The 576716-nt window shown below is 40.2% G+C and overlaps 5 protein-coding genes and 1 long non-coding RNA gene across 11 annotated transcripts; 2 read left to right on the top strand and 4 right to left on the bottom strand.

Annotated features, from left to right (window-relative positions):
* Positions 1-17359: 17359 nt before the first annotated feature.
* LOC117429906 (transmembrane protein 248) lies at positions 17360-33170 on the bottom strand. Of its 2 annotated transcripts, XM_034049853.3 has the most exons (7): positions 32701-33170; positions 28189-28365; positions 22220-22505; positions 20816-20966; positions 19937-20120; positions 19182-19325; positions 17360-18332 (listed from the first exon to the last, which is right to left on the bottom strand). In XM_034049853.3, exons 1-7 carry the CDS (start codon positions 32701-32703, stop codon positions 18312-18314), a joined length of 966 nt encoding a protein of 321 aa, XP_033905744.2. In that variant the 5' UTR covers positions 32704-33170; the 3' UTR covers positions 17360-18311. The 2 variants fall into 2 exon arrangements, with proteins under 2 accessions (XP_033905744.2, XP_033905743.2); XM_034049852.3 differs by having other exon boundaries at positions 17360-19325; positions 32701-33169.
* A 154-nt stretch (positions 33171-33324) lies between these two features.
* Positions 33325-44086, top strand: rad51d (RAD51 paralog D). Of its 3 annotated transcripts, none has more exons than XM_034048265.3 (11): positions 33325-33619; positions 34777-34869; positions 36315-36376; positions 37192-37310; positions 37997-38078; positions 39062-39196; positions 39609-39704; positions 41017-41107; positions 41677-41747; positions 42214-42378; positions 42500-44086. In XM_034048265.3, the coding sequence occupies exons 2-11, from the start codon at positions 34788-34790 to the stop codon at positions 42575-42577; spliced, it is 981 nt and encodes a 326-aa protein (XP_033904156.3). In that variant the 5' UTR covers positions 33325-33619; positions 34777-34787; the 3' UTR covers positions 42578-44086. The 3 variants fall into 3 exon arrangements, with proteins under 3 accessions (XP_033904156.3, XP_033904155.3, XP_058854334.1); XM_034048264.3 differs by lacking the exon at positions 33325-33619 and adding an exon at positions 34013-34139; XM_058998351.1 differs by lacking the exons at positions 33325-33619; positions 34777-34869 and adding an exon at positions 34013-34434.
* Positions 44087-76181: 32095 nt separating this feature from the next.
* lig3 (ligase III, DNA, ATP-dependent) lies at positions 76182-100221 on the bottom strand. Of its 2 annotated transcripts, none has more exons than XM_058998349.1 (21): positions 100074-100221; positions 98103-98580; positions 97452-97580; positions 96226-96420; positions 95769-95920; positions 94617-94783; positions 93927-94004; positions 93555-93723; positions 91165-91320; positions 88844-88975; positions 87786-87865; positions 87393-87480; positions 86659-86736; positions 85466-85589; positions 84828-84970; positions 84056-84130; positions 82698-82844; positions 81840-81978; positions 78889-78995; positions 77228-77314; positions 76182-76659 (listed from the first exon to the last, which is right to left on the bottom strand). In XM_058998349.1, exons 2-21 carry the CDS (start codon positions 98386-98388, stop codon positions 76423-76425), a joined length of 2769 nt encoding a protein of 922 aa, XP_058854332.1. In that variant the 5' UTR covers positions 98389-98580; positions 100074-100221; the 3' UTR covers positions 76182-76422. The 2 variants fall into 2 exon arrangements, with proteins under 2 accessions (XP_058854332.1, XP_034762928.2); XM_034907037.2 differs by having other exon boundaries at positions 76182-76656.
* Positions 100222-142131: 41910 nt separating this feature from the next.
* On the bottom strand, positions 142132-151447 carry LOC131700544 (uncharacterized). Its single transcript, XR_009308414.1, has 3 exons — positions 151382-151447; positions 150168-150335; positions 142132-142613 (listed from the first exon to the last, which is right to left on the bottom strand). It is a non-coding gene; the product is annotated as an uncharacterized LOC131700544 (long non-coding RNA).
* A 103962-nt stretch (positions 151448-255409) lies between these two features.
* LOC117429367 (transmembrane protein 132E-like) lies at positions 255410-515769 on the bottom strand. Of its 2 annotated transcripts, none has more exons than XM_034048768.3 (9): positions 514523-515769; positions 354587-355508; positions 317191-317331; positions 311474-311666; positions 298452-298595; positions 281279-281484; positions 277121-277397; positions 268085-268276; positions 255410-266170 (listed from the first exon to the last, which is right to left on the bottom strand). In XM_034048768.3, exons 1-9 carry the CDS (start codon positions 514764-514766, stop codon positions 265067-265069), a joined length of 3423 nt encoding a protein of 1140 aa, XP_033904659.1. In that variant the 5' UTR covers positions 514767-515769; the 3' UTR covers positions 255410-265066. The 2 variants fall into 2 exon arrangements, with proteins under 2 accessions (XP_033904659.1, XP_058854326.1); XM_058998343.1 differs by lacking the exon at positions 514523-515769 and adding an exon at positions 355925-356609.
* Positions 515770-519018: 3249 nt separating this feature from the next.
* Positions 519019-519515, top strand: LOC131700473 (large ribosomal subunit protein P1-like). The gene has a single exon (XM_058997799.1). The coding sequence runs from the start codon at positions 519138-519140 to the stop codon at positions 519453-519455; it is 318 nt and encodes a 105-aa protein (XP_058853782.1). The 5' UTR covers positions 519019-519137; the 3' UTR covers positions 519456-519515.
* The last annotated feature ends 57201 nt before the right edge of the window (positions 519516-576716 follow it).

The following is a 576716-nucleotide window of genomic DNA, read 5'->3' as shown; positions in this document are numbered from 1 at the left end:
CATAAATGCGCTAGAGCTGAAAGCGGTTCACCTCGCGCTGCAAAATGTCCTCCCTGTGCTCCAGGACAAACATGTCCTTGTCTGCACGGACAACATGTCAGAAGTTGCGTACGTGAACCACCAGGGAGGGCTTTGGTCCCTGGGGTTACACCGCATAGCCTCTTGGCTGTTGATCTGGGCACAGAGGCACTTCCTGTCCCTCAGTTCTGTCCATCTCCCTGGAGTGATGAACTGGGCAGCGGACCTCCTCTCGAGGGAGGGTCCTCACCCATCAGAATGGCTATCACCTCCACTAAGTGGGTCAGTGAGCTACAGGCACTGACAGTGCACAGTTCCTGTATGCGTATTTGGGACAATGGAAACATGGTATCATTGCGCATGAACCTTGCTTTCCTCCCTAAGGTGATTACAGCTTTTCACTTGAATCAGTCAGTGGAACTAGAGGCTTTCCATTCCCCTCCCTTTGCGGAGGAGATGGATAAGAGATTGAATTCCATCTGCCCGGTTTGGGCACTGAGAGGTTATGTGGATAGAAAGAGAGCGCTGCGTCAGTCTGACCAGCTCTTCGTCTGTCATGGTGAATGGACCCGAGGTCAAGCCCTCTCTAAGCAGCAACTGTCTCATTGGATTGTGGACACGGTTTCGACTGCGTACACTAATGCCGGCCTTCCCCCACCTGGGAGGGTGGCCACGCACTCTACCAGTGGTGTGGGGACGTCATGGGACCTCTTTAGAGGTGCCTCGTTGACTGATATTTGTACTGCGGCTAGCTGGGTTACATACATTCACCAGAATCTACCAACTTAATGTGGTAGATCCCTCTATGCCTTTTAGGCACAAGTGTTCTTGAGGTTGCATGCTCACACCACCAACACTAGGTGGTGGTAGCGAGACGTCCCTCATAGGTTACGGATGTACCATGGTTCCCTGAAAGAAGATGACCACCAACTTTGCAAGGTCACATCAGTCGCATTAACAGGTTCAATGGAAAAGAGACTGAAGTCTCCGTGCAGTGACGGTTTATTCCCTCAGTAGGCGGGACCAAGGACGTCACTCCACGAAGGAGCCTATCTGCAGCTTTGATATAAAATGCTCAGTAAATACCTGACATAATTGTGCATTTCATCAACATAATGTACATTTTGTCCACAAAATGTAAATTGTGTCCACATAATGTACATTTTGTCCAAATAATTATGCATTTTGTCTATTTTTATTTAAAGTGATTTTGCAGAGAAAAGAGAAAGCACAGCTGCTTTTTGTGGACAAAATGTAAACTGCAAATTCTATTATGTGTACAAAATGAATTAAGAAAAACATTATGTGCAGAAAATGTAAATCGGTAAAATCATTTTCTCCACATAAAGTAAAAGCATGTTTCCCTTTTGTGGACAAAATGCAATGTTTGTTTTTATACATTTTGTGCAGTTTCTTACCTTTTGTGCACAGAATGTACCAGTACGTGCATTTTGTCCACCAAAGGTCCTTTTGTGGATGAAATGATGCATGACACAAACGGCGCCTCATATTTCACAACCAAAATATCAAATGTTTCCACTGGTTTAAATATGTATTTTTAAATATGAGTTTTAAATATAATTTCAAGTGTTGTTCATGTGTTGCAAGGTTTAAAGTTTTAGGCTGTTGTAAACCGTTAATTTAGTTGAAAATAACATTGTTACATGCTGTGATAAATGATAATAAATACAGTCATCCACAATCTTCTTTTTGTTGTCCTGTAAAATTATGAAAACATCACTGTGACAGAGCGGCTGAGGGTGGTGACGTCAGACCAGAAGCAGGAACTGAAAATACTGACAGGTACACAGGTGCAAAGCACACTGTGGCACTATTTTTATTGAAACCAAAAATAAAATATTTTAACACAAAAACACTGCTCACAGAGCGAAAATAAATATTTAAACAAAACAAATCTCGGACACAAAACCAAAATAGACCTAAGGTCAGGCTGGGCAGTTGTCTTCAGTGAACCTTACTTTTCTTTTCATTTCATTTTTACTCGTTCTCCGACTCTCTCTCTCGCTCCAAAACACTCCACTTCGAACACAGAGAGCTGCAGGCTTTTATACATGTGACCATCTCCGGAATAACACTCAATTAATCAGTCCAGTCACATTCTGCACAGGTTTTCGTGTGGAAGCGGCATCCCTATCCACGCTGCCAAACAATAACAAAAGATTGTATTCTCAAATCATATAATCCAACAATAAACCATTACTTTTAAATCATAATACATTGTGTTTTTAAATCAAAATACAGAACAAATAACACCTGTTTTAAAATAAACAAACAATACATTCCCTTTTTAAATAATACATTTTATAGCAGGGCTTTGCCCTGCCCCCTTTTATAGTGTGCAGGGCTCTCCTGCTGCCCTGCCACACATCCCCCCCCCCCCCCCCCCCCTTGTGGGAGTCCGGCCCATCGACCAGAGGTCCAAACAGCAGCCTGGGTGTCTGGGAGCCCAGGCACCGGGCTGTGGCACAGGGGTGGTGGTCGGGAGTTTGGTGGAGGATGTCTCCTCCCCCTCTTCTTCGTAGCTGGCAGCTCCCCCTTCTGGGGCTCCGGCCACATTATTACCTGCAGCAAAAGTGCTGCTGGGGGAGGTGGTCTCCTGATCTCCCCCCCTTCTTCATAGCTGGCAGCTCCCCCTTCTGGGGCTCTGGCCACAGTACATCCTGCAGCAAAAGTGTTGCTGGTGGCAACAAATCCCCGGATGGTGTCGTGCCGCCATCCCCGGAGTGATATTAAGCAGGGTGACTATTTCTTAAAAACAAAAGTTTAGCCAGAGAAACTTGTGCTAGTAGCATTGGAGGATGAAATATCTTTCACCTTGTTCAAATTGTAGTGATTTCATTTCTTCTATTTAGGCTTTTTGAGAATTATCTACATATATAAAAATATTTCCTTTTTCTTTAAGGCATTGGTTCTCAAACTGGGGTGCACAGAATGTATTCCGGGGGGGAGGTGTGAGGTGGTTCAGGAATATTAACTTGAAACAAATCTTACTGCTGACGCTTCCTGGCATGTCCAAGTTTCTAGATGGTGCTGTGCATCTGACTGGTGACTTATTTAAGCTTGCTTATTATTGGACGAAGTTCACTGCCATCTGGTTATGTACCTGTAATTTTTCTTTTCATTGTTAACATCCTGTCAACTTTTTACACTTAAAACTTTAAAGTCTGTTTCAAAGCTCTTTTCAAAATGTCTGCTCCAGTGCAGTGATCGTGTAAGGATTATTATCCACAATTTCAAACAGGTAACACAGCAATAACGATCCATGATGTGTTATGGAACAGAAAAGTAATCCCTCTTCCTGCAATGATTTAGCGGACAGATCTCAAACACCAGTGCACTAGAGCGGACATTTTGAAAACAGCTTTGAAACAGACTTTAAAATTTCTGGCAAAGTGGGGCTTGCTTTGCCACTGGACCTTGTCACTGTCTTTCGGTGTAAAATAATTACTTAAAGAACCAGCAGACAGGGTGTAAACATGGCGGTGCCTGTATATTTATTTACACAACACAAAACATTAAACAAACAAAACAAAAGCCTAACTCCTCCAAGGAGTGCAAACTAAACTTAGTAAAAGTTCTAAACTACAACTGGACGGCTAAGCTGTTTACCAGTCCCAAAACAAAAGTATCACAATACCTTTTCTTCCTTCCTTTTTAGAAATTCGATCCCTCCAGGTCTACATTCAGGCCAATGCCTCCACCCAGCCAACAGAACATTTTCCATACACCTGTTTATATATTTGCCTTCATTATCCACAGGTGTTTCCCATTAACAAACCCTGTGTTTCTTAACTGTTGGCCAGCTAAGAATCCTGGGAATTACAGTCTCAGTGTCCCTTTTTAAACAACTAGGACTGCATTTTTCCTTTAAACTGTAAGGGATACAGTTTCCTCTGACTTTATTACAAATTATAAGTGTACAAAGTTGTCAGGACGTTAACAATGAAAAGAAAAATTACAGGTACGTTATTTAAACACTTGTAGCAACACGTGGGGACGTATAACTTTGTATTTTTCTGAACCCCACTACTATTTCGATACATGAAATTCGTTACTGGAAACACAACACAAGCATGCTAAAAAAACATGGTCAAATATGGTAAATGCTTATTTACTGTGACAAACTTTGAAAACCCTTTTATTAGCATTTCATTTACCATGTTTTAGTTCTGTACGCAGTCTAAATCCTTTCAGTATTAGCTGCCATACAGTGTGTGTATTCTTGCGCTTGAGGGTGGGAATGCCACATCTGTTTATCTCTAGTGACTCTTTTTTTGTTGCTGCTTGTAAATAAAAAGAGGAGAGCGAACCAAGGCTTTAAAATCAACATCATCACAGATCTTTTGGTGCTTCTTGTAGATTTTTCAAATCCCAAACTATAGATTAAAAATACTTTATACCTTCTGATTTTGCATTACATTTGGTTTATTATGAACACGAGAACATAAGAAAATATACAAAGTAGAGGAGGCCAGTTGGCCCATCAGTGCTCGTCTGGTTCCTAGTACTTTATCATGTCCTGTCTTAAGGAACTTAATTAACATGTAGAAAACATGGAGCGAGGTAACCAGTGGAGTACCACAGGGATCAGTATTAGGTCCTCTGCTCTTCCTAATCTACATTAATGACTTAGATTCTGGTATAGTAAGCAAACTTGTTAAATTTGCAGACAACACAAAAATAGGAGGAGTGACAAACACTGTTGCAGCAGCAAAGGTCATTCAAAATGATCTAGACAGCATTCAGAACTGGGCAGACATGGCCATGTGGCAGGATGACAGAGGTTTGAGGCTCAGAGACAGTGGAAGGGGCAAAATAATGATCTTTATTAAACAAAAAATAATCAAATAAATAGGCACAAGGGCCAACAAAAAGGTTCAAACAAAAATACAGAAATGTAGGCTGGGCATACGCCTTCACTACAGTTTCTTTTTTCAAAACTAACCAGCACAGCACACCAACAAACAAACTCACCCCAAAACTCTTCTCTTTAACAAAGGGTTTCAGCTGTCTTTTATAGTCTGTGGCTGGAGCCCAATTAACTAATAATTAACAATTAAACACTTAAGGCTCCAGCCACATTCTCACATGCATTTTTACAGGGAGGAATTTAACCCCCTCCCTGCCAATCCAAAACAAACCAAGAATTACAAATTTATAGGGGCGAGCTAGCACCCCATCACAGGCCCATATAATTTAATTTGTCTTTCAAGAAGTGTCATTTAATGATCATTTGATCTTATTATGTATCATAAAAGTAGCCCAATAGAACCATCACATGTATCGTGATCCATATCGTATAGCTACCTGCATATTGCAATACGTGTTGCCCAAAGCTATTTATGTTGTTTAATTGTGATATAGTGTTTTCAAATTATGAATGGGGATCACTTTTCAGAGAAAGACAGGTTTGCATAGCACAGTGCAGTGCAGTGAGTACGTGATTACGCTGTGACTTGCGTAAAGTGCCTAAACCACGTTGGTATCTTGAAGAAGGAGGAGTCTCCTGCGGTTTCTCAGGCTGCTGTTGCAAAGAAAGCTGGCGTGTCAACATTGCAGGTGCCTCGCCTTGTGATGCAATTTAATTATTTTTCACTTCATGTCGAAATAAAAAACAGTAATTCATTTTATTTAGGATTAAAAACAAAACATTGACTTATTTTAAAAGAGGTATTTAACATTTAATCATAAGGCGATGTGATTTTATATTGTTATTCATTAAGAAACAAAAAAGTGTGACAGTCGTCTCAACTGCCGCTCGTTTAATTGGGACAGCTGCTTATTCAGGATATTTTTTCTCTCGTGAAGCGTCCCAATAAAGCGGCACTGACTATTTCTTGTTGCAGGGGGACATGGTTACACTCTGGTGTACAGCTGCACTGGCAGAGAGATTTCACAGCTCTATCGAGGTCACAGGGTTACTTGAAACGTTCTTTAAAAAATCACCAGGATGTGACGACTGAAACAACAATGTATTATAGAAAATCTTCTTTATGCCACGAATGTTTACATTTTCTATAAAATATCAATAAGAAAACGGTATGTACCCTAATTTATTTAAAAGTATTGTATGGTAATCTATTACGTTTTACAGGCAAGCTGGCTGTAAAGAAGAGCATTCTTCTCTACAAACACTTTTCATGACATAACTAATATTTTGCTACATATAAAACCGATATTTCATTCCTAACATGTTAGAATAAAGTGAAATAAACATTAACACTTTTGTGAACTTTTCCTTATTTGTTTTATTCAGCAAAGCATACACACATCTTACAAACGACGCAGGAACTCAATCTGTGAGAGATTGTCATTAAAAGGAACAGATCAGCTGTTAACATTTACAAATCATGCTAGCAGACACATACAGCAGGAACGCCAGTGCTCTCTCGTGCTGCTCTGCCTGTTCTACACACACAATGCAGCAAAAACAGGCTTTTCCAAACAGTGAAGTATTACTTGCACAAAAAAGATTAAAGCTCAACAAAAAACAGTGAAGACAAAAAGATCAATATGATCTGAACTCCCTCCTGTATGCTGGAGCTTCGCTGTAGAACTACCAGAAAGTATTCAGTTACATACCGCTCAGTTTGTGGCTCCTGTAATTCTGTTTAGACGCAACTTCATGGACAGACACTTTAAGCCAGGGGTCACTTGGGTTGAGAGAAAAATATATACGCTGGCATTGAAAACGATTATGTGACCAGCCTGAAACAGAATGGGGTTGGGATCACCTAATTACTAAACACCTTGGTATCTCTGAATCTTATTTAAAAACATGCAAAAGATTTGAATGATCTGGCCATCTCACCAATAGCAGTGGTATCCTAAAATGCTATTGATTTTTAGGAATACAGAATGACTAGGGAAAAGCTTTTATTGCCCATTTTTTCATCCATTCAGGCACTCACTAAAAATCTTCGTATCTCTTAATAGATAGTCTTCTTTAAATCTATTAAAATATTTGAACAATTCCAATTATTATGTGATGTGGACATTCCACATCACAAAACCTGCACAGAACTCAACAGCACAATGGGCAGTCCTGATTGAGGTGTGCTCACTTGCAGGGCTGTGAAGCTCTTGGCCGGTCAGTGTGAGATATTACTTAAAAGCAAAAAAATAAAAATAAATCCTAAGCCGTTCAGGATTCTGTTGCTCCAGTATTAAGTCATCATTGGAACCTATTAACAGCAAACACACTTACCACTGTGTGTAGATCTCACGTTCAGAATATCAATGACAAAGCATTTTAAATGTTTGAACCACAACAGGGTCTATATAAACAGATTAAATACAGTCGTCAGTCGTTTATCCGAACCCTCCCATCACAGGTTCCTCTGACAGATAAAGGAGTTTTGTGGCACGCCTACTATATAATGCTGAATGAGAAAAAAAAAAACAACAACACTGTACCACCATTATATCAGAAATAAAAATCCAATTTCCAAACACTAAATTTACAATAACATGCATACAGTCTGTACTGCAACTGAAGTTACAGTACTGGAAAACAACATTAACAACACAGTATTATAATGGTATCTGAAGCAGTGAAAACCCATTAAAGAAAAACAGCAAGCTTACAGCTTGCAACACAAATCTACAATAATGGAAAAAAGACTATTATACAGTACTTGCACTACAAAGCGCTAGTGTGCTGTGAGATGAGCAGTGCTGTCGATCAGCACTTGCTTTTACTTCATCATATGCGATCTAGGCATTGATACAGTACTGTAACTTTGTTCAGGTTAGTGATGGCTTCTCAACTGGTGAAACATTTCAGTAGTTACTGACTAGCGCATTCCCACCACTACCTGTATGCTTGTAATCTAGCCTTTGGCTTAATACCTCTTTGCTAAACTTCATCCCAACCATTCACACATTGCAATGTAAAAATCTATTAAAATATTGGGGCCGAGGGGGGCGGGGGGGGGGAGGGGCAGATAATCTCATGTGCGCTAGGACACCTCAGGAGGGTTCAAATCCAAACCAGGTTAATATTAAAGTAGAAAATACATGTATCCAAAACACATCAAATAAAATTAACTTTTTGATCATTGGGGCTGAGATTCTCAGCCCTAGAAAAGGGGCACACTTTTCCACAAATCAAATACAATTCTAAAAAAGCATGGATTACAATTAACGGTTCTCAAAGTGACTGTTGATAGTAAAATAGTTCCATAAATCTTACCTGCTGTGCTCTTCCAATCTTTATATAACAATGTTATATTTTAAAACATCTGGTACTACACTTGGTTAAAGAATGCTTTTTGCAACTCATGCTTTGTTAGGGTCACACAAGAAAAGGTAACACTGACAAATTAAGCATAATTATGAAGGCACTGCAGCTCATATACTATGTGAAAGAAACAACCTTAACGTTGAAGCTAGATTTTTTTTTTATTTAATATTTTTATAATTAAAGTTGTATGATGTAAAAATAATTGCCATTCAATATTAACCCACTGCCATCTTGGCTAGCAGAGCATTATGGGAATACTGAGCGATCTAACCAAATTTGCCATCTGATACGAAAAGGTGGCCCTATGTCTGCTTTGTATTCATATATACAGGTAGGACAAAAAAATGGAAACACCTGGGTAAATGAGGGACACCAAGTATATTGAAAGCAAGGGCTTCCACACAGGTGTGGCTCATGCGTTAATTAAGTAAATAACATCCCAGCATGCTTAGGGTCATGTATAAAAATGCTGGACAGGCCTGGTTGCCTATAATTATGGCTAGCATGGCTGCAAGAGGAGACCTCAGTGACTTTGAAAGAGGGGTGATTGTTGGGGCGCGTTTGGTGGAGCTTCAGTGACCAAGACAACTCAACTTGCTGACGTTTCACGGGCAAGGTGTCTAAGGTGATGTTGGCATGGAACTCTGAGGGAAAGACAGCATCAGCAAAGGGCAACAATGGGTGGAAGCGCATACTCCAGGATCATGATATCCGCTCATTAATTCGAAGTGCAAGGCAAAACAGGCGAGCAACTGCAGATCAATTGACTACAAATTTCAACCTGGGGTGCAAGCAGCCAGTTTCATCAAAACCGGTCCACCGAGAACTCCATAGAGCGGGATACCATAGTGGCCCAACACCCTATTAAGTGACTTTACATTGGTGTTTCCATTTTTTTTGACCACTACCTGTATATGTAAAGGCCGGCCCTGGTCCTGGATTGCAGGCCTAAATCTAGGTCGGCCCTGGGCTGTCTTTTCTTTTTTGGAGTGTTCACATATATGGAAAGGCGGCCCTGGGCCACCTTAAATCGCAAGTGTGAATGGGGTCTAAGACATAGAAACGAAGACTTTTCTTTAACAAAGTAGTACCAGATATCAGGTTTTAAAATGAAAATACTTTTAGTTTAGTTTCCTTTAACAGCTTTCAAAAGGAGCACCTGCATGGAAAATAAAACAGACAACGGCCTGTTCAATTATCCGAACTTTAGTCGTGTATTACCAGTTTTCAGCTTGCATTCTTCATACGGGCCTATAGCATTACTTAAAGTGATATAGAAATCTATTCTTATGCATGTTTTCATTTCTTTCTTCCCTAACTGGGATGTATTCTGTACCTTCCAGTAAATGCTCAATAGGACCCTTGTCAGCAGCAGCGGGAACTTTTTTACAAGGCCAGAGCGCAGAGCGTGTTACAGCATTGTGCACACCACGACAGAGCAATGAAAACAATCTGAATTAGAGACTTCCCCTGCACAACTATTAAACACAAAAGTGCAGAATTTAGATATACTACATACAACTTAACACATCCAATGACATATAACATATTATACAGATCAAAGATATAATTTAGAAATACTAAAAGAAAAGTAATAAATTCAATGACAAACGATTCGACTAGAAGTCTTTTTCAAAGAGGTAATTTATAAATACAAAAAGACAAACACTTCAACTAGTAGGTATTAAAAAGACTTCTGGTGAAAACGCCTGCCGTGTTGACAGCAAATTGTACAAGCACTACATTCCACTGTAACAGGAATGGTCATGCATTTCAATATGTCACTGTGTTCTTATGTGCAAGTCAGACAGCTAAACACAGGCGTCTTCTAAAGGGTAGGAAAAAGTCTCCCAATATCTAAGATTTTAATGTAGTAGATGGACATTACAAGCTTAGATTTTTGGTTATCAATTATTCTCCAAGTTCTTTATTTGCACAGGGGGCTCATTGGTCCCTAACGCTACAGCATGGAATTATCAGAGTAGCATCCTGCAACACTGGTCAACATACAAATCTACCCATAATGGCTTTACAAACAAAACCTTGCTTTTTACTACAGCTGAAGCTGCTATCATTTCAAAATGGCGAATGAATGCGTTTTTGTACAGTAGTTAAGAATATAATAGCTGAACAAAACAATGGGTTCTGCGAAGGCAATCTCTGAAAGTAAACAAACAAAAACACAGTTTGAAATAAATTAATAAGGACCAACAGTGAGACTTCTATTAATGCAGGACATAACACTTGTGCTTAAAAAGAAATTTGCAACAAGGTGCAGAAACAGCATCCAGGAATATTGTGGCAGGGCACAGGTGGCTGTTTATCATAGAATTAAAACTTTGAAGGCTTTATAAAAGAATCTTACTTTAGGTGTTCCCAGAAATCCTCAATATGGAGTGGTGGGGAAGAGAAGCCCTATCAGTTTCAAAATGTCATGTGTTATTTTCCTAATTCAAGAGCCACATGACATGTAATCTCATTAGATTTTGTTTGTTATGTATTTAGTTTTCCTTCAATTGAAGATGGGGATATGCAGCAGTGTGGCGATGGATATGCGGCAGTGTGGAGATGGGTATGCGGCAGTGTGGAGATGGATAAGCGGCAGTGTGGAGATGGATAAGCGGCAGTGTGGAGATGGATATGCGGCAGTGTGGAGATGGATAAGCGGCAGTGTGGAGATGGGTATGCGGTACAGTGACGATGGGGATAAGCGGCAGTGTGGAGATGGATAAGCGGCAGTGTGGAGATGGGTATGCGGCAGTGTGGAGATGGATAAGCGGCAGTGTGGAGATGGATAAGCGGCAGTGTGGAGATGGATATGCGGCAGTGTGGAGATGGATAAGCGGCAGTGTGGAGATGGATAAGCGGCAGTGTGGAGATGGATATGCGGCAGTGTGGAGATGGATAAGCGGCAGTGTGGAGATGGATAAGCGGCAGTGTGGAGATGGGTATGCGGCAGTGTGGAGATGGATATGCGGCAGTGTGGAGATGGATAAGCGGCAGTGTGGAGATGGATATGCGGCAGTGTGGAGATGGATAAGCGGCAGTGTGGAGATGGATAAGCGGCAGTGTGGAGATGGATATGCGGCAGTGTGGAGATGGATAAGCGGCAGTGTGGAGATGGATATGCGGCAGTGTGGAGATGGATAAGCGGCAGTGTGGAGATGGATAAGCGGCAGTGTGGAGATGGGTATGCGGCAGTGTGGAGATGGATAAGCGGCAGTGTGGAGATGGATAAGCGGCAGTGTGGAGATGGATAAGCGGCAGTGTGGAGATGGATATGCGGCAGTGTGGAGATGGATAAGCGGCAGTGTGGAGATGGATAAGCGGCAGTGTGGAGATGGATATGCGGCAGTGTGGAGATGGATAAGCGGCAGTGTGGAGATGGATAAGCGGCAGTGTGGAGATGGATATGCGGCAGTGTGGAGATGGATAAGCGGCAGTGTGGAGATGGATATGCGGCAGTGTGGAGATGGATATGCGGCAGTGTGGAGATGGATATGCGGCAGTGTGGAGATGGATATGCGGCAGTGTGGAGATGGATATGCGGCAGTGTGGAGATGGATATGCGGCAGTGTGGAGATGGATAAGCGGCAGTGTGGAGATGGATATGCGGCAGTGTGGAGATGGATAAGCGGCAGTGTGGAGATGGATATGCGGCAGTGTGGAGATGGATATGCGGTAGTGTGGAGATGGATATGCGGCAGTGTGGAGATGGATATGCGGCAGTGTGGAGATGGATATGCGGCAGTGTGGAGATGGATAAGCGGCAGTGTGGAGATGGATAAGCGGCAGTGTGGAGATGGATATGCGGCAGTGTGGAGATGGATAAGCGGCAGTGTGGAGATGGATAAGCGGCAGTGTGGAGATGGATATGCGGCAGTGTGGAGATGGATATGCGGTAGTGTGGAGATGGATATGCGGCAGTGTGGAGATGGATATGCGGCAGTGTGGAGATGGATATGCGGCAGTGTGGAGATGGATAAGCGGCAGTGTGGAGATGGATATGCGGCAGTGTGGAGATGGATAAGCGGCAGTGTGGAGATGGATATGCGGCAGTGTGGAGATGGATATGCGGCAGTGTGGAGATGGATATGCGGCAGTGTGGCGATGGATAAGCGGCAGTGTGGAGATGGATATGCGGCAGTGTGGAGATGGATAAGCGGCAGTGTGGCGATGGATAAGCGGCAGTGTGGAGATGGATATGCGGCAGTGTGGAGATGGATATGCGGCAGTGTGGAGATGGATAAGCGGCAGTGTGGCGATGGATAAGCGGCAGTGTGGAGATGGATAAGCGGCAGTGTGGAGATGGATATGCGGCAGTGTGGAGATGGATATGCGGCAGTGTGGAGATGGATATGCGGCAGTGTGGAGATGGATAAGCGGCAGTGTGGCGATGGATATGCGGCAGTGTGGCGATGGATATGCGGCAGTGTGGAGATGGATATGCGGCAGTGTGGAGATGGATATGCGGCAGTGTGGAGATGGATATGCGGCAGTGTGGAGATGGATATGCGGCAGTGTGGAGATGGATATGCGGCAGTGTGGAGATGGATAAGCGGCAGTGTGGCGATGGATATGCGGCAGTGTGGCGATGGATATGCGGCAGTGTGGAGATGGATATGCGGCAGTGTGGAGATGGATAAGCGGCAGTGTGGAGATGGGTATGCGGCAGTGTGGAGATGGATATGCGGCAGTGTGGAGATGGATATGCGGCAGTGTGGAGATGGATATGCGGCAGTGTGGAGATGGATAAGCGGCAGTGTGGCGATGGATATGCGGCAGTGTGGCGATGGATATGCGGCAGTGTGGAGATGGATATGCGGCAGTGTGGAGATGGATATGCGGCAGTGTGGAGATGGATAAGCGGCAGTGTGGAGATGGGTATGCGGCAGTGTGGAGATGGATAAGCGGCAGTGTAGAGATGGATATGCGGCAGTGTGGAGATGGATATGCGGCAGTGTGGAGATGGATATGCGGCAGTGTGGAGATGGATATGCGGCAGTGTGGAGATGGATAAGCGGCAGTGTGGAGATGGGTATGCGGCAGTGTGGAGATGGATATGCGGCAGTGTGGAGATGGATGTGCGGCAGTGTGGAGAGGGATGTGCGGCAGAGTGGAGATGGATAAGCGGCAGTGTGGAGATGGGTATGCGGCAGTGTGGAGATGGATTTGCAGCAGTGTGGAGTAGTGGTTAGGGCTCTGGACTCTTGACCGGAGGGTTGTGGGTTCAATCCCCAGTGGGGGACACTGCTGTTGTACCCTTGAGCAAGGTACTTTACCTAGATTGCTCCAGTAAAAACCCAACTGTATAAATGGGTAATTGTATGTAAAAAAAAATAATGTGATATCTGTATAATGTGATATCTTGTAACAACTGTAAGTCGCCCTGGATAAGGGCGTCTGCTAATAAATAAATAATAATAATAATAATAGTTTGCAGTGATCCTGCACTGGTGTGCTTCACCTGGAGATTTTTCAGAAGATAATGATGGATGGAAGTCAAACCCTTTTTACATTTACACAGCGACACTGAAAAGACTCTTTCCCAGTTTGCAGTTGGTAGATTCTTCTTAAATACAGTCTTCTACTTCTAATTCAGTACAAAATGTGACTGCCAAGACTAGTATGACATTCATTGTTAATCATGCATTTCAAGGGGAGCTGAAGAACTGATAGCCAACCAGTCGTTCTGCATTTGTAGCAAATGGATAAAATGTCTTGCTTATTAAAATCTTTTCCTTTTTTTTTTTTTGAGATTCTGAGATACCAAGATATTAAAACAAACAAGGTGGTTGATTGTGTTAAATGGGAAATTAATGCCTCAAACCCCAAGCCGTTCATCGTAATTTTTGGGGTACCGCTTCACTTTAGAGAATTTTTTGCATATATTGAAAGATGGGTCCATTATCTATTTAGGGATACCAAGATACAATTTAAACAAGCTCACAATGTAACACATTGCCACGGGAAAGTTGGCAGAAAAAGATTCATTTATTGCCTTTAATATCTCTGATGCCTGTTATCCTGCAATTGTCATTCTTCACTTTTTAAAAATGGTCTTCTGAAGACAATGTGCTGTGAAACAGATTCGAATCAAACTGAACACCACCTGCTGAAACTGAATGAGGACCAGTTACCAGAAAACAAGGGCTTGTTTTCCTAAACTTTACAGTGGTCCTATCACAATACTACAAGCCTGATCAGCCCATTCGCTTCCAGTGTTACAGGTAATAGAATCCCACTTGACTCCCATATAGTTTCTCCAATGAACTGTAAGAAGTATGAGTGAACAGCTAAGGAGTTACTTTGTAACACAGGCAAACTTGCTTAACTTTAGACAAGGTAAATATGTAATTGTAGCTAACAAAATTGTAAACATTTTCTCCGCCATGCACATCCATTCATTATATAGGTCTTAAATGTGCAGTTTTGAAGAAAACATTTTCATTTTAAAACAGGATTTCTTGTACTATACTAGGTTAAAGAAATGTGTTTGGTAGCCATGCTTTTAGACCAATCAACTTCCCTAGTGACCGACATGCTTTCAGTCAATAACATGCTCTGACCCAGAAGACACTGCTGCGGTGCTATGACCCAAAGGGCAAACAGATAACTCGAGAATGACACAGAAACAGAGCTTCCTTTAGCCTTAAGTAGGACCAGATACCACATTAAAGAAAATACATGTATGCTTTAATATGTGTTTCTTTTAAAATTGCACGTTTGAAATTCGCTAATGGAATTGCAAAACAAGAAATAATGAAGTTATTTTGTTAGCTACAATTACATTAGGACTGAAAAGCAAAAAGATCAGTAGGTAAAATGATAACGGAACCTATTGTGAAAATTTTGTTAGAAATGTAAGACATGTTTTCCAAAGCCTTGTCATTTAAGATCTTTAAAAATAGATCACAGATAAACAGTGCCACACACACACAAACAAAGGAATATCAAAGCTTACCAGAACAGGAATATACACAGTGGGTTCTAATGACTATGGGGTTCTAACCAAGGCAATAGCTAACTAAAATGGAAACTTTGAGAGCTGAGAGAAGAAACCACCAATGGGGATGTGCAAAGCAATGATACTGCCCTTCGAGGTGTTATTGGTTACATTTGATCCTAATAGCATTTTTATCATCGATTAGCATGTATCACTAATAGTCTTTGGAGAGCAGCTTTTTAACTTTTATATTTAAGGTTAGTCTATTGGATTTTGCAGGGTTTTCATTTTTAGTATTACCAGCACCGATTTCAAACTAACGTAATGCATTTTGTAGTCTGGGGCACTTGTGTCTAAACCATTTGCAAACAGCAGGAATGCTTAACAAATGTAGGAAAACAAACAAAAAAAAAAGCAAAAATATATATATATAATATACAGTACTGTGCAAAAGTTTTAGGCAGGTGTGAAAAAATGCTGTAAAGTAAGAATGCTTTCAAAAATATAAATGTTAATAGTTTATATTTATCAATTAACAAAATGCAAAGTGAGTGAACAGAAGAAAAATCTACATCAAATCAATATTTGGTGTGACCACCCTTTGCCTTCAAAACAGCATCAATTTATCTAGGTACACTTGCACACAGTTTTTGAAGGAACTCGGCAGGTAGGTTGGCCCAAACATCTTGGAGAACTAACCACAGTTCTTCTGTGGATTTAGGCAGCCTCAATTGCTTCTCTCTCTTCATGTAATCCCAGACAGACTCGATGATGTTGAGATCAGGGCTCTGTGGGGGCCATACCATCACTTCCAGGACCCCTTGTTCTTCTTTACGCTGAAGATCGTTCTTAATGACTTTCGCTGTATGTTTGGGGTCGTTGTCATGCTGCAGAATAAATTTGGGGCCAATCAGATGCCTCCCTGATGGTATTGCATGATGGATAAGTATCTGCCTGTACTTCTCAGCATTGAGGAGACCATTAATTCTGACCAAATCCCCAACTCCATTTGCAGAAATGCAGCCCCAAACTTGCAAGGAACCTTCACCATGCTTCACTGTTGCCTGCAGACACTCATTCATGTACCGCTCTCCAGCCCTTCGGCGAACAAACTGCCTTCTGCTACAGTCAAATATTTCAAATTTTGACTCATCAGTCCAGAGCACCTGCTGCCATTTTTCTACACCCCAGTTCCTGTGTTTTCGTGCATAGTTGAGTCGCTTGGCCTTGTTTCCACGTCGGAGGTATGGCTTTTTGGCCGCAAGTCTTCCATGAAGGCCACTTCTGACCAGATTTCTCTGGACAGTAGATGGGTGTACTAGGGTCCCACTGTTTTCTGCCAATTCTGAGCTGATGGCACTGCTGGACATCTTCCAATTGCAAAGGGAAGTAAGCATGATGTGTCTCTCATCTCCTGCAGTAAGTTTCCTTGGCCGACCACTGCGTCTACGGTCCTCAACGTTGCCCGTTTCTTTGTGCTTCTTCAAGAGAGCTTGGACAGCACATCTGGAAACCCCTGTCTGCCTTGAAATTTCTGCCTGGGCGAGACCTTGCTGATGCAGTATAACTACCTTGTGTCTTGTTGCTGTGCTCAGTCTTGCCATGGTGTATGACTTTTGACAGTAAACTGTCTTCAGCAACCTCACCTTGTTAGCTGAGTTTGGCTGTTCCTCACCCAGTTTTATTCCTCCTACACAGCTGTTTCTGTTTCAGTTAATGATTGTGTTTCAACCTAGATATTGAATTGATGATCATTAGCACCTGTTTGGTATAATTGTTTAATCATACACCTGACTATATGCCTACAAAATCCCTGACATTGTGCAAGTGTACCTAGAAGAATTGATGCTGTTTTGAAGGCAAAGGGTGGTCACACTAAATAAGGATTTGATTTAGATTTTTCTTCTGTTCACTCACTTTGCATTTAGTTAATTGATAAATATAATCTATTAACATGTCTTATTATTGAAAGCATTCTTACTTTACAGCATTTTTTCACACCTGCCTAAAACTTTTGCACAGTACTGTATATATATAGAAAATACATGTATGCTTTAACATGTGTAGGCTATACTGTCTATAGGGACAATAAAAAAAAAAAAAAAAAAACAACCTACATCCATAATCCCTCCCTTTTGAAACCTTCGTTTTAATGGCTACACGGTAAAAGGAGACACAAAGCCTCGAACATCTTGGAAGGAAAACAAGAATTAATCACACTACAATACAGCAAATAAAAAACACTGGAAAACAGACATTTTGAAAATAATTTACACTATTCACTTAACAAATCTTACAAACCTCATTTAACTTCTTCATTTGTCTTAGAATTAGAATTAAAAGTAACCAATATCACTTGGAGAGAAAAGTACAATCTTTGTTTCACATCCTAAGCCACCAAGTACTGCTTGTGAAAATCAGATTTCAGGATTGATCACTATTAGGCTGATTGTTTTACTGCCAAAGACCAGACTGAAATTGCTGAACACCATTAAAGAATCGAGACAATGTACTGATTTACCTGGATTTAGACCACAAGCAGTTTATGAATGTTATATTCCCCATTCTTTTATAGGAGCCTGGAAAGGTGAGTCGCATCCTACTACAGCAGACTGGGAACCTGTGAAAGCATCTGATAAAACAAGCCAGGTCTTCTGAACTGAGCAGAATGCATAAAAACGTTTCAGGATAGTTGATGCTTCCTCTATAAGCAACACCGAAATAAAAATAAAAAAATAAACAGTTTAAAACTCTGAAATGCTGTAGATATTCTTGTACCTTATATTCATCAACTGTCCATTAAAAACTCGGGTTTAAAACTTGCAACCCACAGATTATGTGTAGCGTCAGGCTTCGTAATAGAGTAGAGGTACACCAGCTGATCCTTTTATACTGAATTAAAGACGAATATTTACACAGTAGATACAGGCACTTGAAATGTCTTTGGTTGGAATAACCCAACATTGTAGAGTAATGCATTCACAAAGCTTTGCACCCTTATTCTGGGTTCAGTAGGCAACTAGTATATCAGTTTGAGTCTTAAAGTTCTTTTTATTTCAAAACTTCAAAAAAAATGACTTCTTATGCTTCTGACAGAGCAACCTAAAGACAGAAAACAAACAATTAGGCTATAATCATGGCTGACCAATACTAGCCCTGCACCGTCCTGGGATTCAAAACTACCCTTTAAATAACGAGTTTTCTGTTCCCCTATAACTGCATGAACAACTTTTAGCAGTAAACTTATATGCTCAGGTATATGATTCATGCTGTGATTAGCGCTATCAGTTCAAAGCAGATTTACCAAGGGCCTGATTGGTTAAACTTCTGGCACCTGGTCAGATGACTGCATAGCATAAACAAGTGAAGTTCTGAAATCCAGGAATAAGTGCAGGGCCAGTGTGAGTTTCAAGTCCTGTTTTTAGTTATTTTACATTCACAGTAACAATATGAGCCTCAATGAAACCTTATCAGAGGTTCAAATTTAAAAAAAAAAAACACACCACTTGAAACTGAATTATGACTAAAATAATGAGATGACCTGACAGTTTAATATAAAAAGTGACATCAAAAACTATTCAGTTACCCTAAATATAATATTTATAGTTGTATACAGTTAGCTAGGTTCAATTGTGCATTTCTTTTTATTTTATACAGTAATTGGAGGATTAATCTTTGCATAACTAGATTAACGTTTGTCTAGATGGTTCACTTAGTAAAGGCACTGGAGTGGAGGGCAAGTCAAGCGATCCAGGTCTTGCTGAATTGAATCCTGGTTACCCAAGTTGCGGATCTTGACTGAGGGGGTCCACAGGGTGCTCTTTATTGGCCTTTGGGCTCTCGTGGATCACAGTGGAATATTGGCTGGCCGTCCTGTGTAACGGATTTGCTGAGGACACCTGTTCATCTTCAGTGCTTGGGTGGTACACTAGGATTGTGCGTTCTAATTACCTTCTCAGGACAGAAGTTTGCACTGCTCTGCCGCACCTTGCCTGGCCGCCCCTTGATGACTGCATAGCAGAACATTGTGATCACCATCACAAACAGGAAGTAACTGGTGTGCATCAGGTGCAGATTTATCAAGGAGCGGTCATCCTGAAATGGAATAGAGGTCAGTAATACACCCCATACAAACTGAGCAGCAGCAAATTACAAGAGACTGTACAGTGTTTTTGCTGGTCTGCAAGTGCTGCATGTGTTCTGCTGTTTTTCTCTTCATCATCCAATGTTTACATGCATTTTAAATTCCCATTAGTATTTGGATTCTTAGTATGAAGAATTATGTAGAATTTTAAATCCATCTGAACTGAATATTACATGATAGTTCATATTCTAAATACAAGCATGCCAGATTTGATAGGGGGTATATGCCAGTAGTATGTACACCAGAAGTTCAGTAGCACACTGGTTCTCCCAATAGACGCTACTACAGATAAGCTCACTGGACTTAATTCATTTAAATGGAATTTACACCCATGCCCGCTAGTTACCGGGTCTCAGTATTCTGCATGCTACCAAAGTTTGCATGTAAAACAGGGAATTCTAGAGGAATGGCATATTCAATATCATTTAAACACAATATGCGTGCATGTAAATGTACTGAGATTCTTTGCAGTGACAGTGTCTAGTATATGCAGATACAAGCATTGTTCTTAAGATGAAACATTCTTGCCATCTGAAATGTGTATGTAAATGTGGACACTCACATTTGGCACTATAACAGTTAGCTTGGGGTTCAGGGCGTGGTACACCTTCCCGATAGCCCCCTTGTAACACCAGAAGGGGTTATAGTCCTGCGTGTATTTGGTGTTGGCATCTCTAGCCGTGGTGAAGATCTTGTACCATGTTGTTGCGTTGGTATAGGTCTCTGGGATGCAGTGAGGAGGCTGGCTGCAAAAAAAACCACAAAAAAAAAAAAACACAGAATGAAGCAGGCTCAGTTTTTTGTTAACTGTTTGTAAAAGTCTATGGTAATGATGCACCAATACTGCGACATAAAAAAAGAGTGTGAATATGCCACAAGATATTTGAACACCCTGTCGTGTGTTACTGCTTTCTTCTTAATGTTTCAGCACTCCTGAATAGAATGTTCAATTTACTTTACCTTTGGGGCACAGTCTCTGAGCAAGGTGGAGGTTCTGCTATAAGTGATGTGTGCAAGTTAATACCTGTAGTTAATAGCACTACTTTTCCAGTATGAAGGCTGTTTCCCACCCCCCTTCTTTTTTTTCAGAAAATGAGCAATCAGCTGCCTAGCTGCACTTTGGAATATCCATCTCCAGTACAGCAGTACACAAGCGGAAGTACATAGAGGCATAATTACTGAGCTGTGCAGAGTGAACAGGGTCAGGCGTAATGGATTGAACCACCTGCAGCTCCTGAAACCCAGAGAGCAAGGTAGGGGAAATGCTGAATTGAGCATGGGGAGTAAATCAGGAGACAGGTATAAAACACTGCCATTGTACTGCATCAATAATTAAATGGATGGTGGTCCGAATGGCCACCTCTTGTTTGTAACTTTTGTGCTTATGTTCTTATGGTAGCACTTAAAAGGGGAAAAAACTACTAACTCTGTGAATACTCACACTGTGACTGGGAAGACACTGCTGGCTGCTGTGACGGTCATGCAGGTACTGAACACCACCTGCTCACAGTGTCCATGAAGAACACATTCATCCGAGTTCCAGGCAGAAGGGAGGGTGAAGCTGACGTTCATCTCTTCATGGGCTTCTCTACCTAAACAGGGAGACACACACAATAAAGCGACATTGCTATAACAACCACAACCTCACATTTATATAGCACCCCATATTCAGAACATTTTAATGTGACATTCCTCTAGGGCAGAAGAGTGGTGCCATAGGGAGTTGTGGGTAATCTGCTGACAGAGTGGAGACACACAGAAGCTGGAGTTGTAACATCACTCAGGTTTTATTTACACAATAAACCAGGTGACGCTGCCAGCAATTCCTTATATGACTGTACAAAGTGTACAAAAAGGCAAAACTGTAAAATAAAAAGAGCCGTTCTCGCTATACTGAGCGCTCCCGCTGACACAACATCTCTATGTTGCTGGATTTCAAAAGTCAACTAATCCCTACGCTAGGAATTAAAAACTCTGATCTTGGTTCCACACGCGGTGTTCGGAGGTTTGGTTTCTTTCACTGAAGACAGGTTTGTTGTCCAGGGTAGCGTGGACAGTCCTGGTCCTTGGCTCGTAGCTTGGCGGTGTGTCAGTGGCTCCCTTTCATTGCAGGATGCACTGTCAGGATACTCCCACCAGCTGGTCAAGGAACTGCAGCCGTCCGATCCTCAACTGCGATTCAGTGTAAACAAACTCAGCTGGCAGTGCGTCTCAGGTGGAGCATTTACAAAAACACGAAGGAAGAATAAACAAAATACACAACACACTATGTACACTCAGCCCTGCCAAAAGCAGCTTCTGTTTGTCTTTTAACAAAACAATCCATCATAAAAATGATTATTTGACCTTATTATCCAAGAGGATGTGTGGTCCAGTGGTTAAAGTAAAGGGCTTGTAACCAGGAGGTCCCCGGTTCAAATCCCACCTCAGCCACTGACTCATTGTGTGACCCTGAGCAAGTCACTTAACCTCCTTGTGCTCCGTCTTTCGGGTGAGATGTAGTTGTAAGTGACTCTGCAGCTGATGCATAGTTCACACACCCTAGTCTCTGCAAGTTGCCTTGGATAAAGGCATCTGCTAAATAAACAAATAATAATAATAATAATTATACAGGTAGCTCATCAGGACCATAACATGTATTGCTATACATCTCTGCATATCGTGACACGTATCGTGATAGCAGTGTATCGTTACACCCCTAATAGTCAGGGGTTCATAAAATAAATATTTGGGTCCGCACTGATATCAATATAATAATGACAGAACTACTGTTAAACATAAAACTACAGTACTAGACTAGTAGAGATCAGCAAACAGCAGACCAATAAAACCAAAACATTCCCACCTGTGAGTCCCACCTGGTGCCCCAGCAGGCTGGCGCGGAGGTGGGTGATGTTGCGGGAGTAGCCCCCGAAGGGCCGCAGCGGGTCCAGGGTGAGGGTGATGGGGACGGAGATGTTGATGGCTCCTGGGTCCTCAAGCAGTGACGGGGCCAGTGTGCCGAGTCGGGCCTGGCCGCTGGTCACGGTGCTCTCTGCTGTGGTTGACTCGTTCTGCCCGTGCTTCAGAGTCTCGTTCTCTGAGATGCAGAAGTCCACGCCATTAAACCGCAGCAGGAACATGTTCCAGTCCTGGAAGGAGACACGAGGGTTAGAGAAAATATTTGAGATGAACTCTCATATTATAAATGAAATGTGAAAAGCTGTGCTGGTCCACATTTCTTTAGTGACACCTTTTTAATAGGATCAACTAAGAGAGATATATTAGTGGTGGGACAAACACGTGATTTTCATGTTTGGATATTCGCTTAATTTAAATATACGTTTAGATACTCGTTCATTTTCAAAAAGTAATAAAAGTCATTATATTGCTCAGAACGCAGGCAGAGACGGCATAGCAGCAGAGGTAGGGGGGCGTGGCCCATGCGCATGCCTAAATTTTACAGCAAGACATATATACAATATGTAACACATTAAAATAGAAAAATATCCCAGGAGTAAAGACTGCTGTGTGGGACATACTTTACCCCAGTGAATTAACTACAAAACAAAGGATGCCAAACAGCAGTTCAAGTTAAATGTTGTTTTGTTTAATCCCGAAATAAATAGTACATAAAGTTGACAACACATTTTATTTTTTATTTTTTTTACTTGAGATGATATATAGGGGAGGGGAGCGCCTACTTTGACAGTGTTGGCATGTGGAGACAGAAAAAGAGCTGATCGATAGAGAAGTGTGAACGATTATTATTATTATTATTTGTTTATTTAGCAGACGCCTTTATCCAAGGCGACTTACAGAGACTAGGGTGTGTGAACTATGCATTAGAATCTATACAGACGCAGTGGTCCGCGGCCGACAGTGGTCCTTTTCTTTTGCTGTGTGCGCATTTTACAATATTTTAAGCTTTTCGAATTGTACAAGAGTTATGAGAAATCGGAACTAAATAAGTTTATTTGAAGCCTTCAAAAAGAACAAAACAGGGCTTTCTTCTGATGATCAGAGGAAGGATGAATCGGATCAAAATAATACAAGTAAAAGAACTGAACCGTCTGTTTCAGGGACTTACAGAAGTGAGGTTTTCAAGTCTGAAAAGATGTTGGCAGGACCAGCATTTAATGCAAGTACTACAATATCTGAGACTGAAGATGTACAAGATCTTGGCCTTGTGAGTGCAGATGTTCTTAAAACGGCATCCAACTCCATAAAATGAAGTGCTTTTCGATTTCAGCCAAAAAAGGGATGGGCAGCACCATTCCGCTGTATTTTTAAAAAAGCAACGGCGAGTCCCAGATGAATTCTTTGTGATAACAAGCAACAGTCCATAATTACATCTTTAAATAATACCCACCAGGAATATGCAGAATGCAGTAAGTCAGCTTTGAGAGCAATTGTAGACTTAATTGTGGTTTGCGGTCAACAAAACGTTTCAATCAGGAGTCACATCGACGAGCGCAGAGCCTTCTTAAAATACCGCGCGAAAGGAGATGAGGCACCTGCAGCAAGCACCGGGCAATGCGAAGTACTGCAGCCACAGAGTACAAAATGAAATTATTGATCTATGCAGAAAGCAAATTCATGATGGCATTCTACTTAAATGCAGAAATGCTAAAATGTTCTCGTTGCTGGCAGATGAGTGCTGACATTAGCTGTACAGAACAAGTGTCCCTTATTCTTCAGTATGTGGATCATTCATAATCAGGACAGTTCTCTGTGCAAGAGGACTTTGTGGCTTTTATTTCAACAAGCGATACAACAGGTGAGATGCTTACCACACTGCTTCTGAACCACCTGCAGCAGTCCAATTTGAACCCCTCCAACCTGGTTGGACAAGGCTACGATGGTGCTGGAAACATGAGTGGCAAAATACGTGGAGTGCAAGCCTGCATCGGAGAGCAATACCCCTCAGCAGCATATGTGCACTGAAGAAACCGCTCACTAAACCTTGCAATTACACACTCAACGAGAATCCCTTTGGTTCGCAATACACTTATTATCGTTCAAGAGATCGTGGCTTTTGTGACTGCATCTCCAAAACGACTGCAGTGTTTTTTGGATAAAAGTGACACTAAGCAACGTCTACATAAGACACCCGCTGGTCTACGCATGATGCGTGCCTCTCCACAGTCATCGTGAAATATGAAAATTTGTTTGCCACCATTGATCATTTAAAAACAGCCGCAGACCACAAGTGTAGTGGCACCGCTGTACCCACAGCCAGAGCAACGGAGTCATTTGAATTTCTGGTCTGTATTATTGTGTGCCAAGGGTTACTGCAGTATCTCACTCCACTCAATGCTCTTCAGAACCCGTCTTGCGAGCTTGTGAAAGCCAATCAACAAGCCAACAATTTAGTTTCACTGCTTCGGGACAAAAGTGTAGACAGCACCTATAACAACCTGTGGGAAAATGCCTGTGCACTGGCTGGAAAAACTGAAATAATTGTCTCAATGCCTCGTATAGCTGACTTCAAACCCCGAGATCGAAAGTCCCAACTTTAATGCCACAGGAATACAGGTGCTTTGACCTATTTCTTCCGTTTTTGGATCCTCTAACCACACAGTTGAATGTGTCAGAAAAAAGTGTTATGCTTAGTTAAATGGGATGAGTAAAGATTACATTTGTGATTGTAAAAGTCAAATGTAACTAGTATGATTTGTGAGGTAGTTTTTCCTCTGGTTTAAGTTTATATTTCAAATAGATTTATTTGTACTTTTTATTGTTGTAGTATGCCATTTGGTTTACCATTCAGTATTTTGTGCAATGTCGGGGTGATTCAGTTTTCTGTACCATGTGAAATATTTCTGGGGGTGCCCATGTACACAGACACAGTAGACCCCCGCAGATTAGGACCGATTTGAGCCTGAATTAGTTAAACGCAGATTAGCCGAATTTAGTTTACTGTTTGGGGAAACTCCTATTATTTGAAAACTCAAAAAAATGCAATAATACAAATAAAATATAATGTCCCAACAACTGTCAAAATATATACTGTACATACTAAGTGCTGTTTAGAGCTGGAGCTGTGGCAGGATGATTGGACTTCAAAAAGAAAATCTGGGTACACTGGGGGGGACACGGTAGACTTAACAGGCTCATCGTCAAAGATGGACTGTTTCCTTGTCCCATCCGCAAGCCAAGTCACTTACAATTTTGCAGTGACCCTTTTAATTAATGACAACAGCTCTGCCGACATTATACATTAACTGGTAATGGGTTGTCAGAGTCTACCTCCTCAGAGGGCAACTCAGGGCTGCCAGCCTCATTAGCGGCAGCAATGTACAGCATATCCTCGTGGTGCCAGTCTGTACTTAAAGCACTGTGTTGTTCCAAGAGGCGGAGCACTGCGCTCACGCAGCAGCTCAGCAAGCACTGTGTCCTGATGAGAAACAGCTGCCCACAGTTTCTCTATTTGTTCAGTCAGCCGATCTCTTAGAACTATGAGAGGCAGAGGAAGAGGAAGACCATAAGGACGGCTTCTTACATGAACTCTTGCTTCGGGCAGTTTTCCTATTCTGCCTTGGCACAGCCATTTGCAGAGGATGGAGATCGGGGAAGAGCCCTGCCCAAGTGAAATGGACATCTCTTCAGAGCTGAGAGACACATGCTTTTCTAGCGTGTGCTTAGAAAAACTTGCACAAAACTTGCAGAAGCTGAGGTCGGCGAGTGCCTGTCTTGCATGCTCTGGCCCTAGACAGGAAGGGCACCTGTCGTTCTTATCCTCCACTGGGGGACTAACCTTGCTTATGTCACAGGAAACCAGCATGATGCAAAGGCAATGCAATGAAAACCTGTTGCCTCAGTCTACCCAAGCACCGTTGCACAGTAATCTACTAGTACAGTACTGCCTCAGGCTGTTCAGTAACAACATCACTGTACAGAATGTAACAGGGTGGATGCAGTATACAGTACTAAAGCAGAAACAAAAACTGTGATTACTTAAGTTCAGTTTATTTATTTATTTATTCATTTATTTTTTTAGAAACAGCGTTGCATCTACAACCTCTGCACTCAGGCTGGCCCGCTTTTTCATAACCATGTTACCAGCTGCTGAAAATATCCTCTCTGCTGGAGTCAATGTTCCCGGTATACATAACATTTCCTTTGCAAGTTGGGAGTGTTGGAAAAGGCGAGGCATGTTGCTTCCACCATGAGCGAGTCTTCTGTGATAGACAGTTTGTGTTCTTGCAAAAGACAACCCTATTCAGATCGATAGTCCATGGAGGCTGGTTCTTTATCTGTGTCCCCAAACAAACTGCTGCAGTCATGTTTTGCTTTCTTGGGCCACAGGTATTTTTGAGGTCTGTGCTTCGGTATCGGAGACAGAAACCGATCCCGATTCTGTCTCGCTTCCCAAATCCAAAACAGCACCCTAGACCTGACATCTGACGGAGCCCTTTTTCCACTTGCCATTATTGAAGCAATCGCGCAATTCCTAGTAACAAGGCGAAGAGGCGCAAGACAAAACACATTGCGATGCAGATTTCCGTTTTCTTTCAATGATGTAATTTCTGGCGGACACTAACATTTCATTTTTGACCTTTAATTACACAGATCAAGCATTACTACTTTGCTAGTTTAGTAACTGTCGTGCAAATTCTGGCAAGGTGGTACAGTACATCAGTGCAATGCAAAACTCATTGTGATACACATTTCTCTCAAATGTAATTTCAGATGAACACAGACATTTTGTTTTGCGTTTGGATACATGTAATATTTTTCCCAGCACTACTAAATAATGTTTGAAATGCTTCATTTCAGGTTTTTGCGCTGCACATAGCACAGAGACGGCCCTTGTCAGAGTTGTGAATGGTCTGCTGATAAGCTCCGACTCAGGCTTTCCATCGATTTTAATTCTTCTAGATCTAAGTGCTGCCTTTGATAAGGTAGACCATTCCATCCTATTGAATCATCTTGAAAGCACAGTGGGACTTTGTCCTGGTTCAAATCTTATCTTTGATGGGTTTCAGTTCATCTCTATTGCGGAGGTAAAATCGGCATTGTTGGAAGTTGTCTGTGGTGTTCCATAGGGCTCCATTCTAAGTCCCTGGTTGTTTGCATTTTCAGGCTTTTAACACTGCTTATGTTGTATGACTTTTGTTGTGTTTAAAATATTCCCGATGATGTGGGGTTGCTGGAACTGTCTAGGTGGCAACAGGGTTAAAAAATGCTTCACATTTTCCATGTGTTGTTTCTGACCCAATACATTTTGCTATATAAACTCTACTGGGTCTCACTCTATGACTCTTGAGCCAAGACAAGTCCCCCACACCCCCACCAAAAATAAACTGTAATCATTCACAACCCCTAGCTTAGCTGTCCCGAAGGTGAGAAGTGAGAAGGTGATTTACCCCCCCTTTAAAATCGTAGTGTTTTAGACGCGCACTTCCTATAGCGTGTGTGGAATGTGCTGCTACGTCACATCAATCATGACGACGGAGAGAGCGTATCAATTTTCTAAGCTACGTGGCAATCCGGCCATTGCCTCCTCTGATACGCAAATACACTTGCATCAGTTGGGCGCAGTCTTCAGTTGAGGTTAATTTCCTGTTTAGATTAAATGTACTCACTTCTGCAGCCTAGCAATATTAGCAATTTCCCCACAACTCTTTTGAATTTCACAGACTTGCAAATATATGCAAAACATTCTCAATGCAAGAGAAGTTGCATAAAATCTTTGAATATTTGGCCATACATGCAATGGTTTACTATGTAAACTAAGCATCATTAAATTAGGGAAGCCCAAAATGCTTTTTTCCCCCCATTCTGTTTGTTCTGCTTTGTGTGGTTGATCTGTATCCATCTCCACTGTACCTCTGTCATCTCTGGAGACTTGATCTCCTTGATCTTGAAGAAGTAGCCGATGGTCAGGAATGCTATGGCCACAGCACTCACGCTGACCATGAAGATGACCAGCGGTGGACGGTTAGTGACGTAGATCTTGAGGTTCTCCAGCGGGTTGATGCTCAGCATGGTTCCAGTGAGATAGACCTGCGAGTCGAAAAGGAATCAATTAGGACCTTGAAGACATGGTGTCTGAAGAATAGGGCGCTGGGGGATTGGTAGTTTTTTGTTTGATGAAAGAAGAGGATGCCCCCCCGCTCCCCTTAACATGTGTATTTCCTTAAACTGCACATTTGAGACCTGTGTAGCAAATGGGAGTACAAAACAGACAAGATGTATGAAATGTGTGTTAGCTACAATTACTTTAAAGCTTTACTAATGGTAATAGCATTACAAGATTCACTTTTACTGAAAAGACACCTGACTCAGATTATACCGCTGCTGTACTTTCAGTTTCTATGTTATATGCCAACGGTTTCAATTACATGGCTAAGGGGATCACCTACATTTTCCTGATATTTCATTTATTAGCATTACAGGATCATGTTACTGGTATGCATTCTGTTTAATTCTCAGAAGTTTCTGCTTACATCATTATTTGCCATGCTCATTATTCAAGCAAAAAATGCTTCTGAAAAGGCTAATTATGAGGAAGCATTTTAGTGTTGAAATGGGCACCAGCCCATACAGTAGGTGAAGTACTGGCACTAATGAAAAACACTAGTATGAAAAACACTATCCCCTAACCATGGCTGCTGTGTTTGCAGCAAGAACGAGCGATTTGTAGGATGAGAAGAGAAAGGGTATTTCATACCCGCATTACATCTTCAATTTAAACGAAGACCAAATGAAGCACAGGTACAGGCTGGGCAGCCACATAACTCTGGAGCTGCTGTCTGATTTAAAAGATAACCTGCAGCCTGTCACCCATAGAAGCCATGCTATCCCTGCAGTGGTCAAACTATTATCCACTCTGCATTATCATGCCTCTGGGTCCTTTCAGGGGACTGTGGCAGCTGTGATGATGCCATTTTCAGTTGATGAAAAATGATTTAAAAATAAGGTGTTTCACTGTATACTGAAAATGCAATCTATTAACAGAAAAACAGTGCTGGTTTGAAAGCTATTTAAAATTCTCTAAAAACATTGATTTTAAATGCAATTTTAATTTTTTTTTACTATAAATATATATATTTTCATTTTCTATTAAACATGTGCTATACATTTATAAAAAAAATACTCCAATACAATACACAGTAACTACATGAACATAAAATCGGTCTGTCTGAAGAAGTAGGAAAAGGGGAAAATTAATCTAAATATTTATTTATTATGGTTTTCACAACATCAGGTTCAAGTTTAATCCTGTAAATCGGTAAGCTTCACAGCGTATACAACTATAAACAAAAAATGTTCGATGTTTTCGATACTTCGCTCCATTTCTGATGGCAAAATGAAATCTTAATTCACACAGAACGACCATCTTGCAGCAGAAACACACAAGTGACACAAATGTTTGCTGTTGATTCAAACACTTCCACCTGAATCAGTTTAACCAAAAATACCGGTATAGTACAAAGCAATTATATGCAGGCCACCAGTTAAGCATGCAGTCTACTGACAGGGCTGCATTTATGATAAAATCTCAAACAGGCTTCATAATTCATTCTATCTATCCATCTAACTAACTAACTAACTAACTAACTAACTAAATAAATAAAGGAGGATTCTGATTCAGAATCAGAGGCAGTGACACATTAAATGTATTGTTTAAATGTAAAGCATATTGTAAAATTGTTGAGATACTTGTGTTGGAATATTGTATAATGCAACAAAAATAATATATTAAAAGGGTTAATGCGTGGACAAAAGCTTCTCCTGATAATTTACCCTTTCTCAGTCAAAACAGCAAGTTTCTCAGTATCTAAAAAGCTTAGAGGGAACGCTGTTGCCCATATTTCAGAAAATTTCAACAAAACTTTCAGGGAGCTTTGTAGGGTCCTTGGGGTAACAGAATAACCTGTTTTTGTACCTCTCTCTTTTAGAAAACCCCAAAGCTACTGATTGGAGTGGAAAAGCCAGTAAAAGTATTTTTTTATAGTTTCTGAAGTATTTATTTATTTTTTAAAATAAAAAAAGTGTTGAAAATAAATGAGGAGTTAGTGTGGTTTCTGAAGTACTGTATAATGTCCCCCAGAGTGTTCTGAAAAAAGTACACTCATTCCAAAATGCTACTTTAAAAAATTTAATTTTGGGGGATTTTTTATAGAAAGCGAGTGAAATACAACCAAAAAGAACCTGGTCCTGAGGAACATCCTACTGAAAAACTAAAGGGTCCCAAAGGGTTAAGGTCTTCGCATTGACAGCGATTCGTTCACCATGGATACAGTACTGTTTCGTATAAAAAAAACAAAAAACAACACGACTTGTCATCACAAGAGTGTCTTGAGGGACACGGATTGGTTTATTAAATCATTCCAGAACCACCGTCATAACATTGAATTGTTTTGTATTCTGATTTCCACAAGTGCATCTCATTGCTACAAAATAGCAAAATGCGGACCTGTTTCTCTTGTTACAAAGTTGGAAATTGTTCGAGCTCTTGAAAAAAACCTGAATCAGACACAAGTCGCGTAACAATTTGTCGCTTCCCGTTCTGGTGAGTTGCTTCACCATTCTGTTAAATAATGTGCACGTCTTGTATAGTGCTGCTGTATTTTGGAACGTGTGTAGGGGTGTTGTGTTAATTTAGTTTGACATTTAGTTTATTAACCTAAGTAACTTCCATTATTTTTACCTCTGCCATTGTGATTGACCGAAATACACCTGCCAGCTAATTTCATAGTACACAGCGACATAAGCTTTCTGACCGTGTTGGTTTGCTTTAGTTTTATTAACGTTAGTTTGTATTTTACATTATTATTACAGTTTATTAACATACACATGCCTATTGTTTTACTTTTACTTATTCAGTTAATTTCATATGTTGATGCACGTGCGTCACAACAAGTAATACATATGTTTTTATTAATTGATTGATTCATATTGTATCTGGTGGCTCACTCCGTCTTAGAGAACACTTTGCATATAAGAACACTTTGCTTGCTTCCTGAGGGGTGTTCTCTTAGCTGCAGACTACTGTACCTTTGATAAGAGAAAAATATCTTTAAGTGTTATATTTAAATATAATACATGTTTTCAGGAGCTTGTTGAAATATAGCCTATTCATCTGATATCCCCCAGATGAAAACAAACAAAGAACAAAGTGGATCTTCAGCAAAAAGACATGATGTGTTGCTAATGCAGATGCTGCACACGTGGAAAGCAGTCTAATGAATCGAAATACCCAAGTGTGCCCCCCAAGTCACTATCAGAGCCTAGAAAGGTAATTTAACAGTGCAATAGGGAGTAGGATGCGTGCCAACAGGAACCTGCGTCTCAACCATAATGCAAAAGAGCAGGGCTAGTCTGCATCTGTGGTTATAGAGCTTTAACATCACATCATCTTATCTCATCTCGTCTCACTGTGACAGGCAACATAATCCTTAACGGCAGTGCATCACACAACACAGAGTAAAATCAGTTTGGGCCTCTTATAGTGGGTTAGTGTAAACCAGTGCTGGGAAATTCAGATAGAGTCTTCAACTACAAAGAGTGAATGCACATGTTAAAAATGCTAGTTTTAAATCGAGACTTAGCCAAAAGCACTCCAAAAGTATATAGCAGTGTATGACAAATGGGGAAGATTGGTGCAAAATCATAACAGTTGGTTATCGAGGTCCCAACGTAGTAACAGACAGCCGGACACGATCAGTGCATATATAAGGCTACCCACATTTTGAATGTGAATCCTAAAAAGTGCTTGGGATCACAGGACGATACTGTTTAACAATTGTATTCCCCATAGACGTAAAACTCACTGACATCCCCGCAGTCAGATTTGTAGGCTGCCTGAAGTGGCTGCTGGGAGAGGGTGATTTGCAAACTTGACTTTATGGCTTCTATACTAATGCCCAGAACATTTCTAGCTATCAAGGGCCAAAATGGGCAGACATGAATACTGCGCACCTGCAATTCATACTGTTGATATATTAACAAGCTGCTGTTGTTAATCAGAAACTTCCTTATTTGCTCATGAAATGGATTGCAAAAAAGTAAACTATTCAAACCACTGTAGGAATCATATTTTTAAAAATATCATTTAATTTGATGGTGTAAGTAACTTCAACTTTTTACACTGTTAACGTAACAGTGTTCCACAGTAGGTTAAATCGGTTCAGAGTTGTATTTTAATAAAGCTCTGAATTAACATGTATTTACTATCTAGTCCCCCGCATTCCTTTCCAGTCCAAGCACCGAGGCCTCAATACTTAACTACACGAACAAACACACACATAACGAAAATAGTTGTTTTCATTTTAATAAAACAACGAATCTCCACGTTCTCTAATTATTTATTATTATGTACGTATCTGGACTCACCATTTTCTTGCCTTGTGTGAGCGGCGGTGGTTCCTGGGTCGGTGTTATTATTAAATTCGCCTCGTCCGGAGCAGAAAGGCCGGCTTTTCGGGACAATCTGAGCTCACAGAGGTGGAACTAACTCCCGTATTCTCTCCCATTCTCTGCCCGTCCCGCCGGCCTCGGGTACCACTTCACTTTCCCCTATTCCTAGAAATGATCTTTTTTTTCCTCTCTGTCTACCTGTGTCTCCGTGCTTCTGTTTACTGCGCAATTCTTCACTCCGCACTGCACAGTCTCCCTTAATTCACAGAGCCCGCTGCGGCATCCAAGCACAAACATCCGGCTGCGTTTAGCGGCGTCACGCTATCGCTACGCTTAGTTCGTAACTGCCGCTCGTCACTCCACTTCTTGCTCTGCGATCTTGTTTACAGAATAGGCTTCCCGGACTAACTGGACTGTCTCATTTGTGAAAAGGCGCGTTTACGAGGTCATATGACATTACAAGGAAAAACGTTTTCACCTAGATGTATTAAAATGAAACTACACGTTTGTCGTGTGTTTCTTTCAAAACTGCACATGTGAGACCCAATAAACTATATAACAGCACAAGAACTAACACTTTTTTTTTCTTGTTCTAATATTTAATTAGAAAATATATTGCTGTCATATCTTCACAATGTCAAATCATGATGATTCATGGGTATAGTTCACCCTTCTGTGCACTTGTATTCCTGACAATTAAACCTTATTGACAGTCCAGTTTGTTTATATCCCTTCAAGGTAGTTTCTGCTCCTTCCAAACCTTCTGAAAATCTCCATCTACTCGGCATCTACATTGACACGATGAGCTGGACCGGCAGAGCTGAAGGTTGCTTTGTCAAATGATTTGAAAGCAATGAGGATTCTCCAGACAAGCTCAAAGCAAGCGCAAAGTCCGGTAAGAACCGATTTAGAGAACATGCACAATAACTCAGTATTGAAGCAAAACCCAGTGCTACTTAGATTGAATGCAAACACCATAAAACAGTGAGGGACATATAAAAAAGTCAATTAATGCATTTTAAAACTCCTTTATATTAGTATTTAAACAGTGGGCAATATACTGTATCGTTTAAATGATTTACTGAATAATCATTGATGCCGCCAAATATATTCGAGCAGATATTCTATATACAGTATATACAGCATATCATTCTATTATACCGTTGCTATCTTTGACCCTGTGACGCGAATAACCTTTTCATGAAACCCTGCCTCCTTGAGCCGGTTGGTTAAGATGATAGAGGGTGGAGTTTAGAGTTTGTATTTTTGACAAGCGGAAGAGGCGGGCCCTTGTTGGAAGTGTTGGTGCTGTATTACATTTCTGCTTTCCTGCCGACTGTGCTTTCAGAACCGTAGATTCCAAGCCTCGTATAGTGTTTCTGCTGTCAATCCGATCCGAATTCACCGAGACAAGGGCAAGTAGCTGTATTCGTGACACAAAAGCAGAACCGCACAATCTCAATAAGGTTATGTACACTTAACGCTGCAGTTTGCTAAACGGTAGTTTGTGCTTTTGCATCTGCGTCACTTTTTAACAATTGCAGATTATGAAGTGAGATTCTTATTTAGATAAATAGCTCCACGTTAGTTTGTATATTAAATGGTTTGCCAAGTTAATTTAAGACATTTCAGTACGGGAATGCATTGTATATTAGAATGAATGAACCGTAATGCTAAATCAGGACTCATTTGTTGCAAGTAAAACCCCTGGTAAGACTCCCTCAGAGCTACATGCTTAAATCACAGTTTTACCCGAGACCTCAACCCTTTATTTAAACTGCCCCAATTAAAATGATATTATCACAAGCACACCCCCGTTACCTCGCATTACATTCAGGACATTTCAATGACAATGTCATTAAGCGTTTCTGACAGTATTTGTTGTTGTGCTATATGAAGTTGAGAATCCTTTTTTAAGAGATGGCAGATTATGGTCTGAAGCCTTGTTTTTTTTTTGCATGTTCTGATTTTGATAATCACAAGAACAGACACCTGTCATATTTCTGGGCATTGCAGTTAAATCAATACCCTAATGCGATGTGATTCTTGCAGAATTGTTCGCCATGGTGATCCTAAGAGAAGGAGAGTGCCCTGGACTGACTGCTGAAGTGATTCAGGCTCTGAGGTCACAGAACGTTCGGACTGGTAACTGCAGCAGCATAACCTGTCGGCAGGGTCTGATTTACTGGAGAGCAGAGCAGTCTGATTAAAATTAGGGTCGATCCCAGGCTCCACTGTTAGTGGGAAGCGGGCTAGACACAAGATGTGGGACTATTTAAACACGACAGGCTAATTAGAACTCCTCTTATGCTGTATGTCTATCTTAGTTAGTCTAAACTGTAGAACTGAAAACAGAGGTATATTAAATGTTAATTTAATGTGCTCAATTATTTTACCCCTAGTTTTCTCTGCAATTTAAATGTTTAGTTACGCTCCCTCATCTCATAAACTCCTCAGTTCAGGAGACCTGAAGGTCAGTGGGTGTCCTCTGATCCCCAAAACAATCACCTGTTTACTCCCAGTAAAAAGATGTGAGCTACCAGCCTCTGGAGGACAACGGCCAGTCCTGCAGGTCTCCACTTGAGCCCACCAGGTGTCTGGCCAGTAGGGTCCACTATAGCGCCAGTGCTAGTGCTCCCTATGGAATCCCAGGAATAACCAGTGACTTCGCACAGTTAGGAACCTGCGCTCCCTTGACTGTGTGACTCAACTGCACACCACACAGCCGTGCTTTTACCAGGGGAGACGCTCAGGGACCCCTGCGCTCCCCTGACTGTGTGACTCACCCTGCGCACCACACAGCCGTGATTTTACCAGGGGAGACACTCGGGGACCCCTGCGCTCCCCTGACTTGTGTGACTCAACTGCACACCACACAGCTGTGATTTTACCAGGGGAGACACTCGGGGATCCCTGCACTCCCCTGACTGTGTGACTCACCTGCACACCACACAGCCATGCTTTTACCAGGGGAGACGCTCGGGGACCCCTGCGCTCTCCTGACTGTGTGACTCACCTGCACACCACACAGCCGTGCTTTTACCAGGGGAGACGCTCGGGGACCCCTGCGCTCCCCTGACTGTGTGACTCACCTGCACACCACACAGCCGTGATTTTACCAGGGGAGACGCTTGGGGACCCCTGCACTCCCCTGACTGTGTGACTCACCTGCACACCACACAGCCGTGATTTTACCTGGGGAGACACTCGTGGACTACTTTAATGCCGGTTTTAATGGCAATTTTAGTTTCATGGTTTATGGGTCTGATTTAATGAAGGGTGAGGGTCGATGGCTACAGAGTCACCTCAGTTCTGAAGACTCCTGCCTGCCATTGAGTGCTGGGGTTCTGAAGAGTGTGTACACTAGTTTTGTGTTCTGAAGAGTGTGCGCTGGTTTTGTGTTCTGAAGAGTGTGCGCTGGTTTTGTGTTCTGAAGAGTGTGCGCTGGTTTTGTGTTCTGAAGAGTGCGTGCACTGGTTTTGTGTTTTGAAGAGTGTGCGCTGGTTTTGTGATGAATGTTTTGATTGCGTGCTGGAGTTGTGAACAGTGTATGTGCTGGCTTTGGGATGAATTTTGTTTTTTTTGTCTAGTGGTAGACCTGGTCTCGTCAGACATCGAAGAACTCGCTCGGAAATGTGCGCTTTCATACAAGGTGTGTTTTGACAAAACATTGAAGACATTGAGAAAGGCTTGTAGTCTCAACCTGCCATAGAAATATATTCTACATGTGTATAATACTAATGGAATAGACTACCAACATGTACTAAATAAATAACTGTATAGTTACTATTGTACAAACACTAAGGCTGAAAGCGTATAATGCATATTTCTGATAACGTTTAGACAGAAAATGTGTACGTTTAACATTTGGATCACATTTAAATGTTTGAAGTCTAAACTAGTAGTTGTAGCTAACAAAATAATTGCATACATCTTACCTATTGGCATTCATTATATACAGTAATCTCAAATGTTTAAATTAAAAAAAGAATCACATTACAGTGAACACATGTATTTTAATTTTAAAACATGATATCTGGTACTAGGTTAAATATATCTCCCCATGCGTTCAGATAATGTTGCACTTGCTTGGTCATTTCACTGGCTTCAATGACTTCTTTCCTTATCCAACCAGCTGCTACCCCTCCCCAGTGATATGATTTCAGCCAGTAACCCAAAAGACACTGCTTAGGTGACCTAGGAAGTGCAACAGATATCTCAAGATTAAGGCATAGAAACTGAGAACGTTCTTTAACCTAAAGTCCAGATGTCATGTTTTAAAATGAAAATACATGTTTGTCATGTGTTTCTTTCAAAACTGCACTTTTTAGACCTATGTTGCTAGTGCAGAAGATCAGTTTATGGAATTATCTTGTTGGGTCCACTTCTATCAACAACCCTAATGTAAAGTGTTTTGATGGTAAAGGGCCATGCCCATGTCTTTGTGCCCATGCTGTGTGTTTGTAGACCCTGGTTGCAGTAAAACGTGTTCTCCTGGCTCAGTACACAGCCTTCCCAACCAATGGAGCAGATCTCTACGAAGAGCTTCTCAGCTCCACAGCCATACTGTCCACTGGGAACCCCAGGTTAGGCCTACATTTCAATTGCAAACGATCTGCAGAAATATCTTGCCACTGACATTTGCATTGAGCTGCTAAGCAAATTCGGTTTTACACATTTCAATACTGTACAGCAACCGCCTTCCAACTTACTCACGTAATGGAGTTGAAATGATCTGCATGTCGCTGTGATAATAACTAAAGTGTGTATTGCCTTCATTTTGCAGGTCTCAGAGTTTCCTATATGAAAAACACACACATTATGGTAAAGTGAATTCGATTTTTTAATGGTAAATTATTAAAGCTGTTAGAGAAGATTATTTTTGGAACGCTCCTTGAAGCCACTTCAAGTTAACTTCTTGAGGTCGCGTGAAGTAAGTCAACATTTTTATTTAGTGGCAGACATTTTTTTTTAATTTAAATAAACATTCAGGAAGAGTCATTGTCTAAAAAAACTAAACATTCTCCCAAAAAATACAGTTAAAAATCAAATATACTGTACATTAAACATAATTTGCCTCTTTCATATAAGAAAACGAGAGATCTGTGAAGTGATGGTAATACATATTAGATAGGATTTACTAGAATTGTTCTGTTAGCTATATGTACTTTAATAGGGATGCTACTGTATTTAATTAGCTGTAATCCCTTGCAGTAAGTATCTACACTACATGCTTTGAGATCTGAGACACCGTTGCTGTGTTTCTTCACAGTTTGGATAAGCTGTTAGACTCTGGTCTGTACACAGGCGAGGTGACAGAACTAATAGGAGCTCCAGGCAGTGGAAAGACCCAGGTAGGAATACAGAATAATACAGAAGAAATTGACCTGTTAAAGGAAATCTACATTTTGTTAAAGCGATCAATTGTAGCCCCCAAAATAACTCCCTAACTCTTACAGGTTGAGCACTTCCATTTGTTATGCAAGTCTCAAATGTCCAGTTTTGAAACCTGTACTTCTATTTTAAAACATGATATCTGGTAGTACTTTAGATTAAATAAATCTGTTAGCCAGCCATGCTTTCATATAGTGTTGCACTTGATTGGTCATTTCAACTGGAATTATCCCCAACCCGATCACTGGCTTCTTTCCTGTCTTAAACCAATCAGCTGCTTCCTCTATTGACTGACATGCTTTCAGCCAATAACACGACCCAGACACACTGCTGAGGTGACATGACCCAGGCAGTGCAAGCAGATAAGCATAGGAATGGAGAGCTTCCTTTAATATAAAGTAGTACCAGATATCATGTTTTAAAATGGAAATACATGTGAGCTGTGACATGTGTTTCTGTCAAAACTATACATTTGAGACCTATTTAGCTAATGGTCGTGCAAAACAGGTAAGATTTATGACATTATTTTGTTAGCTATACTTCAATATTTAAAGAATAAGCTGAGTGCTTATAGGAAAAACAATTCTGATCGTTAGGTTTCTTTAGACAATGAATGTATTTTTAAAAATACATATTTCTCCAGAAGAACTCCGACTCACAGAAGCTAGACACATTGGCTCGCATTTGAGTACCAATCACTGCTTTTCCAATGATTGATGTATTTTCAAAGTCGAGTTAGTCCCTGCATGCGACCTCTCAAAGTTGTAGCATTGAAGTATTTGCAAGAGCGTTCGATAAATATTCTTCACTAACAGCTTCAAATAAATGACCATTACAAGCATCAAATTCACTGTTACCATAATGTGTGCGTTTTTCATTATTAATATATATTATTATTTTTTTAGCAATTTTATTTTGTACTTTAACCTTTTCCCCTCTTCAGGTCTGCCTCGGTGTAGCTGTAAGTGTTGCCTGTGATCTGAAGAGGAATATTCTATATATCGACTCAACAGGGGGTTTGTCTGCCTCCCGCCTGCTCCAGATGGTACAGTCCAAGGCCTGCAAAATGGAAGAACATGTTAGTGTTAATGTACCTAAAACATCACTTAAAAATCATAATGTGATAAATCTTAGCTGTCATGTAGTTCCATTTAGATCTCAATGTGCAGTTTTGAAAGAAACACGTTATCTGGTAGTAGACTGGGTTTGTATCTGTTTGGTTGCCTTGTCTTCCAGGAAATCTGTTGCTGCTACACTTCCTGGGTCATTTCACCTCAGTATGGTCTTTCTGGGTTATCTTGCTGGCTGAAAAGCAGCCATTAGCGGAAGCAACTGGCTACTCATAGGAAAGTAGGTCCTGAAAGGCTGGTGTTAATGAAACTGAAAGCAAAGCCTGCAGACCATTAAAAATGAAAACACATGTTCGCTGAAGGTTTCTGAAGTGTCTGTGTGTGTTAGACCCCTAAACTGCAGTTCTGTCCTCTTTCCAGATGGAGGCGCTGCGCAGGATCCAGGTGAGACAAGTTTTCAGCGTCTTCTCCCTGATCGAAGCTCTGCAGGACCTCCGGAGCAGTGGCTTTCATCAGGTAGGGAAGAACAGGAGAGGCATGAGTAGACTGTTCATTCAGCCTTCCAGAGTAATCAAGAGAGACAGAATATATCTGGAGAACATGCCCCATGCCAGTGCGATGCCAAATCCAATTGGGTAGATGTATGTATGTATGTATGTACAGGAACTAACTTTTTAAATTTTTAAATGTTTAATTTTTTTTTTTTTTATTTAGTAGTCGGCAATTATTTTTTGTATTTTCTCCCAATTTAGAATATCCAATTATTTTTAGGCTCAGCTCACCGCTACCACCCCCATGCTGACTCGGGAGCGGCAAAGACGAACACACGCTGTCCTCCGAAGCGTGTGCCGTTAGCCGACTACTTATTTTCACACTGCAGACTTACCATGCAGCCACCCAAGAGCTACAGTGTCAGAGGACAATGCAGCTCAGGGCAGCTTACAGGCAAGCCCGCAGGTACCCGGCCAGACTACAGGGGTCACTGGTGGGCGGTGAGCTGAGGACACACTGTCTGACCTAAGCCCTCCCCTCCCAGGCGGCGCTCGGCCAATTGTGTGCCACCCCCTGGGTGCTCCCGTCCACGGTGGGTAATGGAATAGCCTGGGCTCTGACATCAGCATAAGACAATTACTTACCTCTCCACTACAGAGCTTCCTCTTTAGTTGAATGGTAAGACGTACGTCTTTGTGGTTCACATCCTGATCTTACCTCTCCAAGCCAAGCCATTACAGTGCTGCCCAAAGGGAAAGAATCCTGCCCCCTGTGGTTGAAACAGGTATTAATATCGGTGTTCTTTGCATTATAAGCTACAGCATGTATACTGGCTTGTGAGACACGTGATTCTCTCTAAAGTCGCTCTGGATCCTGGGGCACAGCGAGTGGTCACGGTGACGAGCCTGACGTTGAGCCTCCCTGAGGCTCGGTGGACTTGTGTTTACACTCGAGGACGAGCTTTGATTAAGAGGGGGGAGAATGGAATGGATCTTCTCCCAGCGACTGATGAGTTAATAATACTGACCTACTGTATATACTGATAAGCCATGGTAATGGATCTCCTCCCAGCGGCTGATGAGTTAATAATACTGACATCAGTATAAGACACGTGCTTACTCCTCGACTGCAGAGCTTGAATGGTAAGATGTTCATGTTTGAACCGTATGGTTTGCAGTTCGTGTCCAGCCCTTGCCTTTCCAATTCAATTGAATGGGCTGAGATGCCAGGCGTTTGTGCTAACGAAGAATAGTTTCATCACAATTCCATATCTGTAGCAGGTGTATTCATGTCAGCAATGGCAGTGTAATCGTAACAGGTGATGTATGTGTTGCAGGTGGCTGGTGGCAGTGGCTCTGTTAAGGTGGTCATTGTGGATTCGGTGGCGGCTGTTCTCTCCCCCATCATGGGAGGCAGGCAGACAGAAGGTGGGCCCTCCATTGACCTTCTCAAAGAGGTCTCCCCTTTCCAGTCTCTCCCAATGCTCCAGGCCTGGTCAGAAATCTATTGCTTAGCGTGGTGTCTTTCGTTAAAGTGCATATAGATTTACTGGAATGATTTTGTTAGTACCGTGTAGGTTATGCATTCTGTATCCACCTGGCACTGTTATGGTGAAATCTAAGTAAAAACACACTGATAAAATATAGCTTTCAGATGAGATGTCAACATTTTTCAATGCATTTCCCTAGTTTACTATGATTTGCCATTTTTTGTATATACTTTACCATACCTCTCATGTTTACTTTATATTAGCAGGATACTTTTGATGAAACTGTAAGTGGCTATTTCCTGTGAAAAAGGCAAAGAAAATGTAAACTTCCTCTAGACTTATGTAGTAAAGATCTCATGTTTTAAAAATCAATTCATTTCGCAATTTTGAGACCTGTTTAGTTAATAGAAGTGCAAAATAGGTAAGATTTATGACATTATTTTGTTGGCTGCACTTCACTATTCTGCACAATTTCTTGGCCTCAGATGCTGTGGTTTTGTTTTGTAGGTCTGTCTCTGATGATGCAGCTAGCTGGTGAGCTGAGAACAATGGCCAGGGATCTTGGAGTTGCTGTGCTGGTGAGCGATTATCAAGTATTCCCAGACATAAGAAAATACAGGAACATTTACCAGCATAAAGAGGCCATTTGGCCCAACTATGCTTGTCTGCTTCCTAGTAACTGGTTAATCTCAAGCCATGCTTTCAGTCTGTCTAGCACTTCCTGGATCATTTCACTGATTTTTTTACTGGCATCTTTCGTGTCAATAACCAATCTGCTGTCTTCCCATTTATCTGACATGCTTTTAGTCAGTAACATGACCCAGAAGACACTGCTGTGGGGACCCAGGAAGTGCAAACAGATAACCCAATAATAAGGCAAAGGAAGCTCTTAGTTTCTATAACCTTAAGTAGTACCAGATGTTTTAAAATGAAAATATGTTTGCTATACCAGAACTGCACATTGAGACCTGTGTAGCTGATGCAATTAACTTAAGTAGAGCATTGAAATTGACTATTTTCTGCACTTGCTGGGGTTTTGGCCAGGTGACAAATCACATGACGCGAGATGGAAATGGGGTGGTCAAAGCCGGTCTGGGGCGGTCCTGGAGTCACGTTCCTCGAACCCGAGTCCTGCTTCAGCGTGTTGAGAGGGAAGGGGCCAAACCCAGCGGCCTCCGCACTGCTACTCTGGTCAAATCATCTCGACAGGTACTAGTGAAAAAGACTTGTAGTCAAAACGTTTGTCATTGAATTGAAGTTTAGTTTTAAATTCAGCTCCACTGACTGTACACATGACCCCACTGTATATTCATGCTGCTGTCTGTTCCAGCCTTCACAGATTTCACAGGAGTTTGACTTGGGGGCCTGCAACCAACCTCAAGATTTACTTCCTGCACCCAGAGCGTAAGTGCAGCAGGGAAGCATTTCTGAGCGCACATAGCAAGGAGGAAAGACACCAACCTGCACGCCAGTCTAACCTAATCCCCCCTTCACCACCTGAGTCAGGGCTTCACATCCTTGAATACGTCTGGGTCAGTGGAGAAGACCCTGAAGAACACAGACTGGTGCAATTGGAGAAGCAAGTGTTGCCTTGGCCCTCCCAATACAGTAGATAACAGTGTTCTTTGACCTTTGACTTGTGAACTTCAGAGACTGTTGTGTCTGGTATCTTTTAGATTTGACAAGGTACCCAATCTGAGCAGAGTGGAATTCAGGTGTGAATTCACAGAAAATGCAAACTGTATATGTTGCATTAGTCAGAAACATCTAGGTGCAAGTAGCCTTATAAAAGTTTCCATAGTAAAAGCACAGCACAGTGTAATAAAGCACAGTGAAAGTCCAGACAGGTATGGTAAAGAATATTAAAAAACATGGCAAACCAGGGTAAACTATGGTAAATGCATAGAGTAGAAACATGGGAAAAGCATAGGAAAACTGCTGTGCAAATTTACTGTGGATAGTATCACTAAGATAGACAGAAACCTAAAACCTTTTGAGCGAATTTGATTAAACTGTTAGTGGGTATGTATATAGTCCACATGTTGTGAATGCACAGATCTTGCTACTTAATAAAACTGAGAGGCACACAGTGTTCTGCACAGGGAATCCCTGACACACATTCTGTATCTCAGAGCTGTATCTCAAGTCAGTTTCAGTCATGATAGACGAGATAACAGGACTGAAAGGCATTGATTGAGGGATGATAGGCGCTTGTAGAATTTTAGTTGAAACGCCATGGCCACAGAGACTTATTTACACAATCACAGTTGCATTACAGAATCCCACTGCTAGGGTATAGTTTCACATAAGTGATTTAGTTTAAATGCAGCACAGAAACCATGACCAGAGGACACAGTTGGAAATGAAGTGGCAATAGGAGGGAAGGACACTTCTTCACAGAGTAGTGAGGGTATGGAATGGGTTACCAAGTCATGTTGTTGATGCAGAATCACGTGGCTCCTTTAAGATCCAACTTGACAAAGTTTTGAGACCAATCGGCTACTTTGATGGGCAGAATGGCCTCCTCTTGTTTGTAATTTTTCTTGTTTTTATGCTCTTACAAGAAATCAACGATAAAAACAGTTAGAATGATCCTAAGAAAGTTTGCCGTACATGATCTGTGTCTCTCCACTCACTCAGTCCAATTAAGCAGTAGAGCTTTGCAACCCGATAGGCGGTGTCTTTACCTTGATGCAGAGCTGCTCAGATTCCTCTCCTCTCCTAGCATTGTTTAAAGTTATGAAGGAAAGCTGAAATGCGTCTGATCACCACTACAGTACAAAAAGTTTGCTTTGTGCATTAGAAGTTAGACATTTACTAAGATTGCGGTCTAAAATGTAATCCTGAAAAAAAAAATCAATTGAGGCATATCCTGGTGGGGATAGGTTGATTAAAAGAAAGAACTTTGTAATTCCAATAGCATTTAGCATAGACATTTATTTAGGGGCATCTCGATATTTAGTAAGCAAGTGTGAGGTGAAATGGGCCACGACTTCTACATGCACACAATCATTCTGTATGTGTGATTACTTCACTACAGCAACCCCTGCTCTGAACTGTTCCCTAGTCTGGGGAGCAGGGCTTTGATCACGAGCAACAGTCTGAATCGCTGCTACAGGCTCATGACCCAGAGAGGAAGAGCAGATTACGGGCAGGACCTGGGTGGGTCTGCCAGAAAGCTGTTCTTTCTGGGGTTATTGACATGTACTTCATGCCAGATCAGCAGCTGTCTTTACACTTCCCTTCAACCAGGGTTCGCTTATACTCAGAGACTGACTCATGGGCTTATATATGAATTTGTTATTTAGCTGACACCTTTATCCAAAGTGACTTGCAGAGACTAGGGGGTGAACTATGCATCAACAACTGCTGCTGCAGAGTCACGGTAGGAACTCGGTTTTACGTCTCATCTGAAGGACGGAGCACAAGGAGGTTAAGTGACTTGCTCAGGGTCACACACAGTGAGTCAGTGGGTGAGCTGGGATTTGAACTGGGAACCTGGTGTCAAGCCCTTTTCTTTAACCACTGGACCACTAAACCTATATAAAACTACAGTATCAACTGCAGAAGCCTATGTGCCAATTTATGGAAGTATACACTACCGGTCAAAAGTTTTAGAACACCTCCATTTTTCCAGTTTTTATTGAAATATATGCAGTTTAATGTCTCAGTGTACTCTGAAATTAAAGCATAGAACAAATAAACAATTGGAGATCATGGAATCGTTTTGTTTAACAAAATTTAATCTAAATTTTTGACTCATCAAAGTAGCCACCTTTTGCAGATATAACAGCTGAACACACTCGTGGCATTCTTTCAACAATGGAAATCAAATATTGTTTGGAAAGTTCTTCCCAACACTGTTGCAGAAGTTCCCACAAATGTGTTGCACTTGTAGGTTGCTTTGCTTTCACCCTTCTGTCCAGTTCATCCCAAACCAGCTCGATGGGGTTTAAGTCTGGAGACTGTGCTGGCCATTCCATGATTTGAAGCCTACCGTCTTGTTCTTTTCTTCTAAGGTAGTTCTGACATAGCCTGGAGGTATGTTTTGGGTCATTATCTTGCTGTAGGATGAACCCCTGACCAACTAGGCGTATACCAGAGGGTATTGCATGGCGCTGCAAAATGCTGTGGTAGCAGTTTTGGTTCAGGGTGCCACTCACTCTGTGCAAGTCGCCGACTCTGGATCCAGCAAAAGAGCCCCAGACCACCACGCTTCCTCCTCCATGTTTGACAGTTGGTGTCACACACCGAGGAACCATCCTTTCGCCTACTCGATGGCGTACAAAAACCCTGCGTGATGAACCGAAGATTTCAAATTTTGATTCATTGGTCCATAAGACCTTCTTCCAGTCTTCAGTAGTCCACTGGCGGTGCTTCATGGCCCAGGCAAGCCTCTTTTTCTTATTTTGCCATCTTAGCAATGGCTTTCTTACTGCCACTTGACCTGTCAAACCTGCAGCTCGAAGTCTTCTCTTCACAGTTGAAACTGAGACTTGCTTACTTCGACCAGTGTTAAGCTGTGCTTGAAGCTGTTGTCTGGTGAGCCGCCTATCACGCAAGCTGTTGACTCTCATAAACTTGTCTTCTGATTCTGTTGTGGCTTTGGGTCTGCCAGACCTCTTCCTGTCAGAGTTTCCTCCAGTTTCCAAGTGCCTTTTGATGGTGTAGGAAACTGTACTCACTGACACCTTGGCTTTCTTTGCAATTTTTCTAAAGGAAAGACCTACACTTTTAAGGGTTATAATGGTCTGTCTGTCTTCCTTTGTTAATTGCCTTTTTCTCGCCATTATGAGAGCAATATACTACTTCCTGCAGTACAATACTGTCCAAATAATGCTTAAGAGGGTGTAGTAACGCAGTCTGTTCCAACACTGCTTTTATAGAGACAGAGGGTTTGTAAGTAATCAACAAAAGTTGGGATACCTGTAGGAATTGTTAGCATCAACTTTCAAGGCTTAATTTACTTCCATTGCTGCAGAACAGCTGTAAGTTGTTAACCCATTACTTGTTCCCTGAAAAAGGCCTTTTTGTATAACTCTGAAATGTACATTATCTTTCAGTTTTTGGTAACCTAAACTTTTTTTTTAACCTCTGGCAGTTTACCACTTACCTTTGTACCATTTCAGGTTATTCACTGGACTTAAACTGCTTAAATTTCAATAAAAACTGGAAAAATGGGGGTGTTCTAAAACTTTTGACCAGTAGTGTATATTATTATTTATTTCTTAGCAGGTGCCCTTATCCAGGGCAACTTATAGTTGTTACAAGATATCACATTATTTTTACATACAATTACATTATTTTTTTACACATTATTTTTTTATATAATTACCCATTTATACAGTTGGGTTTTTACTGGAGCAATCTAGGTAAAGTACCTTGCTCAAGGGTACAGCAGCAGTGTCCCCCACCTGGGATTGAACCCACGACACTCTGGTCAAGAGTCCAGAGCCCTAACCACTACTCCACACTGCTGCCCGTGGAGTATGTGGGGTTTGTAATTGAAAGGTCATATTGTCACATGATATGGCTGGAATGAGGATGGCTGTTCAGTCCTGGCACTGGGAGTGTGATACTAACTCAATATTGGAGAATCAGAACCAGTCAAAAAGATTGCAAAGTCAAAGGGAGAAAACTAAAATCGCAAAGCAAAATAACAAGGGACTAATTTAAATGTTGTAAGAAATGTTTTCTAAATTAGTATTATTTATTTATTAATAAGTGCTAAAAAGGCATTTTTTTTCCCCACAGCAAACAGAAGTAGGCTGAGTAAATGAAAGGGGAACTGTTTGCTAGGAGTTAATTATTGTCAGGGTTTATTTTTCAGCAAATAACCAGAATTGCAAAACACAGGGCTGCTGGGAAATGGCCTTTCAGGGGGCTTTTATTAGGATTGTAAAAGAGCTGCAGAGAAACACGTATTCCAGTCTCTGACATGAGAGAGATGTACTGCTCCTGCTGCTGGTCTGTGTGAGACTGTCACCAGGTTGTTGTTATTATTATTATTATTATTATTATTATTATTATTATTATTATTATTATTATTATTATTATTATTATTATTATTATTATTATTATTATTATTATTAATAATAATAATAATAATACACGTTCCCATGTGTTTAATCTACAGGAGGTTACAGCCTTGTTATTTCCAGCTGTGGCTCTGCTCTTGTAATTATTATTATTATTATTATTATTATTTATTTCTTAGCTGACGCCCTTATCCAGGGCGACTTACAATTGTTACAAGATATCACATTATTTTTACATACAATTACCCATTTATATAGTTGGGTTTTTACTGGAGCAATCTAGGTAAAGTACCTTGCTCAAGGGTACAACAGCAGTGTCCCCACCGGGGATTGAACCCACGACCCTCTGGTCAAGAGGCCAGAGCCCTAACCACTACTCCACACTGCTGCCCTTGTAAGATAGTAAGACTGCTGTGCAACTGCACTTCATAAACCTTGCCTCAGAACAGCTGCACACACCAACCGGACCAGATTTCAAATGATTTATGAGGAGGAAGACAAGATGTTTCAACAAAATGTTACAATGAAAAAAATACAAATGTAATATGTGAGATACCAGAGAAACTACAGAAGTTAAATAAATTGTTTACAGCTAATCATAGCAAATGAAGTGCACCCTACTGTACACAGGTTATAGCTCCTTCCCTGTTTTTGTGATCAATGACTCTGCTAGTGTTCTCGTGGTTTAGAAGTCACCTAAGACCCTCAAAGGAATTACAGCCTTATTATGTACATGTATTATTAGCATTATTCGTAGTCCTATTAAGTATTGTTACTACCCTAGGAGATTCTCTGCAGAAACGACCTTGTGTTTGTTTAGAGTACAGGTGTCTAACACATGTGTCTGTGTTTTGTTCTGCATCACCAGCGTACTCCAGACTTCAGTGTTTTAGGGCAGGGGTTTGCAAAGAAAGTAAAAGCAAATAAGGATCTTGAATGTTTTAAACAGTATTATGTATTATCTATAAACCTCTAAAACATTTAATTTGTGTTTAGCCGCTCAAAGTTTAGTATGCTATACTATACTGTAGTTTCAAAATGATCATCCACCTGAAAAACGAAGGAAGAAAACACAAAAAAGTACAGAAAGTGCAAGACCACCGAAAATTATAGCGAGTCCCTTGGGATCATTTTTATGTTGGCTTTAATACAAAGTTGATCATTGTTAGTTATTATAGTTTTATCTTCAGGTTAATGTTTTTGATATTGCAAACATTTTAAGTGGCATGCCTAATTATGCTGAAACATGCGTGTCAAGTGTCAAGGTTTACCCGTGAGACTCACGGTTTTTCACAATTTTGAGAGTCTCACAGCCGTGCAATGGATTCTCATGTTTGTGCATGAGTTTGTTATTGTTTGCAAGGCTGCGAAACACTTTATACATGATACAGCGGTAAATCCAATACAACTGTCCAAGTGTATTATTATTATTTTTTTTAGGGGGTGGTTGGGGGGGGGGGGGGGGGGTCACCATAAAGAGGTGTACATTACATTACCATTCTATATTCCTGTAGCTGCTACGCAAACTCCCCTCTTACCCAAAGATAGAACTGCCTTGTTGACTCTGACAGTTTGTTTGCGCGATCCTTCTATGTTTCTGTACACAACACGTCATACTCGGAGAGAGTCAGACTGTTACTGTCTCGTTCACGCAGAAATTACCACAGAAATAAAAGAGAAATGGACATTAATGAGAATTTAATTATTAAAGTCGAAAAATACAATGTTCTTCATGCCAGTGTCAGTTGTTATAAAGACAATACAAAGAAAGACGCCATATGGTAAGAAATAACAGAACAACTGGAAATTGATGGTATGTCTGTCTCTCTTTATTTCACCTTAAGTTTAATTAAGGTGACGGGGAGCGCCACACACTGGTTTCGTATTTCTGTAAAATTACGCTTCTTTGTTTTAATAGTGTTGACCAATAATAATAAACACATTCACACACTAACTGAAGATGTTATTAAAATTGAAAAGCAGTTAAAAAAAAAAAAGTATATTAAACGAATTTTCTCAGTATTTAGAAATATGTGTAGATGTATTCTTTTTGAATGATTTACATGTTAAACCAGATCACATATAAACATTCACGTTAAATGTCATTTTTTTTTAGTGTGTGGTGTACCCAGACTATTTTTTTGTTTTATTTATTTTATTTCGTCTCCACAAAAGTAGCAAAAGCAGGAAGTATTTTCTTTTCACGACAACAGTTTCTTTTTGTTGTTATGTACTCGTGCTGTATTCGTGTCGTTTGCTTCACTCCCGGTGAGCATCGCCATTAAGCCTAGGTCAGTGGCATAGCTGTCAACCATATGTAAAAATGTTGATCCCTCACCAGCATCCCCCGGCCCTCAGCCCAAAAACCTAATCTAGTGGTCTAGGTTAAGGTTTTTCATCAATCCCAAGGTTTTTCAGAAGGGGTCTCACTGGTATGAACACTTAGGGGTTGACATTAAAGTGTGTGAAACTATTGTCTCCAGAGCAGTTAGCAGCTAGTTCCCTTGCTAAGTGAAGGGAGTTATTTAAGGGTGGGCATCTAGTAATTAGTTCAGTCTACAGGTAACCAGGGACAGTGGCAGATAGATAAGTTCCTGCTTCAAGTAATTAACTAACTACATTTAGTGACATTGTAAGGTGGTGTTTGAATTGGCAGTTAGTGTGTGAGTAGTACCAGGTGAGTGGCTAAATTGATTAGCAGTTGATTTTGCTATTTGATTGGTTTCCACACAGTTTAGTTGGTTCTTTTGCCAAGCAGGTGTAACATTTAATCAAGCAGCTTATCTCGGCGCCAGCACGAAGCACCAGCAAACAGAAGAGCCTCAACAAAAGAGCTGTGGGAGTCCAGCCAGGGGAGGCCTGCGCTGAGACGCTGTTCGACTAGATCCGAACCTAACGGGGCTCTAGAAGAAGCTATCTACTAGTCAGGTCTGTACCCTCCACCCCACTGCTCCTACTGTGCCTTTTGTCCTGCCTGTCCTGTTATGACTGTCTCTCACATCCCTGTTCTGTCCTCCCGTCCTCGTCCTCTGCCCTCCCTCCGCTGCTGCTCCTCCAACCCCTCTAACCGCATTTCTCTGCCTCTCCCCCCCTCCCGCACACTCTCTGGTGCACTCTGGAACTGTCACTCTTCTGCTAACAAAGCTGATTTCATATCTGCCTTTGCCTCCCACCTCTCGCTCGATTTCCTTGCTCTCACTGAAACCTGGCTGTCCCCTGATAACACTGTTACTCCTGCTGCCCTGTCCTCTCTCTACGTCCTGTCCCATACCCCGCGTCTCACTGGACGGGGAGGTGGGACGGGTCTTCTCCTCTCTCTCTCCTTACTCTTTTCTGTCCCCTCCTCACTCTCCTCACTCTCTGTCAATACCTTTGAATTTCATGCAGTCCAACTAACCTCTCCCTGTCAACTCCTGCTCATTGTTCTGTATCGCCCCCCTGGGCCTCTCACTCACTTTCTGGATGAACTCGACTATCTACTCTCCTCCCTCCCCTCTCTGTCTACCCCGACTGTCCTGTTGGGTGACTTCAACATCCATCTCTCCAACCCCAGCCACTCTGCTGGATTCCTCCCTCTCCTCCACTCCTCTCGTCAACTGGACCTCACCTTCTCCAGGGCCTGCTGCCCCTCCACCCTCTCTGTCACCCCCCTGGACCTCTCTGATCACTATTTCATCTCTTTTTCTCTGTCTCTCCCCCCTCTCCCTGCTCCTCCTACCCCCACTGTCACCTCTCGCCGTAACCTCCGATCTCTCTCCCCCTCTGTCCTTGCCACCACTGCTCTCTCTCACCTCCCTCCTATCAACTCCTTTTCACAACTCTCCGCAGACTCTGCTACCTCCACCCTCTTCTCCTCACTCACCTCCTCCCTTGACTCCCTCTGTCCCCTCACCTCCCGACCTGCTCGCCCCTCCCCTCCCCATCCCTGGCTCTCCTCGGCGCTCCGCTCGGCAAGAATCGCACTGCGATCTGCTGAAAAGAAATGGAAGAGAACCAAACTCCCTGCTGCTCTAGACCTTTACCGCACTCTCCTCTCCTCCTTCTCCTCTACTCTCTCCTCTGCTAAATGTGCTTATTTCCAATCTGTAATCCAAGCCTCCACTAACAACCCACGTAAACTATTCTCTACCTTCTCCTCCCTCCTAAACCCTCCCCCCTCCTCCTCCCTCCTATCTCCCCTGATGACTTTGCCTCCTTCTTCTCTTCTAAAATCTCAGATATCCGCAAACTCTTTAACACCTCTCCCTCCCCCGCACCCCCTCCTGCTCCAACCCCTACACCCACTACATCCCCTACTAACTCGCCCTCCTTCTCCACCTTCTTGCCCCTCTCAGACTCTGACCTCTCCTCCCTGCTCCAGGGTCACAAACCCACCACGTGTGCCTTGGACCCCCTCCCCACTCACCTCTTTCCAGCTGCTGCTCCTGCTCTACTCCCCTTCATCTCCTTCCTCCTCAACACCTCTCTACTTTCTGGTATCTTTCCCTCTGCCTTCAAAAAAGCCTCCATCACTCCCCTCCTCAAAAAACCTACCCTCGACCCCACCTCCCTCCAGAGCTACCGTCCTGTCTCCCTCCTACCCTTCCTCTCCAAAACCCTCGAGCGGACTGTACACCGCCAGCTCTCTGCTTTCCTGTCCAACCACTCTCTGCTTGACCCTCTCCAATCTGGCTTCCGCTCTGCTCACTCCACTGAAACCGCCCTCCTGTCTGTCACCAACTCACTAAAGTGTGCCCGAGCTGCCTCTCTCTCCTCTGTCCTAATTCTCCTCGACCTCTCTGCTGCCTTTGACACTGTTGATCACTCTATTCTACTATCATCTCTTGCTGACCTGGGGATCTCTGGCACTGCTCTGGCCTGGTTCTCCTCCTACCTCTCCAACCACACTTACCAGGTAACCTGGCGTGGAGCAACCTCCTATTCTCTCTCTACACCCGCTCCCTGGGCCCCCTCATCGCATCCTATGGTTTCTCATACCATTTCTATGCTGATGATGCTCTATGCTGATGATGCTCAGATTTTCCTCTCCTTCCCCACCTCTGACTCCACCATCTCCTCCCGTATCTCTACCTGTCTGTCTGCTATTTCCTCCTGGATGCACTCGCATCACCTCAAACTCAACCTCTCTAAATCTGACCTCCTTTTCTTTCCCTCCTCCTCCCCCTCCTCTGATCTCTCTATCTCTGTTCCTCTGGAATCTACCACACTCTCTCCCTCTTCCTCCACTAAGAACCTCGGAGTCACCCTGGACCCCTGCCTCTCTTATTCCCAGCACATCTCCACTCTGGCACGCACTTGCCGATTCTTCCTGAGCAACATCCGAAGAATCCGACCCTTCCTCACCAACTACGCTACCCAGCTCCTGGTCCAGGCCCTGGTACTCTCCCGCCTAGACTACTGCAACTCCCTCCTGGCTGGCCTCCCTGCGTCCGCCACCTGTCCGCTCCAGCTCATCCAGAACTCTGCTGCCCGCCTGGTGTTCTCTCTGCCTTGCTTCGCCCACGCTGCTCCACTACTCCGCTCACTCCACTGGCTCCCGATCACCGCTCGCATCCAGTTCAAGACTCTTGTACTAGCCTACAGATGCCTTGACCAGACTGCACCCAGCTACCTCCAGACCCTCATCTCTCCCTACACCCCCACTCGACCTCTCCGCTCCGCCTGCACTAGAAGACTGGCTCTACCTCCGCTACGCTCCCCTGCCTCCAGAGCCCGCTCCTTCTCCACCCTTGCTCCGCAGTGGTGGAATGACCTTCCTACAGATGTCAGGACTGCCCAGTCCCTGACCACATTCCGGCGCCTCCTTAAGACTCACCTCTTCAAACAGCACCTGTAGAACTCTTCATGTAAATGTGCTTTATTTTGCTCTTATCTGCCCTCTATTTTACTGCATTTAATCCTGTACTTCAGAATACTGTAATCTGCCAAGTGTTTAACCTGTAGTATTTTGTATTTAATCATATCCTGATGTAACTATCACTATTATCTGCTGTATTATTGAATTGTGGTTTGTCACACTTGTACTTTGCTTGAACAAAAGTTATTGTATTTCTTGCTCTTATTGTATTACTTGTATTGTAACACTTAATGTATTTGCTTACGATTGTAAGTCGCCCTGGATAAGGGCGTCTGCTAAGAAATAAATAATAATAATAATAATAAAATGGGAAGTAAATGGTAACGTGATAAACTACAGTGCACACTATTTTGAATTATTTATAATAACTTTGCCTAATACAAAGTGAACACGTATATTTCCAAAGAGATTCCCAAACACTGTCTTTTGATTCTGTGTAACCAGACTTGTAAATTAACAGTTTTAAGAATTAGGTCTACTGTCTGGTATCCTAAACCAGCAGTTTGTCAGTCCCAAATTGTTGTGACATAAATTAAATAAACGGGACAAAAACATTTTTAAATCAGATTATTCTGCCAACTATGGTGCCATTCAGTAGAACAAAAATTGTAAAGGGGCACTGTGACAGGGCTGGGAGCCCTGCACATGAAAAGGGGGCAGGGCAAAGCCCTGCTGTTTTTATATGTGTTGCATTTTATTGTTTGATTTAAAATGGATTGTTTATTATTTAAAGAAAATGTTTGTTTATTTTAGAACGGGGTACCCCCACCCCTATGTATTTATAGGACAGCAAAGCCATAACGTTTGTTATTGTTTAGAAGCGTGGATAGGGAAGCCCCATCCACACAAAAACCTTGTGCAGAAGTTAATTCATTGATTAATTGTTGCTAATCGGAAGATGGTCATCTGTATAAAACCCTGCAGTTTTCTGTGTTCCGGGTGGAGTGCTTAGGAGAGAGAATGAGAGCAAGCGGAGAATCCAAGAACTAAAACGAAAGAAAAAGAAAGAGAAATAAGGATAAGTGATGGCAACTGCCCAGCCTGACCTTAGGTCTGCTTTATTTTGTGTCCGAGATCTGTTTTATTTGCTCTGTGAGCAGTGTTTTCTGTTTGAACCTTTTATTTTTGTGTTGAAATAAACACAGCGCCGTCAGGCCTTTGCACCTCAGTACCTGCCTGCTTGTCTGTGTGTCTCTCTGGCTTGACGTCACCACACAGCCATCCGTGTCACAGGCACTTAAGATGAACCCACCAGTCAGAAGGGGTACAGTTTTAAATAAAGGTTGAAACTCACTGTTGCAGGGTAATCTCTAATAGGACCAGATTGAAACAAAGACACGACTGTAACCTCAAGGGTATTTCAATATTGCACAACATTGTCTGAAATCAATCAATCAATCTTTATTTAGTATAGCGCCCTTTGCAACAGGTTGTCACACAGCGCTTCACATGGGCAAAACAAGAAAATATGCATAGCAGTAATCATTAGAAACAGACCAACAAATTAGTAAATACAATAAAAAACATAAGCGACTGAATGTTGCTAACAGAAATTCAGTTCTGATGTATGTCTGAAATACAAACCACTACTGTATGTGCTTGGGAATCATAAGTACTTGATTTTAAAATAAATAATAATCAAATTGCTTCACCCAACAACATTTCTCTCTGCTACAGCTTTAGGAAAATCAACATTCACTACCACTGAGAAAACTTCTCTGAACATGACCATGACACCTGCTGAGATGGTGCTGGCTACTGAGAAAGAACCAGAAAACACTCAAACCACGGCATACTTCAGTCTAGAACCAACTGCTTCCTCAGTCAGCCCAGCCCAAGAAAAGACTCCAGACTGGGCAGAACAGACCTCTGTTAGCATCTCCTTGAAGCTTTCCATGGAAATGAAACATCTTCAGGAACCAACACTTAATCTCCCAGAGAAGTCTCAAACCACACCATCCCTCAGTCCTGAACCAGCTTCATCCACAATCAGCACAGCCCAGAAAAAGACATCAGACTGGGCAGAAGAGAGCATTAGCACCTCTGTGAAACTTTCATTGGAAATGGAAGATCTTCAACCAGTAGCTTCCACCCCCATCTCAGCTCCAGATTGGACCACCACCACATCTTTAAATCTCTCCTTCACTGAAACACTGAGTGTTCCAGAAGAAAACTCCCCACCGTCTTCAGTAGGGCTGAATGACATCATACCGACTCATGAACCCATGCTGGCTTCCAAATCAGACTTACAGTAAACCCTGCTTAGAAGTTCTCAGCAGCCAGCAATTCAGCAGGCCTTTCTGCAGCCAAGAAGCAGAAATACCAGCGTTCAACCCCAGCCGAAAAGTGTCGCCATGCCTTTCTACAGCATTGTGCAGCAGGGTCAGTACTGTGATGACAAGGTGGATGTGAAGGGTGGCACCATCCAGTGGCCGGAGGAGCGGAGTTCAGGGAGTGTGCTGAAGTATATCTGCCCTGTTGGTACCTATGCTTACCCTGTCAACTGGAGGGTATGTGTTCGAGGAAGATGGACCTTACTGAGGAACGCATACAGAGACAGAGACACTGTGGTCATCTGTAAACGTAGGTATATAGGCTAGGTCACGAATTTCAGTGTCTTTGCAAATGCTCTCATCTGAAAAGGAGACCACCAGGGTGCTTAGTTAAATTGCATGTAGCTAACCAAATAACTCCAGTAAATCTTCTGTAACATGTGTTGCCATCACTGTGGAGATCTTGCACTGGCCTATATGAAAGAGGTACACATTATGTTACACGTATATTTTAATGGTATTTTTTACATAGCAAACAATAAAACTGGTGAACATCATTCGCATTCTTGTCCCTACGCGTCCCGTTGAAGGAACGCGGCTGACACTCCTGAGTTGCTTCTGGGAGTCCTCATAGAAAAAATTCAGAATGCTTTGTTTTTTTAGACAATGACTTCTTGAGTGCATTTGTTTTTATATTTCTCCCAATAAAGAAAAAAAATCATTTTTTTTTCCTTTTTTTTTAAATTAGTTGTTGCCAATTAGTTTTTATTATTTTCTCCCCAATTTGAAATGCCCAATTATTTTTAGGCTCAGCTCACTGCTACCACCCCTGCACTGACTCGGGAGTGGCGAAGATGAACACACGCTGTCCTCCGAAGCGTGTGCCGTCAGCCGTCCGCTTCTTTACACTCTGCAGACTCACCGTGCAGCCGCCTCAGAGCTACAGCGTCGGAGGACAACGCAGCTCTGGGCAGTTTACAGGCAAGCCCGCAGGCGCACGGCCAGACTACCGGGGTCGCTGGTGCACGGTGAGCCGAGGACGCCCTGGCCGACCTAACCCTCCATTCCCCCGGACGACGCTCAGCCAATTGAGCGCCGCCCCCTGGGAGCTCCCGTCCATGGTCGGCTGTGGAATAGCCTGGACTCGAACCAGCAACGTCCAGGCTATAGAGCGCATCCTGCACTCCAGCGAGTGCTTTTACTGGATGCGCCACTCGGGAGCCCCAGAAAAAAAAAATCGAAGTCCATTTTCTTTAAAAGAGCTCACAGAAGCCAGACGCATTGACTCGCTTCTGCTTTTCCTATGACTGTCTTTTCAATGGTGACTTAGTTCTTTCATCCGACAGGAAGTCAGCATTGAAGTATCTGCAAGGAGCGACTTCTATAAATATTCTTCTCTAAAAAAATAAAATTAACCTTTTCCATAATGTGTGCATTGTTCATTTAGGAAGATCTGAAACCTGAAAAACATTAAGATTTTCTGGAATTATTTTGTTAGCACTGTATTTTAGGCTCTGATCTGAGTTTGTGCTTCCCAGCGGTGACGTGTGTCAGCCCCCGTGCTCCTGAGTTCGGCGCTCTTACCCCACATCACCATGTCTTCAGATGGAATGACACCATTGACTTCTCCTGTTACTCTGGCTTTGTGCTCCTGGGATCAGCACAAAGTACCTGTCAAGTCAATGGTCGCTGGAGTGGGAAACTGCCAGTCTGTGATCGCAAAGGTAGTCCAGTTATTATTATTATTATTATTATTATTATTATTATTATTATTATTATTATTATTATTATTATTATTAATAATAATTATTTATTTATTTATTTTTTGCATATAATTAATTAAAAATAAATAATTGCATTTTCATATATGTCACACTTGTTTCCACAGGTCTGGAGTATCACTGATTAAATTGTAATTAAGCGTTTCATTTCTAGTTCTTATTCTATGATTTATACATACTGTTGATATACCTTGTGGTAATTTGGTGAAAACGTTGATAATACAGTAGACTGCAGCTAAGAGAACACCACTCGAGAAGCAAGCAAAGTGTTCTTATAGCCGAAGTGTTCTCTAAGATGGAGTTAGCCACCAAACACAATATAAATCAATAAATTAATTAATTAATTAATATGTATAACATGTCATGACACATGTGCATCACCATCTAAAATGAACTGAATAAGTAAAAGAAAAGCAATAGGTAAGTGTATGTCAATATACTATAATAATAAAGTAACAGACAAACTAATGTTAATAAACTGTCAAACTAAATTAACACAGCACCCCTACACATGTAAAAAAAATGCAGCAGCAATATACAAGACATGCACAGTGTTTAACAAATTGGTGAATCAACTCACCAGAACTTGTGTCTGATTCAGGTTTTGTTTCAAAAATAAAACCCTGATGCACCAAAAAAAAGTCATTCAAAACTATTCCATTTATTCACACATCACAAAACAGCCCCATGCACATCCATGTCTCAAATGTGCATTTCTGAAACATATACATATTTTAACAATATATTTTCATTTTAAAACATGATATCTGGTACTACACTAGGTTAAAGAAATCTCTGTTTGCAAGCCCTGCTTTTCACTGTCTTGCACTTACTGGGTAATTTCAGGGGTGAAATATTCCGCAGCCCTTTCTTTTCTGTGACTAACCAATCAGCTGCTCTCCCTGTTGACTGACACTGCTCTGGTGACATGACCAAGGAAGTAAAGCAGTAACAGATAGTACAGCAGTCCCTCGCTAGACAGGCATGTCAGGAGACAGACAGGTTGTCCGAAATATTGAGGTGTCCGGTTTAAAATTAAAACAAAAAAAAAAATAGTGTGCAGTTTATTTTAAATGTATAAATCATTATGCAAGCATGTGAAGTGAAGTGCAATCCCTGTGCCTAAATACAATTATACATTTTAAACACTCGTGCTCATTACCCACATTATATCCTGTGTACCAACTACAATACACCAACATTAACACATGCAACATACAACATAAAACACAAAAATACACACAGGGGCGGGGCACATTGCCACAGGGACATACATTGTGTCTGACGTACCCAAATGTACGACATAACGGTGTCTGTATTAGCCAGGGTCTACTGTACAAGATATGATGTTTTACAATGAAAATACAGGTTTGCCATCACATGTGCGTCTTTAAAAACTGTACATTTGAGACCTATGTAGCTAATGGAAGTGCAAAACAGGTAAGATTTATGGAAATATTTTTGTATTAAATGAAATTCAACGCCCCTGATATGTGGAATCCATATACTCATACTGTATGTGGAAGCATTCAGAATACTTAGTGTAAATATACTGATCATCTTTGTCTTCTAACAGGCTGGTATACCTTTGACAATGTAGAGGACTTGACGAAAGAAATACAAATGGTCAGATCCAAGATCTTCAAGTCAGGTGAGTTCTGCTACTGGACAGCTCTTCTCTGGCCACTTCACTTATTATAAAGCGGCAGGTTACAGTCCAAAGTTCAAGACAGTTTAGCAGTAGCTGGGGGGTTCACTGGCTGACAACCATATTAAAATGTGTACTCTACAAATCAAACCAAAGTACATAAAAACAAACAAACCCACGTGAAACCAGTGAAGTCATGGCATTAAACACTGGATTTACTGGAATTATTGTGTTTACTCAAGGTCATTGCCTTCATGGTTTGGAAGAGTTGACACTGTTTGTTAGATGAACTTTGATTTACAAACACTAGCTTTCTAGACCTCAAAAATGCCTTCTTGTGGTGCAAGCGGAAAGGATTGTCTATTGCCTTATTCAAATTTTCTCTGTGTGTATCGAATGCTATGTAGGCTCATATGTGCATTTTTGCAAATATAAAGGTGATTTGTCCTACTCTGCATCTATGAGTGCCATCTTTAAACAATGTAATCTTTTAACATCGATCACACCTCACAGTGCTGAACAACATACAGAACACTGAGGCCCAGACTTATAAAAGGATTGCGCATGTTTTATGACCGTAAAACGGGCACTGAGGGTTCTAAATTCTTGGATGGGATTTATAAAAAACACGCAATGGCATAAACACGCAATTAATATGTGATTTGCGGGGGCAATGTCTCTGTGCACTTTAGCCCTTGATTCATATGTAATTCTGGGGTGTTTCTGAACGAAACCGCTAAAATTAGGAGGGGATTTTGCAAATGAGGTCTGTTAAATATTCTGTCTAATTTATTAAAGCTGCTGGTAATTGCGGGCCTCGTATTTGCTTGATTATTTTCAGAACTCTGAAAAGCAGGCGTTAATTTGCCACAGTCAGACAGTACGCTATATACAAGGCAAGGTGATGTGGGAGACTTGTCTGCAGCAAGAAGGAAACATTGTTTTCAAGAACAAAGAAACATTTAATAACAATTTGCAAAGAGCTCATTTTTTAACCCTTCTGATCAAGTCAGTTTGTAAATTACAGTTTATAATACCGGTACCGTATTGTTTTGCAAACTCCAATTTTCAATACATGTTTCATAGCTTACTGTACATGACAAAACAGAAAGTCTGTAAATAGAGAATATAGAATCCTTGTAAAAAAGGTTCTTGGAAGCACCTAAAAAGGTCTCCCCACAGTGGCAAAGCAAGGTTCTAACTTCTTAGAGTGTAGGCATTATTAAAATTGTTGCCCTTGTTTTGATGTAGTCTCCCTCCCTGTTTTTTTGTTGATTTCTCCCCCCTTTCTAGTTTAAATGCTTCTGAACCTCCTTGAGGATCCTTTCTCTGAGTAGATTGGTTCCCTTTTTATTCAAGGCAAAATAAAAAAAAAAATATGTGTGGTCCTGGTTACGCGGTAAAAAAAAAATAGGGTGGGTAGGTAATATATATATTTTTTAAATTTCCCAAATAAGCAGTGTGAGCTGGTAAAAGTGGCAGGTGATAGTTTAGTTTACACTGTCATCTTGCTTCATTCTCCCACCATCTCCCCTTTCTCTACCTCACAGCTGGCTCAGTCTCATTTTGAGGGTGCATCTTCATTAATAAACTTTCCGCCTGCCTTGTTTTATGCTATAGGATACAAATGAATCATAATCTGTTCAAATTTGGTTCACAGTTTTCAATAATATCAGAGTTAGGCGTATTATGTATTGATTGATACATACACACGTGTATACATATGCATGAGGTTTAATTACGATTAAATAATATATCCACATTTTATGTATTTGTATTTACTGTAAAGGTAGTGTATTTAAATCACATTGCCAGCACACACTTGCATAAGCCTCTTGGCACTGGGTATTCAGTGGCTCAGCACTGTCAGCAACAGTGCCTGTGTTAATTCTCACCCTGGGTGAGTTCTGTCCTAGGCTAATCCTCACCCTGTCAGACCACTTCTCACCCCAGTACTCTTCTGGGAGTGTGAACATTAGCTTGGGCCAATTCTCACCCCAGTACTCTGTACATAGCATAATCGTTTTCATTGTACGATAACTAATCTAAGCTAATTAGCAGTAGGGCATATATTTGTGAATGTACTGTAAAAGATACGGGAAAAAAGACTGATGTAGACAAAATAAGCAACGTTTATCGAACAATAATAGTGAGAACAATAATTCAACAAAAATGTTTCATACAGTATAAACCAATAAGAATTATTTAGTTAGCTACAGCCCCTTTGAAACAGTCTAACAGTCCCTCTGCATATTCCAGAGCAGAAAACCAACGAAAGGGAACTCAACCCCCTCAGTGGCACGACTCACCACATCCTGTTCCTGCTGGATTCCTCGGTCACTGTCGGCTGGTACAACTTTCAGCAGGGGCTGGAATTCATTGACAGCATTATTGACGTGGTGGGTGAGGGGGGAGTGGCGGCTGCATTCTGTCCCTTTACAACACCTTGCTTTCTTTTGTTTGGAAAAAAGAAATGACAATGATTCTGCTCTGAAGGATGCCTTTCTGCTATTTAGTATTAGGCCTCTCTCACTCTGAACGACAGATATCTGTAAAATATAATTTTAATATGTTTTTTTGGTCACTGATATGCATGTAGGATGATTTTTTTTCTTTCAAAAGTGTCTGTTTATGGTCTAAACAGATCAACATACTTCTAAACTGTTTAAAAGAAACACATGACTTGCTTTGCGGTATTCTGTGCTGTCCGTATTGCAGAAAAAAATGTAAACAGATTTCGGATTATTTTGATATTTTTGTATTCACACATCATAATTAAATCAACTAGGGAATTACTTTTTCAACGTGTGCCAGGAGAAAGATAATTTTCTTCTAAGCTGCAGTGTATTCAGTTCATGCTCCGTTCTTCAACAGTGCTGATACTGTGCTTGAAATGAGCGGTGTGTTGCAGCAGGTATTTATAACTAGTATCCATTATCTAGGGTGAATTAAGTTAAACACAGATGTTAGTATCTAAATTAATTATAGTATCTCAAAAGAAAATAGTATCTGCCTTTTACCAGTTAATGTAAATACATTTAATTAAAATACCAAGAACAACTTAATTCAATATATTCTTTTTATGTTTTTGTATATAGTTAATTTAATATTTTAAACAATATTCCCCATTGGCTTAATAGTGCTTGTAGCAGGGGAGATCTGGACTGACTGTCTGGCACATCCGTATTACTGCAGGTAGAGGGCAGCAGTCTCGTGGGATCCGCCTGTCGGCCATGGCGATGACACAGAGAGGTGGGGAAGGGTGTGTGTGTGCTTTCCCTCTCTCTGAGTGGCTGAGGGGCGGGCCTTGGGAGACTGCTCGGCCCATAAGATCTGGCTTGGTGATGCACTTGGGTGGCCGGGTTGGGGAAAGTACAGTGTCGCTGGTGGAAGAGGCCAGCGTGAAATAAGGAGCAGGCGAGCCCAACTGAGGGGACAGCCTTCTGTAAAAATGATTTAAAAAAATAAAAGAAATAATTACGTACCCGAGGGGACGTGTATAGATATACGGGGAACCCTGGCCAACCCCAGTGTAGAAGCACAGCGGAGTGTAGGACGGAGACCCGTGCTGACCGGCTTAGCGGCAGTGGGGGCACTGCATAAGCAGCACTTTTGTTTGTAGTTTTATTACTGTGTTTTATTTTCCCTTTTTCTTTCGCCTTCTGTTTTCATTATTATTTTTGAGCACTTGAAGGTGCACGGACTGGGATACCTGTGTTGGTAACCCCGTGGTCCTGGTTTACTGTCGGCAGTATCCAGACCACGGACAACAGCGCCCTCTACGGGCTAAAGTAAATAAAACAAGGAATAAGAAAAATAAATAAATCTGGGCAACTGTGCGGTGTTTCCAAATATAATCTTCTGTCTCCTGTGTCAGTGAATACCCTCACCCTTCCACAGTGCTTAATTAACATTCTGAAATAAAATCAGACAACTCAGTTCAAAAGTAAAATTACTTTTGTTAATTTCAATGTTACAAAATTAGGTAGGTTAAAACTATTAGCATAGGATTTTTAATTTTTTTGTAATTAGTTAAGTGTGTTCAGAACATTATTAACCATATATTTGATCAGAATTTGAAATATATTCAAAACATTCAGAAAGCATTAATATGTTCTATCATACTAAGAATTCCATTATACTCTCCAGCTGGACTCGGTCCACACTCCCCAGCCCTATAGCAAACACATCTGGGAATATAGACAGATGAGGGGGTCATGATCGGGGGTTTCAAACTAAACTTATTTAGGGAGGGACAAGCTCTATGCTTTTGAATTTAAAAAACTAAAATGTGAAAATAATTTCAAAATCTTATCTATCATGTACTTCCATTCACTATATAGTGTGCACTCAAATGTGCAGTTTTGAAAGAAAAACAATGTCATAACAAAATGTATTTTCAGTATTTGTATTTTCACAAAATGTATTTTCATAGTTATAAATGAATTGGCTGCACGTTATGAAGATTGCTGTTATTGGTCTTGTCTTGTTTCTTTGTGTATAGGTTTCTCACAGCACTATGGAACTAATATTTACAGAGCACTGGATGCTGTACTGAAGAGTGTTCAGAGAGCACAGGCTAACCGTGTAAAATGGACCATATTTCTGATTGGTGAGTTTCACATCACAGGGTTAAATACTTGGAAACTGTAAGAGCTGAAACACTGGGGTTATTATTACAGCTGATCTACACTAGACATTGCTCGTATGCCACTTCCACAGATTGCTGTATTTTAAGATTATTCCGATTTTTCTACCACTTATATTTATCATTCCACTAATACAGGACTCTGTTTGATGTTTTCAAGATAATAATAATAATAAGGGATTATTCACATTGCCTCAACAGAACAGGTAGAGCTCTCAGAATCTAACCTCCAAGTACATCTGATACACCCAGCCATTAACCTGTCCTCCTCCAACACTCTGCCCCCTAGTGGATGTAAGTAATATCACATCTCCTCTATGGTATTGCGGACGCTTTTCTTCCACCAGAGTGTTACAGGGGCACAGGCTACTGGTGACACTCGGACATCATTCTGAGAGGTCCGCTGAGGACTGTCTTCAAAGAACGTGATTACTGAAATAGAAAATGTTAATGAATGTTAACAAGAATACATTAGTTAAGATCTGATATTTCATAGCCATGCCTAGTTGCTCTTTAATGTGGTCTTTTATAGCAAAACAATCTAGCAGTGGGCCATCTACCTCCAAAATGATGCAAGAGATTGTGAAACACATCCCAGAGCCAGACATTTATCTTGGTAAGCATTACGTCATTCTGGTTTGGTAAAAGGTGATCTTCCGTATAAATTCTTTATTTTCAAATAGGGAATACCTTTTAAATAATTGTAGCTAACAAAATGATTCCATAAATCTTCCATTAGCTACAGAGGTCTCAAATATGCAGTTCTGAAAGAAACACATGTCATAGCAAAGATGTATTTTCATTTGATACTAGTTTAGTTAAAGAACGTGTGCAGTATCAGATATTTTCGACACTGAAAATACATTCACTTAGGACAGAGGATAGTAGACACTTCAGAGGATAGTAGACACTTCAGAGGATAGTAGACACTTCAAAGGGTAGGAGACACTTCAGAGGGTAGGAGACACTTCAGAGGGTAGGAGACACTTCAGAGGGTAGGAGACACTTCTTCACACAGTCATGTTGTTGAGACAGAATCATCTGGGTCCTTGAAGACGTGACAGAGCTTTGAGATCAATCAGCTACTAGGAACTGGAGGGCGAAATGGCCTCCTCGTTTGTAAACATTCTTGTGTTTCTTTGTAAATCAATGTATCAAGAACCCCTTTTCACACTTTTTTGAAGCATGAAGAAGGGCACATTTAAAACCTCCTTGTCATTTTGTATAGATGACGCAGCCTCCTCGAAATGCGGAGTTTGGATGAAAATCCGGCACCGCAGCGTGGGCAGGATATTCGGTGGACTGTAATCTCTCGAAGCGGACTGGCCCTGGCAGGTTTATGTCATCAATGAGGTGACACTGGGAATGTATTCATATTTGAGGTGTTTCAATGTTAGCCACTTGCATGTTTGCATATACATGCATAATTCGTGATATAAAGCGGTTCATGATATTAACCGAGTTTCACGTTTGCCTATGAAAGCACATTACGAGTGCGAGAAAGAAAGAAAACTAACAGTGAATTAAACTGGAACAGTAAAATTAACTGGAACAAAACAGTTTGTGTTATTATCTAAAAAAGGCATGAATTGTCGACTGATGAGAGCTATCAATTAGGCATTGCACTTGGTGTTTTCTTTTTGTGTGCATTTGTATAAGACTGATTATGTTAAGGAAGAAAAACTTGGTGACGTTGGTGTTTTGTAACTGAACTGTATCCTGTAAAGACCGCCCACACAGCATTGGGGTTGGGGTTATCCAACAAAAGGGAGTTTGATTGACAATAGCTATAGTGCTAACTCGTACTACTAAACAACAGACAAGATGGACAATCTAGCCTGTGTTACATGTGTCTGTGAAGTAAGAGACACTGGCAACTGATAAGAAACCCTGAACAAATTTGTTTAAAATCAAGAGTTTATTGGATTAAAGCCAATCTGAAACCTCAGCATGAGACTAGGAGTGTTTGATAAAAGTGTGGATCTGTGCAGTTATCGTGTTCATCATGTCGAGTGAGACAGATGGACGTAGCATAAGGGTCCCCATTAAAAGAGGACCCTAAAACCATCATAGCAGCCATACTTACTCACAATTCTTTGCTGGACTTTCTCCACACCCTGTTCATTCAGTGTGCTGGCTCCATCATTTCCAGGAGATGGATTCTCAGTGCGGCTCACTGCTTCAGTCCTGACCTGCCCGCCACTTCCATAACTGTGGGTCTAGGTAAGCAGTACTGTTTCTTTACATAAAGAGCACAGTGCACAGATATTATTACAGTTCAATTATGTAGTCAAAGATATTCCATTCAACTCTTCACTATTCTCTTATGTTATTTGTTTTCCAGTTCTGTGTTGCTTTTTTTTTTGCCTCATCACATTCTTAAAACTTAAATGACCTGCATAAAGATCAAAGTGTGTTTGGGATAACAGCTTTTAAAAAGGTGATTTTCACAGCCATTACAGGTGGTTAAAAATGACAGGCTAATTAGACATTAATTATACATCAGCCTAACACTGTCGGAAAGTGAATACATTTGTATAAATGTAAAATGTTAATCTATTTCCTTTGCAATGTTTTTTTTTAAAATCTCAATCTCGATGTGGTTGGCTTCAGCGAGAGTGCCTGTGAGAGCCCCGGTCTTTAGTTCTGCTCTTTTTTTGGACCTTAACAAAGAGAGAGTGTAGAAAGAAAAAAAAAAATCAGATTTTAAAGGTGGTGCAACAAGTAATAAAGTAAACCTACATTAATTGCAGACACCAGCATATATTGAAATGCAGTAAACAGTTTTGTTTGTGTTGACTGTGAGTGACACCCAGTAGGCATCAAGCCTGCCTGTCCCTCAGTTCAGCTGATGCGCTGAGACAGTCTGGAGGACTTGTGGTGAGAAGAAACTGTCAGAAACCTTTTATCTAGGTGAATCACTGTCAGTGCTGCCAGGCAGTTTTCCAGACAAATTTGACTTGTTTTGAAAGCAACTATTTGGCTGTTTGGCTGTTTTTTGTAGTTTTTTTTCTGTTTCTTTTGATTGTGATGTCAGCAGTGCAGGACTTCTATCACACAATGGGCCTCGTTCACTAAATGTTACGTTAACATATTGAATTAAATACCGCTTTGTAGTTTTCCATATACTTAACGAAAAACAAAAAATGTGACATTTCGAAATCTAACTAAGTCCTACTATTATTGCTTCCAGTAGACTTTTATGATATCATTTTGTAGTTTCTTTGATTACATGATTATGTTTTTTTTTTTTTCTTATGTCTCAATCTGACATGATGTGTCTCATTAAGTTTTAATTAAGTGCCCTAGTGGTGCTGCATTGATGGAAAAAAAATAACTTTGTTTGATGGAAACATAGCTTGTGTGCATCAGCCCTGGCAGCCCCTCCACTTGCTGTGTGTGCAGGATAGAGGCTAGCTTCTCCTGCACGCTTCCTCTAGCTCAGCTCCTTCCTTCATAGCTTGTGTGCATCAGCCCTGGCAGCCCCTCCACTTGCTGTGTGTGCAGGATAGAGGCTAGCTTCTCCTGCACATTTCCTCTAGCTCAGTTCCTTGCTTCATAGCTTGTGTGCATCAGTCCTGACAGCCCCTCCACTTGCTCTGTGTGCAGGATAGAGGCTATCTTCTCCTGCATGCTTCCTCTAGCTCAGCTCCTTCCTTCATAGCTTGTGTGCATCAGCCCTGGCAGCCCCTCCACTTGCTGTGTGTGCAGGATAGAGGCTAGCTTCTCCTGCACGCTTCCTCCAGCTCAGCTCCTTCCTTCATAGCTTGTGTGCATCAGCCCTGGCAGCCCCTCCACTTGCTCTGTTGCAGGATAGAGGCTAGCTTCTCCTGCATGCTTCCTCTAGCTCAGCTCCTTGCTTCATAGCTTGTGTGCATCAGCCCTGGCAGCCCCTCCACTTGCTGTGTGTGCAGGATAGAGGCTAGCTTCTCCTGCATGCTTCCTCTAGCTCAGTTCCTTGCTTCATAGCTTGTGTGCATCAGCCCTGGCAGCCCCTCCACTTGCTCTGTTGCAGGATAGAGGCTAGCTTCTCCTGCACGCTTCCTCTAGCTCAGCTCCTTGCTTCATAGCTTGTGGGTGTCATTTCCTTAAGGTGCTATTCTATGCTATTGAGTTCCATAGCACCAAATAATAATAAAAACCAAAAAAACACACCCCCAAACTCAACAAAAAATAAACCCTGAATAATTCAAGCCCTATGTATCACACACTCCCCTTTGTTCTGGAGCTCAACATCGAGTAAAATGACAAATCACACAAACCTTCATACTTGCATTCAGCAAATCTGGCTCAAGAAAATGGTGAAGTGCATATTTCTTACTTTTAAAGATAGTATCTGCCACCAGTTCTGGGTATGGTACATCTGCAGTCAAATCTGTGTATAATGGAGAAAGTTAAATTAAAATGACTGCAATCCTTGAATATACTTGGACAGTAATTCTACTCTATGCACTGTAATAGTTAGCTTTTTTACATTACTTTTTTATTTTTATTTTACAGCACCTCTGTAAACCAGGACACTGCTCTGACAATTTTCCAACCCCATTCTCGGACGTCCTTGCTACTTCAAAGCGGACCACTACCTAAAATCCTTTCCTTTGGTTGCATAGTAATAAAACCACAAAATGGCAGATTAAATGGCATTTAACTCTGCTTCAATTGAAATCACACAAGATCTTACAAACAGAGTGCTGTTAATGGCAATGTGATGGCAATGTGACAAAAACCAATTTGTGATGTGAGCACCATCTTTAAACAACTTCCGTCTTCAGAATGTTTTTTTTAGCAGTGTGAGGATGATGATGTTTAAAGCAATTACATGGGGCAAGTCTCGAAACCCACTGCTACTCACAGGTGTCAAGTTTAAGCTTTGTTAGTAAGTCAGAGGGTTATTGTCGGTCCATATTGTGAAAGTTCTCAACAATGACTCAATCTGTCGCATACTACCCATTTCAAGGCAAGAAACTCAAGGCGGTGTGCAGGATATCTGGTCTGAGCCCTATTTTAAAGATTTACTACTGGCCTAGCCTTCTGTTCTCCCTCTGCTATTTGGCTCATAAGAGGAGGCATCAACTAACAGAATGAAAGGCTTCTCAAAATCTGGATGAGCCAAAACTGCAGTTTGCATGAGAGCCTCTAAACTGAAGAAAGCCTGTTGGCACTCCACACTCCAATCTCCAGGACTCCGCTTCTTAAATCAGGTTCTTTTGGAACGACGCTGCAAACCTTGTTCAGAAGTCAACAGTGATCTAGCTTTTGTGGAGAACCCCTCAATAAAATGATTGTAATAATTAAACATTCCTAGCACAGACCTGATTTTCTTAGGCGAAGGTGTGCGGCCATCTTCCACCATTAAGTCCTTCTCAGTAAGATTAGCTATTGACTGCTACCTTGTCTGGGTCGGTGGCCATGCCCCCTTCACCAACCACATGCCCTAAAAGTTTTAGGTGCTGTCGCATAAAGTAGCATTTCTTTGGAGCCAACTTGAGGCCATGGTTCTGAAGACAGCTAAACACCATTTCCAACCTCCTGAAGAGCTATTTATTCACTGGGTGTGAATACCAGCAGATCATCAAGGTAACATAACAAGCTGGTGTAGTTCTGGTCACCAAAGATAGAGGCCATTATTCTCATGAAAGACCCTGGAGAATTACGCAGCCCCTGTGGCATTCGGTTATACAGTATAGCCTCGCTATAACGCCCTTCATTATAATGAACCTTCGGCTATAACGAATCTGGCCCCTGGATACCAAATAATAATAATAAAAAACATAATATAAACACAAACTGTCAACTTCCCGGTCTGTATGCACGGGATGCCACCTCCGCAATGAAGTCAAGTCTTTGTCTTAACAAAAAGCATGCACTGTGTGACACTACCTCCAAAACGAAAATCATTTTCAGTATGCCAAAGATAGCTTCAGGATTTGTTTGCAAATCTACATTGTTATGTAGATTTGCAAACAAATCTACAAAGTATGAACTGAGGGTATAACAACAAGAATAGAAAAGAAACAAAACAAATGTGTCAAATAAGAAGCTAGTGTCCTAGCACTACAACCATGGTTTTAAATTTTTAATTTTTTTTTAGCATGAAGTCTGATATCGCACAACCGTACATCAAGTCGCAAAGTCCTTGAACTTAGAGCTTGTCTTGCTCACCCTCCCTGAGCACGTAATCACGAAGGGCTGTTGATCCTGGGGACTGTCTTGGCAAGCGTCCACATGGTGCGAAACACTTAGCAATCCTTCTGTCTGCATGTTTGCCTTGGAGGGTGCAGTGTTGGTCACAGGCTGAGATGCCATCTGCTTTGTCACGGAATACACAGACTATGGACTTGTCGCTTCCACTGGGGCAGCACTGGGTCGGTAGGTCTCCGGCACAAGTAACAGGTGCCTGTTCCTCACATAGGTTTTGCCATCCACGTCAGCGTAGTAGCTGTTGGGTTGTGGTGCTCAGCTAGTTTGTCATAACCTCTTGCTGTTTGCATTCTGATCACTTCGCCTGGTTTCAATGAGTTTCCGTACATTGTGGTCGTAGTATTCTTCACTTGTGTCTCTTCTTTGCAAGAGCCTCTTTCACACGGGTTTCCACTTTTGGTTGCAGCAAGCTTTTGACCACAGGAATCATGGTTCTAGTGCGTCTGGAAAACATCCTCTGTGCTGGTGAGGGTAGACCTTCTCTAGGCAGATTGCACAGGTTAAGCAAAGCAGCATAGCTGTCTGATCTGTCACGTAAGCATTTTTCAAGATGTTTAGCAGAGAGCACTGCCCGCTTTGCCAAACCATTTGATTGCGGGTACAGAGAGTTACTTGTGACATGTTCAAAGTCCCACGTGTGCGCAAATTCCCTGAATTCTCAGCTCGTGAACTGCCTAATATTGTCTGTCATCAGCCGTTGCGGAATCCCATGCACAGCGAAATGCCTCTTAAGTTCCCCGATCACTGTTGTACTTTTCATGTCTGGTAAGTAGTCAATTTCAAACCATCCTTAGAACGAAGGGGGGTGGAAGGGGGGGGGGGGGGGGGGGGGAGGTGGAGGTGAGGGGAGAGGGGGTTAACTGTGATTAACTGACAGCTCTACTGGAGAGTTTTGCTTCATTTATTAGGATTATTGTACTGTTACATCTTTAGATGTGCTCAGAGATTTGGGGGGAGTGTTCTGATCAGCTGAGACACTGTGTTTTTCCCAGGCGAGTCTGCCTCCCCTGTACACAAGATGTTCAAAACCTGATCCCATCGCGGTAGGAGCCTGGCAAGACACATGTAGCTATCAAGGTATTCTTCTGCCTTCCCTTATAAAAGTGTCCCATACTAAAAGCATAGCAAAGGGTAATAAAGCATAAGTAAGTATTGTAAAGCCCAGATAGGTATGGTAAAGTATATTAAATATGACAAACCAAGCTAAACTATGATGAATGTATTGTATAACCATGAGAAAGCATGTGCAAACTCCTGTGAGCTCAGGAGCTGCTTTTCACTTCCAGTTGCTTGCCATAGACCTGTGAAGTTGGCCAGATCAGCAAGACAAAAGGAAATCTGATTCAAAGTGGCAGATCACTAGATGGCAGATCAAAGCACCTCAAGACAGACTTATAAGAGCCAGTATTTGAGAAATTGCATTGAGACAGACTGATTGTACTGTACAGAGTTTGCCTTAAAACTAGTCAATGTTTATGCTTTCTTTTTACAGAAAATAAAATGACGAACGCTGGATATTATGACAGTGGAAGAGATTTGAGTGGCTATGTAGCTGGGTGGGGCCTGTCCAGACAGAGTGATATACCTAGCTATGAATTATTATATGCAAATGTCAGCATCTATGTGAGTTTCACATTATTTCTTTTTCCCCTATGCTTAATATGGTTATGTAGTGATTTTAATTAAAAGTCATTTTTTTAAAATATGTTGCTATGCTAGGCACTATATTAAAGAAACACATTACCTTTGCTGTATATCATATTGTCCACATTGCAGTGATATATTTGTCATAATTAAGACCTTGATGTTGAAATTGCTGTCAGCAACCATACAGTGTGGGAAAGCAATTAGAAAAGCAAATGCTTGGGTATACAGTCAAAAGTGTAGATTACAAATCAAAGTATGATGAGGTTGTATAATGCACTGGTGGGACCACACTTAGGGCCTCATGCACTAAAATAGGCAATCTAGGTGACTCTGGGGGGGCGTTTGTGATGAAGAGAAAGGATCAATGGATTCAGGTAGATTTCTGAAATATGAACCTGCTTTAGATTCACTCTTCTGTTTTATATCATGTATAGTTGAAACTCGCTTGTTTTAAGTTACAGATGTGGCCTTGAGCAAGCAGTCTGTATTTTATTTTGTAATTGATAGCAAAGCACAATTATTTAGCCTAAGCACAGATATTTACAGAGGCAGCACGGTTTTGATAAAAAGCAACAATACTGGTTCAATGAACTGGGTGTACAGTGAAGAAATGGGATCATATTGGTGACTGTCTCTGAAACTTATACTGTGTGCCAAATGAGCGCAAGCACTTTGTTCTTAAAGGAACTGCAGCTAACAAAATAATTCCATTCATCTTACCTGTTAGTGACACAGCTCTCAGTGTGCAGTATTGAAACACACGTTTTAGCAGACATATATTTTCATTTGAAAACATGAAGTCCGGTACCACTTTAAAGCATGTTTCAATTTTCTCTGCCTTCACTTCCTGGGTCATTCTGGGTCAAGTTACTGGCTGAAAGCATGTCAGTCAGTGGGGGAAGCAGCTGGTTGGTTATTGACCGGAAAGAAGCTGTTGAATGGGTAGGGAGGTATATTATATAATGAATGGAACTGCACACCAGGTAAGATTTGTGGAATTATTTTTTTTTTAGCTACAATCATTTGAATGGAACTTTTAAAGAGATCATTCATACTTTATCAATTGGGAGTCCACATCACCCATCAAGTTTGTCCATCAAAACTCAACATTGAGACTACTTAGTCAAAACATTTGTCATTGAACTTCCTCTGTTTCATTTAGTATGTCTATTTAAAATATAACCTCATGGAATATTTCTTTCCCAGATTGGCATTGTCAGCTATGGGAAGGATCTGGTCTGCAGAAAAACCAATCAGCGACTAGGAACTGGAGGAGCAGTGATGGGCCAAATGGTCTCCTCTTGTTCGTAAATGTTCTTATGTTCTTGTGTTAGTTAGTAAGCACCAACACCATCTAGTGCTCAGCTAGCGTATTACCTACAAAACAAAAGCATCCAAGGTAGCAGATCAGTAGATGGCGTTGGCTATTCTATAAAGACAATTAGGCCGCTCTAGGCTGCATACCTGTGGCAGGCAACTAAAACTGAAGAGCAGCTCCAGGAACTCAGGTGAAAGTTAACATATATAATATTTAGTAATTGCAGCCACTCATAATGATTTCAAAAAAGGGCACAGTAAATACAATTTGAAGCTATTTAAACCCTGTGGCAATACCTATATAAATACTTTTTTTTTCTGTATAGTTAAAATGCACGTAAATGGAACTCATTGTATTTTCGCCATAAGTATGTTGCTTTGTTTTTTAAAAATATGATTTTTAAGCAGAATAATTTTTTTTTTTCGATAAATATGCAGCTGGTGACACAGAATAAGCCAAAACTCACACACCGCAATAGAATAAAACAGTATGCTCAAACATGTAAAGTTGTAAACCCTAGTAAAAGTACGGCCACGTGGTATGCAGGGTGAGTCACACAGTCAGGCAGTGCAGGGGTCCCTGAGGGTCTCCCCTAGTAAAGGTACGGCCGCGTGGTGTGCAGGGTGAGTCACACAATCAGGCAGTGCAGGGATCCCTGAGGGTCTCTCCTAGTAAAGGTACGGCCGTGTGGTGTGCAGGGTGAGTCACACAGTCAGGCAGCATGGGGGTCCCTGAGGGTCTCGTCTAGTAAAGGTACAACCGCGTGGTGTGCAGGGTGAGTCACACAGTCAGGCAGTGCAGGTTTCTGGTTGTGCACAATTGTTGTTCTTCACTGGGGATTCCACAGGGAGCACTGGCTGTGGCACTGGGTTAAGGAGGCAAAACCGGCAGGGATTGTTTCTCCTCATTGCTTCCACAGAAGACCCTATTGGCCTCTCAAGTGGAGACCTGCAGGGCAGGCCTTTGTTCTCCAGATGTGGTAGATTGCCGACATCCACTCTCAAGGTCCTGGGCGCAAAGAGGCGATTGGCTTGGGGAATTCGGAGGATTCATTTCTTTCAGGTTCCTATTTCAGTTTATTGGTCATTGACTGTAGCCCACTCTTACCAGCATTGAAAAGGCTTGCAAACAGCAATTTCAAAAATTAAAGTAGGCATTTTATTTTAAAAAGCTGTTAAGATGTAGTTCACAGAAGTTATTCCTGAAAAATACAATTCTTGTCCGGTACTGATGCTGCATAAATACTGTTTGAATACAGCTTAGTCTCCTCACCAAAGAGGGAGAGGATAGGAATCTATTCTGAGGGATAAAGGCATGCAGGGATAGGGCAAATTAAAAAGTTACATTTAAAAGACACTTTGTTTGCCATTCATTCATTTTCTGTGTCATCATATCTGGTGACTTTTTAAAACTAAAGAAGTTTAAAGCACCCCTGTGACCTCAAGTCCATCTAGCAGAATAGCCATTAACCTGTCCCTGGCAACACTCCCACTTAGTGCCCCTAGTGGATGTAACCTGTTACCTGTAACCTGCCCTTTATATCCACCAGGTGTTTTAAGGGGCAGGTTACAAGTTCTGAGAAGGTGGTTGTAGTCTAAACATTACACCGTGTAACAATTTTTTTTTTTTTTTTTGTTCCTGGGTAGTAAGTGTTATTTCCTAATTGCTTATGCCTCAAAAGTATAGAAAATGGCTATTATTCCCCACAAACTTTGCTTTTGTGACCAGGACAGTGATATTTTGAAATTTACCTATTTTCCAGAACATTCCAGATAGATTCAGTGCTGAGTAAACTTGGAGTAACAAAAATGTTGCGAGAATCTCTTACACATTAGTCATGGGTGAAATAAATGTATTTTTGTAGGATGGTACAGAGCGGAAAAGAGAGCCATGAAGTTCGCTATCCCAAGAATTTGGCGGGAACCCACTGACCACTCAAGCAACTGCTACTTCTGCATGGTGGACCCTTCTAAACGTCGGACTGGCAAGAATGCACCTGCTATCACGTATCCGGACCTTCCTTCATCCATCGCCCCGGTGCCACACTGCCATGAGCTCCCCGTACCCACTCCTCCGGAGAGAGAGCAGTCGTCTTTAGAAGAGAGCAGCAAGTCAGAGAGCGAGGAAGATGTTGTAGATCCAGATGACAATTTCAGAGGTGGAGCTGAGGAGAGAAACCCATACTACCCCAACCAAAAAGACCTCAACGACTTGATTAGAGATCTTGGTCTCACCAAGTCCAATGCTGAGCTTTTGACGTCTGGGCTCAAGCAGTGGAACTTGTTGGATGAAAGTGTGCAAGTCGCAGATCAGAGGAAGCGTCACCAACCTTTTTCCAGCTTCTTCACCCGTCAAGATGGGCTCTGCTTCTGCCATAATGTGACCAGTCTGTTCGAGGCAATCGGAATCGCCTGTAACCAGAATGAGTGGCACCTCTTCATTGACAGCTCATCCAGGAGCCTCAAATCCGTACTGCTCCATAATGGTAACAAGTACCCGTCTCTTCCCCTGGCTCACTCAGTGCACCTCAAAGAGGATTACAACAGCATCAAGACCTTGCTGGACGCCTTGAAGTATGATGAGTACGGCTGGGAGGTCATAGCAGACTTCAAAATGGTGGCATTCCTGATGGGTCTCCAAGGCGGTTTTACCAAGTTTCCCTGCTATCTTTGCCTTTGAGACAGCAGGGACACCAAGGCGCACTACCACAGGCGGGACCGACCACAGCGGACCGAGTTCTCTGTGGGGAGGAACAACGTCAAGTGGGAGCCACTGGTGGACCCCCGGAAGGTGCTGATGCCACCACTGCACATCAAATTGGGCCTTATGAAACAATTTGTCAGAGCTCTAGATAAGGAGTCGGCAGCCTTCAAGTACCTTCAAGACTTCTTCCCTAAGCTGTCTGAGGCAAAGGTCAAAGCCGGTGTCTTCGTTGGACCACAGATAAAGAAGATCCTGGAGTGCAATGAATTCCCCAAGAAGCTCACTAGTAAGGAGAAAGCGGCTTGGAACAGCTTTGTCGCAGTGGTTCGGGGCTTCCTGGGCAATCACAAGGCCGAAAACTATGTGGAGCTGGTTGAGACTGGTGAAGAACTACGGCACATTGGGCTGTAGGATGTCCCTCAAAGTCCATATCCTTGATGCTCATCTTGATAAATTCAAGGAGAACATGGGAGCGTACTCGGAGGAGCAAGGCGAGCGCTTCCACCAGGATATACTGGACTTTGAACGCCGCTACCAAGGACAGTATAACGAGAATGTGATGGGAGACTACATTTGGGGGCTGATTCGTGAAAGCGATTTACAGTATAATCGTAAATCTCGAAAAACTACTCACTTCTAAATCTTTTGTAGTCATTTTTGTATTACTTTATTATAAATACATGTTAATTTGGATTCATATGTTGTTTTTTTCTGACTTTATGTGAACGAAAAGACACAAATCTGCCCGTTTTCTCAGTGGAAATAGGTACATTTCAAAATATCACTGTCCTGGTCACAAAAGCAAAGTTTGTGGGGAATAATAGCCATTTTCTATACTTTTGAGACATAAGCAATTAGGAAATAACACTTACTACCCAGGAACAAAAATTGTGTTACATAGTGTTATCATTGCATTTATTTCATTTTAGCACTTCAAAATGTTCTTTTATTTTACGTAAGTCATAGATTTGGAAAAACCCTCTTTCTATAATAAATCTCTCCATGACAAAGTTCAAATAATAGATGAGCAATATTCCGGTTTCATTTCTTTGACAATAGTTCTTAAAGTTGTGATTCACTGCTCCAGGTCCCAGTTCTACACATATCCTGCACAGTATTGAGGGGGGGAAGCTGCAGCCTTAGCAAGGTGGCACGACCCTGCGCCGCCTGATACACTCCCAGATCCAGTGTGTGGTGACACGCTTCGCCTCCGACGCCTCGCCCAGCTCCCCCACACTGTGTGTTGCCATGGCTGCATCGTATTCAGGCACCAGGTCTCCATTGTAGGCAACAAAATAACGGCGTAGCTTTCCGAAATCCTGGACCGAGTCTGGAAGGTACAGCTTTACCCCAGTGAATATATCAAGCAGAGTCTGCTGAAATAGAAACAAGCAGATCAGTAATGTTTCCATCACTGGAACCAGAGAGCGATTTGAAATTATTTAATTAGTTTTATTAGTGGGGGCTCTGTCTCCACACTAATGGTGTTACTGTATTTGTGTCCAGTATAAAGCCTGCAAAAAAAAAATATAGGCTGAACATGAGGGCTGTAAATATATTATGAGGTTGTATAATGCACTGGTGAGACCGCACTTATGGAGTACTGTGTCCAATTCTGCTCACCACAGAACCAAAGAGACACTGTGGGCCTGGAGAGAGTCAATGAAGAGCAACCAGACTAACGCCAAAGGAACAAGCTACAAAGACAGTTTGAAGGAAATTAACTGATTTAGCCGAAAACAAAGAAGAATTAGGCTGGGGCTGGGGAGGTATCTTTTAAGACCAGACTTGCAGTTTTGAGATCACTCGGATACAAGGGACCGGATGAACACAGACAGGCCGCATGTCTTCCTCTTGTTCGGAAATGTTATTATGTTCTTATGAGATTAGATAGTAGTTGTACTGATTTCCTGGTGCAGATGAAAAGCACAAAGCAGCACTTACCTTCTCCTGAGTGGGTGCTATGGGCTGAGACGACTCGGCTTTCACTTTGCTTTGCCCATTGCTTTGCAAGGTTTCTGATTTTTTCAACTGAAAAATATCAAGAAAACCCTTATTCAACAATGATATAGATTATATATAAAATCATAAATCCAGATTACAGAATGTTTTAGTACATTGTTATTAAAAATTCTAAAGACATGGTATAAATAGTAGTTAATTCCATTATCCATAAGCGTAGGTATATCTAGCGTTGGATCCATTTTTGTTGTTAACATAAGCGGGACAACATGCTTACCGGGACTAGTTTTTAATGTGTCTTTGCTTACATTACAATCCAGTGGTGTGCTGCTGAAATTCAGGACGGAGCTGCATGTCGGTAGTTCAAACTATGCTGCCACTAATACATGTTCTATAATAACTTTAAAATGTCTGAAATAATTTCAGATTTCTATTGTTATTTTGATTTGGTCCCTGATTTGGCAGGAGACGTGGCTGTGTTTGTGGCTGGTTTGGCAGGAGACGTGGCTGGGTTTGTGGCTGGTTGGGCAGGAGACGTGGCTGGGTTTGTGGCTGGTTGGGCAGGAGACGTGGCTGGGTTTGTGGCGGGTTGGGCAGGAGACGTGGCTGGGTTTGTGGCGGGTTGGGCTGGAGACGTGGCTGGGTTTGTGGCGGGTTGGGCAGGAGACGTGGCTGGGTTTGTGGCGGGTTGGGCTGTAGACGTGGCTGGGTTTGTGGCGGGTTGGGCTGTAGACGTGGCTGTGTTTGTGGCGGGTTGGGCAGGAGACGTGGCTGGGTTTGTGGCGGGTTGGGCTGGAGACGTGGCTGGGTTTGTGGCGGGTTGGGCTGGAGACGTGGCTGTGTTTGTGGCGGGTTGGGCAGGAGACGTGGCTGTGTTTGTGGCGGGTTGGGCAGGAGACGTGGCTGGGTTTGTGGCGGGTTGGGCAGGAGACGTGGCTGTGTTTGTGGCAGGTTGGGCAGGAGACGTGGCTGTGTTTGTGGCGGGTTGGGCTGTAGACGTGGCTGTGTTTGTGGCGGGTTGGGCAGGAGACGTGGCTGTGTTTGTGGCGGGTTGGGCTGTAGACGTGGCTGTGTTTGTGGCGGGTTGGGCAGGAGACGTGGCTGTGTTTGTGGCGGGTTGGGCAGGAGACGTGGCTGTGTTTGTGGCGGGTTGGGCAGGAGACGTGGCTGGGTTTGTGGCGGGATGGGCAGGAGACGTGGCTGGGTTTGTGGCGGGATGGGCAGGAGACGTGGCTGGGTTTGTGGCGGGTTGGGCAGGAGACGTGGCTGGGTTTGCGGCGGGCTGGGCAGGAGACGTGGCTGTGTTTGCGGCGGGCTGGGCAGGAGACGTGGCTGTGTTTGCGGCGGGTTGGGCAGGAGACGTGGCTGTGTTTGTGGTAGATGGCAGGCCTTTGTGGCAGGCCTTTGTAGTAAATGTGGAGTAGTGGTTAGGGCTCTGGACTCTTGACCGGAGGGTCATGGGTTCAATCCCCGGTGGGGACACTGCTGCTGTACCCTTGAGCAAGGTACTTTACCTAGATTGCTCCAGTAAAAAAAACCCAACTGTATAAATGGGTAATTGTATGTAAAAATAATGTGATATCTTGTAAGTCGCCCTGGATAAGGGCGTCTGCTAAGAAATAGATTATTATTATTATTATTACCTTCTTTGTGTGCTTTTCCTCTGCAGGCTGTTTCCTCTTGACAGCTTTCCCAGCTGAAGGGTTCTCAATCTTAACAGGAGGGGGCACTCTCGGGGTGCTGTTGCTGCCTGGAGAATTACATAGTAAAATACAAGCCTGTTCATTTCAAACTGCTAACAGAATGTACTGTTCAAGTATAAAAGCAAATGAAATACATTTGGTGGTTTGCTATACCGTCCAGCGTTATTGCGGGCCGGGCAGTCGTTTATTTCGGACAAATAGCATTTGCCATTCCCATTGATTTCAATAACAAAGGCATTGTTTATACCGTGTTAAGTACACCGTATATTTCAGGCAAACTCAGCTGTTTGGATCTCGTTATGTACCAGACACACTTTATACTGTAGTAATCGCTCTTACTAATCCACCAATCAGCTGTTTTCACCTCATTACCATGCCATTCACATAGATTTCAATAAAAAGGCAGCACTTTACTGTGTCAAAAGCTTAACAGATCAATCAATCAGCTGTTTGCATCTCGTTACTGAGCGATTACCCCTGTACTGTACCATGGCTATTTAATCCATGTGCGCAGGTTCGGTTGCTAAAGTGACTGATGACATAAGCGTGCTTCTGCGATTTTAACACTGTGGCTGTGGAGCAGCATTGGATATAAAGCCAAATTGGGATCTTTGAGAAAACACTGACAAAGTTTGCTGTCCATACTTGCAAAAACAGACCAGATGCGTATCAGAGTTCTTCGCTGGAAACAATTTGCAGTAATGTAGTCTACCCGTTCTGTACATTTTGCAGTTACTTTTTATACATTCATAGGTTTTAATACATTTTTTTTATTACTGTAATCAGTGACAAAGATTTTTATCTGCATACACACTTGTTTGCTTTGATTACTGTACTGGTCATTGGGGGACATTTTGAATGTCAGATTATTGTGTGGGAGTTTATACCGTCTATTGTTAACACAAATACGCCCGTTCTAAGCAGTGGCGACTGTACATGTTATATTAACTGATGTATTCTCATTGTTGTTTATAATTACATTGTATATAATTGTCTGCTTCAGTCATCACATTTTGGTGACTTTATAAAAGCACCAATCAATAAATCTCTCAAACATGCCTCTGTAAAAATCTGCCCCCTACTGGATGTAAGAAATACATCAGAAAGAAGAAATGTGTTATTTCTTGCATCCACTGGGGGCAGAGTGTTGCAGGGGACTGGTTACACTGTGTAACAATTATTTTTTTTTTTTTTGGTTCCTGGGTAGTAAGTGTTATTTCCTAATTGCTTATGCCTCAAAAGTATAGAAAATGGCTCTTATTCCCCACAAACTTTGCTTTTGTGACTAGGACAGTGATATTTTGAAATTTACCTATTTTCCAGAACATTCCAGATAGATTCAGTGCTGAGTAAACTTGGAGTAACTTCTAGAACTTTCTAGAACTTTCCAGTAATATAAATAGTAGTATAAATACAGGGGCCTTAAGCCCACCAGTTCAGTTTAGTTCCAGCTGCCCAAGTGGATACATATCTGCATTTTTCTGAGATGGCATCAAGGTCATAGGAGACTTCAAAATGGTGGCATTCCTGATGGGTCTCCAAGGCGGTTTTACCAAGTTTCCCTGCTATCTTTGCCTTTGGGACAGCAGGGACACCAAGGCGCACTACCACAGGCGGGACTGACCACAGCAGACCGAGTTCTCTGTGGGGAGGAACAACGTCAAGTGGGAGCCACTGGTGGACCCCCGGAAGGTGCTGATGCCACCACTGCATATCAAATTGGGCCTTATGAAACAATTTGTCAGAGCTCTAGATAAGGAGTCGGCAGCCTTCAAGTACCTTCAAGACTTCTTCCCTAAGCTGTCTGAGGCAAAGATCAAAGCCGGTGTCTTCGTCGGACCACAGATAAAGAAGATCCTGGAGTGCAATGAATTCCCCAAGAAGCTCACTAGTAAGGAGAAAGCGGCTTGGAACAGCTTTGTCGCAGTGGTTCGGGGCTTCCTGGGCAATCACAAGGCCGAAAACTATGTGGAGCTGGTTGAGACTCTGGTGAAGAACTACGGCACAATGGGCTGTAGGATGTCCCTCAAAGTCCATATCCTTGATGCTCATCTTGATAAATTCAAGGAGAACATGGGAGCGTACTCGGAGGAGCAAGGCGAGCGCTTCCACCAGGATATACTGGACTTTGAACGCCGCTACCAAGGACAGTATAACGAGAACGTGATGGGAGACTACATTTGGGGGCTGATTCGTGAAAGTGATTTACAGTATAATCGTAAATCTCGAAAAACTACTCACTTCTAAATCTTTTGTAGTCATTTTTGTATTACTTTATTATAAATACATGTTAATTTGGATTCATATGTTGTTTTTTTCTGACTTTATGTGAACGAAAAGACACAAATTTGCCCGTTTTCTCATTGGAAATAGGTAAATTTCAAAATATCACTGTCCTGGTCACAAAAGCAAAGTTTGTGGGGAATAATAGCCATTTTCTATACTTTTGAGGCATAAGCAATTAGGAAATAACACTTACTACCCAGGAACAAAAATTGTGTTACATAGTGTTATTTGTTAGCAAAAGTATACCAGATGCACTTAACCCTTTGCGGTCCTATGTCAGACCTGGTCCGACATCGCAATTTTCCCTTTCCGGTCCAATGTCGGACCCTGTTCGACATCATCAAAAAGACGCAAAAAACATATAAATATAGCGAACGAGGGTTTTTGATATGCAGTGCCTTTTAAACCTGTTTTACTGTGAAAAAAAATACTTTTAAACAGCGCGACTAAAATAAACTGCGCGTGTGAAAATAAATTGGACCTGACGAGTGCTGAATAAATGGACCGCTAAGGGTTAAAAGTTGAAATGGAAAGAATAAAGCTGGACAGTCTTCGAAAAAAAATGAACTTTCTCAAGATTCTACATTGCGGTTGGTTTGACTTACTTGCAGCGGTGAGCTTGCTGGAGCTGGCAGTGGAGGTGGAGGGAGGGGTGCTGCCCACACTCTCCCTCCCTGAGGAGCTCTTCGAAGGGCCCGCGGTCACCTCGAAATCAGATGTCTCCTTCGATAAGCGGAACAACTCCTAGAGGTGAGAGTACAGTGAGAGTAAGCACAAGCAGCAGCCCCGACAGGAACCCACTGGAACTGCAAGCACTGATGGGACAGTCCACTAACTGCACCGTTCAACTTCAAAGTAGAGCAGCATTTACTACCAGGAACGCCATTCAGAAATTCAGAAATTGTGTAATTTGCTATTTTTATATTTAATTAAACAGATCGTAAGCTGTGCTCATGATTAAAATCACTGTCACTGCAGATAAGAAGACGCAGTTTAGCCACTGCTGTGCCATCCTGGAGGTGAGGCTTTCTGTTAGGGTTACAGTATTTCTGTGCATTATGTAAACTGATAGGGCACACTGGGTTAAGGATTTTGTTGTAATTTAGTCTGATAAACTTGAGGGTCTTTTGCTGGGATGAGCCTGAGACTGCTATTCTCCTAAAGCATCTGCAGGGACAGAAGTACTGGCCAATCACAAACACATTTATAAACTGCTCTTAAATTCAGTAACACACATTTTGACTAGAGACCTTTTTCACTGTCCTCATTAACAGACACTATGAAATCCAGGGTGGAGTCCATACTCCAAAACTAGATATATAGTGAATCCAAACCATTCCAACATTTGAAGACATTGAAAAAGACATTTGTCATCGAACTGAAGTTTCTTTTAGTATTTCTAAATTCAGCACTAATGAGTGTTAGCGGTCAGTTTCTTAGTGTTTTATTTACTGTCCTCTTACCCTGAGCTGCGGCAGGTTGGTTGCGCTCTGCCAGTCCTTGTCGTCACGGATACGGGTGCATCGTGGGAATCGTATGGAGATGCCGTCAGCGGTGTGAGCTTCTGCCTTGGAGAACTCTGCACCTGTGATCTCCCATACCGCAGCTTTCTGTGGGGGGGGGGTTTAGGGGGGGGGGGGGGTGGAGCAAGAGAGGTTTACTTGTTTAAAGGTCGCCTTTTTTTGCTGTGTTTTTTCCTCCCATAAATTAAACAACAGGTGTGCCAAATTCAAATAGAAGCAACACAATGAACACAATCTAGGGCTGCAATGAAAAAGCAAAAGAAACCAAAAGCAGCATTCAGATACTGAAAACACAAACACTTAATAGCACTGAATTAAGAAATACTAAAAAACTCTAATTCAAAGACAAGCGTTGACCAGATGTCTTTTTAAATGTCAAAGTGTTTGTCATTGAATTAAAAAAAAAAAAAAAGTTTGTATTTCTAAAGGAAAGCAACAATTGTAATGGATAGGATGTTGTTTGAAGTCAGTTGGACTCTTGCTTCTGTGAGCTGTAGGTTTTGAAAGTAAACTCACGACTGCCATAATTGAAAAGTGGTTTTGAGGGAAAAGGATGTCTTAAAACCATACATAACAAAATGCCACCACCTAACATAGTAAATGGTTTGTTTTTTAGAATTGTACATTTCTGACATTATTCAAGAAGCGATGCCTCTCTCATCATTTACAGTTTCATTGGTTGAACTAGTTTTAAAAACGGAAAGAAAGCAAACCATGACAAAACTAACCTGCATATTATATGTTTAAAATAACAATATATATATATTTCTTTATCACAGTAAACTAAACCAGACATTACCCTGGTAGTTGACCTTGTCTGTATGGTAGCTCTTACTTTTCACACAGTCAGCTATCAGAAGGTGAGGTCCTTTAATCAGGGTTTGGTTGCTGAAGTATGGCATACATGCTTTTGTTTTTTAGAAAATACAATCCTCCGATCCCATGACCAAGCCAGCTTCCTGTTCTACACCCAGGAACTTGAGAGTAGATGTCAGCCAGTTAGCTCTGGAGGACAAAGGCCTGCAAGTGCCTGAGCTCACTAGGCACCTGGCCGGTAGGGTCCGCTGTAGCGTGATGAGGAGAAACAGTCCCTGTTGGTTTTGCCTCCCTAATTCGCAGGTTCACCAAGGCCACGCGACGCTCCCTCCGCAATCCCCAGCGATGAACGCTGACTTCACACAGCCAGGGCGCAAACCTGCACTCCCCTGACTGTATGACACACTGCACAACACACAGGCATGCTTTTACAAGGGGGCACTCAGGGATCCCCCCCCCCCCACCGCCCCTTGAAGACTTACCTTGGGATCACGAGCTACGAAATCTGGATAGTAGTTTTTGTTGATTTTTAACCAGCCAGGGATTTTACTTGGTTCCTGTAATTTCAAAAGGACGCACTTTAATAAAAGAAGGCAAGTAAATCTCAAGTAGACATTTCATCCAATGAGATTGCATTTCTTGTATTGGTATATGCAGTATCAATATTTGGAATGGTGATATCCAATGTTGCATGCTGCTTAGAACATAATTAAACTGATTAAACTAATTGTAGGTCTCAAGAAGTCCATCTTTAGTGATCATTTGATCCAAGATCGTACAATGTTGCCCATCAATTTATCGTGAAACATACCATGGTCTATTCAATTGATCTAAATGGTGGTACACTTAAACATTGTCATTGTTTAAATCATTAAAAGAAGAAGGTGACTTTGTCTTTTCAGTGTATTTTTAGAGGTAAATTAATGGAATAAAACATGAATTACTCAAAACAAAGCATTCCCTCGTTTGCCCGCAATTATTGAGCACCAATCAATAGCAACCTGACTGTCATTTAATATAGAACCTGCTGTGATCAAAATAAAACCATGAATAGTTTGTAAGTGATTATTTGTCTACCTTTCTTTTATGCTTTTGTTACAAAAATCATTTTGTGTTCACTGCAGTGAATTGTGGGATTGCAGTCCTAGGCAAGATGCAATCTCTGATTAAACTCTTCTTAATCTCGGATTAAACTCTTCAAAAAGCTCCTAATGGGAATTGCTCACAAAACACAGCCCTGGTATTTGTGTGTACCTTGCTGATCTTCACCATGTCCAGCTCGCTCTGCAGTCGTGCGAGGGTGGCATCGTCGTGCCCGCCCGCACACTTGGTCACCGTGCACCACATTTGGGATGCAGGATCATAGCAACCCATCAAGAAAACGGACATCATCCCGCCTGAAACACAGAGGAACAAAAACACTTACAAAACGAAACAGAATCCAGAACCCGCATATTTCAATTCCAATTTAAAAACAATTTCCAGTTCCAGTCCCCTTTTAATAAATTCCAACACATCACTGATCAAAACTGAAATGAGCTGTATTCTGTTCAAATTAGCATCTTACAGGGGCAACAAATTACTTAAATTGAAGTCACTGTTATTCAATTAAATTAGAAAGCAGTTGAACAATCACAATCTTTATTACTAGTCTGAAGGAATTGGAATTGTGAATTGATTTTAAAAAGGAATTGAAAATATAATTGTATTTGTAACAAGAATTGACCCCAACCCTGCTAGGAACCCACCATGACCAACCCTCCTCCACCACGACCAGCCCTCCCCCACCACGACCAGCCCTCCCCCACCACGACCAGCCCTCCCCCACCACGACCAGCTCACCTCCAGAGCATGTGAAGCAGCCTCCCCAGCCCTGCCCAGTTTCTACTCACCCTTGGAGCCAGTCCCATAGAAGGCCCCCAATACCACCAGGTCAGCAGTATCTGCCATGGCTCCTTCATTCAGGTAGTCCTTCTTCACCTTCAGCCAGTGCCTCTTCCCAGGTTCATAGAGACCCTGCAACAAACCACATGATAAATACAGGAAAACAATAAAGCTGCTGTGCTTGGAGTAGATCCATCGTGCTGAGATGAACATGAGGGTTTCATGCTTGTTTTTACCCAGGGAAATCTGAACAGTAATTTAGTAGTTTCCCATGCTTTTCCCTGTGGTTATACTATGCATTTAGTTAGCATCTCTTGGCTTTACCATGATTACACTGCTATACTTTTACTATGGGAAACTTGTATAAGGCAATTGTGGTTGTAAAAAAACTTATTTGTACTATATTTCAGTAATAAAATCTCTGAATACTACTACTAATAATAATAATGTTCAAAAACTCATCAAATTACCCATTAAAGAAAGGAGAGAAACACTCGTCAGTGAAGTACAATGCGTGTTGTATGCGTGTTGTTTCAGATGCAATTTTTCCACTGGTTTCCTTTGCATGATATCTTTGATAGTCACTTCAGTGTTTGTTCAAACATATGATTATATTTCCCATGGTTATACTGTGCATTTACCATAGTTTACCTTTGTCATGGTTGTTAATATACTTTTCCATACCTTGTTACTCTTTACCATGCTTACCTACGCTTTACCATGCTTTCACTATGTTTTATTACACTTTGCTATTATTTTACTGTGGTAAGCTTTTATAAGGGCAAGTACAGCTGGTACACCAGAGTGTAACCATTAATCTGGTCCCCCTGCAACACTCTAGTAATACCTCAATAAAGGGGAACAGGCCATTGCTTACACTCTGGTGTACCAGATGTACTTGGAGATTAGACACGATTCTGATTCTGAGAGCTTGATTGGGGCCTCAGGGGTGCTTTAAACTTCTGAGTTAAAAAAGGCACTAGGTTGTGATGACTGAAAATATCCCTAAACAAGAATATGTAAGTTAAGATAACTAATATTCCAGACTCATAGAAAATTCTTTAAGCAGTACTCTTGACTTGTATTGTAGATGTATTAAAGCAGGGTTTCAAACTTTTTTAAAACTGTACCCCTTGTGTCTGAAGGTTTCAGCTTTTTCCCTTTACAATATTCAACCTGAATGGCAGAACTGGTCTTTCACCTTGACATCCTTCAGCACCAGCCCCTCCAAGCCTTCTCGGATCACTCGTGTGATCATGTCAGCAAGATCAGCAGCCCTCTGAAACAGAGTGACAACCATCAACACTATCACTTCATAATCACTCAATTACCTTCCCTGTGATCCCCTCTACTGATGAGATGTTTTGTTCTGGTATACCTGTCATGGATTCATTCATAAATTCATTCTGGGGGGTATAAAATAAACTCCATGTAGTTTAATTGGGAAGGAAGCATTACCTTCAGCCATAGTGTGTGTGCATGTATCTATCGGTCTGTGTCGGTGTGTCTGTCTGTCGGACAGTCGGTGTGTGTTTACTACTTACTATGGGAGAAAGTTTGTAGCAGTAAAACGTGATTATAGTAGTCAAGATAATCATGATATTAGCTGATTATCAGTAATTGAAATGATTAACTAAGTCCCAATTCAAACTAGTTTGATCTCAAGTCTGCTGCTGATTGAAAAGAACAAGACTGATGTGCACACATCAAACCCTCGGTGTACAAAACCAATGACACTGTGGGCAAAGTGCAACAGACATATAAACAGTCAACTGTATTGAGGGATCTTTTTTTGCTGTAAAATGCATTTTATTAACTTCTGCATAAAAAATATGAATAATACTGCTTCTCTTGTATAGATGAATGATTATTTTGTAACACAAACCAATGGCTCATTTTGTGATGTGTTTGTGTAGTTGGGTGTATTTCACTTACAGTAACATGCTTCATTTCAGAGAAGAGAATCCGGTTTGGGATCTCCACCATGTTTTCATGAAGAAACTTCTTTCGTTCACGCAGAGGCCTTGGGAAGAACAGTAGATGAAAATAGAGAATATCTTACCCATATAACAATAGTCTCTGTATCTAAGCGATCTTCTGGGTATTATACAAACTGACTGCTGTAGTTCAAACAGCAGATCACTAGATGGCACCGATCTACAGAACAGCACTTATCTAGATGTAGTTTCATATACCTATGGCAGGCCACAAGAGCTGAACAGCAGCTCCTGCACATTTTTTAAGTAACCAATAAGACACACTCAGAATGATGGCAAACATCATTAAAAAGGTAAGGGGGCAGTACAACATGGTTTATTTAAGCATTACCTGTCCATTAGACTCACTCCGTTGAAGAAGATGCAGTCGAACACAAAGAGGCAGACCTTAGCATCTTGAAAGGCTGCTTTCTGAAAGAAGACGACATTGGGCCGATTAAATAGATGGGTATTTAATCACATTTACATCTCATGTTGTTTGTTACTAGCTGGGGTTCGTACTCAATAAATGGGGGCCCTTTTGCGCTGATTTCGTTCATCCGTCTGTCTTGATTCAGCACCAACCTTCACCAAACTGTGATTGTACACGGGTAACGGAACGGCATTAGCTATAATCCTATACATTCTCAATGTTTACTGTGTGATTAGAAGGACCCTCTGAATGTGCCTGCACAAACTGCCTTGTGGTATAAAGGATGTGAACTATCGTACACTTGATTTTATTATTACATAGCATTGTGCAGATACTTTAAGCAATCCACTTAATATAGTTTAAGCCAGCAGGTATTCATTAAAGAAGTAAGAAACCTGGTAAACATGTTCATTGCGAAACACATAACGATGCTTTGCATTTACCAATCATTGATAACAAGTCTTCTTGCAGTTTCAATGAATATAAAGTGACCTAATAGCTTGTCAGAACCTAATATGAAAACCACTCATATCTGATTCATCCGTCTGATATGAAATCTATTTCTGTTTGATTTTCTAGTAACACTTCACTAAGACCCGACTCGTCTAAAGGAATGTCCAGCAATTCAGCAGTTCAATGACTCGTACTTAAATTCTTTGTCCAGTGAACTCCCATCTCAATTCATGTTCTTCTAAGCGCATTGCCCAGTGAGCTCCCATCTCAATTCATGTTCTTCTGAGTGCATTGCCCAGTGAGCTCTCATCTCAATTCATGTTCTTCTGAGTGCATTGCCCAGTGAACTCCCATCTCAATTCATGTTCTTCTGAGTGCATTGCCCAGTGAGCTCCCATCTCAATTCATGTTCTTCTGAGTGAATTGCCCAGTGAACTCCCATCTCAATTCATGTTCTTCTGAGCACATTGCCCAGTGAGCTCCCATCTCAATTCATGTTCCTCTGAGTGTGTGGAGGACCTCACCTTATGCACCCCCAGGCTCCCGAATGGCAGTGGTTTACTGGTGCTGGTGTCGATCAGCAGCACCTCCGCATCCAGGATTATGCTGTTCCCCCCGGGGAAGGCCTGGGGAATGAACTCCTTAAAGTGAACCACCTGGAAAACAAGCAGGACAGTGGTGAGGGGCTGGATGGGTCACCTAGCCATGGAGCGCATGCTGTTTCACTAGGATCCCTCAAAGTAATTGCAGCTAACAAAACAAAACAATTACTTCCCTGTTTTGCACTTGCATTAGCTACATAAAGCACACTTTATATTAAACATATTTTCATTTTAAAGCATGATATCCGGTAGTACACTTACTTAAAGAAATCTGTTTGCATGACTTGCTTTCAGTCAGTGTTGCACTTGCTTAGTCACCTGGTGGGTGAAACTGTACCCTTCAATGGCTTCTTTTCTGTCTTAAACCAAACAGCTGGTTCCTCGATCACCTGACAGCAATATCACCCAAAAGACACTGCCGAGGTGAAATGACCCAGGAAGGACAAGCGTAACTGAGACCGTCTAAGAAACTGAGAACTTTCTTTAATGCAGTACCAGGTATCATGTTTTAAAATAGAAACCTACATTTCAAAATTGCACATTTGAGGTTCTTCTATGAGCCAGTAAGTGCAAAAATTTTATATGCTCATTTCAAATCAGTGGGTCAGTGTTGTTGCAGGAGGGAGCATGATCTGGATACACTGCGATGTTTGAAAATAATTCTTGCCGATCATTCCCCAGTAAAAATTGAAAAAATATTTATCTAGTTGACGTACCTGTGATGTGTGAATACAAATATCAAAACAACCAGGGTTATGCTGAACACTATACTGCTGCCATACAGACAACACAGGATACAGCAAATACAAAGCACTGTGTTTCTAGTAAACACTGCAGGGCTGTAACCCTGATATCTACAGACATAAAACAATCAGTTCACACAGCTTAAACAACAGTCACAGCCTAACCTATTAGCTTCTTTGTACAACCTTTCTAATACGTGTTTAACCCTTTCAGTACTGAATCACGTTTGTCAAAATTAAGTTATACAATTCAAAAAGGAACCCTTTCATTGAGTATACATGAGAACTGGACAAAAAAAATGGTTTTGACATATATTTCTACACTACCTCAGAGTGGGACCTAGGAATCCTGCGAGAGGTTCCAACGTGATTTCCCATGGCACATGTTAACATACGGGGCTAACATAAGGACTGAAAGGGTTAAAGTGTATGCTAGTAGCGAACTAGCAATGTCAATATCGTAATTGTATTTAACTGTATTCAGCTGTTTGATCTGAAACAAAGTAATTGAAGCGTGTGGTTTAAAGATGGACGGAATATGCGAGTAACATTTAAATGCCACTTTAGAACATTAATAAAAATAGAATAATGTATGGATCAGAATATATCACCACACAATGATGTCTCAAGTTGGTTTTAGGCAGTAATGCATGAGAGAGCAAACAGCTGAACACAGTTAAATACAATTACAATATTATCGTGTGTTTTTTGATGTGCTGACGGCAGGCCTGAGTTCTAGCTTTGTTTTCTTCTGACCTAAACCTATGACATTTTAAATTAGAACTATTTTAAAATACTGCCAATCACCTCAGTTGCTTTGAAGCCAACATCTTGATCAAGACATTTCAATTTAAAAAACCATCATGAGCTGCAGTTATACTTCCAACTGACCCCGGCAACAATGGGGGTACCAGAAAATAAAAAAAGTGAAAATGTCTCTTAATACATTATTTTATTTTACCAACATTGTTTTACTGTATAACGCATTCATTTTAGTGATTCAGTAACACTGTATTGAGCTTATTTGTTAGTTTAAAAACAACATGTCTGTATTTTTTCGGTTTTAAACTTTCATTTTGGTTCTGCCGGAAAGTGAGTAGCCATCAAAAACCAAACCTGTGACCTGCACCCCTCGCTAGTACACAGCATCACTCCTATCATGTGACCTGCACCCCTCCCTAATACACAGCATCACTCCAACCATAAGTGACCTGCACCCCTCCCTAATACACAGCATCACTCCTATCATAAGTGACCTGCACCCCTCCCTAGTACACAGCATCACTCCTTTCATAAGTGACCTGCACCCCTCCCTAGTACACAGCATCACTCCTTTCATAAGCGACCTGCACCCCTCCCTAGTACACAGCATCACTCCTTTCATAAGCGACCTGCACCCCTCCCTAATACACAGCATCACTCCAATCATAAGCGACCTGCACCCCACAGCATCGCTGTAGTTAACAACAGGAATGCTCTGAGGAGGAGGCTGGTTCTCACTTTGTGTGGCAGCACAGGTTTCAGGCTGCGGCTGAAGTAGCTGAAGTGATCTCCGTTCTTGTGCACCTGCACGCGCTCTCCGTCGTACTTGATCTCGGAGTACATCCCGTTGGGACACTTCTTCATGGCATACTCGATCGACTTGCATGCCTCGGCCTGTCAGACAGCAAGAACAAGGCTTCTAAACAAAACTGAACAACAAAGAATTTAAAACTTTTAAAGCTCTTACTGTGTATTGAGACACCTCAAACCGCTGTAATTATATACGTGTGTGTATATACATTATATATATATAACACACGCAGTGCTCTACGTCTTGGATCAAGCACACTGAACACTATACTAAGTTGCGCTCCTTTAACGTGGTTGCGTGTTTTACTGAAACTGGATTCTATGGTTGTACCTTTTTGTTCTTTGTTCTTTTAGACAGAAAAAAACGTTCTGTTTGTGGCTTTTAGTGTTTTAAAAAATAAATAAATAAATTTGCATACCATAATATTAACCCTTTGTACTGGGTTACCAGGCGTCCTGGGAAAGGTGGTATTGTCCCAGTTTTCTGCCTTACTTTTGTGTCCCAGGCAGGAACAGTAAAATTGTTATTGTACAAAACTGTAGCAGTGTGCTCAGCAAGTTGACAGCACAGTAATGTATATATATTATTCAAAAATAAAATAAAACAAAATCTTATGGATTACTTGTTTAATAATATGATCTGCAATAAATACACCTGATGTTTATCTTTCAAATTATGATTGTGTTATTATATACAGTTATTTAAGTGCTTCAGAGTTGCTACGGCATCAATGAATTGAAGACAAAAAATGTCCCGGGTTTTCACTGTCTGGTAACCCTACTTTGTACTTCATTGAGGTCCCCACAATTTCGTTGAAAGTCTTGGAGACTTTTTCCCATTAAGTCACTTAACCTCCTTGTGCTCTGTCTTTTGGGTGAGACGTTGTTGTAAGTGACTCTAAGCTGGCTTGAATAAAGGCGTTTGCTAAATAAACACATAATAATAATAATAATAATAATAATAATAATAATAATAATAATAATAATAATAATAATAACTACACTATAATATTAAAATCATCTAAACTAAACCTAATCTAATCATGTTTCAGTCGCCCGTTTAACGCAGTGATTCTGAAGACACTTGGACCTCACGGGACTCTTCCTGCTTTGTCAGTTCATCGTGTCAGACCACAGCTGGCCGTGTGGCTTCGCAGACGATTTCTCTCCCTCTGGTTGGACAAAGAACACAGGTGTGTGTTTCACGGTTTATTTTAAAAGGCCTGGCAATTGACGAGACCCACCCCCCAGCCAATCAGGGATTCCCGTTCAGCCTCCCTGCTCAACCACCTGGCCGGCCCTGTCTCTCCACTGCAGTGCCCTGCAGGGGTCCGAGAAGCCAGTGAGCGAACCTGGCCCTGCAACATGGCCTAATACATTTTACAACTGAGTTCCACAGTTTAGGTGCTACAGTTCAAAAAGGTTTGTTCCTAGTAGCTGATAAAACTCTGTCAAGTCAGGCCTTAAAGGATGCCAATGATTCAGCATCAACATGTGTAAAGGAGTGTCCTCTGGTCCTGGTTTCTGTGCAGAGTTTAAACTGAGTAACTTGGTAAGCTAGGAATCGGTTCCTATTTTCAAAGCTTTTTCCTTTAATCCCTGGTTGTTCTTTGCTAGATTCTCTTCGAGACGTCCTTTTTGTATTGCGGGAACCAGAATTTAAGACAGTGCTCAAACCTCATCACAGCCTCCTTTGATTTGTACTCTGCACTTAACTATACACCCAGTGATTCAGTTTGCCTATTTGATTGCTTCCCCTCATAGTCTGGTTGCTGACAGCAATTACTCTATTACATCACCAAGTCCTTTCTCTTGGTGGGCCTGTTCTAGTTCTATGCCACCCATTTAGTATTTGTGTGTGGAACTCTTTAAATAACATTCAATTCCTTACCATGCTTCCACCCAGTTCTGTATGTGGCCTAAATCCTTTTTGATTTCCTGGGTGGCTAAAAATGTGTCGGCCACTCCCAAAAAACTTAGTGTAAATTTTACAGGCAAAATAAAGAACCACTAACTTGGCATCTGGTATGTGAGTAAAGAATAGCCCACTTACCCTAAACTATCTAGAACCATCACCCATCTTTTAGAACCACACCCTGGAAATGAAGTGGCGATACACTTAGGACAGAGAGAAGGAGCCACTTCTTCACAGAGTGGTGAGGGTATGGAATGTGCTACAGTCATGTTGTTGAGGCAGGATCAGTTGGATCCTTTAAGACTAACCTGACAAAGTTCTGAGATCAATCAGCTACTAAGAACCGGCTTAGATGGGCCAAATAGCCTCCATTCGTTCGTAAATGTTCTTATGTTTTTCTCACCAGCATGGGCTGCACAGGGGTCATGAGTGAGGCCTCCACACTCAGGATCTTCCTAGGCCCAGAGCTGCTCGCAGCTTCATGCTGGTTCCTCAGGACTCTGTCTATCACGTCTCCTAGGTTCCGCGAGGCCTTGAAGGCATCATATGCATTGGGGTCCACTGCATCCAGACTATGGGGGGGAGAGAACAGACACTGCTAGACCGGCTTAGACTCCTTCCTAACCCCTCAAACGCCGTGGTTATACACAGGCGAGGAACCAGTGCTGCCCTGCGTATGACTCCCCAGCGCCCCACGTGGACCTGCCTTTACCAGGTGAGCCACTCAGGGACTCCGTTCATATTGATATTTTGTAATAAGATCTAAGGTACTTACACATGTTTGGCTCCAGAGTTCATTTTCAAATCGTGCTTAATGAGTCGGATGATGCATTTCAGATCATTGGCTGTGCATCTGGAACAAGTCAAACAATATAGCAATGTCAGCGACAATGCATTTCAAAATGCCTAGCAACAAGAAAACTAATTAAATTGTATATTGCACAAACTTAACTTAATGAAAGATATAACAAATAATGATGTTTCAGTGATAAATATGTTAAAAAGGAATACATTGTGGTATTTTCTGAACTACTCAAAAACAAACACTGAAAACAAAAAAACCCACATATAAAAACTGAAGAAAATTTACAAACGAGAGGAGGCCATTCAGCCCATCTGAGCTTGTCTGATTCCTATTAGCTGATTAATCTCAAAACTGCGTCAAACTGGGTCTCAAAGCATCCAAGTGATTCTCTCAACAGCATGGCTAGCTAACCTAGTCCATTCTCTCACAACTCTCTGTGTAAAGAAGGATCTCTTTCCCGCTCTCATAAGTCTACCACTTAATTTCCTCTGGTCCTGGTTTCTGTGCTGTGCTTAAAGTAGTCGTTAGGGTTAACTTTGCCAACTCCTTTTAAGATTTTAAAGACGTCACTGCCCCCCCGAATTCATTTTTCTTCTTTGTTCTATGTGATACACCAAGTGGCGTTACAGGATGTCTCATTTCTGAGTTTGAAGGTCTCACTTCCTGGAGATGTCCTCCAGCTCTTTCTGCTGCTCGTCTTCCTTCGTGAGTTGAGACAGTCGCTCCAGGAACGTGTCCACCTCCTGGATAGTCAGCAAGCTCTTCGACGGCGGAGGAAAAGACGTGCTACCTTCAAAAAACATTCGAATCGTCTCTGAGACATCGCCCTGTCAGACCAAGGGGAGAAGAGAAATCTTAATGTGGTACTTATGTAAAGAGGAAGTTGTGTATTTCACCATCCCCTTTGTATCATGCAATCATTCCGATTGGGTCTCACTCAAACACTATGCTTTTTATTTTGTATTTGTGTTACGGTGCTTCCCCGAGGAGTTCAGGAGCTGCTCTTCGGTTCTAGCTGCCTGCTGTTGGCATATGTAATGTAGCCTCTATAATAGTACCAGTGCCATCTAGTGTACAGCAATGTATTGTGAGCAAAACAAAAGGAAACTTGATTCAAAGTGGCAGATCACTAGATGGAGCCAGCTATTTCCTTAAAGATGCTTTGGTTGATGTAATCTAGTCACCTGCATCTACACAGGCAGCTAGAACCCTGAACTCTGGTGAAAGCACTAGAAGACAGAAATAAAAAAGGTCAAATTAAGTTACTTCCTAAAACTTATAACTTTATAAAGCCATTGAGATGAATCTTTTATTCACAGTGGTAAACAAGAGGTATATATTTTTTTCACAAACCACACTGACACAAAATATATACTAAATAAATAATTTATTAGGGACTAAAATTACAATGCATCTCTTCCGCATAACTATTTATGAAGAAATGTATTGGTGGGGTTATGACATTGTATTGAATTGAATTAGAGAAAGAGACACACACAGTCAGACAGAGAGAGAGAGAGAGAGAGAGAGAGAGAGAGAGAGAGAGAGACACAGACATAGAAAAAGAGAGAGAGAGAGAGAGAGGCACACCCAGACAAAGAGATACTCACAGTCAGAGAGAGAGAGAGAGAGAGAGAGAGAGAGAGAGAGACACACGCACACACACAGAATGAGAGCTACACACACACACACACCGAATGAGAGAGATACACACACACACACCGAATGAGAGAGATACACACACACACCGAATGAGATACACACACACACACACACACACACAGACAGATGGAGAATGACACAAACACAGACCTGCTCAAGGTCCCGGACCATCTCTTCCTGGTTACAGTTGAAGATTCTGCTGAACAGCTTGACAATCTGCTTGTCGTTCAGGTTGTAAACACTCTTGATTACTCCAGGAAGCAGCAGCTTCACCGTCAGGAACAGGTCTCCATGGAAACCATCTGCCACAAGCACAAAGACAAAAGAGACAATGGTAACATAGTGGCGGCGGCCACAGTGGTACCATGGAAAATATCCCCAGTACCATGGTTATCATGCGATGCAGCTTGAAGTTTGGGTTATGTGATTTTGAACAGTAATCTTACAAGTTATTGTATGGTATATTAAGCGGGGTCTCAGCACCCACAACGGTTTTTGTTTCTTCAATTAAACAATTATAGATGTGGTGCAATTCCAGGTATGATGCAACTGATCCTGCGAGTCCACAAACACACACACACACACACACACACACACACACACTCACCTCCCGCCGAGCCCCTCCTCAGGAAGTCCTGGATGATCTGGGTCTTGACGTTGTAACTGGGCTTGTCAGCCACCATGGCGCACAGCTTACGGAACTCCCTGAACAGGCAGTCCTTATGGGTGGGGTCACAGTACTGTGCAGAGAGCTTACTGCCCTGTGTGGCAGGAGCCGGACTTGAGGGCCCAGGCTTCGTAGCTGTGAAGGCCAAAGGATTATGTTCTTGTTATATCATAATCATACAGGCATGTGTACCTACAAAACGGACTACTATGGTGGAGAAACCCCAATTTATTTCAGAAAAGAGTAAAAAGAAACATTTTATAAGCGGAGGTATACGTCCCTTCAATGCCTTCTTTAAATAGATGCAGAGACTGTGCAAGGAAGCATTTCTCTGAATTCAGCTGTTCAATGTAGAGCTCCACACAATGTACTGGTTATGTAAAACTGCGGCTGCTGCCAGTGATGAGTCTGTTACAACACCAAGAACATACCTGGAGGACACTCAATGAATATTCATAAATGTTCCTGGAGTATCCTCAGTGTATATCTGTACACACAGGCCCACCAAGAGAAAGACCTTGGTGTTGTAATAGAGTCATCTCTGTCAGGAACCACACAGCGTGGAGAAGCAATTAAAAAGGCATGCCCTGGTAAGACTGCACTTAGAGTACTGTGTTCAATTCAGATCATCTCAGTACCAAAGAGACATGGTGGTCCTGGACAGAGTCCAACGAAGAGCAACCAGCTAACCTCAGACTGAGCTATGAAGATATGTTGAAGGAACTGAATCAGTTTAGCATGGAACAAAGAAGACTTAGGAGGGACTTGTTTGAAGTCTAAAAAGCATTGACAAAGTTATCCCTAACCAATACTTTAGGCGCAGCACAGAAATGAAGACCATTAAGTGGAGATTCAGGACAGAGGGAAGTAGACACATCTTCACACAGAGAGTGGTGAGGGTATGGAATGGGCCACTTAGTCTTGTTGAAGTTGAATCACTGAGATCCTTTGAAACCCAACTTGATTTAACAAGGTGGAAGCTGGGCACGAACTGGAGACCTTGTACACCACTAGTGAGCCTCTTTACTACTGTGCAAAAGAGCCGGGCTCATCTGGTTATAGAGCTTTAACCTCATCTCATCTCACCGGCAGGGGACAGAATCCGTAAGGACAGTGTATCACACTGTGTACCTTCGTTCGTAATGTTTCTCATGCTGCAGACCTACCTGAGAATCCTGAGAACTTGCGGGGAGAGGGGCTGGTCAGTTGGGTGGAGGGGGAGGTCAACTGGCCACCAGGGCTCAGCTTGGCCTGGACCTTCTTCTTGGGGCTAGCAGCAGCCTTGGCAGCCAAGTCTGTCCACGGAAACGGAGGAAAACACATGTTAACATTATTTAAAGTGGTTGTAACTAACAAAACAATTCAAGAAGTCCTGTTAGCAATTTCATTTGTTATAGTTCTTAAATGTGCAGTTTTGGAACAAACACACGTTACATTAAACGTGTATTTTCATTTTAAAACACTTGGTTAAATAAATCTGTTTGCAAGCCATGTTTTCAGTTAGTGTCAACTGTATTGTCATTTCACCTTAAGTTGTCCCCACTAAGGGCCTTCTTTCCAGCTGCTCTCCCTAATGACTGGCTTGCTTTGCAGCCAGTAAGAAGCTTTGATCCCAAAACACTTCTGGAGTGAAATGTCTTAGGAAGTACAAGTGTAACACATTTCTTGGGGAAACAAGGCAAGCAAGAATTTTCTGTAGCCAAGTGCACTACCAGATGTCATGCTTTGAAATGAAAATACATGTTTGCTGTAACACACGTCTCTTTCAAAACAACTGAGACTTTTTTTCGTCTCAGCGATCTGAAAGTATGTCTCACCTGAGATGTGTTTGTTGATGAGCTCCTTCTCCTCATCCTGCAGTTCTTCCCAGCCCTCCAGGTCAGTAATGTCCTCGATTTTCTTGGTGGTAGCCCGAGCCTTCTCAAACTTTTCAAAGATGCACTTGACGTGGTACCACTCCTTCATATCACCCCCGGATTCAGTGAAGGGATTGGGGACCACCTTACCAATACGTACCAGCCCCTTCATAATCTTATCCTTGCACTTCTTACAGCCGGCTGTGCCTCGCTTGGCATATTCCACACAGAACCTCTGTTCAGCCATGGTGTCTGCACTGAAGACCCCGCAAGAGAGATGGAAACCCTGGGAGAATGGAGTTTGGGAAAACCCCAGGCTTAACCTGTGTTCGAAGGCCCGAGAGGGAAAAAGTGGGACTGGAAAGTTCTTGTTACCAAGCGAAGGAGGTCAGTGTGAAGTTTAAGCATGAAGCGTGTTCATCAGCATGGACTTTTTCACCTGCAAGATTCAAAAAGTGTTTAAAAATGCTACTTTCAACAATTCAGTCTTTTATGAGTAACTCACTTTAAATTGAATTATCTTGTTTGTTTATTTGACTGTCTCCTTACCTTTGATACGATTACCCGGGGGGGGGGGGGGGGGGTCTTAGCAGACGCCCTTATCCAGGGCGACTTACAATTGTTACAAGATATCACATTATACAGATATCACATTATTTTCACATACAATTCCCCATTTATACAGTTCGGTTTTTACTGGAGCAATCTAGGTAAAGTACCTTGCTCAAGGGTACAGCAGCAGTGTCCCCCACTGGGGATTGAACCCACAACCCTCCAGTCAAGAGCCCAGAGCCCAGAGCCCTAACCACTACTCCACACTGCTGCAATTGGATGTTTGGTAGCATAAAATTAATATGTATTAATAATTGTGCAATATAATGAATAATACATTGGTATATGTTGTAGAATACATTTTGTAACCTTCAATATATTGAAATACATTAATCAATATATTACATTATATTTCTCAATATATGTAAATATGTGTTTTTCTTTTCCGTAAGGGTAGAGCAGCTCCTGGACTCGTAGCCAATCACAATAAGTAGGATTGTTTTCGTTTAAAATCTACAAGAAGTTACATGGAACTAAAAATTGAACGAAGTGCTCGCACATATTGGGCGTCAGACGCTCACTAGTTCATGACGTGCCTGTCGCTGTCGACGTAGAAACGTGCACAGGAGTCGCTTGATTGCAAACACAGTTTCGATAAAGAACGAACACGGAGAGAACCCAAATACGAGCGTTAAAAAGCGTAGCCATTATAGCAGAGTCTTCATGGTTATTATCTTTAATAGTTATTATGGTTCTTTAATGGTGGCTTGCTGTGTACCTTGACATTCTGATGGCGCTCGAATTTAGCAGCAGAACGAGACAGAAACTGCACTGGAAACACAAACAATGCACAGACCCCAAACGACTTCGAGCTGGTACAGAGATATTTATTAACTAACACGGTGTTGAAAAAAGTATGTTACAAAAATATTATTCATGATAATAGTCGACCTAAAACTTATAATCCCAGATAAAACAGTTTCTCTATACCGTACATACTGTATCAACTGCCTTCGTTTCCTATCATTCTATGCATGTATTTATATTGCATTATTTTATAGACGCTGTTTTGTACGTAGACCTTATACAGACAGACAGACAAAGGTTGATGCAGCGTTAAAATCAGTTATATATTTACTAAGTCAAAAATAATACAATACAGTACCCTAATAGACTTACATTAAGGTATGCATTAAAACTCATTGTAAACAGAGACCTCTAAGATTTAATAAAACTCGGTACTGCTGAATGCCCACATGCAAGGATCAGACATACCTTGTTGCCCCCTATTCGTTCTCCACTGACTGTATGTAACACCACAGACAATACCTTTTCCTAAACATTTTCCTTTAATTGTATCAACTATATGGCATTACTCACCTCCTGGTCTCCGATTCTTAACAGTTTATTTCTATTACGATGGATTCCTTTAACGACCACTGTCTTTTCTTTAGTCACAACAATAATTTTTACTGTTTAATTTCCCCTTTAAATTCCAGCCACGCTGGTCCTTTTGTTTCCTGCAACGTACTGTATGGCGCATGCGCAAATGATGTTGTTACGCTTCTCTTAAAGGCGAGAGGTGACATTTATTCGTGTGCCGAAGGGAAATAAACAAGAGTCAATTCCTTAACAAATTCTGAGTGTTTTTAATTTTGACTCGTTGTACAAGATCCACGTTGTGTGTATGTATGGCAAGCCAAATGACCATTTAGCGATAAAAATGAATTTATAGATATCTCCAAATATTTAAGATCAAATAATTTCCAGATATCATTACATATACATTTGGAGATATCTATTGAAGATATCTCAACATCGTTTTAAGATATCTAAAATACATTTAGAGATATCTGAAAATTATTTCCCAGCTATCTTTAAATGGAGCTTTAAATGAGATATCTAAAATACATTTTCAGCTATCTTTAAGCCATTTTTTTCTTTACAGATATCTCAAATTCATTTAAATATATCTGCAAAGGATTTGTAGATATCTCTAAATATTTCAAAATGACCCTGCTCTCTGAATCCTGCCCCTGCTCTCTGAACTGCTCCCCTGGGACACTGCAAGCTCACTGACCCTGACCCTGCTCTCTGAACTGCTCCCCTGGGACACTGCAAGCTCCCTGAGACTGCCCCTGCTCTCTGAACTGCTCCCCTGGGACACTGCAAGCTCCCTGACCCTGACCCTGCTCTCTGAACTGCTCCCCTGGGACACTGCAAGCTCCCTGAGACTGCCCCTGCTCTCTGAACTGCTCCCCTGGGACACTGCAAGCTCCCTGACCCTGACCCTGCTCTCTGAACTGCTCCCCTGGGACACTGCAAGCTCCCTGACCCTGACCCTGCTCTCTGAACTGCTCCCCTGGGACACTGCAAGCTCCCTGAGACTGCCCCTGCTCTCTGAACTGCTCCCCTGGGACACTGCAAGCTCCCTGACCCTGACCCTGCTCTCTGAACTGCTCCCCTGGGACACTGCAAGCTCCCTGAGACTGCCCCTGCTCTCTGAACTGCTCCCCTGGGACACTGCAAGCTCCCTGACCCTGACCCTGCTCTCTGAACTGCTCCCCTGGGACACTGCAAGCTCCCTGAGACTGCCCCTGCTCTCTGAACTGCTCCCCTGGGACAACGCAAGCTCCCTGACCCTGCCCCTGCTCTCTGAACTGCTCCCCTGGGACACTGCAAGCTCTCTGAACAGCTCCCCCAGGACACTGCAAGCTCCCTGAGCCTGCCCCTGCTCTCTGAACAGCTCCCCCAGGACACTGCAAGCTCCCTGAGCCTGCCCCTGCTCTCTGAACTGCTCCCCTGGGACACTGCAAGCTCCCTGACCCTGCCCCTGCTCTCTGAACTGCTCCCCCAGGACACTGCAAGCTCCCTGAGACTGCCTCTGCTCTCTGAACTGCTCCCCAGGGACACTGCAAGCTCCCTGCGACTGCCCCTGCTCTCTGAACTGCTTCCCTGGGACACTGCAAGCTCCTTAATCCTGCCCCTGCTCTCTGAACTGCTCCCCTGGGACACTGCAAGCTCCCTGAGCCTGCCCCTGCTCTCTGAACTGCTTCCCTGGGACACTGCAAGGACAAGTTTCCATACTTTTAAAACACAGACACGCTCATTTAACTAAAAGTTCTACAAGCATTGTATACCAGCACATGACTCAATGTGCTACCTGTTTCTGTTTTAATTATTTTTATTAAAATGTTTTAATACAATAATAACAAAATAATAACAAATAATAACTATACACATAACAACAACATCATTGAATTAATATTTCTGAAATAATTTGACATATGATTTAAATAATTGACAGAATAAGAAAGTTTAAAAACAGAATATAAAACAGGAAGTCTTTGGTTTTTTAGGTGCTTAAAAAGCAGTTTGTCTACCATGATTAATCTGTAACAACCTTTCCAAGTGTAAAGTGTGAAGCATAAGACATTTCCACTGAGAAATGTGCTCCCTTTTCCCCTTTTTACAATATTTAAGAACTGGTTTCTTTAGCATTATTGATAAATAGTTTAATATAATGTTTAATTCGTTTTTAGTGAAAGGAAGGAATTGGGATACTTTTCCTATAAGGCAGTAAACAGAAATTATGTGTAATATGTTTTGTATGTTTGGGTAATAAAATCATGTATTTGATGCCACCTATTTGCATCAAATTCATGATTATGTATTAAAGCAAAAGAAAATACTGTTGTCACATTCAAAATTTATAATTTTCTCTACAGTTATTAATTATACAAGAAATGTTCCTAAATATTTAAATACTTACCTGAACAGTAAATGCTAAATTGTAAAATACCAGTATTTAGTTTTTTTATGTCAAACTTTTAAAGACATTCTATTTTCACCATCAGTGAATGATCAAATACAAGAAACACTAACGACACGTGAAATGTCCTCTTCTTGTACTGTACAGATCTTTAGCAGAAGTATTTCCAGCCTTTAACGCAGCTGGTATCTTTTAGCTGAATACATTTTAAAGTAATTGTGCTGCTCTATGCAGTATTCAATCATTTACCTGAAGCAAGCTAAACCGACTGCCAGTTTCCCAAATGCAGAGTAACAGGTAGTGCGTCAATAAGGCAAAAAATGTTTGCTGTATTTATTTTTAAGTGATAACAAATGTGTATATTTAGACTATTATTTCAGAAATGGGAATTGTCATGGCATAACGGTTAGTGGACTTCCAGAGGTCGATATTATCTGCTATGGATAGAAGGGGTGTCTCTTTGAACTAAAGGCCTGTACACACCAGATGCGATGTGACCACAACTCTGCACCACGACAAAAAATAAATAAAACATGCATTTCTGATACAAGCCATTCACACTACCTGCGATGCGATGGGCAACACTGAAGTCGCATGGCAGCTAGGGAACTGACCAATGAGGAGCAGCTTCCCTTGCATGCCTTCAGTAAACAATGGCAGAAGAAAAGAGAATTCTTACTGGATCAAAATACCTGGAGCTGTACTATAAAGGACACAAACTATAAAGACATGGCAATGAGGGGGAACATCTGGCAGTCCATTTCCAGGGAACTGGATATAGCTGGTGTGTATGATTCGTTTACCTTTATTGAAATAAGTATTCTGGGGGGCTCCCGAGTGGCGCATCCAGTAAAGGCACTTCGCGTAGAGTGCAAGATGCGCCCTATAGCCTGGATGTCGCTGGTTCAAGTCCAGACTATTCCATTGCCAACCGTGGACGGGAGCTCCCAGGGGGCGGTGCACAATTGGCCGAGCGTCGCCCGGGGTGGGGAGGGTTTAGGTCAGCCAGGGTGTCCTTGGCTCACTGCGCACCAGCGACCCCTGTAGTCTGGCCGGGTGCCTGTGGGCTTGCCTGTAAGCTTCCCGGAACTGTGTTGTCCGCCGACGCTGTAGCTCCAAGATGGCTGCATGGTGAGTCTGCAGTGTGAAAAGAAACGGTCGGCTGACGGCACACGCTTCGGAGGACAGCGTGTGTTTGTCTTTGCCACTCCCGAGTCAGTGCAGGGGTGGTAGTGGTGAGTCAAGCTTAAATAATAATTGGATATTCTAAATTGGGAGAAAATAATAATAAAAAAATAATTCTAAATAAAAACATGATTTGGTATAGTTTAATTATAACGCTATTAATTATAAACAAATCATGCAGCATGGTCCTAATAAAAAGTATTTGTGTAAACATTTCATAAAAAGTGCTATATGGGGCTCACTTTCAAAAGATACTGCCACGGACGTGAATGGAATACCTAATCAGGATCATTGACATGGATTTTGCCTAACGTATTTGTAATGTTGTCAGACTCCCCCCACACTGTATGTACAGTGTACACTCTCAGCATCACATGTCTTTATGCACATATTATAACACCTTCTTATAATGCTGTAAGTGTTCAGTGGCTACTTCTATTCATGTTGCAAACAGTGCCAGAGAACATGCATGATTAGAGGAATTCATCGAACAATTAACTATAAAAAACTGTGTATTGGGTTGGGGTGTTCTATCGTAATTTTAAAAGTGTTAGATACATGGTATACATGTATAATGTATAATAACTAACAACTATTTATTTATAGCCTACAGTCATACTTACTAAAATACATACAAAAGTAGATGTCAACATAAGAAAATAAATTCCAACAAATATAGATAGATGGCTTACCACCCGCCCCATCCAAAAAACCCACACGCCAGATAATCGTAAATCAGCATTGTATATGTGAAGTTATGTAAATAAATGTACGTTCTGCATGACAAAATGCACAATTTTAAACAAAGTTTACAAATGATACAAAAAATAGATATTCCCATTATTTTGTATTTAATTTCCATTTGGCTGCTGCTCGCAGGTGAGAGAGCCATCTCGCTGTACACTAGTATGCTTCCATTCATTTTTCTTGATCTCGTTAACATGCATTTTGATTAACGAGTTCCCCTTATTTAACCGTTGAGACAGGAAGTGATGTATGTGACCTGCGACAATTACCGGTAAGCATTTTAATGAGAAACGCGTTCATTAACGACCTCATCAACTCAATTTCAAACCATTAACGAAAAATCACTTGCTACTAAAACTCTCGTTACTATACCACGAGTTCGATACAATAACGCTGGTTTTTAAAAATCCTGCCCATCATGTTTTAAAATTAAAAACAATTTTTTTCTTTTCTTTTAAACTGCACATTTAAGAACTTTATATCGAATGGATGTGCATGGCGGAGAAAACTGGAACTATTTTGTTAGTTAAAATGACATACATCTAAACGTTTAAGAAAATAAAATGAACCTTACCTCTAGTCCTGAAGTATATCGCAATATAAAATGAACCTTACCCCTAGTCCTGAAGTATATCAGAATGTGTTTTTCATTAATAAAACTGTAGGCAGCTAGTTGGCCACACATCTTCAAGACAGGAGACAATCTAGCAAAAGCCCAAAGCCCAGACAAGCAAAACACCTTCCCACACACCTGAGAGACAAATATATAGACAGACGGTCATATAGAGACTGACAGCAGGGACTTAGTGAACACAATGAAAATTGCTAATCCAGGTTTGGTTCTTCTTGACTGGCTACAGAGAACCATAAATCATTAATCACGTTGCCCTAGACAGGTATGGTTCTCCATTCCCAGTTAAGCACCACTTTCACGGCCAGGAATTATTAATGAGCTGCCTTTGTTGGGAGACAGTCTTCGGAGAGCAGAGGAGGATCTGCCGGGATGTGCTGTAAGATTGTGAAGTTTGGAGGGCACTCATTTGAACACAACTGGCAGCGCAGTCAAGCAAGCCAACTGGGAGCTGCAATGAATTGTGCATTCACTAGGCAGTTCAAGGGGCTATATGCATTCCACCTTGTATTCAGCCATTCTAAAAGATACACAGCTTTAAAATCCATAATCTTACCTCTTTGTAGCTCTGTTATCGCTGACCATCTCCTTTTCAAAGATTAATTTTCAGGGGTACACAAAATACTGTAATAAATCACTTTTTAGAGGACTATTTGACTGGGGTTCTCCATTGGAGCATCTGTTAATTATACAACAGGATTCACCACTTTCTGACCAGCTGACAACATGCCATGATTGCGTGACGCGGAGGAGTCAATAGGAAAGTGTGAGGTATGATTGACACCTGTTTCATTTGCTGTGATTTTCCACAGCTTGAAGATCCCTGGTTGTATTTGGTCAGCTGCTGTCAGAAACAAGGAGTACATTGAAAATGATCACATTAAGTAGCAAAGCCCCTCAAAAATAAGTACGTATTACAGTATTTTGTGAGCCCCAGAAAAATAAATGTTGAAAAGGAGCAAGCCTACTTATTACAGTTCTCACAGGAAATGTGTGAATAGAAATTGGTTCAGATTCTTACTTGTTTTGTACTTTATTCCTCTCTGAAAACCTGCCTTTACAAGTGCTTTAAATATGTCCCTTTTAAAAAAATGTTTTGCCACATTTTAGCATTATTACCTGATGTCTTTTTGTAGCTGCATTGCCCACTTTAAACTCTGGAGGGCAGCATAGTGCTTTCTCCAGACATTACCAAACATTCCACATACATATTTGTTCCATTGAAAATGAAACACCATACAGAATACTGAGACATTGCTGTAGGGGTTTCCTTAGGAATCCAATGGACCACACCTGGAGTTCCACTCGTCTGTGTCATATGATCATGAAAGAGGAAGGTGGGGGAGGGGGGGGGGGGGGGGGGGGTGTAATTCCGGTCACCACAGTAACAAAGGGTTATTGTAGCCCTGGAGATAGTACAAGTAGTACAAACCCAGGGCTTGAAGGAATGAGCTATGAAGAACAAAGATGAATTAAGGGGTGACTTGACTGAAGTCTTTAAAATCTTAAAAAGACTTGACAAAGTTAACCCTAACCAATACTTTAAGCACAGTATACAGTAAACAGGATTGGTGGCGCACAGTCGATAGGATTTATAGCATTTTGGTTAAATATGACGGCGTCAAGAACAGACTGTACACATTATTTCCAGAAGTAGTGTTAATAAAATTCTCTTTTGGTATATAGTCTTGTGAGATATTAAACCTGGCTGAATAGACCCATATAATAACGTGGAGATGAAATCCATCATTTACACTACGGTACAGTTCACAAGTCAAGCTACAAATATAGCCTGTTACTATATGTAGCTAACCTCTCCAAAAACGCATTGAAATAATGGTACCTGTAATTTTTCTTTTCATTGTTAACATCCTAACAACTTTTTACACTCATAACTTTAAAGTGTGTTTTCAAAACTCGTGCACTGGGGGTTGAGATCAGGGGTGTGTCCTCTAAATCACTACAGGAAGAACGGGTCAATATTTGTGCAATATTTGTTCCAGTGGAATTTGTTATATTGTAACTTTTCTGTTAACTTGGGAAAGCACTGCAGTATCGAGACAGACAGACAGACAGACAGATGGAAAAGCAGATGGTAGATGAATAGACACCCTTGGAAAGTGAGAGAGAATGGTGTAATTAGGTGATTGATGAATTTTGAAAAAAACAGTGATTTTTAATTTCATTTTACCAGGAGAGATAAAAATCTGAGGTTAATTCAAACACAAGCATAACTAGAGTTGCCAGCAATTTTACAGCTTCCAGTACCAGTAACAGTACCAGTACCAAACACTTTAACAAATAGTGCAGAATGCCAGTAACAGTACCAGTACTAAACACTTTAGCAAATAGTGCAGAATGCCATTTTTACATAGTAACTATGACCCTATCTGCACTCTATAATGAGTTATAAGCCAGTTTTACATTTGACCTTTAGGAGAGGTCAAAAGTCACATGCAATAACATTTTTTATAGAGCATATATGGGTTCCTATATGTGTTCCATAGTAACCATGACCCTATCTGCACTCTATAATGAGTTATAAGCCAGTTTTACTTTTGACCTTTAGGAGAGGTCAAAGGGTTACGATTGTTAGTCGCCCTGGATAAGGGCGTCTGCTAAGAAATAAATAATAATAATAATAATAATAATAATAATAATAATGTATGTTGGTGTATGTTGATGATGTCATCCAATGTGGCCGCCATGTTTTTTATTGTGGCAACTTCCATTGAACACCCTTTAAAGACAACCACACTAGCCAAGTTTTTTACCAATTTTTGGTTCAATCAGACCAGCGGTTTGAGAGAAGATCTTGTTAGTTTTTGATTATGCTGTCATCAGTGTGATTATGATGTCATCCAACATAGCCACCATACCACACAATCCATCATCTCCAATGTTGTTTTTTTTCTGTGAAATTGTTATCCAAACACTTGAAATAAAAGGAGATTTTTTAAATTATACATTTTCTCTCCCCAGTTTAGAATGTCAAATTAAGTTCCCTCACTGCAGCAACTCCCCACACAGCTCAGGAGAACTGAAGGTCAGTGGGCATCCCTTGGTCACCAAACCAATCACCTCTTTACACCCAGGAGCTCCACAGCAGATATCAGTGAGCTACCAGCCTTGGGAGGCAAAGGCTTGACCTCACCAGGTGCCTGTCCCGTAGGGTCTTCTGTAGCGCGATGAGGAGAAACAGTTCCTAAAGATTGTGCCTCCCTAACTTACTATAGTGCCAGAGCCAGTGTAACACACCCTCTGGAATCCCCAGTATGACACCCTGCATAGCACACCACGCAGACCTGCCTTTACCAGGGGAGACCCTCAGGGACCCCTGCGCTCCCCTGACTATGTGACTCACCCTGCATAGCACACCAAGCAGACCTTCCTTTACCAGGGGAGACCCTCAGGGACCCCTGCGCTCCCCTGACTGTGTGACTCACCTGCACATCATGCGCCCATGCCTTTACCAGGGGAGACTCAGGGACCTATATAAGGTGAAATATAAGGTGCACCCTAAGTGATAACATAGCTTCAAGGTGAAATTAATCACTTAATCACTTTACTAGTTACTAAATAAAATAATTACTACAAATTACATGGAATTAATAGCATTTAATCTACTATAATGTATCTTTGTTTGTTACTGATATTAAGTAAATAAATTAACAAACATTAAAATGCTTTTAGCTAACAAAATAAATCCATAAATCTTTCCTGTCACGCTACCTAGATCTCAAATGAGATTATTATTTAGTTCCTCTTCAGTCCTCCTGAGCTGTTGTGGAGGAATCACATTTTCATGGGTCCCAGAGAGTCTCCCCTGGTAAAGGCACAGCTGCATGGTGTGCAGGGTGTGGCATACAGTCAGGGGAGTGCAGGGGTCCCCAAGAGTCTCCCCTGGTAAAGGCACAGGTGCTTGGTGTGCAGGGTGTGTCATACAGTCAGGGTAGTGCAGGTTCCTGGCTGTGGAAAGTTTCCGGTCTTTGCTGGAGATTCCACAGAGAGCATTGGCTCTGGTGCTAGGTTAGAGAGTATGGTCAGGGACTATTTCTCCTCATCACGCTACAGCGGACCCTACTGGCCAGGCACCTGGTGAGCTCAGGTGGACACCTGCACAGCTGGCCTTTGTCCTCCAGGAGCCAATAGCTCACATTGGGGATTGGAAACCCCACTGACTTTCAGTTCTCCTGAGCTGTTGTGGGGGAATTGCTGTGGTGAGGGAATGTAATTGGATATTCTTAATTGGAGATAAAAAGCATTTAGCTGTGTTAACAGTGCTTGTGAAATAAAACAGCCCTACTTCAAAGCAGCAGAAAAAAAGAATGCATTTAACCTAAAAAAAAAAAAAAAACATAAAAACTTGATTCAAATGACATCGTCTTCATAAACCCATTTGAATTCTTTCTCCTTCCTGTGCAATGTTACTGTACTTAATTCTCCCAAAGCTGATAAAGTGAAAATAGCAAACAATCAATATTAAGGAGATAAAGTCCATCTGGAGCTGAACAGCATCGAAAGCTAATGTAAATCTCTTCATGTTTAAACTGAAAGAGATTTTAGCCTAATTGAATTTGGTGCAGCAAAGCTTGAGTGCTGCCATTTGTAAGCACTAAAGATATCCTTGAAATGCAATTGTTTTTAAATGGGTGCTGGGATGTGACAGCAATACTCAATAGATTGCAAACTACTCTGACTGAAACAGCACCACAATTTGATCAGTTCTAAATGTACATATTTTAGTTTTAATTGGCTATTTTAAGAAAACGTAAGCATATCAGAGCCTGGGGCTGCTGTGCTTTTAAGGTTCGTGAAAGCTACTGTGCTTGCTCATAACCAGCACGTGTAGCTCACTGTGTCTGACCGTGCGTTCCTCAGGACTATCAGACAGCTCAATGTATCTTATTCAAAGTGTGTTTTAAAATGTATCGTTTTCTTAAAAGAGGGCATCCTGTGAAACAAAAAGCGAACACGTCAGCACGGAACCAAGTGCGAAAATTCTGAAATATGTCATGAGGAGTGTGACAGGCTGAGTGGTGGGGTGCAGTAGAAAGTGAATGTCCAGACTGAATTCTCCCAATAAAAATAGATTTTAATAATTAACAAACAGAAATATCAAAAAGTAAATCCGGTTGGAAAATAATAATAAGCCCCGCTACCTTTGGGGCAAAGCTCAACAGCGTCTACGCTCAAAACAAAAAGTAAACAAACAGGCACTCCGATACCACAGTCCTCCGTGCACGAAAATGTGCTCTTCTCTTCCAGGGTTTGTGGTGCGTGCGCTGTGCTGTGAAGTGCTGTGCGATGAGGGGCGTGCTCTGGGGTATGTGCTGGCTCACTGGCTACAGCCTCCCGTTCTCCTGCTCCTCTGTTAACTCAGTGCAAGGGAAGGTACTGACGTAGCTGCTTCCCCTTTGTACCCAGAAAACTCCTCCCTGCAATCAACGCGTCGCCATGGTTTCTCCAAAAGAGGGCTGCCCCGCAGCTGACTGCATTGGAATCGTCCTGAGTACTTGCAGCTATGCGCCCCTCCTAATATGGTTACCTTCCGGTTTCCACCTACCACCGAGGTGGCAGATCTAGGAGGCAGCATACCTTCCCCCTTACACAGCGCCCTTTCTAGATTTACAGCATTGACCCTTTCTCTCTCTATCACAGGAGGTATGATGATAATTATTTAAAATGTGCTTTTGGATTTGTAGGCCTGTGACAGAGATCGATTGATTCTTGGTGTTAGATCTCCCTCCCGACCTGTGAGGGCGCTGTGTAAAAGGAACAGTACCCTGGACTAAATGGCATGACAATTTATTTCTTGGGTTAGGTGGAAGTCAGCCATCTAGAAAAGGGGCAGAGCTACGGTACCCAAACCCAATGACCTGGACGGGAGACGCCGTGGCATCCGCAGATTGGAGGAGCGGATGCGTTCGTTAACCTAGGGGTCATGGGGGAGGGTATATAGGGGTCGTAGTGTAAGTGATCTGTTCCTTTTGTAAATGGTTGGATACGACCTAAAAGGAGACACTGTTGATACTGAAAACCATGAGTGTGTCTACCAGCAACACGGACCGGAGCTGTAGCGCAAGCCAGCATCAACTCGGACATCTCTTTCACCCCTGCATTCACGGAGAACTGTATTGCAACGCTAGCGCTTATTCACTGTCACTAAAAACTGTGTTTGTGTTTTGTGTTTAGAGTGGGTGTGCATATAAAACTGGACTTTTGGTTACGGGTCAAACCCGGGGATTATAATTACCGAGTGATACATGCCACTGTATCACTCCAACATTATTATGTACAGGTGTTTGCCATAAGGCTCTGGACATTGGTAATCATTCAATAAACACCCTTGCACCTGGAAATGTTTTGTATCCGCTCTGCACTGCACTCACCTGTATTCACTCACCACTCTGTCACAAGGCCCCATTGATAAACCACATTGCCTGATTTATTCAGAGATATTAGCAAATGAGTCCATGAAGCCATCAAAACTGCAGCTTGATTTGAATACCAGACATCTGCATTTAGTTGATAAACCAGTGATTTTCTTTTTACTTAAACAGCAAGAAAAATCTAAACAGAGTTGCTTACTTAAAGCTGCAACGGTGTCAGAATCAGCGTTAAAAGCGTCCTATCTTGTATCGTTGAGGATAACGAAAAACAAGAAACCTCACACGATTGGAGAACAACTTCTACTTCCAGCAGCTATTGACATGTGTGAAGTCATGATCGGTGCTGAAGCAGCTCAGAACCTGAAAACCAGCCCGCTGTCTGACAGCACTGTGCAAAGAAGCATTGGCTTCTGATATCAAAACGCAGCTCATTGACAGGATTAAAGCTAGTAAACACTATAATAAAAACATGCTGCAACTGGATAAATCGACCGATTCATGTTGCTGCAAAAAGCAATTTAGTAGCATTTGTACGGTTTGTCAGAGAGGGGGAGTTTAATGAAGAATTGCTTTTTTGCAGAGAAATTCCAAGTCATGCCACAGTGGAAGACATTTTTAAACTGCCAGCCAAATTTATAAACGCCAGTCATATAAATTGAAAGAACTGCATGGGCATCTGTACGGATGGAGCAGCCATGACTGGGAAATACAGAGGCATTGTAAAACACATTATTTATTTATTTAAAGCATTTATATAGTGCTTTTTATACAAAGTATCGCAAAGCACTGTACAGTACATACCAGGAAAACAAGAACTAACCACTGTAGGTTCTATAGACATTGTCATCTCAAATATATTGCAAATGTCATGGACTTTCTTATGTTATGATACTATATATTATGAGGAATCTACATTGAATGAACTTTAATCTAATTTGTCTAGCTTTGCCTAGAGATAACGATCAACCGAACACCTTGAATGCACCAGGCACTCAGGAAACAAAAGGCTAATCAAAACCGTCTCCATGATTTAATTAACCCGTCTAGTGAGAGAGGTGGTTTAGAATAGGAGTCTGAAAGAGAGAAAAATAGCTTAGAGATTTAAGACAAATTTCACATCATATTGATTTAATACCACTATGAGTACAAGATGCAAGCGTTTTTATTCTTAAATTGCAGTTAAAGTATAGAATAACCCAGGTAATAAATCCCTAAGAGAATTAAACTGTTTGCGATGTCTAACCAAAGTCACAACCCAACATGTTTGGTGTCTAAAGAAATGTAATTTCTTATAGTAAAAATAACGGAAATTCAGAATAAAATCTGAATTATTTAGCAAAAGTTATGCACGTTTTAAAAGTTTCCCCTTTCCAGATTATGATAATGAACTAATCAGACAGAGGAAGGGGGAGCAATCAATCAAGATTGCAAGCCCATTCGCTACAAAATAGCCAATCGGAGCATGCAGCGGGAAATTAAAATAATCTCTTTGTTTGAAAAGTATAAAACCCCTGCTTTAGCCCCAGCTCCTTGTCCCCAGCTCTACCCCTCTGCTCTGCTCTTGTCCCCAGCTCTGCCCCCCTACGCTTGCCCTCTAATCTGAGTCCCCAGCTCTACCCCCCTACGCTAGCCTCTGCGTTAGTCCCCAGCTCTACCCCACTATGCTTGCCCCAGACCTGCGTTAGCCCTCTATTTTCTGCCCCAGACCTGCGCTATCCCTGCTCGCTCAGACTCTAAGAAACTACAAGACTGCACCTGGAGCCCTCAGCTCTCAGTATTTATCCATCAAGGTTGGGGGCCCTGACACTCGGAGAAACACAAGGTAACAGAATGCTGAAAGTGACTGCTTTTCAGGCTAGGTAACAATTCTCTTAAATATCTATTCAGGTATTGTGTGACCCCTTGTTGTGTCAGTATGTACTAGTATTTCTTTGGTAAATTGTTGTTTTAAACCTTAGTTCTCATTGTAATGCTTTTAATGTGACATTAATTGAGTAACTGTTTTGTGTGATTTTCAAACTTATATTGTTGCATGCTTAATAAATACCATCTTTCTAAGAAGAGATTCCCAGTATTGAGTCATTCGCTCATGTTGAACAAACACGATTTATGAACTTTGAACAGTCTGGAATGTGGTCTATTTTTGGCTTGTTGTAACGTGTAAATCCACCATCGTTTTCAGAGAGCGATATTGAAAACGGGTTTGTACATTATAATAGGACACCGTTTATTGTAGAGGTCCCACCGAGATCTTGACTATCGAAGGTATCTCTTTATCCCCTACAGTTTTTGGAGGTCCTTTAATTTATTGCTCTTAAGAATATATTAACTGCCTACAATAGTACCCACACCACAATACATTTGTATAGCATGTCACACATACAACTGCCACAATCAGACCATTTAACATTAGAACGACCAAGGCGGTCATTTTGACAGTTTTTGGAATTTAAATTTAAATTGCTGTGCGTGTGTTTAAGACATTTGTGATATTGAGTTTTTAGTCAGTGATCTAGGAAAGCTGCTTCTAGTTATATCTGCCTATTTTTGTACTATAAAATACATTAAGTAATATGTTGATTAATTGATTAAAACAGTGCTTGCATACTTATTGATGACTAGGAATTGTGCAGTGGGGGTAATGGGTTTTGTGTAAAGTAGTATATTGGCCTACATACAATTTCTATATCAATCAATCAATCAATATGTATTTTATATAGCGCCTTTCCTAGTGGAACACCATCACAAAGCGCTTTACAAGATAGTGAGGAACAATACATAATACATTAAACAGTGAAAACATGTAATACATTAAATACAGTGAAATACAAGGCATAGTGCATTTAATACAAGGCTAGGATGTGAGTTCTAAACATTGTGGATGCGTGTGTCATACAGAATCATAACACAAAGATACAGTGAAAAATCTGAAATAGCAAGTTAGACAACAGTTAATAACTGATATCAGGCTTAAAGAGCATGGAAAGCAAGAGAGAACAGGTGGGTCTTAAGAGTTGATTTGAAGCGAGCGACGGTGGGAGCATCACGCACCAAAGCTGGGCGAGAGTTCCAGAGAGTCGGGCCATGAAGCTAAACAAGCGTTCTCCAAGTGTGGTGCACATTTGCTTGGGTATAACAAGCAAGCCAGAGTCAGAGGACCTCAGCTTGCGGGCAGGGACATAGTGGGTCAGCAGGTTGAAGAGATACTCTGGACCTGTGTGATGAAGGGCATTGTAGGCAAGCAGGAGAATTTTGAAATTAATCCTGAACTTAACAGGTAGCCAGTGCAGCTGGGCAAGATAGGGGGTAATGTGATCATGTTTTTACATCTGGTAAGGATACTAGCAGCAGCATTTTGAACCAGCTGCAATTGGTTTATGGCGCGTGACGGAAGACCACCGTAGAGAGAGTTGCAGTAGTCAAGTCGAGATGAGACAAATGCATGACAGAGTATCTCTGCATCTGGGAGGGAAAGGTAGGGACAGACCTTTATGATGTTACGGAGGTGGTAGAAGGAAGATTTGACGACCGAGGAGATTTGGGCATCAAGGGGGCTTCATATAATGGGGGGAGGCAGCAGCAGACAGTTTCCGAGGTTCAAGGCGGTAATATTGAGTTTCTTAAGTTGGGTTTTCGATCCTACTAGAAGCAGTTCAGATTTGTTAGTGTTGAACTGAAGAAAATTGGAAGACATCCAGGCCTCAATGTCTTGGATGCAGAGGGACATCCAGGGTCTAGTTTTAGGTAGAGCTGGGTGTCATCTGCATAGGAGTGAAACATGAGGCTATGTTGGCGGATGAGGTGACCCAGGGGAAGCATGTAGATGTTGAAGAGAAGAGGCCCAAGAACAGACCCTTGAGGGACACCACAAGTGACCGGGTTTGCGTCACAACTGCTTCCATCATAGAAGACAGACTGCATGCGTCCAGATAGGTAAGAGGACAGCCAGGAGGGACAGGTTCCAGAGATCCCAGCATACTTCTGAAGGTGGTCAAGAAGAATGCTATGATCTATGGTGTCAAAAGCAGCAGCTATGTCCAGGAGGATAAGGACAGAGGAAGCAGCAGCATGAGCATTAAGCAGGAGATCATTCACAATCTGGAGCAGAGCAGTTTCGGTACTGTGATGCGTCCGGAAGCCAGACTGCAGAGAATCAAGCAGATTGTTATCTGAGATGTTTTATCAGCTGGCTGGCTACAGCCCTTTCAAGAGTTTTGGAGAGAAAAGGAAGATTGGAGATGGGATGGAAGTTGATAAGACAGCCGGGTCAAGGGAGGGCAGTTACTCTGGCAATCTTGAGGGCAGCAGGAACCAAGCCTGAATCCAGGGACAGGTTGAGAGTGTGCATAATGGAGGGAGCAAGATTAGAAGCACAGAGACGGATGAGATTTGTAGCCCAGGGGTCCAAGGGGCACGTGACAGTAGTTGATTTCAACAATAGGCTGGAGACATCAGTAATGGAGAGAGGAGAGAAGGAAGAGAGAGCAGGAGGGGCAATCGGAGGAGAGTCAAGGTAGTCAACTACTATACTGGGTTTGTGGCAGGAGAGCATAGAATAAATGGTGTCCATTTTGTTCCGAAAGAAAGAGGAGAAATCATGGCAGGGAAGAGAAGAGGATGAATGGGAGATGGATTTATCGATGGCTGGATGCAGGATTTGATTAATGGTTTTGAAGAGAATATTTGGTCCCATGGATATGATTTCAGAGAAGTACTTCACCTTGGCAGAAGCGAGCGCACACCTGTAGCTACTAAGGTGATCTGTCCAAATCTCTCTGTGAACTGTTAGTCCAGACGACCTGCATTTGCGCTCAGACTTGCGGCAGGCAGACTTAAGCAGTTGAAGTTCGAGGGTGTACCATGGACAGCTGCAATGCTTCTTTACTGTTCTGATTGTAAGTGGGGCAACTGTGTCGATGATCTGAGTAAGGGTGGCGTTGTAGAGGGACATTGCATCATCGACCGAAGACGGGAGAGTACCAGTCAGAGGGGAAGAAGAGACACATTCCGAGGGTATTATATGGTTTAGCAGATTCTTGGGACAGAAGGAAATAACAGTATCAGTAGTAGCTGAAGGTGCAGAAAGATTAATATTGGGAGTGATTAGGAAATGGTCAGTGAGAGGTACCCGAGACTGAGAGATTGGAGATATCAAGACCCCTGGTGATGAGCAGATCCAGGGTGTGTCCATAGGTGTGAGCGGGGACGTTGACAGATTGAGAGACTCCAAGGACAGTCCAGGAGCGTGACAAAGCCGGTCACTAGAGGGGAAGAAGGCAGGTCGACATGAATGTTGAAATCACCTAGGAGTAGAATTTTGTCAGTTGAAGTGCAGATTAGGGAGAGGAATTGTGAGAACTCTGCAATAAAAGTAGAGTTATTCTTTGGTGGACGATAGAGAACAGCAAGGGTGAGGGACATGGGAGAGGGGAGCTTGATAGCGAGATGCTCAAATGAAGAGAAGGCTGGTATAGAGAGAGTTGAGGCAGCAAGCACAGAGTTAGCATGGCATGAGGCATGGCTTGTAAAAGAGCGAGTAACCATTAGGGGTGGATAGATGTAGTGAGTGCTTATCATTTACAGAGTGCCAGGTTTCTGCTAGACAGAGAAGATCAAGATTAGCATCAGTTATTAGTTCGTTGAGAAGCAAAGATTTGTTAGTCAGAGAACGTCAATTTAGGAAGGAGAATTACAGTTTGTAGCAGGCAGTACAGGGGGAGAGTGAGTTAGTAGCGGTATCTGAAGCAAGTATTTACCAGTGTTCATTCATTCAGTGTTCATACAGTGTGATAGAGTGCAGTGTGATAGAGCACAGTGAGTAATAGAGTACAGTGTGATAGAGTGCAGTGTGATATACCACAGTGAGTGAAAGAGTACAGTGTGATAGAGCACAGTGTGATATCGGTCAATCGGAAGTCGGCCATCCAGAAAGGGGGCAGAGTCACAATACCAGAAGTCATCACTTTAATGCAGTAGGCGATGTGTCAGTCATGGATTGGAGGATACGTGATTGCACTCGCTACCGAAGGGGGTGTGACTGAGGGTATATCAGGGGATGTGGCGAAGCAAGCTGTTCCTTTGTAATGGTTACGGAAAGACCTGTAAAGGACATACTGTGTGTTTTGTGTGTTGTCTATTTAACTATTATATTTGTCATTATAGAAGGCTAAATTCAGGGAGCCATAGCTAAACAGCCAGCAATTAAACCCGGACTACACTTCACCAATGCATTGTGCATGTTTAAACCTGTAAATCACCACTTTCACTAAGAGCACTCACTCTGGACCTGTGACCATGTTGTGTTTGTGTGAGTCTTGTTTAGTGTCTTATTATTTCTGTGTGTAGAGCTGTTATTATTATTTAAGATTTGCGAGCACGCAACCCAGCCAAATAAAGAGCTGTTTTACCGTGAACTGTCTTGTGTCTGCTATTCCTGAGCCCTGCATCACCACTACACCTGCGCACTGCAAACCACTTTGCCACAATGACATATTCAGCAACATTTTCGAGTTTTGTAAACCTTTAAAATTTATGTTGACACATTAATTAAAATGACCATGTAATTCCCATAGCCTATTTTGTTGCCTTTAATCCCAAAATATTAAACACGGAAGAAACGTTAACTGCAAACATGAAATGACAAAACTGCTTTTGTGTTTTTCTTTACACACACCATTTCTAGTAGTGTGTAGAAACCATTTTTTAAGTTTTAAACCACAGATACTGTCAAATTATTAGTAAATGATATAGCATCATATACAGTATGCTACTGGAGCCTATCAACCTAAAAATAATAATTAAAAAAAGTCTATTATTTGAAAGGCAGACTGTGGCAAAGTGCCCCGCCCCTGTGTGCATTTGTGTGTTCTGTGTATGTATGTTGCGTGCGTATGTTAATGTCGGTGTATAGATTGGTACACGGGATATAAACGGGTCTGTGTTTCACGTGTATTTAAAAAGTGTAGATTTGTATTTAGGCACGAGGAGAGCACAAATCACTTCACGTGCTGGTTAAATGTAATATGTGAGCACGGGGTTGCACAGAATTAATTCACGTGCTGGGATTCAAGTGAGTAATTAATTAGTAATTGAATCCCAGCACAACAGTATAAATAGATGCACGTTTCTTGCACTCAGGGTTGGGTGTTCGAGAGTGGAGAACGGGTGAGGAGAAGGAGGAGAAACGTAAAGTAAAATAATATCTAGAAGTGTTTGTACTCACCGTGTTTGTTTGTCTCTCCGTGCACCGTTTGTTTAATGTTAGTCCGTTTTGTTTGTCTTGTTATTTTGGCGTGTAGTGCCGTGTCCAGTGTTTTTGTCTGTTCCAACCTTTTATTTTCTGTTCTGTTTATTAAATGCTGAACGCGATCACGCGTTCAGCCTCACCAAAACCCCATCTCTCTGTCGTTTGTGTTCCTGTTTCTGGTCTGACGCCACCCACTCCGGCCGTCTTTGTGACACAGACACACAGTTGAAATCAATGCTTCTTCCCAAACATCTTACTGACAGCCTGACCTACTACTGCTGTGTGGTTAAGAGTCAAGATGCAGTGTATGTACTAAGTCAGGGGTCCCTAAACTATGTTGGCTCCTGACTGAGGACCCCACCCGACATTTTGATTTTGATCCCTTTTGTGAGAGAGGTTGTTTGTTTGTACTGGTAGAAGTGTTACTGCTTTCATTATGTTCAGGGTCATTTCTTTGTCTGGGTCATTTGGGAGAAAACATTTTGTATGTCATGCCGCCCTTCTGAAACCATCCCCCGGCCCCCCAGGGGTCCTCGGACCCCAGTTTGGGAACCCCTGTAATCAGTAAGCAGTAGGTTCAAGATTACAAGATGAGCAAAACAAAATCCCACCATATGCATGCAATGTCCCCTTTTCGTAGCTCTGAACGCGATCTTCTGTTGAAATGAATTTAGCTTTTTTGGATTTGCCAGCTGTCTGCATTTTTAATGTTAATCATACACTGCAAGCTAATAAATCAACACAATCTAAAACAACCATTTTAAAATTCCCGCCTCTGACTCGCATGTTTCTTCACTAATCATGAAGCCAGTATTTGTTTGACCCCGTTGCCGTCTACTTGATAAAAGTATGAAATAAACAGGGGAGGTGAAGTAATGTAAAATACTGTAAGGAAAATAAAATGCATATTTTTCACAGTAGGCAGTCAAATACACGATTTCTGTCAAACTCATGATAGCGTGAATTTTCTGGGGCCCTACATATAAGGCTAGTATGATTTGTGCTCAATCTATAGCTATTACCCCCTCCTCACACAGCCCTAGTAACTTCTGCCTGGTCCGAAATACTCCCTCCCTGACTCTTCTTCTCGCTGTCCTGCGCAGCTCTTCTGCTGGTTCTGTGACACCGCCTGGTTTCAAGAAGCGGTACTTTTAAAACATGCTGAGGCACCTAGTAAAGTTAGCACCCTTAAGTGAATATGGTTTGCATATCAAATACCACCCTCCCTGTATTTTGTGATGTAATTTGCATACATTTCCACACATTAACATTATTCATTATATTTAAATGACTTTTTCCATGCGCTTTTTTCCACATGCTAGGTTGCCTGCCACTGGTTAGTGAATACAGCAGGTGTACAAAGTACGCAGTAAAGGGACTTACTGTGTGCAAAACACGTTACTGCTGTTTAGTGAATGAGGCCCTAAGGATTTAGTCAAGTCCCTCCCCTAATTCTTGTTTGTTCCAGGTTAAATAGATTCAGTTCATTCAACATATCTTCAATGCTCATTCCTCTAGCTCTTGGATTGTTCTGGTAGGTCTTCGTTGGACTCTCGTTGGTTCTGTGGTGAGCAGAATTGGACACAGTACTCTTACATGCGGTCTCACCGGTGTATCAGATTACCTCATCATAACCTCAGCGTTAAAAATGTCTTTCCAGTCCCACTTAGGTTTACTAGACACCCTATAGTGTTTGCACTGAACACATTACATTATCTTTGCTGTTTAATGGCTTGAATGTCTTACCATTCAACTAAAGAGAAAGCTCTGTAGTGGAGAGGGAAGTACATCTCATGCTGATGTCATTATTATTTAGTTTGATTTATTGGGAGGATCAGATTCTGGAGAAATATGGTTGTCTGTTTGTACATACATATCCACACTTAAATTTGTGCACATATCTGGAGAACCACTTATCAAATTGTGTTTAAACATTGCAATTTCTTATTCTATACTTTTCTATATGATGCTAGCATTGTTTGAGCTGATGCAATGACCAGGTATACAGATATAAATGGCTCAAATTAATGCCACCTCAATCGAATCAATCCCTCAACGAACCTCCTAAGATTTCTTCATTCTGTCCCCCTATGCTGAAATAAGATAGGCCATGTGCAGATTGTTTGTTTGTTTTGATTAAAGTCTTCAATCACAATAAAAATAAAAAAATAAAATCAATATTATTTTCCTGATCTCAAGGAGCTAATGACACATATGAAAACATGACAGCATTTTCTATTTTAAGTATTAAAATGGAAATTTAATTTAAGTGTTAGTTTTCCCATTGATTTCCTCCATGTGAAATGTCACATTACTAGAGCTTTCATTTTCCATTGGTCTCTCTTTGTTTTTTTTTCTCCCAGTGTACCCTGGATCAATATTGACCATTGATAGTAGCAATTTACTAGGGCTTTCCGTGATCTGCAGTCATTTCAAATAAATGTGTTACTCCACAAGCTGGATTTCAGTCATTTTATTTCCAATTTAGCTCACCCACCAGCCCCAGAATCCCTAATGAGGTTATTGGCCTGAAAGTTCAGAAAACTTTGATAAATATTCCAGATAGTTCACTTCTTATAAGCTAGGTTTCCAAAGTACGCTAGTGTGGCAAAGTGGTTTGCAGTGCTCAGGAATAACAATCCAACGACAGTTCAATAGTGAAAAACTAAGCTTTATTATTTGCTTTTAAATAATAATACTGTCATACACAGCAATGTGTAAAACCAGTCGAACCACGGGATTCAGTCCTGAAATAATAATAACACACACTATACACAGACACGGTCACGAATCCCAACAGTGAGGGCTCCTTGTGGAAGTGGTGAATTATACAGCAACAGTGAAACAGTAGTGCAAAGTAGTCCGAGGTTGATGCTGGCTGGCTGATTAGGGGCAGCAGTGTGGAGTAGAGGTTAGGGCTCTGGACTCTTGACCGGAGGGTTGTGGGTTCAATCCCAGGTGGGGGACACTGCTGCTGTGCCCTTGAGCAAGGTAGTTTACCTAGATTGCTCCAGTAAAAACCCAACTGTATAAATGGGTAATTGTATGTAAAAATAATGTGTAAAAAAAAGAAAAAAAAGAAAAAAAAAGGAATGTAAAAATAATGTGATATCTTGTAACAATTGTAAGTCGCCCTGGATAAGGGCGTCTGCTAAGAAATAAATAATAATAATAATAATTAGTGACTGCTCCCGAATAATTTAGCCGTCTAACAATGACAAATACAATTATTAACAGAAAAACAACACAAAAAACACTCACAGTTTAAATCACAGTACGTCCTTTACAGGTCTTTTCCGTAACCGTAAATAAAGGATACCTACCGCATTAGGGTGATGACTTCTGGTATTGTGGCTCTGCCCCCTTCCTGGATGGCCAACTTCCAACTGACCCTGGAATGAACTGTCAAACCATCCAGTCCGGGGCACACTGTTCCTGTTATACCATGCCCTCGCAGGTCAGGAGGGATATTGCTGACTCAGATTCATTCGCTCTCTGTCACAGCTAGGTGTTCATTTGATTTTACTACTGTACTGTATACTGTATAGGCGTACTGTACAGATTTATATTTTATAATGAAAGTGTAGCCTACTCAAAACATATTAGTGTTATTTCAGTGCAATGATTTATACATTGATATCATCCTTCGAGCACCCTCTGCAGCAAACCACAACTCAACTCCTGCTATTTATTTGAACAATGTCGCACGACTCTCGCAATAGAGATCTTGCTAAGAAGACACAACAGATATTTAAATTAGTATCTTGCGGCTCTTTTCATTAACATATTTTCTCTTAGTACATACGACAAAATGTATACTTTGCTAAGTGTCGCAACGAAAATGCTAATCTTAGTACAGCTACCCCTATGTGTTCAAAGGGTTAATATCTGGAAACTGAACTTTAGTTTCCATATAAAGAAAACTTCAAAAAGACATTTAAATAAATGATGAAATCTCTGCAGGAGTTTGGAAATGGCTAATCAGCAATTTAGTTTTAATAGCATAATAAAACAGTCTATCTTTTCCATGAAATCCTAAAGACTTTTTTTCTGCAGATACAAATGACAGTTAATTCCAATGAAGGTCATTGCAAACTATGATTAATGTAATTAGAAAGGATGATGCAAGCAGTTCGAGCCTTTTGTTGCCATTATAATGTCAGACTGTTAGATTATATATATATATTGTAGCACAGCAGGGAGGGGGTTGAAATCCTCCCCGCAGTAAAATGTGGGTTTTGTTAATTGTTTGATTATTAATTATCCCCTGCACCTGTCTCCATTTTCTGTTCAGTTTCTCCTGAACAGCGGTGGCCACTTTCATTGCCCGCATTCTCCACCACATGTAACAAAGTAGGGGTGCCTTGCTACAATTCGGGACCTTCTTGATTGTAAAAGAAACATTTACTGGACCACAGAGGTTATTTAAACAGGACAGGGCCTGTATATTTATTCATAAACCCCAAACAAAACAAACAAAAGCCTAACTCCTCAAAGGAGTACTAACTAAACACACAGGAACACCCTGACTACAAGTGGGACAGCTAGGCCGTTTCCCCACCAAACAATAAACAAAAACCACACAGGTTTAATACAGCACACTTTTACCTCACGACTGCCAGGAAGCAGAGCACTCCTTTCTGCCTCCTTCTCCTCAGCAGCTCTGAGCAAACTGACTGCCTCTCTTAAATACCCTGCACCTGGTTCTAATTTAACAATGGCTACCAGGTGCAGGGGATAATTAATAATCAAACAATTAACAAAACCCACATTTTACTGCGGGGAAGATTTCAACCCCCTCCCCGCTGTGCTACAATATATATATATATATATATATATATATATATATATATATATATATATATATATATATATATATATACAGTTGAGGGTGTGAACTCCTTATATTTTTATTAGCAAGTTTTACCTGCCCTAAACTGTTACAATGATCACTTCCAAATATGGATTACAAAATAGAACTTAAGAGAAGTTTAGGAACTTTATAAAGTTGGACCATTTTTTTTTTACCTTAGTCATCTCAATGTTCAATTTTCTCAGCTGAGCAACTCCCCACAACAGCTCAGGAGATCAGAAAGTCAGTGAACGTCCTCCGATCTCTAAAGGGTGTGCCTTTACTAGTTGACCAAGCCATTGCTGCTGGTGGTGAATCACTGGGATCCTTTATGGATTTGACAGTTCTGTGAGAATTCAGCTACTAGGAAGAGCATTGATGTTCTTTTAAGTTACTGGAATATTACAGATTCATAACCATGCTGTTGTTTCTTGGTAATAATAAATTGTCACTCTTGACGTTTTCTAACAATCAAAAAGATGCCTAAAAACTGAGAAAACAGCCATTGTCCAAACACAAAAAATGAATAGATTCCTCATTTAACAGTGTGGCTATAATAACATGAATAGATTCCTCATTTAACAGTGTGGCTATAATAACATGAATAGATTCCTCATTTAACAGTGTGGCTATAATAACATGAATAGATTCCTCATTTAACAGTGTGGCTATAATACCATGAATAGATTCCTCATTTAACAGTGTGGCTATAATAACATGAATAGATTCCTCATTTAACAGTGTGGCTATAATAACATGAATAGATTCCTCATTTAACAGTGTGGCTATAATAACATGAATAGATTCCTCATTTAACATTGTGGCTATAATAACATGAATAGATTCCTCATTTAACAGTGTGGCTATAATAACATGAATAGATTCCTCATTTAACATTGTGGCTATCATAAAATGAATAGATTCATCATTTAACAGTGTGGCTATAATAACATGAATAGATTCCTCATTTAACATTGTGGCTATCATAAAATGTTTCTTTTGCATCAAACGATTAAAGCTCCATTGGGAATTGAAATGTAATTGAATTAAAGATCATTCCTAGAAGCAAGGCGTGATTTGCATAAAGACCAGAGGATGTTAAAGTTCAATTACCACTGCAATATTAGTATTTAACCTCCCTGTTTTATAATGTACATGTTATACAATTAGACAGATGTACTGAGGAGTCATCTTTAATGTTAAATTGTGATTTAATACAAAAGATATAGATGGCTTATCTTGTATAATCATGGTTCTTTTTAGTGCTACTTCAAGATTTCCCTGGTTCATTAACAACCTTGTGTTGTAACAACATCTTATTTGCTTTGCAATCAAATGTCTTATACTAACCAAAAGCGGTGGGCAAAATAAAAAAAATCTGCAAGCTTTTTCCAACATTTTCAAAGTTTTTCCACATTTACTTGGGAGAATTCTAGTAATGCGTTTCTTTTAAACAGAGTGTTCTGTAACAATATGATGTTTTTATGCTGATTATTATTTTTATTATGATCTGATCTTGTGATATAATTTATTTTATCACATGCAAATAAGTAAGCAAACTTGACATACCCAATGCAAGTCTTGCAAGCATGAAATGGGACCTTTTTTAAGCATGTTTTTTTGATGTGTTGTCATATTACTATGACTGAAAACAGAATGAACATTGACTATACAATTTGTAAGAGGAATTACTGGTAAACTGGCAAGTAAGAGCAATTACCAGCTCAATAGTATAATGAACCTTCAAAGTGTCTCTCTGTTTGGAAAGTTGTTTGCTGCATGTATACAGGTCATTAAAGTGCAACAGACATAAACAACAGGAGTAACCAATAACCTTCTTGAAGAGCAAAGTTGAAAGGTTTCCAACCACAAAAACTACTTCTACATAGGAACTTCTTCTGTTCAAGAATAAAGACTATCAACATAACCAAACCATGTTATATGGAGATTGCACCACAGACCTACCTTTAAAAGATTATTTAAACCAAGCCCAAAAAGAGCACAAAACTCTCAGCCTTTGATAAACCCAACATGCTGCTCCAGGACTGAAGATAAAACCACAAAGTAAATATAGAGAAGTAGTTAAAGTTACAGTGAAAGATAGAGAGAGATTGTGAAGGTGAGGCGATAGCCCTGTACTGTATTGAAGAGGGTACGGACGAACTTAAGAGAGGACATTGGATAAAGACTGTATTGAACATCGTGGAGAGGAGAGGACTTCATCACATACAATTTACATTCCTCAACCGAAAGTCAGTGAGCGTTGCCCGGGACTGTTGAGTATAATCTTCTCCACATGAAACAAAATAAGAATAAATGAAAAGTAACCTTTACCGAACCTTGATAACTGAAGTGTTAGCTCATGTTCAGTGGTGGTAGACGAGCTGGTACGCACTGGAACAGTGTTCTGGTACTATTTTCTAAGTCACATGACTCACATCTCCCGCACAACTGTCTGATTCAGTCAGTATTCCTCGATGTAATTGAAAGAACACTGGAAACCTCTTCTATTACAAACTACTTCTTTAAGAAGGCTAACAATGCTGACCGGGACCACAGTGGAACAGTGGAATCCTCTCAGCTATGCCAAATCTTGGCTCAAGTGAGACACCATCGTTCTGCCACTGACATTTGTACAATAATTACTTTAAAGATATTCTGTACAATAATTTGTACAATAATTATTTTAAAGAAAATCTATATTTTAGTGGCATTCCGGGACCCTCATATTTAGGACTACACCACTGCTCAGATTATTCACATGAAGAGTTTTCATGTAAACGTGCTGTTTGTAGATACATATATTTATATAAGTTTGATGTAAAAGTATAAATATTATAATAAAGTTATGTGTGACAGGACAGCATCACTGGCAATGGTTGTTGTTTACTAGGAAGGGAGACTCAGACACAGAAGGTACAGTGAAGCGCTAAAGCGCACATTTAATAATAGATAAATAAACAAAACACTAAACAGAAAAGAACAAAAAACATTAATAAACAAAACGGCATACAGGCCAAAATAACAGGCTATACAAAAACTCACATAATACAAGACAACACGGAACACGAAAACACACCACGTACCTCTAGCACCAACATTAACATTAATAACAACTAACCACGCTAACACCCGTGATCACCTTATTTATCCACCTGTGGCTGGAGCCTTAATTAATTATTTAATCACTTATTCAATTCCTGGCTTATTTAATCACTTATTCAATTTGTTTTTGCAGGGAGGATTTTAACACCCTTCCTTCCCACCAAATATTCCCCACCCAAACACACATACAGTCGTGCGCCGGTAGGGCTTTCTCTGCCCCACTGCCACATACCTCCCCCCTATGCACGCAGGCCACATGGTCGCCACAGGCCACCTCCCCCCTAAAACACAACCCCCCTTCCTTCATGTCTGTCTTTCCCCATGTGGATTCTCGTTGTGGGTTGGTGATCAGGGCTGTGGTGGAGGTCTCCTCACCTCCTTTTTCTGCCAGGGTGTCATCACCGCTGACAGCGGGGCGAGGTATTATCCTCTATATGTACCACTGGTATACAGTCACAGTGGATGTTACCTTGTAATCCACAGCCACTATAGCGCTTCAGTGCCGCCACAGCTCTTCACACTGGCTGTTAAGACGGGTCTGTCTAGTCTCTCAACTGCCTCGTGAGTTGCATCAGAGCTGCCATAAAATATGTGGGCTCTGTGCCGGTGTAGGCAATTCACACAGTCCAACATGCCGCTTCAATGCCGGCTTTGAGCCGTAATAACTCTATGTGAAAGCAGCTTAAGATTTATTGCTGACTTTAACATTTCTGTTCTTTGACATTGCTGTTATCCAATATATTGCTATTAATTGATCTATCCTTGTGTCAAGTGTTGGTGTTCATAATTAAATCCTCAATCTCTTTGAACTTAAATACTATTTGAAATTGGAAACTACTCAATTCTTCCTTTTTTATGTCACTTCAAAAGGGCAACATTGGTGACCAATAACCTGGCAAAATAAGCATTAAAACAGTGCTGATGCAGCAAATATGGCTATATTGCTTTGGAATTGAAAAACAATACTAGGTATAATGCTCATTAATAATCAATGTGCAGTCTTCTTTACTGCACATGTACCACACATTGGAATAATTTAAACTAGAACAGTGTTGTAAACATGTATGTACATTAGAGTGGTATGTGTGCTGTACTACAGTACTTTATATGCCAATAAACTGCTCCAATGTTAATGTGTTTATGAATTTTGTTTTGCATAGCTGTAGACAAGGAATACACATCAAAATATATTGGTTGGACAGTGCCATTTCCCTAATAGAAGTTTCGCCTTAAAAGTATTGCAAAGACTAGTGAAAGCATGGTAAAGCATAGTTACGCAACAAGAGGTATAGTATAGGGTGACCAGACGTCCCGGATTGGCTGGGACTGTCCTGGAATATAGACCCTTGTCCGGGATGCTATTTATTTTTATTTTTTTTATAAATTTAGTTGTTACCAATTATTTTTATTATTTTCTCCCCAATTTGGAAATGGCCAATTATTTTTAGGCTCAGCTCACTGCTACCACCCCTGCTGACTCGGGAGGACGAAGACGAACACGCTGTCCTCCGAAGCGTGTATCATCAGCCAACCATTTTTTTTCACACTGCAGACTCACCATGCAGCCACCCAAGAGCTACAGCGTCGGAGGACAACACAGCTCTCGGGCAGCTTACAGGCAAGCCTGCAGGTGCCCGGCCAGACTACAGGGGTCGCTGGTGCGTGGTGAGCCGAGGACACCTTGTCCGACCTAGCCCTCCCTCCCTCTGGGAGGCGCTCGGCCAATTGAGCGCTGCCCCCTGGAAGCTCCCGTCCTCGGTCGGCAAAGGAATAGCCTGGACTCGAACTCGCGACGTCCAGACTATAGGGCACATCCTGCACTCCACGTGGAACGCCTTTACTGGATGCGCCACTCGGGAGCCCCCCATATTCTACATAATAGCATTTATAATAGCATTTATATGGCTCAATTTTCTGCAGGGGCAGTTTAAATTCTACAACTGAACCATTACAATTTTAGAGAGATGCATTTTCTGCAGTTGAAGCAGCACACGAATTGCAGGAATTTTTGAGAAAACTAAATGAGCACAACAATGTTGTTTTTCTAATGAGGAAAGTCACAGATTTATTGGAAAATGTAATAGCCAGAGGTGAAATATTAAAAATCAGAATTTGAAAACCTTTTTTGATTGCTGTATCCTGTGCATTCAAAAATGGGTTCACCCGTATAATGAGTTTAAACCAGTGATGTGGATTAGTCTTAAGAAAGAAATTGAGTGGAATGACGTCTCCGATAGCCTGCAGTTCATTAGCACGTATCAGAGCAGTATGTTGGCAATTGATGAAAGTGAACTATTTGATGAAATCTCATACATCAAGAGATTTGTGGATAAAAAGGCAGAAGAATGGTGCAAGAGTAGAACTTCAGTGTCCGAGAAGTGGAAAGACATTTTGTACACTTCGAGCAGGAAAACGCGCCATGCAGAAATGTAAAGCAAGTTGTGGAGTTTGCATGGGCTCTTCCCGGCTCAAATGTGGCAATCGAGCACTTATTCTTCATTGTCAACGCACTGTGGACTAATGAGAAGAAGAGGTTCTCACTTCAAGCAGTTAAATCAATCATGACTGTGAAATTGGACTTTGATTGCTCATGTGCACAATTCCATGAGTTTTTATTACAACATGAAATATGGTCACCCTAGTATAGTATATTAAAGTATAACATGGCAAACTATGGGAAATGCATAGTATAACTATGAGAAAAGCAAGGGAAAACTGCCAAATTACTGTAGTGAACTTTTCTAAGAATTGACAAAGGGATAAGAGTGAACATAGAATTCCAAATAAGTAGATAAACCGACACCTTATTCCTGTTTCCTGGTGCTGGTTTAATTTAAAGCTTCTTTGCTCTATCTTGTACTTACTGCTGTGGTTGCTAGGAGATTAGGAGAAACAGGTAGAGTCTCAGATTATGGGATATCATGCTGTTTTAGAAGCACTGTAAGGTCTTGATAGAAAAATCACCATTTAAATATCACTTTAGTCGAAAACATTGACAACCATCTTGGATTTATAAAGCACCTTTCACAGTGAAGACGTCCGAAAGGCTTTAAAACATAACACCTTAAAAGAAATGTAATTAAAAAAAAAAAAAAAAAAAAACAGGACAGAAGGACCAGTTTGACAGATTGGTCAATTCAAAAGCCTTTAGTCTGGATTTTTTTTCTTTTTATTAAGATGTTATTAAATCCACATTTTTTGAATCCCTGCATATAAGTAGGCTTGTACCTTTTAAACTATTATTTATTAGAGGTTCACAAAATACCGTAATAAATCACTGACCTTAACGTATTTCTTTCTGAGCTGAGTTATTAATTGAAACATCATGAAACCTGTTTGTTCCTATATGAGGATAGTACAAGTTCTATATGATTTTTGACAGGCTCTGTAGATACTATAGTATTTTAATGGTACATGTGCTACTTTGATATTACAGGTACTGTAGAAGTTCTGTGGTACTAGTGCTGTTGTTCTGTGGTACTAGTCTGGCAGTATTTTACTGGTACTGATACTGCAGTAGTTCAGTTCTGTTAACTATGAACATCTATATGTAGGGCCCTTCGTTTTTGGTCTATACTGATTTTTACTGAAAATACAATTCATTACATTAGATATAGGTGTTTATGTTAATAATAAATTATACTACGTGTCTATGCGAAGCGGCATGCTTAAAGTAAGGCAATGTAGTGGAAGCTATACACACGCAATACACACACACCCATGCACGTGCGTATCTGTATGTGCTGTTAATTATTATGTCCACGACGTACACATTTCAACCTTTACAGACAGCGCAGATAGTTAACAGCTTTCAAAGCAATTACACTTGATGATAGTGAACTACATTTCATGCTAAAATGGGTAGAAAAAGAAAAACAGTATAAGCTGGAAATCGAATTTCATGTGTAGATGGGAATGCCTTCTCCAGACAACAGCAGCATCACTCCACCGCACCGACTTTCCAAATTTGAACCGTGCTGCTTCTCACATCCTCAGAGTCCTGCGCCTGGCTCAGCTGATGTGGAGAGAATATTTTCTACATTCGTCTATATCCAAGACTGCAGGAGAACGAGCCTCGGAAAAGACACTTTAAAAAACTGCTGCGAAAAAGCATCTGACAGGGCTTCATAACCCATATGGAAAAAATATGTATAATTCATATATGTGTACTATAGTATGTTCCATGTAAGTTTTTCTTGTATGAACCATATAAGCATCGTGGTACAATTATGGCCACTTTCTTATGAGACGACATTTAAAAAAAACACAAATATTTTATATAAGCAAACATAAAAAATCATATATGCACTGTAGTGCAAATATGGACAGTTTCTTATAATTTGTCTTATACAAGACAGTATTGTTCTCATATGTGCCTCATACTAGCAAACTCATATGAACCTGTGACGAGGTACCCCCACCCATGTGTATTATGGGTTCGTTTTTGTTTTATTATTTAAAATGTTGGTTAAGTGTGTTAAAAAACTGTTTTATTGTTATTATTGTTTGACAGCCTGACCCATCCAGATAAAATCATGAGAATGTGTGGTCAACAGGGAGTGCTTATTGATAAACTGTCTGTTGACCATGCATACGAGAAACCCTGTGCCAAATGTGGTCGAGGGATAAACTAGGTAATTAATAGCCAGTTAATATCTCGGCCACAATATAAAAACCTGCAGCTTTGGCTGAACTTCGTTAGTGTGTTCACGGGCGGAATGAGAGTCAGGAGTGAGGTTAAAAACGAAACCATAGAATAACAATTGCTATGTGTGCCAGTTTAGATGAGCACGATACTTGTGTTTGTTCTGTGTCTGTTTGTTAGTCTGTTTTGGCCATCGTGCCTTTTGTTTTCAGTGTTTTGTTTTTGCATAAGAATTTTTGTTTTTTTAATGAAGAGGACGGAGGAGGGTCCATGGTGCCTGCACTGTGCAAAGGTGGGGCACTACACTGGTGACTGCCCTTTCTAAAAAGAGGGGGGTCCAAATGTCCGGCACCCAAGAGGAAGCAGCCAGCTCCAGCGCCAAAAAAGGAGAGGCATGAGAGCTGACTGAGGGAACCTCAGTGGATACAGCCAGAGTACTACACTGCTGAGCTGGATGACGAGGAGTGGTGCACATATTGCATGAAGAAGAAAGCTGCCCAATGGCTGACACAGACATGGACCTGGAGTGGGAGGAGCCCGAGCGTCCAGCACCCAGAAGGGAGGAGTCTAAGCGTCCAGTGCCCAGAACGGGGGAGCCTGAGTGTCCAGTGCCCAGAAGGAGGGAGCCCGAGTCTCCAGCGCCACTGAGAGAAGCCCCACTGTCTTCAGTGCCACAGGTGCCATGGCCGGAAGGCCCCACACCCGTGCCAACTACACGGCAGGAGAGCCGCTGGGAAGCCTACCTCTGGGCACTCGAGATCTCAAGTGGGTGCCCTGCCTGCAGGGAGTGGGGGCACTTCCTGACCAACTGCCCCCTCCCAGGAATGGAGGATGAATCATTGCCAGAGGGCCATTGGGATGCCTCCGCCTTCTCGACGTCTCGATTTGGTGCCCTACCTGCGGGGAGTGTGGCACTGGTCAACTGCCCCCTCTAGGAGGAGGGGGAGGAGGAACAGTGGCCGGTGTGCCCTGCACTGTGGTCAGTATTGCTGTTGCCTCCACCACCAGAGCGAGGCCACTTGTTGCTCCTGCCATCACCACCACGCTTGCAACACCTAGGGCTGCCGCGCCTGCATCGCCTAAGGCTGCTGAACCTGCAACGTCTAGGGCTGCTCACCGTTTTTTTAAAATTTTTTGTAATAAACACGGATACATTCCTGAGAAATGTAAAGAAAAATAAAAACCGAAAGTGAAGGGTCTTATGTATATGCCAACCATTTTCCTTACTAATACTCTACACTCTTAAACACACAAACACATGTCAATACGCTAATACACACAATAATACACATATATACAGATTAATACACACCGCAATACACTAATACACACAGCAATGCTAAAGAATGTTATAATCTAGTTGATATATTTATTTATTTCAATGAAGATGTAAAGAAAAACGGTTCTTCCATTTCTTTTTTTTTTACCTCAGCCTTGTGCCTTTCCTGTTCTCTCCTCTTCTTGTGCCTCCCCCTTTTCTTTCGCTCCTCCTCTGGCACCTCCCCCTTTCCTTGCTCTTTTCCACTCACACTGCTCCTCACTCACGTCCATCCCCCTGCTCTAGTATCTAATGCCACAAAATACTATTTTTGAGAATTGGTTTAGTTCTGTAGAATACCATAATTACTACTATATAATAACACATTTGTTCTGATTAACAATAGTATTTTATAGATACGATAGAACATAGTACAAAATTGTATAATTACTGTATGATAATGACAATGTGCTGTATAATACTATGGTACTCTACAGAAGGTACTATAGTATTCTAGATATACTACATGGTACCACAATGCTATAGAATACTGTAGTACTCTAAATAAGGTACTAAATTATTCTATATGTTCTCTAGAACATACTGCTAAATACTATAGTAAGTATTACATTATACTACATTACTGCTATAGAACTGTATAGAATTCTATAGTATTCTGTAGAAGGTACTGTAGTATTCTGTAGAATTCTATAGAAAAATGCAGAATTGTTCAACAGCTGTGCTACTTAATGTGATCATTTTTATTTATTTTTTTGCTTCTGACATGTTATTGAATCTAAACAATGATGTTCAGTGTAGAATGTAATCCTACATTGTTATAGTGCATCAAATGAGTTTATTCCATGTTTACCTTCATTTCTAAACCTTACAGCCACAGCTCAGCTGGTCAGAAATGGCTCATAAACTGAAGCGCCTGTTGTTAATTAACAGGGTTCATGGTGTTCCAATGAAGAACCCCAGTCTATACTGATGTATTACCATATTTTGTGAGCCCCTGAAAAATAAACATTGAAAAGGAGCAAGCCTATGAGATCGTTAACCTTTGTTTCACATCTGGTTGCTTGTTATATTGTACATAGCAGATGCTGGAATGAGAGAGAGGCAGCACCAGTTCCATGCTGGAACGAGATAAGACGGAAGTCAGTTCAAAGAGGTTTGATCTTGGGCTGCTTCTGATGGAAACAAATGCTTTCAAAACGCTTTCAACTTGGTCCCAATTGCAAATGGAAAGAAAGCAGCTATTTCCACTGGGTCAGAGGTCTAACTTTATAACAATCTATCAAACTAGAACACAGACAGAAGACTGGATGACAGCTGAATGCAATCAAACATGCACAATGCATCAATGTCTTCTTTAGCGGTGTAATAATACATTATAAAGTAGATGCTCTCTTCTTTAATAAATTGCCCTGCCTATGTATTTGATAATACTTGACAGCAAGTATCTCAGTAACATGCACACACCGCCTGTGAATTCAAAATTAGAGCCATCAGCATTATGAAGAAATTTGACAATGCAAATGAACAGTATGTACGTAATAGTATAGAATATGAAATGACAATGCATAGTTTAATGAAAATGGATGAGTGTACCAGAGTATATTACAATGATCTACAGTATGTGGAATAACTTCTCGCGTTCTCTAGATGTCGAAATGTAAATGTGACATACAGACAGGCATTTCCATATACCCCCACAACCTGCTACTCTCAATAACTTATGCTAAACAATAGTAATACCAAGTTTCATCACCGTTAGATAAACGTTTTTCCCTATGTACAATGTATAGTGTGACATACTTATGCACGACTGCCGCCACTATATCCCAGTTACCAGGGATTTCATCACCTGCAGGGCATATCAAGTGTCAGTATGGATGTACTGCCACTGATGCTACGTTTTTGAGAATACATTTTAAATGAAGAGACTTGGAGAGAAGGGAGGGGGGCACCTGTTTGTTAAGACAATAGAAATGATTGCTTCCGTCTGTAAACACAGAAGAATGCAAGCTTGGGATGAGTCAGAGCATTCATTTCTGCTCAGGGTTCTTCTAATCATGTTATTGATGACTCCAGTGCCATATATGATGTTATATCATTTACTAATCATTTGACGGTATCTGTGGTTTTAAAACTTCATAAAAAATGATTTCTGTTTTTAGAAAAACACAGAGGCTTCAGTTTTGCCATTTCAGGTTTGCAGTTAAAGTTTCTCCCGTGTTTAATATTTTGGGATTAAAGGCAGCAAAATAGGCTATGGGAATTACACGGTCATTGTAATTAAAATTACAATGTTGCTGAATTTGTCATTCAAGGTTGTTTTTAAAAAATCTATTTTGTCTGCTTGTTAATTTTTTTGGCAGCCAACACAGACCATTTTAAATAACTCTTGTTTCCAGCAAAAGTTTGTTTCATTTTTAAAGATTGTTTCATTTTTAAAGATTGTTTCAATAGCGACTCGAGTTCCAAGGTTCCAATGTTCCAATGTACTCGTACATCCTCAGACAGTCTGGGATATACGAAGATTACGAGGCAGGTGTATATGCAACACTTTTGGCTATGTTAATATATTTATATAGTCACCATGTACTTGTGATATTAAAACAGGCTATGCCGAATGTATGAATGTATACAGAGTGGAGTTGAGGTGCAGTCATAAATAAAAGCAATCAAACGGCATCTAATGTTAGAAAAGCGACGTTTCGTCAAACACCTTTTGAAATGTAAATAGTGAACTATTAATTGAGCGAGTGCTTTGCTGACCTTTGATTAATATTACACAATAAATCAGAGGGAGATCAAGTTTTACAAACAAATATGTATTTGATTGGCAGAATAAAACATAAATGTTCCATTAACAATTACTTTCTCTGTTTTGACTGTCTCTCGGGACGCTGTGATTTGGGACGAGACCCTCGCCCTCCTCCTACGGAGCGCATTTATTTTGTCCTCAATGTTTCATTGAAGTTAATGTTCTCGCTGATTCAGCACCAAAAAGCCTTTCAATTCCCCACCACTTCTTCTGCTAATACATTTAGCTCCTGGTCTGTAAATTTTAGATTCTTCACTCTGTCCTCCTTGGTCTCTGGTAATTCTGGTCATTTACCACCTTTCAGTGAATGAACCCCTTTGTGTTATACTGAACCCCAGGACTCTGCTTTCCCTCCTTCGCATATACTACACTCCATCACAAGACTGCTTCATGTTCTCATCTTTTTACTTTTGTATTTTATTTCACATCTTTTTTTAATCTTTTCTTCTACGTCAATGTAATTTTAGGATATGGAATGGGCTTCCTAGTCATGTTGTTGAGGCAGAATCACTGGGACCCTTTCATTTATTAAAGTTCTGAGATAAATCAGCTACAAGGAACTGGACAAGCTTAGATGGGCTGGATGGCCTCCTCTCATTTGTAAATCTTCTAAGATTCTTCTGTTCTTAGGATTCTTGGAGCGACTGGACCCACTGAGAATGATTGCAGACATCATAAAATAGCAAATGTAAAAAAGCAATCAATTGACATTTGAATCTACTGAAATACTGCTTTCCAGTGCATGCCAAATCTATCTGAATATGTCTTTGATAGTCACCAGATAAGATCAAAATGCTTTAAAAAACAGCAGTGATCCTGGCAGTGATCTTGAACATGTCAACAGGCAGATTCTCAGCAGGAGCCGCTGGCATTAAGTCAAGCAGCAGCAGGGATGGATAACAAGACCTGCCAAGGAAAAAAAAAAAAAAACTTGCGTAGAAAAAAGTAAAACCCTTTTTTTCCTATTTTAATACCGTGAAGATGGCTGGAAAATGCTTGAAAACTGCAGTCTTAAAATAATTGTAGCTATCAAAAATAATTCCATAAATCCTTTTTTGCCCTTCCATCAGCTCCATAGGTCTGAAATGTGCAGTTTTGTAAAGAGGCATGTGTGCTTTCCTTTTCAAACAGACATCTGGTACTACACTGTTAAAGAGTAAGTAGCGGGTTCTGAACAATATAGTGTTACACGTCCCCACGTGTTGCTACAACTGTTTAAATAACGTACCTGTCATTTTCCTTTTCATTGTTAACATCCTGACAACTTTTTACACTTATAACTTTAAAGTCTGTTTCAAAGCTCTTTTTCAAAATGACTGCTATAGTGCACTGATAGTGTAAGGATTATTGCCCACATTGTCAAGCAGGTAACACGGCAATGACGGAACAGAAAAGCCAGAGCACTTGTTAAGTTTTTTTATCGCTCTTCCTGCAGTGATTTAGAGGATAGATCTCAAACCCCAGTGCACTATAGTGGCCATTTTGAAACAGACTTTAAAGTTATAAGTAGGGCTTCTGATTTTCGGTTGTAACCGATAAAACCCGATAAAACACCCCCGATACAAAAAAAAAAGGTGGATAGCCAATAAACACCGAAAAACACCGGAAAAACTGTGGAAATGGTTAATCAATTCACATTGACTTTACCCTTTTCCTATTAAAAAATAAAACATACTACAAAAAAAATAATAAATACATTTCCCAGTGCTGCTGGGCAATGTCCCGCCTTCCTGACTTGAATCTATCATTGATTCGTTCTCAATACTTTAAACCCGCACCAACTACTGAATGACAGCACATTCCTACATTTCTATTGGAGACTGCGCTTGCAAGATTTAAACGAGATTACAATCAGGATGGAGGCTTGTTAGCGAGATTTCAAGCTGTATTTACAGTTAAGATACGGAAGATTTAAAGCAGAATTGTAGTGAAATGTACAAAAATACCTACACACAAAAACCCCAGAAGAATGTGCCCATGACCATAGGGATTTCATTGTGGAAGACAGCAATGGAAAGAAGGTACAACTTAAGTGTGCAAGTGCTGTCGAGTTACTACTATACATATTTTGACAGAAAAAAAACTAAACAAAAACACGCTCATGCATTTTGGAAAGTAACCGAAAACACTAATTTCATACAGTATATCAAAAACGGAAGCCCTGAAAAAAAACTATTTACTTAAAACTTGAAAATAGCTAAAAATAAGCACAGAAAAATACAATTAATAAAACCCGAAAAACAGAAGCTCTAGTTATAAGTGTAAAAAGTTGTCAGGAAGTTAAATGAAAAGAAAAATGACAGGTACGTTATTTAAACAGTTGTAGCAACACGTGGGGACGTGGAACAATATATTTATCAGAACCCGCTACTTAACCTTTAAGAAAGTTCTCAGTTTGCTTACCATGCCTTCCAGAAAGTGTGTTATTGCTTTACTTCCTTAGTCATTTCACACTAGCAGTGTCTTCTGGGTCAAAGCATGCTACTGGCTGAAAGAATGTCAGTCAATAGGGGAAGCATGACTGGTTATTGACTGAAGAAAAGCCAATGAGGGGTGAGGACAATATCTAAAAGCATGGCTTGTAAACAGAGATTTCTTTATCCTAGTGTTGTACCAGACATCATGTTTTAAAATGAAAATACATGTTTGCTAAAACATGCGTTTATTTTAAAACTGCAAATTTGATACCTATATAATGAACCGATGTGCACGGAGGAGAAAATGTTTGCATTTATTTTCAAGTCTATAGATCTAAAATGTGTAGTTTTTTAAATTTTTAGCAAGCATGAATTTGCAAACAGAGATGTATTTAACTTGGATCCACACCAAGTTAAATACATCTCTGTTTGCAAGCCATGCTCTCATGTTTATCTGAAATTGTCCCCACCCTTTCACGGCCTGTCTTTAACCAACCAGTGGCTTCTCCTAATGACAGACATGCTTTGCAGCCAGTAAGAAGCTTGGCCCCAAAGACACTGCTAAAGAAAAATGACCTACAAAGTGCAAGTGCAATAGATTTCTTGTAAGGCAAGGCAAGCAAACTAAGAACTTTCTTTAACCTAGTGTACTGCCAGGTGTCGTGTTTCTTTCAAAACTGCACATTTGAGACCTATAGAAGATTTTTTTTGTTAGCACATTCACTTTTACAATTTAGCTTTGTGAGGAGAAACACTTCCTGCCACTTTTGCCTCCCTAACCAAATGCCAGAGCCAGTGCTCCCTCTAAAATCCCCTGTGAAGACTGCTGACTTCACACGTCCAGTAACCTGCACTCCCCCGACTGCAGGACTCAGCTGCACACCACGTGGCTTTACCAAGGGAGACAACACTCAGGGACCACAGGTGTTGGTGTGTTTTAGGTTCAAATGTAACATGGCTTAATGGAATGACTTAAAATGACATTTGATGCTACTGTACTTTTTGAAGCTAATTTTAAGTCATTTTAAATCAGAGCATTCAAGTTAGACTGTCATGCCCCCAAATTACAGTGTTAGACATTTTTCATTATAGTCCTCGTACTTCACAAATTAATCATAAATAACAGTTATGTCCAAAAATGTTATGTTTCTAAACAGTTTTAGAAGGTAAATGCAGTATTTCAACGGACCACAAGAGGATGCCAAACACTCATGCTGTAAAAATGTAGTTGAAAAGAAGAAATGATTAGCTGGTAAATACGTCCAATAGCAAATCACTCTACCTGCAGAATTAAAACTGCATTAGCCAGTGATTGGTTTTAACTAAAAGCTATTTATTTTTCTACATGCAGCTAAAAGCCTAGACTTCAGATGGACTGTGAGTTGAAAATATAACTGGAACAAACTCACATTTTCATTAAATTCACATTAGTTGTGACAGTGGACTTGAACATGTAGCTCTCAGAGAGGAATGTGTGTGTGTTACAGTGTACGACTGATGTCCCATATTTCTGAAATCCATTTTCTTCCTTCTTATTACCTGACTATGCAGGGGACAGAGTGGCGGCTGTCGTGCGTACGAACGTCACACATTTTTACATAGATGTGGAGAACCGCTTGTCCAATTCTCATGAAACTTGGTGTTAACATTATTTAGTGTAAGTTATTGAGAGAATCGGAGGTGTCTGTATGTCCGTTCATCCATCCGGCTGTATATCACATATACATTGTTTCATTAATCTGGAGAAATGCTTAGCAAATTGTGCAAATATTTGTATAAAGCCGGACAAATACCATTCGAAACATAGGTAAGAGGCAAGAAGAGTATATTACATGTTTTGTGAAGATTGGCGCAAAATGAAGGCAGATTGTGACAATACTTTTTAACGGAGAACAGAAACCAGGACCAGAAGACACACAGTTGGAAATTGAGTGGAGACAGACTCAGGGCAGAGGGAAGGAGCCACTTCACACAGAGGTCAGAGTATGGAATGTGTTACCTTGCCATGTTGTTGGTGCTGAATCATATGGATCCTTTCAGACCTGACCTGACTCATCTTTTAGATCAATCAGCTGCTATAAATCAGATCAGCACTGATGGGAAGAACGGCCTCCTCTTGTTCATACATTTTCTTCTGTTCTTTAAGACGGACAGACAGACGCGATCAGTGCATAACACACATTTGCATCAGTTAAATAGTAATTTGAAATATGAGCAATCAAATTATTTAGGAGATTTATGCTAAGAGGTGATTTTAAGTAATTGTTTGTAATGCTTGCTAATTTAATTACTCGATAATTAGCAACAAATCCGGTTAATAGATCCAAGTAAATTAAAAGCAATTTCCAGTTATTTCATACAGTAATTTGTATTTATTATACAGTACATAAAACAAGTAAGCTAACAACTGTTACTCTCTTCCTCCCTGGCGATCGGCTGCAGTCAGTCTATGAGCTCCTAGTCACAGTACTACTGTAACTGGGCGGAGGCTGGGTGTGAACCAGTGACCACACACACAGCAAGCTAGCAACTTCCCCTTTTAAATTCGCCTCTTTGTATTCAATAAAATAACTTTGGAGTATGAATTAATTGTATTTTACTTGCTGTTGGTACCCCCACCCCAAATCTAACCCCAGTATTTTCAGTTTAAGTAGGGCAGCTTGAGTGACCTCGGGGAAGTAGAGCACCAAACACTGTCAAGCTTTATTTTAACTGTGTATTGTTTGTCATTTTTGGTTTATACAGCATAGACTCTGTATTGTATAGAAACAACATTTCCTGAGTGATACCATTTGTAGTGGATCTCCTCCAAGCATGTTAATAATGCTTAGCATTAGACATGCCCTTACCTCTCAGCGAGAGCATTTACTTTAGTTGAAGGGTATGGCATTTGTCTTTGAACTGTGAGGTTTGTGGTTCATTGCCAAGCCAGGATATAATAATCCTGAAACAGGTATTAATATCTGTGTTGTTTGCATTATAAGCTACAGCATGTATACTGGCTTGTGAGACACGTGATTCTCTCTAAAGTCGCTTTGGATCCTGGGGCACGGTGGTGAGCCCGACGTTGAACCTCCCTGAGGCTCGGTGGACTTGTGTTTACACTCGAGGACGAGCTTTGATTAAGAGGGGGGAGAATGGAATGGATCTCCTCCCAGCGGCTGATGAGTTAATAATACTGACCTACTGTATATACTGATAAGTCATGGTAATGGATCTCCCAGCGGCTGATGAGTTAATAATACTGACCTACTGTATATACTGATCCATTGTAATGGATCTCCTCCCAGCAGCTGATGAGTTGATAATACTGACCTACTGTATATACTGATAATCCATTGTAATGGATCTCCCAGGGGCTGATGAGCTGATAATACTGACATCAGTATAATACACGTACTTAATCCTCGACTACAAAGATTTCTCTTCAGTTAAGTTATAAGACATTTGTCTGTAAGCGATGAGGTTTGCAGTATGCGTCTGGCCCTTGCCTCTCCATTCAATTCAATGGGCTGATATGCCAGTGAGGGTAGCTGGTAGGTCAGTGGTGGCACATTATACTGCCTGCAACTGCAGTACTGTGATTTGTGCTGTAAAATAGTAACTATATTTGCAACCACAACCCTCTCTCTCAGCAGAAAACCTAAAAGTGGGGGGCCCTCCTAGCCCAATAATGTAGTTCAGTCATCTCCCATTTTCCTCCATGTATGCTTTGGAGACTATTGCAGAAAGAACTTTATCAAGAGCCATCCTTGATCTATCACAGAAACTAATGAGCAACATAAACACAAGAGGGTCTTAACTGCAAGCTCCCTTCTTCATCTCCCCTGCTTAAATGAGACTTGACTCTGTTCCCCAGAGAAATTTGATTTGTTCTCTACTGCAGCCCCTTAAGTTGGAAGGCATCCATGCATTAAATTGGTTCTCTGTGCAGAAATCGTTTGATTGTGCAGCAAAGCCAGCCTTGAATGTGACAGCACAGCGCTTGGTTAACTTACACAATTGTACCTGGATACCACATCATCTTCACTATGGCCAGAGACACCCCAAACTTTTATTGGTAGTTGCTGCCTGTTTTGCTGCTAAGCTAAATAGAACAGTAAAGGCCTTATCAAAATTTACCATGGTAAATGCTTGTGTAAATGCCTTATGTAAGAAAAACACACACCACTAACATGTAAAGGTATTATAAGTAAGGTCTAGTTTATTGTAGTAATAGAATACAAACAGAGCAGCGAGCTCCGGTCTCACTAGGGTGTACACCTGAGCACTGAACACTGGGTTGGGACACACTTTATATAGGAGGCTGTGTGGTCCAGTGGTTAAAGAAACAGGCTTGTAACCAGGAGGTCCCCGGTTCAAATCCCGACTCACTCACTGACTCATTGTGTGACCCTGAGCAAGTCACTTAACCTCCTTGTGCTCTGTCTTTCGGGTGAGACGTAGTTGTAAGTGACTCTGCAGCTGATGCATAGTTCACACACCCTAGTCTCTGTAAGTCGCCTTGGATAAAGGCGTCTGCTAAATAAACACATAATATACATGAGAGTTTCATCCCTCAAGCACAAGACATGCAACATTTCAAATACAAACAATTTCCATATATGGTTGTTAATAAGTAGTTTAATTAATTTCCACATGCGTAGCTCTCAGAAATATGTTATTATTAATCAGATAATATGCAGATAATATACTGTGAGAATGGAAGACAGGGCAACATGACTCCAGTTGTTTTCATCGGTGTTATGGGTTACTGTGAGATTCTGTGGTATTCTGTGCTCATCTTATGCCCCTGACAGTAAGCTCAGAATAGACATTGTCAACACTGCACGTACCCCTGAAACACAAGAATAAAAAAGACAGAAATTGATGCAAAAACCCTACACTCTTATGGGTTTTTTATATAAGCCCTTTATTGTGCAGGACACGCTTTATAAAATAATCTTACCAAGCTTTCAATATGCTTTATTACACTTTGCTATGCTTTTACTAACTTGTATAAGGGTGGAAGCTGTTTGCAACCACATGACAGGACATTAAACTATTCAAGTTCCTTGGGTTGACATTGAAAACAGCGACAGTGTGGGGAGAAGTGCAGAGCAGTTTAGAAGCAGTAAAGAGAAATTAAATCTTTAATCAGAAAATAAAGTAAATTGGGAAATTACTGCAGCTTAAATTCTAACAGCTGCGTGTCTTTTTCTAATAACAAGCTGAAACTCAAGCCAGCTGATTACTTTCAGATTCAAACTCTGCGCCATTTTGAGACAAGGAGGCGGAGCAAACAAAACATGCACAGGCGCACACACAGAAGCAAGGCAGTCCAAACAGTGGCAGCATGGGATTAGTGCTTCATGTAAAAGTGCAGAGCAGTTTAGAAGCAGTTTGAAAGCAGGTTGACAGCTGCAGAAACTAAACTTAAACTTACAAAAAAAATACAAAATAAATAACATGGTCTTCAAGCCAGTAACATCTGCATGATGTGAGAAATCCGAGAAAACCCAGCAGAGCTAAACCAAGTGTGTGTAAAGTGCTGCATGATCCAGGACTTTTCAAAGAGTAAGTATGTTAGAAATGGAGCTGCACAAATTACAGAGCAACAGGAGTTTGAGGAGCTGGCACACCCGAAATTCTTGGAATTTTGCACCCCTAACAGACAAAAAAGCCACCAGGGAGAGAGAAGAGGGTCAAAACAGCTGGGTTCAGATAGGCAGAGACAGGGAAAAAAAGAACCGTAGTCCCACTTCAAAATTTAGAAGATCATAACCAACATCAAGAGAACGAAAGGAACAACATCCAGGACCCCATAAACGGTACTGGCCAGGCAGCAAAAAAAAAAAAAGGGAGGTCATATTGAGAAACACAGCAAGTTCAGTGCGCAGTCTGGACCCCCTTACAAAAACAGTGCTGCCTTCCGGGAGCCTTTGTAACACACATCACTGAGAACGTGGACAGGCTCCTAGAATGAACAGGAGACGACCCGGTAGTAGTCGTCCACATCGGTACAAACAACATTGGAAGAGACACACCAAAATCCCTGCAAAACAATTTCAGAGAGCTAGGAAGGAAATTAAATGACAAGACTGTGGTATTTTCTGGGATACTGCCGGCACCTTGCAAAGGACCATACGGACAGCTGGAAATAAATAATCTAAATGCATGACTGAATTCGTGGTGCACACAGGAAGGCTTCACCTTCCTTGAACATTGGACCACATTCTACAACAAGAACTATCTATATAGGCGGGACGGACTGCACTTAAATAAAAAGGGAACCAATCTACTCGGAGAAAGGATCCTTGAGGAGGTTCAGAAACATTTAAACTAGAAAGGAAGGGGGGAGAAATTACATCAAAACAAAGGCAAAAACTCAGGTAAGAGATAATCATTAAATGTGGAGTAGTGGTTAGGGCTCTGGACTCTTGACCGGAGGGTTGTGGGTTCAATCCCCAGTGGGGGACACTGCTGTTGTACCCTTGAGCAATGTACTTTACCTAGATTGCTCCAGTAAAAACCCAGCTGTATTAATGGGTAATTGTATGTAAAATAATGTGATATCTGTATAATGTGAAATAATGTATAATGTGATATCTTGTAACAATTGTAAGTCGCCCTGGATAAGGGCGTCTGCTAAGAAATAAATAATAATATATATAAATGCTAAAAGTCTCAAAAACAAATGTTAGAACTTGAAGCTACTGCACTAACAAGTAACTACAATGTAATAGGTGTTACAGAAACTTGGTTATTCGAGAGTGATGGAGACGAATATAATATTAGTGGGTATACACTGTATAGGAAACATAGGCAGGACAGAAGAGGCGGAAGGGTAGTACTATACATCAAAAATAGTCTTGAAGCCCAGGTGTTAAATCTGGAAGAAAAAACAACACAGAATCAATATGGGTCAGAATAATGGACAAAAATTCAAAGGACATAATAATAGGAGCATGCTATAGAGAAACATGCTACAGCTATAGAGAAACATGCTACATATGGGTGTACGTCTCACCCACCTGGCCCTTTAATTAGGGTCAGTAGCCTGGCCAGGTTCAAACTTAATTGCCCACAGTTCCTTGCAACCACCCTCTGTTTATCCTCTCTCCCCATTGGCTCATTCAAATATCCACTCCTCCAATCTCAGAGCTCCTTAGAAGCCAGCACCTGTACTAAAGCTGGTGACTCCCTTTCTCTGAGGAATCCATCAAACCTATAGCTTTACAAACCTAAACTACTTTTTATTATTATTATTATTATTATTATTGTATCCTGCACTTTTTGTGAACTCTTCTTTTTGTTTCATTGTTTCTTGTTTAGGTGTAGCTGTTTAATTAAGGTCTGTTTAGTGCTCGTTGTTTTATGTGTGACCGTCTCCATTTTTTTCTGAGCCTCTGATTTTTTTCATCTACTGTCCACCATTTTAACCTTCTACAATCACCATCATTACTGGGCTTTTTGCTGGACTTCCTTCTCTGTTGGTGAGATCAATCCTTTTCTGTTTGGATTTTTTCTAATTTGATACATTGTTGTTTCCTGTATGTTTATTTTTTGTTTCCTGTTCTTTTGTTACTTTGTTTGGTTTTCAATTCCATTGCTCTGCTGGACTTGTTAGGCCTAACTTTCATGCACCATCCATTGCCATCCAGACTGTTATTATTGTTACCATCTGTGATCATTTAATTTACCTTTTATCTTTCTCTGTGCATTGATTCTGTGTTTGTATAGTTTGTGTGTGTGTGGGTTTATTTGAGGCCCACCGGACACTCTACCCATTTCTCCTTTGTGTTACTTTTTGTCCTTCTCTTTCCAATTTACCAACTTACCTGTATCATCTTCATACTGCCCTGCTTTGTCCACCTTTCAAATTTATCTGTACCAGCTTTATTCTTGCCTGTTCCTTGCAATTTATTTTCCTTTCTTATTGTTTCCAATCTTTCTTATTTTTATTTCTTTATTGGTTCTGTCCCATCTGTATTTTGGTTTTTGTTTATATTCCACTGACAGAAACACAATGTTTGTTTCTTGGTGGTAAATCTCCCTCCTGACCTTTGAGGGTGCTAAGTAAAGGGAACAGAGTATCCTGGACCGGATGGCCTGACAATTCATTCCTCGGGTTAAAAGGAAGTCGGTCACCTAGAAAGGAGGCGGAACTCTGGACATTTGCAGAGCTTCTTTTAGATATATGACTTGGATCTCATTATTGAGGAGTTTGGTGATAAAACAAGTGATCAGGAGATGATTTATCGGTATGCACTACTATCAAGAGGTATGTGAAAAAAACAGCGAACGAGGGGTGGGGCGGTGCTGGAGATGCAGTACTGAGTGTCCTGTTGATATGCAGTGCCCTTTAAACCTGTTTTACTGTGAAAAAAAATACTTTTAAACAGCGCATCTAAAATAAACTGCGCGTGTGAAAATAAATTGGACCTGACGCGCCTGAGACGCGCTGAATAAATGGACCGCTAAGGGTTAAAAGGCATGTCCTATGCAGACAGACTAAAATAATTGAATCTATTCACTCTTAAACAAAGAAGACTACGCGGCGATCTGATTCAAGCATTCAAAATTCTAAAAGGTATTGACAATGTCGACCCAAGGGACTTTTCAACCTGAAAAAAGAAACAAGGACCAGGGGTCACAAATAGAGATTAGATAAAGGGGCATTCAGAACAGAAAATAGGAGGCACTTTTTTACACAGAGAATTGTGGAAGTCTGGAACCAACTGCCCAATAATGTTGTTGAAGCTGACACCCTGGGATCCTTCAAGAAGCTGCTTGATGAGATTCTAAGAGCAATAATAGGGCAGCAGTGTGGAGTAGTGGTTAGGGCTCTGGACTCCTGACCGGAGGGTTGTGGGTTCAGTCCCCAGTGGGGGACACTGCTGTTGTACCCTTGAGCAAGGTACTTTACCTAGATTGCTCCAGTAAAAACCCAACTGTATAAATGGGTAATTGTATGTAAAAATAATGTGATATCTGTATAATGTGATATCTTGTAACAATTGTAAGTCGCCCTGGATAAGGGCGTCTGCTAAGAAATAAATAATAATAATAATAATAATAATAATAATAAATAATAATAATAATAAGCTACTAACAACCAAACGAGCAAAATGGGCCGAATGGTCTCCTCTCGATTGTAAACTTTTTTATGTTCTTATATCATCATCAAAGGGAAAACACTGTTGCACAGTGATTAAATATAGATTTGTGATTGGATATTAAAATACAGTAGCTGCTGGATCCGAAACTTTTGTCTACATCTTCAGAGCAAGACCAACGAGAGTGTTCCTGGAGATTCAACATTAATATAATGCTATTACTGTATTTCTCGGTATCCCTAAATAAACTACCAAGCTGCAGACACCAGTAAAATTCAAGAAATGAGAGAAAAGACAATGGCTGATGATTATATGAGTTTCATAAAAAGCAGGGTAAGTGCTCCTTTTTACAACACAGAAGACATTAAACGCTACTATCATTGCCCAGGTTCACAGAGCTTAGAAGGGGCTGATGTATTATTCATTGGGAGATGGTATTTGTGTAGTGGTGTTATACAAGCTATTACGAGGGTTTAATTGCTGTCTTATTGCAGGTTCCCTATCACTAATAGAGTAATGTTCCCCATTAAACCGAGGGGGATGCTTCAAATCCCAACTGTTTATCAGACCCAGTGAGCTTAAGAAAAGACTTATTGACTGAATCAATGTCTAATTGACTGAATGGGTGAATGTTTACTGCATTATTCCATAGGTGTGCCTTCTGTGCATTTTGAGAAACCAGACATTGTTCACTTACCAGTTTGAAGTTTTCTGGACACTGTGAGACAAACTACTGCTACTACACACTGGATACACTAAACTACTGCTACTACACACTGGATACACTAAACTACTACAGACTGGATACACTAAACTACTACAGACTGGATACACTAAACTACTACACACTGGATACACTAAACTACTGCTACTACACACTGGATACACTAAACTACTACACACTGGATACACTAAACTACTGCTACTACACACTGGATACACTAAACTACTGCACACTGGATACACTAAACTACTGCTACTACACACTGGATACACTAAACTACTACAGACTGGATACACTAAACTACTACACACTGGATACACTAAACTACTACAGACTGGATACACTAAACTACTACACACTGGATACACTAAACTACTACACACTGGATACACTAAACTACTACACACTGGATACACTAAACTACTACAGACTGGATACACTAAACTACTGCTACTACACACTGGATACCCTAAACTACTACAGACTGGATACCCTAAACTACTACACACTGGATACACTAAACTACTACAGACTGGATACACTAAATTACTGCTACTACAGACTGGATACACTAAACTACTGCTACTACACACTGGATACACTAAACTACTACACACTGGATACACTAAACTACTACACACTGGATACACTAAACTACTACAGACTGGATACACTAAACTACTACACACTGGATACACTAAACTACTGCTACTACAGACTGGATACACTAAACTACTGCTACTACACACTGGATACACTAAACTACTACACACTGGATACACTAAACTACTACAGACTGGATACACTAAACTACTGCTACTACACACTGGATACACTAAACTACTACACACTGGATACACTAAACTACTACAGACTGGATACACTAAACTACTACAGACTGGATACACTAAACTACTACACACTGGATACACTAAACTACTGCTACTACACACTGGATACACTAAACTACTACACACTGGATACACTAAACTACTACATACTGGATACCCTAAACTACTACACACTGGATACACTAAACTACTACAGACTGGATACACTAAACTACTGCTACTACACACTGGATACACTAAACTACTGCTACTACACACTGGCTACACTAAACTACTACACACTGGATACACTAATCTACTACTACTACACACTGGATACATAGAACTCCTAACAAAATCACTGGACTTTTCAATACTATTTAACAAGGGCCCAGTTACCAGTGAAAATGTGTTAGTGCTTATGGCAAGGCAAAACCAGGCAACCAACACCAGGCAACCAACCAAAGCCGTGTGTACACCGGGATCAGCAGAACTAGGATCACCTTATATGTTAACTGGGATCCTAGTGTATAGCTGTGGCAAAGTGGTTTGCAGTGTGCAAGTGTAAAGGTGATGCAGTGCTTAGTAATAAACAAACACAACACAGTTCACAGTGAAAAACAGCTCTTTATATGTACTGGGTTGCTTGTTTGGCAACCTTAAATAATACCTGGCTCTACACAACGATGTATATATGTCACGGGTAGGGTGACAGCGATAACCAGTATACTAAAAGAACTTGAATATAAGTAGCCAACTACGCCACCTTGGGTTTCAGAAGGGCAAGGACCTTTGTGGCTGAGAAATCTTTTATTTATCCCTACACAGCCCCACTCCAACCATAAAGAAAACAAAGTCCTGAAACAAATGGCTGTATTCCCACCTCAGCCACTGACTCATTGCGTGACCCTGAGCAAATCACTTAACCTCCTTGTGCTCCGTCTTTCAGGTGAGACGCAGTTGTAAGTGACTCTGCAGCTGATGCATAGTTCACACACCCTAGTCTCTGTAAGTCGCCTTGGATAAAGGCGTCTGCTAAATAAACAAATAATAAAATAATAATAATAATATCCAAAATAATCTAAAAGTTTACAAAGCTCCCTTTCATATTCCACACTGTCACTCTTAATTCCTTCTTCCAAATACCATTTCCTCAGAGAACCGTCCTTCCATACCTCCAAGGCTCTCCCTAGTGCTTCCTCTTCCTGGTTCTCAAACCACCCCCTTTATACAACCCCTTCCCCTTGCTCACCCAATCACCAATCGTGCAGTATGCTTAAGGCGCGACCTACTCAACAATGCTAGTGAAAGTGCAGTGGGGTAACACAGATAGTGCAGTCAGAAAAAAAAGAATTTCAGTACAGCAGATTCAACAAAACAATCCACAGTGCATACAGTGAACAAACAAAAATGACAAACGCGGTTCGTCACCTGTGACATTCCCCCCCCCCCACTGTATCATTTGTCGTCCCTGACAAAAAAATATAGCTATCCGCTAATCCCTATAACGTGCTGGGACTACCCCTCTAGTGGCTCTCTGGGACCTCCTCAACTGGTCCGCTGGCTGAATCTCGGGTTCGGGCTCCATTTCCAACTCCGGCCCTAGCTTTCCTTCTGACTCTCCCTCTAATAGGGGCATTCCCTCAAAATTGTCTTCTGGTTCTATTTTCTAGGTACCTCGGGCACTTGTTGGGGCACAGGTGCAGGCAACTGTACAGGCATAAAGAAGGGTCTCATACCTAGTAATCCTCTTGGTTCTAAGTGTACAGGTTGGGGTTGTGGAATCTCTTCGGGGGCTGTTGGCAGGGTCGTGGTCCAGGGGCATGCCCTAAGACTGTTCCTATGAATGGTCTTCTCTGGGCCGTCCTGGTGTTCAGGCCGTATCTGGTACACGGGACTTCCGGGACCTAAAGGCTCAACAATCACAAAAGGGTTAGGGCCCCAACGGGGTGTCAACTTACTCCTCGCCTGCTGAAAGTTCCTCACTAGGACCCGCTCCCCAGGCAGCAAAGGTGCACTTTGGGTCCACTTTGGGTTACGGATGTACCACGGTTCCCTGAAAGAAGATGACCACCAACTTTGCAAGGTCACATCACTCGCATTCACAGGTTCAATGCAAAAGAGACTGAAGTCTCCGTGCAGTGACTATTTATTACCTCAGGTATGTCTCTCCACGGAGGGGCCTATCGGCAGCTTTGATATAAAATGCTCAGTAAATACCTGACAAGCAGGCATATCCCAAAAGTATTGTTTTGGTGGTCATCTTCTCTTTCGTTTTCCCTACTTATGAAAAAATGTAAAACATTTTGAAATCCAACATGAAATAGTGTACTGTTATTATGGCTTCCAGTGGACTTTTGCGATATCGTTCTGTAGTTTCTTTGATTACATGATGTTAAATAAAACATCTACATTATGTTAATTTATTTTTAATGTCTCAATCCCCCCAAAAATGTAGGTGATGCAAAACTTTTGGCCATAGCTGTACCTGGATCTCCTCGAGCAGACCGGACTGTTTGACCAAACAAGCAGAACATGTTCCAGTCAGGAAGGTGGGATGGTTTTGCCAAATCAGATTGTCCAGTTCTGTTTGGTCTGTTTGGGCTCTCGAAATTACGCCTTTAGTATCGCATCTCCCAGCAGAGAAATCACATGACCTTAACACTGACCTACTGTCAGAGCGCTCACTCTGCGTCCTGCGTTTTGATTGACAGTCCGCCAATACTACCTTGTGTAAACGTTGCCTTACGGCTGAGGCTCACTTTTCACCCTTTGATACAGAGTCAGACACAGAACGCTGCTTTAAGCACATTCGTGCACTTTTAGTAACACAAAAACAAAACAAATAAACAAAACTCCTAAACGGAGCGTGAATTAAACTATTGTTTTCTTCAACTAACTACGGCTGGACGGCTAAGCCGTTTACCAGCCCAAAAACACTTTTAACACTTACGTTCACACACAGGTCTCTTCTGCAGCTGGCTTGTACTCCTTCAACCTGGCTGCATTTGGCTGTCTCTCCCTCAGCCCTGACTACAGGGTTTCACTGACCTTTACACAGGATTTAATCAGCCTCAAGTGCTTCTGATTTCCTGCAGTCCTGTGGCATTCTGGGAAATGCAGTTCCTGTAACCCCTCCTGGACTACAATTTTCCTCCTCCTCCCCCTACTCTGCCACACATCCTCCCCCTCAGCCATTCCAAGGCCACTGCCCCCACCTTTCTCTCAAACTACAATCGCCCCCTTTAAAACACAACCACCCTTCTTTACTTTTCCTTCTGTGGGGGTGGATTAATGGGTGAGTTGTCTCACATTGTGCCCTGACTGCCCTGACTGTATGACTCACCCTGCACACTGCATGATCATGCCTTTACCAGCTTCGGTTTCACGCTTGCAAGTTAAAATGTTTAATGTGTGCCACGTGTTTAAACATTAGAAAGACTGAGTGAGGAATATAATTCTTCTGAAGTGTACTGTAGGTGCATGCAGGCCTGAATTTATCTTTGGATTTGAACTCCCTGTAGTTTATGTCTAAAGGTGTCTGTTTTGTGAATACTGTGCTTGTGAATGCTGACAACTTCATTAGAATAACATTAACTGCAAAGGATGTTCTGTCAGAAGGCTTGTGAAGATAAATATAAAGTGTCATGCCCTTACCAGGGGACCTGGGACTTTAACATGATCCTTCATTAGATTCAGAACCAAGAACCTTGAAATCATTTAATCAAAATCAAATTTTACTGCAGGGGAATAATGCAGTAATGACTAGAGGGTATGCTAATAGTCAGCAAAAATACGCCCAGCTATGAATAACTGCTATTATCAGCAGAATATGGGAGTCCAGCCCAATACCACAGTGTTTTTATAAATGTAACTTCATGAATTAAAAAGATCAATCACTTTGTTAGAAGCGCTTGCCTGTTTTTTATCAGCGTTCCACTGGCACACATACAGTATATATAAAAAAAAAACCCTGCAGAGATTTAACCCTTTACGGACCAGGATCGCCGTAACACGATAAAAAAAGCACTTTGTTTTGATGACTTACAGTCATATTGTAACCCTAGGGCTGGGTTAAAGAAAACTCTCATGCCTTCCAGGAAGTCGGTCACTGCTTTACTTCCTTGGTCCTTTCATGTTACTGGCTGAAAGCATGCCAGTCAATAGGGGAAGCAGCTGACTGGTTATTGACAGGAAAGAACCCAGTGAAGGAACACCATCCAGGTGACCAGGAAGTGCAAGACAGTCTGAAAGCCTGGCGTGCAAACAGAGATTACTTTAACCTAGTGTGGTGCCAGATACATGTTTTAAAATGAAAACACATGATTGCTATACTGCATACACTGCACTCTTGAGACCTATATAATGAATGGGTGTGCAGTGTGCAGAACATTTATGGAACTATTGTGTTAGCTACAATTAATTTAATTAAAGACCACTTGGGGACCTTGTGTATTATAAAACCCTTGATTTCATCTCCAATTTAAACCACAGTTCACACTGACATCTCTTCTGTCTGTCACACGATTGCAGCTAGACCATTGGAGTCAGTTTGAACTGCAATGCATGAAGTGATGCAGTACCAGGAAGCAGCAGCCGCTTCTCATCACTTAGGCTAATATATCAGCTAACATAATAATACAAACTGGGGAGAAAAACAGGCAGGGTCTTTAACAGAAGAAAAGAGGGATCAGTACATATATTGCGAGTGCTAACAAGAGGTAAGAACATGGATTTTAAACTTTGAATTTGATTGCAAGGTAAAAATAAATCTCACACTATCTGGAAGTGTTAATTAGTGCAGAACATGTAATTGACTACCCTCTTAGACACAGTTGTATTCATAGTTTTTGATCTTGTAAAGATTTTGCACAGAATCCTCTATCCAATTTGATTGTCTATATGGTAATAATTCTAGCCGTCAATTATGTAAAATGAGAACCCTCTTTCGAGGACACATATTATAATAAACTGGAACATCCTCTTAAGAGTGCATCCCATGTAAGGTGAAACAGCTAATACAATATTGTGGGGAATATATAAGGGGGCGGAGTCAGAATTAAGATGGCTGCCTGCTATAAAGACGTGTGTCACTGAATAAAGGCCTATGTTACAGCTTTATTCGATTACCATCTTCATTGGTGAGTTTCAACATCATTGGTGACGAGGAGGAACAGCATATGCGACTGCTGAGAAGTATAATAAAGAAATGGCAGTGTTTAATAGCTAGCTTGAACAATGGACTGAATATGAGGAGAGACTGGTTAGATATCTGGTAGCTCCGGCCAAACCGGAAAGTCAAACTTTCGCAAGAGTTAAGTGCATTGCAAACCCCTCAGTAATAGCAGAGCGGGTCAAGTTTACAGCTGTTTACATCATCCTGGGGAATCAGTGTCAACTTTCTGTAGTGCAGCTGAGACGTTTGTCTGAACATTGTGAATTTGGGAATTCCTCGGATGACATTTTTAGAGATTGTCTAGTATGCGGTTTCAACAGCACTCAAATTCAAAAGAGGCTACTACCTGAGTTTCCGATGGATTTCCACAAGGCTAGGGAGATCGCACAGGCCGTGGAAACAGCAGCAAGTGGAGCCCTTGTGTGACGGGCTCGGATATTGTCCTACCGTTAGTAGGGGTTCCTCAATGACCTTGTTATCTCAGAAGGATGAGTGATGAAAGAATCTTGGTCCCTACCCCATCACTATTAGCCCCTCTTTACCCTATCAGTCGCTTCACTGTAGACCTATGGGTATGTCTGTTCTGTGCATACTTCTAATCACGTCAATACAACTTCAACTTATTTGGGCAAGGCAGGGCTCAGGATTTAGTTACTAACAGTGATAGTAAATAGCAAATATGAATTAGGAAACCCCTCCCTCCCAAATCTTACAGAACAGGTGAGACCCCAGCTCCAAGATACAAATAATTACAGACTTATAACACTTCTATTCATGAACTGTAAGAACAATTCTATAATTGATAGTTTAGAGTTTTATCTAGATTTATTGAACATTATCCTTATAACTACCTATGTCCTGCAAATTATATTCCATAAAACTTAGTATTACTACTATAACCACTGCTAGTTCAGCATCTTGGTGAGCTTTAGCACAATTTACTCACTGTGTTTTACCACAGGCAAACATTATGTCACATCTAAACAAAGTAAAGGAAAGGAAATACTGTTCCTTTTTAAAAATGGTTTAGAATTTGTTCCAGATACCAGATCTAGATGCGTCCGAAGCCATCAAGGTTCTGAAAGTTTAATTACTGTCTCAAACACACATTTTTAATGAATCATTGCCAAATAATCATTGTAGAATTCATAACATGCTACTAAAGAATATTATTTTACATATTGTGATGACGTGACCCCAAGGACTAGTAAACCACAGGTAGGAGACTCGAGTTGCCGTTCAACAACACTCTTGGTGTTCTTTATTTATTTATTTTAATTCACTCTTACCAAACAAACAAACAAAACAAAAGCCTAACTCCGACAAGGAGTGCTAACTTAACCTTTATAAGGAGGCCCTGTCTAACCACGGGACAGCTATCTGTTACCCGTAACAAAAAAAACAAATATTAAACTTAATTTCTTTAACAACGTTTTTTATGATCTTTTGTTTTTTTTTCTCCAGATCCACACACATGTGCCCTTCTTCCATCCACCTCCTCCCCAATGCACGTTACCCTGTACAACAGGTCATTCTTGACAATAAAACAATCACTATCCCCTTTGGTTTTTCCCTCTATTGATACCCCATTTACCTCAACTACATTTTTCCAGGCATTGACCAGAGCTGGGTCATTTGCCTGTTCCCTTCCGAACTGCGAGTCTGGCACCCTCCACTCTTCTAATACAGCCTGTTCTGGTTCTCCCATGGTAATGTGTGTACTACCTGTTTCATCTATTATCTCCTGATAGCTACACTGAGTACTCACCCCTTTTCCAACCCTTTTTGAACTCTCCCCTATGAGTACACTTTCCTGAATTGTAGCCAGAGCTCTCCATTCACTCTTGGAAGCCCTTTTCTCCTTCCGAGTTTTTCTGACTTTAACATTATCTACAAACAAGTCAGAGTCTGTAAATGGAAACAATTGCTCCAGACACTCTGTTGGCTCAATTTCACCAACTTTCCTTTGGTCAGCAGGGGGTGCCAATTTCCCCTGTACTTGAAGCAAGTTATGAAAACCTGGGTAATCTCTGCCCAATATCACCTCGTGTGGGAGCTTTGGTAAGACCCCCACTCGGACACTACTTTCAACCCCATTAAAGCTCAGATTCACCTGACAGGTAGGATAGAAATTAGTATCGCCGTGGATACAAGTGATACCAGTCCTGAGACCCTGATCCAATTGGCTGCACTTCACAAATTTTTGTGCAATAAGGGTAATAGCACTGCCTGAATCTGCAAGAGCCTGGGCTGGTTTCCCATTTACACTCACAGGGAGCATGAACTGATGACCTCCTATAGCAGCACCCACAACACTGGTTACCCCACAATACTTATAATCCAACACATTGCATTCCATAGGTGTCTGTTCATTTGGGCACTGTACTGCAATATGGCCATACTCATTGCAACGATAACACTTATAATTCTGGTACTGGTTCACATTTTGACCACTATTCAAACCTTGCATCACCCCTCTTTCACCCAGTCCCTTCACGGTTCTCAACCGCTCTTCAGCAACCCCTCCCCTCAGTTCGATCTTACCAGAGTTCTGGCCGGGGCGCTGTTTCAGAGGAGGTGTCCGCCAATTGCTCCTGGGGGACGTTGTTGATGGGGTTCGTGCCAGTTCCTCTGAGGCGATCTGTCGCTCCACCAAGGCCACAAAGTCATCAAGGGAGGATGGGTCACCTTGTCCTACCCACTTCTTGAGGGACCCGGGTAAGGCTCTTAAAAACCGGTCCATTACAAGGATTTCCACAACCCTGCTAGCTGAGTTAACATCCGGCTGTAACCAGCGCTTGGCCAAATGTACCAAATCAAACATTTGCGAGCGGGAGGCTCGCTCCTGGTTATAGGTCCACGCATGGAACCGCTGTGCTCTGACGGCGGCTGTCACTCCTGCCCTCGCCAAAATCTCTGCCTTGAGTTGGTCGTAATCCTCACCAGCGGGGGTGCCCAAGTCAAAGTACGCTTTCTGAGCATCACCAATCAGAAATGGTGCCAGACTTCCAGCCCATTGGTTTTTTGGCCAACCTTCTCTGGCAGCGATCCTTTCAAATGCCAGAAGGTACGCTTCCACATCATCTTGCTGGGTCTTATGGGGTTGCTCAAGGGTCGGCCACCCTCAGCTGCAGGTAGTTGTTGTGTCATGTCTTGATGCTCCTCCTGTGCTCTTACCAGCTGGGCCAACAACTGTTGCTGCTGCTGCTGTAATGCCAGGGTAGCCGCTTGCTGCACCGCCATCTGTTCCTGGTGTCTTTTTTCTTGCGCAGCTACTTGGGCAGCAATTTGTCGGTTGGTGTCCTGCTGCGCAGCGGTAACTTGCAGAAGTGCTTTTACCACGTCTTCCATAATTATTATTATTTTTTTTTTTTTAACTAGTCCTCCACACCTGTTGTGTTGTGATGACGTGACCCCAAGGACTAGTAAACCACAGGTAGGAGACTCGAGTTGCCGTTCAACAATACTCTTGGTGTTCTTTATTTATTTATTCTAATTCACTCTTACCAAACAATCAAACAAAACAAACCCACACATTTTACTGCGGGGATGACTCCAATCCCATCCCCACTGTGTTACAATATGCATATTTTATTATTTGGATTAGTAGGAATCTTATTGACATGCAATAGGTTACTAATGTCAAATACATCTTTATTAATCTATTATTAATCTATTATTGGGCATATTACTTATAATACTGTTAAGAAAATCATTACAAGGTTAATTTCTACTTTTACTTTTAATCCCTTATAGTAATCACATCATTTTCAGTTTAACTATTTTGTTAGTTAAACATAAGCCAATTACTTAAGACAATATTAAGTTATCCTTTTTTATTATGAACTTTACTAATCTTTATATTCTTGGCCTTGCCATTATTTCAATTGTTACTCTTCACTCCTAATTACAGATAGTGTAGACACTGTAGAGTTATAAACGAGTGGATTTTAGTCTCCAAGTGTGTTTATTTAGAATCTGCAACTAAGTATTAAAATCATTCCATAGGGGATATGATTTTACACTGTGGCCAAAAATGTAACGATGATAAACTATAGTAGGTTTAACCTTACATTATTACCAATTTACCAAGTTAATTGTTTGTTTGTTTGTTAGACATGTGGGTATTACAGGTTACACTCATCAAACAAAACTGCATTTTTTTTATACTGCATTACCCTGTCGCATTGGTGTAAATAGATTATAACTAGGCTTGCTACTATTCGATTTTAATTTTTTTGCCAAATCGACACATTTTTTTCAATCTTTATTTTTCAATTCAAGCAGTGTGTGTGAAACCAACCTTTATGCTTTAAAAAAACAGACTTTTTATGCCATTGAGAAACGTCTCATTTAGTGAAACCCCTTTATCATATGCAACAAAACCATGGTTACCAACATTCTAATTGAAATAACGTTTGGTCACAGCTGAGCTGTACCTTGTAAAGATAAAGATCTTAAACAAATAAAAAAAATGTCTCAAATAAACTGTAGAAAATGCTGCATATAAAAATGTATTACACAGACCTTTATAGCATAAATTTACAAGTAAAAATAATATGCACAGAACAAAACATTAGATAGTTGAACAGAACTAACTTGCACTTATTAATCAGAGTCTGAGCTCCGCCCATCTCCTGCTTTAGGACAGCTGGACTCACTGGAAGGCAAGGCAGATGGGCCCGCTTCATCCTGCCGTGGAGCAGTCAAAGGAATATCCCCTAGAAAGTGTCCTGAGGGCATCAGATGATTCTTAACGGTTAGGTTTAGGGTTAGGTATTGGGTTAGTGTTAGGTTTTAGGGCTGGGATTGCTTAAGGTTAGGGTTGGGGTTGGGTTAGGGCCAGGGTGGGTTGATTTTGTAGGTGGGAATAAATGGCAAATGCCCTAGAATCATCTGATGCTCTCAGGACACTTTCTAGGGGATATTCCTTTACGCTGCTACCGCAGAGACTTCAGCCGTCGGTCAGGGTATTGTGCATAATACTCATTAAGTGTTTTCCTTTTGCCCCCCATTTTCAAATCAAAGTCGTAACTGTCACCGTATACCTATAGCAACAGCTTACTACACCATAACACGCTGATTTCAAAGTAGGCGCTTTGAATGACAGGTGCTATAGCTGGCAAGTGTATAGTCGGTGCAGGTCTTGATGATTGACAGTCATTTAAACAAATGAGAGCATTCTAGCACTGTTTCAGTTAATGAGCTCTGTCAGAACAGGATGGAATGACTGTACCCTACTAAGGGACCACTGTGATGACTGACAGCGACCCCTAGCCATTTGGGACTGGACATACAGCAAGCACAGTATAAATACTACATAAACTAGAGATGATTTCTAAATGATTATTTTTGGGAAAATAAAAAATAGCGAGTGGTTTTACCGATGTCTATCCTATGTAAATTTATTTCAGTCTCACTTTTTCAGTGGAATGCTCCCCCAGGACCAGGGGTCTTTTGGTTGTATTTGACTCTCTTCCTATAAAAATTCACAAATAATCTATTTCTTACAGTAGCATCTTTGAAATGGAGTCCTTTTCTTCACTCTGGGGAACATTATAAAGTACTTCAGAAGCCATACAAACTTTTTTCTTTTTTTTTCAACACAATATTTCTTTTTTTAAGTTATTTTTTATTATGTATTCTGCTTAGAGATACATGTATAAAATGTGTTATTCTATGACCTGATGGACCTTACAATACTTCCTGAAAGTTTTATTGAAAAATATTGATGTTTGGACCAATTACAAGACATTGTTTCACCTGAGTGATTGCAATGACATAATACATGTTTATTCTCAGGGTCTTTATAAGCAATAATGGACACTTCTCAAAATAAATATCTATGAATAAAATAATAGTCATTCATTCCATTATTATCAGTAATAAGGAAAAAAATGTATCTGACACATTTAGTTAATAAAATAGTATATGCTTATAGCCACTTGTTTGTTAATATTTATAAATCTTGTAAAAACATATTTATATTAAAACACATGAAACAGAATAAAGGTTCTAATATAATAAGTCAAATACATCAGATTGACAGTGTTCCCATTTTTCATTAGCTCTAAACAAGTTCCTGTGATGTTTTGTTTCTGCTTTTGTCTCTGCTGGGCTGCTGTAAACTGTCTCCAACTTTTAGACACTAAATGCCCCTCTTAGTGACGTAACACAAAAAAAATAACTATCAGGAAGTGAATGCCAGTCCCTCCCCTATCCATAGATATGTGTTTCAAGCCTGTACTGCAAAGTATGGTGGCCCATACATCAAAATGACGTGCTTTTTTTACCCAATTCAGTATGATCGTGTTAACACAATCCCAGTCCTTAAAGGGTTAAAATTGAAAAGTAGCAAGCCTAATTATAACCTATGAAGGCTTGATTCATACTGGGAGCACAAGTGTATCCAACACATTTTTGCTCTATTACAGTGAATCCAGATTAAGAATCAATTCAGGCTTAGTCAAGTTGGCCATTCTCACCATTGAACTTCTAAAAAGTACATATTTTGTGTTCTAACCACACTGTTATATGTCATTAGAAGAGAAAATCAACTATTTTACAGCACTCTGATTTTTGGTTACAACCCCACTTGTTATACGCAATTGGAAGGGAAAAGTGACTACTACAGATTAAATTCCAAGTTTTAATTCTTTGTGTCTGTATGTTCATAAATCTGGTACATACTGTACTGAATTAATCTTAATCACGTTGGGGTCACCATTTATGTAATAGCAATTCCATAATTGATAGTTTAGAGTTTCATCTAGGCTGATTAGTTCTCTATAAAAATATTTAATTGACGAGTTACAAGATTGAAGATTTACTATGAACACACATACATACAGTAGACGCAAGGAATGTTTAATCAGCAGTAGTATTTTATTAAGTACATAAATATTAAACAGAAATCACAAAAGTCAGAAAGTCAGTCTCTTAGATTTCTAAGCACAAAACACAAGTCAAAGCCCTTACACTGCGCTAAGCAGCTAGCAGGCCAGTGAAATATAATATGACTTATACTTACTCACACACACATACACAGCAGCAATTCTACCTGAGTTTTCATTGCATTATCCACCAAGAACCACTTTGTACTAAGGCTTTAGATTAGAGGCTTTTGTCAGTCATGCATACTGTTGTTGGCATTGTCAACAAAATCCGAGCTAATGCATTGCTTCACAGACAGTTTATTTAGTTTCTGGAGGAAATTGACACAAATATGGTGATCTGATTCTGCACTCTGGAGTACACTGGGTTAGTAGAGGAAACGTTCTTCAACACTTCATTATCCCAGATCAAAGAATTTCCAGCTAACAAGCAGATTACCAAGTCTGATGAATTCTTGAAGGATACTGAATGGGTCTGTCACAGTGTGGTGTGAAAATAACCAAGTCGACCAAGGTGAGTATGCAATAACAGCTGGAGGTTTATTTTTTGTTTTTCTTTTTTTAACCAACAGAAAGTCAAGAGTGCTGCTCGAAATTATAATATCCACAAATGAAAATAAAATAAATCAAATACATTTTTTAAGGATTCTTCCCTTTTCTTCTTTTCCCTCTAGCTTACAGGATGGTTTTCTCATCGTCTTTCTTGCTATGGAAACTGGCAACAGCTTCCAGCACCTGGACAGCTCGGCAGCAATTTCCGCACCTCCGGTGTTTTCATGCGTTTTTACCTTTCTTCAGTATTTAATATATACATACTGTAAGCGTTTTAATAAATACTTTAAAAGCTACGGTGTGCAATTTCATTTTTTGAATTTGTTTGGATTTAAATTGTAAGGCTAATCTCAGCATACGGCATCCGACATAACTTTTCAATGTATACCTTTATAAGAAAAATGTGGGATCAGCTGTCTTTACCCTCCACATCCCATGAGGGACAGATGAGCAAAGTCATCAAAGGGGGAGTCAGGGGAGAGCAGGTTCCTGGCTGTGCGAAGCTCCTGATCTTCACTGGGGATTCCACAGGGAGAATTGGCCCTGGTGCTAGGTTAGGGAGGCAAACCCGTCAGGGCCTGTTTCTCCTCACTATGCTACAGAGGACCTTACTGGTCAAGTGAGCTCAAACAGACACTTGCAGGGCTGTCCTTTGTCCTCCAGAGGCTGGGAGCTCACATCTGCTGTGTAGTTCCTGGGTATAAAGAAGCGATTGGCTTGGGGATCGGAGGAAGCCTACTGACCTGGAGCATAATTGGGCATTCTAAATTGGGGATAAAATAAATTGCCACTATGAATTATATGACAAAATAAATAAAAAGCAAATACTTTGGAATATGCTACAGTACGTCATATAAAATTGTATTGTGGTCTACTTCTAGAGGTTATTTTATTTGTACACCCTGCTTCAATCTGTCAGTGGAGCAAACTGCACCAAAAGAAAAATAGTTCCCATAAAAGGCTAAAGCAGATTAACCCAGGCCAGACTCCGGCCAGCCCTCAGCAGCTGACAGCATCTTGAATTGGAATGCAACAAGAGTCTTGCCAAGTCTCAGTGTAATCATTAAAAGTCATGGCTGACCCATTTTCTAAAAATGAGAAAGATTACCTTGTAGATTTAGGCGTAATCTCTGAAGTAGAATGAGAGTTCTGTGTGGAATACAGATTCTATTTCTCTTGTATTATTTTGTGTTTAGAAACACTCTGGCTGCCAGTCACTGGTCCACACTGCAAACCCAATTTCAGAAAACATCAATACCTCAGCACACACAGTAAGCCTGGCCTTCTCTAGAGATGACCTATCTGGAAAAGAGAATTTAAAGAGCAACAAGACACGGTCTAACATATCAGTTGTCTAATGTATTCTTCATTGTTTACAATCATTTTGTATATAATTTTTCACAGCCTGGTGACTTTCCAAAAAGTTTAACCCTTAGCGGTCCATTTATTAAGTGCGCGTCAGGTCCAATTTATTTTCACACGCGCAATTTATTTTCACACGCGCAGTTTTAAAACAGGTTTAAAAGGCACTGCATATCAACAGGACACTCAGTACTGCATCTCCAGCACCGCCCCACACCTTGTTCGCTATGTTTTTCAAATAACTCTTAATAATAGTACATACCGATAAATCATCTCTTGATCACTCGTTTTTATCACCAAACTCCTCAATAACTGATCCATGTCATTATTTTATTACTATAACATCTTAAAAAAGCTCTGCAAATGTCTGTGATATTCTTTGAGCGCTGGATGCAGAAGCAGCTATCTTGTTTGTTTATGTCCGTGTTATCTATGTGGTGTCGGGTCTCTCAGCATTCATGAGATATGCCCCCTTTTTTTCGGCTTCTCTCGGCTCCTATCAGTCTCACTCGTCCATTGAATGGTTTTCTCTGCTTTTCTCTGCTTTTTCCTAGAGTCTCTTTTGAGTCTTTTTGATGATGTCGGACAGGGTCCGACATTGGACCGGAAAGGGAAAATTGCGATGTCGGACCAGGTCCGACATAGGACCGCACACCCCTGTGTTCTCTCTGAGTTCAATTGGTAAACCAGAGTGTAACAATTAACCTGTTCCTCCTGCAACACTCTGCCCCCAGTTGCAGTTAACATACAAATGACATTTTAAAACGTTAATAAATAGTTTTTTTTTAAAAAGCTAAACAGTTTTAAAATATAGTGCACAGACAGCAAAGATTCTATTGATTTTTTAGTATTACTATGCCGGACAGCTGCTATAATATCGCTACCTTTATTAAAAAATTAACCAATCAAAAATGTTAATTGATTGACATCCCTAATTAAAACACATGAGGCAGAATAAATGTTCTATTATAACTATGTCAAATACATCGGATTTACAGCGTTTCTTGCAAATTTTTTCTGAAGCTGGCTGTCTTTTCTCTCTGTGCTGCCAAAACTTTCTCCACCCTTTAGACACTAAGGGGGACATGTATCAAGCGTTTGCGATGGTGTTAAGGCCATAATGCTGAGTTTACGCCGGTCTTAAAATTGCCCCGTATGTATCATGACACTTTTGGCAAGTTAAGGTCATGTAGCACCGCCAAAATGTGCTCCGCCACTCATTAGCCATGCATTTTAAGGCATGTCAAACCTTACTTATATGCATGTGCAAATTGTAGGTGGGGCTCTTTGGCAATGAAGTCTGTGATATTAAAATGAGATTTATGAAGCAGCAGAACAGCAACGCTGGCCCTAAAAGGCTCCACAAATAAGATTGATTTCAAATTGGTCTTATTTGGGCTCAAAGAAAAAGTAGGAAAGCAGCTGATCGGAAAGAGCATTATAGCAGCATATAGCCTGGAAAATTCACGATTTCAAAAAAAAAAAAATCACGAATAACAATAAAAATAGAAAACAACGAATTTGATGGAGTGTCACCAAACTGACATTTTATTTAAAAAACAACAACCCATTTTCTGTTTACATTGTATTCTACTGATGTAAGCTGCCTAAAATGTGTTATCGTTGATAGTTCATCAAGAACATCACCCAGAAACCAAGGCTGAAACATTTTAACAATTAGCCTAGCTACTGAGTCAACTCTTTAAAAATGTACATTGTAACTCGATTCGCTATTGAAACAATCTTTAAAAATGCAACAAACCTGCTGGAAACGAGATGTTTAAAATGGTCTGTGTTGCCTGCAAAAAAAGTAACAAGCAGACAAAATAGATTTTTTAAAAACAACCTTGAATGACAAATTCAGCAACATTTTCGAGTTTTGTAAACCTTTAAAACTTATGTTGACACATCAATTAAAATGATCATGTAATTTGTAAACACGGGAGAAACGTTAACTGCAAACCTGACATGACAAAACCGAAGTCTTTTTTCTTTGTTTTTCTTTATACACACTGTACATTAGTAGTATGTAGACATGTCATTGTACAGTATGAGGAATTCACCAACCATTGTTTGACCCCGTTGCTGTAATAACCAAATGCATGGCCTTGAGCCGGACCGTGTACAGCTACTGTAGCGCGGCTTCTACTTGATAAAACTATGAAATCAAGTGGGGAAGTGAAGAGTACAGTGATGTAAAATACTGTAAGGAAAATAAAATACATATTTTTCATGGTAGGCAGTCAAATACATGATTTCCGTGAAATGAGTGATATTGTCAATGTTCAGGGGCATTTCTTACGATGGAGAGTTCCTTATCTTCCTGAACAACCCAGGAACAGAGGGAGAGTACTGAGAAGAAGGGAGAGTATTTAGGGTCTGCATTACCCTTTTTGATCTCCGTGAGGATGAAATGATAGCTTGATACAGGTTATTTGATTATGTACAATTGCTGTATTGATCATATAATAAACGTGGTTAATTATATCCTTTTCATTATGTATATTTGCTTTTATCCGTCGTATAATAATAAGCCAAGACACTGTCAACATGGGTCATCGCCTCTCCAAATGACCTTCCTATTGTTCAATTGAGGTAGTCCATTTGGAGGGGAGATGCTATTTTTCACATTAGTCTGTTAATCTGTGCTACTGTAGCCCATTTTGATGGTTTACGAACACCAGCGCAGCTGAATATTCTCATTTAAATGTGGTAGCTTATGCCATGCCTCATTCATTTTTGGCCAGTTAATACATTCAGATGGGGTAAAATGTGTGCAGTGGCAGAGTGCTATTTTACACTGCCAATTTAGTGTTGCATCGGTCAGTCTTGATACATTTCCCCCTATATGCCCATCTTGATGTCACAGGAAATAAAAAACTATCAGGAAGTAAACGTCAGTCCCTCCACCATTCCAGTGATATGTGTTTCAAGCCTGTACTGCAAACTATGGTGGCCCTGTAATTCATCAAAATGAAGTGTGTTTTTTATCATGTTACACGATCCTAGAAGCCCACTTCAGTATGATTGTGTTAACACAATCCCGGTCCCGGTATTTCTTGCTCTTATTGTTTTACTTGTATTGTAACACTTGAAATGTATTTGCTTACGATTGTAAGTCGCCCTGGATAAGGGCGTCTGCTAAGAAATAAATAATAATAATAATAATAATAAAGGGGTAATTCAATTAATTTCAATTAAATTAATCTTCTAAATTGTTAAACCAGTATTTCTACATATAAACATAAAAAACCAAACAAAAGTTCAGTATAGTTAGAATCCTGACGTCTTCAATATCAGCATTTCCCACTCAGGATCCAACAGCGTCTGGGAGGAGGTCACTGGACTGGCAGGGTGTCTGGGAGGATGTCACTGAGCTGGCAGGGTGTCTGGGAGGATGTCACTGGACTGACAGGGTAATGACACATCTGGGAGGATGTCACTGGGCTGACAGGGTGTCTGGGAGGAGGTCACTGGGCTGGCAGGGTGTCTGGGAGGAGGTCACTGGACTGACAGGGTGTCTGGGAGGATGTCACTGGGCTGACTGGGTAATGACACATCTGGGAGGAGGTCACTGGACTGACAGGGTGTCTGGGAGGATGTCACTGGGCTGGCAGGGTGTCTGGGAGGAGGTCACTGGACTGACAGGGTGTCTGGGAGGAGGTCACTGGGCTGGCAGGGTGTCTGGGAGGAGGTCACTGGACTGGCAGGGTGTCTGGGAGGAGGTCACTGGACTGACAGGGTGTCTGGGAGGAGGTCACTGGGCTGACAGGGTAATGACACGTCTGGGAGGATGTCACTGGGCTGGCAGGGTGTCTGGGAGGAGGTCACTGGACTGACAGAGTGTCTGGGAGGATGTCACTGGGCTGACAGGGTAATGACACATCTGGGAGGAGGTCACTGGACTGACAGGGTGTCTGGGAGGATGTCACTGGGCTGGCAGGGTGTCTGGGAGGAGGTCACTGGACTGACAGGGTGTCTGGGAGGAGGTCACTGGGCTGGCAGGGTGTCTGGGAGGATGTCACTGGGCTGACAGGGTAATGACACGTCTGGGAGGATGTCACTGGGCTGGCAGGGTGTCTGGGAGGAGGTCACTGGACTGACAGGGTGTCTGGGAGGAGGTCACTGGGCTGACAGGGTAATGACACGTCTGGGAGGATGTCACTGGGCTGGCAGGGTGTCTGGGAGGATGTCACTGGGCTGGCAGGGTGTCTGGGAGGAGGTCACTGGGCTGGCAGGGTGTCTGGGAGGAGGTCACTGGACTGGCAGGGTGTCTGGGAGGAGGTCACTGGACTGGCAGGGTGTCTGGGAGGATGTCACTGGGCTGGCAGGGTGTCTGTGAGGAGGTCACTGGACTGGCAGGGTGTCTGGGAGGATGTCACTGGGCTGGCAGGGCGTCTGTGAGGAGGTCACTGGACTGACAGGGAGTCTGGGAGGATGTCACTGGGCTGACAGGGTAATGACACGTCTGGGAGGATGTCACTTGGCTGGCAGGGTGTCTGGGAGGAGGTCACTGGGCTGGCAGGGTGTCTGGGAGGAGGTCACTGGGCTGGCAGGGTGTCTGGGAGGAGGTCACTGGGCTGGCAGGGTGTCTGGGAGGAGGTCACTGGGCTGGCAGGGTGTCTGGGAGGAGGTCACTGGACTGGCAGGGTGTCTGGGAGGATGTCACTGGGCTGGCAGGGTGTCTGTGAGGAGGTCACTGGACTGGCAGGGCGTCTGTGAGGAGGTCACTGGACTGACAGGGAGTCTGGGAGGATGTCACTGGGCTGACAGGGTAATGACACGTCTGGGAGGATGTCACTGGGCTGGCAGGGTGTCTGGGAGGATGTCACTGGGCTGGCAGGGTGTCTGGGAGGAGGTCACTGGGCTGACAGGGAGTCTGGGAGGATGTCACTGGGCTGACAGGGTAATGACACGTCTGGGAGGATGTCACTGGGCTGGCAGGGTGTCTGGGAGGATGTCACTGGGCTGGCAGGGTGTCTGGGAGGAGGTCACTGGGCTGGCAGGGTGTCTGGGAGGAGGTCACTGGGCTGACAGGGTAATGACACGTCTGGGAGGATGTCACTGGGCTGGCAGGGTGTCTGGGAGGAGGTCACTGGGCTGGCAGGGTGTCTGGGAGGAGGTCACTGGGCTGGCAGGGTGTCTGGGAGGAGGTCACTGGACTGGCAGGGTGTCTGGGAGGATGTCACTGGGCTGGCAGGGTGTCTGTGAGGAGGTCACTGGACTGGCAGGGTGTCTGGGAGGATGTCACTGGGCTGGCAGGGCGTCTGTGAGGAGGTCACTGGACTGACAGGGAGTCTGGGAGGATGTCACTGGGCTGACAGGGTAATGACACGTCTGGGAGGATGTCACTGGGCTGGCAGGGTGTCTGGGAGGATGTCACTGGGCTGGCAGGGTGTCTGGGAGGAGGTCACTGGGCTGGCAGGGTGTCTGGGAGGAGGTCACTGGGCTGGCAGGGTGTCTGGGAGGAGGTCACTGGGCTGGCAGGGTGTCTGGGAGGATGTCACTGGACTGGCAGGGTGTCTGGGAGGAGGTCACTGGACTGGCAGGGTGTCTGGGAGGATGTCACTGGGCTGGCAGGGTGTCTGGGAGGAGGTCACTGGACTGACAGGGTGTCTGGGAGGAGGTCACTGGGCTGACAGGGTAATGACACGTCTGGGAGGATGTCACTGGGCTGGCAGGGTGTCTGGGAGGAGGTCACTGGGCTGGCAGGGTGTCTGGGAGGAGGTCACTGGGCTGGCAGGGTGTCTGGGAGGATGTCACTGGGCTGGCAGGGTGTCTGGGAGGATGTCACTGGGCTGGCAGGGTGTCTGGGAGGAGGTCACTGGACTGGCAGGGTGTCTGGGAGGATGTCACTGGGCTGGCAGGGCGTCTGTGAGGAGGTCACTGGACTGACAGGGAGTCTGGGAGGATGTCACTGGGCTGACAGGGTAATGACACGTCTGGGAGGATGTCACTGGGCTGGCTGGGTGTCTGGGAGGATGTCACTGGGCTGGCAGGGTGTCTGGGAGGAGGTCACTGGGCTGGTAGGGTGTCTGGGAGGAGGTCACTGGACTGGCAGGGTGTCTGGGAGGAGGTCACTGGACTGGCAGGGTGTCTGGGAGGATGTCACTGGGCTGACAGGGTGTCTGGGAGGATGTCACTGGGCTGGCAGGGCGTCTGTGAGGAGGTCACTGGACTGACAGGGAGTCTGGGAGGATGTCACTGGGCTGACAGGGTAATGACACGTCTGGGAGGATGTCACTTGGCTGACAGGGTGTCTGGGAGGAGGTCACTGGGCTGGCAGGGTGTCTGGGAGGATGTCACTGGGCTGACAGGGTGTCTGGGAGGATGTCACTGGGCTGGCAGGGCGTCTGTGAGGAGGTCACTGGACTGACAGGGAGTCTGGGAGGATGTCACTGGGCTGACAGGGTAATGACATGTCTGGGAGGATGTCACTTGGCTGACAGGGTGTCTGGGAGGAGGTCACTGGGCTGGCAGGGTGTCTGGGAGGAGGTCACTGGACTGACGGAGTCTGGGAGGATGTCACTGGACTGACAGGGAGTCTGGGAGGATGTCACTGGGCTGACAGGGTAATGACACGTCTGGGAGGATGTCACTGGGCTGGCAGGGTGTCTGGGAGGAGGTCACTGGGCTGGCAGGGTGTCTGGGAGGAGGTCACTGGGCTGGCAGGGTGTCTGGGAGGATGTCACTGGGCTGGCAGGGTGTCTGTGAGGAGGTCACTGGACTGGCAGGGTGTCTGGGAGGATGTCACTGGGCTGGCAGGGCGTCTGTGAGGAGGTCACTGGACTGACAGGGAGTCTGGGAGGATGTCACTGGGCTGACAGGGTAATGACACGTCTGGGAGGATGTCACTGGGCTGGCTGGGTGTCTGGGAGGATGTCACTGGGCTGGCAGGGTGTCTGGGAGGAGGTCACTGGGCTGGTAGGGTGTCTGGGAGGAGGTCACTGGACTGGCAGGGTGTCTGGGAGGAGGTCACTGGACTGGCAGGGTGTCTGGGAGGATGTCACTGGGCTGACAGGGTGTCTGGGAGGATGTCACTGGGCTGGCAGGGCGTCTGTGAGGAGGTCACTGGACTGACAGGGAGTCTGGGAGGATGTCACTGGGCTGACAGGGTAATGACACGTCTGGGAGGATGTCACTTGGCTGACAGGGTGTCTGGGAGGAGGTCACTGGGCTGGCAGGGTGTCTGGGAGGATGTCACTGGGCTGACAGGGTGTCTGGGAGGATGTCACTGGGCTGGCAGGGCGTCTGTGAGGAGGTCACTGGACTGACAGGGAGTCTGGGAGGATGTCACTGGGCTGACAGGGTAATGACACGTCTGGGAGGATGTCACTTGGCTGACAGGGTGTCTGGGAGGAGGTCACTGGGCTGGCAGGGTGTCTGGGAGGAGGTCACTGGACTGACAGGGAGTCTGGGAGGATGTCACTGGACTGACAGGGAGTCTGGGAGGATGTCACTGGGCTGACAGGGTAATGACACGTCTGGGAGGATGTCACTGGGCTGGCAGGGTGTCTGGGAGGAGGTCACTGGGCTGGCAGGGTGTCTGGGAGGAGGTCACTGGGCTGGCAGGGTGTCTGGGAGGAGGTCACTGGACTGGCAGGGTGTCTGGGAGGATGTCACTGGGCTGGCAGGGTGTCTGGGAGGATGTCACTGGGCTGACAGGGTAATGACACGTCTGGGAGGATGTCACTGGGCTGGCTGGGTGTCTGGGAGGATGTCACTGGGCTGGCAGGGTGTCTGGGAGGAGGTCACTGGGCTGGTAGGGTGTCTGGGAGGAGGTCACTGGACTGGCAGGGTGTCTGGGAGGAGGTCACTGGACTGGCAGGGTAATGACACATCTGGGAGGAGGTCACTGGGCTGGCAGGGTAATGACACGTCTGGGAGGAGGTCACTGGGCTGGCAGGGTAATAACACGTCTTGGCAAGAGCCTGCAGGAGTGAACAAAGCAAGGCTGACACCACTCAGGGCAGCAGTAGCAGCCCATGTAAGTATAAACAGAGAGATACAACTCTGTATATGCAAATGCCATGTACAACTTTAAGCAAAAGCACACTGAGCCAACAACAGACCTAATCATTAATGGTCAAGAGGTACAAATTGAACTGGATACTGGAGCCTCTCTTATCAGTGAGGAAACTTCTAAGTTATTAACCAAGCTCCCCAAATACCCCAAATTGATTCTCTGGGCACAAAATACCAGGATCAGGAACGACTCCTCCCTCTACTGGCAGTTCGGATTAGCGGGCTAAGTCTGTTTGTCAGGGACTTGTTTTATAAGTTAAAATTGAACTGGACCAAAATTCACCAGCTAGCAGTGAAAGGTTACCAAAGCATACAGCAGACGTATCTATAAGTTTTCTAGACCAATCATTTTACAAGCACCAGAAGTGGCATATCTGCGATATAAGGTGGATAAAAAAGATCCCTGTGGCAGGTTGGCTGTGTGGTGTGACGTCACAAACCTAGAAGATAAACAACATTCAGCACTAGAGTAATGAATGATTGCGCTGGTGCGCAGATTTATTGTAAAATACAAGGTTTAAACAAAACAGACAAACACAACAAACGATGGCCCAAAACAGACAAACACAACAAAGACACGGAACACACCAACAAGTATGTATCAATTATTATGTTTAAGTTTTTAGTTTCTCTTTCACTCACGTCTCGTTCCGCCTCTGAACACACTCCACGTTCAGCCAAAGCTGCAGGTTTTTATATTGTAGCAGAGGGATTAACTGGCCATTAATTACCTAGTTTATCCCTCTACCACATTCAGCATAGGATTTCTCATATGCGTGGTCAATAGCCAGTTAGTCAAAGGAGGCTGTGTGGTCCAGTGGTCAAAGAAAAAGGGCTTGTCACCAGGAGGTCCCTGGTTCGAATCCCACCTCAGCCACTGACTCATTGTGTGACCCTGAGCAAGTCACTTAACCTCCTTGTGCTCCGTCTTTCGGGTGAGACGTAATTGTAAGTGACTCTGCAGCTGATGCATAGTTCACACACCCTAGTCTCTGTAAGTCGCCTTGGATAAAGGCGTCTGCTAAATAAACAAATAATAATAATCACTCGCTCTTGACCACGCATTCTCATGATTTTATCTGGATGGGGCATTTTAACCCCATCCAGGCTGTAAACAATAATAACAATAAAATAGCATGTGTTTAAATAAACACAAAACAGTACATTTGAATAATAATAATACAACACATACAAAATAACACAAAACATGAAATACACACAGGGGCGGGGAGTACCCCTTTAAAATCCCCCTAAACTTTTTTTGAGAATGCTTAATTATTATGGAAAATTCCTACCAAACTTGGTAACTGTGTTAGCCCCCCGGCATCAGTTATTAAGGAAACATACAAAGTGAGAGTGGGGAGTGGAGCAGGCTGTCATGTGATGCATCCCTATATGGCGTGGGGACAGTACTTTCCTATCGTATTTGGGGTGAAAAGATTTAATTAGTACTTATATGGGAGGCATGTTCGTCTTTATACTCTTGTAAGCTTATTCAATGAGGATAAACCTTTTCTCTCATAAGCATTGACAAGACTGTAACGATGTGCATTGATACTGGCAGTCTACCAGTATTCCTTAGTCTTTAAAGCAGCATGTGATATCCACACTCCCTCTGTGTCCCTGGTCATTCACTATGTACACTCTGATCTCGGCCCTCCCTACTCTGCTTTGGTTTTCCAACCTGGTCATTGGTTCCAAGTAGAGTAGGACCTCACGTCTTGGGTGTGTACAGAGAGCTGGCAGTCCATCCCTCGGTTGGTGTCTGTTTGCTCCTCCGGGGTGTCGGTCATGGAGGAGGGTGCCTTGAAGGGAAGCAGTACAACACCTTGTCATAAACCACAATTAATATCGGTAAATATAAATATTTCTGCCAAGTGTCTTCTGAATTATTTGCCAAACGCTACACGGTCCTCTGCGTAATAATATTAATAGTCTTCTTTTAATCAATCTTCTTTAATAGCGTCCTTCATGGATGAATACTTAGCTTTGCTATCAGTTTCTGACCGGCCCTTCCATCTGGCTGGCAAGTCTTTATCCTGGTGTATTCCTTTTTGAGTTCCAAATAATCCTTGTTGTTACCGTCCAGGTCTGTCTGTCAAGATGGTCAACTTCCTGTGTCCTCCGTTCGATCCCCCCTGGAACCACGTGCTCCTCTTCCTGTGCTTTCAGTTCCTCTTTATAGGGGACTATCAAAATACTAATCTACTAAATACAAAAGCAAACAAAACAAAACATAATGTGCACAACCCCAACTAATTATAGTGACTTGTGATATTAACTCCTTTTTTAAAAATGAGAAAATACACCTTTTAATGTTACGAAAGTAGAACCTCTACTAAGAAACATAATTCAAGGTTGAAAACTCTCAAGTTGTTTTGTTTATCAGTTTTGTAACATAAATTAGAGTTGTGCTGCAACTCGTATTTTCCAAGTAATTACATTGAATTTGTAATTAATTTGAAGTTGTTAGCTATTAATTAAATGAAATAAAACATGTCAATTACTCAACACAAAATAATGTGGGCCCTCGTCTACACAATTAGTACCAATCAGTAACAATCAGGCAGTGTTATTGAATTATCAAACTAAAACGCATAACTGCATATATATTAAAGGCAATTACTCCGAAAATACCAGCACACCCCCAACATAAACAGAATTCATGTACAGAAATCCTGTACATTTTTGTTTCTTTTCTTTACAAGGGTTAGACTAATGAAACGGTATGTTGCATCCTGGAGACAGAGGTGTTGAAGCTGATTAAACTTATAGAACAGAAAACTACTAAATGTTTCATTTCAACTTTCTACCTAAGCTGTAGACTTTTGTTATGTTGAACTGGAAAAACCTGAGACACAACTATTAATCAACTTGTACATATTAAATCACTGACTTGTCTCAATGCTACTACCTATAACCAAGTATCAATTGGTTATAATATAATATGACTTACAACAAGCATAAAAGCAGCCACAATATACATGGTGATTCACAATTTGCGCAACATTGTTGAGTGAAAGCAATGGATGACATGCAAAGGAGAAACGTCTACGGAGACACACTCTCTGACACACCATTCGGCCACCAGAGGGCTGTTCAGTAAAGTCAGCCTTTAAGTGGATTTGAAAACAATGCAAAACAACAGCAATGTTGCATTTTGAATCACCCCGTTCTAGTACTGTCTTACTTTGGATTAAATTGTTAATTGTTGTTATTAAATCTTATCAAGTTTTAATCCGTGGAAGAGTGTGTTTGTCCAATATCACTTTCTTGTATGAATTACCCATTTCAAAAATGTATTCTTGATATAAACAACTGAATTACCAATATCAAAATGTATAAATCTTACCTGCACCCGTACTTCTGTTTGTAACACACGTCTGAAATGGGAAGTTTTGAAAGAAACACATGTTATGTCATTTCTTTTAAAACATGATTCCTGGTACTAGCCATGTTTTCAGATGGATTCCCCCTTGAGGGAAGAAGACACCAGACACTGGAATGAAAAAAGTATAGAAAGACAATTTCTTTACCCAAGAAACTGACATGAGACACTAGCGGCACCACTGGCACATTCCTCAGGACAGGGCTCTTCGAGTTTACATATTGCTGTCAGTTCTTTCACTCATTTGCATGAATCATTAATGGTAGCCACGAGCTGTTCTATGATTCAATGCAGTATGCACACAGGGAAATATGCATTGCAGACAGAATCAGCCTTCTGAATGTTAATTAGTGTGTGATATTAAAACTGCCTTGATTTTGCACCATCACTTTCATCATACACTCCTATCATCCTGTAGATGTTTCAGATTGCATTCGGCTATAATAATAAAGTCTTGATTTTATACAATATTTGACCCTTTCAGGTACTGTGTGATTATTACACAGCCCACTGTATGTGCATGCACTGGTTTAGCACACAGATAAGACAAACAAATCAGACGCTTGACAATGAGGTCAACGAAGGTTAAACATTGTGAGCATACTTGAGACAAGAACACTGTGCTGAGCACAGCTGCAAGGTGTGCTGTTATCAACAGAGACAGGTGTCTCTCCTCAAGACAAGGAACTGATAAACTGTGGTACATTTGCCCTTTGTATGTTCTGTGCCTAGAACAACATTGTAACTCGCGCCATCTCCGTACCTGCGCTTCCTCCCAGAATATTAGGTAACAGATCATTATATAAACTATATCGATAATGTTTAAGCGTATATGTGTGCAACTTTTGAATATTGGAATCAATAAATGGAAACTAACACAGCAATTGGGATTGTGCACACTCATTTCCAGATGTCAAATTTGAACCGTACACCTACCATAAGGAGTATGATTTCCATTACACGAGAGTAGATGTTAAAACTTCATGCTGATTTGAACTCGGCTCTCGCCAAGATAAGCACCAACTAAGACGTAGCTTTACAGTAAACTAATGTGATCCATATGCGTCTCCATCCATTTACGTTTCCTTCCATATGATGATGTAGATATCCTTCTGTCTGGTATTAATGGCTGAAGTGTAATGCTGGCTCCAGGGATCAGCTTATTTTGCCTCCCTGGCGCATCAGCACACACAACGGCTGCGATGCTGGCTCCAGGGATCAACCAAAGTGCGGCCTCCCCAGCGCATCAGCATGACAACCGTCTGGATTGAGCTAAGTAGGGTACATCTCTGGGGTTTTCAAGTGGGCACCTTCCATCCTCAGTGTTTCGTCGACTAGCCCACGACACCTCAAGAGGGCTCGACGGTGATTCTGGCGTCCCAGCATCACCCCCCTCCGTCCCCCACTCAACTCAGCCCAGCTTACTTACCTGTCCCCAGCCAGAATCTTTCCGTCTCAACCACAGCCAGTTGCTGCTCCTCTCTGCTGCTTCAGATAAGTTCTTCACTGTGCGACGCGACTCTTGGCCACTGAATCCGACATCTCTGAGAAACCGGGTTGTAGAATGTGCCACAAATCCTCGACAACCCACTTCCACTGGGTAAACCCGAACTCTCCATCCTCGCTGTTCCGCTTCAGTGGCTAGTTGAGCATACCGCAGTTTCTTCCTCTCATACGCCTCATCTACAGCGTCCTCCCATGGCACTGTTAACTCTACCAGGTGAACAAGGCGTGCTGATCCAGACCACAAGACAATATCTGGTCGAAGGTTAGTGGTGGCAATCTCAGGTGGAAAAATAAGCCGTTGACCAACATCTGCCAGCATATTCCAGTCTCTAGCAGCTTCCAGTTGTCCTGGGCGAGGATTGGTTTTAACACCTTTTCTTGGTGGTTGCTCTCCTGGGCGGAGGAATGTTGTCTTTTGTGTGTAATGTTTTGATGGAACAGGTGGCAACTTATTGGTCATGTTACGCTTGTCTTCCAATGCTAAGGCCAAACATCGCAGCACCTGGTCATGGCGCCAAGTAAACCGTCCTTGGCTAAGAGCCACCTTACATCCTGTCAAAATGTGCCTTAATGTTGCAGGTGATGAACACAAAGGACATGAGGGATCCTCTCCTACCCAGAGGTTTAGGTTCTGTGGTGATGGGAGAACATCATATGTTGACCTGATGAGGAAACTGATCCTGCTCTGTTCCATTGACCATAGGTCTTGCCAGCCAATCTTGCGTTGTTCCACACTCTCCCATCTCATCCATTCTCCCTGTTTGGCCTGGGAAATGGCCTTTATACACCTCATCCTCTCCTCCTGCTTTTGCACCTCGTTGACTACCAGCTTCCTTCTTTGAGCTGGGGCCGCCTTGTGCCATGTAGGAGGAGTTGAACTGAAACCAAGACCCCCTCTTCCATGCTGAACTTGCCCCATGATATCACCAATTCGAAGGGCAGCCTTTGCATCTTCCACAGCTTTCTTTGCCGCCCACTTTCTTCCAGTTTTCAACACAGGTGCTGCCTCCCTTACGCATTTATCGCGTGACTCTACTAATGTCATTTCCAGTCTGACCTTGGCGCACTTAAACTCCTCGGTTAGAGCAGAGACTGGTAGCTGCAGTATTCCTTTACCATAAAGTCCCACTCTGCTGAGGCAGCGTGGAACTCCCAACCATTTCCTGATGTATGAACTGATTAAAGCTTCCAGCTTCTCTACTGTTGTCAAAGAAACCTCGTACACAGTCAGTGGCCACAGCAACCTCGGCAGTAGACCAAACTGAAAGCACCAGAGTTTTAGTTTACCTGGTAGAGCGCAGCTGTCTATGCTCTTCAACCCTTCCACTGCTTGTTGTCTAACTTCTCCCACACGAACTGTGTCCTTTAGATCCCCGTCGTACCATCTCCCAAGACTCTTCACTGGCTTCTCAGACACTGTTGGTATTGCCTCACCATTAATGAAGAATGTTTTATCTACTACTTTGCCTTTAATTATAGAGATGCTCCTTGATTTAGTGGGCTTGAATTGCATTCGTGCCCATTCAATGTTATTGGTTAACTTGCCCAATAATCGATTAGTGCAGGCTACTGTTGTAGTCATGGTTGTCATGTCATCCATGTATGCTCGAATTGGTGGTAGTCGCATTCCAGAAGCCAAGCGCTCTCCTCCTACTACCCATTTTGATGCCCTAATGATTACTTCCATTGCCATGGTAAAAGCCAGTGGAGAAATGGTGCATCCTGCCATTATTCCAACCTCTAGGCATTGCCATGTAGTGCTGAATTCTGAAGTTGAAAAACTGAATTGCAAATCTCCAAAATAGGCTTTCACTAAATTTGTTATTGTCATCGGTACACTGAAAAAATCAAATGCTGCCCAAAGTAGTTCATGTGGCACTGAACCATATGCATTAGCCAAATCCAGGAATGTCACATGGAGCTCCTTCCTCTCCTTTTTAGCTGATTGAATTTGTTGCCAGATCACATTGATGTGTTCTAAGCAACCTGGGAAACCTGGAATGCCCGCTTTTTGTATTGAAGTGTCAATGAAGCAGTTCTTTAATAGGTAAGCTGACAATCTCTGAGCAATAATGCTGAAGAAAATCTTGCCTTCTACGTTTAATAGGGAAATGGGACGAAACTGACTGATGCTTGTAGAATCTTTTTCTTTAGGTATAAAGACTCCACCTGCTCGGCGCCATGCTCTTGGTACAACCTGTTTTTCCCATGCCACTTTCATCAATTTCCACAGAATTCGTAGAACTCCTGAAGCACTCTTGTACACTCTGTACGGAACTCCATTAGGCCCTGGAGATGATGAAGCCCTTGCTTTTTTCACAGCTTGCTCTATTTCTTTCCACTTAGGTGCACAGTCCTCCATTTGGTATTCTGGTGGATTGATAGGTGGGATGTCTGACGGAATTGACATAGGCTCCTGCCTTTTTGAATCTGTATGTGTTTCCTCCAAATATCTCTCCAGCTCAACCTTAGATGCTTTTAGTGTGCCATTCTTCTCACTGGTGAATAACTTCTTTACAAATTTGAATGGGTCTTTATAAAAGTTAGTTCTCGCACGCTCCTTCTTTTTGTAGCGTTTCCGTAGGCGCTCAGCTCTGCGCAATGTTGCAAGCTTATCTTTTATGACCCTTTGTAAGAGATTGAGTCCCTCCTTCTGACTTTGTTCTGCTCTTCTCCATTGGTTCCTCAGCTGTCTCCTTTCTCTAACTAAGCGTTCAATCTCCTGCTGCCGTCTAGACTTTCCAGGAATAGTTTGTACTTTTTCCTTCCTTTTTTCAACTCCAAACCTCTCACTTCCATATGCGTAGATGATGTCCCCAAATTTATCCAGCTTCTTTTCAACTGTTCCACTTAATCTTTCCAATGCAACGCAGAGATCTGTGTTTACTGTGTCCCATGCAGTTTTCTCACAAGCTCTTGGCCATTTAACTTCAGGCTTGTGCCCGTTGAGGTTCTTTTCTCTCTTATGCTGGTTTGTCTGACCGGGTTCACAAGGATCATTAGGTTCATCACTAACTGTGTCCATGCAAGTCCTCCTCACATCTATGACAGGGGTGCTGATATCCTGCGAACTGTGGTTTGCTTCCTGTCGCTGGATTTCATTCGACTGACTTGACTGACTTCGTAAGAAGTACTGATCAATGCGAGGCCCTTGTCCCTTCTCCCTCAAGCATTTCATTCTCCCTTGATGAATCTTCAAACCCCTGACCGTTGTCGCCTTGCTCCAGCCGCAGACACAAACCTGGAGTTCCATGTCTTTGTTAACTGCAGATCTTGAACTAGTCTTTTGTGAAGTACTCTCCATACTCATATCCGTTTCCGTTCCCAAGTCGTTAACCGTGTTGTCCAACGTTGAGTCATCTTCCGCCCCCGCTCTCGCAGACTCTAGGGGTATTTTTCTCTTTAATTTCTTAGAAGCCTTGGGCGGGTGTCTCCAGCATCCTGTAAACACAGAGCTGGATACTGCCGACAAGGGTAGCTAACCCTTACCAGCCCCAATGGGGTCTCTTTCCTCCTGTCAGCTGTCTCTCCAGGCTGTCACAAGGTCTTTCCCTTGTTGCCAGCTGCACTATTCACAGCAGTCACTGGACGTATCCAGATCTTCATGATTTCCATTACACGAGAGTAGATGTTAAAACTTCATGCTGATTTGAACTCGGCTCTCGCCAAGATAAGCACCAACTAAGACGTAGCTTTACAGTAAACTAATGTGATCCATATGCGTCTCCATCCATTTACGTTTCCTTCCATATGATGATGTAGATATCCTTCTGTCTGGTGTTAATGGCTGAAGTGTAATGCTGGCTCCAGGGATCAGCTTATTTTGCCTCCCTGGCGCATCAGCACACACAACGGCTGCGATGCTGGCTCCAGGGATCAACCAAAGTGCGGCCTCCCCAGCGCATCAGCATGACAACCGTCTGGATTGAGCTAAGTAGGGTACATCTCTGGGGTTTTCAAGTGGGCACCTTCCATCCTCAGTGTTTCGTCGACTAGCCCACGACACCTCAAGAGGGCTCGACGGTGATTCTGGCGTCCCAGCATCACCCCCCTCCGTCCCCCACTCAACTCAGCCCAGCTTACTTACCTGTCCCCAGCCAGAATCTTTCCGTCTCAACCACAGCCAGTTGCTGCTCCTCTCTGCTGCTTCAGATAAGTTCTTCACTGTGCGACGCAACTCTTGGCCACTGAATCCGACATCTCTGAGAAACCGGGTTGTAGAATGTGCCACAAATCCTCGACAACCCACTTCCACTGGGTAAACCCGAACTCTCCATCCTCGCTGTTCCGCTTCAGTGGCTAGTTGAGCATACCGCAGTTTCTTCCTCTCATACGCCTCATCTACAGCGTCCTCCCATGGCACTGTTAACTCTACCAGGTGAACAAGGCGTGCTGATCCAGACCACAAGACAATATCTGGTCGAAGGTTAGTGGTGGCAATCTCAGGTGGAAAAATAAGCCGTTGACCAACATCTGCCAGCATATTCCAGTCTCTAGCAGCTTCCAGTTGTCCTGGGCGAGGATTGGTTTTAACACCTTTTCTTGGTGGTTGCTCTCCTGGGCGGAGGAATGTTGTCTTTTGTGTGTAATGTTTTGATGGAACAGGTGGCAACTTATTGGTCATGTTACGCTTGTCTTCCAATGCTAAGGCCAAACATCGCAGCACCTGGTCATGGCGCCAAGTAAACCGTCCTTGGCTAAGAGCCACCTTACATCCTGTCAAAATGTGCCTTAATGTTGCAGGTGATGAACACAAAGGACATGAGGGATCCTCTCCTACCCAGAGGTTTAGGTTCTGTGGTGATGGGAGAACATCATATGTTGACCTGATGAGGAAACTGATCCTGCTCTGTTCCATTGACCATAGGTCTTGCCAGCCAATCTTGCGTTGTTCCACACTCTCCCATCTCATCCATTCTCCCTGTTTGGCCTGGGAAATGGCCTTTATACACCTCATCCTCTCCTCCTGCTTTTGCACCTCGTTGACTACCAGCTTCCTTCTTTGAGCTGGGGCCGCCTTGTGCCATGTAGGAGGAGTTGAACTGAAACCAAGACCCCCTCTTCCATGCTGAACTTGCCCCATGATATCACCAATTCGAAGGGCAGCCTTTGCATCTTCCACAGCTTTCTTTGCCGCCCACTTTCTTCCAGTTTTCAACACAGGTGCTGCCTCCCTTACGCATTTATCGCGTGACTCTACTAATGTCATTTCCAGTCTGACCTTGGCGCACTTAAACTCCTCGGTTAGAGCAGAGACTGGTAGCTGCAGTATTCCTTTACCATAAAGTCCCACTCTGCTGAGGCAGCGTGGAACTCCCAACCATTTCCTGATGTATGAACTGATTAAAGCTTCCAGCTTCTCTACTGTTGTCAAAGAAACCTCGTACACAGTCAGTGGCCACAGCAACCTCGGCAGTAGACCAAACTGAAAGCACCAGAGTTTTAGTTTACCTGGTAGAGCGCAGCTGTCTATGCTCTTCAACCCTTCCACTGCTTGTTGTCTAACTTCTCCCACACGAACTGTGTCCTTTAGATCCCCGTCGTACCATCTCCCAAGACTCTTCACTGGCTTCTCAGACACTGTTGGTATTGCCTCACCATTAATGAAGAATGTTTTATCTACTACTTTGCCTTTAATTATAGAGATGCTCCTTGATTTAGTGGGCTTGAATTGCATTCGTGCCCATTCAATGTTATTGGTTAACTTGCCCAATAATCGATTAGTGCAGGCTACTGTTGTAGTCATGGTTGTCATGTCATCCATGTATGCTCGAATTGGTGGTAGTCGCATTCCAGAAGCCAAGCGCTCTCCTCCTACTACCCATTTTGATGCCCTAATGATTACTTCCATTGCCATGGTAAAAGCCAGTGGAGAAATGGTGCATCCTGCCATTATTCCAACCTCTAGGCATTGCCATGTAGTGCTGAATTCTGAAGTTGAAAAACTGAATTGCAAATCTCCAAAATAGGCTTTCACTAAATTTGTTATTGTCATCGGTACACTGAAAAAATCAAATGCTGCCCAAAGTAGTTCATGTGGCACTGAACCATATGCATTAGCCAAATCCAGGAATGTCACATGGAGCTCCTTCCTCTCCTTTTTAGCTGATTGAATTTGTTGCCAGATCACATTGATGTGTTCTAAGCAACCTGGGAAACCTGGAATGCCCGCTTTTTGTATTGAAGTGTCAATGAAGCAGTTCTTTAATAGGTAAGCTGACAATCTCTGAGCAATAATGCTGAAGAAAATCTTGCCTTCTACGTTTAATAGGGAAATGGGACGAAACTGACTGATGCTTGTAGAATCTTTTTCTTTAGGTATAAAGACTCCACCTGCTCGGCGCCATGCTCTTGGTACAACCTGTTTTTCCCATGCCACTTTCATCAATTTCCACAGAATTCGTAGAACTCCTGAAGCACTCTTGTACACTCTGTACGGAACTCCATTAGGCCCTGGAGATGATGAAGCCCTTGCTTTTTTCACAGCTTGCTCTATTTCTTTCCACTTAGGTGCACAGTCCTCCATTTGGTATTCTGGTGGATTGATAGGTGGGATGTCTGACGGAATTGACATAGGCTCCTGCCTTTTTGAATCTGTATGTGTTTCCTCCAAATATCTCTCCAGCTCAACCTTAGATGCTTTTAGTGTGCCATTCTTCTCACTGGTGAATAACTTCTTTACAAATTTGAATGGGTCTTTATAAAAGTTAGTTCTCGCACGCTCCTTCTTTTTGTAGCGTTTCCGTAGGCGCTCAGCTCTGCGCAATGTTGCAAGCTTATCTTTTATGACCCTTTGTAAGAGATTGAGTCCCTCCTTCTGACTTTGTTCTGCTCTTCTCCATTGGTTCCTCAGCTGTCTCCTTTCTCTAACTAAGCGTTCAATCTCCTGCTGCCGTCTAGACTTTCCAGGAATAGTTTGTACTTTTTCCTTCCTTTTTTCAACTCCAAACCTCTCACTTCCATATGCGTAGATGATGTCCCCAAATTTATCCAGCTTCTTTTCAACTGTTCCACTTAATCTTTCCAATGCAACGCAGAGATCTGTGTTTACTGTGTCCCATGCAGTTTTCTCACAAGCTCTTGGCCATTTAACTCCAGGCTTGTGCCCGTTGAGGTTCTTTTCTCTCTTATGCTGGTTTGTCTGACCGGGTTCACAAGGATCATTAGGTTCATCACTAACTGTGTCCATGCAAGTCCTCCTCACATCTATGACAGGGGTGCTGATATCCTGCGAACTGTGGTTTGCTTCCTGTCGCTGGATTTCATTCGACTGACTTGACTGACTTCGTAAGAAGTACTGATCAATGCGAGGCCCTTGTCCCTTCTCCCTCAAGCATTTCATTCTCCCTTGATGAATCTTCAAACCCCTGACCGTTGTTGCCTTGCTCCAGCCGCAGACACAAACCTGGAGTTCCATGTCTTTGTTAACTGCAGATCTTGAACTAGTCTTTTGTGAAGTACTCTCCATACTCATATCCGTTTCCGTTCCCAAGTCGTTAACCGTGTTGTCCAACGTTGAGTCATCTTCCGCCCCCGCTCTCGCAGACTCTAGGGGTATTTTTCTCTTTAATTTCTTAGAAGCCTTGGGCGGGTGTCTCCAGCATCCTGTAAACACAGAGCTGGATACTGCCGACAAGGGTAGCTAACCCTTACCAGCCCCAATGGGGTCTCTTTCCTCCTGTCAGCTGTCTCTCCAGGCTGTCACAAGGTCTTTCCCTTGTTGCCAGCTGCACTATTCACAGCAGTCACTGGACGTATCCAGATCTTCATGATTTCCATTACACGAGAGTAGATGTTAAAACTTCATGCTGATTTGAACTCGGCTCTCGCCAAGATAAGCACCAACTAAGACGTAGCTTTACAGTAAACTAATGTGATCCATATGCGTCTCCATCCATTTACGTTTCCTTCCATATGATGATGTAGATATCCTTCTGTCTGGTGTTAATGGCTGAAGTGTAATGCTGGCTCCAGGGATCAGCTTATTTTGCCTCCCTGGCGCATCAGCACACACAACGGCTGCGATGCTGGCTCCAGGGATCAACCAAAGTGCGGCCTCCCCAGCGCATCAGCATGACAACCGTCTGGATTGAGCTAAGTAGGGTACATCTCTGGGGTTTTCAAGTGGGCACCTTCCATCCTCAGTGTTTCGTCGACTAGCCCACGACACCTCAAGAGGGCTCGACGGTGATTCTGGCGTCCCAGCATCACCCCCCTCCGTCCCCCACTCAACTCAGCCCAGCTTACTTACCTGTCCCCAGCCAGAATCTTTCCGTCTCAACCACAGCCAGTTGCTGCTCCTCTCTGCTGCTTCAGATAAGTTCTTCACTGTGCGACGCAACTCTTGGCCACTGAATCCGACATCTCTGAGAAACCGGGTTGTAGAATGTGCCACAAATCCTCGACAACCCACTTCCACTGGGTAAACCCGAACTCTCCATCCTCGCTGTTCCGCTTCAGTGGCTAGTTGAGCATACCGCAGTTTCTTCCTCTCATACGCCTCATCTACAGCGTCCTCCCATGGCACTGTTAACTCTACCAGGTGAACAAGGCGTGCTGATCCAGACCACAAGACAATATCTGGTCGAAGGTTAGTGGTGGCAATCTCAGGTGGAAAAATAAGCCGTTGACCAACATCTGCCAGCATATTCCAGTCTCTAGCAGCTTCCAGTTGTCCTGGGCGAGGATTGGTTTTAACACCTTTTCTTGGTGGTTGCTCTCCTGGGCGGAGGAATGTTGTCTTTTGTGTGTAATGTTTTGATGGAACAGGTGGCAACTTATTGGTCATGTTACGCTTGTCTTCCAATGCTAAGGCCAAACATCGCAGCACCTGGTCATGGCGCCAAGTAAACCGTCCTTGGCTAAGAGCCACCTTACATCCTGTCAAAATGTGCCTTAATGTTGCAGGTGATGAACACAAAGGACATGAGGGATCCTCTCCTACCCAGAGGTTTAGGTTCTGTGGTGATGGGAGAACATCATATGTTGACCTGATGAGGAAACTGATCCTGCTCTGTTCCATTGACCATAGGTCTTGCCAGCCAATCTTGCGTTGTTCCACACTCTCCCATCTCATCCATTCTCCCTGTTTGGCCTGGGAAATGGCCTTTATACACCTCATCCTCTCCTCCTGCTTTTGCACCTCGTTGACTACCAGCTTCCTTCTTTGAGCTGGGGCCGCCTTGTGCCATGTAGGAGGAGTTGAACTGAAACCAAGACCCCCTCTTCCATGCTGAACTTGCCCCATGATATCACCAATTCGAAGGGCAGCCTTTGCATCTTCCACAGCTTTCTTTGCCGCCCACTTTCTTCCGGTTTTCAACACAGGTGCTGCCTCCCTTACGCATTTATCGCGTGACTCTACTAATGTCATTTCCAGTCTGACCTTGGCGCACTTAAACTCCTCGGTTAGAGCAGAGACTGGTAGCTGCAGTATTCCTTTACCATAAAGTCCCACTCTGCTGAGGCAGCGTGGAACTCCCAACCATTTCCTGATGTATGAACTGATTAAAGCTTCCAGCTTCTCTACTGTTGTCAAAGAAACCTCGTACACAGTCAGTGGCCACAGCAACCTCGGCAGTAGACCAAACTGAAAGCACCAGAGTTTTAGTTTACCTGGTAGAGCGCAGCTGTCTATGCTCTTCAACCCTTCCACTGCTTGTTGTCTAACTTCTCCCACACGAACTGTGTCCTTTAGATCCCCGTCGTACCATCTCCCAAGACTCTTCACTGGCTTCTCAGACACTGTTGGTATTGCCTCACCATTAATGAAGAATGTTTTATCTACTACTTTGCCTTTAATTATAGAGATGCTCCTTGATTTAGTGGGCTTGAATTGCATTCGTGCCCATTCAATGTTATTGGTTAACTTGCCCAATAATCGATTAGTGCAGGCTACTGTTGTAGTCATGGTTGTCATGTCATCCATGTATGCTCGAATTGGTGGTAGTCGCATTCCAGAAGCCAAGCGCTCTCCTCCTACTACCCATTTTGATGCCCAAATGATTACTTCCATTGCCATGGTAAAAGCCAGTCAGATTTGCTGTCTTTCCCATCTTGACTGAAACTGAACTGCAAATAGGAGATGCAGCTTTTTTACAGTGCAGAATACAGGCCATGTAAGGCACAACACAAAAGCAAGCACAACATAACAAATCCAACATTTGTATTGATTTTAACAGTTTAATGAAATCTCCTTGTAGACTGAAGCCAGAAGCAAGCTAGCAATTGGTTTTCTATTGGTTTCATTTTATACAGTTAAAAACCTTGCTAGTCGTAGCTGTCCTATTATAATTGGTAACTTGTGATTTTTTTTTGTTCTGGGCTATAAACTTCCATATCTTTGTCAGCTAATTTCAAGTAGGCAATGGATTAGCCTGTTCTGACAGTCAAGTGATAGATTAGTTAAAGTGCTAAACTTCCTTGTGGCAGTTCTTACATTGTACACCTGATTAATTAGCACATGTACTCACAGTCGTCTCAAATGATCAGCCAATTATGCTTGTGAATGAGTTTCTCTAGCTTGATGCAGGGTAAAATGGATGAGATTTAGACCACAATTTGAAAGCCATATCAGATCACTTGCGCTGAATCTCAAAAAGGTTAAGGATGATGTCATAAACCTAAAGCAAATATTAACCCCTTCTTTCCCTGAAAGATGAAAGTACATGGTGCTGACAAACACATTCCAGTAATCATTTTGTAAGTCTCACATAATAGTAAAGGTGATTTTTTTTTTTAATGGTAATTTATTTAAAGCTGATGATGGTGAAGAAAATCTGTGTATTGCTCCTGGCGCTTTTAACTTCATGGCAGGGACTAAGTCGACATCAAAAACAGGAAAATCAGTGACTGGCACTCAAATGCGAGCCAATGCGTCCAGCTTTTGGGTATTAGAGTTATTTTAAAGAAAATAAATGGCGAATATTTAGAATATTTTGCATTTTTAAGGTGTATATATTGTGACAAAGTCTTGCCTGTGTAGGCGGACTTGAAACTAAATCGGTACGGGAGACAACACAAGAGTCACACAAGGGAAGTTGTTTTCAAACAGGGCATCACCTATATGTTTACTTTGGCACTGTTTATTTGATTAACTTCAAAGTTGACCAGCATCCTCCCTGTGTCAACAAGTGCCTTTTTCAAAAATGGTCATAAAGCAATATGGCAATAAAGGTTAATGGTTACTATGGAACACATATAGAAAACCATATACAGTACTGTGCAAAAGTTTTAGGCAGGTGTGAAAAAATGCTGTAAAGTAAGAATGCTTTCAAAAATAGACATGTTAATAGATTATATTTATCAATTAACTAAATGCAAAGTGAGTGAACAGAAGAAAAATCTACATCAAATCCATATTCGGTGTGACAACCCTTTGCCTTCAAAACAGCATCAATTCTTCTAGGTACACTTGCACAAAGTCAGGGATTTTGTAGGCATATAGTCAGGTGTATGATTAAACAATTATACCAAACAGGTGCTAATGATCATCAATTCAATATGTAGTGTAAAATAGCGGGTTATGAGAAACAGCAGGGAGGGGGTTAAAACCTCCCTGCGAGAGAAGGTTCCTTTGTTGGTTTGTGTTGCTTTATTGTTTTGTTAATTGTTTAATTGTTTTATTGTTAATTGTCTTCCGCACCTGGGCGTTATTAGAAATTAAGCCCAGGTGCGGGAGTTTAAAAGGAGAACAAGCAGTCTGCTCGGGGCTGCTGAGTGGGAGGAGGCAGAGAGGTGTGCTGTCTCCGAGTAGCCATTGAATTAACGTAAGTGCTGTGTTAAACCGGGGTTTTTGAAAAGACGGGGAAACAGCTTAGCTGTCCCGTGTTAGTCAGGGAGTTCCTGTTTGTGTAGTTAGTGCTCATAAAGAGCTAGGTGTTTGTTTTTGTATTTTTGTTTGGAGTTTATTAAAATAGCGCAACCGCGCAAGAAAAATCCATTTCTGTGTGTTGGGTCACGATTCTTAAAGGGGCAACGAACCCGAGAGTGGGTGAGTCTTTTACAGTAGGTTGAAACACAATCATTAACTGAAACAGAAACAGCTGTGTAGGAGGAATAAAACTGGGTGAGGAACAGCCAAACTCAGCTAACAAGGTGAAGTTGCTGAAGACAGTTTACTGTCAAAAGTCATACACCATGGCAAGACTGAGCACAGCAACAAGACACAAGGTAGTTATACTGCATCAGCAAGGTCTCCCCCAGGCAGAAATTTCAAGGCAGACAGGGGTTTCCAGATGTGCTGTCCAAGCTCTTTTGAAGAAGCACAAAGAAACGGGCAACGTTGAGGACCGTAGACGCAGTGGTCGGCCAAGGAAACTTACTGCAGCAGATGAAAGACACATCATGCTTAGTTCCCTTCGCAATCGGAAGATGTCCAGCAGTGCCATCAGCTCAGAATTGGCAGAAAACAGTGGGACCCTGGTACACCCATCTACTGTCCGGAGAAGTCTGGTCAGAAGTGGCCTTCATGGAAGACTTGCGGCCAAAAAGCCATACCTCTGACGTGGAAACAAGGCCAAGCGACTCAACTATGCACGAAAACACAGGAACTGGGGTGCAGAAAAATGGCAGCAGGTGCTCTGGACTGATGAGTCAAAATTTGAAATATTTGGCTGTAGCAGAAGGCAGTTTGTTCGCCGAAGGGCTGGAGAGCGGTACACGAATGAGTGTCTGCAGGCAACAGTGAAGCATGGTGGAGGTTCCTTGCAAGTTTGGGGCTGCATTTCTGCAAATGGAGTTGGGGATTTGGTCAGAATTAATGGTCTTCTCAATGCTGAGAAGCACAGGCAGATACTTATCCATCATGCAATACCATCAGGGAGGCATCCGATTGGCCCCAAATTTATTCTGCAGCATGACAACGATCCCAAACATACAGCGAAAGTCATTAAGAACTATCTTCAGCGTAAAGAAGAACAAGGAGTCCTGGAAGTGATGGTATGGCCCCCACAGAGCCCTGATCTCAACATCATCGAGTCTGTCTGGGATTACATGAAGAGAGAGAAGCAACTGAGGCTGCCTAAATCCACAGAAGAACTGTGGTTAGTTCTCCAAGATGTTTGGGCCAGCCTACCTGCCGAGTTCCTTCAAAAACTGTGTGCATGTGTACCTAGAAGAATAGATGCTGTTTTTGCTGTTTTGTGGTCACACCAAATATTGATTTGATGTAGATTTTTCTTCTGTTCACTCACTTTGCATTTTGTTAATTGATAAATATAAACTATTAACATGTCTATTTTTGAAAGCATTCTTACTTTACAGCATTTTTTCACACCTGCCTAAAACTTTTGCACAGTACTGTATGCTCTATTCAAAAATTACCTTGATCGTGACCTTTGACCTCTCCTTAAGGTTAAATGTAAAATGAGCTTATAACTCCTTACAGTGTGTAGATAGGGTCATGGTTACTATGGTGTTTAAAGTTATAAAGCATCGTGAGATAATGAACTAATGCAGTATTTTGAATTGAAACTGCTCCATAAAACTGATCTGTTGCTGACACTTGTGCTGCAATGCTACAGCTTGCCAAAATTATCAACTGGTACTGAGCTTGGAAGCTGTAAAACTGCCTGGCAGTTCTAGTTATTATTATTTTGAAAAGTTACACAAGTCTACAAACCTGAAGGGGATAAATGTATGTGTGCTATATAGTAATTAATTATGTTATATGCACTAAAAACATTAATATATATATATATATTATATATATATATATATATATATATATATATATATATATATATATATATATATATATATATATATTTTTTTTTTTTTTTTTTTAAATCAACAGGTACCCGGTTCCGGATTTCCTACCCGTGCCGACCTCTAATTATATATATATATATATATATATATAGAGTAACACGATTGCACTCACTCGCGTTCGTGCCCCTTTAAAACTACGACCCAGAAACACCAAAATGGAGTTTTCAGCGCTGTCGCACTATTATTTTAATAAACACAAAAATAAAACAAATACAAAATAAACAAAATACAAACAAACACCTAACTCCGTTTGGAGCACTTACTGAACAGGTATTTCCCTGACTAACTTGCAGGACAGCTAAGCCGTTTACCTGACACACAAAACCAACACTAACACTCTTAACAAAGCACTTACTCTCAGGACTGCTCAGAAACAGAGCCCCTTCCTTCTGCCTCCTTCTACTCAGCAGCCTCGAGCAGACTGACTGCTCTCCTTTTAAACCCCGCACCTGGATCTAATTTTCCAATAACGCCCAGGTGCGGATAATAATTAATAATAAAACAATTAAACTAAACAATAAAACAATTAACAAAACAATTAGCAAATTAAATGAAACAATAAAGCAACCAATCCAAACAATTAACAAAAGGTCCATTCTCTCGCAGGGAGGTTTTAACCCCCTCCCTGCTGTCTCACACAACCTGCTGTCTTACAATATATATATATATATATATATATATATATATATATATATATATATATATATTGTAAGCCAGCTCACAGAACAACCAGCAGGAGTCGCTGGTGGCAGGCTGAAACCAAGCCAGTCCCCACAGCAGGGGACAGCTGGAATCATCTGTGGCTGGCTTGGAATCAGCCTGCCATGAGTTTGATGAGTTAATTGAATGATAGGCAACAGGTGCTGCTAGTATAGGAAACAGTTTGCTTATTAATTAGTAATTGCCTTGTTTGGCCAGCAATAGAGATCCTTTATAAAAGGTTTATTTTTCTGTGTTTGGTGGAACGGCTTGGAGTGCTGAAACACAAATCTGAAAGTATCCCATTGGAAGTGAAGCGCTGGAGGTACAGTGAAAGAACAGGAGCCTGTGGACATTATTGCAAGACTACTAAGATCAGTTTGTGTTTTGTTTATTTTTTACTTCTGGAAAGAGACCTGCCTCCAGTTTATTTATTGTTTGTTTGTTTGTTAATTCTTTTTGATCCTTTGTTGCAGCAGAGATGCTATTAAAGAATACTTTCTTTGGAGCTTTGTTGTCCGTGCCCTCTGTGTGCAAACAACATGTCACAATATATATGTACGATTGGTATTCCATATTTCTTTGATACTGTTTTGTACCTATTTTCTTTGTAGTTTGCTACGAGTGCTTTTCTGAAGCGTCAATCCAACTCCTTTGTCTTCACCATCATCTGCTGTGTTGCAAAAGACATTCATTTTATTGTTTACAAATCCAATTAAAACAATACTGTTACCAGTTCACCTGTAACATAATGGTTCTTTCCTATAGGAAAATGTGAGAGCTACGAGGTGATGACAATACATTAGTTAAGAGTTAAGGAATTATTTAATTTAGCAATGCTCCAAACTTTGTTTAAATCAAATTGAACTTGTCTGGGAGAAACTGAGATTGTTTCAGTGCAGTGTGAAAACAAAATAGTTCAGTAAAATGTGTAAGCATCCATGACTATTAAAAACTCAATAGTGATGAAATTAGAAATACTAAAAGAAACTCAAACTCAATTTACTTTGAATTCAAGTATTACTAAACATGTGAATGCAAAACAAATTTCACATGAATCCTGTGTGAAAATACCCTTGCAGAATATTATTGTTGAGCTCCACAGTATTTGATTAACCGAACTAGTATGAGACTGGCATCGCTCTAATTATCCCTAAGTATACATTTAAATCATTTACAAGGAGTCTAAGATGACCAATGAATAATTTGATATTAAAGTTGATGTAGCTTCAAATTTCATTTTCTTGGCGCCCCCTGAAATTTTTATGGTATTTGCAATCTAATTACATAGTGCTTCTAATTATAATGACTCAAATCCTGTGCTTTTTATTTTTTGATAGGCTTCTGTTAAGGTGCATCTGAGTTAAGTTATAGATCAAGTTTGTTTATAGAAGTAGGAGCATGCTAGTGATCTGACCCTGGGGATCACGTGTGTTTATAGAAGTAGGAGCATGCTAGTGATCTGACCCTGGGGATCACGTGTGTTTATAGAAGTTGGAGCATGCTAGTGATCTGACACGGGGATCACGTGTGTATATAGAAGTAGGAGCATGCTAGTGACACTTTGGATGATCTATCCCAGATGTCTATAGCAGTCTTGAACTGAACAGCAGCTCCTGAACTCAGGTGAAAGCACCTTAACACAGACTTATAAAAAAAAGAAACACTCAGAATGCAAGGCAAGCATCATGGAGAGGTGAGGGTAGATTAAAACATGCGTGCATCTACAGTGGTCCTCATAATCATGTAATAACCGCACAGTACCTGAAAGGTTATTGGTGTAAAATAGAGTTTATGCATTATAGCAAATGCAATTTGTCTATGGGAGGCAGTTCTCGTGTTCAGAGTGTGACAGATGGACGAAAGCAATCAGCGCTCAAGGGTCCCCGTTTTTATGAATAATAAGAAGTGAATTACTCTTTAATATTTCCTTACATGACCATGTTAACCCAATCATGTTGACCATAATTTTGTAAGGTTCCCTGCCATAGTAATAATATAATAGTATTTGACTGAATAAGAAGTCCAGTCTTGGTTTATTTACATCACACATTCCATTATCCCATCCTCACATTCAGTTACACAAGCCATGCATAGTCAGAGACAGCAAACCACTGAAGAGTACAGTACATTTACACAGATCACTGCCTGCCACTTTTGAAATACAACATTACTGCAGAAACTGTAAACTGCAGAGCACTTTACTTACTGGTAACTCCATTCACTGGAATCACCCGTAATGCATTTCCTCCATTGGCAAGGTGCAGAGCTGGGATATATTTAGGAGATCATTACAAAGTGCAGCTTCGTATCTTGTATGCAGCACACTGTGTTGCGCGTTCAGGTTTGTATAGAAAGGGAAGCTTTATTGAAACACACTGGCTCCAATCAAAATAAGCATGCAACTGTAACAACTTACACAGTGGCATATTCTTTTCACAATGACTGTGTGTCCCAAGGGCAGCACTTTAGAAAAACACAGTAGAAACACAGTTTAAAACACATCCAAACTAATAAAAGCAAATCATTTACAATTTCTGTGCAATCAGGTGCTCCACAGGAGATCTTCTGGCTGTGATCTCCCTGGTTGTGGTTTATTCTGTTTGGAATGTAAGCATCCTGATATCCCAAGGCTTCTTTTCATGGAAGTATTCTATCACGATCACCAACCCCCTTGGATTATTAACCCATAGGTTGTCCAGATACAGCCTGCATTCTAATGTAAAGTTCCTTGTGGCAGGGCAGAAGAGCCTGCTGATAAATATATTGTCCAAATGTATTATGATTTAAAAGCAATGGTTTGTTGTTATTATTGTTGTAGTTGTATGATTGAAAAATAAATGCATTGTTGTGATTTAAAACCCCATCCCTCTAAAGGGATCTGAATTGGTTAATTATTACATGTATAAAAAACAGCAGCGTTTGCTGAATGGAGTGGGTGTTCAGTGGAGAACGTGAGTGAGAGGAAGTAAAGATTTAAATTAAGAGCACAATTGCTACTCGTGCTGGAAGGACCGGCACAATACTTGTTTTGGTGTCAGTGTTTGTGTGTGTTCGAGATTTGTTTGTTCGAACTTGTATTTTGCTCTGTGAGCTGTATTCTGGTGATGTCCCCAGATCAGGAAGTTGACACAGGTACTGCAGGTTGAAGCACTGGTGCGCGTATTTAAAAATATAAACAAAAAGGACTTTCACAGAATACAGCTCACACAGATAAATAAAACCCTCACCACGAGAAGTCCTGCCAATTAAACCAACCTGAATGAATGTACATACTGTATATATAATACTTGTGGCACAAACAGGATAGCTGTTGCAGGCTATCAGGCACTATATATATGTAATTTGTTCCATAATTGCTGCTGTACCCTAAAGGTAGGGTTAAGGAAAAGTCACATGCACGTGGCAAATCAATGACTTTGCTATTGCACCACATGTTTTGTGTCAGTTTATGGCCTATGTCAGTAAAAATGTCATCGCCCCAAGTGAAAGGAAAATTCACTTCCAAACATCCAGAAGTTAATTGCCATTGATTGGTACTTAATTGTATAGATGAGAGCAAACAAGTAAAAGGCAGCTTTTCTTGTTGTGAGATTACCCCGTTTTTTAAAAGGCTTATTTGGGTTTAATTTCATAATTGCAGACAACAAGAACAAAACAAAAAAAACATGTTAAAGGGAATTACTTGGAGTATCTGCACACCCCAATGTGGGTATAAGATATCTGGGTTTACAAAAAACAGAAATCAACCTAAATAAAACAGCACAGGTTTTGGAAATCTAAATATAGCAGTAATGTATCTGTCAATTCAGATTTGTGTTCTGACTCCTGAGACACCTGTGCCCTGATAGTACAATACTCTCACTGTGTGTTGTGTTTCTTACTTGCTGTGCAACTTGCTGAAACAAGTTTTGAATAATTTAGAGACAGTCCCAGAGGATCAGGAATGTACCGGAAGATGTGACAAGCAGTGTGTTAAAGTGCTGGACATCTGCAAGGCATGTGTCCGCTGTTTAAAAATAAACCTCACTCACTAATTTAAGCTCTACTGTAATAGGTTTTTAGTGTGGCAGACTAGGGGAAAAAGGAGTGAAAAATGTAGTCCAGGAGGGGTAAAAAAAAAAAAAAAAAAGACTACATCCCCCAGAATGCCACGGGAGAGAGCCAGGATGAGGCTGTCACAGTAAAGAGACTTGTGATTAAAAAAAGGGTACTGTGTGAACCTTTTCTGTTTGTGGTGTGTGTGTAAAAACTGTTTTTGTTTTAATCAGTAAACGGCTTAGGCGTCCAGATTTAGTTAGGGATTAAAAACAGTTCACTTAGTGCTCCATGTGGGAGTTCGGTTTTTGTTTCTGTTTTATTTAGTTTTTGTTATTGTAAATAATAAAAGTGCGCATATGCACTAAAAACGTAAATCTTGTGTCTTGGTCTGTATTTTAAAAGGGCAAAACAAACCTCAGCCTCAAGGCTGTGTTACAATAGTCATTTCTTATATAAGTTAAACATGTAAAGAGAAGCTCCATCTATCGCTGTGTACTGCCAGCAAAACAAAATGAAAAAAACATTCTGTTAGGGAGGTTCATTTTAAAAAGTTATCTGTTCATTACAGGATATTTAAACACAATTGTAACTAGTTACAGTACCTTATAACTTTGTTACAGATTGTGGCGGAGTGTCCCGCCCCTATTTATTATTATTTGTATTTGTTTGCGGCGCAGATAAAAGCGCCGCGTCTTTTGTTATTGTTTTTTATATTTAGCGAGCGAACGAACGAGAGAACAAACTATATTTAAAGATATACTTGTTTCTGTTTGTTTGGCCATCGCGTCTTTCTGTTTTGTGTTTGTTATTGTTTAAATCTTTTGTTTTGCTTATTTGATTTATTAAACACGCTGACCGCCGTTGCGTTCAGCTTCAACCGCCCATCCATTGTTTTGGTTTCAGTTACTTCCTGGTCCGTGACGTCACCACACCTCACCACTGCGAGCCATCCTGTCACACAGATACACATAGTTACTTCTCAGGCAGAGTTCTTGTTTTACAGAGCTATTTTTTTTTTAAATTCTTTAAAAGATCCAGCTATCAAACTCTCTTGTTCCCTCTTCTGATGCCATTTTCTGGCGAGATGATATGAAAAGCGCGTTGATGATGTAAGGTTTATCTTGCACTCTTGAAACGCTTTCTGATTTCTGATTATATCTATTAGCCGTAGCCCTGTTTTAAAATGTAACTAAAAGTAACTGTGTTATGTCTTCAAATGCAATGTAATGCATTACCACATTTAGTTACCCAAGTTAGTGAAAAATGTAATCAGATTACAGTAATGCATTACAATTTAGATGTTGACAAAATGGTGATTGCTCTTTCTTCTGTAAAGGCTGATCTAGCCTATGTTACATATATCTATGGCAGGCAACTAGAACTGAAATTACATAAGAACAAAAGAAAGTTTACAAACGAGAGGAGGCCATTCAGCCCATCTTGCTCGTATGGTTGTTAGTAGCTTATTGATCCCAGAATCTCATCAGGCAGCTTCTTGAAGGATCCCAGGGTGTCAGCTTCAACAACATTACTGGGGAGTTGGTTCCAGACCCTCACAATTCTCTGTGTAAAAAAGTGCCTCCTATTTTCTGTTCTGAATGCCCCTTTATCTAATCTCCATTTGTGACCCCTGGTCCTTGTTTCTTTTTTCAGGTCAAAGAAGTCCCCTGGCTCAACATTGTCTATACCTTTTAGGATTTTGAATGTTTGAATCAGATCGCCGCGTTGTCTTCTTTGTTCAAGACTGAATAGATTCAATTATTTTAGCCTGTCTGCATATGACATGCCTTTTAAACCTGGGATAATTCTGGTTGCTCTTCTTTGCACTCTTTCTAGAGCAGCAATATCCTTTTTGTAACGAGGTGACCAGAACTGAACACAATATTCTAGATGAGGTCTTACTAATGCATTGTAAAGTTTTAACATTACTTCCCTTGATTTAAATTCAACACTCCTCACAATATATCCGAGCATCTTGTTGGCCTTTTTTATAGCTTCCCCACATTGTCTAGAGGAAGACATTTCTGAGTCAACATAAACTCCTAGGTCTTTTTCATAGTTCCCTTCTTCAATTTCAGTATCTCCCATATGATATTTATAATGCACATTTTTATTGCCTGCATGCAGTGCTTTACACTTTTCTCTATTAAATTTCATTTGCCATGTGTCTGCCCAGTTCTGAATGACCTTTGCTGCTGCAACAGTGTTTGCCACTCCTCCTATTTTTGTGTCGTCTGCAAATTTAACAAGTTTGCTTACTATACCAGAATCTAATGTAGATTAGGAATAGCAAATGACCTAATACTGATCCATGTGGTACACCACTGGTTACCTCACTCCATTTTGAGATTTCTCCTCTAATCAGTACTTTCTGCTTCCTACATGTTAACCACTCCCTAATCCATGTGCATGCATTTCCTTGAATCCCTACTGCATTCAGTTTGAGAATTAATCTTTTATGCAGGACTTTGTCAAAAGCTTTCTGGAAATCTAAATAAACCATGTTGTATGCTTTGCAGTTATCCATTTTCAATGTTGCATCCTCAAAAACGTCAAGTAGGTTAGTTAGACACGATCTCCCTTTCCTAAAACAATGCTGACTGTCTCCCAGGATATTGTTACCATATAGGTAATTTTCCATTTTGGATCTTATAGTTTCCATAAGTTTACATATAATAGAAGTCAGGCTTATTGATCTGTAGTTACCTGGTTTGGTTTTGTCTCCCTTTTTGTGGATTGGTATTACGTTTGCTATTTTCCAGTCTGTCGGTACAACCCCTGTGTCAAGAGACTGTTGCATGAACTTGGTTAGCGGTTTGTAAATAACTTCTTTCATTTCTTTGAGTACTATTGGGAGGATCTCATCCGGCCCAGGGGATTTGTTTATTTTAAGAGCTCCTAGTCCCTTTAACACTTCTGCCTCTGTTATGCTAAAGTTATTTAAAATTGGATAGGAACAGGTCGACATGTGGGGCATGTTGTTCGTGTCCTCCTTTGTAAAAACCTGTGAAAAGTAATCATTTAATATATTTGCTATTTTTTTTCCTTCATCTATGATTTTGCCATTTGTGTCTCTTAGACATTTAACCTCCTCTTTGAATGTTCTCTTGCTGTTATAACATTGGAAAAACATTTTGGAATTGGTTTTAGCCCCCTTAGCAATATTGATTTCTATCTCTCTCTTGGCCTTTCTAACTTCCTTTTTGACTTGTGTTTGCAGTTCCAAGTACTCTTTCTGTGTGCTTTGTTTTTGGTCCCTTTTAAACGCTCTGTAAAGTGCCTTTTTTCGCTGAATATTTTTTTTAATTGATCTATTAAACCATTTTGGCCATTTTGTTTTAATTTAGATTTGTCTACTTTTGTGATGTAATTGTTTTGCACATCTAGTACTACATTTTTAAAAAACAGCCATCCTTTTTCTGTGGATGTTTTCTCTATTTTACACCAATCTACTTCTGTTAGTCTCTGTTTCATACCTTCATAGTTTGCTTTTCTAAAATTGTAAATCTTAGCTTTAGTCATTACTTTTGGGGTTTTAAAAAATATTTCAAATGAGACCATGTTGTGGTCTGAGTTTGACAATGGCTCTCTGACCTCTGTTTTAGTTATTCTGTCTTAATTATTTGAAAAGACTAAATCAAGGCATGCCTCCCCTCTAGTCGGTGCCTTGACAAATTGCGTTAGGAAGCAGTCATTACAATGATTGTAACCCTGTAGCTAGAAAATATTTCATAAATCTTTCCTGTTGTACACTTCTCTTCATTATATAGTAGGGGTAGAATGACTGCTAATTTGAGGATATATAAAAATATTTGAATAGGTCGACTAGTTGCCCCTAAAAACATATCAGTGCATCATGTATTTGATACAGTCGACTTTGCTGTCTGCGCACTACATTTAAAACTGCTTGGCTTTTAAAAAAAAACCTCTTTATTAATGTTTTAAAATGTCATTTGTATGTTAGCTGCAACTGCACTTGTGTCCATTTGAAAGCACACACAATCATGTGACTTGAGATTAGTGAAGTATCCGTTTCTGAGGTCGACTGTCACTTTACTAGTCCACTGGTTGTCGTTGCTCCTCTTCTATATAGGTCTCAAATGTAGTTTTGATATTGCAAAGCGCACATCTGTATTTCTGTTTAAAACATCTGGTACTACATTAGGGTAAATAGAGTTCTCAATATACTTACCTTGCTTTCCAAGAAGACTGTTCCTGCTTCACTGGCGAGGTCATTTCACTTTGGGGTCAAAGCATCTTACTAGATGCAAACATACCTGTAATATGGGAAGCAGCTGACAGGAAAGGAGAACCTGTCCCTCTGCAAAACTCGTTAGTGGGTGTAAGAAATACATCAATAAGAAATACCACATAGAACAATCTTACACCCACTGGGGGCAGAGTGTTGCAGGAGGGACAGGTTAATGGTTACACTAATGGTTACAGAACTTTTTGGAAAGGATGCGAAAAAGTATATACAAAAGGATTGTAAACAATGAAGAATACATTAGATAAATGATATGTTAGACCGTGCCTTGTTGCTCTTTAAATTCTCTTTTCTAGATAGGTCATCTCTAGAGAAGGCCAGGCTTACTGTGTGTGCTGAGGTATTGATGTTTTCTGTAATTGGGTTTGCAGTGTGGACCAGTGACTGGCAGCCAGAGTGTTTCTAAACACAAAATAATACAAGAGAAATAGAATCTGTATTCCACACAGAACTCTCATTCTACTTCAGAGATTACGTCTAAATCTACAAGGTAATCTTTCTCATTTTTAGAAAATGGGTCAGCCATGACTGTTACTGATTACACTGAGACTTGGCAAGACTCTCGTTGCATTCCAATTCAAGATGCTGTCAGCTGCTGTGGGCTGGCCGGAGTCTGGCCTGGGTTAATCTGCTTTAGCCTTTTAAGGGAACTATTTTTATTTTGGTGCAGTTTGCTCCACTGACAGATTGAAGCAGGGTGTACAAATAAAATAACCTCTAGAAGTAGACCACAATACAATTTTATATGACGTACTGTAGCATATTCCAAAGTATTTGCTTTTTATTTATTTTGTCATATAATTCATAATGGCAATTTATTTTATCCCCAATTTAGAATGCCCAATTATGCTCCAGGTCAGTAGGCTTCCTCCGATCCCCAAGCCAATCGCTTCTTTATACCCAGGAACTACACAGCAGATGTGAGCTCCCAGCCTCTGGAGGACAAAGGACAGCCCTGCAAGTGTCTGTTTGAGCTCACTTGACCAGTAAGGTCCTCTGTAGCATAGTGAGGAGAAACAGGCCCTGATGGGTTTGCCTCCCTAACCTAGCGCCAGGGCCAATTCTCCCTGTGGAATCCCCAGTGAAGATCAGGAACTTTGCACAGCCAGGAACCTGCTCTCCCCTGACTGTGTGACACTCTGCACACCACATGGTCACACCTTTCCCAGATCACACCCAATGTATTTTGAAGAAACGAAAGTGAGGCTAATTTGATTTGTGTGAGCTTCCCTGCTGACAATTGCGATGTGCCAGTTGACTTAATTGCAGTTTCTTACCTTTAGTCTCACACTGTGACACAAAAAGCCCCTCTGAGCAACTAAATAGAAGCAAAAGGGTCTTCAGCAGAGAAGATATTGCTATGATCCATGCTGAAACTTTAAATTTAATGAACAATGGAAACAATATACGAATTGGAAACCAAACAACATGATTTGAAATTGATTTACATTTTGTGCACCCTATTATTTTCTACATTTAACACAGAGATCATCTGTGTCCACAACACAACCTGCCTACAGTATGTTCCACTAATTAACTTTCTTACACAAACTCTGACATTTCAGAGGCAGTAAAGCTCTCCCTCATGAGCTGCTTGAACAGCAATTCATTCCAGATCATCAGGTTACTGGTTTGTGTCCCGTGCTCTGTCTTTGCATTAGTCTTTATACTGCTGCTTTGTTTTTATTCTTTTTTACTATGCTTACCGATGCTTTATACATTTATTATGCTTCATGTCACTTTGCTGTGCTTTTACCATGGCAGTCCACTGTATATTTCTGAGACCTGATCCTCTATTTACAGTCTTATTATTTTTCCATGAGAAAAACTAGCTTGTTTCCTCAGTGCAATGATTTAATCCATTCTATTAATATTTCACACAATTGGTGCAGAGAGGTAGGTAATGGATTGTGATGACATTTTCCAAGTTCATCCCAAACGTGCTCATTTAGATTGAGATCCAGGGCTTGTGGTGGCCATAGAATGGTTCTGTCAAACCATTCTGGCACTGTGGATGGGTACACTATCGTCTTAAAAGTAGCCATCGCCAACAGGGTACAACTGCAGTATTGTTGGGCAGTCTTGATCCGCAATGATATATTTCAGTATTTGCTCAGCCCTGTAGGGTATATCAGGAGAACATGCCCCACACCAGTGCAGTGTCAAATAAAGAACATATCTGGTACTGCACCATGCTGTCAGATCCCTGGGCATTCTTTCCTGTCATAAACCAACCAGTTGTCCCCTATTGACTGACGTGACCAGAAACATGCTTTGACCCAGAAGACACGACTGATGAAATGACTTATGTGCGACCTATTGAGTTAGTGTAACAGGTACTGTGACTGATGCTGTAATACTTTCAACAGTAGAGCAGAGGATGTCTTTAAAACTGAATAATATTGAACGCATTGGCAAACCAACAATCAAACAATGTGGTTGACTGCACAGACACCCCATGAGAAACAAAATAAACATATTAATAAAACCAGGGTCCTGTTTAAGCATATAACATAAGCAGGAAACATAATTTGATTACTCTGCAAATCTCTCCCTCATGGGATGTGGGGGGTAAAGACAGCTGATCCCACGTTCTTCATGTATTAATCCTTTCTCCATCCTTTACCAAAGAAAAGCACAGAGCCAAGAAAAATACAAATATGCAAACACAATAAATAAAAAGAAAATGTCTATTCCATGACGTGTTTTCTATGAACTGCTGTTCAATGTTAAAAAACATTTCACATGTACAAAAACAATTAGAATAAAGCAACCAGACATCTACAAATTAGGCCAACCATTATAAAGGTTTACCATGGTATTTTTGCATGGCAATTTTCCCATGCTTTACCCATAGTTATACTATACATTTATCATACTTTACCATAGTCTGCCATGCTTTTTTGATATGCTTTACCATACCTCTGTTGCTTTACAACGCTTACCTTTGCTTTACTATGCTTTCACTATGTTGAATATAGGGATATTTTATGATTGAAGTTATATGTAAAGATGTAACGTAAACACATTTATTTTGTAATAGAAACTAGCAGCAACATAAATAAAAAGCGGGGGCCAAATCTGTTCCAATTGTATTTGCTTAACTTATCATCGGTTAAGACGAACAACATCCAACTCTGCAGATAACACAAGGGACATCCATCATCATGGTCCACTAGGTGTATGACCTCTGTTCTGTTGCTCATCCAGTATGACACTGAAAAACTCTTGGTTGATCCATGTTGTTGGTGCTGCCCTCTCAAACTGACATGACACAGCACATTCCACTCGCCCATGTAAACACAGTTTCATAACAGGGCAGCAGTGTGGAGTAGTGGTTAGGGCTCTGGACTCTTGACCGGAGGGTTGTGGGTTCAATCCCCAGTGGAGGACACTGCTGTTGTACCCTTGAGCAAGGTACTTTACCTAGATTGCTCCAGTAAAAACCCAACTGTATAAATGGGTAATTGTATGTAAAAATAATGTGATATCTGTATAATGTGAAATAATGTATAATGTGATATCTTGTAACAATTGTAAGTCGCCCTGGATAAGGGTGTTTGCTAAGAAATAAATAATAATAATAACAGTGTACCTTACAGACTTCCATTTTTGCAGGTGACAATTTCATTGTGTCATACATCTGTCTCATGGGTGTCCTGTTCTTAAAGTGCTCCCATTCCCCCTATCCATGTTACTTTGAATGCTAATTCTGGCCCATCACCCCTTCCTCCCTTGCAAAAGACTGTATAATGCCATTGAACATCTGTAATTCCATACAACAGAAAGTTATGCAAGGACATAGATTCATATTACAGCACTATTGGTAGTCCTTCTGTCATGCACCGGTGTCTCACGATTGACCATACATATACACTTCCCCTCATGTTACCCTGCATGCAGTTCACCACCCCCACCCAACAAACTGACACACCTCAAACATGGACGCCACAGTAGACATTGGTCATGGCAGTGGAATTCATAGAGGTACAGTGTGATGTTGGTGGCACTATTATGCATCTGTCTCCTGCTAGACCTGCATAAGCAGTGCTCAGATATACACAACCCCCAACACATTGGCATGGTAGTAGGCCTCATACACCTAGTGGACCATGATGATGGATGTCTCTTGTGTTATCTGCAGAGCGTTGGATGTTGTTTGTCTTAACTGATGATGGCTGTCTGTGATTGCTTGTGTTGCCTTGCCCCTTCCACTGCTTGTAAGGGGGTGGGAGGGAATGGAGAGGTAAGGTTAAAAAAAACCTAACATCGCATTTCCCTACTTTTGTTGTTTTAATATCAACCCTAACTGATGCATTAATTAAGTTTTTTGCAAAGAATTTCCTTCCTTTTTGAGAATATAATTATAGATAGAAAGCCTGTATATTCTTTTATAGAGCACAAAAAGTAAAAGTGGCTATATTTGTAAACTTGATTAAACATGTCACAGGAGTATATATGTTAAACACTGACACAGGTTTATATATAATACACATGATTAGTTTTTCTTAGCTCCACCCAGTGCCGGCACTGCGATTTACTGGGCCCTAGTGCAAGACTAGACCCCCCCCCCCCTCCCCCCCAAAAAAAAGCACAGGGCTGCTGCAGCACAAACTAAAGAGAACCTTTTGAAAATAAATAATCAGCAGCAAAATCTGAATTGGTCAAAAAACAGATTTTGTGTGCCATAGATAATAATGAGCAGGTGTGGGGAGTGCAGGGGACTTTGTGTGTCATAGATAATAATGAGCAGGTGTGGGGGGTGCATAGACATTGTGTGCCATAGACAATAATGGGCAACACTTTATAATACAGGTACATTAACTACAGGCTTAGTTACATGTAGTGTGGCTTAGTGATCCTTTGTTACAGTGTAACAACATATGATTATCACGAGTTCCTTTTTACATGTAATTACATTACATTTTATTACCAGCCCTACATATATTAACATGGTGTAAGCACACCAATTAGCATAAATACACAAAAATCATGTGTTTCTGTGCTTGGAACGGCACACATAACTGGAGTAGATGTTCAGAGATTTTGCGTAATATGAAGAATATTAGAAAGAGACCAAAAAATGATGTTTCCCACATGCAAAATACAGCACTGTGCTAGAAAAACCTTTTGCTAAATGTTCTGAAATACCTTGTTCTGTGGCTTTGCCAAAAGCACTGTTGTACAAACTGCTGCTTGTGTGTATACATCTAACCAACATTACGAATTAGACATCTTTCTATATAAAAAAAAACAAGCATAATAATTGTATATCCTTACGAAGCGTACTGAATTGGATTTTGATCATTCTTACCTCACAAAATTAGAAACCAGTTGTACGTTGCACCAGTGAAGTTGTAACTCCGGGACTTCTTCTGTTTGTTTAGATTTGTGGTCTTCTCTGAGTGTGTAACATTCTGAATCTCAACTTTATACACTGCATACATTACCCCTTTTGTTTTGCGATGTGAGCACCTGATTCTATATTAACATTATATGGACAATGTGTTGCCATCTAAAACATTTTGTTCCACGAATATTGGTTTCTCCTCTTATGTAAAGAATAATCTAATGATTGTTACTCCTTTGGAAGTTTGTAGTATTGTGGAGTGACTCACTAATACCCGTTTAGTTTAGTTATATTATAAACAATGTTAATTACAATAAAAAACGTAATCATTAAGGTCACAAAATGTGGCAACATTTTATTTGAAGGTGAAATGTAACTAAGCCACACTACATGTAGTTAACTGTAAGTAAGCTTGTGGTGTAATTACATCTTCGATAATAGTATTTTATCTGTAACTACACATAATTTACTTACTAAATACACTCTTGTTACAGTGTAATTACAGTGCAGTTACACTGTAGTTAATGTACCTGTATTATAAAGTGTTGCCCAATAATGAGCAGGTGTGGGAGCACAGGGGACTTTGTGTGTCATAGATAATAATGAGCAGGTGTGGGAGTGCAGGGGGCTTTGTGTTACATAGACAATAATGAGCAGGTGTGGGGAGAGCAGGGGGCTTTGTGTGGTTTCTTTGAGGCTTTCTTTTTAATGCTCTCCTGATTTTTAACTAGGGGTCTGTTTTTTTAATTGTATAAAAAAGAAAAAAAAGTGAATGGTTGTGTGATTTTTTTGTATCGTTTTTGTGTTGGTATATGTATTGCTATTTATTGCATGTTTGCACTGTGTTAATGGGACACCGCTTTATTTAGGGAGAGGGTAAACATGGGTTTAAAGGTACATTTTGTGCATATGTAAAAATAAAGGTTTGTTAAAAGTCAAAAAAATATCTAGCTCTCTCTTTAAATTCACAAAATAAGAACACAGAAAAATAATAAAAAAAACAAGCGATATTTATAGACACCGTATTGCCTCAGAGCACACAATTTACACAGGCCCTTAGTGTCAGTGGTTTTGTTTGGTTTAGTGGTAGCAATAAGGTGTGTTGGCTTAAAGCCAAGCTATCCTTTACTCATGTGACTTGCTGCTTCTCAGTAGAGGAGCTGAGGGAATCAATGCAGCCTTGTCCTCCTATCACTATCCATCGATTCATTGTCATGAAAGAAACTTGTCTGGGACTTCAATTATAAACTCCTCTGTCCGGAACACAGGCACAATCCATTTGTTTTCTGGTTAGTAAGTAATATCATGTAAGCATTTTCCATTTACTTTTAAAAGGAAGAGACGATGGAATACATCACTGGCCAGCTAGCCCTTATAAAACATATTGCTTTATGTGAGTGGGACACATCATGACAGCTTTATTAAGGCTACTATATACTATCCTTCAGACTCACTTTGAAAATAAAATCCACTTGCATATAAGCATCGTCAGGGTACAAACACTGCTGATTTGACGGTATAGTTGAGGTAAAAATAGTTGAATGCGTCTACTAGTCAGCACTTAAAAACATATTAATAAATTATATTTGATATTGTCTGCTTTGTGAATGCAATGTTTTAAAACTGCTTGGATTTTTTTTTTAAACTGTTAATGTTCTAAAATATGATTTAAATGTACTGTGTTGCGACCACACAAGTACTTCACAATCCCAGACGTGCGGTTCATCACCATTTCTGTGGTCGGCTGTCACTTTTCTATTGAACTATTATTATTATTATTATTATTATTATTATTATTATTATTATTATTATTATTTATTTATTAGCAGACGCCCTTACCCAGGGCGACTTACAATTGTTACAAGATACCACATTATTTTTACAGTCAACTATTCCATTCCAGAACATTTTTACTTTAATGCTATAGAATATTTATTCTAATAACAACAGTGAAATCATTCATTATTATTATTATTATTATTATTATTATTATTATTATTATTATTATTATTATTATTTATTAGCAGACGCCCTTACCCAGGGCGATTTACAGTTGTATACAAAATAAAATACATATCAAGGCATTTACATACATGCAATCAAAATGCTGAATTTTCATTTGGTTCAAAACAAATGTTATAACAACATGGTATGAATACTTGGTTGGTTTTCATAGTGAAGGATTATTTATTTATTTATTTATTTATTTATTTCTTAACAGATGCCCTTATCCTGGGTGACTTACAATTGTGAGAAATGAGGAAGGTTTGTCTGGAGTGGAGGTTGGATGCACAGCCAGCAGGAACAGAGAAGGAATTAGATTTGTTGGAAGAAAAATGAATGCACAACAACAGTAAACATTCATTCAGTATTGGTTCCTGTCTTTAGGAACTGATACTTGGTTTGGTTTTTCGTGGTTGCATTATGTTTTAAAATACAATAAGCGTTCTTACTGTGCGGTGGAGACACGTTGTGTTGGCTTGTAAACAGCTGCAGCGGTCCTGCGTGGAAACAGCCGGACCCTCTTTCCTTTCAGTTCCACGCTTGGTGTAATCCGTTTTCTTTTCTGCTGCCTCAAGCGAAACCACACTTCCTCTGTGGTAGTATTTAGCAATCCTAACTTTTTACTACTCTTTACTATATCTGGATGTAGGTTTTTTACTTTATACCTCCCCAGTCTTGCATTAACTGGGTACATTTACCAAGACCTGTTTAAGCCCTACACAATACTTTTAAATCTCTACAATACACCTCTATAATACCATTCCACACATGGGATTACCATTCTCCATTGGATCACATTGCACTTCACGTCTGCATGCTTCACCATACTCTCTCTCTCTATACTTCCTATGCTGGCAGCTTTTATCTTCCCAGCATTCCCGCTAGGTATGATCTGCGCTAGCACAGACTTTTGGGACATGTAGTTTCTTTTGTGATTATTTCACCTTCTTCTCCAGCAGGCTGCCCAGGAGCTGCCTCCTCTCCTGCAGGCCCTGATACACCGCCTCATCGCTCTTGCTGGCCAGCTGGCTCTCAAACTCAACAATCTCTCTCCAGCTCACTGACCACTGCATCCACTGACCTGGTGACATTTTGTGTGTATTGTTGACAGAAAAGTTTTATTTGAATTTTCCCTATATCCCACCACTGTCTTAAACTACTATAATTAGTTTTTTATTTTTTCCAAAACAATTAAAAATAATCAGTGAAGCTTTTGTCCTGTAGTAGATTGTTGTTAAAGTACCAATATGATTTTGAATGTGATTTGATTAGTAGTGAAACAGTGACGGAAACAAAATGATGATCAGAAAAGCTACTGGGTGCTATACTACTTTTAGTGAATTTGTTAATATGCTGTTGTGGAGTATAGAACCTATCCAGGCGCGCCCCTGAGAGCTGATTTTGATTACATTTGATCCATGTATATTGTCTACTTGTCAACATAAGAGATTGTGCAGAGAGCAGAGAGATTGTGAACACTGAATGTCTATCCACCACTGTCACTTAAAAACACCCTGTCCCACCCCACCCCCCCGTGCACAGAGATTGTGAACACTGAATGGCTAATGACAGGAAGCCAGGTGTGTGCCCACATTACCAGCTGTTGCAGCCTCAGCTCCTAATCAATCCCAGACTGCCAGGGGCCTCGGAAACATCTGCACTGACTCGTTGCCTTCAGGATTATATATATATATATATATATATATATATATAATGCAGGACACACAACAGACATATACAGTCCAGATATTGCCTTCCATAATTTATAATAATACAGTTAATACTTCAGATCACCAGCTGGGCAAATTTGCCCTTTATTTTTTATTTATATAAAACATGTTCAATTATTGATTCCCTTCAAATTGGTGCTTGCTTGGCGGAGTGGAAATATTGAAAGAAAAAAATCTGCTGCCTGTCTGAGGGACATGGTTTTAAAACAAAGCCATCCTTACAGTGACTGTAGCTAACAACAACTCTTACAAGCTGTGCACTTTCATTCATTATAGGAATCTCAAACTTCCATTCATTATAGGAGTCTCAAACCTCCATTCATTATAGGAGTCTCAAACTTCCATTCATTATAGGAGGTTCAAACCTCCATTCATTATAGGAGGTTCAAACCTCCATTCATTATAGGAGTCTCAAACCTCCATTCATTATAGGAATCTCAAACTTCCATTCATTATTGGAGTCTCAAACTTCCATTCATTATAGGAATCTCAAACTTCCATTCATTATAGGAATCTCAAAGTTCCATTCATTATAGGAGTCTCAAACTTCCATTCATTATAGGAGTCTCAAACCTCCATTCATTATAGGAATCTCAAACTTCCATTCATTATAGGAATCTCAAACTTCCATTCATTATAGGAGTCTCAAACTTCCATTCATTATAGGAGTCTCAAACCTCCATTCATTATAGGAATCTCAAACTTCCATTCATTATAGGAATCTCAAACTTCCATTCATTATAGGAATCTCAAACTTCCATTCATTATAGGAGTCTCAAACTTCCATTCATTATAGGAGTCTCAAACCTCCATTCATTATTGGAGTCTCAAACCTCCATTCATTATAGGAGTCTCAAACTTCCATTCATTATAGGAGTCTCAAACCTCCATTCATTATAGGAGTCTCAAACCTCCATTCATTATAGGAGTCTCAAACTTCCATTCATTATAGGAGTCTCAAACTTCCATTCATTATAGGAGGTTCAAACTTCCATTCATTATAGGAATCTCAAACTTCCATTCATTATAGGAGTCTCAAACCTCCATTCATTATAGGAGTCTCAAACCTCCATTCATTATAGGAGTCTCAAACTTCCATTCATTATAGGAATCTCAAACTTCCATTCATTATAGGAATCTCAAAGTTCCATTCATTATAGGAGTCTCAAACTTCCATTCATTATAGGAGTCTCAAACTTCCATTCATTATAGGAATCTCAAACTTCCATTCATTATAGGAATCTCAAACTTCCATTCATTATAGGAGGTTCAAACTTCCATTCATTATAGGAATCTCAAAGTTCCATTCATTATAGGAGTCTCAAACCTCCATTCATTATAGGAGTCTCAAACCTCCATTCATTATAGGGGTCTCAAACTTCCATTCATTATAGGAATCTCAAACTTCCATTCATTATAGGAATCTCAAACTTCCATTCATTATAGGAGTCTCAAACTTCCATTCATTATAGGAGTCTCAAACTTCCATTCATTATAGGAATCTCAAAGTTCCATTCATTATAGGAGTCTCAAACCTCCATTCATTATAGGAGTCTCAAACCTCCATTCATTATAGGAGTCTCAAACTTCCATTCATTATAGGAATCTCAAACTTCCATTCATTATAGGAATCTCAAAGTTCCATTCATTATAGGAGTCTCAAACTTCCATTCATTATAGGAGTCTCAAACTTCCATTCATTATAGGAATCTCAAACTTCCATTCATTATAGGAATCTCAAACTTCCATTCATTATAGGAGGTTCAAACTTCCATTCATTATAGGAGTCTCAAACTTCCATTCATTATAGGAGTCTCAAACTTCCATTCATTATAGGAGTCTCAAACTTCCATTCATTATAGGAATCTCAAACTTCCATTCATTATAGGAGTCTCAAACTTCCATTCATTATAGGAATCTCAAACTTCCATTCATTATAGGAATCTCAAACCTCCATTCATTATAGGAGTCTCAAACTTCCATTCATTATAGGAGTCTCAAACTTCCATTCATTATAGGAGGTTCAAACTTCCATTCATTATAGGAATCTCAAACTTCCATTCATTATAGGAGTCTCAAACTTCCATTCATTATAGGAGTCTCAAACTTCCATTCATTATAGGAGTCTCAAACTTCCATTCATTATAGGAGTCTCAAACTTCCATTCATTATAGGAATCTCAAACTTCCATTCATTATAGGAATCTCAAACTTCCATTCATTATAGGAGGTTCAAACTTCCATTCATTATAGGAATCTCAAACTTCCATTCATTATAGGAATCTCAAAGTTCCATTCATTATAGGAGTCTCAAACTTCCATTCATTATAGGAGTCTCAAACTTCCATTCATTATAGGAATCTCAAACTTCCATTCATTATAGGAGTCTCAAACTTCCATTCATTATAGGAATCTCAAAGTTCCATTCATTATAGGAGTCTCAAACTTCCATTCATTATAGGAGTCTCAAACCTCCATTCATTATAGAATCTCAAACTTCCATTCATTATAGGAGTCTCAAACTTCCATTCATTATAGGAATCTCAAACTTCCATTCATTATAGGAGGTTCAAACTTCCATTCATTATAGGAATCTCAAACTTCCATTCATTATAGGAGGTTCAAACTTCCATTCATTATAGGAGTCTCAAACTTCCATTCATTATAGGAGTCTCAAACTTCCATTCATTATAGGAATCTCAAACTTCCATTCATTATAGGAATCTCAAACCTCCATTCATTATAGGAGTCTCAAACTTCCATTCATTATAGGAGTCTCAAACTTCCATTCATTATAGGAGGTTCAAACTTCCATTCATTATAGGAATCTCAAACTTCCATTCATTATAGGAGTCTCAAACTTCCATTCATTATAGGAGTCTCAAACTTCCATTCATTATAGGAGTCTCAAACTTCCATTCATTATAGGAGTCTCAAACTTCCATTCATTATAGGAATCTCAAACTTCCATTCATTATAGGAATCTCAAAGTTCCATTCATTATAGGAGTCTCAAACTTCCATTCATTATAGGAGTCTCAAACTTCCATTCATTATAGGAGTCTCAAACTTCCATTCATTATAGGAATCTCAAACTTCCATTCATTATAGGAATCTCAAACTTCCATTCATTATAGGAGGTTCAAACTTCCATTCATTATAGGAATCTCAAACTTCCATTCATTATAGGAATCTCAAAGTTCCATTCATTATAGGAGTCTCAAACTTCCATTCATTATAGGAGTCTCAAACTTCCATTCATTATAGGAATCTCAAACTTCCATTCATTATAGGAGTCTCAAACTTCCATTCATTATAGGAATCTCAAAGTTCCATTCATTATAGGAGTCTCAAACTTCCATTCATTATAGGAGTCTCAAACCTCCATTCATTATAGAATCTCAAACTTCCATTCATTATAGGAATCTCAAACTTCCATTCATTATAGGAGGTTCAAACTTCCATTCATTATAGGAGGTTCAAACTTCCATTCATTATAGGAATCTCAAACTTCCATTCATTATAGGAATCTCAAACTTCCATTCATTATAGGAATCTCAAACTTCCATTCATTATAGGAGTCTCAAACTTCCATTCATTATAGGAATCTCAAACTTCCATTCATTATAGGAATCTCAAACTTCCATTCATTATAGGAGGTTCAAACTTCCATTCATTATAGGAGTCTCAAATAGGGTTGCCACAATATCAAAATGACAGTTTTCGATTACTGAACCATTTTTATTCTACGATTATTTAAATTTCGATATCTACGATACGATATTTAAATTAGTTTATATACATCTTTATCATTACAAATGGCAGTAATTTTTTTTCTATTTGTGTAAGTGGTTTGAAATTATTTACTATAATTCAAGTTAACAGGTACAACTCACTTAGTTTTAAAGTGCTTTACATTATCTTGTGTATTTAGATAGAAATGTCCTGATGTGAATGACTGACAATCCTGATTGAAAAACATTTCCGTTTATTGTACACTTAACTTTTAACAGTACCAGTCACATTTCTACAGCCAAATTCCCATCCGATTGAATTTTTTGCACTCATAACTGGATTATATACTGCAATAGCAAACCAGTAAATAGCTAGTGATGTAGCCCTAAAGCAAGGGTTTTCAGCCTTTTTTTCAGCTAATGTGCCCCACCCCTGTGTGTATTTTTAGTGTTTTATGTTGTATGTGGTGTGTTAATGTTGGTGTATAGATATTGCTACACGGATATAAATGGGTGTGTGTAGCACGAGTTATTTAAAATGTATAATTGTATTTAGGCACAGGGATTGCACTTCACTTCACGTGCATTTAAAGTATTTAATACGTGAGCACGGGGTTGCACAGATTTAGTTCACATGCTGGGATTCAAGTGAATAATTAATTAGTAATTGAATCCTGGCACAACAGTATATATAACACATTATATAAATAACACATTCTCTGGTTTATTTTTGGAGGACCCCTTGAAACCTCCTCAAGGCCCACTAGAGGGTCGCGGACCCCCGGTTGAGAACCCATGCCCTAGTGTCCTTAGACTAAAAAATAACATTTTCAAGTCTATACTACTAAAAATAGTCGTAGTAGGAGGTTGTGTGGTCCAGTGGTTAAAGAAAGGGGCTTGTAACCAGGAGATCCCCGGTTCAAATCCCACCTCAGCCACTGACTCATTGCGTGACCCTGAGCAAGTCACTTAACCTCCTTGTGCTCCGTCTTTCGGGTGAGATGTAATTGTAAGTGACTCTGCAGCTGATACATAGTTCACACACCCTAGTCTCTGCAAGTCGCCTTGGATAAAGGCGTCTGCTAAATAAACAAAATAAATAATAAAATAGATTTTTGGATGACAGAAAGGCAGTCAGCTAAAAATGTGTAAAAAAAAAAAAAAAAAAGAAAAATCACAAAAACACTCAAGTGTAACAATGTAATTTGACCAAACATCAATATATTTCAACAAAACTTCCAGGAAGTATTGTAAGATCCCTCAGGTCATATAATGACACATTTTTCTACATGTGTGTCTTTGAAAAATCTAAGCAGAATACATAATAATGAAAAAAATACTGTTACTTTATTTTTTAAATACTAAATATAGTGTTTTAAAAAAATAGATGTTTTGATGGTTTCTGAAGTACTTTATGATGTTCCCCAGAGTGTTCTGAAAATAAGGACACCGATTCCAAGATGCTACTGTAAAAAATAGATTTCTTGTGAATTTTTATAGGAAGAAAGTGAAATATAGCCCCAAAAAAATGGTCCTGGGGGAACATCCCACTGAAATGCTTGGTCCTTAAAGGGTTAACAACCTTGTGTTTTGTTTAGCTGCGTCTAAAATGTAGAATACACCTAAGTGCGTGTAGAGATAAGCATGCTTTATGAATATGCAACCAAAAATAACCACTAGTTTTTATATGGCCTTTATCTTGCTTGACTCCATCTATAGACGGTCCACTTTTATCTAAAAGACAGAAGCTACTCGACCTATTTGGCAACCATATTAGGAACCTTGTAATGTAGCGGAAAACACCTCCAGCCTCCCAGCAACATTAGCATTACATAAAGGCAGCTTGTGTTGAGCTTTGAGAGCACCCGAGCCCAAAACAAGTTGATTGAATTCCCCTCTAATCGCTAGGCTTTTGGAAAAGGCTTAAGGTAAACAGCACAATAGGGTCGTCATCTGTTCACTTAGGGATTATCTAGTGTGGGTGGGATGAAGCTATCTCAGAGATACAGGACGCTGTCACAGCAAGCAGCATAGCGACTGTATGACAATTTATTCTCTATATGTAACAGGGTGGAAACCCGATTATTTTACCCCAGATCTTCTCCCTAATCACTGCAAGAATTTCTCACAGCAGCTCACGAGACTTGATATTGACTCTGAATGATAAACACTATTTCAATGTAACTTTTTGAGGCTTACAGTAGGTGCTTTCTTTGTGCACATGTCCTTTTTTTTAAATGTTCTAAGAATCTTAAGCAAACATAATCTTGGGGTATATATCGTTCGACTGTCTGCCAGTACGTTACATTTTTAAATACATCTAGAGAACCACTTGGATAAAGGCATCTGCTAAATAAATAAATAATAATAATAAAAAATACTAATAAATATAATGACATTTGCTGAGGGCCTTCCTCTGCACAATCTATTTAATGAGAGTATAGGGAGTCTGTCTGTCCGTCTGTCACAAGATACATCTTCACTTATATCTAAAGAACCGCTTATCTAATTGTGATTAAACTTTCTAATTCTTTTGAACAGGTTATTGACATAGGAATACAGGGTTATATACATGTGTAGGGAGCTCTGAATTCTTGACATCACTGCTTGGAGCTGGGCATTGAAATAGCAAAAATAAATATGCTTAAATAAATACATCAGCACGCGTCGTATAAAATTATCTTCAATTCATTTTTATGAGAGAAGTGTCATCAATATCAATTGCGGAGAATAATGGAGCTTTCTAACTATTTCATGCAGGAGCTTAATATGCAATTCACACTGAAGTACATATAGCTTACAAAATAATTCCAGTAAATCTAATCTAATATACATTACCATCACTTAGTAGAGCTCACATTTTCCTGTATGAAAGAGGCACACATTATGCTAAACATATTATTAGATTTTTAATGGTGTTTTATTCATAGCATTTAAATGCAATAAAACGGGCTAACATCTCTTGCAGTCTTTTGCATGCTGCACTTCCCGTTGAAGGAACATGCCCAACACATCCTTGTAGGATTTTTAAAGTTTTTTAAAACAATTGCTCTTCCTGAGCGCCTTTTTTAAATACATATATACGATCGCCAACTTCACAATTTTCACCATTAATTTCTGGTTTTTAATAACCATGCACAAATAATGCCCGAGGGGAAATTGAGCCGTTCACGTGAAAAAACTGCCTAGAAGTAGTTGCTCTGTGCATTAATGATTTAGGCTCCCTCTGAAAATAGATTATTTTATTAATGCTGTAACCAAAAGCAACAAACTTGTGCCAAGGAAATGAAGAATATTGAAAGGAGAAATCTCATCTGGACATTGTTTATACATTTCATGAATCCAGCTGGCTCCTCTGAAGAGAACACATAAACTTATCCCGGCCTACACCTGTAATTTCACCACTACCTGAGTCAACGCCCCCCCGCCCCCGCCCCCGCCCCCGCCCCCCCCGCCGCCACCACCACAGACTTTTGCCTTAACGACAATTTTACACCCCCTGGGCGTTGACTCGGCAGAATCCAGTGTTTATTGCTGCTGCTTCGCTTTTATATACATGGCCATCTCCCAATTGGATTTATTATTATTATTATTATTATTATTATTATTATTATTATTATTATTATTTTGATTCATTTACTTGATTCATTTTAAGCAAGATTAATTTTGATTTGGCCACATTAGGCACGTGTTTAGCTGGATGGGGATTTTTTACAAACGCAAACCAGAACATTTAAATAATAATAATATGCAATAATACAAAATAAACACAGTGGCAGGATGTACCCCGTCAGGAGACGACCCGGTAGTAGTCGTCCACATTGGTACAAACAACATTGGAAGAGACAGGCCAAGATCCCTGCAAAACAAATTCAGAGAGCTAGGAAGGAAATTAAACGACAAGACCAAAACTGTGGTATTTTCTGGGATACTGCCGGCGCCTTGCAAAGGACCATATGGACAGCTGGAAATACAAAATCAAAATGCATGGCTGAAATCGCGGTGCACACAGGAAGGCTTCACCTTTCTTGAACACTGGAGCTCTTTCTACAACAAGGACTATCTATACAGGTGGGACGGACTGCACTTAAACAGAAGGGGAACCAATCTACTCGGAGAAAGGATCCTTCAGGCGGTCCAGAAGCATTTAAACTAGAAAGGAAGGGGGGAGAAAACAAAAAAAACAGAAGGGAGACCACATCAAAACAAGGGCAACAACTCAGGTAAGACCACTATTAAATGTATTTATCTTAATGCTAGAAGTCTCAGAAACAAAATGTTAGAACTTTAAACTACTGCACTAACAAGTAACTACGATGTGATAGGTGTTACAGAAACTTGGTTGTCTGAGAGTGATGGAGACGAATATAATATTAGTGGGTACACACTATATAGGAAAGACAGGCAGGACAGAAGAGGCGGAGGGGTAGCGCTATACATAAGAAATAGCCTTGAAGCCCAGGTGTTAAATCAGGACAAAGAAAACAATGCAGAATCAATATGGGTCAGAATAATGGACACAAATTCAAAGGGCATAATTATTATTATTATTTATTTCTTAGCAGACGCCCTTATCCAGGGCGACTTACAATTGTTACAAGATATCACATTATTTTGTACATTCAATTACATTATTTTTTTACATACAATTATCCATTTAAACAGCTGGGTTTTTACTGGAGCAATCTGGGTAAAGTACCTTGCTCAAGGGTACAGCAGCAGCGTCCTCCACCGGGGATTGAACCCACAACCCTCCGGTCAAGAGTCCAGAGCCCTAACCACTACTCCACACTGCTGCTGCATAATAATAGGAGCATGCTATAGACCGCCTGTGGGAGGGGGTGGGTGATTCACTGACACAAGAAACAGCAGGTGTACTTGAAGCACCGCACAGGTGCCCAGTTTTATTGTGCTGGGTGTACTTTTTATTTTTAGCCCGCAGAGGGCGCTGTTCACCGTGGTCTGCGTACCAACTATGGTAACACAGAACCACGGGACATACCAGTACGGTACGGTTCAAGTGCGGGCGCACTTACAAGTGCTCAAACAATAATTCCAAAACCAAAGGTGGGAAAAAAAACAGGAAAATAAAACACAGTAACAAAACTACAAAAGAAAAGGTGCTGCACTTCGGCAGCGTTACCCCAGCCGTCGCTAGCCGCACGGCCCGGGTCTCCGTCCTACTCTGGCCGTCTCCTCAGCCTACCCTCACACTACACAAGGGGTCTGCCCACGGGTTCCCCACTACAGTTAGGTTTTTTTCTGTTCTTTATCTTTTTTTTCGTTGTTTTCCTCGTTTTTCTTTTTGGTCCCGGTTCTCTCTCGGTCCCAGCTCCCGTACTTCCCAGTACGTCTTTTGTTTGTTTCTTTAAAAGGGCAGACCTGAGGAAACAGCAGAGTATTATTTTTATAGGGCACACAATCCCATTAGAGCCCGCCTACCAGCCACTCAGAGAGGGGGAAAGCGCACACCCCCTCCTCCCCACCTCTCCGTGTCACCGCCATGACTGACAGGCCGACCCCACGGGACTGCCGCCCCCTCCCTGCAGCATCGTGCCTGCGTCAGACGGCCAGTCCAGATCTCTCCCTGTTACACCGCCAAATTCAGATGCTGAGCAAAATAATCTGTTGTACAAAGACATTCGAAATGCGTGTAGAAAAGGAGAAGCCATACTAATGGGGGATTTCAACTTCCCCTGTATAAAATGGGAAAACCCGATGGGGGGCACGACGGACGAAATTGAAATGGTGGAAATGACAAATGACTGCTTCCTAACGCAATTTGTCAAGGTACCGACTAGAGGGGAGGCATGCCTTGACTTAGTCTTTTCAAATAATGAAGACAGAATAACTAAAACAGAGGTCAGAGAGCCATTGGCAAACTCAGACCACAACATGGTCTCATTTGAAATATTTTTTAAAACCCCAAAAGTAATGACTAAAGCTAAGGTTTACAATTTTAGAAAAGCAAACTACGAAGGTATGAAACAGAGACTAATAGAAGTAGATAAGAGTAAAATAGAGAAAACATCCACAGAAAAAGGATGGCTGTTTTTTAAAAATGTAGTACTAGAGGCACAAAACAATTACATCCCAAAAGTAGACAAATCTAAATCTAAAATAAAATGGCCAAAATGGTTTAATAGATCAATTAAAAAAATATTCAGCGAAAAAAGGCACTTTACAGAGCGTTTAAAAGGGACCAAAAACAAAGCACACAGAAAGAGTACTTGGAACTGCAAACACAAGTCAAAAAGGAAGTTAGAAAGGCCAAGAGAGAGATAGAAATCAATATTGCTAAGGGGGCTAAAACCAATTCCAAAATGTTTTTCCAATATTATAATAGCAAGAGAACATTCAAAGAGGAGGTTAAATGTCTAAGAGACACAAATGGCAAAATCATAGATGAAGAACAAAAATAGCAAATATATTAAATGATTACTTTTCACAGGTTTTTACAAAGGAGGACACGAACAACATGCCCCACATGTCGACCTGTTCCTATCCAATTTTAAATAACTTTAGCATAACAGAGGCAGAAGTGTTAAAGGGACTAGGAGCTCTTAAACAAATCCCCTGGGCCGGATGAGATCCTCCCAATAGCACTCAAAGAAATGAAAAGAAGTTATTTACAAACCGCTAACCAAGATCATGCAACAGTCTCTTGACACAGGGGTTGTACCGACAGACTGGAAAATAGCAAACGTAATACCGATCCACAAAAAGGGAGACAAAACCGAACCAGGTAACTACAGACCAGTAAGCCTGACTTATATTATATGTAAACTTATGGAAACTATAATAAGATCCAAAATGGAAAATTACCTATATGGTAACAATATCCTTTTTTGAGGATGCAACATTGAAAATGGATAACTGCAAAGCATATGACATGGTCTATTTAGATTTCCAGAAAGCTTTTGACAAAGTCCCGCATAAAAGATTAATTCTCAAACTGAACGCAGTAAGGATTCAAGGAAATGCATGCACATGGATTAGGGAGTGGTTAACAGGTAGAAAACAGAAAGTACTGATTAGAGGAGAAACCTCAAAATGGAGTGAGGTAACCAGTGGTGTACCACAGGGATCAGTATTAGGTCCTCTGCTATTCCTAATCTACATTAATGATTTAGATTCTGGTATAGTAAGCAAACTCGTTAAATTTGCAGACGACACAAAAATAGGAGTAGTGGCAAACACTGTTGAAGCAGCAAAGGTCATTCAAAATGATCTAGACAGCATTCAGAATTGGGCAGACACATGGCAAATGAAATTTAATAGAGAAAAGTGTAAAGTATTGCATGTGGGCAATAAAAATGTGCATTATAAATATCATATGGGAGATAGTGAAATTGAAGAAGGGAACTATGAAAAAGACCTAGGAGTTCATGTTGACTCAGAAATGTCTTCATCTAGACAATGTGGGGAAGCTATAAAAAAGGCTAACAAGATGCTCGGATATATTGTGAGAAGTGTTGAATTTAAATCAAGGGAAGTAATGTTAAAACTCTACAATGCATTAGTAAGACCTCACCTAGAATATTGTGTTCAGTTCTGGTCACCTCGTTACAAAAAGGATATTGCTGCTCTAGAAAGAGTGCAAAGAAGAGCAACCAGAATTATCCCAGGTTTAAAAGGCATGTTGTATGCAGACAGGCTAAAAGAATTGAATCTATTCAGTCTTGAACAAAGAAGAATACGCGGCGATCTGATTCAAACATTCAAATTCCTAAAAGGTATAGACAATATACATACATAAATAAATACATAAATGTCAAAATAAATAAATATATAGACATGTATGTATTTATTTATATATTTGTTATTTATTTATTCATTTCACAGGTGGTAGCTAGAGCTGCGTGAAGAATATGGGTTAGTATTTAGAGGCTTAGCCTCGAGGGAGTGATGATGGCCTGCAGGCCAGGAGTGCTTGAGAAGATGGCCTGCGGGCCAGGATTGCTTGTTTTGAACTGTTAGTGGCCTGCGGGCCAGGGCAAAGGATGGGGTCCAGACTTTATATTGCAAGAACCTTGTACTGCGGAGGTCTGCCCCATGGGCCCCTGGGACCCCCTGAAAACATAGAAATCCTCTGCCTCTGTGGAGAATCCTGGAGTCGCTGCCTCGTGGACCGGACAATGCCCTCAGAAGACGGAAAGGTTCATAACTTCATAACTCATTCTCTTGCAGATGAGAGTAGATTGGAGAGCGATGTGTTTAGTTGAATATGAGATAATGGAACTGGGGAACCTGAAGAGGGATTGGAGCTGCTGAAGGGACCAGACTGCGAAACTTAGTGATCTTCAATTATTTGACAGTGAAATTGAGGGGAAGGAGCGTGGCAGCGAATAGCTGCTACAGACTGAGAAGCTGAAGCAGGGGCTGGCCGGGTTGCTATGGCCACAAAAGCCCTCCCTGACAGTTGGAAAAGCTTTGATATTCAAGGCCACTGTCTCGCATTTGAGTTCCAATCACTACTTTTCCTGTGACTGACGTGTTATTAGTGTCAACTTCCTTTATGCGATTTTACAAGTTGATCAGAAGTACAGCGTAGAAACAAAGAGCATTTGATTATTTAAAAAATGAAATTCATCTTTACCATAATTTGTGCATTTTGTATATACTGCATGCAAATCTGAGACCGAGGAAATGAGGGCAATGTATATTAGATAAGATTCACTGGAATTATTGTGTTAGCATCCTATATGTTCAACTATGAATGTAACCTGTAGACTGTATATCAAAATAAAAATTAATTTGGCCCGTTGACCTACTTTTCACAGCCAAAAATCCTGTCCACACATAAGATTCTCTAATGCATAGAGTTTCATTCACTACAGTTCCAGAAAAAAAAATCCTTTTTCTTTTCTCTCACACTCAATTGTTACACCAGTAACCCCCACTTTTTCCCTAAAGGGAAGACTCTGAATGCCTTTATCTTCCCTGAGTTCTTGGTATTTGGCTCACATTTCCAGTTTGTGTAAATATATATCCAGCACTTAAGTGTCTTGCTTAGGTACTATAAATAGGATTGGCTTGCTTCTTTGTCAGAGAATCCTACTGGCAAATTACATTGCAGTCTTAATACATGCATAATAATGCAGTCCTGACACTAAGAGTAAAATAACCACAGCACGATGTGGGTTATTCTGTTTATATTATGTAGTATAGCACATGCAAAGGAATGTTTAAACCTATATTTTTACTTTCCTTCGATCAAGCTCCAGCTCTGCTTAGCAATGTGATGTAATTTGTAACAGTGCGCCCGGTCATTCTGTTGTTAGATTTTAATGCATGCAAGATAGATTCCAAAAGGAGATTCCAAAAATATTCTTGCAGCACTATAAAAGTTATTCAGTGCTAAATCTCTCAGCACTATAATAAATAGATTGGTAAGCGCACACCTAATGAAGGGTGAATGCAGAAATTATTAGTTGGCACCACAAAATCATTTTTTGAATAAATCAACCCCTTAGTGTCCTGTAAGTTTTACCAGGCGAGCCAAGGGTGTTTGAGTTGGCCCTGTGGCTCCACTAGGCAACAGCTGGCATGCTACCATATAAGTGTGTGAATTTCAATTTAGCTGTGTACTGTGATCCAATTTGCTGGGAACTAGATCTAATACACTGCCAAAGTGGAGTGGTATAGATCTAGTTGGAGTGGCACCTGACTGCTTGAGTAGCTCAGTAATGTATCCCTTCCCTTCAGTACAGGAGTCGTGGAGTGGAATCCGTACCACTGTGTATAATGAATTTCCTGGAAGGTGTTCAGTGTTATTAGCCTGACAGCACCTCTAACTCATCAAGTTCCTATGAGTGACCTGGAGTCTCCGTTGTGGCACTGTGCTGAGTTTCATTGTTCCGGGATTCAAATCCCACATACTTTGACAGTCATTAACTTGCAAGGAGCCCTTTGAATCCCACATAAAAGTTTTATTAAAACAGAAAAAAGGGCTAACTTTTCAGCTGCCACTACGAATGCCGCAGGTCTTTAGATTGATATCTGGATTCAGACTCTCGTGTATGCAGCTGATACTTAAACACTAAAGGTCAATTCATGATGAAAGGTATTTGACAGAACAAGGATAAATGTTGTACTATGAGGCACTCAATTGAACAATGCAGGTGTATGGGGGAGTGTATGATAATGTACATTCATAGTAATAAACAATGCTTACTGTGGCCTGCAATCACTGTCCGGCTTAGCACCCACATTAGAGGTTGTTCACTACATTGGGAAGGTAACAGCTAGACAAGATAACGCTCTCTAATAAGAATGAGAGGGGGCCATCTGGCCCATCTAACCTGGTCCGGTTCCTAGTAGCTGATTGATCTCAGAACTTTGCCAAGTTGGATCTTAAAGGATCCAAGTGATTCTGCCTCAACAACATGACTAGGTAGCCCATCCCATACCCTCACCATTCTATTTACCAAATAAAACAAAATACATTATTTTTAAACAAATAATAAAAATATAAGAGTCACACTTTTGTATGCTTTTTGGTAGCAACCCACTGGAACTCCTTCCTAAGCCCCGTGCCTCTACAGCACTGAACTTGCAGCCTTTTATACACCTGCATCATTTAATGAATAATTGAATGATTCAATAATTGGGCCACCAATCAAGGTCCACAGTTTCTTCAGTTCTGGCCACATTGTCCCATGGAATGCAAGTATTTGAAATCAAGGCTCATGCTTAACCCTTTGCAGGGTCCAGTTAATATGCACATTTAACAACTACCACTGGAACATTTACAACCCATCAATATGTAAAAAGAAACAAAAACACAGGACACAGCAAAGGGACAGTGTAATGCGTTTCTTGTAAACTTTGCAGGGTGCTCTGTAACACTCTAGCATACCTCTGTGTGTGGAGCCCTAAACTGAGCACTCGGAGAGCACCAGCGTTGTTGCAGCAGGAAACATGATTTGATTCACCACAATAAGAGGAACGGTCTTTGGTGAACGCTTCTAGAAATATATTACTGAGTTGTTCTAGTTTTGTAAAATAAACCAGTGAGTTAATTAGCTTCCTTTTCTCTTTATTGCTGTTTAGCAGGCTTGTAGTCGAGTCCTCAAACCTCGAGTCCGAGTCATTAGTGGCCGACGTCCAAGTCCGACTCCTTGAAACAAACTCAAATCAATTTTCATTAAAATAGATATCCCTCAGGAAAAATGCACAAATAATAATAATAAAAAATAATTATTTCAATTTATTTTTTTTAGCTAGATTATTCTATTGCATGCTTTTTTCAACTTGTCTGTCACCATCTTTTCTTTTGGAATTTGAACTGGAATACTGTTTGAACGTATCTGAAGTTTATAGATAAGCTTCAAGTTCAAGTTTTTCACTTTGATAGAAGCCGTGATCTGGACTATAGAGCCGGTGTAGTGTTAGAAAGCGGTACATCGTCAGAATGTGATGCACGTAAAGTGGTACGCTGTCAGCTTTTGGTACAGGTGCAATCAATTGCGATCTGATGGGTGTTTTCCTATTGTCAAAAATAGGTATATTTACTGTTAATTACACATTATTTTTTGCAAACAAACTGGAAACAGACAATCAATTTCTATAAAAAGAAAAAAACAATTCACGAGAAGTGCATCGCAAAGTTGCACAAGTAATAAAAATGTACAAGACCCAATGTATTGCAGATTATAAATATGTGCATACTATTTCCATAATGGTGGAAAAATATGACACATTAATAAAGAAGTAAAAGACTAGAAAATATGAAAACAGCATAACGTACGATTTGAATGGGCGGGTGCAGATTAGAAGCAAAGCACAGAATATTTAAATCACACAGCGACTTTCTGATATCAATTAAGAAGCTCAAAAAGTATGATTATAACTTAAATGATTATTCTTTTTTCATTCATTTTTCTTTTCAGTAAGCTCAAAATTATTAAGGTGACCAATGTTCTAATGTTTTCAGTGCAAACAAATAAATTATATTCCAGGGATTCAGGGAGCTCAGCAAAATCAAATTATGTATTTTTCAAGAATGCAGTTTTAGAAATTTATTTCTACAGTGCTTAAAAAGCTTAGATCACGGTTTAAAGTAGTAAAGAGAACATCTCATTAAAAGCCAAATAATTACTTACTTGTTTACCATGCTGACATTATTTATTTCTTATAAAACTTAATGCAAAAGAGAAAAATAACTTGGTCTGCGATGGTTGCAGATGGATTTGTGTGTGTGTGGGGGTGGGGTGTGTTTATGCTACAACCAAACTCTCTTCCAATTTCTTATTCTTACTATGATTGGCTGCAAAGACAACAGGGCTAACCAGTGATTGGATACCGTTTTGTTGGTTAGGTTTTTATTGTGCACAGTTTCCTAGTAACTATAATATTACTTGCGTAAAGAAAATAAAAAATAACTCGTCGTTAATATCTCCGAGTCACGGAGCACAAATGTTCGAGTCAGAGTCACGAAAAATGCGGCTGGAGTCCGACTCGAGTCCTACAAGTCTGCTGTTTAGTTAAGACCCAGTTAAATCTGTCCCTTTAAAAAAAACTTTACATTTCGCTGTATCTGGGAAGCTGTGTTGTGGTTTTATTTCCCCTGGTTTTGTTCAGTTACCAAAGTTCTCTTCTGCAGCTTGTTTTAGTACAACGTTTTCATTGCTTTGGTATTATTTACTTTTCTAAATTATTGAATGGTTCTTCCAATCGTTGTTTCAGACTGGGCACTGCTCATTTCATGACCTAGATACTGTTTTGAGTACCGCCAAACATTGCTGCTGAAATGAAGAGCCCCAACCCCCAGCAAAGCAGAGTCAGACCAAAAAAATATGAATTCCTTTCATTATTATTATTTATTTATTAGCAGACGCCCTTATCCAGGGCGACTTACAATTGTTATAATATATAATATCATATTATTTTTACATACAATTACCCATTTATACAGTTGTTTTGTTTTTTAATCTAAGTAAACTACCTTGCTCAATGGTACAGCAGCATCGTCCCCCACCTGGGATTGAACCCACAACCTTCCAGTCAAGAGGCCAGAGCCCTAACCACTACTCCACACTGCTCCCCAGTCGAGGATGAAATTCCCTGCAAAGGAGAGAGTGGAGGTGGTCGTACACATGTATGTATGTCACACTTCACACTTGTACTTGCTAGAGCCAAAGTCATAGTATTTTATCTTGCTCTTAATTGTATTAATACTTGTACTGTGATTCTTGAAATGTATTTTTGTTTACGACTGTAAGTCACCCTGGGTAAGGGCATCTGCTAATAAATAAATAATAATAATAATAATTTCTCCATACATCTGGAGAACCACTTATCCAATTGTCATTAAACTTAGTGATAACATTATTTAGTTATTGAGAATATCAGATTCTGGAGATATACAGTGGTGTCTGTCTTTTGCAAGTCAGTTTCAGTCACTCTAGATCATAAGAAAAGTTTGGGAATGAGAAGAGGTCATTTGGCCCATCAAAGCTTGTCCTTTCTTAGCATCCTGTTTGCCCCTACTAAGGGGATCCAATTTAATAGAATCTAATTTAGACAACGAAAATGGGATTTTTCGTCTCACCTTCAAGTGTGAGCTTCCATTATAGTTATGACTTTGTGACATTGTCTCTTTAAATCTTTAAACGGCCTTTCAATAGGATTACTATTTTAAAAGATATAATGGTGGTCAAGCAATACAAGCTTATAGAGCTAATGTGTCAAATCACTGTGTGTGGTTCTGAGTGCAGTGCTGTGGTGGTGTAGTTGTTGTTTTACTTTGCGATAGAGGTGTTAATCCTCTAACCTGAGTTCAGCAGCTTTAGTAGATTGTTACAAACCTTGCTGAGGTCACCATTTATAAAAAAGGTTTCATGGATGTGATGAAAATGGAAATAAACCAAATAACATGAATGATAAGTGGCTGTCACCTAGGAAACAGACAACCCAGGATTAATTTCATTCAATCAGGAAACTCATGCAATAGATTATTTTTTAAAACATGGATTGAGGTAAGATATAAATCCTTTCCTTGCCCACCGAAGGACAAATAAGATACTAGCTATTCGACTGACAATATGATCTGGTACTGGAAACGCCTAATAATATGTTTGATGTTTACGTGATTTGACCTAAGGTTAAAACGTGAGCTACCTGCCAGAACCACTGCTTTGCTTAATGGACTCAAAAGTACTGCCAGAATTGTTTATTATTTGTAAAATGTGTATTTTCTTCACAAGAAATATGCCAATTGCATTCTGGACCTTGATAAATGTAGTCCAACACATTTTACATTTAATAACACTGACATTGTTTAAACTTAGAAATGCATGTGTTTCCTGTTAGTTGAACAACAGGGATGTTGGGTTTTGCCGCAAGCAAAAGTGAGATTCAGGATACTGGATGTTAATCAAATGAATATTATATGGTACTAGCCCAGGGCAATCCATTTCAAATGTCAGGAGATACATGCATTTATAAAAAGTAATGGTTGCGGTTTCTATGTGTTTATTTATCATATGCAGCTCAGTCCTACACTTTTTCATATGAAAACTGTACTGTCAATAAAAATGACGATATTTAAACCTCAATAGCTAGTACATAAATGTTTCAGAATGAGAGGAGGCCATTCGGCCCATGCTATATTCGAGTTCCTTTTTATACAAAAGTATCGCAAAGCACTGTACAGTACTTAGCAGAACAAAGAAGAAACCACAATACATTTGTATAGCATGTTACACAAACAACTGCCACAGTCAGACCATTTAAATAACATACTTAAATAACAGTATACACAATACAAAATCAGCAATTTTAAAATTACACTAAAACCCACTAAGATAAGAAAGCCATTTTAGTCTTCACTTGAAAACTGTAATGGTCCCAGCTTCCCTTACAAACAAATCCTACCTCCCTTGTTGCTTTTGTTGGCCCTAGGAATAACCAGCAGCCTCGCATCATGTGATCTCAGCAAACATTAGTCTCTCAGCATCAGATACAGCAATAATTGGTTTGTTTGGCTATATTTCTCAAATGGTAACTGAGAAATATGACTTCCCTAATATGAGTCTCAAAAGATAGATCAGGATCAAAGATGACCCCCAAACTCATAATTTCTAGTTTAAGTTTTGATGAGAGACTGCAAATGTCGAGCTCATGTAATCCCACATTTTCTTTTAGTTGGTTCTGTGAGCCCACTAGCATAACCTCTGTTTTATCTGAAGGGCCGTCTCGGTGCTATGTGCAGCACGAAAACCGGACTGAAACTTCTCGAATATATCATTAAGAGTTAGAAATGTTTGTAATTGAATTGAAATAACTCTCTCTAGAACCTTATCTAAGAATGGTAGGTTGGAGATTGGCCTTTAGTTATCAAGGACTTTAGGGTCCAAACTGTGTTTCTAAAGCAAAGGCTTTACCACAGTTACCTTAAGTGCTGAGGTAACTATACCAGAGGAAAGTGAACCATTTATAATTTTTAAAATGTGGGTACTAATAACACCAAGAACATCTTTTAATAGTTTTGTAGGAATAGGATCAAGGTAGCATGTAGTAGCTCTCATATGTTGAACTAACTCTGCCAGTTCCTGCAAGGTGATCAAAGAAAAAGCCCCTAGAGTAGCCTTAATGCATGTAGTTGGTACAATTGTGCTGGAATCCTCCTTAATAGAATGTGTCTGTGGAATCTCATTTCTGATGTCTAGTATTTTATTTTTAAAGAAATGTAAGAAGTCATTGCAGTTGTCAAGGGGTAGGACTATTAGGGGAAAGATTAATTAATTTATCTATGGTAGCAAAAAATAAATCTAGGATTATTTTTATTTGTTTCAATTAAATTTGAATAATATGATGATCTAGCCAACGCCAAAGCCTTCCTATATTTAACCAGGTGGCCCTTCCATGCGATGTAATGAACATGCACTTTAGATTCCTGCCATCTCTGTTCTAGTTTATGACCCTCATGTTTCATCTTGCAAGTTGTATCATTAAACCATGGTGAGCTTTTTTTAAAAGACACTCTCCGAGTTGTGATTGGCGCTGCAGTATCTAAGATACCAGTCAAGGTGGTGTTGCAGGTATTCAGCTCATCTACTGATAAGGACTCAGAAAGTAGTAATTAACTCAGTACATCAGAAAGCTTAACAGCAGTTGAAGAATTAATTACCCAGGATTTAAATGTATGTTTCACAGTCTTTGATTCACCTCAAAAAGAATGGCAAGATGATCAGAAATAGTAAGATCTAGGGTTATGACGTTCTTAACAGCTAAACCACGAGAAATTACCAGATCTACAGTATGGCCATGATTATGCGTAGGACCTTTGACATGCAGGATATAATCTAAGGAATCCTGTAGCCTCAAAAATTCCAAGGAGTTATCATCAGAATTAATGTCAACATCACCCAATAAACAAATCCTGTCATATTTGACTGTCAATATACATAGCAGATCTCAGAAATAGCAGGTTTGACGTAGGTGGTTGTGGCAATGTGCCCCGCCCCTGTGTGCAATTGTGTGTTATGTGTTGTATGTTGCTTGCGTGTGTTAATGTTGGTGTATATTCATTGGTACACGGGATATAAACGGGTCTGTGTTTCACGTGTATTTAAAAATGTAGATTTATATTTAGGCACGAGGAGGGCACAAATCACTTCACGTGCTGGTAAAATGTAATGTGTGGTCACGGGAGTACACTTAATTAATTCACGTGCTGGGATTCAAGTGAATAATTAATTAGTAATTGAATCCCAGCACAACAGTATATATAGATGCACATTTCATTCAGTCGGGGTTGGGTGTTCGGTGAGTGGAGAACGGGAGAGAGAGAAGGAGAAAATAAAACAAAATAAGAACGTAAATTAGAAGTGTTTTCACTCACCGTGTTTGTTCGTCTGTCTGTTTAAGTGTAGTACGTTTTGTTTGTCTTTTTGTTTTGGCTCGAGTGCCGTGTCCCGTGTTTTTGTGTTTAAAACCTTTTATTTTCTGTTCTGTTCTGTTTAATTATTAAATGCTGAGCACAATCACGCGCCCAGCTTCACCAAACCACATCTCTCTGTTTATTTATTTCCTGGCTCTGGTCTGACACCACCCACTCCGGCCGTCTTTGTGACAGTGGTTGATAAATAAATTACAATATGAACAGGTAATGGACTGTAATGAATCTATCTTCTCAGGTCCCTGTGCACATACAGTTCCACTTTCAAGCTGTGGCACTGAAACGTCACATGGAGCAGGCGCATTTATAATGTTAAGATCAGAGTCGTTTTCAGTCTCAACTTCAGTATCCAAAACTAACCAAGTGTTATTAATTTTGTTAAAACTATTTTTAATGAACTGTTCATTTTCGTTTATGCTTCGAAGTATTCCAATTTGTTTTTCAAGTTCAGCAACCTTCTGCATTAAGGAACGCGTGACGTCTTGCAAATAAAGTCTTCCTTAAATTGAAATGTAAATTAAATTGGATTCAAAGTACGCATTTCGGAATCCATAGTGTGAGGAAGACAATACATACATAGGATTTATAATGATTTAACAAGGTGGATGAAATAATTTAACAAGAGAGTGGATGAAAAAATGGTGAGAACTGAATAAAAACAAAAGGTAAAATTATAGCCTAGGTTACGAGTGACTTACCCCTGTTCTGAACTCAACACAGCTCCACTCAACCAGCAGCAGCCTCTCATAGGCTAGCTAGGACAAATACAGATAACCAGCAGCAGCCTCTCACAGGCTAGCTAGGACAAATACAGATAACCAGCAGCAGCCTCTCACAGGCTAGCTAGGACAAATACAGATAACCAGCAGCAGCCTCTCGCAGGCTAGCTAGGACAAATACAGATAACCAGCAGCAGCCTCTCACAGGCTAGCCAGGACAAATACAGATAACCAGCAGCAGCCTCTCACAGGCTAGCTAGGACAAATACAGATAACCAGCAACAGCCTCTCACAGGTTAGTAGGACTGGTGGAGGTCTTAGAAATTGGTGACACACAGAGAGGTCAGGTATTCAGGTGAAATGGTAAACAAAGTTTATAGTAAAGAGTTCTTGAACCCATTTCTATTCGGTGACAGGATGCATGATCCTTGCTGCCCAATGCTATTGCTCTGCGACCTTCTGAAGTAACAGGTACCTGATTAGGCTGTAAGATATAAAAACAGGAGAGTTTACTTCACCATTAAATATATATATATATATATATATGGAGGCACTTCCACAGTCCCAGGAACACTGCCCTGACCAGTGGTGGTGCTGCCCCTTTTGTTCACCTGGGCTCTGCCCCTTATCCCATTACCTGGGATTGGAGCCAGGTGTACCTCGTTCCCCTCCGCCAGCCACCTATCAGGCCGACTCCTACGGAATGTTAACCCTGTAGTTGTCAGAGACTGCTGGATGGACAGGTTCCTCCTATCCCCCATGCTGGTGGAAGGTGAACTTTTCAGTGCAGTCATAATATCACATTGGTTATTAAATCTTAAAGGAATACATGGAACTAAGTATTATTTTGTTCATATTCATTGTGAACTTGCCCACACAATGCAATGTTACTGGGTATTGCAGAAAGTATGGTTTCAGTGTTTCTGGAGGAGTGTTTGTGCTAATATGATAACAGTGGATTCTTTCATTTTGTTCTCATCTATTATTAAAACACATATTGCAAGCTCGCCCACATAATTCAATTTAATTTGACCTTAATGTTGTTGAATCGTGTTTAGGCTGTTTCTTTGCTAAGAAACTAATTAATTCAGTTAGTATGTCAAGATATACAAGTCTTGTTTATCTCCTTTGAGGATGAACAATTCAGGGCTGGTAATTAACTGAGGTACATATAATAGGCTGGGCAAGACAACAGACGTATCTATCCACAGATATGCTATTCAGCCCTGAAGCCACAATTGTAGCATATCACTGTACATGGATTTTCTCTTTGTACAGAAGAAATAAATCAGATACAGCTTGATTTATTTATGTTCACATTTACATGAAATAACTCCAGAATTACATTTTAATAAAGCATTTTCTTTTTATTTCTCCATGGTTCATATTGCAGTCTGTGTTAATGTGCTTTCCCCTTAGTCAGGGGCGTTCTTCAGTTATATTTATTGCAATAGATATATGTAACTTATGCTAGATCTGTTAAAGTGTCTTTATAGATGTAATGATGCTAAAACGCCTGAAGCCATATCTGTTATACAAGGCATTTCTTAATTAGTGTCCTTATTGCTAATTAGTTACCATGTGTGTTGTGGTTATGAAAAATTAATGAGGTGTTTTCGGTTGTTGCAACTTAAAAGTAAACATAAAACATTAAATTGTTAGTGCCCAATAATTTAACTCAGTTTACCCTGTTTAGAATGTCTAACGATGTTCCTTCACCGCTGCAATTCCTCACAGCAGATCAGGAGAACTGAAGTTCAGTGGGGGGGTCCTCCGATCCCCAAGCCAATAGCCTCTTTACAACCAGGAGCTCCGATGTGGATGTGAGCTACCGGCCCCTGGAGGAGTTCCAACACCTTGCCAGTCGGGCTCTCTGTACTCTGGGATACCTGCGTTGTAAAACATTTTAACAAAAATGAAAATTAAAAAAGCCACAACGGAATATTAAACAATGCACCCTAAACTGTAACTTCTCTTTAAGGTCTACACTACTCTGACGATTTTGTAAGACCACGGGATTCTAATTTACTCTAATGACCAATTTCACTACCAAACAACAAACTGTGGATCTCACCTGCTAGATTAAATGCCACTGACAATAGGGAGATACAGGGAATATTTCAACCAGATATTCACAGCACTGGCTGCTATCACTTTACTTCAAGACCGACTCTAGTCTTGCATTAATATCCCAGCACACTTTTTCAAACAACATAAAATGACTAGACTTCTCTGAAATAATTGTACAGGAAAAATCTTCTTTCACCTATGAAGAGCCAAACAAGCCATAATTCATACATTTAGTGTATGTAGTGCATTGGCTGTAAAAACTATAACAGTCTGTTTGTATATATGATTGGTTTATGTGTCAAATGGTTGTCATTGGTTCGCGTATACATATAGTTGGTTAGAGTTGAAAATGTACTGGTTGGTTTGTTTGTACAATATATTGGTTTGTGCATATACTATATTGGTTTGTGTACAATATTGGTTTGTGTGCATATTATTATGGTATGCATACAAACCAGCCAGTACATTTTCAAAACCTGTAGTATTATCAATAGGTTTCATGGTGTTCCAATGAATAACCCTGGGCAGTCAAAGCCATACTCTAAAAGGTGGGTGATATTTTATAGTATTTTGTGAGCCCCTGAAAAATAAACATTGAAAAGGATCAAGCCTCTCCACAGGCACACAAACTAGCAAAGGTTTGTAATTCAGTATGCCAGTGCAGATTCATATGCCATATGTGCAGTAATGTTAAGCCATGTATTTAAAACGTATGACCCACATACACTATATAAAATCAGATATTGAAATGAGTTCAGGGAAAACTTGTTTTTTCATGTTTGAATATATGAATATTTCGACATCTCCTCATTTGAATAAAAAAAGTAATTGCATAAAGAAATCTCTCAGGAGTGATAGAAACCTGGTGTCACCCATCAAACTATCTTCTAAACAAAGGAAAGAAAGACTGTGCAGCAGAATGTGTGTATTTAATGTATGCATTGGTTTTCTTTGCATGTTTTTTGAAAACGGCATTCTGTATAGCAGTGGTTTTCAACCTTATTTTTTTAAACTGTGCCCCTTCTGTCTGAGGGTTTCAGCTCAAGTACCCTTTTACAATTTTCACTTTACTGAATGGTACCACAGTTGCAATAAAAGGCAGAATAAAAGGCAAGCAATATTAGTGAACCATAAGTCTTCGGATGCACAGAATCAAAAGACAGTATTTCTAAATCTCTTCAGAAACACACATATTTACTTTCTAGTCTGCAAAGTTAACATAAATAATTAAAAATAGTCTGCACTGTAAATGTTTATCATGTTACTATTTACTTCCCATCTCAGCATAATTCTGTGTGCCATTTAAAATGTTTACAACATCAAAAACGTTAACCTCAAGATGGAACTACAATAACTAACAATGATGCAAGTTTTATTAAAGCCAACATTCAAATGATCCAAAGGGACTCGGTATAACCTTCGCTTTTCACTTTCTTTTGTGTTTTCTTCCTTTGTTTTTCTTTTGTGGTAAGAAATGTATCAATAATTGAGAAACGATACACAGGATAATCTGAATGTACTCTATCAAACACTGAAAACCATTCAACCAGCCGCTATTGCTGTTACTAAAATGCAGCCACACCTGAGTATCAGAATGAAAACCTGATCAATTGAAATCACTCATGCGAACAGGTGGATGATAATTTAAAAGCTACAGACTGTAAACTTTGAAAGGCTAAACACAAATTAAATATTTCTGCACCGTGTTTTAGAGATAATATATAATACCGTTAAAAAAATCAATTCAAGATCATTATTTTCTTTTACTTTCGTCCTGTGTACCTCCTATGACCCCCTGTTTCATATTCAAATATTTGTTCAAACACTTGTTATCCCCGCTGGGGATGAAATCCTTGGCAATAGGGATATAGTGGGCGCAGTCACAGCACCTCTGTCACACTTCACATTCTTCTATATAATCTGTTAAACCACTTGCCCAATTGTGGTGAAACCTGATATTAACATTATTTATTAAGAGTATTAGATCCTGCGGATATATCTGGGTGTCTGTTCGTACATTTGTTGCATATACCTACTCATCCAATTGTGATTAAACTTGGCATGGACATTATTTAGTCATTGGGAGTATCCGATTGTGGCGATATATGATTGTGTCTATGTCACATATTTTTACATGTATCTGGAGAACACAAGAAGTTATTCCACATACTGCAAATCAGTCATTTTAATATACCATAATGGGCAGGATTTTCAAAAACCAATGTTATTGTTTCGAACGCGAGGTATAGTAACGAGAGCTTTAGTAGCAAGTGATTTTCAAATGAAATGTGTTAATTCAATCAGTCCGTTAATGCTTTGAAATTGAGTCGATGAGGTTGTTAGTGAACGCATTTCTCGTTAAAAAGCTTAATTGTCACAGGTCACGTACATCACTTCCTGTCTCAACGACTAAATAAGGGGAACTTGTAAAGCAATATGCATGTTAACATATTAAGAAAAATGAATGGAAGCATAATTCGCTATTATGGAAACTACTAGCGTACAGGGAAACCCACCAGCGAGCAGCAGCCAAATGGAAATAAAAAATAATGGGAATATCTATTTTGTGTATAATTTGTAAACTTCATTTAAAATTGTGCATTTTATCATGCAGAATGTACATTTATTTAGATAACTTCACATGTACAATGCTGATTTAATATTATTTGGCTTGTGGGATGGCACAGATAGATGCCCTCTATCTATATTGGTTGGAAATTATTTTCTTATGTTGACATCTACTTTTGTATGTATTACAATTGTAGGCAATAAATAAGTAAGTTTGACGTGTCATTTGTGTTTGTAGTTAGTTATTATACATGTATACCATGTATGTAACACTTCATTGTGTATTTATTAAGCTTCTAAAATTACAATAGAACTCCCTAACTCAATATACAATTTGTTTATAGTTAATTGTTCTGTGAATTCCTCTAATCATGCATTTTCTCTGGTACGGATTACTGGCCTCCACGATAAATAAACTCAACATGATTAGAAGTAGCCACTGAACACTTACAGTATTATAAGAAGGTGTTATAATATGTGCATACAGACGTGTGAAGGTGAGAGTGTACACTGTACATACAGTGTGGGGGAGTCTGACAACATTACAAATACTTTAGGCAAAATCCATGTCAATGATCTTGATCACATTTGGTATTCCATTGGTTTTTTATACAATCATGTCCGTGCCAATATCTTTTGAAAACAAGCCCTGCCAGACCCATGTTGCACTTTTTAACTATTAGACAAAATGTTTACAGAATACTTAACAACTGCTATTAGGACCATGCTGCATGATTTGTTTATTAGTAGTAGCGTTATAATTAAACTATACCAAATCACGTTTTTATTTACAACGAAGGGAAAACATACATGTTTTTGCTGACTTTAAAGAATTTGGGTGACACAGTATAGGTTCTATTCATTGTAAATAAAAATGTGATTTGGTATAATTTAATGATAACGCTATTAATAATACATGAATCATGATTATAGCAGCAGTTTTTACTCTGTAAATATTTAGGCTGTCAGGTCTTGTTTTCAGAAAATATTGACACAGACATTATATACAAACCAATGGAATACCATGTGTGTATGTATGTAGGTATATATGTATGTGTGTGTGTGTGTGTGTGTGTTTAATAGAGAGAGAGAATACATGCATGTCTCCAGTCATATGTGGTTTTCACAATCACGTCACCTTAAGTTCTAGCCAAAATTATAGATATTTATTAATACTGTCATAGCCTTATCTTTTCACCTATTGATTCACCCCACTGCCACTGTACTTAATGCATCCATGCATCACTTCCTGCGATTTCATTGGGCAGTCTGTTCCAGGCTTAAGGTTACAAATTGTTAAAACAAGTTAACAAATCTCATTCATAACCACAACTTATATTAAAATATGTTCATACTACAAATATGGAATTATCTAGGTAGTCTCTGTATGGTCGGCGTCACAGCCGCGGTCTGTTAAATTTCTGTTTCAAGGTGTGTTACAGTCTTTCGTTAATTAAAACCCCCCTTTTCCAAGTGCAAATTAACTCCTGATAAATTATGGCAATTAACACAGATTTGCTTTTAAATTCCCACGCAAACAAAATAAATAGTTGCAAGAAGTACCCATCCTCTGGGTTCTTTATTTATCTGAACTCCTCTCAAATCTGCCCTGTAATTTCACAACCTTTCCCTCCAGGCATTATATTATGTCACTTTTTTCCTTCTTATCGCCTTTAAGCCCTAAACGGTTTGGTTCCGGCCTATTTTAAGGATCTTTTAGTCCCGTATGCCCCTGGCCAGCCACTCCAATCCCAAGATGCAGGGCTGCTATCTGTCCTGCTCCAGGATTTTAAAGGACAGGACAGGTGGTAGAGCATTCACTCACAGGGCACCTGAATTCTGGAATGCTCTACCATGCACAGTGAGAGACACACCGACATTGGCAATTTTTAAAAATAAATTAAAAACATACTTTTATAATAAGGCTTTTATATCTTTTTAATATTTCTTTTTTTATATAGTTTTATTCCTATTTATTCGGTTTGAGTTCCTCATCTGTTGCTTTTATTTGCTTTCATTTTAAAATGTTGTTTTCTCTTGCTGTTTTTATTGTTTATATTGTTTTTATTGTACTAAATGTACTTCCAAATGTGCTTTTTCTTGTTAAAAGCACCTTGGTATGGCTTGCTTTATAAATAAAATTTGATTTGATTTGATTTTCAGTGCTTAAATCTGCAAATATCACACTCTGATATCCGACATCTTTTAAATCTTCTCTTCTTAAAGTTCCTTCTTAAATCTTAAAGTTTCTCCCATCAATTTAGCAAAATTGCTCCTTTAAGCTCCCAACAGCCTCCCTTTGTGTGGTTATCTATGGGAACCCCAGATACAATACAGGAATTTCCACAGAGCTGCTGTCTGCTGATATCAAAGTCCTGGCTACATTTCCTATCTCTAATTAATCTCACCCTTGACAATTCCCTTAGATTTACCTACAATCTATAGTTTAAAACGCCATCCCCTTTAAGAAGTCTGCATAGTAAAAGCATGGTAAAGGACAGGTAATCACTGTAAAGTGAGGTATGGTAAAGCATATAAAAAAAAAAAAAAACTTTTATAAGGCTTCAGTGTATTTTGTAATATATAACAGCTTCATAGAAAAACTTGTAGCAAAATATGCACTAATTGTACAACATAAGAGCATTTACGAAGAGAGGAGGCCCCATCAATGCTCTTCCGGTTCTTAGTATCTTATAGATTTCAAAACTTTGTTAAGTTGGGATTAAAGGAGCCCAGAAATTCAGCATCAACAACATGGCTAGGAAGCCCATTCCAGACTCCCACCACGCTGTGTGAAGTGACTCCAACTGAGTCCTCTGGTCCTGGTTTTTGTGCTTAAAGTATTGTTTAGAGTTAACTTTGTCAGCTCCTTTTAAGATTTTAAAGTCGTCGATCAAGCCCCCTCCAATTCTTCTTTGTTCTAAATAGATTCCCTCATCTTCAGAACACATTCCTTTAACACCTGACACAAGCTTCGGACCTGATTATGTAGGAAAACCCCGCTACACACAGGACACACAGCACGACCAGGCACTGCCAATGTCAATGTCCTCATTTGAGGACAGGCTACTTTGTAATTTCTGGAGCATTTTTAATTGGCATCTACCTGCTATTTCTCTTTAACTATATTCTTATGATAATGTACTCTAATTCTGTCTAAATGTAGCTGTTTATTCTGCAGATATATCCCTTCAGATGTTTTTATGACTCCTCAATATAATGTCTTGTTTTTTTCCTAAGCACGGTAAATATAAAACTCAATTTTACATGTGTTGAGCTTCATAGATGGTGTGAAATTTCACTCGTCTGATTACAGGCACGTCTAACTTGACTTTCCAATATAAAATAGGATGCAGCAGTTTGTTGCCAATTTTGTTTCTGTTAAGAAATCTGCATTTAGAATCAAATTAAATAATACAGCTGACTGAAAGGCTTTTTAAATGCCTTGATGAAACTAGCAAATCAGTAGCCATCAGATTGCACAGCATAAATATGATTGTGAGCACTGGGAGTCCAGACCCGCTCCAGCCTCATTAAACTTCAATTGACATGACCATCAGTTTTATACACTACTAAAACTCTCAATGAAATAAAGACCAAAGAGCAACATTGAATAGCACAGCTAATAACAGGCAGCCCATTCATAACACCGTGTAACAATTTTTTTTTTTTTTTTTTTGTTCCTGGGTAGTAAGTGTTATTTCCTAATTGCTTATGCCTCAAAAGTATAGAAAATGGCTATTATTCCCCACAAACTTTGCTTTTGTGACCAGGACAGTGATATTTTTAAATTTACCTATTTTCCAGAACATTCCAGATAGATTCAGTGCTGAGTAAACTTGGAGTAACTTCTAGAACTTTCTAGAACTTTCCAGTAATATAAATAGTAGTATAAATACAGGGGCCTTAAGGCCACCAGTTCAGTTTAGTTCCTGCTGCCTAAGTGGATACATATCTGCATTTTTCTGAGATGGCATCAAGAGGCTGCAAGCATCCGGCAGGCGCATTTTGCTATGTCTGCGGCCAATTTATCAAGACAAGAGCGAAAAAGTACTCAGTGGAAGCATCTGCTAAGATGTGTGAGGCCTACAAGGCATATTTCGGCAATCCCTTTGGGGATCAAGACAAACCCTGGGCACCTCATTTCACCTGCGAGCACTGCAAAAAAAACTCTGGAAGGTAAGATGGACAATTGTTGCTCGCAATTTTATGTTATAAAATTTGTTACAATTTTTAAAATTGTAAAAGTTTTTAATTTTAAAATGTTTTACAATTTTCAATGTTATTGAAAAAATATATATGAAAAATGTTGCGAGAATCTCTTACACATTAGTCATGGGTGAAATAAATGTATTTTTGTAGGATGGTACAGAGGGGAAAAGAGAGCCATGAAGTTCGCTATCCCAAGAATTTGGCGGGAACCCACTGACCACTCAAGCAACTGCTACTTCTGCATGGTGGACCCTTCCAAACGTCGGACTGGCAAGAATGCACCTGCTATCACGTATCCGGACCTTCCTTCATCCATCGCCCCAGTGCCACACTGCCATGAGCTCCCCGTACCCACTCCTCCGGAGAGAGAGCAGCCGTCTTTAGAAGAGAGCAGCAAGTCAGAGAGCGAGGAAGACTTTGTAGATCCAGATGACAATTTCAGAGGTGTAGCTGAGGAGAGAAACCCATACTACCCCAACCAAAAAGACCTCAACGACTTGATTAGAGATCTTGGTCTCACCAAGTCCAATGCCGAGCTTTTGACGTCTAGGCTCAAGCAGTGGAACTTGTTGGATGAAAGTGTGCATGTCGCAGATCAGAGGAAGCGTCACCAACCTTTTTCCAGCTTCTTCACCTGTCAAGATGGGCTCTGCTTCTGCCACAATGTGACCAGTCTGTTCGAGGCAATTGGAATCGCCTGTAACCAAAATGAGTGGCGCCTCTTCATTGACAGCTCATCCAGGAGCCTCAAAGCCGTGCTGCTCCATAATGGTAACAAGTACCCATCTCTTCCCCTGGCTCACTCGGTGCACCTCAAAGAGGATTACAACAGCATCAAGACCTTGCTGGACGCCTTGAAGTATGATGAGTATGGCTGGGAGGTCATAGGAGACTTCAAAATGGTGGCATTCCTGATGGGTCTCCAAGGCGGTTTTACCAAGTTTCCCTGCTATCTTTGCCTTTGGGACAGAAGGGACACCAAGGCGCACTACCACAGGCGGGACTGGCCACAGCGGACCGAGTTCTCTGTGGGGAGGATCAACGTCAAGTGGGAGCCACTGGTGGACCCCCGGAAGGTGCTGATGCCACCACTGCACATCAAATTGGGCCTTATGAAACAATTTGTCAGAGCTCTAGTTAAGGAGTCGGCAGCCTTCAAGTACCTTCAAGACTTCTTCCCTAAGCTGTCTGAGGCAAAGGTCAAAGCCGGTGTCTTCGTCGGACCACAGATAAAGAAGATCCTGGAGTGCAATGAATTCCCCAAGAAGCTCACTAGTAAGGAGAAAGCGGCTTGGAACAGCTTTGTCGCATTGGTTCGGGGCTTCCTGGGCAATCACAAGGCCGAAAACTATGTGGAGCTGGTTGAGACTCTGGTGAAGAACTACGGCACAATGGGCTGTAGTATGTCCCTCAAAGTCCATATCCTTGATGCTCATCTTGATAAATTCAAGGAGAACATGGGAGCGTACTCGGAGGAGCAAGGCGAGCGCTTCCACCAGGATATACTGGACTTTGAACGCCGCTACCAAGGACAGTATAACGAGAACATGATGGGAGACTACATTTGGGGGCTGATTTGTGAAAGTGATTTACAGTATAATCGTAAATTTCAAAAAACTACTCACTTCTAAATCTTTTGTAGTCATTTTTGTATTACTTTAGTATAAATACATGTTAATTTGGATTTGGATATGTTGTTTTTTTCTGACTTTATGTGAACGAAGAGACACAAATTCGCCCGTTTTCTCATTGGAAATAGGTACATTTCAAAATATCACTGTCCTGGTCACAAAAGCAAAGTTTGTGGGGAATAATAGCCATTTTCTATACTTTTGAGGCATAAGCAATTAGGAAATAACACTTACTACCCAGGAACAAAAATTGTGTTACATAGTGTAATCCACAAAATAACCTCCCTATACCAGAAAATATTTCCCTTTTAAGACCTCACGTTGTGTACGGTTTTCGTGCACTTTTCTATTTTATGCTATTTATTTCTACTTATTTAAATTTTTCTCTTTTCCATTCTTGCCTCTGGCTAACCAGCCACTAACACCTCTCCAAACTTAATGTCCCATTTGAAAAAAATATTGCAAATAAATAAAAAAAACACTTCTAGTGGAAATGTTTGTCATTGAATTTGAGTTTATTTTAGTATTTCTAAATTCAGCACTACAGAGAGTTTAATAGTTAAAGTGGTAACACAATATCCCTGCATTGTAAATATGCAAAACGTAACATGCATTGAGGTCCTGAATACAAATGTACAGTCCTTAAAAAAATCGATCAAATTTAAAATTTGAAATAGCACAGGTAAACTTTATCTTCTGTATACATTAAATTCAGCAATCTCCATGGTATACCGTCTCCAAAACCATTTAAATTAAAGGGTCCCCGAGTGGCTCACATGGTAAAGGCAAGACTACATGATGTGCAGGGTGAGTCATGCAGTCAGGGAAGTGCAGGATCATGGTGAGGTCTGATTGCATTGGCTCACAAAGCATTTAGATACTGTGTGGTTTACCACACTACAGTGGCATGGGGATCAGATGATGTCCACTGACCTTCAATTCCCCTAAGCGATTGCAAGGATTGCTGCGATGAGGAAACATAATTGGGCATTCTATAAAATAGAACAGGGGAATAATAATTGGAAAAACATACCAATTAAATAAGTCAGTTAGTCAGTTTTTAATACGACCTTTACTAATAAGCTAACCTTGCAGTTTTTGGTTCTCATTATCCATTCCCAATGCAAATCTCTTGCAGCATATATTACATTCTTTATATCTCATCATCAAACATTTCCCATTACAAAAAAAAAACAAAACACTGCTCCGGGTTATTTTGCTCGAAACACTTATTATGTATACCCCCTATGGCTAATGTTAAGTCGAATCAATACAATTCTTCAATGCAAATCTCTTTTCCTAACAGAAACCTTCCTGCTTTTTGCCATCCTTGTCTCTTTCTCCCAATTAGCTGAACAATCCCTGGGGCTACAGCGCTTGCTGTGCCTTCTTTGCAGTTAATATTCATGCACCCAGAAAGATCCTAATAAAAAGAACTACATGAAAATGCCTTCAAATGATTCATTATTGTAACAATTTTCCATCTCCAAACCCTCTAATAAGCTGTACCAAGGCTATAGCACTCTGCTTTGCTGATGTCACTAATCTGACAAGACAAAAGGAACAACCAAGAAGTCAGCCCTCTGGCTTTCTACAAATAGAACCGTAACCCTCTTTACACAGTCTGCTGCAAATGCCATCCAAACATTCTCCTGCCCTCTGTGGCAAACTCTGTCCTCAGCAGTTTAACATCCATTTCCCACGTTCCTTCACGATCACTGCAGCAGAAAGACAGCTATTTCCTGCTGAATTGTTCGTCTAAAATAACAACCGGAATAATGGGCAGGCAGTACATGTATCACATTAGAAACTTGGTAAACTCTTCTGAACATGTGAAATGTGTTGGGCTGTTGTAGAATTTACTCTGGATTACTATGGTTCATGGATAACAATTAGAATTGTAGTATCGTTTTCATCCTTCATAGTTCAAATTTACCTTACATTTTCTCATTTCAGTGTGCCCTTCTGGTACAGTGAAAACAACTCGGGTAGACGACTGAAAACCAGGGGCAAATCAAAGCATGATACTCAGTGGGGTCAATCATACTTTAAACTGTGCTTCTGTATACTGTATAATCAAGGTATCAATTAAGCATAAACTGTACACTTATATGAAGTTATAAAGTCAGACAATCCTAATATACAATCTTTGGTTTTAGTTGTATTGTAGCACTGGATGAAGTTGCTATCCGAAAAAGAAGGCAGTCTTGACAACAGAACACGGTTCAACAGCCAGCTGCCTCTTCATGTGCAGCAGCAGGTTCACAGTAAGTACACAGCTCACAGCACACGATTCTCCACTCTCTGAATCCATGCACCCTCTTATACAAAGTTACAATTAAGAGAGGCTCAACCAATCAGCACCCACTGACCTTTACCTAACAACGATGTAACAGATTATAATATTCCTCACCCAATCAGTCCTGTACAGCCGTATTGGGTTCATGTGAATGGCACCTGATAAACGTGAAAAAATATACTGCCTTACTTATACGTAATATTCTTACAATTGGGGTACATCATTAGCTAAGGCTGTAGCAGGAGTGTTGCTATGGTTACTGCAGGAAACATGTGTCAATCTTGAACTGGCATTTTATTTTTTTGCTTCCAAATAAACTTTATTCACAGCAAAAAAAAAAAAAAAAAAAAAAAACTAAGACCCAATATTCATGATTTCCATTACACGAGAGTAGATGTTAAAACTTCATGCTGATTTGAACTCGGCTCTCGCCAAGATAAGCACCAACTAAGACTTTAGCTTTACAGTAAACTAATGTGATCCATATGTGTCTCCATCCATTTATGTTTCCTTCCATATGATGATGTAGATATCCTTCTGTCTGGTGTTAATGGCTGAAGTGTAATGCTGGCTCCGGGGATCAGCTTATTTTGCCTCCCTGGTGCATCAGCACACACAATGGCTGCGATGCTGGCTCCGGGGATCAACCACAGTGCGGCCTCCCCAGCGCATCAGCATGACAACCGTCTGGATTGAGCTAAGTAGGGTACATCTCTGGGGTCTTCAAGTGGGCACCTTCCATCCTCAGTGTTTCGTCGACTAGCCCACGACACCTCAAGAGGGCTCGACGGTGATTCTGGCATCCCAGCATCACCCCCCTCCGTCCCCCACTCAACTCAGCCCAGCTTACTTACCTGTACATCAGCGTTTCTTTCTTTCTATTGTGCTTGAGATCCCCAGCCAGAATCTTTCCGTCTCAACCACAGCCAGTTGCTGCTCCTCTCTGCTGCTTCAGATAAGTTCTTCACTGTGCGACACAACTCTTGGCCACTGAATCCGACGTCTCTGAGAAACCGGGTTGTAGAGTGTGCCACAAATCCTTGACAACCCACTTCCACTGGGTAAAACCGGACTCTCCATCCTCGCTGTTCCGCTTCAGTGGCTAGTTGAGCATACCGCAGTTTCTTCCTCTCATACGCCTCATCTACAGCATCCTCCCATGGCACTGTTAACTTTATCAGGTGAACAAGGCGTGCTGATCCAGACCTCAAGACAATATCTGGTCGAAGGTTAGTGGTGGCAATCTCAGTTGGAAAAATAAGCCGTTGACCAACATCTGCCAGCATTTTCCAGTCTCTAGCAGCTTCCAGTTGTCCTGGGCGAGGATTGGTTTTTATCACCTTTTCTTGGTGGTTGCTCTCCTGGGCGGAGGAATGTTGTCTTTTGTGTGTAATGTTTTGATGGAACAGGTGGCAACTTATTGGTCATGTTACACTTGTCTTCCAATGCTAAGGCCAAACATCGCAGCACCTGGTCATGGCGCCAAATAAACCGTCCTTGGCTAAGAGCCACCTTACATCCTGTCAAAATGTGCCTTAATGTTGCAGGTGATGAACACAAAGGACATGAGGGATCCTCTCCTGCCCAGAGGTTTAGGTTCTGTGGTGATGGGAGAACATCATATGTTGACCTGATGAGGAAACTGATCCTGCTCTGTTCCACTGACCATAGGTCTTGCCAGCCAATCTTGCGTTGTTCCACACTCTCCCATCTCATCCATTCTCCCTGCTTGGCCTGGGAAATGGCCTTTATACACCTCATCCTCTCCTCCTGCTTTTGCACCTCGTTGACTACCAGCTTCATCCTTTGAGCTGGGGCTGCCTTGTGCCATGTAGGAGGAGCTGAACTGAGACCAAGACCCCCTCTTCCATGCTGAACATGCCCCATGATATCACCAATTCGAAGGGCAGCCTTTGCATCTTCCACAGCTTTCTTTGCAGCCCACTTTCTTCCAGTTTTCAACACAGGTGCTGCCTCCCTTACGCATTTGTCGCGTGACTCTACTAATGTCATTTCCAGTCTGACATTGGCGCACTTAAACTCCTCGGTTAGAGCGGAGACTGGTAGCTGCAGTATTCCTTTACCATAAAGTCCCACTCTGCTGAGGCAGCGTGGAACTCCCAACCATTTCCTGATGTATGAACTGATTAAAGCTTCCAGCTTCTCTACTGTTGTCAAAGAAACCTCGTACACAGTCAGTGGCCACAGCAACCTCGGCAGTAGACCAAACTGAAAGCACCAGAGTTTTAGTTTGCCTGGTAGAGCACAGCTGTCTATGCTCTTCAACCCTTCCACTGCTTGTTGTCTAACTTCTCCCACACAAACTGCGTCCTTTAGATCCCCGTCGTACCATCTCCCAAGACTCTTCACTGGCTTCTCAGACACTGTTGGTAGTGCCTCACCATTAATGAAGAATGTTTTATCTACTACTTTGCCTTTAATTATAGAGATGCTCCTTGATTTAGTGGGCTTGAATTGCATTCGTGCCCATTCAATGTTATTGGTTAATTTGCCCTATAACCGATTAGTGCAGGCTACTGTTGTAGTCATGGTTGTCATGTCATCCATGTATGCTCGAATTGGTGGTAGTCGCATTCCAGAAGCCAAGCGCTCTCCTCCTACTACCCATTTTGATGCCCTAATGATTACTTCCATTGCCATGGTAAAAGCCAGTGGAGAAATGGTGCATCCTGCCATTATTCCAACCTCTAGGCATTGCCATGTAGTGCTGAATTCTGAAGTTGAAAAACTAAATTGCAAATCTCCAAAGTAGGCTTTCACTAAATTTGTTATTGTCATCGGTACACTGAAAAAATCAAATGCTGCCCAAAGAAGTTCATGTGGCACTGAACCATATGCATTAGCCAAATCCAGGAATGTCACATGGAGCTCCTTCCTCTCCTTTTTAGCTGATTGAATTTGTTGCCAGATCACATTGATGTGTTCTAAGCATCCTGGGAAACCTGGAATGCCCGCTTATTGTATTGAAGTGTCAATGAAGCAGTTCTTTAATAGGTAAGTTGACAATCTCTGAGCAATAATGCTGAAGAAAATCTTGCCTTCTACGTTTAATAGGGAAATAGGATGAAACTGACTGATGCTTGTAGAATCTTTTTCTTTAGGTATAAAGACTCCACCTGCTCGGCGCCATGCTCTTGGTACAACCTGTTTTTCCCATGCCACTTTCATCAATTTCCACAGAATTCGTAGAACTCCTGAAGCACTCTTGTACACTTTGTACGGAACTCCATTAGGCCCTGGAGATGATGAAGCCCTTGCTTTTTTCACAGCTTGCTCTACTTCTTTCCACTTAGGTGCACAGTCCTCCATTTGGTATTCTGGTGGATTGATAGGTGGGATGTCTGACGGAATTGACATAGGCTCCTGCCTTTTTGAATCTGTATGTGTTTCCTCCAAATATCTCTCCAGCTCAACCTTAGATGCTTTTAATGTGCCATTCTTCTCACTGGTGAATAACTTCTTTACAAATTTGAATGGGTCTTTATAAAAGTTAGCTCTCGCACGCTCCTTCTTTTTGTAGCGTTTCCGTAGGCGCTCAGCTCTGCGCAATGTTGCAAGCTTATCTTTTATGACCCTTTGTAAGAGATTGAGTCCCTCCTTCTGACTTTGTTCTGCTCTTCTCCATTGCTTCCTCAGCTGTCTCCTTTCTCTAACTAAGCGTTCAATCTCTTGCTGCCGTCTAGACTTTCCAGGAATAGTTTGTACTTTTTCCTTCCTTTTTTCAACTCCAAACCTCTCACTTCCATATGCGTAGATGATGTCCCCAAATTTTATCCAGCTTCTTTTCAACTGTTCCAATGCAAAGCAGAGATCTGTGTTTACTGTGTCCCATGCAGTTTTCTCACAAGCTCTTGGCCATTTAACTCCAGGCTTGTGCCCGTTTAGGTTCTTTTCTCTCTTATGCTGGTTTGTCTGACTGGGTTCACAAGGATCATTAGGTTCATCACTAACTGTGTCCATGCAAGTCCTCCTCACGTCTATGACAGGGGTGCTGATATCCTGCGAACTGTGGTTTGCTTCCTGTCGCTGGATTTTATTCGACTGACTTGACTGACTTCGTAAGAAGTACTGATCAATGTGAGGTCCCTTGTCCCTTCTCCCTCAAGCATTTCATTCTCTCTTGATTCACATTTAAACATTTTGGAGATTTCGACATAACTTAAAATTAAATGTGTAATGGGCTATTGTAGGGTTAAATAAATACTTACTAAATACTAAATTCAATGACGAACGTTTCGACTAGCAGCCTCAATGTTAAATAAAAAACGGCTTAGTACATGTAGTATATTGAGCAGTCTGAACCAGAATAAAAAGCAGTTTAGGGACTGTTTAATAGGAAGTAAACATTGTGGATATTCATTGAACTGCTCAGAGTGGTCTATGTGTTGGCTGGTAAATCGGAAACTGAGTGATTGAGGATTAGTATGCAGATCCCCAGTGTGGCTCTGTTACTATGTGAGCACTCACTCAAATCAAGCATTTATTAGGTCATTGGAAACACTATCTGGGGTAGAGTGTCACCACAGACCATGTGCACAGGTTAGCAGGTTTCCCATGGTTATACTTTGCATTTACCATACTGGTTTGCCATGGTCTACCCTGGTTTGCCATGGTTTTTAACATGCTTTACAATATCTCTGTGTGTGCTTTACAATGCTCTCCTGTACTTCATTACACTCTGTGTTCGAATTACACTTTACCTCTTGCCTATATTATGGTAAAGCCCCCAAGTCAAGACTTAAATAGTAGACCCAGACACAGAACTGAAGTTAAGTGCTTTTGTGCACTTTCAATAAATCACAAACAAACAAACACAGGAACAAACAAAAGTTTAAAACAAAACACTCCAAACACACCAATACCTTCTGCCCACACAGGTTACGCAAAGTTTACACCCAGGCTTCACACAGATCTTAGCCTTCACTCAGACTCCCAACAAACATTTGTGACCTGTTTATATGTATTAATATGTATGCTTGTGCTGGTTAATTTTCTCAACGGATAAGGATAAACGTGCATTATATAACATTGGGGCAGCAGTGTGGAGTAGTGGTTAGGGCTCTGGACTCTTGACCGAAGGGTCGTGGGTTCAATCTCAGGTGGGGGTTGGTGCTGCTGTACCCTTGAGCAAGGTACTTTACCTAGATTGCTCCAGTAAAAATCCAACTTTATAAATGGTGTGGCAAAGTGGTAATGACGTGCAGGTGAGTGCAGTGTAGAATAATCACACAGACAAACAAACGTTGATACAGGTGCAAGGGTGTTTATTTAAATTAATAAATGTCCAGAGCCTCAAGGCAAAACCTGTAAATAATAATGGTGCTGGAAGTGATACAGCGGCGTATATCACTTCTCGTTATAATCCTACGGGTTTGACCCGCAACCCCAAAGTCCCGTTCCGACACCCACACTAAACACAAACACAAAGACAGTGCGTGATTCAAGTGCTAAAAGGTGCAAACAACAGACAGTTCCAGTAGTGAAAAGGTGAGTGGTGAAGTCCGGGTTTGTCGCTGGCCTGCGGCTGCAGCTCCGGATCGTGCTCAGTAATCTTTAGTGAAACAACACACAAGACACACAGTGTTAGGACACAGACACAAAACACTCACGGTCGATTTCACAAACGGGCTCCTTCTTGGTCATATAATTTAACCATATGCAAAGGAACAGATCACTCAAGCCATGCCCCCTATTTATACCCTCGCCCATGACCCTGAGGTTAACGAGCGCATCCGCTCCTCCAGTCCTCGGATGCCACGCCGCTTACCGTCTGGGTCACTGAGCTCGGGTGCCATGGCTCCGCCCCCTTCCGAACTGACCGACTTCCATCTACCCTACGGAATAAATTGTCGTGCCATTTCATTAAGGGTACTCTGTTCCTCGTATACCGTGCTCTCACAGGTCGAGAGGGAGATCTAACACTAAGACTCATTCGATCTCTGTCACATATCCCACCGCTCAGAGTGGAGCCGAAGGAACACTCGGCTAAACCTACCTTTCCCATTACTCCCCCCTCCCGGGAAAAATAATCCGCATTTTGGTGGTCTTTCCCTGCACGGTGTACCATATGGTACATGAAGGGCTGCAATGCCAGATACCACCGAGTTATCCGGGCATTGCTGTCCTTCATTGTGCTTAACCACTTGAGTGGGGCGTGGTCAGTGGCAAGATCAAATGAGTGTCCCAGCAGGTAGTATCTTAAAGAGTGAGTAGCCCATTTCATGGCCAAACACTCTTTTTCGACGACGGAGTAGTTGCGCTCCCGAGGGAGCATTTTTTTACTTATGTACAAAACAGGGTGTTCTACTCCGCCTACCATTTGAGACAGGACTGCACCCAAACCGACATCCGAAGCATCGGTGTGGAGGATGAATCTCTTAGTGAAGTCTGGAGTGATGAGAGCAGGGGCCTGGCAAAGTCTCTGCTTAACAGTATTAAACGCCCCCTGACATTCTTCTGACCATTTAATTAAATTTGGTGCGCTCTTTTTGGTGAGGTCAACTAAGGGATTAACCACTGTGGCATACTCGGGGATAAAGCGGCGGTAATAACCGGCTAACCCCAGTAGCGACCGCACTTGAGCCTTGGTTTTGGGGATTGCCGCGTCTACCAAGGCCTGGACCTTGGAGACAACGGGTTTCACCCTGCCATTCCCCATTACAAATCCCAAATATTGTGTTTCTCTTTTGGCAAACGCACATTTTCGCAAGTTAGCTGTCAGCCGGGCTGCCCTTAGAGACTGAAGGACGGCTGTGATCCTAGCCAAATGCTCTCGCCAGGTGGAGCTGTAAATGACCACATCATCAATATACGCTGCCGCATATTCACGATGTGGGTGTAAAACCTGGTCCATCAGTCTCTGGAAGGCAGCAGGCGCACCATGTAACCCAAACGGCATGTTTGTAAAATGAAACAGCCCCTCTGGTGTTGAAAATGCGGTTTTCTCTCTAGACCTACGAGTTAACGGGATCTGCCAATATCCTTTCGTCAGATCCAGAGTGGAGATGAACCTCGCCGTCCCCAGTCTATCTAGGAGTTCGTCGACCCGAGGCATGGGATACGCATCAAACTTGGCAATAGCGTTTACCTTGCGGAAATCAACGCAGAAGCGGTTGGTGCCGTCCTTTTTGGCCACTATCACAATTGGACTGCACCACTCGCTCCTGGAAGGCTCAATCACCCCAAGTTCGAGCATGTCCCATACCTCTTTGCGAACGCCACTCCGTCGACTTTCCGGGACCCGGTAAGGTCTCTCTCGCACTGTGACACCTGGGGGAGAGATAATGTCATATTCAGCGAGGTTAGTTCTACCGGGCGTGTTAGAAAAAACATCGCTAAATTCCTCAATTAACCTGCGTAGTTCACGTTGCTGATCAGGAAGTAACTGTTCCCCCATCGAAATGTTCTTTGTGCTAGAGGGTTCTAGCTCGGGCCCTAAATCATCCTCTATATTGCCTGGGGCTATAAATAACACCTCTCTTGCCTGCCAGGGCTTTAATAAATTTATGTGATAAATTTCTTTTTTGTTACGGCGATCGGGCTGTTTAATTTCGTAATTCACCTTTCCTATAGCCCGAATCACCTCATATGGCCCTTGCCATTTAGCACATAGTTTGGATTCCGCTGAGGGAAGTAGCAGCATTACCTTGTCTCCAGGTCGAAAAGTTCGGATTAATGCATTTTGATTGTAATGCTGCTGTTGTCGATGCTGAGCCGATCTGAGATTGTCTTGGGCCAAACGACCGACCAAATCCAGGCGATCTCTTAGTAGGAGCACATGCTGCACTACATTTTTGGACGAGCCTTTGTGCTCCTCCCACCCCTCTCTCAACAGATCGAGAATGCCGCGAGGCTGTCGGCCGTACAAGAGCTCGAAGGGGGAGAACCCTGTCGAACTCTGCGGCACCTCTCTCACTGCAAAAAGGAGGTAGGGAAGAAGCGATGCCCAATGTTTTTGCTCCTGATTCACAAATCGTCTCAGCATCGCCTTTAGAGTCTGATTAAAACGTTCCACCAAACCGTCCGTCTGTGGATGGTAAACCGACGTTCTGATGGGACGTATTTTTAGTAATTTATATACCTGCTGTAGCGTATTTGACAAGAAATTAGTTCCATGATCAGTCAATATCTCGTTGGGGATCCCTACTCTTGCCATAATCTGTACTAGTTCTTTGGCTATCGCAGCAGCACTAGTGGACCTCAATGGAACTGCCTCTGGGTATCGCGTTGCGTAATCTACCACCACTAATATATGCGTATACCCGGAGTCAGAAGGTAGCAAAGGGCCGACTATGTCCACTGCGATGCGTTCAAAGGGGGTGGAAATAATCGGCAGTGGGACCAAAGGGGCGGGGCGCACTCGACCCGGCGCTACTCTCTGGCAGTCTGGGCATGTGGCTACATATTTCGACACTTCCTTATAAAGACCTGGCCAAAAGAATCGAGCCAATATCCGTTCCCTTGTCTTGTCAACTCCGAGGTGCCCCGCAAAAGGGATATCATGCGCCAGCCTCATGACCTCCAGCCGACAAGACGGGGGGACCAATAATTGTGTTACAGGATGTCCTGTGCCCGCGGCCAGGTTTACCCTATATAGTAATTGCCCCTTGATAATGAAGTGTGGAAATACTAGTGCCCCAGCGCCTTCAACATCCTTACCTTCAATGGACCGGACCTGTCCCCGAATGTGCACCAGTGATGGGTCATTGTCCTGCTCCCACACTAGGTTCACATTCGAGTGCCACATGTCCGGTATATTGAGCGGGGCGGGAGTAACATCTGCCCTTGATGGCCCAGTAACCTCGCCCTCTCGGTCACACTGCGTTCCGACCCCCTTTGACTGACGTTTTTCACCGTTATAACAGGCTCCCACCAGCCCCCAGCCTTGTCTCATTAACGCTCCCTCCCATTTCCGCAGCCTTCTCTCTTTGTTTGTTTTTTTCGGCCGGAACAGGGAAGAGAACATTTCCGCTTGAAAGGGAAAAACATTACCAATCATTTCCCCTTCTACTTTTTCTGCCACATTTGCGTGTATGGCCGGGACTGCCCTTAATTTCAATAAATCTTTATAGTTGGGCCAGTCCCGACCCAGAATAATGGGATGTGGTAACCTTTCCGCTACCCCAACTACCAGGGAACGTTTCATCGGACCGACCGATAAATATGCTTTTACTGTGGGGTATGTTGCCGTGTCTCCATGGATACAGGAGATCGCCACCTGACCTTGTGGCTGCCACACCATACCGCCTAAGAGAGATGCTCTAATTAAGGTCTGACCACACCCTGTGTCCACTAATGCATGGGTTTTCACATTTCCAAAAATCACCTTAACAATACAAGGCCCCTCCCGACCATTTTTCCCTCGCTCACCCGCTTCAGATGCCAGATTACAGACGGCCACGTCACACTCCATCGCAGATGGGCATGACCTAGCCTGATGTCCCGGCTGGCGGCACCTAAAAGGTAGGGGGAAAGGAGGGCACAGTGTTAAATGGTCTGTCCCGCTGCTGGTATGGCAACGGGGCAGGGGCAGCACCTCTACCCCCGCTGGGGGCCGACCTTGGTCTCCATGAAGAGGAGGCAAGGTCGCCCATTGGGGTTGGTGCTCTCGGAGGTCGTTGAACCGGTCCTGGTGGTGGGGCTGATGGAGCAGAGAGAGGAGGTGGGGCTCGGCTGCTCCGTTGAGGTAGCGGGGTGAGTAGCCCGGTCTGGGCGGATACCAGGGAGTCCTCGAAGTCCTCAGCGAAATTGACTGCCTGTTCCAGGGTGTCGGGGTTGTGGCGCCGTATCCATCCTTGGGTCTCGGCGCCGACCACATGACAAAACTGCTCAATGACGATGGCCTCCCCCATCTGGGCAGTTGTTTTTAGCGCCGGGGTGAGCCAGTGTATCATGTGGTCACAGAGCTTCTGCGCGACCACCCTGGGGCGTACGTTCGGGGACCTCCTGTACTCCCTGAACCTCACTCGGTGCGTTTCCTCTGTAATGTTAAGACGGCGGAGAATAGCCAGCTTTACCAGGTCATATTGAGCGGCGTCGTCATCCCCCATCGCCTGGTAGGCTGCCTGCGCTTCCCCAATCAGGCAGGGTCCCAGCTGGCTTGCCCAGAACTGTCGGGGCCATGACGCGGTGGTAGCCAGCCGCTCAAATGCCACCAGGTATGCTTCTGGATCATCCGCCGTCATTTTATGCGTCCTGGCTTTGGGCGCTATGAAGCCGCGTTCCGCTGATGCTGTGGGAGGTATTGCCAGCCCGACCCTCTCGATCAGCGCAGTGTACCTCTCCTCTCTCCGTCTTTCCTCCCCCTCCCGTCTGCTGTCCAGCTGCTCCAGCAGCACCGACAGTGTTGCGTAGTCCATCCTTACTTCTGACAACCACGTGTGGCAAAGTGGTAATGACGTGCAGGTGAGTGCAGTGCAGAATAATCACACAGACAAACGTTGATACAGGTGCAAGGGTGTTTATTTAAATTAATAAATGTCCAGAGCCTCAAGGCAAAACCTGTAAATAATAATGGTGCTGGAAGTGATACAGCGGCGTATATCACTTCTCGTTATAATCCTACGGGTTTGACCCGCAACCCCAAAGTCCCGTTCCGACACCCACACTAAACACAAACACAAAGACAGTGCGTGATTCAAGTGCTAAAAGGTGCAAACAACAGACAGTTCCAGTAGTGAAAAGGTGAGTGGTGAAGTCCGGGTTTGTCGCTGGCCTGCGGCTGCAACTCCGGATCGTGCTCAGTAATCTTTAGTGAAACAACACACAAGACACACAGTGTTAGGACACAGACACAAAACACTCACGGTCGATTTCACAAACGGGCTCCTTCTTGGTCATATAATTTAACCATATGCAAAGGAACAGATCACTCAAGCCATGCCCCCTATTTATACCCTCGCCCATGACCCCGAGGTTAACGAGCGCATCCGCTCCTCCAGTCCTCGGATGCCACGCCGCTTACCGTCTGGGTCACTGAGCTCGGGTGCCATGGCTCCGCCCCCTTCCGAACTGACCAACTTCCATCTACCCTACGGAATAAATTGTCGTGCCATTTCATTAAGGGTACTCTGTTCCTCGTATACCGTGCTCTCACAGGTCGAGAGGGAGATCTAACACTAAGACTCATTCGATCTCTGTCACAATGGGTAATTGTATGTAAAAATAATGTGATATCTTGTAACAATTGTAAGTTGCCCTGGATAAGGGTGTTGGCTAAGAAATAAATGATAATTTGAGTGAATAATGAGAGAAGCACAGGGAGCTGGCCCCCATGGCTGCTTCTTTTCATCGAGTTGACCTAGTAATGGAGTGGAGATGAAATGAGAAGGATTTTGTCTTATTTTTTTATTTATTTCACAGTTTTTATTGCTTTATAAGTAATTTGAAGTATTAAGGAATTAGTTATTTAAAGATTTATGATGCAATTTAAAAAAATGTATTTTAATCATATATAAGTCATATTTATTTTTTTGTCTGAAGGTTACTGTTACAGTAAGCAAAAAACCACATTAGTATATGAAGACCTCCTCAATATGAAGGACAAACTGCTTCCCCTATTGGGACATGCTGTCAGCCAGTAACATGACCCTTGCTGGTGTGAAATGACCGAGGAAGTGAAACTGTGATAGATTTAAGATTTAAGGTATGGATAATGAGAACGTAGTGTAGTATCAGATATCATGAAAAATCAATGACATGTTGTGACAGAGAGCGAATGAATCCTAGTCAACAATCTCCCTCCTGACCTGTGAGGGTGCTGTATAACAGGAACAGAGTGCCCCAGACTGGATGGTTCGGCAGTTCATTCCAGGGTCAGTCGGAATGCCAGCCACCCAGGAAGGGGGCGGAGTCACAATACCAGAAGTCAGTTTTATTCAGGCACATCATATCAAACCTCTGCACAGCCGAAACGCCGTATTTAAATGCACAATTAAACATAAAAGGGTTTCTTTTCTAACACCACATATAAAGCACTTCTTCAAAAAATGAAAAACCTATACTAAAACATTTAACAAGAAACTATTGTGTAAACGGGTATGTTTACACCCGTACATACAATACAATATGTTTTCATTTAGAAGCAAAAAAGTGTGACTGATCATCTGAAATGCCTCTCATTTAATTGGGACAGCTGCTTATTCAGGATATTTTTTCTTGTCCCAAGGCGTCCCGATAAAGCAGCACCCACTGTACTGCAGGTAGCTCTCATTTTCTATGCCTTTTTCTCAGGATATCTGTTTGCAGTTCCTGAGTCACTCCTCAGCAGTGTCTTCTGGGTCATGTTACTGGCTGAAAGCAGGTCAGTCAGTAGGGCAGCAGATGGTTGCTTAATGACAGGAAGAAAGTCACTGAAGGGGACAATTTCATCCTCCTGGTGAAATGACACTGATTTCTTAACCAGATATCAGGCTATGTATCATTGATTTTAGGCTATATATTTTGACTTTTCGTAGATTTTCGTGACTTCGTAGACCTATCTGTGATGTATTAAAGTCATTTTCACTCCCGTAACTTAGTTTCATCCTTGCTGCGGTAATTACAACTGTTAGTTTCAAACTACTTTTGGATGCAAATGTACGAATCTCATTATAATATCAAAGGTTAGCGCTTAACCTTGATGTATAATCATTTTTTGACTCTGCCTGTTTTGTTACGCATTCCACTCACTGGCATAGTTTCAACTAGCTGTTGTATGTGAAACTTCCTGTTTAAACGTTTATGGGCTTTCAGTTACTTTAAAATAAAGCATCTTAAAATATAAAAGAAACCACAAAAAATGACATATATATATAAATTCTTGTTCCGTGTGGAGAGAACAGGAGAGAGTGTCAGGAGGTAAAAATAATAAATATAACAATTGCTACTTGTTTCGGTTCATCCCGTTTGTTTGTCTATTTATTTTGTCCAAGGTGCCGTTTTGTTTTGTACACGAGATTTGTGTTTATCTAAACCTTTTATTTTGCAATAAACCAGCATCCACTCACTCACCATTCTGTGTCCTCTACTTCCTGGCCTGACATCATCACAACCTCTCCGTTACAGTGTCCTTTTGTTGTTTACTCTGAATAAGAAAGCAGCACTCACTCACATGTCAGTTTAAGTTATCCAGCAACAGCGTACAAGACTAACAGAGTGTATCGTCCTTTACATGATAGACTGTGTCACTGCAAAGACCAAAGCTGTCAATTCACTTAACACAGAGACCCATCTCTGTGACACTCAGTGAAGCAAAACGAATTCCACACACTAGGAGCGCTTTCCCTTTGATACACATTTTCAGCTTCAGTCTGTTATTAGCCATTTGAAGCACGGGGTAAGTATGATGGATCCTGCATCTCTTGTGCAGTTCTGATGCTGCCAGATGCTTGAAATGTATTTGCTTATGATTGTAAGTCGCCCTGGATAAGGGCGTCTGCTAATAAATAAATAAATAAATAAATAAAATGCTGAGTATGAAAGGGATGGCTTCTTTTGTGAATTTAAAAGCCTTTTATCTCTTCTTTGGTCAAACTATTTGTGTTTGGTATATAACTAGATTATTAAAACTGCAGAATGGCTGATTGTGACGGGCTACACCCTGCCCCTGTGTGGATTTGGTGTTTTAAACATTCTACAGCATGGATGGGGTTAATATTCCCCACCCATGCTAAACTCGTGTAGAATGTGACTGTCTCCAGATTGATTACCGCAGCTTTGGCTGAACGAGGTGTTACACCACTTTGACAGTTACCCCAATTGTTTCTTCTAACTTAGATTGTGTTTTTGATACAAATTAGAAGAAACAATTGGGGCAACCTTGGCCCCCATGGGTTTTACAGTTGTGCCTATTTGCTTGGTGCTAGGCAGAGTTGCCCCAATGGTTTCTTGAAACTTGGCTTGTGTTTTTGATATCTCCACTTTAAATGGCTGGGCACTATTGATATCTTGCTGTTTTTTTTCACATTTCGAGTGTGCTTTTGTTTCAGATATGAATATACATGTTGGCTTGTGCTTCCTTCAAGTGAGCGCTGCACAGTGAGTGGAAGTCAGTTAACATCGAACCAAAGAAAACCAGCAAGCCCCGTGTTGTACATTTTTATTTGTTTAAAGACACAGACACTGAAGGTAAATAACAGTAAATCAAGCTTTAGACAGACATGGCAATGCAATATTAATAGGATGACATAACGCTATATACAATCTTACATGGTGTATATATAAATAAGTGTTTCCATTAACAATTATACCCTTACTGTGCCTTTTGTTTTGTAGTTTATGTAGAAACAGAAATTGGTAACATGTTAAATTAAGTGTCATATATGAACAGATAATTACAAGTTTTACGCACTCTGCCACCAGCACTATATCACTTTCTTACACCACACTCCTGTGATATATTATTGATATCACTCATATTTCCTTCACTTTGTATTGCTGGTTAGATTATGGTGTTAGATTATGGTGTTGAGTGAATGCCATTAGTAGAATGGTCCCACAGTGTTCACTGTACAATAAGGACCACTGTTTTTTTTTTATTAGTTATGTACATTAATCTGTCATGATGACTTAATATACCACTCTTAAAGAGTAAGTAGCAGGGTTCCAAAAAATATAGTGTTATACATCCCCATGTGTTGCTACAACTGTTTAAATAACATACCTGTTACTTCCTTCCATTGTTAACATCCTGACAACTTTTTTACGCCTTTAACGTCTTTTTTAAAATGGCCGCTCTAGTGCACTGGGGTTTGAGATCTATCCTCTAAAATTACTGCAGGAAGAGCGATTAAAAAAAAACAAACATAACAAGTGCTCTGGCTTTTCAGTTCCATACCACATCATAGATCGTTATTGCTGTGTTACCTGTTTGACAATGTGGGCAATACTCCTTACACTATCAGTGCACTAGAGCTGACATTTTGCAAAGAGCTTTGAAACTTTAAAGTTATAAGTGTAAAACATTGTCAGGATGTTAACAATAAAAATAACAATTACAGGTACTTCATTTAAACAGTTGTAGCAACACGTGCAGACGTGAAATACTATATTTTTTCGGAATCCCGCTACTTACTCTTTAACTTCCATTGTGGTCAATGTTTTTTCCAAGCAAACTATACTGATATAAGATCTCAGTGTTATCACATGTAGTTTACTGGAGCGACATACTGTGGGGTTCATGGAAAATGTCCCCGGTTCACAGGAGACCTGAGGTACCTCGAGGCACAGTTATCATGCAGTGCAGCTTGAAGTGTAAAACCAATACCTCCGTCTTCCAGCAGAGTGCACCAGAGAGATTTTAGAAATTGAATGGGCTGTACACCGCTGTTGGCTACACAGCATGGGATAAGCAAATTATATATTGTTGAGTATTGTCCTGCCTGGTGTAATCACGTAATATACTACTGTTGATATCTCAGCTTTGATAAATTACAGTTCAATTAATTCATTAAACTCTCAGCAGAAATAAGTAACACTTTCAGAAAACCATGCAGTTACCAAGACCTTACATTTCTCTCAAAAACCATTCTCATCAATCTTATAGTTTTCAACTGGAAGGCCATTTTGGCTGTCACAACTCAATAAGTGCACTTCCTTTGTTACAGGTAAAGTAATGAAACCCCACCTGTCATTTCCTATTGCGCCAAGGGAAAACTATTAACTGTAACACAGGAAGTGGGGAGCGGAAAATAATTTTGGGGCCCTATTTAGTAAAAAAACAAAACAAAACAGTATAAAACAATAGCTGTTTGTAGTTGTAACTTACTGCTAACTAGTTATATACTATTAAAGTGATTGTAGCTAGCAAATTGATTCCATATAACTTTAGGTTAAAGAATGTTCTCAGGTTCCATGCCTCTCAGGACAGCTCTTTCACTTCCTAGGCCATTTCACCTCAGCAGTGTCTTCTGGGTCATGGCTGAAAGCATGTTAGTTAGCAGGGGAAGCAGCTTATTGGTTAAAGACGGAAGCTGTTGAAGCGGTGGGGACAATTTCACCTTCCAGGAGGATCAAGGAAGTGCAACGCTATCTGAAAGCGTGGCTTGCAAGATTTCTTTAGCTTAGTGTCGTGAACTAAAAATATAACAGGTGCACAACAGTTAAGATGTATGGAATTAAATAGTCATGAACAGACACTTATTTTAAAGTGTTACCCAAATATTTGTATCAAGCCATAAATGGAAAGAGATTTACAATTTGTACTTGTATTGACCCTTTCCCCAGTGGCATTTCCCCCTGTTGTGTGTACACTCTCTCGCTTTTTCAAGCTTATACTTGCTCACACGTGGCCTCTGAGACAGACATCCAGACATCCGCCAAGGAGAATAAACATATACAACACAGTGTTTGGTGCTGATAATGTAAACCGCTAAAAATAAAAAAAAATAAAACATATACTTATGGAGTTACTGAAAGAATGTTTTTTAGGAATACAGTATTCAGTACATTTTTAACAACAGTCTAAATTTCATGAATATATTAAACTTCTTAACTCAGAAGTTAAAGCTTTATAGAGGGTCCAACAGGGCGTCCAAATGGAATGAATCTGTCTGTGCCTCCCAGTGCTGGACATTGTAGCTGGCTGACTTTACCACATATAGACAAGCACATTTTGCATCCTTTATGCAGGGGAATTCTTTAAATAAGATTAACAAAAAAAAAACATGCTTCCTTTACTACAAGCAATAGATATGACGGCTCAAAAGCTCTTACTCCAAATTGTCACTGGCACAAACCAACCTGAAACTCTGCAACATTTAGCGGCACAGTCAAGGGGTCGGTGGTACTGTGGGTAGTTTGGATAGGCTTACTAATAGAAAGAATTGTTCTACAAATACTGTTGCCTGCTATTGACTACGGAGATGTTTACATGTCTCTAAATTGCTTGGACACTGTATTGAATAGACTGTGTAGGTTTGTCTTGGGCTGTCACCACTGCAGTTTAGAAGACTTGTTTTGCCTCTCTGCTTTACAAATGTAGACATGGTGATGGTCCAAGATACTGCCAATCCATGTTAGCAAGTCAAGTTAATAAGTGTTCTACTTTAAAGAACACTGAATGCAAACTGAATACTTATGAGAACAAAGATGGACCAGCCATTTGACATTGGAAATCCAGCTTCACTGCGAACATTTGAATATTTGATTCATAATTAAATTCTTGTTCAGAGTATATGTAGTCACTGACTAATGAGAACTGTGTGTGAGAATAATGATGTTAAAGGTATATTTGTCTACTTTTTGTCACTCTTGAAAGCAAGAAGTCAATGAATGAGGTTTCCTGGTGTGTGTAAAATGTATTTTTAATTAATTCAGCATTAAGGAAGGAACAGTTTGTTTACAGGTGTAAATGAAAGTACGTTTTAAAATAGTTTTTGATCATGTATACCCAATTTACGTCTGTATGCTGCAGTGCGTGATGAAAAAGTGACTGTTAATAAAGTGTGTGGTAATCACATGGTTTTACACACCGTGCTTTACTGAGGAAGTGCGCATTAAAACATTGATTGCTATGCATTACTGTATTTAGTGGGCTGGGGAATTAATTTTTCAATCACCTGTCATTTATTTCCCAAATTGAATTGAACAGGTATAACATTTCAACAAAATGCCTGCTATATTATTAGTGACAATTGAGACTTAGGACACGGGGGTAGGAGACACTTCTTCACATAGAGAGAGTGGTGGGGGGATGGAATGGGCTACCAAGTCATGTTGTTGAAGGAGACACTTCTTCACATAGAGAGAGTGGTGGGGGGGATGGAATGGGCTACCTAGTCATGTTGTTGAAGGAGACACTTCTCCACACAGAGAGAGGTGAGGGGATGGAATGGGCTACCTAGTCATGTTGTTGAAGGAGACACTTCTTCACATAGAGAGAGAGTGGTGAGGGGATGGAATGGGCTACCTAGTCATGTTGTTGTTGACAAAGTTCTAAGATCAAATCAGCTCCTAGGAACCAGATGAGCTTAGATGGGCAGAATGGCCTCCTCTCTGACTTATTTTCTAAATAATTAGAGCATGAACGTTTTGCTTATTAAAAGTCACTATTTTTAAGATGATGAAACCCCATTTTATACTATTCATGTCCTGTATATTGAAAATGACTATTTTACTATTTTTAGTTTATAGTTAATAATAATCTGTTTATAATTAGGGTGATAGTATTGCTTTCACGCAACACAAGAAATTACCAAAAACACATGTCAGAACAAAACTGCAAACTATGAAATGCATGAGGATGAAATTTAAATGGCCTTAATTGCTTTTGTTGAATGTAGTATAGCTTTAAATAGTATGTACTCGTTACAATGAATTATTTTTTTAAGGAATAAAATATATAAAACTAATATGAAACACCTTAGGGTACTAACAGACCCCTACATTTTTGGTTTGATAACTCTATGGGGTGTGTTTTTCCTGGACAATTTTGAATAAGAGCTTTATCAATGTTTTCATCAATCTTTATATATTCTTTTATCATGTTTTCTGTAACCCAAGCAGAAAGGGGTACGGTAATACATTAAATAAAACTTAAGCATACAAACATTTTGGTGTAACTGCACTCAGCGTAGTTTAGTGTAGGTACATTGGTGAAGGGATAGGATTCACAGCACCTATCTGTGGGGATCCTGGGAACATCCCTAAAATTGGTTGATGCAATCCCGGTGTCTGATATTGTAAAATACTCAAAACAAATCCAGATGTGGCTCCCTCCAGTGGTGTAATGGTTATTCAAATATATATATAAACCTCTTCCCTTTTCATCACAATTTTTGATTGTAGGTTTGAACATTTGGATATCATTTGTAAAATAATTATGATTTAATAGTTGTCAGAAATTCAGTAATGCAGTTCAGAATATGAAAAGTTCAGCCATCTTGGATGTGGTTTGAATCTACCAACACTGTGTCTAGAAACATTGAGGAGAACCCCAAATTCGTTCCTTATCTCCTATCAACACTGTGTCTAGAAACATTGAGGAGAACCCCAAACTCGTTCCTTATCTCCTATCAACACTGTGTCTAGAAACATTGAGGAGAACCCCAAACTCGTTCCTTATCTCCTGTAGCTTGTAGTTAAGGCGCTTCGTGTTCCATGTTTATTTTTAATACTGTAATACATCAATCAGCTTTGGGTTATATCCCCCAGCAGAAAGTCAGCATCTACAAAATCTAGATTTTTCCAGCCAACCACAATAGCATTCCCCTCTTTCATCCAACACACATGCATTTACACAGAGGCCGAGCCATCTTCATAAGCTTTTTAATGTGTGTGTGTGAGAGAGAGATTGTGAACTTAATAAAAAATACCTCATTAATAAACGCTACAGGCCTGCTATCCTACACTTTCTATCTCCACTGACCTTTGCTTCGCATTTCCATTTAGTATTTTTGCACCACCTAGCACTACAAACAGCAGGTGTCCTCCAGGGTAAGCAAGTGGTGTTATTCGTTGGTTGCTATAGCTGTAATGCCAGCTTATATCCAGGAAAAAAGGGTTAAGAAGTTGTGCTAGTTTGACCAGCAACTGCAGCAGGATATTTCCCCAGATCCCAAGTACAGAAGCTTACTTGATGTGGCACAGCAGTCCTGGAATCTATTTCTGAGTTCCACATGGTATGAAAAAATTATGGGAATTCTTGAGTCTACAAGAGACCATGGAATCCCTACTTCTATAAACATGATCTATATGACTTCTACAGAAGTAGACTGGAGAAATTCTTCCTGTAATCTCACATTGTGCAGCATGTATCTCTCTGAATTTAATTCCGAGATCTGACAGCAACAGCCAGTAGGGTGGCAGGTCTGACGTCTTGAAATGCATGATAGCATACTTCCTTTATTACTTAATAAGCATGATTAGATAATTATTACAATACAAACATTTACAAATTCAGAAGCTCACTAATTTTGAGTAGGAGCTTTCCTTTCATGCAAAGAATGTTGGGATAGATGTTTTATGTCTCATCTAATGTTTCCTGAACCTGTTTAATTATTCAGGGAAACCAGTCATCAAACCCCACCACTGACAAACAGCATTACTTTACTTAAGATCTGACACATGGGCAGTTTAATGGACACAACTAAAAGAATAACATGGATTCTGTGTTCAAACGTTTAATGCCATTAGCTTATAGGTGTTAACTATAGTGTTTACATGGTACTAAGTGTACAGTGTAGGCTAATTTATTTCATATTCAATATTTCATCCAGTATTTTCCATATACAATTAAATGCTGTCCACATGTAGTCTTATACACAAATGCAGTAGTTATTTACAAAATGTAATGGAGGGCTACTTACGATGGCTTTTCGTATTGGTTACAAAAATATGTTAAAGTTTACGGCCCAGATATTTGAAAGGTTTGCGCACCACGGAGAAGGTTATGCACGTTGCAAATAGCTGTTATGCGTGAATGTGCAACATGTGCCATATTCGAAACTTCTTTTTTGCGTGCCACAATATGTTTTGCGCTGTGCACACATATAATGTATGCATATCGTAATTTGGCGGGAGTGGACGACAATTTGCAAGATCCTGCCATGTTCGAAATTATGCGCCAAGCACAAAACCAGTTTAGCGAGGCACAAAATAACGCTTTTAAAAGCAAGCCTTAATGCCGCACACATCACTCCAGCACTCACTCACCCAATCACTGAAGTGAAATGCAGGCGCTTTCCGAGGTACTACAACAATGGAAAACACCCAGCGATCATACAAGGTTCCGTCCACATCTATATAATGATTATATTCAAAAGAACGATTGTGAGAGCAGCATCACTAGATTTAATACAGTACATGTTTAAAAAAGAAACAGGGAAGCAGCAATCATGATTGTTCTTTCGGATTGAAACAAAACAAATCAGTTTCCCAAGCATGCTTTCTTGGTGCTGAAAGAATAACTCCCAAAACAGAATCACGAGTACAGCACGGTATCATAGTGCATACCGTCAGTATGTAACATAGACCGAGCCAGCAGATACTAAACAACTACCTGTATAATGCAGGAACGCTTTACTTTAATAGACACATACAGCAGTATATCAACCCTAGATCAATCAAGCAACAGTTTGCACCTCCTTACCTTGCATTCACATAGATTTCAATATCAAAGACACTGTTTATACAGTAGTAGGCTAGGCTACTGATTACTGTATTGGTAAATTTTGTCGCCGTTTTGAATTTAAATGTACGAAAGGTGCTCCTTTCTTATTCCACTGCCCGTTCAGCCCGTTTTATTTAAGTTGAATTAACTGCCCCCCAGGTTTGTCAAGCAAGTTATGTATAGGCTATTAAAAAACAGATGATTCCAGCTGAATTATTAATATTATTATTAATTATTGTTGTTGTTGTTGGTAATGTATGTATATAACAGACACCCATATCCAGGGCGACTTATAGTTCACGGCTAATACTGAGAAAAAAAACGATGGTACTTTAACAGAAAACAAGAAAGTCAAAAAATATAAATGAATTAGAATAGGTAACATGTACTCAGATTTGTGTGACACCTGTCAAAATTATGGAGACAGAAGTAGAGAAATCATAAACTCACTTCCCAACAGCACAGCATAGATATATGTGTTTGAATTCCGTAGAATCTGTGATGGCCCTTTAAACATTTAGCTTATTAGCCATGCTAATGCCTGTGATAATGATAAACATTAGATACAAATGTATGCATGTGCGCAAATTTCATATGCTTAATTAAGCACAAAATTATTTGAATTGCTCCGAAAGCCAAATTTCAATGAAAATGGCTAAGTTTTGCGATGCGCGTGACAGACTTGCAATGCACAGAATGTTTCCATTACATGCATTTAGCTAAGTGCCCTATCCTCAGCAACATTGGCAAAGGGCTGCAGTGCCCAAGGGCTCAATCCATAAAATATCCCTGTTGCATTCTCCAAAGGCTCCCTTTCCTTTCGTGCCACTCCCCCGGTAATTCCACACTCGTGTATAAGGACACAACTGACTTTTTGTTACCGTATTTATTTCTCATTCATATCAGAAGCATACTTTGACACCCACGATCTGCATTCCATGCTATTGACTATGCCATACAGGTGTGGTAGGAGCAGGGAGCGTGGTGAGTGGGGGGCAGTTGGAAGGGGCTTTCAGCAGGAGTATGAGTAAGGGATGCACATGTGCAGGCTGCATCCACAGGCAGCGTTCTTGCTCCATGCTGAGATTCCCGTCTTCGGGGCTTCCGAATAGAGTTGTGTTTTCAGCATTGTGGGTTTGTTTTACAGTCCACACTTCGTAAATATGTTTATGTATAGTGTAAGTTGCACGGGTCGGAGCTACTCAGAAAACCGGCTGACAGGCGCGTTTCTGTAAAATAAAGAGTGGAGTTTGATGCTACAGGGATATTTTGTCCGTCTCCTTCATGTTGACGCTTATCCAGTTAGTAAGTTGCTACAATATATTTTTATATGCGTTATATGTTGAACAGCCTATACTATCCTCTAGTCCATTGTTTCATTTCTCCATTTAGTAGCTTATTTATAGATTTGTGGGGGAGGGCATGCAACTTCGGGGGTGCCAATGCTACCAATGTGTGTTGAGCTTTGATTCTGCATTCCATGTGCAGGTTACATTTACACACAGAGGAATATTGGTATGTACTGTACACCTATGATAGCTGCTTGGCAGGGTATTGTTAACAGCCCATTGTCGTGTAGTATTCCAATTCTGCGCATTCACGTGTAGCTCTTGTGCATTTCTGCTATATTGGTAATGAATGCGCAGGTGGTTTTGCGAGGCATGAACACATTTGCGAATTGAGCAAAAAACTGCTATTTTCCAACTTGCGCAACTGTTTTGTGCCGTGTTGGAAAATATCAATTTTTGTGCAAAAGCACTAATTTTTGCGAGACACACATTTTGCAAGGGGATTGCGCATTGCTTCGAATTTCTGGGCCTACATCTTTAAACAGGTTTAATCCTAAAGAAATTAGACACCCCCAAATCAACTTAATGTTATCAGAATGCTTAGTTGTTTAAACAAAGAAGCTTTCACTTTTATTTAAGTGCTTCTGAACATCTGGTTGGAATTTCTCATCTGAACAAACCGGCTCGTGGTCTTTCTGACCTGTATTGGGGAGACTTGAATTGGGGTTCGGGACACTAGTTAGAAGTCAAAAATTACACATTGACAGACGCTAGGTTGCCACTCCAACCATGCGTAGTGTTTTTGGAGTGTTTAAGACACGGCAATCATTCAAACAAACAGCATCATCTCGTTCTCAGTATTTCTTACGTATGCATAAATGATACATTTTCAATAAAGACTCAACATAAACTATCCGTCCCAACATCCTCTGGTTCTGTGACCTGCACTTCAAAGGCCTCTTGTTAGAGAAGATACTTGCATTTATGATAAACAAACGAACAAACAAAAGCCAGAACTGAGTCCCACCACGCACAAACAGCCCTACATCACCCAGCGTTTGTGGGTCAGTAGAATACCTCCTTATTGTGTCAGTACTGTTCTGAGACATCTGACCCACTCTGAAGGTGTATATCCAGAACAAAAGAATAGCAAGCCATTGAATAGTCTTCAGGGATTTGTGGATTTAAGCTTCAAGGAAAGAAGAAAAAAAGAAAGAAAGGAAGAAATTGAGTGTCTGGGAGAGGAAGGGCACTGTGCAAAGAAAACAATGGTTTGTTCCCATTGTTCATTTGTGAATGCCACTAAGTGAAACTAAATTGCGGCACCTTTCTTGCTCTTTCTAGGCTATCTCCTTTATCCTACGCATGTAGTCGTGCAGTTCTTCAGGGTCTTGAAAGCCCATGTCCTGGCAAACCCATTGTATGTCCTCCTCGTCCGCTATCGGGATAGAGTTGTAGGGCATGTCCTCTGAGGGTAGAGTGGTGAAGGTGGTAAACTTGACCCGCTTGCGTTTGGAGGTGGGTGAGTTAAGGGGTTCCTCACTGTGCTCCTTGGTGGACCCCCCTGAGCTTCCATCTCCTCTTCCATGGACCTGGCTCTGCACGCTTGTCTGGGAGCTGCCACTACTGTGGTGGTCTCCATGACAACAAGTTTGCACCCCTTCCAGAGGGTTTCCTGGACTTTCTGGCTGCCGGGGTGAGAGGTCATTCTGTGACCGCAAGGGCTGCCCATTTCCCAAGAACACCCAGTGATGAGAGTGGTCAACATTGGCCTGGCCCTCTGGAGGAATACGTTTGTGCTGGTACTTGAGAACAAAGATGATGCAGTTGATGAGGAAGACCAAGATGGCCAGGCAGAAGACACCTAGGAGGGCGTACATCCCAATCTCCAAGTCTGTTAGACTCCGAGGGGCCTGGACAAAATCATCCTCCTCTTCTTCCTCTTCTTCTTCTTCCTCCCCGTATTGTATGCTAGTGGTGGGGAAGTTGGTGTAATCGATAGGGATGCTGGCTGGCTGATTGTTTGTCAGCTCGTAGCTGTCTCCATCCAGAACTGATCTCCTAGTAGAGGCTGTTTCTTCTACCTCTCTCGTGCCCGCTAAGGTTCCCTGGCTTGTCCTGCCCCCTTGATAGTAGTCTACATCTTCTTCAGAGTCTTCCTCCGGCCCGAAGCGGACTTTAACATAGACGGGAGCAGAGTAGAGCACGCTTTTGCGTTTGGTTTTCTGGCAGGCTTCACAGATGGTCATCTCTGCTCGAATGATCTCCCCTGAGCCCTCTCCTTCAGCCACCACTGTGGGCCAGCGGAGATGCGGGTCCTGTGACACCGAGACCACCTTGTCGTCCAGTGTGCTGACCTGTAGGTTATAGTCTTTTGGGTTGTATATGCTCAAGGGTGCCGCTGTGCCGTCACTGTAATATATCCATATGGTCAGTGTAGCCTCCTGTTGAACCAAGAACACATAAATTTATCAATCAAGGAATCGTGAATTTAGGAAGCAATAACTAATTAATTCATTTACTTAAAGTGATTGTAGTCAACACAATTATCTGATGTTCACTTCCATTCGTTATATAGGGCTATATGCAAATGTGTAAGAAACAAATGTTATGATAAACGGTTAGAGAAAGTTCTCAGTTACCATGCCTTGCGCTCAACATATCTGTAACACTTCCTGGGTCATTTCACTTTCAAAGCCTGTTACTGGCTGAAAGCACATCAGTTAATCAGGGAACCAGTTGGATGGTTTATAAGAGGATAAAACACACTAAAGGGGTGGGGACAATTTCCAAGGAAATGACCAAGGAAGTGCAGCACTGTGAGCACAGCTTACAAACAGATTTATATAACCGACTACACAATATGATATCAGTAGTGCCTGTTCACTATAACATGTCTTTCTTTCAGATCTGGCCACTTGAGACCCATGTAACGAATGGAAGTGCACAGCAGGTAAGACTTAGGAAATGACTTGAGATTCAAGACCTCAATTCCAAGGGGGGAACAGCGTTGAAATATATCACATTTGCGCACGTATGTGTGTTATTATAAAATGTCTACATCACCCCTGCCAAAGGTTCCTGGTAGAATTTAAGGACGTCACAAATGTAAACGTGTGTAAGGAGTGATTGGTAAATGAAGTAGCTTTGAAAAAATCATAATATGAATGTTCAGTCCCAGGACAGGATGCGCCAGACAAACTCAAAGCAAGTTCAAAGCCAGGTAAAATCAGATAAATAATTCAATAAGGGAGCAACACAACCCACAACCACTCGGGAGGATTGCAAACACCATTCAATAACAATGAAGATGTAAAAAAGGCAATTAAAATGACTTTTGAAGCTAATGAGATTCTGGGCCCCTAACTCCTAATTGAAGTTGTAGGACTGGGGTGTAACATCGGTTCAAGCAATACTGTACCTAGTTTCCTTTCAAAATCTGAGTAAAATCTACGCTTGGCAATTTATCAAACATGTTTGTATGTCAGCACCTTTAAAAACCAGGTCATGCATTGAGTGCATACAGCAGATGTGTCCCATGATGCTGAAGGAAGCAGTGTTATTAAAAATAATGTGTGTCAAATAAAATAAAGGATTACTGGAAATCTGAAATCATAATTGATCACTCATAAATCACCCTTTTTCAGTCCAGTGAAAAGGGCTAAGTTGTTCAGAGGGCTAATTTCTACAGTAACCTCTCCTGCTTTTCACCTCGATTTGAAGTACAATGGGAAAACAAATATCTAGTGATCAAGGGTTTTGTTTAAACCAGTTCACTTCTTTTTTTTTAGCTTGCTCGTTCACATGTTGAACACAATTACTGCCTTGGATCCCATTTTAATAGTCACACCTGTAAGGTTAAAAGTATTTGTATAAAATCGAGAGTTTATTTTAGATTGCAGCCAAATGCAGGAGGCTCCGGGTGTGTGATATGCAACCTGAAAATCTACAGGAGGCTCCGAGTGTGCGATGCTACTAGTTCCTACTGCAATAAACGACTATTGTATATATGCTTTAGTTTATTTTGTTTTGTAGATATCCTATCTTTATATTGCTGGTACTTTTATGCTAACTTGACCGTTTTTGTACAGACAGATGGAAAATTGCTGTGTAGGAATATAGAGGTACAGGGGATTCCAACTGTCTATCTGTGTAGCTAATAAAATAATTCCATACTTTTTCTCGGCCATGCACAGCCATTCATTATATAGGTCTCAAATGTGCAGTTTTGAAAGAAACACATGCATTTTCATTTTAAAACATGGTGTCTATTACTATTACACTGGTATAACACATACAAAGACTGAAAGTTTGTCTGCTTACACTTTTTCTATACCAATGGCATTTTTGCTACGTACCTGTTTAGGCCCAGTGATAGTCTGCAGCCCTGTTGCCTTGGCGACCATGGTGTGACTGTTTCCTGGGCTGGGCTGCAGTGTGAGGGAGAGGCTGGCGATGGCATGCACTCGGAGGTCTGTTATTGAGACTTTGTCATCAGTTATTATCACCTGGGTCTCACCTAGAACAGCTTCCATTAGGGGAGACTCCACCTGTAGGGGGCGTAACACACATAATATTAAATGCACACATGTCACACTTTACTTTGCTCCACATGTCTGGAAAACAGGTTATACAATTGCATGGAACTTGGTATTAACATTATTTAGCTGAAGTTATTGAGAATATCAGATCCTGGGAATATGTGGGATAGTCTGGTGATACATTTTGCCATCTTAATGTCACACTTGCTTCCATAGAGCTGGTTGAATATTTTGTTGCACAGTGCACAGAATGGTAACATTATCAGAATGATTTATTTTGCATGACAAAATCTGTTTTTATCCTTGTTAATGAACAGTCGACAGATACTGTATGCTTGTGTGTCTCCAGCATTAAACTGTCATTGCAATTCTGAGCAAATACTCAGGATGTTTATTAAGAATGATCTTTCCTATATGTCTAGAGCAGTCTGCAGTGTTGAGTGGCGTTCTCTTACCTATAATACTAGAGCGCTCTGCAGTGTTGAGTGGAGTTCTCTTTCCTATACTACTAGAGCGCTCTGCAGTGTTGAGTGGAGTTCTCTTTCCTATACTACTAGAGTGCTCTGCAGTTGTTGAGTGGAGTTCTCTTTCCTATACTACTAGAGCACTCTGCAGTGTTGAGTGGACTTCTCTTTCCTAGACCTGTATACAATTCTGCAGTGTTAAAATAATTAAGAATTGTTTTCCCCTGCTGAAAAAAATGGGTGACTATATTTAAGGCAGGGGTATTAATCCTGTACCTTTCATTAAATAAAAAATAAAAAACTCAAAGCGGGGTGGCCCTCCAGTACAAAAGGCCAGAAAGGAAACTACAGACTATGATTGGGCCCTTGACAATGCCACAGTTACAAGGGACCTGCAACAGAAGAAAGCAGCTGAAATTACCCCTCTTCTCCTGCAGGGGTCGCCGCTGAGACACTGACAGAAACCTGAGTCTTCAAGTGAATGCAAATTGAAAATATCAAAAAGGGGAGTAGATAATTTGTATTGCAAACAAACCTTAGCTGGAGCTCAACTTTTGATTAAAAGAAATGCTAATAATTACTATTATTCAACATAGAAAGACATATGAAGGGAAGGTAGAATTTTCTCTTTCACTGTGAATTATTAATGATTTTTTCAGCGCATCTGAAACTCAAGTTTCACAGCCAGATGATAATTATGTTCCCCCAGAGCAAAGTTCCAACAAATTATGAGGGAGGCTATAGCGCAGTGAAACTGAGATACCTTTGAACACTCTGATGACAGCTTGATGAATGCCAGCTAAATAAACTTTAACAGCAGGCTGATCTCAGTCTGTGGAAAGACCTAATCAAAAAGTCTGTGTTCAGTTTGTGAGTGGGGTCTTGGTTTAGTGAACAGGGGAGTTGGGGTCATGCATGGATTGTATTTAAGAGTAACTGTGTAAATAGCTGTGTCTCGTCAGTGTTGGAGAGAAACGCACGACATGTAACGCATTACTGGAATCTGATTAGAATTGTCAGTAATTTGTAACTGACAGTGAAATGTGGTAACATGGTTACATTTAAAATAAGACTACGGCTAATGCATAACATGGAAATCAGAAAGCGCTTCAACAGTGCAAGTCAAACCTTACATGTCACATGAACGTGCTTCTCATTTCATCTTGCTATGGAACCAAAGGAGGGAACGAGTGGGTTCAAGTGGGTTGTAAAATGTAAACTGTGCTGGAGAAGGAACATTTTGTAACTTTAACTAGTTCCATTTTTTTGTAAATGTAACAGATTACTTTTTTAATGTAACTTCCCCAACACTGTGTCTAGTGATGAAAGTTTATGGAATTGATCCCACTGTAGCACTGTCTGTTACCAGATATCACATTTTAAAATGGAAATAGATGTTTGTGTAGCGATCCTGGTTCACGCAGGCAGGCGCATCACACAGGGCGAGGCAATCCACACACAGACGGAGGGTGGGCGCGAACCCGGGACCTCTCGCACTAAAGCATAGCGCCGATACCGCTGTACAAAAGAGCAGGCTCCCTTGCAAGGAGCGTATATTGGGCTCATGTCTTTGTGTGTGATTACGTCACCTACCAGCCCTGCTGCTGCCTTCCCCCGTGAACACTACATTTACACTGAAATGTTTTTCTTTCAAAATATCACATTTGAAACCTCTGTAACAGGCAGTGTTGTGTGATACACTTCTGTTACAAATTCTGTCCCGTCGGTGAAATGAAATTAGGTTGAAAGCCCGATAACCACAAATACAAACAAGCCTGGATATTTTGTATAGTGGTTAAGATGCTCTACATATATAACAAATGGAATTGCAGGACAGGCAAGATATATGGAATTATGGGGCACTGTTTTAATTATTGAATGTTTAGATTTTCTATACATAATAAATCAATAAGAGCATACTGTAGCTACCCAAGTCCTTTGAAGGTACTGTACGGGAATCTATTACTTTTTACAAGAAGCATGGAGCGCGTCCTTCTGACAGGTGAGCTGGGTACAGTGAAGAGCATCCTAATCTAAGTGTACATTTACATCACTTACCATCCTAATGTTTTTGTAAATATTAACAGTTTTTAAATGGTACAAATTGTTTGTTTTAAATGATACACAATATGCTTCGCGATGTATCTGCAGTGCAAGAAAAAAATCTATCGCTTTTCATGACATAAAAATAACTATGTCACTATTGCTAATTTATTTTATTTGCATCATTGCCTTCACCATACTGTAGTTGTGCCAGCCGTAAAATTCAGCACAGATAAGCCGCACCATGGACCATATTTTCAAAGCATTTCCTCCATTCTTTAATTAACTCTTTGTAAAGAAGAAAACATCATGTTACTAAAGGACAGATCTGTACTGAGTCCGGGACTTGGACTCGAGTCGCATTTTTCCAGACTCGGACTCGACCATTTTGGCTCCGTGACTCACAGATATTATCGACAAGACATTTTTAATTTTGTATTACACAAGCAATATTACAGTTACTATGAAACTGCACAATAAAAAAACACCTAACACAACATTATCCAATCACTGGTTAGCCCTGTTGTCTTTGAAGCCAATCATCGTAAGAATAAGAAATTGGAACCGAGTTAGGTTGCAGAGTAAACACCTCCTACACAAATCCAACTGCAACCATCGCAGACCACGTTTTTTTTTCTCTTTTGCATTAAGTTTTATAAGAAATAAATAATGTCAGCATGGTAAACAAGTAAGTAATTATTTGGTTTTTAATGAGACATCTCTTCACTACTTTAAACCGTGATCTAAGCTTTTTAAGCACTGCAGAAATAAATTTCTAAAACTGCATTTTTGAAAAATATGTAATTTGATTTTGCTGAGCTCCCTGAATCTCTGAAATATAATTTATTTGTTTGCACTGAAAACAATAGAACATTGGTCACCTTAATATTTTTGAGTTTACCGAAAACAAAAATGAATGATAAAAGAATAATACTTTTAGAGCTTCTTAACTGATACGAGAAAGTCGCTGTGTGATTAAATATTCTGTGCTTTGCTTCAATCTCCACTCTTTCCCAGCACACGCCATCACTGTTTGCAAGCAACGTCAATTAATTCACCTGGCAAACTCTGTAAAACTAGGCACTAAATTCTCAAATTGAAAATTGCCTATAGTCAAACAGGCAGATATATCAGACTGATATGACAGAAGGACTGATTGATGGCAAAAAAAAAAACGACAGAATAACTTAATACCACTTAATTTACCAAAATGAAAATAATTTATTATGGATGCGGGAAAAACACATTAACAATACGCTGTGCAGCGTCAAGCTAGAAACCTGTCTGTGTGAACTTCATCTTTTTATTCCATTATGAACCTACACAAAGGGAAACACATACATATAATATGTGTTTCTGTAAAAGAGAAAAGATGATGAATACATTATCTAAAATCAAATGAACTGAAGCACAATCTTGTAAATGCATCATTGTGTTGCAGACTTAATAAAAGTGCAAATGCAATGTAACTGAAACATGACGTTTCTGTTTTGCAAAATAAATAATAAAAACACTACATTTACTATTTAAGAACACAGTACATAATACATTACGGTGTCGTAGGGAATAAGTTGATCGGGAAATAAGTTGATCGCGCAAGCGCAGTAAGACAAAAGTAGACAAAAGTAAGGCGGGGCTACAGTTTGATTAAAGGGGAGGTTCACTGCATGGCTTTTTATTTTTATCTGGCCATTTTATTTACTAGGCTGTGTATGCTGATTCGTGTTCGTGCCACTGTCTTTTCATATGTCTTTTTATGTTTCTATAACATCGTTGTCAATCTGATGTAGTTTATGTGTGATCGCAGAGATTTATTTATATATTAAATGATTTTACACGTCAAAATGTTGTCAATCTTTAATCGAAATTAAAATGTTTCAGTAATATAATGACATCCTGCATCCATAATATTATTAGCAGGGCAAGTCGTATTTTATACATTTTAATATTAGTATAGCTGTAACCTTACTACAGTTCAGGCGTAGGCCTACCACTGCTAGTTTAAAAAAAAAAAAGTCTATACAGTACACTACAGATACAATTGTATATTTAAAAAAGGTTATAGGTTTAGGGTTGTGGTTTTTAAATTGGTAGTGTGAAGAAAATTAACCACAAATAGCCAGCCGAAAGTTTTTTTTAGAAAGGAATTGTGTACTCAGGTTGGGAATTAAAAATAAATGAAAGAACAAATATAAAATAATAATACTGTATAAGCAACGTTTTTCAAGTACATTGTGTGATTGGTGTGCACCGTGGCCTAGTTAGTAATCGCAGCATGGAGCTTAATTTTTTCCAAGATTGAAACTCATGCTTTAACTTTTGGACAATCGCTCGCATTCCTGCTGTCCATACTGTAGTGCTTCCCAAAACAAAAACACCTCCAGAAATGCAAAATAACGTCAATACGTAACACATTTTGCTAGTTAACGTTTGTTACACAAACAGAAATACACAATCAGAAATGTACAATCATACAATTCATTTTAAATTATTTATTTGCTGCTAATATATATTACAGCGATATTCACATTCCCTTATCTAGCGTAATACTGTCGAATATATCCGATCTACATGTTAATGTAAATTATACGTACAAAGATCATTTTAAATTATGCATTTTTGTTAGGCTAATATATCGGATCTAAAGCGATATTCACATCATTTTATCTAGCAGCATACTGCCGAATAAATCAGATCTACTAATTGATATAAATTATACTTACAAAATTAATTTTAAATTATTTATTGTTCATTAATATATCCGATCAACTTATTTCCTGGCTCGATCTACTCATTTCCTAGCCTAGGCTCGTTTACATTAGAAACAATGGAACCTCCCCTTTTAATTCTAGAGCTTGATCAACTTATTTCCCGATCAACTTATTTCCTGGTTACACCGGCAATGTCTAAATCAGATTGGCAGATTTAACTTGAATTGAAGTCAAAGTAGATGCTATAGTCAGAGGTGAAAGTAATTTTAATTTCTAACCAGTGTAGTGTTATTTTCAGGTACGCTTTAAAAAGTGGTACTTGGCACACTGCGCTTGCTCGCGCAGCCTAAACAACTTCTGCTAAGAAAGCAGGGAAGCGCCCATTCAAATCGTACGTTATGCTGTTTTTGGTATTTTATGTATCATATTTTACCACCATTATGAAAATAGTATGCAAATATTTATCATATGCAATACATTAGGTCTTACTTGTGCAACTTTGCGGTGGACTTGTGGTGAATTATTTTTTCCTTTTAGAGAAATTATCTATGTTTCCGCTTTTTTTATGCGGTAAAACTAATGCGTATAAAAAAAAGCTTGACAACAGTGATCGAAATTCGGTTAATTCATGCGAGCAAACAAAAAAATATGTTTGATAGGGGTGGATGCAAATCCTGTACGATAAATGATACACACAAGTGTAATGGAAATACTTTCCAAGCTAATGTTATGAGCTTGCGCATACTTCTTTAAGTCATGTGGTGGTATTTACATGGTCAACACAGCACATCTCTACCCAGACAAGGCACGTCATTAAAACATTATGACATATCATATGTCAATCAAATTAATCTACAGTTATGGACAAAAGTTTTGCATATCATTTCAGGATTGAGGCATAATTAAAAGAAAACAAAAAAAAAACTACATGAGCATAATTAAGATCATTTAACATCATGTAATCAAAGAAACTACAACATTATATCACAAAAGCCTACTGGAAGCCATAATAAAAGTACAGTATTTCATGTTAGATTTTGAAATGTCACATTTTTCAATTTTTGTCAGTTTATTATATGTATATGGAAAACTACAAAGCAGTATGTAATTCAATATGAAAACGTAACATTATTCAGCAGGTTTCTTTGGACTTTATGAAGCAAAATGTGATCATTCTATAGGGTGCTGGAAAACTTTTGGCCACAGATGAAATTGCCCACTATAATTATCAAAAACAATAATTGTTGAATCACCTAGGTTTTTTTTTTTTTTTTTTGTAATATCAAAAAAACTTGATATAACACATATCATATGCAGGGGTCACACAGTCATGTTACATGAGGGACACCTTACAAAATACTGACCTACATGATCATATTTCATGTCCCTTAGAATTTCATACATTTAAATATAATATAAAATAAACACACCTCATAACGCTGTGATAGCATTACTGACGCACTGTCTGATTTAAACCACACATTGTTCTGTACTGGATCATCATTTTGTTAATTTTCCAAACTACTGAATATGGCTGCACTTATATTTTCAGCCTCCAGGTTCAAAAACGATAGTAAATAATACATTTCTCATTGTTTATGGGCTACAGTGCAGTCTTTGAAAGGCAGAGGAATTTGAGTCAATTTCTGTGTTCTTTAAAGACGATACCTGTTGTAAATTGTAACAGCTTTTGCCAAACTGTAGGCGAGACAGAGCTCATTCTATGCGTCTTTTTGGTCCAAGTTTACAAATGGCGACATACACCTGACCCTCCTGTTTTCTTTTGCTTCTCTTACAAACAGATTTTCTGCTGCAGAGATGTTTAATATTTTTGTCATCTTTTTACACCATTTCTTGGCATGATCTCTGGCCACTGTATATTTTAATTCCATCCCTGGACCATTCAAAAAATAAAATATGTATTTTCCCAGCAGGATTGAAATATCTTCTTTTAGGCTTCGGTGCAGCTATCTCTGGAGGGTGTCTGATACTAGACTGCCATTGTGTCTGTTTAGTATTTTTTTTTAAGCTCGTGACATCATTACATACAGCTGTTTGTTCGCTAGAATCCAGTTTAATAGAAACCAGTTTTTTCCGATAAGATTCATATATATTTTTGTGCAAAATTTTGCAAGTTCGCTAGAAATTTGTTCGTCTTGTTGATGAAAACATAGCTATTGATTGTCTGTTTCCGGTTTAAGTTTGCAAAAAAATTATTAATAACTAACGGTAAATATACCTATTTTTGACAGTACGAAAATACCCATCAGATCGCAATTGATTACACATGTACCCAAATCTGACAGCGTGCCACTTTCTGACATTACACGGGTCAGGTTTTGGTACGCATAACACATTCTGACAATGTACCACTTTCTAACACTACAACGGCTCTATAGTCCAGATCACGGCTTCTATCAAAGTGAAAAACAACATCCACAAACGTGAACTTGAAGTTTATCTATAAACTTCAAGTACATTTAAACAGTGTTCCAATTCCTGTTCCAAAAGATAAGAAGATAGTGACAGACAAGTTAAAATAGGCATGCAAATAGAATAATCTATTATTATTATTATTATTATTATTATTATTATTATTATTATTATTATTATTATTATTATTGTTATCTATAATAATCCATTTTTTTTTGTTATTTTATTTTTTATTATTTGTGCATTTTTCTTGAGGGATGTCAGACCACGTCCGTTAGGTAAACTGTTCCCCCACTATGACCACTAGTTTACAGTGATGACTCGGACTCGGACTTGACACTTGTGACTCAGACTCGAGTCTGCTATATGAAAAACATTTAAAGTGCTTAAGAGAATTTGAAATTTATAACTTAGTTGTTTGGTTCTAGTTTTGTAGAAGTAAAAGGTGTTTTACCACTTTGAAAAAATAGGAGTTATATAAAGACTGGAGTAAACCCTTTAAAATATACTGATATACCCTGACTAGCATAGTAAATGCATGGAAGTCTGAAATGTGTGCCTTAGCTGCTACCCACAATTACTCTGAGAGCCATTGCTGTGATCAAAGGCATTTTAATGTGAGGGGAAGAAATCTCAGAGCAGGGAAAAGCCAAGAGTATCCCTCCCAGCCCAATTAAAATGTTTGTACCCAGTGCTCTCCATCATACTAGCAGCTTCCACTCAGTCTGTCAGAGGACTCTTCAGAGTAGATGTTAGATTTCACTCACAAGAGGCGTGCCCTGGAAGCTATTTACAAGCATACAAGCTACTTCTGCGACTTCAATAAAGCCACTGGCTCTTAGAGAGAGGCTTGTAGACTTGTATGCAGTTGTTATTGTCTTGGCACAGTGAAACCTGGGTTAATCCATCACAGGTTACGGCTACAGTTCTAACTAATTAAATTATTCCATGAAGCTAACTTGAACATAAGAACATAAGAAAATGTATGAACGAAAGGCCCACTCAGAACTTTGTCAAGTTGGGTCTTAAGGATCAGCATCAACAACAATGGACACAGTACTCTAAGTGCACTGCACAATTACTGCATCATTGTGTTCCCCATAGCTTATTCTGTGTCACTACCAATATTCACTGGACTAATCCTTTTATGGCAGCCTTGCTGTCAGTTGAAGCTACCTGCCCATTAAAAGATTGCTGGTTACCTTAAGACTGGTTGTCCCTGGTTCCAACCCCAATAGCACGGTCCTGTCCACCAGTACAGCAAGGCTCCCGTCCTCCACTTTGAGAGAATCCTGCACCAGCTCTGTGACATCTACCTGCCAATCAGGCTCCAGCATGGTGATCACCTGGTCTGTGCCCTCTGTGGAGGTGGTGTGAAACTGCGTCAGCACACGTACCAGGGCATGCTGGTACTGCAGAGTACAACCACGGCTCATGCGACGATCATCTTCATCGTCATCTTCACTGTCCCGGGTAACCCTGGAGCACAGAGGAGAGAGAGATGCATTTATGTTACAGATGGGCACGGCGATTTCAAACGAGCTGAGACTGTTATCCTTTCATCAGCTCTCCCCTCACTGTATGACTCACCTTGCACACCACACAGCCATACCTTTACCCGGTGAGCCTCGGGGCCCCCAGTAGGTCACATTTTATGGTTAGCTAAGTGGAAGTACTGTATTACTTTTGATATTGTGTGTAAAAGAAAATGTAAGCTTAGTCATTGAGTAATAGATAATAATGCTTTCTGTCAAAATAAGCAATGCACGTCCGCACCTCAGATGATGTACAAATGATGTACAACTTGCCAAACTTCAATGAACACTATCAGTGCAGTTTTTTTCTCAGTACAAAACCCATCAGAGAGATAATGAATGTGTACTGCACTTTCTCCTGTGGCAACTTGTGACACCAGTCTGTCAGTAACTGCCCAACACTCCACAGTTAGTGACATAAAAGCAGATTAATTCTCATTTATAGGCAAAGACTGAACAAGGAACATAGTTTTGGAGTTTAATCTGCCAACACACCTATGACAATCCTCCTTTAAAGCCTTTTATTGCCTCTACTGTAATGTGAGGCCTGTGGTTACCATGGAAACAGGTTCAAACTGTTTTGAAGGCCCTTTTGAGGTTTAAGTAAATGTGATTAAAATACCAACATTAAACACAATGGGTGGCTTACATGAAAGTAGAGTAACTGAAGAGTAGCTACTCTCAGAGTAAACAGCAGAGTAAGGTTAGTCTGCTTTCAATATGGATGAGTATTTATTGGATTTCAAACAAATATTTGATTCTGAAGAGAGAACAAGACCTGGAAGAGTATATTTTTTTAAATGTATGAACTACGATAAATCTAAATCTATTATGCTATGTTGTACCTAAATTATGTGTATATTGATGTAGATTAAAGCATGTAACCTAGAAAATAAACTTTGAAAAAGTATTTTATTAATAAATCATGTAATAAATTACAATTGGTTTGATCAGTAGATGATTAAAGTTATGGGGAAGGAAACTAATTATTTTAGGAGAATTAAACAGAAGAATTTTGTGAAAAATACAAATTAACTAAAAAATAACAAGAACTTTTAAAACTATTGGTTGCAATTTAACAATACATAGAAACTACACAAGTTGCTTGTAATAATTAAATACAATGTACAATAATTTATAGGAACTCAAGTATATACAATCTGATTTACATCCTTATGATGAACATTTGTTAAAAAAATCAAATAGCTCAAAATCCTCTCTGGGTCGACAAGCGCCGACGAACAAAATCGGTGTCGGTTTCATCCGCACACAAAACCGACGCGACACCGACACAACAAAATCATGTCGATGTCTTATCGGGGCGGTCTAGTGTGCGGTGGCCTTTAGAGACAGTGTGTAGACACCCTGAAACAACACATGACCTGTGTTACAGTCAATGGGGAGGGAGGGACGGGGGGGGGGGGGGGGCAGGTGTACTGTTCCTGAGGAATGGGGCTGTTCTGTTCTGCTCATAGATGTGTAATGTTTAGTAATGTTTATTTGTTGTATTATACATTTCTTTGGCAATATTGCACTTGTAATATAGTCATGCCAATAAAGAACATTTGAATCTTAACATCATCCTCAGAATTTTTTAAAATCAACAAGTTTACTGCACTGTGTTACTTTTCTTTCTACAGATGAAATAAATGTTTTTTAATCATTTAAACTTTTTGTGTACATCAATTTAATTTTTAATTTTAATTTTTTTATTTTAATTTTTTTTTTTTTTTTTTTTTTTTTTTTTCTTAACAGTGTGCAGGTGCAGGAATGCAGCAGTCATCAATGAACAGACAACGGTAATACAGGTGCAATGCTATTTATTTTTATAATCCAAAGTCTGATAACGAAACGGCAGTAAACAGTAACAATGAGAAACAGGCAATACAGCGGCGTGTATTGTACTGTTTTAATCCACGGGTTGGCCCCGAAATAATAGTCCCGATCTTATACACCCATACGTAACACAAAACACAAACACAAGTACACAGTGAGTGTTCAAGTGCTCGTGGTGCAAAAACAGTTATTCGTTTAAACAAAGTGCAGTGTAGTCTGGGTTTGTGCTGGATGGTGTTAGCCATCTAAATAACAACAAACAGTATATTTAATAATGACAAAACAAACAAAACTCTCACGATAATAACACACATCTTTCCTTCCGGTTCAGCTTAACCAGAACAAAGAACAGATCACTTCGCTACGCCCCCCTTTTGTACTGTCAATCATGACCCCTTGATTAACTACTGCAGCCGCTCCTACAACCCGCGGCTGCCATGTCGTTTCCCTTCTGGGTCAATGATTTAGTGTAGCTCCTCCCTCTTTCTACATGACCAACTTCCTTCTAACCCTGGGAATGAATTGTCTGGCCATCCAGTCCAGGGCACTCTGTTCCCTTTACACAGCGCCCTCACAGGTCGGGAGAGAGATTTATCACAAAGAATCATTCTGTCTCTGTCACAAGAACACATAGCAGTATATTTAAAAGATTGAAATATTAGAGAAATGTAGATGAGATTTACCTTCAAGTGTTTTAATTAGATGAATCAGTCAGATAAGATGAAGAATAACAATAAAACATTAATCGTGACAGAGACTATGCATTTGACCACAGTGAGTGTGTTGCATAAGGCAGAAACCAATAATAAATATCTCTGTAAGCTATTGCCATTATACTATAGTATAAATGTTTCTAAAATACCCTTGCAACTTTATACCTTTTTTTAAGAGAGAATTAAACTACTATACAACCAAGAAATTGGTAACTAAAAATAAATATCTGTAGTCTACTTCCCTAGGCACTGAGCAAACAGCTGCGCCAGCAACATCGAAAAGTAAATGTGCACGTTTGCTTATATTTTTCACTTTATTATTTATTGAGTTACGTAGTTGTACACAGTCACTTTGTACGATTCTTTGATTAATTTGTTTGATTTATGTTTATATAAATTATTGCTGATCAGGTTTTTTTTGAGAATTAAATATTTGTTTGCTTTGTTTACCGCTTCACATTGCTCTGGTAGCTGGGATGCTGTAGGCGTGGTGACATCATCGACTCGTGACTAATATAACTTCAACACATTGACTCATGGGTAATGTAGTTTTCTATGGAAGGATTATTAATCTTGTGGCAGTCTGTTGGTTCTGAAGCAGAAAAGAAAGGATCTTGCGCTATAAAAGGGACACATATCCAGAGATCAACAGGAGGGGCAGCGCAGCTTGGGTCAGCTGGAGCACGGACGTTTGTAGACGCTGGGTCTGACGTTTAAGGTTTGTTAGTAATATACGTTCAACAAGAGTTAGGACTTATGTTGATGTCAGTATTATTGCCTCATCATCCGCTAGGAGAGTCATTACATTCTCCCCCACTTAATCAAAGGGAGTTTCAACGTCGGGCTCGCCATCGCGACCACTCGCTGTGCCCCAGGATCCAGAGCGTCTTTAGAGAGAATCACGTGTCTCACAAACCAGTATACATACTGGTTACAATGCAAAGAACACAGATATTAAATGATCTGTTTTAACCACAGGGGGGCAGGATTCTTTCCCATAGGTCACCACTGTAATGACATCTCAGCCCACTGAAGTAAATGGAGAGGCAAGGGCTAAACACACGAATCACAAACCATAAAGTTCAAAGACAAACATCGTACCATTCTACTAAAGCCCTTTAGCTGAGGGGTGACTCCCTGTGTTGTGCTAATGTCAGGATTATTAGGAGTTCCTCCAGAGCTACTATAAACTAGAAACCCTGTAGGGCAAACTGGGAAACATGCAAAAGTGTGTAGAAACGCTGAGTCTATCTGTGATGGTGACAGCACTGCTTACCGTCGGTCCGGGAGGATGGGAACACGCCAGCCCTTGATGAGGCTCAGCCGGGAGTCAGACAGCTCCACCTGCAGGGGCAGTTTGGGGACCCAGACTGTCAGCTCCAGGGGGGCACTCAGATGCTCATATCTGAAGACCACACGGGCGTTCATTGAGCCACGCGACTCCTTCCCATTCACAAACACATAGTCGCAGCCCTTAGAAACCTGGGGGACAAAACAGAGCCTTTAGAAACTGAACTTCATATATCTTTGCTTTTTTCACAGTACCCTTACCTTGATGTTGCTATGGTTTCCTTTATAGAGGTTTACCATGGTAATTGTCTAGTTTTCTCATAATCTTCCCATGGTTATACAATGCATTTAGCATAGTATATCATGGTTTGCCATTTTAATATGCTTTCTCAGACCTCTCTGGACTTCACCATGCTTACCTATGCTTTATTACACTTTGCTATGTGTTTACTATGGGAAACTTTTATAAGGGTCTTATTTTGCAGTTATTAACAATAGTGTAATCACAATTTAGAATTAAAAGTACTAACATATAGTTTATTTATAGCAAACTAACTTACTTAAAGTGTATATTTACCAGTAGTTTATTCAGGGTTAAAAAAAGTGTACTGAGTGTGAATATTGAATGCAGCCATCGAGACTCAATTAACATTAACCCAGGTGCAAGACATTCACGCTGGAGAAGCGTCAATTGATTCAACCACAAACAGCAGACCAGCACATAAAAAAGCAAGCAAAAACCAAGGTCACTACGACCTACGACTTGTGGTTGCTTCGACTGAAAGGCAGCAAGACTAAAGGCAATCAATCAGGGGGAATCCACTGAAGGGAATTCTCACAGAAATACACATCACTAAAAAAAAAAAAAAAATGGAACCAACACTGGTGAAATGCATTGCTACAGTGTGGATCCTCCTGAACGAGCCCTCAAGAAGGAGAATACATGTGCACCAAGCGCAAGCAGTCGTAGTAGGAGTGTAACCGTGATCTGCAGACTCATACGGGCTGCTGCCTCCCAAGTGGCAGGGTCAAAGACATCACATTGCAGGTTGACAACTTGGTAGCCAACATTCATGTTTCAACCAATGATGTAGTGTGGCAGGGCGAAAGCCCTAAAGTAGTGTGTGGGGGAATGTAAGGTTGGCAGGGATGTGGCCAATTCCCCAATTAAGTAATCGAGTGCTAATTGGGGGGTGGCCACATGTTTAAAATTGTTGTTTAAGATTTTGTACTGTTGTGCAACTGGATAGTGAAGGTGAAAACCCAGCCTGTATTGTACTGTTGTGTTTTGTTTGAACCTTTTATTTTGGCCCTTGTACCATGCTTATTTTGTGTTTGATTAGTTGTTTGTTTATAAGTGTGCAACAAGGCTTTAAAACTGTAGCTTTCTGTCTCTGAGTCAAATTCTTTCTGGTAACCAGCCTGGGTTGTGATGTTACTCTGTCACATGTAGGAAAGACAGCCCAAAGGTTTTGCAAAATAAATTCATAGAGTTAGGTGGCAAGATCACAAGCAGAACCTCCACAGCTGTCTTCTGTGAAGTACGACATGCAGGACCACACAGATAGAGGCAGATCAGAAATCTGAATGAATGGAGCATGCAAGAGGGATTCAGATACATCCAAAACTGGAAAACCTTCCACAACAGACTGCACTGGAACAACTGGGATGGGCTGCATCTCAATAAGAAGGATCTCACACACTAAACATGGAAGTCAGGAATTGTTTAAACTAGGTCTGCCTGAACCTAGTAGTCTTAAAAATACAAGACAGGGTGAACAAAATATAAATCATGGACCCAGTTGGTACAAGCAACACCTGGAAATGCAAAACAGCAACATCCATTGGTGGAAAGTGGATGAACAAAGTTCAGAGACATCATGCTGGAAATGCAAGACCTCTTCATCGCAAAGACTAAGAAGGCCAAACCAAGCAGTGCCAAAATGGTTTAAACAATCCATCAAGCAAAGAATAAAAAAGAAGGAGATCTACAGAGTGTACAAAAATGACAAAAGCACATCAACACAAAAATAATACAAGGAAGTGCTTGCAGAGATAAAAAAAAAATCTAACAAGCAAAAAGAGATATTGAACTCAGCAATGCTTTGGACATTAAACACAACCCCAAACAGCTCTTCTAAAACCACAGCAACAGCAGAACAGTCAAGGAAGAGGTAGAACCATTAAACACAACCCCAAACAGCTCTTCTAAAACCACAGCAACAGTAGAACAGTCAAAGAAGAGCCTAAGGGGATACCATGGGGAATGTAGTTGAGGATGACAAAGCAATAGCAAACACATTGAATGAGCATTTTGTACACATTTTCTCCAGCAAGGACGTCAACATGCCCCGTCACTAAGTCCTCAAATAATCCTAGGTGCACTTAGTATAAAATAGGACGGAAGTACTAAGAGGACTGGAGGCTCTCAAAACTCAAGTGTTAAAAAAACAAGGGAGGTGATCACCAAGCCACTGGCAAAGATTACACAATGTAACACCATTTTTGTTCCTGGGTAGTAAGTGTTATTTCCTAATGCTTATGCCTCAAAAGTATAGAAAATGGCTATTATTCCCCACAAACTTTGCTTTTGTGACCAGACAGTGATATTTTGAAATTTACCTATTTCCAATGAGAAAACGAGCGAATTTGTGTCTTTTCGTTCACATAAAGTCAGAAAAAAACAACATATGAATCCAAATTAACATGTATTTATACTAAAGTAATACAAAAATGACTACAAAAGATTTAGAAGTGAGTAGTTTTTTGATATTTACGATTATACTGTAAATCACTTTCACAAATCAGCCCCCAAAATGTAGTCTCCCATCATGTTCTCGTTATACTGTCCTTGGTAGCGGCGTTCAAAGTCCAGTATATCCTGGTGGAAGCGCTCGCCTTGCTCCTCCGAGTACGCTCCCATGTTCTCCTTGAATTTATCAAGATGAGCATCAAGGATATGGACTTTGAGGGACATCCTACAGCCCATTGTGCCGTAGTTCTTCACCAGAGTCTCAACCAGCTCCACATAGTTTTCGGCCTTGTGATTGCCCAGGAAGCCCCGAACCACTGCGACAAAGCTGTTCCAAGCCGCTTTCTCCTTACTAGTGAGCTTCTTGGGGAATTCATTGCACTCCAGGATCTTCTTTATCTGTGGTCCGACGAAGACACCGGCTTTGACCTTTGCCTCAGACAGCTTAGGGAAGAAGTCTTGACGGTACTTGAAGGCTGCCGACTCCTTATCTAGAGCTCTGACAAATTGTTCCATAAGGCCCAATTTGATGTGCAGTGGTGGCATCAGCACCTTCCGGGGGTCCACCAGTGGCTCCCACTTGACGTTGTTCCTCCCCACAGAGAACTCGGTCCGCTGTGGCCAGTCCTGCCTGTGGTAGTGCGCCTTGGTGTCCCTGCTGTCCCAAAGGCAAAGATAGCAGGGAAACTTGGTAAAACCACCTTGGAGACCCATCAGGAATGCCACCATTTTGAAGTCTCAAAATGCGTCTGCCGGATGCCTGCAGCCTCTTGATGCCATCTCAGAAAAATGCAGATATGTATCCACTTAGGCAGCTGGAACTAAACTGAACTGGTGGGCTTAAGGCCCCTGTATTTATACTACTATTTATATTACTGGAAAGTTCTAGAAAGTTCTAGAAGTTACTCCAAGTGTTCTGGAAAATAGGTAAATTTAAAAATATCACTGTCCTGGTCACAAAAGCAAAGTTTGTGGGGAATAATAGCCATTTTCTATACTTTTGAGGCATAAGCAATTAGGAAATAACACTTACTACCCAGGAACCAAAAAAAAAAATAATAATTGTTACACGGTGTTATTCACAAAGCAATCAAGACAGGAGATGTCCCAGCTGACTGACACTTTGCAAATGTAACACCCATATTTAGAAAGTCAGAATTGGGAAACTACTGACCCATCAGTCTCACCATAACATATAAAATCATGGAATCAATCTTAAGAGGGAAACTAGATGAATATCTATACAGCAACAACATCGCAGGAGACAGCCAACATGGATTCAGAAAAGGGCACTCTTGTCTCACAAAACAAAAGCCTATGACATCATATACTGCACTTGGACTTCCAAAAAGCTTTTGATAAAGTGCCACATGAAAGGCTGATACTCAAGCTGCAATCCATCAGAATACAAGATAGTAGATGCAAGTGGATAGAAAACTGGTTAAAACAAAGGAAGCAGGGAGTACTTGTAAACCTCTACCTGTAACAACGTACTCAGTGCTCTGTCCTTGGACCACTCATGTTTCTTAGCTACATCTACGACTTAGATTGGGGGATAATTAGAAAACTTGTAAAATCTGCAGACACAAAGCTTGAGGCATGCTTACAGCCACCCAGGAAATCCAAAAAGATTTAGATCGTATAATGAACTGGGTAAAAAACATGGAAAATGAAATTCAATATCAACAAATGTAAAGTGTTACACGTTGGTCACAGAAATGTAAGATCCAAATACCAAATGGGGAGGACAGAATTATAGAACAGACACACCAATAAAAAGACAATGGTGTTATAATAGATTCAGCAACCAGACATTGTGAGGAAGCTATCAAAAAGGCAAACAGAATGCTTGGATTTATAGCCAAAAGCGTACAGCACAAATCCAAGGAGGTTATGATGAGGTTGTATAATGCACTGGTGAGACTGCATTGGAATACTGTGACCAGTCCGGGTCACCCCAACACCAAGTGAAGAGCAACCAGACTAATCCCAAGGCTTAAAAGATGAAGCTGTAATGAAAGGCTGAAATAACTAAATCTAATTAGCCTGGAACAAAGAAGAATCGGGGGGACATGATTGGAATCTTTAAAATCTTAAAAGGACTTGACAAAGTTAACCCTAACCAATACTTTAAGCACAGCACTGAAACCAGGGCAAGAGGATACAGGGACAGAGGGAAGGAGACACTTCTTCACACAGAATGGTGAGGGTATGGAATGGGTTACCGAGTCATGTCGTTGAGGCAGAATCACTGGGATTCTTTAAGATCAGTGTGCTTCTAGGACCTGGACAAGCATTGCTGGTTTGAATGGCCTCCTTTCGTTCGTAAGCCTTCTTATGTTTTTATTGCAATTACTCAAATACTTTTTTTTTTTTTTTTTTTTTTAAAGGTATTTTGACTATGAGTTCAGGAGCTACTCTTCAATTCATTGCCTGACATTGCCTACCAAAGTGTCTTTATATTTCTAAGTGCACTAATGCAAAGTAGTGTATTGCCAGCAAAACTAGCATACAATCAGCTTTAGCTAAAGAGCAGCTGTTGAACTCAGGTGAAAGCACTTTTACATGACATAAAAAAAGACAGAACAGCTTTTGAGTAATAAGAATTGAAGTCATTCGGAATGATTACAAATATGACAAAAAGGTATGCCAAGCCAATCGCCTCTTTATACCCAGGAGCTCCACAGTAGACCTACCTGCCCCTGAAGGACAAAGGCCAGCCCTGTAGGTGTCTGCTTGAGCTCACCGGGCACCTGGCCAGAAGCGTGATGAAGAGAAACAGCCCCTGACGATTTTACCTTTATTATTATTATTATTATTATTATTATTATTATTATTATTATTATTATTAGTTTATTTGTTAGACGCCTTAATACAAGGTGACATACAGGTGTTACAGGGCAATACAAGGTTACAGTGCAAAAAATATTTAAATACAGTTTAGTTTACAGTAAGTGCAAATACTACTAGAATACAATATAATACAATATAACAAGTTATGATTACAGCAATTTGGATCTCCAATGACATGATAGTAGTGCAATAGTGCAATTGTTATTACCTCCCTAACCCAGCAGCCATGACCTTACTAGGTGAGACCTCCAAGACCCTTATGCATTGGTATTCTTAAAACTTTTGTAGCTTTATGAATAACTTCCATTTTATACATGAGAAAAAATAACATATTTTTAATTTAGAGTGACCAATTATTATTTTTATTTATTCCCCCCCCCCCCCAATTTGGAATGTCCAATTATGTTTTTTCTCCTCACCGCAGCGAGTCACCACACAGCACAGACGTTCTGAGTGTGTGTGAGTGTCCTCCAATCTCACAAGCCTAAAGCCAGAATCGCTTTTACGCTGAGCAATCCAGAGCAGAGGTGGGCGGGCTGCCGATCCCAGAGAACAGAGACCAGCCCTGTTTCTTATCCACTCTGAATGTGTTCAGTGTCTGGCCAGTAGGGTTCGCTGTTGCGCGATGAGGAGAAGGAATCCCTGCTGGTTTCCCATCCCCCACCACGGTAGCGTCAGAGCCACTGTGGCGCCCCCTTCAGAGTCCCCAGCAAAGTTCGGCCTCTTTGCACAGCCTGGACACGAACTGGCACCGTGCAAGCTGTGTGACTAATCCTGCACTCCCAGTGGCAGCGCTTTAACTGGATGAGTCACTCGAGGACCCCCTAGAAAAAATATATTTAAACAACAGTTATGTGTATGTCTGTACAGAAACATAAAACAAATGAAAATATAAAGCTAATGTGGCAATTGCACATTCGTATATACAGTATATAGGTTTGGGTAGATGACATTTTTAATCAAAATATGTAACGTCAAGCATTAGCGAGATACCAATAATGATTCATGACTGTTTAATCTACCAGAGAAGAAAATAATGTCCCAATCACCCAACTAGCAAATTCCCATAAATACTAAGCCTTTAAAGTAAATTATTTACAGTAATAGATAGCAGATTTGGCGGAGTAATATCTGTGATTTATCTAGAGATTTCAGAGTGCTGACACCATAATCAAGATGAAGAGGCTAGACCAGTCAAATAAAAACAAACCCCTGGAACAAACTGTTTGGTCCACCAGTATGGACATCTGTTTTTATTTACTGCTGAGAAAGCTATATTTTTTTCCTGCTGGTGAACTGCATATCGCTTTGTAGTTTTCCATATACTTCACGAAAAACTGAAAATGTGACATTTGAAATCTAACATGAAATACTGTACTATTATTATGACTTCAGGTAGACACTTGCAATATAATGTTGTATTTTATTTGATTTCATAAAGTAAAATATCTAAATTATCTTCATGTAGTCTTAAAAAAAAAAAAAAGATGTTCTAAAATTCTAGGTGAAAACTTTTAGCCATATCTGTAGCTCTCAGTTTTGAAAGAAGCACATGTTACATTTTTATTTTAAACATGATATCTGGTACTATGCTGGGTTAAAGAAATCTCTGTTTGCACTTGCTTGGTCTGTGATCCAGAAGACAGAGCAACATTAAATTGTGAATATGATCTAAATATACTTACACACGTCCCCAAAATTAGCATTGAGGAATAATAACTAAGCAGAAACAGCAATAGAAAATGATACACAAAATAATATATTAAACATGTTGCTTACGTAGCGGGGTTCTGAAAAATATAGCGTTATACGTCCCTATATGTTGCTACTGTTTAAATAACGTACCTGTAATTTTTTTTCAACATCCTGACAACTGTTTACACTTATAACTTTAAAGTCTGTTTCAAAGCTTTTTTCAAAATGGCTGTTCTAGTGCACTGGGGTTTGAGATCTGTCCTCTAAATCAGTGGTTCCCAAACCGGTCCTGGGGACCCCCTGTGTCTGCTGGTTTTCATTCCAACTGAGCTCTCAATTACTTAACTAGACCCTTAATTGAATTGATAATTTGCTTAATCGGACCTTTTTAATTGTTTTCAGCTCTTAAAAGTTACATATTTCAAGTTAGCTATAACTAACTTGAACCAGGACTGGGGTTGGGAACCACTGCTTTAAGTCACTGCAGGAACAGCGATTTAAAAAATAAATAAATAAATAAATAACAGAACAGAATATGATACAATCTGAACAACAAAAGAATACATTTCATGCCAAGTTTCTCTTGCTATTGGTCCATAGAAACGTAAGCAACTGAACTGTCTGCATCGCTACAATTTGGTTAGAGATTGCAAAGAAGGTGTAACCATCACCTGCACACTCTGTCTCTCCTTTTGTCTGTTCTGCATGTATATGGTTCCACCACTCACCAGTAGCTCTGACACCGAGAGGCACCGTGGCTTTAGTATGCCTGTCAGTCAGCCCTTCTGGGCCCTCGACACTGCCAGGTGCACTCAAGCACGCCGGCCTCCGGAGCTGGTAATAAATTCAGAGAGCTAATTGGAAGTCAAAAGCTCTTAAAGAGTGGATTCAGAGGCTGGCAGCCCAGCAGGGAAGGAGAGAGAGGGAGAGGGAGGTCCCTGTGCGTTGATTAGCACCTTTTTATTGTGTTCAATATCTTTTGGTTCTTTGCTTGTTTCCAAAAATAGGGACCCTTATTTGCTGATTGTGTCCGTCTGCCCTTCCATGAGTCTGTCATAAGGTTGCCATCTTTTCCACAGACCAAACCCAGACATATTTCTCAGTCAGCCTACGTTTATCAAAACTGCAGTATACTGTAATACAGTTTAATACAATACCACCAGATCAGTAATCATGCAGTATACACAGTATTGTGCTCTTGATATTTCTAGCAATTGAAGTTGCAAGCCAGAAAAATAGCAGCTATATCATGGTAGGTTAGAGTCTAATCTTACCTGAGACAAGTAGCTGTGGTGATGAGTAACACCGTGGTAAGTCAACGCAATTTCTGAAGCAATGCTGTCTACCTGTTGTTTTTTTTTCACAAAGAATTTTTCCAGTCACTGGATTTCTGAGCCTGAAAAGTCTGTTTGTGACAGTCAGAATATATATATATATATTTTAGCTCAAAGAGCCAGCTGCCATTTAATTGCCATTATATATTGTAATTAAACCATATTGTATGTATTTTGCTATTTACAAAAGCAGTACTAAACAGCAATTAATGCATGTATGTCAAAGAAAATATTAAAGGAAGGTTGGTGTTTCTTATGCATTTCACATTAGGGCATCCAGGCTTGTTAATTCCTGTGACCCGGACACAGATGCCAATTCAGACCCGGACAGGTAGCAACCCTAGTCTGTCACTACATGGTCTTTCATTTTGCTTCAAAACTTTCAGCATACAAATATTTTTGACTTATACATTTGTACAGCTGATGCGTATGGTATATGAGTGGCTTCAGTGGGCGAGAGGACAAGCATTTCACATAAGAGACAGATCAACTGTACACATTAACTTTATAAATATTCTTTTTTTTAGAAAAAGAACTCAATACATGGTTAATTCTCCACTATACAGTGGCCCCTACTTGCAAGATACCCGGTAAGCTCAAGCGGCCTCCTGCCTCTGTGGAGCCCCGGGGAGTGAAGATGGGCTTGGCAGTGGCGACTTCAATTCTCCTGTCGTGGGCTTATTTGAGAGCTATGCTAGTTAACGTAGCACCTACATTTCGTAAAACTGGCACACAAACATAAGAAAAGAAAGAGAATTGTACGTTCCTTGTCCTCAGAAGGCTGAAATGACTAACACAGTCTGCAGAGGTGGTATACTGTACAGCAGCATGCCCAGCTGATATGCCTTTGCACATTCACAGCAACCCTAAAGGCAGACCCTGAATGATCTGCCCTGAATGCTGGAGAATGGGGTCAATGTGACCTGATAATAACTTCAAGATCTACAAACTGGAGTCATTACTATCTCAACCATAACAACTAAGATATTTCATTCAAGAGATGCTTAAGCAGAAGTAAACCGCATTCTGTCTAATTTCACTTCAAAGGCACTGAGCAAAAAGAACAATAAACAGACAGGGCTGTTTTATCCTAGTGCTGAACAAACATGGATTTCCTGTTTGAATATTCTTTCATAGTGCTGAACGAACATGGATTTCCTGTTTGAATATTCTTTCATAGTGCTGAACGAACATGGATTTCATGTTTGAATATTCTTTCATAGTGCTGAACGAACATGGATTTCATGTTTGAATATTCTTTCATAGTGCTGCACGAACATGGATTTCATGTTTGAATATTCTTTCTTAGTGCTGAACGAACATGAGTTTCATGTTTGAATATTCTTTCATAGTGCTGAACGAACATGGATTTCATGTTTGAATATTCTTTCATAGTGCTGCACGAACATGGATTTCATGTTTGAATATTCTTTCTTAGTGCTGAACGAACATGAGTTTCATGTTTGAATATTCTTTCATAGTGCTGAACGAACATGGATTTCCTGTTTGAATATTCTTTCATAGTGCTGAACGAACATGGATTTCATGTTTGAATATTCTTTCATAGTGCTGAACGAACATGGATTTCATGTTTGAATATTCTTTCTTAGTGCTGAACGAACATGAGTTTCATGTTTGAATATTCTTTCAAAATGTAAACGGACATTCAAATATACTTTAATATTGACTTAACTGGAAAACAAAAGTATAACATACCAAATCTCAGAACTAAAATAAACTCAGAACCCATGAAATTGACTTATAAACAAGAGGGACACAATAGAATGTGGGTTATTGATTTCAAACCTCATTTATGCATTGGTTTCCTCTTCATATATCTTTTTGATAAATTGAACAAACACCAAATACATTTCAAGCACTGTTTAGTCTTTGTTGCATTCATTCACATCCAATGACAGAATTTCACTGTTCCAAATTATGTGGAACTTGATCTAGGAAAAGTAATTCTCTGAATGAATCTGTTTAATTTAGGTTTAAACATTATTTTCTATACATTGAACCTGTTAAATGATCATTCACCATGACGATAGCTGTAGACAATTAATTCACCCATTTGTTTTTGTAACTGCTCTTATTTGAAATCATTCTCATCCATTCATCGTACTTAATATGTGCTCATACTGGACTTTACTCGTACAAGCAAATATTTGTAATATAAGTTAACTGCTCTTAGTCGAACCCGCTCTTACATGTAATTATTTACTGTATTTTTTGCTACTGATTTTATTGTACTTTATAACTGCTCTTATCTGCATGATATTCTGAAATGTGATACTTTATAATGTGATATTTTGTAACAATTTTAAGTCACCCTGGATAAGGGTGTCTGCTAAGAAATAAATAAATAAATAATAATAATAATAATAATAATAATAATAATAATAATAATAATAATAATAATTAAAGTGCATGGTGTAATCTCTATCTGTAAGAAAATGTTTTTATGCTAAAGACAAGTAACTTGCTTTTTCCTTTCAAGTAAACTCTATTTCTTTGTTGGCTTTCGCATGTCCTGTGAGGACTCTAAAGTATAGTGCAAATGCGCAGAGGGGGCTTTTAAAACCCACTTGCAGAATATAACAAGGCTGTCATTTCCCTGCTGGTTGCTGCTAACAAATCCTTTGCTCCTGTTGGCTGCAATTACACAGGAAGGGGGGTGCCGGGGAGAATCCTGGGCCTTGATTTATCTCCTCAGCCTGAGACAGTACCACAGACTTGGCTGCACTGTTTGCTCACACAGTAAAAAAAATTCAGGTAATTACTGTGAACAATGGTCTGAGGAGCTTCCCCTTGGTTCCCCTATAGCACAGTTTGCCTTTTTCAATAAGACCTTTTTCTTTTAATTGAATAGGTTGATAGTAGTTTAGTGGTTTGATTGCTATGCTGTCGTGCTGAGAGTAAGGTTCAAGGCCTTCCAGGAAGTTTAGTGGAATAATTTCATTAATCTTACCTCGGTCACCTGAGTGTCTGTGGGGTCATGTGACTGGCTGCAGTGCAGGTCAGTGATTTGGGGAGGAGCTGGCTGGTTAATGAAAGAAGGCACTGAAGGAAGTCCTATGGAAGACTACCTGAAAGCTTCTTTATTCTAGTACGACATTTCCTCTAACATGTAAAATTTGAACAGATGACAAGATTTATGGAATAGTTTCATTAGCTTTGATTACCATGTTTTTAATGCTTTACCTTGCAGCACCTATTTGTGATTCTACCATGTCTTCATTATGCTTATACGATAGTCATATTTCCAAACCATTTCCTCCTGTATGTCATTAACTAATTGTGTTGCCTCCCTAACCTGTGGAAGCACCAGAGCCAATGTTCCCTGTGGAATCCCCAGCGTACATATTTAAACACACAAACACATTAGTTTGGGGGTGTTCTCCTAAGTTTGAGAGAAATGCCTTAAAACAGAACATTTTTTTTATCGCTCCACATGTCAGACATAAGAGAAATCGTATGAAAGTCCCCTGGAACCTAAGTGAAATCGGACATAAGTCCACTTGGGACACAGTGAAATAAGAGATAAGTCTGGTCAGCACATTGACAAATGATTTCAATACCCTGTCTTCACAAAGACAGTGAGCACATTAAAAGTGAAACAACAGTAAATGTGTTGCACTGCATAACACTACGACTACTACTACTAATGTATGTTGTGTTTTGTATAAACTAGTAAATTCAGACTTAACAATTTCAAAATACTGCCTTACTTGAAGTTTCAATAGTGTTAATTAAAGCATTCAGTGTCCCTCCCTCACTCATCACGCTGGTTTTAAATTTGCTCAGGGAAGCCAAGTCCCGTTGAGAACATGTTTTCCTCTTCAGTTCTCATTACTGTTTGTTTTTATTGGTTTAATTGTTTTACTCGTCTGTGATTTTCCAGTTCATTGCTTGCACGGCTAGAAGCTCCTGACAGAGGCTGTCAGAGCTGTGAAAGGACACGCGCTGTGAAAGGACACAAACCCAGGGCACGCACTGGAGTCTGAACGGGACATTAGAACTTTTGAAGCATTTAATCTACTCAACTGAAGTAGTGTGAGATCCCCGCTATCAACCAACAGCTCCCCTCGGGGCTCTTATACTGAAAATGTAGTTAAAATTATGATTTCATTACACACTGTCAACTTACCATGCCATGCGCTAAAAATGCTTTGTCTTGGCTTACTTAATACAAGACCTTTAGCAAACAAGTCTGTTTTAATTAACAATTTTATTCTTGAAACAAATTTAGACATTTTTACTTTTGGTGAGATGTTGTTGAAGCAAGATAAAAATGCATCCCTGGTAGAGGCCTGTCCTTCAGGTTTTTCCTTCTATCAGAAAGTTACTTATCACCCCCGTAGAGCCAACGCTTCTTTTCTATCTGAATTCAGTGAGTTGTTGTCAACAATTATTGTTAAACATGATAGGATCTTACTTGTAGGTGATTTTAATGTACATGTTGATGTCCATAGAGATCCTCTTGGTAGAGATTTTCTGACATTGCTTGAGTCCCTGGGTTTTATTCAGCATGTTACTGGTCCTACTCATACAGGGCTGCCTTGTCTCTAGCTAGATTGGTCTATTATTATGATCTTCTTGACAAAGATAAGAATAACCCAAGATTTCTAATTCAGTCCATAACAAAATGAACAAATCCACAACTGGAGTGTGTTGCACAGAATCCTCCTCCAGGAAGCTGTGTAGAGTTTATGAATCACTTCAATAAAAAAGTGTTGGGCATCAGAAATCAGATGAGCAACTGTATACCAAATCGAGACACGTCAACTGACAAAACAAATGATGCAAAGATGCTTGCTCTGTCTGAATCTAATCAAACCTTACAGCATTTTATATTGACATGTGAACAAGAGCTGGGTGTCCTAGTTAAAAATACAAAACCCAAAACATGTACATTAGCTCCCATTCCTATTACACTTTTAAAAGAAGTAGCTCCAAAAATAAATACCACCGTTTTAAATGTTGTTAACAGCTTCTTTCATCAGGTATTGTTCCTAATTCTTTCAAGACAGCAGTAATAAAACCTTTGCTCAAGAAGCCCACCCTCGATCCCAATATGCTTAATATCTACAGACCCGTATCCAGGCTTCCTTTTTTATCCAAGGTGTTAGAGAGAGTGGTGGCAGAGCAACTTAACAGATTTATTGCTGCACAGATCATTGCTGAGAAATTTCAGTCTGGTTTTAGGCCGCATCACAGCACTGAGACAGCACTAATTCGAGTGGTAAGTGATGTGCTGTGGTCCTCTGATGTGGGCTCGCCTTCGGTTCTTGTTTTACTGGATTTAAGTGCAGCCTTTGACACCATTGATCACTCTGTTTTAATTGATCGCCTTGATATATAATATGGTGGGATTTTCAGGTACTGTCCTGTCCTGGTTCTGGTACTATCTCTCTAACAGGTTTCAGTTTGTTAAAACTGAGGACGAGACCTCTTTTTTATCAAAGGTTACATGTGGGGTTCGATCTTGGCCCAATTCTGTTTTCTCTTCATATGCTACCCTTGGGTAATATTATTCGTAGACATGGAGTTAATTTTCACTGTTACGCTGATGATACTCAGCTTTACCTGTCTCTCAAGCAGGGTGATGGATCTGCTGCTAATATTTTGAATACCTGAAAAATTGTATGTTTAAAAACTTCCTAATGCTAAATTCAGACAACACAGAATTGACGATATTGGGACCTCAGAAACAATACAAGAATATACACTTGTCTGGTTTTGTGCTTGATGGTCTTTGTACAGATATTGGAGAAGAAATAAAAAACTTAGGTGTCATTTTTGACCCAGACCTCTCATTTGAGGCACACATTAAAAATGTTACAAAACTTTATTTTTTCCCTCGTTAAAGGCGATTGATTGATTATTGATTGATTGAGAACTTACAACAGCTGCTAATGTTCAAATATGCCAGTCCACTACGAAATCCAATCCCTTAATTGTCTCCTTAAAATAACCCAAGAGACGCTGCTGGGGTGAAGCAGTAACAGATTTCCTGGAAATCAAGGCAAGCAAACTGAGATTTTTCTTTAACCCAGTGTAGTACCTGATGTCTGTTTTAAAATTAAAATACATGTTTGCTATAACACATGTTTCTTTCAAAACTGCACATCTGAGATGTATATAATGTATAAAAGTGTTTGACAGGTATGATTTATGGAATGATTTTGTTAGCTACCTACAGACAAATGTAACAAGAGAGTTATTAAGTGGTTTCAATCCTTTCCTTAAGTGCTTTAACTCTCAGGGCCCTTCCCCTTACAGCTTGCAGGCCTCTCTTTCCAATACCTTTTAGATTAAGAGTTCAACTATGTGGAATATATTAAACTTTAATTAAGGGATTACCAGTCTGCAGAAACCCTTTTTTAAGGTGATCTTTATTTTCTTTCACAGGCAAATTAATTTAAAACAAGAAGATATAGAGGTTTCATAGAAGATATAGAGGTCTCATAGAAGATATAGCAATCTCATAGAAGATACAGAGGTCTCATAGAAGATATAGAGGTCTCATAGAAGATATAGAGGTCTCATAGAAGATATAGAGGTCTCATAGAAGATATAGCAATCTCATAGAAGATACAGAGGTCTCATAGAAGATATAGAGGTCTCATAGAAGATATAGAGGTCTCATAGAAGATATAGAGGTCTCATAGAAGATATAGAGGTCTAATAGAAGATATAGAGGACTCATAGAAGATATAGAGGTCTCATAGAAGATACAGAGGTCTCATAGAAGATATAGCTGTCTCATAGAAGATATAGATGTCTCATAGAAGATATAGAGGTCTAATAGAAGATATAGAGGTCTCATAGAAGATATAGAGGTCTCATAGAAGATATAGAGGTCTAATAGAAGATATAGAGGACTCATAGAAGATATAGAGGTCTCATAGAAGATATAGAGGTCTAATAGAAGATATAGAGGTCTAATAGAAGATATAGAGGTCTCATAGAAGATATAGATGTCTCATAGAAGATATAGAGGTCTCGCAGAAGATATAGAGGTCTCATAGAAGATACAGAGGTCTCATAGAAGATATAGAGGTCTCATAGAAGATATAGAGGTCTAATAGAAGATATAGAGGTCTCATAGAAGATATAGAGGTCTCATAGAAGATATAGAGGTCTCATAGAAGATATAGAGGTCTCATAGAAGATATAGAGGTATCATAGAAGATATAGAGGTCTCATAGAAGATATAGAGGTCTCATAGAAGATATAGAGGTCTCATAGAAGATACAGAGGTATCATAGAAGATATAGCAATCTCATAGAAGATACAGAGGTCTCATAGAAGATATAGAGGTCTCATAGAAGATACAGAGGTCTCATAGAAGATATAGAGGTATCATAGAAGATATAGAGGTCTCATAGAAGATATAGAGGACTCATAGAAGATATAGAGGTCTCATAGAAGATATAGAGGTCTCATAGAAGATATAGAGGTCTAATAGAAGATACAGAGGTCTCATAGAAGATATAGAGGTATCATAGAAGATATAGAGGTCTCATATTAGTCTCTGTAGATTCATGCTGCTGTCACAGATAGGTTTGGTGGTGATGTCAGACCAGGAAGAGAATCACAACAATACTGAGGGTGGAAGAGCTGGTGCACGGCTTTATTATAAAACAAACGATTTAAATAAAACAAAACCACACTAAGAAAAGCTGTTGGTTTTTATATTGTGGTGCCAGGGATTAACTGGCTATCAACTACCTAGTTTTTCCCATGACCACATTCTGCACAGGCTTTCTCATACGCATTCTCATGATTTTAGCTGGATGGGGCATTTTAACCCCATCCATACTGTAAAACAATAATAACAATAAAACTGTGTTTAAACCACAAAACAATACATTTACATAATAATAATATAACACAAACCCAAAATAAACACAATACGCACAGTGATTTTTTTAAAAAATCTTAATTCCTTAATTAATTCTTTAATTATATTTTCTAGAGAGGCTTACATTTTGCAGTGTCTAGTCAAGCTCAAAGCCAGGTAAAGGCTGATGATTTTTTGCTAAATCTGCCTTTCCCTAGTTTACTTTGAGCTTGTCTGGAGAATCCAACGCATCAGCACTGACCAGCCTTCCTTATTCCATTCGAATCATGTGACAATGTGAAACCTCAGAAAACACAGAATAAACCGCAAAAATCAATCATACCTGACACTTCCCTATTGTTGAATTTGGATACCACTATCTCCACCCCACTCAATCGCAGTGTCAGCTCAGCTGTTAAAACTCATCAACTGAAAGTGGCAAAACCTGTTGTATAATTAACAGGTTTCATGGTGTTCCAATGAAGAACCCCAGTCAAATATGTACTCAAAAAGGTAAGCCTCTGAAAAATAAATGTGAAAAAGGAGCAAGCCTACAATCTGTATATACCCAGCACTGGCCACTCTAGAGCTCCAGCCCCTGTGTATAGACAGCACTACCCCTATAAAGTCATCACTGACTGATATTGACACTTGAGACACATGACTTGTACTGCACCTTGATGATGTCATCATTGGTCGACTCGCATTCCACAAACGTAGAGACGTCCGTGACGGCACCATTCATCTCTATGGCAACGACCTTCACTGGAATAGCCACAGTCCTTCCAGTCAGGATAGCAGTGTTTATGATCTCTGTATCCTGCAGTGGTGCGGAAGAAAAGGGATTGGTTAGATAGTCAAGACGGCTAGAAGGCTAAACAAACTGGCCACATGTATCTATTTATTAATATCAAGTGTCCCCTATTTAGGATGCTTGCAAAAATTCTGAGTGGTTCTTAATTCAATATTGGAGTGACAGAACTCTTTCTGCGAACACCCGACAATAGTCAAGTATGTGTAAAAAAGCAGTTTAAATGGCATTTGAAGCTACTTAAACTTGAATGTGGGTGTTAGGTGACTCACTCCCTGATTTCCCTGGGGTCTGAAGGGATTATAGCCTGAAGGTGTTCTTGATAGCTTATTGAATCCTATATTGAGAATGGCATTGCTGTGGATTTCAGGGGGACTCCTTTGTATGCATACAAATTCAAGGAACATAGTCAATCATGGAATAACTTCAGTAATCTAGGAACTTTCATGGTCCTTTACACTACAGTTCCCCATCCCAAGAAAAAGGAGAACATGTTGGGGTACCATGTGAGATGTCTTCCTCATTTTTGTGCATAATTTTATAGACAAGACAAGCTATTCAGGGACAATAAGATATTTAGCAAGTAAGGGATCTGTATGAGGAAAAATGGGCAATAAAATCCCTCCCATCCTTACACTTCCTTAAATATTTTTTTAAGAACAAGAAAAACATTTACAAACAAGCGGAGGCTATTCGGACTAGCTAGCCCATTCCACACCCTCACCACCCTTTGTGTGAAGAAGTGTCTCCTTCAGTGTGTCCTGTCTATCTCCACTTAATTTCCACACTGTGTCCTTTGGTCCTGATTTATTTACTGTGCTTAAAGTATTGGTTTGGGTTAACTTTGTGAGCTCCTTTTAAAATTTTAAAGACTTCAGTCGTATCCCCCCCTTCCAAACTTTTGACTTGTCTTGTATATTCATTCATTTATTTTCCATAAGGGCTAATAAATTGATGTAAAGATGCAAACTTTGACAGAAACAAGCACACAGCTTCCTTTTTCAGCTTCCTTTTTCATAGCGGTTAAGGAATGAAACAGATTTCCTGCGACCTGGTGTGTGATTTGAGTACTTTGGCATGATTGATGCCCCAATTACAGCACACACAGGTCTGCATTTGTAAATCACTGTTACAATAATTTAGCATACCGGTCAAAGAACCCACCCAGGGCTACAGAGATCCTGAATAAATATCCTTTACAACAGGAAATTGATCCAAAACTTTATACACTTTGAGGTAATACTATGGGAAACAAAAGTGACTTATGTTTCAAATATGGATGTGATGGATCCCAAGACACACATAAGGAAGAACGCTGGGGATCTGTTATAAATCCTTTCCAAATGCCATCAAAACTACATGATTTTAAAGTACACAGAGCTAACAAAATATATCCAGTGTTTCTTATCTAATGTGTATTATCATCACTTCGTAGATTTCTATGAGATGTACAGCTTTGGCCAAAAGTGTTGCATCACCTAGAATTTTAGGATTGAGACGTAATTAAAAAAACAAACACTATATGAACATAATTTAGATATTTTATTTGCCATCATGTAATCAAAGAAACTACAAAATGAAATTGCAAAAGTCTAATGGAAGCCATAAATGTAGTACAGTATTACATGTTAGATTTCAAATGTCACATTTTTCAATTTTTGTCAGTTTTTTGGGAGTTTCTGTCCCTGTAAGAAAAACAATTCTGAAAGTGTTTTTAGACAATGACTCTTGCTTAGAACTCAACCTCCAATCACTGTGTATACTATGACTGTTAATGGTGACTTCATGCAACCACAAAACTTTGCAAAGCGGTGGTTCAGGCAGGGAACTTTTTAAGCTAGATTAAAATCATAAACATCAAGCATATTAGGCACCCTCAATATCAGAACATTTTCCAGTCAAATGGCTAGTATTTGATTAGTCATTTGATAAACAACACGTCCCGTGATCATCTAGAACAGGCTTTATACATTACTTCAATCCATTCTTCCCTGCTGTACGTCAGAGTTCACCTTTTCCCCAGCCACCTGTTTTTCGGCTTCATCTAAGGGGGAGGGCAGCTATCCTGCACCCCTGCCCATGGCTTCCCTACAGTCAGCCTTTCCACTGTGAACAAACTAAATTATGGACAGGGGTATCTCGAAGGGTGAGTTGTAATGGAAGTATGTGTAATGTAGCATTTGTCGTGTAAGCTTTAATAAATATTGTTCTCTATCGCATGACTTTTCCGGACAGAACTGACAGAACTGAAAGATTGATACATTTTCTTCACTTACAGCTTAAAATAAATTACCATTAAAAAAAACATAAATTCACCATAAAGTGTGCATTTTTCATATAGGAAAATCTGAGGCCGAAGAAATTATAGTAATATATATATTAGGTCAAATTTACAGGAATGATGTACTTTAATGGACAGCCCCCACAATATTCTGGAACGGGTACGTATTTTAATAGCATACACAATTCCACACACAATTAGGCCTGATACACCTGGACAGTGCACTTCAAATCTAAAGCATGCAGCCGTGATGTCAAGTACTTTTGGTAACAGCAGCTTTAATGAAATGCTAGTGCTCTTATGAAATGCTAGAATAATTCTCCTGATAAACTTCCTATTGTGTCAGTGCCCTGAAAGAGGCACTTCAATTAAACAGATGACAAAACCTTTTTGTAGGACTTGGCATCGACTCTGCAGGGCTGGTACATGGCAAGTAATCACATTAGCTCAGTCAGCTTACCACCAGAAACACCCCTGCATTTGAACATGCTGAACCAAACAGATAGTCACTGTACTAACTGAATCTAATCTGGTTGGATTCAATTAACTGTGATCTTTAAAACCATTTGGAGGGGCTCCCTAAAAGGAGTTGACAACGTTGCCCCTAGTCATGTTTTAGGTGCAGCACAACCAGGATACAGCTGGACTGAGCGGTTCACAGGGTTAAATATAAATAAGTTTCTATGCAGTATTGACATGCTACTGAAACAAGCAGGTCAGTAACTTACAACCCCCGCCACAAAATGTATCACGAAAAAGGTGATGACCTATCAACAGTTGTACAGCGGGGTACAGAATATGAATTATCAAGTTTCATGACAATTTGATAAGCGGTTCTCCAGATAAATGTAAGTGTGACATACAGATGGACGGACAGACAGACACCCCTCTATATCTCCAGAATCTGATATTATCAATAACTTTTGTTAATAGCAGGTTTCATGACAATCCTCCTCTATATCCTTTCACATGGGATTTCATCCCTAGCAGGGGATAATATAATGGGGTGGGCAGCACAATATTGTACAGAAAGGCATATAGAAAGTGACCAGATGTCCCGTTTTGGATGGTACAGTCCCACACTGATCCCAGTGTCCCCAGAACTTTTCTTGGGAAGCTCATTTCATCCGTTGTTGTCCACTCCAAGCATTGCCGCGCTGGTAACAGAATATTGTATTTTCATGCAGGCTGTGGTGTTACTACATATATAATGTATTACAATACAATGACATTTGATGTGACTAAAGGGAAGGTTGAACAACCAGCAGCATTAACAAGCGGCTGTACAGCGGCGTGCAAATCTGGAGAATTACTGAAGAGTCAACGTTCATATTTGCAACCAATCACCGAGAACTGTGGGTGGGTCTATCCACTGACTGTAAAACAAACTGGCGGCTATCCTCGTCTGAATCATCACTCTCGCTGTCTGAAGAGCTTAGACTAGGGTATAACATTAACGGCTCATGCAGGTACCATTGTGTTGTGTTGGAATTATTCTCTTCATCCATGATATGCTGTCATGTCACATCACCGTGCTATATTTACAACGCAGTGCACTGAACCTTGTTGTGGTTTGATCACTTTGTGCACCACAACAGCCCATCACAACAATAGGACAGGGGCTGTAAAATGTGACAAGTATTTGTAAACATATTTTCTACTGGAATAATTCTATATTCACTTTCAGTTCAACACAGGCACCCTCTAATAAATGTATGCTAGTGAATAATACAAAATAATTTGTGAACTAATTATTTTCACATTTGTGCAATTAATTTAAAAAGTTTGTTTTTTATTTTATTTTATTTCTTTAAGTAGATTTTTTATTTTGTTTTTAGCAATAATGAAATACAATAGTTCCAGGTATCCATGTGACCATTTCATGTCTTTAAAAAAAATACATTGATAGTTGAGTACTGTATATGATATACAAATAGTTTAAAACCATTACAAAAAAAAGAATCATGTCCTCATTTAATTTTAAGCTGCCTTAGAGGCAGGATAAATCTCTTTAATTTGGTGACCCCTTATTTTTATTTCTGTGTTAAATATATTACAGAAGTAGTAAATTTTATGCAAAGTTTAAGAACAAAAACGAGACAATGGAGTACTCATATTTTAGAGTAATGCTATCTCAATGGAGTACTCATATTTTAGAGTAATGCTATCTCAATGGAGTACTCATATTTTAGAGTAATGCTATCTCAATGGAGTACTCATATTTTAGAGTAATGCTATCTCAATGGAGTACTCATATTTTAGAGTAATGCTATCTCAATGGAGTACTCACATTTTAGAGTAATGCTATCTCAATGGAGTACTCATATTTTAGAGTAATGCTATCTCAATGGAGTACTCATATTTTAGAGTAATGCTATCTCAATGGAGTACTCATATTTTAGAGTAATGCTATCTCAATGGAGTACTCATATTTTAGAGTAATGCTATCTCAATGGAGTACTCATATTTTAGAGTAATGCTATCTCAATGGAGTACTCATATTTTAGAGTAATGCTATCTCTTGCAAAAGTGTGATAGCTATCTAAGGTATTTTATTTTACATTATCACTGCTATTAGTTTAATAGAAGAAAAACAACACATTTATTAAAAACATATAAAAAAACATTTATCCTTCAGCAAAAGATGCAATGGTCAGCGCTCGAATTACTGGGGGCTAGGGGTGGGGTCGACCCCTTTAAGTTTATACAAATAGTTTAGGTCCAAATTCCTTTTTAACATGTTTTAAGCCGACGGGTATCATTTAATACAGAAATGTGTTAAATGTATGATGACATTGCCTGCCTGTTCTTCAGTACCGATCAATGATCATGAGAAAGTGTCTCCTGACAATCTGAAAACTTCTCTGCATATTTTACACAGGCTAGTGCTTATTCTTATATTAAGGAAGATTACATAGTATTCCATTTGTAAGTAAAGAAGTGACAACATTTAATTTGATCAGAAAAGGAATACAATTTAATCTTATTACATTATCTTATTACTTGGCTTGATTCATGCCAAAGCTGCCCGATTCCAGCCTTGCTGAAGCACCCCCAGATCATCACCGATCCTCCACCACATTTCACAGTGGGTGCGAGACACTGTGGCTTGTAGGCCTCTCCAGGTCTCCGTCTAACCATTAGACGACCAGGTGTTGGGCAAAGCTGAAAATTGGACTCATCTGGGGGTGCTTCAGCAAGGCTGGAATCGGGCAGATTTGTCTTTGTGAAGGACGCATGAATCAAGCCAAGTACAAGGTTGTCCTGGAAGAAAACTTGCTTCCTTCTGCTCTGACAATGTTCCCCAACTCTGAAGATTGGTTTTTCCAGCAGGACAATGCTCCATGCCACACAGCCAGGTCAATCAAGGTGTGGATGGAGGACCACCAGATCAAGACCCTGTCATGGCCAGCCCAATCTCCAGACCTGAACCCCATTGAAAACCTCTGGAATGTGATCAAGAGGAAGATGGATGGTCACAAGCCATCAAACAAAGCCGAGCTGCTTGAATTTTTGTGCCAGGAGTGGCATAAAGTCACCCAACATCAATGTGAAAGACTGGTGGAGAGCATGCCAAGACGCATGAAAGCTGTGCTTGAAAATCAGTGTTATTCCACCAAATATTGATTTCTGAACTCTTCCTAAGTTAAAACATTAGTATTGTGTTGTTTAAAAATGAATATGAACTTATTTTCTTTGCATTATTCGAGGTCTGACAACACTGCATCTTTTTTGTTATTTTGACCAGTTGTCATTTTCTGCAAATAAATGCTCTAAATGACAATATTTTTATTTGGAATTTGGGAGAAATGTTGTCAGTAGTTTATAGAATAAAACAAAAATGTTCATTTTACCCAAACACATACCTATAAATAGTAAAACCAGAGAAACTGATAATTTTGCAGTGGTCTATTAATTTTTTCCAGAGCTGTATATATATATATATATATATATATATATATATATATACAGAACAAATACCAGGATAAATTCTATGAAGTAACCATTTAATAAATAGAAATAGAGATATGTAATGTTTTCATACAGGAAGGATCTGGTTTGCAGGTTGGACACTGGAGGATAGGATGGAGATAGAGAAAGAGAGAGAAAGATGGAAAGTGTAAATCAGGGAGAGAAGATGCAGTTTCACAGGCAGAAAAGGGACTCGATTTGCAGCAGTAATCAGCAATAAAATAGATTTTTTTTCTGACTTGAGAATCTTGGAATTTGATATTATTGAATTGCTACTGTGTAATGTATGTAATAAATATACTTGTGTAAAAATGAAATTACAAAGGCTCAGATAATTTATTCACCAAAAAAAAAGGGTTTTGAAAGTAAAAGATTCCACTCTGAATATTTCCATGAGTCTCCGCATTCACTTTCAATAGGATATCAGATTAAACATTGCCAAAGTGATAATAAAAACCCTAGAGCTGTCCCATAGCTTGGAAGCTGGAAGTTATTCACAATATTTCCATATTGTCCTAGTTTAAGGACTTCAAAATGTGATCACCTTAGGCATATAGCTTTCTCATGTTTTACTCTAACCAAGGAAGCAAAGCACAAACAGACTTCCTGGAAGGCAAGGCAAGCAAACAGAGAACTTCATGTAGTACACAATGTCTGTTTTAAATACATGTTTGCTATAACATGTGTTTCTGTAAAAACTGCATCATTTGGGATATTTGTATGAGCTCCTCCTCTAGACCCTGTATTGCCTGTGTCAGCTCCTCCTCTAGACCCTGTATTGCCTGTGTCAGCTCCTCCTCTAGACCCTGTATTGCCTGTGTCAGCTCCTCCTCTAGACCCTGAGTGACATGAAGGACACGATGCTTAATTAAGACTGTCCCTTTTTATTCTATTTATAATCCTCTTCATTGCATTACGTGTCTAAACCAATTTTCTGTTTTTGCAAAAGTTCATCAGGTATTTAAGCAAATCAGCACTTTCATTCCCTCGACCTTACTGTTCAAAGACAAAAGCAACTAACATTAGAAGAGTGACTGGAAAATGAATTAGTTAGCACTCTGTGATTACATGTTTATATGCAAACCAAGACAGTAATAGTACTTCTATTAACTGTGGTTGTCAGTGGGGGTGCTAAATGCAGCGGGTAGTTGAGTTATTGGGGTGTGGTTTATATAAATAATGGCTTTCAGCAATTGTGACTGCCAAGGCTGGTATAGTATTGAGTAAGTAGTTTCAAATTGCATTAGTTACTCTGCCCCTTGATGTTTTAGGATATTTGCAATCATTCTGAGTGTAAGGGGACAATATAGGGTTAATATGCTGTGACTATTCACCTGCTCTGCTCCTTTTTAGTGCCATCTAATACACAGTAATTTGTATGCAAAATATTGCATCATAAAAGTATAAGGGTACATATTCTTTTTCGCATTATTGACAAGGGAGTGTTCACTAACAAGGGGTCTGAAGTGGGGATAGTTAACCTGTTAGGACTAATAGCGAGTATATCAGTAAAATACATTCCCCACCATGGCTGTAGATTTAAAATTAGAGCCATCAGCATGACAGAATACTGCTTATATACACAGTACTGTGCAAAAGTTTTAGGCAGGTGTGAAAAAATGCAGTAAAGTAAGAATGCTTTCAAAAATAGACATGTTAATAGTTTATATTTATCAATTAACAAAATGCAAAGTGAGTGAACAGAAGAAAAATCTACATCAAATCCATATTTGGTGTGACCACCCTTTGCCTTCAAAACAGCATCAATTCTTCTAGGTACACTTGCACACAGTTTTTGAAGGCACTCGGCAGGTAGGTTGGCCCAAACATCTTGGAGAACTAACCACAGTTCTTCTGTGGATTTAGGCAGCCTCAGTTGCTTCTCTCTCTTCTGTAATCCCAGACAGACTCGATGATGTTGAGATCAGGGCTCTGTGGGGGCCATACCATCACTTCCAGGACTCCTTGTTCTCCTTTACGCTGAAGACAGTTCTTAATGACTTTCGCTGTATGTTTGGGGTCGTTGTCATGCTGCTGAATAAATTTGGGGCCAATCAGATGCCTCCCTGATGGTATTGCATGATGGATAAGTATCTGCCTGTACTTCTCAGCATTGAGGAGACCATTAATTCTGACCAAATCCCCAACTCCATTTGCAGAAATGCAGCCCCAAACTTGCAAGGAACCTCCACCATGCTTCACTGTTGCCTGCAGACACTCATTCGTGTACCGCTCTCCAGCCCTTCGGCGAATAAACTGCCTTCTGCTACAGCCAAATATTTCAAATTTTGACTCATCAGTCCAGAGCACCTGCTGCCATTTTTCTGCACCCCAGTTCCTTTGTTTTCGTGCATAGTTGAGTTGCTTGGCCTTGTTTCCACGTCGGAGGTATGGCTTTTTGGCCGCAAGTCTTCCATGAAGGCCACTTCTGACCAGACTTCTCCGGACAGTAGATGGGTGTACCAGGGTCCCACTGTTTTCTGCCAATTCTGAGCTGATGGCACTGCTGGACATCTTCCGATTGCGAAGGGAAGTAAGCATGATGTGTCTTTCATCTGCTGCAGTAAGTTTCCTTGGCTGGCCACTGCGTCTACGGTCCTCAACGTTGCCCGTTTCTTTGTGCTTCTTCAAAAGAGCTTGGACAGCACATCTGGAAACCCCTGTCTGCCTTGAAATTTCTGCCTGGGAGAGACCTTGCTGATGCAGTATAACTACCTTGTGTCTTGTTGTTGTGCTCAGTCTTGCCATGGTGTATGACTTTTGACAGTAAACTGTCTTCAGCAACCTCACCTTGTTAGCTGAGGTTGGCTGTTCCTCACCCAGTTTTATTCCTCCTACGCAGCTGTTTCTGTTTCAGTTAATGATTGTGTTTCAACCTACATATTGAATTGATGATCATTAGCACCTGTTTGGTATAATTGTTTAATCATACACCTGACTATATGCCTACAAAATCCCTGACTTTGTGCAAGTGTACCTAGAAGAATTGATGCTGTTTTGAAGGCAAAGGGTGGTCACACCAAATATGGATTTGATTTAGATTTTTCTTCTGTTCACTCACTTTGCATTTAGTTAATTGATAAATATAATCTATTAACATGTCTATTTTTGAAAGCATTCTTACTTTACAGCATTTTTTCACACCTGCCTAAAACTTTTGCACAGTACTGTATATCAACAGAATACCACAACATAAGAATTAGCAATGACATAAGAACAAAAGAAAGTTTACAAACGAGAGGAGGCCATTCGGACCATCTTGCTTGTTTGGTTGTTAGTAACTTATTGATCCCAGAATCTCATCAAGCAGCTTCTGATACATGTTGAATTCCACTATGATAAGACATTCTCCAGATTAATGCAAAAATGTAAGTGTGATTCACAGGTGGATGGATGAGCGAATCCAAGTGTGGTGTGTTTTGAATCTTTGCCATCGAGTGCAATGTGTTACAGTATTTATTAATTGGTGTTGCACTGGAATGTGGAGCGGAATAAAGACCCTCTCCCACTCAGGCTTTCTTCCCATTAATAATCTGCCTCGGAGATGCCCTCTGAGCACTGGGATACAGGGTTCAAACTGCGCCCAGACTAGGTGACAGGGGCATGGGCATGCTTGCTGGCTAGAGGGGATTGCCCTGGCTTTTTTCTTTTTATTGCTCATACCAATATACAGGAAAGCCTCGCTTTAACAAAGGCCACTTCACAATTAAAGGCACTACTTCACAGTCCCAGTTAGCTTCTATAGAATGTAAATCTACCTTTGATATTAGTGACCCCTGTATTCAGTATTAATGCCACTATTTGTACTCCCAAATGTATCAAATGTCCAAAGGCGAACATCTTGTCATTCAACTAAAGAGCAAGCTCTGTAGCCGAGGCATGTCTTATGATGTCAGTATTATTAACTCATATGCCGCTGGGAGGAGATCCATTACCATGGCTTATCAGTATATACAGTAGGTCAGTATTATCAACTTGTCAGCCGCTGGGAGGAGATCCATTACAATGGCTTGTCAGTATATACAGTAGGTCAATATTATTAAATCATCAGTCGCTAGGAGGAGATCCATTCCATTCTCCCCCCTCTTAATCAAAGCTCGTCCTCGAGTGTAAACACAAGTCCACCGAGCCTCAGGGAGGTTCAACGTCGGGCTCGTCACCGTGACCACTCGCTGTACCCCAGGATCCAGAGCGACTTTAGAGAGAATCACGTGTCTCTCAAGCCAGTATACATGCTGTAGCTTATAATGCAAACAACACAGATATTAATAACTGTTTCAACCTCAGTTATTAATAAGTGATCTACTTCAATATATATATATATATATATATATATATATATATATATATATATATATATAGGCCTAGATATTCTGAAAAAAACGTAAAATACAAAGCAGATGTAATTACAGAAAGTGTGAATATAGCATCACGTTTACCAAATGAAACAGGTATGTCAGTAATCCCTGCCACTGCTATGCAGTAAATTCAAAATTAGAGCTGTCAGGACACAGAGTTGACCATGACATATATAACACAATGTACAGAATAGGATCAAATACAAAATGGCAAGGACTAGTTTAATGCAAAAGGGATAAGTGGTATTTAGGACCTGGATTCCACTTGGTAAGTGAAAGCATTGGGGTCGCACACGTGCACCTAAAACAAAACTGATGGTCACACTCACACCAACTGTAGAGCCTTGGGGTATGCTGATACTGTACCAAGTTACATCACAACTGGATAAATACATAAATAAAACATTGTAAAATGTGACACATGTAAAACCTAAATTAAACAGAGAATTACTTTCCTTACATTAGTGTCTATCTGTTTAACAACAAAGTGTAATTAGGAACCGTGCAAAACAGTAAGTCTGACATTTAGATTTCAAAATGAGATCCTGTAAATATTAACTCAGGAGCAAAATGATTACGAAAAAGTAATTCAACTCTAGATCACCACCTGGTACGACTTAAATCCCCAGGCTTGAATCAACTGACAGTATTGAGTGCATCATATCATTTTAATAAAAGCATATTTCTAGAATACTGATATCCATTCTACATTCACTAGCCTTCTTCAGAAGAAACAACAAGGGACCTAATATTAATATAGAGGCCAACTCAATCCTCTGTATCAGTCTTTTAAAAGTTTGCTTCAAAGACTTTAACCCAGCCCTGTCATTCACACAGCTTCCTCCAGCCTGCGAGTGTAAAGCCCAGAGGCATTGTCACGCTCGGCCCCAGGGTTCTGTCTTAGTGCCAGGAGTCCCCTGAATCTTTTCAATCTGCTTCAGAAGTCCCAACTGCTATCTAAATCATTCCTGTAATTACAGCAAACTGTGTTTATTACCTTTCATTTCCACCCATCAGGAATTCATTAAATATGAGCTACATCAGGGATGGGCAACTGGTGGCCACCGGGGCTGCATTTGGCCCTCGAGCCAACAGTTAAAATATTATTTATTCTGTCGTGATATTTATATCTGAAGTGCTTGTTTCAATGTGGCAGAGCGTGTGCTTGTTTGGGCTGCGTGTGTGTGTGCTTGTTTCAATGTGGCAGAGCGTGTGCTTGTTTGGGCTGCGTGTGTGTGTGCTTGTTTCAATGTGGCAGCGCGTGTCCTTGTTTGGGCTGCGTGTGTGTGCTTGTTTCAATGTGGCAAAGTGTGTGCTTGTTGGTGTTGCATGTGTGCTGAACACAAGGGAATGCAATCTGTTGAAACCTCAGCCGTGGGAAGCGCTGCAATGATAAACCAGTGGGCGATTCTTCTGCCTTTATATCATAAGTAATTGAAAGCTGGTCTTCTATTCACAATGACAGCATGAATACATCACATATACTGTAGTGATAAGAAGTAGCAGAGAAAAGAAAAACTTGAAGAAAGATGTTTAGATTTTTTGTTTAATTTTTTTGATCTTCACACTGGAAAAAAAGATGTTTACAATGTTATTTGCTATAAGGGGCACTTGTCAATACGTGATTCACTGTACTGTATGTTAGCATGCTGTATTGTTGCAAATATGAAGCCTACTATAATAAATGCATGGCCTGCCAAAGGTTTTTAGTGGATTTTGTGTCCATCTCCTACCTCAAGGTTGCCCATCCCTGAGCTAAAAATTCCCAAACTATTTTTTTGTTGTTGAAACATTCCAGTTCTTTAGGGCATACAGTATCATCCTTTATCTGTAATTCCTTGGGCCATTGTTCTCTTACCCACATGACATTCATGTTCTAGTTTCTCAGCAGGGTTTGTAGCCACAAGCCCAGCTGCTGAGGACCATTTCAGCTAGTTTCAGAATCCCACAGGGGCTTTCTGCGTCATCAAGGTAAGAGAGCGAGACTAATTTGATTGTTACTCTTCCACACATGGGCAAGCTTCCCTACTGATGTGCTAGACTCTTTAATAAAAAAATAAATAATGGATCTCCTCCTACTTGCCTCTTGACTACAGAGTTTGCTCTTCAGTTGAATGGTAAGACGTTCGTCTTTGAACAACATGGTTTGTGGTTCACGTCCAGCCCTTGTCTTTCCATTCAATTCAATGGACTGAGATGACAATGAATTTCCATTCAATTCAATGGGCTGAGATGACAATTTATTACACGTTACTGAGAAGCTGCTGGTTTCTTACCATGGAGAGTGGGATGATGGTTCTGACATCTCTCTGAATGACGGTCAGTTCAGTGACCACCTTCTCCGAGTCCGGCGGGGGGCTGCGGCCGTGGTAGTCGATGTTCCAGTTGATGCGTCTTGTCACCGACTGGCTGGTGAAATTCTCCATCTCAAAGTCTAGCTGCATGAGCTCAAGGCTGGAGGTGACATCACTGTAAAAAACAAGGGGGTGGGGGGGATCTCAAATTAAGCCAGAAATTTAAAGCACTGACCCTGGCATGTAATCCAATCCTCCTGTTTCTTCTTTGAATAAGAATAAATCCAGTTGTTCACTTCCTAGGCATTTCACCGCATCAGTGTCTTGTGAGTCAAAGCATGTTATTGGCTGAAAGCGTGTTATAAGACGCTTGTTGGTTAATGACAGGAAAGAAGCTGAGTTTTCTTTAGTGCAGTACCATATATCATGATTTAAAATATGTTTACTATTACATGTATTTCTTTGAAGACTGCACATCTGAGACCTGCACAACTGCTAGGATGAAATTATTTTGTTAGTTACAACCAATTTTCAAAGGGATCCACAATTTAATGTAGAATTTACAAAGTGTTTAAGTAACATAAAATATGCAATTCCATTTGTTATAAGTCTCAAATGTCTTGCTTTGAAAGAAACACGTGTTACAGTAAACATGTATTTTTTTTATTTTGAAACATGCTATCTGGTGCTACATGTGTTCTCTTCAACAGCTTCTATTCTGACATTAACCAACCAGCTGCTTCCCCTATTGACTGACATGCTTTCAGCCAATAACATGGCTCAGAAGACACTGCTGATAAGACTTAGGAAGTGCAAACAGATCACCTGAGAATAAGGCATAGAAACTGAGATCTATTCAACTGAAGTGCAAAACAGGTAAGATTTACTAAATGACTCTGTAAGCTTCAGCTACTGTAAAGCTCAGCATACTGAAGCAGCATCTAAAGTTGACATCTTTTTACCTACAATCTTATGTGTTTTAAATAGAATTGCTTGCTTTCAACAAACAGACCCATCATCTATTCCAGCAAAAGTTGTTGATTTTTTGAGATGTGGACTGAGCAATCTTCCTCATTGCATTTAAATCATGTGACACTGTAACTTTTCACCTGTCAGCCCTCTCTCTGTCTGAGGAGGTGGGGCTGGTACTGTCACACGAGCCCTGGCACTTAGGATTCTCCAGACAAGCTCACAGCCAGGAAAGGGCAGAGTGAAATTATAATAACTCAATACTGTAGCAACAGAACGAATGCAAACATCATGGAGAAAATGCAAAAAGAAACAACTGATATAATAGCAGCTGAGTGGGTGAAATAGGGAATTAAAGACAAGAATTTAAAAGAAAGAATGAAAAATGTGAGACCATCATTTTTTGATATTGAAATGCAAAATTAATTATAATGGAGAATGTCTGCTGTTTGCATTAACCTACTGGAACCTAGGAATCAAAAAGAAAAATGTACCGTGGAGATCTCGAGTCTTTGCTATTTAAGAGAAGTGTATTGGATATATCATTTAAAAACAGGACACGGAATGAATGTGGTTTATAGTTTTAAATCTTTTTATAATTTCAAAATATTGGTAACAAATCTGTGAATTTGTAGTCATTAATATGATCGTTCGTACTGTTTAATGTACCAATGTCTGGCTAGGAAATAAAAATAAATTGTATAAAAGTATGAACTGTATTTCTGTTAAGATATATTCCCATATTAAAAATGCTTTTAACACAGTTATTTCATTTTGTATACACTTCTGTCTGTTTTGTAACTGAAAGTGTTAATGATATCTGAAAATGAGATCTGAATGGCAATCACTTGTTTATACTTCAATTGACATGCAGTTGTTTAAAGTTATTTATTGAAAGACCTGTGATATAATATAGCAGCATTGAGTTATTCCTGAACTTGAAATAAATCAAATCATTTGGAGAGCTGGTAGAGTGGGGATGAAATCGCCTGTGAATGGGATATAGTGGAGGTGGGAGTGTGTACCAATGTCACACTTCACACATTGTTCAATAAATCTGGAGAATCGCTGATCCAATTGCCATGCATCAGATCCTGGGGATATGGGGGGTGTCTTTCTGTCCGTATATCTGTCCATCTGTATGTCACATTTTTGCATGTATATGGAGACCCGCTTAACCAATTGTCATGAGAGCAGGTACAACTTGGTATTAATATTATTTATCCTGGTACTGAGGAAATCATATTCTCTCCGTAAATCCATTTATATGTCACAGTTTTGCATATATCTAGAGAATTGCTTATCAAATTGTGAATAAACATTTCATTGCTAATTCTATACTATCCTGTACATTTTACCTATATATGTAATGGTCATCAACTTTTTCATCCTACTTACTCCTTCTGAATGTACAGCTGAGGCAGGGGATGTATGATACTGACGTACTGACTGTGTTACTCTGTGGCAGGAAGAGCAAGAACGCAGCCCAGGGTTTAGTATCGCGATTAATTATATAACCCGCCTGGACACACACAACTTACAGAGCAAGGAGAAAACAAACAGTGTTAATCAAGAGTGTGGGTGTGAGTAGCAAACACTGCTGTCAATAGCTGAGTTCAGCAGACATATTAATCCAGAACTATTGATCGTTCCTCTGTGTAATTTCCAGCCCTGGTAATTTGCTAATTTATCAAGATGCTGTCAATACAAAGACACTACCTTAGTAGACAGCAACAGTGACGGTCTTAAACTATGTTGCCTTGCTGCTACAGTTTATTTAGACTTTTTCATTGCAATGGTTCGCTCCATCTTGCTGTTGCGGTCACTCTCTAAAAGTGGTGTCTTTGAGGAGAGTAGGTAAATTATGAGCCCACAGAACAGGTTGCTCTTAATGAAAAGTTCATAATGAATAATGAAAAAAAAATCATTTCAAAATGAAAAACACACACATTATGGTAAAAGCGAATTTGATTTGGTCATTTATTTGAAGAATATTTATTGAGTGCTCCTTGCAGATACTTCAGTGGTGTACTTTCTAAAGACGCATGAAGGCATGAAGTTGCCATTGAAAACACGTCAGCCATAGGAGAAACAATGATTGGTACTCAAATGCAAGCCAATGCGCCTCGCTTCTGGTTCATTTAAGAAAATAAATGGCCAACATTTCTGGAGAAATATATATTTTAAAAACATGCACTCAGGAAGAGGCATTGTCTAAAATAACTTTCATTATTAGTTTTTCCTACAGGGACTCAAACTCCCAGAAGCACCTCAGCATGGGAAAGAGTGCACGAGACGGTCGCTAGTTTTATTAACTACAATTATTTTGTTAGCTAGATATACTTTAAGATATTGGTTCTAAGTTACATGTTTACAAATAGTAGCCCTAGTTCTGGTGCTACAAACACTTGGATGAAAGCTGTTGTAATGACTGCTTCAGTAGGCGTACTGTGTGCTGTGTTAGAGTCTATAAACTCCACAATTATTGACCGGAGAATAGAAGGAGAGACAAATGTGTTCATTTTTGAAAGAATCAATGCTAGCAATTTCACCACCTGCCTGTGATGCCTAATTGCTGAGCTTGTTTTCTGTCTCTGTACAGATTGTAAATGAGTGCTGCCTTTATTTTAATTACTACCACTTAATTGCCTGTTTACCTTGTGTCAGTCTTCTCCTAACAATCACAAGGCAAAGATATACAGGGATAAACTTGGTATGGGTTTTTTTATGTATTTGTTTCACTTTGTACTGTATCATTTTCTGTTTCACTCCTCACATCTTTAGTAAAGATAACTGTGATCTTTAAAATGCATACCAAGTATGACATGGAGCATAGGGCACTGGACTCATTTGACCTACAGTTAAGCCTGGTTACTGAAACTGACAGGGAGATGCACCTTTTATATATTACAGAATACCAGCAAACTGATGACCAACCCCTTCAACAATGGGTACTGTGTGTGTTTCCTGTACACAGGCAGTCAGAGAGAGTGATGGAGATGTTTTATTCAGTTTCTGCAGACAAGCCTGTGGCACTTTCACCTCCAATTTCAACAGGGAGCTTTTACAAGAGGCATACAACTACTTTATGAAAAAACCAGGGGAGAGAAAAAGCTTCATCCTAGCGCTCCCTGAACCATAATGCAAGATGTCAGTCCTGAAGGAAAGTCTTTACATGACGTGACCTGGCTCCAAGCCCAAGGCAGTACCGGGATATGAGAGACGAAATGTAGTATTCTGAAGTGGGACTGACTGGGGGGAAATTGACAGCCTTCCAGCATTCCAACATGTGAGATAGAGAGAGAGAGGCTTGCTTTACAGATGGCTGTTTCAATGTGAAATTAGTAAAAAGGGACTTCCTTTAATTCCTTTTGATGTTTCACTGTCAGTAACCAGAGCTACAAATGCAGGCAGCATTTCAGACTTCTAAGTTAGCCAGCTGTTCAGAAAAAACATGTAGAGTACAAATTAAAGGAGGCTATAATGAGGTTGTATAACTCACTCATCCACACACAACACTGTGTACCATGCTGGCCACCACATAAACTATGTAGCTTAGAACAAATACGAGGGACTTGATTGAAGTCTTTAAAAGGGGATGACCAAGGACAGTTGGAAATAAGAGGCTTTTTATGTTTGCAATCATTCTGAGTGGTTCTTATGGCAATAGATAAAATTAAACTAATTATACTAAACTGGTTAAAAAGTATCTGAAGGTAATAAAAGACTAGCTAATCTGGGTAGAAGAGGTAAGAATAGCTGAATAGGTTGACTGGTAGCCACTTTTAGAATATATTAATACATTCTGTATTTGAGCATGTCTCTGCTCTGTTTGTGAATTTGTCGTAACTCTTTGCTGTTCGTGCACTATATTTTCAAACTGCTTTGCATTTTTTAAGATATTTATTCATTTTCTAAAATGTCATGTTAATGGATTGCAACCACAATTGCTCTTCAAGCCCTCTGAATCCACTTCACAAGTACTTCACCATTATGTGTCATATGATTAGATGACTACCAAATTAGGTTGACTGACACTGTCCTGTTTGAAGCTATGCCTCAGAGAAAGTAATGCAACAGACAATAACTTGATAGAAAACAACTTGATAGTATTGAGGAAGACTGTGTGTACTACCTGGTTCCACAATGTAGCTCTTGAGTAAGTAAAAAAGCAGCTGGATACAAAAGAACATTATACATTATATAAGAACAAATATCTGTACGCCGCTTTCATTTACTTAATCCATGGCTTTTGAGAGCAGCTCAGTCTGTTTATACTGAGCATGGTAGTTACTGTGCATTGGACATTCAGTGAATTGAGTTGGTCTGTTTACTTTGTTGCTGCTTCATATTGGCACTGAATGCAAGTGTTAAGGCATTATTCATAGTCATACTAAAATATACAGGGCCATATTTTCAAACCGTCTTTAAATTATCTGCTATTTTTCTGAAAAAGGTAAAATGTTAATTTTACAAAACTAGATCCAAACAACTAAGTTATTTAATCCAAGTTCTCGTCAGCTGTCTGAAAGAGCTTGTGTCTCATTCTGTAACACAAACATGAATTTTTCACCTTTCAAAAAAGAGGAGTTAATTTAATAAATGGTGGAAACGCTTTGAAAATATGGCCCGTAGATTCATGGTAACAAGACATAATAAACCAGCATGCTAAGAGATGTGTGGCTGGCCTGCTTGTGAATGCAGTTCTCTGCCTGCAGACAGCAGTGTACCTCAGCTGGACTCCTTTGTTCTTGGTCGCCACCACTGTTGCAGTGGAATGCTTTCCTCCCGTCATAACCTCCGAGTTTACAGACCACTGATGGCTCTTGGATCTGATGTACAGGAGATTTACACCCTTCTTGGCTTTCACTCTGAAAAGGAAACACATCAAATACAGGGTGAATGAGCAGAACATGGGGTTCACTATAAAACTAACACTGACTATCCACTTTATTCCATTTATATATTGTATAGATGATCCACTTAAAAAAATAAAAATAAATAAGATTGTCATTGAATTTACATCATTTCTTGTATTATTAAATTCACAGTTAATGAACATTAGGAGTTTATGTACATTTCTTGTGAGGAATTTTCTTTGTCTTATATATCTCACCTGATGAAGATACTAGCTAGTGTTCATAATGTTTTCCTAACAGTCACCTTGCTCATACCTCTCGTATGAGGGCCAGCACAGCTATTCGCATTGTTTATGTAGAGTAGGCTTCTGCAAAGACACTTGGGCTGATCTACTCCATGTATGTCTATGGCAGGCATCTAGAACTGAAGAGAAGCTCCAGAACTCAGGCAAGAGCACCTAACAGACTTCTCTTACAAGAAAACACAGTGAACTCAGGCTTCTCTTACAAGAAAACACAGACTTCTCTTACAAGAAAACACAGTGAACACAGACTTCTCTTACAAGAAAACACAGACTTCTCTTACAAGAAAACACAGTGAACACAGACTTCTCTTACAAGAAAACACAGTGAACACAAACTTCTCTTACAAGAAAACTCAGTGAACACAGACTTCTCTTACAAGAAAACACAGTGAACACAGACTTCTCTTACAAGAAAACTCAGTGAACATAGACTTCTCTCACAAGAAGGTTGATGCAGTCTCTCGAAGAGATCACAAGCTATGCAATCAAACACTCACTTCATTACAGTTTGGGCAGTATTTCCTTCACAGACAGAGGTGATGTCAATATATTGCCTGCAGTATTCTGAAACTGAATTAAAGGCAAACTAACAGCTTCTTACCAGTTTAATATCAACAACAAATCCAACTTTAAAATATTTTTTGTATGTCACCTCAAAGCTCTGCACCTATTGAACTCAAAACCATAAAGCAGTTCTGGGACCAATCAGCTACTTGGCATCTCACCATATTGAATTGAATGGAAAGACCAGGGTTAAGTTAACATGGTAATTGTAATTGGGTAACCTCTAGACTCCAGATTCAGTCATGCAATGTCATGAAACTCAAATCTTGAAAAATCGGTCTTAAGGCAGCACTTCCTCCCTTATAAGGACCTATTCTCCTAACAGCACCCTTAGATCAACAGGTATGATTGATGATGGGACGCAAAGCAATCTTAATGTTAAATATCACTGGAGTGAATGCTGTGTCCCTCCTCCTAACAGTCATCATGTCTGTGTAGGAGTCGATGTTTCTTCATGTTCACATGACTGTGGCCACTGTCTCTCTGGGCTGTATTCGTGTGACACAGATCAGGAAACAGGGAGAGACCTGCAGTAGCGTGTTTTCATTTTTGTTTAGCTACGTACTGTTATACAGTGTTGAGTAAATTACTTGTAAAAAGTAATCTGTTATTGTTATAAGTTACCTAAACAACATTGTAACTAGTTACAGTATCGTATTACTTTTAAAAAAATGACCTAGTTACAGTTCCAACTAGTTTTTTCTCAGGCACAGTTCACATTTTTCAGAGATATTTCATTCAGTTTGGTCACGCTGTGAAATATTCTTTGAAGTTCCAGCTTTGAACCCACTTATTCCCTCCCCTGATGTCATTTGCTAGCAAGATGATGTGAAGGTATGACTTGCACTGCTGAAGTGCTTTCTGATTTCATTTTAAACATTAGCCGCAGTCCAGTTTTTTTTAAAACTAAAAGTAACTGTTATTTTTCCCAGAAAAAATGTAATCGGTTACCATATTTTGTTACCTGTCTGAAAAATGTAATCAGATTACCGATTACGGTCAATTCAGATTTCACTGCATTCACCTACCCCAGTAATTGTTCTGAAGGGACTGTGCTGAGCGTGTAGGTAGATTAGATGTGGCTGCACTTTTGTCACGCAAGTCAATACAAACTGTAAAGAAGATGCTCTTGGGGGATTCCTCATTCCCCACAGTGTGCATCAATTAGGAAGGAGCCAGGCTTTTCCACATGCATGAAGCAGAAACGGCTCCATTAGTTGCTCTAAAACTACCCCGCATGAACAAAGCTATCTGTCATTTTGTAGCGCAAGCATATTTCTGTCTGTTCAAATATATTATTTAAGAAAATATATAGTACTAGGCAATGCAGATCATTCTGTTACAACGCACATAGGCCCTAATTGCTTTGAAAACATATGATTATGAGCTATCGGACTATTGTGAGATGGCCCTGGGTACATGCACCCCTTCAGGACCCTGTCAACTCCATCTAAAAGGAAGGCCTCCAATTTAGTTGATGATTGGAACCCTGACAAGCTGCTTTGAGACCTTAATAAGACTCCTACTACAAGCTGCATATGAACTCTGTCCCCTACAGTAATGCCACACACCTCTTCACTCTCCATAATGAGGTAATGTGCAGCCCTAAGCCCTGTATCTTTTAGATCAACTGATTTACATAGTCTTCTTGTGAAGGGTTGGATAGTCACATATCACAGTGGGCTTCCAGTGTTTTTCTACACTTTTTTTGTTAATTAATATGTCATATGTAAGCTTGCACCTTTTCTGCGTTCATTTTCCACAGGCTCACAAAATACAATAATAAATCCCCCACCATTTAGAGTAACATATTTATTTTTGAGATGGGTTCTTTTCATCATGAAACCTGCTACTTAATGTGATCATTTTCAATGTATTCTTTGCTTCTGACCAGCAGCTGACCAAATGCGGCCGGGTGAAGATATCCAAGCTCGGGAAAATCACAGCAAATGAAAACGGTGTCAATCATACCTGACACTTTCCTATTGACTTTGGATATCTCAGCCCCACTCAGTCAAATCAGCTGGTCAAAAAACGACTCATAAACTGAAAGTGGTGATACTTAAAAGTGATTTATTATGGTATTTTGTGAGCCCCTCAGGAATAAAAGTGTGCTTCTGGAAAATTTGAATTCCAGGTTCCAGGTTTTATGGATACATGTGACAGAAAGTGAATGAATCCTAGTCAACAATCTCCCTCCCGACCTGTGAGGGCGCTGTATAACAGGAACAGAGTGCCTCGCACTGGTTGGTCTGGCAGTTCATTCCAGGGTCAGTCAGAAGCCAGCCATTTAGGAAGGGGGCGGAGTTCTGAAGTCATCACCCTAAAGCAGTACGCGATGTGCCATGGTTTGGAGGAGATGTGACTGAACTAGCTACTGACTAAGAGAATAATTTTACTGCATTTAACTCTGTACTTTAGAGCACTGTAATCTGTCAAGTGTAATTTAATCTGTAGTATTTTGTATTTAATTATATCCTGATGTAACTATCACTGACACTGTTATCTGCTCCGTTATTGAATAGTATTTTGTCATATACTTGTACTTGCTAGAACCGAAGTGATTGTATTTTATCTTGCTCTTAATTGTATTAATACTTGTACATTACTTGTAATGTATTTTTGTTTACGACTGTAAGTCGCCCTGGTTAAGGGCATCTGCTAAGAAATAAATAAATAAATAAATAAATAAATAAATAAATAAGAAGAAGAATTGGGGATGTGATGATGTAATCTAGTCCTTTTGATGTGGTTATGAGAATGACCGAGAAAGGAAACAGACTGTGATAAGGAAATCGTGAGTGTTAAGTGTTTTGTTTGTTTGTGGAAACTAACTGTCTGTGTTTGTCACTGTTAGACGGCTAACACGAACCGGGAGCTGTTGCTAGAGGCCAGCATCAAGCCCGGACTACACTGCACGACTGTCACTGTAATTACCTTGACCAGACCTGCACTCAGAGCACACACTGTCAGGAGACGTGACCGTGTCTGTGTTGCGTATTGTTCTTTAGATTATTATTTCGGGACTGAACCCGTGGTTTATACGCTGGCAATATACATTGTGTAGAGCCAGCATTATTATTTAACAGTCTCAAACAGAAAAGAAAGAAAAATAAATAACTGTTTTGATCCATGAACTTTGTGTCTGTCGTTGTTGGAGCACCTGCATCACCTGTACACCTGAGCACTGCAAACCACACGATCACAATACATCATACGTTACGTGCGAGGTGAGCGTTGTTGTTGCGTGATTCTCAAAATATGGGTGGCAACTTGAGATATCTGAGATATCTGATCTACACAGTCATTTTAATTTACACTGTGCCAAACTGTACAAATAAACTGTACAAATAAAATCTGAATGTGTAATGACATGGGGTGAGTTATCAATAGCAATTAAAAAAACATGAAATTAAGTATGGTATGTTTTCTAACAGTTCTCTGGGCTTTCAAATCAATTTTCCTTCATGAAAAGACCCAGTCTGCCAATTATACATTCAGATAAAACACGAACATGTTGACAACAATAAATGCAAGGAGTTACGGCACATGTTTTCTGGTGCTGACGGTAACAGTTTGAACAATTAGACCCTGTGCTATTGTGAGTGGGAAATTATCTTTTCATCTGCTTTACACGTGCATCAGCATTTTTTATTCTGCCTCCCCCTCCCTTATCTTAAGTGCCTCTGCTTTTAAATAAATCACTTCAAACACACATCTGTTCAATACATTTTTTACTAGATACTGCTGAGGGCTTGTCTGCTTAATCAAGGCTGCTCTTCCCTACTAATTATGTTCTAAATTTAGATCTGGGGTGAAAGGTAAGACAAGTGGGGTGGAAGGAGCTTGTTTCCACGGTAACAAACATGCCAGAGTGTCACCAAGAGCTGATATGATGCTTGCTAGTAAGCTTCTGCTTGACCATGCCTACTGGAGTGGGTTGTGGTCCTAAGAACTTCTTTCCTGAAGCTCATTAGTGAAACTGTTCAGAAATTACATGATTTTGCTGCTTACTTATCATGTACACAGCTTCTTACCTCACTCAGCTTTTAACTCATTAAATCACTGGGTGCCAGCTTATATGGCTGGTCCCTTGGTTGTGTCAGGATTTTAACTTCTGGAGGCTGTTCTTTTGGCTGTGTGGCACTGACACTTTGCAATTCACCACCTAAAGGTAGTATTATTATTATTATTATTTATTTCTTAGCAGACGCCCTTATCCAGGGCGACTTACAATTGTTACAAGATATCACATTATACATTATTTCACATTATACAGATATCACATTATTTATTTATTTTTACATACAATTACCCATTTATACAGTTGGGTTTTTACTGGAGCAATGTAGCTAAAGTACCTTGCTCAAGGGTACAACAGCAGTGTCCCCACCGGGGATTGAACCCACAACCCTCTGGTCAAGAGTCCAGAGCCCTAACCACTACTCCACACTGCTGCCCTAGTAGAGATTCACCTTTCTGATACACTTTAACACCTTGTTGCCTATTCAGTTTGTTTACATTTTTCAGCCGTAGGCACACAAGCTTGCTCCATATTGAATGCCTGTCACTCTGTGAACTAAATGGGCACGCTCTTGTGTTTACTTGCAGCAACAGGAGGTTATTAATAATGTCCGCAAGCACTGCTCTTGCTTGGGGAAAGGCAGTAAATATTAGAGCATAAGAAAAGCTGAAGCTGAATTCTGACAAGTGATGGCCATATTCTACTTGTTTGAGGTCAGACTGACACAACGTGACCCTTGGCTTGTTGTTTCAGGGCACATCTCCACTGAGTATACCGTACTATACCTTTCTAAACAGCTGAGAGTCTGGAGAGTATTAAGACAATTACATTTTCTCTCTTTGCTGAAATATACCGTACAATTACCTATTTTAAATATAAAAAAATTACTTTTAAAATGTACTCAATTTTTTTTTTTCTTTAGAAATGTCCTCATATGTGTAATTATATCCTCATATGTGCCACAACCCTCAGGAACTAGGATCAGAAAGAATTGTTTGATGGGTTCGCCATCCAACAGATCTGTCAATTCATCTTCTGAAAAGAAAACTTTTTTTCTTTCGGGTTGGTAAGAATTCTTGGTTATGTAAAGCAATTTAGTATGCTCTCCACTTTGGTACACGGTAATCAAAACTGAAACCTAAGATACCAAAATGCATTTTAATTGGAGAGTCATCTCTGAAGTATATCCTATGAATATTTCACTACAGTTAAAATTTAGTTTGAACTTTTTGGATGATTTAGTATGATTTCTGGTAAGCTTGTACTTGTGATCGCCGAATCTCTCAACATAAAGCAAAAAAATGAAAACTCACTCATCTGGCTTTCTATCTAACTTTAGTTTTGAAAGTATATTAAACCATCGCTGGTTGGTGGTTGAAGCCTTTGGAGATGTCAGTCATTTGGTAAGCAACCAATTGTTGTTTAAAAAGGCTTAAAATGGGTGTCTAACATCACCATTATATCATATATGTGAACCATTTCTAGTGGCGCCATAGCGGAAGGGTTAATGGAACTACCATGGGGTATATTTGTAGAAATGAACTTGTCTTTTGCCACATTATTATTTTTCTAATGTTAATTTTTGCTCATTTTAAGTTAATTGTTCTTGCTTTGTAATCTATTTCTGATGTGAGTACCGTCTTTAAACAACTTTATCTTCAGTATGTTGCTACCATTATGAAGAGCTCAGTTCACATATACTCGATGGTAGTTCCATTAAAGGTGAAACAACTTCCATAGTAAATATAGTGTTTGTGGCTGTCACTTGCAGGCAGAATTCCCATCTTATACACATACTACACTGCCTCAAGTTGGAAACGGTTAAAATATATTAGGAATGAGTGCTGTTCCTGTTGAGACTTATTTAATGTTCCCAGCTGTCACAACAGAGCCAGCAGTCTGAAAAAAAGTCACGCTGTTTGCAGTGAAATATTTCACATGGCATTGGGTGTTTTTGGTAGTGATGAGGTAGAATATACAACATTCTGGTGTCAGCAGCCTTGAAACCGAATAACTGGGGTTGGGACAGTTACTGCCCCTTTAATCCCACTCAGACCCCTTGCTCACTAAATATCTTGCTATCCCTGAATAGCTAAACCACTTTAAAATATGCCACATATTTTAATGATCAAGCCACCAGTGCAGTGGTGCCACCAAAAGTCATTTTTAGAAATGTAGAATGACTAGGGGTGAGGCTTTTATCGCAGTTAATAAATATGTTTCTACACAAATATTTTGAGCTGCAGCATAACCAAACCAAAAAAAGAACAAAAACATCTCTGTAACATGTACATTTGTAAGTGTAATTGTAACTTTTTTTTTCAAAGTAATAAGTTACTGCAACTAGTTAGACTTTTGTACAAGTAAATAGCATATGTCTTCTGCAAGTTAAAAACGTTCATAACTTTGAGAAAGTTACGTATTTGGAATATAAAAAGCAGTCCAGCTTTACCAGAAAGAAAGAATGAATGTGCACTGTATGGAAATAACCCTGGGCCTGGAAGGTGAGCTGGAGAAGCTGATTACCGTCCGACAGCCTGAATGCAAGTTCCTATTACTTTGGTCAGGCCTCTTTCTGACCCCGTACACTCACAGGCAGCTGTTTAATCAACTCGCCCTGCTCCTGCTCACACTTCCTAATCTCTTCCTAAGAGTCAATTTAAATCACTTGTTTTAAAACACTCTCCTCCAGCTGCCTCCCCAGCATGTCAGCAAACCTAGCAGGAATAATTACCAGAGATTTCTGCAGGGTAGCAAATGAGTAAGGCCATCAGCAGTGTTACCTTGCAAGACGATCTAATTAAGAACTGCTGGTATGGGGCTAAAAAGTTACACCAGTGCTGTGAGAAGGAAATATTTGGAAAATCCCAAACAACCTGCAGACCTCAATACAGAATTAGCAGACTATAAACGCTATCTAAGTGCTGTGCGATCATCGCATTTGTATGATCATGTGATTTCAAAGCATAGTGATCACTAGGGCTGTATTTTTTCATGTTAGAAAATGGCTTATTTCACAGCATTTCACCGTCTAAAAATAGGTATTTCAATACATTTCACGATAAACATAAAATTTATTAAAACCGAAAAAATTGCATTGTCACATTCAAAATTGATCATTTTCTCCAGATATACAACAAATGTTTCTAAATAGTTAAATGCTTTCCTGAAAAACTGTAAATTCTATATTGTAGAATATTTCATTTTTATGTCCACTTTTTAAAGATTCTGTTTTCACCATCAGTGAAACGGATTGAGGAACACGACAGACGCATCTTCCCCAGCAACCACAGTCCCCGGATCTCAATCCAATGAAGCATGTTTGGGATTAGCATTTGTCATCACGATCCTCTGCCTACCTCTTTGCACCAATTGTGTGACAGATCCCTCGAGACACCTGGAGTCTCTGCCACGTTGTGTCAAGACTGTGAAATTCTGGGGGCTCACCCGGCCTTATTCGACTATCCTCATTCCTTGAATAACTACTCTATAAACGTTCATCCTCTATTGCCCGCGGGTCACTGTGATGTTGTATGACGTCAAAATATTACTCTAGTACTGTGTCTACACTTTAAATTTTACTTTAAAATGACATTCGCTTGTATGCGTGTTGCAAGATGATCAATTATGTAAGTGGCAAAAAGGGCAGTAGGGGAAAGCTGTGTTCACTTTCCCCACCAAGTGTTTAACACTAGAACGACCACATTTATAGGCATACCTAGAACAACCAAGAGCGGTCAATTTGACCGGCATATTAAGAACAACAGAAATATTATAATGAAAGGACAAACAATTGAATTTAAGCCGTGGTTTGATTCAGGAACGTGATATAAAGCATCTACAGAACCGAAAGATTGTAAATAAATAGACATTTGAACAGAATTATGTGCCCGTTGGAGCTGGCTCTACCTCTGGAGAAGCGGCTGCCTCAGGTGAAGTAGCGGCTGGATCAGGTGCAGGAGCTGATGCAGGTGAAGTGGCTGGCATCCTTGCAGGGGCTGCCACAGGATTGCTTCTTCTCCCACGGGATCTCCTGCGCCCTCTGTGTCACTGCTGCTGGAAGATTCATCTTCGCAAACCCAGTCTGCTTCAGAGACAGATTCGTCATTGTTCGTCTCTGCTGCATCAGAATCGTTGTTTGGTAAAATTTACAGTAATTCCAAACACTGCTTTGCTGTCCTTCCGCAATCCATTTTCAATGTGTATTGGGGTAACAGTGAATTTCTTAGAAAAATGAGTGACTTATAGTAACCAGTGCAGACAGACAGCCGGGCACCGTGAGCTGTCAAGGCTAATTGATGGGCTATCAGGAGGCTCATTGAAACAATAGAAATGCCAGAAAACTGCTCACTTGAGGAATGCAGACTGATATAATCAAACTTCAATACATGGCAGCAAGTCCCAACTGATAAATACAAATAATACCGCAACATTTAATTGTTATAATATGATTTATATGTATCGGTCACTTTGACCGCGCCTGGTCGGAATAGGTAAGACAGTATTTTATCTCGCTAATTTTTGCAGCTATGTGATTCTTTTTTTTTGTCAGGGTAATTAGTGCTTATATTTAGGAAAAGTCGGGAAAACACACGCACCGTAATTTAAATTTAAATTCCTAAAATGGTCAAAATGACCGCCTTGGTCATTCTAGTGTTAATGAAATTATATTTGTTATATTTATATTGTGTGTGTGTGTGTGTGTGTGTGTGTTGGAGAGGTAACCAGACAAACAAGTGGCTAATACACGGCGTAATTCAGAATGTGCACAACAACACGTGAATTCACAGTCGTTTTTTTCCTACTTAGTAAGCAGACACAGGCATTTAAATATCCCCTCCCCTAAATGACTATGAATTGAGTAATCTGCATTGTTACGGCTGATTTTTTTTTCCTGAATCAGAACTGCATAGCAACACATTTCCTGAAAAGTACGGCAAACAGGTAGTGAGTAAAACTGTCATGACTTGTGCATGTAAACGCTGCCATTGTTGATTGCACCTATTCCCAAATTCATGCTGCTGTGGTCTGGTCTGGCCATTTTCATTTTTATGAATTTAGTCTTTAAAAAATCAAAACGTTTTTAACCAAACTAACTCTAAAACATTTATCTAGCATGCAAATCCTGATGTACTAAATGAATCAAACATGTCTAGAGCTAATTAACTCAATTTGGGAATTCTTGAAAACAAAGATGACCATAGATCAGCTTCATTGATCATCTGTACCGTGTGTTGCCATGCCAGTGGTTGTAGAAGGCTAAGGAAATGTAAAAACAGAAATACAATTATTAAAGCTCCTGAGGGTTTTGTGTGTTCACAGTGCATTATTATGTTAAATTTTGTGTGCAAAACTATTATTGTTTTAGTTTCTTTTTTTAGTTTATAAGCTTGTACATGAGTTTGGATTCGTAAGAGGTAGTTTGGATTTTAAAAATAACTAACAATTCTAGCAAAATGTGCTTTTTTTGCCAGTTCTTTTTTTGTTTTCTGCAGAATCTACATATATTTGATGAATATATATTGATTTTAAATGATCATTCTTTTTTAGGGTTTTGAATATCAGTCTGCCGCCAGAAGCCAGTCAGTTACTCTTGATTTGATTTATTAATAATGCCATGAATTATGATAAACTGAGGTAAAACTGAGAGACAGGTCTACAGGCACAGTATGCTGTCTCTGTGTCTGCCAGAATGTATAGCAACACTTGGTGCAAGCTTATTGAGTGAATTATGCATTAAGCTTTTAATGACTTCAGCCAACATTTGCTAAATTGCTGTAGAATCGCTGTTAGGTTTGCTTCCACTGACCAGAATCAGCAGAGTGAAAGGGAGCTTGTTGTTGCTGCAGTTTAAGAACTCTCTTTATTCATCCAGCTAATGAGAAAAAATACAACGAGAGGCCATTTGGCCCACAAATGCCTGGTTCCTAGTAGCTGACTGATTCCAAAACAAGGTCGGGTCTTAAAGGATCCCAATGATTCAGCATCAACAACTCAGTAACCCATTCCGTCCCCTCATCACTCTCTGGAGAAAGACGTGTCTCCTACCCTCTGTCCTAATTTCCAACTGTGTCTGTCCTCTGGTCCTGTGCAAAACTATTACAGCTACAGCCAAAAGCTTTGCATTACCCTATAGAATTTACACATTTTGTTAATAATGTTATAATGTTAACGTATTGAATTGCATACCGCTTTGTAGTTTTCAATATACTTAATGAAAAACTGACAAAAATTTAAAAATGTGACATTTTAAAATCTAACATGAAATACTGTACTAATATTATGGCTTCCAGTAGACTTTTGCGATATCATTTTGTAGTTTATTTGATTACATAATGTTAAATAAAATCGAAATTGTGTTCACATAGTTTAATATATATATATATATATATATATATATATATATATATATATATAATATATATATATTGTAAAAGAACTTCACCCACTCGCGTTCGTTGCCCCTTTAAAAATTTGACCCAGCACACAAGAAATTGATTTTTAAGCGCTGGTGCGCTATTTTTAATAAACACCAAAACAAAATACAAAACAAACACCTAGCTCTTTACGAGCACTAACTAAACAAACAGGAACCTAACTACAAACAGGACAGCTAAGCTGTTTCCCTGTACAACAAAACAAAACAAAATAAACACAGTTTTCACACACGACCTTTCACGGTTTCTCAGTACCTTCTTCTCTGTACGCCTGCACACCCTCGCAAGCGGGCTCTACCCACAGCAGCCTCTAGCAAAATGACTGCCCTCCTTTAATACCCTGCACCTGGTTTTAATTTAACAATAGCTACCAGGTGCAGGGGATAATTAATAATAAACAATTAACAAACTAAATTAAACAATAAAGCAAAACAATTAAACTAAACAAATGTGCATTCGCACATGTTTTTTTCCCCCATGCAGGGAGGATTAACCCCCTTCCCTGCTTTGTTACAATATATATATATATATATATATATATATATATATATATACACACTACCGGTCAAAAGTTTTAGAACACCCCCATTTTTCCAGTTTTTATTGAAATGTAAGCAGTTCAAGTCCAGTGAATAACCTGAAATGGTATCAAGGTAAGCGGTAAACTGCCAGAGGTTAAAAAAAAATGTTTAGGTTACCAAAAACTGAAAAATAATGTACATTTCAGAGTTATACAAAAAGGCCTTTTTCAGGGAACAAGTAATGGGTTAACAACTTACAGCTGTTCTGCAGCAATGGAAGTAAATTAAGCCTTGAAAGTTGATGCTAACAATTCCTACAGGTGTCCCAACTTTTGTTGATTACTTACAAACCCTCTGTCTGTATAAAAGCAGTGTTGGAACAGACTGTGTTACTACACCCTCTTAAGCATTATTTGGACAGTATTGTACTGCAGGAAGTAGTATATTGCTCTCATAATGGCGAGAAAAAGGCAATTAACAAAGGAAGACAGACAGACCATTATAACCCTTAAAAGTGTAGGTCTTTCCTTTAGAGAAATTGCAAAGAAAGCCAAGGTGTCAGTGACTACAGTTTCCTACACCATCAAAAGGCACTTGGAAACTGGAGGAAACTCTGACAGGAAGAGGTCTGGCAGACCCAAAGCCACAACAGAATCAGAAGACAAGTTTCTGAGAGTCAACAGCTTGCATGATAGGCGGCTCACAGGACAACAGCTTCAAGCACAGCTTAACACTGGTCGAAGTAAGCAAGTCTCAGTTTCAACTGTGAAGAGAAGACTTCAAGCTGCAGGTTTGACAGGTCGAGTGGCAGTAAGAAAGCCATTGCTAAGATGGCAAAATAAGAAAAAGAGGCTTGCCTGGGCCATGAAGCACCGCCAGTGGACTACTGAAGACTGGAAGAAGGTCTTATGGACCGATGAATCAAAATTTGAAATCTTCGGTTCATCACGCAGGGTTTTTGTATGCCGTCGAGTAGGCGAAAGGATGGTTCCTCGGTGTGTGACACCAACTGTCAAACATGGAGGAGGAAGCGTGATGGTCTGGGGCTCTTTTGCTGGATCCAGAGTCGGCGACTTGCACAGAGCGAGTGGCACCCTGAACCAAAACTGCTACCACAGCATTTTGCAGCGCCATGCAATACCCTCTGGTATACGCCTAGTTGGTCAGGGGTTCATCCTACAGCAAGATAATGACCCAAAACATACCTCCAGGCTATGTCAAAACTACCTTAGAAGAAAAGAACAAGACGGTAGGCTTCAAATCATGGAATGGCCAGCACAGTCTCCAGACTTAAACCCCATCGAGCTGGTTTGGGATGAACTGGACAGAAGGGTGAAAGCAAAGCAACCTACAAGTGCAACACATTTGTGGGAACTTCTGCAACAGTGTTGGGAAGAACTTTCCGAACAATATTTGATTTCCATTGTAGAAAGAATGCCACGAGTGTGTTGGGCTGTTATATCTGCAAAAGGTGGCTACTTTGATGAGTCAAAAATTTAGATTAAATTTTGTTAAACAAAACGATTCCATGATTTCTTTTTTTATCTCCAATTGTTTATTTGTTCTATGCTTTAATTTCAGAGTAGACTGAGACATTAAACTGCGTAAATTTCAATAAAAACTGGAAAAATTGAGGTGTTCTAAAACTTTTGACCGGTAGTGTCTCAGTCCTAAAATTCTAGGTGATGCAAAACTTTTGGCCATAGCTGCATATTACTACAAACAACAAATTGATATTATGTGTCTATTGCAGAACTGCTATACAGTGTATTAGTAATCTGATCAGACAGAACAATGTACTGGTATGTTTGTCTGTAATATGTATTGCATGTAACAGGTTACTAAAACAAGTTAACAACATTAACATATCCTCTGAATGCTGTCCTATATGCTCAATCTAGTACAGGAAATAAAGTTATAAAAATAAAGAAACTACAGAGAATAGTGTGTGTTGTCAGTGGTAATACAGTAACAACAACAGCAACTAGACTCTGGTTTGAATGACGAGTTGAAGAAATCAAGCAACTGGATGCAGACTGATTACTTCCAGCAACTTTATTTCAGCATATCATAATAACAACACAGGTATGGCGCTGTCTTCTCTAACAAAGACAGGAGGCTTTGAATGAACTTTATGAACACACTGTGAACAAGTAACTGAACAAACAGCACGTTCAGCACCAACACATGTAGTGTACCAGAGGTCATGACCCCATTTATTGCCCTATAGCAACTATTTTGCCATTTCTGCAAGATCTGTTAGAGGCGGGTCGATCCCCCTCTATGTTGAAAGTGTACCTAGCAGCCATATCTACATGCCATGTCCCCATTGACTCAGTGTCCCGGGCGCTCATATACTAGTGACCCGTTTTCTGAAAGGTGCTCGGCAGTTACGTCCTCCCCGAATGGAGTCTAGATGTGGTATTGGAGGCTCTCACTAAGGCCCCGTGTTTGAGCCTATACATTCCATAGAGTTGAAATATCTCTCAATGAAGACAGCCTTTCTATCAGCCATCAGCTCCGCTAAGCGGGTTAGTGAGCTACAGGCTCTGTCAGTGCACAGTTCCTGTATGCGTATTTGGGACAATGGAAACAGGGTATCGTTGCGCATAAACCCTGTTTTTCTCCCTACCGCATTAATGTGGTAGATCCCTCAGTGCCTTCATTGGGCACAAGGGTCCTTGAGGTGGCAAGCTCCCACCACTGACCTTATCGGTTATGCATGGTTGAGATATCCCTCAGTAGCTGTCCACTCACACTCCCTCGCGACGGCTTTGGTATATTTTCCCAAAAGTATCGTTTGGTGGTTGTCTTCAAATTCAAAGGGAACGTTGGGTTACGGATGTTCTATTGGTTAAATCATTTTAGCTTAGCAGTTCCCAATTATGACACTTAAAATTGCATCAATGTGTTAGAACTTTTGAAAGCATGTTTGAAACCATCGCAATTGTTGCTGGCATTTCCCAGTCTGCTTTTGCTCGTGCACGATGGATTTTTGAGGCGAACAGCCAAATACCTATTTTTCCCTAAAAGCAGGGTGTACATACAAACCTTGAAAACAAATTTCTATGACATTTCTGGTTTCCCCAACGTGTTGGGAGCAATAGACTGCACACACGTGCCGCTACCTCCCCTAGCTCATTCTGAGCATCTGTATAGGAATAGGAAACACACCTATTAATGTGCAGGTGGTTTGTAATTGTGCACAATTTAGCACTGCACCCGACTAACTTAAATAAAAATGGGCAGTATACATTTGGCTTATAGGCTATTAATGATAATACCAATTAGTGGTATAATGAAAAATGTGTTGTTGATCCTAACGGCTAAAGTAAAAAAAAAAAGGTGCGCTATATGTTCATTTGATTTTACTACTGTACTGAATACTGTATAGGCATACTGTATGGATTTATATTTTTGTTCATAATGTAATGTGCAGCCTACCCAAAACTCATTAATGTTATGGAAGTGCAATGATTTATACATTTAAAATGCACTGTGCACTATAAATGTATGTGTGATTTTATTGTATTTTTTTTAAACCCGACACCTCCTAACAAAAACATGTTATACTGATTCTTGGACCCCTCTGCGTGTTGAGAGATACATGTTTCCACGCTCAATGCTCCAGACCCTGAAATCCCTCTGAGTGTTGAGAGATACATGTGTTTCCAAGCTCAATACTACAGACACCCGATCCTCTCTGAGTGTTGAGATACGTGTTTTCAAGCTCAATGCTCCAGACCCTGAAACCACTGAGTGTTGATACATGTGTTTCCAAGCTCAATGCTCTTGAACCTGAAACCACTGAGTGTTGAGAGATACGTGTGTTTCCAAGCTCAATGCTACAGACACCCGATCCTCTGACATGTGTTTCCAAGCTCAATGCTACAGACACCCCATCCTCTGACATGTGTTTCCAAGCTCAATGCTACAGACACCGATCCTCTGACATGTGTTTCCAAGCTACATTCCAACAGAGCTGGGGCTTCAGCAATCTGCATCTATTGTGCCTTTTGAAGTCAAGCAGTGATGTTTACCGATGTGGGCAAGACTGCAGAGGTCCTTATCAACATGCTTCAGGCAGCTTACACTGGGAGTGGGTGGTTTTGGACACTGTCTTATTGAAAAAGCAAGATCATTAGCCAGAGCAGCTAAACTCAAATCAACATTTTACAATAAACTGGGTGTGTTTCTCTTTACTGTGCTACAGTAGACCTTACTGGCCATACGCCTGGTGAGCTCAAGTGGACACCTGCAGGGCTGGCCTTTGTCTTCCAAAGGCCGATAGCTTGCGGATATCTGCTCTCAAGCTCCTAGGTATAAAGACGTGAAATGCTTGTGGATTGGAGGACATCCACTGACCTTCAGTTCTCCTGAGCTGTTGTGGGGAACTGCTGTGGTGAGGGAATGTAACTGGACATATATTTGGGGTGTTACAAATCGGGCACTATAAATAAATAAATAAATAAATAAATAAATAAATTGTAATAAAAAAACAACTGCAAATGTTTAGGTATCTGACAGTCACATGAATGGACATTTCCCAGTTTCACCAAAATCTCACCAGATACAGTCATAGAAATGTTAGATGAAAAGGCTTATATGACTGTGATTAAACTGTGATTAAACTCTGGCTGCCCCAACCTCAAAGCTGGCACAGTAAGCAGGTTGCCTATTGGCCACTTCACAAATCTATTCAAATGTATTTAACAGCCACATAAAATTATTGATAAAATCGTATACACTTTGTTACAGTGAAGAAATATAGCTTTTTAAAAAATCTTCTGTTATAGAACTGTGAAATCTGTTCAAATAAAAAATAGATCAAATCACATTGTAATAAATATCTATACAAGTTACCAATGTGATCTGAAGTAAAACACTCATTGCAGTCCCTGCGTGTATTTAAAATGTATACTTAACTCAATTAACTGCTGCGCCACACTGCCTACCACAGCACCCAACAAGATGAGAACAAGTGACCAGAAAGATGATCTGAAACATGCTCCAATGGCTTGAGACGCAAAGCTTGTGGTGACCATGGAAGATGCTGAAGGTTCTTTAAAGTTGTGTTAAAGTAACTGTATCTAACAGAATCATTTAATAGATCTTGCCCATTTGAGCACTTTAACTGGAATTATTTAGTCAGCTACAATCACTGTAAAAAAGTATGATGGGAAAACGTGAGTGGAGATTATGCTGAAAAGCATGTGCTGTCTGAAATTGTGACTACATTTGAAAATCCGGAATTAGCTTGATTACAAAACACCAGCTCCAAGTACATAATCTAGTGCAGTGAGCACAGACCATGTCTGCCATCTGGACTTTGTACTCATTTCCGGTTGCATAATTACCCATAACCAAAGCCAATCTCAATTTCTGCTTGGCACCAGTCACTCTGGCATCAGTAGGCATGCTGGCATATGCACTAAGCAAGCTTCCATCCTGCTTAAACCATTGTGTAAACTAGCAGAAAGTGCATGATTTGAATGATCTAACAATAACTGCAGAGGCACTCTTCAGTGCTTTAATACAGCCCATGACTGTATTTGATTTTCCAGCTTACCAGACAGCTTCAAAAGGTATGTACTGGGCAAAGCCAGATTCGCAGGCCTGCAAAGAGTGCTGCTGTGGTACAAACAGGTCACAATGTCTAAAGGGGTTTGGCCCTTCATAGTGGTGTAGGTTAAAAGCATACATTTAGAACTGTAGCTTGCAAAATAATTCCATACATTTTCCAGATCATACACATCCATTCACTATATAGGTCTCAAATGTGTAGAAAGAAATCTGTATTTTAGCAAAGATGTACCTTAATTTTAAAATATCTGGAACTACACTATGTTAAAGAAATACTTCCATGGTCATTTCTCCTGGAGAGTGAAATTGCATGGTAAACTATAGGAAATGCATAGTATGAATATGGGGAAAGCATAACTGCAAATAAACCATGCAAATGTACCCCGGTAAACTTTAATAAGAATGACACCTTTACGGAATGTAAACAAACCAGACAGCCAACAAGGTGCTAAAGTACATACAGAAGAGTGCAAACATGGAAACTCATCTATTATAGTGTTACACTGAATGTGAATACCGGACTGTAGCTTTACTGTGATGCTAACTGGTATCAGCTACTAGGAACCGGATGAGCATTGATGGGCCAAATAGCCTCCTTTTGTCTGGAAAAAAATAAACTTTACTTTTCTGACTTGGTTAAACCACTGTGACATGACAAAATAAATCATTTGTGCCCTCTCTTCGAAGATGACATACTCATGATTAAAAGTCTATTTACAAAAAAGTGTGTTTTGAAGCTTACAAGCTGTCTGATTGCTGCCATTCTAATGCACTAACCTGTGTGGCTTGTTTGCACGCTGCAGAATAAAATCCAGTTGCTAAATCAGGCAGCAGAAGTTCCAAAAGCAGCAAGTGTTTAAGGCCTACCTTTGTGGCTGTATTCCACTGAGACTCCCTTTCAATTCTCCCTGTCCCCTAGACTGCACTAACCTCATCACATCGGAACATATTGAACCTGAGTTAATCTGCAAAACCCAATGTAAGAGTAATGGCTTGGAAAGATCCATGTGCAGGTGACAGAATGATCTAACATGCAGAAACAGTGACAGTGGTGCCCGGCAGAAATAATAAAAGAAACTTCAATTCAATGACAAACCTTTTCATTTTGAAGACACTGAAAAAGACCTTCACCAGGACACTTTCTCTTCCGGTATAAAACACTGCAGTGTGACCACATCGTGCCCCAGTGTACAGTGTGTGGATACACTACTCCCCTGCCATTCAGGGACTCCCATAACACTTACATCATTGTTTATTACCTTGTGATATTTGGCATAATTCTGTGCTGTTACTCTTCTAAGTCTTCTATCTTCTAATTTCTCTTCCTCACTCATATCATGCTGTTCCATGTCAAGCAGTGTTCTCATCAGTTTGACCCCTCACAGATTTGGGGAAATGGAGTCTGCAAGTGTATGGTTTATTCAAGTCACGTTTTCAATACGCTTTGTTCGGGCCGTGCTGATACTCGTGTTTTCAAAGTAATTCCCTTTATGAAGTTTTAAGTTGTTAGGTATTAATTCAATGAAATAAAATGTGTCTCGGTTGCCCTTGTTACACAATTATTAAGTACTATACCAATCAATAACAACCTGACTGTGATTAGAACCTGTCGTGATCAAACTAAAACTAATTTTATCTATGATTATTTATCTTACCTTCTGATATAAAATCCTGATTTCACTTTGCTTGCTTCCATAGCAATGATTTATCTCTGCAGTGAATTGTGGAATTGTAGTCCTGGGTAAAACATAATCAACTCAGCACAGAAATACATAGCTCTTAAATTAGGTCTCAGGAAAGGTCACATGGACATAATGAGTCGCATCTGCTAAAGTAATTACTCACAACGATTGCAAATATCACAAAAAGTTAAGGGAAAGTAAAACAAAATAAAGAAATAAAAACTCTTTGATTCTGTATTGTTTTCGTGGTAGTATCGCTCAAGTTTTAACCCTGTAGCTTTTTCATATACTAAACTTTTGGTTACAAAAGTACTAAAGTGTTAAGGACAATAGGAGGTCAGGCTAGGGAGTTCTTCAATGAAGAAGCAATAAAAAAAGCTTGGAAATGACTCTCTTTGATGTCGAGCAGAAAGTGTGTATTAAAAGCTGACGTGACCTAATCAAATACGCTTGGCTATTTGAATCAAACTTCTCCATGCCCCCAAATAACCTTATCATATAACCTTCCTATATCACTTTAATTGACATTGAATGTATTGACATTTACTGTCAAAGATGCAGGAAAACAAGGACAGCTTATAAATGGTCCAGCATATTGTGCATTGGGTTCCTAGAAAGCAAATTGCCCAAAGGGAGAGAGCTGGACAAAAAATTGTTCAGATGCCAAAACTACAAGTATGTCTTTGAAAATGCTAACAGAAGCTGCATGACCATGCAAAACACAGCTGATTCCATGCTATTTTATACAGCATTGATTTATCAAATGATGTCACTGCAAATATGCTATGAAAGTGTATGTCACGAATGATATAATGGGTGAAATTTCAGTATTTAACTTAATTTAATTTGGTTTATTTTAAGCGTTCTGTCCTCTCAACTACAAAGCGGCCTGCCGGTTTGTCCAGTAACAAATGCTCTGGGACTGGATAGCATTGTTTCAATCCGTTAAATGACGACACTTTGACGATACCTTGAGTCAGTGAGTAATATATAAGTGCAAATGATCTATTATGTGAAAAAAGTTACACAATTCTGTTTATAATTTTCAAAAAGGTACTGAAATGCATTTCAAGTGAACCAGGAAGATTGGAAAATAAAAGCAAGGTCTAACACATCTCACAGGGAGATTTAACTTCTATATGGTTCGGTTAACGTGTTCCTGTGGCATCAATGTGCAACCAGAACGCTTTCTGGGATTGTTCCAGTCAAACCTAGTTTCTGGTTATTTGTAACCTAGAAACAGCACTTTCTTTTTCTTTTTTACTTTTAACCTTTACCAGGAAGATCATTTTTTAGACTAATTAATGTCTTATTTCAGAAGTTAGCATTTAAATAGTGGAAAAATATTCTTCAGCATAACCAGGAGAGTGCAGGTTTGTGTCCTAGCTGTGCTACATGAATTTGTAGCAGAAACAGATGCTGTACATGAAATAGTATCCACATTTTTTATGCATATTTCACCAACTAACTGCTAACGGACTTATAACTGTATATTCATATATTGCCGTAATACAGCCTGCGTTGTCCAGAAACACGGGGTCTCAAATCCTTAATCAAACCAGGTAAAACCTGGTCAAATTGGGCAGCAATGCCAGAACGCTAGTCTTTCCTGTTATCCTGTCCGCTTGTGCTAATCGTGACTTACGCACAGGTTGGATTAGCTGTAAGTAGGTTCTATGAAGGATTCTGTCAAACATAGGAACACATTTTCACATTTCTATGGGGGGTCTTCAGTTGGGATGTCCTGGAGATGATGAAAAAGATATTGCAGGTATACGTACAACAAAGAAGGATGCTAGGGAAAGTAATGTGGTGTGTTTCAAGATAAAGTACTCTTTGATATGTTTATACTATGACAAAGTTTTATAAGGGATATCCTAATAAAACACTTCACATTGTCCTGAGACTACATAAGAACATAAGAGAAAATGTACAGATGAGGGGAGGCCATTCAGTCCAGCGATGCTTATCCAGGTCCCAGAGGCAGACTGATCTTAAAAGTCCGGTCTTAAAGAATCCCAGTGATTCTGCTTCAACGACATGACTCGGTAACCCATTCCATACCCTCACCACTCTGTGTGAAGAAGTCTCTCCTTCCCTCTGTCCTAAGTCTATCTCCACTTAATTTCCAATTGTGTTCTCTGGTCCTGGTTTCTGTGCTGCACTTAAAGTATATGTTACTTTGTCAACTCCTTTTAAGATTTGGAAGACTCCTAAATCTTATTACAGTTCCCTCAACAGAAGAACACTATATTATTGGATTATACTGAATTGAGTCCTACATCCCATATTTGAAGAAGTTCAAATAATGTATTTATTTTATTTTGACTGATAGCACTTTAATAAAAAAGATACTGGTTCCCTTGATTTCAATGTTTATTAAACTAATTTATCAACTCACAAACATGTCATATTTAGTGCCAAAGAAATAAATACCATGAAGAAAAGAGCTGCTGGTCGAATGTTGCTGCTGAACAGTAATGATGTTGCGAGGGCAGCTATAAAAAGCTTGGGGGTAGTCATGAGTGAATTTCAAGTTGCCTGCAACACTGTCTGCCAGTTCACAGCACAAGCAAACTAGGAATAGAACCTCACACAATTTAGAATGGATTGAGTCCTTGTTGGGTTGTAAATGCTAATGGTAATGTAAAGATTGCCAAGTCTAAGGATGTGAGTATTATAGTCATAAGCATAGCTGCTTTAATGATGCATCGTAGACTCATATAAAGCAGGTAGCTGTAAACGCTTGTCTGGCTGGCATAGTATTTTACCATAGGGGTCTAACTCACTGCAGCATATCAAAATAAATGCCCCTCTTACAGCACATAGATGACAGATATAGGTTAAAATAATACACCTGTAGGAGACTTCCAGTTGGCGGCCATGCTGTGAAGACTAACAGACCGGGAATGACGTCCCTATTCCTTCTGCTGGGCCCGCGGGCGCGGCCTCACCTCGTAGGTCTGAGCTGTTGGCGATAGGAAAGTTGCGGGAGGATTTTGCAGAGACCAGAGGAGCGATTGCCGCATTGCAAACCACTGTTGAGTCCTTGGTAAAAAGAGTGGTCAATGTGGAGACCTCTCTCACCGATGTGGATAACAGAGTTACATCCTTAGAATCCACAAGCGTGGAGCGGTCTGTTGTGAACAAGAAGCTTTGGGCAAAGGTCCTGGAAAACCACTCACGCCGGCAGAACCTTTGAGTCGCTGGGATTCCGGAGGGCAAAGGGTGTTCCCGACCAGATACGTTCCTGTCTGACTTCTTCTGGAAGTGCTCGGCCAGGATAAATTTGATTCCCTCCAGTCACTGACTGCGCGCATCGCTCTGCTGGCCCCAGGATAGAGAGGGAGCTCGCCCTCGGCCAATTGTTCTGAAAATGCACCATTACCAAGTGAAAGAAAAGATCCTTTGCTTGTCCTGGGAGCGGGGAACTCTTCCGTTCCAGGGAGCACGAATCTACATATTCCCTGATTTTAGCCCAGAGTTCAGCAGGAAACGGGCTGCATAAACAGGCAGCTGGGAGTGGGGATTGCGTTCCTGCAGGAGACCCATTTACAAACTTCTGACCATTTCCGCATTCGCAGGGACTGGGTGGGGCAGCTGTTCCATTCAAATTTTCATGGCAGGGTCAGGGGTGCTGCGATCCTGATCAACAAATCCATTCCATTTGTCCTATCCCAAACTATTGCAGACCCAAACTGTCGTTACATTATTGTAAGTGGTAAACTTTATAACACCCCATTGATCCTGGCTAATGTGCACGCACCGAACTGGGATGATAATGACTTTCTAAAGAAGGTTTTCTCTCTTTTGCACAATAGAAGTACCCATTTTCTCCTTCTAGGGGGATATTTTAACTGTGCCCTAAATTCAAATTTAGATTGCTCCTACTTTTTTATAGATCACAAATTATTACCCTCTGTTTTGACCTGTGCCTACCAGGTTATACTCCAGTTCAGGCCCTGGTACTGTCCCGCCTTCACTATTGCAACTCCCTCCTGGCCGGCCTCCCTGCATCTGCCATCCATCCACTCCAGTTCATCCAAAACCTACCTAGTTCCCAGGCAGGTGCGAAATGGAAGTTAATGTAGCATCTGGGGGAAGTGATTAATGTCATTGCTTGCTCTTGTGTTTGAATAATAAAGAAGGAGAAACAGAATCAGCAAGTCAATCAGGACATCAAGAGAAAAAGAAGCGACTTTGTTTAGTAATTAACAGCTTTTTCCGAGTTTAATTAAGATATTGAATCGGCTCAAAACACGGTCACGTGAACAAAAATAAAAACCTAAAACTTCAAGCCCTAGTTCTTTCCGTTTCAAAATGCTGTATATGCGTCTTTCTAGTATCTAATTTTTCAGCAGTTTTTCTGGCACTTACTGTCTTTACAAGTTTAATAACTTTAATTCTGTCATCTGTTTCTCCACATTTTCTCTCTTCCTTTACAATAGAGCACTATTGTTTTATTGATTACGGATACAAGAACGATAAAATGATTACTGTATTCCTTTGAATTTAAGACATACTATTTAAAGTGGTCACTTAGACCAGGTGGTTGCTAAATAAAGGTGGTCGCATGAGCAGGTTTGACTGTATATTAATGACAATTTTGCCTCACTTCAACAGCTATTTGGATTGCCCCGAACACATTTCTTTCGATACTTGCAAATTCGTAACTTCGTATGGAATATAATTGTGCAGTGTCCTTCTCTGCCCCCTTCAACCCCTGTTGATTTTAGCACTAACTCCTTCATCTAAAGGTATTATGTCAACCATCTACAACCATATTTTAACACCAAGTTGTCCTTCACTAAATATATTAAACACTTTATGGGAACAGGATATTGGGTCTGAGATCTCGGACAGCATCTGGTAAACAATTCTGTCCAGTGTGCATTCTTCTTCATTCTATGCTTTTCAAGGGCTAATCCAATTGAAAGTTTTACAATGTCTTCACTTTTCTAAAACTAAATTAGCCAGAATCTACCCTGGATTGGACCCTACTTGTGACAGATGCAAACAAGCACCTGCCTCTCTATTTCATATGTTTTGGTCCTGTCCCGAGCTGACACCTTTCTGGTCTTCCATTTCTGAAACTTTTTCTCAAGTGTTAGACACACCCATTGACCCCACACCAAATGTTGCACTCTTTGGAGTTGTACCCGAAGGAACTGGTCTGTCTAGGATGCAGTCTGACACTCTGGCCTGCAACTTTAATAGCTAGATGCCAAGATACAGTTGGAAGCAAGCTGCCCCTCCTCTGTATGTCCACTGGATTTGGGATCTCATGCAGATTCTCCAGTTGTCCTTTCCTATTCCACTTTGAAGAGCTCAGATTTCCCTCTCTCCCCTGACCTCCCCGCACGGCCTTCTGGGTGCTAAGCACAGCATGCCTAGCTCTCTGCCTATTACTGTCCCTTCTCTCTTTCTCTCTCTCTACCTTTCCCCTTTAATTTAGTTATGATTTATATATTTTGGTTTATTTATTTTTTTTGCTGCATAGATCCATGTATATGCACGTGTTTTGTATTTGATTTTGTAGACATGTGAAAACCTTAAAATGAATAAACAGAATTATAAAAAAAAGGGACTCCTACCACCGCCACCCACCCATATTGCACATGACTTCACAACTTGGAAATTAAACTACAGTATAAGACACAAAAGGAGTATATTTTACTTGTAAATATTTATTTTAAAATAGAAAATGTCAAGTTAATGCTACAAATTGTGGAGTGATTAAGAGACCTATTATTTTATTTTTGTTATTACTAAGTTTCTGTTTTGCCAAACTAACAGTTATTTTTACTTTTCCAAATATAAGGGTTAATTAAAGACTGTGAAGGCTTTGAAAACTGTCTGGACACTTTATTAGGCAGCCGTTTGCCCTGACCACACTATTGACTTGGCTAGGCAGAGGATCGAGATGACGAATGAGGAATTTAAGTTCCTGCCAATCATGCTCAACTGGATTGAGATCAGTGGATAGTGGTGGCCATGGAAGAAGTGTCTGTCATGCTCTTCAAACCATTCGTGCACAATTCTGCCATAGCCCTTATACAAGTTTTCCATAGTAAAACATAGCAACGTGTAATAAACACAGTGAAAGTATGGTAAAAACATAGGTAAATTTTAAAACCCAACATTGTTTTTTGACTAACAGTATATTAATCAAGTTTGGCAAAGTCTTGATGTTCTAATTAGAAAAAACATGTTATACTGTATCACATTATGTTTCCTTTAATTTGGCTGTTACAGTACATTATGTAAATTAGTTTCCAAATGAAACTGTTTTGACCTTCTCAACATGGTCACCCATATGTTCATAGTGCCTTAAGCGTTGCAGGGAACTAGTGGAAGAAACAAGATGGGCCAGTTTGGAGCTCTCTGCAGCCTTGCTAGAATCGAATGGAAATCCAGGAACAGGTGTCTCTTTAAAGTGTGGCAGAAGATGCTGTCAGTTTTTGAATTACTTACAGTATGTACAATCTGCTGTGCTTCAATTTTAAAATGTTGACGTTACATTTCTCCAGATATGTAGCAAATACTGCTCCACCCTCACATGTTCATTTTAAGAACATAAGAAAATGTACAAAAATTATGAACCAGTGGTGAAGTCTAGTAAAATTCAGCAGTGTGGAGTAGTGGTGGGGCTCTGGACTCTGGACTCCTGACCGGAGGGTTGTGGGTTCAATCCCAGGTGGGGGACACTGCTGCTGTACCCTTGAGCAAGGTACTTTACCTAGATTGCTCAAGTAAAAACCCAACTGTATAAATGGGTAATTGTATGTAAAAATAATGTGTAAAAAATAATGTAAATGTATGTAAAATAATGTGATATCTTGTAACAATTGTAAGTTACCCTGGATAAGGGTGTCTGCTAAGAAATAAATAATAAATAATAATAATATATTAGTCATGCATTCTACAGTAGTACAGCAAAGAATAGGAAGAGGTTAAAATCACACACAGGATAGGAAGAGGTTAAAATCACACACAGGATAGGAAGAGGTTAAAATCACACACAGGATAGGAAGAGGTTAAAATCACACACAGGATAGGAAGAGGTTAAAATCACACACAGGATAGGAAGAGGTTAAAATCACACACAGGATAGGAAGAGGTTAAAACCACACACAGGATAGGAAGAGGTCATGAAGGCCAAGGTAATGTTGCCTTCGGTGGGCATGAAGATTCAGGGGCACCAAGGCAGTTTTTTGGGGCAAAAAGGCAAAATATAAATCCAACCCAAGGGCACCAAGGCAATTTCATACTCATTCATAAAACAACAAAAAATAAATACAGAGAGCCTATTATGTTGATGAAATGTTAATTCAAACAAAAATCAATGTTTTCCTGGTGAGTCACACAGTAATTGTTGCAGAAATAAAATATAGGTCACTTATCCATTGTAAAAATAAAATGGTAAAAAATATCCAATTTAAAAACAAACTTTCATAATGAAAAAATACAAAAGGGTAATTTGGCAAAAAAAAATATATTCAGGGTAGTTTTTACTAAAGTCTGTCAACCTGTTAACAAGAGCTAAATATAGCGCTTGTCTGTGTCCTGTAATTAAAGCTTTTTAAAAACCCTCTATGCCGTGTGTTTCATAATTTAAGGAAAGCAAATTCAACTGGATTTCATATAACATGCTGTCCGCTGGTGAAGCGAACAAATCAGTGCATTTTTAAATGCTAAAAAAAGTATTCTTCTTATTATAAGGCACTGGTTCTGATTCATGGAAGTCGTGAAATCCATGGTTACTGTGAAAAAATACAGCCTTAGTGATACAACAGTACAAATAAGCCATGCCAGTGAAGGGAAAATTAAAGATAGATTTTCATGCAAACTGGCTGAAGATTTACTCATGGCTGGAGTGTAATAACGATAGTGGTCAAATGAGTTGTTCGGTCTGCAGTGTGTCTGCGAAACTGTAGGCTTCGAACCACTGTAACTTTACAACCTTTACAAACAACGCAGCTTTGAAAAGAAAAAAAAAAACACTTGCTCTGCATCACAATGACGAGCAGCTGGATGTACATACTGTCAGGTGTTTACATTTGGGAGACTTTATATAGTTTCACAGTTCTTGAAATTTACAGTTGCAAAGGATTTACAGTTTTGTTATGTAGCATTGCTGGACACTCGATTTAGGAAAAAAAAGGTATGCTGTTTAAAGCATACACATTCTAACCACTTTCATGAAAGCACACGTTTTACTAGTTAAAAAGCAGAACTGCGTAAGAAGATAGTGAAAGGGTATTACACAAAAATAAATGAACCATGTCATGCATAGCTACTTCTTGCTGTTTTTTTTATGTGTATTTTTTTTGGTGTGAGGATTTGAGCAAAACTAATAACGATCTACCTATTTGTGTGTTCATTTTTACTGTTGATGCTTTGGGGGTATAACACCGAATTACAAAACAGCAACGGTCATTGAAATGTCTATATAAATTAGCAATGTATATACACTGAAGACATGGAAGGAGTCAGAATGTGTATTGCACCGTTGCATTTTAAAGTACTGAAATGTTAAGCATAGAATCAGATCTCCTTATACCATATGATCATAGAATATGTGATTATGTGCAATGTGGTATACATTATATGTTTTTTTTTTTTACTAAACTGTGAATTAAAAAATACATTTAAATATAGGTCTACATTATTTGAAGGATATATTCACGTGTATGTGCATAAGCATCGTAAACAAATTAAATTGCAGCTGCTAAAGAAATGGCTTGAACCCTCGGTTTCATTTCTATTTTTTTTTTTTTTGTGAAATGCCTAAATGATCCAAACACAGAGGAATGCAAACTGTACAAGTGGCTCTTAACATATGAAGGCACAACCAATTTCTGCAGTACTTGATGTAAATTCACATTATTATTATTATTATTATTATTATTATTATTATTATTATTATTATTATTATTATCAGGGACGAATTGTTGTGCACTCATTTCTTACCTGAACATTAGGTAAATCCTAGAACACTTTTTGAGTTAGCATAGAGCTCACAGATGTAAGAATCACACAGTGACACTGCCAGTGATCACTTGTGATTGAAAAATCCTGGAGGTGCGGTCATATTGAGCTCCCTCTGTTAGCCCGTCATTAACCAATGATAGAGTGCGTCTTTCTCGTGGCTTAGTGCTGGGAGGGACATAGTAAAAAGAATGGCAACAATAATACATTTCTCGCAATACGAGATTAGACAGAATTCAATTGAATTGTGACAGAACGGGCCAGCTGACACTGAGCAAGTTTGTGAATGACTTGTAAATCAGGTGTGCTGGTGTTGACGGACACCGGCGGCAATGACGGGCGGGCATATAGGCAACTTTTGCCGTAAGTTTTTTTTTTAATTTGAGAGGCATTGTGGCTTGGGCACGGTGTCAATTGCCGGCGGTGCAGTCGGTTATTTTGCACCCTGGGATAAGAAGCGGTTGACCTTCCTGTAGATCTGCAGTTGGAATGGATTCTTATGGTTATGCACCCAGACGTAAAGGTGAATTGATGCAGTTTAGTTTAATGATCTGGCAATGCATGGCGGTAACAGGAACCTATATATGGATCACAGACAAATAACTGCCAGCAGTCAAAAGATGTCTTCACCTGAAAGCAAGGCCATGCTGAGGGTGTTTTGAGTGAACTTGTATCACAGTAAATTAGGCAGCTTTGAGAATTTTCATTGTTGGGTTTCAAAGAGAATTGAAAATGGTCTCACTTTTATGTACCTTTTTTTCCAGATCACAGAATCGCAAAACTTAGAAAGGCATGTCAAAGTGTAGGGATTTGCTGGAAAATACAGCTTAATACGATACTGAGTTAGTTACTGAAGATCGGACCTCAAGGTTTAGAGACCAATTTGCAGAGCAATGTTGCTCAGCTCTGTCAGCTGCTGTTGTACATTGAAAGACATGTGAGCTATAATTTTAAAATAATACAGACTGGTTGTTCTTATATTAACTGGTGAGCAATTACTTCAGTGGGCTCATCTAGTTGATATTTCCCATGTGATATGGGAAACAAGAGCTCATTAATACAGCAACAACACGAGCTGTCAAACTGTCAAACAGCAATACATCTCAACAATTCAAACTGAAACACATCTCCACACTTCAAACTGCAACACATCTCCACACTTCAAACTGCAACACATCTCCACAATTCAAACTGCAACACATCTCCACAATTCAAACTGCAACACATCTCCACAATTCAAACTGCAACACATCTCCACAATTCAAACTGCAACACATCTCCACAATTCAAACTGCAACACATCTCCACAATTCAAACTGCAACACATCTCCACAATTCAAACTGCAACACATCTCCACAATTCAAACTGCAACACATCTCCACAATTCAAACTGCAACACACCTCCACAATTCAAACTGCAACACATCTCTACAATTCAAACTGCAACACATCTCCACAATTCAAACTGCAACACATCTCCACACTTCAAACAACAACACATCTCCACAATTCAAACTGCAACACATCTCCACACTTCAAACTGCAACACATCTCCACAATTCAAACAACAACACATCTCCACAATTCAAACTGCAACACATCTCCACACTTCAAACTGCAACACATCTCCACAATTCAAACAACAACACATCTCCACAATTCAAACTGCAACACATCTCCACAATTCAAACAACAACACATCTCCCAATTCAAACAACAACACATCTCCACAATTCAAACTGCAACACATCTCCACAATTCAAACTGCAACACATCTCCACAATTCAAACTGCAACACATCTCCACAATTCAAACTGCAACACATCTCCACAATTCAAACTGCAACACATCTCCACAATTCAAACTGCAACACATCTCCACAATTCAAACTGCAACACATCTCCACAATTCAAACTGCAACACATCTCCACAATTCAAACTGCAACACATCTCCACAATTCAAACTGCAACACATCTCCACAATTCAAACTGCAACACACCTCCACAATTCAAACTGCAACACATCTCCACAATTCAAACTGCAACACATCTCCACAATTCAAACTGCAACACATCTCCACAATTCAAACTGCAACACATCTCCACAATTCAAACTGCAACACATCTCCACAATTCAAACTGCAACACATCTCCACAATTCAAACTGCAACACATCTCCACAATTCAAACTGCAACACATCTCCACAATTCAAACTGCAACACATCTCCACAATTCAAACTGCAACACATCTCCACAATTCAAACTGCAACACATCTCCACACTTCAAACTGCAACACATCTCCACAATTCAAACAACAACACATCTCCACAATTCAAACTGCAACACATCTCCACAATTCAAACAACAACACATCTCCACAATTCAAACTGCAACACATCTCCACAATTCAAACTGCAACACATCTCCACAATTCAAACTGCAACACATCTCCACAATTCAAACTGCAACACATCTCCACAATTCAAACTGCAACACATCTCCACAATTCAAACTGCAACACATCTCCACAATTCAAACTGCAACACATCTCCACAATTCAAACAACAACACATCTCCACAATTCAAACTGCAACACATCTCCACAATTCAAACAACAACACATCTCCACAATTCAAACTGCAACACATCTCCACAATTCAAACTGCAACACATCTCCCAATTCAAACAACAACACATCTCCACAATTCAAACTGCAACACATCTCCACACTTCAAACAACAACACATCTCCACAATTCAAACAACAACACATCTCCACACTTCAAACTGCAACACATCTCCACAATTCAAACTGCAACACATCTCCACAATTCAAACTGCAACACATCTCCACAATTCAAACTGCAACACATCTCCACAATTCAAACTGCAACACATCTCCACAATTCAAACTGCAACACATTTCCACACTTCAAACAACAACACATCTCCACAATTCAAACTGCAACACATCTCCACAATTCAAACTGCAACACATCTCCACAATTCAAACTGCAACACATCTCCACAATTCAAACTGCAACACATCTCCACAATTCAAACTGCAACACATCTCCACAATTCAAACTGCAACACATCTCCACAATTCAAACTGCAACACATCTCCACAATTCAAACAACAACACATCTCCACAATTCAAACTGCAACACATCTCCACAATTCAAACAACAACACATCTCCACAATTCAAACTGCAACACATCTCCACAATTCAAACTGCAACACATCTCCCAATTCAAACAACAACACATCTCCACAATTCAAACTGCAACACATCTCCACACTTCAAACAACAACACATCTCCACAATTCAAACAACAACACATCTCCACACTTCAAACTGCAACACATCTCCACAATTCAAACTGCAACACATCTCCACAATTCAAACTGCAACACATCTCCACAATTCAAACTGCAACACATCTCCACAATTCAAACTGCAACACATCTCCACAATTCAAACTGCAACACATTTCCACACTTCAAACAACAACACATCTCCACAATTCAAACTGCAACACATCTCCACAATTCAAACTGCAACACATCTCCACAATTCAAACTGCAACACATCTCCACAATTCAAACTGCAACACATCTCCACAATTCAAACTGCAACACATCTCCACACTTCAAACAGCAACACATCTCCACAATTCAAACTGCAACACATCTCCACAATTCAAACTGCAACACATCTCCACAATTCAAACTGCAACACATCTCCACAATTCAAACTGCAACACATCTCCACAATTCAAACTGCAACACATCTCCACACTTCAAACAACAACACATCTCCACAATTCAAACTGCAACACATCTCCACACTTCAAACAACAACACATCTCCACAATTCAAACAACAACACATCTCCCAATTCAAACAACAACACATCTCCACAATTCAAACTGCAACACATCTCCACAATTCAAACTGCAACACATCTCCACAATTCAAACTGCAACACATCTCCACAATTCAAACTGCAACACATCTCCACAATTCAAACTGCAACATATCTCCACAATTCAAACTGCAACACATCTCCACAATTCAAACTGCAACACATCTCCACACTTCAAACTGCAACACATCTCCACAATTCAAACAACAACACATCTCCACAATTCAAACTGCAACACATCTCCACAATTCAAACAACAACACATCTCCACAATTCAAACTGCAACACATCTCCACAATTCAAACTGCAACACATCTCCACAATTCAAACTGCAACACATCTCCACAATTCAAACTGCAACACATCTCCACAATTCAAACTGCAACACATCTCCACAATTCAAACTGCAACACATCTCCACAATTCAAACTGCAACACATCTCCACAATTCAAACAACAACACATCTCCACAATTCAAACTGCAACACATCTCCACAATTCAAACAACAACACATCTCCACAATTCAAACTGCAACACATCTCCACAATTCAAACTGCAACACATCTCCCAATTCAAACAACAACACATCTCCACAATTCAAACTGCAACACATCTCCACACTTCAAACAACAACACATCTCCACAATTCAAACAACAACACATCTCCACACTTCAAACTGCAACACATCTCCACAATTCAAACTGCAACACATCTCCACAATTCAAACTGCAACACATCTCCACAATTCAAACTGCAACACATCTCCACAATTCAAACTGCAACACATCTCCACAATTCAAACTGCAACACATTTCCACACTTCAAACAACAACACATCTCCACAATTCAAACTGCAACACATCTCCACAATTCAAACTGCAACACATCTCCACAATTCAAACTGCAACACATCTCCACAATTCAAACTGCAACACATCTCCACAATTCAAACTGCAACACATCTCCACAATTCAAACTGCAACACATCTCCACAATTCAAACTGCAACACATCTCCACAATTCAAACAACAACACATCTCCACAATTCAAACTGCAACACATCTCCACAATTCAAACAACAACACATCTCCACAATTCAAACTGCAACACATCTCCACAATTCAAACTGCAACACATCTCCCAATTCAAACAACAACACATCTCCACAATTCAAACTGCAACACATCTCCACACTTCAAACAACAACACATCTCCACAATTCAAACAACAACACATCTCCACACTTCAAACTGCAACACATCTCCACAATTCAAACTGCAACACATCTCCACAATTCAAACTGCAACACATCTCCACAATTCAAACTGCAACACATCTCCACAATTCAAACTGCAACACATCTCCACAATTCAAACTGCAACACATTTCCACACTTCAAACAACAACACATCTCCACAATTCAAACTGCAACACATCTCCACAATTCAAACTGCAACACATCTCCACAATTCAAACTGCAACACATCTCCACAATTCAAACTGCAACACATCTCCACAATTCAAACTGCAACACATCTCCACACTTCAAACAGCAACACATCTCCACAATTCAAACTGCAACACATCTCCACAATTCAAACTGCAACACATCTCCACAATTCAAACTGCAACACATCTCCACAATTCAAACTGCAACACATCTCCACAATTCAAACTGCAACACATCTCCACACTTCAAACAACAACACATCTCCACAATTCAAACTGCAACACATCTCCACACTTCAAACAACAACACATCTCCACAATTCAAACAACAACACATCTCCCAATTCAAACAACAACACATCTCCACAATTCAAACTGCAACACATCTCCACAATTCAAACTGCAACACATCTCCACAATTCAAACTGCAACACATCTCCACAATTCAAACTGCAACACATCTCCACAATTCAAACTGCAACATATCTCCACAATTCAAACTGCAACACATCTCCACAATTCAAACTGCAACACATCTCCACAATTCAAACTGCAACACATCTCCACAATTCAAACTGCAACACATTTCCACACTTCAAACAACAACACATCTCCACAATTCAAACTGCAACACATCTCCACAATTCAAACTGCAACACATCTCCACAATTCAAACTGCAACACATCTCCACAATTCAAACTGCAACACATCTCCACAATTCAAACTGCAACACATCTCCACAATTCAAACTGCAACACATCTCCACAATTCAAACTGCAACACATCTCCACAATTCAAACTGCAACACATCTCCACAATTCAAACAACAACACATCACCACAATTCAAACTGCAACACATCTCCACAATTCAAACTGCAACACATCTCCACACTTCAAACAGCAACACATCTCCACAATTCAAACTGCAACACATCTCCACAATTCAAACTGCAACACATCTCCACAATTCAAACTGCAACACATCTCCACAATTCAAACTGCAACACATCTCCACAATTCAAACTGCAACACATCTCCCAATTCAAACAACAACACATCTCCACACTTCAAACAACAACACATCTCCACAATTCAAACTGCAACACATCTCCACAATTCAAACTGCAACACATCTCCACAATTCAAACTGCAACACATCTCCACAATTCAAACTGCAACACATCTCCACACTTCAAACTGCAACACATCTCCATACTTCAAACAACAACACATCTCCACAATTCAAACTGCAACACATCTCCACAATTCAAACTGCAACACATCTCCACAATTCAAACTGCAACACATCTCCACAATTCAAACTGCAACACATTTCCTCACTTCAAACAACAACACATCTCCACAATTCAAACTGCAACACATCTCCACAATTCAAACTGCAACACATCTCCACAATTCAAACTGCAACACATCTCCACAATTCAAACTGCAACACATCTCCACAATTCAAACTGCAACATATCTCCACAATTCAAACTGCAACACATGTCCACACTTCAAACAACAACACATCTCCACAATTCAAACTGCAACACATCTCCACAATTCAAACTGCAACACATCTCCACAATTCAAACTGCAACACATCTCCACAATTCAAACTGCAACACATCTCCACACTTCAAACAACAACACATCTCCACACTTCAAACAACAACACATCTCCACAATTCAAACTGCAACACATCTCCACAATTCAAACTGCAACACATCTCCACAATTCAAACTGCAACACATCTCCACAATTCAAACTGCAACACATCTCCACAATTCAAACTGCAACACATCTCCACAATTCAAACTGCAACACATCTCCACAATTCAAACTGCAACACATCTCCACAATTCAAACTGCAACACATCTCCACAATTCAAACTGCAACACATCTCCACAATTCAAACTGCAACACATCTCCACAATTCAAACTGCAACACATCTCCACAATTCAAACTGCAACACATCTCCACAATTCAAACTGCAACACATCTCCACAATTCAAACTGCAACACATCTCCACAATTCAAACAACAACACATCACCACAATTCAAACTGCAACACATCTCCACAATTCAAACTGCAACACATCTCCACACTTCAAACAGCAACACATCTCCACAATTCAAACTGCAACACATCTCCACAATTCAAACTGCAACACATCTCCACAATTCAAACTGCAACACATCTCCACAATTCAAACTGCAACACATCTCCACAATTCAAACTGCAACACATCTCCACAATTCAAACTGCAACACATCTCCACAATTCAAACTGCAACACATCTCCACAATTCAAACAACAACACATCTCCCAATTCAAACAACAACACATCTCCACAATTCAAACTGCAACACATCTCCACAATTCAAACTGCAACACATCTCCACAATTCAAACTGCAACACATCTCCACAATTCAAACTGCAACACATCTCCACAATTCAAACTGCAACACATCTCCACAATTCAAACTGCAACACATCTCCACAATTCAAACTGCAACACATCTCCACACTTCTCTAGTGTGTACCTGATAAGGAAACCCCTTCAGAGCCCTCCACGTCCAGTGAAAATCAGGTAAATCCAGTGCTTAATTTGTGCCGGGGCTTGCCAGAAACTTATTTAACTTATGAAAGTTAAAAATCTCATACAATTTTTTGCTCTCATATTCGTTTTCTTAAAATTCTCAACACAGTTCTTGCGTCCGCGCTAAAAAGAGTCTGCTGCCAAGTTCGTACGTTTATAGTCTACGATTTTAGCTGCGTGAGTGTCTTTAATCACACTGTGGACTGCAACTCTGTTGTCATTTTTTATTCACAAATAAGCTCACTTGACTTGAAAAATGTCTTCTTACACTACTTGTTTTGATTAAATGAGTACACAACAACATATGAAAGCTGAACATTAAGATCACTGCTGCAGTACTGTCACTTGCCCGGTTTAAGTGATAACAGATTAAAACTGCTGCGTGTGTGAGTCTGAAAATCACGCGAGAGTGAGGAGATGTGCGAGAGAAGTAATGGGTTTGAAAGTTAAACAATTTGGAATAATTGTCATATTCCTCTCAAATAAAATCATACGTGACATGCATTGGGAACTTCTGCATTGTATTGTGACTAGGAAAGATAAATAACATAGAAAACTAACTAAAAGTGATTTGAACTAAAATGATTCTCACCGTTTAGATGATATACCTAAACTGTGTAAACTCATCAGTGTCAGTTATTGATCTGTCCAGATATTAAGGAAGGCTTCAGGTAAGTCATTGTAATAGCCAAGAAATTGATGTCTGTTAGAAGCCGTAGAAGCTGTTCATCAGTTCTAGTTGCCAGTCATAGACTTCAGTTTCTGATCAAGTTTTATAAAAAATAAAGAAACACAACATTTGAGTGATTGCGGTAACCACACAGAACATCATAAAAAGGGGAAGTAAAAACTAGGAAAACGTATATTGAAGTTACTAATGTGTATGAGGAGAGAGAGAGAGAGAGAGAGAGAGAGAGAGAGAGAGAGAGAGAGAGAGAGATACTGTATTGTATAACCCTGGAGGGAAAATAATGTATATTGGCCACCCTAAAACTCAAGCAAAGTATAGTAAAGCTTTTGAAAATGTACAGTAGATTGTAGAAGCATAAGAAACATACAGCTTTGTCATCGTACATTTCCAAGGCTATTATCTGTGACCTAATCAAAAAAGGCAGGTAGAGATTTCATCATTTCTAATGAGGCAGTAAACCGAGGTCACCTACTTGAGCGTGAACTCCTCCACGGTAGAGTTAGGTACCAGGAACAGGTAGATGCTGAGGATCTCCCCCGGCTTTAGAGGCTTCTCGGGCAGCCTCACAAAGATGTTATTGTCCAGCTGCTTCTCCACCATCATCTGCTCCTGATTGGGCTGGTATAGGCTTACACTTCCTATGCGTAGCAATGGATGCTGTGTCGGAAGTTCCCCCCTGGTGCTCCCTCCTCGCCTGGGCGAGTTCTCTCCACATTCGCCATTGCCGTCAGGCTCGTGGATGGTGTAGTAGAGTTCTGCCTGAAGAGTCTCTCCACTCATCTCCAAGCCCTCCGTGCCTTTCCTACGACCCAGAGGGGCCACATTGGTGTTGAACCAGTTTGGAGGGAGTTCCAGCTGGGCTAGACACTGGGCCAGACTGCCTGTTAGCCTACAGGAGGTCTTGATCTCCCGGACATCCCTGAAAGCATGCAGACGGACGCAAGGTAGTTTCTCCACAACCTCAAAGTCATCCCAGTCTCGGCCTGCAATGTAGAAGAGAACCTGGACCAGAGGGGTGCTGGAAAACACTCTAAGCTGCACGATGAAGGCGCGGACCTTCCAGTTGACAGTCAGACGACCAGGGATATCCAGTGGGCTTGAGGGCTGAAGGAGGTCCTTGGGTAGGGTTTGGTCTTGGTTGTAAGGACCAAAGGAGACATTGACAGCGGGAAGCTCTTTGGTCTGGAAAACCACAAAGCATTCGGTGCGCTGTAGGGGATGTCCACTTTGGTTGCTGTGGGACTGCTGTCTGGTTTCCTGAAGGAAGAAGGCTTGTTGAGCATTGGAGAGCTTGAAGCTGGCCGGCAGGTACACAGAAGGTTGGCCATAAGTGGTGGTGGAGGTGGTGGAACCCAAAAGGGACTCAGAGCTGGTGGGTAGCACCTGGCTTGCAACTGTAAATAAGAAACAGAAAACAAGTTCTGGTTAGAAACCAAGAGTATTTAAGACTTGAGAGAACACAGGTGGTTAACTAATAAGCTTAGAAATACTAAAAGAAACTTAAGAAGTTAAATGGCAAACTTTCTCAATTTCAAGAAGGCAGTGGGAAGACATTGCGAAATACATAATTGAAGTTCCTCAATAATACTATTGGTATCACCCATGCTTTAAAACGCTAAATATAAAATAACTTTTGGAGTAGTTCATGGCTGTCATTTCCTTCAAAGTCAATGTGCAAACAACCCCCCACTACACACACACACACACACACACATACACTTTTTACCATGCCAACACACTGGTCTGCAAATGAAAATAAAATAATAAATGAAACAAAGGGTACTAATGTCATGCAACCACTGGAACATACTTGCCAAGATGAATATATCCTGGAGGTAGAAGGACAAAGTTCTGGTGGTGGAGGCACAAGATATGGTGCCTAACATTGCCATGCCAGGTAATCTCACAGATTTAAAAAACATTGGTTACACTAAACTCTTGGCCACCAGGCTGTACTGTTTCCCAGTTCCTCAACTCAAACCACTAGATCACACCCTCTCCCAGCTTTAACCACTAGACCACACTGCCCCTCTCACAGTCCCTCAGTTCTAATCACTTAACCATACTGCCTCTGAGTCTCTCAACTGTTAGCACTAGACCACCCTGCCCAACAGTCCTCAACTAAAACAACCTAACCACACCACGTCAGTGTTTAGCTCTAGCCATCACTCTCCTCCTCTTCCTCTCCTCTGTTGTAACCATCAGTCTACACTGCCTCCCAGTTCACAGCCCTATAACCACAAAGCCAGCATCCACTGCTCTCTGCTTGCCTTACACACAACTCTAAGCTCTCTCTAATAAACCACACCGTCTCTCCAAGCTCTTGCCTCTAGCACACTGTTCTGTCAGCTGCAGTGTTCTAACTACTGAACCACACAAGACCATCCTCCCTGGGATATTAGTGCCGTGGATAGGACAGTAACAGCCTTGCAATTTGTCTTTCTCCAAGAGGCAGGGTCTCTTTATGCTTTGTGTAGCTGAGAACTCTGCTAAACCCCGGGATGATGAGCATGGCCATCCCCAGAGAAGGATGAGGTAAAGTTCTGTGATAAATGGGGCTGCTTCTCTGTTTCAAGCCCCTGGAGGGTGAAGGGGAGGGGAAGGGTATCACATTTCCTACTGCAGGTGTGGTCAATGGGCAATGTCAGCAAGCCCCATCTGTTACGTAACATCATTTAGCTTCTCTGGGGCAGAAATGAGACGGAATCACACAGTATAAATACATACACACAAACACACACACAGGCAGGAGGTCACTGAGGGATTCTAATATGGAGCGTGTAAGGCATCTGTTGCAGACAGACTTCTTTGACACTGCAAAAGTTAGTTGACCAACCAATTAATGCTCTGCATATTACAGCTGGAGGAACCAGACAGAAATTGCTCTCTAAAAATGTTGGGTCCAATGATAAATGAATTACAAAATTAAACTCAGATTTATTTTATTTTATAAAAACAAATCTACTTTAGCTGAAATAATGTTATAATATTAAATATGTAATCGGTATGTATTGTCTTGTTGGATTACTAAATTGGCTTTTATAGAATGTATTTTAATTACTGTATTACTGTAGATACATAGCATTTCTGTTCTGTTATGTTCTGTTATGCAATAATTATCTCTTATAGAATGGACTGTGGGTTTAGATATATATATATATATATATATATATATATATATATATATATATATATATATATATACATACACACACACACACACACACATACACACAGTCAACTCTCATAAATACGAATTTCAAGGGGCCCACAAATGATTTACAGCAAGACTAGCGGTGCAGACTGTATTGCCCATGTTTTCCTCACTCGTTACTTACTCGGTATCCCCAAATAGATCATTGCCTCCTCTTTAAAAATATATTACAAGTCCAGTGGCACCCTGAATATGATGCGTTTACTAACAATGCTGAATGACTGGGTGGAGCATTTGCTGACTGCCAGGACTGGTACAGTATTCAGTGTAGGGTTGTCCTTAGCAGTCTTAGAAGAAACTTATTTATGAGAGTAAGATGAAGAGAGAATGTCACAGCCAGTCATTCCTCATTGGTAGTACGTGGATCGAACTTGGGGACCACAGCACCTGTGAGAGAGACTGTTCATTAAAATATCTTGCAAGTAAGCCATTCCATTATAAAAATACACCCGTATTACGACTTTTCATGTCATGTGCTTGCAGCTTGAGACTTACTTTCAGTAGCATGTGTTTTAGGAAACATGTCTGTTCATTTTAAAACATGATGGTACCTCACTAGGTAAAAGAAAGGTCTCAGGTGCCTTGCCTTCCAGGAAATCTGTTACTCTCATTTCCTGGGTAATTTCACCTCAGCAGTGTCTTTGCAAATCACGAAAGAAGCCCCAAAAGTGCCGGGACTGAAGAGCCTTCCTCATTCCATTCAAATCATGTGACCCACTCTGCATACTGTACATATAGACAGGGGAACAGGTGGAGCTAGTTAAAAGCACTTAGGATTCTCCAGACAAGCTCAAAGCCCACACTGGCTACATTTAAAGGCACATTTAGAGAATAACGTAATAACGTAATATTCCTGCATCAGAACCATTTGGAATTATGTTAAAAAGCAATTTGTTATCCCTGAATAGATAATCATCTTCAAAAAACTGAATTTGATAAACAAGAAGGCACCCCAAACTAATGTACCAACGAAAATGGACAACTGGGTGTGTATTTTTTTTTTTAGTTTTTTTTTTTTTTACTTTTCTTAGCACTTAACCCATGTCAGTACTGCCTCAGGCATCATGTTACTCATTACAGCCAGCCTGCAATGGTCCTCACTTTGCACAGATGGCAAAAAAAAACAACTTGATTCCGTTATTCCTGCGAAATCCTCAGGCAATGATTGACCACCTTCCTTCTCATTGCTTTCTGTAAAAGTTACATGACATACATCTGCTTGGGGATATACGTTCCCTCATGAAAAGCAATCTCTAATTATTATTTATTTATTTCTTAGCAGACTCCCTTATCCAGGGCAACTTACAATTGTTACAAGATATCACATTATTTTTACATACAATTAACCATTTATACAGTTGGGTTTTTATTGGAGCAATCTAGGTAAAGTACCTTGCTCAAGGGTACAGCAGCAGTGTCCCCCACCTGGGATTGAACCCACAACCCTCCGGTCAAGAGTCTAAGGGATTGAAGAACCCATCTTTTAGATCTTGTCTAATTCTTGCAACAGTCTTTTTTAATCTCAAAAGGAGCAAAAGTCTTGTTACCACAATCTAATACTAATCTCTAAGCTTTTCAGTGTGTTCCAGAACCCCCTGCAGTGTTTACAAAAAACACATTACTTTATCTTTGCTGTATCCAGAGTTGTCCATATCACAGCAATTTCTTTTTTTAAATATCCCTGATTGTGTTGATTTTTTTTATTCACGCAAATAAACTCGGGAATTCCTTTTTTTCAACTTTTACTCTGGGACGTTCGACAGGAGAATGTTTTTCTTAAACACGCTGTGATGTATCCAGTTCACGCTCCCTTCTACACCTATGTTGATTGAAATCAGTGCCGCATTGTGGGAGCATAACCTGGATACACGACAATCCTCAGAAGATATATTTTTCTCTGGCGAATGCTTCTGTTAATGTTGAAAAATGTATTTCCCGGTCGATTTACAACCCATGATGTGCGATTACAATTTTCAAAAGAGTCGGCAATATAATGCTGCGATAAGGACATCATGGGACCCAGCTAAGGTAACATGATGCGCTTCTTGGTGTTCTGTAATACTTTCATTTATATCACCAGGAGACAGCACAATAAATGTACCTTTTATGACATTTGCCATCACGTTCAGAAGTTCTTTTTGCAAGTACTCAAATTGCTCAAAATCTTTTGATTGCTTTGAATTCATGAGCTGCCCTTCTGTTCTATTTGCCTGCCACAGACATAATGTAAAGCTAGATCAGCCAAAGTGTTGTTATAGATGTAAGAGCGCCATCTACTGAACAAAAAAAAAACACAACCTTTTTTTATCCAAACTAGACTGTCTATAGCTTTTGTTCCCATAACACGAGCAGGGCCGTACCAAGGTGGGTGCGAGCAGTGCAGCCGCACAGGGCGCTGACCTGAGGGGGGCGCCGATTGGCTGACGAATAATAAGTAAAAGTAATTTGTGCAATAACAATTCAAAACAAAAATAACATGACGAAAGAAATGAAAGCGCTTTATTATTCATCAGCCAATCCGCGCCCCCCACAATTCAGCAGCTGACTTGACGAATAATAAGGCCAAATAAAAAAGATCGGTGTGGTACCGGTTACCCCACCGACCCGACATTTTTTTGCTAAACTTTTCACTATCACTCTGAAAAACGGACTACTCATGCGATTTTCCGTTAATATGATATAAGATCTTCAGTTAATATGAAATGTTGTTGTCTGAGCAGCACAGCTGCAGCGTATCGACAAGTAGTTGTTTTACACTACTGTTTGAAAAATGCGACCACATACCAGAAAAAAAAGAATTATAACCAGTGTTAGACTCGGGGTGTGAAATGCCATTTTATTTATTTTTGAATAGTAGCCTATTTTATTTCTCACCAATACTTTTAATGTTTAATGTTCCCGACACATTTTTTCCTTGTACTGTGTCTGTGTGTGCTGTCTGGCTAAACAGTAGCCTACTGAAATTGACGTGACAACTGTTTTTTTTTTAAAAGAATGTTATCACATAACATGTGTTGACTCAGTTATGACTTTTCTAAAATAAACTACTGGTAAATAAAAATTAGTACAACAGCTAACCTTGTTTTTTTCCTTCCAAAACTGACAAACTAAACACTATCCCACAACAGGCCCTGCCTCCCCCATCAATCCTGCGTTCCTAGCAAGATCAATCGATTTGCTGAAAACAATTGTGAAAGCTTATAATACAAAGTGAAAGTTGTTTAATGTATCAGTGTTTACAAATACACCACACACCTGTTTTTACTAGGTTATAAAGCCTTCTGTTCTTTATTTTATTGCACACATTTTGTCGTGTTAATTTTTTATTTGTGACCTCCTATTTTGTTTGATTTTAATGTCTTTTTTTCTTTCTTTTTTAATTGTACGCATTGTATTGCTTGTTTCTTATTTCTGTGATGTCCGTATGGTCTTCATATGTTTTATTGTAAAAGAGCTTTGGGATACTATATTGTATGTAAAAAGGGCACACGTGTTAGGCTAGTATTGTCTGTTTTTTATGCTTTTGTTTTTATTTGTGCCCTGCAGCTTCATGGTCTTTTTTTACGGCTCAGGATGCAGCAATCATATTTATTCAATTTGACGTATGCTATTAGTGTGTAGGCTTGTCTTATTTGAAAGAACGGAAAGAGTCCCTTTGCTATATTGTACTGTGACTCACTGTGCTGTCAAAGGTACTATGCTGTGTCATTTTGAGAGATGTCCTGCAGTGTTGACACCAAGCTTTTTCTATTTTGTGGACGGAATATCCTCCAGTTTTAAATAATCATTGTCTAATCCTAAACATTTTTAAACATCACACCAGACAGGTAGTGTATGTAAAATAGCAGTTTTTTTTTATTTGAAATGCTTAAACATTTTTTGGGGGACGAGTTAGGAGTGAATAGTCAGATTGTTTTCCAAATGGTTTTGTGTGGGAACATCCGGCATTAACATTTTTGAAAATCCAGTATTGCACCGAATATAGCCTTGCAGCCAAATAATACTTCTCAAGAACAGGCAAGGATAGCCCTCCTAGTTTAGAGAGTGAGTCTCCTTTTCTTTATTCTGGACTGGGCCATTTCAGCATCTTCTACTATTAATTGTAATTATTATAAACCTAAAACTTAGTTCCAACCTTCACATAATATAATTCTTTACATGCAAATAAACATTTTCCCATCCAACTAACAGTAAGATTTTTCAAGCAGGTAGGTAATTTATTTGCAAGTTCCCTACAATCCAACGTAGTTTCAGAAGGCTGAAATTGATTAAAAATGATCTCCGAACCTCCATGGGCCAAGCACGCTTGCCCAATCTACTGAATCCACTGAATTTGCATTGGCCAACTCTCTAAACTGCAACAATGTCATCAATGACTTTGCATCACTGAAGGCAACAAAAGTACATTTGTAGGCTCTATGTTTCATTTCTATTGGTGCATTCTATTGGACATTTACAAAGTTTTTTAACCCTTTTTTTAAATTTTTTTTTTTATTCGCTGACTGCACGTTCTGGTGGGGGGGGGGGGGGGGGGGGGGGCTGGATTTATATCTCGCACAGGGCGCCATCAAGGATCGGTAAGGCTCTGAACACAAGTAGACTCTTCAAATGCTCATTTCTTGCCATTTTCATGCTAACAAGAGCTAATCTCTTGCATTGTTAATTCTGTTAGTACCGGGTTGGATTTAGTTCAATTTTCACAACAAGACTACCAGAAAATCAGCAGGATAGCTAAAAGATCTCAGCCGTCGGCTGCACAGGCAATCCTTTCTATTTGGTGCAGAAGTGAATTCTTGTCTTCTGAAGATTAAAATCTCAGATAGATAATTACAATGATTTATGGTGTTTGTAATGTTTTAGAAGAGACCCAGCAGGTTTTTAACAGCTCAATAACTTAGTAAACTTTTTTTTTTATGTAAAAGCATTTCTCGAAAAACTTTTAAGACGAGGCCGGTTGCCAATGTCTGGCTTCTCGGTTTAATTGGCAGACAGCACGTTGATCAAAAGCTGTGTGATGAATCACAGCCAACACTGCACTTGTTTGTTTGTTCGCTTGTTTATTATACCAAAGCAGACGTAGAGCGACTTCATAAAGTTATTTCCCTTTTGGACGCCTCAGCTGTCAGATTTGAAAAATATTTTGTTTGCATTGGACTGCTCTAGATGAGCAGTCCTAGATCAAAGATACAAGGTGGCAAAATCTTAAGAACAGTAAAAACCAGGAGGTTTGCTGAGTGGTTAGGATGAGGAGGTGTGTAGCTTACTTTTTAGGAGGGACTGGGAGGCAGTGTAGCCTAGTTGTTAGGAGGGACTGGGAGGCAGTGTGATCAAGTTGTTAGGAGGGACTGGGAGGGAGGCAGTGGTGCACAAACATTTTGTATGCCGCCCCTTTAGCTTAGCATACATTTTGTTGCGCAAACCCCTGTCCCGCCCTATTCCTGCCCGCTCCCCAACACATATTAAAATGTTAGAACTTAACTTTATATTTTAACAGGTGTTTTTTTTTCTCCCAGGTTTAATGAAAATCATGTATTTTTTTTCCTAGATTTACCGCAAAAAGTCCAGATTTAGCTAAATACATAAATGTTAATGTAACAAACACATTCTTAAAAGTTTTTTACACTTTGCGCCTCATAAAGAAGATCCTATGGATAATTCTGCACTGAAATAGCCTGTACGGGTTATGGCATTTACAATTGTACTTTTTTTGCAATTCTAGTGATTAGACTTAACAGCATTTTACATTTGAGCAGAAGAGAGGATACAAAGAAGAAAGAAGAAAGCTCACAAAGCATTAATAATCCTGTAACAACAATGCATTCTATAATGACTTCTTTGCAATATTTCAGTGTGTTCTTTAAGCAGCTGCTTCCTCTATTGACATGCTTTACATCCATCCAGTAACATGCTTTCACTCCAGTAAGTGACTATGTAAACGCAACATTAACGTGGCTGTAGCTAACAAAATAATTTCATAAATCATACCTGCTGTGCACTTCCAATCACTATGTAGGTCTCAGAAACACACAGCCAGCATCTATTTCCATATTTAAAACATGGTATCTGCTCTAGGTAATAGAATGGTTTTAGTTTTCATGACTTGCCTTCCAGGATAGAGTATATGTTGCTGCTCCACTTCCTATTTTACCTCAGTCTTTGGAGTCAGCTTACTGCCTGAAAAGCTTGTCAGTCATTGGGGAAAGCAGCAGGTTAGCTACTGGCAGGAAAGAAGGCCCAAAATGGATGAGGGCAAATTTCACTCTCCAGGTGAAAAGTCATGACAATATGAAAGTGAAGAGATTTCTTTAACCTAGTGCAGTTCCACCAACGTTTCAAAGTGAAAACACATATTTGCAAAAACATAGGTTACTTTAAAAACTGCACATTTGAGAGGAATATGGTAAAGAGGTGTGCAGGAGAAAAAGGTGTATGGAGTCATTTTGTTAGCAAAGGGGGTGTTATGTTTTAGATTTCTGATACTGTGAATCGACAGTGAGGTAGCTGGTTAAGTGGATTTCACTCACACATGACAAAGAAAAATGAAACTATAGACGCTGCACACTTTTTTGTTACTTGGCATAAACTAATGTTGAAATAACCTTATTTATTTCAGAAACTACCCAGAAATGCCTTATAATTCTTTAATTAGCACTCTCATAATGCTCATATTTAGCTTTTAAAACTAACAAGGGTTTTCAATGAAATGCCATAGTACTTACATCTCAGACAGCCTGAGATGCGTGGCCTTACTGCTCTATAATCAGTATGTTTTTCCAGCCTTTTTTCTAAAGGACTGCAGGATGAAGGGATGTAAATGAAGTGATGTAACTCAAAGAAATACAGTACACCTAGCCAACATCTCAAGGTATGTCCTCTATGTAAAAAAAAAACAAAACTATTTGCATCAGTTTTCATTAAAGGAAAATCAAATGGTTATTGCTAAAGTGACTGTAGCACTTTAGCACTTTAGCAATGAAGCTTTCTGGAAATCTAAATAAACCATGTTGTATGCTTTGCAATTATAAATTTTCAATGTTGCATCCTCAAAAAAGTCAAGTAGGTTAGTTAGACACGATCTCCCTTTCCTAAAACCATGCTGGCTGTCTCCCAGGATATTGTTACCATATAGGTAATTTTCCATTTTGGATCTTATTATAGTTTCCATAAGTTTCCATATAATAGAAGTCAGGCTTATTGGTCTGTAGTTACCTGGTTCGGTTTTGTCTCCCTTTTTGTAGATCGGTATTACGTTTGCTATTTTCCAGTCTGTCGGTACAACCCCTGTGTCAAGAGACTGTTGCATGATCTTGGTTAGCGGTTTGTAAATAACTTCTTTCATTTCTTTGAGTACTATTGGGAGGATCTCATCCGGCCCAGGGGATTTGTTTATTTTAAGAGCTCCTAGTCCCTTTAACACTTCTGCCTCTGTTATGCTAAAGTTATTTAAAACTGGATAGGAACAGGTCGACATGTGGGGCATGTTGTCCGTGTCCTCCTTTGTAAAAACCTGTGAAAAGTAATCATTTAATATATTTGCTATTTTTTTTTCTTCATCTATGATTTTGCCATTTGTGTCTCTTAGACATTTAACCTCCTCTTTGAATGTTCTCTTGCTGTTATAATATTGGAAAAACATTTTAGAATTGGTTTTAGCCCCCTTGGCAATATTGATTTCTATCTCTCTCTTGGCCTTTCTAACTTCCTTTTTGACTTGTGTTTGCAGTTCCAAGTAGTCTTTATGTGTACTTTGTTTTTGGTCCCTTTTAAACGCTCTGTAAAGTGCCTTATTATTAAAAAAACATAAAACTATTAAAATGATCAAATACTTTTAATTTCTGTCAAAATGACATCTGATAACTATAATTGTTCACATGTTCACACTTAGAAAAAAAAAAAACCACGCACTTAACTAGGACTATATATTTGCGTATTGTTGTCCTTGTTTTGGACTACTAACTAATCACGGCTGTGGTGAGTTTAGTTTGACTTATTTTTTGCTCTGTGATTGTTGTGGTATTTCTAATGGTTTTTACTCCGATGTAGGCCTGTAGGACTAGTGCTTGTTTATATGTATATGATGCCACCCCACCCCCATCCCCTTCTGCTCATACATTGACATACAGACATGTTCATCTAAATAGTTTTGGAACTGGAATTGGAATCAAAATACCCAGTTCCAATGACAGATACCCGGTTCGTTAGTGTTTTTATTTTCTGCCAAGTAACCCAAGCCTCTAACCCAAGGCCTTGTTAAAGTCTCTCTCCCCAGCCGCTGCTGGAATTTCAAGCAGGTCTCAGTAAAGCCTTTCTCTTTCCCTAGTTGGCTGCAACACTTGAAGCATTGCTGCTGTACAATAGACTTAGCCCTTCTGCTCTCCAAGACGCATATTGATTTCACTCACCAGTAGTGCTAATTGGTCTGTAGTGGCACCAACACGTTGTTCTTACCATCTCAATGCAGAGACAGTTTAATGAGCTACTTGGCTGTAGCACGGTTCTCAGATTACTTTAAATGCCTTCCTCTGATTGAAGCAGTCCTAGCCAATTAAATAATTCATTTTAAAGTACAGCTAATTAAATAATTTGATATATCTTAACTGTTGCTGGCACCTAATACCGGTAGTCAACCTCAGAAACTGGTCCTCGACTAATTGCACGTCACGTGTCTGGGAAGTGATTGTGATGCTGCGCTTTCAATGGATGGAAATGCAGGGACAGTTTTGAATATTACTATGTAGTTTAAAAAAAAATACACAAAAAAGCGTTACAAAACAGTACGTTCACAAATAGCACACAAGATTTTACCAAACGCATGATTTATTAATACTTAGACGTATTCGAGTCTGTTCAGATGAATCGTTCTGTCCCTATTAACATAGGTCTCAGGTGTGCTGTTTTGAAATTTAATTTGTACTTTGATTTTGTTTCTATTTAAACCTTTTATTTTCGCTCTGTGAGCAGTGTTTTCTGTTTAAATATTTATTTTATTTTTGTTATTTTTGCTTAATAAAACGGCGCCACCGCGTCATTTTGTTTGATCTGCAGTATTGGTGTCAGTGCTTTACCTTCCTGCTTCTGCCGTGACGTCACCGACTCAGCCACCCTTTCACACTTACCCATTTCATTTCACCTCAGCAGTGTCTCTGGGTCGTGTTACTGGCTGAAAGCATGTCAGTCAATAGGGGAAGCAAATGGCTGGATCATGACAGGAAAGAGGCTGTTGAAACGAGTCAGTAAGTGCAAGACTAAAAGCATAGCTTGCAAACACATTTCTTTAACCTAGCATAGTACCACATAGCATGTTTTAAAATGGAAATGCATTTGCTAAAACATGTGTTTCTTTCAAAAGTATGCATCTGAGACTAGATTTGCATGGAGTAGAAAAATGATGGAACTATTTAAGCTTAAAAATGTGTTATGGGCTCCCGAGTGGCGCATCCAGGAAAAGCACTCGTTAGAGTGCAGGATGCACTCTATAGCCTGGACGTCGCCAGGTTCGAGTCCAGGCTATTCCACAGCCGACCATGGACAGGAGCTCCCAGGGGGTGGTGCTCAATTGGCCGAGCATCGTCCGAGGGGAGGGAGGGTTAGGTCGGCCAGGGTGTCCTCAGCTCACCGCGCACCAGCGACCCCTGTAGTCTGGCCGGGCGCCTGCGAGCTTGCCTGTAAGCTGCCCAGAGCTGCGTTGTCCTCCGACGCTGTAGCTCTGAGGTGGCTGCACAGTGAGTCTGCAGAGTGTAAAGAAGCGGGCGGCTGACGGCACACGCTTCGGAGGACAGCGTGTGTTCATCTTTGCCCCTCCCGAGTCAGCGCAGGGGTGGTAGCGGTGAGCTGAGCCTAAAAATAATTGGGCATTTCAAATTGGGGAGAAAATAATAAAAACTAATTGGCAACGACTAAATTTAAAAAAAAAAAAAAAAAGTGTTATTACCACATAGGCATAACTACATACAGTACTACAATTTTATATGTTAATTTTCCAGTCTGTGTAGCATGATTAGTCATTACAAACACCTCCATAAAAAATCCACATAACAAATTGAAATAAAAAGCTATGGCAGTTAGATGAATTGTTAAGTCTATTTTAAAAAAAAAATGAAAGTGTTTGCGACCTGGTATCTTAATCAGTTATTGCTGTCCCCATGACAACAAGTGTTAAACTTTTATTTAAAACTGCAATCACCATAACAACCTGTAGTCCTCCTTCACAGAGGGAATGAGCTCACAAGAAATATTTAAATAGCACAGTGTTATATCTACACAAGCGGAAGGCTTTGATTTAACCTTCTTTAGTTCAGAAATGTATGCTTTACAGATAATGTAACTAGACAAATGTATAGATCAAGTATGTCATTCTTTTAGTCTGTCTGCTATGACATGCCTTTTAAACCAGGAATAATTCTGGCCGCTCTTCTTTGCACTCTTTCTAGAGTAGCAATATCCTTTTTGTATCGAGGTGACCAGAACTGAGCCAAATATTCTAGATGAGATCTTACTAAGACATTACTTACCTTGATTTAAATTCAACACTTTTCACTTTATATCCGAGCATTTTGTTGGCCTTTTTTATAGCTTCTCCACATTGTCTAGATTAAGACATTTCTGAGTCAACTGAGTAAACTCCTAGATCTTTTTCATAGATTTTTTATAATGGACATTTTTATTGCCTGCGTGCAGTACCCTACTCTTTTCTATATCAAATGGGATTTGCCATGTGTCTGCCCAGTTCTGAATTCTGTCTAGATCATTTTGAATGACCTTTGCTGCTGCAATGGTGTTTGCCCCTCCCCCTATTTTTGTGTCATCTGCAAATTTAACAAGTTTGCTTACTATGCCACAATCTAAGTCATTAACATAGATTAGGAAGAGCAGAGGACCTAATACTGATCCCTGTGGTACTCCACTGGTTACCTCGCTCCATTCTGAGGTTTCTTCTCTAATAAGTACTTTCTGTTTTCTACATGTTAACCACTCCCTAATCCATGTGCATGCATTTCCTTGAATCCCTCCTGCATTCAGTTTGATAATTAATCTTTTATAGAGGACTTAGTCAAAAGCTTTCTGGAAATCTAAATAAACCATGGCATATGCTTTGCAATTATCTATTGTCGATGTTGCATCCTCAAAAGAAATCCAGCAGGTTAGTTAGACACGATCTCCCTTTCTTATAACCATGCTGACTGTCTCCCAGGATACTGTTACCATATAGGTAATTCTCCATTTTGGAGCTTATTATAGTTTCCATAAGTTTCCATATAATAGAAGTCAGGCTTATTGGTCTTTAGTTACCTGGTTCGGTTTTGTCTCCCTTTTTGTGGATCAGTATTACGTTTGCAATTCTCCAGTCTATCGGTACAACCCCTGTCTCAAGAGACTGTTGCATGATCTTATTGGGCGGTTGGATAAGAACTCGATATCGCTAGGTAAGCAAATGAGGTGTTAGTATCATGGTATATTAAAATGACTGATTTACAGTATGAGGAATAAGTTTCTCAAGATACATAAAGTGTGACATACAGACGGATGTACAGACTGAGAGACACCTCCATGTATCCCCGCAATCTAATAGTCCCAATAGCTTATGCTAAATAATGTTACCAGTGCAAAGGTGTAAAGTGTGGAAAATGTATGACCGCCTCCACTATACCTACCCCGGCATGGATTTCATCAACAGCAGGGGCTAAGAAGGAGCTACGATTAAAATTACATACCTGAATCAAACCATTGAAGACACTGAAAAGGATCATTTATCCACAGTCTTCCTTTGTAGCTTCACCAGAAAGCAAACGTTTTATTTGGTAGCTGTAGGGGCACAAGCTTCCTCCCTTTTTTAAAAAAATCTTGCAGCAGTAAAAGGTACAAGAAATGGACACAACAAATGCACAACAGGTAAGATTTCTGGAATGATTTTGTTAGCTACATTCAAGATTCAGATGCACTGCAATAGATACTAACGTGATATCAAATCCACTTTCTGTGAGTTTAACATGTATAACTAATTAAATACCAGACAGAAGCTTAAAGTATTGCACCCGTGAATGCATGGTCAGTCTTAGCCAAGTTTTGGATTAGCTCCAGTAACTGAGGAAAAATCAACCAAATTGTATTCTTGCTTAACTACTTTTTTGCAATGAATTGTAATGAAACTTGGCATTACCATTATCCAGCATAAATTACTGAGATTATAAGATTCTGGAGATACAGTGCTGTATCACATCTATATCAGAGTATACTCTATATTACATACTCAGGCAAAACCTTTTTATTTCTCCATTGCTGAGGCAAAATCAAGTTCACATATTCTGCCCTCAAGGATTCAATTAAAATGTGCTGCTATTGAGCTGAAATAATGAATGGTGCACTCAAATACAGAAAGAAAAGAAACAGTTTCTAGTTTTCTTAAATACAAATCAAACGTCTGTATCAAGATATCAAAACATAAAAATAGAAAGAGATAGCCACATTGTTGTTTTCTCTCTCTTTTTTAACAATAGAGTTGACTGACAGGGAGTTTTATCTACAGTGTAGAGAAGCATGCAGCAGCGGGAGACATGCAGATAACAAGTAGAATTAAAAAGAAAGTATTCTGCTAGAAGTCTTTTTTCTCTTTGATATTTAATGTGATCTGATGAGAATAAAATATTTTCTTATTTCTTTTCTCTCTAATTTAGATTGCCCAATTATTTCGCTGCAGCAACTCCCCACAACAGCTCAGAACTGAAGGTCTGTGGGTGTCCTCCAGTCCCAAGCCGGTCACCTCTTTACACTTAGGAGCTCCACAACAGATGTCGGCGAGCTACTGCTCCCTGGAGGACAAAGGCCACCCTGCTGCTGTAGCACGGTGAGGTAAAGCAATACCTGCCAATTTGAACTCTTCCTTCCCTAAATGTATTATTTAAAGATTGCCGTCTAAAGGAAACACTGTCACTGGTTCTGGAGTGCATGTGTGCCTTTATGGAAGCAGCTGGGATGCGCAACAGGAGACGCGTTGCTAAGGAACTAATTGAGCAGGTAGGCTCACTCGGTGCAGAGTTGATCGGGAGGTCCTGATTGGCTGGGGGTCGTGCCCAGGGAGGCTGTGCGGAGCTCAGAAAGCATCTGAGCCACAGCAAGAGGCTACTGAACAGTCATTGCTACACAGACGGGCGCTGAGCGAAAGCTTGTGTTTGTTTAGACTGAGGAGGTAAGCGTCCGCTCTGCAGGAACTACTACACAAAACCCTTCCCCTCCAAGGCGGTGCTCGTGAAGGCATTGCCCAGCTGAGGCTGTGTGAAAAGGCCGTTGAAGAGCCGTGAGAATGCTGGGACTCCGGGAGACCAGAAGTAGGTCAGTTTAGAGGATGTTCATCCCAAACAGTGTAGAGATGGTTTGTGTAGAGTAGTAGGTTCCTGGAGCGGGACGTTCCTTTTAGTGGGACTAATGCTCACCATTTGTGTGGCAAACTTTTATTTTTCACTTTCATTTGTTTTGTTTTCTTTATTAAATGTGACACTAGGGCTATCATTGCTGGCACCCTAGTGTCATATGTGTTGATATTAAATCTACGCTCATGTGCGGCATGTAGGAATCCAATGCTCTGTGTATGCCCCAGTATTGTTCATTGAGGAACCCCCGTTACAGTTATCAAGAACAATTATTTACACCAATTTACTACACAATATTTAAGATGTGTTTTGTAATTGACTAAAGGCTGCAGTTATCTGCGTTACTTCTGATTATTTCTTATGATTGGTTTGCATCAAATGGGATCAAGGTACACCTTAAAACTACCATGTTGCTTTCTGTTTTTAATGACTGTACAACATTTTTCTAAAAGCAGATTTGATCTACTATGAAGCACTATGGGTATAATTTCAATATATCCCCTTCGGTCATAATTTTTTAACTATTTTTTTTAGATATTTTAAAACGGTTTGTGTGAATTGTTTGAGAAGTTGCACTGCCAAAACTTTGAAAAAAATGTATCCATTATAAAAAAAGATATATAGATAGGAAACTTAACATGCTACAATTATACACGCAGTAAATGAAGGGGATATATATGTGTAGTTTTGAAAGAAGCACATGTTACAGCACACATGTATTTTAAAACATGATATCTGGTTCTACACTAGGTTACAATCTCTGTTTAAAAGCCATGCTTTTAGATTGTCTTGCACTTCCTGCAACCCCAGAATAAGGTATATAAACAGAGAGTTTCCTCTAAACTAAAGTCATACCAGATATCGTGTTTTAAAATTAAGTCATGTGTGCTAGAACATGTGCTTCTTTCAAAACAGCACATTTAAGACCTAATTGTTAGCTATAATTACTGAAAGTATGGGTTCCGTATATCCCTATCAGGATGTCAGCTGGCGATCAAAATAAGGGATTCGAGTGGCCCGCAAGTTTCTGAAGAGCATTGTCCTGTATTATTTCTCTGTGACACAAACATTTCTCCTGAACTCCGACCTGCCAATGAAACATTCAACTGCTCTTTCAAAACAGTGATTTGTTTTTTTGGAGCTGGGAAAGCTGCAAGAAGTGATGACAAAGAGGTTTGGGGAGGAAAATGAAAACAATGTGCATTCAATGGTGCTTGACTGCAGGCCGGTTACATAGTGTCGGAACAGTAATGGGGTAATAGGAAAAGAGAATTGCTGTCATTTGTTTCCTGGTGCAATGCACCTGCTTCAGTGTGGGATACAAGGTCACCGTATAATAGTGTACAGCACTCTGCAATGTGGCTCACATTTAATACCGCCTCTGATACAACCCTGAAACACACTGTAGAATCTAAATAGCAGCCCCCTTCAAACAAAAAAACTAGAGCTATCAGCACCAAGAAAAAGTTCACTCATTCTCATGCTGAAAAATGTCCTAACCAAGGGTCATCTCAATTGGATAAGCAGTTCTCTCTATATAAGAAAACTAAATGCACTGTAATGTACACTGGCAGTTAAAATGATGGCGTCCTTGATACAGAATGACTGGGGGTGGGACTTTTATTGCCCCTTTTATCTCACTCAGACCCCTTGCTCACTAAATATATTGCTATCCCTGAATAGTTAATCATCTCCTCTTCAAAAATATACAACCGATTTTAATGAGCATCTTACAAGTGCAGTAGTACTTCCAAAACCCTTTTTAAGGAATTTGAGGCTAGGGGTGAGGCTTGTATTGCCCAGTTTTTCCCACTTAGCCCCCCTGCTTACAAAATATCTTAGTATCCCTGAAAATACATCCCACAGGTGCAGTGGTAACCTAAATATCAATGCACTACCAATGCATGCTATGCAGTGCTATGTGGGACAATTAGTCTTCCCTTTAACATGGTTCTGCAATGGTGACTACCAAGATACAAAAATGCAATGTGGAATCATTCTTTACCTTTCTTCTTTACCTATAATCCATTTACTTTAATTTACCATGGTTTGTCTTGTTTATTAATATACTTTACCATACCTCTGGGCTTTACAATGCTTACCTATGCTTTGCTATGCTTTTACTTTAGAAACTATTATAAGGGGAACCTTATAGAACCTTATAGAATTGCATAGCCTTAAGATGCACTAAATTTAAAGATAATAAGAAAGAAAAACAAAACGTTACTGCTGCATATTCTTAGTCATCACCATACAAAGCACAGTTCTTCATCCAACAGTTTGAGGATGTATTTCTTCAGAGCACACGCTAGTACAGCTGTGCTTCAGGGCAGTCCAATCCCTGGTAATTAAATTAGACCTGTTACAATTCCTGTCACATCTGCTCCAGAGTTATCTTAAAAAAAAGGAACCTAATGAGATTAGAGGCCTCTCGTTAAGAAAAACAAAAAACATATACCCCCCTCGTTCATCTGTTACCAAGGCCTGTTATCCCCCCTGTCTGAAAGCCTATTGTTTGCTGAGAGACTGTTCAGTTCATTGAGTCTCATTCCCATGCTGCGGCCGTCGTAGCAGCTCCTCCAGGGAGTCTGATGGGCACTCACAGGCGCAGCTGGCCGGTCTAGGGGCACGTCCCCTGCTGCTAATCAGACTGGGAGGCTGGGTGGGCTGAAACTCAATGTTAGGGGTAGGAGAGCAGTGCAGGCCCGTGCTTAGAGCTGAATAACCAAAAGGTGTAGTAGAGCTAAGGGACAGGGAGGCAGTGAGGCCTAGTGGTTAGAGCTAAGGGACAGGGAGGCAGTGAGGCCTAGTGGTTAGAGACAAGGAACTGGGAGATAGTGAGGCCAAATTGTTAGAGCTAGGGGACAGTGAGGCAGTGAGGCCTAGTGGTTAGAGCTAAGTGACAGGGAGGCAGTGAGGCTTAGTGATTAGAGCAAAGGGTTAGGAGGCAGTGAGTGCTTATATTTAGAGCTAAGGGTCAGGGAGGTAGTGAGTGCTTGTATTTAGAGCTAAGGGACTGGGAGTTAGTAAGGCCTCGTGCTAAGTGAGTGAGATAACCTTTTTTTTAAAATCATAACTGTTTTCTCTGTAATGACATTTAACATGAATAGGTCTATTTAATTTCCAACATACTTTAGACTCATTAGTACACTGTAGTCTGGTGTACTGCTGCGTGGATAGGAATATAAACAGCGGTACAGCAGCTTGTACACTAACTCTCTCCAGACAGACTGCCCCCACAGCCTGTAGCAGCCAGCTGGCTCCTCTTTCTGCTTCCTGCACACAGTGATGGACATAGTCACTAATGGGACCTTGACCTTACAGACCCAGTGCAGTTGTAATTCTGCCATTATATAAATGGGTTTAAACCACCTGTCATTACTCACTCTTGCAGCTCCCTAATTTTTGTCAACAAATGGGCAATGTTAGGAGCTGCAGACAGCTCAGACAGTGGTAGCTCATTTGCAACATGAACGAATGGGGACTGAAGTCTTCCGGGTGCTCAAAGGCCCAGTGCTGCACCTCTGCGTGTGTGTATACTTTCCTGTAAATTAGTCCAGATGAAATACAGAATTAGGAATTACAGGGCTAGTGTGACAATAATGACAATAGTTCTTTCTATCATACAGAAATACTTTGTTCCATAGTCAAACATCTATTCAGAAAACTATACTTTTGAGGCTAGATCAGTTTTTCAAGCATGCCAACATTTTCATCGTCAGACCACTTGTGATATTACAAGTATAACCTCTTGTCCTTTTTTAATAATTCATAATTCCTTTTGCAATCCCTCTTTTTGACTGTGGGGGCTGTCTAAAGCTGCTCTGAAACAGTTGCTGTACCTTTTTTTTGACTGTGCCCAATGTAACTGTCTGGGCTCAGCTAGAAACAGCTCATCCTTAACAATAGACTGGAGAAATTGATTGGTGCATCTGAGGGGCAGCTTGAGGTTAGCCAGGGTCTAGTGGAGTTTAAGATGCATACAGGATAGTCCAAAATTAGTGCTAATCAGGGACTGTGAAACCAGCCGTACGAGGAACAGAACTAATTTATTAACACACAGTACAAAAGGGAATTGTATCGTGCATCAGCTGCAAAAAAATGTAATCTGCTGACTTGTAGAAAAGCAAGAACATATCTGGCAGTACACTTCTGAGGCACTGAAGAATTGCCAATTATGTACATAATAAAATTTATGTTATGCTCATTCGGTTCCTAGTAGCTGATTGATCTCAGAACCTTTTCAAGTCGGATCTCTCTGTGTGAAGAAGTGCCTGCTTCCCATTGTCTTGAGTCTGCCTCCACTTCATTGCAAACTGCGTCTAATGTTTTGGTAATGTCTGAAGACAGTTGTAGTATTTTATGGAGTTTGAACTTCATTTATCTCAGTTCCTTGCCCCCTACTGAGAGACAGATACTGTTTGTTACAGTGCAGGTCTTGTTGACTTGCCCTGGGGCGAGTGCACCTGTGGTTGGGGTTGAGTGATCAGCCTAAAGGTCACACTGCATTTAAACAGCAAGGTCAACACACATGCTGTCAATGCTGCTGTCCCTCTGAAGACACCTGTCGACATGTCAGGGTTTACACAAAAACAGAGGAGCTAACCTGACTGGTTCAAGGATGTGCCACACCACACAAGTAGCCCATCAGGGCCATCACATTGTATCGCGACCTCTCTATAGTGTAAGTATTGTATTGTGACATTCGTGTAGCCTTATACCCCTAATCCTTAGCAGTCCCCACACAATAGTCACCGAATCTGATAAGGGTAAATAATGTCAATGCCAAGTTTCATAACAATAGGATATGTGATTCTCCATATATATGCAAAACTGTAATTGGACAGACAGGCACCCCCACATATTTCCAGCATCTGATATTGTCAATAGTTACATACTGTTAATACCAAGTTTCATGACAAATGGAAATGTGTTTCTCCAGATATATAAAAACATGTAAAGTGTGACAGATGTGCGTACGTAGGACTGCATCCACTATATCACCTTTGCATGCTAATCTGTTTATACTAGTCCCACTACTGTTTTTTCATGTAATACACTTGTATTAAAATGGTATTACTTGAAGGACAGACTGCAGTTATTAAGAAATATATAGCAGCTCTGCTCCAGCCGTTCCCAGTTGTACCTTTGTCAAACGAGGTGGAAAAAGACAAACAATTCATCATTAATGGCGAAGAGAGATTTTATTACAAGCGAGATCTGGCAAAGTGCAAAGACAATGAAAGTGAAAGTGAAATATTTATGACCTAGCCATTTTATTAGTTGTGTTCTATGTTTTATTGATTCTGAAAATATCTAGGGTTGAAAGTGTACTGTATATTACTGTAGCTGAATGGGCTTGTGTGATGAGTCAAAGAGGTTTCGGTCTGTAATTCAGCCTCCCGGCAGTAGAAGGCACCAAGCTAACTCGGGACTTCCCTTACCAAGATCATGTGACCATGACAGAAGTCACCTTTATGAGGGGCAGAAATGCGAGTATGTAGATCCCGGTCACTCGAGTGAAGTGAATTGTAGCAACACTTGTCACTTTGGGATTGGTGTTCCACTGACTACAGGGGCGGGGCTTTGCATACTAAAGAGTATGCGCTACTGTGTTCCAGGCTGGTCTTTGAAATACAGGAGGAGTTACTAGGCTGGAGGGAGAAAGCAAGGAGTGCTTCTACCACAGTGGGGAGGTGTGGAACTGTTTTGTTCAACTTTTTATCTTTCTTTTTTATGTACGATGGCCAATCCGCAGAGGACTGAGAAGGCACACAGAAGAATATTTGTTTGTTTGATCCAGCACTCCATCCCTCATGCCAGTTAATTTTTGTTTTCCGTGTAACAAATAAAAAAAAAAAAAAATTGGTTCACGTATTTTTGCCTGGAAATTCCATTATTTTACTCGCACGCCTCACACATGGTGTTAGAGTGGAATATGGATCCAGCTACAGTCTTGGCAATGTTTAGGGAGCAGGAGGAATAGCGAGAGGAGAGGGATAGCACCAAGAACAGCTCGCCCAGTTCTTTGGATAGCTGGTGGAGAAGATGACTTTAGCTCCATCGACCTTGGAGACAGCACTCACCCGGGTGTTTTCAGCACAACCTAAGGTGCAAAAGATGACTCCAGATGACGATCCCGAGGCTTTCTTGATCACCTTCGAGAAAGTGGCTGAAGCGGCGCTGTGGGCCACGAAATTACCGCCATGCCTGACAGGGGAGGCACAGGCTGCTTATCGGTCAATGATAGCCACGGAAGCCATGGATTATGATAAGGTGAAGGAAGCCAATCTCTCACGCCTCGGGATCATGGAAGAAACATACTGCGCAGCTTTCGGGAGTAGCAGCTGTCCAAGGGGACGCGGCCCTGGGTTGCAGGGCAGTATTTAATGGATCACTGTACCTGGTGGCTGCAGCCTGAACACCACACACCCCAAGAACTGGTGCAGAAAATACTAATAGAACAGTTTGCGAATTGAGAGTGGATTAAACGACACCAACCTGCCACTCTCGAGAGTGCCATCGCCCTGGTGGAAGCATATGAAGGCACGAACCCACTCCTGCCCCTAAACCAACCAGGACCAACATAATGATAAAGCCCAGAGAGGGTAAACAAGCCTTCCGACCATGGAGGCCGAGGTTAGCACCATCCTGGGCGAGAGAAAACCCCCCTAACCTGCCGATCATGGAATCACAGGACAAGCAAGCCCCGTTGTTGCCTCCTACCCCTGTGTGTTTTAGATGCCATAAGCCAGGACATATTGTCTGGAACTGTCCAGTAATGGAGGTGGACATCGGATCCTGGTTGGCAGTCACATGTAACAAAACTGGGGAATGTCGTGAGGGACTGTCACAAGGCTGGCTGAGTGGTGACACGTCAGACCCGGAAGAAACACACAGACAGACGGTGGTGATGAGTAGCTGAGTGCAAATGGTAGCACTCAGCGTTTATTAACAAAATAAAAGGTTTAAACAGAACACAAAAACAGGACACGGCACTTTACGCCAAAATAAAAAGACAAACAAAACGTACTAACACACAAAACAAGTGGACGAACGTTAAACAAGTACCGTGCTGGCACTTCCAGCACGCTGTAGCAATTGTTATTTCACCTTCACTCTATTTCTCCTTTCTCTCTCTCCCGTTCTCCACTCTCGAACACCCAACCCTGAGTGAATGCTACGTGTCTCTATATATACTGTTGTGCTGGGATTCAATTACTAATTAATTATTCACTTGAATCCCAGCACGTGAATTCATTACGTGCAACCCCGTGCTCACATATTACATTTAACCAGCACGTGAAGTGATTTGTGCCCTCCTCGTGCCTAAATACAAATCTACATTTTTAAATACATGTGAAACACAGACCCGTTTATATCCCGTGTACCAATCTCTATACACCAACATTAACACACACAACATACAACACTTAACACACACATGCACACAGGGGCGGGGCACATTGCCACATATACCCCCCCTTGTGCGCAGCACACATGGCCTCAACGGCCACCTCCCCCCTTAAAAACCCAGCAGTCCAGGACAAAGTCTCGGGCTGGGAAGGGAGGCTTCAGTGGGCCCATGGCTGGCAATGCTGTCAGCACCCCTGCCGGTAGTGGCACGGCTGACAGCATGCTGGTCCACTCCTGCAGCGAAATTGCTGCGGGGGATGCCGGTCTCCTGACCTCTCCCCCTGACTTTGTAGCCGGTAGCTCCCCTTTCTGGGGCTCCGGCCACCGTACTCCCTGTGGTGGAGGTGCGGGAAGCAGAGACAGCTCCTGCTGTTCTGCTCCTGGCAGTGGCGGAGGCAGAGGCAGCTCCTGCTGCTCTGCTCCTGGTGGTGTCGGAACCAGCAGGGATTCACCCTCTGCTGGTGGAGGTGGCGGAGGCAGAGGCAGCTCCTGCTGCTCTGCTGCTTGCGGTGGAGGCAGAGGCAGCTCCTGCTCCTCTGCTCCGGGCGGTGGTGGAGGCAGAGGCAGCTCCTGCTGCTCTGCACCTAGTGGCGGAAGCGGTGGAGGTGGGAGCAGCGTGTAGTCTCCTGGCGATGGAGGTGCGAGCAGCGTGTAGTCTCCTACTGTTGCAGGGGACTGGTGCAGCTCTGCCTCTCTTGCAGGGGACTGGTGTGGCTCTCCCGCTCTTGCAGGGGACTGTGGTGGAGGCAGTGGCGATGGGGCTGATGCTGGCCACTCAGAGGGAGGCTGTGGTGGTGCTGGCTCCCTCTGCTGTGGTGGCTGGGCTGGTGTGCACCGTGCTCCCTTCAGCAGCATAAATACAGGCTGCTGGGGGACACCAGCACCCTGCCCTTCCCCCCCCCCCCCCCCCCCAGAAAAATTTAGGGGGTTGAGCCTGTAACTCCTCCCCTTTTGGCTCTTGGGGCGGCAGCGATGGCTCCTCCCCCTTTAGCTCGGGATGGCAGCAGCAGGTGAACCAACAGGCATGCTTCCTCTGCTGGCAGCTTGGGTCCTAGGGCTGTGGAAGCCCCGACTTTCCTCTCTTTGGGCTGAGGACGCACCGACTCCTCCCTTTTGGGCTGTGGACGCACCGACTCCTCCCTTTTGGGCTGTGGACGCACCGACTCCTCCCTTTTCGGCTGTGGACGTTCGGGCTCCTCCCACTCAGGCGTAGGACGTTTGGGCTCCTCCCGCTCAGGCGTAGGACGCTCGGGCTCCTCCCTCTCAGGCGTAGGACGCTCGGGCTCCTCCCGCTCAGGCGTAGGACGCTCAGGCTCCTCCCACTTGGGCTGTGGACACTCAGGCTCCTGCCGCTTGGGCTGTGGAGGCAAAACCAGCAGGCATTCTTCCTCTGCTGGTGGAGATGGGGACAGCAGGCATCCTTCCTCTGCTGGTGGTGATGGGGACAGCAGACCTTGTTCCTCTGCTGGTGGTGATGGAGACAGCAGGTACTCCACTGCTGGTGGACCTGCTACCTGGGCTGCTGTTGTGGTTATAGCTGCCTCCAGGTAGCTGAGGACCAACTCCAAACCTTCCTCCAAGGTGTTTGGGGTGTGTTCCCTCTCATAGGCCTCCCATCGCTCCCTGTCCATCAACCACAGGATCCGGATCGCTACTGGCATAGACTGGGCCTCCAGCCCAGCATTTTCCAGGATCCAGTCCTGCAGTTTCCTGGCGTCTTCGGACATTGTCATTTTTTTTTCCAAAGAAACTGCGGTACTCTTTCCGGCCTGAGTCTGGGGGGTGCTGTTATCCCGCTTCTGACAACCATATGTCACAAGGCTGGCTGAGTGGTGACACGTCAGACCCGGAAGAAACACACAGACAGACGGTGGTGATGAGTAGCTGAGTGCAAATGGTAGCACTCAGCGTTTATTAACAAAATAAAAGGTTTAAACAGAACACAAAAACAGGACACGGCACTTTACGCCAAAATAAAAAGACAAACAAAACGTACTAACACACAAAACAAGTGGACGAACGTTAAACAAGTACCGTGCTGGCACTTCCAGCACGCTGTAGCAATTGTTATTTCACCTTCACTCTATTTCTCCTTTCTCTCTCTCCCGTTCTCCACTCTCGAACACCCAACCCCGAGTGAGTGCTACGTGTCTCTATATATACTGTTGTGCTGGGATTCAATTAGTAATTAATTATTCACTTGAATCCCAGCATGTGAATTCATTACGTGCAACCCCGTGCTCACATATTACATTTAACCAGCACGTGAAGTGATTTGTGCCCTCCCGTGTACCAATCTCTATACACCAACATTAACACACGCAACATACAACACTTAACACACACATGCACACAGGGGCGGGGCACATTGCCACAAGGACCTTATCAACCAAGAGTGCAGGTTGGAGAAAGGTGTACTTAAGCATTGTTATACTTCACCATGGATACACAGCATACGTTAAAGTAGCTGTAGCTAAACCTTTAGCATACACTGTTCTCCTGGGAAGAAATTTTATGACCGTATTTTAGGTCAGGAAATGGTCTTAGTTTCAACCAGGGGACAATCTAAACAACAGGAGAAAACAATTGGCGAGATTTTCCCGTTGCAATCCGACCTGTTTAACCCTAGAATCCACCCAAGAAAAACGAAAAGAGAGCGCTGGGTGGAAACGCTGGGTGTTGAACGATTTAATCACACTTTGAAAAGTATGCTGTGCCTCTTTATAGACTAAGAAAAACTAATTTGGGCTAAACTGCTTTCCTACTTGCTCTTTGCAGTTTGTGAGGTACCACAATCTTCAACTGGGTTCTCCCCATTTGAGCTCTTGTACAGTCGACAGCCGCGGGGTATCTTAGATCTGATAAGAGAAGGTTGGGAAGAACCTAAAAAATATAGTAAAATGTGTGTTACAGTTACGTGATCACTTGGAATTAGTAGGTCGATTGGCACATGACAATCTCAAAACGGTACAGAAGAAACAGCAACAAAGGTACAGTACAAATGCAAGAATTAGGAACTTTCGAACTGGAGACAAAGTGGTGTTGTTGCTTCCCTCATCGGAATCTAAAAAATGTATTAAATGGCAGGGTCCCTTTGATGTTATTCGAGCTGTTGGAAAAGTGAATTATGAGATCCGACAGCCTGGGTGTCGGAAAGAAAACCAAATTTAGCACGTTAATCTCCTCAAACCGTGGAAAGAACGGGAAGTTCATTTGAAATCTGCACAGGAGAGGGAGGACTTTGGACCCTCGTTTTGAACCATTGTCAGTGACTGAAATCCCAATGGGGGAACAACTAACTCCTAACTCCTGATTATTTTACTCACACACCTCACAGCTTGTCATGAGGGAAACAAGAGGAGATGAAACTGAACAGACTGCAACTGGGAGTTGACTGTCTATCTGGCACACTCTAATTACCGGTTAGCACTGGGAGTGCTGGCTTGGGTACACTTATTAGACATACTTTTGAACTAAGTGCTCTGGCAGAATTCAGTGATCTATATTGCTCAGAATATTAGCAAATGAGTTATGTCTTTTTTTTTTTTTATTCAACAGTAAAATGTCAAAGTCAAATGTTAAGATAATTTATCAGGTGATTTTGACATAACGGTTTGAAATTACATTTTTTATCTTGTGATCTTGTCACAATTTTTTTTTTCTTGGTCCTTAATGAGCCAAAATAAAAGGACAACTAACCCAGAAACGCCAGAGCTGAGGCTACCTCTGGGATCCCCAGCAAAGACCTTCGAACCCACACACCATGCGGCCGTGCCTTTACCAGATGAGCCACTCGGGGACCCTGTACATTTCTGTGATGTGTGTTCATTGTATATGTTGTGTAAAGCAACAATACAATTCTTATGAGTTACAGCACTCGCGCACATGAGACTTCAATGTATTTAATACTCATCGTACACACTTCATGACAAAGAGCTGTTAGACTAGCTGTTAGCATAACGTCATTATAGCTTACAAAATGCATTTGTGCACCATTTGTGATATAGTTTGTGCAGTTTTGAAAGGAGCAGGTGTAGCAATCATGTATTTTCATTTTAAATCATGATATGAGGTACTAGGTTCCTGGATACTTGTTACTGGATACAAAGCATATCAGTCAAAAGATATTTTTTTCAATGTCTTCAATTGAAAAATAGTTCTTAAGTTTATTTTAATATTTCTAAATTTAAAGTGTTTAATGGTTATGGATGAGTCAATAGGGGAAGCAGCTGGTTGGTTAATGACAGGACAGAGGACTTAGATGGGTTGGGGACAATTTATTTATTATGGAAGAAAGTTCCAATTTGTGGGAGGTAAAATACTTTTAGACAATTGCTTGTCATTTTAGTTAGTAAGAGCATTGAACACTCACAGACATAAGACAAATAAAAATGACATTGTTTCCTGAAAATATATACCAATGTTATTCCATTCTAAAGGCCAATTTAGCAGACGGCCTCTTATTTAGAGGTGTAAACTTGATGGTGACAGCAAGACCAGGCCACTTACACCTTTAGAGAGCAGAACGCCACCGGAGCCTGTGTTTCAGCAGCTGAGCTGTCAAACTGGCAGATATAACTGTGTGCAGTGAACCACGACTGAGCTTTCAGTGGTGATGGGCAAGCCCATGCTAGTTAGAGGACTGGGGATTAGTGTGGCAGAAGCCAGCCTCCAGCATACTGAAACAAGAAGGCTGGAACATGCCTGAGGAACAATACTGTTGTAGTGACCTGCAGACCACAGACTCAATAGGCTTGCTGCCTTTTAACATTCTCAGGGGCTCACAACATACTCAAATAAATCCCCTTTTAGAATAACACCTTTATTTTTGAGCTTCTGTGAAACATCATGAAAACTGTTAATATAAAGGTTGCATTTTCAATGTATTCTGCTTCTGACCAGCAGCAGACCAAATGCAGTCAGGGATATCCAAGCTTAGGAAAATCACAGCAAATGAAACGGGTGTCACTCATACCTGACTCTTTTCTGTTGACTTTGGATAGCTCAGCCCCACTCAATTGTGGTGCCAGCCAGCTGGTCAGAATCAACTCATAAACTGAAAGTGGAGAATTAACAGTTTTAATCGTGTTTTAATGAAGAACCCCAGTTAAATAAAGTAAAAAAAAAAGTGAGTAATTTGTGTATTACAGTATTTTGTGAGCCCCTGAATAATAAATAGTGGTGAGAATATGAAATGTGTTACCTAGCCATGTAAATGATGCTGAATCACTGGGATCCCATAAGACCCGACTTGACAGAGCTTTGAGATAAATGAGCTGCTGTACTAGGAACTGCACGGGCATTGTTGGGCTGAACAGCCTCCTCTCGTTTGTAATTTTTGTTTAATAATCTTATTAGTCACACTTACATTTCCCTGTCCCTGTTATGTGGTTAACTAGGACTACTCTGCCATATGCAATATAGTTCTTTGAATTTGTCTGAAATCTAAACATTATAATGTGCTGTTGTGTGCTTGGAAAACGCTTTAAGATTTGAACAGAATGATGGGGCACCAATGTTAAATTTGCATGACAGTCAAAAGGTCAAGCAGCAGCCCCGTTGGTGATAGATATTTCAGATTAATGTATTAATCTTAAATTGAAAGATATTGAGTGATTCATCCCTTCCTGTTCTGTGGCAATGGCAATACGATGGCACCATACAGAAGCCAATATGATGCTTTGAACTTCAACCCTCACTATTTGATCTGGCTAACAATCAATGCAATTCGTAGAAAAAAAAGCATTTTGTCTTGCTGGGACTCATTTCGAAGTCACACTAATTAAAAAGCTTGTTAACACCACCACTGTGCTGATCTTACACATATCAGCCCTTCTTCATTACAGCAACTGACAGCTGTCCGAATGCCCCCCTTGCTTTTCATAATCTCACTCCAGCATGAAAGATACAGGCTAATGAGACTGCTGGTGTCCGTAGAGGCACGTCTTTCCTGCCAATCTCAGTGGGTTATTTTCTCTGCGTGTCTGCGCTCTAAATTATGAACACAAGAATATGCAGGATCCAGATATTTCTAGTATGTTTCATTTATAAATACTGAAACAAAAGGGCTAGAGAATCCCACAAGAACAATGCTACTGCACACCCCCACTCTCATAAATAGGCTTGCTTCTTTTCAATGTTCACAAAATACTAATAAATCATCTTTTAGAATTATTTTTGATGGGTTTCAAGGGCTTTGTTATTTAAGGTGATCATTTTCAATGTATTCTTCTAATCAGCATCTGGCAAAATGTGTCAGGGGTGGAGATATCCAGGCTAAGGAAAACCACTGCAAATGAAATGGGTGTCAATGATATCTGATGCTTTCTCTTTACTTTGGATATGACCAAGCAAGTGCAACACTAACTGAAATGATGGCTGGCAAACAGAGATTAACCAAGCGTAGGACCATATTAAACATGTTACTATAAGTCTACTATAACATGCGTTTCTTTCAAAACATTTCAGAACTATTTAATACATGGACGTGCTTACGATTTCTGCCAGAGTAACATTGTGGGGAATAATATTTCACTGAATAAGGAGTCCAGACATGTAGTTTTTGAAGAGGCCTCGGTTTATTTTTCTTCATACATTTCGTTACCCCGTCCTCATAAGAGTTCATGTCCGATATTTAGTATCAGCTCCAAAATACATTCAGATTCCATTTGCTTTTGCTAAGTTTCTGATATCACTGCACACTGTTAACTGCCATGCGCTTCACTTACTGAGAGTCCAGCTCCATTCCCTTTAATCACCCACAATGCATCTCATCCACTGGGAGGTGGATTAGATGTCAGTCTCCAAACAGCACAACCCTAATCATTAGGGATCATTATAAGTGCTGAAGGCTCATGGAATTATTGTGTTCGCTCCAACCACTTTAATCCATTCAAATCATTGCACTGTCCTGTAGAGCCACTCTCTCGTGCTTCCTCTCCTTGCCTTATGGAAGCTGACATGCGTCCCCTCATCTCCAGCCACTCACTCTGACAGGCAGACAGCTCTCTGTATTGTAAAGGCTGCTGTGCATCAGGGTCAGTGAGGCAGACACTGGGACTGTACAAGGCAGGGAGATACAGAGTATAACGCACATGGCTGCCACATTGGCCTTTCTATTGATTTCAAAACAGTGTTCATCTTCCAAGTCAATTCAAAACAACTGCCTCAACAACTTGACATAAATATCAAATACAGTTTTGCATTAGTATACTATATAAAGGTTTGCTGCGAGTTGTGAAGGAGTATATAACATGGTTATAGAATAGTGCATTCCAGTGGTAAGCTAACAAAATAGATCCATCAATCTGACCTGTTGTGCACTGTTATATATTGTCTGAAATGTCCAGTTTTGAAAGAAGCTCATGTTATTGTATACTTTTTTTAAAAAAATTTGAAAACATGATATCTGGTTCTACACTTGGTTAAAGGGATCTGTGTTTGAGATCAAAGCAGGTAGTGGTGCAGACATCATGTAAGTCAAGGCAAGCACACATGGATTGCTCTTTAACCTTGTACCAGATGTCCGTTTTTAAAATTATATTTTTTTTATAATATGTATTTCTTAATAAAATGCATGTTTGAGACCTATGTAGCTAATGGAAAATAAGATTCATGGAATTAATTATTTTGTTAGCTACTTGTAACCGTCACTACAGAACAAAGGGGATTATGAATAATTCAGTGTATTTTTATGGAAGGTATACTGTTTAAAATGAAAAGTTCCACACATTTTGTTCCTCTGTTGTAAACAGTCCCCCTGGGGTTCTTATCTCTCCCAGTCCCTGAGCTCACTGTGTGAGGCAGGTGTTCATTGTGTCGACTGCACTAATCCTCCACTGTGGATGGTTATCAGCACGCTTGTAACGTCACTCGAGGGACCAGAGTGGCTAAATCTCCGGTCCTCTCCAAGCAGGACAAAGCCGGCGCCAACTGGGCCGTCTCATTTCATTATGATCACGGCGAGGTCCGAAATGGGATAAGATGTGAGCCCGACAGCTGTGTTGCAGATCCTGAAGTTTAATGTTTAAAAGGATGACAAAAGAAACAGGATTTTGCCAGCAAAGATAATATGATTAGCAGTGTAATCTGATTTGAAAGGACACATCCTGTAATGGTGTTACTGTTTTTTTCTTTTCTTATTGATGTCCTAGATGAGTGGTTACACTGCTGTTCTGGTTTATCAAGCTGCTGCAGGATTACAGGGTTGATGTTAGTGAGAATCGACACGTCAGAGAAGCTTATAAATCAACAAGAACCCCACATTTCACTTATAACACGGCTCGCAGACTATAATGCACATCCATTTTTTTTTTTCAAAGGGGTCTAAAATTATTTAACGGATGCATTGCTGTTGTTAAAAGTTGATAATCATTTTTTGTTCCATTCATCAAATGCTAGTTTGTAGTTTATAGCACCTCTGTGGCTCAATAGAGCTATCAAGCATCTCCAAGTACAGCTGGTACACCAGAGTGTAGCCACTGGCCTGTCCCCCCTGCAACACTCTACCCCCACTGGATGGAAGAAATACAGAAGTCACACTTAGATTTTTGCATATACCACTTAGATTTTTGCATTTCATATGGTATACTATGCTGTTGATCTACGTCATAGTCATCAACTTTTTCATCACACTGAGAGCTCTCATTTTACAGCCATGACAGGAGTGTATGAGGTTGCCACTTGGCTCCATAACCTCAGGACAGGTTTTATTATAATTAGTAAGTAAAACAGTGTAATTAATTTAGCGACAATTCATGCAATTCAAACTTACTTTACATGTTGAATAAAATCAATACATTTGAAGTTTAGAGAGATGAGTTGCAACACCTGGCCTGTCCTAAAGTATCCCTATATGTTACTGATTTGTCCCGTGATGTTTTCTAATGATTTTAGTTACTGTATAAGCTCATTATAAAACTATCCTTGGAGTTTACTTTAAGAGAATAATCTACTTCAAGACTCTTCAGATGGCATTATAAACCACAGGGTTACGTTTTAAAGTCATGTTGTTCGATCTAAGCTGTTATAGGCATTTTTAGATAGAAACTGTTTCACACATAAAAAAATAAGTGCGCATATCAAACATAAAAAATACAAATAAAAAAAAACATCTGATGTATGACAGCAAAAAGCACAATTTCCACTTTAGAAAATGCAAATAAAATAGAATTGATGTTTAACAATTGAACTTTACGTGTCAGTAAGAGAAGAAACTATGAAACGTGTCACATGAATTCAAGGGCTGACTTCTGGGTCCAGCACGAGCTATAACCCAAAGTGAAACATGGATCTTTTAATCCGGGAAATGTTTGAGAATCTTGTTTAATTCTCACTTGACTCTGATATATGTTTAAATGTTTCTCCTAAACCACAAACAAAAAAGAAAAACAAATAAGACATCTTTCAAACGAGACGGACTTCAGAAACTGATAAAGAGAAATAAATCTGAGCAGCGAAACAAACACACACAAAATAATAATACTCCTAATTCAAAGATCTTAGCTGCTTTATTACTTTTGTGGTAGCTGACCTTGTCTGTATGCTACATCAGCTTTTACTTTCCACACACAGTCAACTACCAGAAGGCAATGTCCTCAAATCAGGGTTATGTGGCTTCATTGTTACTATATAATCAGTTCCAGGGAAACTACTGTCCGAAGTCAAAAGCCAGACAGGTCATCAGATTGCTGTTTCCAGCAAGTAAAAACACCTGTCATATTATCTAAGCTACTTTTCCTTTTTAGAGAATATCCAATACAATTTCAACAAACGGAGTCTTCTTAACAAGAACAACAAACTTAGGCCTGTATTCACTTTTACTGAATACAAATCTGCACCAGTTTGAGAAGAAATTGGGCACATGCTCCCTGGGTAGACAGAGAGTCTAACTCTGTGCTCCACTGATAAACTCAGATCTTGAGACGGCAGGGTACAGCTAAGGACTGGAATGAGCATCTCTGCAATACAAGCAAGAGCAAGACTATGTAGGATGGAATGAGCATCTCTGTATCGCATATAAATGCAAATAGTACTAAAATATTTGCATTTAGTACTAAAATAGTATGAAATGCAAATAGTACTAAAATAGTATACATATAAATGAAAATAGTACTAAATGGCACAACCAGTGCAAATGTTATCTCTACACAATCCTACACTGAGAATGTCCACATTCAGTTTATAAGAGGGAAGTGCTAAACAAACACAAAAAAGACTAATTACTGTTCTTAAAGGTAAATATTCTTTAAGGTATGTAAGTATAAATGCAGTTCAAAATACTTGCCATGTCAGAAGCATTGGTTTACTTTGAAGTTATTTGTAAGCAAAAAGATTGGAATTACCTTACGATTTCAGGTATGTGTCTAAAGTAAAATGAAAATGCGAATGAATGACTGTCGTGTCTTGTATTTTTATTATACAAAAATAAGCATACTTGATTTGAAACATCTTAAACAATGCAAATCTTTCCCAAACTTTTCTCATGTCTAGTGTAAATCACAGATCAGCCCTAGACCTCTGACTTTTTATTGGAAACTTGAACAGACGGTTTAACCCCCTTGAGTCTAGCTAGCCTTGTTGTCACTGTGATAACGCTTTTCATCCACAACAGCTAGGTTAGCTCACCAAGAGAGTCCCTAAGCTGTGAAGTCAAAGATCTGGAGGAATTACTCACACATTCTGTATCGATGGGCTTCTGAAGTTTCCATGGGAAAGCACAGGAAAATGACTGTGTAAATTTACAGTATCTTGGTAATCTTGAAGCGAAACCAATATTTTATATGTGCATATTTCAAATTGTGGTAAAAATACAAGCACCAGAAAAAAGGGGGCCAGTGGAGACCATATTGCTAGTTCTACTAAGAGGTAAGCAAATACATTTTAAAAGTTAGCACTCCTTTAATATATATTTGTTAAACTGTAGTGCCTGAACACCAAGCAGTTCAGTAAATGATTTTGGCAAAAAAAAAAAAAAAAAAGATTTTTTTCCAGAAAACAGTTTCTCTGGAAATTCTCTTAAAAAATACAGTTCAAATATCCGGCCACCAGTGGCACTGTGCACTAAGTGTGGAATGGAATTCCAACCAAAGGTAAACAATAACACCTTAATAAACTGTGCATATAGACTATTTACAAAACTTTGAAGACTTATTTTGTATAAAGACTGCTTATAATAAACATAATCTTAAGCTAAACAGCACTTTGAAAAATGAGAGCAAACTAATACCTCTTTGTAATTAAATTAAATGATTTAATTAATCAAAATGGGCTTTTGATTTATTTATTTATTTTTTTTTTTTAAAACAGTCCTTATAAAACCATTCCTAAAACAGTCCTGTAAATTGGACCTGAAGCAATACATCTTTAGATAAACTGACAAGAAAGAAAGGAGATCCTGAAAATGTGAAATACAGCAGTCCTTTTCTTTTCTAAGAACCAATTTAAAGACAACTGACTCTTGTCAAAGATATAAGTCCACCTTCATTACAGGCGTGTCACTCAATAAGATGGTACAATCTCTCAAAACCCCTCCCTGCCCCTCATTATCACATTGTCCTTGGAAGCAGTGGTGGAGCAGCCTTGTATTATGATAGACTCCACTTTCATTATCAGACTGACACAGTGGAGAGCTCTAGCAGCCATGTAGCACAGCACTCCTTGCATGTTAATGGTGTCCTTGGAAGATACTTACTCCATTGCAGCCCTATATCTTACACAATCCGTATAAACTCAGTGGGGGCAAAGCGGTACCATAGATATTTTATATGGCAATCCAACCACGACTCAAACCCTGCGTACAAAAGCTATTTAAACAATCATTTCTAAAAACGTTATGGACGGTATTCATTAAACAGGATTAGATTATTTAAATATTCAACAAAATATTCAACATAATATTCAAGTTATAATAAATGCGAGTTGCACAATCGTGTGTTTTAACAACTGGGTGGATGTATATCATGCTAAAATAATTCCCTAAATCTGATCAAGTTTGCCCTTCCAGTAGCTACATAGGTCTCATATGTGCAGTTTTGAAAGAAACACATGTTATAGCACATATGTCTTTTCTTTTTAAAACATGATATTTGGTAGGTTAATGGAAGTTCTCAGTTTCTCTAATTTATTCTCGGAAGCAGCTTATTAGTTATTGACAGGAAAGAAGCCAATAATGGGGTGGGATAATTTCACCCTCCATGGATGTGCATGGCAGAGAAGAATCTTGACCTATAGTTAGCTATAGTCACATAACCAATTCTTTAAGCAGAGATACCAGGAGCAAAGTTGTTGATGCTGAATCACTGGGATCTTTTAAGACCTAACTTGACAATGTTTTGAGATCAACCAGCTACTAGGAACGTACATTTTCTTATGTTAAGTTCTTATTAAACATTTTTTTAAATAGCTGTAAATGGGGGTGTTACTTTTTATTGCTGGAATTAGCCACCTACTCATATCTTGTGCAGGAGATTTAAAGCTGACTACCTTTTTACCAGATACACTAATTGCGATGGCTTGCACTTTACCCATCAGCTGACAAAGGAACAGAAGTGACTTGACATCTCTGTCACTTCCATCTTTCACAAGAAGCCAGTCAAGCAGCAAGCCTTGTACAACAGGCTTATTTATTCTAGTTGAATTCACTAACACTCCAGGGTCACTAAATTCATTCATTAACCCGTTAGGATTATGGGTGCTATTGAGCAGGACATTTTTTAATGTCAATCTACATTTTTCCTACTTTATTGAAACAAAACAAAACAAAAAAAAAAACAGAACATATCACCCTTTCAAAATATGCAAACATGTGCAGCCTGGATATATCGAAATGCAACATTTTGCAGCTGGGAGAATTTTTTTATTTCAGAAGCATTAAGGTTTTCTTTCAAAATGAATAAGTCCAAGCTATGTTCGCCTGTTTTTTTTTTTTTTCTTTTGTTAGATTTGTGGCTATAACTCTTTAACTATAAAAGTTTACAGGTACTTGTCATACATGAAATTAATGTGCATACACTAGGCTTTTATAAAAAAAAAAGTGAAATGGTCAGAAACTCACACTGTTAAATACAGATAATAAGAAGTGAGCTTAGCTTAAAGGCTCCTAACCACAGAAAGAGAGACGCGTTTTAGAAAAAAAACATTATTTGTTGTTTGTAAAAAAATATTTTAGCATGGCCAGCTCAAATCTGACAGTGCACAATGAACATGGACATTTTTTTTAACAAATTGGATAAAAGAATAAAGGAATTATGTATGGCCTTATATACAAAGGGACCAAAAGCAACCAAAAAATGATTAATTGAAAATGTGAATAAAACGAGGAAATCTTTAAAAAGACTTGTAGCGTAAAAGTTGCCTCTCCAGTTGAACTGAAATAGATTTAGTTACGACTCTCACAGCTCCACATACACTGACAGAAAAACATTACTGACAGACAATTTCACACACTCTTAGTACAATTATTTAAATATGTCTCTCATTTATGATCTGTGGAGCCTAAAACAGTTGTAGCCGTTACGACACACAAACTGTAAAGACATTTTAAAACCGATACCTACAAATCCCAAATACAAGATACAGTCCTTTCAATATATGTGCTAGAGGATTACTCACATCCTTGACACAATCTAAGACATATGCAATATTTCTAATACAACTCTTTTGAATATCCGGCCCATGGATTTGAAAGCCTTAGTTAGCAGTGCTTCAAAAATACTGCAGCAGAAGGCTTTTACCAGCGTCCTAATAATACAATTCAGAATTGGACATGTTTCAGAAGTATCTAAAAAAATCCCCATACCGGTACGATTCAACATTTTTTAAATCTCTTTTGTCCTTTTGTCTTATCGATCCTTTCAAAGCCACTGCCTTCTGTCACTTTGAAATTTGGCAGAAAGCCTGTCTGCAAGCGGAAGAATTAGTTTGAACAAAAAATGACCAAAGCATCTAATTACTACATTTTATAAATCTATATCCTCATGGTATAACCAAAGCATATTTGTGAAGTGTTATATTTATATAACAAGTATAATGTACGATAAAGCATATTTAACAGCTGCATTCAGAGAATGACTTTCCTTAGATCAAGCTCCACATTTGCTCATCAATTGGGTGTAGTTTGGAATAGTGTGATTCGCCTGGTCATTCTGTCATTTCAATGAATGATTGCAAAATGACAAAATACATTTAACATCATTACTGATCCCTGTTTAAGTGTGCAGAGGATATTTCGTTTTTTCACTTTGTAATGACTACAGAGCTAGTTCTTTAGATGAATGTTAAGACGCTCAACTTGGAACCTAATGGCTAGCGGTTCGCGTCCAATCCTTGCTTCTCTGTTTGATTCAATGGGCTGACATGCAGAGCCATTACAACTTGTTTAAGTATATGCATCAGGAGAAGAAAAAAAAAACATCTTAATAAAGAGCTGCCAGAATTAATTTTTAAAGTCTCAGTTCTGGGTGCTTTCATAATGTACTATTGTTCTTTCCAAATAAACTGAAAAAGAACACCCATTAAAAATGCATTCCTTGGAGTGTGGCTGGTGCATAGTCTAATTATTCATCACTACTGTACCCCGGCAAGGAGTGTAGTTCATATAATTGGGTTTTTATGTGATACTATACTACAGGTCAAACTAAAGCGCTGGTCTAGGATTTGACCTCTAATTATATGAGGCAATAACTTCCTAGATTTATTTTAATAGCTTGATCATGTCCTTCCTGTCCAATAAAACCAGACTCTTAAACATTGATACTTTTTTATCCTGAAACTTACAAGAAAGGCTTTGATCAAGCAATGAGTGCAGTGGCAAACATGGCTTTAATATTATTTCAAAATTAAAACACATATTGGAATATTCTTTCACTTTAAATTATCTGGACAACAAAATCATAATCCATACCATATTACAATAAGATACATCTCAGGAGTGAAATAACGGCAGTACCCCACCACCAATACGAACATGGTGACTTTTGGCACCGAATATATTTCAGTACTTTTTTATAAGATAAATAAAAAAGTTACATTTGGAAATGTGGATGATATAAAGTATATTTATTTTACTACATGTTCTGAAAACACATTTTCGTTTCAGAGCTACTCAGCGAATATTAAACCGAATCTCATTTTGGAATCTTCATTCCAATCCAAGGACAGAATTACACTGTTCCAAATTACATTGCGTTAATAAGCAGATACGGAGCTTGATCAGAGGAAAGTCATGCTTATTTTTTTTACACTTCTTAAAATTTGTGGAATATCTACAGTATGGTCATACATTCATATAATTTAGTATTATTTAAGACCCTGTTCATGGGCTTGCTTCTGTATCACAAATGTCCAAGTGCAAATACAAAAGATCTTGCAAGTTATCACCTCCAATTTGGAACACTTACCACACATTTCTATATTCCATTTGATTCATACTTGGTTTGTAAATGCCTCACTCATTCTATATGGGAATGTCACAGGATGGCACAAGGGATGAGGCCCAGAGACAGACTGCAGTTCAAACAAAATACTTTTATTAAATAGAAAACACAAAATAAACAGGCACAAGGGCCAAAAAAAAGGTTTTTTAAAAACAGAAATAAACACAAAGTAAAACTTACAGAAAACAAATCTTCCAGGCTGAGCTTTGCCTTCACTGGACTGCATAAATTAAAAAAAAAAAAAACCCAGCACAAAACAAAAACCCAGCACAAAACAAAACCCCCAACCCCCAACCCCCAACCCCCAACCCCCAACCCCCAACCCCCAAAACCCAAACCCCCAACCCCCAACCCCCAACCCCCAACCCCCAACCCCCAACCCCCAACCCCAACCCTTGCTTTCTCAGCTACCTCTCCCTACTGAGAAGCTGAGGCCTCCTTTTATGTCAGATGACTGGGTGTTAATTGATTACTAATGATTCCCACCTGACACAATAAACCTGGGCAGGGAGGTGAATTTAACCCCATCCCTGCCAATATTTACAAGGGCAGAGCCCTGCTCTGCCACAGGGAAAATAAATGGAATAGGCAAAATGGGGAAGATGTACTGTGAAAGATATTGGAAATCAGATTGCTTAATTATAAAAAAAAAAAAAAAAAAAAAGGTACACGATGCACTGGGGAGGTTTCGGCTGATCCCCGGAGCCTGCAAGAATCTTAACTTTGTTGTGTTTCATTTTGTGTTGTATTTTAATGGATTTTAATTGGAATGATTAATAAATTATCTTATCTGCCCCCAACAGCCAGCCATCACGGAAGCCACCTTCCTCTCCAGTGTCTTCAGCAGCACAGTTTGTCTAGATGAAAGCATCGTGCATGGAGCCTTGGCTATTATATCCTCATTAGACAGCTTATCAAAGATTTTACGCACACGTCTCTTACTGTAATTTCTGTGAGCCGATGCCCTGTGTCATCGGATTTCTCTCTCTCTCTGTGTCTTAGATACACAGCATCAGCATGATTTTCAAAAGGGGCAAAATAAGAACTACATCGCAAAGTGATTTCTAAAACTTGATTTGGGTCACTAATGGCTTTCAAAGGGTTGAAAGGGCTGTGTCATGTAGCCACCTGTTGAACCCTTAACATAAATAACTTGATTTAGTTACATAAATCAGGTATTAAAAATAATTTTATGAACTAGTTCTTATTTTGCCCTGTTCAGCTCTCATTATAGCCTGCCCCCTTCCCCCATGAAGACCCTGTTCAGATCACACTGTAGCCTGCCTCCCCCATAAAGACCCTGTTCAGATCTCACTATAGCCTGCCTCCCCGTGAAGACCCTGTTCAGATCTCACTGTAGCCTGCCCCCCCCCATAAAGACCCTGTTCAGATCTCACTATAGCCTGCTCCCCCCATAAAGACCCTGTTCAGATCTCACTGTAGCCTGCCCACCCCCCCCCCCCCCCACACCCCCGTGTCTGAAGACCCTGTTCAGATCTCGCTGAAGATGTTTGGCCGAAACATCAGGAAACCAAGTAAGCTCATGGGTACAGAAATAAAATCCAAGTGAATTTCTAATAAAGCACTGAAGGAAATTCTATAGGGAAAAATGGCAACGATGTTAATTGCTCGTATTACCATGACCTTGAAAGTTCACAACTGGGAATGAGTTGTTTTTCTCTAATCTATAAGTCACAGAGACTGAGATCTACTGAACTTCTTTGCCTATATGTTTATATACACTAAGTCCATATACAACTTGTTAGCACCTGCAGCTAAGAAAAGGATTGAATGGTATGTCATATGAAGATAGACTGGTAAGAGCTGAATCTGTATAGCCCAGAAAGAAGGAGAGCCAGAGGTGACTTAATAGAGGTATTTAAAACTGTCAAGGGGTTTAACAAAGTAACTGCTGAGAATTATTTTTCACAGGTCACAGAGAACAGACCCAGGGGCCACAGGTGGAAGCTGAAGAAGGGCATATTCAGAACTGAGGGGAGAAGGAGCTTTTTCACAGAAAGGGTGGTGAACCATTGGAACAGGCTGCCGGACAATTGTTGAGCAGACACTATCGGATCCTTCAAGAATAGACCGGATGCTATCATGAACAATACTGTATAACCCTCTCTGTGACCATAATAGGACCTTTAGATAGCCACCTGGAGAAAGGGCGGTCCGTTTAGCCACTGATTCCCAGAAGTTTCATTTCCCCTACTAACTAAATGGTTAGGGTTTTGTTGTTTTTCCTCTCCTGAGTGTTAACGGACCACACTTCCATTAAGCGAGTGAGCATAGGTGGGCCGAATGGCCTTTTCTCATCCTAGAATTTACTGTGTTCTTATGTTCTTAATACTGTGATTTGAAACAAGACTAATTAGTGTTGAATGTTTCCCACAAATCTAATTTTGAGACGTGCCAGATTGTCAAGTGGAATATGAATGTCGCCCACCTTGTTAAATTGCAAATGTGATTTTGTTGCTAGCCATCCAAAATTACCAGCTGCTTCCCCTGCAAAGCCCTCCTCATGTTTCAGGGCTTAGAAATGCAATGCCTTATCAAAAACCCAAGATTTGATATCTACAGATGAACCCATTTTATACCCATTTTACATCACCTCGCTTAATATCATACCGTTTATTATCATGATTTTTCAAAAACCACTCGCCATGCACCATAGGTTCTTTGAGAAGTTACCTCTCTTACTATCACCTCACAAACCTGCTTATTGTCATGTTTTGTGCAGCCTGTCAAATGCTGTGTGTATACGATAGTGAGGCAAGGTTGTGTACTAAATATGATTTGTTTAAATATAGCTGTTACAGAACAAACAAATAAATAAATAACTTTCTCACACAACATTCTCGGAGGAGTCAGTTGAGTTTGTGAAAGTCGTATTTATTTACATCGTCGAGTTGGATTTGTTTGAATTTTAGGAAATCAAAACACACTGAAAGCAAAGTTTTTATGATGATTTTAGTGTTTGCAGCATCTTTCTTTTGTAGTATATTTTGTAATTAATTTTCTATTGTCCAGCGAGATTCTGGTTTGTCCACCATTTTGCTTTGTTGTGTGAAGAGAAGAAGGACGCTCAGCGTGATGAAGTAATTTGAGGGAGTTTGTAAAAAACGACTGACCTTAAGCAGCCTCACGGGGGCAATAGTTGGATCTATTTTAGGTCATGTGAGGGTTTTAACCAATCACATGCCGGAATTTATATATATGTCCTAAACAAGTTTTATCATAACTGGAAAAGTGGTTCTCTGGAAATATATAAAATGTAGGAGTGGTAAATTTACGTACATACAATAAGGACTCTTGGATAAGAGATTCTTACTGAATAAGTCTTGCTTATTAAATTATGTTGCCTATTTTTGAAGAAGACACAGCTACGTCGAAAACTTGCCACAGCAGAATTGCTTGGGTATAGCAGTGAGCAGTAGAAATACTACAAGAAACTTAATAAATTAAATGGCAAATGTTACCTATTGGATCTAGTTTCCCAGGCAATCAATTGCATGTCACTTTGTACAATCAATGTAGGAGGTACTCAGCCAAGTCTCTAACCATTTTATTAACCAAAACTGGTTAATCACATTTGTATAGATTTCCAGGGGCAGGATAACAAATAAACTTTTCAAAGCATTAATCCTGATGGATTAGCTGTCCCTCATACACAAATCATAATAAACTGGTTCACTGGGTTCTGGGTTCACCATAATAAAGCCAATGCTGTGCATGTAGGAGCAGTGCCATTGCTTAGGGCTCAGAAGAAAGGTGCTAACCAGGGCTTTAGAATGCATTGTTTCTGCCACTGGGGATCAAGAATTACTTGATCCCCAGTGGAAAGAACACACTAGGGAGAAAGTAATTCCAATATTGTTAAAATGACAGTACATGTCCCCATCCCTTCAATGTCTTTTTATGTTTAATATTAATACTATTTACACTTTACTTTTGTTTCTGTGATTTAAAATAAGTTTGTGTTCAGGGAGTCTCTTATGAGAGACATCATTTCACACAGTTTTCTCCTGCTTTTCCCATGGTTACCATATTTTACCTTGGTTTGCCATGTGTTTTAATATGCTTTCCCATACCTCTCTGAGCTTTACAATGCTTTCACTGTGTTTTATTACACTTTGTCATGCTTTTACCATGGGAACTCCAGGACGCACATGCAACTAGGAGTAGCCAGGATAAGTTTTTGAAGTGTGCCATGTGAGTTCTTGTCCTTAATGTATTATTGAAAGTTCTTTTGTAATGACAGCAAAGGAAGGATTTGACACAGTGCCTCCAGGATATATGGCAGCTACCATGCAGTTTCCATAGGACTCAGTCCTGTTGCTTTCATCATTCACCCACTCCATCCCGAGCAGAAACGATGGCCAGTGGCTACATTTGTGTTTTTGAAAACCTTTTGGGAAATGACTGGCAATTGAACGATTTCACACTCCCAGCTCACTCTACACTAAAGAAGTTAGGCTGGTCATCTCTATCACAGTCTGCGTGTTGGATTTCAGAGCATAGCTTGGTACAGAATCCAATTTCTGTGCTGCACTTGCTTAAAGAAAGTTATCAATTTACTTGTCTTATTTTCAATAAAGTGTTACTTTTTCACTTCCTAGGTCCCTTCCCAGTGTTTTCTGGGTCACATTACTGACTGAAAGCAAGTCAGCCAATAGCTGTTTGATTAATGTAGTTGAAGGAGTGGGGCTCATTTCACTCTCCTGGTGACCAAGGATGTGCGATACTAGCTGAAAGCAAGGCTTGCAAAGAGAGATTTATTTGGTCAAGTGTAAAATGAAAACACTTGCTTTCTAAACTGCAGATCTATATATCGAATAGAAGTGCTCAACAGATAAGATGCATGGAATTTGTTTATACTGTAAAAGCACAGCATAGTGAAAACTATATTGCTTGCATTAATGTTGTCCAAAATGTTTCAACACATTTCTTCCATGTGAAAGAATGGACCTTTATGATGCAGATAAAAAACAAACAAATACATTGCATTTGCTGTATGGTAGACACTTCAGCAAACTGGTGAGTGTGAAGTAATATGAAGGTGACTCAACAACGGTAACATTCTCAGAAACGCCAGGTACTTGAACAGAAAGAACTCCAGAGGAAACTAATGATGAAATATTCACTAGAGCTGAAAAAATGTTATAATGGATGGCTGAAGCTTCACTGGATCGGAGTACAAACATTGTAGATACAACCCTGGAAGTAGTTCTCAGGTGTAGGACTAATGGATATAACGTAATAAGAACAATTTGCATGCAAGCTTTACCTTCAGATTATAGCAACAATTGAAAGCAAAGTAGCTTTTTCTTTTAAGAGGATATAAGGGCAGCAGTGTGGAGTAATGGTTAGGGCTCTGGACTCCTGACCGAAGGGTCGTGGGTTCAGTCGGGGGGGGTGGGGACACTGCTGTTGTACCCTTGAGCAAGGTACTTTGCCTAGATTGGTCCAGTAAAAACCCAGCTGTATAAATGGGTAATTGTATGTAAAAATAATGTAATTGTATGTAAAAATAATGTGATATCTTGTAACAATTGTAAGTCGCCCTGGATAAGGGTGTCTGCTAAGAAATGTAATAATAATAATAATATAAATCCATGTTAATGTTCTGCCAGTTACTTACTCTCAGGTCTATATAAAATGGGTCACGCTTTGTTTTAAGGGCCGTTTATTAACTGTTAACATTGTTAATTTTTAGCTAAGGGTTACAATTAGGGTTAGGGTTAAGGTTAGGGTTAGTGTTATGCTTAGGGTTAGGGTTAATAAAAACCTGATTTAATTTGCTAAACATTACTGCAGTAACAATTTGAACCGATTTTAAGCATATGATCGACTGGGTATTGATCATCCATAGGGCTCTGGTGTTTGCAGTTTTAGCTGGCCGATTATATATTATTTACAGTTAACAGAAAATAAATAATGTACATTAACATGTTTGTTAGATGTTTGTTAACAGTTAATAAACCAAAAAAAAAATGGCCCTTAAATAAAGCGTGAGCCAAAAAATCATATCATAATCAAATAATCCCATCTGAATCTATAGTGGGGCCCCCACCTTCACCCCCAAATAAAAAATATGAATCTATAGTGGGGCCCCCACCTTCACCCCCAAATAAAAAATATGAATCTATAGTGGGGCCCCCACCTTCACCCCCAAATAAAAAATATGTTTCTATCAAAAAACATTTCATAACCATGCAGTTGCCCCTCGCTAAACCGGATATGTTTGTCTGACATTAAGAGGTATCAGGTTAAAAAATATACAATAAAATCTGAATCTATAGTGGGGCCCCCACCTTCACCCCCAAATAAAAAATATGTTTCTATCAAAAAACATTTCATAACCATGCAGTTGCCCCTCGCTAAACCGGATATGTTTGTCTGACATTAAGAGGTATCAGGTTAAAAAATATACAATAAAATCACACACACATACATTTATAATGCTCAATGTATTTTAAATGAATAAATCATTGCGCTGCCATAACACTAATGTGTTTTGGGTAGGCTACACATTACGTTATATAAATATATTAATCTGTAGAGTACGCCTATACAGTACAGAAGTAAAATCAAATCAACAACACCAAGCACACTTTCTTTTAACTTTAGACTGTAGGCTACTTGCATGGTAACACAAAATAAATCATGCTGCTGCATTGTACACATTGGTGTTTAAACTGAAACAAAGATTTTAGTGGGTTTTTAAATATTTTTTTATTATTATTATTAACTTGGCAGCCTAGACAATAACACAAAATTAACAAGAAGGACCGTCATTTCTTGTTATTACGAATTTCAAGGGACCAACAACTAATGTTGCATAATACCACTAATTCGTGAAGTGCTAAAAGATGCTCAGAATGAGCTGGAGGGGGTAGCAGCATATATTGCTTCCAACACGTTGGGGAAACCAGAAATGTCATAGAAATGTGTTTTCAAGGCTTGTAAGTACACCCTGCTTTTAGGGGAAAGTAGGTATTTAGCTGTTCGCCTCAAAAATGCATTGAGCACAACTGGCAATGCACGAGAAAAGGCGGACTATGAAATGCCAGCAACAATTGCGACTGTTTATAACATGATTTCAAAAGTTCTTAAAAAACTGATGCGATATTAAGTGTTGCAATTGTCTGCAGCTTTCGTACATCTCATTATAATATTTGAGAACGACCCCCTATTTGCGAATTTATGCAGGAACGCCCATAATTACATATTCATCTATGCTCGAGCCGCAAAGCATTCCCTAAAAAGCATTGTGCATGTTTCGTACATTTCACCCTAGACTTCCGACTCGTTTGCAGCTGGTTTGCGACTATGGCGACAGCCGCAACACTTTAGTAAACCTAGCCCTCAGTACTGGAGTAACAGAACTCAGAAAACAAAACCTGTAAAAAAAAGCTATTTAAATGATTTTCACTCTTTCAAATTAGGAGACAATTATCTCTGCAGAGATAGTGTTGTCAATGGGTCTGAGAGAAATAGCTGGAGTGTTACCGTCGCCCTCTTAACAGCATCTGCCCGACCAGACGATGCAAAACCAACGTACTGAAACTTCAGTGAAAGCTGTCTGAGCAATACAAAAAGTACGAAGGATAATTAATGACCCTGAGAATTTCCATTACAGAAAAAAGGTTTGTCTGGCAGTCATCTATTTTCATATGTTTAGCAGGGAAAATAAATAAATAATGGGTTTTGAAATGTACTCAAGAGTTTCCCTTATACAGTGGCTTCATAAATAGGAAACCTCTTCTCAGTGAAAACTGCTAAAAACTATCCATCAACTAAACCTGTGAAGCCTTCTGCTATTTTTTACAGAAACGTAAAAATAAACCAATTAAAACTTTTTTTTTTTTACATAACCCTGAAATTGAATTGAAATTAAATGAATCTAATTGATCATAAATAAAGTAGGTTAATGGAGAGTGATCATTTGTTTTCATCCACCAAGTGCTTATTGCTAGATTATCATTAATTAACTAATTACAAATCTGTACTTGCAATCAGAGACCCATGAACACAATGACAGTGTATTGATAAAACAAATTCTAAACAAATGTGGTAGAGACATATGTAACCCACATTCGATCCATCAAGAGAGCAATCCTGAGCATTTAAATCATCAACATATTCATATTTTGGACTTTGTTCATATTTTTACAGACAGGACTACACTTACATACACTTTATTAAAGACAAAATAGCTTCTAATATCATTTCAATTGGATGCCTACAGCCCACTGTACTGCTTTATGGTGTCTGTAATCATTCTGAGTGGCTCTGGCTTCTGATAATCATCTTTCTCTAAATCTGCCTTTACCTGAGCTTGAGCTTGTCTAGAGAAAGTGCTGGGACGTCCTCATTCCATTCAGATCATGTACAATGTAACCTGTAATGTAATGTAATTTTTCCCATGGTTACAGTATACAATGCATTTGCCATGGTTTGTCATGTTGTTATGTGTTATCTTACCTTTCTGTGCTTCACAATGCTTACCTGTGCTTTACCATTGTTTCACTGAACTTTATTACACTTTGCTGTGTGCTTGCTATGGAACACTTTTATTAGGGCCATAGTGATACTATTAGAAGCTTGTCCCTTTTGACTCTCATTATATTGTGGTCGGGACATTCCAGTGTGGAGATAATAAGCAGAGGGTGACTTTAGCAGGAGTTATATTAAGCGAGTTGTACAATACTTCAATAGTATTTGCCATTACAATGTTATCAATGAAAGGACCATTACCTAATAAGGAGTACCAAGATATTTAGTAAACAAGGGGCAAAATGGAAAAGAAATACCTCACAGTCATTGTGAAATCTAACTTTCACTGCCATCCTAATTCATTGATCCCTAATAATAATGTTTATCATTGTGATTCCTCAGGTGTACAGGGAGAGATACACCCTGTATGTGAATGAGGCAGGCATTCAGAACAACACTGATGGTAATAATGAAGTGCAAGAGGAAAATGATTACACACAGTGACAAAAACAACGACTTAGCTTTCAACAAGATCTATTATTCTATCTGAAGACTGCTCCATTTAGAAAGGTGCCGTCCCAAAGAGATTACTGTAGGGTATTCCACTGAGTCCCAGCGCTGTTCTATAATGCAAGTTGTAAGAGATGCTTATTAGATTTAAGGATCTAGTAGTGATAAGATGGACATTCGTCCCAACACAATCTCCTATCCCTTGGGTTTAGTAAAGCATAATATTGAAAATCATTCCGAATAACTCAAGCTAGGATAGAATTACAATGCTTTTGGCTGCCATGTGCTGGTTTCATGGCAGAGCTCTGTGCTCACTCACCATCTGATTCACACTGATTTCTTTTTAGGGTAAAACAATGGTGTACATGGCCTTGATTTTACACCACTCTTCACTTGTATTGTACACTTCTAGACTCCTATAGACAGTTTCAATTGCATTTGGCTAGAATCTGAAGTTGATTTTGCATTTATAACCTTTCAGGTACCGTGCAGTTAGGGTTACCATATGATTCCATGTACACTAGGACAGTTTGGGACAGTTCAGGCTTTTTAACTCACATCACAATACATTCTGTTACATTTTACCTCTCAGCAGGACTACACTTACCAGAATGCATTGGGGTGTGAGTTGAAAAGCCTGAACTGTCCCAGACTGTCCTAGTGTACATGTGCGATTATTACACGACTATGAAGACCCTCTCTTCTTTTACTTCTGTTTGGAATACAAAAAGACAACACACTATAGATGAAAAGTTGCTGATGCTTCCTGGTACCTAATCATGTGTTGCAGCTCAAACTCACTCCAATAGCTGCAATCAGAGCATGTGATGAGCAGCAAGAGTACAGAGATGAGCAGTTTACAGTGTTTGATTGGTTGAATTAATGTGGAGAGTGAAGAACAAATAAAGCACAATAAAACAGGTAATAATGTTAATCAAGGTTTGGTTTTAAAGCATTGGTTAGTATGCCTTTGTCTTCAGTAACATCTTAAAGAGAAGCCAACCACTACAGAAAGACAAGTTCACTTTGCATAGTGTTCTGTCCCTGTAGGTACATACTGAAAAGAGCTCCCTTTCACACAGCACATGTAGATTAGTACTGAGACCTTTCACAGCACATGTGCATTAGTGCTGAGACCTTTCACAGCACATGTGCATTAGTCCTGAGACCTTTCACAGCACATGTGCATTAGAACTGAGACCTTTCACAGCACATGTGCATTAGAACTGAGACCTTTCACAGCACATGTGCATTAGAACTGAGACCTTTCACAGCACATGTGCATTAGTACTGAGACCTTTCACAGCACATGTGCATTAGTACTGAGACCTTTCACAGCACATGTGCATTAGAACTGAGACCTTTCACAGCACATGTGCATTAGAACTGAGACCTTTCACAGCACATGTGCATTAGTACTGAGACCTTTCACAGCACATGTGCATTAGTACTGAGACCTTTCACAGCACATGTGCATTAGAACTGAGACCTTTCACAGCACATGTGCATTAGAACTGAGACCTTTCACAGCACATGTGCATTAGAACTGAGACCTTTCACAGCACATGTGCATTAGTACTGAGACCTTTCACAGCACATGTGCATTAGAACTGAGACCTTTCACAGCACATGTGCATTAGTCCTGAGACCTTTCACAGCACATGTGCATTAGTACTGAGACCTTTCACAGCACATGTGCATTAGAACTGAGACCTTTCACAGCACATGTGCATTAGTACTGAGACCTTTCACAGCACATGTGCATTAGTACTGAGACCTTTCCGCCAACATAGCCTCATGTTTCACTCCTATGCTGATGACACCCAGCTCTACGTAAAACTAGACCCTGGATGTCTCTTTGCCATGGTCTGGCTCTCAGCTTGCATCCAAGACATTGAGGCCTGGATGTCTGGCAATTTTCTTCAACTCAACATCAGCAAATCTGAACTTTTTCTAGTAGGATCGAAAACTCAACTCAAGAATCTCAATATTGCTGCCTTGAACCTTGGAAACTGTCTGCTGCTGCCTTCCCCCACTGTACAAAGCCTTGGTGTACGTCTGGATAGTAACCTCTCCTTTGATGCCCACATCTCTGTAGTCAAATCCTCCTTCTACCACCTCCGAAACATCTCAAAGGTCCGTCCTTACCTTTCCCTTCCAGATACTCTGTCATGCATTCATCTCCTCTCAACTCGACTACTGCAACTCTCTCTATGGTGGTCTTCTGTCACGCACCATAAACAGACTGCCACTGGTTCAAAATGCCACTGCTAGGATCCTTACCAGATGTAAAAAAAACATGATCACATTACCCCGTCTTGCCTAGCTGCACTGGCTACCTTTTAAGGATTGCTTTCAAAATTCTCCTGCTTGCCTACAAGGCCCTTCATCACACAGGTCCAGAGTATCTCTCCAACCTGCTCACCCACTATGTCCCTGCCCGCAAGCTGAGGTCCTCTGATAGGCCTAATTTTTATACCCAAGCAAAAGCGCGCCACACTCGGAGAGCGCTCTTTTAGCTTCATGGCCCCGACTCTCTGGAACTCTCTCCCAGCTTTAGTGCGTGCAGCTCCCACAAATCGCTCGTTTCAAATCAACTCTCAAGACCCACTTGTTCTCGCTTGCTTTTAATGCTCTCTAAGCCTGATATCTGTTATTAGCTGTTGTCTAAATTGCTGTTTCAGGTTTTTCACGCTATCTTATTCGTATGATTCTGCTTGACACACACATCCAAAATGTTTTAAATCCTAGCCTTTTATTTAATGTATTCTGCTCATATTTAATGTATTTGCATTGTTTTTTTTTACTGTTTGTATTTAATGTACTCTGCCCTGTATTTCACTGTATTTAATGTATTATGCATTGTTCCTCACTATCTTGTAAAGCGCTTTGTGATGGTGGTCCACGATGAAAGGCGCTACATAAAATAAATATTGATTGATTGATTGATTTCACAGCATAGATATATTGCCATCATTTCGGAGGTCTCAGATTTCCCTAAATGAAAAACACATACACTATGGTGAAGGTTAATTTGATTTTTTAATGATAATTTATTGAAGCTGTTGGTGAAGAAAATGTTGCTCCCTGCAGGCACTTTAATGCTGTATTTCCTGTCAACTTAGTAGTAGTCGAAGGAAGTCGACATTGAAAACAGTGATTGGTACAATAAATGCAAGCCGGTGCGTCTAGATTCTGAGGTTCTGAGTTATGTTAAAGAAATCCATTCCGAATTTTTCTGGAGAAAAAAAAAAACACTCAAGAAAAGTCATTGTTTAAAAAACTAAACTTCCTGAATTGTTTTTCCTACACAGCTCAAATTCCCAGAAGCACCTCACGTGTGTCTGCGTTCCTTCAGTGGGAAGCATGGAAAAGAGCGCAAGAGACTTTACTGCTTCCAAACACCATGAAAAAATACCACGAAAAATCAAATGCACATTTAACACGTGTGCCTCTTTCACGTATGCAAAAGTAAGATCTGTGAAGTAATACATATCAGATGAGATTCACTGGAATTATGAAAGGGCCCTTACCTTTCCAAAGCATATGCTGAAATGACCCTGCATCAGACAACCATGCTATGTTATCCATTACAGTTCAATAATGTAGCTGTGTAATAAGACACAGGAATGGTCGGATATTAAATCCATCGGTGTCTAGCATAAGGAGAGAAGACCGGTATTTTAATATGTCTTCAAAATTGCAGACCATCATTACTTCCCCCTAACAATCCAACATTACTGTATATCTGTGGTTTTGTGGAATGAGAGGCAGAAGAATCCAAGTTGAAGCAGAAAAGCAGCAGCGGTACCCCCTCCCCTCTCTGCACTGTAACGCAGGGCTGTAATGGCTTCTGAGCTTCATTACACACTCCTGTCAGGTTCAATGTCATGCTTTAATAAATACACAGTATTACAGCAAAGCTTTTTTCCAGTCTGCTCATAAAAGCATGTTGTTTATGTCTGGAAATATCCGCAGACAAAATTATATGGGAAGGAAGAAAGTTATAACAACACATTTAATGGAACAGGTAACTATTTCAGCATTATTGGTAGCCTAGTAATTGGTTTCACCATATAGTATATTAACAGCAAAGCCTGGCTGTTGGTTTGGCTTTGCTCTCCTCCTTAAACAGATTCCTTTTTATTTGAAATGAGACTATGATTACATTAATTTGTTATCGCCGGTTTCTTTAAAACAAAACGCAATACAATCCCACAATCCCCCAGTGACCTTTGACACACTGAACGTATTTCCGAGGTTGTCCAGGTTTGTTAAAAAGCACTGAACACTCTTTTGATTTTGCCAGCTGGCAGTGGACAGCCGAAGCCTGTAGTGCCAGGCAGTGGAAAGGAGGCATTATATGCTACCATAACACTCCAAAAAAGCAAGACAAGATAGCAACAAGCAATAGCCCAACTAACAACAGACAGCCCATTTGGAAATACCAAAATCACACCACTGTACCAGATAATATTTCCCTCTTAAGACCTCATACTACCTACGATTCTTCCCTGTCTTCTCATCCTTTTTATTTTTATTTCCCTCTTGTACTAACTTTTCTCATGGGACTAATTAGCTACTCACAACTTGGTAAGCTTAATTTACCATTTGTGGATAATTAGCACTGCTCTTAATGTGACTATTAATGTGACTCAGCGAAAACAAAACCACCACCTGAAGACACTGAAAAAGATCGCCAATCATTGACGTTACTTAGTATTTTAGTATTTCTAAATTAAATAAAAGATGATCTCAGATAACGATGGAAGCATTGTACAATACAGTAATCAACAGGGTGTAGTGTATGAAGGCCAGTGATACAAGCAAAGCCTTAGAGACATAGTAGGAGGTTATAACTTGATTAAAAACACAGGGTATTCTTATTCCTCCCCTGCTTCCTACGTCTTATTTTTTTCTTTTTCATAATCCTTGACATTTCAATTACAGAGCAAGCTTTCATTAGACAAATTAGCTTTTCGTTGTTATTCATGTTACATATTTTCTAATTTGACAAAGCATATTAAACTGCCACACCAGCTAGAGCCGTCAAATGCAGCTCCAGCCATGTCAGAAGAAGTTTATGAGTGGGATTAATTTACACACCTCTGTTTCAAAAACTACCTACTGTAGAGCTGTAGAGTTTGAAGGTTTAGACATATTTTATAAGTTGCTCCTTTTTTATTTTTCAGGTGCTCACAAAATACTGTAATAAACCACTCACCACTCTTCATTGAAACCTGTTAATTATGATACAGCTTTTACTCGTTCCAGTTTATGAGTCGTTTTTGACCACCTGAGCTGAGGACATGCCACAACTGAGTGGGGCGGTGATACTAGTATCCTAACTATTAATTTATTGAGGTCAGCCGTTCTGTTATTACTGAAAATAAAGCACAGCTCAGATGATACTAATACTGACTCCAGCGCCTACTGATGAAACGCTTCACATGGACACCTGAGCCCTGCTCTCATAAAAACTGTTTCAGCTCTTATGAACTCGAGAGCTCCATTTGTAACTTTTGTAACACGCCACAGCAATGTCGTTATCACTTACATGAACAACATGTGCTAATGTTAGTAAGAATGAGTTAAACCAGGGAGTTGCATTGTTACTGTGGAACACGCCACATCATTGCCACTAATATATAACAACTTTAAGTGATTTATTTTGCCTTGTCTGAAATAATCATTGCAGTCAAGGAAAATAATCAACTTTTTGAGAGCTTGGCTCAAGCATCCTCGGGAAGCATTTCATCTACTCTTATTTAGTAACAACAGAACAGCTGACTACAGAAAGCCATGGGAGAACAGTTTCCAGTTGTGTTGTAATAGATAATCAACTAAAAAAGCCCATTTAAACAGTGTGACCAGAAGAGGTAAGGAAATAGATTTTAAGCCTTTTTTTTTTTTTGGAAAACGCAGATAAAACACCATACTGTGTAAAGATTAAAACATGAAATTGTGCTCTAGGTTAGCTCTTCTAGATTGAAGAAGAGACACAAGTGTGTTTCAAGGACACATACGTTCTGAGTGTTTGTCCTTGAAACTGTTCAGAATAGACTTTAAAACAAAAATCTTTCCTCTTGACTGAGTAGAAACTGTCCTACTGCACGATCAACGAAGGGGGGATAATTCAAATCAATTCTACATAATGCACAGTCCATGTATATATATATAAGCATTCACATTCCCAATCTTTAGCTTGCAGGGTCATTTTCCGCTCTGGTTGATGACCCTAGCAATATTTTGTGGTGTTGGGACAGCACAATGTTTCAGAATGCAAGGTGCTTCAGATGAGCTGTTTATAACAACGCTCCTCACTATTTGAAGTTTTTTGCTCTTACAAGACAAGCCATTGCCTCAGGGCACCCCCTTTAAATGGTGCTTATAAAAAATGTCCATACATATCCAAGCACTTTTGAAATAATGCTAGAGCAAGCTTGTATTTTTATGTTAAGTAGCTTCAAATCAATTTTTTTTTTTTTACATTTCGCATACTATTTTGTGATTCTGGGTTACTCCAAAATTCAGTTATGAGATGTCTTTTCTAAACCTGGCTTTACTGGCTTTGGGCTTAGAGTGTCTGGAGACTCCTACGTGCCGGGACTGAACTGCCTTTCTTATTCCAATGAAATCCTGTGACCGTGTGACCTTTCAACTCTTCCAGCCCCTGTCTATTATCAATCTAGAGTCACATAGAAGTCACAGGAAGGCTGTTCAATCCCAGCAGTTAGGATTCTCTAGGGATTCGTGGAATATCTACAGTTCTCTATGAACATTCATGATGTATCATCAATGTATTACACCACCATAAATTAATAAATAAACAAGCACAAAAAACATATAAAAAAACTAATTCTCTTTGATCTCTAGAAATGAAATTAAACTAATACATTCCTTGCAAAACTCCCAGGTCCCTCCCTCTCCATTGCCTCAAATCCCTTCTGTTTAACAGAAACACAATCTGACTTGCAGTTATTGTGGGATTACGATGGACAAACCCTTCCAGTGCTTCTACCAGATTTAACCCTTTCAAGGCCAGGCCAGAATATATTATTAAGAAGCAAATAACATTACCCTTATTACAGTTGATCATAAACTTGCACGGTCGCAGTTTCTCATCCTTCTCCCATACTTATATTATGCATTTACTGTACTTTACTTTTTTATTTGCCAGTCGAGAATGTGGCTTTACAATACTTCTCTGATTTATCATGCCTGACAGGGCAGACCCTAGTGCAGGTGATCAGGGAGGCACGCCAAGCACCACAGGACGTCTGGTGAGGCTGATAGGTCGCCAATTCCCAAGCCTCATCCTCTCCAAAGAGAACACGGCAGTGTTTTGGCAGTGCGAATTGTGCAATGAGAGTCAAGAAGCGAGTGGAGATGTAGCACCGCATACCTTGTGGGTACATTCCACTTCACTGCACCATGTTTTAAATTCTGGCTCACAACATAAAATACATCGTGACCCAACAGTGATGTATGAATTTACTTTGAGTTTTTTTTCAATATTTGTATTTATTTATTTATGTTTGTTGAAATCTATTTATTGTTCTTGTTATTTACTATTTAATTTATTCACTATTTTTAGTTTTATTTGCAATTTTGTATGTATTGATTTCATATTTTATGTATTTATTTACTTACTATTTGATTTATTTATTTTGTTATTAACTTATTTGACCTCAAGAGGTCAAAGATCATTCTGTTTATGGTCTTTTTATTGGATAATTTCTCCTTGAATTTTGACTTTTACATTAACACCAAGCCTTGATGGCATTACATTGTGATTGAAAGAGATCAATAGTTACCATTTCTGTGCCTTTTTATATTCCAGCATGTTCTGAATTATGTAAATAGTTACTGGAAAAAAGGGTCTTAATATGGAGACAGACTACTACTGTATCTCTTGTGGGGCCATTCCTTTATCTGTTGCACCTTTTTACATTTTACCATGTTCTGAATTCTGTACACAGTTTGAAAATAATATTTTTCAAGTTCTAAGTTTTTAAATGATATATGGTTTTATGGTGATTTAATCAAAATTTCACACCAAAAAAACCTAGCTCAGAGAGGGTTAATTATTTCCTCACAAACGTGCTTATCACAGCAATCTGTGCAAGCCTCTCACCTCCAAATCAAACATCTCCTCTCTTCAACTGCCAAACTATTTGCATAATGAAAAATAGATTACTGTTTGCTAAAAGGCGCCTGAGGTGTCTATAAATTTTACCAATTATGTGTTAATGTTACTTAAAGTTTCCCATTCTCCCATATGAAAGACTTTCATATTACCACATCTTTGCTTTAATTCACACTATTAATTAAAGCATATAACATTTGACAATACATTAAGTTTTCCCATGCTTGTCCCATGGTTATACTATGCATTTATTATAGATTCCCATGTTGTTTATGTGCTTTACCATACCTCTCTGGGCTTTACAATACCTGCCTATGCTTTAGCATGCTATCACTATGCTTTATTACTCTTCGCAGGGCTGTTTTCTATTGATCAATTTTAATAAGAGAAGGTACAGAGAAAAAAAAACACATAGATATCACATTGATACGCACAAGAGGTTTTTTTTAATATATATTTTGGTTATTGTTATCAATGTCCTTGATTAAAGGTTAATACTATGAATATATTTAAGGAGTAATCAGTAAATTGTATTCATTAATAACTAAAAAGAATATATACTATTTAAAAATCATCGTTAACCATAACCTGTGCATCATTTATACAGGAAAATGTGAGACCTGCAAAACGATTTACTGGAATTACATTGTTAGCTCTATGCACATTAAAGTGCATTTGGATCCTAAAATATAGGATCCAAATCCTGTAGGTGGTTGTGACGAGAAGAGAAGGAATCTGCACAGTAAATCTCCCTCCCGATCAGGAAGGGCGCTGTGTAAAGGGGGTGGTACGCTTTCCTCTAGATGGGCTGACTCGACGCTAGGTGGTAACCGGAGTTCGGCCATTCTAGGGCAAGCGCGTAGCCGTGAAATTGCTGAACAACTCCATTGTGGTCAGCTGCAGGACAGGCTGTGATTGGATAAGCCCTGGCGCCAGGCTGATCATGGGAGGAGTTTGGCAGTAGAAAGGGAACACAGTTACGTGAGTATGGCCCCTTACGCTGAGACATAATTCCCAGACGGAGCGTGTGTGAGTTTTGTTTGTGTTTGTCTTGTTGCAGAGGAGGATTGAGGAGTTCAGGAGCTGCCGCCATTGAGCCAGCACTTACCCCAGAGCACTACCCCGCTGCACAGCACAGCATGGACCCAAGCACCACTTCCTCAGGATTGAAGGAGCACAGTTTCGTGTATGGAGGACTGTGGTTTAGGAATGTGTTTTTGTTTGGGACTGCAACCCGCCGTATCGTCTTCCCTTGCTGGCATTGGGGCAACTTGTTTGATTTGTTTTTATGAATTGATTTAATAAATATGTACATTTTGGAAACAAATTACGGTTTGGACATTCACTTCATCACTGCATCTCTCATCATCCTGCCAAAGAGAAAGACTGCGGTGTTGTAATAGACTCAACGCTGTCAGTAACCAGACACAGCGAGGAAGTAATTAAAAAGGCAAACAGGTAATGCTCAGTTATATAGTCAAATGTGTAGAGTACAAATCACAGGAGGTTAAAATGAAGTTGTGTAATGCTGTGGTAAGACCGTACTGTGTTCAATTCTGGTCACCAAAGTACCAAAAGGACATTGTGGCCCTGGAGAGAGTCCAGTGAAGAGCAACTAGACTAATCCCAGGGCTTAAAGGATCAAGCTATGAAGATAGGTTAAGGGAACTGAATCTATCAAACAAGGATTAGGGGGACTTAAAATAAAGGTCTTTAAAAATAACAAAGTTAACCCTAGCCAATATTAAAGCATGGCACAGAATCCAGGACCAGAGGACACAGCTGGAAACTAAGTGGAGATTTAGGACAGACGGTAGGAGACATTTCTGTACATAGAGTGGTGAGGGTATGGAATACCTACTGTAGTCATGATGAAGCTGAATCACTGGGATCCTTTAAGACCCAAATTGAGATCAGTTAGCTACTCGGAACTGGACGAGCATTGATGGGCCAAATGGCCTCCTCTTGCTCATAAATGTTCTTATGTTCTTATGCATCAATGCTCATTAAGTCACTTTAATTTGGAGAGACTAAGTTGAACTCTTTTACGACTACACTTGGTTAAAGATGCTTCTGCGCACAATACAAATATGCTTCCCCACCCCAGAAGTTCAAACGCAGGACACTTTTTGCTGGAATAGCTAGGAATCTAAGCAGAGACAATAGAATCACACATAACAGGATATTAAGAAATTAAATATTAGTAAAATGGAGATGATATATAAACATCATTTGGCAAGGTTAAACAGAGCCCATAAGGAGCTGAACAGATGCCACTCTTGTCCAGACGATGGTCTTCTTCTTCCCCTGGGGCACAGACAGCGCCCCCTCTCCCTCACCCCATGCCACACCCCCCCACTTCATGAAGCGTCATTAACCATCTGTTGAAGTTTATGATCTGACTGGCAGGGAGACAGTCCTTCTGAGTGCTCCTGTACTTCTTACTTGAGTAAAAAGTCTAGAAAAGGGTCCACATTGGATTTTTTAAGTACATTTAACGTCAGCAGTGTCTTCAGCGTCAAAGCATCTTACTGGTTTCAAAGCATGTCAGTCATTAGGGGAAGATGCTGGTTGGTGACAGGTTGGCCCTGAAGGGGAGGGGACAGTTTCACTCTTCAGGTGAAATTATCTGGAAATTGCTATCTGAAAACAAGGCCTGCAAACAGAGATTTCTTTAACCTAGTGTAGTACTATATACCATGTTTTAAAAGTAATGATGTTTGCTAAAACTACACATTTGAGACTTATATAGTGAATTGAATGGAATTATTTTGTTAGCTATAATCACTAGGCAACAGCCTCGTAAGATCCACCTGTCAGTCATGGCGATGACACAGAGAGGTGGGGAAGAGGGTGTGTTGACTTTCCCTCTCTCTGAGTGGCTGAGTGGCGGGCCTTGGGGGATTGCTTGGCCCATAAGAACTGCGCTTGGTTGTGCATTCGGGTGGCCATGACTGGGGAAGCCCAGTGATGCTACCTGAGGTGGCGAGTGTACACAAACACCAGGCAGGAACGCCAGTGGTAGAAGCAAGAAGAATAAAATCAGGCAAGCACGGCTGAGGAAGACAGCCAGCCTTAAATAAACCATTTACTAAAATCTCTGGTTACGTACCCAAGGGGACGTGTGTAGAGATAGGGGAACCTTGGCCACCCTAGTGTATAGTGCACAGCGAAGCGTAGGACGGAGACCCGAGCTGACCGGCATAGCGGCAGTGGGGGCACTGCGTAAGCAGCACTTTTGTTTTGTAGTTTAATTACTGTGTTTTATTCCATTTCGCCTTTGGTTTTCATTATTATTTTTGAGCACCTGTGAGTGCACCTGCATATACCTGTGTTGGTAACCTGTGGTCCTGATGACCGTTGCCGGTATTACAGGCCACAGACAACAGTGCCCTCTGCAGGCTGAAATAAATAAAAAAGAAAATAAATAAAACTGGGCACCTGTGCGGTGTTTGCAAATACAATCTTCTGACTCCCGTGTTAGTGAACACCCCCACCCTTCCGCACACCCTTAATGTCGGAAATTCAATTATATGTTTTCATGGTTGATAGCCACGCATATGAGAGCTGAGATTTGAAGTTTTACAGCATACTGTATATTATTATTATTATTTATTTCTTAGCAGATGCCCTTATCCAGGGCGACTTACAATCGTAAGCAAATACATTTCAAGTGTTACAATACAAGTAATACAATAAGAGCAAGAGTATAGTTTGTATTTCAAAAGCATGAACTACCTTACAGTTGTTAAAGCATTGTGAAAAAGTAGAGTGTGACGGGCCCCTGTGTGTATTATATTATTTGTTGAATTATTATTTAAAATGTACTGTTTTGTATGTAAAAACACAATATTTTGTTATTACTGTTTACAGGCAGAATGGTGTTAAAATGCCCTATCCAGATAAAATTGCGTGGTCAACAGTGAGTGATTATTGACAAACTGGCTGTTGACCACGCATAAACCCCTCTCTGCAACTCTCTCTACGATGGTCTTCCGTCACGCGCCATAAACCGATTGCAGTTGGTTCAAAATGCCGCTGCTAGGATCCTTACCAGATGTAAAAAACCTGATCACATTACCTCCTGTCTTGCCCAGCTGCACTGACTACCTGTAAAGTTCAGGATTACTTTCAAAATTCTCCTACTTGCCTACAAGGCCCTTCATCACTCAGGTCCAGAGTATCTCTCCAACTTGCTGACCCGCTATGTCCCTGCCCACAAGCTGAGGTCCTCTGACTCAGGCCTGCTTGTTATACCCAAGCAAAAGTGCATCACACTCGCAGAGCGCTCTTTTAGCTTCATGGCCCCGACTCTCTGGAACTCTCTCCCAGCTTTAGTGCGTACAGCTCCCACAATCGCTCGCATCAAATGAACTCTCAAGACCCACTTGTTCTCTCTTGCTTTTAATTGCTTTTAAATATCCGTGTAATATACGGTGGCGTATATGAAGCGCTTTGTGATGGTGGTCCACTACGAAAAGGCTCTGTATAAAATAAATATTGATTGATTGATTGATTGATTGAAACAATTGTAGAAACACGTGGGGCCGTATATTGTTCGGAACCCTGCTACTTACTCTCTTACAGTCCTCTTACCACGTTAGGATGCTTGCAATCATTCTGTGTGCTTCTTATCACAATTACTCAAATACTGTGTTTACATTTCTTGGGTTAGAGTGCGATTAACGGAGTAGCAGGCGCTGCTCCTCAGTTCTAGTTGCCTGCCATAGCTTTCATAGGCTAGTGTCTTTTTTTAGAAGTAACAGCCAGCACCACCTGGTGATCTGCCTCTTTGAATCATGTTTTCCTTTGTTCTTCTGGCACTCCTGTGCACTCGATGGTGCTGGTGCTTATATTGCGTATGTCTATGGCAGGCAAATACAACTATAGAGCAGCTCCTGAACTCCTAGACAAGACGATATTTGAGCAATTGCGATATAGAACACACAGAATGCAAACATCAAAGGTAAGGGGGAGATACAGAAGAAATGTAACAAGTGATACTTCTGATAGGGGTAGAAAAAGAATTGCAGTCAGTAGACTTATAATTTGTAGTTTAAAATGGCAGCTAATTTAGCAGTCATGTAATTCTGAGTTCCTTTAAACAGGTGTAAATTATTGCCATTTTAAACAAGGTACGAATCTCCAACAAAATCTATCTTTTAAGATTATTGAACATGTATGGGGCCAGAAAATGTGTCCATTAAATAGAGTTGCATTTAAATTCAAATATATCACTGAGAAATACAGTACACTGGTCCCTGTAAGCAAAGGCTATGAGTCAGACCTCACCATATTTTATAAGCTCAATGGTGGGGTTAGACTTTTCTCATCAGTGTCCTGTCAAAAGCCGTAAGAACTGCCTAATTTATATGACATGAATCAGGGCTGCCCTTAATGTACTTGACAACACACTGATGAGGTCCTGACAGTCAAGTCCTGAAGGTTTACACCCATAAGAATGACACAAGCCATCATGACCATTGCTCTGAAGCAGGTTAACATATACAGTACCTGGCTTCTGTAATTCATTTGTGAACCACAAAAAAATAATGACCTTGGAATGTGCTACTAAGACCTCCGGCTAAGACCTAAGAATGTTTTCTGTAATTGGAGAGGTAGAAAATTGTGACATACAAGGATTTTGTCAATACATTGTACAACAGAATTCCCGACTTAGTCTCAGTTTGATAAACGTTTCTTTATGTAAATATGTTTACATTCGGGTGCCACTACTACGCCACATAGAAAAAGCTGTGATTCTGCATTCCTTCATGTGATCTCAGGGCTGATTTAGGAGAACACATTGTTCAGGAAGTGCTACAAAAATACTATTATAAATCTAATATTATGCCATAATACAGCACAACTTGAGCTAGTTACTGTGTGGGAAATCTGTAATTTAAAAACTGAAATCTGGCAGTGCCAGTAGGTTTTGGCTCTGGTTGAATTGGAATTCTTACTCACGCAATATATTACCCCGGAACATACAGAGATGGAGAATGAATATTACTTATGCATGAAACACATTACCAAGAAATCCTCTATGAAATAAATCTTGAAGTAACAGCATCCATGAAATGCAATGCTTGTGTACAGACAACGTGTGAAATCAAGGCAGTCAGGCATTAATATATCAAATGCAATGCTGTATAAATTATAATTTCACTTGAGGGCTAAACAGCAAGGATAGAGAACAGGTCATAGAATTTGGTAGGTAAGATGGTAAGAACAGATGGAGTAATCTCATTGGCTAAGAATGTTCCACCCTGTGCAGATACTGTGTGTCACCACACCAGCACAGCCTGGAACTTTCAGAACCACTCTGCCTGATTCACTGGACAACACATTTACTTTGGGAGGGGTGTGGCTACCATTTTATAAGTACAATAACACACAAACACAGGGTGTTCAAATATGGTCCAAACTCCGCTGACCTAGACTGTGAAATGGCACTTGGCTTTGCTTTGCGCTGAACAACACCCCTAGGCATGCGCATATTGGACCACATTGGAACACCCTCTTGTGTGTTATTGCTTTCATAATATAAGCTAACATATAATATAAGTTAACAGTCCAGGAAAGAGCTGTGGTATATATTACACAGATATATTTGTGCATTTGCCTACATATGAAAGTGAAGAATATAAGTATATATTTACAATAATATATTATAATAACTGATTATTTTCCAAAGCTACATTATGATCAGGTACCAGAAACCTAGGCAATCAGGCTCATACTAAATCTGCTCTGAACTGCTCTTTGAGTTAAATCCCATCTCACAGCATTCTGTATTAGCATAAGGATGTCCACGTACCTTAGCATCTTGATTGATTGATACAAGATGTCCATGTGCTTCAAGGTAAACTAAGCTACCCCTCCCCTAGTCAGAAAGTCAGCCATGTAGACACAGCTAAAAGAGACTTGAGAAGGTCTTCATAAGGTCAGCTCTGGTACAAAAATACATCTGAGTACCTGACTTGTGAACACATGACTGGGCATCAGGGACAGAGTTCTTCCCTGAGCCCCACCGGACTGCAACATCACAATCACATGACTGAGCCCCACCGGACTGAAACATCACAATCACATGACTGAGCCACACCGGACTGCATCATCACAATCACATGACTGAGCCACACCGGACTGCATCATCACAATCACATGACTGAGCCACACCGGACTGAAACATCACAATCACATGACTGAGCCACACCGGACTGCAACACCACAATCACATGACTGAGCCACACCGGACTGCAACATCACAATCACATGACTGAGCCACACCGGACTGCAACACCACAATCACATGACTGAGCCCCACCAGACTGCAACATCACAATCACATGACTGAGCCCCACCGGACTGAAACATCACAATCACATGACTGAGCCACACCGGACTGCAGCATCACAATCACATGACTGAGCCACACCGGACTGCAACACCACAATCACATGACTGAGCCACACCGGACTGCAACATCACAATTACATGACTAAGCCACGCCGGACTGCAACACCACAATCACATGACTGAGCCACACCGGACTGCAACATCACAATCACATGACTGAGCCACACCGGACTGCAACACCACAATCACATGACTGAGCCACACCGGACTGCATCATCACAATCACATGACTGAGCCACACCGGACTGCAACATCACAATCACATGACTGAGCCACACCAGACTGCATCATCACAATCACATGACTGAGCCACACCGGACTGCATCATCACAATTACATGACTGAGCCACACCGGACTGCATCATCACAATCACATGACTGAGCCACACCGGACTGCAACACCACAATCACATGACTGAGCCCCACCGGACTGCATCATCACAATCACATGACTGAGCCACACCGGACTGCAACATCACAATCACATGACTGAGCCGCACCGGACTGCATCATCACAATCACATGACTGAGCCACACCGGACTGCATCATCACAATCACATGACTGAGCCACACCGGACTGCAACACCACAATCACATGACTGAGCCACACCGGACTGCAACATCACAGTTACATGACTGAGCCACACCGGACTGCATCATCACAATCACATGACTGAGCCACACCGGACTGCATCATCACAATCACATGACTGAGCCACACCGGACTGCAACACCACAATCACATGACTGAGCCACACCGGACTGCAACATCACAGTTACATGACTGAGCCACACCGGACTGCATCATCACAATCACATGACTGAGCCACACCGGACTGCATCACCACAATCACATGACTGAGCCACACCGGACTGCAACATCACAATCACATGACTGAGCCACACCGGACTGCAACACCACAATCACATGACTGAGCCACACCGGACTGCATCATCACAATCACATGACTGAGCCACACCGGACTGCATCATCACAATCACATGACTGAGCCACACCGGACTGCATCACCACAATCACATGACTGAGCCACACCGGACTGCAACACCACAATCACATGACTGAGCCACACCGGACTGCATCATCACAATCACATGACTGAGCCACACCGGACTGCAACACCACAATCACATGACTGAGCCACACCGGACTGCAACACCACAATCACATGACTGAGCCACACCGGACTGCAACATCACAATTACATGACTAAGCCACACCGGACTGCAACATCACAATTACATGACTGAGACACACTGGACTGCAACATCACAATCACATGACTGAGCCACACCGGACTGCAACATCACAATCACATGACTGAGACACACTGGACTGCATCATCACAATCACATGACTGGGCATCAGGGACAGCTTTCTTCCCTGAGCCACACCAGACTGCAACTTCACACTCCAGGTTCCAGTGTCTCCTCCAGAGCAGAGACACGCATGGCTGAGCTGTCCTTCAATGTCAAACCTCAGGAGGAATACTGAGGGCAAGAGCGGCCCTTCAGACACAAGGAGCCTCCGGGAGAAGAGAGGAAGAGAGGGGGATACCTCTGAGACATTGTGTAGCTCCTCTGCTTTTCAAAGGGGGAGGTACTGCATTGGGTTTGCTGTAGTTTATGTAAGGTTGAAAATTAAACAGTGCACATACAGAGGGTCCTAATAATAGCATTAAAAACCCTTACCAATGTAAATTGGCTATTTAATTTGGCAGTTTCCCCATGCTTTGCCCATGGTTGTACTATGCATTTACTACAGTCTTTAACATGCTTTCTTTCACTATGCATAATCACACTTTCAAATGAGGTATAACTGCAGTGTACACTGATATGCAGAAGACCTCAGTGACTTTGAGTTAGTGGCCAGACACTCTCTCCCTTATGCATTAGGAGCAGTGACCCCATTAGCGGTTTTGACCGCTATAAATAATTTAGATGCTGAATTAGTTTTGAAATTTTAATTGAAACAGATGGGCCTCGGATGACCATTGGGGGATCTCTGGAGTGGTTTTACAGTCTGTGACATCTTTTACAGCTTGTTGTTTTTAAATGGGGTGGAGGGGTCCTTACGTGATACAACCCCTCAAGCTGGCTTGTACAGTTGCAGCACTAGTGGCTTTTGTTCTGTATAGCAGCCTCGTTGCTTGTGTTCTGTAGAGCAGCCTCATTGCTTGTGTTCTGTAGAGCAGCCTCATTGCTTGTGTTCTGTAGAGCAGCCTCATTGCTTGTGTTCTGTAGAGCAGCCTCATTGCTTGTGTTCTGTAGAGCAGCCTCATTGCTTGTGTTCTGTAGAGCAGCCTCATTGCTTGTGTTCTGTAGAGCAGCCTCATTGCTTGTGTTCTGTAGAGCAGCCTCATTGCTTTTGTTCTGTATAGCAGCCTCATTGCTTGTGTTCTGTAGAGCAGCCTCATTGCTTTTGTTCTGTAGAGCAGCCTCATTGCTTGTGTTCTGTAGAGCAGCCTCATTGCTTGTGTTCTGTATAGCAGCCTCATTGCTTTTGTTCTGTATAGCAGCCTCATTGCTTGTGTTCTGTAGAGCAGCCTCATTGCTTTTGTTCTGTAGAGCAGCCTCATTGCTTGTGTTCTGTAGAGCAGCCTCATTGCTTGTGTTCTGTATAGCAGCCTCATTGCTTGTGTTCTGTAGAGCAGCCTCATTGCTTGTGTTCTGTATAGCAGCCTCATTGCTTGTGTTCTGTAGAGCAGCCTCACTGGGAAATTAAACCAAAACAAAGAATAGCGGGGCAAACTGAGACGCTACGGCGCTCAGTGTTTTATAAATAATAGAAACAAACAGTTTAAACAAAAAACACAAAACAAAAGGGCATGTTGGCCAAACAAACAATAATACTAACAAATATCATGCTGGTGGTTCCAGCACAAATAGCAGTTGTTAGTTTTCTTTTACTTTTTATTTTACCTCTCCCGTACTCCCGTTCACTACTCCCTGAACACTCTCCACCTTGTGCAGCCCAATGGCAGGTCTTTTATATTATGGCCGATGGGTTAACTAGCTAGTAGTTATCTTATTACCCTTCGACCATAGTCTGCACGAGTTTAATATGGATGTGTGACTGTCAGCTAATTAAATACTCAGTAGCTGATCAGTCATGCATCTTCACAAGGTATCTAAAACAATACAAAACAATAACAATACAGGCTTTTTCGCCATCATATATTACACAAATCATAATACAATAATAATAATAATAATAATAATAATAATAATAATAATAATAATAATAATAATAATAAATACACAGAGGTCGGGCACCCTGCCACACAGCCTCATTGCTCTTGTTCTGTATGGCAGCCTCATTGCTTTTGTTCTGTATATCTGCCTCATTGCTTTTGTCCTTGTTGCCTGCATATAGCAGCATAATGACAATATTATAAATGCAACAGCACTAGACTGGGATTAGTAATAATGTAGCGCTGCTCTGTAGTGGCAATACAATGGCAATGTTATTAATGGAATGGCACTACAACGCCATTTGCAATGATGCAGTGCTGGAATTGTAGCATAATGGCAATATTATAAATGCAAAGGAAATACAATCTAGTTTGTCAAGCAGAAGGTTTAACACTTTCTCATCTGGCAAAAAAAAAACCTGCAATATTCAGCACACATTTTGTGCCGCCTCACGAGAATTTGTTGTCTTCTGTAAAAGGAATTAGGCAGTCATTGAGAAATAGTCAGTTGCCATATTTTCTACCAGTTTTTCTATTCCGTTTTGGGGACCAAGGCCAACGCAAAACTCCCTGTAGGCCTCTAGTCAAGACAGAAGGCAAATGGGACTCAAACTAGACTTGCAGGATTCATCCTGTTTTTACTAGGTGAGAAACGTTAAATGGCTTGGCATCTCAGCCCATTGAATTGAATGGAAATGCTGGGAGCAAACTGTTAACCTCACGGTTCATAGACAAACGTCTTACCATTTAACTAAAGAGCAAACGATTATCTATTACCAAGATATTGAGTCTGGTTTAGGGTAAAAAGAGTACAGTTTTTTGTTTATACAATCTACTATAACAGCTATTGTATGTGTGGTAATCTGTGGTATTTTTTCTGTCAATATTGTTGTGATTCTGTAAAACAGCAGCACAAAAGACAATATTAAATGAAAGTGTTGGTCTCCCTGCACTCTGCTGTTTGTGATGCAGAGGCGCTACTTGACTGGGCAAAGGCCAATAATGTAAATGCTAGGGGAGTAAGCGCACTGCTGCGGTTTCCAGTATTTGCAATTGTCTCACCAGCTGCATTATACATCAAAATGCTGCTCTGCTGAGATTTGATAAATAAAAGGTACTGCAGTATTAGAAGTGCTATAGTACAAAGGGCACATCGTTTAAAGGGTTAGTCTTGCAGGTAACCTTATTACAGCTAAGGCTTGCTTTCAATGTTTACATTAGCTGTACCACAATGTTCAATTGAACACAATGCCATTGTAAGGATGAAACTGAGGCAGCAGCAGTTCTTTGGAAATATTATTGCACAGAAGATTTTCTTTAGAGACGTTTTAATCTGGGGTGGGGGTTGTTTCCTCAAATTACGGGAAGAACCATATAGTTTGCAATTCTGACAGGGAACTATACTGTCACCATGGCAGTCACAGCATGTACAAACAAATTCTCTCATACAGCGCTCTGCTGTCTGCCATAGTGAGGTCACCACTGACGGCATGCTCTACTCTGCCTGCTTATATACCTGCCCAGGTATCACATGACCCATTTGGGAAGGTCAAAGGTCAAAAATAAAAAATGTATGCATAAAACAACTAGTCAATATATTTATATAAATATGGATGCATGCAAATAAAATGGTACATTTGTTAAATATTAATGAAAATAAACAAAAAATAGCACATTTTAAAATCTAAAAAATATCATAAAACAAACATCCAATGAAAACGAAAACAAAATATGCCATTCAGCCATAATCTTCTATTAATCATGTAATAATGCTATCTAAAAACAAGAAACAAGAAAATGTACTCATTTAAATTACAAATATTTGTCTGGGTTAGTTGGACTCTTCCTCACTGTGGAATAACTACAGTGCTCTATGAACATTCATGGTTCATCCTCTATATAGCTTTCCTACTGAAGAAAAGAGCTAATGAACGCAAGCCTTGCCTAGCGCTATGGTCTGGTAAACGTTCGGGAAAGAAACAAAGAAACTAGCTGGGAAATAGGCATTTGGCAGCATGACTTTAGCAAAAACCCACAATGAAGGCCGTCTCAGCAGATGCTCAGGCCCCCCTCACTGACAAGTGCTCCAGTTCCATGGTTAAAGAGATCTGTAACTCATCCCTGCAAAACAAGCAGAGAAATCCACTTAAGTGTTTTAGTTCTGTGATTCTGCTGCTGTCGTCCCCAGCCACCGGTATCAGATTCCAGGCTCTTTCTTTCCCTCTCCCTCTCGCTCTCTAACTGATACACTCCCATTGTTCAGGTCTTACTTTTTGTACATGCTGCCTCCTTTTCAACATCTACTTTTCAGGGGCTCACAAAACACCATAATAAATCACTCTCCTAGTATTTATTTTTGAGCTGACTCAGGTAACTAAAACACTATGAAGCCTGTTAATTGAGCAACAGGTTTTGTTACTTAATGCAATCATTTTCAAGCAGCAGGCCAACTGTATCCAGGGCGGTGAAAATCACCACAAATGAAACAGGTGTCAGTCATACCTGTCATTGACTTTGGATATCAGTATCTCTGTCCCACTCAAACATAGCGTGTCGTCAAGTCAGCTGGTCAGAAACGACTCACAAACTGAAAGTGGTGAAACCTGTTGTATAATTAACAGATTTCATGGAGTTCGAATGAAGAACCCCAGTTTAATACGTCCTCTGAGCCCCTGAAAAACACGTTGACAATGGGCAAGCCTATCCATAACAATGAAGCACTAAACTGTAAGTTATTTAGAAATACTAAAAAGTAATGAATACATCCCTGAAATACTGTTACAGACATATGCAATGTAGACCACATCGCGTCTGTGCTTTCCTGTCTGCTGTTTTTTAAAAATCATTTAAAAGATGTAAAGTGAGTGCTTGTCTTCTTTGTAACATGGGATATTTCTCTTTGGCCAGAGCATCCGGAGTGAAAGTTGTAAACTAAAATCCCAAGTGTTCTTTGGAGTTGAGCAGCCCTTTGATACTTTATATGAGCATTGCCAGGACCATCTAGTATTCATCAGTGTATTGCCAGTAAACCAAAAGGAAACTTCAGAGTGGCAGATCAAAAGATGCATCTCGAACTGAAGAGCAGCTTCTGATCTTAGGTGAAAGCACCTTTCACAAACTTATCAAAAAATGAAAAATAAAACAGTCATTGTGTTAAGAACCACCATCAAGGGGCAGTTCAAAAAAGTTAACCTTAAATTGAAAGTTACCCTTCAAGAAAAAAACATGTTGTGCATTCCTTAGGAAAATGGCCCATAGTCTGTACACAAAAAATGAAACGCTTAAAAAAAAAACTGGAATAAATGCCTTTGGCTTTAAAGAAAATAACATTGTTGAAGTAGAGACTATGTTAATGTTTTATGAACATGGTACTAAGCTGTTTTAATAATTCAGGAGGCCTGCCTTCTTAGAAACACACTGCTCCAGAGTTACTGTTAATGTCTGTGTTAAGAAGTACTGTGTGCGTTAGTGTTAATGTCTGTGTTAAGAAGTACTGTGTGCGTTAGTGTTAATGTCTGTGTTAAGAAGTACTGTGTGCGTTAGTGTTAATGTCTGTGTTTCAGTGTTAATGTCTTTGTTACAGTAGTACTGTGCCTGTGTTACGGTATTAATGTCTGTGTTACAGTACTGTGCATGTGTTACAGTGTTAATGTCTGTGTTACAGTGTTAATGTCTGTGTTACAGTAGTACTGTGTCTGTGTTACAGTGTTAATGTGTTACAGTAGTACTGTGCCTGTGTACAGTGTTAATGTCTGTGTTACAGTGTTAATGTCTGTGTTACAGTAGTACTGTGTCTGTGTTACAGTGTTAATGTGTTACAGTAGTACTGTGTCTGTGTTACAGTGTTAATGTGTTACAGTAGTACTGTGCCTGTGTTACAGTGTTAATGTCTGTGTTACAGTGTTAATGTCTGTGTTACAGTAGTACTGTGTCTGTGTTACAGTGTTAATGTGTTACAGTAGTACTGTGTCTGTGTTACAGTGTTAATGTGTTACAGTAGTACTGTGCCTGTGTTACAGTGTTAATGTCTGTGTGTGAGGGTGAAACCCTAACTGTATTATTCAAATGCATGTTACTGTGTTGATTACTGTTACTGTTGTTCTTCTGGTGATAGAGCCATGGTTTTATTATGTATTGCTGTTGAGCTGCCATGGCTATACATGTGGGACAAGGATTTGTTATAACCATATATTCGGTGATCTTCCAAAGACGGGGTGGTGCTAATGTGCAGTCTTTACTGGTAATAGTTAGGGACTAGATCATAATAATGACAATGAGAATAATAACGAGTAAACAATGGAATAGTTTAACAGTTGTGTTTGGAAACAAAGACGGTATTCATGCAGGTTAAACAAATACATATAAAGATGATATTCATGCAGGTTAAACAAATACTTTTATTGTAAAAGTATGACTGTTAAATAATAGTTTATTTTTGTATCCAATGATTCCAGGTGTAAGTGTTTATTGAATAATGTGACTTTTAGTTACATTTTAAAAAAGCACTAATGTATAACATGAAAATCAAAGAATTTCAACGGTTCAAGTCAAACCTTACATGTACATGAATGTGCTTTTCATATCATCTTAGAAAATGATGTCAGAGGAGGGAATGAGTGGGTGGGCTGGATCTTCAAAGAATATTTCAAGATGCACCCTGACTGAACCAAAAAAAATCTCTGTAATATGTAAACTGTGTCTGAGAAGTACCTATTTGTAACGGTACCTTGTTACTTTGTCATAATAATAAGTTACTGTAACTAGTTACAATTTTGTTCAAGTAACTTTAACGGATTACTTTACATTGGGAAATGCCTTCATTGGGAAAACGCCTGGTTCCTTGCGTAGTTTACTGGAGCTACTTCACTGTACAACTTCCAGTAACTTTATTAAACTGCTTGTTCCCATGCAGGGTAGCAACAGGTTTTGGTCGTCACTCATTTCAGTTTGCAGCAGCCAATGACTGGAATGAGTTTCAACAAAAGTTAAATTGGAACGGTTTATATCTGACGTTGCTTTTAGCCGTAGGGTCAACTCACTGCTGACTGACATCTGGGGCTGCTAAGTTGCTGCTGAATGTTATGTTTATGGTTGATTCTGTGTTTTTTTTTACTCCTTATTTATTATGTTTTATGTTATTTGCTGTGGTGGTGTGAGCCTCTTGCCAGGTCATCATTATAAATTAGAATTTGTTCTCAGTTGACTAATCTGGATAAATACTTTTAGAGGCATGGTCAACATGTCTCTGAAAGTATTTGCTTTTTGTAGGACTAATAACTGAAGTGAGTGTACTGAGATTATTCTCTCTGGCACAGTACAGTCGCATCCTCCTTTCAGCTCAGCACTCTGTACCACTGACTCGATTTCAAAGCCTCGTCTAACACTAACAAGCACACTTTGTTTTACAAACACAAAGCACTACAAATGCTTCCGACAGGAGTAGATTTGAAAGGCCATGTTCTTACCTCTTATTAGAATATTATTATTTATTTCTTAGCAGACACCCTTATCCAGGGCGACTTACAATTGTTACAAGATATTACATTATTTTTACATACAATTACCCATTTATACAGTTGGGTTTTTACTGGAGCAATCTAGGTAAAGTACCTTGCTCAAGGGTACAGCAGCAGTGTCCCCCACCGGGGATTGAACCCTTGACCCTCCGCTCAAGAGTCCAGAGCCCTAACCACTACTCCACACTGCTGCCCAATAGTGTTATGTTATCTTTTGCTTTTTTGATAAACAAAAAATACAAACAAAGTAAAACCAAGGATTTATACAAGTAATATAATTCAAGGTTCCTAAAGCTGGGATCTGGAAAACAGCTTATTCGAATGTGAATAAACTTGGCATCAACATTATTTTTCATAAGTTACTGAAAATATCAGATTCTGTGGATATTGGGGTCTCTGTCTGTATATGTGTCCATCTTTTAGTCTTGAAGACACTCCACATGCTGTATATTAATATTTTAATATACGTTACCATGATACTAACACCTCATTTGCTAATCTAGGTCTTCAATATAACGTATCTCCTTTTCATTAAACTATTCATTGCCATTTCCTCTTCTATACTACTCTATACATGCTGTTGATATAGGTCACTGTGAACCTTTGTCACACCGATGGATGTAATATTGAATATACAACCGTAGCATGGATGTGTGTTACTGACATTCTTTTTAAGATACTACAGTAGGTAGAAAAGTCTTCACCCCAGGACTGTGGACTGTGAAGCCAAAGTAAGCCTTAAAATATATTTCTCCTATATGAAATGGACATTTCCCATGTGAAGTTTTAAAGCCGTTGTTAAAGCCTGCTGGTTGCTCTATAGGGTGCACACCAAGCTCTTAGATTCATATCTTCTCAATCGATGTTGCTCATGGTCTCAGAGCTATGATAGCTTGGTCCATCTGAGGCAGCACTTACAGGGATCCATGTTAGCCATTGATCAGTGCGAGCTGGAATGCAGAAACACAGTGCGGCTTGATTAGAGCTCACCTGAGGACTGTTACCCTAGCTCTACTGTGGCTGTTGTTTTGTAGGTAATAGAAACAAATACTTCTGGTAATGGCCTGCCAAATACCTCAATATGAGTTCAATAAGGACCATTTCATTCTTTCCGCATTTCTTTAGTCTTTTCTTACAGCACTTAAAGTAAAAACTACCCTTAATACTTCCAGTGCAGAATACTGAAAAATAAATACAAATGGTACCATACAGTTAGATTTTTTTTGAGGATGCAACAATGGATAATTGCAAAGCACATGACATGTTTATTTAGATTTCCACAAAGCTTTTGACAAAGTCCCGCATAAAAGATTAATTCTCAAACTGAACGCAGTAGGGATTCAAGGAAATGCATGCACATGGATTAGGAAGTGGTTAACATGTAGAAAACAGAAAGTACTGATTAGAGGAGAAACCTCAAAATGGAGTGAGGTAACCAGTGGTGTACCACAGGGATCAGTATTAGGTCCTCTGCTCTTCCTAATCTACATTAATGACTTAGATTCTGGTATAGTAAGTAAACTTGTTAAATTTGCAGATGACACAAAAATAGGAGGAGTGGCAAACACTGCTGCAGCAGCAAAGGTCATTCAAAATGATCTAGACAGCATTCAGAACTGGGCAGACACATGGCAAATTACATTTAATATAGAAAAGTGTAAAGTACTGCACGCAGGCAATACAAATGTGCATTATAAATACCATAGGGGAGATACTGAAATTGAAGAAGGAATCTATGAAAACAGATCTAGGCATTTATGTTGACTCAGAATTGTCTTCATCTAGACAACGTGGGAAAGCTATAAAAAAAAGCCTACAAAATGCTTGGATATATTGTGACGTGTTGAATTTAAATCAAGGGAAGTAATGTTAAAACTTTACAATGCATTAATAAGACCTCATCTAGAATATTGTGTTCAGTTCTGGTCACCTCGCTGCAAAAAGGATATTGCTGCTCTATAAAAAGAGTGCAAAGAAGAGCGACCAGAATTATCCTGGGTTTAAAAGGCATGTCATATGCAAACAGGCTAAAATAATTGAATCTATTCAATCTTGAAGAAAGAAGACTACTCGCGATCTGATTCAAGCATTCCAAATTCTAAAAGGTATTGACAATGTCGACCCAGGGGACTTTTTCGACCTGAAAAAAAGAAACAAGGACCAGGGGTCACAAATGAAGATTAGATAAAGGGGCATTCAGAACAGAAAATAGGAGGCACTTTTTTACACAGAGAATTGTAGGATTCTGGAACCATCTCCTCAGTAATGTTGTTGAAGCCGACACCCTGGGATCCTTCAAGAATGATCCCAGGAGATACTGCTGAGATGAAATGACCTAGGAAGTGCAAGTGTAGCAGATTTCATTAAAATAAGGCTTGTAAACTGATAACTTTCTTTAACCTAATTTAGTACCATATATCATGTTTTAAAATGAAAAAGACATATTTTCTTTTCTTTCAAAAATGCTCACTTGAGACCTATGTAGCAAGGGCAAGACAGGTAAGATTTATTGAATATTTGTTTTTGGCTACAGAGAATCAAAGACGCTGAACATGTCAAACACAGTATGAATAAAGAACGTATGAAATCACATAGGTTCCACTCCCAGCCTTTGTTTTGTCCTTATGAAGTATTTGACAAAGCATACACTTTCAACACAGTGATTTGATCATGCAATCATGTGTGATCCATCTTGCTGTGACACATGAGTATTTTGAACACTTCTCCTAACATGTAAATTTAAGACAGCTTAGCGACTATATACATTAGTTAGTGTGCCCAATTATTTTACCCACAATTTTGCCCAATGATGCTCCTTCACCACAGTTCAGGAGAACTGAAGGTCAGTGGGCATCCTCCAATCCCCAAGCCAATGGTCTCTTTACACCCCGAAGCTTACACCAAGAGAGCTACCAGCCAATGGAGGGCAAAGGTCAGCCCTCCAGTTGTAAAGTAAGGTAAATGCATTGTATAGGAATAGCATGGAAAACAGCAAAAATACTGTGCAAATTTACCATGGTAAACCTTTATAAATGACCTGGCTGCCCAGTGGTACCTTATTGACAATGATTCGTCAGGTATTGTTCTGTCCAGTATAGAAAAAGGTCATTTTGTGTTTAAAACATCTAAGAAGGAAATACTTTTTGTAACTGGTTGTCCACACTCAGGACCTGATATTCAGGGACAAGCTGTCCACTCACAGGACCTGACATTCAGGGACAAGCTGTCCACACTCAGGACCTGACATTCAGGGACAAGCTGTCCACACTCAGGACCTGACATTCAGGGACAAGCTGTCCACACTCAGGACCTGACATTCAGGGACAAGGTGTCCACACTCAGGATTGCTACTGCTGGAGATCAGGGATCTTATATCTGGTTTCATTGTCAAAATGTTTAAGCTGTACGATTTGAACATGTGTAAACATTTCAGTAACATATTGGGATGTTTTTTTTTATTCGGAAAAGCCAACATTAATGTGGACTTTTTGAATACATAACCTTACACTGTAAAGATCCTACTATATAAACACTACAGCTCACCTCTATATTTAACATGCATATCTTTAGAAATAGTAAAATTAACTTAATAATATGCCATCATTTTGAGTTCATTTTTCTCTAAGTCTACCTTGGCTTTGAGCTGGGACTGAAGAGCTTCCTTCATTGCATTAAATTCACGTAACAAAAAGCAAATTCAAATAGTTGTACTCTTTAATTTTTCTGATTTCCTAGGTAAATATCAAGTGTAATACTGTGTTGTTAGATACACATGACAATTAATTGAGGGGTGTCGTTTTCATTTTCTTTAGACACAAATGTTCTTCCACTTTTTCCAATACCTCAGTTTAGTAAGGTTACAAAAAATAAATCATGTTCTATGAAATGTCTTACACAATTTGTTACATTTTTTAGACTTAAACTCAAATCCCAATTGCCTGGTTCCAGCTAAAGCCTGTTGAACCCCTTCCAATAACCTTTATGGCCACCAGGCTGATTAACCCTTTCCTGCCTAAATAGAATGACCATATACGGGCATGAATATGACCACTTTGTGTTTTAGCGCTTGTAGTTTGGCTCTGTATCTACAGAAAGGCTGTATGTAGCTGTTTCCAATGATATAATGTATTTTGTTGTGGAATGTATTAAATAAGCCACGCCCCCCAAAAAATCATAACAAAATGTATAATAATATTTTTAAAACTGTCAATTTCGACCCCTTTCTAAAAGATATAGAAAAAATATTAGGGCTTTACAGTTGTTTAATTTTATGAAATAAAATAAATCGGATTTCAAATATTGTCTACCATTGAGGAGCTACAAGATTTTGTCCGAGCCATGGTCTGTATAACAAAACAGCCCTATTTACAGGCATTGTCAGCTACTTTATGGAAGTAGTTCAGACTAAGCAAAATATCACAAAGTACATTGCCAAATTGTATGTAAAACCTTTTAACCTTGAAATGTCTGAATAAATACAAGTAAATAATGCAGTTGTTTTTATTAAATTATTGAATAATTTTGCATTATGAAGAGAAAAATCATATTTATATACAAGCGTTATAGAATTCAATATAAAAACACACACACACACACACACACACACACACACACACACACACATATATATATATATATATATATATATATATATATATATATATATATATACTGTATATATATATATACAGACGTGCTCAAATTTGTTGGTACCCCTCCACAAAAACCGAAGAATGCACAATTTTCTCTGAAATAACTTGACTGACAAAAGTAATTGGCATCCACCATTGTTTATTCCATATTTAATAGAAATCAGACTTTGCTTTTGATTTTTTATTCAACATAATATTGTAAATAATAAAACAAATGAAAATGGCATGGACAAAAATGATGGGACCCTTAACCTAATATTTTGTTGCACAACCTTTAGAGGCAATCACTGCAATCAAACGTTTTCTGTAGCTCTCAATGAGACTTCTGCACCTGTTAACAGGTAGTTTGGCCCACTCTTCCTGAGCAAACTGCTCCAGCTGTCTCAGGTTTGATGGGTGCCTTCTCCAGACTGCAAGTTTCAGCTCTTTCCATAGATGTTCGATAGGATTCAGATCAGGACTCATAGAAGGCCACTTCAGAATAGTCCAATGTTTTATTCTTATCCATTCTTGGGTGCTTTTAGCTGTGTGTTTTGGGTCATTATCCTGTTGGAGGACCCATGACCTGCGACTGAGACAGAGCTTTCTGACACTGGGCAGTACGTTTCGCTCTAGAATGCCTTGATAGTCTTGAGATTTCATTGTGCCCTGCACAGATCCAAGGCACCCTGTGCCAGGCGCAGCAAAGCAGCCCCAAAACATAACTGAGCCTCCTCCATGTTTCACTGTAGGTATGGTGTTCATTTCTTTTGAAAGCTTCATTTTTTCGTCTCTGAACATAGAGCTGATGTGACTTGCCAAAAAGCTCCAGTTTTGACTCATCTGTCCAAAGGACATTCTCCCAGAAGGATTGTGGCTTGTCAATATGCATTTTAGTAAATTCCAGTCTGGCTTTTTTATGTTTTTCTTTCAAAAGTGGAGTCCTCCTGGGTCTTCTTACATGGAGCCCACTTTCGCTCAAAAAGCAACGGATGGTGCGATCAGAAACTGACGTACCTTCACTTTGGAGTTCAGCTTGTATCTCTTTAGCAGTTATCCTTGGTTCTTTTTCTACCATTCGCACTATCCTTCTGTTCAATCTGGGGTCGATTTTCCTCTTGCAGCTGCACCCAGGGAGGTTGGCTACAGTTCCATGGACCTTAAACTTCTTAATAATATTTGCAACTGTTGTCACAGGAACATCAAGCTGCTTGGAGATGGTCTTGTAGCCTTTACCTTTACCATGCTTGTCTATTATTTTCTTTCTGATCTCCTCAGACAACTCTCTCCTTTGCTTTCTCTGGTCCATGTTCAGTGTGGTGCACACAATGATACCAAACAGCACAGTGACTACTTTTCTCCATTTAAATAGGCTGAATGACTGATTACAAGATTGGAGACATGTGTGATACTAATTAAAGAAACTAATTAGTTTGAAATATCACTATAATCCAATTATTTATTATCTTTTCTAAGGGGTACCAACAAATTGTCCAGGCCATTTTAGAATATCTTTGTAGAATCAGCAATAATTCATCTCTTTTCATAGCTTCTTTGCTTTATTCTATGACATACCAAAGGCATGCAAGTATACATGATAAAATAGCTTTTAATTTAATCACTTTTCAGGAGGAATGAAGCATTATTTCAATGAGCTGTAAGGGTACCAACAAATTTGAGCACGTCTGTATATATATATATATATATATATATATATATATATATATATATATATATATATATATATATATATATATTTCTTTTTTTAAGTATTTAGAAAAACTAACTATAACTGGTGACAAAGCAGTAAGCCCAACTATATTGGGCTTCTGCAATTTGGCCACCACTGTAAGCAAGCAAGCAAACAAATAAAGAAATCAATAAAAGTGATGTAGTGTGGTGTTCGTACTCCTCTTCCACTTCAAAATAAACGCTGGTAGACGCGTTTCCTGTGTATTGGTTTTTCATCAAAACTGGCATGTAGGGATACAATTTGGTTTTGTTTCCCGTGCCTAGCCTTATTCAGTGACAATGCTCAGAACGATTTGATTGCCTCTTGGCTTATTATTGCTGTGATACATCCCAGAAAAGAGATCACGTCATCGGTGCTTGAGCTCCGAAATTAGAGCGGTCCGGTGCGTAGGGGTTAACAGCACTCACCAAAGCTCTGGCAACAGAAAACACATTCTGTACAGTTGAGATCTGAAACTAATTGGTCTTTTTGGAGAGCAGAGAAACATGTACTTGATAATGAGGACAGTCTGAATTTGCAGAGTGCTAATGAAGTCAAGGCAGAGCTACAGCAATAAAACTCCAGTGGGCTTGAAATTGCTGCAGCATGAACTTTGCCCTGTTCAGTTTCTCTGCAGCGTGTTCAACAACTAAACTTGCAAATTATTACTGTTTTTTTTTTTTTTTTTTAATAATTAGTGTGTGTAGGGCCTCCAGTTCATGTTGCTCATGAGTGTTTTGTAGAGAGAGGTTATGCTAAGATTGTACAATGCTCTAGTTAGACCCCACCTAGAATACCGTGTCCTGTTTTGGTCACCTGAAAAACACATTATTTCACTTGAGAAGATACTGAAAAGGGTGACTAGGCTGATCCCAGGACTCGATGGGTTATGAGGACAGGCTCAAAGAATTAAATCTCTTCGGCACAAAAGGTAAATAGATAAACCCAAGTCACTACCCAAGTTCAAATCTAGCACGGAGAGTAGAACGAGAGGGCAAGAATGGAAGTAAACGTTTAGAGCGGAAGGTAGGAAGCCCGTTTTTACACAGAGGATTATAAATGCATGGAATAACCTACCAGGTGAAGTATCTAGAACCTTGGGAACAATTAGATTCTATCCTATTATATGAGATCCCCTTACAGGGGCACATGGTGTACTCGGAGGGACGAGCCTTGATGGGCTGAACTTTTCATTCCCAAACTTCTCATGTTCTTATGTTCTTAATATTTTATTCATTAACTTGTATGTGTGTATTTATTGGGTTTAAGTATTATACTGTACAGTAATTCTACAAATGAATTCAATAGAAACTTATCAGTAGATTTAACCACAACATTTAGACTGGGAAGGAAAACTGTATCTGGGAGGTCAAGGAGAAATTATCAAAAAGAACAGTTCTTAGTATTTGTGACAGCGGAAGACCTTTCGCTGGCTTCTCAGAGCGTACGTGCCAATGCAGGATATGCTCAGCCGCTTCGCAGAAGATGCATTGCCAGGCAACCAGGTTTTACAGAGGCGCGGTCAGGGCCAGAATGGCTGAACCTCCCTGATTGGCTGGGGCGGGGGGGGGCATCTCCTGAAGAGAGTCTGACCATAAAAGGGCACTACGAACCAAGCACACCCTCTTCCGCATTCTGCCTGCTACTGCTGGATGGATGTATTCAAACCGACAACAGAGTGTAGATTCTTCTTCTCTTTGAAGAGCAGACCAGCAAAATAAAGTAAGCCTATTTCACCCTGATAACCTTATAGAGCTAGGGTTAGTTTAGGGGATCGCCAAATCAGCTAGGGAGTGCTAGAGTAGCGTTCCTGGTGCGGGACCCTCCTGTATAGCGGAGGTCGCGCACGACCATTACACGGTCACAACACAGATTTGAGGTTTTAACCAACTGGAACAGCAGTTAACTTTTTAAAAAATCAATTTGGCTGTTATCTCAGACAGGGAAGGCATCGCTTTAGTGATTCGGAAGTTTGACAGAATGCATAGGAAGTAAGCTAAGAGCAGTGCTGGTTGAGTAATACCTTACTGTAATCGAATTACATTTTCAGTAACTTGTAACTGTAAAGGTTCCTTTTTCAGACAGGTAACAAACTCTGTTAATGGATTACATTTTATGTGAAAAAATAAGCTAGTTACATTTAAAAACTACAGCTAATGCATATCATTGAAATCAGAAAGAAGAAAATCACATCATGGGCAGGAATGAGTGGGTTTGATAACTGGATCTTATAAAGAATATCTGCACCCTGACCAAACTGTTAACATACCTCTGTAAAATGTGAACTGTGTCTGTGAAGTAACTATTTGTAACTGTAACAGATTACCTAACTGACAACAATGGCTAGGGGGAAGAGGTTACGGGTTAGTTAGCAAAGACTAATATTACACGGAATGGATGCACTGCAGAGGAGGAGAAAACAACACATCAAACCAGGGCCGACGTCAACACCTGGGAAAACCAGGAAAGCGCCCGGGGCCCCCACGCCAGAGGAGGGGAAAACATCACATCAAACCAGGGCCAACGTCAACACCTGGAAAAACCAGGCAAGCGCCCGGGGCCCCCACGCCAGAGGAGGGGAAAACATCACATCAAACCAGGGCCGACGTCAACACCTGGAAAAACCAGGAAAGCGCCCGGGGCCCCCACGCCAGAGGAGGGGAAAACATCACATCAAACCAGGGCCGACGTCAACACCTGGGAAAACCAGGCAATTGCCCGGGGCCCCCACGCCAGAGGAGGGCCCACACACATACAGAAATTAAATTGAAAATGTACTATTTCTGTGCCAGCTATCCTACTCAAGCAGCATTTAGGGCTAGAAACATTTAGTTTTCACTAAACTAAACTAAACTGCATGCATGCAGTGCAGTGAAACTTTTCAGCTCTCCCCTTTTTTCTTTTCACTTTTCCTGCTTGCGTCCAGTTCCCTTAGTCCCGCCTCTTCTCACATTCCATTGGCTTGCGTCCTCCCCAGGTCTTCATAGCCGAAAAGCTATTCGCTGATCTCGACATACAATTATTCAAATTTGGCAATTAAAGACATTCTATAATTTGCACATTTACTTAACAACAATCAAGACTTTCATTTGACAAGCCTTTTTTCGAGCCTCATGATCATAACATCTATTATTATCATAATGACTAAACACTTTGTGACCAGGCTGGCTGGTGGTGACATCAGGCTAGGAAGTAGACAGACAACAATAAATGTGTGTGAATGCGCTGTTGTGCCGGTTTATTATAAATCAAAAGGTTTTACAAAACAAAACAGTGCACACAAAAGAAAACAGCACGTTGGTCAAAACAGACAGACTAACAGACACAGAACACACAAGTATGGCACGTTCCGCCTCTGAACACACTAACCATGTTCAGCAGAAGCTGGGTGGGGTGGTGGATTATATTGTGGCAGAGGGATTAACTGGCTATTAATTACCTAGTTTAACCCTCTGCCACATTGTCACACGGCTGGCTGAGTGGTGACGTCAGAACCAGGAAATGAATACACAGAGACAGGACAGATGAGGTGAAATGATGAAAGCGCTGTTGCGCGGTTTATTATAAATAAGAGGTTTAAACAAACAGAAGACAGGAAACTTGAGGCCAAATAAAACAGATAAACAAAACGGACTAACATTTAAACAAACGGTGGATGCACAGACAAACGAACACGCTGAGTTTTAAACAAGTATCAATTATTATTTTAGTTTATTTCCCTTAACTTTACCTCCTTCTCCACACCCGTTCTCCACTCACCGAACACACAACACTGAGTGAGTAAAACGTGCATCTATATATACTGTTGTGCTGGGATTCAATTACTAATTAATTATTCACTTGAATCCCAGCACGTGAATTAATTACGTGCAACCTCGTGCTCACATATTAAATACTTTAAATGCACGTGAAGTGATGTGCAATCCTCGTGCTTAAATACAACTATACATTTTAAATAACTTGTGCTGCACACACCCATTTATATCCCGTGCAGCCATCTCTATACACCAACATTAACACACGCAACATACAACATAGAAATCCACACAGGGGCGGGGCACATTGCCACACACATTCACACAGGGTTTCTCATATGCGTGGTCAACAGCCAGTTTGTCAATAATCACTCGCTCTTGACCACGCATTCTCATGATTTTATCTGGATGGGGCATTTTAACCCCATCCAGGATGTCAAACAATAACAATAAAACAGCGTGTTTTTACACACACACAATACATTTTAAATAATAATAATAATAATAATAATAATAATAATAATAATAATAATAATATACGATTTTAAACCATCGAAAATTAAACCTGCCGAACCTCTGGAACCTCCAAATAAAAAGAAGCACAAATCTGGATATCAAAAAAGGAAGGAAAAAAGGAAGGAAAAGACTACAATAAAAAACTGCAATAAGCACTTTGTAAAGTGTGTTCTGTTTTCTGTTACTTGTGTACGAAGTATGTTACAGTGAATCAAAAACAAAAAATTGTGCTAAAATCATTTAGTTTTAATTAAAAATAACCTTTTACTATCTTTTTTCAGTAATGTGTAAAATGCAGCAGCATGATTTATTTTGTGTCACCGGTAGGCTAAAGTAAAAAGAAAGTGCACTACAGGTATTCAGTTGATTTTACTACTGTATTTCTTACAAATATATATCCCTCCAGACATGTCTGGTTTAGCAAGGGACTATGGAGAAAGCAAACACGCTTAACAATTCAGCTACAATTAGTAGCTAAACTAGCCTTATAAGCAGTTCACCCTTTGAATATATTCTAATAAGCCTTTCATTCCCCCCCACCTCTTCAAAAACACAGCTTAGACATTACTGTAAAGGTCTGTCAGATCTGTGTAAAGCTTCAGTTGGTTCTGCACTATCTCTCGCCAACAGAATTTTCTAATCTTCTCCAAATCCAGCCCTTTTGTAAATCCATAATGCTTTTGGGTTTTACTTTTTTTTTTTACTTTATATTAAACTCTGCAAGGTAACCTGAGTTTGATCTTCCTTGGTACAAAGACAGAATTCTGCCAGGAAAGACTGCCATGGAAACAAAACAGAAGTTAATCCTTTAAAAGAAAAAAAAGGTTATATTTCTTTTATGCAATTACATTTTATTACAGCCCCTCCTCTGAAGGGTTTTTCTAGGCAACAGCAAACAAAATTACAAACGAGAGGAGGCCATTCGGCCTACCTAGCCCGGTTCCTAGGTAACCCAATCCATACCCTCACCACTCTCTGTCTATAGGCGTGTCTCTCACCTTCTGTCCCAAGTCTGTCTTCATTTGATTTTCAATGTGTCCTTGGTCCTAGTTTCTAGCTGCGCTTGAAGTATTGGTTAAGGTTAACTTGAGAACTTTTAAGATTTTAAAGACTTCAATCAAGTCCCCACTTATTCTTCTTTGTTCTAAGCTAATTAGATCAATAAAAATCAAGCACTGATCCAACAAAGAGGGAATTGCTTTTGTTATTGTTCAGCAAATGTCGTACAGTCAATTCTCCTTGATATCAATTTCAAGGGACCAGCAAAAAAAATGTTCTTATCAGTAATTCGTAATCAGGAATCTAATGCCATGCATACTGTCCGTTTTTACAGTAACACTGAAATCACACTTCAAATTATAGAACAATGAAAACTATTATACATTTAAAAGTATTATGCATTTTATTGTAAATACACCTTTAAGTGACCTTTTGAAAAGTATACATTGCAAATGAACTGCATTTGAAATCTGCATGTCCCATTCTGATCACTAAACCACTAAAGCAAGACGTCCTCAGGGTATTGAGCAACATCAGGGTATTGAGCAAATCAGAAACATTGATTCACATTTTTCTTCTGTGGGAGGGCTCCAAAATATTTTGCACTAACAGTGAATCCGTATTATAAGAAGTAATTTACAATAAGCGACTGCTAAATTTTGCAGAGAATTCACTGTAATTAGTTTATTAAGTAAAAGAATAACTGGACCATTTCAAATTCAAATTGTATTTAGAATTACTTTGTAAATTAGGTTCAAGGCTATTTAGGGTCATAGTGTGATACCAGTAAAAGTCTTGCTGATTTATACAGTGATAATGTATTGGTTACCCTAAACCGTTATGTAACTGCATTGTACATTTACTGTATAATCAATGTGGTAAACAGAAAAGTGTAGAATTTGTATTCATTTTTCATAAAACAAAACCCAACATATCAGTATTAATAATAGTATTGCAAACACATTGCTGCTTAGAGAACACACATTCCACAAACAATACATATTTAAAGTAATAGATGTTAACAATAAATATAACACATACATAACATTAGTGCAAATATTCAACATCTGCATCATGAAATATAAAACCAGGCTTCTAATCAATAAACTATATTTCTATCTCAAAATAAACCTGGATATTACTTTAAAGAAAATTTAATTGCTGAATATTTGTAGTAGTAAACAAATAGTGCTCGTGGTGAAATACAATTTGAATCTGTGAACAATGGTGCAGTATTGTCTGGGTTTGTGCTGGCCTTAAGCGACAGCTCCGGATCGTGTTAGCCGTCTAATAATTAACAACACTCACGGTTATATTTTGCTCGTCTTCAGCGTTTCTCTCTCAACCAAAACAAAGGAACAGATCACCTAACCACGTCCCCTATTTGTACCTTCAGTCATGCCCCTTTGGTTAGCGAGTGCAGCCGTTTCTCCTCCAATCCGCGGTTGCCACATCGCTGTCCCTCTGGAGCGATGACTTAATGTACCGCAGCTGTGCCCCCTTTCTAGATGGCCGACTTCCACCTAACCCTGGGTATAAATTGTCAGACCATCCAGTCCAGGGCACTCTGTTCCCTTTATACAACGCCCTCACAGGTCGGGAGCGAGTTTATCACCAAATATCATTCAACATTAATCCATTTAAATGATATTGAAATGTATTCAAATGAAGAAAAGAGAATGGACTTGGGCGGGATCTGGAATACTAAGTGGGTACAAACATTACAATGAGATGTAAGGATTTTGCCTTGCACTTGGGCAATTGCTGACCCTCCAAAAACTTTGCACCTCCTCTTATAAGGTGCAACGCATTGTAGAAGCCAGTAATTAAGAGCTGTATAAAACCACACACCTGTCATTGGCCTCAGGATGGCTGCTGTGGACACTTGCTGATGCGCAACACTTGGCTCTTGTTGAGGACAGGCAGGAAAATCTTCGAGGAGAAGAGCAAGACGAAGAAGACCCTGCATATTCAAACCCAGGGTCACTTTGTTTGGGATGCCGGAGGATGCAGTGTTAAGGTGTTATCGTTTCACTCCACAGGTCATCCTAGACATAATGGCTGAATTTCACCTTTTCATCACCTGGTTGACTGTCCTCCTGGTAACACAGACATCACTGACTTTCTCCACTATGGTAGCATACATGATGGTGACTGAGGCTTTTCCAAATAACTCAGTGTCATGCTGAGTGACCTCATCCGTAAGGACTCTCAGCACCAAGAGGACTTTGCTGCCATTTCTGTGACATTTTTTTTGTTCGGTTTGATTTTCATGTTCCACAAATTTCATACTGCGCCTACTGCTCTCTGCACTCCTAACTTACGTCACCTCCACGCTGTAAGTGTGGCCGCTAAATACCCCGCTGCACAGGCAGCGCTCATTGCGACCCTCATTATCATGATTGCAGCTCATTATTTGTGTGTGTTGAGTAATTAGCATTGCTCTTAAGTTTGTGTAGGCCTCAGTGCAAAATAATTGCCTGGCTGCTAGGGAATTTGGATTTTGCAGCCGCAGTTGTTTGTACTGCATCTATCCTTACATAAGCCCCTAAGTCTGATTCTTGCGTTTTTATTTCTCCAAATGAATTGAGAAAACATTCTATTAATTTGTTTGAAGTAGCAATTCATAGGGGGCAATAGAAAGAGGATATGCTATTACAGGAAAGAATTGCCACATCTTAATAACTTCTATCTTCCCCCATAGGGAACAATTTAATCTAGCCCAATTTTCTAGTTCATTTTTGCTAAAATTGGTTGAAAATGTAATGAGATAATTTTATTTAAAGTCATTGTTGATAGTGATACCCAGATATGTAATATGATCTTTATGCCAAATAAAATAATATTTACTATAAACTGAAGCAAAAGAACTGGCAGTCAATGAGAAAGCTCTTTAACCCAGTTGATTCGGTGCCCCAGTATTACCATAACTGTCAATGATTTCCATAACGTTTGGAAGGGCTGTGGAAGGGTTTTTGATTGTGAGCATTAAATCATCAGCATAGAGCAGAACTTTATCAGATGTTGCTTCCTGACCAATTCCTCTGACATTTTCATCTGCTCTGATTTTGTTAGACAGAAGTTCCACAGCTCGTATGAACAGGACTGGTGATACTGGGCACCCTTGACGGACTAACTGCACCAGTTGCTATCAGTGCACTAGGATCTAGATATAATGTTTGTATCCATTCTAAGAAACTTCCATTAATACCATATTGTTTTAAAGCTTCCTAGATATACTAATAAATAACAAGATATACAGTCTAAGGCCACTCAATTCATTCAAATGCCTTTTCTGCATCAAGAGATAAGACCATGAGGATCAGTTTCTGATCTACATTTAACAAGAATATGTAATATGTGTTTTATATGGTTGTGAGAAGATCTGCCCTTAATAAATCCAGTTTGGTTAGGATGAATTAGTTTATGTAAAACATTTTGGAGACTTGTTGATAGAATGGAAGCTAGAATTGTCCCATCACCTTGCATTGAATGATATTTCTGCACATCTAATGGATCTTTGTTGGGTTTGGGTAGTAAAATTACTTGTGTTTGTACATAGATGTTGGTCATTTTTTATATAATAAAGAAGCCTGTGATGTTTGTATTAATAATACAATTGCAATAGCAGTACTCTGTTAAAATAAGATTCTCACAGTGGCAACACATGACTTAAATTGAAGTCACTGTTAGTCAATTAAATTGGCTTCAAACTAAAGCAGTTGAACAATCACAGCAATTATTATGTCTCTAAAATATCAATTCCAATTCCTTCTATGGAATTGGAATTGGAATTGGGAATTAAAAACCAGAAATTGACCCCACTCCTGCTCTAGTGTTTCAGAAATCTGGCTGGATACCCGTCTACCCCTGAGACGTTATTATTAGCTAGAGGTTATGGCTAGATTAACTTCATTCAAGGATATTGGTTCATTTAATATTAATTCATCCATCTCATCTAGCTTGGGAATTGATAACTTCTCAATACATGTATTAAAGTCTTCGGTATTAAAATGAGATTTAGAAGTTAACAAATTCCTTAATAACCTTTCCTGGATTTGTTTGTATTGTGTTTGTTGTAGATCTGATTGCAGAAATAAAGGATGCTTCTTTGATGTGCTCAATAGAATGAGAGGGCACTTGACCTGACATTTCCCCAGAGAAGTAAAAATGTCAAATTGCGCTTTAGTATTTAGAAGATTATTTAGTTCGCCCTTGTTTCTTTACCAGTTCAGTAGTTTTTATTTGAAGGGTATATTTTCATCATCGTTTTTAATTCCACCTCCAAATCAGATATTTGCTTCATTTTGTCTTTTCTTTTTGATGCAGAAAAAGCAACGATCCTCCTCATAAGGTGTTTAATGTGTTCCATAATATTAAAGGGGGTTTTCTGTATTTTTACTAACATTTAAAAAGTCATGAATCTGCTACCTAATACATTTAGTAAATTTGTTATCATTTCATAAGCACAGCTGTGGCTCAGAGTTTTGCATCACCTATAATTTTAGGATAGAGACTAAACTATATGAACATAATTTAGATATTTTATTTAACATCATATAATCAAAGACATTCCAAAATGATATCTACCGGAAGCCATAATAGTAATACAGTATTTCATGTTAGATTTCGATATGTCATTTTCTAACATTTTGTGGTATGTAATGCAATATGTTAACATAACATTATTTCAGCAGGTTTCATTCGACCTATTAAGCAAAATGTGTTAATTTTACAGGTGTAGGTGCTAAAAACTTCCAAGAGTGTGTGTTTTTTGTATTATTATTATAAACTGTGTTTAATTTCATAGTTAATGTTATGGGGGTATAGTCTAATACAAGATTTGGATATGAGAAAATAATCAGTTCTTGAATATGACTGGTGAGATCAAGAATAAAAACTTCCCCTGCAGATGGATGAAGGGTTCTTCAGCAATCTCTTCACACAATACGCTAACACGATTCCTATGTGGTGAGGTCGTTTTTTAACTAAATAGGATATCATTTTTGTGCGTTTTACTGTCCATTATCTAAATTCACTGAAATTGTATCAAACCATTTTCTATTGTTACTACTACTGTAATATACAAAGGATTACAGCTAAAAGCCCAGTGGTATATAGATCCACAAACTGTCATTTTAACTTGACTCTAACATCCAATAAAACCCATGGGGGAGCCAGCCATTGCAGGTGCTCTATCCATTGTTATTGACACAAGCTCTAGGAAGTGGTATGTACTTAACTTCATTATAGATATCTTCCTATCTGGGTTTTGCATTTAAAGGAAATAAATTCAAAAATCCTTCTTTTACACTGAAGATTCGAATACATACTGTACAACCTGAGCTACGTTGCCTGCACCAAACCAAGTCATCGCACTGTACTGAAAACCATTTACAACAGTGTAAGCACTTCGCTTTTTGAGTCTTGATATTGATAAACATAGTTAGATACTGTTTTCTGATAAAGTTTGGTATAATTTCCCTTAATATTTTTTTTTTAAATCCCTTACTACAGAGAGCTCTCTATCCTTTCCCTCCATCCTCCTCAAAGCATCATGTGACCTCCCAAAACACAAAAATCGAATTAATACTTAACATGTCAATGATAGTCCCCTTATAAAGGTTTGCCGTAGTAAATGCATAGCAAAGTGTTATAAAGTATAGTGAAAGCATGGTAAAGCATAGGTAAGCATTGTAAAGCTCAGAGAGGTATGGTAAAGCATAATACAAAACATGGTAACCAATGGGAATTGCACAGTATAACCTTGAGAAAAGCATGAGAAAACTACTGTGGTAACCTGTTATAAGGGTCACCCTGGCTGTAAATACAAAATTAGATCCATTGCTTTGTTCCCTTACTATGTTCTGATGTTTGCATTTTTTTTTGTTTGTTCTGGATTCTGTTGCCCCCCTATTGGGTTATTATAAAGTGCTGAGGATCTTTCAGCCAATCAGAGTGCAGGTTTGCTGTATTCCATGACACATCACAAAGAGACCCAATTCATGACATCAGCCATACCATACTGAGATTACACTGTCAATATCGGTACGGTCGACCTTACCTGCTTTAGAAAACCATACCTGAGGCACCTCAACTGGAAATTAAATTCAAAACGATGACATCACAATCAACCACCTGCTGTGCCACTTAATAATACTAATATCTTTATTTTTTATATGGCGCCTTTCATAGCGGACCACTATCACAAAGCACTTTACAGAGGTAGGCTGTGAACTGTGCATTATATGCAGATTCACTTAAAATAGGACATTGATTTAACATCTCATCCGCAGAATAGAGAACAAGGAGGTTCAGTGACTTGCTCAGGGTAACACAGTGAGTCAGTTAGTGGCAGAGGTGGGATTTGTGCCGTTGACCTTCTGGTTACAAGAGCTGGACTTTAACCTCTGGACCACACTGCCTCCCTAATAATGGTATTCTCTTCATCAACTAATGAAAATTACAATGGACTAAATAAAGACTGGTTATGAAAAGACGCTGGATTTTGTAAATGTGGATGTCAATAATAAAGTAATATATAACAGACATATAGTACTGCAGGTGTCTTTGGTATATAAAGCTGTGCTCTAGAGAGCAAAGGCCAGGGCTTATTCGTAAGACTATTGCCTACAGTCCATTGGATTGTACAGCTCAAATCTACTAATGTGAATAAAGCCTTCTCTATGAAACTCCAATCAGGCCTGTGCCAGATGGACAGGCAGGCTGGTGGATTATACAGGCCACAGTTAGAGCAGCTGCAATGTGGGCTTTTTGTTTTATGATTGATGAAACGCTGGCTTTGAATTCTCATTCAAATAATTGCAGTCCTTAGCTACTAGGAACTGGATGAGTACTGATGGGCTGAACAGCCTCTTCGTGTTTATAGATCTTCTTCTTCTTCTTTTTCTTCTTCTTATTTATTTTTTAGCAGACGCCCTTATCCAGGGCGATTTACAGTCATAAAGAAAAATACATTTCAAGAATCACAGTACAAGTATTAATACAATTAGGAGCAAGATAAAAATACAATGACTTTGGTTCTAGCAAGTACAAGTATAACAAAATACCATTCAATAACAGAGCAGATAACAGTGTCAATGATAGTTACATCAGGATATAATTAAATACAGAATACTACAGATTAAATAACACACAGATTACAGTACTCTAAAGTACAGGATTAAATGCAGTAAAATAGGGAGCAGATAAGAGCAAGTAAAGTGCATCTATCTATCTATCTATCTATCTATCTATCTATCTTTGCACATGTGCTTTGCACATATAGTGCATTAAATGGGTGTAAGCCAGTCAGTACACACGATATGACTTCTATCTGTCCATCTAATATGTCCATACTACTGTTCTGCACTGTGACACAGACCCAGGCCAGTGGACCTGACAAGAAGTGTCTTCACCACACCATGCATGCAGTGTTACTACCAGGATGGGATGGAACTATTCATTATGTTTGCACCTTTGTTGTGACACTACCTTTAAATATGCTATTTTTTCTTTCTTCCACCTGTTTTAATCTTTATGTTAACCAATGAATTGTCATTGTATCACTCCCACATGATACAGTTTAAAGTATACCCCTCTAAATAGTAATACTAAGCTTTAAAATACAAGGATGAAGATGGTTTACTATCTGTCTATAAGGTTTTGCCGAATTACAGTGGATTGTTTTATTATCCCTCAGATCCTCTTATGTACTTAACCATCACCTATTCCATGTATTTCTAAGTGTAAAAACTTACTTCAATTTATCCTCTCTTTACCTGCTCTCTTTACCTCACCTGTTTGTGGTGTCTTTTGTTAACTTCATCCTCTTTATAAACTTCACTTCTTTTTTAAACTTCATCTTTTCCTAGGCTGAGGAGATTTCATTCTTTAATGTATTCTTATAGCTCGTTTGCTACAAGTTTACCGCAGTAAATCTTCAGGGAAAATTTACAGTTTTCCTGTAGTTACACTATGCACAGTTTACACGGTTTGCCATGTTTTCTATTACACTTTACCATACCTCTCTAGGCTTTACAATGCTTACCTATGCTTTACTATACAAACACTGTGCTTGTTACTCTTTGCTATGCTTTTACTATGGTAAAATTGTATAAGGGCAAGTCTTGTGGTCAGATTGGTTGTCCTTCTCTGTACCTTCTCAAATGCAATAATGTCAAAAAGGAATTTTAGTAGTTTCACCACGCAAGACCAATATACACAAGTATGTGCTACATATTGCAAACATTAGCAGCAGGATTGTGCTAATGCTCTCCCATGTGTATGGCATCTTCTTGCATGTAAACAGGATAGTGAAATTAATGAAAACAGTGATACACTCCCCATTCTAACCTGATTAAAGCACTGTCGGCACTTAAAGGAAAAAAAACAAACATTAACGAGTAATTATCAGGACAGCTCATCACAGCCAGCTAATTACTCTGGGGGCCCGTAGTTCAGCTGCCCTTTTCAGAGGGTGGAATTGTGATCTGAACTGAAACATTTATACAGTCAACTCCTGAGAGCTTCATTTAAGCGAACACTCTCTATTACAATCACAGAAGGACTCTATAAATCCAGCTAACTATAGCTCGCTTTTCTGTAGTCACCCTCTACACCCATGGGACAATCTTTTACTGTAGGCCGGCTTTGAGAATGTACAGTTCCCTGTAATTTGCAATTCACTAAAAGAGTTCCCTGTAACTTGTAATTCACTTGAACTTTACTAACTCTAAATAAAACTCTAAGGCTTGGATTTAGAAACGATGTGCTGCTGTCATTTCTGTTTCCATGTGTTTCTCTGGGGAAATCTGTTACACTTTCACTTCCTGGGTCATTTTCTGTTCCTGGCTGACAACATGTCAGTCAATAAGCAGCTGGTTGGTTAATGACAGGATAGAAGTTGTTGAAGGGACCAGTTTGAGGTGACCAAGGAGGTGCAACACTTTCTGAAAACATGGTTTGCAAATGTATTTAACCTTGTACCAGGTATCATATTTTAACACAAAAACACATACAAAATCAAATAAAAGTACTTTCAAATCAGCACATTTTAGACCTCTATAAGGAATGGGGGCGCACAGCAGGTAAGATTTTTGGAATGATTTGGTTTACTGGAACCACTTTAATATGTCTGAAGGTGCTACAATATGATGGTGGCGCATTCCTACAGAAGTATGAATTCAACAAGTTCATCCCATGTTTGCTCAACTGGATTGATGGAAGATGTATGAAGTCTGTATGACCCTTGAACCACAAGGCTAGTCAAGGAATCCAGTCTAGATATAACAATGGTTAAACGGCTCCAACACAAACAGCGAGAGGGAATGCACAAATGAGACCATGCGCTTTTCCACTGATCACAAATTGTCAATTTACTATGGAGGGGGTAGTTTGCCCATTGGCCTATATTTCCCTGAAGTTGGAAACTCTTCTTCGTTTAAGCTAAATAGCCCAGACATTTTTCAATACGCAATGATCTGTCATTTAAGAGCAATTTATAATATGAAACAGGCGTAAATTACAGAAAGGATGAAAATCCATTTTTCTGACCAGACTAACTTACAGCAACGTGGAAAACAGGACTGATCGTACCCATTTAGCACTGGCGAGCTTCAGAGAGCAAAGTGAAAACCCTGCAGAGAAGCCTGTAGGAAGCTGCTGCCTGCAGTTTACTGAAGAGCAGCTACACAATTTCCCTTGGGTCAATGGTTTATACAGCATAGCATGATGGATCTCTATATTTAATAGACTTTCCAATGCAGTGCTAGAATAGGGAACAGCTTATAGATCCCCAGGAAATCACCCTTTTCTAAAAAAAGAGTGTTCGTCCTGCGGTATATTCAATGTACAAAAATCACAGAGACGAACACAACAGCTACCGGATCAATAGTAAAATGTATTCTGCAGCATAGCCAAGGGCTAGCACAGGGTGTGCATTAATATCTGGCTACTATTTCCACTTGAGCGCCCGATTAACAAATGTATTTCAAACATTCAATAGCTTTAAATCAAGAAAAACAACAAATCCACAACCTGTGTACCCTCTCTCGTGTGCTCAACATATATATATTTCTTCCATTCAGAACGTGCTCACAAGGTTCCAAATGCTATTTGCATGCTGCATTAAGCACTATTGTGTTTATTTTGATATTTATCTACTCAGAGATACCAAGATATTTACAATTTTAGTGTACCACTGCATATGTTAGATGGCTTGATAATTAAAATCATATTAACTCATAAGGCGGTTCGCTATTAAGGGATACCAATATAAGTGAAGTGTCTGTAATTGGATAAAACGGGCAATAAGTATCCTACCGCCAGCATTCTGTTTTAAGGCTGGTGACACCATCATTTTGACTGCCTGTGTATATTCTGAACACGCCCGGCTCTGTGGCAGATTAATAAATCTCTGGTAAAAGGAGAGGGATAATGCTGGTAGTGTGCCGTGTGAACGCTGTGATTGCTATCTTCAAGAGGGAGGTTTGAGGCAGTGCGGGGCTGCAGTCAGTCAGTCAGAGAACGACAGCTTGACAAGGGAGAGAGGGTCACAGTTCCAACATTATGGAAGTCCAGTAGCTGTCAGTTCACCGTCTCTTTAATGTCATGTGTCTCAGATTTCAATTAAACAAAATGAGAGCTGGAAGGACTAGCTGGAAGGAGGTGACACGGCGCATTATTAGCCTGCTTTTAAGGCACTGCTCTCCCAGCTCTGTCCATGGGTACAATGCTAGTGGGGTTATTGGTTAATATTACTGCAGAGGTCAATTCTGAGGGTGTCCTAGCATTTTGGTGGATTGGTTTGTGCCCTTTAAAAAACAAAGTCTAGTAAAGCTTAGTAAAATAATTACTGAAGGTAGAAATGATAACATGTGATAACTGCAGACATTTGTCATTTAATTAAGTTTCTTTTGGAATTTTTAAATTCAGCACTATTGAGTGTTTAATAGTTAGAGATGAATTATTGAAGGTTCCTAAATCTATTTCATTCTTCTAGCCAGTGACAAGGTGCACAGTTCTTTTTCTTTTTTTACTTTTATTATTTTAGGTGAGTGGATGTCCTCTGACTCCCAAGTCAATCGTCTCTTTACACCCAGGTTTGATGCTGGAGGTGAGCCCTGCAGGTGTCCCCTTGAGCTCACCGGGTGCCTGGCCATTAGGGTGAGGAGTAAAAGTCCCTCCCTAACCCGCGGGAGCACCAGAGCCAATACCCCCTACGTAGACCGGCAACTTTACCCAGCCAGGAACCTGCTCTGCCCTGACTGTATGACTCACCCTGCACACTGCATGATCATGCCTTTACCTGGAACCTGCTCTGCCCTGACTGTATGACTCACCCTGCACACCGCATGATCATGCCTTTACCAGGAACCTGCGCTGTCCTGACTGTATGACTCACCCTGCACACTGCATGATCATGCCTTTACCTGGAACCTGCGCTGCCCTGATTGTATGACTCACCCTGCACACTGCATGATCATGCCTTTACCAGGAACCTGCTCTGCCCTGACTGTATGTCTCACCCTGCACTGTTTAGCCTAATCTAAACACTCTCCTTTAAAATAAATAGGAGTTAATGATTAGAGTATTGAAAATGAACGCCCGTATTATTAAAATCATTGTTAATAAGATCTTACAATTGAAACCACTGCTGGAAAGTTGCTGCATGGTGCAGTCAAATGAAAGTTGGGCCCAGTGATTTAATATAGGAGCTTCCTATAAATAACCCCTGCAGGCTTCACACTTATTTGTGCAGTCAGGAGCTTTCAGTTTAATTTGGTCTTTAAAGCATCGAGGAACCTGCGGTGACAGGAGACACACTAAATAAATCCCCTTTATTACTGCAAGAACAATGCCTCTCTATCTGAGTCAATAGACATCATATTTAATCCTTTTCTTGCTTCGGGTTCATTGCCAGTCCTTGTGAGTGCACAAACATGGTTTTTATTTTCATCACTGCCCAGCCGAAACTACTGAATACAAGCATGATAAATTTGTTTCCTTACATTTTTCAAACAAGATGGCACTGTATTTTAACCACTGTCACTCATAGATCCTTGATATTAGAGATAACAAAAGCTAGCATCTTAATACATAACTTCATTTCTTTACTGGCTCATTCTAGATGGCATCTGTTATTTTCTACAGTGGAAGCAGGCAGCTTAGACACGCCAGTTGGTTTTCTAGGTCCTCTCTCTTTACTTTACAGATCTGAAATTTAAAAACGTATCATTTTAAGATGTTTGCAATCATTCTGAGTGGTTCTTATTGTAATTAATCAATATTGTGTTTTTATTTTACTTTTTTGATAAGTAAAATGTCAGGAGCTGCTCTTTAGTTCCAGTTGCCTGACAGATATATGTAACATGGGCTAGATCAACCAAAGTGTCATGACAGTATTAAGCTGCAACACATCTAGTGCACACAAGCAAAATACAAAGACACTGTTTGACCCTTGCTTACATCTCCTGTTCCATTAACAAAATAATAAAAACATAATTCCAAGAGGTAGCCATTGAAGGACCCCTGACTTCTAGTGGACTACAAGCACTCCTCGCCCCTCATCTCAGCTCAATCCCCTCACTTCCCTCACTCTCTCGTCTCAGCTCACTCACCTCACCTCCCTCACTCTCTCATCTCAGCTCACTCCCCTCACATCCCTCACTCTCTCATCTCAGCTCACTCCCTTCACCTCCCTCATCTCAGCTCACTCCCCTCACCTCACTCCCCTTACCTCCTTCAGCCCCTCCTCTCAGATCACTCCCCTCACCCCCTCATCTCAGCTCACTTCCCTCACCCCCTCATCTCAGCTCACTCCCCTCACCTCACTCCCCTTACCTCCTTCAGCCCCTCCTCTCAGATCACTCCCCTCAACTCACCTCAACTGAATTTTTATGCAGAAAAGTATTTGTTTAGCTTTACAAGAAAAAAAGCAAAATGACTGTAAAAAAATCATTTTGCTTTTTGTAGTTGGTTGAGAATCTCCACTAAATGTTTAATTAGCGTATCAAATATCAGTCGCTAATGATGTGTTTGCCGTTGTCGTCTAAGAATGGTTGACAGTCCTTACGCACGTGTTGATATCTTTGCTTGCCACCAGCTTTTTAATATGCTAGAATCTTTTACAGTCTGACAAGGGATTTCATCAAAGCAGCTAACATATGAAGGTTAAAGAGGTCATGTACTTAATTAAAATAATGTAGAAGCTTGTTAAAAAATGTTAGTTTTGTACTTTGTTATACAAACCCTATTCAAATGAAAGTAGCTTTTAATTAGGCTTCAGCAAAAGGCAACTTCATACCTTTGTTATATCTCCTGTAATGTTTCATGAAAATGGATTAAACACATGACATTTCTTCAGCCAATTACTGAACAAGATAAAAGTGCTTTAGTTTGAAACTGAAACCAAATCTGCTAACGCTATTAAAACCCCTATTAAACTGTATGTGATGTCCTCGAACCATCCATGCAGAATTCTGGCACGGTATATGGGAGCATTATTGACAGAAACGCAAGGCTGGAACCAAACTTTTTTTTTCACGTTAGAATATTCTTTTAAAATGTAACAACTATCTGAAAGTTAATGTGTTCTGAATCAGATGGGATAGCAAAACTACAATTTGTACCACATTACAGGCAAACATTTTTAATAGAATCTCTCAGCAGTAAAAGAAAGGAACTCTTCTGTGCCATTGAATGTGTGCTATTTTTATTTGAGACATGATTTATGCATTGATTTCCTTGGCATGATATAGTTTTGATCATCCATACACTCTATGCACCGATTGGGTTTTTTTGGGCCGATTCCGATTCCCAATATTCCATATCAATAACTGTCAGATACCAATTCCAATTTCATTTTTCTTATTAATAATATCATTGTAAACCAGGATTTCTGTGCATCACACACATCACAATTTGTTTTTCCACACTTGGAGAGCAGTCGTTTAGCTTCATGGCTCCGACTCTCTGGAACTCTCTCCCAGCTTTGGTGCGTGATGCTCCCACCTTCGCTCGCTTTAAATCAACTCTCAAGACCCACCTGTTCTCTCTTGCTTTCCATGCTCTTTAAGCCGGACATCTGCTGTTAGCTGCTGTGTTGCTGCTACTATTTCATGTATTATGCACTTTCCACTGTATTTAATGTACTATTTAATGTATTATGCTACTATCATGTATTATGCACTTTCATGGTGGGTTTAGTAAATGAGTGGTATTCAGAGGTCGCTATACACCAACACCTGCGTTATAAACAAAAACTTTTATAAAGACGCATTTTCAAGCCTGAAATAGGATTTTACAGCATTTATACTGGACATCTTTACCGGTGCAAACATACATGAACATAGTTAACATGTAAAACTAGGGTACTACGAGAAAAAATAAACAAAGCTTACCTTGAAAAGTGCTTTTATTTAGAATTATTTGATTAATTAAGCTACGTACAGTAAATATACTACCCATAAGGCTGTGTCAATCACAATATGCAGCAAAAATACTCCTCAGACGGAAAACACACACACTGCACAACTATGCAGCATAACTAGAGTTACATGTAAAAATGTTTGTTATTGAATTTCTGAAGTTTATTTTAGTATTTGTATATTTTTGATATTTATAAATTATGTTAAATGAAAGAATGCAAACATGATCATTGTTGCCACAGAATACGTTTCGAGCCGTGTTCGTTTGAATATTCCAGTATTTGCTCCCGGACGGCTGACTGTCTGCACAGCAAGCTTCAGCCAGTTACAGAGTAGCTAAATTAAATGAAATAAACATGACCTTCCACTTAGTGAATTAGTTGCCTCCACCCAGCCCCACTCTTATATCATTTCTGAATCCACAGGGACTACAGGCCGCACTGTAATTCAATAACTCAGCCCAAGACATGTTTCACATAGAAATGAGTCCTGAGTTCACTTCGATCGCCAGACCTTTTCACTCAACCCATTCTCCCTGGTAAAAAGAAAAGCAATCACTTTCTGATTTAAGAAAGTGTCTTTCTGTTTTAATATAAATATCCTGTGTGCATTCACATTCTCAGCTGTGGATTAGGTAAAACTATGGCAAGGGGCCATCACGTTTTGGAAAATGCATTCATCAGTGTTATAAAACAGCTTGTGAATCTTGTTTTGGGGTCATCGTTATTTTAATAGGGACCCATAAACTGAATTCAATATTAATTTGAATTTTACCAATGACATAAGAAATATTCGACCCATCAATGGTTGATCTCAAAAAAATCTCTCAAGTCGGGTCATACTGGATCCCAGTGAGTCAGCATTATCTGCTAGGTAACCTATTCCATGCCCTCACCACTGTAAAGAAGTGTCTCCTATCCTGTGTCTGAAGTCTGTCTCTGTGTTTCAACAGTGTCCTCTGGTCCTGGTTTCTGTGCTGCACTTTTTGGTTAGGGTTAACTTTGTAAACTTCTTTTATAGTTGTATATATCTGAACAGCACGTGAAGTTCCTTTCCTTCTTGTAGGCTTGTCCTTGGTGCTCTTGTGGTGGGCATCGTGCGCTTGTTTGTAGACACAATTTACATGACTCCAGCAAGTACACTCGGGTTCAGAACCCAGTGCATTTCTAGTTACACAAACAGCAGGTAATTGACTGGAAACGACGCAATCTCTCTTTCCATTATTTTCTGCTTCAGTAATTGTAAGTGATAAAGAGTAAGAGGACAGCTGTAAACTACTGTGGTCTTTCCATGGCCCTCTGCTGCATTTACAGTTGACTTCTTTTTCCACATTTTCAACTTAACCATGAACCAAGTCATTAAAACTTCCAGTATCAATCTTTTTGCAGTCTTACATATCAGTTAATAATCACCTATATTATTGGTAGACTAATAGGGCTGTATTATTTTCAGTCAAAAATGGCTTATTTCACAGTCTTTAAATTGGTATTTCAAGAAATTTCACAATTAAACATAATGTTTATTAAAAGCAGAAAAGAATAGCATTTTCACATTCATAATTGATCATATTCCCAAATTTTTAAAAGATGGACATAAACAATGAAATATTTTACAATTTAGCATTTACTGTTTTTCAAGTCAGTATTTAAATATTTGGAAACATTTGTTCAAAAATTGGAATTTTCACAGGGAAGTAGATATTATCCAGCAATGGGTAAATTTCACGGAAACCGTGAAATCCCTGATGAGCGTAAAAAAAAAAATACAGGCTTACCTGGAAATTCTCATTTTTAGATTCTTAACCTCAATATTAAGTAAACTGGCAGTCCTTTTTTTCTGCAGGTAAAGTGGTTGTAACTAACAAAATAATTCAACACACGCCAGCACATCCATTCACTATATAGGTCTAAAACGGGTAGCTTTGAAAAAAGTCTATGGGCCTCATTTACGAAAAGATGCTAAACTGTACGGTGCGCGATAATTGCAATTATTGTGCATGTTAATGATTTCCGTAGTTACTATTGCAATTGTATTCATTATCTCGTGAAATAGTGGGCATGCTTTGGCACACACAGATTTTATTGTGCCACACTATGGTAATCATGATACTTTATTAGTGCGTGTGGAGACCAGGCTTTAACCACTGATAGGCGCGCTGTTTAAACCTCTTTTTCTGGCCTGAAAACTAGTGATGTGCAGTTTGATTCTTTTTACTGACTGGATTCATTTGATTCATTCAGTTTAGTGAATCAATTCAACAGATTTGTTTCGTCTGATTCACTGATTCAAGGCTGAATTACTTGGTTATGAAAATGTGTTTGAATGGATAAAGTCCAGAAATGATAGATCATTGATTGTAGTTGTGCTTACACATGAAATGGTATGCAGTTAAAATACAATTAAAAAATACTACATTTTAATGAAAATCCTTAAGGAGAAAACTTTAGAGTATTAACTATTTATTTTAAACTATGTAATTCAGCTTTAAATGCAACCTAATTAATAACCTGAAATTAAAGAAGTAATACTTGATTCCTTACTTTCCTTTTTAGGATTATGCAGAGAGGATCGCACATATAGCAATAATATGTGTTATTTATTCTGCCAGTTGCTATTAAGTATGTAAAAATCTTTTTGCATGTGTCTGTCACGGGAGCAAGCGAGACTTCCAGGGTTCTGACACATTTCTAACTACCTTGTATTCATATTGTAACACAAGCGACCAGCGAACATTTATAATGGACTGGGGACGGGGTTGGGAATCTGCCGTGTTGGTGTGATGTTTGTGTGCTGTTGTGACGCTCTCCCTCTGTCCATGAGCAGCCTGCCTGCCTGTCAGTTTATGTGTGTCTGTGTGTGGGTGAATGCGAGGGGATACCGATGGGCCAATGGGTGATGAGTGGGCGGAGTCGGCGTCCATCAAAAGGAGTGTTTCACGCCAATTGAGGAGAGTTGAGTTGGAAGTATAGCACGAGAGAGAGAGAGAGAGAGAGAGAGAGAGAGAGAGAGAGAGAGAGAGAGAGAGATAAGAAGAGTGTGAAAAGATCCATTGAAACAAACAGGAGTTAAATAAAAATAGCAGTTTTCACTGCTTTCACTGCACATATGTTTAGTTGGATTCACAAGCTCCCTGCCATTAAAAGTCAGGTTTTAAAAGAGGCTTGGTTTCTATGCTGCGTATTGGCTAAGATTAACTTGGTTATATTACTAGTGCTACTGAGAGTTTTGAAATGCTAATTAACAAACACTAGTTTCATTAACTGTAGAGGTCACATGTTTGAGTAATGCTGTGTGGTTCTGACTAATATGTCTGTGTAAACTTGTTACAATTTACAATACCTGTATTTTCAATTAGAATGCATCTTTTATACTCTTGTAGTGCTATAAAGAAATGGGTTGTTCATGTCTTTAATGAATGACTGAATGAATAATTTTTACAAGGAATAGATAGTTATATAACCCAAATATATTTTTTGTATGGCTAGTCACAGCGCTGATATTCCACAGCTCTAAGAGTAGGCTAGTGAAAGGGCTGATATTCCACAGCTCTAAAAGTAGGCTAGTGACAGCGCTGATATTCCACAGCTCTAAAAGTAGGCTAGTCACAGCGCTGATATTCCACAGCTCTAAGAGTAGGCTAGTCACAGCGCTGATATTCCACAGCTCTAAGAGTAGGCTAGTGAAAGGGCTGATATTCCACAGCTCTAAGAGTAGGCTAGTCACAGCGCTGATATTCCACAGCTCTAAGAGTAGGCTAGTCACAGCGCTGATATTCCACAGCTCTAAGAGTAGGCTAGTCACAGCGCTGATATTCCACAGCTCTAAGAGTAGGCTAGTGAAAGAGCTGATATTCCACAGCTCTAAGAGTAGGCTAGTCAGAGTGCTGATATTCCACAGCTCTAAGAGTAGGCTAGTCACAGCGCTGATATTCCACAGCTCTAAGAGTAGGCTAGTGAAAGAGCTGATATTCCACAGCTCTAAGAGTAGGACAGTCACAGCGCTGATATTCCACAGCTCTAAGAGTAGGCTAGTGAAAGAGCTGATATTCCACAGCTCTAAGAGTAGGCTAGTCACAGCGCTGATATTCCACAGCTCTAAGAGTAGGCTAGTGAAAGAGCTGATATTCCACAGCTCTAAGAGTAGGCTAGTCACAGCGCTGATATTCCACAGCTCTAAGAGTAGGCTAGTCACAGCGCTGATATTCCACAGTAATGGTATGTAGGTGTAAAATAGATAAATAATACGGAAGCCTTTTTAATACCTGTAACTGTGATTAAAGTACAGTGTGCCAGCAAAGCATTTCAATGAAAAGATGTAAACTGCTGGGTTGAAATGAGTCAGAATTAATGTGCGGCTTTCTTGTGAGAAGAAATAAATAAACGGTAGCTAAATAGCTCTACTAATTAGGATGGCTAATGCTAAAAGTCAGTATTAAAGCTGAATATAGCATATCATTACTGTGCCGTTGATGATTTAATCCAGTGTAAAGCAGGATAGTAAATCATTATTCATCTTAAATAACCCCAAGGTGTGCTTGTGGCTGTGTCATTACTGTTTTACTGGGAATTTTAGATGAAGGAGATCACCAGACAAGTTAAACACAAAGACAGACGCTGGATTCAAAAGCACTCACTGTGTGCGTGTGATTCTTATAATAAAATGGGGTCTCTTTAATTAATCCAAACCAGTGTTTCCCAATCTGGTATCCAAACCTGCCGCTGGGGGACCACAGTACTTCATAGGGGGTCCTTAAGGCCTCAATAAACACAAGGTAATTTGACTCATTTGCAAACGTTACCCTTCTTAATGTTTAGGTTATTCCAAAACTTGGTTAAATAATAGTTATTATATATGACTGACATTAAAAACCTATAACAGCAGCTGCTTTTAGTTTACACAGTGAATAAATTACAGTTCAAAGTATAGCCTCAAATTCCTACAACTTCCAATGCATAAGCTACTAATAAAATGATCTTCGGGACTAGAAAAATGATTACAATAACAACAAAACATATTGTATTCAAATGTTATGAAATCCAATTGATGAGCCATTATTTTTCAGCAGGATTGTAATGTCATGGCCTCCTGAGCAGAGACAGTGAAGGAGCAGGGTTTTCGAACACAAGATTTTCATGTTCGGATATTCACTCAATTTAAAATATTTGTTTGGATATTTGTTCGTTTTCAAAAAGTTATAAAAGCCATCATATTGCTCAGAACAGAGAGGCAGAGACAGCACAGCAGCAGGGGCAGGAGGAGTGGGGCATGGCCCCTGTGTGTGCCTTTATTTTACAGCAAGACATTATAATATGTAGCACGTTAAAGTAGAAACATATCCCAGGAGTAAACAATACGTTGTGTAGGCCTTACTTCACCCCAGTGAATTAACTACAAAACAAAGGATGCTAAACAGCAGTTCAAGTTAAACGTTGTTTTGTTTAATCCCGAAATAAATAGTACATAAAGTTGACACCGCATTTTATTTATTTTTTACCTTTTTTTTCATTCCTTGCCATTGCCGTTTCTTCGCAGTAAACAGTGGCAATAGACACGTTTTCAGAAAGTAATAACATGAGGTTTTTGTAGCTGAACAAGCAAACGAAAAAAACTGAAATTTAACTTTAAACAATGAATGTTTTAAACAAAACACATGTTTGGACACAACTAGGATTTTGTACAGAGATTACTTAATTGCCACAATTGCACAACCTTAGTTGTCATTTAAAAAAAAATAAAAAATCATTTTTCAGAGCCATCCTTTTAGGCTGAAAAATGTGTTTGTAATAGCGATGCAACGGTTATGATTTTCCCAACCCGAAACCGACATTGCTGACATTCTAAACCGAACGATGCCGACAAAAGATAAAACCGAACCAAAAACTAAACCGATTTTTTTTTTTTGTACAATGAAAAACCGTTGTCAGTTTCATCACCATGCCGGCAGGCATTTTCAGGAGCTCGTTGCACACTTTTGCTGCATGTAGACGGTTCATATTAATATCCCTTTAATAATGATAACATAAATCAAAAGACAGACCTGCCTGATTGATGGTGCCAGTCCTCAGTGTGGTTCGTTGATGAAAGTGCTGGTGCTGCTGGCACTGCAGTCATACACACACACTCAGCATGCGCACCCGCACTTAAACCTTCTGCTAAACAAGTAAAAAGCTGAAGCTGGAAGTTAAAAAGAAAGAAAATGCATGTTGTGATTGTGAATGAGTTTGGTCCGTCTGATTACTTTATTCTATCTGCATATTGATTGGATTCAAGTGTAAGGGCCATGCCTGTAGTGTCATACAGCTGCTATATATATTATACATGACACGCGCTGCAGATCTACTCAGACACGACCTGCCACTTATCACTGACCGTGGCGACAATGGGGGTACCAGGAAAATAATAAATCAAGTTTAATATCTATTAATACATTATTTTATTATTTCTACATGTTGTCTGATTGTATAATATATTGGTATGAGTGATGCAGTAATGCTGTACTGAACTTATGTGTCAGTTAAAAAAAACAACATGTGTGTAATTCTGGTAAGTCCAGTTCCCTTGGCTGCACAAATGCAGTTCATTTTTTTGTGGTTTTAAACTTTGATTTCGGTTTTACAAAAACAGCTAAAAAGAGATGATTAAAAAAACCAAACCGACCATAATTGACTTGCACTCCTAGCTTGTAAGCCTAACACACCTAAGATATTAAACTGATATGAAATTAAATATAAAACAATGAAGAAATCTTCTTCATTGAGACATACACTAAATCAGTGAATTACAAGTGCTCATTTTTCAATATTTTAAGTGTTTTCTGAATGGTTAACCGTTGTCAAAAGACACGCATGTCAGACATAGAGCAGAAGTGTTTATACTGTTGTGTGTGCACAATGTTAAGTTATTTATTCAAAGTCTTTTACATAGCCACTCATAGAAGTTGTACACATGTACGGTAATCACAGTAATCTCATCCACATGAATGCTTTAGTGCATCACAAAACAATAACAGCATTTTAATTGAGGGTGTCTCATGATGGATTGTGGTTGGTTACAAAAAATGTTAAAACGTGTATAATCTTGCAGTTTAGGAAAAGCTTAACATCGCTATAGTCACATGTAATGACAAGCCAGGCCAATTCACACCCAGCCTCAGCCCTGTAACACCGGCATTTCAAAAACTGGAATTAAAAGTGTCCAGGTAGACTGGTGGGCAGTTATGTGTGTGTTACGAGTGCTGAGATAAGCAGTAAGAAAGGTTTAATCCGATCCTTAGAGCGCTTTATATACAAAAAAAAAAAAAAAAAAAAAGTATTTTCTTTTCCCCAGAGGATGTGACTGACAAGGGATTAGCTTTTCACAGCGTAAACAGCTGCTTAAGAAATACAACTCATTACGTTATAAAAAATCCCCCATTGAAGAAGAAAATAACACAACAGAATGAAAGAAGTGCACTTGTGTTCTTTTAAAGATCCCACTACTAATCCCCCTGAAATCTGAATCTGGTAAAATAAGTAAACCTGGGGTAATCCCAGCCTCGTTCCCCAGGGAACCTGTGTGGTCTGAAAGGGACAGGTCGACAGACTCCATCTTGCCAGGCCCTCAATCCCAGGGTCTGTGAGCTGTGCCTCCCCCACAGCTGGCTGCACAGTGACCCTGCAATCTCAGCATCCTGGTCTATTTGAGCACTATACAAGGACAGTGTTTTTTGATTACTTAATCATTTAGAACCAATGGGAAGCCACAGTAGGAATTAAAATATTTTAATTTTTTTTTCTTCTGTTTTTTAAAAGGTGTCAGTTATAGGGATGAGCTGTAGATTATTTATAGAATTTAATGTGTGTTATACACATGACGTCTTGTCCACATTAATGTAGAAGTGCATCATAAAATATTCACATTTTCACAAAACAGCCTGAAACGTGGTACTATGAAATGAGATCCGTAACTTCAATTAAATGTAGATTGGATCGGTTCTAAAAGAGTCACATTTTTCATCAAAACGACGGAGTCACCATCTGTTAGCAGCAAAAACGTTATTTGTTACCATTACCAATGCAATATCATGTCAACTTCAGATTGATTTAATAATACATTCATTGCACAATTCCCCTGCCTAAGCTCTCTGGACTCCAAAACAAACAGCAGCTATGAACTTTATGGACATCCAAAAGCATTGTTAATTACAGGTAATACAAACATACTTTAAAAGGCCTGCATGTACAAGGCCAGGGTGTATTGTATGTGCATGCTGTGTGTTTGGGGGTTTGAGGAGGTGACCGGGGAGTTTGTGTTCTGCAAGATGCTGATACTACTAGAAGAAAGGGAAATGCTGTGCTTGTTGGCACCAGACTGTATTGGAATAGTACATTCAATCACATAATAAAACCACAGACTGCACAAGCCATTGTGTACTCAGGCCCCCATGAAGTAAGGTCAAGCAGTCTGTCATCCCAGGATTCATGTCTCCGTTGCCAAAACACCGGTTGCGTTTTTCAAGAATATTTTCACTCAATTATTTCCAAGTTATTTTTACCAGCTTAACATCTCCATCATGGCTGTGTATTTTTCTGTTGCACAGTACAGGCAAATAAACAGCACTGACACACAACAAATTGAATCCCAAGTGCCGAGACTGAACAGCCTTCCTCATTCCATTCATGTCATATGACAGTGTGACCTTTCAACTCTGCCAGCCTCACTCTCTCGAATATATATGCTGCACCTGTTATTGGCAGAGCAATAGCAGGTGCAGCAGATGCAACTGTGCTCGGGCCCACGCACTCAGAGGGTCCTGGAGGGGTTCTGATTTAAAAATAATAATAATAAAAAAACGGTTTCCTATGTGAGACAATTTCTGCAAATGCAAGTGCAGAATTGTGAATTCTGTAATCATTTCTGTGATCGCAGAATTGGGGAATCCTGGTAGAATTGGTGATTAAACCTGTTCGTTTATGATTAAAAAACAGTGTAGTGTTGGATGTTAAGATGTATGCAAAATAAAATTAAAGTAGGTGAGTATAAAATGTTCTTATTACATACTGTTTCATATATGCTAACATTCTGACAATTAAACATAGTTCAATATTGAACACTTGATTTGGTATGTTTGATATTTATAAATAAGGGTTAAATTAACGTTTGGGGAGGGGGGCCCACAATAAGGTCCTGCACCAGGGCCCATTTTCCTCTTCCTCCGCCACTGGAGGCGGGCTCTACCATGTGGTAGATGACCGCGACTGGAGTTATGCGTCCCGAGCCATAGGCATGGGCGCTAAAGAAAGTCAAGGTCATCTACCACACGGTAGAGCCCGCATCGAGAGGGCTCTATCGCTATTAGGAAACGATTTATTTCTTTATTTTCTCTTTAAAAAAACAACTTTAAAACCTATATTTACCTTGAACTTCTGATATTTCGCCAGGTAACCTTCCGCTGAGGAATAGTCCCTAACATAATTATAATAGATAAACAACACACATAGAGAAAACGTTATTATTATTAAAATTATTATTACGATATGAGGGTCACAATACGATACGTATCACAATACGAGGGTCACGACACGATATGCACCACGATACAGTAAATGAAGCACGAAACATAAAACACAATTGTCTAATTTGCTTTTGCAATAACACATGTAACACTTTTGGTCAAATAGCCAAATAAGCTTCACGGCCTGTTTATTCTTTAAAATAAATGTATTTAAAACAAAATTACAAATCAGGGCTCCAAAGTTTTTGACTTAGGAGCCAATAGCTCATCGGCCCAAAAAAAAAAAAAAAAGGTCACCAAATCCAACTGCTGTGTGCCACTTCAGGAGCAAGTAGGTTGCTATTATATTCAACTGCTTAAAATTGCTAAGACACTAAAGTGATACTAAAACATGTCTGTACTCACTGGTGTGTTGCCACATTCTGCTGAATGGTTCATCTATGCAGCTGATGACTGCAATGAAATCATCATGTTTATATTTTTAATATTTTGCAAGCGTTGTGTCTGAAATTGGTGACTGCACCTCTGATTGTGTTCAGTGTAACATGTGAAATGGCATGTGTTGCAGCTTCCATGCTCGGTGTTACTGCAGTCTGACGGCATGTGACACAAACAGCTCTTATGAGTACATGTTACTGTTTATTGTTCAGTAAAACAAGTTTAAATTGCAGTGAGTTGGTTCTGCTATGTACGATATTACATACTACATTTTTACACAACACTCGCTCACTTCTGGTCACCATCATTTTTTTGTTTTGTTTTTTGTAATGTATTACATTTTGAGATGAAAAGGGAGAAAGCTTTATTAAAATCTTGAATTTAACGCATTAACTTGAAGGACAATAGCTTTGGCTACAGCAGGGGCAACGAAACTTTCAAAGTGGACCCCCATGTGGCAAATGATGCATAGCTAAAGAAGGTTTATAAAGCCCTCAATAAGACTTTACACATAATAATGACCATGTGTATGACCGGTAAGTGCATGGAATTATTGTGTTAGCTACAATCACTTTAGGAATATTTACTTTGTCACGTGTCCCTAATACCCTGCAATGCTTGGCTATAAAATAAAGTGTCAAAAGAGATTATAATGTGCATGTACTGGATAATGGACATAGGATACTGTGGTCACTTCTGCTCACATTACCAAAATGAGAGTGTGGCCCTAGAGAGAGACCAATGAAGAGCAACCAGACTAATCCCAGGGCTTAAAGGAACAAGCTATAAAAGATTGGTTGAAGGAAGTGAAATTATTCAACCTAGAACAAAAGTCTTTCAAATCTTTGACAAAGTTAACCAATACTTTAAGTGCAGCACAGAAGCCAGGAACAGGGGACACAGCTGGAAGTCCAGTGGAAACTTGGGAGAGAGGGTAGGAGACACTTTTTACACAGAGGATCCTCTAAGAAATTTTAAGATCTTTTTTATCAGTCAGCTATTAGGAACCGGACAATCACTGGTGGTCTGAATGGCCTTCTGTTGTTCTTATGTTAAGTGGTATCTTTAAAGTGTAGCTGGCGTTTTCAGCAGGGTATATGGGGGAGGTTTTATTCCTGATCCATATGCTGTTTTTATTTTTTATCTACCTAGGAACAACGCTCTGTTTCGTGAGGCGAAGTCAAATCTGTTGGCTTCAAAAGGCTAAGTGGAGTTAGTCTGCGCCGTCTGAAGGGGAAACAATCCGAGTGAAAAACTAAGCGTTGGGAATTGAACACATGAGGATAAGGGGCTAGACAGAGCCAACAAGCTGGTAACAATCTTAAATTACAGCTAGGCAGCTAGACCTGTGGCTTTCAGTGGATCCTTTTCGTCAACATTTGTAACTTTTGCGTGTCTCAATTAAAAATTCAGCCTCACATAGCTAGCTACGCAGTAACACGTGCTCTGTGCGTTGCTGGATTACAGCTTTTCCGCTTGCATTTGTTTTGAAAAAATCGTGCTTTTTTATAATGACATTTTCTCTTTATAAAGCAAAAAAAAATGGGTTTCTAATGTTGCATAGAATGTAGATGTAGTATAAATCAGTGGGTTTGCTGTGAATATAAGCCCAATTAGAGGTTAGATAGATTTCTTAACAATGGTCCAGGCTATAATCTTTAAACTCATAAATGTATTCTCCTAGTAGTCCAGATTCAATTTGTATGTCCTTTTTTGTTTCAGATCCTGATGACTTTTGACTTAATGCACCCCTGTGGCCTCAAAACAGCTCTCAAACATCAGCTGGTACACCAGATTGCAACACAATGCCCTCAGTGGATGTAACAAACACATCCTTGAGAAATAGAACAAACACAGTATGTCTTACATCCCCTAGGGGCAGAGTGTTGCAGGGGTACAGATTAATGGTTACACTCTGGCGTAAGCCATGACTCTGAGAGCTCTGTTGAGGTCACAGGTGTGCTTTAAACTTCTCAGTTTTAAAAAGTCCCCAGGTTGTAATAAATGAAACCGAAAATGACAAAGTGAATCTAAACAACAAGAAGAACACATTAGTTAGCATAACTCTGATATACTGAGCTGCTTTTTAAAACATGGATTGTAATGTGTGCGGTATGAACGATGGCATTTTTAGAAACCCTGAAAAGACTAAGTGGGTTAGTTGTTTGTTATGTAAAAAGTGTTTCATGACAATTAGATTGCTTTTATCCATTTAGGATTTACTGGAACTATTTGCAGAACAAATTAGTCTTAATCCTTTCAGATTGCTTGTAATAGCCTGTATCATCCAGTATATTACCTTAAAGCAATCTGTCCCTTTTCCAATTAATTGCATCTTCATATCCATATGTCAGTACTAAACCAATTTATGGGCCTTCCCTCAGTCAGGAACACACTATTACAGGAAATCACAAATTATTATTATTATTATTATTTATTTCTTAGCAGACGCCCTTATCCAGGGCGACTTACAAATCGTAAGCAAATACATTTCAAGTGTTACAATACAAGTAATACAATAAGAGCAAGAAATACAATAACTTTTGTTCAAGTGTGACAAACAACAATTCAATAATACAGCAGATAATAGTGATAGTTACATCAGGATATGATTAAATAGTGATAGTTACATCAGGATATGATTAAATACAAAATACTACAGGTTAAACACTTGGCAGATTACAGTATTCTGAAGTACAGGATTAAATGCAGTAAAATAGGGGGCAGATAAGAGCAAAATAAAGCACATTTAAATGAAGGGTGATAGTGTCCCAGGATACAAACAGAGAGTTCTACAGGTGCTGTTTGAAGAGGTGAGTCTTAAGGAGGCGCCGGAATGTGGTCAGGGACTGGGCAGTCCTGACATCTGTAGGAAGGTCATTCCACCACTGCAGAGCAAGGGTGGAGAAGGAGCGGGCTCTGGAGGCAGGGGAGCGTAGCGGAGGTAGAGCCAGTGCAGGCGGAGTGGAGAGGTCGAGTGGATCCGTTGATGATCCGTTGGCACCATTGTGTTATGTGGCTTTAACATTTGATCTCATATTATATTTTTTCTGATTTGGATCATATTTTTACAGATGAAAAATGTGAATTTGCACTTATTAAATTCATATATTAATGCAGTGATATTAAAGTGGTTGTAGTTGACAAAATAATTCCATAAACTGTGTACTCCATTTGCTATATTAGTCTCAAATGTGCTGTTTCAATGGAAAAACATCTTCAAGTAAACAGCAATGACCTAAGAAGTGTAATTGTAACACATTTCGTTGACAGTACTTTTCTTGCAGATATCATGTTTCAAAATGAAAATACGTTTGTTTTGTAAGTCTAATATGCTGGCGACTTTATTAACATCCATGAATGCAAAAACAGTACACATGATGATTAGAAACATGTTTCATAATAAACAGATAGAAAATGATATTACAAATGCAGGTTATTAAGTATTCTTATAATTCACAGTAGTGGTATGGCTTTATTTTAAGTCAGCTGTGATCTGTCAGGCAGATAATGATATGCAAAGTGAATCTAAGCAACAAGATTAAGATAATTTGTGATATTTTAGAGCTGTACATTAAGGCAAGTGGACACATTTTGAAATGCTTTCATCAGTGTCATCACCCAAGCTAGTTAACTAAGTAAAATTAAACCTTAATATAATTTAAAATGCAATTAAAAGCTTACTAAACTTTTTACCAAAATGTTTTGCAAAAAAAGAAAGTTAATACCATGTTCCTTCAATTAGTTCTTTAATTAAAAATATTCTTTAATTTTGTATAATTAAAAACGTAAAAGCTTTCATAGTAATTGACTGCCTGACCACTTTATTAGGACTTAATATGTAGGTGCCCTTTAATGACAGCTTTGAAACAATGTGGCATGGACTCCACAAGGTGCTGGAAGGTATCACGAGAGAATCCAGTCATTCATTAATATTGCATGCATCATTGTTTAATTTCATCCCAAACATGCTCAATTGTATTGAGATCCAGGCATTGTGGTGGCTAAGGAAGATGCCTGGCTGAAAGGATGTCAGTCAGTAGGGGAAGCAGCTGATTGGTTACTGACAGGAAGGAAGCCAGCAAAGGGGGTCGGGACAACTTCCCCCACCAGACGACCAAGCAAGTGCAACACTGTCAGAAAGCACTGATATCAAACAGAGGTTTCTTTAACCAAGTGCAGTACCAGAAATCATGATTTGAAATCAAAATACATACAATAACGTGTGTTTCGTATGAGACATAAATAACAAAGGGACGTGCACAACCGGTACAATTTATGGAATTATTTTGTTAGCTTTCATTCTTTTTCATATACAATGAAGAATCGATAACCTGAAAAGAATAGAATAGAATTGTATTGCGTGTGTGAAAACACTGCAGCTAACCTTGCTTTACAACAGGAGGGAATGGTGTAGCATATTAAAAGCCAGTGGAAAACTCAATGTAGGGCAGCACAGAGCTGGAAATGCAGCTGAGAGTACTGGAGAGGAAAACATTGTATATCTCAAACCGCCTTCGTGCCATGCAAGGTTGTGTCAAGGTCAGGATTCAATTTTCCTATTCCCATCATAGCTCACTGCAGCCACTAACTAGCAGAATATGAGTGAAGGGTGATTGTCTGTGCCTACCCTGTCTGCTTATAGAATATTTAAAACCCAGTAATGTCTTCTAACAAAGCTCTGTCAGATTAGGCAAAGCATTTGTATTACATGGCAAACGACATGTACTCAGTAAAGCAAAAGGAATTCACTAACAGAATAAAGCGGTATGTGTTGTTAGTAAGATTTTGAAGCTTTGTAGCATTCCTTGATCCATCAGTGATGTTGCACTAAAAATACTAAACAGTTATTGCCGTTTCTGATTACAGTACGGATTGGACAGTAAGTTACATTGTACAAACATAGTGTTATAATAACACGAATTACATTGATGCAGTATTACTGGAATAAACCTACATTTGAAAAGCAAAGCATGTGAAGGGAAATGCACTATGAGGAAGTGCAAGAGATATTGGAAGTTCTGGAATCTTTGATAAGTTTCACTGTCCCATACCATACTGTAAAACTCAACATTCGAGAAATGACTTATAGGCGACACTTATAAGAAAGTCTAGCATACAAACATCTGGCCTACTGCCTTTATTATTTACACTTATGAAGCCACTTGTCTGCTTGACTTAGACGTTGATTTGATCAAGCTATACCTGTGACGAACTGAGCCCACAACATGCACACTACAATAGCCAATTCCACAGAAATCACAATGGCTTGGAAGCCATATGGTCCTACCCTTCTTTTAGGTCATTTGTCAGTATAGCTAAACATATATATATTTTTTAAAACAGCCCTAAGTCTCCCTAAGAGGGTGACAGCATAGCTTTCGAGTGTTGCTGCTCTGCAAAACATGTCAAGGTCGCATTTGAGGGAATGCGACCTTCCCTAAAGAGGGAAATGTGTAGTTGTCACTGTTGGTTTGGTGAGAAGAGGCTTCAAAAGTGTATTCTTTTGTTAGATTCAAAGGCAAAAAAATGAACTTGTGTGCCCTCAACATCACCAATGAAGGCTTGCACCAAGCAGGGGTACATGTTAATGGATATACTGTGTGTACCAGAGGTCTCTCAGCTGTCACCAGGGGTAAAACTGGATTTTAAAAAGTAACAGGATTGCGGTAACTGACACAGAACATATGTGTCATAACTAAAAAACACCCACAAAGGTTTGGAAATACTAAAAGAGTATGTTTAGTGAAGACTTTGAGAAAGACTTCTAGTCAAAATGTTTGTCATTGAACTTATTAAGTTTTAGTATTTTTACGTAGAACAGAAAACAATTTAAATCTAAACAACACGAATAATACATTAGTTAAGATAATATTTCCATTCCAAAGCCATTTGATTTTGAATGCATCCAAAAAGTAGCAGTAGTAGAAGGCCTTCTCAAAATGGCTTATCGTTGACAGGTGTTTAAACGTTTCGGAAATTATTGGTCTAATGGTACATACAGCCTTCCATACACACCATGGATTTCACATCTTAGCAGTATCATCTCAATATGGCAAGAGTACGTTGGACGTGAGTTTTGAGTTCTCAGATTAGTCCATTGAAAGCATTAGTTCACACATTACCAGATAATTGGCAGGGGGAGCACCAAACAGTAGACTAGTCGAATAGAAAACTGGAATTCGACTTATCACATGTCACGTGACTGATATAGGTCTGAAGTGTGCTTATCACACGTCACGTGATTGTGAAGTAGGTCTGAAGTGTGCTTATCACACGTCACGTGACTGTGAAGTAGGTGTGAAGTGTGCTTATCACACGTCACGTGATTGTGAAGTAGGTCTGAAGTGTGCTTATCACACGTCACATGACTGAAGTAGGTGTGAAATGTGCTTATCACACGTCACGTGACTGTGAAGTAGGTGTGAAGTGTGCTTATCACACGTCACGTGACTGTGAAGTAGGTCTGAAGTCTGCTTATCACACGTCACGTGACTGTGAAGTAGGTCTGAAGTCTGCTTATCACACGTCACATGACTGAAGTAGGTGTGAAGTGTGCTTATCACACGTCACATGACTGAAGTAGGTCTGAAGTGTGCTTATCACACGTCACGTGACTGTGAAGTAGGTCTGAAGTATGCTTATCACACGTCACATGACTGTGAAGTAGGTGTGACTATTTTTACCTCAGCTATTCAACTAAATTAGTAGTCATTCTTGTAGCCCTAGTACAACTTCAATTTATTGCTGACATGTGGCTAGTTATCATGCACATTACAATACCCAACTGAGTTCAAAGGATGTTCATGGAAAAAGTAAATTTTAAAATGATATATATAAAAACAGCTTCACTGTAATTACAGTACTTCTACATTACCACAAGCCAGAAATAACCAGCTGTGTCAGTACAATTAGGAGTGGTTTACAGTTAGCCAAGATAGACCATGCATAGTAAACCAGCAGAAAGTTAAAGACATGAGAACAATTTAGTAGTTTCCAATCTGAAATATCATTTCAGTTTGGAGAGATCGAGAACCTGTTATGAACACCCACACTAGACACTAGGGAAGTTCAATTAATAGCAGCAGTTTATTAAATACAGAAATAGGAACAAACAGCAATATCAAAAGTCAAATAAATTGTGTAATATGTATGAAGGATAACCAATAGTATCAGAACTCTAATCTAATGTATCTAGTTATACTTCTCTACAAATAGCAAGTTTACTTAAAAGCTCTTCATGTGAATGCATGAGGTAATCTAACTTTCAGTTATGTATCAAGGTTCATTAAAAAGTTACTTTTCACAAGTTATGTAACTTTAACTAATTACTCAATTCATTTTCAAATACTTATGTCATGTAATTAGGTTTCACGTGGAAAATGTAATGCAGGTTATACTCAACAGTCCAGGGTAACACTGACTCAATCGCTGTCTAGTTGTAGAACTTGTTTAGTTGAATTGTACTATGAAGTCCTCTCCACGATGATTCTTCAGTACCAATGGGATCAACACAGTCTTTATGTGTTTCCTCTTCTTTAATTCTTCACAACTGTGGTCCAACACAGTCTTTGGGTTATTTTTCAATCCAGTAGATTTAGACGTGTTTGTCTAACAGTCCTCTTTGATACACAGCAGGTATGTCTCTCTGCTTCATTCCCCACGGTCCTGCTCTCTCAGGTCGTCACCACTTCTTCCCCATATAACATCTGCAGCTGAGATTTACTCTGTGGTTTCCTTCAGTCAAGGAGCGGCACCTTTGGGTTTTTGGAGTTTGAGAGCATTGTGCTCCTTTTTGGCTGAGTTTATATAGTCTTCTGCAAGTAGGGGTCTGGGGTGCACTTTCCATATAAGGTATCTAAATCTTAGCTTTTGTAATTATAACAGCATTTTCTAAATATAGTTTGATTCTGTTGAAATCCTGAACTGATTTTCAGAAAGAAGAAGTTGCTGTCCTTCCCATGGCCTCTTTGTACTTGCAGCCCATAACTCCTGACTGGTGTAACGCCTGCACAATGAAATAATTATAGAGCCAGGTAGCCCCTAATCTCTTCATTATATACCGAGCATCAAAAGAAACTTATCACTTATATTTGAGCATCAAAAGAAACGTATCACTTATATTTGAGCATCAAAAGAAACGTATCACTTATATTTGAGCATCAAAAGAAACATATCACTTATATTTGGATAAAATTCACTAAATGTGACTGAAAAATTACAAACTCTGTTTTAGAGCAGGTCCAGCGACTTTTTTATTGTGCTGATTAACAATTGACATTTTACTCTTTTGAGTTATGGGGATATGGAGGACACTGTGAAAGTCACAGGCTAGTCGCGTGTGTGGCCCCCTTTGGAAGCAATACAAGCAGTACACCTGTGCCGCATGCTTTGCACCAGGTTTCGGATGCTGTCTTGTGGAATCCTGGCCCATTCCTCTTGCAGTGCCTGGTGAAGCATCTGCCTGTTCAGTGGGCTCCGAGGCCTAGAAGCCACACGTCTCCCAGCTCGTGGCCTGTCATTGACAGAGTGTGTCTGGTTATACCGTCTCGCCAGGTTTGAAATTGCTGGCTGTGAGCACCCAAGACGGCGAGCCACAGTACGCTGTCCTAGTCCAGCCTCCAACATGCCGATTGCACGAAGGCGCTGCTCCCTTGACAGACGGATATTGGTGTTTTTTCTGTGATTTTCTTTATTGCTTTTATTCAAGCTTGCAATTCAACAGCTGAAATCACTCCATATCCAGTGTCCAATCAATTGTCTCACTAATTAGGTGATTAAGTGCATTTGCTTCAGTCATAGTCACTCAAGCGTGTCATGGTCAAGGATGAATGATCGAGTGATTAAAAAGAAACCAAAAACATTGCGTCAATATCCATCATTTATATACCTTATTTTTTTTTCGAAAAACAATGTGTTATAATAGTAATAAGTTTCTTTTGATGCTCAGTATATTTCATTCAGTTATCAGGTTGCCAATAATTAACCAGTTTACCAGAAATACCTCCTACAAAGAAACCGATCAAATGTGAGTAAATACTGTAGTACGCAAATACTGTATATTGTACAATAATTATAGTACTACAAGGATCAGATTGTACAGACAGCACAGTACAGTACAGACCAGTGCACACACATACAGAGGGTCCTCATGAAGGTACAAAATATTTCTTTAAAAAAACAGTATATGGTATTACAGTGAAATGCAATTAGAAACGTCTACAGGAGAACAAAAAATTCTTCCACTGGATTGAAAATCTGTGTTTTTCTACATTACTCTGTATTAAATGGATTTCTATTATACATGCTTATAACTTACTTGAATTCCTTCATTAAGCTTACTGCATCTGAGCAAACAAACACAAGCTACTGCCTGTTGTTGAAAAGGCCAAGAGGGGGCCATGAGACTCAAATTTCTGTACCTTTTAACTACCAGACACCAAGCTGATCCTGGCTGTACCAGCCTTATGCTTAATTCTTTCCTGCTGCAAGGTGATTTCTGCTAATTAATTTGACAACTTGTTTTCATAGGGGTTTTACAATAAAATCGTCCTATAAAAAATTGGAATAATGTCCAATGTCAAATAAAAGATGCCTGATTAATGTGCCAAAAGGCACACTTAGAGCCTTGGTGTTGTAATAGACTCATCACTGTCAGCAACTAGACAGTGTAGGCGAGCCATTAAAAACGGAATGCTTGGGTATGTAGGCAGTACAACTCAAAAGAGGTTGTGATGAGATTGTGCAACACACTGGTGAGACTGCACTTGTGTTCAGTTCTGGCCACCACATTACCAAAAGGACATTGCGGCCATGGAGAGAGTCCAGCGAAGAGCAGTCAGACTAATCACTAGGCATCAAGGAAAGAGCTTTGAAGAAAGGGACATTTATTTATCCTAGAACAAATAGTTAGAGGATACTTGATTGAACCAGGACCGAGGACAGTTGGAAATGAAGTGGACTTGGGACAGAGGATAGGAGACACTTCTTTATACACAGAGTGGTGAGGGTAGTGAATGGGTTACCTCGGTGTTCTGAGATCAATCAGCTGCTAGGAACCAGACACGCATTGATGAGCCAGATTGCTGTCTCTTGTAGGTACATTTTCTTATGTTGTAAATAGGAGGGAGTATTCATGTGGAAATATAAAGCTGCTTTCGTATCTGGGGTGACCTTGTTTTGTACATTGGTGTGAATATGATTTAAAAATACCATAACCATTTCATAAGCAAACATTACAGCTCGGTGTGAACATGAATGATATCCCACTTTACATCATTATCCTACACTCTAAAAGCACACTTTAATCATTCAGCTTTGCTTTGCTAGGCCCCCAATAAAAAGCCTAGCTCCTGGAGCTGATGACATTTCAATTTGTAAGAGGGTAAGAGGTTTGTTCTGTACTTTACCTTTTTAATTTTTTTTTTCCCCTAGCGTCGGGATCTGCTAACATTTATTACGTTTTTAGGCATTCGGCTTGCATACTCCAAATGTATAGCGTTTACAATAAATACAACGCAATTCCTGAAGAATTTTAAATCGTTTTAAAAACAGTAACAAACAGCCATTTTACTTACTTTCAAATACAAATACACCCTAAAGTGACTCTCGTACACTGTAAGAGGTCACAAAGTCTTTTAATGATGTGACAGATGCCAGTATTTCTCAGGTGAATAGGTCTACCGTTGTTTAAACATGCATGTATTACCTGAGCCCTGTACTCCTAACTCGGGAGATGTTGCACACAATTTATCTTTGAATCAAGGATTGAAAAGCCGCAACAAGCTTTGAGTTCCTAAGACAATGTGCAGGTTTCTTGAGTCTAACACAGCGTCTTCGCCTCAGATGTATGAATATTTTATATCCTTTTCTTACTCTCCAATCAATCACAGGGTAGGGTTGCAAGATCTTTAAAAAGGAACCCAGCGTTGAAAGAATATTTTACACAGAGGGAGGTATCTTTTCTCCAGTCTGTAAAATCAGAGTGGGGAACTAAATACCCCTTCGTGTTGTACAGAAATTTAAGTCTTTGAAGCACTGTGAAGGGCTATCAGATTAGAATCGATTTGAAATATGCGCTCACCCGTCAAACAAAACCGCGGAGAAGCTGTGCACGGGTAGAGGGCAGCATGTGGCCCAGCATGTAAAATACCCGTCAAATTCAAATCCTGCACGGTAAACACATTGTTGCTAAAATTACCTTTTTTAATGCTTATATAGTTGTACATATGTCACATACATTTCCCTATATATAACCCCTATCCTAATGTGATGAAACTTGGCATTAACAATATTTTGCATATGTTATTGGGAGGATCAGTTTGTGGGGGTATATGGAGGTGTCACTCTGTCATATATCCATCTGTATGTCACACATTTTTTGAAAAAAAATCAGGAAAACTGAGCATTAAATTGTGGTAAACCTCAGTATGGACATTATTTAGTTATTGTATCAGATTTCAGGAATGTATGGTTGTGTATCTGTCTGTCTGTCTGTATGCCACATTTTTACATGTTGAGAAAACAATTATTCCACATGCTGCAAAGCAGTCATTTTAATATACTTCACCATGACACTAATGCCCCATTTGCTATTCTTAAATACCAATTTTCATTAAGCTATTCATTGCTCTTATTCTATACATTCTGTTGATGTACGACAAGGTCATCAAGGCTTTAAGTTTGAATTTACAGCCGTGAGCAAGGCTACAGAACTAAGCAATTATAAAACGAATGCATTTCATTAGGACTCCAACATATTGCAACCCGAGTTGTTGATCCAATTCAGCTGCAGGTGTGCTGGTCCCAGGGTGGGATACAAGACTGAGTTTCAATCAAGGTATCTTTCACTCCCTGGGTACGGCAGACAGGCTGCAACTCACAGCCACAGAATAGGACATAAGGCAGAACTTTGATGTAATTCCACTGGACTGTATTTCATTCAGTCCCATGGTTGGTATTGAGACTATAACTCAGACCTCAGGAAGGCTCCTTCAGAAAAAATTTAATTGCACAGCATTTTCCCAGTTTAAATATATATCACCCTATCACAGGTAGATCTAGTGCTGCAGGTCATTCTTTATAAGACAGCTGCAAAAAGTTCTACTCTCCACATAGAAGCAGACTAATATTAACCAGCCCCAACCACTCAGCCGTTTAAAGACATTTCTTTCCTGTCACTGTTTCTCACAGTATGTGCATGGTAAGTTTACCATGGTTTGCAATATGTTTCAGTATGCTCTACCATACCTTGCTGGGCTTCACAAAGCTAACCTATGCTTTACCATGCTTTCGCTGTACTTTATAACTTGGCTGGACTCAAAAGGGCTCTCAAACATGTCTCATGTTGCAGTACAGCTGGCACAGCAGAGTGGATGTAAGAAATACAACATACAGACGTGCTCAAATATGTTGGTACCCTTACAGCTCATTGAAATAATGCTTCATTCTTCCTGAAAAGTGATGAAATTAAAAGCTATTTTATCATGTATACTTGCATGCCTTTGGTATGTCATAGAATAAAGCAAAGAAGCTGTGAAAAGAGATGAATTATTGCTTATTCTACAAAGATATTCTAAAATGGCCTGGACACATTTGTTGGTACCCCTTAGAAAAGATAATAAATAATTGGATTATAGTGATATTTCAAACTAATTAGTTTCTTTAATTAGTATCACACATGTCTCCAATCTTGTAATCAGTCATTCAGCCTATTTAAATGGAGAAAAGTAGTCACTGTGCTGTTTGGTATCATTGTGTGCACCACACTGAACATGGACCAGAGAAAGCAAAGGAGAGAGTTGTCTGAGGAGATCAGAAAGAAAATAATAGACAAGCATGGTAAAGGTAAAGGCTACAAGACCATCTCCAAGCAGCTTGATGTTCCTGTGACAACAGTTGCAAATATTATTAAGAAGTTTAAGGTCCATGGAACTGTAGCCAACCTCCCTGGGCGCGACCGCAAGAGGAAAATCGACCCCAGAGTGAACAGAAGGATAGTGCGAATGGTAGAAAAAGAACCAAGGATAACTGCCAAAGAGATACAAGCTGAACTCCAAGGTGAAGGTACGTCAGTTTCTGATCGCACCATCCGTCGCTTTTTGAGCGAAAGTGGGCTCCATGGAAGAAGACCCAGGAGGACTCCACTTTTGAAAGAAAAACATAAAAAAGCCAGACTGGAATTTGCTAAAATGCATATTGACAAGCCACAATCCTTCTGGGAGAATGTCCTTTGGTCAGATGAGTCAAAACTGGAGCTTTTTGGCAAGTCATATCAGCTCTATGTTCACAAACGAAAAAATGAAGCTTTCAAAGAAAAGTACACCATACCTACAGTGAAACATGGAGGAGGCTCGGTTATGTTTTGGGGCTGCTTTGCTGCGCCTGGCACAGGGTGCCTTGAATCTGTGCAGGGCACAATGAAATCTCAAGACTATCAAGGCATTCTGGAGCGAAACGTACTGCCCAGTGTCAGAAAGCTCTGTCTCAGTCGCAGGTCATGGGTCCTCCAACAGGGTAATGTACCTAGAAGAACTGATGCTGTTTTGAAGGCAAAGAGTGGTCACACCGAATATGGATTTGATTTAGATTTTTCTTCTGTTCACTCACTTTGCATTTAGTTAATTGATAAATATAATCTATTAACATGTCTATTTTTGAAAGCATTCTTACTTTACAGCATTTTTTCACACCTGCCTAAAACTTTTGCACAGTACTGTATACATTTTATTTTTCTAAATTATATTCAAAATACAATCTTTCTGCAGATACCAAAGTGTTACAGATACCTCATAAAAAAATAACTGGGCTATGCCTAGTATTTAGAAGAAAAAAAAGAGAGGTCAATAACAATCAAGGACACAATAGGCTGTTCATATTTTAAGCCACCTTATATTTAAACTGTATGCCCACCAATATGAAAAAAGAATGAAATTGTAAAAATGTATTTCCAGTTTATTAGTGTTTTTTTTTTACTTTCATAGCTCTATTTTCAGCAACAATTCCATAGCTATTAATGAATTTTTAATTGGAAGCAGCAGTTTTTTGTAATGTCTCATAGTTTCAGAAGAACAATGTTAGCAGGTCTACAGAGAAGCAGCCCAAACACCTGTTGTAATGCAAACAGCCTTTTAGCATATGTTGAAAGCTTTTCATTTTTGTACTTGAGTGTTTTATATACACTGAATTTTTACAAAATGTTGATATATTCCATTATGTTTAAAGATAGTAGTTATTTTTAAGTGAACTTATTTATTTGCTTCATATCTGTTTGGTGGAACACATGCAAAATATGGTGTGTGTCCAGGCACTTTACATTATGTAATACATATTTAGTAAATATATTGAATAATATATTTCTAAAAATACATGGACAATATAATTGATATATTGTTACCTGAAATTATATTTTAAATATATTTAAAATATGTTTAAGAAAATACATTGTAAATATATTTTCCATATGATGAAAACGGGCCAATTTTGTAATATGTTAAATATATTTTATAAAACGTTACATACATAATACATATATTTTTCCATATATTTTATCATTCCCAAAGACTATGAGTTTTATATGAATAATATGTTTAGAAAAATATATTTTTTTTTAGTATGGGTAGCCTAGATTTTTTTTTCTAAATAGTAAACAGTCCGTATAATTTGTTGATGCTTTTTTCAAATTGCCATAAACATAAAAGCACACCCATACTGTACGGCATTATAAACAAATGATTTCATACAGCCTACAATTCAGTAGTAATCATATTATACAGAGCAGTCAGAACAAGAAGCCTAATTATTCCAAATGAATTAACTGCATTACAAACATCAACAGTCCTGCTATGATGTATTAACTTTAGAGACACATTCTGAGCTGTCTAAAAGCACCACTCTGTGATAAAATAATTCTAGTAAACAGTAAAACAGAACTTTTCAGTTTTTTAGACAATGACTCTTGCTGAGCATATTGTTTAAAAATATCATTCTAAATGTTTGCATATTTTTTTTCTTTAGAAGAACTGAAACTCCCAGAAGCTAGACGCATTGACTCGCATTTGAGTACCAGTTACTGCTTTTCCCATGACTGACATGTTTCCAGTGTCGACTACACCTTTACCATAATGTGTGCTTTTTCAGGAAAATCGGAGAACTAAAAAATGATGGCAATATCAATTAGGTAGGTTTGCTAATTTGTTAGCACCATGTATTTAAAGCAGCTGATTTGATAAAAGACCCACATCACAGTTGATCTGTGAATAAGAGGTAATATTTGGTACCGAAACATTTAGCAGTGAAAATCATTAGATTAGATTTGCAGCTTCATCCACCCACAATTCATTAAAAAATAGGGTTAAAATAAATGCTTTTGGCAGGTGGGAATGCAAGTCATTTTACAAATCCAGTATCTGCATGCATTAAAATCAAAGCCCCAATGTTATTTTCCATCTGGAGGAAAGTCAAGCCGTTCCATTTGCTGTCCAAAAGCAGGATTCTAAATCTGCCTCTTACAGATTACTCCAGACTTTGGGTCTATAACCAGTTGCGACACCAATGTGTGTGTGCGATTAGAAAGGCTAGTAAAGAAGAGGGCAGGGTTAAAAGGATCCTGAGAGGGCTGTTTGACACGCAATTCAGAAAAAAATGTGTATATTTTTCATGGATGGTCTAATCTAGTACCTACTAGATAACTGAGCATTTCTGCTTAAATGGGATACAATTCTGGGAGACGGTTCTCCCCAATGCTATTTATGTAATTTAATTGAGACGTCACTTCGTTTAATTGGGATACAGTATTTTCAAATGATAAACAGAGATCACTTTTCAGAGCAAGACAGGTGCAGTGAGAAATAAAAAACAGCGATTAATTTTGTTTAGGAATAAAAAAAAACAATTGACTCATTTAAAATTATTTATTAAACATGTAATCATAATGTGACGTAATTTCATTAGTTTTCTTTTCATTTAGAAACTAAAAGCTGTGACTGGTCGTCTCAAATGCCTCTCATTTGCCCAACTTTATGAACACACTGTGAACAACTGAACAAACAGCACGTTCAGCACCAACACATGTAGTGTACCAGAGGTCATGACCCCATACGACTGCAGATAACTTAAATACTGAAACTTACACAAACCTGCACCCGGTACTTTGATTCTTTTACATGTTTTACATTTAAAAACAAACTCATCACAAAACATGTTTGCCTTTGTGTACGAGTCGCCCTAACTGATTTTTTTTAGAATGAAGTTATTATTTAGGTTACTGGAAATACCCAAGACACCACATTGCCACCGCTGCTAATTTAAAGCCTCACACAAAACACGACGCAGATGTTAAAAATCTCGAGAAAAAAAAAGAATTAACCATTTCAAATGGGAAAATTAAACCTAAAGGCTACCAGCCCACACATGAAATTTTAAGCAGGTGGCATTACTCATGGAATATTGAGGAAACTGTTTGTATTCGTTTGCAACTAAAACTAGTGCTGCATAAAATCAGAAAAACTTGAAAAGTTAATTTTCTTTAAGGTATCCATTTCCTAATAGCAATTACCCTCATAAGAGGGCTTTACTGCTTGAGGCAGGCCTTAGCAGGCGGTAAAGCCCTCTACGGGTTGTATTGTTTAAGTAACGTTAGGTGATCGGTATGGGTTAAACGGGACACCATTGTCGTGATATGATATGTATCACGATATGCAGGTCTCGATACATGTGATGGTCCTGAGCAGCTGCTTGTACGATGAATAATAATGAGTCATTTAACGATGGAACGATGTTAAAAGATTAAATGACATACAGAGAGTATGTATTCATACCAACAACACAATATCAATATATTTCATTCAAGAACCACTTGGTGAACTACAATGAGCTTTGCTGTGCTTTTGGTCTTGTATCGCAATACAAACGATGCATACAGTACCTCTTTTACGATATACAATGTACCATGTAAAGAAAGCATCGTGATTCATCGATGCAGGGTGAATCGTTATACCCCTAGTGATCAAATTATCTCAACGGAATGGCAAAATACCTTCAAATAAGCGTAAATCTATGAACCAACTTCTGAAAATAACCCCCAATATGTGTAATACATATTTGACAGACTCATATCCAGACTATGGCAGCATGAGGAATATGAAGTGCATGTAAACATACTGAAAGTGTCTTATTTCTTGACAACCCCATTAGTTTGGATGAAAGGGACCGGCACTGAGTGTTATAACCAGGAACAGGAGTTCTAATTACTCTTAGAGTAGAATTAGATTCTCTTATTATTGGGTATTCCCAAAGGTGCAGGATCCTAAATAGAACTGGCATATTTGTCAAAGGCTAATTTAAATATTTTCTTTCATCCAGGCATTCCCATATAATCAGAATGATAAAGAAAGTAAGATCTTTGATTCTGAAAAATGTCACATATCCAAGAAGGAACTCACATTGTTAATTTATTGAAGACTTCAATGGAGCATTATTTTTGTATATTTTTTTTATAAACCCTCTATTGAACGTTGTACAGTATGTTTAAACGTATACAGTCAGCACTCGGATATCCGTTACATAGATACACGTCAGTCAAGTTTTACCGTATTAAGAATAAAATCAATCCCCATTATATATACAGTATGTAGCAAATATGTAAAAAATAATGTGATATCTTGTAACAATTGTAAGTCGCTCTGGATAAGGGCGTCTGCTAAGAAATAAATAATAATAATAATAATAATAATAATAATAATAATAATACATTAATGCACTTACCCGTCACATGCGATTTCCGACTGTCACCAGTTTTCTGATACAAAACCCATCTCAATGTTACAATTTATTTGAATATCATTAAACATTTTTAGATACTATGATTTTTTTTTCTTTTGTTGCTTTTGTGCATTTTCATTTGCAAGTGAACTGTGACATTATGGCCTTATTGAGCACTATATTCTGCAATTTTGAATACTGACTTTGGATACTGTTTTAATTCTGGAAACTGTTTTTTTTTTTGGCGTTGCTAAATTGCATTGCCTTTTATGTTTAACGCAGTTCTGTGCATGGATGACATTTAGATTTCATTTTGCTGTTAGGTCGTTAATGGGAAATTTGACATACCACTACAATACGTATGTATTTAAAAGTATATACTGTATTACAGTTAACGTGTTGTCTCTCGTTTTGGCAAGTGATATTTTCAGAATCATATTGTTCTGAATTAAAATACTCTTTCTGTTGAAAATATAGTACTGTACCAAGAAAACCAATACAGTACATCTAAATGGAAGCCTAGTTATTTTAAATTTTGACATTGTATCTTTTTTGTTTTCCCTGAAAAACGGGCAAGGGTTGGAACGAGCCAAAATGAAATAATCAGATATGCGTCACACGCGTTTAACCGTCACTGAAGTCAAAATGTTATAAGGTCGGATATGTGAGTGCTGACTGTATATAAAAGCTGTAGACATATCTTCATTGTAATCATGTGATCCGCAGCTTGGCAGAAATGAGGAATGCAATAGGAGGCCCAAACATCCATCACAGACAGGTTATAAATAAAGCAAAGAAAAGCTTTTGGAGCAAAATGAAATATGAGTGTGTTTGGTGTTCTGCTGAGTCTCCAGAAGCAGGAGGCTTTGCCATAAAACACAAGAGTCCAATCGCTGATCTTACTGTCACCATTTGTTATCAGAACCACGATATTAGCTGTATACAAATACATGCATGTTTTTATTTGTTTCAATAAAGCACACTGAATCTAAAATGGTTTATTAACCAGAGGCCATTCATGATATTATGAGCATCTTATTTTCATTTACCTCCCCTATCCTACTATGGCCTGAAGATTTCAACTTGGTGATAATAAACGTGACACAGAAGCGATACAGTACTGTTGAGTAGACTGCAGTTATATACAAACAGGACTGGGTGTAAGAGTATCCCATCCCTATACAAACTGGACTGGGTGTAAGTATAGACCCATCCCTATACAAACTGGACTGGGTGTAAGTATAGACTCATCCCTATTAACCCTTTGCGGTCCTATGTCGGCCATGGTCCGACATTGCAATTATTCCTATCCGGTCCATTGTCGGACCCTGTCCGACATCATCAAAAAAATGCAAAAACCGGGTTTCTAGTCGTTTTTTTCTCCGGAAAAAGCCGAGAAAACCATTCAATGGCCGAGTGGGAGCAACAGGAGCAGAGACAAGCCCCCCCCCCCCCCCCCCCCCCCAAAAAAGGGCATATCTCATGAATAGTCATACTTGCCCCTGGAGTCAGATAGGGGCGGCCATAAGGAAACAAGCTGCCTGTGACTGCATCAGCACTCAGAGAATATCACGGACATTTGCAGAGCTTTTTTGAGATGTTATAGTAATAAAATAATGACTTGGATCGCATTATTGAGGCGTTTGGTGATAAAACGAGTGATCAGGAGATGATTGATCGGTATGTACAACTTATTATTATTATTATTTATTTCTTGGCATATGTGAAAGCTATAGCGAATGAAAGGGTGGGGCGGGGCTGGAGATGCGTAGTGAGTGCTTTATTGATATGCAGGGCCTTTTAAACCCGTTTGACTGTGGAAAAAAAAAACTTTTAAACAGTGCGTCTAAAATTAACTGCGCTTGTGAAAATAAATTGGACCTGACGCGCCTGACACACACTTAATAAATGGACTGCAGAGGGTTAAAAGACTGCCACGGCCTTTGTTTCACAGACCCTGATTAGCACTAATCTTTGAATACCGTATCTGAAGTAACACTAAGTAGTCTGATATTGGTGCTAATTAGAGATTTTCTTTTAAAGAAACACTGAACTGAACTGAGCTCTAGGACCAGAAATTCCAATAGGGTACTGATGATACTACAGCGTAACACTGAGCCCCTGGTCCCCACTCAGGACTTAACTGCACTGCTCAAAACAAATAGGAGAAACTGGGTCATTTGCCAGAGATAGAATGTGGTTCTGCAAAGACAGTGCTGTAAAAACAAGCCATTTTAAAAGCACTTGGCATTGGTCTAACACTGCAATAGACATGATGCAAGTACTACAGGATTAGCTGTACCAACATTGGGTCACAGTGATGTGGAAGCAGCTGGGAAAGCAGACTACAATAAGGCTGGATTAACATTAGCGTGACCCACTCCTGTCAAGGCATGCATTAGAGGCCCCCAGGTAAATGATTACTGGCAGACTTCAGCTGTTTAGTGACATTCTTTAAAGAAAACATGCTTTGACACCTCTCTGGAAAAATGACTAATTTAGTTAATGTGATAACCTTTCCACTGTCACCCTCTCTCTCTGTCTATATATACAGTTGTCAAAAGTTTACATACCCTCTATTTGCAACAATGGTATTTACCCATGTATTAAGTGTTATAAATACTGTTTGATACAGTATACTTACACGGCAATTATACCTCTTGTGAGCGTAAATGCAAGTATAGTGTATCAAACAATATTTATAACACTTAATACACAGATTAATAACATTTTTGCAAATACAGGGTATCTGAACATTTGACAACAGCGTATGTTTATGTGTGTGTACAGAATAGGTGGAACTGGTAGACTTGAAAGGTTGTCGTGTGATTTGAATGGAACGAGGACGGCTGTTCAGTCCCGGCACTTTGGATTCTCCAGACAAGCTCAAAGCAGGCATATTGAGATAGAAATGCTATAACTCAATATTGAAGCAGTTGAACCCAGATCTCACTAATCAATAAGAACTATTAAACACTCAATTGTGCTAAATGAAGTAATACTAATAGAAATTAGACCAGAAGTCTTTCTCAATGCTGAAACATTTGTCATGGAATGTATTATGTTTCTATTAGTATTTCAAAATGTTGTCAGTCAAAACAATACAACTGAGTTTAGTTTAACAATCCCTGTAAATATAGGTGAATCTGCACCTGCTGCAGTGCCGATTCTTGCTCCAGGAGTCGCTAGTGAGCAGAGGAGGTATGAAGGCGATATAGCAAAGTGGTGAATCTTTAAAAGCTGTTTTTTTAAAACATTTTGTATTACAAAGTGCCACAGGTGAATATACTAGAATATAACAGCACAGCATTTATCTTGTCCAGTTCAAAAGAAGAGAGTCGCTGCACGTAGAAAATATTTTCTGCAAAGAACACCTTTTTTTTTGATGGGTGCCAATTTCACCATGAGGTCTATAAACAATTTGAAGAAAATGAAAGACATTAAACTGTGATAGAATTGTCAGGTTAAATAAAGCCCCCATCCTTTCAGATTGTTCCAACAGAAAAAAAGGCCCATTTGTGATGTGAATAAAAAACTTAAACTAAAACTGCCACTAGGCATCTTTTTCATATCCTTCTGCAAATAGATTGCTTGTATTATCCATCTTTTTTATCTTCAGGAATGTCTTAAAGCAGTTGATATTCTGGGAATAAACTCAGCTACAGTAAAAATCCCAGGCTACACACTTGATGAAAAGAGATAGTTGATATCCGTCAGATGCACTGTATATCAAATCATTGCTGCTACACACTGTTTAATTACCAGTGGCACTCAGCAGTGCTTTCAATAAAAGAAACTGCAATATGCTAATTTATATTCCTGGGTAGCAGTGTTGGGAAATCCATGTTCAACGAGTAGAATTCCTGCCTGAATGTTTACCAGCTTTTGTACATGCAGACAGTGCTGGCTTATCAGTTTGTTTACATTATCTACGGTAGCTTCCTTCTTGACAGGAAGTGCAGCATTGAAAAAAGTCAAAAAGGGCGTGCAGGCAAAAAATATTTATATTAAAAATGAAATACACATTCAACATAATGTCTTTCATATAGGAAAATGTCACGTATACAAAATGATGGTAATACATATTAAAAATAATGAAAGGAATGTAATAAATTAAATGACAAACTGTGGCAATGTGGCCACGCCCTTGTGCGTAGTTTGTTTATATGTTGTATGTTGCGTGTGTAAATGTTGGTGTATAGCGATGGTTGCACGGGATATAAATGGGTGTGTGCAGCACGAGTATTTAAAATGTATAATTGTAGTTAGGCACGAGGATTGCACATCACTTCACGTGCAGATAAAATGTGTATAATGTGTGTCACGGGATTGCACTTAATTAATTCACGTGCAGTTGTACCGAGATTCCAATTGAATGATTGACTAGCAATCGAATCAGCACAAAAGGGAGGAGTCGGTGCATCCACAGCCCAAAAGGGAGGAGTCGGTGCGTCCACAGCCCTAGGACCCAAGCTGCCAGCAGAGGAACAATGCCTGCTGTCCCCATGTCCACCAGCAGAGGAAGAATGTCTGCTGTCCCCGTGTCCACCAGCAGAGGAAGAATGCCTGCTGTCCCCGTGTCCACCAGCAGAGGAAGAATGCCTGCTGTCCCCGTGTCCACCAGCAGAGGTAGAATGCCTGCTGTCCCCGTCACAACCAGCAGAGGAAGAATGCCTGCTGGTTTCCCCTGCAAGAGAGGCAGAGCCGCACCAGTCCCCTGCAAGAGAGGGAGAGCAGCACCAGTCCCCTGCAAGAGGGGGAGACTACACGCTGCTCCCACCTCCGTCGCCAGGAGACTACACGCTGCTCCCACCTCCACCTCCACCACTAGAAGCAGAGCAGCAGGAGCTGCCTCTGCCTCCGCCACCGCCCGCAGCAGAGGAGCAGGAGCTGCCTCTGCCTCCGCCACCTCCACCAGCAGAGGGTGAATACCTGCTGGTTCCACCTTCATTGTTGTGGGAGGACTGCTTGCCCCTCCCACCTCCACCAGCAGAGGGTGAATACCTGCTGGTTCCGTCTTCACCGCTGTGGGAGGACTGCTGGCCCCTCCCACCTCCACCAGCAGAGGGTGAATACCTGCTGGTTCCGACACCACCAGGAGCAGAGGAGCAGGAGCTGCCTCTGCCTCCACCACCTCCAGGAGGAGAGCAGCAGGAGCTGCCTCTGCCTCCGCCACTGCCAGGAGCAGAACAGCAGGAGTTGTCTCTGCTTCCCGCACCTCCACCACAGGGAGTACGGTGGCCGGAGCCCCAGAAAGGGGAGCTACCGGCTACAAAGACAGGGGGAGAGGTCAGGAGACCACTTTCCCCAGCAGCAGATTCGCTGCAGGAGTTCTTGTGGCCAGAGCCCCACAGGAGGGAGCTACCGGCTACGAAGAAAGGGGGAGAGGTCAGGAGACCAGCATCCCCCGCAGCAATTTCGCTGCAGGAGTGGACCAGCATGCTGTCAGTCGTGCCACTACCGGCAGGGGTGCTGACAGCATTGCCAGCCATGGGCCCACTGAAGCCTCCCTTTCCAGCCCGAGACTTTGTCCTGGACTGCTGGGTTTTTAAGGGGGGAGGTGGCCGTTGAGGCCATGTGTGCTGCACACAAGGGAGGGTATATGTGGCAATGTGGCCACGCCCTTGTGCGTAGTTTGTTTATATGTTGTATGTTGCGTGTGTAAATGTTGGTGTATAGCGATGGTTGCACGAGATATAAATGGGTGTGTGCAGCACGAGTATTTAAAATATATAATTGTAGTTAGGCACGAGGATTGCACATCACTTCACGTGCAGATAAAATGTGTATAATGTGTGTCACGGGATTGCACTTAATTAATTCACGTGCAGTTGTACCGAGATTCCAATTGAATGATTGACTAGCAATCGAGTCTCGGTACAACTGCATAAAAACAGCATTTTTCACTCACTCGGGGTTGTGTGTTCAGGGTGAAAGAACGGGAGAGAGTGAGGAGAAAGAGAACGAGAGAGAGAAAGAGAAAGTGAGCAATTGCTACGTGGTGCTGGAGGACCAGCACAGTACATGTTTATTTAGTGTTTGTCCCTGTTTGTTAGTGTGTGTTCGTTTTTGTTTGTCTCTTTATTTTGGCGTGAAGTGCCGTGTCCTGTGTTTTGTTTGTACAACCTTTTTATTTTCTGTTCTGTTTATTAAATGCTGAGCGAAACCATTCGCTCAGCTCCACCAAACCACACCTCTCTGTCGTTTTATTTCCTGGCTCTGGTCTGACGCCATCCACTCCGGCCGTCTTTGTCACACAAACGTACCAACTAGAAGTCTTTTTCAGTGTCTTCAATGGACAAAAGACTAGTCAAAGCGTTTTCAGTGAATTGTTTATTTTAGTATTTCTAAATAAAGGTAGTCTTCTTGTATTCTGTAACTGTCGGCTGGTTTCACAGACTCAGATTAGCACTAATCTTGGATCTATAAGCATACTATACCCCCCGATGTTAGGAGGTGCTGAAAGCTGTAGGTTCGCTCTTCAGTAGGGATGGCAGAAAAATAGTTCTTGTTAGGACGCCATCTTTATGAAGGACAGTCCAGATTAATTCACAGGACACTGTTCCTCAATCGGCCATCTTGCCTTTGTATGTTATATAACTTAAAATACAATGCGATTGATAAACCTTTGCTGTAGTGTGGTGTTGTAATAAGAAAATCCACAATGTGGATTATTTAAATTGCAATTGATCAGACAATTTAATGATGATAATGAATTTGGCCGGAGACCTTGTCCGTGGTGCTGACAGCCATCCGTAATGTTGGCTGGCTAGTGAAAACACGATGACATCATGTAGTCTAGTGCCGTCGAAAGGAAGTGGCTCACAGGGCCACCTCCCCCAAAAGACAAGGCCGCCAAACCATGACTGGAAAAGAAAATGATGAATGGTTAATGCAACAACTGCAGTGGTGCAATGCCACCTACACCCAGAATAGGAAAGGGATGAATGAAAAGTAAGCAGCTGAAACACGGGCCCGCCCCCCACACCGTGAAATGCATGGAGGGGGAACCTGGCCTCTCCGGCCTGCCACGCACCCTGCAGAAACTAAATACGAACCGCACTCAGGTAAGGGAAAAACCCCTACTCGCTGGTAGGAGGAAACCTTAGGGAATCCATGGCTGAGGGTAACCCTTCCTCCAGGCTCTAAAGTCCCCCTGTTTGGCACATGACTGATAGGCCAAACAAAAAGAAGCGACATGAATGCAAGACACACAGTTTTTATGGCACTTGGATATCACATGTTGATTAGTGGGCGGATTCTCCTTCCAGAAATACAACCACGTTTTCTCATTCCAGAGACACTTTGATCAATTAGTCAGGAAGTGTGGCCATTCCAGAGACACACTAATCATTTAGTCTTGGCTTGCTTTTCAAAAAGTCTGTTTTGATCTAGCCTGTCACAAAATAAGCTAAGAAATGCAAAAAGATGACAAGCCCCATTATAATTATTACTTCTACCTCTAACTCATACTTTAAATTATCCTCACTTTTTTTAAATGGAGACAGATGGTAAAAAAAAACAACACATAATGCAACAGCATATCCTAGCACGAAAGACTGAACTAGCAACCTTTTGTTCAAATTCACATACTATGAATAGTTAAACTGAATGCATTGGAGTTCCAGTTCACTGTCCACCGATGCCCAGTTGTCTTATTATTTGGGATTATAACCCAGACCTGCACTTAAATAAAATGGTACTAATGTAAACTAGATAGCCTGAGGCAAACTGGAGAGAATACTTAGAGGCCTACTGGAGTGCAATGTTGTCAACTGTTTATACTTTTCAAAGGAGTAAAAGAATAAACATTGTATTGAATTGGCATCTCAGCCCATGAATAGAGAGGCGAGGGCTGGATGCGAATCACTAACCTCGTGATTCAAAAATGAACGTCTTACCATTCAACTAAAGAGCAAGCTCTGCAGTCGAGAGGTAAGTACTTAGGTTGATGTCTGTATTATTAACACAGCAGCCACTAGGAGGCGATCCATTACAACGTTACCTCAAAGAATCTTTTTTTTTTTTAATACATATTTTATTATATGTGTTTATAGAAATTTGGAATTCGAAGTACTGGGCTTCAGGAACTGTAGCACAGATATATTTTCATCTTCACAGCACAATTACTTGAGACTTTTTGGAAACGTGATGTACATACAGCCCCACAGTAATATAAATTGAATAAACATGTTTTAATCTTGAAATAATAATAATTTTCAAATGTATTTTTAATAATCGTTTTAGAAACTTTCTAAGTAATTTAGAAATGGTCTTTCTATACTTGGTTGCAGTTATGAATTAGCTTTATTGGTTAAAAAAAACTACATTTAACAAACTGGTAAACTTAACCAGAACATCAAAAGGGTTAAAACAAAAAGAATTGTGTTAGTATTTTTTAAACCGTGCTTGTTTGAAGATTTGAAAATGGATCCTCCCCCTTATAAACATGTGTGGACTGCACTGCCACCTCATACCAGAAGTGCTACATCAGTTGATGACTTTTGAAAACTTACTTTTTTAGATCAGCTTTATTAAATGAATTTTAACCTGGCTTTCTCTTTCATCTCTATGCAGATGTATTATATTTTGATTCTTCTGTTTTTTAGATTAGCTTTTTTAAAACTGTTTTTCTTTCATTTCTATACACATGAATTGTATTTTCATTTTCTTGTGTTTTGTCCTGTACAGCGCTTTGATAATACTTTTTGTATGTAAGGCACTATAAAGTATAGATTGATTGATTGACTGATTGATAATTAGAACCATAGCAGAAGCATAGCAAAGTATAACAACACACAGTGAAAGCATGGTACAACACTGGAAGTATTGTGTAGCCCAGAGAGGTACTGTAAATAATTAAAACATGGTAAACCATGATAATATCATAAATGCATAGTATAACCATAGAAAAACCGTTTTTAGAAAAAGTCTCTCGTCCAGGCAGCAGACCAACATACATCACTGGGTAAGGTGACCAGATTTTTATATCTTTAAAATGGGACAGTATGGAAACATTGTGAATAACTTCCAACTTCCAAGCTACAGGGTTTTTATTTTCACTTTGGCAATGTTTGATCTAATATCATATTGAAAGGGAATGCAGAGACTCATTCAGAGTGGAATTGTTTATTTTCAAAAATGTTTTTTTTAATTATCTTGTTGTCTTTGTAATTTCATTTCTACACAACAAGTATAGTTATCACATTACACAGTAGCAATTCAATAATATAAAATTCAGAGACTCTAGTTTATTGCCAATTACTGCTGCAAATCTAGTCCCTTTTCAGCCTAAGAAACAGCCTAGTGTCCAATCTGCAAACCAGGCCCTTCCTGTAAGAAAACACTACATATCTCGATATTGTACTAAATGGTTACTTCATATAATCTATTTTATATCTATCTATAGCAACACTGTCTTACCATTTAATATGGTATTTGTTCTGAATATATTTTTCCTTTTGCAGTTTTCAGCCACTTTCTACTATTAAACTATTACTATTAAAGGTGATGAAATATGTTCAGTATTCTATCTTTTGACTATGTGCAATAAATGAGTTTTGTTTAGAAGCTGCCCTGATTGCAGAAACAGGAATTTCCTTTTGAAGTAGTTAAGGTTTGCCCACATAGTAATCAATGTAGGTCAGCCCTTTAAGTTTCTCTGAATAGTTGTATTTCCAAATTACCCCTTTAAACATGTTGTAATCTGAGATGCATCCCTTAAAATGGAAAGGAACCTGTTAAACACGTGTTAATTTATGATGAAATTTCCTGCCTATTCCATTTTTCGGTACCAATCAATAAGCAGGAGAAAGCATCTTCTGACAATTTAAATTAGATAACTACATATTGTGCGAAGGCTAATTTCTTTGTTGGTCTTGGCTGGGGTTTATATTTTTTAGACATGGATCAAGGTGTAATAAGATTAAATCGAATTCCTTTTCTGATCAAAAGAAACATTGTCACTTCTTTATTTACGAAAGGAATACCATTTAATCTTCCTTGATATAAGCATAAGTGTACATTTTCAGATTGTCAGGAGACACTTTCTCATTATCATTGATTGGTGCTGAAAAACTGCAGAGACAAGGCAGGAAATGACACCTGTCAGCTCGGAAATAAAACAATTTGGAGAAACTTAAAGGGATCAACCCCCCAGTACTTCAAGCCCTGACATTTGCCTCTTTTGCTGAAAGAAAAACATGTTTTTTATCAATATGTTGTTTTTCTTCTATTAAACTAATAGCTGTGATAAAATACCTTATACAACTATCACACGTATGCAACAGATAGCATTAATCTGTGTCTTTTTTGTTTCTAAAACTTTGATTTTAGTTTCAGAAATGCTAATGCAGACATGCCATCCTGTCAGCTAACTGCTCTCGAGGCCTTTTATCCACTCACTCACAACAGTTGACCTATGAGGTCCTCAGTGCTGATAAGTGAATTATATTGTTTAAGTGGCCTGCCACTTTCATCTCTTCGCTTCTGATGAACAATTAAATCTGCTCACACAGTACCGTGTTTCTGCAGCAAGTGTACCTAAGAAGATTAAAACGTCTTGTCGTTTTCAAAGTTTAATGTCAATTCAGAGGACTTAATTAGAACTTAAATAAAGAAAACATGCTGCATACTGTGACTAAGAATACATATTTTTTTACCGTTTCTCTTGAACATATTGTATGGGAAGAACTGCAAAAACGAATCAGTATAATCAAATAACTGCAACTTTTGATTATTCTTTCTGAACACAGCTGGAAATTAAGTGGAGATAGACTTATCTGTAGGACAGAGGGTAGGAGACACGTCTTCACACAGAGATTGGTGAGGGGATGGAATGGGCTACCTAGTCATGTTGTTCAGACAGAATCACTGGGATCCTTTCAGACCCAACTTGCTACTAGGAACCGGACGAGTTTAGATCGGCTGAATGGTTTTCTCTCATTTGTAAATGTTCTTCAGTTTCCCATTGAAGACAGAGTTGGTCTTGCTAATTACACTTTTTACTTATTTTTTGCTGAATTTCTTTAGAAGATTGAATACTGAAATATCACAACGCAGGGTTGTTTAAAGCAGGGCTTCTCAAACTCGGGACCCCCTGTGTCTGCTGGTTTTCATTCCAACCAAGCTCTCAATAACTTAACTAGACCCTTAATTGAACTGATAATTTTCTTAATTAGACCTTTTTACTTGAAATGAGAATTTCTCTAGCTGAAAGTGAAAAAACTACAAGGAAACACACACAACCCGAAAGTACTACCAAAATAGATTTTTCTTTTTCCATGGAAATTGCCCCAGTGACACAACTGAACTAAATCCCATTGAGCATGTTTGGGAGGAACTTGAACGATGCATACATTATCACGATCCTCTGCCTACTTCTCCGCACTAGTTGCATGAGATAATAATGACTGAATGGATCAACATCCCCAGAGACACCTTCCCACACCTTCTGGAGTCCAACCCTGATATTAGCCACAGGTCCTGATAAAGTGGTGTAAGGTTTTATATAAGCAGGTCAAGTCAATGGTCTTTTCGTTTTGCGCTTATTATAAGCATTTAAATACGCGGCTGTTATTCCTCTCTTACCTGCGAGTACACAAAGCATTTCAATGCTACAGGTTTGTTAAAGGTTTTTACAATACAGGAGGCGTATGTCCGATCTGCCGTCTGTAATCACGCCTCTATGGTTGTCCCACACCCTCTAGTTTTTACTGGTATCATCCCATTGTGTCCTAGACATATGACATCACACTACTGGCATTATGGCTTCAAAGTAACAATGTGCATGTGCAGAGGCTCTGAAGTGCCAGTACTTCACAGAAAAGGCTTTTCTCACTAGTCTAATTATTTCTGTTATGTAAATGAAAGTGTTATCACGTGTGTTATCAATTAGAAAAAGAAGAAGAAAGTTTGCAAACGAAAGGAGGCCATTCGGCCCATCTTGCTCGTTTGGTTGTTAGTAACTTATTGATCCCAGAATCTCATCAAGCAGCTTCTTGAAGGATCCCAGGGTGTCAGCTTCAACAACATTACTGGGGAGTTGGTTCCAGACCCTCACAATTCTCTGTGTAAAAAAGTGCCTCCTGTCTTCTGTTCTGAATGCCCCTTTATCTAATCTCCATTTGTGACCCCTGGTCCTTGTTTCTTTTTTCAGGTAAAAAAAGTCCCCCGGGTCGACATTGTCTATACCTTTTAGGATTTTGAATGTTTGAATCAGATCGCCGCGTAGCCTTCTTTGTTCAAGACTGAATAGATTCAATTCTTTTAGCCTGTCTGCATGCGACATGCCTTTTAAACCCGGGATAATTGTGTTTCTCAACAGTATGAATATAGTTGTCACATATTGTAATTCATGTATATGATTAAAAATATGAAACAATTACAATTTGATAATAATGAACATGTTTTTTTTAATGTTTTTTATTTATGTTGTTTTATGTAGAAAGTTTTTAAAATGCTTGCAAACAGGGGTGTGTTAATGTTTATTTTTAAGTAAGCCAAATATTGCTCCTGGTTTCACTGCATACGATACCTTTAAGCCATCTGTTAACGTGCTGAAGAAATTTCGGTTTATACGCCAAAAACTACTCTAAAACTCAATTACAGGAAAAGGACGTGCTTCATTGAAAAATCTGCAGACACGCCCCCAAGCGTAAAGTAAGTCACGCAACGCTGGGTGATGCGGAAGCAATAAGATTGCTGTCTGATAAGCAGAAACAACTCCGCGAACCAGTGAAAAGATAACCACTGAAACACTATTAGCCATTATAGCGTTTCTTAATACATTAAAACACGCTCACTGTTGTGGAATTTGAGCATTGAATCGACTTGTAATAATTGTATGCGCCCCTTTAAATGCTAAAGAAGTGAGAAATCATTGAAACTGTCTCTGAACACTATAATTTTCCTGTGTTTAATGTAAGGCTTTTCAAATCTACTGCCTAACGTGGCCCTGCCCTTGTAGCTCTGTAACTTTGCATGTAGACAAACCCCCACCCACGCGTGCCAAGATAAGCAAGCTGATTTAACAAGACCAAGATGAACCGCTATAACCTGGGGGTCCCGTCTTTGTTTGTCACAAGATGTTATCGCTTCAACAGCTGTCTTCTCATTTCTATTGTAAACCACAAGCCTGTCCGGTGAAACCAGAAATGAAGCATTTTACTTCTGTTTAATGACACAATAGAATTCTAGAACTCCACTTCCTATCGGCGGAGGGTCGGCTGTGCTATTGGTAAGAATTACTAGGTTACACCTCTTTGGGGAGGAACCCCACGACCTGCCCAGTATATTAATGTCTGTAACGATTGTTTCAGGGCTCGAGTACCACCTGTCGAGACCTGAAGGTTTACCTTCATCTGTGTTGAGACCTGTAATCTTGTAGATCTTACAGTATTGTCTTGCTGTGTTCCTGATTGAAGTTACCTGAAGAAGACTGACTTATTATTTTTAAGAAGAAAACAAACCTTACAGTGTCCAGGCAGTGAAAGTAGCACAGTATACAGAACAATATGATTACAGATTGTTTGTTTAAAACATACCATGTGAAGTAGAATGTAGATATTCACATTAATGGACAGTGTTGTAATCAATGTGAAGGAAAGCTTCATTCATATTTTGCCATATTACTGTTGAACTCCTAATAAGTCATCATTTTCACTCAGCCTATGATATTAAAAGGTTTTAATGGATTTGCAAACACTGTGATTATTAATGAATGTGCCTATGCCTATAGTAAAGTATGGATGCTGTGGGAGTGTCATGATCTATCTTGGTGTTTTATATTTCGAAATAATTAATTAATTACTAAAAATAACATTATATATATATATATATATATATATATATATATATATATATATATATATATATATATATATATATATATATAGAAGCCGCACTGCATTTGTAAATAGTATTTCAGAACTTAAGTGAAGCAACTAGGTAGCTTTGCTAGATTTAAATAATCAGTATCATTTTTGAAGGAAATCTTCCCAAGCTCCAGTATTCAAGAAAACAAAGATTGGCATCTTTCTCTGCAGCTGGCCTGCAGTATCACTAACCAGTTTAGTTCTCTGGAATATCAATGAACAACCACACACAGATTTAAGCCATTTTGTGAATGATCCCTCAATTTATTTTAAGGGGGACTGAAATAACGTAATTCTCTCAATAAAAACAAAAAACAGGACTGCAATTGAAGCAATGGCATTTGAATCTATAAGCCTTGATTAAAACATCCCAGTGTTCCTTATGCAGTCACCTCTAGGGTGGTAAGTGAATTGAATTGCACTAGAGGGTCTGATTTAAATGTGGTGTTCTTCTATAAGGCTGACTCCCTCGCTGGCAATGACAAAGACACTCCAACGCCGTACAGCAGGAACAACGCCAACTAGGACTTCATTACAGTTCTGAACACACAAGCTTGGAGGTAATTAAGAGTTTGAACTCAAAGTGCTATTTTCAGTTAAAATCTTGTACGCGAGAATAACCCATTTGGCTTGGTTTCTGGTTTCTAATCAAGTCTTATTCTTCTTTGTTCAGGGCTAATAAGAGTAAGTTATTTTGGCCTATCTTCATAACTCATTCCTTTAAGCCTGGGATTAGTCTAGTTGGACTCTCTCGAAGGCCCTTTTGGTAATGTGGTGACCAGAACGGAAGTGCGGTCTCACCAGTGTGTATATATATAATGTTAGGACCCCGAGACGAAACATGACCCCATCGGGATCGGGTCGACCCCATCGGCTTGGTGTTAATTTACATTTTTAGAACCCGAAAACTTTTCGTGTTCAGTTTGGAGTTGTCTTGCAAATGACCCCATCACAATGCAAAAAATCAACTTTACCCTTAAAATTCAGCTTGGGTTACTAACATATAAATTATTTTTGCTGCGTAGAAACTAGGTTTTAGTTTGTCAGCTGATCATTTTCCATGAGGGTAAGCAATGAGTTTGAGGCATATATCTATTTCTGGGTTGTGAATTGAATGTTGTTCTGCATGATCATAAAGTCATTTGTATAGAAATATAGAAAAATTCCTTAAACCACCAGACTTTCATGTCCTATAAATTAGTGTAGCCAGCAGCAAGAAAGTTGTCAACCCCTTAGTTTTAAAATAAAGCGTACAGTAATTTCAAATAACATTTTTACTGTACTGAGTGTGGTTTATCAAATAATGTGTTTATTTATATTTTCATCTCGCTTGAGGTCCTTTCTAGCTGTTTTGAAATTGCCCACGCCAATCAAACTTGCTGGAAGTTGCTTCCCTGTTCAGGTTAATGGTGTACAAGACTGCCTTCACTGCTGTTACTAAACATGCCTACAAGTGTCCCATGATAGGCATGATCGGTAATATTAATGGTCTTTCTGTTTCTTTCAGTTATCTGTCTTTAAGCAAAGAGGTACAGATTAAGACCTTTTTGATATGTGGTGCAGAACGTCAAACGGGATGTTAAACAGAGAACATCAGCATCAGAAGAATATACATATTGCCTGTGATGCTTGATTGATAGAATCGTGCTACTGTGTCACTCACATGTAAGATCAGTGAAGCCATTGGAAATTGGCCTATACCACAGGAAGTGATATGGCACCAGTGGGGCAGCAATGTGGAGTAGTGGTTAGGGCTCTGAACGGAGGGTCGTGGGTTCAATTCCAGGTGGGGGACACTGCTTCTGTACCCTTGAACAAGGTACTTTACCTAGATTGCTCCAGTAAAAACCCAACTGTATAAATGGGTAAATGTATGTAAAAAATAATGTGTAAAAAAATAATTTAATTGTATGTAAAAATAATGTGATATCTTGTAAAAATTGTAAGTTGCCCTGGATAAGGGCGTCTGTTAAGAAATAATAATAATAACGGCACCAGGAATAAGGAAGTGGGCTGGTTGTAAAATCTGGTCTAGACTTTAAACATCATCTTAAACATCATCTGAGACGCTAAACCACAGATCACATAATTACGGCATTTGAAACTTTAAACACCACACATACACAACAGGTACTGTTTCAAGTTAATTTAGCCAATCATTCACCAAGCATAATGTTGCTTAGGGCTGGGAAATGGTGTCTAAATAATCCCCCAAGGGCTAACTTCGCTGCTTCCCTCTTTACTGAATCCTGATTTAAATTCATTATTATCACAGCTCTGAAGAACTAGCCCAAGGCTGCAAAGCTGTGGTCAGAAAACTGGATGACTAAATTAGTTTCTTGTTAAATCTCCATGCAATAGCATCAAGCTAGACTGCATTGTTCAAAGTATAAATAGGAGCAATTCAACTGGTAATCAGCCAGCACACAAAAACAAGCTGTTTCTATTCAAATCTGTCTACTTCAGTAAGGTTCCTAGTAATGGTTTTCTAATAAAATGACTGCGGTAGAAGCATTAGGTCTTTATGTACAGTATTCAGTGGTCTAACTGGCAAGGGACGCCTTTACAACTAATTTGCTAAACTGCATAGCATTAGCATCTAAGTGTATTGCTTGAATCCAATTGCCAGTCTGTAAGCAAGAGTAAAATTCTACAGCATGTGAATAATTTTCAATGGCAATGCAGGTGCACTATAATGAGAATGCAGTTCGGTGCTAAGGCAACGAGAACATAAAAACCTTTTATGAATGAAAGGAGGCCATTTGGCCCATCAATGCTTGGCCGGATCCTAGTAGCCGATTTATCCCAAAAAAGTCAGCTCTTAAAGTATCCCAATAATCCTTTGGTTAGGTAACCCATTCCATACCCTTACCACTCTCTGAGTAAAGAAGTAAGGTTATGTTTGTCAACTCCTTGTAAGTAATAAGGCATCAATTATTTATACGGGTTAAAGAAACTAACTGTATTTATCCAGATGGGGCATACATTTGAGACTCCTGTATATTATATAGTGCTGCGATGAACAGGATGTTTTTGATGTTCCATCAAAATGTCACAATGTCAATTAAAGAATGTTCTTTAATTTGAATTACCTAGAAAACACAAATTTGAACCATATTACAGTTTACAGAATAAACCTGGTATCTCATCAAATGACGTATTAGTGAAAGAAACAATATTCTGTACAGTGCTTGTTAATCTCTTCAGACCTCTTCATGCAGTGGTTTGCTTTGTCTGATATGAAAAACAAACAGGAATTTCTTTCTATGCAGCACTACAACCAAAGCAGCGGTATTTAGTATTCAAGGCAAAGCCAAGAGCGCTGCTGTCTGTGACACGTAGTAGCTCTAAGAGCGTGACAAAGGGGTCGCCCCCTCTTTCCTTTCTGAGCCATCTAGCAGCACGCAGGGCACCCAACGGGGGATCGAGAGCAGCACGCAGGGCACCCAACGGGGGATCGAGAGCAGCCCTTCAACTCACTGATGAGTTTTCAAACAAAAGCATGTGTCAACACAGGCAGCCGGCTTTACTCTATATTGCCACTCAAAAGTGAATGGAAAGTAATATTAATTAGGCCATTCCCAAGTCGTGTGGTGTGTAGTCGGGTAGAATGGCTGCTAATCGATTGGCACTGTTGGTACGGGTACTCTTTTGTAACACTTTGTTGTTTGTGCAGTAGGCTATATTATACTGCTTGGATGTTTTTTAAACTATTCATTAATGTTCTAAAATGTAATTTATATGTTAATGCATTGCAACTGCACCATCTATCTTTATCTACACGCTTGACAATTACTTCACAGTCATGTAACTGTCACTTTTCTATTTGACTAGTAGACTCATCAGCTATTTAGTGCTACCCCTATCTCTAAAGATACTTAACTATATACTTGTGGACAAAATGTCCATCAAACTTCTTCACACAAGCCTTACCTGCAAGCCAAGGCTTGATGGAAATATCATTGGGCTTCAATCTTAGGACCTTGTGAAGATATGCGTCTCTGTTAAGGTGCTTTGACTATGAGTTCAGGAGCTACTTTTGGCAGGAGCATATTTTACACCAAAATGAAAAACGAATAAATAAATGAACAAATAAATATTGAAATACATAAATGTCTATATATTTATTCATTATTCATATATTTATTTCGACTTCCCATTTGCTTTTTACATTTCTCCTTCAACTTTTTTTTCTGCTTTGTTTTTTACAATTTATTGCTGTGAAGACACCACTGTCAAAGCGAGTAGGCAGTATAATTTACACGACTGCCTGAACACAAAGATTAATTAAATCCCCTGCAGTCTAATCTAACCCATTGATGATTTGTTAATGGTGTTCCACGCAATAGAAAAATGTATTTGAGACCAAGTCCTAACAAACAAGAGCTTCAGTTAAACCAGGAGTTTTCAACCTGGGGTACGTGAACCTATGGGGATACTTCAGAGGGTCTTAGGGGGTACACAGGATGACTCAGAGATGCACAAATTAAACTTACAGAAAAAGAAAATAATGATCTTGAATTGATTTTTAACGGTATTATATATTATCTCTAAAATGCACAAATATTGTGCACAAATATTTAATTTTAGTTTAGCAGCTTGAAGGTTAGAGTCCGTTTCAAAATGATCACCCACCTGCACGCATGTGTGATTTCCATTGAGCATATTTCCACTGTATTATTATTCATCTATTCATTTATGTGTTTATTTATTTATTTTTCATGTTGGTATAAAATATCCTCAATAGAAGCCTGCTGAATAATGTTATGTTAATATCTTAAATTACATACAGCTTTGTAGTTTGCCAACACACTTTTATAAAATAGCTTTCTTATCTTAGTGGGTTTTAGTAACTTTAAAATTGCTGCTTTTGTATTATTATGTGTATACTGTTATTTAAATCTGTTATTTAAATGGTCTGATTGTGGCAGTTGTATGTGTGACATGCTATACAAATGCATTGTGGTTTGTTCTTTTTTTCTGCTACATACTGTACAGTGCTGTGCGATACGTTTGTATAAAAAGCACTATATAAATAAATAAATATACTTAATTAAAAACTGACAAAACTGAACAATTTATAAATCTAACATGAAATACTGTACTACTATTATGGCTTCCGGTAGACTTTTGCGATATCATTTTGTAGTTTCTTTGATTACATGATGTTAAATAAAATATCTAAATTATGTTCAAATATATTTTTTAAATGTCTCAATCCTAAAATTCTAGGTGATTCAAAACTTTTGGACATAGCTGTATTCGTATTTTGCTTCACAATTTCAAGCTCGGGTGATTAACACAATGATACTGAAAAAGTGTTGAACAACATTCACGTACATATCCACATTTACTATCATTCTGAACAACATGAATGAGAACATTTAGTATATGAGTAAGGTCTGAAACTGGCAGTTGAATAGCGTACTGTTCTCAGTTTCAATAAGGCTAGTCACTGGTCTAGGAATCCATTTATTTACAATAGGCAATTTGATGCATTTATTGTTTATTATACAGACTTGATCTGAAACTTGTATTCGTACGTGGTATCCTCCAACTGCTCCCTAAACCTGTGTTTGTTGTAGAGATGGATTCTTGTAGGGGGAAAGTATGAGGGATTAGACCAAAAGCTATTTCTGTCACTCTCATACTTCACCTTCAGACTATTACAGGTAGCTCTGTCGAGTGAAATGTCTGCGCATCTTAATGCGTATCCTCCACCCTAACCCTAACCCTCAGTGTGCTCCGATCTCACCAGTTGTTTGGGTGAGTGGAGGCTGCCCTCCTAACAACAACCCTCCGTGTGCCCCGATCTCACCAGTTGTTTGGGTGAGTGGAGGCTGCCCTCCTAACCCCAACCCTCCGTGCGCCCCGATCTCACCAGTTGTTTGGGTGAATGCAGGTTGCCTTTGTGCTCAGGTGTGTATGTTTTGGCAGGGCTTATTGTATCAGTAGCCAGAATAGCTTGTGCTAGCTTAAGAGCTTGCAGTGGTTGTCCAAGACTACTTAAAGCTGGCAATATACTGCAGTATATTTTCAAAGATCCTTAATTCTGATGAGAATTGCACATCTGCTCTGTTGTTGAACTGGCTCAGCTTAATATTGGATTGAAATGCAAGTAGGAAACCGCATCAATATGTGCTTCAGAAGTGTGTTCATAAAACATTTGAAGCTGATGCCAAGGATCTATGTGTGCTGTACAACACAGGCTATTCTGAAGCATGGCCTTTGTCTTGTGCCTTCTTACTCACTCACTGTAAGGGAGCGTTGTGAGGAGTACAATAAACGGTTCACTCGTCACTCAGCACTAATACTAGTTGAATGGCTGTGTTTTCTGTTTGGATCAATAAAGTTTGATATTCATGACACTCGTGTATGCTGTTCATAAAGAAGAGTAGTTCCCGACATTGTTCAACAAAACCAACATCAAAATGAGCATTTAAATGATGCTTCGGCCTAAAGTCTCAATTTTATTTACTCTAATTAACTCTAATCTTCATAAGCGCAATTTTATTCAGAAAGAAAAAACATTCAATACAGTTACCAAATCACAAATAAACCATTCTGAGTAGTTTTATTTGTTTTAGAATTGCAATTGGTGTTTTATTTTTATTTTTTTCGTTTCAGTAAATAACGGCACTAATGACGATTTGAGCATAAGAACATAAGAAGAGTTTGGGAACGAGGAAAGGCCATTCAGCCCATCAAGGCTCGTCCCTTGTTAGCACACCATTCTTCCCTACAGAGGGGGAACTCATTTAAAAGCACACAATCTAGTTTTTTTTTTTTTTTTTTTTTTTTTTAATGTTCCCAGTGTTTTAGATCCTACTACTTCACCTGGTAGACTATTCCATGCATTTCCAACTCTCTGTGTAAAAAAGTGCTTCCTACCTTCTGTTCTAAACTCTACTCGGCTTCCATTTATGCCCCCTTTGTTCTTCTCTGTGTTAAACTTGAAGTCATGTCTTGGCTTGACTTTATATTTAAAGACTTCAATCAAGTCCCCTATTTCCCTTCTTTTTTCTCGGCTGAAGAAATTTCATGAGTTGAACCTGTCCTTATAGTTCATGTCATTCCGTCCTGGGATCAGCTTAGTTGTCCTTCTCTGTACCTTCTCCAGTGCAATGATGTATTTGTTGTAGTGAGGTGACCAAAACTGCACACAGTATTCTAGGTGGGGTGTAACTAGGGCATTGTATAATCTTAGCATAACCTATCTAGCTTTGGAGTAATAAGCTACTTTTGAAATGTCTTACCTTTAATATCCTATTATGTGTGCATGATTCACTACTGTTGTTTTTACTTTGATAAGTATTTGCTTACTAACTATTCCAGCACTTTTTAAAAAGATTCCTCAAGGCTGACTCTACGGAGGTGGGAAAGCATATTAGTGTTACACTGTACTCTAAAAACTGCACACCATTGATATACACACCTCAATGTAGAAAGAGTCAGGAAAATTACATTGAAGAATTACTCTGTTACATTTACAGGTTACTTAAACAAAATTAGTTAGTTACTTATTAATTAAGAAAGTAGTTACAGTTACAAATAGTTACTTCTCGTGCACAATTATATATTCTTTCAGTGTGGCCAGGCTGCAGCTTGAAATATGGTCACTCTTTGCCTCCTCTGATGCCATATTCTAGTTAGATGATATGACAAGCGTGTTCATGTACCATGTTAGACTTGCATGGTAACATACAGCGTTTTCTGATTTCCATTTTATGCAATGGCCGTAGTGCTTTTATTAAATGTAACAAAAAGTACCTACATTATGGTTTCACATAAAATGGAATCTATTAGCACATATGGTTACCTGTCTGAAAAAGGAACCATTACAGTTACAAATTACTGAAAAATGTAATCAGATTGTAATCTGTTACTCCCCAACGCTCTTTAAAGATAAGGGTTTCAATAGTTGCATATACAAACTCCATTAAACACCAAGCCCTGATTTGAGCTTAATCACTGGTGTTGAATTACTGCTGCATATGAACCCTTAGAGAATCAAACTCCTGATGAAAGAGTTACTGTACAGCAGGGTAAAAGACCCTCAGGTAGCGTATTCACTTCAGAAATTAATGTCTTCTCCAGTATCCTCATGGACAGCTGTGACAGAGTGTGACAGGGTGCTCATGTCATGTGTGTGGGTAGCCGCTGCTTAGGCAATACAGAGAGACATGGGAGGTGGAGTTGAAATGCCAGCACAGACACGCAGGATTTATTAACACAAAACCAAGTAAATAAACAGGTCATGTGATGCTACCAACGATGGTAACGCACAGACGACACATACAGTAAACTGTACAAAAAGCTAAATAAAACACAGTACAAAAACTACAAATAAAAGGGCGAGCGCTAGCCTTATAAACGAGGCGTCCCGCTCCAGGAATCGGTTGCACTACGTATTATTATTTATTTCTTAGCAGACGCTCTTATCCAGGGCAGCTTACAATTGTTACAAGATATCACATTATTTTTACATACAATTACCCATTTATACAGTTGGGTTTTTACTGGAGCAATCTAGGTAAAGTACCTTGCACAAGGGTACAGCAGCAGTGTCCCCCACCTGGTATTGAACCCACAACCCTCCGGTCAGGAGTCCAGAGCCCTAACCACTACTCTACACTGCTGCCTAACGTTTTACAGATTCTTAATCAACTCATTTTGGCAATTTTAACTCAACTCAAATAACTCGCTATACATTACTTGGGATCACTATCCCCTAAACTAACCTACTCATGAGCCGGTATTCATAAGACGACTCCTGCTGCTTCATACGGCCTTGGCTGGGCATTGCCTTTACAAGCACCGCTTACAGTTTCAACTGACGGACACTTGGTCGAGACCCACCCACCTGCTGATTGAGGACCGGCACAGCCAATCATCCACTGCATCTGTAAACAATCAATTAATCAAACAAATCAACTCCAAAAAGACACACAATAAACCCATTTCCACATATAAAAATTACACCAACACTAATTCCCACCTGTTAGTTATTAATCTCCCTCCCGACCTGTGAGGGTGCTGTATAAGGGAAACAGAGGAAACAGAGAGAGGATGGTTTGGCAGTTCATTCCAGGGTCAGTCGGAAGCCAGCCATCCGGAAAGGGGCCGGAGTCACAATACCAGAAGTCATCACCCTAATGCGATAGGCGATGTGTCAGTCATGGATTGGAGGATACGTGATTGCACTTGCTACCAAAGTGGGCGTGACTGAGGGTATATCAGGCGATGTGACGAAGCAATCTGTTCCTTTTGTTATGGATACGAATAGAGAGCTGTTTAACCATCAAAGAGTGTTTTGTATTTGTTTGGTGTTACTAACTGTTGTGATTTGTAATTATTAGACAGCTAACACCAAGGAGCTGTTGCTGTTAAGCCAGCACCAAACCCTGATTACAATACTGCACTGGTCACCATTAACTGTGTATTCACCACTGGCACTGGAGCCCCGTGAAAAGGATACAGAGCCATGCCTGTACATTGCTTGTACTCATTATTGTTTTGGGACTGAAACCCTGTATTGTTTAGTTGTGCAAATACACATTGCTGTGCATTTGCCAACATGATTAGTTAATGGCACGAAGAGCCACAATAAAGCTGCTTTGACCGTGAACACTGTTTGGTCATTTATTACTGTGCACTGCATCATCACCTCTACACCTGTGCACTGCAATCCACTTTGCCACAATAGCACTCGCTGCAGGTCCTTGTCATCAAACAACCACACTGATTGGCACATGGTTGAAACAGAAGCAAAAGTGTCATAATTATTAGGAGCACAGGGAGTTATGGGAAAGCATATTTAAAAAGATGGCAAACCATGCTAAGTGCATTGCATGGATCCCTGAAAGCTGCAATTAGGTAAAATGCACTGTATTGTATAACCAATGGGAAAATCATGGGTACCGTGCAAATTAACAGAGCCAACTTTTATAAGGGAGTTTGTTTCTTTAATACAGTACTTTTTCTGGTAAAGATATGTTTTTAATATTAGTTGTGTTTTAGTCTTAGTTGTTTTTTTTTTAAAATAAGTATTTATTCGCCATGGTTATGGTTGTATGCTGTCCGTGCCAACTAAATAAAATAAAAACTAAGAACATATCCAACACATGAGGGATACCTGACAGAATATGTGATGGATGCAGAAATGACAGGATGCTATAAATGATGGTGCATGATTCACAGTGGATGGGTAGATGGATGGACCAATCTCCCTCCCCACTAATGTATGATTTATCTACTTTGTCCAATGTACGGGAGACAGATTATACTACGATAATAATATCTTATACTACAGGAGGAACTCATCCAAAAGCACATGGTGCTATCTAAATAATCCCAGTAAATCTTACTTAAAGCCCTCATTTCTTAGATCTGACATTTTCCTACTGTATATGAAACATGCACACATTATGATTAGGGTGTTTTTTAATTGTAAGTTATTTGAAGCTGTCAGAGGAGAACATAAGGAATGCTCCTTGCAGATACTTCACTGCTGCTCTCAATACAGAGACAGATATTCACAGCTGCTCTCAATACAGAGACAGAGATTCACTACTGCTCTCAATACAGACAGATATTCACTGCTGCTCTCAATACAGAGACAGATATTCACTGCTGCTCTCAATACAGAGAGATATTCAATGCTGCTCTCAATACAGACAGATATTCAATGCTGCTCTCAATACAGAGACTGATAGTCAACATAACATTAAAACAACACCACCCCCACACTCCTTTCTGCTGGGAAATACTGTGATGTCCAAGGTCAAACTCATTTAATACCACTTAAAAGGGCAGGAATGGTGACTATAAGCAAAGTTGACTTAACCAGTTCACCAATGATCTGACAAAATAAGCATTAAAACACAGAAGATGTTTTGAGACAACAAACATGCCTCTTTCATTGTGATACTCGAAATATGGAAATAGATATTGCATTGGTTACAATAGTGTCCAATACAGTAATATAATATATTTTTGGTCTACTATGCCGTACATGTACATTTATAAAAACATAAGAAAGCTGTAAACATTCTGTGTCCTATATTGTGTTACCGGACTTTGTATGCCAGAACATTTCAATACTGTACAAAGCAAGTTTGACTATTAGACACTATCGATCTGTTGGATCTGAACAGATTTCTTAAAGACAAAAGCCATTTCATATGAAAAAGCAGGTTTTTATAAATACAAAAGCAGTCCTATGCTGGCAACGCCCCCTCTATAAAACTGAAATGACCCCCTGTAGGATGAAAATGTGTTGGTAATAAGTTATGAGTAGCAATGATAATATTTAATGGGACAGCTACCAAGGTCTGCCTAGCAATAAGGCCTGCTCCGCAAACTGCTGTGAATAACAGGAAATCAATCTTTGGGAAACAGACACTGACGGAAGGAGGTTGCTAAGCCATCACCTGTTTTAGACTTGTGGTTGGAACATATCAAGACACTGAGAAGAAATGTACCAATAATACTAAGAAATAAGACATAGCTTGCAAGACACAAAGATAAGTGGCCTGGTACGCTTGAATTGTAACACTACTGTAACATAAACTACTCAGGTGTGGCTAGAATTAACAGAAGAACACAAACACGCTTTATAATATGTAATCTCACTGTTTAATAGGGTGTAACTACAGGGAGCACAGGGCACTTCCACGTGTTGAAGACCCACAAATTATCAAGGGTTATACCTTCTATATCATTATAAATGATAAAATAAGCTTCCTGACACCCCACCGCCCGTTACCCTTGTTCTGCCAATGATGACTGTAGCTATTCTTCCCTATGCTGGCATACGAACTGCCTGTATTAACATTTAAAAAAAATCACACGCACAACAAAAGCAGATGTTCCTGTTTGATTACAACTCTAGAGAGGGAAATAAATCAATACACTAAATAAAAGGACAACACCTGATTCTGAACAGGCAGCAACAGAATCTTACTACGATTCAAACCCCACAGGGGACAAGCTTCATAACTAAAGAGGTTTTTCTTCTGGTACTGCTAATGTAGTGTTGGTGTAAAACACACAAGCATGTTAGGAGGTCCCAGGTCCCATGATGACTCTGTAACCACGGTCAGAATGACCGACAGATATCCTTATGTTTAATCTGATCAGATCTCAGGCAAAAGCAATTGTAGATAAGAAAATACAGTGCTACCCCGTTATAACGCGGTTGTCGGGGTCCATAGCGAATATTGGCATTTTTGTTCCTGAAATGCTTTACAATGACCAAATTAATATTGTAGCGTACCGTGGAAAATGAAGGAAGGAGACACACACAATGTGCAGGTACTCGAATCCACGGTTTACTGGGACGATTATTCCTGGCCCCTGTCAGCCTGGGCCACACCAAAAACAATAAACAGTCTTGCACATTCACACAGCAGCTTGTCCGACTCCGCTGTCAGCTCTGTTCGTGTATATGTGGGCATTCGGACATCAATCAATCCCGGCTGAGGCAAGCTTACTGCTCCCCGGCTTACACCACTCTTATTTAAACTGTATATTTTTTATAATAAACTGTAAATAAATAGCACAGAATCCAAGGACGTTTATACACACTTGTATTGTTTCATACTTGTATTATAACATTAACGGACAATTTGTTTTTACTTTCAGAAAAAAAAATACAGGGGAGTTTTATAAGTACTATATGTACCAGTTTCAACTTAAATGGGTTTAAATACGGTAATGTAAAACAACAATAAAACCCAACATTTGTGAGTCCAATTGCATTATGGGGTAAATGGGAGCCACGACTTTATCGTGTTATAATCGATTCCACACTATAACGGGTCGCATTACAACAGGGTAGCACTGTAGTTCTATGCCAGGCACATGCATTCATTACATAGGTCTCAAATGTGAAGCTTTCAAAGAAATTGGAGTCTACTGTACAGAAAATTGTAAAAGCATAGCAAAGCGTAGTAAAGCAAAGTAACAATATATTGAGCATAGAAGACAATGAAACACAGAGAAGAAAGATACAATAGGGTACAAAATATCATAAACCATGTTACTATGCTTACTATAGGTATTGCAAACGCACTGTACATGCAGTCTTTCAATAGCGTGCCCTGTCTTACTTCATAAGATTTCATGACATACTTGGCACACTTGTAAAACAGCACGAAGACATGTCTGCTTCTAACTTGGATACTTATAATTGTCACTGTAAACTTCCCCCCAGCTTGGCCTTTCTCTGTCCTAATTTAATAAGCCAAGAAATCATATTTTAATTAACTTGGGAAGATAATGAAAACTGTGCATTTGTCACACTTTAATAACCTGACTTTGGGCACTTTCCCTGTCTTTCTGCATGGTTGGGTACTCACTCTCTCAACTGGCTGATTTACTGCAGACTACAACATGTTTAGCCCCTTATATATTCATTGCTCCCAGCAGTTAATCAATTTTTCGAAATGGTCAAAGAACCCATTTGGTCTGTTTTTTCGTTCTTTATAAATACAAAAACATACATTGTTTTGCAACCGATTTTCTCCCCAATTTGGAATACTTCGAACGTAGAACTCCCCACAACAGCTCAGGTTTAGTGGGCGTCTTCCCATCCTACACCCACACTGATTGCCTCTTTACACCCAGGTTCTCAAGAGCGGATGTCAGCGAGCTACCGGCCCCTGGAGGACAAAGGCCAGCCCTGCAGTTGTTTGTGAGCTCACTGGGAGCCTAGTCAGTGGAGTCCACTGTAGCACTATGAGGAGGAACCAATTTTTCCTCCCTAACCTGCAGGAGCGCCAGAGTCAATGCTCCCACTGGGATGCCAGTGGAGACCGACAACATACAGCCAGGAACCTGCGCTCCCCTAACTGCATGACTCACCCTGCACACCACTCAGGGACCCACACTATTTAGCCGGTTATGATGTTTTTCCAAGCATATTAAGTCAAAATACCTAGACAAATATTGACGCCATCATTTGCATTGCTAAAAATATTCAAAAGCAGTTCAGAACCACAAAGACCTGATCAAGACTAGGAGAAGCCCCCTCTGATAGCTGGCACATCATATTAGCTGGAGGACAATCCTAGCAAACACTGCAGAAAGACTCTTGGAGTCCTTTCCCTTTATTATGCCGGTGAAAGAAAGGGAAAAAGGGTTGCCTCGAATAGCCGACGGGTTACTTCTTGTACACTAATGGAAAAAAGCACAGAGTTTCAAATTAGATGTCTTTTTATAAACTATTATACAACATGACTACCGTGCTTCATGCAGGGTCTGACAATACAGAACAAAACCAAGTTGATAAGGATTTAATTGAGCAATTCTTCAAATAAGGAGCAATTACTGTACACTTTTTTTTATCCTGCATAGACTTGGAGGTGTAGCTGGTTTTATAAAGAATTCTGTTTATGTTAGATATGTGCTGGGCCACATCAGTAACTACACAACTGTTGCTACATTAACTGCTAGAAATGCAACAGTGAATTAACAACTGCCCTATTTGGAGTCCCACATACTGTATATATTATATTATATTGCTACCACAGGCATGTTTTCAGATGTAGAGAAGACTTTCATGCTTTCTCAATGCATATTATATTATTACTAGCATTGCCCGGAGAAACTGAATACTGCAATATTTCATGCATGACAAATTGGGGAACAATAGCCTTACGGTTTCCTATAAGTTACCGATCTTGGGTGTCGCACAATGCGCTCAGACCCCTTTCCCTTTTTTTCTAAACTATTTTTTGGTTTGTTTTTTGCCATTTTTAAATTTGTGTTCTTTTAACTTTTTTTGGTTTTGTGGGTTTCTTTAATTTGAGATACATGGCTACTGTAGTGATCCAGCAATGGGGTTACTAAATAAAGTACCCCGGGGGTCAAAATTTTTGATCCAAACATAGCCCTCAACCTTCCCCTGGATGAAAGGGCAGCAGTGTGGAGTAATGGTTAGGGCTCTGGACTCTTGACCCAGAGGGTTGTGGGTTCAATCCCAGGTGTGGGACACTGCTGCTGTATCCTTGAGCAAGGTACTTTACCTAGATTGCTCCAGTAAAAACCCAACTGTATAAATGGGTAATTGTATGTAAAAAATAATGTGTAAAAAATAATGTAATTGTATGTAAAAATAATGTGATATCTTGTAACAATTGTAAGTCGCTCTGGATAAGGGTGTCTGCTAATAAATAAATAATAATAAAAGAGGAGGCCATGCAAAGTTTGGTTGCACTCTCCTGCGGGGTCCGAATGCATAAAGGAACAGGCAAACTTTCTTCTTCATATATTAAGATATAATATGCCCATGATTTCAGTTGTAATTGAAGGTTTTTACAAAGATCACTTTTTTTGCCTCTTCCTTTTTAATAATAATGTCATCAATGCATTGGATATGGTCCATATTCGATTAGGAAATGAATTGCTGAATGTACCTCTGTTAAAGTGGATCCTTCTAAGACAAGCTCAACATAACAGCACGTATATAGTCTACAGATGCAACCACACCTTGGCTACTCCGAGCCGCATGTGGCCTGCAGAGAATATAGTACTATAAGAGGAGATATACGTGTTTACAGTATTCTCTTGGCTTGAAACTCATACCAGCCCTGCAACCAGACCTGGCTTTCAGTTCAATTAAGTAGAAATGATCAGGACCCAGGAGTTTCCTTTTAAACTGGTCCTCCCTTATAGCTGTATGTCAACTCCTATTAGTAAACCGACTCACAGACCTGTGCTACTTGCTCATGCTGTGATGAGAAGTGTGATCCGTTCATTCAGAGCACATTAGCAGGGGCCTGATTGTTCAGGACCTGGTCATTTCAATAATATATTTAAACAAGGTGGGTTCTGAAACCCAGGGAGGGATGCAGAGCTAGTGCAAGTTCTAAGCCCTCTACAGCAAGTCTTTAGGATTACAATTGTTGAAATACAGAATGCATGACAACACTGCTGCACAGTCAGGAGCTGAAAGAAATCGGTACTGGAGCAGCCAATGTGGACAGGTCATAAATAAAGTCTTTAAGCTCTACTGAAGTGTTCTAAATCATGATATCCCAGAGCACATAAAGCAGTAGGGTACTGGCTGAATCACCTGAAGTGTAAATACATCCCAAAGCATAAGAAATTAAAGTAGGAAAATACAACTTCATGTTGAAATTTCTCATTTCTAAAAAACTCCCTGATTTATTTTCTTTAAAAGAACTTGAACTCCCAGAAGCACCGCTCGTATTCACGTACCAATCTCTGCTTTTCCTACGACGTGTTTTCAATGTCAACCTCCTTCATGCGACTTTACAAAATTGACCGGAAGTACAGCATTGAAGCTCTGCAAGGAGCGCATGATAAATATTCTTCTCTAACAGCTTCAAATAAATGACATAAAAAAAACTCAAATTCACCTTTACCATAATGTGTGTGTTTTTCATATTGGAAAATCTTAAACCTACAATGATGGTAATATTTATTAGTTAAGATTTACTGGAATTACTTGTACAAATATTATTCCCCAAAGTATTTTATTTGTACTACAACAGCTTTATATTAACTGATATTGTGTACTGTGGTATAGGCTAAATATTTGAAACCACCACTGTTGCATATTATAGGAAGGCTTTTGATGTGCATATTATGTCATAAAGCCGTGTGAACCCGTCTGGCTGATGAGCTCTGATATTTATAATCAGGATCACGAAGCAAGGCGACAGTAACAGGGAGTAATCCCTGCTGATTCTGATGGTAAATGTTTACACAAACCTAATGTGAAGCCACCTAACACAGTCATTAGAATAACAGTATTGTTCTGGATAATACCAGCAGCCCTCATCACATATCTGCACTACTTAACAGAACACTTTTTTTTTTTCATGGGATCACCTAAACTCTTACATGCATCAGGGAGAGAATACAATTGCTGATGGGGTAATGCCTACCCCCGTCCTAGAGTACTGAACACTTTGCTTTAGCCCAGTTTGTGATTTTGTTTGACTAGACGTCAGCTGACAGGCGCTCTTATGTGTGCATTCTTCAGATTATTTGTTTTTGCAGGGTGCCTGGTTTCAGTATTTCCATGTTTTTCAATCCTAAATGTATTGTTATGTTGACTGATGGCTAGATAAAACAAAATAATCTGTTGTGGATCATGAAACATTTTTAATAGACTAATAGCAACGTAATAAATCCAATTACATATGTTTCGACTGTCTATATGCTAGAGATGCAAATGAGGCTGATCATGTGACATGATCCCTGCAGCACTATAAATCTATAGGAGCAGCACAATGAAAACAGTCTGCCAGTAATGCAGAAAGATCTATCAGCATTCTAGAGAGGCATGGCAGTGGGTGCATGTGGAGCACAGGGTAGCAGAATGTCTAAAATCTTCGAGGCACAGACGACAGACCTTCCAGACACTAAGGGGGGGGGGGGGGGGGCATTTTGTGTGAGCAATATTGTCGGTTGCAAAGAGGATTTCTTACACACAACACTGTTTTAAAACAAACATTTCTTTCTTTCTTTTTTTATTGGAAACATGTAAAATATGCCTCTTGTTTTGAGTTTTTTCATAAGCATTTTTACTAATTTAGGGAAACATGCTTTTTTTAAAAATCTTAGCATTTCTGACAGAGTGCAATCACACTTTCTTTTAACTGCAACTTTTTCACAGAAAAAAAACAAACTTACATGTAATTAATTTTACTATTAACACATTTCTTAGTTGTGATTGGACCCATCTAAAGGAACAAGTCCCAGCGTTAAAACATGTGTAAATACAGAAGAGTTACTCCAAGACAGTACATTATACTGAACGACTGAATGACTGAACAAAACCCAGGAGAAAGCAGAGCAAAATTTCCCAGCTGTGATATTACACTCCATGTATTTGGATAAAGGAGTATGGAATATGTGAATAGTAAGAGAAATGAATGCTAAAAGGTTGAAAGGTTACAATATAAATCAGTCTTTGACGGTGGCCATTGTGCACAGTTATCTTACAAAGCTTTCCATGTCACATTTTACAGCCAAGGGGGATTTTCTATTTAAATAATGGTATTCATTGATTCAGTTTACTAGCTGCTGCTGTAAATGTAGCTTTAATATATATTCAGTTTACTGAAAGTCAGAGGAAAAACAGAAAAAAACAAATACAGACTGACCGGATAACAACATTATAAAATATTGGACTACCGTCTTCCATATTCAGAAAGCGTATAATAACACAACACACTATGAATAATGTTCCTTCCATACAAGAGCTTGTATGTCAATGTTTCTAGTCCCGGTAAACCCAACCCGTTCAAGAATCACTTGAAGCATTCTAGAATGGGTAAACCCATTTAGGAATTGGGTGCTTTTGTGGGTACAAAAATGCCTGTCCAATATTCAAACATGGAATTTACTGGCAGAGAAATACAACTACAGTTTAAGTTTATGGTCATTTAATGATAAAGCTACTGATACGCAAAGCCCACTGTTCTTAAATACAACAAAAAGAGACGACCTTTATTGCTGCATGTGCTTGTCCCGTTCATTTCAAATAAATATAATATTATTTAACAATTATGTCAAGTTCAATACCAATATAACTATAATCTTCCTTTGTTTTGTTTCAGAAAAATACGGCTTAGTACACAATCTCTTTCTCTCTACAATGGGTCGAATTCTCTACTGGCGCACAAAAAACTACCTTCTATAGAAACTTTCACAAACTCGCAACACCTATTAGCAGATTATTATTGTATCTACTTCAAATAAAAGTGCACGTTAAATAGTACAAGGTCGTGTGCTGCAAAACCAGCATAATTTATTGTACTGCTCTGCAGATTGCAAACGCCTTGATGAACTGCATGCCGCATTAAAGAGACCTAACTGGCCCGTGTACAGTAGATGCTTCATGTCAACTCACTAGAATCTTTATAATGGTGTTTTTAATGTTATTATTAGATGTACCTATTTGTACATGTCATTTAAACGACATGCCTTTACTTGAATCCTAAAATTGTATTTACTCGTCAATGTTTTTGCACCCAGAACTCCCACTTAATAAACTGGCGCCCCTCACACCGGAACACCGACGCCACTTGGCTGTGGACAGCAGCCACCGCAAGATGTGCAGGAAAGGTTTCGTCGTGGTGATTGATTTCCCACTAAGACAAAACAACCGTGTCGATTAGTATGCTTAGCGAGGTTAACTAGGTGAACAATATTGAATAAACTGCAGCTAGTTTTACAGCAAGAAAAACATTTTGTGTTTGTTTTTATCTGCGAGAGCAGCTGTTTTATTTTTCTGTACAGCTAAATTTAATAAACAGGTCATGTTCTGTACATATTCATTTTCCAAACAAAAACACTTTTTCACGTACGTTTACATTTTATTTATCGAAATGTTCAAGTATAATACTACATTATAATTAAATTTTAACATATAAAAAGAATGTTGACGTCGAATTGCCATTCTACCCACATTTTAGCAGCGTTAGTGTAAAACATTCTTTTGTGTGTACGTGGGGGGTGCAGCTCTGTCACTTTCAATACGGGCGCGCCACCGCCTTGTGGCGGGATACAATGTGTAAGAATCCCGTTAGCATCTCACACGTCTACCCCATACATGAAATTGCGCGACCGTATTCTAAACACTGAAAATAGTATAATAATGAAGGATACAATAGTGCTCAAAGGTTACACGGATAAGAAACAGCAGCTCCAGAATCTCCAATGTATAAAGAAGTTAAAAAGAGAAATGAACAAGGACGTGAATGAGCAGGAGCATAATTACAAAGGCTCACCGCTCACTTCAATCATTCGCTCCCTATTGCTGAAATGCATGAGCAAAATCAACGGGGACGTTCAAGGCAGACTAGTAGCTGCTCGAGGGATGTAACCTAGCCAGGAACATCTTCCCATCCCGTACACAGATGGAAACTTTTCTTTAAGACCCAAATTCTTAAGCAGTTCTGTAGCAAGTGCAAGTATCAACCCCGCATTGCAATGGCATTCATTTCCCGGCGGTGCGTGTTTCTCAAACGGTGGAATTGTTCAGTTTAAAAAGTGCACTTACCCGTTGCTATGAGCGCAGTGACAGACAGCAAGACAGTTCCTCGGGAAAGTCTTCGGATGTGCATCGTAGTCATTGCAGTAAATCCACAGTACCGTAATATAATATTATCAAGCGACCTTCTCTTCTGTAAACGTGTTTTGAATAATGAAATACTTGATGACAATGCAGAAGTAAGACGTGAGTGATTATTGTTCGGTTTTCTCCCTGTGATGTTATTTTCTGTCGAACGGTCTTTATTTACCATGTACAGCACATGCAAGAGTTGCAACTGTAAATCTATTTAAAAACAGGTAATCCCATTTTGAGGGACACGCGGGGTGGTTTCAAACCCCGTTAACCATACGTGTAAATTCCAGTGAGCACAGGTTGCAACCTGTGGTTTTATGATGCTCTATACGTAATGCTTTCTTCGGTATTGACTTGTGGTTTTCGACAGTAACGGTGAAACCACGGCTTCAAAGCCCAGCAAATTATAAATTGGCCGTCCCGTGTTGCAACATCAGTATCCAAAAATGTTTATAACTTTGCCCACAGCAATGCAATCCGCTGCCGCAGTGACTGGATCATAAATCTGTGTTTCAAACAACGGAAGCCAACTTTGATTTCCACTCGGGAGTCGAGCCTGGTGAGTGCTTGTGGGTTCCACGGCGCGTGCCTCTGCGAGCCACCCGCGGACAGCAGCAGTCTTTATTAAAGTTCCACAGTGCGAGACGGCAGGGACACATCCACTCAGCAATGCGTGGAATCCACTCCTCAGCCCCACTCGACACGGGTGTGCACACCAGGCTCAGAACTATTCTCTTTTTAAATTGAATTTAAAAATGTCAACAAAACCACTGAAGACGTCGGCATTGGTTTTTGTCTTTCTTTCTGTATTTCTACTTCCAGCTGTAGTTGTTTTGCGCAATACTTCTTTTACATCTATATTACATACAAAACAGTTTAATCTTCCCAGACAGAAAGCTGTAGAGTGTGGTGTAGTTCCATCTCAGTAAGAAATTAAACTCTTTCACGTTCAAGTTCATTGAGTTCTTTAATGAACTCACAGATTTAGGTTCTCACTTTGCGATCAAACCATCCAAAAGAGATATCCCTGCTCTCCCTCTGTCTCTCCTCAAACCAGTCCCAGGGTTTTCCTGTGCTTGGTGTTCAGTTACAGTGCGTTTCTCTGCTGGTCGCTTTAATCGCTTTCTGTATGTACTGAATAAACTGACTGGGATTTCAGATCTCATTTTAGCAGACGCACACCGCGGCCACGTGACGCGCGCTACCAGGCGCGTCCCCGACACCCCTCAGTCACAGCTCGTCCACGGCGCCCCTTCGTTTAGGGCGCGTCCCCGAACACCTCCTTCGCTTGCAGGAGAGAAAGCGGAGGTAATGATCTGAAGTGGAATTTCATTTGGGATAAAAAAAAAAAGGCTTGAAAGAGAGTATAATTACGAGTTTGTTGTTTAAATTAATTAATCTAGTACCCTAATTGAGTTTAATTTGCAGCTACTTGTTTCTTTATGTTAAGCATTTAACAGTAAATGGATAGAAGTAGCTCACTGCGTATGAATCGGTCACAATTAGTATGTAGAGAAGTCATCCAAATATGCCACTGTATTCCTTGCGCAAAATAATTTCAAGCTATTTGCCTTGAAGGGGAATGTGTTGCTTTGGTAAGTCAGATTCTGAGCATGGAGGTAAATCAGTCAGTTTGGCTAATATAAAAAAAAACAAACAAAAAAAACAAAAAAAAAAAAACGGTATATGTATGTTATGGTATAGAATTGAACGCCCCGTCTTGAAACACGGAGTATTATTTATACAGTAATATACATCATTAACACAGACGGATTAGCAATTTCTTTTTCTCTCCTCTTAAAGTTTTAATTTTTTATGCAATTCAATTAAATCACTGTTATGCAATGTCTGATTTATGTTGTGCGAGGCTTTACTGTTTTGATTTATTTTATTTAAATTTAATTATGCATTTAAAACAAATACAATAAAATAAATGCACCCCCCGCTCTTTCTTAAAATGACTAATCTGTGGTTCATAAAAAAAATATTTGGCTCATATTGTCAAGTAGGGGAGTTTGTATAAACAAGTACAACACTGCAGCAGATGTTGCATAATTTTCTAGTTTTTGCCTGTAAATTTCATGTTCATGAAAAAGGGACAATGGTACTGGCTACATGTGAGTTTCCATCTCACAGCTCCGAGAGAGAGAGCACGATACAGCCTCAATCCCGACCTGAACACCCTCAGCCTGCCATTCAGTCCTGGGCCATTCAGTTCTGTGATGTTGATCACACTAATCTGCACAAAATTAAGACCACCAGACAAATTACACCTATGTACCATCGTCCCTTTTTCATGAACATGAAATTCACAGGCAAAAACTAGGTTAAAAGCTCTAATGCAGAGGAGCCTGGCTCTGTTGCACTGTGGGTAAGAGGCTTGCTTGCGGTAACAGGGTCGCCGGTTCGCGCCCAGCCTCTGCCCTGTTACAATTAGATTGTGCCATTTCTCATCACTAAACAAACACAAACAGAACAGCTTCAGTCTAAAAACAAGCAGCTACAAGGCTCCAAATAGGGACTTGGGCAATTAATCGATTAATTAATGCTTAAATCACAAAATAAAAGCCAATGTGATCAATAATCAACAAATCTCTGGGTAGGTTTACCATTCAACAATAGGTAAGCGACTCTGACACTGACTGCAACCCCTAAATATTTGCTAAATCTGGCTTGGTTTAAGAGGACCAGGGATCAAGTGGCCCAATAGCTTATCTCATTAACAAAATAGAAAGGCAGATCATTCTCTGATGACCAGAGGAACCCAGGGGATCAGCACAGTCCCTGTTGCAAAGGAAGACAGTAACCATGGCAAGCCTTTTGAGGTTGACACATATAAAGCAGTGTGTGCCTTTGTATTAATTATGCATGTCTCTTAAATGTTAGAGATCCACTCTGTTTAAAAATCAATTTTAGGATCTTACTGTAGATTTTTTTTGGGGGGGAGGGGGGGGGGGGGGGTAGTAATGTAGACACAGCGATTGAACTTGGATAATCTTCTTAACACCGAATTACCCGAAACAATCGCTCTATACTATAAAGAGCACAAATGACAGTACGCTGGAGTTTAATTGATTTCTTTGTTCCTCCACAGATAGAATTCATCTTATTTTGCTGAGAAGTCCCTCTGGCATTGTCATAGACTTGCTTACATTCCAGAATACAGAATCCCAGTGTTTGGTCATTGATTGCAGCTGTGTGCTAACATGTGCTTCTTGTTGGAATTAAAGTGAGCACCAGAACACTTTTTTTTTTTTTTAAATATGCAAAAAAACAATTGCTTGTTGGTTATTGAAATGTAATAGAGCTTTCTACTTGTACTTTCATTTAAGAATATTATTGTTTTATAAAAAGTCATTAAAACAAATAAACCCTTTACACGCACGTAATAATTGCACAGTACCCAAAAGTTTAAAAATATGATTTACAGCCAAATGCAATCTGGAACTTCTTTAGCAGGCTTTAGGACTGGTGCACAAGCAAGGCAGTTATCATGTTCACCATATAGAGTGTGACAGGCACACAGACGTGATCAGCACACAAGGGTTCCCGTTTTTGGAATGAGGACCCTAAAAATGACAGATCACCCACATTAATTTTCTTCCCACAAATTCTACTGAAATTCTTGTAAACACTTGAGATAATAGCTCGCAGCACCCGCTGTTGAGCTTCTGGATATAAAGAGGCTATTGGCTTGGGACAGTGAAACTCATTTAAATATTTTTTAATAATGTCACTTGCAATATTAGTGTCAAATTTTATATTACATTCAGTCACTTGAAATGCTCCATTATAAATTCTTAATAAAAAAAGAGAAGTAGATAGACTTCTAATATGTCTTTAGATGTTATACACCATGTATGCCAGTATGGGTAAGGTGTATCAGTTATTAACTAAAGTATTCTTCTTCTTGTTTAGCTTTCTATACATTCTTATTGTTGTGACTTTTTAAAACGTTTCAAGCACCCCTGTGGCCTCAATGGAGCTCTCAAACATGTCTAAGCACAGGTGCTACAAAGCTGTAAACAAGTATCCTATCCCTTGCAGCACTCTGCCCCTAGTGGATGTAAGATGTACCATATCTGCTCTATTTCTTAAGGATGTATTTCTAGCATTCGCTAGAGACAGCGTGTTATTATTATTATTATTATTATTATTATTATTATTATTATTATTATTATTATTATTAATTAGTCATTTAGCAGACACTTATCCAAAATGACTCACAGACTAGGGGTTGAACTGTGCATCACGACTGCTATAGGACCTTGGTCTAATCTGAAGGACGGTACTGTAAATGATTCCCCTCTGAACTGGAAGATATGAAATACAGTCTAAGACATTACAAAAGCAAGTCTTCTAACAGAACCGCTAAGAAAACCGTGTGTTTTCCATCAGCTTTTGTATAATACTACTACTACTACTGCTAAACGCGTACTGGGTGTTTAAGTGCTTGGTTCTTCATCTGAAGCTAAGGCCTTTGAATCCGGCGACTGGCACTCTCGATTTTAGGCATCCAGCTACTAAAAAAACGAAACCTCGTAGAAAAATGGCCTCTGTATCTGAACTCGCCTGTATTTACTCCGCTCTCATCCTCCACGACGATGAAGTCACCGTCACCGAGGACAAGATCAATGCTCTCATCAAGGCCGCTGGGGTGTCTGTGGAGCCCTTCTGGCCCGGTCTGTTTGCCAAGGCCCTGGCCAGCGTGGACATTGGCAGCCTGATCTGCAATGTTGGTGCTGAAGGAGGAGCTGCCCCTGCTGGAGAAGCCCCAGCTGGAAGTGCCCCAGCTGAGAAAGTGGAGGAGAAGAAGGAAGAGTCTGAGGAGTCTGATGATGACATGGGCTTTGGTCTGTTTGACTAAACTTCCTTTTTGTAACTCCGGCAACAAGAATAAAAACTGAAAATGCAAAAAAAAAAAAAACTACTACTACTACTACTACTACTACTACTAATAATAATAATAATAATAATAATAATAATAATAATAATAATAATAATAATAATAATAATAATAATAATCACTTAAATGATCGAGTCAAGTCAAATTGCTAAATATATTCTGCCGATTTGATTTTCCCTTTTATTTGGTCGTGCTTTAAAAAATATATATATTTCTGTGAATATATTTAGCAAGTAATTTGATAAGGTTTTTGTAATTGTATTCTGTTTGGTGGATGATGACAATATGTAGCCTGCTGGGAGTTACAAGGAACGCTAACCCATATTATCTAATATATATGCACTGCCCTGCCTGCCTGGCAGGAGCAGCAGCTGTTATAGACTAGGGGTAGGACTTTCATCATCTGCTGTATCCCACACAGACCCCCTACTTACTAAATATCTTAGTATCGCTGCATAGATAATGGTCTCATCTTTAAATAGAATCATTTGTAAGGAGAAAGTCATCTCACAAGTGCAGTGGTACCCCAGCATGTTATTTACTAAATTTAGGAATGTAGATGAGGGGCGAGGCTTTGATCAGCTCTTTGTTTTCCACTAAGGCCCCTCTTCACTAAATATATTGTTATCACAGAGCAGATCATCATCTCCTCTTTAAATTAAACTATTTGAATTAAAAAATCTGTCCCACAAGTCCAGTGGCACCCCAAATATTATCTATTTACTACCAAGTGGGACACTTCATTGTACCGCAAAACATGCAACTGACACATTGAATTTCGTTACCAGTTTTGGAAGTTGCCATTCCAGAAATATATTTTGTGGTAAACTGAAGAACACTTCTTCCACACAGCCATGCTGCATTGGAAGTAAATTGATATTATTTGGGGTTATAATTTAAATAATTTATATTTTACCCTTCTGCTGTTTAATACAAAATTAAATCTGGTTTCCGGTTTAAAAACACGTTTAAACACATTTTAAACTTAACTGTTTTTAGTTTGTTTTAATCCAAATAAATAAATAATAAAATGAAAGATCCAATAATTCACCTTTGTTCTTTTACACGTGAAATGCTTCTGGCATTACTGTGCAAAGACAATTCTGAAAGAATATAGGTTCCCAAATGTTTTCAAGTTGTGAGGTATTGAGAAAGAACCATAGATCTGTTTGTATGAGTACACTCACACACACACGCACACACAGACACACACACATGCACACACACACATAGACACACAGACACACATGCACACATAGACACGCACACATAGACTCACACACACACGTGCACACATAGACTCACACAGACAGACACACTCACACACACATGCTTACCAACACACACACAGACTCACATGCACACATACACACAGAGTCTCACACACACACAGACTCACACGCACATACACACCACAGAGACTTAGAATTACAAACTACATCAGTCTCAGTGGTCTTTCATAACACATCCATTAATCTTATCACCTGGAGAAATGTCCAACTGTGTATTTCAAAACTACAACCAGAACAGCAGCATCTGTTTCACCATCCCAGAAATGAAAGATGAGCTCCCCAATAAATCAACAGTACAATAATATTATTTGTCCTATAATTATTTTGCTCCTCAATGTTCAATTATGGTCCTTCACTGCTGAAACACCCACAACAGCTCAGGAGAACTGAAGGTCAGTGGGCGTCCTTTGATTCAAGCCAATTGCCTTTTTATACCCAGGAGCTCAACAGCAGAGATCTGTGAGCTACTGGCCCCTGAAGGACAAAAGTCAGCCCTGCTTGTGTCCACTTTAAGCTCACAAGGCGCCCTGCCAGTAAGGTCTGCTGTAGCGCATTAAGGTCACTCAGTCCCTGATGACTTTGCATCCCTAACCTGCAGGAGTGTCAGAGCAAATGCATTGTGCTTAACAATATATTAATGATGGGATCTCTTGTCGTTGGCACATTCTGAGAGTAAAACAACAAGAGATCTTAGCAATGAAAGGGTTTAACAAAATCTTTGAAAAATATGAAACTTTTCCCCTCACCGCAGCGATTCCCCACACAGCTCAGGAGGACTGAAGGTTCAGTGGGTGTCCTCCGATCCCACGACCAAGCCAGATTCCTCTTCTACACCCCAGAACTCGAGAGTAAATGTCAGCGAGCTACTGGCATCTGGGGGACAAAGGCCAGCGCTGCAGGTGTCCGCCCGAGCTCACTAGGTGCTTGGCCGGTAGGTCCCGCTGTAGCGCGATGAAGCGAAGCAGTCCTTGCTGGTTTTGCCTCCCTAACCTGCGGGAGCACCAAGGTTAATGCGATGCTCCCTCCAGAATCCCCAGCGATGACACAAACCAGTGCTGCCTGGCTGTATGATAGCCTGCACACCACTCAGGGACTCCTTGATGAAACCTTTGAATAAGAATAAGAAGTTGTGTATTGCTATTTAATGACAGAGTTAATTTTTAAACTCCAAAATATACAGTTAAACTAGACTTTTATTATTATTATTATTTGTTTATTTTATCCAAGGCGACTTACAGAGACTAGGATGTGTGAACTGTGCATCAGCTGCAGAGTCACTTACAACAATGTCTCATCTGAAAGATGGAGCACAAGGATGTTAAGTGACTTGCTCGGGGTCACACAGTGAGTAAGCTGGGATTTGAACCAGGGAACTCCTGGTTACAAGCCCGTTTCTTTAACCACTGGACCACACAGCCACCTTTTCAATGTTTTAAATACTGTAATCACTCATTTTTTAGAGTAACTTATTTTTTTACTTTTTTATCATCATGAAACCTGTCAATTGTGCAGCGGGTTGCAGGGGCTTTGATAAATAATGTGATCATTTTCAATTATTCCTTGCTACTGACCAGTAGCTGACCAAATGCGGCTGGGGACAGCCAAGCTAAGGAAAATCACAGCAAATGAAACGGGTGTCAATCATTCCTACTGACTTTGGATACCAGTATCTCTGCCTCACTCAATCATGACATCAGCACAGCTGGTCAGAAACAACTGATAAACTCAAAGTGGCGAAACCTGTTGCAATTAACAGGTTTCATAGTGTTCCAATGAAGAACCCCAGTCAGGTGAGGTGAGTGATTATTACAGTGATGTTTCCTCCCCATTAATGCTTTTATTAATTATTTTCCATGTCTCTTTCTCAGGTAGCAAGTGAGATGAAGGAACTGGAGAGGATGAATGGTGTTGTTTATACCTGAAGTGTCCCGATGAATAAACAATCCATCCATCTTCTCAGACTATCATCTCCTACCTGAAAATAAGCATTAAGCAACTCAGTAGGAAATAGATATAGTTGCTTTTCATCTCATCAATTATTTTTTCTAACTCATACAGGTAATGAGATTGCATCCTGCAGATACAGACATTCATCTGATAGTACTGCTGCTGTTTTTTATAGTTATAGTTCTACGAATCATTTATATCTTTAAACATTCAGTCGTAAAACTATAAGAATTGAAGGGGTATAGTTTCAAAGCCTTTAATTCAAACTACAATTTAAAATGATAAAATCACTTAGTAATTTTACACTAGTACTAAACAATGTGGTGATATGATTCAAGCTTGTCAGTTTGTAAAATTAAAGAGTATTCTGAAATGTCACAGTTATCTTAACTAATGCATTGTTTAAAATCAGTTTGCATATAATTTTCTGTTTCAGTCATCACAGCCTGCGACCTCTATAGAGCTCTCAAACATTTCTTCTCTCTAAATTCAGCTGGTACACCAGAATGTAACCATTAGCCTGTCCCCCTGCAACACTCACTAGTAAATGTAAGAACTAATGGGCTTTCTTAATGATGTATTTGTACTAAAACAGCTACAGAACTCAGATGACAGAACCTTAACACAAACAAAAAACAATATTTGAAAAGCTAAGGACTTTGAAAGTTATGTGGACATCTGCAGGGCTGGCCTTTGTCCTTCAAAGGCCGGTAGCTTGCCAACATCCACGGTGTAGCTCCTGGGTGTAAGGAGGTGATTAGCCTGGGGATCGGAGGACGCCCACTGAACCTTCAATTCTCCCGAGTTGTTGTGGGGGCTTGCTGTGGCGAGGGAACATAACTGAACATAATAATTGATGAAATGTGGTGTTGGTCAACGAAACAATAAAGGACAACTAACAGTGAGGAGCCTTACCATCTCACCAAAACAAAATCTCTCTTTAGAAAAGTTTACCGTGCTATTTTGGCAGTTTTCCATGGTTTTTCCATGATTATACCATGCATTTACTATAGTTTACAATAGCTTGCCATGCTTTTTAATATGCTTTTCCATAACTCTCTGTGACGGGGTACACCCTGCCCCTGTGTTTATTTGTATTGTTTGTGTATTATTAGTAGTATTATTGTTAGTGTTTAAGTGTATTTGTGTTTATTTCTATAGTTAAATGTAGTTTGGCAGGGACGATGTTTGCTTCTCTTCTCTGTGAGAATGCGTGGTAGGCAACTGATCATTTATTGACAAATTGGCTGTCAACCTCGCAATTAAAAAACATGTGCGGAATGTGGTCGAGGAATAGACGAGGTAATTGACAACCAGCTAATCCTTCGACAACTATATATATACCGGCAGCTGTGTGCTGGAAGGGGTTGTTGAGAGAGGTTAGGAGGAACGAAATTCTGACACAACACATTATTTCCATTTTTAATCAGGCTAATTATGTGCTGTTTTTAAATGTGCGGCATATGTTCGAACTGATTTAATAATTATTTAGTTAAATACAAATTATATTTGCCTTAATAAACACATTAGCCTATTCAATGCAAAACTGTGTTTATGATGCAGTTCCAAACTGTATTTGCACTTAGGATCTTACAATATAGAAACAAGACCCCGGTATCTTTCTTAAGCTTCAGTTCCAGTACTTTACCTTCTTACTGTTTGAGACATGACAAAACAGAATGAATAACTCTTTGCAAATTATAATTTTCCTCTATTTCTAAAGCAAAGTATCACCTGTGTTTTGCAGACTATATATACACACAGTATGAATAGCTTTTTTTGTCTATGTTCTCTTATTTTTTAATGCCCCTTACCTTTCAATGATGTTTGCAGTCATTCTGCGTGTTTCTTATTGCAGGAACTGTGTTTTTTATAATCCCTGGAACTGCACACCCCTGACTCTATGAGTCACCCTGCATACCACACAGCCGTGCCTTTACTGGTCTTTGCTAGGGATTCCTCAGGGAGCATAGACTTTGACACTGCCGCACGTTAGGGAGGCAACATCAGCAGAGACTGTTTCTCCACTACAGCGGACCCTACTGGCCAGACGCCCAGTGAGCTCAGATGAACATGCAGTGCTTGTCTTCCAGGAGGCAGTAGCTTGACAGCACCCACGGTGGAGCTCCCTGGGTAAAGAGGTGATTGGCTTGGCAGTGGTGTTAGAGGACACCCACTGAACTTCAATCCTCCTGAGCTATTGTGGTGAGTTGCTCATAACTGGACGTGGTAAATTAGGGAGCTAAAGTAATTACTCCTTGGGTGGCACATTCCTGCTAAATGACTGGTGATTACTGTTACGCTCTGGGGGGCATCTGATCATTAAAATTATTATTTCATAGCTGCTGCTGCACTGAACCTCCTCTTCAAAAATACAGCAATCTTCTTAGCAGTACAGCTGGCCTATAAAATATACAACAATAAAAACATAAGAAGAACATTAGAACTTTTACAAGCTTGGGGACAAGCAGGGGTCTAGTATTCAATAAATGTTTTTTCTTTGCTTATTTATTATTAATTTTATTTTCAGGGCTCCATTATTTTACCCCTAATTTTCTCCTCAATTTAGTATTTTAAGTTACGTTCCTCACCACAGCAATACCCCAGGAGAACTGAAGGCTAGTGGGCTTCCTCCTGATCCACAAGCGCATCACATCTTCACACCCAGGAACTGGACAGCGAGATGTCTAACAATTGTAAGTCGCCCTGGATAAGGGCGTCTGCTAAGAAATAAATAATAATAATAATAATAATAATAATGTCTGTAAACTCCGGGCCCCTGGAGAACAAAGGCCAGCCCAGCAGTCCGCTTGAGCTCTGGGCACCTGGCCAGTAAGATCCACTGTAGGAGGAGATGAGGAGAAACAGTCCCTGCTGTTTATTTTTAATTGTTTTTTTTATGACAGTCACTATTTTATTTATAGTGAGTTTTACAAACACAATAGCAATGTATCTGTTCATCAACCGTGATTACACCACAAATGTAATTTATTGGGAAATTGTGTGATTTATGTTTATTAGTGCCATAAACTGTCCCTGACAGTACAGCTCATTGGGGAGCTTACACCCCTAGAGAAAGTGGAGTAGTGCACCTCATGCAGAACATGACTAGAGCTCTGCGCAGGTCGCATACTGTTTAAATTGGACCAGTAATACCCTGGATTAGAACAATAGACTTGCTTGGACTTTGAAGTATTTTAAAAGGTCCTAAACATTTTTATTGTGGTTTGTTTAAAAAACATTTAAATACGGTATTTGTAGATACATTCTGTGTTGGAAACAAATGGCCGATGTGTATGTATGCTTCCCCAAGGCACATTTCTGCCTGTCTGTAAATCATTTAAATACAGAGTTTCCAAAGCTTCATTAAATGCTGAATTTAATATGACAGCTCTGGCAAAGTACAGCAGCAGACTAACTCAGGGAATTTATGTTATTTAGAAGGATGTGTGGTTTTGGGGAGTTCAGGAGCGGCATAGATATATGTAACACAAGCTAGATCAGCCAGTGTCTTTACAGAAAGAACAGCCATCTAAAGAATGCTTCCCTTGATATTCCATGGTGTTTGCAGTCACTTTGATATTCCATGGTTTTTGCAGACACTTTGATATTCCATGGTGTTTGCAGACACTTTGATATTCCATGTTTTTTGCAGACACTTTGATATTCCGTGGTGTTTGCAGTCACTTTGATATTCCATGGTGTTTGCAGACACTTTGATATTCCATGGTGTTTGCAGTCACTTTGATATTCTGTGGTGTTTGCAGACTGATATTCCATGGTGTTTGCAGACACCTTGATATTCCATGGTGTTTGCAGACACTTTGATATTCCATGGTGTTTGCAGTCACTTTGATATTCCATGGTGTTTGCAGACACTTTGATATTCCATGGTGTTTGCAGACACTTTGATATTCCATGGTTTTTGCAGACACTTTGATATTCCATGGTGTTTGCAGTCACTTTGATATTCCATGGTGTTTGCAGACACTTTGATATTCCATGGTTTTTGCAGACACTTTGATATTCCATGGTGTTTGCAGACACTTTGATATTCCATGGTGTTTGCAGTCACTTTGATATTCCATGGTGTTTGCAGACACTTTGATATTCCATGGTTTTTGCAGACACTTTGATATTCCATGGTTTTTGCAGACACTTTGATATTCTGTGGTGTTTGCAGTCACTTTCATATTCCATGGTGTTTGCAGTCACTTTGATATTCCATGGTGTTTGCAGTCACTTTGATATTCCACGGTGTTTGCAGTCACTTTGATATTCCGTGGTGTTTGCAGTCACTTTGATATTCTGTGGTGTTTGCAGACTGATATTCCATGGTGTTTGCAGACACTTTGATATTCCATGGTGTTTGCAGACACTTTGATATTCCATGGTTTTTGCAGACACTTTGATATTCCATGGTGTTTGCAGTCACTTTGATATTCCATGGTGTTTGCAGTCACTTTGATATTCCATGGTGTTTGCAGACACTTTGATATTCCATGGTGTTTGCAGACACTTTGATATTCCATGGTGTTTGCAGACACTTTGATATTCCATGGTGTTTGCAGTCACTTTGATATTCCATGGTGTTTGCAGTCACTTTGATATTCCATGGTTTTTGCAGACACTTTGATATTCCATGGTTTTTGCAGACACTTTGATATTCCATGGTTTTTGCAGACACTTTGATATTCCATGGTGTTTGCAGACACTTTGATATTCCATGGTGTTTGCAGACACTTTGATATTCCATGGTGTTTGCAGACACTTTGATATTCCATGGTTTTTGCAGACACTTTGATATTCAATGGTGTTTGCAGACACTTTGATATTCCATGGTGTTTGCAGACACTTTGATATTCCATGGTGTTTGCAGTCACTTTGATATTCCATGGTGTTTGCAGTCACTTTGATATTCCGTGGTGTTTGCAGTCACTTTGATATTCCATGGTGTTTGCAGTCACTTTGATATTCCATGGTGTTTGCAGTCACTTTGATATTCCATGGTTTTTGCAGACACTTTGATATTCCATGGTTTTTGCAGACACTTTGATATTCTGTGGTGTTTGCAGTCACTTTCATATTCCATGGTGTTTGCAGTCACTTTCATATTCCATGGTGTTTGCAGTCACTTTGATATTCCACGGTGTTTGCAGTCACTTTGATATTCCGTGGTGTTTGCAGTCACTTTGATATTCTGTGGTGTTTGCAGACTGATATTCCATGGTGTTTGCAGACACTTTGATATTCCATGGTTTTTGCAGACACTTTGATATTCAATGGTGTTTGCAGTCACTTTGATATTCCATGGTGTTTGCAGACACTTTGATATTCCATGGTGTTTGCAGTCACTTTGATATTCTGTGGTGTTTGCAGACTGATATTCCATGGTGTTTGCAGACACTTTGATATTCCATGGTTTTTGCAGACACTTTGATATTCTGTGGTGTTTGCAGTCACTTTCATATTCCATGGTGTTTGCAGTCACTTTCATATTCCATGGTGTTTGCAGTCACTTTGATATTCCACGGTGTTTGCAGACAGTTTGATATTCTATGGTTTTTGCAGACACTTTGATATTCCATGGTTTTTGCAGACACTTTGATATTCCATGGTGTTTGCAGACACTTTGATATTCCACGGTGTTTGCAGACACTTTGATATTCCACGGTGTTTGCAGTCACTTTGATATTCCATGGTGTTTGCAGTCACTTTGATATTCTGTGGTGTTTGCAGACTGATATTCCATGGTGTTTGCAGACACTTTGATATTCCATGGTTTTTGCAGACACTTTGATATTCCATGGTTTTTGCAGACACTTTGATATTCCATGGTGTTTGCAGACACTTTGATATTCCATGGTGTTTGCAGTCACTTTGATATTCAATGGTGTTTGCAGTCACTTTGATATTCCATGGTTTTTGCAGACACTTTGATATTCCATGGTTTTTGCAGACACTTTGATATTCCATGGTTTTTGCAGACACTTTGATATTCCATGGTTTTTGCAGACACTTTGATATTCCATGGTGTTTGCAGACACTTTGATATTCCATGGTTTTTGCAGTCACTTTGATATTCAATGGTTTTTGCAGACACTTTGATATTCCATGGTTTTTGCAGACACTTTGATATTCCATGGTTTTTGCAGACACTTTGATATTCCATGGTGTTTGCAGACACTTTGATATTCCATGGTGTTTGCAGACACTTTGATATTCCATGGTGTTTGCAGACACTTTGATATTCCATGGTTTTTGCAGACACTTTGATATTCAATGGTGTTTGCAGTCACTTTGATATTCCATGGTGTTTGCAGACACTTTGATATTCCATGGTGTTTGCAGTCACTTTGATATTCCATGGTGTTTGCAGTCACTTTGATATTCCATGGTTTTTGCAGACACTTTGATATTCCATGGTTTTTGCAGACACTTTGATATTCCATGGTTTTTTCAGACACTTTGATATTCCATGGTGTTTGCAGTCACTTTGATATTCCGTGGTGTTTGCATAAAATAGTATATAAGATAATATGTAGAAAATATATCATATAATAATAATATAAGAAAGCAACTAAAATCACTGAATTGAGATGGTGGTCCAATGGACTGGTTCCTTGTATCTTCTTTAATTCCATTTCATTTGACACGGCTTTGCTCACATTTGTCAGCATGACCTCCTCAGGAAAGTGGCTGCGCTACACTTTTAAGTTTAATGATTTGGAATAAAAAGTACATCCGTAAAAACAAAACAAAAAAAAACCTGAGGCAACTGAACTCGAAGTAATGAAAATACTTTTCTCAAATGAGTGGAGAAATGTGAAACACTTTCCTGGTTAGCATACAAATGTTCTTTCTGAACTACTTGCTAACAAAATTATTCCAAAACTCTGCCCTGTTGTGATCTTCAATTGGCTATATAGGTCTCTGTGACAGTGTACACCCCGCCCCTGTATGTATTTTGTTTATTTTGTGTTATCATTTAAATGTATGGTTTGGTGGGGTAAAAACACAATGTTTTATTATTACTGTTTAGCAACCTGGATGGGGTTAGGTCAGCCAGGGTGTCCTCCGACGCTGTAGCTCTGGGTTGGCTGCATGACAGGCCTGCAGCGTGAAAAGAAACGCTCGGCTGACAGCACATGTTTCGGAGGACAGCGAAGAGGACAGAGCTGAGGATTAAATACAATTGGCTATTTCAAATTGGAAGATCAATTGGCGACTACTAAAATTGTGAGAATGCGTGGTCAACAGCAAGTGATTATTGACAAACTGGCTGTTGACCTCACCTATGAGAAAACACAGTGGAATGAGAGACGTGAGTTACAGAGAATTAAAACATAAAATAATAACAATTGCTGCCCGTGCTGGGTTTACACTGGGATTGTTGATTTATTTTACCTGTTTGTTTTGGCCATCGTGCTGTTTTCTTTGTATAAGTGTTCTGTTTTGTTCAAACGTTTTGCTCATTTATTATTAAATTTGCGCTTCAGCGCTTCCATACCCCAGTACTGTGTCTGGTCTTTCTTCCTGGTCTGACGTCACCACACAAGCTATCCTGCCTTAGTCTCATACAATATGTGCAGAATTGCAAGAAAACAAACAGGTCTTTGTTTAAAAAAAACAACGTACTACTACAGCAAGTTAAAGAAATCTTTGTTTGCAAGCCATGCTTTCAGCTAGTGTTGCACTTCCTTGGTCTCCATTCCCACTCCTTAAACACCTTTTTACTTGTCAATAACCAAGAAGAAATGGCCATGAAATTGAAAGACTTGCAAACAGAGATTTATTTAAACTAATACCAGATAGCATGTTTTAATATAAAAATATAACGTGTTTCTTTCACAACTGGACATTTGAAACTTGTATAACAAAGTGCACAATAGAATAATGTGTTTGCTATAATCACCAATGAAATAACTCGAATACTGGAATGTGTTTGCTATAATCACGAATGAAATGACTCGAATACTGGCTGTGAGTTACATTTAACACAGTAGCAGCACCAGACTGGCTCTACAAACATACAGTTTCTGTTCAGCAGGGATTATAGTACGTCAAATATATTTTTGAAAGAGTGTGAATAAGTGCCCCAGGGTTGTTTAGAAATATAAAAAAAAAACAAGGCAACAAATTGGCAGTATCATAAAATCAATAGCAAAATCATGAAAGGTTATTTCAACGGGCACCAGTTAGAATGCACTAATTCAACCAGCTTATCCAATCTACCACACAATGTGTAATTTCTGAAGTGCTCTTATTAAAAACATTTTACATCAATTACATTTCTTGAGAATGGCTTGTCTTTATTAAAAGAGATTGTGTTTATTAACAACTGGCAAGTAATTGCTAGCTAAATGTAGCTGACAAAAAAAAAATCCATAAACCATTTTCCACAGATGGCCTGAACTGTGCACTTTTTAAAGAAACGTAATTTCATTTAAAACATGCATCTGGTACTACACTAAGTTCTAAGTTTGCGTGCCTTCCAGGAAGTCTGTTACTGCCAGCAGTGTCCTCTGGGCCATGTTACTGGCTGAAAGCATGGCAGTCACTAGAGGAAGCAGCTGATTGGTTATTGACAGAAAAGAAGCCAGTGAAAGGACAGGGACAATTTCACCCTCCAGCTGACCCAGGCAGTGCAAGATAATTTAAAAGCATGGCTTGCAAACAGATTTAACTAGTGTAATACCAGATATCATGCTTTAAAATGAAAATACGTGTTTGCTACTCATGCTCATACATATACAACATGCTTTATGATTTCTGATTACAGTACCAATCCCCCTATCACACTGCGCAAAATTAATTGGCTCAGTTTGACGTTTGTGCTATATTTTTAGCAGTGTTCTTTCTTTGTTTTGACTCCTACTGTAGAGACAACTCACTTTTCAAGCTGTTGATTATGCACTTCAGGGCTATCAAGTACCCATTAAAGAAAAAAAAACCTGAACTGAGGAAGGTATTCTTTTACTAACACAGCCCCAGTTAGTGGAAAGACTATCACTGCTACCAACACATTTACAATCAAACTTCCACAACACATACTTCAGAAACTTGCCTAGTACTTTCAAATGCCATTTGTTTGACTTCAGATGTTACTGCATTATTATATGTCTGCTTGCTGATCTCCACGGGCACCATCACTTTTCAGAGATTTACTTGCTTGTATTTTTTCTGCCAGTCTGCCTAGGATATCCTCAACCCTTAAAATAATTACAGCCAGTAACATAATTCTTTACCTGTTTTGCATTACATTTCTCTTCAGCTAACCTAAATAAAATAGCACAGTAAGTTGCCTTTGTTAGTCTGAAACTTGAAAGCGTATGGTATACCAAAAACGGATCAGTTAAATTATATGGAAGTTCTCAACAGTTAAGCAATGATTTTGTTATCTAAAAATCACACTTTCTTGGTCCTGGTTTCTAGTTTAGAAGTATGGGTTTAGTAACTTTGTTCGACTGAACTCGAGTGCTTCAATAAAATATACAGTGGCTCTCAAAAGTATTCACCCCCCCCTGGACTTTTCCAAATTTTATTGTGTTACAACATGGAATCAAAATGGATTTATTTAGGAGTTTTTGCCACTGATCAACACAAAAAAAGTCCATAATGTCAAAGTGAAAAATAAAATCTACAAATTGTTCTAAATTAATTACAAATACAAAACAGAAAATAATTGTTTGCATAAGTATTCACCCCCTTGAGTCAATATTTGGTAGAGGCACCTTTGGCAGCAATTACAGCCATGAGTCTATTTGGATAAGTCTCTACCAGCTTTGCACATCTGGACACTGCAATTTTTGCCCATTCTTCTTTGCAAAATTGCTCAAGCTCCGTCAAGTTGGATGGGGACCTTTGGTGAACAGCAATTTTCAACTCTTTCCACATATTCTCAATTGGATTGAGGTCCGGGCTTTGACTGGGCCACTCCAGGACATTGATCTTTTTGTTTTTAAGCCACTCCAGTGTGGCTTTGGCTGTATGTTTGGGGTCATTGTCCTGCTGGAAGATGAATCTTCTCCCAAGTCCCAGGTCTCTTGCAGACTTCAGCAGGTTTTCCTCCAGGATTTCTCTGTACTTTGCTGCATCCATTTTGCCCTCTATCTTCACAAGCTTTCCAGGCCCTGACGCAGAGAAGCATCCCCATAGCATGATGCTGCCACCACCATGCTTCACGGTAGGGATGGTGTTCTCAGGATGATGCGCGGTGTTAGGCTTGCGCCAAACATAGCACTTAGCGTTGAGGCCAAAAAGCTCTATTTTGGTCTCATCAGACCATAGAATCTTCTTCCACTTAGTCTCAGAGTCTCCCACATGCCTTCTGGCAAACTCTAGCCGAGAATTGATGTGAGTTTTTTTCAACAATGGCTTTCTTTTTGCCACTCTCCCATAAAGGCCAGTTTTGTGAAGTACCCGAGCTATTGTTGCCATATGCACAGTGTCTCCCAGCTCAGCCGTGGAAGATTGTAACTCCTTTAGAGTTGCCATAGGCCACTTGGTGGCCTCCCTGACTAGTGCCCTTCTCACCCGGATACACAGTTTTTGAGGATGGCCTGTTCTAGACAGATTCACAGTTGTGCCATATTCTCTCCATTTCTTAATAATGGACTTTACTGTGCTCCAGGGGATAGTCAATGCCTTGGAAATGTTCTTATATCCTACCCCTGATGCTTTTGAAGAACCTTATTCCGGATTTGCTTTGAATGTTCCTTCGTCTTCATGATGTAGTTTTTGTTAGGAAATGTACTAACCAACTGTGGGACCTCCCAGAGACAGGTGTATTTAACCTGAAACACCTTAATTGCACCCAGGTGGACTCCATTCAACTAATTATGTGACTTCTAAAGACAATTGGTTGTACCAGAGCTTATTTAGGTGTGTCATAGCAAAGGGGGTGAATACTTATGCAATCAATTATTTTCTGTTTTATATTTGTAATTAATTTGTAGATTTTATTTTTCACTTTGACATTATGGACTTTTTTTGTGTTGATCAGTGGCAAAAACTTCTAAATAAATAAATTTTGATTCCATGTTGTAACACAATAAAATGTGGAAAAGTCCAGGGGGGGGTGAATACCTTTGAGGGCCACTGTACTGTCCATTTCATTTAACGATTTTGCTTGTACCCATCTCGAAATATACCATCTTTAATTCCATGTTAGAAATGGTTGGTTTAATGTAATGACATACAACTAAAGCCCCTTTCACACTGGCATGCTCTACCCAGGTCAGGACCCAGTGTCTTTTTTTGAGAAAGTACGCAATGCGCGTATCAATGCCCCGGAAGCAGCTTGTTCCGGATGCTTCCATCCAAGCTTCTCTGGATTGAACCATAGGCCCAAATGTTGATTAGAGCAAATGTTTCTTCATCCCTGCTGCAATATGGCTCATGCTGTGTTTCAATCAACAAAAAGATGGCTAAACTGAATAAACAGAAATGTGCCTTCCGGCTGTTTTACCCCTTCTCCATTGGCACATCCGACACGTGAGGGCTCGGTACAGTACGGGTATGGGTGGTTCTCCACTGGCTATTTGTCAAGCTGAGTGAGAACCAAACCATGAAACTGGCCTCACAAGACATCTGAATCTGGTTTGGAGCCAAGCCGGGCCAGGGGCTGGGTTAAGGATTTTCATCATTACGTTGCATCAGTCAGTACACTCCAGAAAGACAGACAGCAAGCAACATGGCAGACACTGAGTGTGATGAGAGAAAAGTACAGCCTTGGGATGCTGAGGAAGTGCAGGCTCTAGTTTCTCTGTGGGCAGATAGAAGTGTTCAGGAAGATCTGGAGTCGTGCGTCAGAAACGAGAAAGTTTATGCCTGAATTTCTGACGATTTGATGCAAATGAACATAAACCACGGGTACTGTACACTTAACTCACACACAATATACTACCAAATTTCTCATCGTCAACCTTTATTATATTAATATAAAGAAAAACAAAATGCAAAAAATAAAACAATTCTAAACTCATTTACAAAAATATAGTAAAATGTACCGTACATACAACTACGGCTCTCATTACGCTCGTTTTTCCCCTTCAACAGAACTAACTTTATTAAGTCGATATAATCAGTAACATTTGTGGATTATAAAGAAATATATTTACAAAATATAGCAATACAAGATACAGCTGTATCGTTGGTCTATTAATTTTTGAACATCATTTGTTTGCGCATCTTTTGGGAGTTAATTAATAATAATAACTAATAACAACTGCAGTGGAAAAACACCTCAGGCTCTCCTTAACCGTGAGGGCTCGGTCTGGCCCAGGCATGGCTCGGTTGTACAGTGGAAAAGAGGCATTTGTTACTTCGTCAGCTTACGAACAGCCATCATGCATTTTGTCTCGCTCAACCTGGGTCAAAGCATGTTGACCCACATCCTAAGGTGGCTCGCTGGGACCCTGGTCAACCCAGTTATTACCAAGGTATGTGGTTTCACACAACATGGGATTGCAACCTGGGTAGCCAGAACCCGAGTCCGGACCCGGGTAGGAGTGCCAGTGTGAAAGGGGCTTAAGTAATCAGACAAAAACTGCAAAAGACAGGAGAAAAAATGTCTCAACATTTGTACGGTCCAGAAATAACTCCAAAACTTCTTTATAAACTGTAGATAAGCAGTTTTATGAACACTAAACCATTGATGGTTTCTGTTCACAAAAGAACTGTTTTAGAGAATAGTTTTAATAGAAATCTATATAACAGGTGATTTATACAGGAACGTTGAAAAGGTGTATTGTACAGTAATATAGCAGCCACACATTCCTCTAAATACAAAGAAATCAAACACAATACTTTTAGTTTGAAGCAGCTCAATGTAATCCAATACAGAAAAAAAAACTCTTCACAGAAAAACAATTATTCGGTTCAAAATTATCACACTATAAAGCCATCATTACCTGCAAGATAATTGGCCTTATCTTTCATTCACTCTGTGAGGAACATTTAACTGTCACTATGGTCAATTGTGTCCCCTTTGTGAATATTAATGCTTAATTCAATTAAAACACAAAAGCCTTTTATTTCAATGTATAACAGTGGTGTTACTGTGTGGGTATCCGCTTGAAAACACAGCTCAGGCGTCCAGGATTTATTACTTACACAACAATCAGGCAGTTGCAGTAGTTGGTGGCAATGGTACTGCAGAAGGATACATGTACAGGTACATGAATATATATATATATATATATATATATATATATATATATATATATATATATATATACAGAACATACAAAACAAACACTGTACAAAAACAACTAGAAAATAAAAGGTGGCCAAGCTCGGGCTGTACGTTACTCCTGCTACAAAGGGAGGTCTCGCACCAGGAACCTTCTTCCTAACATGAACTAAATGAACTGTGATGGGATTAGAATTCCCCTAAATGAATCCCTTTTCTATATACACATGATCCGGATTAAACACACGGTGATCAGTGGTCACTCACCCTGGTTCTACACACAGTAATCAGTGGTAGCTCAGGCTGCTTCCACACACAGTGATCAGAGGTAGCTCAGGCTGGTTCCACACACAGTGATCAGTGGTAGCTCAGGCTGGTTCCACACACAGTAATCAGTGGTAGCTCAGGCTGGTTCCACACACAATTGTGAGGGTTTTCGGTCTTGGTTCACTTCTCCTGGCTATCCACACAGCCATGCGTCTCTGCACTGGTGCACAAAGAACAGAACCAACCGAAAACAAAGAACTGGCTTTCCAGACCCTTTTTAAAGGCAGATGACCAGTGTTAATTGATCATCAATTATGCAATTGACACCTGGCCACCTACTGCACATTCAGTTTCAATTAGCAGCATGTCTACCACACTGATCTGTGTTTTTAGAAATCCTTTAAATTGTACAAATTAAACCATTTTTAAAGCAAACACATTTTCTTTCCCAAACTAACAAAAAGCCATACTATTTACAGGGGCATGCCTCAGCCCTGCCACATACCCTCCCACCTTTAAAGTGATTGTAGTGAACAAAATAATGTCAGAAATCTTATGTGTTGTGCACTTCCATTTGTTATACAGGCCTCAAAAGTGCAGTTTTAAAGTGAAAACACAATATCTGGTATTACACTAGGTTAGAGAAATCCCTTTTTGCAAGCTATGCTTTCAAATAGTATGGGCTTCTTTGGTCATTTCATCTGGAGGGTGAAGTTGTCCCCTACCTTTAATGGCTTTTTTCCTGTCATTAACCAACAGGTGTTTCCCCTATTGGCTAACATGCTTTCAGCCAGTAGCATGCTTTGACCCAGAAAACACTGCTAAGGTGAAATGAGCTAGGAAGTGCAAGTGTAGCAGACTTCATGGTATGAACATTTAGAACTTTCTTTAACCTAATGTAGTAGCAGATATCATGTTTTAAAATGAATATGCATGTCCGGGGACATCCTAAAATGCTTAATGTGCTTAAATTCAAACCAAACCCCTAGAAACTGTAAATAGCAACCCTAGAACTTCCCAATACTATCCCAAAGAAATAATAATAATAATAATAATAATAATAATAATAATAATAATAATAAGATATGATCACGTTAAGCCCCACAAAATAAAGCTTAATGTGAAGCTGGCTTAATATGAAAAGTGCTTAATGTGGCTTAATGTGCTTAAACTGAAAACAAATGCCAACAAACTACAAATAGCAAACATGCTTATTATATTGTGTATGTTAATGAAAACCTTCATTCTAGGTTTTCTATTTGCAAAGTTTCTAGGGGTTTGGTTTGAATTTACGTACATTAAGCCACGTTAAGTGTTTTAGGGTATCCTCGAGTTTGCTACAACATGTGTTTCTTTCAAAACTGCACATTTGAGACTTATGTATCTAATTACACCCAGGTCACTATAATATGGTTGAAAGGTAAGATACTGCACCATAATCTCACCTGACTGTAGTGAATGGCATTGTGTCTTTTACAAGCATTAAAGCAGATTATATTTTCTAGTTTTCTGTTGTTGACCCCCTTGCCTTTTTATGATGCTTGCAACCATTCTGAGTCTGTGTTCATGTGCTTTCAGCTGAGTTCAGGAGCTGCTCTTGAGTTTTAATTTCCTGCCATAGATATATGTAATGTTGGCTAGATCAGCCAAACTGTCTAGTGTAGTAAGTGCCATCACCATCTAGTGCATAGCAGTGTATTGCCAGTAAAACACAAGTCAACTTAATTCCAAGTAGCTGACTGTAGATTGCTCTTTCCTTTGCAAAGACACTTTGCATGATCTAGTTTATGTTACATTTTTCTATGGCAGGCAACTGGAACCAAAGAGCAGCTCCTGAATACAGTGGAAAGCACCGCACCTAAACACAGACTTCAATAATAATAAAACCCAATACCTGAGTAATCGCAACAGAAATCAGAATTATAATAACAACCATTTAGAATGACTGCAATATCATAAAATACTAGGAAAATATAATTGAAGAAAAAACACACATGTACAAACATGTAGTTACGACTGCTGTTGTTCTCCAGTGTGCTGTTGGCCCATGTTCTCCAGTGTGCTGTTGGCCCATGTTCTAAAGTGTGCTGTTGGCCCGTGTTCTCCAGTGTGCTATAGTGGCCCATGTTCTCCAGTGTGCTGTTGGCCCATCTGCCCATGTCAGTTAAAAATTCAATGGCATAAATATTTATCCCAAATGTGCTTCAGTTCTCCATTTTGCCAGATAATTCTGAGCAGAGTGACTCCAATCATTATAGAAAGTGTCAAAGCCTGCCCTTGTCAGGTCATATACATATTCAATCTGCTCCCTCTGGGGGTCTGAACTGCACCACCATAACAAATCATCTTTCCTTGAACTTCCTATCATGCATTTTTAAGACCTGCTTTCTTCATTTTCAATTTCATAGCCTTGCTAATTTTTTTTTTTAGTATTTTTCCTCAAATGCATATGACCTGCAACTAATTATTATTATTATTATTATTATTATTATTATTATTATTATTATTATTATTATTATTAGTAGTAGTAGTAGTAGTAGTAGTAGTATATAAATAGCAGGCAATAAAAATGCAAAACAACACACATATATTCAATTGTGTCAGTGTGAAAGCCCTGCCGGTGCACAGCATGTGTTTGTGTGGGCAATAGTAGATTTATTCACTTGTCGGCTCCAGCCACATTGCCACGTGTTTTGACATGTGGCAATGTTTTGAACCCCTCCCTGAGGCAGGGAGGGGTTCAATTTCTCCATGTCAAAACACGTGGCAATGTGGCTGGAGCCGACAAGTGAATAAATGATTTAGGCTCTAGCCACGGGTGTATAAAATAGGTGTTCATGGGTGGTAAGGAAAGAGGATTAGGATTGATGTTGGTGAGAGAGGTGGAGGGCTGTGTTCTGTGTTCTGTGTTTCGTGTTCCTTGCTGTGCTGTCTGTTTGTTTATTTTTGTGAGTTTTTGAAAAAACTTTTGTTTTGGCCCTTGTGCCTTTTATTTTGACCAGTGTGTTTTTGTTAGTGTTTGTACCGTTTTGTTTTTGTTTATTTGTTTGATTAAAAGAGCACATTAGCACATTACCATCTGTGCTAGGAGGCTTCCGTGCCACAACAATATATACAAAATAAATATAAATAATGGAAAATACAAAAAGATATATAAATAGGAATTTACAAATAAAAGTTGAATCAGTGGGTTTTGAGAAGATGGTGGAAAGCAGTAAAAGCCTGAACAGTCCTGAGGAGAACCGCTAGCTGGTTCCACCACAGGAGGACAAGGGAAGAGAAGGAGCGAGCAGGGGAGGAAGGAGAGTGAAGAGAAGGAGCGAGCAGGGGAGGAAGGAGAGAGAAGAGAAGGAGCGAGCAGGGGAGGAAGGAGAGTGAAGAGAAGGAGCGAGCAGGGGAGGAAGGAGAGTGAAGAGAAGGAGCGAGCAGGGGAGGAAGGAGAGTGAAGAGAAGGAGCGAGCAGGGGAGGAAGGAGAGTGAAGAGAAGGAGCGAGCAGGGGAGGAAGGAGAGTGAAGAGAAGGAGCGAGCAGGGGAGGAAGGAGAGTGAAGAGAAGGCATAACAAGTCGGCCAGTAGAGGATGAGCAGAGAGGGCAAGAGGGAATATAAGGAGACACGATGGATTGGAGTATCAGTCTGCATTCCTCAAGTGAACTGTCTGTTGACATTGCTATTGTTTCAATGAGCCTCTGATAGCCCATCAATCAGCCTTGCTGTTCACACTTATCTCAGAGCAAAGGGAACGAGTTTGTTTGGATGCGAGCTTAAGTTAGTTTTTTGGTCCTTTTCCATTTTTTTTTCAGGACCAAGTTTGTTAGTGTTCACAACGCAGTTTGCAAATGCACTCAGTTCCTTTAGTTATGGTTTCTTCACCTTAAACCCACATTGTTCACAGTTTCTATTAAACCCCTTCTCATGTAGCCTTTGAGAAAAGACTGAATACATTTGACTATTGTTCTACGTTTTGTCCAGTTTGGCTTGTATTTTGGTGTCTGACCAAATTTCTATCAGCGCTTCAGTTTCTCGATCTGTCCATGTAGTTCCACAAAACAATGTTTTGCTCTACTTGTTTCCTCAGAATATGAACTAAACTAAGTTTCTCTTTCATGCTGTGTACATATTGCAAACCGAGATTTAAAGATTTGTGCACATGAGGCAATCCATAAACAAAACTAAATAAACAGGACAGTGGTCTACAAATGCATCCTAATTTACACAGCCAAACATGGTTTAGGAATTCAGTATTGTATAGAACCAGACTTGGTTCTAGTTTGATGTAGACACAAACAAATGCATTAAATAAATTACCTCAGGTCTACTTATTCCCACTATGCATCATGAGTCATCCTGTCCTCTTATACTGGTAAGATACTACCCCTTTATCATTTACTACCTACTGCTGTGAAATGACAACAAGATAATCAAGAATACATTTCTTACTGTGATTAATGCTTTTCAGCTTCTCCCTGCAATGTGATTTAGAATTTTTGTGTCCTCTTTCATCCCCTCAAATTCACCTCCGCTTTTCAATACTGCAAATATGTTCTTTATATGTACTTTTAAAATGGTGTTACAACATATGAAACCTTGTTTTTAAACCTAAGAACGTAAGCACACTGTATCCATAACTATTAAACTCACAATAGTGCTGAATTTAGAAATACTAAAAGAAACTTCAATTCCATGACAAACATTTAGACTAGAAGTCTTTTACAATGTCTCATAAGAACATTTATGACAGGAGGCCATTCAGCCTACCAATGCTCATCTGGTTCCTCGTAGCTGATTGATCTTAAAACGTTCTGAAGTTGTACAGGATCCAAATGATTCAGCATCAACAACATGACTACGTAACCCATTCCATACCCTCACCACTCCCTGTGTAAAGAACTATCCCCTACCTTCTGTCCTAAACCTCTACTTAATTTCTAATTGATACAAGTTTGCAGCTCTATTTCAAGCAGAGGAAACATTTCACTGAATTGTCTGTATCACAGCATTAAATTTTTAAACATATTGCTGAATATTTTAAAGTTTTTAATCACACATCACACATTACACTGGGGAATACAATTCTCAACTTTTACTCGCAAGCTTTCGCACAGGAGGAAAAAAAGTGTTCTAAGGATCGCAGTATAACCAGATCACACTCCCTGCTGCAACAATGCTGGTTTTCTGTTCCCAAAATACACCACTTATTTCAATCATTGTTGTTGGGGGGTGCATGAACTGAATACACTGCAATTTTTAAAGAAAAAAATCTTTCTCCTGGCTAATGTTCCTGAGTAAAAAATTGACCAAAAGTAATTCCCTAGTTTATTTACCTATGATGTGTCAATAAAAAAAAGTGAAAACCATTAGGAATCTGTTGAAAAAAGATTCTGCGATATTATTATTATTATTTATTTCTTAGCAGACGCCCTTATCCAGGGCGACTAACAATTGTTACAAGATATCACATTATACATTATTTCACATTATACAGATATCACATTATTTTTACATACAATTACCCATTTATACAGTTGGGTTTTTTTACTGGAGCAATCTAGGTAAAGTACCTTGCTCAAGGGTACAACAGCAGTGTCCCCCACTGGGGATTGAACCCACAACCCTCCGGTCAAGAGTCCAGAACCCTAACCACTACTCCACACTGCTGTTGATATGGACAACACTGGATACAGCAAAGGTAAAGTCATATGTTTCTTGTAAACACTGCAGCAGTTTCTGGAACAAAAGATTTAACAACCTTAATCATTAAGCTATGAGTCCAGCCCCTGAGTGAACTTCAGTTTGTGTGTAGATACTCCTGGATCTTCCTGGATAATTATTCAGTAGACAAGTCGATGACTGTTAACTCAGACTACACATTCACCTACATATACAGAGTCAGCTAGTTCACAGCAGAGAGCACTGGATCTAAGAATGAACAGATACAGACAAGCCAGGCCTCAAAACCAGGGCCGTCATTTGCCAAGCTCGCCAGGGGGGCCCCGAATGGCAGTTTCTGTGGTAAGTTAAAACTTAAAAGAAAGTGTTCATGCTTCAGGATATAGAAAGTGCAGCGACTGCCTGACAATGTTGTTCAACGTTGTTGAATGAAACATTCCCCTTTTTCTTGCCAAAAGCTGCATTGCTGCTATGTTTTTAAGTTGTTCTGCCTAAAAAAACTGCCATAGCAACAGCCTGTCTCATGTTATCATGATAATTTACATTTGTTGCAATTCAAAATTAATGATAGCAGATAACAGTACATTGTGTTACAAAAAGCTAGAGAAAGGTACGTTTTACTAATTATTCTGTTTTAGTGTTTATGATGTGTTTTGCGAACTTGTCAGTAAAAGTGCTTAGCTTATAAGGTTTATCACGTCAAAGCAACTAAGCTGATTTCAAATACCGTAGCAAAATAATAGCAGTTACCATTTCAGCTATTAAGATGTTACTCAGTCAAAGAGGGGAACAAAAAGCTAAACTCATGCCACCGGTAGTTTGTATTCTCTTTTTTGAGCTGGCTTGCTTGAGCTTGCTATTTTACTGATGTAAGAGTAAGCATGTCGTTTTCTGTGTAAAAAAAACACTCCTGCAGCAAGCACACAACGCAATGTTTTGATTGTTTTTTCAATCCTTCCCTTTTCAGGGGTACCGCAATTGCATACATACAGCATTTATGAAATGAAGCATAGCATTTATCTATTTAAATGAACACAATTTTATTTTGACACAATACCTCTTTTAATAATGCTAGAGAATGTATTTTGTGACATTTCTAGTCATGCTCTGCTTGAATGTTCATTTACTTTTTTTCTTTTTCATTCACAAAACAGATGTACATTTGGGAAATGTTATTGTACTGTGTTGAATTGTTAATACTCGGTTTGCAAAAATGTAGACAGAGCTGTTATTCTGATTACAGACGACAAAATGGTGATCTGGTCTATACTGTGTGTGTATTAGGGTAGTGGGGGTGGGGGGGTCCTGGGGCATTAACAATTACTGTCCCAAATGTGGCAGCAGTGACTTTAAAATAGTGTATACATTTTGTATAAGAAGCTAACATATTTAGATTTAACATCTTGTTTAACACAAATAGTTAATAAGTTCATAAAACCTTATGAAACATTGGTAAGATGAATCAAATGGTTCTTGCACTAGAGGTCCCTTTAGGAAAAAGAGTCCCTGAATCTGTATGTAGTTCTTTCAAATGTCAAATTCTTACTGGATCAACTGTTGATTCAAATGCATTGCAAATTATCATTTGTTCTGAGAAATGCATGATTGTTATTTATCTAATACGTCTTTGTTCTCTGTCTATCAGCTCTCTGGTATTTGACTAGATAGGTGTACAATGAGTGGTGGCTTATACCCGTCAGGTGCTCCGAAGCGCAAAGCAGCAAATAAAAGGGCAATAGTCGAGAGGAAGCAACCAAAACGTAGGGTTTTCTTAAATAGATAATTAATTCCTCCAGCTGAAAAAGTAAGGTCTATAGGGCAGCAGTGTGGAGTAGTGGTTAGGACTTTGGACTCTTGACCAAAGGGTCATGGGTTCAATCCCAGGTGGGGTACACTGCTGCTGTACCCTTGAGCAAAGTACTTTACCTAGATTGCTCCAGTACAAACCCAACTGTATAAATGGCTAATTGTATGTAAAAATAATGTGATATTTTGTAACAATTGTAAGTCGCCCTGGATAAGGGCGTCTACTAAGAAATAAATAATAATATTTGAAGTTGTTCAGTTTTTCTTTTATGTACATTATCATCAGTAGAAGTTAAATATTTTTGGTCAGTTTTTCTAGTTGAAATCACATTTTAATTAAATTACAGAATTTACTTTTTATAACTTTGCTTCCATTTAGTTCATTTTAATAATAAATATTACATTTCAAACAACTGAAAGTCATGACATGATCTGAAATGTAGTAGCAAAATACATTTTTTTAATTATTTATTTAGGTCATTGATGCATGCACAGAATCTACCAGCAATGAAGCGTTAGGTGCAGTCAGTGAAAGTTCCATTGATGAAGCGTCAGGTGCAGTCAGTGAAAGTTCCATTGATGAAGCGTCAGGTGCAGTCAGTGAAAGTTCCATTGATGAAGCGTCAGGTGCAGTCAGTGAAAGTTCCATTGATGAAGCGTCAGGTGCAGTCAGTGAAAGTTCCATTGATGAAGCGTTAGGTGCAGTCAGTGAAAGTTCCATTGATGAAGCGTCAGGTGCAGTCAGTGAAAGTTCCATTGATGAAGCGTCAGGTGCAGTCAGTGAAAGTTCCATTGATGAAGCGTCAGGTGCAGTCAGTGAAAGTTCCATTGATGAAGCGTCAGGTGCAGTCAGTGAAAGTTCCATTGATGAAGCGTTAGGTGCAGTCAGTGAAAGTTCCATTGATGAAGCGGATGGTGCAGTCAGTGAAAGTTCCATTGATGAAGCGTCAGGTGCAGTCAGTGAAAGTTCCATTGATGAAGCGTCAGGTGCAGTCAGTGAAAGTTCCATTGATGAAGCGTCAGGTGCAGTCAGTGAAAGTTCCATTGATGAAGCGTCAGGTGCAGTCAGTGAAAGTTCCATTGATGAAGCGTCAGGTGCAGTCAGTGAAAGTTCCATTGATGAAGCGTCAGGTGCAGTCAGTGAAAGTGCTATTGTGGAAGTGTCGGGTGCAGTCAGTTCTTTGGATGCTAGTTCTTTGGATGCTACTCCAGTATCCACATTAACATCTACAGTTTCACTGAGCAAGTCTCCTCAAGCTTTAGAAGTTCCTGAATCTCAGCCTTCTCAGTCACATAAGTCCATAACAGACATAAAGGACATTTCTAAAACACCCTATTATGTCAACCAAGACTGACAGAATACCCTAATAACCAAAGTAATAGAAAATTCAGAGCCATTTATTTTGAAACTTTTACTTGGTTAGAGTACTCCATTTCACAAGATGCAGTGTATTGCTTTTGTTGTAGGCATTTTGCAGGATCTGCATTTCAAAAAGGTGAAAAGATTGGTAAGCGAGTTTTTATAGATGTTGGAGCTTGGAAATGGAAAGATATATCTGCTTTGTTTAAACAACATCAAGCTAGTGAGCAGCATATTAAGAGCATGGTCGCATGGTCTCATTTCAAAGATATTCAGTTTGGCTCTCGTCAGTCAGTTGCATTGTGTTTGTCCTCAGTGAGACAGCAAGAAATTGAGGAAAACAGAGAACATGTGAAGCTTCTTCTTAAAGTTACAGCACAGTCTTATGATATCGAGACAGCTTTAGAAATGAATATGACTAAAGGTCAGGGGTGGTCTAGACGTGTTCAGAAGGTGTCATCATGACTGAAGCAGTTTCTCACAGACACCACAATTGGGAAGAATAATGTGGAGAATTCTAGCAGCACATCTCTCTTTTGGATTGAAGGCCAAAATAGAATACTTTGAAATAGTAGATAGGTTTCTTTCAGAATTTGATGGCCGCTTTTCTGAGAATATGCCTCGTCTGAAAGCAGTTTCAGCACTGGATCATGATAAAGGAGACTTCTTAAAATGTGAGCATCTTTCTGTCATTGCACATTCTTACCAGAGCATTGGTGTGGATGAAATTCTTTTGCAGTCTCAAATTACTGTTGCCAAGAGACACCTTTCTGAAAAAAGTGAAAAGCCAAAGGATCTGTTTCAGTTGTACGAAGATTTGTGACCATTTCAAATAACATCCTCTGAATTACTAAAAATCATCAAGGTAGTCATCACTCTTCCAGTAACCACTGCAAGCAATGAGCGTTTTCTGTTTTAAATTTGGTTAAAACCTATTTACGAACTTTCAAGACTAATCCTTGTCTGAGTGATCTGCTTCTAATGGCAACTGAAAAATCATTGGTAAAAAAAGTTGATTTTGATGTCCTGGTTGATATATTTGCAAAAATGAAGCCTAGACGATATCTGCTGCTTCACTAGGTGTATTCATGCACTTCCAGAGGTTGATGTCTTTTTTAAAGTTTTTTTGCAGTTTCATTATTATGGAGTAACTGCTTATTTTCTTGAAAACTGTTGAGGTGCCCTTGAAGGTCAAAGTATCTGAAGGCAAAAGTTATACACTGCCTAGCCATTTTATTAGTACTGTGTAACAGTGATGATGATGTGGATGTGTGTTCGCTGCTATGCAGGCAGGAGACCAAGACGCAGCAGAAGGGAATATCCACTAGAAACTGTCCTCAGGCCATCAGGGCATTTGTCCAACACTCCCACCTTTCACTTCCCGAGCTCTGCACCTCTCCAACCCCAACCCTAAACCGACCCTAAAACCTAACCTTAACTTGATACCTATCCCTAACCGAAACCCTAACCCTAACCCCATCCCTAAAACCTAACTCTAACCCGATCCCTAACCCTAACCCTAAACCTATGGCGAGCACTACTCAGCTAATAATGGTCCCGCTGATACACTGTCTGCTATACTGGGTGGGATTTACTGTCATGAAACAAACTCCCTGTCCCTCAGGCAGTTTACCCAACCCCAACCCCGGACTATACACATGACCGTCAGTCATTGTGACTTCCTTCTCCCTAGATGAACCCCCAGGTCGTCATAAGAGTTGGTCACTTAGTTTCCTAAAACCCAGTCTTCTGTGAACTCCTATATTTGACTTTATTTTATAAAACTAGAACAAACCTGCCATTTAAGGTTGAAGGCTCACAATATGAGCTGTTCCTAACTCAGGTTTTTACGAGTTGTAGGGCAGCAGTGTGGAGTAGTGGTTAGGGCTCTGGACTCTTGACAGGAGGGTTGTGGGTTCAATCCCTGGTGGGGGACACTGTTGCTGTACCCTTGAGCAAGGTACTTTACCTAGATTGCTCCAGTAAAACCCCAACTCTATAAATAGGTAATTGTATGTAAAATAATAATGTGATATCTGTATAATGTGATATCTTGTAACAATTGCAAGTCGCCCTGGATAATAATAGTATAACCATCAATGCAAACAAAAAACAAATGTCCAAACCTGTTTAAAATTTTTTAAAAAAAGTGCTTTCATAATGATTTCTATTTACAAACATTGATTGGGGAGCTAGACGCATTGAACAGCAAAAAAAAAAAAACATAAGCAAAAAAATAAAATAATGTCAAACAGTAAACTCTTCTGGAGATGAAGTCTTTTTAATCCTGCAGCAAAACAAAAGCAGATCAAAAGTTTAGTGTATTTAACAAACTCCTGCACTATGCTTCCTCCAAGGGATCCCCAGCACACTGAAGTTCAAGCTCAGATCCATTCTTTTTGTCCCTCAGAACTCCATCACCTCTGGTCAACCCTCCAATGAGGCACTGCCAGGTCACCTAACAATCAGCCAGCAGTGCCCTTACCAAGATGGCCGAATTTGTTGCACTTATCTCCTATTGCCAGAGGTACAGAGCTTTACCATGGTGGCATTCATTTACCCCACCACCGTAACCCATTCCATACCCTCAACGCTGTGTGAAGTGCCTCCTACCCACTGTCCTACAGTAAGCCTGTCTACAATCAATTTCCAACTGTGTCCCCTCGTCCTGGTTTCTGTGCTGCGCTTAAAGTATTGGTAAATGGTTTCAGCTCCTTTTAGGATTTTTCAAACTTCAACCCACCTTCTTTGTTCTAGGCTAAATATATTGGCTCAATCTTTAAAACTCATTCCTTTAAGCCCTGGGATTAGTCTGGTTGCTCTTTGCTGGACTCTCTCCAGGGCTGTAATGTTCTGTTTGTATTGCAGGCACCAGAAATGAACACAGTATTCTAAATGTGGTCTCTGGTTTACCTCATCATAACCTCCTTCGATTTGTACTCTTTTTGACTATATAACCCAGCATTATCTTTGCCTGTTTATTTGCCTCCCCACATTGTTTGTTTGCTGCGAGGAGTCCTTTACAACACCAAGGTCTTTCTTGGGCCTGTTCTAGCTCTATACCACTCATTAGGTATTTGAATCCTACATTTTTGTGACTGGCATATAACACATTTATTAACATTAAATTTCACTTGCCACATATCAGGCGAACGGCATATGTGTGGACAGCTATCAAAAGCATTATATTATATTATGTTTAGATCAAAGACTGTTGAGTGTTATCAGAGAATAGGGTGAAATCCTTGTAAAAAGTTTTGTTTCTTTATGTCATATCAGAGATAGAACTACTATAGATCTCAGACCATTGCATTACGCTTGAGAGCTCTATTGCACAAAAATGATTCTAAGAGGATATGGCCTCTGTATATGGATATAGTTATAGAACAAAGAGAAGTAGAATTAAATTAATGTATCACAGACAGCAGATTAGACTAGAGAGAGATTTTAAAAATAGCTCCATGTCTTCTCAATGTAGAGTCTGCCTTTATTTGACACTGGCTGGCCAGTTTATTAGGATCTGTACCTAATACCGGGTTGGGCCACTGTTCGTCCTGACCACAGTCTTCACATGGTTCTACAAGGTGGGATCCATTCAGTCAAATCTATTTTGAGCAATTGTTATAGAAAGCTAGGCAGTGTCGCCAGGTTCAAAGCATAATACTGTCTGAAAAGAACGTCAAGCAACAGGGGAAGCAGCTGGTAGGGTAATAACAGGAAAGAAGGCCCAGAAGTACAAGATTTCTTTAACCTGTAGTACCAAATGAGCCCTTTTGGTGGGTATAAAGTGATGCTGTAATTGTATAAAGATTTGTTATATAAAATATACAATTTAAAAACTGTGTAAACTGGTGGAATAGCAGTTTCTATTGTACTATATATATTGTAATGACCCAGGACATACTGTTACACGACTGGTCTACAGACCCTGTATGTGTGTGTAAGCCGGGGCGCAGTAAGCTTGCCTCAGCCGGGATTGATTGATGTCCGAATGCCCACATCTACACGGACAGAGCTGACAGCGGAGTCGGACAAGCTGCTGTGTGAATGTGCAAGACTGTTTGTTGTTTTTGGTGTGGTCCAGGCCAACAGGGGCCAAGCCATCAAACAGAATTGATTAATTGCTTGCTTTAGTAAGCAGATGGATTAGACAGTAAAGGCTGTACAGAATTACTATGTATCTTTCATGTTATTCGGTTTCCAAGTCTTGTTTTGTTTTTCAATACATCATTGAATTTTATTTTTAAAAAGTTTGAGCTTTACATGGTTCATAGTAATATTTACTAGCTCTTGTTAGTCTCCCATAGTAAAAGTATAGCAAAGTGTAATAAAGCATATTAGCTCGTCAGTGTTCAGGATGTTTATTCTGTTTTCTTGGATGGTGACAATAGGATTGCAAACTCTTTTATCTCGTGACATGTGGATTGGAGGGGCCCAATTTTTTCTCAGAATGTTTTCCTAACTTAATAGGCAAGTTTGAAAACATGTTTCTTAATTCATTTTTTCCATAAATAAAAAAATAAAAATACATTATCTCAGATTGAATTGATTACATATCTGCTGTTTTAGAAGATATTTAGGCTGACAGACCATCTGATAATGTAGACAAAAAGGTATTGTAGCACTTTTTACTTTATTTCTTGCAGGTGTGTATATACTAGGCTAGTTTTACGATATCAATAAACTAGATTATAGATAAACAAGGTGTCTAAAATTATTTCTCTAGCTTTTTTCTTTTTATTATACCTTATGAAGCATAAATAATAGGTGACATATTCAGTAGATCAATCAATATCTATTTGTATTTAATAGCCTAGATTTAATTCAGCTCTGCTTGTCCTGAGCAATGTAATGAGGAAGAAGAAACACTTTGTGATCTTGTTAAATGTTATGTGCTCTACAGTAAGAAGAGTAATCAGAGTGGAGTCAGAGTCACAGGAATTAATTCATGAAGTGGTCCGACTCCACATAGTGTATAACGCTGCTGTGTAAAGAGGGTGCACAGCAGGTGTTTTTTGTCTGCTTTTTAACTGAAGCTGAAATCTCTATAGACTATATTTGATTTTGCTTGTCTGCGAACAATATCGAACGTCAGAGGTAAGACTCGAGCCTCGATCACAAAAAACTCTACCTGTGAGGAGCTCACTAGAAGCATCTTGTAATGGTCTTTAGTAGAGCACACTACTAAAGACCATTACAAGATGACTATGAACCTCAGGCAGGAAATCTACAGTACAAGTGCCTGCTACATTCATTGGTTAATCTACAAGCCTATTACCAGAAAGTTCTAATTAACCTATAAGGTGTTGTGATAGAAAGACAATGATTCTTGGTGGTAAATCTCCCTCCCGACCTGTGAGGGCACTATGTAACAGGAACAGAGTACTCTGGACTACTTGCCCTGACACTTCATTACACACACTGTATTACACTGTATTATACACACACTGTATTACTTACCAGCATTATTATTTACTGTTTGTTTCGCTGTCAGGCACTGGACAGAAACAAATAAAACAAACCTTTGCACCTGGATTACAATTGTCTGTCTGTTTTTTAATCACCTGCACCTGCATACTATTAACCACTTTGCCACAGGTGTATACATACCTATTTTGCAAACTCAGTCTTTCCGTGCTTTCTAATTTACAGCTTGTCGTTTGTTTGGTTGCGAACCCCCCGGCCCGTCGTATCAACGTTGTCCCTGACCTTCGCATTATGGAATCAACTCTCCAAGCGTAGACCAGTCCATGATTCGGGAGGGAACATTCTTAGAGGAATCGTCAAAAAACCCACATCCATCTTACAAATGCTGCATTGTTTCATTTTACAGCAATCCCTTCATCCCAGTCACTCCGTCAGCAAACGTTTCTCGTTCCAGTAATCTTCATCTAAAAAATTCACAAGGTACGGATATATAACGTAGTAATATTGTTATTTCTCTCTGCATTGCATAATCAAATTCAGGACTGCGACACCTTGCTTGTGCAAAAACCCGTGACGCATATCCAATGCGCCATCAGGAGCATCACTGCCATGGAGAGTAGCCAAATGCAAAAGCAGTCATACACATCAGTATTTCAGAAAAAGAAAATACATAGTTCACAGTTGGTAATGTATAATAGAACATCAGCATAACATTCATACTTTATAAAGCTAGTCTTTCCAAATGCTTCTTCTACTACATGTGTCGCTGTTCTAGTAGGGTGGTCAAATGTGTTGCTTACCAGTCTGTCACAGGTATATGTACTGCGTGAACAAATTATTATTATTATTTATTTCTTAGCAGACACCCTTATCCAGGGCGACTTACAATTGTTACAAGATATCACATTATTTCTTACATACAATTACCCATTTATACAGTTGGGTTTTTACTGGAGCAATCTAGGTAAAGTACCTTGCTCAAGGGTACAGCAGCAGTGTCCCCCACCTGGGATTGAACCCACGACCTTCCAGTCAAGAGTCCAGAGCCCTAACCACTACTCCACACTGCTGCCCCGTAAAAATATTTGGATGGATTTAACTTTTAAATCATCAACAATTTGACTAATACTGACTGCACCTAATTCATATTTGGACCTTTAACTCGCAAGTACTTCTGGTGGAAATCGGTGGTATTCTGACAAATAACGTGTTGACATTCAGATCTTTGTTCTGAGCCTCCCAGATAAATCCATCCAGATATTCTAAGGTCTTTTCCACTTCAATGTCATGCCTTTTGGTCTCAAAAATGCCCCTGCAACCTTTCAGAGGCTAATGGAGATGGTGCTTGGAGATCTACGGGGAAAAATATGTTTAGTCTATTTAGATGATATCATTATTTATTCCAAAAATCAGGACCAACACTGGACAGATTTGCAAGCTGTGCTGGGAAAACTCCAAGCTGCTGGTCTCACTGTGAATTTGAAAACTTTTTGGGTCACATTGTTTCTGCAGCTGGGATACACGCTGATCCATCAAAAACTGAAGCTATTCAGCATTTCCCGGAAGCAACCTGTTTGAAAGAGCTGCAGAAGATTCTGGGAACAGCCGGCTGGTATCATCGCTTTGTTCCTAATTTTTCCATCATTGCAGAGCCCCTGAATCTTTTGAAAAAAAGGGAGTGAGGTGGAAATGGAAATGGCAATGTCAAGCTGCTTTTGAGGAGCTGAAGCAGTGTTTGATCAGTTCTCATATCCTGAGACATCCTAACACTAACTTACCCTTTGTGGTATATACAGATGCTAGTGGCCCTGGCCTGGGATCCATATTGGAGCAGTGTCTGACAGACAGACAGGAAGAAGTGTTAGCCTATGCTAGTCAATCCCTGACGGCCCCTAGACAAATTATTCCACTACAGAACTGGAATGTTTATCCATAGTGTGGGCTTTAGAAAGGTGGTGCTGCTACTTGAAAGGAAGACCTTTTACAGTAGTGACTGATCACTCTTTGCTTCTCTGGGTTTTTAACACTGTCAAACAAAACACAAGACTGATTCGATGGGCTTAAATTTCACAGTCGAATATCAAAAGGGTAAATTAAATGAAGCTCCAGATGCTTTGTCTCAGGCACCCCTCCCTGTCGCTGAAAGTGTCATTATGGGAGTGCAGACATGCAGCCAAAAGAGATCTGAGAGCTATCACCCTATAGGTTTCAGTGTAGAGAATAAAACATCTACAGACTTACCATGACAGCCCTCTGAGTGGACATCTTGGTCGATACAAAACAGTGCACTGCATTTTGGAAACTGCTTATCGGCCTGGCCTTTGGAAGCACGTATGTTCTAGAGTGTCAAGTCTGTCAAGCTTTCAATCCAGAAAAGTGACGTCCTTCTGGTAAACAGAACATTATAGATGTGATGGATCCTTTACCTAACAGTTCTATGAATAATACACAGCTTTTAGTAATAGTTGATTCGTTTACAAAATGGGTTGCATTTTTTTCCCTTAGGCAGGCAAAGACAGAAATCATTTCTAAAATTCTTATCAAGGAGATCTTTACCCGTTGGGGTACTTCTGATTTAATTGTTTCTGTCCATGGTCCCCAGTTTGTTTCTCAAATTTTATCCAGTATCTGTGAGCAGTGAAATGTAGTCCAAAAATTAACTACTGCTTATCACCAACAGACATATTTTACTGAGCGAATCAACCAGACTTTGAAGCCCATTATTGCTTCAAACTTGGAAGGAAAACATAAGAAGTGAGATCATTATCTGCCAGAATTCAGATTTATTGCTATTAACACTGCAAAGTATGAATCTACAGGATACACTCCTGAAGATTTGAACTTGAGAAGAATGATCAGAGTCTCTGTAGAGCAAGTCCTCTAAGGTGTTCCTGTAAGACCTGACAATCCAAAAAGTGTCCCAATTACAACAGCACGTCCAAGAAAATCTGCCTAAAGCACGAAACCGCCAGAAGAGAAACTATGATAAATGATCTATGACTATGATCTGCAGTACCAACACAGTAACCAGGCTAGCAGTCGACGAATCAGATCGCTCTGTAAGTAAATAATATTTAATTGGTAAAGTGAATGATTGCCAGTTGAGGTTGTAATGTGAGCAAGTTGTGTTTGTGTAACAATCAACCAACTCGCACAGGGTGCAGCTGACTGGATTTAGAATAATTTGCAAGCAATTGTCTGCAGCACCCAGCTCTCAACCTGTAGGGCATAATATAAGCACTGACACTAAGCTAGGGCCTCATCACCAAAGGGCCGGTAGTCTACACTGTGGTACTCCACACGAGGATAGGCCAACGTGGACTGGCTGCAAAATGTTCTACCCAAGCATCGAATTGATGACTCCAACTCCAGACCAGGTTTGCATACATTTCTTTCTTTTTTCTTTTTTCTTTATTATTTAATGCTCTTGATCTTCCTGTACCTGTCTGTTTTCGCCAGCCTCTCGGCACCACCCTCTACCATAGCCTTTTCTACATCCTTTCCTCTACTGCTCCCTACCATGACTAACTTTAATATCCCTGTAATCCTCTCCTCTCGTTCCTGTCCTCTGGCTTCTCCCTGCTGCTGCAAATCTAACTCCTCTAACCTCATCTCCCTGCCTCTTCCCCTTTCCTCTGCTCACCCTCTCCACCCCAGTGCTCTCTGGTGCCCTCTGGAATTGTCGCTTGGCTTCAAACAAAGCTGACTTCATCTCTGCCTTCGCCTCTCATCTCTCTATTAACTTCCTAGCTCTCTCCTGATAACACTACCACTCTGGCCGCCCTTTCCTCTCTCTATGTCCTGTCCCACTCTCCTTGCCCCTCTGGATGAGGAGGGGGAACAGGACTTCTGCTCTCTCCCTCCCTGCTCTTTTCTGTCCCCCCTATCTCCTTTCTCTCTCCTCTCTCCTTTGAGTTTCACGCTGTTGAAATCATCTCCCCTTGTCGCCTCCTCCTCATTGTTCTCTACCGCCCTCTGGACCCCTTACTCATTTTCTTGATGAGCCTCACTTCCTCCTCTCCTACCTCCCATCTCCCTCCACCCCTGTTGTTCTACCTACTTAAACACTCTGCTGGATTTCTTCCCCTTCCTCACTCCTCCTGTCTCTACTCACCCCCCCCCACTCATACAGCGGGCCGTCAACTGGGTCAACTGGGTCTTCACCAGGGACTGCTTGCCCCCTGCCCTCTTGGTCACTCCTCTTGACATCTCTTACCACTACTTCATCTCCTTCTCTCTGTCACTCCCATCCCTTCCTGCTCCGCCGACCCCCTCTGTCGCCTTCCATTGAAACCTCTGTTTCCTCCCCTTCTGTCTTCTCCTCTGGTGCTCTCTCACACCTACCTATCGACTCTCTGTAGACTCAGCTACCTCCAGCCTTTTCTCGTCCCTCACCTCCTGGCTCAACTCCCTTTGCTCCCTCACCCCTCGACCTGCCCGCCTCTCCCTGCCCCAGCCCTGGCTCTCCTCCGTGCTCCGCTCAGCTCATACCGAACTGCGCTCTGCTGAAAAAAAAACCACGGATCTCTATCGCTTGTTCCTCTCTTTCTTCTCTTTTACACTCACTGCCAAATGCTCCTACTTCCACTCTATCATTCAGTCTTCCATTAACAATCCCCATAAACTTTTCTCTTCCTTTTCCTCTCTCCTTAGCCTCCCCCCTTCCACCTTCATTTATGTCAGCTGATGACTTTTCCTCCTTCTTCTCCTCCAAAATCACAGACATCTGCAGACTTCACTACCTCGCCTCCTTCCCCACCCACTCCCTGTTCTCTGCTCACCCACTCCCCTACACCCTCTGCAACCCTTACTATTCTACCCTCCTTCTCCTGCTTCTCGTCCCTCTCGGACCCTGATCTTTGCTCCCTGCTCCTGAACCATAAACCCACCATGTGTGCTCTGGCCCCCCTCCCCACTCACCTTTTCCAGGCTGCTACCCCTGCTCTACTCCCTTTCATCTCCTCTCTTCTCAACACCTCTCTGCTCTCTGGCTGTTTCCCCTCTGCCTTCAAACAGGCCTGCATCACCCCCATCTTAAAAAAAATCCTCCCTTGATCCCTCATCCCTCCAGAACTACCGTCATGTCTCCCTTCTCATTCCTTTCTAAAACCCTTGAGCGAGCAGTACATCGCCTAGCTCTCTGCTTTCCTGTCAACACATTATCTACTCGACCCCCTCCTCTAGTTTTTGCCTGGCACACTCCATTGAAACTGCTCTTCTCTCTGTCACTAACTCTCTGCCCGTGCCGTCTCCCTCTCCTTTGTCCTAATTCTCCTTGACCTCTCTGCAGCCTTTGACACAATCAGCCACTCTATTCTCTTGTCCTCCCTCGCTGATCTGGGACTCTTTGGCACTGCTCTTGCCTGGTTCTCCTCCTACATCGCTGAACGCACATACCGGGTGTCCTGGCGTGGCTCAACCTCTGCCTCTTGCTCTCTTTTGACAGGGGTCCTCCAGGGCTCAGTCCTGGGACCCCTCCTGTTTTCTTACACCCGCTGCCCGGTCCCTCAATAATGCAAGTCATTATTTTATTACTATAACATCTCAAAAAGCTCTGCAAATGTCAGTGATATTCTTTGAGCACTGGATGCGGAAGCAGCTATTGTGTTATCTCTATGGTGCAGGGTCTATGTGTATTGCTCAGATCTGCCCCCTTTTTTCGGCTTCTCTCGGCTCCTATCGGTCTCACTCGGCCATTAAAAGGTTTTCTCTGCTTTTTCCGGAGAAACAACGAATAGAGACCTGTACTTGACGTCTTTTTGATGATGTCGGACAGGGTCCAACATCAGACTGGAAGGGAATAATTTTAATGTCGGACCTGGTCTGACATAGGACCGCAAAGGGTTAAAATCTCCAACAAAAGATGTGACTACCCAAGTACACAAACGCAATGTGACTTACTGCTGAGAAAAGATGAATCAAAACGTTACTGCCTGATATCGAATCATCCATGACATACATGCAGCCATTTTCAAAGAAAAGTCATTAGCTTCCTGAGGAATTCAAAGAAGCTTTTACAATTTTCCAGTACCAGCTTGGACAGATCGGAAATGCTGATCAGACCCCCGTATTTTTCGACATGCCAAACAATACCACAGTTCACAAAGCAGGTGTGAGTAATCTCCATATGCGTATGTTATGTTCTGTTAGTTGGTATTGTGCATACCGTTTTGACTGTTTTGTTTGCAATGCGATCAATACTGTTGTGGTTGCTGGGTCACATGTTGCCTGGTGTAGTGAAGTGTTGTGTCGTGCTTTCTGTTGCCGGGATGCGTGATGCCGTAAGTGAGTGAGGGGTGTGTGTACGACAGAGACGCCATCTTAAGTACTATAGTACACAGCACAATAAACAAGCTCAGTGGTTAATCAACTCTTTCATGTGTTTTGTACGAGACAACAGTGCAATTGAGGTTGTATCTTTGTAAATACAGGAGGATGTGTGGTCCAGTGGTTAAAGAAAAGGGCTTGTAATCAGGAGGTCTCTGGTTCAAATCCCACCTCAACCACTGACTCATTGTGTGATCCTGAGCAAGTCACTTAACCTCCTTGTGCTCCATTTTTCGGGTGAGACGTAGTTGTAAGTGACTCTGCAGCTGATGCATAGTTCACACACCCTAGTCTCTGTAAGTCACCTTGGATAAAGACGTCTGCTAAATAAACTAATAATAATATTTATTTGATGTTTTATTTTTTTCCTCAAATTGAGGGTGATAAATTTGGGCTGCGTCTTAAATTCGAAGGAACACGGTATACAAAAGCTAGAACAAGGTAATCTTTCTAATACATTGGAATAATTAATCCAAACACAAAATCTGCGTTAACATTTACTACGTTATAGTATTGTATTACATTTACCTTTATAAAAGTTTACCATAGTATTTTTTCACAGTAATTTAGCAGTTTCCCCATGCTTTTCCATTAGTTATACTATGCATTTACCATTGGTTTTATAGTGTTTACCTATGCTTTACCACGCCTGACTATAATCAATAATAAAATATCTTTGGTATAATGTTGTCATGTCAACAGGCTATTATTTAATTTAACCTGAAATGATAATTTAGCCTTAGCTACTTCAAAAAAGATGCATGCAGCACTATAAACATTTGCTACATTGTTGAAGTGATCCAACAGTTCTGGAAGACACATCTCTGCTAGCTGCAATTGGTATATCGATCACACGTGGGAGGTTCTCCCTGCTGTCATACAACACAATGCTGGTCCATCAAAACAATATTGAAAAAACAAACTTGATGTACTGTTTCCAGCATGTACTTGTGTTTGCAAATGCAACATTGAAATATGTTGCTATGTAGATTAAAATCATTGTGGTCAGAGCATGTGGTTCCCACTGTATCTGGAGAATCGCATTTCCTTGCTAATTCTTATTCATTTGTATTTACAGCTGTGGTGGGAGGTGTATGTTATTGACATACTTGTTTGTTTGTGCTTGAAAGTGGCCGGGTATTAAGTTCAAGCGATACTATTCAAGTAGTGCATGGAATATGTATATGTGTTGCAGGCCTGAAGCCCTGCACTTGTAAATAGTGTGTGTGGTTTTTGCTAGAAATAAAGCTTGGTTATCTTGAATGTACATTTTGAATGAAGTTAAAATCCCATTCCTGATAAATCCATGTGAAGAATGTGGCCAGGTGCTGATTGGTTGATTGTCAATCATCCCTGCTCACATGGTATATAAGAGGAGCTAGATCATAAATTTGGGGCTCACTTAGTTTAGGGAAAGGACTGGGAGCAGCAAGCTGTGCTCCCTGGCTCTTACTGTGATATAGTAGCTATGCTTGGATGCGTTGATTTATTTTGGTTTTCTTTGTTTGTTTGTTTGTTCGTTTATATATTTGTTTAATTTGTTATTAAAAGTGCCCAATTATAATAAGATTCTAAGAAATCCAATATAAATATCAGGAAAAACAGATAACAAAGGTTAATCCGGTCTAATCCATAAGCACTGTCATATCTAAACGAAACATCCCTAAGTGGTTGCACTCATACATTTAAGCTTGAGGTTGCTGTTTCGATAATGCAGGAAGCCTGCAAAGTGCACAGATGTAAGTGCACTGGGCTTCCATTGTGTAGAGTGGGGTTTCACATTTGGGTTGGGAATATACTATTTTTTAATGAATTTTCTTTTCAATTCTAATTCCTTTCAAGCAAATACTTTTCAAAATGTGATAAATGAGGTATAAATAAACTCCTTTACAATATTTATTTTTCAGGGGCTCACAAAATACTGTAATAAATCACTCACCTTTCAGAGTAATGTATTGTTTTTTGAGCCGACTCAAGTTTATTAAAACATTATGAAACCTGTTAACTGTGCAACCGGTTGCAGGGACTTTGCTAATTAATGCAATCATTTGTATTTTGTTTCTGACCAGCAGCTGCCTGAAATGCAGTCAGGGATATCCAGGCTAAGGAAAATCACAGCAAATAAAGTGAGTGTCAATCATACCTTATACTTTCCTATTGGCTTTGGATACCAGTACTTCTGTCCCACTACACGATGGCGTGTCGTCAGCTTAGCTTGTCAGAAACGACTCAAACTGAAAGTGGTGAATATAATTACCAGGGTTCATGAATTTCTAATGAGAATCCTAGTCAAATACATATTTACGGGACAGGAGCAATATTTGTGAGGAGTAAGCACTGGGCCTTGAAATAGGAATGATGTGCTTGTGACATTAGGAAGATGACACGCTTTCCCCTTGGCTCACGGAGAGCCGCCCTCACGGAGATGAGGCAGAACCAATGAGGTGAGAGTCGCCCCGACTAACAAGGAATGCCTACGCCTAGACAGTGCCACACAGGGAGACAGGAATTCTGAAAGAGAGAAGGAAATGAACACGTAAAGAAGGGGCCAGAGAGGAACTGGCATAGATGAAAACAAATTGTTAGTAAAGAATACAGGGTTTCCCCCTGGCTCAGGGAGAGCTGCCCTCTTAGAGGTGAGACTGAACCAATCGGCCTCCTAGGGTGGGAGCATATATGCTGCCCCAGGGTGAACCTGGAATGATAGAGAGATTGTTAAGATAGATTTGGCCAGGGGCTCCCGAGTGGCGCATCCAGTAAAGGTGCTCCGCGTGGAGTGCAGGATGTGCCCTATAGTCTGGAAGTCGCGAGTTCGAGTCCAGGCTATTCCTTTGCCGACCAGGGACGGGAGACTTGGCCAGGGGTCCCCTCTGGCTCTCGGGGAACCTTCCACTCGGAGGTTGAGGCCAGCTCAGCTTGGCCTAAGGTTGGGAAGTGACCGTCACTTGCCCCCAAAAGAGCACCCCCGGCTCCCCACACTGTACCACCAATGCAGTCGCTCAGACATGGTGAAAAGAATGAAAAAGCATTAGACAATAATAAGAAACAAGAGGAATTGTAGAATTCCTGTGGAATGAGCGATGATCTGGAAGAATGTGAGTGAGTGAGTAAAATAACCCAAATCTGTAAGAACCTGGCTCATGACTGGAGAATTTCACTTGGGAGACCCTTAGAGGCAGAAACCGGCAACTGCTCGACTTGCAACAGTGCTTGATTTGTGACAGTGAGCTGCATAGGGATTGCATAGGGAGCATTGTAAGATAGAACGAGATGACATGAGCGTTGAATATTAGCAGCTGCAGAGCCTGATGAGTGCACTGAAAGCAGGATAATAAAACGACAAGACAATCAATCCCATGGTTCACTCATGCTATCCCATGATTCAATGCGCGTATCACTACAGGCGCCATCATTGGAGCCCAGTCAGAGGTGGAGGGTAACAAAGCATGGACAGGCAGCAGAAGAAACTGACACACCTACAATTTATAATTTTGTAAGATAACTTATTACCAAAATTTCATAGGGAAGTAGTGTAAGCCAGAACAAACGAACGCAGTTGTAAGCATAAGGGGCACAGCGGGAATGAAATATTTTAGTAAGAATGAATGTGTTGCTACTAATTGTGGAGCCTGAATGGGTCAGTGGGGCCGAGGCAGCAGGCTTGGGATTGTACAAACAAGTAAGAGCACAAAAAAATACAGAAAAAAGTAACAATAACAGTGAAGGCCTGGCGACACATAGGGAAGCACAGATGGCAGAAATGAAAATGACAAGTTCGAGGTCTCCAGCTCTGCGTGACAATACACAAACGCAAAAAACAAGAAACAGAATGAGTGTTCACTTAAATAGGGAGTTTAAGATTGGCTGGATAAAGTACAGAGGAGCCTCTGCTCCTGCCCCCTGAACCACACTAAATGGTTACAACTAAAACATGATTTATTACAGTATTTTGTGAGCCACTTAAAATAAACATAGAAAAGAAGCAATCTCATTTATAAGAATCATTGCTCGTAATGCCGTAGTCTGTTAAGAGTTCTGATAGGACTTCCTCAGGGTAATACAAGGGATTTTCCAAATCCATAAAAAAATAAATACCATTAGCCTTAGAAACTATGCAGTACACCCAATATTTGCTGTGATGTGCACTGCTATAAAACCAAAAATGACAAGGCTTTTTGTTGAGAAATAAAAACAGCATCCTGTAAAAGATGCTTGTGGCTATCAGACTGTTTTCCGAACATTTTCTGTTGCTTCTTTAGTAAAAGAGGGCCTTGGGAGAGAAAAAAAAAACGCTGTTAATGCCATGTTTTAATATGAGCCGATCAAAACCTAATGCAATAATAATATTTCCAGAGAGGGCGCTTACGAAGTTTTAAGTTTAAGGAAACCCTCTCAGGTTAGTTAATCTCATCACAGCAATAGACATTCTCCAGGATTGACAGTTTAATGGAACACCTTTAGCAAGCATTAAAGACAAAATGTAATTTGTATTAAATTTGAAAGAGACTTTTCATGTTCCAGTTTTACCTTGTAACCGCGTTTGTGCACTTAGAGATAGGAAATGCTTTACACAACCTCCTGCATATTTAATCTAGTCTTCAACAGGCGTCAACAAAAATTGAATTATCAAATGCACTGTCTGGAATGGGTAGCAGGAATCATGCGCTATTATATTGAACTTCCAAAGGTAAACGTGTAATCCAGCCAGGGCAAAGGTTTCCAACTGGGGCAATTGCAAAGCCATTTGATTTGCACAGACATGTTTATATGCAATACATATACATAGTACTTTTTATACAAAAATATCGCAAAGCACTGTACAGTACATAGCAGAAAAAAAGAACAGACCACAATACATTTCTGTAGCATGTCACACATACAACTGCCACAATCAGACCATTTAAACAACAGATTTAAATAACAGTACACATAATACAAAAGCAGCAATTTTAAAGTTACATTAAAACCCACTAAGATAAGAAAGCCATTTTATAAAAGTGGGTTTTTAGTCTTGACTTGAAAACTGTAACGGTCCCAGCTTCCCTGACAACACCTCCCGTGTTGCTTTTGTTGACCCTAGGAATAACCAGCAGCCCCGCATCCTGTGATCTCAGAGTACAGTTTGAAAATATGGGGTCAGTAACTTCTGAAAATAACTAATCCATTCAAGGCCTTGTAAGTTGACAGCAAAATCTTAAAATCACAGGGAGCCAGTGTAAAGAGGCCGAAACAGGGGTAATGTTCACTTTTCCTTGTTTCCTTGTCAGAATTCTAGCGGCGGTATTCTGAACAAGCTGCAAGCGTGATACCACATGTTTTGGGACACCAGAAAAAGTGCAATACATTAATCAATTCTAGGTAAAAACAAAGGCATGCATTAGTCTCCCTGCATCAGATATACGGAAATAATTGGTCTAAGTTTGTCTATTTCTCAAATGGTAAAAAGATACTATGATAATAACTTCTCTAATATGAGTCTGAAATGATAAATCAGGATCAAAGATAACCCCCAAACTCTTAATTTCTAGTTTAACTTTTGATGAGAGACTGCAAGGGTCGAGCTCATGTAATCCCACATTTCCTTTTAGTTGGTTCTGTGATCCCACTAGCATAACCTCTGTTTTATCTGAATTCAACATTAGAAAATTCAGTGACATCCAATGCTTGATATCTGTAAGGCAAGTAGCTGATAACACCCAGGCAGAAGAAATTCCTGGCTTTAGGTACAAATATAGCTGGGTATCATCAGCATAGCAATGGAAGTTCACTCCATGTCTGCAGATAATGTCACCTAAAGGTAGCATATATAATGAAAACAGCAAGAGACCTAGAATGGAGCCCTGTGGAACACCACAATCAACTTCCGATAATGCTGATTTGACCTCCCCAATAGAGAAAGATGTTTGAACCAGGATAGGACAAGGCCAGATAGTCCTACTGTGCTTTCAAGATGATTCAGTAGGATGGAATGGTCTACAGTATCAAAGGCAGCACTTAGATCAAGAAGAATTAATACTGATGGAAAGCCCGAGTCAGAGCTTATCAGCAGATCGTTCACAACTCTGACAAGGGCCATCTCGGTGCTATGTGCAGCACGAAAACCAGACTGAAACTTCTCAAATATACCATTAAGAGTTAGAAATGTTTGTAATTGAATTGCAACAACTCTCTCTAGAACCGTATCTAAGAATGGTAGGTTGGAAATTGGCTTATAGTTATTGAGGACTTTAGGGTCCAAATTGTGCTTCTTAAGCATAGGCTTTACCACAGCTACCTTAAGTGCTGAGAGAACTATACCGGAGGAAAGTGAACCATTTATAGTTTTTAAAATGTGGGTATTAATAACACCACAAACATATTTTAATAGTCTTATATCTCCATGTAGGATGGAAGTAAACGACTATGTCTATTTCAATGAGTTCAGTGCTGTTCACTTAACTCCTAGGTGGAGGAAAGAGCAGTGAAACCATTTACTGCCAAAAATGTACTTCTCAGTATATTCATGAAACTAGCTAATCAGTAGCCATCAGATTTGCACAGCATAAATATGATTGTGAGCACTGGGAGTCCAGACCCACTCCAGTCTCATTAAACTTTAACCAACACGACCACAATTTCAAACTGCATGTATGCATATCAGTTTCATATTTAACTAAAACACATCAAGAAAGAAACAGGAGAGCAACAAGCAATAGCACAAATAAGATAACCCATTCGGAATGAACAAAATAACACCACTGTACCAGAAAATATTTCCCACTTGAACCTCACACTATCTGCGATCCTATCCTATCTTTTCATCTTTTTATTTTTATTCCATCTTCTTGTATTACATTTTCTGATTTTCACATCTTTATTTTAATATCTTACTATTTACTTATTTCTTCTCTTTTCCATTGCCTGTGTGACAAACTAGCCACTCATACCTCTGTAAGCTTAATGTCGGATAACTCACCCACCTATCTTAATATGACCATTAAGAACAGAGAGGGAAGGAGTCTGCACTTCAAAATAATACTCTAATTGCTCTAATTAATAAGGCCATGACATTGATTTATTTATTTATTTATTTCATATTCAATTGATAGCATTTTATTAAAGGTTATTGAATCTTTTCATTTGCCTGTCTAATGGGGTTATGAGTGGGCTGCAGCTTGGCCAGGACTCTGCAGCTCGTATTTGAAATAAGACTCAGGCTGGACAGCACATTATCCCATCTTGAAATCACTTCATTGGCTCCGAGTGCGATGCAGGATTGAATTAAAGGTTGTATTACTGAACTGCAGTACAAGGCCCTACATGGTCTCACTCCTGCTTGTATTGCAGAGATGCTCATTCCATCCTACATGGTCTCACTCCTGCTTGTACTGCAGAGATGCTCATTCCATCCTACATGGTCTTGCTCCTGCTTGTATTGCAGAGATGCTCATTCCACATGTCCTTAGCTGTACCCTGCCGTCTCAAGATCTGGGTTTATCAGTTGAGCACAGAGTTAGACTCTCTTCCCAGGGAGCGTGTGCCTTCCTTCTCAAACTATGCGTCTGGAGCTCTGGAACTCAATTCCAAAAGGTATTAGGGACTCAGATTCTGTTCAATCCTTCAAAACTAACCTGAAGATATATTTATATGTAGTTTGGTCTTTGCAACTGCTTAGGCCTGTATCTTATAATTGTATTAATGTAACTTTGTACTCAATATGTCCACTGCTCTGAGGTGTGTCTCGCAGTTATAAGTCTAAGTTATTCATGTTGTTTACTCCTGATAAGCACTACTTTTAAAACCAAATAGTTGCACATTTTTTTCACAATATATTAACCTTCCTTTCAGGAATCAGGAATTTGGCAGTCCAATTGTTTTATGACATTACCAGGAGATGAAACTCAAAGGGCTGACATACATCTTAAAATAATAGAATTGACTACAATCCTTCATTTGCTCTCAAATTGCACTTAGAATAATTATTAGCCACTGCAGCAATCTTTGGGGACTATAATGGATGTCTGAATGGGACATTATTACCCGTTTTTTCAATATGCTTATACCTGAGTTAAGGAGCTGCTCATGAGTTCTAGTTGCGTGCCACAGACCAAGTGTCTTTACAGAAATAAGAGTGCTCTGCCCCATGGGTCATGGGGACACAAGCTATGGTTTTCTTCAACCTCAATTTTGAGTAATTTTGCTTTAAGATATGTAACTAATTCAAGATATTCTACCCATCACTGTGACAAAGTGGCCATGTTTTAACATAATCTTCAGGTTTGACCAATACCAGTGGTGGGATGACTAATCTGATGAACAGGAGCAAAGACACTGTTGTTGTTAAGAGTGCTTGTTTTTTGGCACTTTGCCATTTGGGCTGTAAAAAAAAAATCATAATTTTCTTACTCATAGATCCTGTATCCTAAAACACATCATTACAGGACACTTTTGTCATTCAATTAATGGAACAGGAAAGCGTTCTTTATTATTGTAGGTTATGTATATAGAGTTCTCTGCATCAGTTAAAAAGGCAGCGGATCTGGGGTCCGGCACGATCTGGCACGAATTCACCCCGGCTTTAAGCACATCATTGATCATTAAGTAACAGAAAGCTGTCCCTGTTTTATACAATGCTTTCATGTTTTTCATGAAATCTGTTTGTGATGTTAATGTATAGTGACTAATCTGTTTGTGATGTTAATGTATGTGTGTCTTGTAAAATAGTTTTTAATTTGAAGTGACTTCTTGGTAAATTAAAGGCCATATCAAATATACAAGTTGTGATAATCAAGTTAAATGCAGGTAAGACCAGTCCAATGCTTGTTTAGGTTACATCTGTATAAAGTACAGGAGTTTACAGCCTTGTGTTTCCAGTTGTGTAAGATAATAAGACTGCACTGTGCACCTATGTAGTTAATAAACACATCTGTATAAAGTGCAGGAGCCTTGTGTTTCCAGTTGTGTAAGATAATAAGACCAACGGCAAAATCAGCCAAACAAAATGGAGCCCAGGTTTCAGACTATTTTGATTGATGAGAAGGAAGAAAAAAATATATTAAAATTCTGTAAAGTTAGGTGTACATTATTCCTCATATTTATTGTTATAGATTATGAGTAGAGATAATAACACACTATTATTGCCATTATTTTTAAACATTTTATACAAATGTTATACTTATAACTGTATATTGGATGCCTAAACTATTTTTATAAAAACAATTTTATTCAGAACAAATGGAGACAAATTTAACTTTGCTTTAAAACATAGCCCTATATGTGCAGCAGTGTGGAGTAGTGGTTAGGGCTCTGGGCTCTTGACTGGAGGGTCGTGGGTTCAATCCCACGTGGGGGACACTGCTGCTGTACCCTTGAGCAAGGTACTTTACCTAGATTGCTCCAGTAAAAACCCAACTGTATAAATGGGTAATTGTATGTAAAAATAATGTGATATCTTGTAACAATTGTAAGCCGCCCTGGATAAGAGCATCTGCTAAGAAATTAATAATAATAATAATAATGTTCACATGTATTATACATACGTATCCCGCATTAATATCAGAGTCACCAGTAACCCACACTGTCATGTGACGCTCTTGTCTTATTCTCCCTGACTGGACAGGATGGAATTGTTCCTGTAGCCTGTCAGCTCACACCTACATTGTTGCAGGGAAGCTCCGCTCTGTGATGCTGGCTATTCTGAGTGGTGTATGAAGAGGACACAATAAGTACATCTTGATTGGCCTCTCTCCATGCTTTATCATCTGTCATCCACTGTTTTTTATATGCATCACTGTGTTCTGTATTCAGGACAGTGAGGCAGGGCACACTGCCAAACCCTTGTGATGTACAGTACAGAGTATAACACTGTTGTGTGAATCCAAAAGTAAATTGGTTATTAGCTACCGAAACAAAACCAGTTATAGTAATTTACTACTTTGAAAAAAATGTAGCTAGTTACAAATAGTTACTTCTCAGGCACAATTTACAGTTCAGAAAGATATTTGTTTTGATATGGTCAAGCTGCAGCTCTAAATATTCTTTGAAGATCCAGATATCGAACCCACTCGTTCCCTCTTCTGACACCATTTACTAGCAGGATGGCATGAAATGCGCATTCATTTAACGGTCTCAAGCAGACAAAGAGAAAATGAAGAACTGTTTGAACCATAAACTTTGTGTCTGTCATTGTTGGAGCACCTGCATCACCTGTACACCTGAGCACTGCAAACCACTTTACCACAGTCCTTTTCTGTTTTCTGCTTGCAGTTATTCTGAGTGGCATGTCATTTTTTTTTTTTTTTTTTTTTTTTATATACATTTAGTCGTTGCCAATTATTTTTATTATTTTCTCCCAATTTGGAATGGCCAATTATTTTATTATGCTCAGCTCACCGCTACCACCCCTGCGCTGACTCGGGAGGGCGAAGACAAACACAAACTGTCCTCCGAAGCGTGTGCCGTCAGCCGATCACTTTTTTTCACACTACGGACTCACCATGCAGCCACCCAAGAGCTACAGCGTCGGAGGACAACAAAGCTCTCGGGCATCTTACAGGCAAGCCTGCAGGCGCCCGGCCAGACTACAGGGGTTGCTGGTGCGCGGTGAGCCGAGGACACCCTGATCGACCTAACCCTCCCTCCCACCGGGCTACACTCGGCTAATTGAGTGCCGCCCCCTGGGAGCTCCCGTCCTCGGTCGGCAAAGGAATAGCCTGGACTCGAACTCGCGATGTCCAGACTATAGGGCACATCCTGCACTCTACGCGAGTGCTTTTACTGGATGTGCCACTCGGGAGCCCATGTCATTTTAAGTACTTTTTTTACCATTCACTTTACTGTTTTCTGCTTGCAGTTATTAGGAGTGGTTCTGGGTTCTGTTTTCTGGTCGCAGTTATTCAGAGTGGTTCTGTGTTCTGTTTTCTGGTTGCAGTTATTCAGAGTGGTTCTGGGTTCTATTTTCTGGTTCCAGTTATTCTGAGTTGTTCTGTGTTCTGTTTTCTGCTTCCAGTTATTCAGAGTGGTTCTGTGTTCCTTTTTCTGGTTCCAGTTATTCTGAGTGGTTCTGGGTTCTGTTTTCTGGTTGCAGTTATTCAGAGTGGTTCTCGGTTCTGTTTTCTGGTTGTAGTTATTCTGAGGGTTCTAGGTTCTGTTGCTCCCATACTGAGGTATTATGTGCCAAAACTGAAAAGTCTCCATTTCATTCACATCATGTGACAATATGACATTTTAACTCTAGCACAACCTACTATTCCATCTGTATAAATGTAAAGTATGCGGGGCTGACAGAGTTAAAAGATGACACTGTTTCATGATTTCAGGGGAACAAGGAAGGCTGGACACTTAGGATTCTCCAGACAAGTTCAAAGCAGCTCAATCCCAAACATCAGCTATCAGAATGATTGCAAACACCATAACATTGTCAATTAAAACGACATTTGAAACCACTGTGAAGCTATTAAGTCTAGTTATACACCCACCTTAATACATTGAGAAATCTGCATCAGACAGTAAATGTGATATAGTACTCCCTTATATTTTGCTAATACTGACAAACATCAACAAGTGGAATTACTTCATTAGTAAAGCTTGTCTATACATTAATGTACACTAGTACGTTTTACAACATGTCTTAACCATGAATTGGTGAAGTATTGAATCGTAAATTAACAAGAAAGTGTGTATTTGGCCCTTGATATTTAGTTGTTTGACACTGAGTTGTTACACTATCATGCTGTAAACAAAATCATATAATCCTAGCGATTACTGTAATGCTGATTCTTGCTGGATAACAACACAGGGGAATTATACCCAGAGTCACAACACATTAGCATTTCTGTTAGCATGATGCTAACTCGGTCCGACTTTAACTAGATTATAAAAGCAATATCACTGCGTTGGGATTACCTATCCTTTTTAAAAAAACTGGGTCATGGTTAATGAGGTCTTATTACAAAGACCACAGAGTCAATTGAAGGGCACTAGATTGCGATTAGCTGTCATATACAATATCTGGGTCATTTTTAATCTATAGTGATTCCAGCCAAGTATGCAGTAACAAATGTTTGAGCAAATCTAGGGCCATAGTTGTATCAAATGTTGAAATGCCAATATTCAGATAAACAACAGAGCTGTACTGCCAGGGCTCAGTAATTCCCTTTAAGATGTTTCAAAATTGTTAGATATGATTTAAATGGAATAAAATGTGTCAATTACTCAACACAAAATGAAGCGTTCCCTCTGTGGCTATTGGTTTGCTTTGAATTTCATGGTACGAGTAGGTAAACTGTTCTTATAAAGTTTAATAACATATCTTCATCCAATAATATATAATATATAGTATAATAATTGTTTTAATATATGATTGTATTATATTGTATTTTGCAAACATCAACATAGTTCCGGTTTCTAAATGTCCCCTTACACCTGCAGACCTTTGAGGTCTTGAAAGCTATTTTATATTTAATTTAACAAACAGTGTGTTCAAATCTATTATCACTATTATCACTTTATTCTTAGCAGTCTTTGCGCATGTAGAATGGGTTACCGTGGTATGGTATGGCAGGCAGGGATTTGCAGCTATGCAGTTCTGCAAAAACATATCTATAATGCATTGACATGACACTGGGATTTCCAATGATATGGTAATGGAAAAAAGCAGTAATGACATTACAATGGTACTGCAGTCTTCTGCTACTTCAAAGGCCCTATGCCAGGATTTGAAATAATTACAGTGGCACACTGGTAGCACAAAAGTGCTTTTAAATCCGACGTTAGGATTATAAATCCACTTGAAAGCGCTCTACTTCCTATGTTTAATTATGTTAAAGTATATAACATCAAAGTGAGCAAGTTATTTTGGATGTAGCTATCAGTAACAGAAATGAAAAGCAAGACCATTGTTATGAATACTGTTGCACTGGAGCACTGTAAGACGGGAATGTTGCCTACAAGTGACGACCAGCAATGAAATATTTACTCTGGAAGTTTATCTGAACTATCATAGGGTATATTTCATTATTATTATTTATTTCTTAGCAGACACCCTTATCCAGGGCGACTTACAATTGTTACAAGATATCACATTATTTTTACATACAATTACCCATTTATACAGTTGGGTTTTTACTGGAGCAATCTAGGTAAAATACCTTCAAGGGTACAGCAGCAGTGTCCCCAACCTGGGATTGAACCCACGACCCTCTGGTCAAGAGTCCAGAGCCCTAACCTCTACTCCACATTGCTGCCCTATTCGCAGAATGTGTCTATTGCCACAGTTATTTTAAAATGTGTATACCTAAAAAATATAATTATCATCTCACAGTGCTAATGAAAATACCAAAGACTGGAGTTGTTTAAAGATGGCCCTCACATTAAAAATAGGATGTAAAGTAGGACAAATTATCTTAAAATGAGCACAATTGCACAAGTGGGTCTTCAAAAGATTGACATGGAAAACAAAATAAGAATGTGGCAATAGACAGCTACTGCAAATATATCCCCTGGTAAATCCATTAAAGGAGAAACAACTATAAATTCCACTATAAATTTTTCATTTTTGGCTGTCACTTGTGCTTTGAGAGGGGCCCTCTGGTGAATTAGTAGCGATGCAACAATCCGTTATTGATCGCCATGGCTTTTGTTTTGGAGCCCTTTATGGAGTCTAATGAAAAAAAATCTGATGTCCTCTTGCTATTAAAGTTTTTCTCAATGCATACAGTACATTATATACTGTAATATGTATAAAAGTATGCACATGCATGTTTTCAGTTGCATTTTGTGTAGTTTCTACACATTTGTTGTTTCCTGCTTTTAAATACCAGTGTTAACTATTATTATTGCAGCACTAAAACAGAAACTACTAATTATTTCAACACAAGGTCAAATCTACCCCACTTGATCAATTCCTTGTTCCTCTATGAGTTGGTTTAGATGGAAAACGTTAGGTTATTATCATAACCCTGGTTCTCTGAAATAGAAATATTAACCATCACTAATGGGTTAATCCCCTTTAAGAACCCAAGAACTGAAAAGCATTATGCCAACAAACTCTCGCGAGAGTGCATGACGCAATGTGAGTTGCCCCGACAAAAGCACATTGCAGCCATTTGCAAATTCTTTTTTTACTTTTGAGTCTCGCGGCTCCGCAGCGACCGCGAAGACTGATGGTTAATATTTCTATTTCAGAGAACCAGGGTTATGATAATAACCTAACGTTCTCTTTCAAGTACGAAATATTAACCATCACTAATGGGTAAGTATACCCAATCTGTCGTGAGGACAGGTGCAAGACTCTTATGAGCTAACCGCGCTAGCAGTCCAAGGTGACAAGTTACTCACCGATCAATCTGTAGTTGAGGGGACGACCACCGAGGCAGCCCCCAACACTCTTGATCCAAAACCAGGACACAGCGGATCCACAATGTTCATCCTGTAGAACCTCGTGAACGTGTGGGGGGTCGCCCACACCGCTGCATTGCATATGTCCATGACAGATGCACCCTGGAACATTGCCCAAGAAGTGGCCTGCCCTCTAGTGGAATGGCCACTGATCTTCTCAGGCGGGGGCAACTTTGCAAGTTGATACGCAATCTTCACGGTCTCCGTTAGCCACCTAGACAGGCGCTGTTTAGACAGAGCCTGACCTTGGGACTGAGAACCGTAGCAAACAAAGAGTTGCTCCGACTGGCGCCAACTTCTTGTCCTCTCCACATAATACGCCAGCGCTCTGACAGGGCATAGCGTGTGGAGCATTCTGTCTCTGTCGGACTGAAAAGGAGAAGGGTGAAAAGCCTCCAACTCCACCGACTGATTGACATGGAAAGCCGAAATAGTCTTCGGCAAAAACGCAGGGTTGGTCCGGAGTATCACCCGTGAACGGCCTTTCACAAAATATAAACAGGCTTTTGCGACGGAAAGTGCCTGCAGCTCACTTACTCGCTTAGCAGAAGTGACTGCCACCAAAAAAGCTGTCTTAAAAGACAAAAGCTTTAGCTCTGCGGAATGCATGGGCTCAAAAGGAGGTTTCGTTAGTGCATTCAGCACGACATTCAACCGCCAGTGAGGAACAACGTCCTTCCTTGGAGGACGGAGTCTCCTAGCCCCCTTCAAAAACTGTCCCGCCAGGAAATGTGCTCCTGGGGAGACTGAGTCTATCTTCACATGGCAAACTGAAATAGCTGCCAGGTAGACCTTTAGGGTAGAAGGGCTCTTCCCATCGTCCAGCAGGTCTTGCAAAAACTGCAAGATCACTGCCATTGGACACATTGTGGGATCCTCTCCCTTCGACAGACACCATGTCTGAAAAACGCCCCACTTGTAGCCATACTGGGAACGAGTGGAGGCAGTCCTAGCGTTCTGTAGGGTGTCAATCACCCTATTAGACAAACCCAGACGGCTCAAATGGAGCCGCTCAGGGGCCAAACCCAGAGCTGTAGGCTCAATGGGTCGTGATGCCACAGAGCACCCTGTGCCTGGCTGAGCAGGTCGCGGCGACTGGGCAACTGCCAAGGCTGTCCGCACAGGAGCTGTATCAGTGAGGCAAACCAGGCTCTCTTGGGCCAGTGAGGTGCTACTAGTAGGACCGTGGCCCTGTCCTGTCTGATCTTCTCCAGACACAGAGGTAGCAAAGCTATCGGCGGAAACGCATACAGTGGGCGCGCTGGCCATTGGTGAGCCAACGCGTCGACCCCTAGACACCCTTCATCTCTCATTATGGAGAACCACAGGGTGCAATGCGTCGACTCCTGGGAGGCAGAAAGGTTGATCTCCGCTCTCCCAAACCGTTAGAAGCCTGTTGACCACCTTGTTGAGACTGGGTGATCTTGTACCACCCTGGTGGTTGATGTAAGCCACCACTGTCGTGTTGTCCATCCGGACAAGCATGTGTCTCCCCCTGATTTCCTCTAGAAAGAACTGAAGAGTGAGAAACACTGCTTGCAGTTCTAGAAGATTTATGTGTCGGCCCAGCCACGGAGGCCGCCAAACCCCTTGTGCACCCCGACCGTTCCACACCCCACCCCAACCATGGTTGGAGTCGTCGGTGGTAACGACTTCTCTTCTTGTGACCGCTCCCAGCCTGACGCCTAGGCGTAGGTGGGCCGGTTGTTTCCACCAAGAGAGAGTTCGGAGACAATATCTGGACACTGTCACCAAACGGCTGCGGTTCAGCATTGGGTGAGGGACCATCCTGTTGAACCAGGCCTGAAGGGGCCGCATATGCAGGAGGCCCAGGGGAAGGGATTGAAGCTGCTGCCATCAGGCCCAGAAGTTTCTGGAATGTCACCACTGGTAAAGCTCTGCCTAACTGGAATAGGTCTAGGCAGGCTGATATGCTTGACACCCTGTCGTCTGACAGCACTGCTGCCATGGATCGGGCGTCCGGACTCAAACCCAAGTAGCGCGCTACTTGAGCTGGCGTCATTTGACTTTTCGCATGATTCACCTTCAGACCTAGTCTGGATAGGTGATCGGTGACAAGTTCCGTGTGTTGCAGCGCCTGACCTAGCGACTCCGCACAAATGAGCCAGTCGTCCAGGTAGTTTAGAACTCTGATACCGTTGAGTCTCAGAGTGGCCAGGATAGCGTCCATGCATTTCGTGAAAACGCGTGGAGCTAGGGATAGGCCGAACGGCAGTACACGGAACTCGTAGCCTTTCCCTTGAAAGGCGAACCGAAGATACTTCTGGTGCCCTGGTTTAATGGGAATGTGGAAGTAGGCGTCCTGCAAGTCCACTGTCGTGAACCAGTCACCCGGCCTGATGGACTGCGACAGCTGTCGCAAGGTCAACATCTTGAACCGCCTGCGGCTCAGATACAGGTTGACCTGTCTGAGATCGAGGATCGGTCTGAGGCCGCCGTCCCGTTTGGGCACCAGAAAGTATTGGGAGTAGAACCCCCCGACCATGTCGGAGGGTGGTAAGATGCGAATAGCCTGCTTTTGCAGGAGGGTCTTTAGCTCCTGAGCCAGTGAGTCATTGGCACAGGGGTCCCTGACTAGCGTATGGCCCCAGTACTCCAGATGGGCTTTGGAGAAGGGGCCCTGGGCCTGTGGCAGCAAATTCCTAGGGCTGCTGCTGCGGTCTCTTATCAGACGCATTGCGCTGGAACCGCCTTTGCCTACCGCGTCCCCGGCTTGATCTATCAGTGACCGCTGGAGAGCCCCGTGGACCGCCTTGTGGCTGCCACTGTGGCCGAGGCGGTGGCCTCTGATACCACCGCTTCTTAGGCGGTGGTGCCAGCTTAGGGGCAAGGTCACTAAATGCCTTTGTCGCTTCCCTTGCCGCTTTGGACCGAAGCAACAAATCGTCCACTGCAGGGCCTAACGTATGCCCTGGCGTGATGGGCGCGTCCAGCAGAGCAGCCTTGTTATTCTTTGTCAGCCTGGCTTGAGAGAGCCACAGCTGACGGCACGCAGCCACCAATGCTGCCATACTGCGCCCTGTTGCTTGACTCAGAAGCTGTGCTAGTCGTAGCAACATTTGGGAGATCAGCCGCAGCTCCTCTGTCTGATCGAGGGTCAGTCCCCCCTCAGTAGCGAAGCCCCAAATGTGGCTCTGGTAAGCCAACAAACAGGTATTGTAGTTGCCCAACCGGGCAACAAAGGCATTAGCGGAGTAAGCCTTCTTTAGAAGGACCTCCGTGACCCGACATTGCTTGTTTGGGCAAGCTGAATCTTTGGACAGCAGCGCAAGGTTCGCTGGCGCCAAAGCTGGAATAGTGGACCCGACAGGGGGAAACTGGACCAGACCCCTTTTATCCCCCTCGTGAACCCTATAGGTCGTACCTGACCTAGGGACCGCAGGGGCTGTGGCCGGGTGCTGCCACGATGAGGTCAGTTCCTGCCAAAAATCCGGGTGGATGGGCGGGGCCTCAGAGGGTAGCTCCTTATAAAAAACAGAGCACCTCTCAACTGTCGCACTCGGCCATGGCACCCTAAGTGCGTCATTGGCTCGACGCATCAGGGGTATGAGCTCCCTAGGCAAGGGAATCAGAGGCAGCGAGTCCAACGCTAGATCCTCTGAAAAGAACACCTCACGCTCCTCAGCTCCTTCTGAAGCGAGGACAGAGCAAGCGTCCTCCATTTCCCCCCCCCCCAACTCAACCTCTGCCAGTTCCGGTGGCGGAGGGGGGGAGAGAGAAGCCGCTTGTGAAGGTGGAGCAACAGGCGCTCGCATCACAACAGGTGCTTGCACCACAGCAGGTGCCTGCACTGGCAGAGACCGCACCTACAACAACTGGGTCAGAGTTGACTGCTGTTGCTGGAACATCTCACACATATACCGCCAGCGGTCCGATGATCGGGACCTGTGCCTCCTTTTCTTACCCCTTGGGGAAGGAGAAGCAGGAGAGGAAGAGGATGAGGAGGAAGAGGGACTCCTCCTCCTGTGCTTCCTGGACTCCTTGGAACCCCGTGCCCTGGCACCGTGCTCAGCGGAGCGAGGCCTCTGGCTAAGCTCTCTGGAATGGCTGGAATGGCGCTCCGTGGAGCAGCGCTCTCCAGAACTGTGCTCCCTAAAGTGCCCCCGACTACTACCAGCTGCCTCTGCAGGAGGTAACTGCGCCGGGGTAATGGAGACATCACTGGACTGGTGCATAAGCCTGGACCGTAGTGGTCACTTGCTGAAAACAGCGCACTGCACACAAAAGGCAGGGTCTGCCAGAGCTCACTCTGCGTGTTCCTGACCTAAGCAGCGCACACATCTTTCGTGGCCATCAGCCACTGGCAGCTTGGTGCCACAGTCAATACAACCGTGAAACATAGTAGTGTAGGTACCAACAGGCTTAGTAAACTAGTGTGGGTACCCAATGTAAAGTACACCCAACAGTTAGCTTGGTACCGAACCTGGTACTGAGCATTTGTTCTAGGTACTGAGGGAGTTGGTACCAACAGACTTAGTAAAACTAGTCTGGGTACCAATAAAAGCCTGGTACCGAACGTCAGTTCTGGGTACCGTTGGTATCAACAGACCAGTCTGGGTACCAAATACAAATACCTACCGTCGGTACCGAAGCGTATGCTAATGTGGTAACGTCCGTACCGAAGCGTATGCAAACGCGGTATCGTCCGTACCGAGCGTATGCAAACGCGGTACTGAGACGCGGTACTGTGTCTCAATAGAGAATTAATAAGTCAAAGGCTGCGTCAACTCTGGTACCGAGGTACAAAGAAGAAAAAACGCAAACCTATGCTAATGCACCACAGCAGCAGCCAGCAATCCTACAAAAGCAGGAGATCTCACAAAGAGATGCACGCCAGCTAACCGTACAGTGAAGAAGACTGTGTAACAGTACTATACTTCAAAGGTTGCGTCAGCTCTGGTACCAAGGTACAAGAAGAGAAAACGCTAACCTTGTGCTAATGCACAACAGCAGCCAGCAATCCTACAAAAAAGCAGGAGATCTCACGAAGAGATGCACGCTAGCTAACTGTACAGTTAAGAAGACTGTGTAACAGTGGAATGAGCAGCACGAATACTACACTCAATTACAGGTTATTCTCAAGCCTGAAAATAACCTCTGTACTACAGCCGTAATACAGTGTCCTGTGAACCCACAGAACTGAATCCCGTTTTCTGTAAGAAAAAACAAGGGAAGGTGTATACAGTAATGTAAACAACACCAAATACACAAAATAATAATACAACAACAACAAAACTATCTCACGGGGATAGAACGTTTTTTTGTTTTGTTTTTTTTTCTGGAACAGAGCCCTGTCCAGATAAGAGTTATCTGCCGTAATAGTGAACTAGACCCGGGGGAGGGCGAACGCAAGTCGCAGGCTCCCGCTGGCGCACTGCCAGGTCGGGCTGACTAGATCAAAAACTCGGCAATAATATAATATTTTAAACAACGGTAGCGACCGTGAGTAAAAACACTGTTAGAGACAGAATACTGCAAAAACAGGTTAAACAAGGCAATACTACTAAGTAATAAGAAATACTTAGCTCAGATGCT

The sequence above is a fragment of the Acipenser ruthenus genome, chromosome 24 (genome assembly GCF_902713425.1).
Source record: "Acipenser ruthenus chromosome 24, fAciRut3.2 maternal haplotype, whole genome shotgun sequence".
NCBI lineage: Eukaryota > Metazoa > Chordata > Actinopteri > Acipenseriformes > Acipenseridae > Acipenser > Acipenser ruthenus.
The sequence above is the reverse complement of the archived record's forward strand: the minus strand, read 5'-3'. Positions and strand labels throughout refer to the sequence as shown.

Bases quoted from the DNA above. Each gene is read 5' to 3' on its own strand.
- LOC131700473 (XM_058997799.1), top strand. From the start codon at position 519,138: ATGGCCTCTGTATCTGAACTCGCCTGTATTTACTCCGCTCTCATCCTC.
- LOC117429367 (XM_034048768.3), bottom strand. From the start codon at position 514,766: ATGGTAAATAAAGACCGTTCGACAGAAAATAACATCACAGGGAGAAAA. The intron at 317,332-354,586 runs GTAGGTGACCTC...TTTCCTTTTCAG, and splicing joins GTGGAGGAGTTCACGCTCAA to AGTGAAAGCCAAGAAGGGTG. The intron at 281,485-298,451 runs GTGCAGTACAAG...TTTGTCCCCCAG, and splicing joins CCAATGATGACATCATCAAG to GTTTCTAAGGGCTGCGACTA.
- lig3 (XM_058998349.1), bottom strand. From the start codon at position 98,388: ATGGCTGAACAGAGGTTCTGTGTGGAATATGCCAAGCGAGGCACAGCC. The intron at 87,481-87,785 runs GTAATGCTTAAA...GTTCTTCCCAAG, and splicing joins GGAGTGAGTCTAATGGACAG to GCCTCTGCGTGAACGAAAGA. The intron at 86,737-87,392 runs GTAAGTGAAATA...ACTCTGTTTCAG, and splicing joins CTGAAATGAAGCATGTTACT to AGGGCTGCTGATCTTGCTGA.
- rad51d (XM_034048265.3), top strand. From the start codon at position 34,788: ATGGTGATCCTAAGAGAAGGAGAGTGCCCTGGACTGACTGCTGAAGTG. The intron at 39,197-39,608 runs GTTAGTGTTAAT...TCCTCTTTCCAG, and splicing joins CCTGCAAAATGGAAGAACAT to ATGGAGGCGCTGCGCAGGAT. The intron at 42,379-42,499 runs GTACTAGTGAAA...TGTCTGTTCCAG, and splicing joins TGGTCAAATCATCTCGACAG to CCTTCACAGATTTCACAGGA.
- LOC117429906 (XM_034049852.3), bottom strand. The intron at 22,506-28,188 runs GTACAGTGGAGA...GTCTCCTTCCAG, and splicing joins AGTCTCCAGAGATGACAGAG to GACTGGAACATGTTCCTGCT. The intron at 20,967-22,219 runs GTGGGAATGTTT...CTCCCTGTTTAG, and splicing joins GCACCAGGTGGGACTCACAG to GTAGAGAAGCCCATGAAGAG.